Source organism: Odocoileus virginianus, chromosome 2 (assembly GCF_023699985.2).
Source record: "Odocoileus virginianus isolate 20LAN1187 ecotype Illinois chromosome 2, Ovbor_1.2, whole genome shotgun sequence".
NCBI classification, from domain to species: domain Eukaryota; kingdom Metazoa; phylum Chordata; class Mammalia; order Artiodactyla; family Cervidae; genus Odocoileus; species Odocoileus virginianus.
This window is the reverse complement of record NC_069675.1, coordinates 34,313,512-34,801,098: the sequence shown is the minus strand read 5'-3', so window position 1 is coordinate 34,801,098 and position 487,587 is coordinate 34,313,512. Positions and strand designations below refer to the sequence as shown.

At 38.9% G+C, this 487,587-nt stretch overlaps 4 protein-coding genes and 2 pseudogenes across 8 annotated transcripts; 3 read left to right on the top strand and 3 right to left on the bottom strand.

Moving 5' to 3' along the window:
* The first annotated feature begins 353 nt into the window (after positions 1 to 353).
* GPR75 (G protein-coupled receptor 75) lies at positions 354 to 9,804 on the top strand. The gene is made up of 2 exons (XM_020876633.2): positions 354 to 900; positions 5,494 to 9,804. Exon 2 carries the CDS (start codon positions 5,588 to 5,590, stop codon positions 7,208 to 7,210), a length of 1,623 nt encoding a protein of 540 aa, XP_020732292.2. The 5' UTR covers positions 354 to 900; positions 5,494 to 5,587; the 3' UTR covers positions 7,211 to 9,804.
* A 15,529-nt stretch (positions 9,805 to 25,333) lies between these two features.
* On the bottom strand, positions 25,334 to 48,749 carry ERLEC1 (endoplasmic reticulum lectin 1). The gene is made up of 14 exons (XM_020876627.2): positions 48,459 to 48,749; positions 42,456 to 42,560; positions 40,955 to 41,035; positions 40,383 to 40,460; positions 40,187 to 40,250; positions 39,355 to 39,389; positions 37,092 to 37,315; positions 36,870 to 36,999; positions 32,033 to 32,194; positions 31,363 to 31,422; positions 28,731 to 28,855; positions 27,227 to 27,304; positions 26,848 to 26,923; positions 25,334 to 25,907 (listed from the first exon to the last, which is right to left on the bottom strand). Exons 1-14 carry the CDS (start codon positions 48,618 to 48,620, stop codon positions 25,836 to 25,838), a joined length of 1,452 nt encoding a protein of 483 aa, XP_020732286.1. The 5' UTR covers positions 48,621 to 48,749; the 3' UTR covers positions 25,334 to 25,835.
* A 59-nt stretch (positions 48,750 to 48,808) lies between these two features.
* Positions 48,809 to 282,970, top strand: ASB3 (ankyrin repeat and SOCS box containing 3). Of its 4 annotated transcripts, XR_011491912.1 has the most exons (15): positions 48,809 to 49,012; positions 79,841 to 80,049; positions 87,815 to 87,973; positions 116,926 to 117,038; positions 117,631 to 117,766; positions 120,341 to 120,518; positions 122,887 to 123,084; positions 135,955 to 136,212; positions 142,100 to 142,233; positions 208,825 to 209,023; positions 240,704 to 240,821; positions 244,869 to 244,972; positions 245,555 to 245,708; positions 268,955 to 269,061; positions 279,712 to 282,970. XR_011491912.1 is itself a non-coding variant. In XM_070478325.1 (10 exons), the coding sequence occupies exons 2-10, from the start codon at positions 79,854 to 79,856 to the stop codon at positions 159,207 to 159,209; spliced, it is 1,578 nt and encodes a 525-aa protein (XP_070334426.1). In that variant the 5' UTR covers positions 48,809 to 49,012; positions 79,841 to 79,853; the 3' UTR covers positions 159,210 to 160,796. The 4 variants fall into 4 exon arrangements, 3 of the variants coding, with proteins under 3 accessions (XP_070334426.1, XP_070334433.1, XP_070334437.1); XM_070478325.1 differs by lacking the exons at positions 208,825 to 209,023; positions 240,704 to 240,821; positions 244,869 to 244,972; ... (1 more) ...; positions 268,955 to 269,061; positions 279,712 to 282,970 and adding an exon at positions 159,004 to 160,796; XM_070478332.1 differs by lacking the exons at positions 48,809 to 49,012; positions 208,825 to 209,023; positions 240,704 to 240,821; ... (2 more) ...; positions 268,955 to 269,061; positions 279,712 to 282,970 and adding exons at positions 75,729 to 75,798; positions 159,004 to 160,796.
* Positions 66,334 to 75,598, bottom strand: CHAC2 (ChaC glutathione specific gamma-glutamylcyclotransferase 2). 2 transcript variants are annotated; one of them, XM_020876629.2, is made up of 3 exons: positions 75,323 to 75,598; positions 69,497 to 69,532; positions 66,334 to 67,900 (listed from the first exon to the last, which is right to left on the bottom strand). In XM_020876629.2, the coding sequence occupies exons 1-3, from the start codon at positions 75,455 to 75,457 to the stop codon at positions 67,505 to 67,507; spliced, it is 567 nt and encodes a 188-aa protein (XP_020732288.2). In that variant the 5' UTR covers positions 75,458 to 75,598; the 3' UTR covers positions 66,334 to 67,504. The 2 variants fall into 2 exon arrangements, with proteins under 2 accessions (XP_020732288.2, XP_020732289.2); XM_020876630.2 differs by lacking the exon at positions 69,497 to 69,532.
* A 61,322-nt stretch (positions 282,971 to 344,292) lies between the features above and the next one.
* On the top strand, positions 344,293 to 345,236 carry LOC110141922 (E3 ubiquitin-protein ligase RNF185 pseudogene; annotated as a pseudogene).
* Positions 345,237 to 437,632: 92,396 nt separating this feature from the next.
* LOC110141921 (BRCA2 and CDKN1A-interacting protein pseudogene) lies at positions 437,633 to 438,947 on the bottom strand (annotated as a pseudogene).
* Positions 438,948 to 487,587: the final 48,640 nt, after the last annotated feature.

Here is a 487,587-nt window from a genome sequence, read left to right as displayed (position 1 = left end):
CTTTTCAAGATGTTTGACATTCAACATGGCATTGAGTGATGTCTGTGATTTCTTGGCTTTTGCCCATTCCCTAGCCATTTGCATGGGGAGTTTCTTTGCTATTTGCATTTGTTTCCTAATAGATAACTTCTCTCTCAGTGAGCCGAGAGAAGGAAAGAAAAAACGACGTTAAAGTTGGTTTGATTTGAAGTCTGTTATAATGATGCGATTTACAAATTCTGGGTCTCCAGGTACCACCATGGAAGGCGACGCCAGTTTAATCTGGGAGCAAAGTACTAGCTGCAGCGTAGAGAGGAGCTAGGCAGGCGCACTTGGAAGCACCAGGAATGGGGAGAGGTGGGCGGCGGCGGGCGGGCCAGAAGCCCAGGGAAGGCCCTGGACCCCGCTTAGACCGACGTGAGCCACCACCCGCCTTGTCCACGGTCTCCACTCTCCAAGGCCAAGGCCCCCATGGATCACGCTGTGTGCTATCGGCGCCCCCACCTTTGCCCTCCTCTCCACGCAGTCCGCCCCCCTCTTCCTCCATATGTCAACTCTTGCCAGCCTCAGGGAGCCCCCACTTCCCGAGCGGCAAAACGGCGCGCCTGAGACCGCGCGGCGCGGGGGACGGAGGTCGCGGCGGCGGGAGCTGCCGGTCCGGGTACACCACGAGGCCCGCGAGGCGGCCGGGGCGCGGGGGCAGGCGGGGCACAGAGCCCGAGTGTCCAGCGGAGGGGGCGGCGCCCTCGGCGTCTCCGTGACTGCGCCTCCGCGCCCCGGCTCGCCGCGGCACCCGGGATGCGCGGAGGCGGCGGCGATGGCCATGATGCCTCCGGCTCGGCATCCGCCGGGGCGGCGGGCGAAGCTGGGGTCCGGGCTGCGAGATGGAGGAGGAGGGGCGGCGCTGAGGCCACCAGGCAGGTGAGAGGCCGCGGGACCCCGGAGGAGGACGACCCCGCGGGGACCGGGAGGGCCGCCGGGTGAGGGAGCCGGCAGCCGCGTGCGTCCGGGCCCGGCCGCCGCGCACCTGCGCTCCTGGCGAGGCCTGCGGAGAAACCATCTAGCTCCTGCCTTGCGCGTCCCCGGGCCCCGCGGGGCCGGTGGATCCCCTCCCCTAGCGCCCATTCCCTGCCTGAACCCTCCTCACCTCACCGACCCTTTCCAGAATCCTTTACATGCTTCCCTAGACCGGCCTAGGCCCTCCTCACCATAACCTTCTCCAGCCCCGCAGCCCCTACCCTTCTCAAGTTCCCGATCGGGGTCGCCATGCCCTCCCTGCAGTCTCCTAGTCCAGCCCCATCCTCAGGAGGGTGCTCCACAGTCTCCCCTCTCCCTCATCCACCGACCCCACCCGACTGCATCAGCCGCTCCGGGCTTCAAAAGTGGGGAGAAAGAGCATGGCCTCTGAAATGCAGATAAGTCTGGCTTGAATCTTAGTGACCTTGGACAAGTCATCTGACTTCCCTGACGTTTTCCAGATATCTCAATACAAATCCAGTGGGAGTAATAACCCTAGTACAAAACCTTGTTCTCTTGTGAGGGTTAAACTCTGAAAATGCCTGCCCTGGAGGAATTGAAGGCATTATGGGGGTGCTGGGAGGGGGGAAGTGTTGGAAGAAACCAGATCATGAGTTGACTTGTAGAAGATCATGTAAAATGTTTGAATATTACTAAAATATTAAGATAGCACACTAAATTATCAGAGGCTCTTCACACATATCATAAGGAGAAATCATTGATGTACATTTTCACTTACTATTCCTCACTTGCTAGTTACTTGAGGGTCTCTCCTTAGTTGTAATAAGATGCATATGATATGATTTCATTCCTTCTTATTGTGTCTAATATGCCTTCTTCTTAAGACTGGTGTTCCAACTTAAAATTTTTCTGATTTTATTATTTTTATTGCATCTTCTTCTAGGCCCTATTTATGCTCCCAGAGATGAACAGTAGCTCGTATGTTTGCATTGAAAAGAATGTTGGTAACCTCTATTTAATATTTAGGAATAAGTAGCAGATGCATTCATTTACACCCCACCCCAAATAACTGAGTTTTATAATTCTGCCAGCATAGCTTTGTCCCAAATTGTTATCTCAGCCTCCTTTTTCTTAAAGTCTCAAAAGTTAGTACTAAGACCTAGGCTTACTTTCCCTTCACTTCCTTATTATTTCAAAAGTTTCTCTGCCAAAACCTTTACTTCTGATATGTCTTCTTCTTTTTCTCTCTTTTCTCTTCCCTGTCTCTGATTCCTTCCTTTTTTCCTAATTATCCCAAATCAGAGTGATTTATAATTACCTTATACCAAGCCATAATTTTTCAACCTTGCCAAAAAGGTACATGCAAACATATGTACAGATATATGTACATGGAACTTTGAGTTGGGAAGGAATTGCAATACCTACTTCATAGGATTATAATGAGAATGAAATAAAATTTGATAACCTATGTAAAGCTTCTAGTAGAGGTCAGGCATATAATAACCACCCAATACATTATAGCTGCTGTAACTGTCTTCTGACCTGGGACTCCCTACCTTGATTGCTTTGCTTTTTTGTTTAGCTTGGTGGTGTGCAGCCTTTAGAGAGTAACTGCTTAGGTTCAGATCCATGCTCTGCCCCTTAAGATAGGTGCTCTCTCTGCCTAAGTTTCCTCATCTATAAAATAGAGATAAATTATACTGTCTGTCTTAGGGTTGTGACGACTTGATAAGTTAATAGTGTGGAGCATTGGGATCAGTGCCTGGCACATCACAAGCACTTAGTAAAGGGAACATACTAATGATGATACTGCCCCAGAATTCCTGACTCAGAATTCTTTTATCAATCTATTGAAAAAATTATAATTGGAGAGAAAGTAAAAGTGGCCCCTCAACTTCTCCAAAAATTTTTTTTCCTTCTGCCTCTTATCTTTGGCTAATGTTGATGCTTCATCATTCTATTTTCCCCTTTCCAAATGTTTCCCAGCCTGGACTCTTCATAACTTCCATCAACCACTTCTTTGTTTTTTTTTTTTTTTTTAATAATTTTCATTTATTTATTTATTTTTGGCCGTGCTGGCTCTTTGTTGCTGCATGGGTTTTGTCTCTAGTTGCAGAGAGCAGGGGTTACTCTCTAGTTGAGGTGCATGGGCTTCTCATTATGACGGCTTCTCTTGTGGAGCAGGGGCTCTAGAGCTCACAGGCTTCAGTAGTTGCAGCCGATGACCTCAGTAGTTGTGGTTCCCAGCCTCTGGAACACAGGCTCAATAGTTGGGGCACACAGGCTTAGTTGTTCCGAGGCACGTGGGATCTTCTTGGACCAGGGATTGAACCTGTGTCTTCAGCATTGACAGGCAGAGTCTTACCACTGAGCCACCAGGGAAGCCCACCCCGTTCTTTATTATTACTCACTTGATATTTCTCTCAGCATCTGAATTCCAGACTTCATCCTTCTAATTTTCCCAAACCAAATTCCTGCTTCCCTCTTCAGAGTCAGGGGGATTTTCTGTAAAGAGGAGTATCACCTTTCTGCTTCTACAAATTGGATTTTCTCTTCTACTTCCTTCTTCATTGGTTAACCCCAATCTCCCCATTAACAAAAACTTAACAGTAAATGTTTTTTTTTTCTTTCACTACACAGGTGTCATAAAGTGTTCAGAACACAGGCACACAGTCTTTAAGTGAAAACAATAAGCTGCCCATTATTACTATTTTTAATTCTAAATCAGGAAACTAAAGATCAGGACTAGTTCTTCTCTCCCGTAGAACTCTTACAAGGGAAGTACAGAAAAGTTAGTTCCACTTCTCAGTGGAGAAATATGATATTTTCATGATCTGTACTTTTTGACCATTGAGAATATACAAGAGGTTATCTTCTTCCTTCATGAAGGACACCAGTTAGTTTTATGGATCTCCCCAGAACTGAAATGTGTCTGATACTGGCACAGGTGTACCTATTACTGAATGCTTGGAGACTTCTGTATTGGGTGGTTCCTAACTCCTGCTTGAAGCTCCCAGTAATCCCTCACTGATCAGGCCCCTTCCTCTATACCCCATAATTCAGCAACTAAAGGATTTACCCCTGGCTTCACTGGAGGCCCTGGGACTCAGCTTGAGCTGGTGGTTAAATATTCTGAACATCACCCATGGACCTCCCCAGTACCACTGGTTATTCTTAAAATGCTGGATTAAAGCACATTCTTTTCGGTTGCCAAGAGCTTTGGATGTACCACTGGAAGCATCTTTGGGAATAGGGTGACACCAGGCCAATGGGGCTTTGTGATTTTGAACAACAAAAGACTGTGTGAAGGTATTTTAAATCTCATTGCAAGATGGGAAGAGAAAGTTAAAAGACCAAAAAGAAAAATAAGTTATTCTTTAAAAATAGATACTGTGTTGTGCTCATCTATGCACCCAGAGTACCTGGTGTAAAACTGGCAGAGAGTACGCACACGTAGATAAAAAACTGGGTGAATGCATGCATCCTGCTTCATCATGAGGATATTCCTGCTGGGATCATGATAACTCACATTTATATAAACTTTACAGAGCAAACTGGTAAATCTCAAATAGAATTCTAACATCGTTCATTACTTCCATTTATATAGTCCTACACAAAGGTCTTTTCCAGAGGAGAATATGGAGTTGGCCAAGAAATCACAAGCAGGGGGAATATATAAATAATGGAAAATAAAGGGTTCTTCCTAGAGAAAGAAATCGGATTTGTTAGTGATATGTGGAAGTTATGTAAAAGGCCACAGTATACTTCAGTGGTACCCTCTTTCTTATGGGCTTCCCTTGTAGCTCAGTCAGTAAAGAATCTGCCTGCAGTACGGGAGACCTGGGTTCAATCCCTGGGTTGGGAAGATTCCCTGGAGAAAGGAATGGCAACCCACTCCAGTATTCTGGCCTGGAGAATTCCATGAACAGAGGAGCGAAGACCTGCTCCCTTCTCCCAGCCTGTCTGTCCCCCACTTCATACCCCTCACCTTTCACCCACCTAGCCCCTCCTCATGAAGACCCCCTTGGCCTCTCTCAGCCTGCTCCCTGGCCTGGATCAATCCCCCCGTCTCTTCTCTCCACACTGCGCTGCCATCAGTTGATTTGCCACATTTGGCTGTAATTACATAGTTAGATTGATCTGCCCCAACTAGACTGTGATCTCTTTGGTGGAGAGTTATATTCTTGGTGTCCAGTGTCTGGTATCAGAGTTTCTGAAGGTAACGTCTGCACACTCACCCTTTAATCACAATCTCAAGGGGGCGAGGCCTCAGTATCTCTTTCCTTTTTTTTAACCTGCTCTCCAGCTGATGCTTAAACTAGTTTGAAAACCCCTGTGTCCTTAAATCTAAACTTAGCTGGATGAATGTATTTCAAGGTGCCTGTGTCTTTTCTGTGTGGGGCTTCGGGCGGAGAAATGCTTTCTGGGCACTGGGTCAGAGCTGAAAAAGCCTAGTGCTTTTGTAAAAGATCACGAGATCACTCTGCTGTCTCCATTCATTCCTTTCTGTTTCTGGGGGTGCATTTTCCTGCGCAGGCTTTTCTGCCTTGGGCCCCTTTTGTCAGTCGTCGCTCGTCTGTGAGTTGAGGCCCTGACTGCCTTCCCACAGAAGGAAGAGTCGTCTCTGAAGATGAACTCAACGGGCCACCTTCAGGATGCGCCCAACACCACCCTGCTCCATGTGCCTCAGGCCCAGGGGGGGAACAGTACCGGCGTCCGGGAGGGTCTCCAGGAACCCGTCCACGCGGCCACCTTGGTGACCTGTACCTTTCTGCTCGCAATCATCTTCTGCCTGGGCTCTTACGGCAACTTCATTGTCTTCTTGTCCTTCTTCGACCCGGCCTTCAGGAAATTCAGAACCAACTTTGATTTCATGATCCTGAACCTGTCCTTCTGTGACCTCTTCATTTGTGGCGTGACGGCCCCCATGTTCACCTTCGTGTTGTTCTTCAGCTCAGCCAGTGGCATCCCGGACACTTTCTGCTTCACCTTCCACCTCACCAGCTCCGGCTTCATCATCATGTCCCTCAAGACAGTGGCGGTGATTGCCCTGCACCGGCTCCGCATGGTCTTGGGGAAGCAGCCCAACCGCACGGCCTCCTTCCCCTGCACCTTGCTGCTCACTCTGCTCCTCTGGACCACCAGTTTCACCCTCGCCACCTTGGCCACCCTGAAAACCAGCAAGTCACACTTCTGCCTTCCCATGTCCAGCCTGATCGCCGGAGAAGGGAAAGCCATCCTGTCTCTCTACGTGGTCGACTTCACCTTCTGTGTGGCGGTGGTCTCTGTGTCCTATGTCATGATCGCTCAGACACTGCGGAAGAATGCTCAAGTCAGGAAGTGCCCCGCTGTGATCACCGTGGACGCTTCCAGACCACAGCCTTTCATGGGGGCCCCCGTGAAGGGAGGCGGCGAGCCCATCCAGTGTCCCATGCCGGCTTTGTACAGGAACCAGACTTACAACAAACTGCAGCACGTTCAGACCCACGGATACACCAAGAGTCCCAACCAGCTGCCAGCCCCTGCGGCCAGCCGGCCGCAGCTGGTGTCGGCTGTCAATCTGTCCACGGCCAAGGACTCCAAGGCGGTGGTCACCTGCGTGGTCATCGTGCTGTCGGTCCTGCTATGCTGTCTTCCGCTGGGGATTTCCTTGGTGCAGGTGGTTCTGTCCAGCAATGGGAGCTTCATCCTTTACCAGTTTGAACTGTTTGGGTTTACGCTTATATTTCTCAAGTCAGGATTAAACCCTTTTATATATTCTCGGAACAGTGCAGGGCTGAGAAGGAAAGTGCTCTGGTGCCTCCAGTACATTGGCCTGGGTTTTTTCTGCTGCAAACACAAGACCCGACTTCGTGCCATGGGCAAAGGGAACCTCGAAGTCAACAGAAACAAATCCTCCCATCATGAAACGAACTCTGCCTACATGTTGTCTCCAAAACCCCAGAAGAAATTTGTGGACCAGGCCTGTGGCCCAAGTCACTCAAAGGAAAGTGTGGTCAGTCCCAAGATGTCTGCTGGACATCAACACTATGGGCAGAGCAGCTCCACCCCCATCAACACTCGGATTGAGCCGTACTACAGTATCTACAACAGCAGCCCATCCCAGGAGGAGGGCATCCCACATAACTTACAGCCAGTAAACTCCTTTGGGTTTGCCAATTCATATATTGCCATGCATTATCACACCACTAATGATTTAATGCAAGAATATGACAGCACATCAGCCAAGCAGATTCCAGTCCCCTCTGTTTAGAGTCGTGGAGGCTAGCGAATCTTCTATAAACTGTTTTGGTTTCTGACACTAATTGATTTTTTTAAAATTTTGGGATATCAGAGGTACATCAAAACTTAAAGACCTAGACAGTTGACACTTAGAACTTAGAAAAGATTTTCTCTGAAGTATTAGCATCTCTTGGTTTGCTTTGCAGTTTCCTGACATTTTAAGTGTTGATGAAAAAGTTTATTATTTTACACCGGACCTGTACTCCAATCTTTTGTACTAAATTTTTAAATAGATGCCAGGGAATGGTTTTGCTACTGTATTAAAGTAGGGAAGGAACTGATTATGATCATTTGAGTCAATGTTATGATTCTTTGAAGTGTGAGCTGGATTTTTTTAAAGACAATGAAAGTATCGTCTTTACTGAGATATTATTTTTTATTAACTGAATTATAAATTTTAATCCTTTGAAGTGTTCAAATGGTGTCAATGTTTTTTTTTTTGGTAGCAGGCTTATTGGAATAAATAATACATTGTTAAATCAGAAATGTATTATTTATAGCTATATTTTCCAAAACTGCACAAGCATTACTTTCTTTTCATAAGACAGTCATCTAAGAATAGAGTATTATGATTATTACCATTTCTAATTATAGATATTATTCTTTTGTGTCAGCTGAGTAGCTGTACAGTTCTTTTGAAAAGAAATCTGTTTTTTCTTGCTAAAAATGAATTATTCTATTTCAGAATGATCTTACCCAAGAAACTTAGTGAAGAGGACTGCATCTATAGTAGAGTGATGCTCTTCCTGGGAGAGTAGGCGCTAACTGTGGTCATCTCATCAGGGTGCTGTTATGTTATGTGGGAAGTGGGCTAGACTGTTTATGTGCTAGACAATCTTTAATTATTGTCTAAGAAGGCGTAAGGATGAAATGGGGGTGTTTCAACTTATGCTTTCCTTATATGTGAGAATGGTTTGTTCACAACCTGACAAAGTATCTAAGTAACTATTTAGAAAAAATTTTTTGATCTTTGTTTATATATTACCATGGTAGAAAAATTCTTAAGATGTTCTGTTTTCAAACTAATTGTGTTACTTCTCTCCCATGAATCTTAAACTGGAAATGGGCAGTAAGGGGAAATAGATTAAGTATTTCTACACTTAAGACTAATTTTATTATATACTCAGTGATGCCTAGCATAACAACTGTAAACTTATTTTTTTATGTGAAAATGTTTTCATGATGTAGTTGACTTTTGAACTCAGTACAATTTTGGAACTATAGCTTCTAGAAAAGATGAGCATCAAGATACAAAACCTATCTTTATAAATTGTTATATTCAAGAACTGTTATTACAGATTGGAAGGCACTTTGTCCCTTTGGATGAAAGGTGTTCAGGTTATAGCATCCTCTCCCATGCTGTTCCTAAAATCAGAGATTATGAGAGGCATGGAGAAGACAGCTAATACTCAACTAGAACTCTCCTCAGTCTTGTCTGATATTTCTGACCTTCCAGTATCAGTCATTTCTATTTCCGAGGTTTAAGTATGAGATATGGGTTTTATTTTGTTTTTAAATTCACTTTTTAGGACTCTCTTCTTCCCTTCCCTCTCTCCCTTCTATCCTTTATTTTTGCTATTAAATTTTATAACAGAAGAAAAAATATCCATTCCCACTTTTTTTTTTTTTTTGGTAATTGAATGCTATTTTTGGAAGTCACTATGACCTATTTCAATTGTGCTTTTATATTTTTAATACAACTCTGTTTTCATTTGTTAATATTACCATGAAATAGGTTGGTATATAATCTCTTTTTAACAAAGAATTAAGAAATCTAATATCCTCTCCCAAGATCATTTGAAGAATTGTGGCAAATTAGGAATTAAACATTTATCTAAATTCAGAAGCTGGTATTTATTTCAATAAGTCAAACAGCTTTTTAAGTAATAACATTAATCAAGAAGCTATTTCATATTTTTTAAGGTATGAATCTCTTTTTGTCCAGGCATTTCAAATGTGACTCAATAAAAGATATTTTTAAAAAATTTCTATTGTACTTATAAATCTAAAAATTACAGGTTTCCTTTGTGACTTTTGAGTTTGAGACGATTTGACCCATGTTTGGCAGGTAAAAATTGTAGCATAAAGAAAATTAAGCATGTGCATATGAGGTTTCAGTCTCTTTATGCTCATCAAGAAATTATGGATTTAACTTGCATGAAGTACATACTGGACTAGATTCTTTATATCTCTGTATCTATGTCTATATGTAGGTATATGTAGATATAGATATAGAGGTAGGAATATATAACTTGTCTCTTCATAAGTTATATATGTCTAGCCATATCTATATCTACCTGGAGACAAAGATATAAATAGGCATATATAACTTCTCCATAAGGGCTAAAATGAAAACTTTTCTAAAAGTAATGAGAATTCACTTATATGACTAATTAAGCAGGGCATATTAATTAGTTCTCTTGATGCTTTACTGTGATGCAAAGTATGTGATTCAAACATTTTATAATTGTTCTGATGTTAATCATTAGGCCAGATTTGTATTACTGATGCTTTTAATGTTCTTTTAAACTGACGTTTGGAAAATAAAAAATATGAAAATCCTGACATTTCTGAATATCAGACTGCAATACTTTTACATTCCTGTCCAATCACTTAAAAACCATCAGAGAATAGCTGTGTTGAAACTCGGAGAAAGTTCTTTTCCTTAAAAGATGAAATAGCTTGTTTGACTACATTTTGTAGCATGCTTTTATACTCAGAATAACTGGGAATAATTAGCTCCAAAGGTTAATTTTTTACTAAACTAGGTTTATCACTGAGTGGGAAAAGTTCTGACTAAACATTTTAAAAACTTCTCTGAAATGACATGAATCTGGTAAAAGATACGGAATTCTGGATATTTCAGTTTATCAATCAGGGTTTGATTTTAAGGATCAGGAAACATTAGTTTAAGCAGAAAAGGACTGAATATAGGAAGTCAGATGTCTCAATCGTTAGAAGGTCAAGGCTCTTTGACGATGGGTCGCCAGGAAAACTCCAAATAAATGCTACCAGTAGCCAGCAGAACTGCTCCTTCTGCTAGGAAGGGAGGGAGTCAGACTTCCTTGGGCCTTGGACTCCAAGGACACTGGCGGCTACGCTGCCACCACCTTTACAGCCAATCCTGTTGACACCTCCGAAGCAAATGCTGAACATCAAAGCAGTGCTGCGGAAAAAAACTGGCACCGGACCTTTAGTTGGCAGAACCCAACTTGCCTTTAAAACCCGAGGTTCCGTGAACCTGGAAAGTGTAGTTACACTAAAAAGGGAAACTGAAAGGAGGTTCAGGAAAGCTCATGAGCTCCAGTCCACTCCATCCTCAAGGGCCCCTCTCTTTGGCGCTCCACGTTTGCAGCCACTCCTTTAGCTGTACGTCCAAAGAACACCAGCAACAACAGCACCGCACAGCTGCTCTCATTTAAACAAAAACATCCTTCTCTGCTCCACAGGGAAGATGCAAAGTCCAATCAACTGCTCTCATTCTCGGTGATGTGCGATGAACTTTTCCAGTTCAGTCAAAAATCTCAACTTCATATTGTGTAACATAAGGATGAGGTTGTCAAGTTTACCACTGAATGGTCAGGCCACTCAAGAGGGCTGCTCTCCTGCTGTTTGTGCATCCTGTGCCTGCCCTACCAGCACCCTGCGTACCTGGCTAACCTTCCTGCAGGCTTGCCCCGGGCCCCAGCTGGCGATTGTATCAGGAGGCGGTGAGTGGTGTGCCCTTCCACTAGATTCCCTGGTAACTAATGAGCCCACCTGATGTCAATTCTCCTGTCACTGGTCATCTCCCTGCACCCTGGCATAGACCCACCGCTGCCCATGGTGGGGTGTCACTCCAGGACCTTGCTTCAGTCCCCATGAACCATTAAACCATTTGATACCAACCAGGGTTCTTGGCCTTCCCTAGTCAACACAAATTGATAAGAGGCCTGTCACAGTAGTGGGGAGAGAAAACAAGTAACAGTTCCCTTGCTCACTCCCAGAGGTGAGGAGAGCTGGTTCCTTATATGGGGTGAGGGTAGGCGTGGTCCAGAGGTCAGGCCGTAGGGGTGGCTTAGGTGTTTTGCTCACCTCTTTGTTGGTGTTGAGTGCCGGGGGCATGCACAGTACCTTGCTTTTTTTCCCGACACACCCTGGTTGTTTTGTTTTTTTGCTAAGTCATGTCCAACTCTGTGACCCCACAGATTGTAGCCCACCAGGCTCCTCTGTCCATGGAGACTGAAACCCTGTTTTTACTCCCAGCTCTCCAGAAGCAGCAGTTGGGGTTTTTTTGGTCCTTTTGTATTTTTGTCCAGAATTTGCCTGAACTGTGCATGCACGCAGTTACGTTTAGTCCCTCGCAGTTTCTTTGTGTTATGTTTGAGGAGACGTTTGTCCAGGTGCAAACATTGCAGCAAAGGTCCCAGGTCCCAGCCTGTCACACACTGAGTCTCTGCTGCTGACTCCAGGCTCTTCAGCCTTGAAGCTGGGCAAGCACAGGCCTTGTAGGCCTGTAGGGTCCAGCTCCCAAGCCAACAAACACATATTATAGAAAGCAGCAGAAAAATGGGGTTAAGGATGGGAATTTGGTGGAAATGTATCATAAGAAGACATGCGAGCTAATATAGGCCTGCCTTGCTTCTGTATCTATTCATTTTTGGCCGTGTTGGGTCTTAGGTGCTGAGTGTGGGCTCTTCATTGCAGTGCATGGGCTTCTCCCTAGTTGTGATGTGCAGGCTTAGTTGCTACACAGCATGTGGGATCTTAGTTCCCTGACCAGGGATTGAGCCCACATCTCCTAGATTGGAAGATAGCTTCTTAACCACTGGACCACCAGGGAAGTCCCAGGCCTTACTAGTTTTTGATCAGGAAGTCGTTGTTGGTATTTTGTAACTTCTTCCACCATTCCCTACTTCTTATCCCTTCCTCTGAGAAAATAAATAACTTTTATAAAATAGTGGAGGGAAGGAAATACTAAGAAAACAAAACTTAAGGAACATAAAGCAGGATTACAGAAATAAGACAGCAAAATGTAAACGCATTATGTTGTTTATAAAAGACAAAAGTCCTTGAATTATAAATGATATGCGGGCAGTTCCCTGGCAGTCTGGTGGCTCAGATGGTAAAACATATGCCTACAATGTGGGAGACCCTGGTTCAAACCCTGGGTCAGGAAGATCTCCTGGAGAAGAAAATGGCAACCCACTCCAGTATTCTTGCCTGGAAAATCCCATGGAGGGAGGAGCCTGGTAGGCAACAGTCCATGGGGTCGCAAAGAGTCGGATATGACTGAGCGACTTCACTTTCACTTTCCCTGGCCGTCCAGTGGTTGGGACTCTGCACTTGCATTGCCGAGGGCCTGGGTTCAATCCTAGTTCGGGGAACTAGAATTCCCACAAGTCACATGGCACAGTCCTAAGAAAAAAAAGATGTGCAAAATTTGTTGCTTGAAATAGATAAATATAAGATAAACTGATGTGAAAATTAAAAGATAGGAAAAGTAGATCATGCTTTGATGAAAAAAAGAAGGGTGTTACAACATTAATAACAGAGAAGAACTAAAAACAAACCCATATTAAAGAAGAGAATTAATATTGATAAAGAGAACACCCAAATAGTAAAGTATTAACAGTATTCATTCATTCAGTGGATATTTAATGAATACTCTGTGCCAGGAACTTGAGATACACTGGTGAAGTTTCTATTCTCCAGACAGTTACATTATGCTAAGGGAGATAAACAGATTCAGTTCAGTCGCTCAGTTGTATCCGACTCTTCGCAGCACGCCAGGCCTCCCTGTCCATCACCAACTCTCAAAGTTTACCCAAACTCATGTCCATTGAGGCGGTGATGCCATCCTGCCCTCTCATCCTCTGTCATCCCCTTCTCCTGCCCTCAATCTTTCCCAGCATCAGGGTGTTTTCAAATGAGTCAGCTCTTTGCCTCAGGTGGCCGAAGTATTGGAGTTTCAGCTTCAACATCAGTCCTTCCAATGAACACTCAGGACTGCTGTCCTTTAGGATGGACTGGTTGGATCGCCTTGCAGTCCGAGGGACTCTCAAGAGTCTTCTCCAACACCACAGTTCAAAAGCATCAATTCTTTGGTGCTCAGCCTTCTTTACAGTGCAACTCTCACACCCATACATGACCACTGGAAAAACCATAGCCTTGACTAGACGAAACTTTGCTGACAAAGTGATATCTCTGCTTTTTAATATGCTGTCTAGGTTGGTCATAACTTTCCTTCCAAGGAGTAAGTGTTTTTTAATTTCATGGCTGTAGTCACCATCTGCAGTGATTTTGGAGCCCCCCAAAATAAAGTCAGCCACTGTTTCGCCATCTATTGGCCATGGAGTGATGGGACTGGATGCCATGATCTTAGTTTTCTGAATGTTGAGCTTTGAGCCAGCTTTATCCACGCTCCTCTTTCACTTTCATCAAGAGGCTCTTTAGTTCTTCTTTACTTTCTGCCAGAAGGGTGGTATCATCTGCATATCTTAGGTTATTGATATTTCTCCCAGAAATCTTGATTTCAGCTTGTGCTTCATCCAGCCTGGCGTGTCTCATGATGTACTCTGCATAGAAGTTAAATGAGCAGGGTGACAATATACAGCTTTGATGTACTCCTTTTCCTATTTGGAACCAGTCTGTTGTTCCATGTCCAGTTCTAACTGTTGCTTCCTGACCTGCATACAGATTTCTCAAGAGGTGGGTCAGGTGGTCTGGTATTCCCATCTCTTTCAGAATTTTCCACAGTTTATTGTGATCCACAAAGTCAAAGTCTTTGGCAGAGTCAATAAAGCATAAACAGGTTAACCAACAAGTATGTAATTTTTATATAGTGCAATGTTCTATGAAGAAAAACAAAATAGTTAAGACAGAGAAAGTGTCAGGGATGTTATTTTTATGCAGGGAAGTTAGAAACTATTTGGGACAATAATAGAATTGACTACAGTATTATTTTCATTATCATTTAGTTCTAATTTCCATTATTATATTGATTTTAAGCTACATTAAATTGATTTTAAGATGCATTAAATTGATTTTAAGATGCATCTTCAATTTAATAATAGATTTGGAGAATAAAGAAACATTATTTAATTACAAGATAGATCTGAATTCCCATTATTATATTTCTTTGGGTCCACAGATTATTTAGAGGTGATTCTCTCAGTTTCCAAATGTTATATTTCAATTACTGATTTTTAACTTGATGACACCATGGCAAGTGAGATCTATACAATTCCAGTCCTTGAAAATTACTTAAAATTTGCTTTATGTTCCTATATACGGGCAGTTTGTTTAAATGATCTGAGTATACTTGAAAAGTATGTGTATTTTTAAATTGTTGAGTAAAACGTTTTTTAGAGGTTCATTAGTGCAAGTCTATTGGTTCTGTAGTTCGTGTTCATACTGATTTTTTGTTTGCTTGATCTGGAGAGAGATGGCAACAAAAGTGCTTATACACAGAAAATAGACTACTAGTATGTGGTTGGTGTGCATGGGGATCCTGCAGAGTAGTTTACAGAGAGGAGAGAGAACTTGTTACTTGCTGGGTTGTTAAAGTGGAGGTCAGTTAGGGGAGTTGCTCTGGGAGTGTTATTTTAACAATTCAGAAAATAAGATTGTAGGTATTACTTAAAATTCACTTCTGAACCTTATTACTATATAAGCTTGCATTTGTACAAAGTTATAATCAGAATGTATATCTTATCTTCTATTTTTTCCTGTTGAAGTGATCACATTATCAAATTTTTGAAGAGAAGATTCATTGTATGAATACTGTTGAAATTACTCCCAAACGTGTATCTGTTCAAGGAAAGTAAGATGAAGGAAAATTGCCTTCAGGCAACCTAGCAAATAAGAGAGAGAGTTGGGAATTGAGTACTTCCTTACAGACTGCCCTTACAGAACTTTTTAAGTTATCAAAACTGTGTTGGCAACAAGGAGTGTATGTCTTGGTGGTAGGTTTAAATTTAGAAACTCCAGGTGGGGCTAATGGTAAAGACCCTGCCTGTCAATGCAGGAGATTTAAGAGACATGGGTTCGATCCTTGAGCTGGGAAAATCCCCTGGAGGAGGAAATGGCACTCCACTCCTGTATTCTTGCCGGCAGAATCTCATGGACAGAGAGGAGCCTGATGGGCTGTAGACCATGGGGTCGCGAAGAGCTGGACATGACCAGAGTCTGAGCATGAGCACTTCTTGATCTAAGAGTTATTCTAGACAAAAGAATTTGTCTCCTGTTTTAGTAACATTGTTAACCTCATCTGATTCACCACCCACTGTCCACCTTCTCACGACAGCCCTGCTTCTGAAGTGATAAAAAATGCTCCACTGTCCCACCAATATGCATTCTACAAGTTCTGATTGTGAAAATGCACAAGAGCAGGTAATAACAATAGCCACCGGGCTTATGTGAGAGTGTGTCACTGTGTTAGTCCTCTGTCATGTCCAGCTCTTTGTGACCCCGTGGACTATAGCCTGCAGGGCTCCTCTATCCATGGGATTCTACAGGCAAGAATACTGGAGTGCATAGCCATTTCCTTCTCCAAGGGATCTTCCCAACCCAGGAGATTCACCGATTTCAGAGGTTACAATGTGATAAAATGCTTATCTTAGAACTGGTAATGTAGAACATTCAGTATAAGCTAAGGGAAAACACGGAATTATGGTCTTGTTAAATAATTTTAAGGATCTTTCTTTGACACTAAGATTTTGAATAGTTCCTTGGGCAGCCACTCTTTATATCCAAAATCAATGCCTTCATAATATTCTAGATAGGAATTCTTTTCTAAAGTGAGAATGGGCAGTAATGAAAGAGCAGTGGTCTTTCAAATAAACAGCAGAATGAGGTCATAAATAGCCTTCTCAAACAGCTCAGTTGTAGGGGCCTGAAAATGAGCATCTACTAACTTGTTCCCTTTGTCCTGCTCCAGATGCTTGCACCCCAGTTTGAAGATCTCTCCCCTAGGCCACCAGTAGCACTTCAGGGTGGCAGCAGGTTTAGATTCCCACCAGATTTGACTTTGGACTCTGACTCATTCTTGAGTAATTCTCCATAACTCAGCCAAGCCAGGTTGTGGAGTCTCCCCTTTCAAGGTCATCCTCTTCATTCTGTTTATTGGCAATAGTACATGGAGACTACACTGGGACGTTTTGATTCTCAGAGGCAGGATTTTTCTCCCTTATTCACTTAAAGCAGTTGTTTTTTTTCTCCATTAACGAAAGAGGTCTGTGGTCTCATAAGAGAGATTTGTTCTCACTGCCTTCCTACTGTACTGGAGTTGAAGAAGAAAGGCCAAGAGTCAGTTTACAATAGCTAGGACATGGAAGCAACCTAGATGTCCAGTAACAGATGAAAAGAAGATTTGGTATATATATTCAATGGAATATTACTCAGCCGTAAAAAGAATGAGTTTGAGTCAGTTCTAGTGAGGTGGATGAATCTAGAGCCTATTATACAGTGAAGTAAGTCAGAAAGAGAAAAACGAATATCATCTATTAATGTGTACATATGGAATCTAGAAAAATGGAATTGATGAACCTATTTGCAGGGAAGGAATGGAGACTCCAATATAGAGAATGGACTTGTGGACACAGTGGGGGAAAGAAAGAGTGAGATGAATGGAGAAAGTAGCATTGACATATATACACTATCACATATAAAAGCAATAGCTGGTGAGCAGTTGCTGTATAACACAGGCACCCCAGCCTGGTGCTCTGTGATGACCTAGAAGGGTAGGTTGCGGGGAGGGGAGGGAGTCTCAAGAGGGAGGTGATATGTGTATAGTTATGACTTATTTGCATTGTTGTATGGCAGAAACCAACACAACATTGTAAGGCAATTTTCCTCCATTAAAAAAAAAATCAGTGAAGACATCAGGTCTGTGGAATGATGAGAAGAAAGGCAGGCGGGTGGTTAGGTAAAATGCTCACCTCCTCCAGGGATCCAGGCTCTAGAGAGGGCAGGCCTAGAATGAGTTTACAACCACGGGCAAAGCAGCCAAACTCCACCACGGGGAGGACTCCACCTTGACAGGTGACTGGGGAATGTGCTTCAGCGTGGACCAGTCAGTAGCATTGGCCCAAGGGTGAAGTCTTATTGAAGTGAGGGCTTGAAGCCAAATATGGTAATTTTTGAGGGGACGGAGAAGGGACAGAAGATGCAGAAAGATAGGAAACTAGGCCCCTACTTCCTTGCCAACCCCTAAATATGGATTTGTTGATTGAGAAGCAGGTGGTGGCAGTGATTGTGATATTCAGTGCTTCAATACCACTTAAACGCTGGTAACAATCATTTTATGTCTCTTATCCTAACCTCTCCCTGAGCTCCATGCTGGTCTATTGAGCTGCCTATTCAACAACTCCACTTGGATGTCTAATAGATGCTTCAAATTTTATTTTATTAAATTAGATTTTTTTTTCTTTTTTTTTACTGTGCTGGCTCCTTGTTGCAGTGTGAGGGCTCAAGCTGTCGTGGTGCATAGGCTTAGCTGCCCCACAGCATGTGGGATCTTAATTCCCCAATCAGGGGTCGAATACATGTCCCCTGCATTGGCAGGAAGATTCTTAACCACTGGACCATAAGGGAAGTCTCAAGTCTCAAATTTTAATGTGTACAAAACTGAATTCATGCTTAGAACCCCCTCCCCACCAAACTTGTGCCTCCTGCTGTTTTATCAGCTCAGTAAACAGCACAGAAATGACCAGTGCATAGCTTCGTCGGAGCCCTTGACTCTTCTTTTTCTTGCGTGCCATGTCTAATGGATAGAGCAGTGCCGAATTATCGTGAAAATATACTCTGAATCCAACTGTTTCCCACCTCTTTCCTCCCCATGATGCAGCCATGGCAAGGGCTGCAGGTGACATGCTGGGGCCACACAGACTTTCTGGCTCTTTCTCACATGCCTATACTTTGTCTCCATGTCAGGGAATTAATTTCCCCAAGAATACTTCAGTCTGGAATGGTCTTCCCCCCGGGCCTTTCCTCGTCTCCACATTCAACACAGCTCACCACCCCATCACTATATATCCCTCTGCTATATTTTATTTTCTCCATGATTCTTATTCCCCAACATCATGTTCCTGTATTAGTGTGCTCAGACTTCCATAATCAAACCACAGACTAAGTGGCTTAAATAACAGAAATTAGTTTTCTCAAAATTTGGGAGGCTAGAATTCCGAGGTCAAGATGCCATCAGGATTGGTTTCTTGTGACGTCTCTTTTCCTGGCTTGTGGAAGGCTGCCTTCTCAGCCTGTCCTCACATGGTCTGTTCTCTGGGCGTGCATAAGGACACTAATCCTATCAGATTAGGGCCCCCTCTTGTGACCTAATGTAACATTAACTCCCCCCTTAAAGGCCTTATCTCCAGATACAGTCACAATGTGGGTTAAGAGCTTCAAACAAAAATTTGGGCGTGGGGGAGGGCACCCGTCGGTTCATAATAGTTACACTTGATTGTTTACTGACTGTCTCCCCATCAGAAAAAACTCTAATAAGGCAAAGACTTTGTCTCTTTTGATCAGCACTGTATCCCTAATACCTATTAGTTCTTGGCCCTCATGGGCTTCCAGTGATGACTGTTGACTAAATGGATCATATAATACATGATTGAATGGATATAGCCTGTAAGTGATGTCAACCCAAGTCTCTGACTGGCTTACAATTTCCCCATGTTTGTTACTTTTGTATCTCTCTCTGTATTCCCAGGATGATTATCAGCAGGACACTGATGAAAGGGGACATAGGGCTTGATTTAGAAGGACTACAAGGCACATTGTTTCTCTGTTTACTTGGTTAGGAGACCAGCTCTAAAGGCATCTTTTCTCAAGGGACCACCGTGGCTGCCCTGGGGATGCCAGACAACCTGCATTCACTCTTACTTGAATTTCTTGGCTCATAATGCAGCCTGAGGACTCTGAGGATGAAAGCAAACTTTTCAGCAACCACAAAGGAGTTAAGGAGAAAAGGAGGAACTAGTTCTTGGAGGGACAAGAGAGGATACAAATGACTTTAAAGTAGATGACAATTTGAATAAAGGTACAGATTCAGAGCGATTTTACTTTTAATAAGAGATAGTTAACAGGTAATCTATTTAGGTCCAATGCCTTTGAGATTAGTTTTACCAAAGTAAAAATATCACTTTATTGTTTACGGACAAAGCAGTGAATTTTCCTTCCTTTACTCCAATAAAGAAGTAATTCTGATTAAAAAAAAAAAACTGAATACACTTATCTGGTGCCAAGATAAGTGCAGTTTGTTTCTCTGAGTTCCATTTCTGTGATGCTTTGCCCTTTTGACACTTTCTAGAACCTTCAGCTTCTTGTAGCATGCTGATGAGTGGAGATCTTTCAAATGGGAACCTTGATTCTCATGCAAAGTCTGATGTTTTGCAAAATGTACCTTGTTCAGATGCCAGAAAGGCCTTAAAAAGTAGAGCAGTTCACAAAGAGGGCTTTATGCCGGTCTCCTGGGGCCGTGGAACTAGGATAGGTTTTGTAAACTGTGTAAATGCTTCAGATTTAATATATTTCATACCTGACATTAACAAGAATTCACAAAAGCTTCTTGCTCATTTGATTGGGTTTAGCCACAGTGTATGTCAAAGAAATGTAAGAACTGATTTTATTAGTATTACTCTGAGGAAAGGTATGACTGGGAATTGTATTCTTCACAAAGAACTATAATGTTAGATATTTTCTTTGAGGAGTTCAAACTACCTCAGGACTAGCATGTTTTTAGTTCATGGGGTAGAGATTGAAAGTTTAATTTTTTTTGGAATTCCCTGGTGGTCCACTGGTTAGCTTAGGAGTTGGCGTTATCACTGCTGGTTCAATCCCTGGTCAGGGAACTAAGATCCCACAAGCTGGGTGGCAAGGCCAAGAAAAGAGAAAAAATAATTTTCTTAACTTTGAGGTCAGGGGCTTTACTCAGCCACTGCACACAAGTGGGGGAGATGAAACCCCGTAAGGAGACACATTGTACCCCTGTTACCTAGGAGAAGCCACAAATGGAACCACAGAAGAGCAGTGTAAGGCATCAACAAGTTACATAATGTGTGAGTGTGGAGGACACTGAGTGAAAAGGAATACAGGCAGAAAAACTGGATAATTCTACTCCTTTCTTTCTCAACCATTGCAAAATTAAGGAAAATATTTTATCCTCCAAGCACCAAACACTGAAAAATAAGGACTGTTAGGAGACCCATGGGAATTTGAGTAGTTGAGTTAGATTTTATAAGGTGTGGGTAAGAGAGAATGAAGGCTTCCCTGGTGGCTCAGGGGGAAGAATTTGCCTGCCAATGCAGGAGACTCGGCACAGGTTCAATCCCTGGGTCGGGAAGATCCCTTGAAGAAGGGAATGGCAACCCACTCCAGTATTCTTGCCTGGAAAATCCCATGAACAGAGAAGCCTGGTGAGCTACAGTCCATAAGGTCACAAAATCGGACACGACTGAGCAACTAACACACACACACACACACTGCTTACACACTTAAGTAACAAAAAGAGTTGGACACAACTTAGTGACTAGAAAACAACAAAGAGGATGAAGTGTCAATCATTTACTCAGCAAATAATTGTAGCATGTCAGTTTTATGCAAGGTCTGTGGGGAAACAGACATATTCTTTATGCTGATAAATACAAGATAAAGGAATTTTTATCATTTAAATCATAGATACAATCTGGATCTAGAGGATCTAGTTGCACTTGCTATCACTTTACTATCACAAGAGGATTACGAAAGAAGGTAGGACTTGATAGCATTTAACCAAGCCATAATTTCCAAACTAACACTTTAATCTTATTAGTGAACTTTCATTCGCCAGATTTGTGGGTTGCATTAGCTTAAGAAAGGTTAGTGGTGGAGAAAAAAGGGTGTCATATATTACCATGACAAAATCAGTCATTTCTTGCTTTTTGCAGGACATTTTGCTGAGTTCCTCTCAGGTGGAAGATGATAATCGACAATGGTTAACTGGCCAGATGCTGTGACTAGAAAGCACTATGCATATTATGTACAAACATGGACTCGAATCTAAACTGATTCAAATGCTGGCTCAGCCAACTGTAGTTTAGTTCAATTCTTGTAGCCTCATTTTCCTTACCTGTGAGTTAAAGATAGTAATCCTAACTCACAGGGTTGTGAACATAGCATATCTATAGGTTTAGCCTAGTGCCTACTATTTAATAAATGTTCAAGAAGTGACAGTTAACTTTTATTACTATAAAAGCAGAGTCTGCGTTTCTACCGCAGGGACCTGGGCTCAAAGCCTGGGTCAGGGAACTAGGACCCGCATGACACAATGAGGCCAGGGGCAAAAAGAAAAAGCAGAGTCTGGGATACCCTGTTATCTGAAATTCAAATAATGACCAAGATTGTTCACAGCTGGCTCCTTTGGGGAGTGAAGCACTTTCTTGGAGGTGGTTAATGAAAGTTTTTCCAACCAATGATTCATTAAGATGGTTTAAGAACATTAATAACTGTAAGTATGAAAAACTAATCCAGGAAAAAAAATGACTTTCAATTTCCTTGACCAATTATTATTTTCTAATCTATGGGATAATATTTGGAGCTCTGATAGAATTTTTAAGTGTATCACAATCTTTTAAAAATTGTTTACCATCAGTTTTGGCTGTGCCGGGTGGGTCTTCGTTGCTGCGTGTATGCTTTCTCTATTGTAGTGTGTGGGCTTCTTGTCGCAGTGGCTTCCCTTGTGGAGCATGGGCACTCAGCAGTTTCAGTGCACGGACTTAGTTGCCCTGAGGCATATGCGATCTTCCTGAACCACGTGTTGAACCCAGGTCCCACACACTGGCAGGTGGAATTCTCAGCCACTTGTACCACAGGCAAGTCCTTGGATAGAATTCTTAGATGAGTAAATCACGTTTATTGTGATTAAAGACCACTGGAGACTAATTTGCAAACTACTATTTTATTGAGGATGGGGAAGCTTTTAGAATCTATCAAAGTTCATTTATTTTTGGCTGTGCTACTCAGTAAATTTAGATAGTAAAACAGATTTGACTCACTGGGTTGTATAATCTAGTTTGCTGGACTTTCAAGGAAGTTTGATTTTTAGTATTCTTTATTTACAAAATGAAAATTAGGTTTGTGATTCAGGCAAGTATACAAGCAGCTATATTTTGTCTTAAATTTAAGGCAAAGCATAATTTAGTCTATTGAAAGGTGCTGGAAAGCAATTTAACATATTTGAAATATATAATGTACTATATGATTAGATGTGAGAGGTTTAATATTATTTCATAGTCTCACAAATGTCTTCCATAGTTGAGATGATTAACATTTCTAGAACTTTCGCTTGATTGACTTGCTTTTGATGAACTTTTTGTTTCACATATAAAATTCTAAAATTCTTGAAAGTTTACAAATTGGTGTGGATTCAAAACACCACAAGCCCTATATGCCATTTGTTAGTAATTTTGCCTTTCTCCTTTCCATTTTGTAAGTTTTTTGTTTTTGTTTTTTTCCATTTTGTTAAGTTCTGAGATTGTCAAGCCAGCCTTTATTTGCTTTGGGTTAGGGTTATGTTAGCTATTTGCTGCAACTGGGTTAGTAATTTGGCCTGATTATGTACTACGAAGTTTAAGCTTTGTCAGAAATCATGTCAGGCCTTTTTTGTATATCAGACTGACTGAAAAGGATAGTTCACCAAGAACTTTACACAAAGTTTACTATTCAGTTTAGCCAAGATAATTTGTTGCCAGTCTTTTTAATCAAGGATATAGGGGTATGAGTATATAAACAAGGCCCCATCTAGTGGTATTTTGAAGAAAAGCAGGTAAAGCTGAAAAAAGTTGGAAAAAAGTCTTGTGTCACAACCTGTCCCTTGGACTGCAAGGAGATCCAACCTGTCAATTCTAAAGGAAATCAGTCCTGAATATTCATTGGAAGGACCGATGCTGAAGCTGAAACTCCAATACTTTGGCCACCTGATGTGAAGAACTGACTATTGGAAAAGACCCTGATGCTGGGAAAGATTGAAAGCGGGAGAAGGGGACAACAGAGGATGAGATGGTTGGATGGATGGACTTGAGTTTCAGTAGGTTCCTGGAGTTGGTGATGGACCTGGCGTGCTGAAGTCCATGGGGTTGCAGAGTTGGACATAACTGAACTGATTATTATTATTCAACCTTCCTGTAAAGATGAGGTGCTAGTTATTTTCTAGATACCCTAATCAGGAAGGCTAGGATATGTGAAATTGTTGTTAAGTGTCTGGGTCAGTAATCCTCAAGCAGAGGAGTATTGAAAATAAAGAGAACCATTAAGAAACATTCAAAATGCATATAATTAGGCTCTGGCATAAAGAATCTGACTTAGCACCCACCTATTGGGATCTCCCTGATGGCTCAGAGGGTAAAGCGTCTGCCTGCAATGCGGGAGACCAGGGTTCGATCCCTGGGTTGGGAAGATCCCCTGGAGAAGGAAATGGCAACCCACTCCAGTATTCTTGCCTGGAAAACCCCATGGATAGAGGAGCCTGGCAGGCTACAGTCCATGGGGTTGCAAAGAATCGGACACGACTGAGCGACTTCACTCACTCACCCTTAATAGAGATTGGGCTTCCCTGTGGCTCACCTGGTGAAGAATCCGCCTGCAATGTGGGAGACCTGGGTTCAATCCCTGAGTTGAGAAGATCCCCTGGAGAAGGGAACTGCTACCCACTCCAGTATTCTGGTCCGGAGAATTCCATGGACTGTATATAGTCCATAGGGTTGCAAAGAGCCGGACATGACTAAGCGACTTTCACTTAATAGAGATTCCACTTTGTTGTCCATTAGACATATTGCAGGTGAGCCCCTTTTCCTTCTTATTGGGAATTCAGCCCACTTACATGAAAGAATGGCTGCACAATCGAGGTAGCAACAAACAAGTTAGAGATCAAAGGTTTCACAGACTACTGATGGGGCCCCGAGATTCCTAATAGAGGTGTTATGAAGCTACCTGGTCCAGTGCACCTCTCAAAGTTTAAGCTGTTAGCCAAAACAGAAGACTGACAGTTTTTATTATGACTTCTATTTTTAAGAATCTTCTGTAGTAAACAATTCTAATACAGTTTTTCAGAATTTTTTTTTCCCCTTGCTCTTACAAAATAGAGAGTTTGGCTTAAATACCCTCCAAGTGTTTTTCTGACACTAACCTTTCACAATTCTAACTCTCTCCTCTTATACCTATAATATAAATGAGAAGGTAAATCTATTTGTCTTAATTGATATAATAAATATACTTTTATAATTTATTAAAGAAATACATTTTAATGGCTTTGGTCTCTGATCTTATTGTGTCAGTAGGAGACAAGGGAAGTATTAGGAAAATAAACCAACACTTATTGGGAACCTGGTGTTGAGTACTGGGGCTAGGCTTTTTAAAAATAGAGAAAATTAATACACTGATAAAACCACCTTATGAAGTAATAAGCAGTCTCTCCATGAAAGAGGAATTGAGGCTGGAAATGGTTAGCTGCTCTGTCCAGGACCACATAGTAAGTCAAAGAGAGTATCTGGACCTAAGTGTGAATTCAAAGTACATGCTATGACTGTGTGTGCTGCTTCCTACTACTAAAATGTACAGAAAGCCTTCCAATAGTCAACTGTATTCACTTTTTCTCAAACTAAAATATCTTTGACCAGACTGCTGAAAAGGAAGAAAAGTAAAAAATTTTACAGCTGCTTTTCTGTCCTTATTTAGACATGTATGCCCAAAATATAACAGGATGATATGTGAAAGAGGAGTAATGGAGGAAATAAAGAAACTGAATAACCTGCCACTGACTACATGACAACACTGCTGTGGACAGCTTGTTCAGTTTAAAATAGATACTGTGCCGTGAAGTTGTCCAGAACTAAAATCTGTAGTATACAGGAGGCAAGTACAAAGGACAGCCGGCACAGTGTGCTCTGTTAAGATAAATCATTCTAAGTCAAAAGGGAAGAATTAGTTACTGTCTATACCAGGCACATATTGGGGGGAAAACACACTCATGTCAAGGAGATATGATACAGATAGAAAGAGATAAAAGTTCTGAAAGAGAAGCTAAGAGTCTCTTTAAGTTAATGGAGGAAAAGAAAATTTACACATGAGGCTTCACTGTGTGCCCAGCTTCTAGTTTAATACCTGGTAGAAAGCAGTTGCTAAATAAAAATTTGCTGAAAGGATTTCAGGCACTAGAGTTATACATATTTAACAGTCTCTCATTTAAACAACCTCCTATCAATTTCTTTTTTCATTATCTGCTAGCTGTATATAATTTACATAATAAATCTATTATTTAAACACTTTCAGTAGGTACAACAATTATATGACATTTCATTAAGATGAACTCTAAATTGCTTGGACAAGATTTATTTTGGAATCACATTATCCAAGCAAAGAAAGACACACAATCAGCTCCTAAGACACAACAAAAATGAAAAAGGTGAGACAAATGTCTGCCTTAGAAGTTTATCAATAACCTCTTATATACACATATATATTCACAAAGTGGTTGAGAGTCCTTTTATACAATCCTTTATATGAGGTCCAGTGACTGAGAGCTCTGTAACAGGACAATGGTCAGACAATTATCGTGACTTCCTGAACTTTGTTATCCTTTAGTTGGGGAGAGAAAGAAGTCCATTTTCATCTGCTGTATCTAAGATCTTACAGATCACTGGAGATTCAACCTAAAGAACAACAGTAATAAAACCATTTTAAAGTTGCTAAGCTGAATACTTTATTCAGTAGTCTGCTGAATGAATACATATAAATTTGATAAATGTACACGAGTCCTTCTTTTGGATAAGTCATCCAATGTTTATTTCTACAAAGTGGAATTTTTAGAAAACAATTTTTAGTCATCCATATAAAATGCTAGATAGGTAAGTAGTTATTTTTATCTTTAAGTAAAAGATATAAGAAAGAAAAGGAGTAAAGGGCAAGCATAAGAGAGAAATACATAGCTAGGTCTTACATAACAAAATGTAGAAGAATATGGCAAAATAATCAGTTGCACCATTCAAGAAAAGGGTGAAGAGAAATGGCCAAAGATGGGCCAGGTGTTAAAATGATCAGATTTAAGATAATGATAATAAATATAACGGAGGAAATTAGAGGAAATAGTGGAAAACGTAGACAACCTGTGTGAATAGACAGGGGATTTTAACAGAGAAAATAAAACCATAAAAAAAAAAACTTAACAGGAATGTTAGAAATAAAAATATAGCAGAGATAAATTCATTCAGAGGTGGACAGGACACAGCAGAGGAAAGACTCAATGAACTTGAAGATAATTCAATAGAAATGATGTGACCCAAATTGACATAAGAAAAAGATAACAATAAGATAAAAGAAGATTTGGGGACAATTGAAATTAGCATGTTTTAATCAGAGTTCCAGAAATAGATGATGGGCAAAATTTTTCCAAAACTCAGACTCAACACTTAAGAACTTTGCATTTTAAAAAATTTTATAAATTATACCTCAACAAAAAAGATGTCAATTTTTACAGAGGTGGTATGAGGGCTATATTAAATTCTGGAGACTACTGAACGTCCTTTCTAGACTTAATGGTAAACATTAAAATGTGGCCCAAACTGAATTCCTGAGTATTAGTTTTCCACTTACCCCAAGGATATACTGACAAGAGTGAGGCTCTAGCATATACACAGTGACAGCATGAGGAGAGTCTGATTCTTTACACCTAAAACAGACAGCACTTTAAGGTATTGCCCAAACCACACAAAATTATTTTTTTTTTCAAGGATAAAAATATCTTGTAAGTGGTTCTGTACAATTAATAATTGAAATAGTCTAATTTGAAAATAACTATTAAAATAATAACAATTACAATGATGATTTTACTATCTTATAATAAAACTACTTTGTGAAAAATTCATATTATTAATAAATATAATTATGTATAATTATATCTTACACAAACTTTTGCCCATAGGAAGCAAATTAAAGAGAAAGGCATAGAGCATGATTTGATGCTCTAACTTACTTTAGTTTTACAGTCACCTGTCTTGGTTTGTCGGTAATATCACAAATATCTCCATTTCCATAAAAATGTGATACCATCCTGAGTCAGAAAAACAAACAAGTTTTATTAAACTAGAACTTCACTCATTCAGAGTAACTTTAATGGGTAGGGTGAGAAGATGGGCTCAATTTTGCATTAAGCAAAAAAATCCAACTATATTCCTTAAAAATACATATTTTAAGGTTATGTCACAGAGAAAGTCTTTCAGGTTCTATAGAATATAAAATTGAGATACTTCTTAGTGGTTTAATTAATAAGAATGATCTTATTAATAACTTGCATATTATTTACTTGTATACAAATAGTTAAGGTTAAACTGCTTTTTAAAAAGTTCTCTTTTAAAGTTAACCACTTCCCCAGCTCTTCTTTTCCCCTGCCCTGAATATCGTTTGCTTTGTCAGTTTTCCCTTCTTCCTACCCTCCAGTCAGCTGCACTCCTTAAAATACTGTAATGCAGGAGTATGAAGGTAAAGTCTATGCTAAGCTATAAATTCCAAAGAGCAGGAACTAAACAAAAGCTTTAATTTTGTTAGCCTCATACTTCTGTGCTTCAATACTTGTTGCACATGATACCATGAGCTACTTTCACTTGAAAAATATAAACATTTAAAAAATTGATCTGTTTAGTATATTAATACTTAAATGGCTATCTCTTAACTTTGCTAATTTTAGTCAGTCCAAGAAGTCAGTACTGAAAAGTCATTCTGAAAACAGAGTCTCTCAATACCATCTGTGCTAGGAAGGACAAAGTTAACATCTGAGAAGGAAAAAGAATGAATGATTTAAAATTCACTGGGTAATGGACTATAAGAAAAGCTAAAGCTTAGTTATTCTTGGGTAAGAAGGACTAATTTTCTTCTGCTATAATAAGATATACCTAATAGCCCAAAGAAATGTTGAAGTAGTTTTTCAAAAAAAAACATTGTTTAACTATTTTCAACCATTACCGCACAATGGTTAAATAACAAAGGAGAATGCTGGAGTATATTTAAAGAGAATTAAGTAACTTAAAGAGGTTAGGGGTAAAATGAAGGGTAAAATGCTTTATAACAGGGTTAGACCTAATACCTGGAATTGCAGCAGTGTTACTAACACCAACACTGTCAAAGGAAGTAGTCAAAGTTTATTGCATGCAATTGCCAGGCACTACACTTTACACCAATTACCTCATTTAAATGTCATAACAATTCTCTGAGGCAAATACTACTAGACGTGAAAAGTGAGGCTTGCAAAGACTATGTAATCTGCCCAGGGCAGTAGGTGAATTGCCAGTGTTTGAATCCAGGGTATCTGACTTCAGAAACTCCTCTGAACTATTACACTGTGTTGTTTCCTCTCAATAAAAACTAACCTAAAGAATGTCCCAGAAAAAAAAAACAGAAAGATTGTATTTTAAACTAACGTTTTCCAATATTCTGAGTTTTAAATATTCTAAGATCCAGAAACAAATAAAGTTAGTATTTACCTGACTGTCTGGGTACCATCGTCTTGAAGGTGATAGGCTCTGGCGGTATTCTTCTTAGCCCATTCAATATGTTCTTCTTGGTTCCATGTCCCCACAACCACAGAGGTTTTCCCACTATCCTTGTCCTAATATGTGATAAAATGTTTGTGACAATGAATGTTTGACATCAAGGTGACATTTATGCTGATGGCCTATAAGCTACAGAACTTATCTTCAACTGCACACTGGATATCTATGTTTAGATGTAATAATGTTAGTCAAACTTGATGAGAAGAAGTTTGAGCTCATTATTGTTTACTTCTTGTTTCTCTGAATTATGAAACTGGCACTTCCTAGTCAGGTTAGGTCTAGATGTAGTTATCTTTGACTCTATTGCCTTTCACTCTACATTTATCAGTCCTGTCACTTTCCCAGAGACGTTCTTGGCTTCACTCTTCTATTGGTCTATTGCCAGCATCTCACCCCTCAACAAGAGTTTAATTTCTTGTATCTAGATACTATAACTACATATTACTGTGATTCCTACTTAAATCTCTGGCTTCTATCTCTTACTCGTTATACTACTTTCCATATTATCCATTTGACATGATGCACCCTATACTGCCCTTTACGTGGACTTCTTCCTTCTCCCTCATTTTTCTTTCCTTCCTGTCTTCCTTTTTTTCTTTATATTTTATACCAGGGACCACGTTGGGTACTAATATACATCTGATGAGTAGAATTAAAAACCCTTACAGAGGCAAAAAGGCATAGCCACTGTATAGTAGTGGAAGAGAGAGCCATTAAACATTCTTTTAGCAACCATACCGTAAAGTCCTAGACAGACAGGTATTAGACTGGCATAGTAAACTGTTTAATGAGAGATTGGATATAGAGATTGTCTGGGTTTGAATTCTGGTTTCACCATCTACTACCTATGTGATTTGAGGCAAGTTACTAAATTTCTGCTTCAGTTTCCTTATCTTAGAATAACAATACTTATCTTTTATGAGCATTACATGAGTTAATATCTGTAAAGTACTTACAATAGTGCCTGGTATACAGTGAGTACTATGTTTGTTAGCTATTATCATTTTTCTATACCTCAAAGTTCCTACCAGAATTCCTTGAAAAGTTCCAGGTTATACTACCTTAGCTAAAGTAAGTTTGATAAAACCTAGTGTTGGCAAGTGTATAGGAAAACAGTCATTATTAATGGAAATGTAAACGATCCAACCTTTTTGGAGGCAACTGTTCAGTATGTATATATTTTGACCCACCAAGTACATTTCTAGATGTGTGTACTATGAACGTACTTGCAAAAGTTTACAAGCGCAACTATTTAAAAATGTTCACTAAGATGCTATCACAGCAGAAACTAGAAATAACTCAAAGATAGTCAATAGAGATTTAATTAATACACTGTGTGTATAGGCATAATTCTCTGTACCTGCTGAAAAAAATGAAATCAGTTGTTGATGACATGGAAAGATCTCCAAGATACTAGGTGAAAAGAACAAGCACATTCAGTATATCCCGTCTGTATAAATAAAAAGGTTGTATCAACATTTATGATATGCCTTTTCCCCCCCTTTTGGTTGTTAACTAAGAAAATGTTAACAGCTGTTACTTTTGAAAAATGGGACAATAGTGCAGGAGAATTTTACTTTTCATTCTATTCTATATTTCTGGCATATATTCCTTAAATTAAAAAAAAACGGTATTATCTGGACTGTACTTAGATGGTACTTTATCTTTTTTATATTAATAAATGTTATTAAAAAATAAGTAAAACATCTACAAAGCAGTAAGAATAAGAGGAAAGCATAATGAAATGGGACATCTCAGGTTTAATGGAAGAAAAAAAAAGCCCTAGTTTACAGATACCACATACATTTTTTAGAGTGATTTAAATGTGGAAAGTGAGTTGATCTTTCCTGATATGATCCATCATGGAATTTAAGATCGGCTCAAAACATCTCAGAAGGGCAAATACGGTATTTTCTAATTACCAGTTATTTATTTTGCGGAATAAAGTGCGTTTTAAAACAACCAATTCAATATTTAATATTAATGTTTGTCTTCAGGGTCTAGTAGTTTACCTTACTAAATGAAGTACAAATAAAACTATTTGGGCTTGAACATCAGAATTTAAGCAGCTATGATTCAAGTGTGAGAGAATGCTGATTTATGACACTATAATAAAAGAATAAAGAGCATTTAATCTTAAAACTTAAACTTGGATCATACGGTACCTTTTTTTAGCTGAGAAACTTGCTGTATTTATCCTATTTTACTGATACTAGTGACAACATTCTATCTTACCATTCACTTTCTTAAATATGAGTTATAAAATGACTAATTTCTGAGCCAAAGCTGAAGAGGTTAGTCACAGTACTGTATTATTGTTCCAGACTGACAGTAATGCAAGAATCTGAGTAGTTAATAAAGAAAGTTACTTTAAGATGACTGATGTAGTCTTAACAACAAGTTTTCCATTTCCCAGAATTTAGAGATGTTTTGTTGAATATTTCCATATTAAAAGCATCTCATACTTAAAAGTAACACCAATCCCACTCCTCTATTTTTCCACAAAAGATTTTTGAAACTTTAAACCATTTAGTGATAGAATGATATAAATGCTGTGCCATACCTCATGGTATTGATGTACATGTTTGCCATAGCAGAATTCATATTTCCACCAACCAACACCCTACAGGAAAGGAAACAGATCAAGTTTCAGTACAGAGAAAGGGGTACCAGGGTCTGTCTCAATATTGCCACATGAGAGTAATGGACATATATGTAATTAAAAAAATTGTACCAGCAATAATATGGTTTAAAATCACAATTAAAAATTACTAATAAACTTAAGAGATGGACATACAGAGAATAACTTTCTTGGCAAAATAAAGTAAAATGAAAATTCGACTTAAAAGCATATTTTCCACTGAAGCTCTGAGTCAGAGGCAAAATTCCACCTTTACAGATGTTAAATCACTGGTGCCCATTCTAGCAATTAGCCAGAATCACAAATGAATTACTTATTTGAATATGTGTGTGTACATATATATATATATATATATATATATATATTATTTATTTATCAAGTAAAGGTCAAGTTTTAGCCTGTGAGTAAAGAGAAATTATAATGACTATGCCTTATAGTGAGATGTAGAGAAATGTCTGTTGGAAAGCTTCCAGAATCCTGCCATTTCTCTATAGACAAAAAGTCTTTTTCAGTGCTGCTAAAGTCTCTTGATAAATAACATACAAAGTGAAAGCTGTAAGATAAATACTTAAACGGAAGGTTCATTTCTCACCCCGTGAAAGCAGTAGGAACCACTGAGGAACTCTTTTATGAGTTGGTCATCTGTCAATCTGGATATGTGGGTTGTTCCAACAGTGAGCATTGGCTGAGAACCAACAGCAATGGGTTTGTGGATTGCTGGAAATCTCTCTTCCTTAGTTGATTGCAAATCTTCCTAAAATTAAACAAACACATATTCATAGGCTTCAGTATGATTTAAATTATTTTTTAAGTTTAGAAAATTTGGAAAATAAAAGTTGTCTGCTCATTTTTAATGTGCTTTAAGAAAATGAATTTTGCGACACTTAATAGCATAGAGAAAGCTCTAGTCAAGAGTTAGTTCCACCTACCACTTAGGGATATGGTGACCACTCTTAACAACATAGGGATAATTTCTACTTCATATGTTTTGTCTCATTATTCTTATTAAGTACTTCACTATCTGTTAGATTTTATATTTAGTTTAAAAAAATGTGGTTACTATCTATAAAGAAAGGATAAGAGGCAGGCTAATAAAGGGCTAAGTGGGAACGAATATGAATGTTAGTTGTAATTATTCAAATGTAGCAGGACCTGGTTGCTGCCCTGGAGCAAACTGCTGTGTAATAAAGGAAGGGTAGAAGGAATAGCAGATCCACAGAGGTATGGGTGATTCAAATAGACTCTGATGAAGAACTGAAACATAAAGACTTCACAAAGAGAAAATCCTTGCTTAATTCATGAAACAATTAATAATCTGTGACTTATGTGAAGGTCTGTTATGTGTTGTGTCTATGTGCACATGAACCTGAGAAAGAGGTAAGAGCAACAATGTGTGGTATGGTATGATAGTTAAAACCAAAGACAGAAGCAGGCACTATACGGCGGAAAGCTATGTAATGCTAAGTCTGAACATTTAGGCAAAGATATGGTATGATCAGATTTTTAATTAATTACCCTAGCAGTCACAGGGAAGAAGGGACAGTAACAGATCTGGAGGTGGAGAGTCAAGTTAGGAGCTCAGTAACCCAGGCCAGAGATGAAGAGACTCGAACGTAAGGGAGTGACATGTGGGGTTGGAGAGAAGAAGGTAGTTAAGAAAGAAGTCAATGATTTAGAATCTGGACGTTATCTGGGTACTGACAGTGAGCAGAGAGGAAATGAATCTAGACCACAACTGAAGGAATGAATGTACCAATGAACTGAATAAAATAGCAATAAAAAAATTAAACAGTAAAATGAATGTAGTTACTGTAGTTGCCATTGACCAATTGTGGTTCTTCTCTTGTTTTCAACTTGTATAACAGGAGTCACTAGACGGTTATGTTGGAAACCAATGAGCTTATCCTCTCTCTCCTTCAATGTTAAGAACAAAGACTGCCAAGATGCCTTCTTGTTTTTTTTTAAAAAACCGTGAATTTTACATGGCTCTTTCTACATTTATAGAATGTAGGCTCTTTCTACATTCAGAGCCTATACTATGCTCCTGGCACTATCTTAAATACTGAGTATTAAAAATGAAGGAGACATAGTTACTACTCATAAGAAGCTAAGTTCTAATAGTGTAAAGCAATTACTCAGAATACATGAGACCTATAGTAAGGTTAGTGAAGAAAAGAATACTGCACAGTGAAACCTGTAGCTGAGAAAAGGTGAAGAGGTAAAAGAAACATGACCATTTATTGTTTCTTTTGGACAGAACATCTACTTTCATTTTAAGGAAAATTACCCCAATAAAAGCAAGAAGATAGTAGTTTTTGAATCAGGGTTTGGGAATTCAGAAAATAGATTCTTAATAAATCCGGTAATTTCCAAATTAATGTGGTATAATAACATAGGGCTTCCCCTGTGGCTCAGTGGTAACAAATCTGCTTGCCAATGCAGAAGAGGTGGGTTTGATCCCTGGACTGGGAAGATCCCCCAGAGAAGGAAACGGCAACCCACTCCAGTAATCTTGCCCGGGAAATCAAATGGAGAGAGGAGCGAGGCAGGCTATACCCCAAGGGGTTGCAAAGAATTGGACACAATTGGAGAGCCAAATATATATTTTGTTTAAAAAAAATTCTTTATGGTAAAGCTTAGTTCATACTTGAAAGGCAAACCATATGCCAAATACCAATTAAAAAAAAGTTATGTGTAATAAATTGAATTTCTAAAAAAAATTATTCTGAAATAAAGATGACCAGTTCTAAGTAATTACTCACAGTACTACCTAAGATTTCATATACAACATGTACTATCAAGATGCTAGATATTTTGAAAGCATTATAGCTATCATCTATAGCTTTAAAAAAATTTTTCTCAACCTGCGGATTTAACACATAAAAGAAAAATAAACTGGCACTTCTTCCTTGAAGAATAATTAAAGTTGGGTTTGTGAAGAATTTTGATGGGGCTGACTTTTAAGTACTTGTCAGTACTGAAATCATTATCAAGAAGATGAGAAAATAATTCCATTTCCAATCTCTCAATACAGCACTTCAAATCCAGATTACAGTTAAGATAATGTTTCCTCCTTATCATAATGGCAGGGTTCACAACATCCGCAAAGAGTCTGCAGTATTTTCACAATAAGTATTCAAGAGGAAGGGGAGAAAAAGGCCTTGTAGTTAAATGTTAATTAACCCACTGTTAAATACCGACAGCATACCAGGTATCATACAAGCAGGGCAGCTGGAAACTCCAAGTAATGAAAATTTTAAAAATCCTCCCTCCCTTTTAATGAAGAACCATAGGAAAAACATTTTTAGCCATGTAAGTGTTATATCCACAGGCAAGGAGGCTGGAATGAATGTGGTACTTTTAGGAAATGCTTAAGTTGTTTAAAATAGCTGGCATCAAAGGAATGGAAACAAGAGATAAGGCTGAAGCCAGATCATGAATGGTCTTCAATTCTTCTTTGATAAAATAATTGTATGAACAACAATTTCCATCTTGAGGTATCAGTTCAGTCGCTCAGTCGTGTCCGACTCTTTGCGACCCCATGAACTGCAGCATGCCAGGCCTCCCTGTCCAGCACCAACTGCCAGAGTCTACCCAAACCCATGTCCACCGAGTCAGTGATGCCATCCAACCATCTCATCCTCTGTCATCCCCTTCACCTCCTGCCCTCAATCTTTCCCAGCATCAGGGTCTTCTCAAATGAGTCAGCTCTTTGCATCAGGTGGCCAAAGTATTGGAGTTTCAGCTTCAACATCAGTCCTTCCAATGAACACCCAGGACTGATCTCCTTTAGGATGGACTTATGGAGGGATTGGGGGCAGGAGGAGAAGGGGGTGACAGAGGATGAGATGGCTGGATGGCATCACCGACTTGATGGACATGGGTCTGAGTAAACTCCGGGAGTTGGTGATGGACAGGGAGGCCTGGCGTGCTGTGATTCATGGGGTCGCAAAGAGTTGGACACGACTGAGCAATTGAACTAAACTGAACTGATAGATCATGTTAAATACCAAACAGTTAAATAAATTATCAAATGTTCATTTCAGACAGAACATTTTATCAGCTGTGTGGGAAGGATTAGAAGGAAGATGTGTGAGGAGATTAGTTTTAGGTCTTAAGAAATGATGAGGTTCTGAACTAAAGACAGGTTTGAAAAGCAGTCAGAGGATAACACTGATAGCATTAAAAGATAAGCAGAATGACTCAGGTTTCTGACTTGGACAACTGGGTAGAGCACATTGCTTTAAAAGAAATGGGGAAGACAAAAGTGTCTGTGAAAGAGAAAAAAAAAAGATAAGTCTGAGATAATTGAAAATGTATATATGTCCAATAAGCAGATGAAAAGGGAAGATGGCATATCCAAAGGGAGAAGCAATAGAGACAAGTGGTTAAGAAGGACAGATTCTAGACTCAGACTACTTTGATTGTAATCTCTAACCCATCACTTGTCCCTCCCCCTCTCTGAACCTCAGTTCCCTAACCTGTTAAGGTAGGTAACAGTATATTTTATATGCTGTTGTAAGGATTAGATAATAGCTTTAAGGACTCAACTGTTGTTTAGTCACTAAGTCCAGTCTGACTCTTTTGCGGCCCCATGTACTGTAGCCCGCCAGGCTTGTCTTTTCATGCGATTTCCCAGGCAAGAATACTGGAGTGGGTAGCCACTCCCTTCTTCAGTAAAGATTCAATACATGTTAATAATTGTGATTGTGGTTTCAGGAGAAAGGTCAGGGTTGTAGATGTATATTTATAATAGACAGGCATGGAAATGGAGGTTGAAAGAATGGTCGTGGATGAGCTTACTTAAGGAGACAATGTACAACAAGGAGAGAGAGGACCTGTGAACAGAACCAAGGGAACTGTAACATTTTAAGAAGCAGGAATTAGAGCAAGAGCTAGTACACAGGAGAAGAGAACCAGTGAGATAATGAACTGAAGCAAAGAAAGGAAAAGTTCAAGCTTCAGATGTTCAGCTAAGATCAAGTTATGCACAGGTCCAGCAAATTTAGAACCAAAGACAGCTGTTGATCTTAGTAAGAACCATTTAAGGAGAATGATAGAATGATGGTTTGATAAGAAATAGCAATGAGCTGAAGAATAAATAAAGTATTAGGAGATGGGTTGTAGTCTATATTTTCAAGAGGCTTAGCTGGGAAGTTCAGTTAACTAGATGAAAAATTTAATTGAAATGAACAGGATGGCAAACTTTAAAGTATTATGGAATCATGAGTGTAAGAAAATGCTAAAATAGTTTCTGGGAAGGACTAGAATAAGGAAAAGAATTAAAATCAAAAGAATTTGAACTGACAGTTTTGAGTCAGGAAAATAAATTACTATTACCATACTACAGAAATCATTAAAATACTGACATATGCTATGATTTTTAGAAAAGGAAGCACTTAGAAAATACTGTTAGATAATTCTCATACCTCTTTGTTTCTCCTAAAAGGCACCCTTAGTATTTCTTCCTGTTGTTCCAACTGTCTCAGGGTGAGGGGTTTAAATGGCGATCCTGGTAGTGACTGGCAAAATATGTCATTCACAGGAGATGCTCTGAATCTGTTCAGTGAGAACAAAGTGTTAAAGCTAAGCATACAACATTTTAAATCATGTGTGCATTTCATGTTTAAAATATTAAATCCACATCCTACCTATATTTAGGATGATTGCACAAGAGTGGTGTCAAAATGACAACTTCATATTCACAAGTTGTAACTTCAGCTACTGAAAGAATTTCATGCTTAGATTCAGGATGACAAATGTACATCACAGTACTTGATCTGGGCCGGTTCTGTTTCAAACTACAAGGTGTACCATTTCCCATTCCCACTGGATAGTAGGGTGTCATCTGACCTTCGATATTTTTAGTGGGAATCTTAAAAAAAGAGTATAAGACAGACTTTTCATTAGAAATAGAGGTGGGGTGAGGATGGGAGAAGCACTTATTCTGAAAGGAAGAAAACTACATTTATAAACTAACATTTATTTAATAAAATGGTAACACTTCTGTATTTTCTATAAGCTCTTCTAATATTCTTTTGGTTCGTATTCTTACTTGAACATATACATATTTTCAGAGCTAATTGAATACAGCATAAAAGGAAATTTTTGCTTGCTGCTAAAATTAAGATGTACATTTATATAAAGGATTACAAAGATATAATTAATATGAATTATCTTCAATAGTTACAAAGAAAGAGACCAGGATAAAATACAGAAACTTCCTATACTGGGCTGGTCAAAGCTTTCTTCACTAAACCCTCAGTGGATGCCTGAGTTAAAATTTACATTTTAGAAGTCTGAAGTTTGATTTGTGAAAATGTGGGGCTACATAATTAATACTATCTTCTAAAACAGAAATCTAAATATACTGATTCATCAATCTGGTTACTCTTCTTTCCTGTTATTAACAGACACTTCTCAGCATATAAACTCTTAAGTAAATCTATTCAAGGCCAACAAAAGACAAATGAAGACATTTTTATGGAATGGGGAAATAAAGGAGATCATCTCAGAAGACATGGATTATTAAGCAGTTAGCTCCTACACTTTTATCAACAAACACCAGAAAAATTACATGGATGGGCTTTAAAAAGATGTTGTTAATAGAATCTCCAAGCAAGCTCTTTGGAGGCACGCTTATCCTGTATCACTTTGGTACCCTGTCAGTGCTATATCCAAAACAGGCCATAAACAAAAGATTCTAGAGAAAAATATTTTGAGGTTTCTCGTATGCTATTTTCATGCTAATGTCTGGAATTAGAAAATCCTGGGTTCAAATACCAGCTCTGAATTCACCAGCCTTATGACTTTAACCCAATTTCAGTTCTTGTCATTTGTAAAACCAGAATAATAATACATACTCAAAGGCTATAGGGAGAATTGAGCATTACTCTTCGTTATATGTCTTGCACAGCATCTAGCTTATAAACTGGGGCTCAAAAATGTGAGTTTTCTTCCCTTACCCTTTTCTTCCTCTTCCTTTATCATTTCACTTTGAATTCCATCTTGCTATCCTCCAGAGCCAAAAATATTTTGAGATAAATATTTTATCTCAAAGGTAGTCTGTAAAATTAAAACCTTTTAAGATAGCAATGCTATGTGTGGCTATGCATACCTAATCAATTCCCCCAAAGCCACCTTTTTAAATTACAGGCACCCCTTTTAAGTAGTTTGTAAGGCTTTCTGCCATTTTACTTTACTTCTAATAAAAGTATCCTTACAATATGAAACCATTTGTAGAAATATTCTCCAACAGTAAGTTATTTAACTTTACGGAAATTTTAAGGATTCAGAAATCATTCCTTAAACCACAGGGGCACTTACAACTGTAATTAGTCACCCTAAGGAATTGTTCTTTTTTAAACAATCCTACTTTTCAGTCATTAATTATGCATTCAGATTCAATAAACATTCATGAAAGGCCTATATGATATCTGGCACTCTACTTAGCACTGCGGAGTAAAAAGATAAAAGACAAGCCCTGCTTTTAAGAAGCTTGCAGTCTGGTAGCTTGTTATTTACACATACAGTTTATCTGATTTACCCACAAGAGACAGGGTTCAAACAACAGAAAAAAAATGTAAAAGCTCCTATCATAACTGTTTGCAATGTTAAATAGAGGGGAAGAATCACCGCTAAGCACAGAAGGGATATAATGCTATTACAGAAACTTTCCCAGACACATCTTTGATAAATTCATTTATTTTTGTATGCTCTTAAAAGTAAATAAAAGCAATATAGGATAACTTTTTCAGAAAAACCTAACAGACTGCAAATTTTCTTTTACCACATCCTTTGAGGTATTTGATAGACAGTTAAAGAACACCTGGCTATATTCTGTCAAATTAAGTTACATAAATTTGTGTTTAACAATAGATGTTCAGAGTAAAAAAATCACCAATTATCACTTGCCTCTTTCGATTTTTCCTCTTCTTCTTTTTCTTGTTCTGTGGATTAATACAAAAGTAAGTGTAAATAATGAGTGGTGACTTATGTATAAGACTTAAAATGTCTAAGTTTTCAATTTGTAACCTTAAACTTCTTTTTAAAGAAGACTCAAAGCATACACATAATTTTTATCTTACTACTTTAAGCTAATTTTCTTGAAATGGTTTCTTTTGAAAGAACAGTCATTTAATCATTTTATCTTTATCTAGGAAATACTGTTTGAGGCATAAAAACTGGTCACAAGTTTTCTTCTAAAATGTTTTTATCTCGGTGAAAGGTTTAGTCTTAAACGAGTTGGCCAATTTCAATAATAAAGATTAATAAAAACATTTCATAATCTGAGGGATGGATCTACATGTCTATTTCCATATATAAAGGCTTTGCTTAAACCAAGCAAAAACTAACACTATGTAAATATGATACTGACATGTATAGCTTACCAGATTTAAAAATTTAATAGGTAGAAAGAAAGCAACAATGTTTGTTAAAGCAAAAAATAATGAAAAGATCTCCTTGAAAAGTTTTCTAAGGCATTGTTTAGAAATTTATTTAAAGTGTTTTACAATTCATAAAGTCTCCAACAATATATATATTTTTTTAATCGATTGGCTGCATCATGTGGCATGTGGGGTCTCAAGTTTCCTGACCAGGGACTGAACCTGTGTCCCCTGCACTGGAATATAATAACCACTGGACCACCAGAGAAGTCCTTCCCACAAGATCTTTTAAATTCCAATTTGAATATATACTTTAAACCAAATACTAACATTATTACTAAATCACTGTAGAAACAAACCTTTTTCAGATAGAAGGTTCTTAGCCAACATATTTCCAAGGTAGTACTCGTGAATATTTACTTTCTATATTAAAAAAAAAAATGCAGTAAGTATTTTGCAAATACATTTTTAAAGAATACAACTTAAAAAAAAATCTCATTACTACACTTTTCATTTTATAATGTTCCATATTTCATAGTTTGAAGAAAAAAATACCTGACCACTTTCTTTCTCTTCATGGTACTGCCGAATGTGTTTTCCATGACATACTTCATAAGTCCAGTAAGACTCAATCTAAGAGAGATGGATGTATTTAAACACACAAAAAAAGCCACAAAACTCAACTGAATTACTTTTTGATATTTTAAGCAACTGAGCAGATTTCTTCCAAGATTTAGAATAAACTTTATTAAATGAAAGTTATTACTATGCCTCAGAAAATATGAAATTTCTGAAGCCTATTCATTGTTTTCACTAATTAGATAAACGTAAAAATTCTGTGACGCAAATAGGTCTACACTTCCTGGGATCTGTAATAAACACTTGGCCAAGGAACCATTTTCTACACAACCTAAAAGATAACAATGAGCACTTTTTATTAAAATTGTATATAAGGAAACTTTCTTTTTATCTGAAAAACATTCAAAGCAGTTTGGTAAGTGATACATTTGATAAGTGATATTACTGGGTGTTTGCCGCATATACAAAACTATACAGGAATTTAAATTTTCAAGAGTTTATTGGCTGCTGGAGATTTTCTAATTATCAAGTGAACATAAAATACATACTCTGTAGGAGCAACTGCTTTGTTTAAATAGGGGCTCCAACAGCTCTCTTGGATTTGGGCCTTTATAATCCTTTTCTTCTTCCTATGAAAGAATGAAGAGTTTAATATCATTATTCAGGAGCTTTCTTCAACTCCGCTGTTTAATTATTAACTCATTGGTCAAATCACAAATGCTTGGAAATAAAAGGGGAAAAAAGTCAAAAGATGTAATAAGATCCTATGGTATGCCATTTCTTTCCAAAGAACTGAAATATATGCAGCAACATGGATGGACCTAGAGATTTCTATATTGAGTGAAGTCACACAGAGAAAGATAACTATCAAGTGGTATTGCTTATATGTGGAATCTAAAAAAAATGGCACAAAGGAACTTATTTACCAAAAAGAGAGTCACAGATGTAGAAAACAAACTTATGGCTACCGGGGGAAAGGTGGGGGGAGGGAGATAGACTAGGGGATCAAAATTGACATATACAAACTATTATATACAAAATAGATAACTGTTAATAGTAAGGACCTACTGTATAGCACAGGCAACTCTACTCAATACTCTGTGATGGACTACATGGGAAAAGAATCTAAAAAGAATGTTTGTATGTAATGTATAACTGATTCACTTTGCTACATACCTGAAACTAACACAACACTGTAAACCAACTATACTCCAATTAAAAAAAAAAGAACTGAAGTATAAAATACAGAGCCATAGAAAAATCTTCAGTTCTTTCTTCTCTTAGAAAAAGGTTTCTGAGTATCAGTTTTCTGAACAATTCTTATACACCTACTTGAGAATTTCTAGCTATAAAAGCCTCCGAACAGTTGAATCTTACATAATACACTGGAAAGTTTTAAGATACTTCTCAGTTTCCTAATTTTACATTTCAGACCTGAATGCCATAAATATGTGTATAATTGTGTATATTTGTGTCTTAAGGTTTAAAACAAAATGAAATAGATAGCTGTCTTTCACAGATTTTAAATCTGAACAAAACTTCTTAAGAAAGCAATCACTGAGTTTAATACTTCCATTTTAGAGATTGTGAAAATATTCTGTAATTAGCTCAAAAAATTTACTGAGTGGAGGAATTGAGTTTCAAATTTGTTCAAGGTTCCACAGCTAACTATAGCCTATACCTCAGCCTCCTGGCTCCTAGGCCGGTGTCCTTTCCATTTTACCATGCTGCCTCTGTTTCATCTTGAAAGAAGTCATTGCCTTAAAGGATGGATAAGAGGCAGTTAGCGCATTTTAGGAGGAAGAAACGGGCATGAACTAAGGTAATGAGAAAGTACAAGGTACCTACAGATTTATTTACTAGCAGTTCTTTATAAAAAATGTCACATACACATAATCTAAGAATTCAGGAATAATGTGATTACTATTTTTATGGTAAGACAGCATTACTGAGAAACCTGTCACTCAATTTTATTTTAAAGTATGCAGTTGCAATGTTTTAAATAAATGTTTGGTAACAGGAATTATCAATGTATTTTCAAAAACTTACCTCGTCCCCACTTGCCACAAGGGGAAGAATGCATTTATATTTTTCTTTATGTGTAGTTGTCATGATGACATAATTATCTTCTTTATACAAAACTCCAGTTGTAGGCTAGAAATAAAACAAAAAAAATGTACATTATTTTATCTGATTAAACTTAAATATAATTTATCACTTCAACAAAGGATTCTCAAACATATTTACTTCCAAAGGCAGGAAAAAAGTCTACATATTTTTTAATGACAAAATATGGATGTGAGAGTTGAACGGTGAAGAAAGCTGAGTGCTGAAGAACTGATGCTTTTGAACTGTGGTGTTGGAGAAGACTCCTTAGCGTCCCTTGGACTTCAAGGAGAACCAACCAGTCCATCCTAAAGGAGATCAGTCCTGGGCGTTCATTGGAAGGACTGATGTTAAAGCTGAAACTCAATACTTTGGCCACCTCATGCGAAGAGTTGACTCACTGGAAAAGACCCTGATGCTGGGAGGGATTGGGGGCAGGAAGAGAAGGGGACGACAGAGGATGAGATGGCTGGATGGCATCACCGACTCGATGGCCATGAGTTTGGGTAAACTCTGGTAGTTGGTGATGGACAGGGAGGCCTGGCATGCTGCGATTCATGGGGTCGCAAAGAGTTGGACATGAATGAGTGACTGAACTGAACTGAAAATGAAGACAACAGACTTTTTCCTGGTGTTACAATGTAACAGAAAAAAAAGGAACAAAAATATAGTTTGGAGTATAAAGGAAAAAAGGAAAAAAAATTGGTAATGCAACAGAGTGAAGTTACAATATGGATTAAAAAGCATTTAGAGGCAGTGAATGTTCAATGGATACACCATCACTGAATACTTATTACCACCTATACTTTCAATTCTTTTTGATGGGACATTTGAACCTAAGAGTGCAGTGATTTTCATATTTGGGTAACATGGATAAATTACTTAGAAAAATTACTATGAATCCTCTCTGCTAATTTAACTTTTTTAGTATGTATAAGGGTCAGCAAATTTTTCCTGTAAAGGGCCAGATAATAAATATTTTAGGCTTTGTGGGTCATATGGTCTCTATTGCAACTATTCAGCTATGCCATTGTAGGAAGTAAGTACACAGGCATTATGTAAATGAATAGGCATGGATGTATTCTGAGAAAAAAACAAACCAAAAAACCTTACAGAAATCAAGTTTGGAGTGGGCCAGCCTGAAGGTGTAGTTTGCTGACTCATGGTATATATCAACAAGACTATCCTTAAAGTATGCTACAGTATAAAACCAAACAAATTCACAAATCAAAAAGAACCAACACAATTCAAATGAACATTTCAATTACTATAACTGGTATTATTTTACAAAAAAGAAATCTCTGCTTTGTGACAGAAAATATGTCACTAACTACTAAGGCAGAGGGAGAAGGAAATGGCAACCCAATCCAGTATTCGTGTTTGAAGAATTCCACGGATGGAGGAGTCTGGTGGGCTACAGTCCATGGGGTCGCCAGAGTCAGACACGACAGAGCGACTAAACCACCACCACCACCACTAAGGCAGTTTTCAAAGTCTATGAGCAGTATTCTGAGGCAATTCAGTTCTCCTTTCTCTTCTGACAGTAGGTAAAACCACGAAACTATCTGGCTATCCCTGGTAATGAAAGAACCACCCTTATTACAGACCTCCACTCTTTCCTCAATTTAACAAAACAACTCTTAACTATAATAAAACCAGTAGTACTTGAAACTGAGTACTTGAAACTTCAAGTACTTGAAATCTTAAACACAAATAGAAATCAGGGCAATGTTTACCCAAGATAATAAAGCAAAACCCCAGACAGCAGTAAATACTGACTGTATTAGCTATGACAGTACCACTTGAGCTCTTTACATTATTATCTCATCAATGCCCGAAACAAGCATTGTACCCATTTCACTGAAAAGGAAACTGAAGCCCAGGGCTTAAATAATTTGTCCAAGGTAACACAGCTGGTAAACAGCACAGCCCAGAGAAGACACCTAGCTGAATGGTTCCACATTCTGTGTGCTCTTAACTGTTTTAACATATTTGAATCAGCTTTGGTTAACATTTTTTTAGATTACTATACAGTGTGTGCTTGCATGTTAAGTCGCTTCAGTCATGTCCTGGACTATAACCAAGGATCCTTATTTAAAAGAACATTATAAAGGAGACAGGAATCAAAGAGATTCGAAAGTGAGAGTTGCAAAGCCAAATTTATGATAAAGGGATCCTTAGAAACATTTATTCAGTTTAGCCAACAAACTGCTGTTAAGACATAATATTTGTATCTTTTGGTATTTTTCAGATATAGTCAGAATAGATGATGGTGAGTTGTGCAAAGAATGACTCACATTGATTTAGCTAGCAATAGACGGCTTGAAGTTTTGTCAAATCATTCCTGACTGCAGTGAAGGTGTACAGTAGTATATGACTTAAATGCATTCCTTTCTACTTGTGAAGAAACTGCAATTTAATGTTCAGAACTGGATTAAACAGCAGTACTGACTCATTTACTAAAATGTTCAGAACAGTGCTAACAATGGAAAAAGAAACTGCTTGTTTGGAACCACAGCAAAGAAAGACAATTCTTTCTTTGTAATTAAAACTATAATCTTGTGTTTTATGTCTATATGATGAAATTCATTCCTTGTTTTTAAGGTTTAGGTAAAAGGTAACAGAAATAGAAACCATCACTATTCTTATTTGAAGAACTGTTGTTTCTGCCAGGATTTGTTTTTCATTAGTTTAGGAAAGGGTGCTGCTGCTGCTAAGTTGCATCAGTTGTGTCCGACTGTGTGTGACTCCATAGACAGCAGCCCACCAGGCTCCTTTGTCCCTGGGTTCTCCAGGCAAGAATACTGGAGTGGGTTGCCATTGCCTTCTCCATAGGAAAGGCTACTTTCCTCTTCAATAGAACAGACCAAATAACATTTCTTCTATCTGAAAACTCTTTGCTGAAATAGTGTATCACTTATTGGGATCACAAAGTAAACATTTTTAACAAATTTTACCCAACTTTTTAATACTGGAAATTGTAGGAGAAAAATTAACTTTTTGTGATTTTTTTAACTTAAAAAAGTTTTTGATCAACTAAAATGCTTCCTTTTGATTTTGTAAAATAGGTTTTTACTTAAAAAAATGAATTCCAAATGCACATAATCACAGATAGTGTTTAAAAAACCTTGTTTTATATAACTTGACACCTTAAAGTATTTCCAGTGTAAGAGGCAATGTTAGTGATATGATAAAAATCAGATTTTAATATAATGAGACTAATCAAAGAGGGGTATAGTCTTCAAGATTAAGGAACCTGAAAAGTATCTTGGCAAGGGTGAAATTTCTAATGCTTGACCCAAGTCTGGAGGAATTAAGGCAGAGGATGAGAAAGAAAGCTATCCTGGAGAGTCTGTAAAATAAACTCAGTGGCACAACTTGTTAACATATAGGACATGATTCAAACCATGGAGATGGTCACCATTTTCCCCAAATGTAGCATTTGTTTTCAAATGGGAATACATTTCTGTATTAGCAAAAGAAGTTGAAAGAAAATTAGACTTATTTTGCGGTTTTCCTTTGGAGATGTTCATGAATTCTGTGTGAAGTAATGAATAATTGAACATTTTAAAGACACAGAGATGATGTTTCAGAAGGAAAATATACACAAAAACAAAACTGACTGCTAAATACCAGTAAAGAAGATCATAATCATTAATTACTGGAAACATTAAAAAATGTATATATTTTTGGCATTTGATAATTTTTCTAAGTAAATTTGAAAGATGATGTATCATTTTGATATATCTGAATGGCAAGAGAATAAAAAGCACAGAAGAATTTTAAAGATTAAAAAAACCTGAGATCTTCTAATCCAGTCCCTCTCAATTTCAGGTGGTAGAGAGATAAAGGATCTTTATCCTAGCTCACACAGCTGCTTAGTTACACACAAATGTCCATCCAACTGGCCTATAAAACAAAATGACAGTGCCAGGTGTGTAGGCCTGTAGTTTCAATTACACAAAGTAGGGAAGTGAAGCCTTGAGATTAAGAAAATATTAAAAAAATCAGAAGACCAATGATAGTGTTTCTTGAGGCTTATTTTTGCGGGAGGGCCATAGGCCTTTTGCTAAGGCACAGGAAAATGTCTCTAGGTTTTTCCCAAAATAACTCAAACTTAAAAAAAAGGAAAAAAATTCTTCCCAAATTTTCAAACAAGCCCATCTTAGATTATGCTTTATTGTCAAAGAAAAAGAATTAAAAACAAAATTTCAAAATAAAATTGCTAAGACATAGGGAAAGTTGGTCCACCAAACGTTGAGATCTTTTTCCATAACCTTTTGCAGCCAGAAAGAAAACTAAATGGTTTGGTAAAAACTTCTAAAAGGGCTAGTTTCAGTCATGTGCATATAGGTCAGTAAATTTTTACAGCCACATATTAGCCCCTTTTTAATTTTAAAGAAACACCACATTGATGTAGAGTAAAAAATTGTAATGACCACATTCTTTAAACATTTGCCAAGTTCATGTCTAGTGTGCTCTTCAGAAATAAATCAGAGGTTGGACTAAAATATTCTCATCTCAAAGTTGTATCTGACTTATAACAATCTTTTATATAAATATTTTAATATATTAGTATTTTCTGAATAAGAAACCTACTGTATAGAACTAGGAACTCTCCTTAATGCTCTGTAATGACCTATAGTGGAACAGAATCTAAAAAAGAGTGGATATATGTATATGCATATAGCGTATATGTGTAACTGATTCAGTTTGTTGTACAGCAGAAACACAACATTTAAATCAACTATACTTCAATAAAAATTAATTAAAAATATCTCCTGCCATTAATGCAAAGACAAATTGGCTTCCCAGAGAAATATCTACTTAAATTTAAGAATCACTGAACTATCACAATGGAAGAACTTAAAACAGAAAGGAGAAATAAACCAGGTGTGAAATATTAGCTAAAACTAACACCAGCAAATAGAAATTTGGGTTGTGGAAATGACGACATCCCTTTTCCTGGGACATTCTGTGCTGACATGATAGTATCACATATTCATGTTTTAGAGATACAGTAACAGAACAATATACTAAAATAGTCTTCCAAGTAGAACGACTGCAGATAATTGGAATAAGAATTTAAAAAAAAGAAACAACTACTTTTCAGGGGCAGGTGGGCTGTTACATTTTCCCTGACTTTCATTTTAAATAAATGAATTAATTGCCATACGGTAAGTGTCACAAGAGTCTAGTTTTTATCGGCCGACAATGGATAGGAAGACTTCTCGGAAGTCCACTTTCCAAAGCAAGGACTGCAAATATTCATCACTTCGAGGTTATAAATACGTTTTTCAATGTAGGAAAACCGACCATAAAATTTCACGTTCTGGAGTCTTAAGTAACAGTTATAATACATCAAAACTGTAAAGGACATTCTGCATAGTGTGGTTAACATCTCACTGGCCAAACAGCCCTCTCAGAGACAACTTTGAAGGTAAGAGCTGTGCGGTGTATGTATACTGTGCATATACCAGAGAGAAAACGAGAATGAGAGAGGGAACTCATATCCGCAGTACAACTGATTGTGTAGGAACGGTGTGTGTAATACTCCTTGAAGGAAAGAAGGTTGCTGGTGGAGGAAGAGCAGCAGGTGACTGACTTGCCAGGGAGAAAACAGATGCGCCTGACGTGGTTCTAGAAAAGCTGCTTCCACATGGGGGGAGTGTTGGTAAACTCTGGAGAGACAGATTTCTTTAAAAGGTCAGGTGACCGCTGGATCTTAAATGTGTAGACATGCAGGCACATCCACAAAACGTGTTTGATACGCACATGCTGTATGAATGAACGAACGCGGGGTTAATGAAGCTTTGGACTAGGAATGAGGCATGCGCCTGCAGAGGAGGTTCTAGGGGAAAAAAGCGTAGAATACCGACAGAAGGGGTCGAACCCTTAAGTGCCAGGAAGAAGAGAGATGGCTACCGGGTTCGCAAGGGCACTGACCAGAGAGAACTCGGTGCCGGGCCAGTTGACTCGGAAAGGTATGTCATCGCTGAGTTGGGGGAGCGCTCGGCCGCCTCCGGACGCCTCCAGGAGACCGCAAAGGACCAATAACACCGGCCCGCCTGCGACCAGACTCCGCGCGCCGCCGCCCCCTTCCTCCATCCTCCGCCGCCGAGTTCTCCAGCCGCCGCCACAACCTCCTCGGCCCACAGAAGAGAGGAGGGGGAGGAGGAGGAGGCGGCGGCGGGACTACCAAGCGTCCAGGCAGCCCAGGGCCCAACCGCCGCCACGTCTCCTTCCGGAGAGCCCGGCAACACCGCCCCCGCCCCCTTGGGCTTCCCGCCACCGTTTCCGGGGCAGGTGGTGTATCAACATCCGGGGCCGCCGAACCGTCTGCCTACGGAAGCCGGGACGGCGGCAGCGCTTCTCTTGTTGACCACAACCGCAGTCTGGCGGCGGGGAGCGAACGCAGTGGCCTACCTGGAGTGGACGCTCAAAGATTGGGCCTTGGAGCAGCCGTTTCCGCGGCGGCGAAGTAGCACCACGCAGAGCTGGTGAGTTCGGGAGGCGGGCGGCTCTCACCACAGGGTGGGCGGCGGCTGGGCCCTCTTGGAGCCGCAACCGGAGAGCGGGGCTGGTGCAGGTGTTATAGATGAGAAAATTCGAGGTAGCGACGAGAAGTGAGAAGTGGCGGTATTTCTGACTACTCTTTACTCTCGCTGCTTCTGTTTTCCCTTTTCTCCGCACGTAGCGTCTGTACACTTTTATCTTCCCCTCTGGAAGTTTCTCTCCGCCTTCTGTGGGCCGTGGTCACCTGAGTACTTCTCAGCTCCTGACTAACACAGGGCGGGTGGCTAAGTTTCTGCAGCCCTGGGTTCGGGGATACTGAGCCGAGAATACCTGTCGTCCCTCCGTATAAGAATTCTACGCTTCTCCGAGGGTGGCCCAGATGGAGACTCTCCTCGTGGGGAGGGCAGCTAGATTATCCCCTCGTTTTTACCCGACGTGGGGCTCTTCCTTCATCCCAGAGTTGAAGTGCTGTGTCGGTGTTTTATTTAGGAAGCCGATACGTTTCTTTAAGTGAGGTTCAAGGCCAGGTGACCGTAAGGGTATGAATTCACGTAAGATTCAGACATCTCTCACCTCATTTAAAATAAAAAGTTTTGCATCTCCCCGTCTTTAAAGAAATGCCATTGTTTTAATCACTAATATAATGGGTTTGGGTAAACTCCGGGAGTTGGTGATGGACAGGGAAGCCTGGCGTGCTGCGGTCCATGGGGTCGCAAAGAGTCGGACCTGACTGAGCGATTGAATTGAACTGATGATGGGTTGGTTATACAGCGTGAAATATAGAGCATTTCTCGTTGTCTTTCTGGAGGTGAGAAAAGCTAGACCTTCGTGCTAGATTTGCTAAAGACTGTCGTCCGTCGTGTGTTCTCTCTGCCCTTGCAGTTTGCTCCAAGTCAAAAAGCAGGAAGAACAGCTTCTTTCTATTTTTTGTTTTGAAAGTTTCCTATTTCTTTTTTAAACATAAGGAATCCACGGCATCAAAGAATTGAGATGTTGTTCATTGATTTACCTGTTAATGTTTAGTGTGTATGTGAACAGTGGGCTTGGTAAATGGCAAATAAATGAATCTCTGTCCTCTCTTATGGTCTAGCAAGGCAAATTACACAGACAAATAATGGTAACCTATGATGAAAAAAAAAAATAATGGTAACCTATTATGGTAATAATAAAATGTTAACACTTATATACCATATCCTCTTTGCACTTGTCTAAGTACTTTATTATGAGCCAGGTACTATAGATTGTGGGCTTCCCTGGTGGTTCAGTGGTAGAGAACCCGCCTGCCAATGCAGGAAATGAGGGTCCCACCCCTGGGCGGTGAGGAGCCACTGGAGAAGGAGGAGGCAATCCACTCCAGTACTCTTGCCTGGAAAATCCCATGGGTGGAGGAGCCTGGTGGACTACAGTCCATGGGGTCTCAAAGAGTCAGACACGACTGAAGGATTAAAACAGCAATAAACTATAGATTATAGAGCAGAAGGATGTTAAATTATATAAGAGTAGATGTTAGATATAAGGAAGGACGGAAATTGGGTAAGAAAGTCTTGCCAGGAGAAGTGACATGAGGATTGCTGTTTTAAGGATTTATAGGAGTTTATCAGGCAGGACCATCCTTCTGGGTGGTCCCTTAGGGCTTTTCAGGGTAGTCAGTGGAGGGCAGAGTGGAGTCAGAGGAGATTAATGCTGTCTCAGAGCAGTGGAGACAGTTCCGATGAATTCAGTTCAAGACTAATTCCAAATGGATTAGATACTTAAATGAATAACAAGAAGAAAACAATAGGTATTAAGATTGTATCATGGGTCTCCTTTCTTAATAAAATTTAGTCAGTTGTCAGACACACATAAAAACACAATAGGAAAAAATTTAGGGGAATAATTTAGTGATCTTGTTATGGTTGTGGTGGTTTAGTCACTGAGTCGTGTCCAACTCTTGCAACCCCATGGATTGTAGCTCACCAGGCTCCTCTGTCCTCTGTTCATGGGATTTCCCAGGCAAGAATACTGGAGTGGGTTGCCGTTTCCTACTCCAGGGGATCTTCCTGACCCAGGGAAGAAGCCAGGTCTTCTGTATTGCAGGCAAGTTCTTTACCAACTGAGCCAGGAGGGAAGCCTGATCTATAAGAGGGGAACCCTGAAACCATGGAGGAAAAAAGATGTATTTGACTAAATAGAAGTGAAAAGTATTTGTCTACCGAGGTTTAGTCTATGGGGCTGTAGTAATGGAAACTCCAACAACAACAAAAAACTCAAATAAAATAATTTCTGGTGAAGGTCATTGCTGCTTAGAAACTAGGGTTATGTAAAAGAAAATGACTTCGGAATATGGTATGGAGGTAGACGGTCAGAGTTGTGTGAGGAAGTGACACCTGAGTTATGATTTGAAATGAGGAGGAGGAAGCCACACAGCAGTTTCCAGCAGGAAACGCTTGTGTTGGAGGGATTGAAGGAAGGCTGGTGTTGCTGGAGTGTAAGAGGGCACTTAGGAGATGAAGTTTGAGAGGCTGGAAGAGGCCAGCTGGGCACAGATCTGTAAGTAGGAGAGCGATGTGGCCTGATATACATTCATGAAGATCATTATGGTTGCTGTGTGGAAAATGGACTATAGGGGATGTTGTTGGCTGAGTTGTGTTCCCCAAAAGGATATGCTGAAGTCTTAACCCCTGGAACCTGCAAGTGTGAACTTACTTGGAAATCGGATCTTTGCAGATGTAAAGTTAAGGTCATACTGAGCAAGAGTGGGCCCCAATACAATGTCTAGTGTCTTTATAAGAAGAGGGAAATTTGGACACAGAGAGGATGGAGGCAGAGATTGGAGTGATGTGTCTACAAACCAACTAAAATTTGCCAACAACCACCAGTAATTAGGAAAAGATAGGGACACATCCTCCCCTAGAGGTTTCAGGGAGATTTTGGCTCTGCTGACACCTCGATTTCAGACTTCTAATCCTAGAGCTGTGAAGCAGTACCTTTCTATTGTTTTAAGCTACCAGATTTGTGATAGATTGTATGTCAGTCCTAGGAAGCTAATGTAGGGGCAAAGTGTGGCGACAGGGAGACCAATTAGGCAGCTGTAGGAATGGGGAGAAATAGCCTACTTTGGAATGTATTTTTTGAGTAGAACATCTTGAATTTCCTGGTGGGTTAGATGTGCCATGTTCTTACAGAGATGAATTAATGATGCTTTGCCGACAAAGGTCCACATAGTCAAAGCTATAGTTTTTCCAGTAGTCATGTATGGATGTGAGAGTTGGACCATAGAGAAGGCTGAGCGCCGAAGAATTGACGCTTTTGAATTGTGGTGCTGGAGCAGACTCTTGAGGGTCCCTTGGATAGCAAGGAGATCAAACCAGTCAATCATAAATCAACCCTGAATATTCATTGGAAGGACTGATGATAAAGCTGAAGTGCCAATACTTTGGCCACCTGACGTGAAGAGCCAACTCATTGGAAAAGACCCTGATGCTGGGAAAGATAGAGGGCAGGAGGAGAAGGAGATGATAGAGGACAAGATGGTTGGATGGCATCACTGACTCAATGGGCATGACTTTGAGCAAACTGGGAGATAGTGAAGGACAGGGAAGCCTGGTGTGCTGCAGTCCATGGGGCTGCAAAGGGTCGGATATGACTGAGCGACTGAACAACTATGTTTTATGAGGAACTGGTGGTGAAGTTTACTGAAACAGGGAAGAAACTAATGTGGACTGATGGGAATCATGTGTTTCGTGTTTTACTTTTTATTTTGAAGTGATTTCAGACTTGCATAAAATTTATTTGCAAGAATCATTAACATTTTATATATGTGGTTTGCTTACAATAATAATTTGCAATCAATGGTTCTATTTAGGACATGTCAAGTCTCATTACTTTAAAAAATTAATTTTAATTGGAGTATAATTGATTTACTGGGCATGTTAAGTTTTAGATATCATCAGTTAGACATCCAAGTGGAGCTAACATGTTGATTAAACCTGAGGCACAGGTGGAGAGGTCAGAGTTGGAGTTATAAATTTTGATGTTATTTGCATGTGCCTGCGTGCCTTGCTTCAGTTGTGTCTGATTCTTTGTGACTGTATGGACTGTAGCCAGCAGCCTGCCCTGTCCTTGGAATTTTCCAGGCAAGAATACTGGAGTGGGTTGCCATCCCTTTTTCCAGGGGATCTGCCTGACCCAGGGATTGAACGTGCGTCTCTTGTGTCTCCTGCATTGGCAAGAGGGTTCTTTACCACTGGCGTCACCTGGGGAGCCCTACATGCACGTGGGTATGTTTAAGCCGTAGTGCTGGTTGCAACCCTTCAGGGAAGGAATGAGGATAACAAAAGGAAGAGGAGTCATTGCAACGTTATGTACTGAACAGCACTGAAGAATTAACAGAGTGGACTGGGGAGGCATGCCCAGTGAAGAAAGAAAGTCAGAGAGCTGAGATATCAGGGAAGTCAAGAGAAAGAACTGTACCAGTTAAGTGAATGCTTTGAGCAGTTGTAGATGATGAGGATAAGTAAGTAACCAGTGTATTTGGCAGCATGGCGGAGGAGTAGAGGGAGGCTTGATTGGATTGAAGTGGAGGGTTTGTTTATCTGTACATTAAATTAAAAACGTTGTGCTTTTGCCTTTCAGCAGGGTATATGCTGGTTTCTCAGAGCCTTGGTGCTGGTGACGTTTCGGGCCCGGTGACCCTTTGTCGGGAGGGCTGTCTTGGGTTTTGTGTCATGTTTAGTGGTACCCCTGGCTTATGTCCTCTAGATGGTAGCAGCAGCCTTATTCCCCTCTTGCTTTGCCCGCCAAGTGTGACAACCGGAAACATCTGCAGACATTGCCAGATGTCCTTGGCAGGCAGGATGGCCCCTGGCTGAGAATCTGTTTCTGGTTTAGACTTAAAATGAAAAGCTCGAATATTAATGGTAAAGTTTTAGGCAGTAGCTCCCTGAGTGAGAAGATACTTAGTGTCAAGCAGGGGACCTTTCTAGCACTCTAAAAGTTTTGCAGTGTAGCGAGTACCTACTTTGTCTGTAAGGCAAGTGATCCTGTTTGTATTATATCTTTGATGATTCCATAAGACACTTAATCTTACCTTACACTGATGTCATTATTATGCATATTGGTTACCATAGAGGATTTTGAATATAAATATGTAGAAGATTGTCCTGAATCTGTATTAACCCCATCATTGCCTAGAAATTATTTTGAAAAAATAGTCAATATTGCTTCATTTAATAGTCTTGACTTTTTTCATATAAGTATGGTACAGAAAACACAGTCTTAAATTTTGTTTAGCTTTCTGCTTCATGGATTCCAGGATAATGCCCCTTAATCCGACAAAGCTACCTTTTTCTGCCTGCAAGAGAATTAATCTTAATATGGCAATTTTCAGTTAGCTGCAGAGTTATAGATCTGGAGAGAGACCAAGAAAGTTGCTAACCATCTAATAAATATGGTTTGGAGGCACTGTCCTCAGTTCGAAGAGTGTTGTAAAAATGCTGTTGTTCAGTTGCTAAGTCGTGTCTGACTCTTCTGACCCCATGGACTGCATCCCATTAGTCTCCTCCATCCAGGTACTATACAGATAAAATATTGCAGACATTCAAAAGAGAGGGTGATTACTTTTAGTGAGAGATGGGGTGAATGAAGTGTGGAAACCAATTAAATAGTCTCTGTTTTAATATGTGACAAGGGGGTCATTTCATGTTGGTGGGAAAAGGATGTTTTAACTAGATTCTGCTGGTGTAATTCACCTATAGAAAACTAACCAGATCCCCTCATCATAAAATATGTAAAAAGTAAATTGTGAGAATTCCTTGGCAGTGTAGCAGTTAGGACTCAGAGTCACTGCCAAAGGCCTGGGTTCCATCCTTGGTCGGGGAAATAAGATCCCACAAGCTGCGCAGTGCAGCAAAAAAAGTGAAAAATGAAAAAGTAAATTGTAAATACTTAAAGATACATATATGAGGCAATTAGGAGAATATTTGTATAATTGAAGTAGGGATGATGTTTTTTGGTAAGATAGGAAATCTAGGTGCTGTAAAAGGAAAGATTGACCTGCTTTAATAAACTTTTTAAAGTTAGTAATTTTTAAAATAAAAAACATGCAAACCTTTCGGCCTAGTGATTTTATTTTTTGGATTCTCTGATTTAGAAACAAAAATCCTGACACATAAGGATGTATTTATAAAGATAATTCATTGTGGCATTAGCTGTAATGACAGAAATTACCTTTGCATATCTGATTTTCTAATAATAAGGCATGGCTGAATAATTATATGCGAACTCTTTACAACTGAATTAAGTGAGGTGATTAGGAGCAGGGGCTCAGGAGTTAGGCCGGTGAAATTCTGATCCTACCTACTGCAGGTGTGACCTTGTGTACATTACTTAACCTCTTTAGAGCTCAGTTTTCTTACCTTTAAAATAGAGAAAATAACAAATGTAAGATGTAAGAACTATTATGAAGATTCATATTTATTATGTATTCTATTAATTTAATAGAGGTTGTGCCCAGGCACTATTTTAAAAACTTTATAGATATAAATTTATAATTGACTTATTCCTCATAATAACCCCCAAAGTTAGATTTTATTGTTTCCTCATTTTATTGATCAGGAGACTGAATCACAAGAGAGGTTAGTTTGTTCTAATATAATTCACACACAGGTATAAAATTATATATCTGCCATATTATAAAATATGGCTGAATAAAATTGTCAGTTTTTTTTTCCAGTTGAAATTTTTATGAGAAAGAAATGAGGACTAATCAGATGGGCTTTGAGTTAAAAGTTATCCCAGATCTCTGTATTGTTTCTCATTTAGAAATACAAAGGGAAGAATCTATAAAAATAAAGACATTTGCTCAACTTTAGCAGCTGGCCTGCGGTCTGAGGTTGTTTAGCAGTAATTACTCCAGAGACTGTGAGACAGTAATTGCCCTTTCCTGTTAATTTCCAATGCTGATCTTTTTTCCCTCCCAATCCCTCCTTTATATATAATTTACTCTGTGGTAATAAGAAGACTTCAGAGGACTGGGATACACATTTTGGGAAAAATAAATGATGAGAAAAGCTTTGGCCTTCAGACATTTTTGGTTAAAACGCAGCATGTATACAGGTGACAGAATGCCAGCAAATACACAGATGAGCATATGAATATTGGATGCACTCATTTCTTAGGTACAAGGAAAAAAGGGAGATTGGAAATTTGATTTCAAACCAAGAAAGAATGTTTCTTTTTTCAATCCCATGCCTTATACTTTTGTTTTTTTCCTAAGACTTTTCTGTTACTGAGTTTTTAAAACATAGTATATACAACACCTGTGTATAAATACCTGGGTAGCATTCTTGCCAAGGCTAGGTATAAGAAACTTACCAAACAAAAAATGTGGCATATTCTACAAGACAACTGGCCTAAACCTTGAAAAAAACTCAATGACTAGTAATAAAAAAAGACTCTTCTATAAATATGTATATTATTATCTATTATCTGTATACTAAGATGTGTACTGTTATCACATCTTAGAAAAATAATGCTGGTTTCAACTTTCACCATTTATTGGCCTTTTCCCCCCATTTAGGATCTAACCAAAGGTTATACCTTGCATTTAATTATCTTAAAGTCAGTTTTATTTTTATTTTTAAAAATTTTTATTGGAGTATAGTTGATTTACAACTTTGTGTTACTTTCAGGTGTACAACAAAGTGAATCTATAATATGTATATATATGTATATGTATATGTATCTCCACTCTTTTTTATGATCTTTTCCCATATAGGCTATTACAGAGTATTGGATAGAGTTCCCTGTGCTATACAGTAAGTTCTTAGTAGTTATTTTATATATAGTAGTGTGTATATCCGTCCCAATTTAAAATTTGTTTTAAATTGTAACAGTTCCCCTTTGCCACTGCTTTTAGAGCTCTCTCTTAAGTTTTTTTTATTATTAACAAACTAACTGCTGCCAATTAAATTTATGACTTGCTTTCTAGTGTAAGACTCATCTCGATTTCAGAAGTCTGAAAGTGAAATAAATATATTAACAAAATATGGCAACTTGCCCAAAGTCATAGCACTGGTAAGCAGTGGAACTGGATATCAAAGCCGAACAGTCTTGTTCCTGAATCTGTTCTTTTGGCCACTTCTCAGTGCTGCCATTTTGTTTTTAGTGAGTTACTGCATGTAAGGCTATTTTTAGTGTAGTGCCTTCATTACATATTAAGTATGTAATATGTGTAGCTTTTAATACCATTTTTGGTACTTTCCAGTTTGCTACTACTATATGTTTGTAACATTTGCATTCTGTGACCTTATTCAGTTTTTCTGTGCTTTGTTTATAGGTTGATTCTTTTTTTTTTTTTTTTTTGCTTTTTATTTATTTATTTATTTATTTTTATTAGTTGGAGGCTAATTACTTTACATCATTACAGTAGTTTTTGTTATACATTGAAATGAATTAGCCATGGATTTACATGTATTCCCCATCCCAGTCCCCCCTCCCACCTCCCTCTCCACCCGATCCCTCTGGGTCTTCCCAGTGCACCAGGCCCGAGCACTTGTCTCATGTACCCAACCTGAGCTGGTTATCTGTTTCACCCTAGATAATATACATGTTTCAATGCTGTTCTCTTGAAACATCCCACCCTCGCCTTCTCCCAGAGTCCACAAGTCTGTTCTATACATCTGAGTCTCTTTTTCTGTTTTGCATATAGGGTTATCGTTATCATCTTTCTAAAGTCCATATATATGTGTTAGTATACTGTAATGGTCTTTATCTTTCTGGCTTACTTCGCTCTGTATAATGGGTTCCAGTTTCATCCATCTCATTAGAACTGATTCAAATGAATTCTTTTTAATGGCTGAGTAATATTCCATGGTGTATATGTACCACAGCTTCCTCATCCATTTGTCTGCTGATGGGCATCTGGGTTGCTTCCATGTCCTGGCTATTATAAACAGTGCTGAGATGAACATTGGGGTGCACATGTCTCTTTCAGATCTGGTTTCCTTGGTGTGTATGCCCAGAAGTGGGATTGCTGGGTCATATGGCAGTTCTATTTCCAGCTTTTTAAGAAATCTCCACACTGTTTTCCATAGTGGCTGTACTAATTTGCATTCCCACCAACAGTGTAAGAGGGTCCCCTTTTCTCCACACCCTCTCCAGCATTTATTGCTTGTAGACTTTTGGATAGCAGCCATCCTGACTGGCGTATAATGGTACCTCATTGTGGTTTTGATTTGCATTTCTCTGATAATGAGTGATGTTGAGCATCTTTTCATGTGTTTGTTAGCCATCTGTATGTCTTCCTTGGAGAAATGTCTGTTGAGTTCTTTGGCCCATTTTTTGATTGGGTCATTTATTTTTCTGGAGTTGAGCTGGAGGAGTTGCTTGTATATTTTTGAGATTAATCCTTTGTCTGTTGCTTCATTTGCTATTATTTTCTCCCAATCTGAGGGCTGTCTTTTCACCTTGCTTATAGTGTCCTTTGTTGTGCAAAAGCTTTTAAGTTTCATTAGGTCCCATTTGTTTATTTTTGCTTTTATTTCTGAAATTCTGGGAGGTGGGTCATAGAGGATCCTGCTGTGATTTATGTCGGAGAGTGTTTTGCCTATGTTCTCCTCTAGGAGTTTTATAGTTTCTGGTCTTACATTTAGATCTTTAATCCATTTTGAGTTTATTTTTGTGTATGGTGTTAGAAAGTGTTCTAGTTTCATTCTTTTACAGGTGGTTGACCAGTTTTCCCAGCACCACTTGTTAAAGAGGTTATCTTTTTTCCATTTTATATCCTTGCCTCCTTTGTCGAAGATAAGGTGACCATAGGTTCGTGGATTTGTCTCTGGGCTTTCTATTCTGTTCCATTGATCTATATTTCTGTCTTTGTGCCAGTACCATACTGTCTTGATGACTGTGGCTTTGTAGTAGATTCTGAAGTCAGGCAGATTGATTCCTCCAGTTCCATTCTTCTTTCTCAGGATTACTTTGGCTATTCGAGGTTTTTTGTATTTCCATACAAATTGTGAAATTATTTGTTCTAGTTCTGTGAAAAATACTGTTGGTAGTTTGATAGGGATTGCATTGAATCTATAGATTACTTTGGGTAGTATAGCCATTTTGACAATATTGATTCTTCCAATCCATGAACACGGTATATTTCTCCATCTGCTTGTGTCCTCTTTGATTTCTTTCATCAGTGTTTTATAGTTTTCTATGTATAGGTCTTTTGTTTCTTTAGGTAGATATACTCCTAAGTATTTTATTCTTTTTGTTGCAGTGGTGAATGGTATTGTTTCCTTAATTTCTCTTTCTGTTTTCTCATTGTTAGTGTATAGGAATGCAAGAGATTTCTGTGTGTTAATTTTATATCCTGCAACTTGACTGTATTCGTTGATTAGCTCTAGTAATTTTCTGGTAGAGTCTTTAGGGTTTTCTATGTAGAGGATCATGTCATCTGCAAACAGCGAGAGTTTCACTTCTTCCTTTCTATAGGTTGATTCTTAAACTTCACAATATTGTTTATGCAAGTACTATTCACTATAAAATCTAGAGGTGTAATTTGAACTGCAGAGAAGGAAATGTAATTGTGTCTGTCTTCTACCCTTTAAAATGTCCCCTTAGCTCTCTAAAATTAGTACCATCTTTGCTAAGTGAGTCCATTTTGTTCTTGAAGATATATTTTGAGCTCTGAAACACTTTGTTCTAATTACACTAGTTGCTTTTCAAATCTGATGCATATTTATCTATTACCTATCTATATTTTTTCCTGTAACTCTCCTGGGTTAAATCTGCTGTTTTATGTTATTCCATGTCATCCTTATCTCACATTTCTTTCCCACCTTGTTGGGGTATAAATAATTACAAGTAATTTTTTTAAGGAAATGATAAAAAGTAGATATTTTTATTTTCACAGGCCTGGTATATCTGAAAATGCATTCATCTTGCCTTCTCAGTTAATAGTTTGGGAATAGAATTCATAGTTCAGTCATTTTGTTTTGCTTGCAACTTTGAAGACATCATTCCTGCAGTTTACTATCTAATATATCTGATGAGAATCTCAAAGCTAGTCTGATTCTCCTTCTTAGCAACTAATATTCCTTTTCCTCTGGAATATTTTATTGAACTCTTTATATCATTGGTTTTATGATGTTTTATGAGAGTATTTCTTTCTAGTTGTGGATCTTTTTTCACTTGTCCTTCATTGCATCCCTTGAGTCCTATTTGTTCATTTCTGGGAAATTTTCTAATATTATTTCTTCAATTATGTTTTCCTTGAGCTTCCCTGGTAGCTCAGCAGGTAAAGAATCAGCCTGCAATGCAGGAGACCTGGGTTCGATCCCTGGAATGGGAAGCTCTCCTGGAGAAGGGAAAGGCTACCCACTCCAGTATTCTGCCCTGAGAATCCCATGGACAGAGGAACGTGGCAGGTTCCATGGGGTCGCAAAGAGTCAAGACAGGACTGAGTGACTTTCACTTTCACCTGCCATTTTCTCTGTTTTATTCAGAATACTATTTGGATAGATTCTTCAAGTAGAAAAAAGACAAAGAAAAAAAGTTAGGTAATATGGAAGATCAGTTCAAGAGATTACTTTCCTTTGACTGTCAGTTCTCTTTTTTGAATATCTTTTGTCAGTTTTTTTTTTCCTGTTTCCATAGTTTCTTTCCAATTGCTCATTTTTAATAGATGCAGCATCTTCATGAATTTCTTTGAGGATAGCACTTACAAATTTTAAACATTTATAAGTTTAAAAGCTCTGCTTCCTTAAGGTGAGTTGATTGTTTTTATCCTTTTGTGCTTTTGCCATTCCTCAAAAATTAAAAAAAAAAAGGATTTTTGAGCTCTTTGTAAGTGTGCAGAGAGGCCCAATTGTTGGGCCTGACTTTATTGTGAAATGAAGAAAAAGAGCTGCTTTTCCTCCTCTTCCTCCTCCCTGTGCCCAAATGAAAAAGGCTTTATTGTGGAGCATGAAGGTGTTCTGATGCTCTCAGGGTAGATGGTTAAATTAAAAAAAAAAAAAAAAAAAGTTGTTTTTTAAGCCTGAAACTAGCTTTGTTGCTGCTAGACACTCTGTGTGTAAAGGAGTGAGATAAAAGGTTTGGTGTGCCTATCTCATATAGATACTTTAATCTTCCTGATTTTGGTCCTACAGCCCCTTTCTTCTGCCTCTCGGTTTGGCTCTCCTTCAGACTCTGCTGGCGGGACTGGCCTCTGTGTGGCTGCAGCTTTCTCATGTGTACGCGTGCATGCCTGTGCATCTGCACATTGCTTCTAGACTGTGGTTTTCTCTGAGCTTGCTTCACCATCAATATAATTCCACCTGCTTTCTCTTTCCGGAATGCTTGAGTGCATTTCAGTGGGACTTTGATAGGAAGTGAAAGAAAATGCACATATGCTTAGTTTGTCTTATATAAAGTGGGTAATTGATAGGTATTTGTTGAATAAATCAATCAGTGTTATTGAGACAAATTGGGCAAAACATACTTACGTTTAAATTAAAAAAAGACTTGCGACCTTAGAATGAGTGAGTGTTGTGTCTGACTCTTTGTGACCCTGTGGACTGTAGCCTACGAGGCTCCTCCGTCCATGGGATTCTCTAGGCAAGAATACTGGAGTGGGTTGCCATTTGCTTCTCCAGGGGATCTTCCTGACCCAGGTATCAAACCCGGGTCTCCCACATTGCAGGCAGACGCTTTAACCTCTGAGCCACCAGGGAATACAGGTTCTCTCTGACCTTAGAATACAGGTACTTAAATGAATCCATTTTTAAAAAAATATTTATTTATTTGGCTGTGCCTGGTCTTAGTTTCGGTAAGTAGGATCTTTGATCTTCCATTTGGCATGTGAGATCTTTTATTGTGGTATACTGACTCTTTTTGCATCATAAGGAATCTAGTTCCTTGACCAGGGACCGAACCTGGACACCCTGCATTGGAAGCTTGGAGTCTTAGCCACTAGACCACCAGGGAAGCCCCAAATAAATCCTTTTAATACTTTTAACTTTATCCTGTTTCAGGAAAGAATCTCATTGGGGTTAAAACTTACCAAGGTGGCAGGGGTGGGGTGGGGGGAGGGGGAGGAACCTACCAGCTCTCACTTTTCCCCCCTACCAGAATGAAAGGGCTTAATTCCATTTTGTTCCTTTTTAGTGCTCAGCACAGCGCTTAGCATGTTCTAGTAATCAGTGATAGTTAATATGTTCATTTAACTTAAACTCTTTTTATCTCTCATTGGGGATAAATATGTGTAAAGTATTTAGAGTAGATTTTGGTATTTGCAGTAAGTGCTCCTTAAGTGTTAGCTACTATTCTTTGATACATGAACAACTTTTTTTTTTTTTCTGTGACGCTTTCTCTGATCTTTTTTTTTTTTGCGTTCTCTGATCTTGTTATTTTGAGTTAACAGTTTATCTGTCTCTATTTTGCTTATATTTTATGTCCTAGTCTTTATGATGAGTAACATTGATTTGCTTGGTTGTGCATCTCTCCAGCAAATGTGCTTCTTGATAGCTGGGAGCTATCTTTTTCTTTTTGTATTAATTTACTTTTTATTTTTGGTTGTGCTGGGTCTTTGTTGCTGGGCAAGGGTTTTTTCCTAGTTGTGGCCAACATCTGCGGACTGCTATTTGATTCAGTGTGAGGACTTCTCGCTGAGGCGGCTTCCCTAATTGTGGCGCACGGACTGTAGGTGCACAGACTTGGGTCATTGTGGCTCGTGGGCTCAGTCGTCACGGCCCGAGGGGTCAATAGTTGTGGTGCATGAGCTGAGTTGCCCATGGTGTGTGGGATCTTCCAGGACCAGGGACCTCACCTGTGTCCCCTGAATTGGCGGGGGAGTTCTTCACCGCGGTGCTACCAGGGAAGTCCTGAGCTATGTTTTTTATCCAGGTAGTTTTGCTGCGTAAGTTGTTGTTTGCCACATATCATTAGTGCCTCTTTTTTGCTGGGTCTTCATGATTGAGGAGGGAGGTGTGACTGGAGCATGGCGAGTGTGCATTGGTGGGAAGTGAGATGTGACAACTATGTTGACACTAGATTGTGTGTCGTTGAATACTAGATTAAAGAATTTGAGCTTTACTTTGTATGCTCTGGGAGGCATTTTCATTACTGACTAGATCAGTTCCATATTTTAGAAAAATAATTGTGAGTGCAGAGTACAGAATGTCATGGAAAGAAGACATAAAATTGGAGGCAAGAAGATGTAGGAAACTCTTGCTCTTGCTGTATTATAAGGTTCTTATTTTACTTGAGAAATCTTACAGCTCGTGCTTGAATGATATGTCTTAACCAACACAAAACCTTCTAAGTCATGTCACAGATAACTTCAGGGCTTCCTTGCTAATTTTGCTTTGAGTTCTTATTAAGAAATACTATATATAAGTTTTAGTAATACTAAAATGTAATAGAAACAAGGCACACAACTACAACAGTGTACACAACTGCAGTGTGAAAGTGCGGCCCTCAATATGCCAGCAAATCTGGAAAACTCAGCACTGGCCACAGGACCGGAAAAGGTCAGTTTTCATTCCAATCCCAAAGAAAGGCAATGCCAAAGAATGCTCAAACTATTGCACAATTGTACTCATCTCACATGCTGGCAAAGTAATGCTTAAAATCCTCCAAGCCAGGCTTCAACAGTATGTAAACTGTGAAATTCCACATGTTCAAGCTGGATTTAGAAAGAGCAGAGGAACCAGAGATCAAATTGCCAACATCTGTTGGATCATCGGAAAAGCAAGAGGGTTCCAGAAAAACATCTATTTCTGCTTTATTGACTACGCCAAAGCCTTTGACTGTGTGGATCACAACACACTGTGGAAAATTCTGAAAGAAATGGGAATACCAGACCACCTGACCTGCCTCCTGAGAAATCTCTATGCAGGTCAAGAAGCAACAGTTAGAACTGGACATGAAACAACAAACTGGTTCCAAATCGGGAAAGGAGTACATCAAGGCTGTATATTGTCACCCTGCTCATTTAACATATGCAGAGTACATCATGAGAAACTCTGGGCTGGAGGAAGCACAAGCTGGAATCAAGATCGTAGGGAGAAATATCAATAACCTCAGATATGCAGATGACACCACCCTTATGGCAGAAAGCAAAGAAGAACTAAAGAGCCTCTTGATGAAAGTGAAAGAGGAGAGTGAAAAAGTTGGCTTAAAGTTCAACATTCAGAAAACTAAGATGGCATCTGGTCCCATCAAAGCCTAAGGACTCTTAGGTAATCAAAGCCTAGGACTCTTATCAGTTTGTGTATCTGATGAACAGTAGTCAAAGATGTAAATAGAAATGCAGTGGAAGTGTTGAGCTTTTTTGCTTTGCAACATTTCCTTGTATTTCTGTTTACATCTTTGACTACTGTTTATCAGGTACACAAATTGATTGAGTGATAGCATTAGTGTCTGATGCATCAGAGTTGTAAAGAAAGATGAAGACTCAGATCTTTGGGTGGAATAAGAAAATCATTGGAGACCTGAGACTACATGGAGTGGGTGGAGAACAGCAGAATAAAGTTAGATTGGAGGGACATTTCCAGTAAGGAAATAGAAAAAATCTTGTGCTTAGGGTGATTTCATTTTAAAGCCTTAGAAATTCATAAAAATAGATTGTTAGGGACTTCCCTGGTGGTCCAGTGGCTAAGATTTTGCACTCCCAATGCAGGAGGGTCTGGTTTTAATCCCTGGTCCGGGGACTAGGTCGTACATGCAGTAACTAAAGATCCTGCATGATGCAACTAAGATCCGTTGCAGCTAAATAAACAATAAATATATAAAAAAAAGATTGTTAAAAGCTGAAAAAATTTACAGAAAATAGAGTCACAGTATTTTTGTTGAAAAACATAATTGGAATATCCTATTTGATATATAAATTTTTATGTGATGAGAGGGAATTTTAAGCACATTTATCATATAACTGACTTTGAAAGAATCAGGGATATAAATTATAGGAGTAAGATGCTTACATTGATATTCTCAACTACTCCAGTTATAATTTAAAAAAGATTTGTTTTTATGGAAAATAGAAATTAACATAGTATAATAAAATCTTGACTATCCAATGTTTTAAAATCAGCCTTGAAGGAATAGATCACGTTCATGTTTTCAAATATTCAAGGTTGACATCACAACAAAGTTTATTTCCCTTAATGATAACTTTTTATGTATGGAGATGGTATCTAGACTGTGCTTGCACTTCTTGGTAGATTGAAGAGTAAATGTGTTATTTATTTGGGAGTGGGGAAAGGAAATATAATAGTGGCCTGGAGTAGGAGTAGAAAGACCTACTTTAAAATATCCTCTCCATTAGAGAGGTTTTTATTAAAATTTTCTTTTCTCAATGTAAAGTTTATACTCATACTTCTCTTGAATTCCTGAAATTTAACACCTAAGACTTGTTCTCTGAGGACTGAGCCTGAGTTACCTGTGTAATGAGGGCAGAATGAGAGAGACTGCTTGGGAAGTGAGGTCCCAGGGCTATAAAGAAACTTGTACTTTTGCTAACAAAAATAACTTTTGCTCTAGATAGCTTACTACCTTTATGATAGATTCTTAGTCACTTGTGGGCTCCAGATCCTAGCAGCCAATTTAGTATTCTTTAGCTTCTCGATTTTAGTTACGTTTCTTCCCCTCCCAGTGGAAATGAATGTCCCTGTTCCTGGGCTCTTTGGATCATGGCCTCCCTATAAATGTTGATGGTATACCACATGTGTATTTTCTAGTTAACTTCTATTAATAACTGAAAGTCTAGAAAGATACAAATGTGGATCGATCCCAAAGTAATTCCTCTCCCTTGATATGTAACATATATTAAATGGTAGAAGAATCACTTTGGGAGTTACAAATTTCTTTGGACTTAGGTTTATTTGTAAAATGAAAGGCTGGATCTCTGAGTACATCTGTGTGATTCTGAGCTATGGCCTGTGACTCTTGGACAGGCTAATTATATTTGTGGGAATCTGTATACATCTATCAAAATTAGTATCTGTATCTACCAAGCCACATATTATTTCATTACACAAAAAAGATGTAGGTTAGTAAAGATGTGGATTTTTAAATATATTGTAGACTCTTGCGCTTTAGCAGAGACATGGACTTCTGCTACTTACTGGATGTGTACTTGTATACAAGTTACTATGAAAACAAGCTGAGAGGATGCTCCTGTGTGTAAACTGCCTAGTACATCCTTATGAAATATTCATTAATGAATGTTAGTGCTTTTCTTGTTGTATAGGACAGGTGAAATGCCTTCTAGAAAGTGAATACTGAAAATGTTGAAAAATATTTTAAATTTTATGTAGCTGACTAAATTACCAAGTAAGGTGTTAATAACAAATTAAAAAGAAACATGAAAAGGACAGCTTTATTTTACATGAACAACTTCTGTGCTAATTATTAGTTTCACATTAAATCTAATGTGATACCAAAATTCTTTTCATGTTGAAAGATTTTAGATAGACTGTATGTCCTGTTGAGAAGGAAATCACTTCTAATTAAGAATTGATCTGATTAGTCTGAATCAAGGTTACTTTTACATGTGTTAATAATGTATACATGGTTCCTAGGTGGGTAGCATCATCACACTATCTAGTGGATATCTTTGTTAAGTGACAAGATACAAGAAGGAAAAAAAACTGTAACAAATGATCAGGTAACACCACTTCTTACTTTAAAAAATTACAATTCTAAACGCCATTTCAAACAGCAAACTTTCACTATATATGTTTCTGTTAATTTGTAATATCAAAAAGCCTATCTTTTTTTTTTTAAGTTTCAGTATAAGATTAATACAAATTGAATGATAAATTGTTAGACGTAATTTGTGTAATTTGTGCTTTTCTAGCGGAAAGGGTTTTTACCATGTAGTAAAATACATTTATTCAAAAAAGGAGAGACATAGTACATTATAATTTCAAAGAAATTTTTATATTAAAATGTTAACCTTTTGGCTTAAATTGGAGTTTCATTTAAACTCTAAACAAAGAAGTTCACGATCAAGGCCAAAATCTTGTCTATATTACCATACATATCTAATTATATGTTATTTTAAGCTTGCTTATTTTAAACCATGATTACAGAGTTAACATATGGGAATATATTAAAGGCATAGCCTTATTATATTTACTGGACTTTTGGCTTAATTCTCTACAACTTTAAACTAGTATTGCAATATGAAACAACAGAAGTGTATTTATTTAGATAAAAACAAGATCTGAAATGAGTCCTTCATTGTATTTTTCTAAAGAACTTCTCATGAGCATGTATTCAATATCATGTAGCTGGAGAATCATTCATTATATTATTGAAGTTTTTCTTTAACTATATCCCAATATTTTGAGTATATATGAGTTTCAGGCCAACTGCAATTAAACTGTGAATTTAGATATTATTTTGACTACAACATTAAACACAACTAAGATTTTCAAGTCAACATGTTTACAAATCATATTGCCATTGTGTAGTGAAGCCATTCTCTGAAGATTAAAAGTTCTGCTTGTTTGGAAAAATCAATTAGGTCTTTTTAAGCAACTGAAGTTCTGCTTTGCTTCTAAACGTTCCTTTACTAATTTTTCCAAAGAGAAAAGATGCTCATCTGCATCTTCTGGCACAAGCCTTCTCATAGAATTTGCAAGTTCAAAAAGATATTCTGTATTTTTTCCACTTGGACCAGCTGCATTAAAAATTTGTTCAGCGATGTCTTCCAGAGGTGCAGGACCAAGATAATTAGGATTATCACATGTTCCAATATATAGCAACACACTGAATGGTTCTGTTGTGGAATCTTTTGGATGAAAAATGACTGTTGCGGTCCTGTAGCCTCCTTTTTCTCTGAAATCAAGGTATGCTTTTATTTCTTCTTCCCTTCCTACTGGCAGTCTGTAAGCAACACCCCATACACAACCCTGTTGAAAAATGAAAAGAATGTATCATTTAGTATTTACAAGGCTAAAATAGGTGAAGATAGATTATGAGCTAAGAAAATATCTTGTATACTCTTAGAAATCAGTGCAGTTTTGCTTGCCTTAATGTGTGACGAAGAGGTATATACTAAATAATAAAGGAAATAAGCATTTTAAATTCTTCAATCTGAATAATTTCCTTGTATACCAGGATATTTATCTTTGTTTAAATTTTTAAAATTATGTCTTTTAACTAATGGGACTGATATGAAAAATATCAGATCTTCATTTAGTCATTAAAAATATAGTTCTAAATCTTTAATCCATAAGCATTTCACTGATAGTATGCTGAAACCCACTGGAGTGGGTTGCTATTTCCTTCTCCAGTGAATCTTGCTGACCTAGGGATCAAACCAACATCTCCTGCATTGATAGGTGGATTCTTTACTGCTGAGCCACCAGGGAAGCCCTTATAAAATATATTAGTTGTTCCCTTATTTGCAAAAAGAGTCTGTATTTTAAAAGCTCTGTAATAAAGTAATCAACTATTAAGGCATAGGTTCATTTATTTGTTCATTTCTTCACTGCATAAACTTTCAAATATCCTTAGTAAATTACTCCATCCAGAATAGTAAATGGCAAACTCTGTCTAGGGAGCCTATGAACAGTGTCAGTAAAAGCAATGTACTTTAGCTGCAAAGATTTTTTGTAGTATCAATAAAATATCTGTGATACAAGCAAGATTTATAGTTTGTAACACAGATTTTCTAGTTTCTTGACAACTTTTAATTATTATTATTTTTTTAATTATTAAACTTCAGGTTGAATAAATTATCTTGAATAAATTAACATTCTATAGGAACAAAGTGCCTTTTATTACCTCTAATTAGGAGTTTTAGTTACCAGTTTGGAGCCATTTTTTAATAGATGTTTTTCCTAATGTAAGTTATGAAAGCATTTCATAATTTCACCATTATTCATCTGCTGTTGCTTGATTTTTATTATTTTTGCTGCTTTGATTTTTATATATCAAAGTCCTTTCTAAAGTTAAATATTTAACTTCACAGTGTAAAATTTGGATCTCAATAAAATGATTGAAAATATTTAAGAAACAGAGAACTATCAGAGAGGTAAGTTTTCTCGTACTTCATACTTTTTAAAAAACCTGTTGTGCTGTAGATAAGATTAGGCAGTAAAGAAAGTGATAATTCATGACTGAGATTTTTTGCTTAACTAGACTCCTAGCAAATGTGAGGAAAGCTTTAAGGCTTTCATTTAATTCTTTGTGGTCATCTGGCTATCTGAGGGTTGGCTCCGTTAATGTCAAAGGAAACCACAAAATTCTCATTCAACAAACTCATCAAGAAGGGAAAAATGAGACTACATGCCATTGGCTTTTTGTTGTCTACCTTGAATTCTGCATCCCAATTTTTCCCAGCACATAAGAAGAAATACAACTAATACAGAGAGGAATTTCTAGGCTTAGTGTAGTTCAAATTATCTGTGATGACTGCTAATAAGATTTCACTGATTATTAAAACTGCAAAACATGTTAACATTTTATGATTAAAGACTATATAAAAAAGAATTATACCATACCGCAGGGTCTTCAACAAGAGTCACAACTCTTCCAGGCTGTTTTAAGAAAAGTAAAAAAAAAAAAAAAAAATTTTTTTTTTCCTGAATTAAAGTTCATTAACTGAGCATTAGCAATTTACTGTTGACATGGAATATTTTAAATTCATTTGTTTATACTGAGCACTTTTTAAAAACTACTTATTTTTATGATCAATTTTAAAGTGAATTAAAAGAATATCTTATCCAAACTATCTTGGCCTTTTTAAAAAAATTCTCTTAAATTTGTGTATAATAGGTATATTGTATTCACTTAGAATGGATATATTAAAAAACACACCTGTGACTGAAAGCAAAAGGAACAAGCAACTATAAATAAATATTCTGATCACTTTTTTTTCTCTTCAGGGAATAAAGATTGCTATAGTGTTCCACTGAGGAACAAAACATGACATTCCAGGGTGCTTTCCTATAGAGAAGTGGTTCTCAAGTGTAGATAAAAATTACTTGGAGGTAGTTTCTGATTTTGTAAGTCTGGAACAGTCTGAGAATTTGCTTTTTTTTTTTAATACAAGTCCTACCTTGTGTCAAAGGTTGTGTATTTAATAGACATTAGTGAGAAAGTTGAGTTGTAAGCCACTTTACCTACTTGTATGCCTGCTGTGTGACACATAGTGAACCTGTATCATTCAGATATTTGTGCCATCCTTGTTTCTATTTCCTTCTAGTCTTTGTCCATTTGTATAGATAACTCGTAATCATGGATTTTGGGTTTTTTTTAAATTTAACTTTGCTGTTAGTCTTCTGATACTTTTTAATAGGTCCATGATACTTGACCATCAATGAGCTATAATTTAAAAATCTTTGTACTGTTGGACATTTATATTTAGCTTTTTTTCTATTTAAGATAATGCTACAGTGAGGATACATATATTGATGTGGGTCATGTAGGAATTGCCATATTACCTTCGATTTAAAAGTGAATTTGGAACTATTTATTGAATACCTATTCTTTGTTGTAGAGACGATAAAACTGATTCTGGTTTTTAAAAGCTTATATGAACTTACTAACATGAAATAGGTAGAGAATACTTCAGGGCTGTTATGTATGCTGTTTATTAAGTGAAGTAATAATTCTGAGTCTTGGGTGGTCAGAGGGAAAGACACAATTCTGAGTAAGGGTCTAGAAGCAGAATTAAACCAGGCCAAAGTGTCTGACTTTAGCAGAGGCTTCTCCATGTATGGAAGATGATTCAGAAAGATAACTGGAGAAATAGGATAGAGTCAGATTTGAAAAGCTAAAGACTGGAGTTGAAATTGGGGGGCAATGGAAAAAAACAAGCCACTGAAATTTGGGAGAAACAGGAAATGAGGTGCTACTGTAGCACTCAAGTTAGTAGGTGAATGGCATGATAAAGCAGGTGCTTTGGGAAGATTGATGTGTTAAAGTATATTTGCTGTTCAGTCGCTCAGTTGTGTCCAACTCTTTGCGACCCCATGGACTGCAGCACGCCAGGCTTCCCTGTCCTTCACCATCTCTCAGAGCTTGCTCAAACTCACGTCCACTGAGTCAGTGATGCCACCCAACCATCTTGTCCTCTGTTGTTCCCTTCTCCTTCAGCCTTCAGTCTTTCCCAGCATCAGGGTCCATCAATACAAGGATGTTCATGGTGGGGAAGTATACAGTATGCATGTTTAAGTGGGAAGGAGGTAGACTGAGCAAGAAATGGTGGTGGTCTGCGGATGATCTCTGCTCTCCACTTTTCCTTGCTTCCCCTTTCACCAGCCTACTCACTAATTCTTGGTAGCTTTATCTTCTGATTATTTTCTAAATTTGTTTTCTCTTCATCCTTTAGTTTCCTCCTTAGGGCTTTCGTTCTCTGCCTCTAGTTTGTTCTACATGGCCCTTGGTTGACTTTTTGTTGCAAAAATTGGGTTTTGAATTTTCCTGTGCTTTAAATAAATTTTTCAGGGTTATAATATTCTACACGATAAAATAAAAATTCCTTTGCATGAGTTAACTATAAACCTCACTTCTTACCACTTCCCTCTCAAGCTGTAACAAATTATTTGTAATTTTTCAGTTCAGTTGCTCAGTCCTGTCCAACTCTTTGCAACCCATGGACTCCAGCACACCAGGCCTCCCTGTCCATCACTAACTCTCAGAGCTTGCTTAAACTCATGTCCATCCAGTCAGTGCTGCCATCCAACCATCTCATCCTCTGTCGACCCCTTCTCCTCCCTCCTTCAATCTTTCCCAGCATCAGGGTCAGATGAGTCAGTTCTTCGCATCAGGTGGCCAAAGTATTGGGGTTTCAGCTTTAGCATCAGTCCTTCCAATGAATATTCAGGACTGATTTCCTTTAGGATTGACTGGTTGGATCTCCTTGCAGTCCAAGGGACTCTCGAGTCTTCTTGAATACCACAGTTCAAAGCATCAGTTCTTCAGCACTCAGCTTTCTTTATAGTCCAACTCTCACATCTATACATGACTATTGGAAAAACCGCAGCTTTGACTAGATGGACCTTTGTTGGCAAAATAATGTCTCTGCTTTTTAATGTGCTGTCTAGCTTGTTCATAGCTTTTCTTCCAAGGAGCAAGCGACTTTTAATTTCATGGCTGCAGTCACCATCTGCAGTGATTTTGGAGCCCAAGAAAATAAAGTCTGTCACTGTTTGTTTCCATTGTTTCCCCATCTATGTGCCATGAAGTGATGGGACCTTTACAAACATTCATATCTTTGAATGTACCAGTGCCCAGAGTGGAATGGGCTTCCCTGGTAGCTTAAACGTTAAAGAGTCCACCCGCAATATGGAGACCTGGGTTCAATCCCTGGGTTGGGAAGATGCCCTGGAGGAGGGCGTGGCAACACACTCCAGTATTCTTGCCTGGAGAATCCCCATGGACAGAGAAGTCTGGCGGGCTATCGTCCATGAGGTCACAGTGTTGGACATGACTGGGTGACTAGGCACAGTACAGCACTGCACAGCAGAGTGGAATGCCCTTCTTTAGAATTCCTTGGGTATCCTCCTGCCACTTTTTTCATAAAGACTTGGCTGTCTTTCCAGGCAACTTTGCAGCAACTCCTTCTAAACTCTCATTGCACCTTTTTCCTTATAGCACTTATTAGGTACTGTTGTTTGCAAAGGTGTTTCCCGCTTATATGTGAGTGCTCAGTAGTAATTGTTGAAAGAAGGGAAGGTACTAAAGTCCTCGATGTAGGTGGTGACAATCGAAACAGAAAACAAAGAGCACATGTAGGGAATCATGAAGGGAAAAATAGATGGGTCCCTTTGACTGCTTATGGATGAAATACACATGGACTGTTGATAGTACTGATATATTTACCCAGAAATATTTTATAAAACTTAAGCTGTTTGTTCCTATTATTATTAGGGAAACAATGTAAATTTGTAAGTGTACTTAAATTTTTTTGGGAGGGCATTGAAACTGAAGAAGGGGTCTTGAAAGGTGAATAGGATTGGAAGATGTGAAATATGAGCCATGATGGGTCCTTTCATTGGGTAATGAATAATGTTTCTGATCACCATCTAGAAATGTTAGAGATTTAGTAAATATTCATGATCATCTCTTGTGTTAAAATGTTCTCTCTTTTTGAAATTGAAATACATTCTTTCTGTGAACACTTTTTCACATTTAAATAAATCCTTAATTTGATAAGAAATTGCTAGTTTTGTTAGAAATAAATGAGATGCTTAATTAAACTTAGGAAGACATTAAAATTTAATGAAGCTAAAAAGAAAGCATAATTAGGAAAGGAAGTAGGTTTGGCATTTTTCTTACAAATGTCACATTACAGTATGTAGAAATGAGTCCAACATTTGTTTAGTAACATCACATTTCATATGTACTGATGACTAGCTCACTAGCAGCATATGTTGCTGTAAAAAACATAGTGCTATGTAGAGTCTACATTCTTCTAATTTGCTAGGTATTTCTGTAGCCTTTTGTATTTCTGTTTGTCAGACAGTTAATATTTATATAAGGCTTGTACTCCATTATAATAAAAAATGTGAAGTAAAATAATGTTCTTTCCAGTTTTTTTTTTTTAGCAGAACAGTATACTTAGAAAATGTTTAATGTTTTAGGTTTTCCTTCAGTATGCTAGGATGGATTCTTTAAATAAAGATTGGTATCAAACTGTTAGCCATTGCAGCACCCCCGCCCCCAACCTTCCTACCTTATATTTTAATATGTTTAAGTAAAGAGAGATACTGACTTTTATAGCTACCTTCTTTACTATTTTATTAAAGACTCATGAACTGTTGTATTGACTTGGCGATTTCTTATCATCAGTTTGTTTTGACAGTGTACATAACTCAGTGTGCTGTGTAACAAACATTTTGGTTGAGAGTCGAGTACTGAAATATGCTATTATAACCATGTTCTTAAGTATTTAATACTTGGTTTTTTAAACTGAAGCCTAGGTTAAGGCATTCCTTTGCAGAATGGCAATTTTAAGTGCTCATATCTGACAACTTAAAAGGCATTTTATTTAACTTAGTTCTTTAAAGTCTTAAATGTTACTTTACAATATTCTTGGAGATAGTTTGGCCATGAAATCTCTTTTGGCCTGTAAATGTGCATTTGTGGTAAATCACTCCCCTGTTTTCAAGTCTACCTTAAAGCCAGATTCTTAATTTACCAACTCTAGTTGAGATAGAATGGCCTTTTTTTGGTGATTCTAATCCTGTGTCTGATTTATGAGCAGGTGCAAACTACAGCCTTCTTCTCTTCCCTTTTCCATGATGTAATACTACAGGTATTTCTTTGGAATTAACCTCAGTCTCTTTCTACATATGATTTCTAGCATTTTGGATTTCCTGCTTTTGAGCCAGTATTAATTTTTTTTTAAAGAAAGTGGTAAGCTCATATAATTTTCAGTATTTTAGCAATTAAACATTTTGTACTCTTCTAAAAGTTAGCTATAGTAAGTGTTCAGCTTATCCAAATTGTTAGTTACTTAAAATTCAGTTTTCCTTATGGATTACTTGTCTTGCAGTCAAAACGAGGCTGATTTGCATAAGCAGTGAGCTGTTATTCTCTGTATTTACAGTGTATTAAGATAAATGTCCCTGCATAACTGACTGAAGAATGGATCAGAGAACTTAATCTCACATTTATAATTTAGAGGAGAACCACTGAAGAAAAAATCATTAAAATAATGTTGGCTATAGTATTGGTACTGTGCTACTTAGGTAACAAAGCCGGACTCAACTTCTGAAGTACCTGACAACCAAGGTGATCAACATAAGCTCCTTTATAACCAGAGGTAATTTTGGAAACTAGTTTTTCTGTGAACATAGGTGTCATAAAATAAAACCTTTGGAAAGATACAAAGAAATCCCAGAAGTAACATGCACGTTTAAGCTCAGACCAATGAAAATCTGGCAGAATGCAGAAATGCCAACAAACTTAATTGTTAAAAAGCTGAATTTACTAGTTGATTTTAGTATTTCAACTCCGTGATGACAGGAAGGTTTATTTTCCCACATTTTTGTGAGGCGGGGTGGGGGTGGGGGGGGTGGGGGGTAGTTGCCAAGAAATGGGATCCCCTCTCAGCACGTCAGCCTTGTGGGAGCTTGTGCCCACGTTTCTTGCCTCCTCAAGAAGTAACTGCCACCAGCATCTCCAGCAGCTTCAAAAGGACTGCCCTTGGTTTAGGATCCCAGAGTCGGGGGGAGGTGGCCGAGGAAGGCGCACAGAGGTAGGAGCAGTATCCCTAACCCACTGGCCTTTGGCGGTGGGGTGAGTCCCGCAGAGCTGGACAAGGAGTTGAGGAACAGTGCTCCGGGGACAGTAAGTGTGGGGGACCGGTTGCGCCTCACCTTGCCAGGAACTCCGCGGTGGTCGGTGCTGCCCTGCCAGAAGCGTCTGCTGTAGCCTGAGATATATCCAACCAGCTTGTCCTGATAGGGGAAGTCCACCTTCCAAATGAGAGACCCGTAACCGAAAACCCACATCCTTCCCTTGCTTTTCCTCCGTGGTGGCTGGCGGTGGCGGCGGCGGCGGCGGCAGTGGCCGTCCCCTCTTCCGTGGTCTCTGAGCTGCTGTCTTGCTGCTGCCGGCAAGGGACTACGACTTTCCGGACGCAAGAAACCGGCTGCGCAGGCGCAAGCCCGCACTCCCTCCTTGGGGGCGCAAAGCACACTGGGGCTTGCAGTTCGCGGGGCGGTTTTCCGCCCTGTCTCAGCCACCGTCATTGTTTTGTCTGCTTGTTTAGGGTATTTGGAAGCATTGATTTCCTTTCTGCTAAGCAATGGATTTTTCAGCAGCCTCAGTTTATCACCCTACCTTTCCTGAGGTGCGTGTGGTCAGAAGACTACAGTACCCACAATCCTTTTAGTGTGGCTTTAAGGTTGAGTGTGTTTACTTTCTTGAAATGGGAGGAGTAGAGAGAGGGTGGGAATCTTGGGTGGCGTGGTCTAGATACACGGAGACGAACTGTTTATGGGCACCTTACGTGGCACGTAGAAAGACATTTCTTAGGCTTTGAAAATTGGATTTCTGCCCATTTAACAAGAGCAAGGTGAATGCAAGCAGCAATTGTAATCTGTATTTGACTTTATTTACATTAAAAAAATCTTTTTACCTTTCAAAAACAAAGTTTACTACAGAAGTTTTGTGCCTATGGAAGAGCTACCATTATTTCAACAAAAACTGCTTATATTTAAATGTTCTGAGTGAAACGACCTTAGTCATCTTTAGTATACTAAGAAACTCACTCAGAAAAATGTAGGTAAATGTTTTTAGCTTGCGCATAGGCTTTGGAAGCCGTATGTGGGACCTCCTGAAATTTTATACAGGATTTGGGATCTGTGTACGTTTTTCTGTTGAAGAATTTAACAGATTTCATGAGTTTATCCAATAGGTCAAGTATCCTAAAAAAACGTTTTGATCTGCAGGTTAGAGCTGCTGCTCTGAAATACTATTCAGGAAGCTCACTTGGGCCATCAAGGCCATGTTTATGTGAGAACAGAAGCCTAAACAAATGCTTGTTCTTTTTTGAAGATGTATGTTTTATAGTCTTCAGCTGTGTAAAAGAATACTAGAACTTCTAGGTTCAAAGAGTATTATTTATACTCTTAAAGAAGTCAGCAGAAAAATGTCACAAAGAAAAACTTAGTTTAAGAGTAACCAGGTCTTAACTTTCTTCAAGTTGTGGTTTCACATTGCCTGAAATGGTTAGTTTCCCCCTCCCAATTTTTCTGAAAAATTTCAAACATACAGAAAAGTTAGAAATATAGAGTGTGGTGACCATTTATGTCCTCTACATGGATCCAGTAATTAACATTTTGCCACAGGTACTTTACCTTTTATTTCTCTGTATATACTTTTAAATCTGAAATGTTTGAAGCTGCTTGTGCTGTGACTTAACTGCTAAATAATCTAAGAATATTATTCTCCTAATAACCAGAGTGCCAATATTACATCTAAGAAAATAAACAATAATTACATCAGATATTTATTCTGTGTTCAGATTTCCTTAATTGCATCAAAATTGATTGTTGTAGCTGATATTTTACCAGTTCAGGTCCAGCTGAGGTATATTTATCATACATATTTGTTACCACATTATATGTATTTTGTTTGTGTTCTCTTTTAGTCTAGAACATAGGTTTTATTAAAAGAGATCTTTATTTATTTGCCTTGCTGGGTCTTGGTTGCCCACATGGGCTCTTCAGTTTTGTTGAGACATGCAAAATATTAGTCACAGCATGCAGGATCTAGTTCCCTGAGTAGGGATTGAACTCTGGCACCCTGCATTGGGAGCTTGGGATTTTAGCTACTGAACCAGCAAGGAAGTCCCTAAGTAAGATAAGCAGTTTATTCATGTTAACTTGTTGTATTAAGGGTTGAAGAGAATGATCCTGCTATTATAGTACATTTCTTTTGGATTCTCTTTCTCTTAAGTGCAAAGATATCCAGTTCTGTTAATTTTTTCAAATTATTGCATATTAATCTGGATCTATTGACAGTATTTGTAACTGTGAGAAAAGCCAGAGGGGATTCTTACCTGTTTTTACTTGAACGCTGTTTTTAATGTCTTTGGAATAGTATTCTTGTGTGTGTGTTTGTGGTTTTCCTGTGTAGAAAAAAAAGGTTTCTTCTCTTAGATGAATATGTTTATAAATTGTCTTAAAATGTGTGATTTGTTCTTTTTTGTGAAACCTGGATGTAATGGCCCTCGCTACAAGTAGTGTGGTTCAGAAATGTACAGTTTAACATTCAAGATTCTCCATGATTTGGCTACCTCTGTAATCTCAGTTTTCTACTGTTTACCTAATCCTTCCAAAGTGAATTGATTGCTTCCATTACTCGCTGGACCTTCCTCACCCTTGCTTGTTGTTTCCATAATTTTGGTTATGTTTTTTTCCTTCTGTCTAGAAATGCTCTTTTGCCTGTTATCTCAGTGTCACAGCCTCCCTTATCTTTTAGGCACAGCTGGAAGTAGTTTTCCCCTGCTTTGACTACTCATGACTTTATCTATACTTTTCTTAGGCACTTTCTGCTTTTCTATTTTGAATCACATATATTTATTGTGTCTGTGAGATGGTACATAACTTGAGATAGAATCTGTGTCTTTGTGATCTTATATTCTCCTTATTGCTGATCATTTAATTGGTGTTCAGTAAATAATTATTAACTGAATAATTAAATATTCTGTAGTAGTAAATATCTTCAGTTTCTTAGTATTGGACCAGTTGATTCAATCAGATTAATGCATAGCTAACATTAGCTCTCTATAGAGAGCTATCAGTTCCTGCAGATAGTTTTAATATTTAAATATGACCATTGCATGTGTGCTCGAGTCGCGTATGACTTTTTGCGACCCCATTGACTGTAGCCTGCCAGGCTCCTCTGTCCATGGAATTTTCCAGGCAAAAATGCTAGAGTGAGTTGCTGTTTCCTGCTTAAAAGGATCTTCCCAACCCAGGGATCGAACTGAGTCTCCTGCATGTGAATCCTGCATTTGCAGGTGGTTTCTTTACCTCTGTGCCATGCCACCTTGGAAGCCCCAAATATGACCATAGATATGTTTAAATTTTTCTAGCACTACAGTAAATACTGTGTGTGCTTACTTTTAACCTCTTCCCTCAAATCCACCTTTCTGATTAAATTATTTAGAATATGGCTCTAGAGACCTTTTTACCCATATTGAACTAGACATATTTTAGGGTTTCCTGAACTACCTCCTAAGATCTTTAGAAAAACTGAAGGAAGGATGAAACTGAAGTGTTATTGAGAAGGGCTACCCTTTGGGAGATAACCATTGCCCTGAAATCCTGGGTCTTAGCCCAATCTGCCTCATAGTTTGACTAACAAGAAATTGTCTTTGTAAGAGTCACATTCTGAGCTATATAGGACACTGACTTCAAGGGAACTTGAGATGAACTTTAAAGGGAGATTGTGAGGAAGAGGGCAGTAATTTTGTGGAAAACTTTCTGGGCTAGTGGAGGAAAGCTGGACCCATCTCTTTGTGATGCTGTTTGTTCATTTTAGCTAAATATTCAGTCAGTGGGGCTGTTTCATCAAGGAAAGAGAACCCGAGAGTTTCGCTCCTTCTGGAAAGGACTTGCAGATGCAGAAAACCTGGAATTACTGCTTATTTTTGTTCTTTAAAAAAAGTCTTTCACTCCTTTCTGGCTGTTTTGGGTTTAGCTTTTTCCTGTAAAGGGCTATGAAATTAATTCTTGAGGCTGAATGTTGCTGGTAGTTAAATGGCCATCTCTACACGATAGAGTATACATTTGGGGTTAACTGCAACTCCAATACTTTGGCCACCTCGTGTGAAGAGTTGACTCATTGAAAAGACCCTGATGCTGGGAGGGATTGGGGGCAGGAGGAGAAGGGGACTACAGAGGATGAGATGGCTGGATGGCATCACCGACTTGATGGACGTGAGTTTGGGTAAACTCCGGGAGTTGTTAATGGACAGGGAGGCCTGGTGTGCTGCGATTCATGGGGTCGCAAAAAGTCGGACACGACTGAGCGACTGAACTGAACTGAGGACCTTATGCTCTCTCATCAACAGCATTCCAGTGAGTGTATTTTGTTGGAGTCTGAATGGAAGAAGGCTGCAGGAAGAAGTTGCTCAGACAAGGAGTGATAGAACACTTTAAACTCCCTTGATACCTTTAATATGAGCATTCTAAGGAATCCTACCCCAAACAGAGGGACTTTCTGGTTTAGTCTCGCAGAGGTGATGACATGACAGGCTATCTCTACCTTAAGCTTTTCCTCAGCAATTACGTAATAGATGCCACAGATCAGCTGTGATCTTTTAATATCTAGGAGTACAGTATTTATTGATGACAGTGTTTTCTTTCTACCTTGTTTTGTAGATTGGTCAAAAGAATGGATTTTACAGAGGCATATGCTGATACATGCTCCACGGTTGGACTTGCTGCCAGAGAAGGCAATGTTAAAGTATTAAGAAAACTGCTCAAAAAGGGGCGTAGCATTGATGTTGCTGATAACAGGGGATGGATGCCAATTCATGAAGCAGCTTATCACAACTCTGTAGAATGTTTGCGGCTGTTAATTCATGCAGGTAAAGTTAATTCACAGTATGGAAGGCTGGACTTGCAAGCAGGATTAATAAAAAAAGTGGTAATACATGACTTATTAACAGTAATATTTGTTTACCTTTCTGTAATCATACAGTGACTGCCTCTGTGTTATTAAGAATGGTTAGATTGCCCACCTTGAATTATGTAAGTATGGTGTTCCAGCTAGTTGTCTATAAATGTTGTCCTTTATGTGGAAGTGCCTGTGCCTGGCTAGTTTTTATTGCTAAGCTAGGTGATGTGGCAAAAGTAGTCTGCTGTTTTAATTTAAGCATTTGGTAGTTACTGGTTATGTTTATTTTTTATTTTTTCTCCAAAGAAAAAGAGCAATGCTGCTGAAGTTGAGGGTGTGAGTATATTAGTCTTTTTTAGAAATACTTTGTGGTTTCCTTAATTTTGAGACTCTGTGCAATTAGTTTGCTTTTATATTTAATGAAGATACAGAAGAGAGTAGGACGGACAAGATCTCTGCATTTATGGTGTTTTTAATCCTGTGAGGGTGGGAACAGACAATAAATACCAAAACAGTTAAACAAGATAATTTCAGACAATCGGGCGCCATCAGGGTGGTATGGTTGTAGACACAAGATAATTTCAAAAGGTGACAGTGTTGTGGAAAAAATAAAACAGAGTAATGGGACAGAGAGTAATCATGTACATCTTTTTCCAACTCTGTATTTGATTGACTTCTTGCTTATAGGTTGAGATCATGCTCATAGGTTGAGGTCGGCCATGTGGAAGTGTTTTTACCCCAGAACTCAGCCAGTGCTACAAACCAATTCCATAAACTTTTTTTCCCTCTCCCTCAGAGCCAGTTACATTTGCCAGCACCCTGCCGAGTGAAGATTTCAGTAAATGAGACTAAGCAGAGAGTTTGTCACTCAGGATACGGCATGGAAAGAGAACTAATGGTGACTGAGCTTTGTGGCAATCACTGTACTAGATGCTTGATTTACATTATTTATCTAATAAGTACAAAGCTGCTTATATGAGGCATTGTTATACCCATTTTATTGTTGAAAAGATCAAGCAAGGCTTAGAGAAATTTTGCCTTGTCAAAATTTATATAATGAAGTAGGAAATTTGACTTGAATCCTTTTCTCTGACTCACGTTTTCCCACTATAGCATGCTCCCAGCATTTAATCAAAATAACCCTTTTTAACATTCAGTTAATTTAAGCTGAGATTGAATATAACACTCCATGTTATGACACTTGGTGCACTGTTTACATTTCATTAATCATGGAAACTCGGATTTTTCTTTTCTTTATACTTACCATCACCAGGCATAGCTATTCAGAAGGTAGTCTTTTGGGGCTATCGCTCATCAAAATTACTGATTTCCTCATGGATTAGAAAGAAAATAATCCTTACAGTGTTTTTGGCTTGGGCTTTTGTTTGTTTTGTTTTAAGGGATGAGTGACAGCAAGGCTAAATTCTCTAAAAATCATGATGCAGGCAATTTGTCATGGCTGCTTTTTAAGTCACATGTTCTAGAGTCTGTTATAGTTGAATGTTTAAAGATACTAAAAAAATAAAATTTATGACTCAAATTTTAAAATGCATGTGTTCAGAATTTGTTTGAAGTTAATTCTATAGCTTGAATTCCCAAACTATCTCTGGTGACAAAGGCATGAATTTGAATATTTGTTTCTGGTTAAAAAGCTCATTCTAGATACACTGTTATCTCTTTCTACATCAGTTTTTCTTTTTGTTTTTCTTTTTGGCCACTCAGTATGTGTGATTGTAGTTCCCTGATTAGGGATTGAACCCACACCCCCTGCATTGGGAACAGGAGTCTTAACTATTGGAGCACAGGGAAGTCCCCCCACATCAGTTTTATGTTAAATTTTTTTTTTCCTTTTAGCTGCTGAATACAATTAGGCATGCTTTTGACTTAATATGTTTGAACTGGCTATGTAAATCATTTGTGTTTTCTTTTAGAAATGAAAAAAACCATCTTCATTGTTAATGACTGGTTTTTTTTTAGACTTGATGTTTTTAGAGGATAAGATGGCCTCACATAGTTAACATAGTTGACACAGAGGTCAAATAAAAATTTCTTGCTATTTTTATTAGAGTTCACTATTATGAAATAAATTTTGGATAAATCTTAATTTATTTGCAGTATATACACAAGGATTAGGGTGGACTCATTTGAAAAGACCCTGATGTTGGGAAAGATTGAAGGCAGGAGGAGAAGGGGACAACAGAGGATGAGATGGTTAGATGGCATCACTGACTCGATGGGCATGAGTTTGAGTAAACTCTGAGAGTTGATGATGGACAGGGAGGCCTGGCGTGCTGTGGCTCATGGGGTCACAAAGAGTCAGACACGACTGAGCGACTGAACTGAACTGATAGAAGGATTTCAGCAACACGTGAACCATGAACTTCCAGATGTTCAAGCTGGATTTAGAAAAGGTGGAGGAACCAGAGATCAAACTGCCAATATCCGCTGGATCATCGAAAAAGTAAGAGAGTTCCAGAAAAACATATATTTCTGCTTTATTGACTATGCCAAAGACTTTGACTGTGTGGACCACAGCAACCTGTGGAAAATTCTGAAAGAGATGGGCATACCAGACCACCTGACCTGCCTCCTGAGAAATCTGTATACAGGTTAGGAAGCAACAGTTAGAACTTGACATGGAACAACAAACTGTGTCCAGATTGGGAAAGGAATATGTCAAGGCTGTATATTGTCACCCTGCTTATTTAACTTATATGCAGAGTACATCATGAGAAACACTGGGCTGGATTAAGCACAAGCTGGAATCAAGTTTGCTGGGAGAAATATCAATAACCTCAGATATACAGATGACACCACCCTTACGGCAGAAAGTGAAGAAGAAATAAAGAGCCTTTTGATGAAAGTGAGAGAGGAGGGTGCAAAACTGGGCTTAAAACTCATCTTTCAGAAAAGGAAGATCATGGCAAATAGTCCCATCATTTAATGGCAAATAGATGGGGCAACAGTGGAAACAGTGACAGACTTTACTTTTTTCGGGGGCCAAAATCACTGCAGACGGTGACTACATCCATGAAATTAAAAGACGTTTGCTCCTTAGAAGAAAAGTTATGATCAACCTAGACAACATGTTAAAAAGCAGAGACATTACTTTGCCAACAAAGGTCTGTCTAGTCAAACCTATGGTTTTTCTAGGAGCCATGTATGGATGTGAGAATTGGACCATAAAGAAAGCTGAGTGCTGAAGAATTGATGTTTTTGAACTGTGGTGTTGGAGAAGACTCTTGAGAGTCCCTTGGACTGCAAGGAGATCCAACCAGTCCATCCTAAAGGAAATCAGTCCTGAATATTCATTTGAGGGACTAATGTTGAAGCTGAAACTCCAATACTTTGGCCATCTGATTTGAAGAGCTGACTCATTTGAAAAGACCTTGATGCTGGGAAAGATTGAAGGTGGGTGGAGAAAGGGACGGCAGAGGATGAGATGCTTGGGTGACATCACCAACTCATTGGACATGGGTTTGAGTAAACTCTGGAAGTTGGTGATGGACAGGGAGGCCTGGTGTGCTGCGGTTCATGGGGTTGCAAAGAGTTGGACATGACTGAGTGACTGAACTGACTGACTAACTGATGGAGAAAAGAAACAGGATTTTCAGAGGGTACGAAGTGTGTATATGACTTGTTATAGCAGATGGCGACATTTTTGGTCTCAGTCTTTGAGTTTAGTTGTTCTGTATGGTTGGAACTAATGTCCAAAATTCATTAGATTTGGTTATCTGATTCACTAACTGGAAAAATCAAACTAAAATGAAGCAAAAGGTCTGTTTAACCTATATGGTTATCTGATTCACTAACTGGAAAAATCAAACTAAAATGAAGCAAAAGGTCTATTTAACCTATTAGTCACTTTCAGAAATGTTTTCTGAATTCCCCTGGCTCATACCTTAAAGTCCATACTTTATTCAGGTCCTCTTCCTTCTAGAGAAAGATTATAATTAGAACTTTTCTGAGTGATTCAAATTAAAAAAAAAAAAGACCAGTGGGGAATGGTAACTGACTACATTGTAAAAGTCTAGCTAGCCAAAAGTCTGTTCTGTACATCTGTGTCTCTTGACTCTGTGGGAGAAGGTGAGGGTGGGATGTTTCGAGAGAACAGCATTGAAACATGTATATTATCTAGGGTGAAACAGATCACCAGCCCAGGTTGGATGCATGAGACAAGTGCTTGGGCCTGGTGCACTGGGAAGACCCAGAGGGATTGGGTAGAGAGGGAGGTGGGAGGGGGGATCGGGATGGGGAACACATGTAAATCCATGGCTGATTCATGTCAATGTATGACAAAAACCACTACAATATTGTAAAGTGATTAGCCTCCAACTAATAAAAATAAATGAAAAAAAAAAAGTCTAGCTAGCATACAGTTTCACATAAGGAGGTATTTTTAAAGTGATGGTGACCTATGAATATTTCTAGTCTTGAAGAGTGAAGTGAAGATTCTTCTGCTATTGATGATAGCAGAATCTTCATATCTGTACCAGTTAACCTGGTATTGTAGGTTAATCTTAAAAGTTTCCAAAGCAGGTTTGACATTTCTGTCGTTCTTTATACTTGCTATACCCCTGTCTTATATGATTCATAATTCTTTTGTCCTTTGTGGCTCAGCTCTTACATATGTGTCTTTTATTATATAATTTCTGCCTTCTTGAACTTCATCTAATATTAGTGAACTGTCAGAGATTCCTAAAGCATTCTATTAGTGCACTAAAGTATGCAGGTGCTCAGGCCTAGACAAAATAACGGAAGAGTCTTAAACGGTGAGAAAGGCTTTGGCTTACCATCATTTTGGATCCAGAATCTAGCCTAGAAATCAGTCATACATGGCCTTCTCATTCAAGCTGGAGAACACTCAAGTGTAGTATGGATTACTTAGACATTTAATATGCATATATGTAAGTATTTTATATATATATATAAATATATTTCACTTTAGCTTTCTGTATAAAGTAGTAGCACAGATTACAAATTTGCTTTTCTTCTTTCTTGTATTGGAAATTTGGTGTAATTGATATTGACAGTTAATCATGCTGTTTTATATTAAACCATTTGCTGACTAAAGGTTACTTAAACTTTTGTAATTAATTATAACGTTATGAACAAGTGCTTTTATGTGGCCAGTATATGATCTCAGTGCTTTTATTAGTTCATATTAAGAAAATATTACGCTGTTATACTGGGTATGATAACAGATATTAGAAATCCTTAGATAAATAAGGCAATTTAGCTTAGTGAATAAGAATATGTATTCAGGGTTTTTGCAGTCGCTGTCAAGACTATCATGACAGAGTAAGAGAACTGGCTCAACTTTGAACATACCGATAGTGAGAATATATAGTCAAGGAACAGAGTGAGGAGATTCATGAATGGAAAACCACTAAGAGGGGTTATCAGGGTAGGGGGTTTCTTGCTAAACTGACTTAGCAGGATTTTTTCTGAAACTGAGCTAGGGATGCCAAAGATACGACTGGGGAGCTTGGGGCTGGGGACGAGGTCTAGACCTATTCAAGAAGAAGGCTCAGAAGAGACTGGCTAAAGTTTTGTCAAGGAGAGGGTCATTGTCACTCCCCAGCCTCCTGACCGGCCTCCCTTCAGGTCCTCCTGCTCTCTGTTCTCCTTCCACATAAGGAGTATTCTTCACTGCCTCCCCTTCCCCAGTACCTGCTCATCACTGAGATGTCAGCTCATGGGTCCCCTGCCTTCAAAAGTCTTCGTTGATCTCACAGACCTCAAGCTAGGTCTTCCTAACTAAAGATCACGCAGAAACTGTTAGACTATCTCCTGCATTAACAGAGTTTAGGATGGGGAATCTATTACAATCTCAGCCTGTTGTCACAGAGGCATCACCACCACTGGAGGGTCTGTGAGCAGAGCATGAATACAGATGACTGGTAAACTGCTTGAGTATTTGTTTAAAAGTGTTAATGAAAATTGCTTATTACACTATTTTGCAATTTAAAGATAAGAGTGAAAAATTGTAAGATTCAAAACCAAATTAATGTGTTGCTTTGAACTCTTAGTTCATGTCAAGCTCTACAGCTATGTCAATATCTGCATTAATTTAAAAAGTACTCCTGGGTGGATTCCCTCATGTTTTGTAGAATGTTTTTGTTAATAACAACTAATATAATTAAGTTTAAGGGGAAAAAAAAGTTGTGTTCAGATGGACCACATTATTCTATTATTCTAAGTTTAACACATGGTTTAATTTTTAAAGTCTAGGCTCCGCTCAATATTCTTCTTGTTTTATTTTTCTAAATTCTTTGTTATTCTTATCTACTCTCCCCAACCCTTATCAACGTGAGTCACTTTACTATTATAAAACCAGTCAATCAAGTAACATTCAGCTCTGTTAACATTTTGCTTAGAATTAAATTTATTATTATTTTGGGAAGAATCAGCATCTCTATCATGTTGAAATTTTCTTTTGGGGAGCTATTTATGTATCTGTATTGAACCTATATCTATATAGGTTCTATAGAAAATTTCAACATATATAGAAATAGATTATAGTTTTTTTTTAATTTGTTTATTTGGCTGTACCAGGTTTTAGTTGTGGCATGCAAATTCTTAGAGCGTGTGGGACCTAGGTCCCTGACTAGGGATTGAAACCAGGCCCCCTGCATTGGGATTGCGGAATCTTAGCCACTGGATCACCAGGAAGTCCCTTAACGTGATAGTTTTGTGCATAGCTGAATAAATGTCCGTTTCTGACTAATCTGGGGAACACTTTCTTTGTGATAGAAATTTTTAAAATATAACTACTCTTATCTTGCCATTTAGTTGTATATCTTATAAAGTTGGAGACTTTTTTTTATTTATGTTATAGCTTAGACCCCCAGTTTCAGTAGTGAGTTAATGATTATAAGAATTACTTAACACTGATGATGATTTTAGTCAGGAGCATTAATTTTAATTCTGATATTTCAAGAAAGATATTACTTAAAGCTTTTAAAATTTGTCTACTTTTTGTTTTTATCAATGCTCTCAGAAATGCCTTCCTCAGTCACCTTTACAGCCCATCCCTCTATTGTGGGTTTAGAATCTGATTGTTTTGGAAGCAAAGTAAGAAAGTCACTTACTATTACCTTTTGTTGTGGAGTTTCAGAAAGTTTAATGTGGACATTATTTCCATAACTTGAATGTTACCAAAACTTAGAGATTTTCCTAACAAACCCCAGAAAACTTAAAGTCACTTAATTCATAAGTTCTTTATAAATTGTACAGTTCAATTTCTTTGGCGTACATTTTATTATTTTAGAAATGCAGTCTTCATTAATGATTAGAATATAGTTTTAGCTTAGAAAAGATGTATTTTAAACTGCCTTCGTCTTATTAGTTGAGTGCAAAGAAATAATGCTATGGATGAGACCATTTTCCTCATGGAAATTAGGAAATTAAAAAAAATCAAATTTATTAATATTTCAGTAAATCTCAAATCTTGCTCTTATATTTCCTTTTAATTCCTGCCACTCTGTTTCCCCCAATTACAAAAATAGAGGAGAAAATGAGTATGTGGGCAGAATCTGTGTTAAGATTACTGGAGAGCTGTTTACACTGTGACCCTTATAGAACTTTTTCTTGGTTTTCTAGAGATTTAAACTATAAGACCTCCCATTTATCGTTACTTTTTAATATTTTATTAAATTCTTCTTAGAATCTTTGCTTTTCATTCCCAAGAAATAGAAGTGATATCTTCTAATTGATAGTTTATTCTTTCATAGATTCATCTGAGAACTACATCAAGACAAAGACTTTTGAGGGCTTCTGTGCATTACATCTTGCTGCAAGTCAGGGACATTGGAAGATCATACAGATTCTTTTAGAAGCTGGGGCAGATCCGAATGCAACTACTTTAGAGGAAACCACACCACTGTTTTTAGGTGACGTATGTTATTTGTGGTACAGATAACAATTTTTATTTTTTTAATTTTATATTTTGCTTAAGAAACTAAGCCAGATTTTCCCTCAAGCTGTTGTACTTATGGTAAATATTATATTGCCATTTCTTTGATTTTGAAACCAGAAAGGTGTTTTTAAATGTTCTTCTTCATTTTCTACCCTTGAGTGATAGCATCTGGAAATAGTCTTTTCTGGGGGGAGGATATCATTAAATGTCTGTTTAAAGTTGTAAATCTTTTTGAAATTGTAGTCACCATGATTGTTCTCAGTGTTGTTCTGAAGACTAGGTAGAATTTAAATTGTAGCAGTAGTTGCATGGTTACCTGTGAATGTTTTATGTTTAATGCTTCTGTGTTTCCTTAGCATTAAAAAATTAAGGTTTTATGGAAGAAATTAATGGGCTAAATCTTTAATGCCAGTTAATTTGTTGCCTATATGGATCACTATTCAGAGTTATTCCTTTATGGTCTGTTTTTTAATTCGTTAAGAACAGAGGCCAAATTGTAAAGGGCATACTTCCAGTACTTGTCTTTTATTCTTCCCTCCTTGTCTTTCATCATATTTGTCTTCAGGCACACTGTGGTCCATAAAGTTTAGTGGAACATGAGAAAATTAAGAGAATAAAATATATAGAATCAAAGTATTTGTACTATAGTTTGGTCCTGCCACATGTTATTTGTTAGTTCACTTATTTACTGTATGATTCAGTTTCTTCACTTACAAAATGAGAGTAATAGTACCTACCAAGTCTTTATTAGGCTGCAAATGTCTATGAAAATAATTTTTTCCTTGTGAATTTAAAAATACATATTCTTAAAATTTGTGTTCAGTAGAATTCATTCTTTTTAATGAACAGTTGTATGAGTTTTGATGTATGTATAAAAATGTGTTATGACAGTGACAATCAAGACACAGAAGAGTTCATCACCTTCCAGAATTTCACCATATTTCCTATTTTTATCAGCGTTCCCTCCTAACTTCACGCCTGCAACCACTGATCTGTTTTCTGTTTTCATCCCTGTATTTTGCTCTTTTTTTTTTTGGCCATGCTGTATGGTTTGGGGGAATCTAAGTTCCCTGACCAAGGATTGAACCTGGGCCATGGCAGTGGAAGCCCAGAGTCCTAACCACAGTACTACCAGGGAACGCTCCTGTAGTTTGCTTTTTAACAGAATGTCATAAATATATGGGCTTCCCTGGTGACTCAGACGTAAAGAATCCACCTGCAATGTGGGAGACCTGGGTTCAATCCCATGGTTGGGAAGAGCCCCTGGAGGAGGGCATGGCAACCCACTCTAGTATTCTTGTTTGGAGAATCCTCATGGACAGAGGAGCCTGGTGGACTGTAGTCCATGGGGTCACAAAGAGTGGAACAACTGAGTGACTAAGTCCATAAATATATATGAAATAATACAACATGGGACTTTTGAGACTGACTTCTTTCACTTAGCATACTGCTTTTGAGATTCATACTTATTGTTGCATGTATCAATAATTCTTTAATTTATTGCTAAGTAGTATTCCATTGTACGAGTGTGCCACAGTGTATCCATTTACCAACTGATGGACATTTGAATTGTGATTTTCAGTGTTCAGTGATTATGAATAAATTGCTGCAAACTTTTGTATGTAGGTTTTGTTTTAAATATAAGGTTTCATTTCTCTTAATTAATATTTAGGATTGTTAGGTCATGTGGTAAGTATATATTTAACTTTGGATAAATTTGGAAGTGAAGTGAAGTGAAGTCACTCAGTTGTGTCTGACTCTGCAACCCCATGGACTGTAGCCTACCATTCTCTTCCGTCCATGGGATTCTTCAGGCAAGAATACTGGAGTGGATTGCCATTTCCCTCTCTAGGAGATCTTCTCGACCCAGGGATTGAACCCAGGTCTCCTGCTTTGTAGGCAGACGCTTTACTGTCTGAGCCACCAGGGAAGTCCAAGTATATATTTAACTTTGGAAAAGCTTGGGAATTTCTTACAAAGTGACTTTACCATTTTGCATTCTCTCCAGTAATGTTTGAGTTTCAGCTGCCCCACATCCTTACCATGTCACTTGGAATTGACAGCTTTTTCTTTTGCTTTTTTTACATTTTAGTCATTTTAATAGGAATTAGTGGTATCTCATTGTGATTTTAATTTGTATTTTTCCTGATTGCTAATGACATTGAACATCTTTTCTTGTGACTATTTGTCATTTTTCCTTTTTTTTCCCTATTCTGTTGTTAGACAAAAGTGTGTTTTGTTTTGAAATAATTTCAGATTTATGGAAATAACATTACAGAGATTCTTATATACCTTTCACCCTAAATTTGTTCTTTTGCCTTTGTCCACTGTATCATTTTTTCTCACTGTATACCCATATGTTGTTTATTGGAAGCATTTTTAGATTAAATTATACACATAAAGCTTCTTTACCTACTTTTGTGTGAACTTCCTAGAGGCAGTGAAATTCTTTTATTTATCTGCCATAAAATAATCAAGATCAGGAAGTTAACATTGATGCAGTACTTTGTTTAATCTACCGATTGTATGTAATTTGCAGATTTCTCAGTTTTGCTAGTTGTTCCACTACTTTCCCTTTTAGCAAATTTTTTTTATTGGTTCAGGATCAGTCCAGGATTATTTTTTATATTTAGATGTTATATAGCCTCCTGTAACAGTTTTTCAGTCCTTATCTTTTATGATTTTAACATTTTTTGAAGAGTTCAGGCGATTTGTTTTGTAAAATGTCTTTCAGTTTGGATTTTTCTCATGTTTTTTCTTGGTAAAGTGCAGGTAATGTATTTCTCCAGGAATACCAGGGAAGTGAAATGATAGTGCATTTTATCAGGAAGAAAATGATCCAATACTGATGCTATTAACTTATAAAAGTGTTTTGAATATGTGATATATACTATTATGAAGATGTTTTATGGAAGCCTTGCTGTAATATGATTTGTGTTTCCTGAGGGGGAGGTTACTTTTATATAAAGTTTCTTTTTTTTTTCTCCACATTCACATTTGATCCACCTTGAGTATTCTGTACAACTACATAGAAAGCTTAAGCTTTCAATGGGCTTGCTATGTGCAATCTTTATTCCAGTTGTTATCTTCAAAAAATCTAAAATATACATGTGAACAAAATGAACTAGAGCCTGTCAGAGATGAAGGATGAAGAGTATTAAAAGAGGGAAACAAAAGTCACTCTGGGATGACAGGGGAAGGTATCATGTGTAGAGTACTGTATTAATAGTAACAATAATATTTATTTAGCAGTAGATGAGTTATTTTACACTGTGATTCTATGAAATATGTACTATTATTTCAACTCTCACAGATGAGGTAATGTAAAAACACTGTATTTTAGAATCAGGAGTGCTGTATATAAGTTTTGATCTAGCTGTCGTCTGTGTATTGGTTAGAATAGTGTTTCCTGAGTTGATTCAGTGAGCTAATACGTGTTCATTGATGGAAGGATTCCAGATCAACATACATTTGAGAAATGCTGTGTCTTGTATTCCCCAATGCAGAAAAACAGAAAACAGTAGCCATGTAGTTTTATGTGTCTAGTCTGTTGTATCCGCTGTGCTCCATGTTATCCTGTTTTAGTATCTTCAAAGTTCTTATCACTGGCTGCAGTTATTTATTTGCTACTTTATCAACTCCCCTCATTAGAAAGAATGTTCCATGAGAGCAGGGATTTTATCTTGTTCATTCTCCTAACTCCCAAACTTAGATCAGAGGCTGGGATACCATAAAGTGAAAGTGAAAGTTGCTCAGTCATGTCCTACTCTTTGCAACCCCATGGACTATACAGTCCCTGGAATTCTCTAGGCCAGAATACTGGAGCGGATGGCCTTTCTTTTCTCCAGGGGATCTTCCCAACCCAGGGATCAAACCGGGGTCTGCCTCGTTGCAGGCGCATCCTTTACCTGTTGAGCCTCAAGTGAAGCCCAAGGGGAGCCTTACCAGCTGAGCCAGTAAGTTGCAGTGGAAGGTAAAACCAGAGGTCTCTGAGATGGTTTCTCAAAAACATCGCTTGTTTTAACTTTAATCCTGAAATGTTAGTTTGATCACTTAGTTTACAGTTTCAAAATATAATAGTCCCATTTATGAAATTCAGTAATTATTATGTAAGTATCTGGAGCAAATTGGAGATGCAGAGTTTTTAGTGATTTATATTTCAGGATATAGTTGTGTTAGTCGCTCAGTCATGTCTGACTCTTGTGCAACCGCATGGACTATAACCCACCAGGCTCCTCTGTCCATGGAATTCTTTAGGCAAGAATACTGGAGTGGGTTGCGTTCCCTTCTCCAAGGGGTCTTCCCAACCTAGGGATCGAGCCCAGGTCTCCTGCATTGCAGACAAGTTCTTTACCATTTGAGCCACCGGGGAAGCTCCTACTAAATATAAATATTTAGTGATTTATATTTCAGGATATAGTTAACTTGCAATTTTTATGTTAATGAAGGAAGAGTTATCAAGATAATTCAAGCCAGCAAATAACTTTTAATCACTTATTTTCAGTAATTTATTAGGATTTATTTAGTTTACATAAATCCTATACATTCTATGAAGTTAAATAAGATATATTTAGTTTCTTTGGCAGGAAATTTTCCACCCTAATTGTGTTTTATATTGGGTAATACAAAAATATTTTGACTTAAGCAGAGATTTTAAACCAAGGAGATGTAGTACATAGAGTACTTCTACATGCTCAAGTACTGCATCAGTTGTGTTAGATTCTTGTTTGGAAGTAGGGAAGTAGAGTATTTTTTAAAAAGGAAGAGGAAAGGAAAAGTACAAGCCTGAGCTTTTGCAAAAACATAGTGATGAAAATGGATATATGACTCTCCAATTAGGTTTTTTTTTTAAAAATTTTTTATTGGAGGATAATTGCTTTACAGTATTGTACTGGTTTCTGTCATCTATCAACAGAAATCAGTCAGAGGGATTCATGTATCTCCTCCCTCTCGCACCTCCCTCCCATCTCCCACCCCATCCCGCCCCACTAGGTTGTCACAGAGCACTGGGTGGAGCCCACGTCACTGAGCAAATCCCCACTGACTGCCTGTTTTACACATGGTAATATACATGTTTTAGTGCTGTTCTCTCAAGTCATCCTGCCCTCTCCTTCTCCCACTGAGTTCAGAAGTCTGTTCTTCATGTCTGTGTATCATTTTCTTCCCTGTGTGTAGGATCGTCAGTACCATCTTTCTGATTCCTTGTATATGTGTTAATACTTAAGATATTTGTCTCTTTCTGACTTACTTCACCCTGTACAATAGGCTCTAGGTTTATCCACCTCATTAGGACTGACGTGAATGCATTCTTTTTTTATAGCTAAGTAATGTGCCGTCATATATCCTCCTCATGGGTAGTTGGATGGCATCACCAATGAAACTGACATAACTTGGACAAACTCTGGGAAACGGTGAGGGACAGGGAAGCCTGACGTGCTGCAGTCCATGGGGTTGTGAAGAGTTGGACATTACTTGACAACTGAAGAACAACAATGTTCCATTGTATATATGTACCACAATTCTGTATCCATTCATCTGGCAAGGACATCTGTGTTGTTTCTATGTCCTAACTTTTGCAAAAAGTGCTTTGAAGAACTTTGGGGTACATGTGTCTCTTTCAGTTATGGTTTTCTCAGGGTATATGCCCAGGAGTGGGATTGTTGGGTCATATGGTAATTCTGACTTCTCAGGTGGCACTGGTTGTAAAGAACCTGCTTGCTAGTGCAGGACATAAGAGATGCGAATTTGATCCCTGAGTCAGAAAGATCCCCTGGAGGAGGGCATGGCAGCCCACTGCAGTATTCTTCTCTAGAGAATCCCATGAACAGAGGAGCCTGGAGGGCTACAGTCTGTAGCGTTGCAAAGAGTCAGACATGATGGAAGCGACTTAGCATGCACACGCACACATGCATGGTAGTTCTAGTTTTTTTTTTTTTTTTTAAGGAATGGCCATACTGTTCTCCATAGTGGTTGTATCAGTTTACATTCTCACCAACAGTGCAAGAGTGTTTCCTTTTCTCCACATCCTCTCCAGTATTAATTGTTTGCAGATTTCTTAATGATGGCCGTTCTGACAGATGTGAGGTGATACCTTGTTGTAGTTTTGATTTGCATTTCTCCAATAATGAAGGTGAAAGAGGAGAGTGAAAAAGTTGGCTTAAAGTTCAACATTCAGAAAACTAAGATCATGGCATCCAGTCCCATCACTTCATGGCAAATAGATGGGGAAACAGTGGACACAGTAGCTGACTTTATTTTTCTGGGTTCCAAAATCACTGCAGATGGTGACTGCAGCCATGAAATTAAAAGATGCTTACTCCTTGAAAGGAAAGTTATGACCAGTCTAGACAGCATATTAAAAAGCAGAGACATTACTTTGTCAACAAAGGTCCGTCTAGTCAAGGCTGTGGTTTTTCCAGTGGTCTTGTATGGATGTGAGAATTGGACTATAAAGAAAGCTGAGTGCCGAAGAATTGATGCTTTTGAACTGTGGTGTTGGAGAAGACTCTTGAGAGTCCCTTGGACTACAGGGAGATCTAACCAGTCCATCCTAAAGGAGATGTCCTGGGTGTTTGTTGGAAGGACTGATGTTGAAGCTGAGACTACAATACTTTTGCCACCTGATGTGAAGAGCTGACTCATTTGAAAAGACCCTGATGTTGGGAAAGATTGAGGGCAGGAGGAGAAGGGGACGACAGAGGATGAGATGGTTGGATAGCATCACCAACTCAATGGACGTGGGTTTGGGTGGACTCTAGGAGTTGGTGATGGACAGGGAGGCCTGGCATGCTGCGAAACATGGGGTCGCAAAGAGTCGGACACGACTGAGCAACTGAACTGAACTAACTAACGAGCAGTGTTGAGCATCTTTTAATGTGTTTACCAGCCAGTTGTATGTCTTCTTTCAAGAAATATCTGTTTAGGTCTTCTGTCTATTTTTTGGTTGGGTTGTTTTTCTGGTATTGATTTGCATGAACTGCTTGTGTATTTTAGAGATAATCCTTTGTCAGTTGTTTTGTTTGCAATTGTTTTCTCCTGTTCTGAGGATTGTCTTTTAGTCATTGTTTCCTTTGTTGTGCAAAAGCTTTTAAGTTTAATCAAGTCCCATTTGTTTACTTTTTGTTTTTGTTTCAGTTACTCTAGGAGGTGGGTCAAAAGGGTCTTGCTGTTAGTATGTCAAAGAGTGTACTGTATATATTTTCCTCTAAGTGCTTTATAGTTTTTGGCCTTACATTTAAATCTTTAATCCATTTTGAGTTTATTTTTGTGTTTGGTGTTAAAAAGTGTCCTTGTTTTATTTTTTTTAACATGTAGCTGTCCAGTTTTCCCAGCACCACTTTTTGAAGAGGCTTTTTTCCATTGTATAATCTGCCTCCTTTGTCAAAAATAAGGTGCCCGTAGGTGTGTGTGTTTATCTCTGGGGTTTCTGTCGTGTTCCATTGGTTTGTAATTCTGTTTTTGTGCCAGTACCATACTGTCTTAATGACTGTAGCTTTGTAGTAGAGTCTGAAGTCAGGAAGGTTGATTTCTCCAGCTTCATTCTTCTTTCTCAAAATTGCTTTGGCTATTCAGGGTCTTTTGTGTTTCCATACAAATTGTGAAATTTTTTGTTCTAGTTTGTGAAAAATACCATTGGTAGTTTCATAGGGATTTCATTGACTCTGTATATTACTTTGGGTAGAATAGTCATTTTCACAGTTTTGATTCTTCTGATCCAAGAATATGGTATATTTCTCCATCTGTTTGTGTCACCTGGGTTTTCTTTCATCAATGTCTTGTAGTTTTCTGCATACAGGTCTTTTGTCTCCTTAGGTAGATTAATCCCTTGGTATTTTACTTTTTTTGTTGCATTAGATGTTTCTTTAGTTAGGTGATCTGGGCTCTAGTGTCTGCTCTGCACCATAAATAATAAGACAAATTTTAGTAATCTGCTTTGCTTGCCCCTATCTTTCTCCCTCTTTCTCCCTCTTTAAAATTACTGTAGTGATCTGTGTTTCACTCTATAATGGAAGAGTTTTTTGTTTTTTAATTAATAGAAAATCCAGAACGCTTCAAGATTTGAACCAAACTATGGAAGATAATTTCTTGATGAGGAAGAGTTGTTGGGCCACCTGGACTTAAAGTGAGAAAGAGAACTGCCCATGTAGTATAGCTCCTTTCCCCATCTGTAGGGTTGTCTTCCAAAGTTGTTCATTGCTGAAACTTCGGAGTATGTTGCCTCTTCCCCCAAGGGAAGCTTATATTCCCCTTGCATGTCGTTGTACCTATCCTGTGGCTCAAAGTGAACTTAAACTGAATGATCAATGGATAGAAATTGAATACAGAATTATGAAAACTGCAGGTAGCTGGAAAAGTCATCAACATCAATGGTGTGTCACTATGATTGAACTGAAGGCTGAATGCAGAGAGTTAGAAAATTTATTACCCCACTGTTTGTAATGGGAATGTCTTCCCTATACAAAACTCACCAAGATTTTCATAAAATTGAGTTTGGAAGGAAGATTTTCAGTTTGATGGCAGTAAGAATTAAATTGAGAAAACCCCACAAGAAAGGGTCAATTTACCAAACATCTCTGTATCTTTCCACATGACAATTTTTCTTTTTCTTTTTTCATTTATTTTTATTAGTTGGAGGCTAATTACTTTACAACATTGCAGTGGTTTTTGTCATACATTGACATGAATCAGCCATGGATTTACAAATATTCCCCATCCCGATCCCCCCTCCCACCTCCCTCTCTACCCGATTCCTCTGGGTCTTCCCATTGCACCAGGCCCGAGCACTTGTCTCATGCATCCAGCCTGGGCTGGTGATCTGTTTCGCCCTGGATAATATACATGTTTCAATGCTGTTCTCTTGAAACATCCCACCCTCGCCTTCTCCCACAGAGTCCAACATTCTGTTCTGTACATCTGTGCTTCTTTTTCTGTTTTGCATATAGGGTTATCATTACCATCTTTCTAAATTCCATATATATGTGTTAGTATACTGTATTGGTGTTTATCTTTCTGGCTTACTTCACTCTGTATAATGGGCTCCAGTTTCATCCATCTCATTAGAACTGATTCAAATGAATTCTTCTTAATGGCTGAGAATATTCCATGGTGTGTATGTACCATAGCTTCCTTATCCATTCATCTGCTGATGGGCATCTAGGTTGCTTCCATGTCCTGGCTATTATAAACAGTGCTGCGATGAGCATTGGGGTTCACGTGTCTCTTTCAGATCTGGTTTCCTCAGTGTGTATGCCCAGGAGTGGGATTGCTGGGTCATATGGCAGTTCTATTTCCAGTTTTTTAAGGAATCTCCACACTGTTCTCCATAGCGGCTGTACTAGTTTGCATTCCCACCAACAGTGTAAGAGGGTTCCAAACTCTTCCAGAAAATTGCAGAAGAAGGTAAACTTCTGAACTCACTCTATGAGGCCACCATCACCGTAATCCCAAAACCAGACAAAGATGCCACAAAAAAAGAAAACTACAGGCCAATATCACTGATGAACATAGATGCAAAAATCCTTAACAAAATTCTAGCAAACAGAATCCAATAACATATTAAAAAAATCATACATCATGACCAAGTGGGCTTTATCCCAGGAATGCAAGGATTCTTTAATATCTGCAAATACACCACATTAACAAATTGAAAGATAAAAACCATATGATTATCTCAATAGACGCAGAAAAAGCCTTTGACAAAATTCAACATCCATTTATGATTAAAACTCTCCAGAAAGCAGGAATAGAAGGAACATACCTCAACATAATAAAAGCTATATATAACAAACCCACCGCAAACATTGCCCTCAATGGTGAAAAATGAAAAGCATTTCCCCTAAAATCAGGAACAAGACAGGGGTGCCCACTCTTGCCCTTACTATTCAACATAGTTTTGGAAGTTTTGGCCACAGCAGTCAGAGTAGAAAAAGAAGTAAAAGGAATCCAGATAGGAAAAGAAGTGAAACTCTTGCTGTTCGCAGATGACAGTTTTTCTTATAGAACATCATTTGCTATGTGCAACTTAAAGTTTATGTTTAACAAGGAGTCTGCCCTTTATTTTTTTCCTTGCCTTCTTTCCCAGCTACTTTTCCCTTGCTTCATAAATTCATTCACAGTAAGTATTCTAAGAATAGATTTGTAAAACTGCTTTGGAAATAAGAATACCTTTATTTATAAATATAGAAGATTCTAAGTGAAAATATAGCTGATTATGTAGGAAATAGGTTTTCTCTTTATTTTGCTAAATTTAAAACAACACTGATAAATTGGAAGCTAAAATCCAACCTACTGTGACTTCATGGGACAGTTCTCTGTGATAACTGCACAGCATGCCGTTTTGGCTTTTGATGGATCATTTTTCATTTTTTGTTCTTCAGAGTCTGCTTAGTCTGTGTAACCTTCAACGTTAAACATAACCTTCAACATATTTATTAATAAAGTGTTTTATAAACAGTGTTATGTGAGCCTGCCTATTTCAATGTGTATGTATGCTCAGTCATGCAGCTGTTGCAACCCCATGGACTGTAATCCACCAGGCGCCTCTGTCCATGGAATTCCCCAGGAAAGAATACTGAAATGGGTCGCCACTTTCTCCTCCAGAGTTTCTTCTTGATCCAGGGATCGAACCCGCCTCTTCTGTGTCTCCTGCGTTGGCAAGAGGATTCTTTATCACTGAGCCTCTTGGAAAGAGGTGCCTATTTCAATATTAAATATATAAAATGTGTCATACTTAAGCTCATGTGGCCTATCCTTTGATTTGGTTGGTATATTCCAGAGTTAAACAAACCAACCTAGATTTCACTTTTCACTTGTATTTTTATGGATCAGTGATCATTCATAGAGTTATTTTTTGAGGTGCTTTGAATTTTGAGGTTTAGCGTTCATATATTTAATATTAATTAAAACTTAATCTTTGGAGTTATTTTTAGATCTTTAAATAGAATGATTAATCATCTTCCTCAAGGATTGTAACCTAAGCATTTTTGTTTGAGGGCATGTTCTTGAAAAGAGAAGTTTGAGTTTTCTCAGGTTTGAAGTATGGCTGTTCACTGAAAGGTTACATTTTTAAAATGTTAATTTCTTGTTCTGTTTACTTTCTTGATGAAACTTTTTTATTGGTTTATATTATACTCTTCTTTTAAGACTATTTCTTTTTGTTCCTTAAGGTAAGCAGTTGTAAAACTAGTATACTATCTTTCTTGTGTTACTTCGTATAATTAAATGTATTTATGCCATCTGTCTTCTTATCAGTCATGTTTGATTGTTAAACTTCCAGCTTTTAAAAATGAAGAAATCAGTATCCTTGTATTCTCCTTGTGTAACTCTCTTTTTTCTGTCCTTTTCCAAATTTCATTAGTTATGTTGTATTATGTTGTCAGTGGCAATAACATACTGGCATCTTAATTCTTTCATTTTATTTTATTCCTATAGTTCTATGATTAAATAGCTTAGAAGTTTGTCAGCAGTTATTTTGCCATGATTTTTCCAGTCTTGCTTGGTTAACTAAATTCTTTTCTTTAATAGAGTCATCTAAAAGGACCCATGAAGATAATATTCCTCGAATTCTTTCATATTCATAATTGAATAATGATTTTATTTATTTTTAAGTTATTTTTGGCTGTGTGGCTCGACTTGTGGGATCGTAGTTCCCTGACCAGTGACTAAAATGGGCCCTCAGCAGTGGAGTGTGGAGTTCTAACTGCTGGACCACCAGGGAATTACATGATTTTATATTTATATAGCAGTTTGATTAGGTAAATTTGGGACACATTTTCTTTGCAAAACTTTGTAGTGAAAATGTATTATGTTCTAGGGTTGAAGTTGGAGGCCTCTGATTTTCTTCTCTTTTTAGTGGCAGTATTTTTGTTTCTTTCAGAGTTTTCTAAGACATGGAATGTTGTTTCAATATTTATTTTAGTAAGTCTTTCTGTAATTATATCTTTAAATATTTGCTCTGTTCTTATGATGGTCTTCTTGGGCTCCAGTTATTCATTTATTGTTTGTCCTATCTTTTTCATATCTATTATTTACTCTAAACCTTTTTTGTTTATTTTTACTTTTCCTGCTTTGTTCCTTTTCAGAAATGTCCGTTTTCTCTAGTATTTTTACAGTTTCAGTTGTATTCTATAATAACTTAATTTCTCTCAGGTCTTTACTAAATTGTCCAGGTTTATATCACATTAGCTATTATCTACTTATCTTTTACCTGAGCACTTATATCTCAGTTCAGTTCAGTTCAATCGCTCAGTCATTTCTGACTCTTTGCGACCTCATGGACTACAGCACGCCAGGCCTCCCTGTCTATCACCAACTCCCAGAGTTTACTCAGACTTCTGTCTGTTGAGTCAGTGATGACACCAACCATCTCATCTTATGTTGTCCCCTTCTCCTCCTGCCTTCTTCTCTTGTGTTGTTGGAAGAGGGTATTTGCTGTGACCAGTGCGTTCTCTTGGCAAAACTCTTATTAGTCTTTGCCCTGCTTCTTCTCTACTCCAAGGCCAAATTTGCCTGTTACTCCACGTGTTTCTTGACTTCCTGCTTTTGCATTCCAGTCCCCTATAATGAAAAGGACATCTTTTTTGGGTGTTAGTTCTAGAAGGTCTTGTAGGTCTTCATAGAACTGTTCAACTTCAGCTTCTTCAGCGTTACTGGTCGGGGCATAGACTTGGATCACTGTGATATTGAATGGTTTGCCTTGGAAACAAACAGATCATTCTGTCATTTTTGAGATTGCATCCAAGTACTGCATTTCAGTCTCTTTTGTTGACTATGATGGCTACTCCCTTTCTTCTAAGGGATTCCTGCCCACAGTAGTAGATAGAATGGTCATCTGAGTTAAATTCACCCATTCCAGTCCAGTTTAGTTTGCTGTTTCCTAAAATGTCACCATTCACTTTTGCCATCTCCTGTTTGACCACTTCCAATTTGCCTTGATTCATTTACCTAATGTTCCAGGTTCCTATGCAATATTGCTCTTTACAGCATTGGTCCTTGCTTCAATCACCAGTCCCATCCACAACTGCGTATTGTTTTTGCTTTGACTCCATCTCTTCTTTCTTTCTAGAGTTATTCTCCACTGATCTCCAGTTGTGCCTTTTAATACCTACTTCACTTTTTTCCTTTTTAAAATTTACAGCAAAACGTTTAGCCACAGTTTTCATTCATTTTCTGGCAGTATTTTTTTTTCCATTTATTTTTATTAGTTGGAGGCTAATTACTTTACAATATTGTAGTGGTTTTTGCCATACATTGACATGAATCAGCCATGGATTTACATGTGTTCCCCATCCTGAACCCCCCTCCCACCTCCCTCCCCATTCTGTCCCTCTGGGTCATCCCAGTGCACCAGGCCCGAGCACTTGTCTCATGCATCCAACCTGGACTGGCGATCTGTTTCACACTTGATAATATACATGTTTCAGTGCTGTTCTCTCAGATCATCCCACCCTCGCCTTCTCCCACAGAGTCCAAAAGTCTGTTCTATATATCTGTGTCCCTTTTTCTGTCTTGCATATAGAGTTATCGTTACCATCTTTCTAAATTCCATATATATGCATTAGTATACTGTATTGGTGTTTATCTTTCTGGCTTACTTCACTCTGTATAATGGGCTCCAGTTTTATCCGTCTCATTAGAACTGATTCAAATGTATTCTTTTTAATGGCTGAGTAATATTCCATAGTGTATATGTACCACAGCTTTCTTATCCATTTGTCTGCTGATGGGCATCTAGGTTGCTTCCATGTCCTGGCTATGATAAACAGTGCTACGATGAACATTGGGGTACACGTGTCTCTTTCAATCTGGTTTCCTCGGTGTGTATGCCCAGGAGTGGGATTGCTGGGTCATACGGCAGATCTATTTCCAGATTTTTAAGGAATCTCCACACTGTTCTCCATAGCGGCTGTACTACTTTGCATTCCCACCAACAGTGTAAGAGGGTTCCCTTTTCTCCACACCCTCTCCAGCATTTATTGCTTGTAGACTTTTGGATAGCAGCCATTCTGACTGGCGTGTAATGGTACCTCATTGAGGTTTTGATTTGCATTTCTCTGATAATGAGTGATGTTGAGCATCTTTTCATGTGTTTGTTAGCCATCTGTATGTCTTCTTTGGAGAAATGTCTGTTTAGATCTTTGGCCCATTTTTTGATTGGGTCATTTATTTTTCTGGCATTGAGCTGTGGGAGTTGCTTGTATATTTTTGAGATTAATCCTTTGTCTGTTGCTTCATTTGCTATTATTTTCTCCCATTCTGAAGTCTTTCTTTTCACCTTGCTTATAGTTTGCTTTGTTGTGCAAAAGCTTTTAAGTTTAATTAGGAAGTATTTTTATAATGAGAGTTTTGTGTTTTTGTTGTTGTTTTGGTCTACCAGTAGTTTTTCCCGTAACTTTCTTCCCCCTCTTTGGTGTCTTTAATAGATGTGTGTTTGTTCCTTTGTGATAACTTCTCTGGAAATGTGAGTTTTTGCTCAGGTTTCACCTTTGTTTCAGGAGATTTTTCATAGGATGGAACTTGAGCCACATTCCACGCTGACTAAAATTTCTTTTGACTTATGGTTTTCGGAGAAGGCGCTGGCGACCCACTCCAGTACTCTTGCCTGGAAAATCCCATGGACAGAGGAGCCTGGTAGGCTACAGTCCATGGGGTCGCGAAGAGTTGGACACGACTGAGCGACTTCATTTTCGCTTTTCACTTTCATACATTGGAGAAGGAAATGGCAACCCACTCCATTCTTGCCTGGAGAATCCCAGGGACGGGAGCCTAGTGGGCTGCTGTCTTTGGGTCACACAGAGTTGGACACAACTGATGCCACTTAGCAGCAGCAGCAGCAGCATGGTTTTTGGGTATGAATTCATTTGTTGTTCAGTTCCTCAGTCATGTTTGACTCTTTGTGATCCCATGGACTGTAGTACACCAGGCTTTCCTGTCCTTCACTATCTCCCAGAGTTTGCTCAGACTCATGTTCATTGAGTCAATGGTACCATCCATTCTTCTCATCTTCTTTTGTCCCCTTCTCTTACTGCCCTCAATGCCTTCCCAAAAGCATCATGATCATTTTAGAAAAGGCAGAGGAACCAGAGATCAAATTGCCAACATTCATTGGATCATCAAAAAAGCTCTAGAGTTCCAGAAAAACATGTATTTCTGCTTTATTGACTATGCCAGTGCCTTTGACTATGTGGATCACGACAAACTGTGGAAAATTCTTAAAGAGATAAGAATACCAGACCACCTGACCTGCCTCTTGGGAAACCTGTATGTAGGTCAGAAAGCAACAGTTAGAACTTGACATGGAACAACAGACTGGTTCCAAATTGGGAAAGGAGTATGTCAAGGCTGTATATTGTCACCTTGTTTATTTAACTTATATGCAGAGTACATCATGAGAAATGCTGGGCTGGATGAAGCACAAGCTGGAATCAAGAATCCTTGGAGAAATATCAATAACATCAGATATGCAGATGACACCACCCATAAAGAAGAACTAAATTAGCCTCTTGATGAAAGTGAAGGAGGAGAGTGAAAAGTTGGCTTAAAACTCAACATTCAGAAAACTAAGATCATGGCATCTGGTCCCATCAGTTCATGGCAAATAGATGGGAAAACAGTGGAAACAGTGACAGACTTTATTTTCTTTGGCTCCAAAATCACTGTAGATGGTGATTGCAGCCATGAAATTAAAAGATGCTTACTCCTTAGAAGAAAAGTTATGACCAACCTAGATAGCATATTAAAAAGCAGAGACATTACTTTGCTGACAAAGGTCCATGTAGTCAAAGCTATGGTTTTTCCAGTAGTTATGTATGGATGTGAGAGTTGGACCATAAAGCTGAGCACTGAAGAATTGATGCTTTTGAACTGTGGTGTTGGAGAAGACTCTTGAGAGTCCCTTGGACTTCAGGGAGAACCTACCAGTCCATCCGAAAGGAAATCAGTTCTGAATATTCATTGCAAGGACTAATGCTGAAGGTGAAACTCCAATATTTTGGCCACCTGATACAAAGAGTTGACTCATTTGAAAGGACCCTGATGCTGGGAAAGATTGAAGGCGGGTGGAGAAGGGGACGGCAGAGAATGAGATGGTTAGATGGCATCACCGGCTCAATGGACATGAGTTTGGGTAAACTCTGGAAGTTGGTGATGGATAGGGAGGCCTGGTGTGTTGCAGTCCATGGGATCGCAAGGAGTCGGACATGACTGACTGACTGAAGTGAAGTTAACTGAAGTTTTCCAATGAGTGAATTCATGTAGCCATTATCTTTTGCTGCTTAGGTGGTATAGGCAGCTGTGGGGTTTTTACAAGGCAGCTTCACTTCTGTGCTACCCAGACAGACTACTCCTGCAAGTGTAGCAGTTTTGTGTGATTCCTTATTTAGACCCAGCTCTTCTGACTTTGAGATTTCAACTCTGTACATAAGTTTTCTTCCTTCCAGTTCATGAATCTTATTCCTCTGCTGAACATTTATGTTTTGCCCCTCAGAGGAGCCTCTGTCCCACCTCTGAGAAGTTTACTTTGCTGGCTGCTTGTGAGATGTGCAGTTGACACTTTCTCCCCTTCTTCCCACAAGTACCCATGATCAACCTCTGTTGATTTGAATGCTCCTGCCTATTTTTGATCTGAAGTTTTAGTAGAATTTGTAGTTTTGCTAAAAATGGCAGAATGTGTTTTTCTTATTTTCTTTGCTGATTTTGGATTAATTGCTCTTTAAGCTTTCTAAGAAGAGTAAGGGGAACTGCTTTATCCACAATATTAAAAGTGAAATCCATATTTTTAAAGTAAGACAAAAGTTCTTGATGTCAGTATTTTGTATAGTTTAATATTCTAGTATATGGTAGAAATAGACTTAAATGAGCCATCCTTACCCTATCCTGCTCATACAATGCAATCTCTGTTCTCTTTAGATACCACAGAGCAGTGCTACTCAAAAATGTCAGTCTGTTGATAAGGGGCTTGAGCCATAATGTAAACAGTGATTTACATTTGTACAGACTTCCTTCATCAAAACAGTTTTCTTTCAAGAAAAATGTCAGCTGAACTAAACAGTATGTTTTAAGGACATAATTGATTTATGTTCTAGTGAAATTTCTCATTTTGTTGAGGACTGATAACAGTTGGCAGATCAAGAGGCTGTGAACAGTATTGAGTAGCACTGCTGAACAGTATGGATGTGTGGCTGTCGGATGGAATGATCACATAGTTCATGCAATTGTTCCTTTATTTATGATGATTATTGCCACTGGCCAATTAATTGTGTAATGAACATCACCGGTTAGCATGGCTGAAATAAAAGTGTTGCTTCTCTGTAATTAGGAGTCCTTGGGATGAGGGATGTTTTGCCATATACTTTTCCTTTGCTAGGGACTCCTCAGTGTAGTGATTTATTTCTCTTTAAGCCATACTGTGGAGATCATGCAGAGGTGGCTCCTGTAAGGAGGATACTGCTTTATGAGTATTTCAAGGACGTGAATTGGATGATTATAAAGGGTTGTAGAATTCACTGATATAATTCTGGATGAATATGTAAGTTTAAAGATGTGTTATATAAATTAAATGTTTCTCTCAGCTCTGTTGGTGGGGAGACATGTGGAGAAATAATAAAATAGTGGAATTTTAGTTTTTTGTCTCCTAAGACTCCATGTGATTGAAAGATGTGCTTTTCTGGATATGGTCTCTGTTGTCTAATTGCCCATTTGGCTTCTCTGTATCAGAAATAGAGACATACAATTTGATTGGGGTACTTTTCATAAGCTTTGTTATTAATATATTCCTAACATAATAAACTTCAGAGAAGGCAATGGCAACCCACTCCAGTACTCTTGCCTGGAAAATCCCATGGATAGAGGAGCCTGGTAGGCTGCAGTCCATGGGGTCGCTAAGAGTCGGACACAACTGAGCGACTTCACTTTCACTTTTCATTTTTATGCATTGGAGAAGGAAATGGCAACCCACTCCAGTGTTCTTGCCTGGAGAATCCCAGGGCCGGTGGAGCCTGGTGGGCTGCCCTCTATGGGGTCACACAGAGTCGAACATGACTGAAGTGACTTAGCAGCAGCAACATAATAAACTTTGTCTGTGAGGTCATGGTTTTTCCCATCAGTATACATTTTTAAGATTGTTAGTTATTGGGAGACACCAGGTCCTTTATAAGAAGTGAACTTTTGATTATAACTTTAGAAAAAAAATCTCTGAGCAATAAAATACTACATTTTAGACTGAAGATTGGCTTCTCTTGTGGCTCAGCTGGTAAAGAATCCACCTGCAATGTGGGAGACCTGGGTTCCAACCCTGGGTTAGTTTTGCTTTTTAATTTTATGTCAGTTTAGTAGTTCTCCCTTATGTGTGGAGCATATGTTGTTCTAAGATCACCAGTGGATGCTGGAAACTTCAGACTATACCAAACCATGTGTGTACTGTTTTTTCCTATAAATGTATACCTATGATAAACTTTAATTTAAATTAGGCCCAGTAAGAGATTAATAGGCTTCCCTGGTGGCTTAGCTGGTAAAGAATCTGCCTGCAATGCAGGAGACCTAGGTTCAGTCCCTGGGGTTGGGAAGATCCCCTGCAGAAGGGAAACAGTACCCACTTCAGTTTTCTGGCCTGGAGAATTCCATGGACTATAGTCCATGGGGTCTCAAAGAAGTCGGACACGGCTGAGCGACTTTCCCTTTCACTTCTCAGACTAAAGATTCATGGCCAAGACACAATATAGAAATATATTTGATTATATAGGGAAAGTGCTTGAAACTATGTATATATCTTTAATGGGAAAGTCTTACTTTGTAACTATTCTGATTACAAAATTTGTTTTTTTGCATCTCCAACTTTATTTTTTGTATTTGCATTTAATTTTTTTAACACTGCAAATATTTTGTATTGGAGTATAGCCGATTAACAGTGTTGTGATAGTTTCGTGATCGGTGAAGGGACTCAGCCATACGTATACATGTATCCATTCTCCCTCAAACCCCCACCCCCATCCAGACTGGCACATAACATTGAGCAGAGTTCCATGTGCTATACAATAAGGTTTTGTTAGTTATCCCATTCTGATTATAAACTTTAATTATGAGGTAAATACCTGTGGGTAGTCCAACTTACCCAGTGGCATTTTTGAAATAATTTTCCATCTTTGCCAGTCACTTTATTAAAGTGAAAGTTTGAAACTAACATGTGTCATCAGTGGCGTTAGTATAGTACTTTGCTGTCGGAATAGGTAATCTTAGAAAAACATAAAATCTGAGGTTATAGAATTCATAGGATGAATTCGCAGCAGTGGAAAAAAATTTATTTTTCATTGCAGTCTAGATTCTGTTCTAGTGCCACCAGATGTCAGTGTAACCACAGGACGAGAGAAATACACAGTAGATAAAATTGTTGCAGATATTCTTTTTTGCTTTGTGAAAGAGATAGGGAAAAGGTTTACTCAAATTAGATAAGCAATGGAAATTATTTTATTGTTGAATTGTATAGAAAAATGAAGTGCATAATGGAGAATAGATCCAGAACTTTAGAGTGTAGATGCAGTTAAAAATTCATGTATAAATCAAATGTACTAATATATAGGTAATCTCTGACCCCTCAAAAATCACCAATGGACAGCCTGTGGTTAAACTGTTCTATACCGCCTTACTGATCATGATATTTCTCAGTAGAATTTGTGGTCAAAATCTGAGCCTCAAGATGAAAGAGTACATTTCTAGCTTATAGATGTAAAACTCAACTCACTACGATTTTTGCGTTTGGTACAGAACTTGTCTACAGGAATTCCTTAGAACACAGTGCCACTTTAGGCATTTTTCCAAAAGAGCATTCAGTAGGATAATCACATTTTTAAAAGTCCTTCCTTTAGAAATTTATATTTTAATGAATGCTGCATTAAATAATGATCATTGCTTGCTATTTTTAGTTCGAGTTTCTTATTCCTAGATTTATTACTTACATTTTGTATAGTTCTTTATTTCTTACCCTGTTTCTCCCAGATGAAGATACTGTGTTGAGTCCACGTGTTCATGAATCTTGGTGTGGGCCTCTGACGGCACTTGGTGTGCTCCATGCTGCAACTGAGTTTTGATTTTGGTTAGAAGTTTTATGTGCGGCTGCTTCCATTTCCTTGATTTCTTCTTTTCAATAATACTTGATATTCAGGTTATGTTATCCCAGATGACTTCTTTTTCCCTGTTAAATATAGGAAATGGAAAAACTGTGTTTCTTCAACAGTAGAAATGTCTCCCTAGAAATTAGTGCAGGAAATGATGTTCTCATATCCTTTTTGCTTTCTTAGACTTCAGTTTGTACAGGTTTCTTCAGCACAGTAGTCTGACCTGTTGTGGGAGGAGCAGTGTCCCTGTCCTCAGAGCTTCTGGTTTTTCTTTTCTGCTGTCTCAGCTAGCGTCTTATAGACAAAATCTGTTTGGATTGAAGAAAGGAAAGCCTTTCTCCCCTCTCTCTGTGTACCCCAGGCACTCTGAGCTCTGTCTTCGAAATGAGTTTTTTTCATCTTTATTCTTTATCCTTGAACTCTGGTCCCTGTTGGATGCCAGTGTAATATCACCTGTGATTCTACTTTCTTTTTCTTTTTGAGAATCCACAGTACTTTCCCAGGTTCCAGAATTACTCATTTCCTTTCTCTCCTTGAACACCTGTCTCAAACTATAGGAACCGCAATTAATGGCCTGGCTCCCTATCCTCTTTGCCAGGCATGTATCTTGGAGGTAGATATGCCTAGTATTCTAGGTTAAATTCCAGTTCAGTTAAATTCTAAACTGTAGACCAAAGCTGTCTGGTGGTACTTGAAAGTGTCCTAAATTTGTACTGTCCAATCACTGGCCTAGTGTGGATCTTGAACACTTTCCATGAGGCTAGTTTGATTGAGGTACTCAAATTTTCATTTAATTAATCAATCAGATTTAAGTAGCCACGTATGGCTGCTGGCTTCTGCATTGGAGAGTGCAGCTCTTTGTAGATCCTTAAATGAGCTATAGTCTTCTGTCTTTGAAATGTTGGTCCTCTTTGCCATAGCATGTAGAACTAGGTGGGTCCCATGTAGAGAGGTGAGGGGACAAAGAGAACACCAACTTACCCTGTCAACTTTGCTTATCAGTGGGATGGTAGAAATTGCAACTGAATTTCCCTTATCAGTTGGTTAGGTGATTATCAGACTTATGCTCCAAACCATCTAAAACGAAGTGTCTTTAGGTCTGTGAAAACTTTGACAGGAAGTGGAAGGACACAAAAAAAGCATAAAGGTTCTGTGTTAATAAGCGTCTGCCTACCTGTAGACCCAGTTCTGTTTTTTGGAAGAGAGAAAAATTGGGCAAGTGAATGACTGTTCATAGAGGAGGTGACCACGGACAGAAAGAGGATTATGGGCTTTGAATTGCTTTTTTGAATGGGAAATTGTGTGTATGTTTGTAAAACAGATCAGTTACGGCTGTGGAGGAAGAAAGTTAAACATAAGCATTTATTAAACTAAAAAAGCTGATTTGTGGGTGATTATCGTGGAGGAAGTAATTTGGGCAGTAAATTGGGGAAACCTGAGAGTCTGCACTCTCATTTTGGAGGGGACCTGAATATGCAGTTCTTGTAGTGCTGGTGATGGTTGTTACAGTTAACTGGGTTGTTGGTCAAAAGGATTGATTCTGCAAAGGGGACAGACTGACCTTAGGGTACATAGAATGATGGTGACCAGTAAGAGAAGTTTAATCAGAGGTCTGTATAATTGAGGTAATTTTAATTATGGCCTAATTCCTCATGATTGAAAAACTAATAACCTTCTGAGTATCCTATTTGTAGACTTTGTTAGGAAGAGAAGTTGACCAGTAGTTTATCAGGTGGAGGGGGGGATAAGGGGACTGAGGGAGGGAAAGAAGGAACATTTATTGAGCACTTGCTTTATTTACTTATATTAATTATTTAATCAAAATAAAAACCCACAGGTAAGTAGATTATTCCTATTTAATAAGTGTGAATGAGGGAATAACTTGCTCACAGCCGGACAGAGTGCCTGATTACACAGTCTATGTTCTTTCCATAAGAGCTAGGACACCATTATGACCCTAAATTATAATTCAGATATGTTTGAGACATCTGAGCATTTGTGTGAGCATGAGCCAGTAGATGGCAAATTCGGGGGTAGAATTAATGGTTTTCAAGTGGAGATTTTTATTTGTGTGACTGGGAGGTAGGGGGCGTTTTGGGAGACATGGTTAGAAGAATAGCCTGGAATTCATATTTGAGCCCTGTAGTGAGAGGAGCTGAAGGCAGAAGGTGAAGGGTCTGTTTCTGTGAGCGGCTCTGAGAGGCACAGGGTTATTAATGGCCCTACTCTGTAGGAGGCTTAGGGACAGAGCATGTTGAAGGTTAGGGTACAGGGCATCTTCTCCATGGCTGCTCAGATATATAGCATGTTGCCTATACAGTGGGGCTGCAGGGAAACGAGCAGTACTTTGGCATCTTGCATATTGAGAATTGGGAGATAAGCCTATGGCCTGGGTGACATTCTCATTGATACTGTGGTAGTTACAAACTTCAAATGGCCTTTACAACTGTGAACCACCAGGAAGGTGTCTCCGAGCAGAAGATGACAGGTTTAGGAGACGAGAAGTCTTTGTTGGGATAGAATTTGTTAGGTAATGCAGTTTACATATTATGCAGGTGAGGCCATGAGCTGGTGAAAAACACTAAAAACTTTTATTGTGAAGCATTTAAAATGTATTTGAAAAGAGAACATAATATAGTGAACTCCTGTGTACCATCAGCCAGTTATAGTTGTTATCAACTTATTTCTTCTCTAACCCCAATGTCAGGATTTGAAATTTTAGTTTACAGTTAACATAACTTGACTTGTACCCAAGTTAATGAGTCCCAAAGGATCTCAGAACAAAGACAGTGTTATATTTTGTTGATTTATTCATATCTCGACTACTTTCAAAGAGAATTTGAGGTAACTGATGATTAAGGTAAGAGTAAAAATTACACATCTACCAGAATAGCTGAAAAAGAAAAGATTGAAAATGCCAAGTGTTTATGAAGATGTGGAGCAACTGGAAGCTAGATTGTTGGTGGGAGTGTGGACTTGTTTTAGCCACTTTGAGAAACTGTTTTGAAGAATTTACTAAAGCTAAATATGTACATATCTTTTGTCCCAGCAATTCCGTCCTTAGGAATATATCCAAAAGTAATGTGTATCAGTGTTCACTAAAAGTGACATGTACTAGAATATTCTTATTGTTGCACACTCTTTAACAGCCCCATACAGAAAGCTATCCAAATAGCATCTATCAGCAATAGAACGGGTAAATAAATTGTGTTCTGTTTATACAATGAAATGGTATACAGCAACAAAAAGGAGTGATTGGTGACTGGAGGCAGTAATATTGACAAATCTTATAAATATGATGTTGAACCAGAGAAGCTAGATGTAATAGAGTTCAGATCTTCCTCAACTTAGGAAAGGGTTACATCCCAGTAAACCCACTGTAAGCTGAAAATGTTGTAAGTTAAACAATACATTGTTTTTAAAAAAACAATAGACTGGTTCCAAATAGGAAAAGGAGTACGTCAAGGCTGTATATTGTCACCCTGCTTATTTAACTTATATGCAGAGTACATCATGAGAAACACTGGGCTAGATGAAGCACAGGCTGGAATCAAGATTGCTGGGAGAAATACCAATAACCTCAGATATGCAGATGACACCACCCTTATGGCAGAAAGTGAAGAAGAACTAAAGAGCCTCTTGATGAAAGTGAAAGAGGAGAGTGAAAAAGTTGACTTAAAGCTCAACATTCAGAAAACTAAGATCATGGCATCCAGTCCCATCACTTCATGACAAGTAGATGGGGAAACAGTGGAAACAGTGGCAGACTTTATTTTGGGGGGCTCCAAAATCACTGCAGATGGTGACTGCAGCCATGAAATTAAAAAACACTTACTCCTTGGAAGGAAAGTTATGACCAACCTAGATAGCTTATTAAAAACCAGAGATATTATTTTGTCATCAAAGGTCTGTCTAGTCAAGACTATGGTTTTTCCTGTAGTCATGTATGGATGTGAGAATTGGACTATAAAGAAAGCTGAGTGCTGAAGAATTGATGCTTTTGACCTGTGGTGTTGGAGAAGACTCTTCAGAGTCCCTTGGATGCAAAGAGATCCAACCAGCTCATCCGAAAGGAGATCAGTTCTGGGTGTTCATTGGAAGGACTGATGTTGAAGCTGAAACTCCAATACTTTGGCCACCTGATGTGAAGAGCTGACTCATTTGAAAAGACCGACCCTGATGCTGGGAAAGATTGAAGGCAAGAGGAGAAGGGGACAACAGAGGATGAGATGGTTAGATGGCATCACCAACTCAATGGACATGGGTTTGGGTAAACTCTGGGAGTTGGTAATGGACAGGGAGGCCTGGTGTGCTGCAGTCTGTGGAGTCACAAAGAGTCGGACACGACTGAGTGACTAAACTGAACTGAAGAGCCCTGGAAAAAAATTAAACTATTATTATAGCTAAGTTGATTTAAGTGGCTTGTTGTTTGCAACCCCCTTTTATAATCATTTAAATTCTTCCACAGAGCTGTCAAGTATGTTTATATAATCATCCTTAACTTACATATAATGTGAAGTCTTAAGTGTAGTGACTACTTCCAAAACACTGGTTTGCTGATATTCTGGGATCTGTAATTCAATATGGCTTTTGTTGTTTTTAAAATCAAATTTTGGAAAATTTCAGGGATTATTTCTTCATATATATTTTTTTGCTGCCTGATTTTTATTCTTTTCTCCTTCTGGGACTCCAGCTAATGTATGGTTCACTGTTTGATGTTGTCCACAGGTCCCTGATACACAGTTGATTTTCCTTTAGTGTTTTTTTTTCCTCTCTCAGTTCTTTAGATTGGATCATTTATATTAATGTCTTCAAGATCATCAACTCTTCTATTATCTCTGATCTTTTAAGCACATCCATTTCTCTTTTCAGTTCTAGAATTTCCATTTGGTGGTGGTTCTTTTTTTTTTTTTTAAGTTTTTTCCTCTGCTCAGATTCTCTCTCTAGGTTGTCTGTATGACCATAGATATTAACATATTTATAGTAGCTGCTTTAGTTAATCTGTTAAATCCAAAATCTTGGCCGTCTTGGGGTTAGTTTCTCCTTACTACTTTCTGACTTGTATCCTGGACATTGTGGATAGTATTTCATAGAGACTTGAATTTTGTTATCCTCTGAGAAATAATGATTTTTTTCTTTTTTTAAATAATAGACTATTTACTGGCTTATTACCTTAAATGTGTTTAGGTTTGGCTTTGTGCCCTGTTGAGATTGTATTTCCCAGGTCTAACTCTCCAGGAGGACTCAGCTCACATCCTCTGCCTCCATCTTGATCAGAGCTTATTTTAGGCTTTGTTAGAGGAGGTCTAGAGTAGTCCTTAGTCTTAGATGCGGTCTTTATCCTGAGGGCTCTGCCTTTTGGATTTCTTAGATAGATGCCCAGAGTGTTAATGAGGTATTGAAGTAGCAAGCCATGTGGTTTCACCACTCTGACTGGGCCAGAACTCCTAGGAGTTCCATTGCCCCTCAGCACTGTTTGTCTTCTGGTTGTCTGTCCCATTCTTAACTCTTTAGCAGTTCTCCGGGAAGATTCATCTCCCTTGTACATGTGTAACCCAGACCTCAAGCAAGGATTCTTGGCAGACTTCCACAGTGGGACTTCACCTCTGCACAGTTCTCTTTTCTCCTGGGCTCTGCCCCACCAGTTTCAGCTGCTTAAACTGCTCTATTCCTCAGCTCAGCGGACTGCTGTACTCTGCTGGGCTGTTTCCTCTTCTTGGATTATTCTTTCTTCAACCTTACTCTTGTTATGCCTGGACTTTAGCTCACTGCCCCATAGTCCAGAAATGTCCCCAGGCAGATACTTGGGTCATCATGGGTCTCACCTCATGTATTTCCTTTCCTTTCTTTAGGAATCATAGTCTTTTGCCTTGGTTTAATACTAGAAAAAGTTGCTCTCTATTTTCTACTATTACAATGGCTAGTTTAGTGCACAGTTATAGTGTCATATCAAGAAATACATTTCTGAAACCTGTTCTGTTTGGAGAAGAATTAATTCTTAAGAAGAGAAAAATCTCATTTTATTTTAGATATTTATTTTTCATTCACCTCGTCAATGCTTATTTGTTGTCTGTCTTCTGTCTCTGATTGGCCCTGAGCACTTAAGGGGAAGGGGACCCAGTTTCTCTCCTCAAGAAGTGTAGTTTCCTTATAATAAGGAGGAACAAATATCAAGGTCAAGTTTGGGTATTTTTTTAAATTAACTTTTATTGATGCATAATACACTTGGTCATAGAATGGTTACCACTGCCCCTTCCGTTTGTTAACTTGTTATATGAGGATGAAGAAGTTACTCAATTCTTCCAAAGGAGAGGCTTTGAAGGTAGTGTTACCAGCCAGGGTTCTTGGCCTCCTTAACCAATAGAAATTGATCAGAGGCCAGACTAGAAATTCAAGCAAGGCTTTATTGGAGCCCCTGCTACAGCAGTGGGAGTGAGAACAAACGAGGGTTCCCTTGCTCATTCCCTGAGCGGGGCCACGCTTGTTCTTTATGTGGAGTGAGGGTAGGAGTGTGACCAGTTTGGGCCAGAGGAGTGGCTTAGGTGCTTGCCTGCGTCTTGTGTGGTGTTGTGTGCAGGGGTCCTGCGCAGTACCCTGCTTTTGCCCCTGACCCCCTTTTGCTCTAGGCTCTTCAGAAGTGTCATTTGGGTTTTTAGTCTCTTTTGTCTAGAATTTGCCCCATCTATGCATGCATACAGTTAGTTTTAGTCCTATACAATTTCTTGCTCTTTTGTTGCCTGAGGAGATGTTTGTCCAGGTGCAAGCATGGTAGCAGGTCTCGGGTCTCAGCCTGTCTCCGTAAAGTGCAGGCTCTAAATGCACTTTTCTAAACCACTGTTTCTTATTTATCACCCACTAATCAGCCAGTTGCTTTTTTTTGAAATAATTAGTAAAAGCTGTAAAAATGCTATTTTGCCACTGAGAAAGTTTTTCACTAGACATGCAGAAATCACATATCTTAGTGTATTTATGATACTAAAATTTTTCTCTCTGACTTCTGTACTGTATTTAATAATCAAAACAAATTTTTTTTGACTTTCATTTTTAGAAGGTCAGCCTAATTCATGGAAACAATCTTATTTTCACTCTGTTCCATATATCACCAATGACAACCTGATAATCTTCAACTCAGGGTCTTGACTGTAGAGTGATTTTTGCCAGCAGTCATTGATAATGATGTATGAATTGGATATGAAACAAATTTACTTCCTTTTCTGTCCTGACCTCCACCCCAAAATAGGTTGATTTTAATTGATTATAGAAAAATAACTTAGCTTGAAAAACTGTTGTTCTTTGCCTGATGAAATGTCCTTGAATATTAACTTAGAAATAGGAGAAGTTAGGTTAAACTACTTCAGTGATACTATCTGAACCAAGGTGTTTGAATATCTGAAACCTTCCAGTATAAGAGGATTCTTGATTAAAGAACTTCTTACAGTCCTTATGAGGGAAACTTAAGGATTTTATCTTCTCATTGTTTCATCTATATTACTATTTTTCAAGTGTGGTCCTTTGTCTAGTGCCTTTTTAACTTTTGACTGAGACTTGTTGATTCTAATTTCCTGCCTCCTACAACAGTAGAAGATACAGAATAACTGTATGCTTGAGGTGAAATTAAAAATCTTGTTTTTCAAAACTCCTTTCCCATCATCAGGCACAAATATCAGAGCTTCCTATATACATCTCTGTTCCTTGTAGGTACTGATATTTCTTCACAGTTACAGTTCTGAAAAGTTAGTGTAATAGCCTAATACTACTACAGCATTCACAGTATACATAATTTGCTAATGGTGTATTGTGTACTTATTTTGTTAATGTCTAACTATCTTCTGGCATTCTATTTTTTCATTAACTCCTCCAGAATTGCCCACCTTCATAACGAAATTTTGTGCGGATAATATTGTAGAAAGTTCAGCCCCACTGTTTGTTGTATCAAATTAATAGCATTATACCTATGTCCATCCTCACTAGGTAGGGTTTATAAACTGTTATATGTGCATGATACTAGACTAAACATATCCTGTGCTAATATTAAGTTAGATTTGTGGAAAAAAGTAGCATAATGTAATTAGTAAAAGGGCACATAATTTTTAGGTCTCTATAGGCATGGAAACTCTTCCTTCAAATAATCTATTGTAGTAGCAACTTGGGAATCATTTGTTTCATTTACTGTAGTGAAATAATATGCATTTCTTTAACAACACTCCTAAGTTTGTCTGGAGTCCCCTTTTAGTTCAGATAAGCAGAGTTCTACTAAATTTTCATTGGTTGATAAAAAAACATCATTTTAACAAAGATTGTTGTTTATTATGCTAAAAATATCTAAAGTAAAGACTTGCCGTATTAGGCTTTCAGTTTGCTTGTCAGTTACTGTTGTCATTTGTGATGAAATGGTAATAGTAGCCATCGTTTCAATTCTTTTGAGACTGTTTCTCCAGACTGATGCTCTTTCTTCTTAACTGTTCATTCCATGCCCCTTCCAGTTGCATTTTTAACAAAATATAAACATATTGTCTCCATTATCAGAGAGAATAAATGTTTGCCTCTTGCTTCCATTTCCTCTGTATCTTTTAAGATACAGTTGAAAATAATTTTGTGTGTGTCCCAAAAGAGTATATATATTAATGGATTTGGGTTGAGGTAATTGTGATAAATGTTTTATACTTAAACAAGTAGAACACATATGTTTTGATTTGTTGATAGGAATGGTCACAGTATTGTGAGTTCTGGGCTGAATAAATGATGGAAACATCACCAAAGTGCCCAGTCGTACAAACATGCCTTTTTACTGACAATAATTTTTTTAACTGCTGTATTGCAGCTGTTGAAAATGGACAGATAGATGTGTTAAGGCTGTTGCTTCGATATGGAGCAAATGTTAATGGATCCCATTCTATGTGTGGATGGAACGCCTTGCACCAGGCTACTTTTCAGGTAAACTCTGCTTTTATTATTTCATTTCCATGTAAATTGTGTGTTTTACCCTTTTAAAATGACAATTCTATACAGTCTTTGCTTCCTACTTGCCTGTGATTTATGGTGGTTAGTGCAGTACAGAAAGGCAGTCTAAATGGTAATGATCATTCTGAATAAGCCTGCTGCTCTAGTAGTTCTAGCAACTTTGGGCTGTAGGGATTATGTAAGTTTTTCAAATGTTGATAGCGTAGTTAAGAGGCCATCAGAATATTTGGGATATATAAATTGATAGTGAGCAATGGTTTATTATATTTATAGCACTTTGTTTAGAAACTGTGATAATACCTTAGTGCTTGGGCTTGCAAACTAATTTTGTGGGATTTTATAAGGATTCTAATTCCTAGAGATCATTGTTTTATCTGTTTATGTTTAATGGGCTAGCTTAAGGTACAGAATAATGATTAACACTTTTCTTCCCATCACCCAAAACACTTTTAAAAAAGAGTTTTCCTTTAGTGAGGATAAAAAAGCATATACACACACAACAATAAAAAAAGAGATATCTTCTATTGTTGTTTTCTTTTATTTAAAATATGAATCTGTGCCTTAGGAAAATGCTGAGATCATAAAATTGCTTCTTAAAAAAGGAGCAAACAAGGAATGCCAGGATGACTTTGGAATCACACCTTTGTTTGTGGCTGCTCAGTATGGCAAGCTAGAAAGCTTGCGCATACTTGTATCATCGGGTAAGACTAATCCGTTAGCCTTTGCACTGTTAAGATCATGAGTGTAATGTTGTATCCTCCTAGGAAGAGTAATTCTTGACTAGATATAAATCAGGTTCTGAAATTTATTGTCTTATGTTAGTGGTAAATAAGAGTATGTACAAGTTAATTTGTAAGCCTGGTTACTAAGTCCCTATTAACTAACATAATACAATGCGCAACAACTAACTTAACTCAGCAGAACCTTAATGATCTATTGCTTAAGGAGGTTTATTGGCAAGTTGAATGATGGGGCTGTCCTTCATTATAGCGACCTGAATGGTTCCAACTTTCTCGGGTACATGACTAATATAGTCTTAATTTATCATTTAGATAGCTTTTTTGTATATTAACCCTCTGACTTGGGTATTTTGGTTAATTGTGTGATATTTAAATGGGTTTATTTCAAAGCCTGTTTACACTATTATGTTAATAAATAGCAACATAAACCTGCTTAGAAGTTTTTCAGTGACAATCATTACATATTCAGCATTGTCAGAGAAGATGTTGTTGAGGTGGCATGCTTATTACTGTGTGACATTTCTGTGACCAGAAACATTTGTTATATAAGGGCTTTTCAGTTCTTCTGACACTATTGCTGTGCGCAGTGCTAACCTGACAAAACACAGATAGTTAAGAGCAAATGGGAGAGACACCAGATTTGCCACCACACAATTTTTTTTTAATATCTAGGCTTTTCACATATCTTCTATAATATCTAAACTTTTAATAAATTACCAAAACAAAGTTTATTTAGAGCACATACTTTCTTATTTCTGCTTTCTCATTATAAACCTTGAAATACTCAAGTTGGCATAGTAAGCAAGAGAAACAAGCATTTGTTAAGTGTAAAATTAAGATATGTTACAAATATCAGGTCTATAAATCTTTAGAGTTGAGATAATCCCTAAAGTCATTTATTCAAGCATGTGTTTTGTTGTTGTATTAAGAATCCCAGACTCTGAGCTGTTTAAGTGACGTGCCAGAAGTCTATAATAGAAACTACTCACTGGCGGAATCGGGACTTGGACACAGGACTTTGATTTCTCATCTTCCTTCTTCTGTGCTGTACCTTCCCACAGACTGTCATGATGCATTTTATGACTTCCAGTCCCAAAAGTTCCAATTATTAGTGTGTAACTAATACTTAGAATGAAATAGGTTAAACTGCAGCTTCATGACTCTCTCCTCATGCTGAGCCTGTCTCCTGGAACACTTAAGTACCTGTTTTTTTGTTTTTTTTTCCTTCTCTCTGAATAGTTATGAACAGCAAGTTGAAAAGGTATATAGGTAGGTGTATAATGTAACTATACATGTTTCTAACTCTTTAAAATGACTTTCAGTGAATTCTTCCTCATTACCCCAACTTTTTTACCTGAAATTTTACAAAGACTGGTTCCTTATTCTTATACATTAAAATTGTCAATCAAAACAAAACATTGCTTAAAAAAAGAAAGTTAAGTAGGTTTCTTTTCTGACTTAATCTTTCCTCAGCTATAGAGTTCATTTCTTTCTAATGCTGACAGTAGGTGAAGCATCCACCTTGTACAAGTCAAGAAGATTCTATGTATCTAGACGTGTTGAATACCCAGTTGGAATTTCTGACTGTTCGTGACCGTTCGTGAATTCTGACTTACCATTTGTATTTTGCATTGTTCTTACCCATTTCAGGGCTTTGGTTTATTCAAGGTGTATTTATGAAACATCCTTTTAAATAAAAAATAGTCTTCCCCCTTGAGGATGATGATTTTTCCACTGAGGTGTATTCCAGAAATTTAAAAATTTTCATGGTCATGTATTAACACACACATACTTAGCATATGTAGCACATTATTTGTCAGTGAGAAGAGTTGGAGGAAGTCTGCTATTTTTGAAACCTTCACAGAAATTGAGGTCACTAAACCTTTTCACATCTTTATACATTTGCATCTAAATAATTGATTAGATTTATGCTTGAAAATTCAGCTTAGAAACCCATTTAAATAGACCTTTTTCCTTTTATTGTGGGCTCTGTTCATTATACACTGGTCATGAAGAAAAGGGATATAATAGAGAGTATAGTCAACATTAGTTTAAAGTCATAGCCCCCGTGTATATCATATCTGCTGGAATTTTTTTCACCACTCTTAGCCAGAATCAATTAGTGGCATCTATAAGGTCTCATAATTTAGATTTTTTTTCTTATTCTTTCAGTAATGATCAGAAATGTTATCCATATTTGATGATTTGCCTTTTTTTTTTAATGATTGCTTATTAGACCCTCAGAGTGTTTGTTGGAGGAAGGGTTGGAATGAAATGAATCCTTCATAGAGTAAAATTCATATTTTAGCTTAAAAATGAATTCTAAAATATTAATCTTTTTTTCTTGTTAACATAAAAGCAAAAACAATTTAAATGATTACCAATAAGAAATTGAAAATTAATGTTTCAACAACAATATCCATTAAGGAGGAAAATCTGTTGTACCCTTTTAAGGCAGCTGCTTTGAATTGTTTGTTGATTATCTTTTTTAATTTTTATATTAAAGAGGGTTATATGTTAAATGTTTTATTTTAGGTGCAAATGTCAATTGTCAAGCCTTGGACAAAGCTACTCCCTTGTTCATTGCTGCTCAAGAGGGCCACACAGAATGTGTGGAGCTTTTGCTCTCCAGTGGGGCAGATCCTGATCTTTACTGTAATGAGGACAATTGGCAGCTACCTATACATGCAGCTGCACAGATGGGCCATACAAAGTAAGTGTTAAAAATGAAAATAAAAATGGTCTCATAATTGAGAGGTAGTAAGAAATTAGATCTTCTGGACCAGACCCTTTACCTCCAGACATAATCCTTGGTGTTCCCTTCTCTACTGATTTGCTCGATGATTAGGTCCACCCCTACATCTGTCTCCCATGCCATCCCCTGCAGTTCTTAGTCTTGCACTTTCTTAGAGTGAGGCAGAGTGGCCCAGGAGACCTTCTCAGGGTGTTAAGTCTTCCCTCTGACTTTCTTGAGCTACTCTTCCACTCCTTTCCAGTTTTATCCTAGACATCTTGAGGTACTGATCTGGTGAGTTTATTCAACTTACTTATGTTACCTCCCTGACACCAGAAAGGTTTTGGATTTGTGATCTCTGTTGGAGTTCTTTTTCGTGGGGTCTAGGCAGTCCTCCACATCTTGAACCCTTTGACTGGACTTCTCTTTGTTTGATTTCAAATTCAGCCTGGTACTTTTTCCTGCATCTGTTACTCTTCTTCCCTAGCCAAAAATTCATATGAAATTTTTGGAGAGAGAGAGACTTAAAGAAAGTTGAAACTCCCTTAAATTGGGAGTTCTAAGAATCTTAGAAATTATTAAACCTGGTTTTACCTTGAGAATATGGCAGCCTATCTTAATATAGATTGGTACCAAACAGTTTTTAAAAATATATGTTTAAAGTTTTTAGAGTCTTAATACTGCAGTAGTAATTTTTTATAGCTATTGTTAGTATTATTTAATTTAAAAAGTAATAGTGAAATGTTCCTGTCTTTAATATTTAATATGTTTGTATAGTAGAAAAGCAGATGCTGTAATTGTGTTATTATGCCACTAGGTGTCATGGTATTTTACTGTTTTCTTAAAGATATTTGTAATCTTGTTTGTGCCTTGTTGAAGAGTTGGTCATGGACAGGAAGGCCTGGCATCTGCAGTCCATGGGGTTGCAAAGAGTCGGATGCGACTGAGCCACTGAACTGAACGGAAGAGTATAGTTTTTCCAACTCACTTAAAAATTTTTAACACATTTAATACATGTAGGAGACACTCGACAGGTTCTTTATTTTAGCAAAATACTTAGGTTTAAATATTTGATGTTTTTCTTAACTCTTGATATTTTATTTAATCATAACTCTGCAGTTATACTCTGAGCTTTAAATTGATGTCAGAACCCTCTTGAGAATTTGCACTTCTGCTGCTGCTGCTGCTAAGTTGCTTCAGTCATGTCTGACTCTGTGTGACCGTATAGATGGCGGCCTACCAGGCTCTGCCATCCCTGGGACTCTTCAGGCAAGAAAACTGGAGTGGGTTGCCATTTCCTTCTCCAGTGCATGAAAGTGAAAAGTGAAAGTGAAGTCAGTCAGTCATGTCTGACTCTTCCCGACCCTATGGACTGCAGCCTACCAGGCTCCTCCGTCCATGGGATTTTCCAGGCAAGAGTACTGGAGTGGGGTGCCATTGCCTTCTCCGGAATTTGTGCTTATTTGTTCTCAATTTTGAGAATTCTGTTGGTCACTGATGATTTTCTTTATAGTAAATATAGGTTCTCCTTAAATATTATCTTAGTCCTACTTTACCTAAGGAAAAGTGGCAGGGAGAAAGAATGTTATAAATATACTTTGGCATAGCTCTGCCTTCCTTTTCCCAGAAAGAGTAGAATTTCTGGCTTATATTATCCTTATAGTGTAGACCTCTCCAGCTGAGTGCTGGCGGTAAGTCTAAAAATAATCTAAGAACTTATATTTTAATGATTTTGTTTAGAACTTTCTCTAGTTAGCTACTAGTCTTTTAAGTAAATCTGCCATAACACATAAAAGAGCTCATCTTCCTTTCTGAGAATAGGATATTTTAGCAGAAATCCTGATTTCTTCCTGATGTAAATACTGTTCATTTCATGTCTCTCATCATCCTAAAAAATTCTTACTAATTAGAAAAATAAACACTTTGCTACTTTACAAAGGGAAATAATTTATTGTCTTGATATAAGTTTGTATTTAGTGTAATGAAGTTTTGAATAATTTATTAGGTAGTAAAACATCTCATAAAATTTGAATTTTGGGGACTTGAGTAGTGGTGGTAATGTAAATAATTAGTAAAAAAAAAATAAAAAAGGACAATATGTTACCTATTTACTTTTATAGGAACATTATTTAGTTTTGTTTCAAATATGTTTAAGGGCCTTTTTATTAAGCAACAGTAATAAGCATTTTGGAGCATGTAGCTTGTAATAATTTATTGTATATAAAAAGTACACTGAAGACAGACAGAATTCTTAAATTCAATCAATGGGTGACTCAAAATATGTACTGTAGAAATGTCTACAGTTACGTACATACAGAAACATACTCCTGAACTTGTGTATTTGCAGGATCTTGGACTTGTTAATACCACTCACTAACCGGGTTTGTGACACTGAGCCAAACAAAGTGAGTCCTGTGTACTCAGCAGTGTTTGGAGGGCATGAGGAGTGCCTGGAAATGTTGCTCCAGTCTGGTTACAGCCCAGACGCCCAGATGTGCCTTGTCTTTGGATTCAGTTCTCCCTTGTGTATGGCTTTCCAAAAGAAGTATGTATATCTACTTTACTTTTATTCTTTTTTGGCTGTATGGAGATGTGTTTCCAGATGACTCTTTTGTGAAAAAACAGCGTGTCTTAGAGCTAACTTGGGAACTTAAAAACAGAAAAACAGACAAAAGCAAAAGCCTCTGTGATGTACCTTTGATTGATTGACTAATCAAACTATAACAAAAACAAGGTGATAATGTTAGGTTTTTTTCCTTCTCTCTTTGGAGCTGGATGGTATTTTTTGGTGTAGCAATTTCAGGGAATATATTTAATATATTAAAGTAAATGTAGGAATTCTCTGATATCTTTGATCTTCAAAACACTTCAAGAATTAAAACAAACTTTAAGTTTTACAGTGATTAAGGCCTGAGGATTTAATGTTTAACATGGTGACTATACCTGACAACACTGAATTATAGAATTGAAATTTGCTGAACGTAGAACTTAAATGCTCTCTAAAAGATAATTATATGAAGTGATGAATGTTTCTATGATATATATGTGTATCGAATCACCACATTTTATACTTTAAATATCTTGCAATCTTATTTGTCAATTATATCTCAGTAAAACTGAGATAAAAAGATAAAAAAGATTTTTAAAATTTCTCAAGTATTGTATTGACTGTGTTTCAGGTTATCATTTAAAATTTATATTTATAAGACTTGTTATGAATCTAAAATAAAACTTTAGTTTTATAGATATTATAGCACTTTTAATGTATTTGGTATATAGCATTTATTTCTGTAGGTCACACTAATTAAATTTAAAAATGTTAATGTTTCTTTTGCTAATCTACCATGATCCTATGAGTAGAATAAATGAAGAATTATTGATAGATTATTGATTCGCTTCTGGCAAAACTAGATAAGATTTGTCTATAAGACTAGTAAGGTTTTAAAATAGAATAAATTTAAAAAAAGGCTATATGTAAGAGAAGCTATATTGAGTAAAATCTATGGTCCAACCAATAATGAAATAAGTTGTGCAACTAGACGCTGTTACTTTTAATGACGCAAAAGAGATTTGTGGCCTAATCTCAGATTTCATTGGCTTTCCTGAATTCACCATTATGGATTGCTAGCTATGACTTAAAAATTTATCAAGAAGTTATTTGCTAAGCTTTTCATTCTCTACCATCTCTTAACATTTGCTGTGTAAAATAGTAGTTCATTTTTATTTGTTCTGAACTTAAGCTTCTAGGTATACACTGTACTCTGAATATTGGAGTTGTGGTTAATCTGAGTATCTGAGATCCACTCTGTGCATAACTTTGATGATTTCATAGTTCACTATATAGTTTCTTTGATTTTATCTTTCTAAACAGGAGGCCTAGTTACTTTAGTTTGCCTCACTAGCGCTGTACTGTTGACTCTAGTTGATTCAGTTGTCTTTATTTATATCTGTCTCCATTTTTTAAATTATTAGATCAGAATTGAACATTTTTTTATTTGATAAGAACATAATGGTTTTGTATAGTTGTATGTCTGTGTGTCCAGCATATCAGTAATCTGTTTTAGCTTTCATCTTACCTTTTGGAGGAATGATATTTTTGGTTCTTCTGTCATAGAAGCTTAGCTCATAGCTCATCATCTTATAAGTGTAGTTTGAATTAAACATGTTAAACCACAGCAGTGCTCCTGTTAACACTAAAATACCTTAAAATGAATGTTTTTCTGGCCTGAGGAATTGGGTAGAATAGAACCCTCTGAGACAGGGTATGAGGGAAATCCTGGAGAAAGAAAGCTGGAGAAAAGGTTTTCTTAATTCTGTGTACAAACCTATATAGATCCAGAGCCCATCCAACCTTTGAATGCACAGGACAGAAATTACTGACAACAAGATTTGAACTATCACCCAAGTCTCAGGCCCGAATGGCACATTTCATGGGGCCAGACTCAAAGCAGCATATCAAAGGCTTGAGAACTGAATTTACATTGGAATAACTGTCTGTAGAGGTGAAAAAGAAATTGAAATTGTAGTCTAAACCTAACTAGGTTATATGCCTGCTAAAAAAAACCAAACACAATCAGTATTATGGTCAAAAAATTATAGCAGGACCCAGGGCCCATAGTCTACACACAGCATTACTATTCATAATATCCAGGATACAATCTAAAATTACTTGACAGAACCAGAAAAATATGACCAATTTTGGAAGGAGAAGACAATTAACACGTGTCAACCCTGAGATGATATAGATATTGGAAATATCAAATAATTGTAAACAACTGTTTTAATGAGTTAAACACACTTGAAATAAATGGAAAGGTAGATATTTTAAGCTTTGAAGTAAAATTAGAACCAAACAGACTTTTTAGTAAAAACTGAAAAGTGTAATATCTCAAATGAAAAGTTAGCTGTATGAGCTTCATGCTGCTGCTGCTAAGTCGCTTCAGTCGTGTCCGACTCTGTGTGACCCCCCATAGACGGCAGCCCACCAGGCTCCCCCGTCCCTGGGATTCTCCAGGCAAGAACACTGGCGTGGGTTGCCATTACCTTCTCCAATGTGTGAAAGTGAAAAGTGAAAGTGAAGTCGCTCAGTTGTGTCCGACTCTTAGCGACCACATGGACTGCAGCCTACCAGGCTCCTCTGTCCATGGGATTTTCCAGGCAAGAGTACTGGAGTGGGTTGCCATTGCCTTCTCCGGTATGAGCTTCATAGTGGAATGGAATTGACAGAGGAAAGAATCATTTACCTTGCAGATAGACCAATATAAATTATCCAAACAGAAGAACAGCGAAAAAGAAGATTGGGGGGACAGAAAAGAACAGAGGCTCAGGGACCTGAGGGACAATAGCATCAGTGTTGACATTCATGTCATTAGGATCCAGGAGAGAGGAGAAGGAGATTGTGACCGATCATGGACAAACACATCCCAACATTAGATAAGGACACAAGTTTATAGATTTAAGAAGCTAAGTAAACCAAAATAGGAGAAGCTCAAAGAAGAGCATGCTTACAAAATTAAACTGTTGGAAACTTAAAGAAGTAACAGTGTGGTTTATGGTGGTCTTTGGTCACAGACATGAGCTATTAGACTTTGTTTTTTGCTATTCTTGGCAATGTTGCTATATGAAGTGGCACTATGTATCATAACTGAAATATTTTTTAGTGACTTTAAAAGGACTTGTCATGTATTTTCTTCCATGTGGGAACTTATAATTGGACCAAATGTATTTTTAATTAGTAAGGTAGGTTTTCAATAAGAAAACTCGCTGGAAAATGCTATTTGTTAGTCCATAGGGAAAAAGCCAAAACATCAGAATATCTCTTTGATGAGGGTACTTTCTCTCAGTCTTTACAGTTTACATTTCAATTGTTTGTCAGGGCCATGGCAGTAGACTTAATTTTGAAACATCTTTGCCATTATTTACCTACCCAGTGGGGAATTTAACTGAAAGGGAAACATTTCCCAAGAGACTAAGGTTAAGAAATGATAGCTTTATTGTCACATATGCTCACATTTAATATTTGTATATACATATAGTACACTGCATGGTGTCTGGCACATCAGACAAAAATACCAAGGTTAATTCTCTTCTTCATTTCTGGAGAAGACGTATATCTTTTGCCATCCTCTGTTTATCTAAAAATAGCATCAATTAAATTTTTAGTCTTTGTAGTACATTTACATAAGCTAATGTCTGGTTCTTAGTTTTCATGTAATCACTGTACATATAAAGGGAAAATCATTTGATTATTTTGAGATTCAGTGTAAAGCTGATCAAGCAAAAAAGCTGTCAATTCTCCCAGTAGGTTTGTTTTAGTATTTCAAGAGGGTAGAATAGACAGTGCCTGGGGAAAGAAATTGAAAAATTTGTTAATTTTTTTCTTTCAATATGCATCTGAAAGTTTGAGTTCTCTAGGTTGCATACTTAAAATTATTTAAATTAATTAGAATTACCTTTCTAAAGAACAGTTGACTAATTTTGTTTAAAACTAGCTTTTTGTTCTGTTTCTTCTTAAGACAGTGTATGGATTTCCTGTATTACATTTACCAATTATGAATAAGAATTTGAGTTTTGGTCACAAAAATAATAACAGGAAACTTAGAAGACTATTTTCCAAAATTAATTATTAGATGTTTGGATTTTCAGAAATTTGGTAATAGATAATAAGTTTAGTGGTATAAGTTTTCTTCTAACATGATCACAATAGTAAAAAATGTTTATCAGTTTTCACAATCAGTAACCAGACCAAAAAATAAAAAATAATTACAATTGCAAGCCATAATGGAAACATGATAGACAATATAAATAATTACATACAGTTTGGGGAATTAAGTAGAGTGATGTGGTAAGTGGAAGTTCATACATGCACGTTTTTGTCCTCCCCCCAGCCAGTCTCTGTTTTTGGTTGGTGTGTTTAATCCATTTACATTTAAAATAATTATCAATACATATGATCCTATTTGGAGAAGGCAGTGGCAACCCACTACAGTGTTCTTGCCTGGAGAATCCCAGGGATGGGGGAGCCTGGTGGGCTGTCATCTATGGTGTTGCACAGAGTCGGACACGACTGAAGTGACTTAGCAGCAGCAGCAGCATGATCCTATTACGGTTTTCTAATTTGTTTCAAGTTTATTTTGGGTAGATCTTTTCCTCCTTTTGTGTTTCCTGCCTAGGAAGTTCCTCTAGCATTTGTTGTAAAGCTGGTTTGGTGGTGCTGAATTCTCTTAACTTTTGCTTGTCTGTAAAGCTTTTGATTTCTCCATCAAATCTGAACTAGAGTCTTGCTGGGTAAAATATTCTTGGTTGCAGTTTCTTCCCTCATCACTTTAAAATATATCATGCCATCCCCTACTGGCTTGTAGAGTTTCTGTTGGGGAATCAACTGATAAGCTATGAGAGTTCCCTTATATGTTATTTGTCATTTTTCCCTTGTTGCTTTTAATATTTTGTCTTTAATTTTCACCAGTTTGATTACTATGTGTCTTGGTGTGTTCCTCCTTGGGTTTATTCTGCCTGGGACTCTTTGTGCTTCTTGGACGTGGTTGACTATTTCCTTTCCCAAATTAGGGAAGTTTTCAGCTATTATCTCTTCAAATATTGTCTCAGATCCTCTCTCTCTCTTCTCCTTCTGGGACCCTATAATGCAAATGTTGGTGCATTTAATGTTGTCTTAGAGGTCTCTTAGGTTGTCCTCATATTTTTTTTTTCATCCTTTTTTTAATATTCTGTTTTGTGGCAGTGATTTCCACCATCCTGTCTTCCCGGTCACTTATCTGTTCTTCTGCCTGTTATTCTGTTATTGATTCCTTCCAGTGTGTCATTGGAAGGACTGATGCTAAAGCTGAAACTCCAATACTTTGGCCACCTCATGCAAAGAGTTGACTCATTGGAAAAGACCCTGATGCTAGGAGGGATTGTGGGCAGGAGGAGAAGGGGATGACAGAGGATGAGATGGCTGGATGGCATCACCCACTCAATGGACATGAGTTTGGGTAAACTCCGGGAGTTGGTGATGGACAGGGAGGCCTGGCGTGCTGCGATTCATGGGGTCGCAAAGAGTTGGACACAACTGAGTGACTGAACTGGACTGAACAGTATATTGTTCATCTCTGTTTGTTCTTTAGTTCTTCTAGGTCGTTGGTAAACATTTCTTGCATCTTCTCCATTCTGTTTCCAAGATTCTGGATCATCTTCACTGTCATTATTCTGAATTCTTTTTCGGGAAGGTTGCTTATCTATCTATACCCTGTTTAGTTTTCCGAGATTTTATCTTATCCCTTCATCTGGGACATGATGCTCTGCCTTTTCATTTTGCTTAACTTTCTGCAACATGGTTTTCGTTCTAATGGCTGTGGGATTTTCTTGCTTCTTCTGTCTGCCTTCTGGTGGATGAGGTGTCTTGTTGTGGTTTCTCCTTTGTCTCTGGACGTGAAGTACCTTTTTTTGGCGAGGTCTAGTGTCCTGTCAGTGTCCTGTCAGTGTCCTGTCAGTCGTCGTTCAACATCTAGTTGCAGTTTCAGTGCTCTGCTGTCTTGAGTCGATCTCCAGTTTTGTCTTGTTTTATTTTGGCTGTGCTGAGTCTTTGTTGCTGAGTGGGCTTTTCTCTAGTTACAAGGAGTGAGGCTACTCTTTGTGGTACATGGTCTTCTCCTTTTGGTATCTTTTCTTGGTGTGGAGCGTGGGCTCTGTGGCTCAGGGCTTCAGTAGTTGTGGCATGTGGGTTCAGTAGTTTCACTTCCTGAGCTCTGGAGCTCAGTAGTTGTGGTGCATGGGCCTAGTTGCTTCATGGTATGTGGGATCTTCCTGGACCAGGGATTGAACCCACATCTGCATTGGCAGGCAGATTTCTTTACCACTGATCCATCAGGGGAGCCTGTGGTATGAGTTTTGAAATTTTATTTTTATAGTAACAGTATGTTGTTTTAGTAATGTTGGTTTGGTATAAGATCATGGTATAAAAGATTTAATCAACCCTTATCTGACTTTAGTTATTAATAAGTCAAAAACTTTTTTTAAGTTAGTTTATTTTAATTGGAGGATAATTACTTTACAATATTGTGGTGGTTTTTGCCATACATCAATGTGAATCAGCCATGAGTGCAATATATACCCCCATCCTGAACCTCCCTCCCACCTTCCTCCCTGCCCTATCCCTCTAGATTTTCCCAGAGCACCAGTTTGGGGTACCCCGCTTCATGTATTGAACTTGCACTAGTCATCTATTTTAAATATGGTAAATATACATGTTTCAATGCTATTCTCTCGGATGTGAGGGCGATCTGGTTGTGACATCTGTCACCCCATTGATCGCCAGGGTTGATTCGGCTGATCTGGCTGGCTAGGCGGGTGTCCTCTTACTCCCTCACCGCTCCATGTGTGTCCCTCCCGAAGCTGCATGCTCGGTTGAAGAGGATGACCATCCCCGATAGAGGAGGACCGGTCTTTGTCAAGGGTATACAAGTAGCTGCGCTCCCCTGCTAGAACCTCCAAACAATCTCTCAAAGCTATTCTCTCAAATCATCCCACCCTCTCCTTCTTCCACACAGAACAAAAGTCTGTTCTTTACATCTGTCTCTTTTGCTGCCTTGAATATAGGATCGTCATTAATGTCTTTCTAAATTCCATATATATGTGTTGATATACTATATTGGTGTTTCTCTTTCTGATTCATTTCACTCTGTAAAATAGGCTCCAGTTTCACCTACTTCTTTAGAACTGACTCAAATGTGTTCTTTTTCTTAGCTGAGTAAAACTCCATTGTGTTTATGTACCTTACCTGTTTTTCTGCCGATGGACATCTAGGTTGATTCCATGTCTTAGCTATTGTAAACAGTGCTGCAATGAACATTAGGGTACTTGTGTCTCTTTCAGTTCTGCTTTCCTCAGTGTATATGCCCAGCAGTGGATTGCTGGGTCATATGGCAGTTCTATTTCCAGTTTTTTTAAGGAATCTCCACCCTGTTCTCCATAGTGGCTGTATCAGTTTGCATTCCCACCAGCAGTGTAAGAGGGTTCCCTTTTCTCCACACCCTCTCCAGCATATATTGTTCCCTTTTCTCCACACCCTCTCCAGCATATAAACTTTTTGATGGCAGCTATTCTGAGCAGTGTGAGATGGTACCTCATTGTGGTTTTGATTTGCATTTCTCTAATAATGAGTGATGTTGAGCATCTTTTCATGTGTTTATTAGCCACCTGTATGTCTTCTTTGGAGAAATGTTAGTTTAGTTCTTTTGCAAATTTTTTGATTGGGTTGTTTGTTTTTCTGGTATTGAGTTGTATGAATTACTTGTATATTTTGGAGATTAATTCGTTGTCAGTTGTTTCCTTTGCTATTATTTTCTCCCATTCTGAAGGCTGCCTTTTCACCTTGCTTATAGTTTCCAAAAACTTTTGTTTTCTTACTTGTATGTTTTCAGGCATTTCTCCTGAGATCTAGAAATTTAACATTTCTGATGTTTTTTGCACTCTTGGCCTGTTACAGTATGGTAAAGTTATCTGCTTTTACAAACAGTATATTTAATATAAAAAAGTGATAAAGATAATAAATATAAATAATGGCTCTGGGTTTTAAGTTTTCCCTTCTTTTTTGTTTTATTCAGCCAATTTAACTTTTTAGCTCAGGATTAGCATTCTGAAACATTTTTACTGAGTATCCCTTGGAGAGAATAGGCTTCTATTTGAAGCAGTGACCTTTAGCTCTTCTCCTACTCCAAAGCATGATGGAAAGTTGTCTTGTCTCCTCCACACTGTACAAAAGAATTCTTTGTCCTTTGGGGCTAACGAGTTAACAGCTTCAGTGACATGAAGCCAGTCTTTCAGGGACATAGCTGAGTAATTCAACTCAAATGAGAAAATATAAGAAAAAGACTTCTTTAACTGGCATGGGTAAAAGAGATGGGAAGTTGAGAAATTACAGGAAATTTAAACACATATTAATGCCTTTTATATATGGCTGTAGAAAGGGCTCCTGGCTTAACTGACCTGATTATGTCTGTCTTTCTAATCAATACTGATCATTGTTATCCTGTTAATTTTATAAAAATAATTGTGTCCATTCTTATCAGTATATCACACATGGATACATCTGACACAACATAATGTCTTTATTTTCAACTGATGGCTAAAAACCATTCAGTAAAACTTACTATATGGCCTTTTAATAATTCAGCTAAAAAGTTGGTTGGAGGTTTTGTTGGGTTATTAAGATATTTGTCCATTTTCATTTGTTTAAAAGAAACCTTATTAACATGTTGAATTTCCTTTTACTGTGCTTCTTTTTTATCTGAGCCTGTTTCTGTGCACAGCTTTGAACTTCAAAGGGCAGTATGATGGAAGATGTACAAGCCCACAAATAAGGTTTAGACATTGCATTTTTGGTGTTTAAACTTCTCTTTCTCTGTGCCTTATGGTTTTTCACTGTTATATAATATGAAGTCCCTTAATGTGTCATAAGTAGTTATTGATACTTGTGTTAAATAAGAAGGACTACTCTAAGACTTGAAGAGTTTTTCTGATTCACCATTAGGTCTTGAAAAAGAATTTGTATTAAGTGTTAAGAGAAACACATACATATTCCCCTGTAATTTATATTTTAACCAAAGTTTTCTCTAATTTGTATTAAGTGTTAAGAGAAACACATACATATTCCCCTGTAATTTATATTTTAACCAAAGTTTTCTCTAAGCCTTTATCTTGCTCATTGACATGTAATAATCAAGGTCATGGTAGAGCACTGAAGTTACTTGAGTTGCTGGAGCTTGTTATGTATATTTGAGATGTATTATGTAATAGAAACTCAAGGCATGCTGAAAAAGTTTTATGATCCTTCAGTTTTATTTTGTGTTTATTATTGACCATGTAAGCGGCAGTTCTGTTGAAAAAGGGTTTATAATGTAGCAGTAGGTAGTTTACAAAAGCCTTTTAGGAGTGTGCTTTTACTCCTTCTAATACAAGGCAGTGTGATAACTGGAAGGAGTTAGAGCTGTGTTTTGTAGAATACTTTCTGTACATTGTTAATAGATAATACACAGGATAAAAAGGGTTCTTTAGTTAATTAAGTTTGGAAAACACAGGATTAAGCAGTGGTAATTAGATTTGTTTCCTGAACGGCTTCTAAGAATTTTTCTTCTGGTGATGTGTTTTATGAATTCCTAAGGAGGGATGAGTCTACCAGAGTTTGAAAAGTTTGGAAACATAGGATGAACTTTACAATAAATACACGACCTGTGTTTACAGGCTTTTGGGGCATTTTATATCCTCTTTATTATGCTTTTTTCTGATTAATGTTTGGATCCATTGCTGTAATTCTAAAGATACTTCCTCTGAAGTGTATCCAGAGTTTGAAGAAAAAATACTTGAGCATATGTTTTAAAAATGTAACTAGCATACTGTTTAAAATTAAGTTCATCCTGTATTTCTCTCTTGTATGGACTAGTGTATATTATAAAGGGCCTCTCAAATATTTTAATTATGGAGGCTTTTTTAACATAGATCATTTCCAGGGACTAGTGTTCCTTGGAACATACTTCAAGAAACAGGTCTGCCCTTAAAATAATTCCCAATTTGATTATTTCCTGAGATGTTTTGTTTTTATAATGTACAAAAGATATGTCTGATATTTGCTATATCATATTCACTGTTGGATTTTGATTTGCTATTAGTATCCCAATTTTATAAATTACTAGTTTTGTGATTAAGCTTTAGTTTTTGCATCTAGAGTGGAGATGGTAATAAAAGTTACTTTTTAGGGTTATTGTGAATATTAAGGCATATCTTCCATGTAACACATTTATCATAGTTGCCTGGTGTAGAATAGATAAAGGTTGTTATATGGGGAGTTATATGTGCACATGTTTCTCTAACATTTAGAGATGGATGGTTGGTTTATCTATGGCCTTGTCCTTAAATTTTTCTTAGAATGAGTCACATGGCTAGATGCTATATTTGAAACTTGAATAGGAAAGCCTCTTGGTTTTATAGTTTTTTTTTTAATAAACAGAAAACAAATTCTCTAGCTATTTGTGGCAATTAATATAACAGGGTGCATTTTGGGCTCTTTGTACTCTGTAGCAAAAATATGTAGTCCTCTCTGAGAGCTAAAGCATCTGTGGTTAGGCCATTGATGCTTTCACGTTGCTTGAGGGAAGAGTTCAGCCAGGTTCTGAAGTGTACATGTAAACATACATGCCTTGAAAATTAAGTGCTCTTGAGAATTGTGTATGACATTCGTAAGGAGGCGGTGTCTCAAGGCTTTCCCACTTTTCTTGTATGTTTGTTGGAATGTGTCCAACAGTCCATGTCATGTGTTGCTCATCTGTTCTGTAGGGGAGTCAGCACGTAATCACTGCAGGCAGAATAATGAGAGCCTAGTTAAATGAGGTCAGAGTGGTTGAAAGAAATTGCTTATAAAAAAAAAAAGAAATTGCTTATAACTGTTCAAAATAAAACCATCAGTCAGACGTATATCCTCTAAGAGTGGATACAAATACATATGTATGGTTGAGTCCCTACACTGTTACCTGTAACTGTCACAGCATTGTTTGTTAATGAGCTAAACCCCAATACAAAATAAAATTTAAAAAAAAAAAGTATATCCTTTAGCATTTCTTGTAGTGCAGGACTGTTGGCAATAAATTCTTTTAGCTTTCTTGTATCTGAAAATAGCCATAAGAAAAAAAATGAATATACAAGGCTCTTTTCAAGAACAGTAATAAGAATGATGGTGTTTGCAGGAACAAATACCAATATATACTAGACAGACAACAAAGTTAATTAATTTTTATAAAGAAAATGTTAGAGTTATAGCTTTTTCTTTTCTAATTGGTATGTGTATTATTAATAAAGAGAATTAGTATTTAATATTTTAACTGAAGAAAAGAAGCACAAATTGGAGAGCAAATAAAACAGATTTACAAAAATTTACATAAGTGATATTTATATATATGGTGTTTAACTGCTTTGAAACCTTGGACTCAAGTTCTCAGAAGTAGTTGGTCTCACATGACAATGGTTTAAATGTTTTATATTTTTTATATTCTTTTTACGATTCTTAATTATTTAGATTCTCTAAAACTATAAATAATGAAGTATTTCTTTTTATTTCTTGTTACTTAAAATAGCATTAATGCCAGTTTCAGAGGGAGACTTATTTTATTCTTGCATATTTTCTTTCACAGTTGTCTGCATAGTGAACGTACATGTTTATTGAACTTTGTCAAAGTTATATCATAAACAGTTTTTTAAATGTGATCACATAACCGTCATAATTTTAGTTTTTAATGACTATGTCATATTTTGCATGTATCTCCTCCTCTGTTAAACAGTTAATTTATTTAAAAAAATCTGTTATAGACAATACTGTGGTTAATATTTGTGAAAATAGGATATAATTTCTTCTTGTCTCATAGATAAATTCCCAGGATTTATGTTTATTATATTTAAATGTGTGGTATTTTACTTTGCATATCATTGTATTTTACAGATACTTATATGATGCTAGTTCTGTGTGCCAGGATGGTTAAGTAACTTGCTCAAAGTCACACAGCTAGTAAGTGGCTGAGCAGTATGGCTCCAGTCTGTGCTGTTTATAACTTTGCTATGATACCTCTTTTGACACATTTTGCCAATTAACTCTCTCATAAAAGAGTTAAACTTACTTTTAGTCATTTTAACCACAACTTAGCAGGATGATCATTTTTAAAACAGGTAACCAATTCAGCAGGTATAAAATAATATACTTTCATTCAGTAAAACACTTGACAAAGATTAAGTTTAAAAAATGTAAAGCTGTAAGTTAAGTTTTTGTTCGTAAAAAAGGCTTTCTATTTGATTGCTTTCTACCACTAGAAATTTAAAAGAAGGGGAAAATTGATCCTGTCTTTTTTGACTGATCACATTGTTTATTAACTTTGTTTAGCAAGTATTTTGTAGTATAGATAATAAATTGTGCATAAAAAGTCACAATTTGAAAAGAGTTTTACTTGTCAGTGATAGTTTTATTTAAGGTAAGTATTTTAAATTCTAAGGGCATGACTTGTTCATAGTTGAAAATTAAAAACCATGCAGCATGATGTAAATTAAATGTCTTCTAGTCTCAATCCACTGGACACGTAAAACCATCCACTATCACATCTGCCATTCTTTTTAAAGTTAGTTTTAATTGAAGGATAATCACAATATTGTGCTGGTTTCTGCTGTACATCTAATTACAATGTTGTGTTGATTTCTGCTATACATCAACATGGATTAGCCGTAGGTATACACATGTCCCCTCCCTCTTGAGCATCTGCTATTCTTATTTTCCAGTCAAAAGTACTATTAACTATTGGTAAGAATTTTTTTTTTTAATGTGAAAATCTTCTCTTCCCCTCCCCTCCTCTCCTTCCCCTACCTTCCTTTATTTTTGCTCGTGGAGCCGTGACTTCTTTGGAATTGTAAATATTCTTTTGAAATATGGAGCTCAGCTAAATGAACTTCATTTGGCATACTGCTTGAAGTATGAGAGGTTTTCAGTATTTCGCTACTTTTTGAAGAAATGTTGCCCATCAACACCATGGGACCACTTATCTGAATTTATAAATCACGCAGTTAAAGCACAGACAAAATATAAAGAATGGTTGCCATCTCTGCTGCTTGCTGGATTTGACCCACTGAATCTACTGTGCAGTTCCTGGTAAGAAATCCTACCATTGTGAACCTTACTCTTTTCATTTCCCCCAATTTCTTGAAATCCCTGTGTTGGGAGGAGGTTGTTATTGTGTATGTTTTGATTGTGATGGCTGTGTTGGGATGAAGGAATTGGGGACCTGCTAATAGTGAGATTGAATGTATGAATGTAAGGATAGTTGTTGTTTATTGCTAATTTGTGTCTGACTCTTTTGTGACACCATGGACTGTAGCCCACCAAGACCCCCTGTCCTTGGGAGTTTTCAGGCAAGAATACTGGAATGGGTTGTTATTTCCTTCACCAGGGGATCTTCCCAGCTCAGGGATCAAACCTGCATCTCCGCTTGGCAGGCAGATTCTTTACCACTGAGCCACTGGGAAGCCCTGAATGTAAGGATAGAATCCTGGAGAAAGGTTGGAGCCGGCTAGAAGGGAACAGAAAAGAATGGGTGCTAGTGAATCCTCTCGGGAGGGCTATTTATTCTACTTGGGCCATCCCTCATGCTGCTTTTAAAATACCTGCCACAGAATGGTTGTAGTAGCTTTGGCGATTTTTAGCATCCCTTAGACAACTAGATTGAATACTCCTATCCTGTAGCGTCTTGTCTATTTGAACTTAGTCTCTCTCAATAAATACTGATCTCTGAAGCAACTGAGGATACAACTGTTTACCTCAAGTGGTTTCTCAGAGGGGCAATGCCTATGAGTGATTATATGAAAGTTGAGTCAGAATTTTTCTAGGGCAAAAGGATAAACACTTTTTTTTTTTAATATTTTTTTTTCCATTTATTTTTATTAGTTGGAGGCTAATTACTTTACAATATTGTAGTGGTTTTTGCCATACATTGACATGAATCAGCCATGGATGTACATGTACTCCCCATCCTGAACCCCCCCCCCCCCCCGCCACCTCCCTCCCCACCCCGTCCCTCTGGGTCTTCCCAGTTCACTAACCCCAAGCACTTGTCTCATGCATCCAACCTGGGCTGCTGATCTGTTTCACCCTTGATAATATACATGTTTTGATGCTGTTCTCTCAAGACATCCCACCCTCGCCTTCTCCCACAGAGTCCAAAAGTCTGTTCTATACATCTGTGTATACACAAGCCTCTGCAGGAGTTACGTGTCTAGATGGACTGAGAAATTATTGATAATTGTATCAGTGAGAGAACTCTTTTGGTCTGATAATTTAAGTCAAGTGAGAAAATAGAATAAAAGTCTCTAGGAATATAGAGAACATGTGTGTTTTATAAAATATCAATGAAATATTTGGAAGATTTCATTTTTGTGCTTCAGAACTACCATTTGCTAAAATAATGTTTAGGCAAGTACTGAAATTTTGGATTTCAGCAGGAATACTTTGATATCTTGTTATTTAAAATTTGCTTTTCAAAGAGGTCCTCTCTGGGATTCATGCAGGCAACACTGGTGCTTCCTACTTGTAAATTTAATTTGCATTTCTGTGACTCCATCTTCCACGTGGTGGTCTCTCCATCTATGTTGTAAACAAAAGATCTTTATTTGGCAGATCTTTCTTTATCTCACCTTTTTATTATCTACCATAATATAGAATTCAACAATTTTCTCTAAGCAGAGACTTAAAATTTTAGGTTTAGGACTATCATGTCTTTCTGATACAGAATGTTTCATTTTGGTGGCTTGTGAGGAAAAACTGCTATCTGATAGGTGGTTTGAGAAATAGAGAAGTAAAGCAAAGTTTAGATACATGCTCTAATCTCAACTTTACTTTTTGTTTATAATTTACAGTGATTTGAGTCCCTGATTGTATTTACTTCTTTCTCCAGCAGTTGATTGATTAATACATAGTTATCTGTCAAGTACTCATTGTTGTAATTCTCTGTATACCATTTCAATAAATTTTCACAAAAACTCATAGTATTTTTTGATAACTGAGATATAAAATTATTGACAATTAATTGAGAAATCTAATTTTTAAAAGTTATTTGTATATGTTTACATGTCCTAACAAACCCCCTTTACATGAGCACATGTGCATGCACACATACATTCACTGCTGAGATATAAATACTCAGTACTGAATGCTATATCTAGCTATTAACAGAGCTATTTAAGTACCTTTAACTTTTCTCTTAGTGGATTTTATTGTTGTGTCTGGGCTTCTGACAGCTAGTAGCAGTTGCCCCTCACCATTCCTTCCCCAAAATGCTACTGTAAATCCAGCTCATAGATAACTGTGGGCAGTCCTGGCAGTGTATTCCCTTTCCTCTGTCACTCCATTTTGTTCTTACTCCCAAGGCACCCACATTTTTCTCAACCATGCTCCTTGTGTTTTACTACTGAAGCTACTTACTTGGCTCTATCTTACCTCCTATTACTTTCAGCCTTCATGCTCCATTCTGGTTTTTTTAGTTTGTTTATTTCTTTAACCAACACTTAAAATATTGCCTGATATACAGTAGCTACTATGATTGATTCTTTACTATTAACTCATTTAATATATAGTAGATACTATTATCCTTAATTTATGGAGAAAGGATTTGAGGCACAGAGTGTTCGACATACGAGGCACAGAGTGTTCGACATTCTTGCCACAGTTCACACAGCTATTTAGTGCTAGAGTTTAAGATTTGGACCCAGGCTGTCCAGTAGCATGGCTCAAGTCTGTCTTTGTAGCCGCTATGCTATTATTCTGCCTTAGTCCTGTATATCCCCAGGGTTGTGGTAGTTTTGTCACTTAATTTCAGGTACCTTGTTAGTTGCTCAGTTGTGTCTGACTGTTTGCAACCCCATGGACTGTAGCTCACCAGGCTCCTCTGTCCATGAAATTCTCCAGGGAAGAATACTGGAGTGGGTATCTATTCCCTTCTCCAGGGGATCTTCCCAATCCAGGTATCGCTCCCGGGTAGCTTGCATTGCAGGCAGAGTCTTCACCACCTGAGTGACAAGGGTACTTTAATCCATTGCCTAAACTGGAGGAATATGGGCCAACTTTTCTATTTCCTATTCCTAAATTAGGATTAACCTCTATAAGGAAAAAATTAAATGTATCCTCTTTTCTTTTCCTCCTCAGACAACTACATAGACTGTTGGAAGACAAGGGAATTATTTAGCTTTATCCTACTAAAAGGCTCCTAAAATAGTCTTCTATCCCTAGTTCTTCTATGGGGTTCCCTGCCCCTCATGTGAAAACTTGCCCATTTGAGAATTTTTTGTGGTAATAAGCCACTGGGTTTGTGTTTTGTTTATTGGATGTGTTTGGATAGAAAAAAGTTAATAAACAGTAAACTACATATTATTTTTAGTATATTGTAAAACTTTCAGCTATTGAATTGAGAACAAAAATTGCATGTATTTTACTCTGAAGGAATAACTTTAGTTACTTTATATTTATTAGAAAAAACATGATGGAAAATTTCACTTTAGCAGTAAAAATGCATAACATGGTCAAAGTTTTGTTTGCTAATCTTTTATTGAATGGATAAAGCCAGTGTTTATGCTGAAAGTGATGAATGTTTTGCTTTCTTTGATCAGTTTACATTCAAAGAACTGTTATAAAAAATTATCCCATAAAAATTCCAATATGCTGTTAAAGTGGATTTTGGTTGTATTTTATTTATATCACATGTAAGTCTCTTGCTTAATCTTTGTCATGTGAATTATAAATGTCTTTCCTAGATATTGCTTGTCTGAAATAGTCTTTAAAAATGTATCTGACTAAATAATTGCCTGTCACAATATGAGCTACAGAGTTGAAATATTTTAATACAACACTAGGTATCCCTCACACCCTCAATGCAGTAGACAAATAATAGAAAGTGAATGTCATCTGTGCATTTAGTTGATTAACTGTCAATCGTTTATGATTGTACAACTGCTTTGTACAGTGTAATGATCAATGTAGTACAGTAACCATACATTTTTAGTGGCACTGTCAGCATTGGTAAAATGCTCAACATTATATTAACTAAAGCTGTGTAAACAGATTTATTGTGTGTGTGTTTAGATAACTGCATAAAAATGACTTTGTGTTTGATCACAGTGAGACTTAAAGCACATTAAGATAGAAAAATGAAACCATTAAAAAAGAAATAAGGAACCAGAACTGAGAAACCTTTGGTGTGGGTTCCTAGAAAGTGAAGGAGATTGTTTGCCTTTGAATATATTTTATCATTTCATTTATTCTCAGTGTTTTCTGATAAATTGTGACTTCACTGAGAATTTCTTTAGAAGTAAAATGTTTCCCAGAGTGTTTGTGCTATAGTTTGTTTTTCCTTATATGAGTTTGCATGTTAGAGAATTAAAAATTTGGGAAATAATTTTCATACTCTTAACAGTCATTTCAAGGATACTTTGGACCCTGAATTGCATGAAATAAGTTGTCTTTTAGATGACAAGTTTAGAGTATTACTCAGTTTCTTTCTTTTTCTTTTATTTTTCCCTTTCTTTTTCCTTGCTCAGTAATGTCTCCAAAAAAGCGACCTTGAAAAGAATTTCTGGTTTTGAAGTAGTCACCAGAGACCCTAATGATTTTATTTTTCTTTGAACAATGTGATGTTAGGGGAGTATCTAATTGAGTACAAGATGAGTAATCTTGTTAGGGTTTAGAGTTGTCTTTATGCTTTGACTAAATTTCATGTGTACAATGTTATAAGGCCCACTGAGAATATAGTACTGAAAATTCCAAGCCGGTTCTAGTAATATCAAATATTTATATAGTGTTTTATAGTTTTAAAAATCTGTTCACTATATTGTCTCAGCTACTTTTATGAACAGTCTCCTGAAATACACAGGGTAAGTGTTATTCTCATTTTGGAGACCAGGATCTAGGGCTTAAAGAATTTAGGCAACATGTTTGTAAGCAGTAGAATTGTTAGAAATCAGAACTTTTCCTAGGTCATTGCTCTTTCCATTAGGATTCAAGTCCTTAAAAAATTTGGAAGTCTCTTGTGGGTGGGTTGGTAGGAAATCTGACATTATTTTGAAAAAAGAGAGGTAGAACTGTTTGTCTTCAACCACTTCTTTCAGTCCTTAAAGACAAAACTTTCTGGTACATCCTCCAGAGTCATATCTGTAATGGGGAAGGTTCTTGATGAGAACCGTTGTAGTAAATCTCTGAGGGTTGGTCAGAAATAAGCCGTCTCTCCCATATACCAGTTTAGGGACAGCTTTGGCTTCCCTGATAGCTCCGTTGGTAAAGAATCTGTCTGCAGTGCAGGAGACCTTGGTTCAATTCCTGGGCCAGGAAGATCCCCTGGAGAAAGGATACATTTCTCACTGCAGTATTCTTGGGCTTTCCTTGTGACTCAGCTGGTAAAGAATCCGCCTGCAATGCAGGAGACCTGGGTTCGATCCCTGGGTTGGGAAGATCCCCTGGAGAAGGGAAGGGCTACCCACTCCAGTATTCTGGCCTGGAGAATTCCAAGGACTATATAGTCCATGGGGTCACAACGAGTCGGACATGACTGAGTCACTTTCACTTTTGGGTGTTTAGACTTTATCCTTTCACTGTTAAATTAAGTGTCTATAAGGATGACCAATCTAGATTTAGCAAGATGGTCCAGTTGGGAGGAAATAATGGCATACCCACTAATGACAGTGACACTAAATCTGTCTTTTCTCACCACTGCTGCTGGGGAATGACAAGGCATTCTACTTCTGCTAGAGTAGAAACTCCTCTTGTCATCTATTGGACAGCAACATGCACAGTCATTTGAGTTTCGTGTAGGAACCTGATTGGATGATTTTTCATATCCACTGAACTTGCCTTTTGTTTCATGAATATTTTCTTTGCTGTAGTTGTCTGTCTGCCTCCGCATAAGGATGTTGTAAGAATTGGTATATGGTATTTGTTTTCACAGTGAATCCTTTGTGAATTTTGTGTCTAAATGTATATTAATATCTTGCCAATGTAGGATTGACTCAGTCAGTGATGACATTCTTATCTTCACTTTGGAGTTTACTAATTGGAGGAGACTTCCTCCAGCTGTTGAAAAGATGCTGTCTGCTCGTGCCTCAAACTCCTCTTGGGCTCTCCAGCAACATATTGGTAAGAAAGTACAATTTTAAAATACATGTCACTACTTTTTTTTCCTCTGCCTTCTCTAGCTGTGTTGTAATTTTAAGTGATAAGAGTCACTGGAGAACATAATTAAATTGGGCATCATTTGCATTTTCTTTATGTGGGGAGAGGATGGAACTGCGAGGGAGATCATAGTAATTTCCTTCAACATAAATCATATCTGATTTTATAAGTTTAGCCTAAGGAGCATGTAAAGGATAACAGGTATTTAGTGATATTTTAATGACACCCTTTTGTTTTTAGTAAGGGTTATGCAAGCAAAAGTGAATCCTAAAAATTTTGTTGGTCAATATTTAGTTTGTGGTCAGAAAAATGCTAAATGTAATTTTCCTCTTGGAGTGTGTGTTGATGTCTGTGCTCTCTTTAATATTTTATTGTCTCTAAAAGGAAGTATCACCATTCTTTATTGTTAACTTACTGAATGTATGCCAGTGTTTTGGTAAATTGACTGATATTTTAAATGACTATTTTAAAACAAATTATCAACTTACTCTCACTTTAAAAAAAAGCTTTTAAGCTAGTTAAAGAAGAAATAAAGAGGATGCAATAGAAGATTATACACAAGGAAACCAAATTAAACTAAATATAACATAGGCAAAGTATTTCTGTTTACTTACGTAGATTTATTTTTATCTACTTTGTTCACCAGATTATGTCATAAGTTAGGAAAATTATTTCTTCATTACTATTTTTGCATGAAATGTCACCCTTCATAAAACATGTTGAGTAGGTTTTTAACAAGTGAACTTAGCATATGTAGAAATATCCTCTATTTTCTTGGAAAATTACATTTAAGTGAATTTTCTCAGTCAAAAACAGAAATTTAGGAAAATATATTCTTGAACTGAGGTATATTCAAACTCTTAGTGAGGTTTCTTGTTGAAGAAAAAGTGTAATCTGTTTGGAGTCTCTAAACCTTCCAGTACAGAATTTCTTTGATGACAGTGTTAAAAAGCTCATATGCATGTGAGAATTGTATCTGCTCTTGCTAATTATGTATGCAGTGGTAGAGGGCAAATATCTATTTGGGAACAAAAAGGCAAAAAGAAGGAGCATATGCCAAGTGGGAAAATTACTGCAGCCTATCAATTAGTAAAGATATGTGAGAGTTTACTCTGAAGACTTTAACATATGGCAGGTTTGTCCAGATGAAGGTAAGAATTGTACATGAATGCATTATTCTGTGGTAGACTAAATACATCAAGGGCTTCTTATTTAATTAGGCACTAGGTAGAGCTTGCTAGGGTAATAATCATCATTTCTTAAGAGGATTTTATTTTGGCTAAGATTTACAAAAGCCTTTCTCAGAGGTATTAATGTAGCTAATGCTTTTCTAGTCTATTTCTCTTGCCATGACCACTTTTCTTGGTTCCAGTCCCATACGTCCAACTGACTCTTGGACATCTCCACTTGGTATCCCACATTTTGACATATTCAGAATTTGAAGTTTTCATTTTCCTACAAATCCTGATGTTCCTTCTGTCTGTTTCCTCCTTCAGAAGGTGAGGTGATTTAGGAGTGCTGCTTACCAAGAGAGTGAGTTATTCCTGGCAGCTGTTTGTTACTTGTTTCATCCATCGCAGAGGTATTCAGCAGGGGTGATTTTTGCTCCCCACAAGGGATAGTTTGATTGCCACAATTGGTAGGGGTGCTGTTGCCATCTCGGGGATAGAGGCCAGGGAGATGCTGCTAAATATCCTACAGTGCACAGGACAGCCCCCCACAACAAAGAATTACCTGACCCGAATTTCACTAGTGACCAGGTTTAGAAACCCTGATCCACCTTGACTCTTGTGTTGCCCAGTGTTATAAAGGCCTTTTACTCCTATACTAGGAAGACTTTTTAAACCCTGTTCTTACTGCAAACTACTCAAGAAATGCTTGTGTTCTTGGTTTCACAAGATACTCTCAGTTATTCTAAATATTCCACTGAGAATATCTTCTGCAGGTAACGGGAGCTGTTATGGTGATAGATTTTAAGTAAGGCTGGAAGGAAGAGATATGCCTGTCTACTCACTTGTCTGAGTTTCAAATGGGATTGTGATTCTCTTCCTTTCTGTGGTTCAAGACTGTCTTCATGTACCCCAGTCTTCTTTTTTCTTCAGTTTTCAGGACATTCAGTTTCTGTATGTTGGTCATCTGTACTCTGCCCTCCTTTATTTGGATTTTGAGAGTACAGGATTTCTAAGCAAAAGCATGGCCAGAGTTTTAACCCTGAAGGTGGTAGGCTCAGAAACACAATTCTTTGATTACCTTTCTAAGTATAGGACAGTCTTGCTCTCACCCCAGTTTCTCTAGTAACTTACCATGGTAATGAAAGCTACCTCGTCAAAATATTTCTTTAATTTTTTTTGGAAAGGATGCTTCTTGTGGCTCTGCTACTATTGGTAAGCCCCTGGAATAATTTCAGTTCTCTAGCTCCTTTAGGTATACCAGTATCTGTCCCAAGGAAAAGATTTTCTGTATTCTTTTGCTAAGCTCTTTTCGAGTCTTGGAGATGCCTTATACTTGCTCAAAATTCTCTTTTCCTCATCCTTTTCCTCCTTAAAAACATAGCATCTTGCCCTGGTAGTTTAAAAATAAAAGAGACAGTCAGTTCCTTGCTGCTCATCTTTTAATCATTTAGTCAGATTTGTTTTCAGAAGTTCTTTTGCATTAGAAAGGAAAAGTATACCAGGTAAAATTTGCTGACTGGTTATAGTTTTAATAGCAATTTTTTGATCATGTGCCTGTATATACCTCTTAGAAACATCATTTTAAATGTACATAGCAATAGACTTCTTAATAAAAGAATTGCAAACCCCTAGCCAACTGACCAAGATCAAGTCTAGGTAATTATGTGCTTATGGTAAAAGCACTTGGCTTTAGTTTATCCTGAACCTTAAATTATCAAATAGGAACAATTCTATCTATCCATGGATCTGGATTCTACAAGGGATCTTGTAAGGGCCCCTTGAAACTCTCCACTTATTCTTTTCAGTGTTCCTCTGTTTTGTTCTAAACAGGATTTAAGACAGTTTATACATATAGATTTATCACACAAAAAACAGTAAAACAAGTTCAAAGTGGAAGCAAAAGAAAAGCATGGAGTCAGGAAATGTTTATCAGTGTAATCTGAAACTTGTCTGTGGATACACTGTAAATTTGGCTGTGACTGAGCTCTACAGTTCTTGATCTAGGTTACAGAATTCATAACATAAAACAAACTCATTGCTCAGAAGTACAGATATTCTTGGATGTTGTGCTAGACAGTTTCCTAGAAAACATCTTGGTAGCCGTGGTTTCTTGGGACTTTATGTTACCAGTTTCCAATGTGGCCTGTTGCTGTCATACCAAGTTATTGAAACTATGGTAATTCAATAAAAACATGTCTTTTTTTTTTTCTCTCTCTGACTTTTATTTTTTTATTTTTTCCTCTAGTTTTATTTATTTATTTATTTATTTATTTTTTATTTTTTCATTTATTTTTATTAGTTGGAGGCTAATCCATGGCTGATTCATGTCAATGTATGACAAAAACACTTCTTAAGTGGGCCTTGGTACTCAGGTCTCTATTGCTCTGACTTGACCAGGGCTAGATTTATAGTATCCGGAGGGTACCTGTGTGCACTTTGAGCAGTTGTCTCTAAATACTGTAACTCTACACTCAGTAAATAAGTGATAGTTAGCAATGCATTCGAAATTAGACGACCTAAGAAGTATTAGAGTACAGCTGCTTTGTGTTGCAGATTGAGAATATATTTCTAAGAAACAGTTGATCTTAAAAGTAGAGGTAAAAGAGAAATGAAAAAAATTAAGGTTGATAGGCTAAGTATTCTATTGTGAAACCCAGCAAACACAGAAGAACTCCTGCCTAAATATGGTAGACTGAGTGAGTATTCAGTTTAAACCAAGTTTCTATGAAACTTTAAGCAGCACTGCTAGTTTTGAGCAATGCTCCTTGTTCATATACTCTTTCAGAAAAACCATATGTGGTCAGTACATCAAGCTAACTATTTGTGATAACTTATCTTGTGAGATTGTTATATTTACAGTTAAAAACTAGGGAATAAAAACCAGAAACAAAATACAGGTTTAGGAATCAGTCAGTCAGTTCTGTCCCTCAGTCATGCCCGACTCTTTGCGACCCCATGGACTGTAGCACACCGGGCTTCCCTGTCCCATCATCAGCTCCCGGAGCTTGCTCAAACTCATGTCCATCGAGTTGGTGATGCCATCCAACCATCTCATCCTCTGTCGTCCCCTTCTTCTCCTGCCTTCAGTCTTTCCCACCATCAGGGTCTTTTCCAGTGAGTCATTTCTTCACATCAGGTGGCCAAAGTATTGGAGTTTCAGCTTCAGTCCTTCCAATGAATATTCAGGACTGATTTCCTTTAGGATTGGTTGGTTTGATCTTGCAGCCAGAGGGACTCTCAAGAATCTTCTCCAACACCACAGTTCAAAAGCATCAGTTCCTTGGCACTCAGCTTTCTTTTTGGTCCAACTCTCACATCCATACATGACTACTGGAAAGCCCCTAGCTTTGACTAGGTGGACCTTTGTTGGCAAAGTAATGTCTCTTGCTTTTTAATATGCTGCCTAGGTTGGTCATAGCTTTTCTTCCAAGGAGCAAGTGTCTTTTAATTTCATGGCTGCAGTCAACAGCTGCAGTGATTCTGGAGCCCAAGAAAATGAAGTCTGTCACTGTTTCCATTGTTTCCCATCTATTTGCCATGAAGTGGTGGGACCAGATGCCATGATCTTAGTTTTCTGAATGTTGAATATTAAGCCAGATGTTTCACTCTCCTCTTTCACTTTCATCAAGAGGCTCTTCAGTTCTTTTGTGCTTTCTGCCATAAGGCAGTGTCATCTGCATATCTGAGGTTATTGGTATTTCTCCCAGAATTCTTGATTCCAGTTTGTGCTTCATCAAGCCTAGAATTTCTCATGATGTACTCTGCATATAAGTTAAATAAGCAGGGTGACAATATACAGCCTTGACATGCTCCTTTCCCAATTCGGAACCAGTCCAATTGTATCCATGTCCGGTTCTAACTGTTGCTTATTGACCTGCATACAGGATTTCTCCGGAGGCAGGTTAAGGTGGAGAAGGGAATGGCAAACCACTTCAGGATTCTTGCCTTGAGAACCCCATGAACAGTATGAAAGGTTTAGGAATAGTTGATCTATATTCCTTTCTGGTAGTAATTTGTTCCCTGCTTTATTGAGATATAATTGACATATAACATAACATAAGTTTAAAGTGTACCTTTTTAGTAATAATTAGCTAGCATTCCAGTTGTCTACTCAAGCCATATCTGCTTTAAAGTAATCAAGCACACTAGAACATTTGATTTTCTGTTCTCTATGAAGAGTGTGTTTCTTATTGAAAATTAGTGCATCATTGAGTTACTTGTTAAAAAGTTGGATGTTCAGGTGCAATCTTATTTCAGGCTAATGGAAAATTTTAACCCTTCTGATTGTTTAACTCCTTGGTAATGATACAGTGCCAGTCTGCCTGGACATCAGGTAGAGTAAAGTGGTTAAAGATTGGAGCTCTGGAATTAGACACCTCCACTACTTTCTAATTGTAGAGAAATTATTTAATATCTGTGAGACTTGATTTCCTCAGTTGTAAGAAGGAGTGATAGTAATACCTGCCTTACATCGTTGTCACAGTAAATTGTGTCATTATGGCAGAGATGGGCTGTGTTTATCTTTCACTGGAGGATGATTGCTTTACCATGCCGTGCTGGTTTCTGCTGTGCAGCAGTGTCAGTCGGCCAGGAGTGTACATGTATCCCTACCTTGTGAGCCTCCCCACACCCCCGCCCTAGTCCCGCCTCTCTCGGGGGCCACAGAGCATCAGACTTGGCTCCTGTGTTAGACAGCAGCTCCTCAACTGCCTATCTGTTTACACCTGCTAATGTATATATTTCGATGCTACAGAGACATACCTCATATAATTGAATTTCATTTCATTTTTCTCTTCCTCAGAACACAGGAAGAATGCATTGTTCAACCTTAATTTTTATGTGATTTTTTTAAGTGGTCAAAGCATAGGTCATACTGGATGTGAATACTCAGTGCTGTCACTTTCCTTTGCTGAGAAAGTCTGAAAGCCATGTTTGAGATGGCGGTGACACAAGATAGAAGTAGCCTGGAACACTGAGTTGTCACTTCAGGACACTTCCCTTGGAGAATCACCTGACCCAAAGAGAATTTGTATGAACAAGAAATAAACCTTTTTTGTATTCAAAGACACTGGGTTTCAGAGTTTATATGTTATCACAGCATAACACAGCCTGTAACCAAACTAACCTGTAATCAAATCCTGTCCCAGAGTTATTGACCAGGGAAAGACCATTGAAAGCTTTGTGTGTGCTGTCACTTCAGTCATGTCCAACTCTTTGCGACCCATGGACTGTAGCACACCAGGCTCTCTGTCCATGAGATTTCCCAGGTAAAATACTGGAGTGAGTTGCCATTTCTGTCTCCAGCGGATCTTCCCAACCTAAGAATTGAACCTGCATCTCCTGCTTGGCAGGCAGATTCTTTACCATCTGAGCCATCAGGGAAGCCCAAGCTAAATAAGCATGGTGACAATATACAGCCTTGACGTACTCCTTTCCCAAATTTGAACCTGTCCATTGTTCCATGTCCGATTCTAACTGTTGCTTCTTGTCCTGCACACAGGTTTCTCATGAGTCAGGTATACCTCAATTAAAAATAAAACCCATTAGTAATTTCCTGTCATCTTTAAAAACTGAACATGTGACCTTCTATTTGTAGAGTAGGAAACTTTTGACCTCCCAGACGTGCGCCATGTTATGGGCCTTCACAACTTAAGTAGAATCATGCTTTGCTTAACAGTGTCCTGCACACTGCTCTTATTACTGGATTTAAGAGCCAAGCTTGTGGTTTTTATTTCTTGTTTGTTTGTTTTTTAAGTTAAGTTTATAGTTAAAGTTTAACAAGATTCCATATGCTCATTTATAATTTCATAATTTTAGTTTCACACAGCCTCTTATAAATCCAAGTAATGGATTTTATTTGTGTTTTATTTGTGTGTGTGTGTGTGTGTATGTGTGGTGGGGGAATCTGACACAGGTACTGAGGAATTGTATCCACATTTTCTGGGACATTTTGCTGTTAAAACTGATTTAGTTTTGTCAGCAATCTGTTGGTAAGCTAAGAGGAGAAAATGTTGCCCTAGAGCAACTTAATGTTGCTAAGATGCTTAATATCCTAAGTATCATATCAGGTCACCAGTATTATTTAAAGCCCATTTTACTCTTCCCATATCCTGCATTGGATATATGTGCAGGCAGACCCCTGGGACAGTTACATCCTAGTTAAAAGAAAATTCTTCTTTCAGATCCCAAATATTTATTTTATGGTGGGAGGGCAGTTAGGACAGAAACTTTAGTTTTTGATAATTTGTTCATTTGAGAACTTGTAACCACTCAATCTGTAATTTTAGTTAGTTCTAAATGTAGAGCATAAGCAGAAGTCTTTAGTGAAGAGAATCTATCATATAAATATTTCTGTAGGTGCACATTTACAAATTTAGCTGTTTATATTTATTAATTGCTAGTGAGTGAGTCCTTTAATTATATGTCAACTATGTATCAGATACTGATTTAAAATCTATGAATGAAAAATAAACATAACTCTTTAGTGGAATGACTAAAAGGGAATGATGCAGGGTCATGGCAGAATGTTCTTTTTAAGATGAGAGAGGCTTGAACATATACATTAAGGGATCTCAATTTGTTTCAGAAAAACATTAAGGCTATGGACATTAAAAACAATAGTTTATATAATAAGATTTCAGATAAGCCAGAAGGAGATGGGCAGACTCAAATAGTCCCCTTCCTTTGAGAAGAGAGATGAGGCTGAGTAGATACAGATAAGTTTATAGTTTGAGTATTAGAGAAAGAGGGCATAGAAGATTCCTTGTTTTTACTTGGGAGTAGGAGATAAAATCTTGCTGAAAAGGAAATTGAAGTGAGAATTTGGTAGGAGAGGCTTGATTTAGAAGGGTTGTTGTGGGAAACTGGGAACCAATCGAGGAGATTTGCTGAGCAGCCCTGTAGACCTTGTGGAAGTTGAAAGTGGTATACTTCATATGGTTATATGGTTATTTTTTCCTCAGGATTGCTTCATTTTCTCTGTATTGGAAAGAAGAAAAATGGTTAGATTGGTCCTGAGAATTGCCAGAGCAAGTACAGCAGAGTTGAGGATGATATAATAGTATAAGTGATAGGCCTATGGATGCCAAGTAAGAAATGAGAAAGGAAAGGGATCTGGTAAATTTGACAACAGGAGAAGTTGGGGTCCATGGTCTCAATGACCAAAGGTAGTGACAGTAAGGGAGTGTACACTCCGGAAGGATAGGAAGTGTCATATGTTGGAATTTAAAGACAAAAAAAGGTGAATCTGAAGATGGTGCAGAAGGACTGAAATTGCCACTGTGAGACATTATGATAGGTGTGACAGGGTGTGAAAGAATGAGAAAATTATATCTCAGAAATTGGTCAAAGAGGTAATTTGGGGGAAGGATCAGGCTTCTGTGAGGACAAGAGGTGAAGAGAGTGTTCTGAACAGGGTTCTAGATGAAGGTGGGCTTGTATATGATAAAATTAGGGATTCCTGAGAACTTTATGGAAAGGTTTTGGGGAGAGTTAAAATTTATTATATTGAGCTTAATTAATCTTTTCTTATTGTCACAGACTGCTGTTTTTATTAATAGTTCCCTAGATAAGTTAGGGGAATGAAGAATGAATTTTTATTTTCTAAAAGAGCTGAGACCATGATCTATTTTTCCTTGATTACTATAGGAAAATGCTTATGCTAAGTTATATGATGCTCAGTTGTTTTTATAAACTGATTAACAGTGAAGAGACAAAAAGTTCCATACCATTGGGGAAATGCATGTTCTTACTGACACAGTAAAACACACTGAAATAATATCGGGACAAAGTAAAATGTATTTCTTTTTAGCAAATACTGTTGGAAGGAGCATAGTAAACATTGCTAAAGAGTTAAAGAAAAGAATAAAAATATAATCCTGCCAGTAGGATGTGTGGTACACCAAGTTGGAAGAATATAACTGCCTCAGCTTAGAGTATTTGTTAAGATTCTGTTTCAATTAAAAAAAAAAAATACAGTTGCTTTTCAGAGAGTCACTAAAGGAAATATATACTGGAAATGATATATTTGCAACAATAATGACTTACTTAATAGAATTTTTTTTTTTTTTTTGGAAAGCTATGTAAGACTGTCTACTGATGGAGTGGCTTACTTTTCAGTAAATGTGAGGAAATGGAGATAATATCACACATGAAATGAGTTGATTGCATCATTAAGAGTCAGGCTAATACAGGAAAGGAATTGAAACCAGAATTGCTTGAAGTATTAATAATACCGTTGTGAGTAATTTTATAAAAAACAAAACCTTTAAAATATGTAGAATCTTTGTAGTACTTTATGATGAGATGGGAGTGACCATGATTATTGTTAAAACATCCAGAGATTTGCTCTTTATCTTGTGACATTATTAAAAAGAGTCCTTTAACTTAATGATGAATTATATACTTTGGTGAAAATATAGCTGTTCATTTTCTTAATCTCTTTTTCCTTGATGATAAATAGCTATGAATAGTATAAAACCTAATTCATGTATCATAAAATTCTATTGAGTTAAGGTAAAAATGATATTTTAACTGAATGAAAAGGCAACTGCTTTTTGAAAGAAATTTTGCTATGAGGAGATGATCTTAAAAACAGATGCTAAGAAATACTTTTATTTTTACGAGATTTTCTTTTCAAAAACAGTGTGCATGACCTAAATGTGTATTGACACACTTAAACTACATGGAAACAATTCCCTGAGATTCTGAAATCATTTAGTAATAATGTGATCTTAGTTTTCTGAATGGCAGATAGATGGGGGAACAGTGGAAACAGTGGCTGACTTTGTTTTTCTGGGCTCCAAAATCACTGCAGATGGTGATTGCAGCCATGAAATTAAAAGACGCTTACTCTTTGGAAGGAAAGTTATGACTAACCTAGACAGCATATTAAAAAGCGGAGACATTACTTTGCCAAAAAAGGTCCGTCTAGTCAAGGCTATGGTTTTTCCAGTGGTCATGTATGGATATGAGAGTTGGACTGTGAAGAAAGCTGAGCCCCGAAGAACTGATGCTTTTGAACTGTGGTGTTGGAGAAGACTCTTGAGAGTCCCTTAGACTGCAAGGATATCCAGCCAACCCATCCTAAAGGAGATCAGTCCTGGGTGTTCATTGGAAGGACTGATGTTGAAGCTGAAACTCCAATACTTTGGCTACCTGATGTGAAGACTCATTGAAAAAGATACTGATGCTGGGAAAAATTGAAGGCAGGAGGAGAAGGGGACGACAGAGGATGAGATGGTGGATGGCATCATCGACTCGATGGACGTGAATTTGGGTGGACTCTGGGAGTTGGTGATGAACAGGGAGGCCTGGTGTGCTGTGGTTCATGGGGTCGCAGAGAGTCGGACACAACTGAGTGACTGAACTGAACTGAATAATAATGTGAAAAAATGAAACTTTCTAATTAGCTTATAAACTGATACCAGGAAAAATAGAGATTTGGCAGATACATTTTCATAAAAGTTTTGCATAATGTAGTGACTTGCCGTGTTAGGTATGGCCCTAACAGAAGCAGAAGATACTAAGAAGAGGTGGCAAGAATATACAGAAGAACTATACCAAAAAGATCTTCATGACCAAGATAATCATGATGTTGTGATCACTCACCTAGAGCCAGACATCCTGGAATGTAAAGTCAAGTGGGCCTTAGGAAGCATCACTACCAACAAAGCTAATGGAGGTGATGGAATTCCAGTTGAGCTATTTCAAATCCTAAAAGATGATGCTGTGAAAGTGCTGCACTCAATATGCCAGCAAATTTGGAAAACTCAGCAGTGGCCACAGGACTGGAAAAGGTCAGTTTTCATTCCAATCCCAAAGAAAGGCAATGCCAAAGAATGCTCACAGTACCACATGATTATGCTCATCTCACATGCTAGTAAAGCAGTGCTCAAAATTTTCCAAGCCAGGGCTTCTACATTACATGAACCCTGACCTTCCAGATGTTCAAGCTGGATTTAGAAAAGGCAGAGGAACAGAAGATCAAATTGCCAGCATCTGTTGGATCATGGAAAAAGCAAGAGAGTTCCAGAAAACCATCTATTTCTGCTTTATGGACTATGCCAAAGCCTTTGACTGTGGGGATCACAACAAATTCTGGAAAATTCTTAAAGAGAAGGGAATACCAGACCACCTGACCCACCTCTTGAGAAACCTCTATGCAGGTCAGGAAGCAACCATTAGAACTGGACATGAAACAACAGACTGGTTCCAAATATGGAAAGGAGTATGTCAGGGCTGTATATTGTTACCCTGATTATTGAACTTATATGCAGAGTACATTATGCAAAATGCTGGGCAGGATGAAGCACAAGCTGGAATCAAGATTGCCAGGAGAAATATCAATAATCTCAGATATGCAGATGACACCACCCTTCTGGCAGAAAGTGAAGAAGAACTAAAGGGCCTCTTGATGAAAGTGAAGGAGGAGAATGAAAAAGTTGGCTTAAAACTCAACATTCAGAAAACTAAGATCATCGCATCTGCTCCCATGACTTCATGGCAAATAGATGGGAAAGCAGTGGAAACAGTGACAGACTATTTTTTTCTGGGGCGAAAATCACTGCAGACAGTGACTGCAACCATGAAATTAAAAGACACTTGCTCCTTGGAAGAAAAGTTATGACCAACCTAGACAGAATATTAAAAAGAAGAGACATTACTTTGCTAACAAAGGTCCGTCTAGTCAAGGCTGTGGTTTTTCCAGTAGTCATGTATGGATGTGAGAGTTGGACCATAAAGAAAGCTGAGCACCAAAGAATTCATGCTTTTGAACTGTGGTGTTGGAGAAGACTCTTGAGAGTTCCTTGGACAACAAGGAGATACAGCCAGTTCATCCTAAAAGAAGTCAGTCCTGAATATTCATTGGAAGGACTGATGCTGAAGCTGAAGGTCCAGTACTTTGGCCACCTGATGCAAAGAGCTGACTCATTAGAAAAGACCCTAATGCTGGGAAGGATTGAAAGCAGAAGTAGAAGGGGACGACAAAGGATGAGATGGTTGGATGGCATCACCTACTCAATGGACATGAGTTTGAGTAAACTCTGGGAGTTGGCATTGGACAGGGAGGCCTGTCATGCTGCAGTCCATGGGGTTGCAAGGGGTTGGACACGACTCAGCAACTGAACTGAACTGAAATATCCACACATTGGAGTTAAGTTCTCAAAAGACTTTTCACTGATTGAGTGTGCTGCCAAAACATTTCAAGTTCACTAGATTAGAAGATGCTTAGCATTTGTATGATATATTATGCAGTTTATAACCTTTTGAGTCAGAGTGGTGTCAGTTATGTTCATAGTATAGATGAGGCATTATGCCCATTTCATAGAAGAGTAGCTGAAGGTTTAAGCACTTAAATGACTTGTTGAAGGTCACACAACTGGTTAATAATGACTCCTCAACTGCAGCTCAGCTTCCCTAATTGCTCAGTTGGTAAAGAATCCTCCTGCAGTGCAGGAGACCCTGGTTTGATTCCTGAGTTGGGACTATCTGCTGGAGAAGGGATAGGCTACTCACTCCAGTATTCTTGGGCTTCCCTTGTGGCTCAACTGTTAAAAAATCTGTCTGCAGTGAGGTAGACCTGGGTTCGATTCCTGGGTTGGGAATGTCCCCTGAAGAAGGAAAAGGCTACCTACTCCAGTATTCAGGCCTGGGAAATTCCATGAACTGTGTAGTCCGTGGGGTTGCAAAGAGTCGGACATGACTGAATGACTTTCACTTTCGCTTCACAACTCCAGCTCAGGGCTTCTTACTGGGTGGTGCCCTTTCCATTCATTCTATTCATTGCTGTTTTGCTGGTCATTCTTTAAGTTTTCATTTCCTGTCCTAATCTATCTCTTATTTATACTCCAGAGTCCTTAGGTAGTTGCTTTTTATATTTGTTGAAGTTTTTAGCTGTAATCAGTGGAAGAGAGAGAGAGACTGTACAAGTAAGTTAAGACAGACTGAGAACAAAAGGATGGAACCATAAAGAAATTATATTAGTGATGAAAATACATATTGTAGTAGGTGGCCCAGAAGTCAGATGAATGCATTTCATGTGGAAAACCCTGCTGAGGAACCATAGAAATAAAGTCAAGGTAGATACATCATTTGAATATTGGCTTGAGGGCAGGCTAGTGATGAAATGGTTCTGGAAAATATAGGTAATGGGTTTGTATAATGTATATGTATTGCTTTACTATAGTAAACTTGACATTAACAAGCATAATTAAGAATTTGGTGGTTTATTTTGATCATTATTTTAGTTTTAGTACAATTTCATATAGCATGTGGCCTCTATTTTGATTGTTCTTTGTACATATGACAAAGTTAACAAAATTGAAAACTTCTATGTAGAAATGAATAGGTAAGGTTGCTTGTCTGCTCATAGATCTGGAGGTAAACTGGGTTTAACATGTTAACTTGAAAATGATTGGGTCAGAAAAGTGACCCAAATATAGTGTGGTTTTATACATCATTTTCTAGACTATGATCAGTGCCGTAATGTTGGAAAAGAGATCTTTATTTAACAAATCTGGTTTTAACAGATTTTTATGAAAGTTATGTTTTACAGACAATTTCTGGGCTTTTCCATATTATAAATTCAAGGCTCGTCTTGAGCTCCTCTCAGTCTAGTGGCATCTGGAAATACTATGCATCACTAAAACTTTCATAGGAATTTTGCATGCCTTGAAATGTTACATATATGATTATACAGTTCCCTTAGTATTCACTGGCATATTAAACTAAGATGGCACTGATGAATATATTATTGTCTATGTTAAAATGAATATAGTTCTTACTTCTAACTGTTCATCAGGCCAGTGATCTATTGTGCTCACCAGAGGAAAATCAAAATAGTGCATTGAAATTAGAATCAGTAACTGGAGTAACTATAGTCTTTCCTTTTTAAAATTATTATTAAATGGAAGGATCGCTTGAAATTTATGATAGTTTCTGTGGTTTAGAAGATATTAAGAGAATTATTTTGGGTTTATCATCAGTTTAGAAAACCCTAGACATGGGGTCCAATCATTGGGATCTAGTATCAGCGCTCTTGTTTCTGTACAGTGTCAACATGGGCAAGTCATATAAACTTCCTATAATAAATGTGTAAGTGTGAAAATGTTAGTCACTCAGTTGTGTACAACTCTTTGTGACCCTATGAACTGTAGTCTGCCAGGCTCCTCTGTCCATGGACTTCTCTAGACAAGAATACTGGAGTGGGTAGCCATTCCCTTCTCCAGGGGATCTTCCCAATCCAAGGATGGAACCTGGATCTCCTGTATTGTCGGCAGATTCTTTACCATCTGAGCCAGCAGGAAAGTCCCTAATAAATGTGTACTGGTCCAGTTTGACTTGATCACAGATGATTAAGCTTTCTACACACATATCCGCATAAACAGATGAATGGTTTATTTGGTTGTAAAAGATGGAGCAATAGAGCTCCTGTGATGTAGTCAGATGGCTCTGAAAGGCTTTGTCTGCACTGCAGGAGACTGTGGGACAGCTAGAGGCACACTCCCTGGTCAGACTGAGAAGTTTGTAAGTCAGTGTAGTCTGTCAAATTGGTGAAGCTGGAGAAGTATTAAGGATTCCTTAGCTCTGAGCGAGCTGCTCTCCTCCAGGTTGCACAGCCATCCTTTATCTTCCTTTTGGACTTTTAATAGCTATCTACATTAACAAGAATGTGCAGAATGAAAGATTTCAGTGTAACCAGGTGCATATTAAACTGTAATATAATATGAGTAAAAATTCTCTTAATCAGTCTCACTTTAACCCACGCACTCTGTAGTCTTATCATTTTTTTCTGTCAGTTCCTTCTGGCTGTGCCCATGGCATAATCAGTGTTTGCAGTGGTTAGGATATTTTGTTTCTACCAGCTGAGCTGTGTGCTTACCAAGAATCAGTTATGCTCATTTCTGAAACTTTTATTACATTTGTGCATATCCAGTGACATTAGGGCCAACTATTGTTCATGATCTCAGAGGAAGAGAGGGCTTCCTTATGTGTAACAGTTGAACATGGGCCACCTACTTGTTGAAGTTGAACCTACTTACTGCTCCTTGGGAAGGCTGTTGGGGTTTGCAGGTTGAGCTTGGTTTCCGTATGGCTTCCTGTTAGTCACGCCAGCGCTCCCTTTATCTGTGTTTTCTCATCTTAGAAGTGAGAGTGATTCTTCCTTTAAGTTTATAGACAAGGGTAAAATTTTAAACGGTATTAAATATGGAAACAGTGGAAGTAAATGTTCTCTATAGTGTTATTACTGTAGTCTTATTTTTATAGTGGGGAATCTGTGTGACTCATGGTTTAAGGGAATACTCTTCTTAGACTTAGGTTTTATTTACAAAATAAGATAACTCTGTTGCTTTTCTAATTTGGCATTTTGAAACACTATGACTTGAGGAGTTATCCAAATTCCGAATGAACTAAACTTACCAGTAAGCTTAAACTAAAATCTGAGATGATGGACTAACTTCAGTGGTTTGGAAGATATTACTGATGTTAGAGAACTAGCATGTCTCAGGCCCTGTGGGTTATTATTAAAGAACCCTAGACTTGAAGTCAGACCAACAGGTCTGATATCAGTTGGGCTCTTGATCGTACTTGTCTTTGCTGCTCTGATCCTGGTCTGGTAATCTTTGGTTCATTTCACAGGGATTTATAAAAGATATCTTGCACTTACAAAAGGCATTAGATTTGATTCACATAAAACCAGTACCTGTTTTTAGTACACCTAGTTTTCATGGGCATTAACTTCTTTAGTTAACACTTTTCATCTTAGTAAAACCACTGTCATATGATTCTTAATTAAACATATGTGGGTTATTCTTTTAATTGGTTATTAGCTTTTAGCAACAGTGATTTTAACATGTGTACATACACATGCACGTTTTGGGGTCATATGCACTTGAATTTGAATCCTGGTCTACCATGTATTAGATGTTTAGCCTTTGAAAAGTCACTTAAGTCTCTTGTTTTCTTGTCTCTATGAGAGCATGATAATATGTACCTCACAGAGTAAAGGAAGATAAAAATAGAATGTGTATGGGCATATGGCATAGTGGGCTTTCAGTAAAGCTTCCTTTTCTCTCTGTGTCAGTTTTAAAATTTCATTCTATATCATGGATAAAAAGAGCAAAACAAATATAAGCTACATATTTATTCACTTGATGTGGTGGGTCTGGAGACCATTTGCAGCAAGAGTGAGTGGGAAGTAACGTTTGCTACTGTGCTCTTCTATCACTTCTAAAGTTAGATCACCCATTTCTTAAGTCCCAACTGGTATTGCCAGATATTTAGAATTTGAACATTAATTCTGTATGGTGCTGGGTATTGACTTTGGAATGTGTGGCCGGAAATTGGAGGAAGAAGAACCAGGAAAGTTGTAAAATGAATAAATAAATGGAGTTTATTTTGGTCATCCTGGCCCAAGTAATCTTTCAAAAATAAGTCTTAAGTAACATGCCACTTGTGTTTATTAACAGAGGTGAGGGAGGGAAAAGGGTATTTACCTTAATGGGCTGTTATACTTTCTGGTTCAACTTTTTTATCTTTCTTTTTATGTTTGTTTCTCCAGCCTCTGTTCCATCCCTGACCCACCTTTGTCGTTTGGAAATTTGGTCCCGTCTAAAACTAGAACACCTACAGTCTGATGGTTTTATCCGTCAGTTACCTCTTCCCAGAAGCCTACATGATTATTTGCTCTATTCAGAGGTTTTGAGGATGAATGAAGTTCCAGAACTGGCACTTATTCAAGATGGAGAAATCAGTGAAACCACTTAACATAGTTTTTGTCTTACTATGAAAACCACCAAGATAAGGAGCCATGGAGTACAAATTCTTCACAATTTTATGGTCACAAAAGATGATTTTTGTTTGTGTGGTTGGTTAGGCTTTAGAGGGCAGTGGTTTAATGGAAATGTTTACAACGAGGCTTCCTGGTAAAAAGAAGTGTTGTAAATATCATGTAAGTTACTTTATTACAGTTTCATCATCAGTACTCTTTATGTTGTGATATTCATTTACCTAACCATTTTCTGCTTTATTCTGTTAATGAACTGTGAATGCTGCTTCTAGTGCTAAACATGGCCTATTTCCACGTATGATTCTGTGTTTGTTTACCTAGGGCTAGAGCTTAGAAGAAAAGGCATAAGTCTTCACTGGAAGTATACACACAGTGAAGTTGAGTATCTCTTATGTTTATAAAGGAACTGTATTATATTCTGTTCTCATCTCTTAATTGATTTGAAATTCATTGGCTGTTCACAGGTAAACTCAGGGGAGAATTTTCTTTTTAAAGACTATAGAAAATAAATCATTTTGCTGTGTTCTTTTTTTTCCAGTTTGATCCTCTTTTTGGCTAAAAAAAAGATTCCTGTTTCTGCAAAGGCAAGAACAGACTTAAATTCAAAGACATGTTGAAAAAAAATTAGGTTGATATTGAGATAAATGTGCATCTTACCACATTTACATAGTATTAATTAGGAGATTGGGAGAGACATTTCTGTGGTATCATTTTTAAAGAAAGTAAGGTACGTATTCCTGAGTTGCTCACGATCAGATGAAACATTGCAGGTCCATTCAGTCTCCAAATCAGAGGGCAGCTTTAATCCTATGAAGCAGTGGTTGCTAGTTCTGTTAATGTTATAGTGTGTTTCCTTTTTACTCTCTGGCTACATTATCAAATAGTCCATGAAATTTAAACCTTAGAGACCTAGGTTAATGAAATACTGCCTCATTGGTTTTACATTTGTTTGCTAGGAATCTAGAATCAGAGAGGACTGAATATTGTATCAAGTGAGCTTTGAAAAGAGGCTGTGGACATTTGTCTTGAGAGAAAGGTTAGGAAAACATACTGTCATGTTAGACAACTAGAGATGGGGTCCAAGGGAAGGCAAGTATTCTATCCTATTTGGATTCTGTGAGTTAAGATACATGGGAGTGGGTCAGTCAGATTCATCTCTGATAGACTTTTGCTATTTGATAAAAGCAGTTATGATGGCATACAAAATGATGGAGACATTAAGGTCCAAAAGGATAACTAAATTCAGCTTAGATTGGAGCTACAGTTGCTGCCTGTGGGGTGGAGATGGACTTTGAAGTGGGTATACATGCAGAAGTAAGGGTGGATAGGGAAAAAACAGGTGGCAATTCTAATAGTTAATAAATTCTAAAAAAAGTATGTACTATGTAGTATTTTTTAAATGTTTGTACCTTTATTTTTTTTAAACCCTAATAAGTCTCTGCTTTAAACATAATCAGTTTTTGTTAGGGTCCAGTGTACATGGAATGTTTACCTTTTAGGGTGAATCTTTTCATGTGTTTTTGTTTATATTTAAATATGTAATAAATTCAACTATTCATAACTTATCATTGAGCTCTTATTCTTAAAAACTTAAAAATATTTCAGAAACATTAAGACCCTTAGTATTTAAAGCTTAAATTATTTTACCTACTGTATACAATATCTTTCTTTTAGGCTATTTTATAATACATAAATATTATTTTTATGACTAATAGCAAGGACTCAGTAAGAAATCCAATCCAGAAGTATCTAAAGGTAAGTAAATTACACTAACAACTTCTGATCAAAATGATACATCAAGGTAGTGTGAACTTGAAGCTCTGCCCTACATGTACCATGGTGCTTTAGTATTCTTAAAGTCTCAGTGAGCCTGATGAAGAACTCCATACAGTGGTTTTCTAATGGTGGTACATAGTACCAGAGCAGGACACATATTGGTTTTGATAACAGTTGTCAAGAGTTTATCCTACCTTGATTTGATGTTGTCCTTTAAGTGCATTTCCTGCTCAACATTCCTGTCATAGGACATCTTTCTGTGATGATTTCATATAATAATGATAATCTGGACATCATATTTTCTTAAGTAAACTTTTTATTGACATTTAACACATGTAAGAAAAATATACATAAGTATACAAACTGATTATAGTTGACCCTTGCACAACATGGGAGTTAATGGACTCCTACCCTCTACCGAATTGAAAATCTGCTTATGGCTTACAGTCAGCTGTCTGTATCTCTGAATTTAACCAATTATGGATCTAATCAAGTATGGTAGATTGTGTAGTATTGTAAAAATGTTGCTGTTGAAAAAAATCTGTGTATAAGTAAACCTGCACCAGCTCAAGCATGTTGAAGGGTTGACTGTATTTTTACAAAATGAAAATGTCTGTGTAATCAGCATGCAGTTCAAGAAACAGAATATTATTAGCATGCTGGAAGTTCCCTTTGTGGCCCTTCTAGTCTCTGTGTTCTTGCCAGAAGGGTAACCACTCTTCTGGGTTTTAGCACCAACAATCTGTTTTTCCTGGAATCATCCACTATGCCCTCTTTAGTTTCCTCCTACTTTTGTGTGCATTTTCAGATTCATTTATGTTATCATGTGTAATAATAATCATTGTACATCATTTCTTTCCTCTCCCTTTTGCCCATGTAACAAGTGTCTTGATATGCAGCTTTCTGGTGGTCTTGCATCCCAGATCAGTCACCTACATCATGTCCCATGATCACTTGTGACATTGATAATCTTTGACAGGCAGCCTAAGTGTCATATTTATGTCACATGATCAGTTGATATCTCAAACATTGGATTTGTTCTCCCCTAAGTTTATCTGTAAACCTGTATGAAAATTGTAATACTTCATAGATCTTCAGGTATAGTCTCAGGTACAATTTCAAGACCTCTGAGTATTTTTGATTGGTTATTCTCAAATTCGACTATAATTGTGTTGGGCCTCAAAAACTTATAAATAATAACTGTGACAAGAATGTAAATAACTGTGTCTTCTGAAACAGCGGACTTGGTTCCATCAGCATGAGGAATAGAAAGAAGTTGAGAAAATCTATCTAAAAGTTTGCCTTTCATTTTTTATGCTCCTCTTTATTCTTGGAGCCCTTCATGGATCACAGCCTTGTCTTGGCAAAGGGGCTTTTGTAACTCAATGAGGCTATGAGCCATGTTGTGTAGGACCACCCAAAATAGATGGGTCACAGTGAAGAGTTCCGACTAAATGTGATCCACTGGAAAGAATGGCAATCCACTCCAGCATTCCTGCCTGAAGAACCTCGTGAACAGTATAAAAAGGCAAAAAGATGTAGGAAGATAAGGCCTCTCAGGTCAGAATGTGTCTAGTATGCTGTTGGGGAAAAGTGGAGGGCAATTGCAAATAGCTCTGGAAAGAATGTAGCAACTGGGCCAAAGTGGAAATGACTTTCAATTGTGGATGTGTCTGGTGATGAAAGTAAAGTCCAGTGCTGTAAAGATGAATATCGCAGAGGAACCTGGAATGTTATGTACGTGAATCAAGGTAAATTAGACATGGTCAAGCAGGAAATGGCAAGATCGAACATCAGCATCTTAGGGATCAATGAACTAAAATGTACGGAAATGGGTGAGTTTAATTTAGATTACCATTATATCTACTACTGTGGGCAAGAATCCCTTAGAAGAAATGGAGTAGCCCTCATGGTCAACGAAAGAGCCTGAAATGCAGTACTTGGGTGTAGCCTCAAAAATGACAGAATCATCTCAGTTTGTTTCCAAGGCAAATCAGTCAACATCAAAGTAATCCAAGTTTGTGCCCCAACTGCTAATGCTGAAGAAGCTGAAGTTGACCAGTCCTGTGAGGATCTACAACACGTTCTAGAACTAACACCCAAAAAAGATGCCCTTTTCATCAAAGGGGATTGGAATGCAAAAGTAGGAAGTCAAGAGATAACTGCATAACAGGCAAGTTTGACCTTGGAGTACAAAGTGAGGCAGGGCAAAAGCTAACAGTTTTGTTAAGAGAACATGTTAGTAATAGCAAACACCCTTTTTCAGAAACCCAAGAGATGACTCTACACATGGACCTTTCTAAATGGTCAATACTTAAATTATATTGATTGTGTTCTTTGCAACTAACTCATTTGAAAAGATCCTGATGCTGGGAATGATTGAAGGCGGGAGAAGAAGGGGACGACAGAGGACGAGACGGTTGGATGGCATCACCGAATCAATGGACATGAGTTTGAGTAAACTCTGGGAGTTGGTGATGGACAAGGGAGGCTTGGTGTGTGGTAGTCGATGGGGTCGCAAAGAGTTGGACACGACTGAGCGACTGAACTGAATTGAACTGATGGGACCGGGTGCCATGATCTTAGTATTCTGAATGTTGAGTTTTTTAAGTTGCCATTATCTTCCTTACCTCCATCATAGTTTGGCCTCAGGTCAAGCAACAGGAACCAGAGATCAAATTGCCAACATCTGTTGGATCATCGAAAAAGCAAGAGAGTTCCAGAAAAACATCTATTTCTGCTTTATTGACTATGCCAAAGCCTTTGACTCTGTGGATCACAACAAACTCTGGAAAATTCTGAAAGAGATGAGAATACCAGACCACCTGACCTGCCTCTTGAGAAATCTGTAAGCAGTTCAGGAAGCAACAGTTAAAATTGGACATGGAACAACAGCCTCTTTCCAAATAGGAAAAAGAGTATGTGATGGCTGTATATTGTCACCATGCTTATTTAACTTATGTGCAGAGTACATCATGAGAAATGCTGGGCTGGATGAAGCACAAGCTGGAATCAGAATTGCTGGGGAAATATCAATAACCTCAGATATACAGATGACACCACTCTTCTGGCAGAAAGTGAAGAAGAACTAAAGAGCCTCTTGATGAAAGTGAAGGAGGAGAGTGAAAAAATTGACTTAAAACTCAACATTCAGAAAAGTAAGATCATGGCATCTGGTCCCATCACTTCATGGCAAATAGATGTGGAAACAGTATCAGTCTTTATTTTTGGGGTCTCTGAAATCACTGCAGATGGTGACTGCAGCCATGAAATTAAAAGACTCTTACTCCTTGGAAGGAAAGTTATGACCAACGTAGACAGCATATTAAAAAGCAGAGACATTACTTTGCCAACAAAGGTTTGTCTAGTCAAGGTTATGGTTTTTCCAGTAGTCATGTATGGATGTGAGAGTTGGACTATAAAGAAAGCTGAGTGCTGAAGAATTGATGCTTTTGACCTGTGGTGTTGGAGAAGACTCTTGAGAGTCCCTTGGACTGCAAGGAGATTTAACCAACCCATCCTAAAGGAGATCAGTCCTGGGTGTTCTTTTGAAGGAATGATGTTAAAGCTGAAACTTCAATACTTTGGCCACTTCATGCGAAGAGTTGACTCATTGGAAAAGACCCTGATGCTGGGAAAGATTGAGGGCAGAAGGAGAAGGGGATGACAGAGGATGAGATTGTTGGATGGCATCACCGACTCAATGGGCATGAGTTTGAGTAGGCTCTATGAGTTGGTGAAGGACAGGGAGGCCTGGTGTGCTACAGTCCATGGGGTCACAAAGAGTTGGACACTGAGAAGCAACGGGGGGGGGGGGGGGGGAACACAACCCTGCCCATCAAAGAAAATTTGATTAAAGATTTACTGAACATGGCCCTGCCCATCAGAACAAGACCCAGTTTCCCCCCTCAAGACTGTGTCTCATCAGGAAGTTTCCATAAGTCTCTTATCCTTCTTCATCAGAGGGCAGACTGAATGAAAGCCACAATCACAGAAGACTAACCAAACCAATCACGTGGACGACAGCCATGTCTAGCACAATGAAACTATGAGCCATGCCATGTAGGGCCACCCAAGATGGATGGATCACGGTGGAGAGTTCTAACAAAACGTGGTCCACTGAAGAAGGGAATGGCAAACCACTTTGGTATTCTTGCCTTGAGAACGCCATGAGCAGTATGAAAAGGCAAAAAGGTATGACACTGAAAGATAAACTCCCCAGGTCGGCAGGTGCCCAATATGCTACTGGAGATCAGTGGAGAAATAACTCCAGAAAGAATGAAGAGATGGAGTGGAAGCAAAAACAACACCTGTTTGTGGATGTGACAGGTGATGGAAGTAAAGTCCGATGCTGTAAAGAGCAATATTGCATGGGAACTTGGAATGTTAGGTCCATGAATCAAGGCAAATTGGAAGTGGTCAAACAGGAGATGGCAAGAGTGAACGTTGATGTTTTAGAAATCAACAAACTAAAATGGACTGGAATGGGTAAATTTAACTCAGATGACCATTATATCTACTTTTGTAGGCAAGAATCCCTTAGAAGAAATGGAGTAGTCATCATGGTCTGCTGAGCAGGATAGAAAATTCTTTTTTTAAAATTCTATATCATTTGCATTAAATGAGCAATGCAAAGAAATAGAGGAAAACTACCGAATGGGCAAAGACTAGAGCTGTCTTCAAGAAAATTGGAGATACCAAGGGAACATTTCATGCAAGGATGGGTGTGATAAAGGACAGATATGGTAAGGAACTAACAGAGGCAGAAGAGATTAAGAAAAGGTGGCAAGAATAGACAGAAGAACTATACAATAAAGGTCTTAATGACTCAGATAACCAAGATGGTGTGGTCACTTATCTAGAGCCAGACATCCTGAAGTGTGAAGTCAAGTGGGCCTTAGGAAGCATTCCTTTGGACAAAGCTAGTGGAACTGATGGAATTCCTGCTGAACTCTTTCAAATCCTAAAAGATGATGCTGTTAAAGTGCTGCACTCAATATGCCAACAAATTTGGAAAACTCAGCAGTGGCCACGGGACTGGAAAAGGTCAGTTTTCATTCCAGTCCCAAAGAAGGGCAATGCCCCACCAAAGGACAGTGCTAACAGATGTTCAAGTGAAGTGAAAGTCACTCAGTTGTGTCTGACTCTTGCCACCCCATGGACTATACAGTCCGTGGAATTCTCTAGGCCAGAATACTGGAGTGCATAGCCTTTCCCTTCTCCAGGGGATCTTCTCTACCCAGGGATTGAACTCAGATCTCCCACATTGCGGGTGGATTCTTTATCAGTTGAGCCACAAGGGAAGCCCAAGTAGATCACAACAAACTGCAAAGTTCTTAAAGACGTGGGAGTACTAGACCACCTAACCTGTCTCCTGAGAAACTTGTATGCAGGTCTAAAAGCGACAGTTAGAATTGGACATGGAACAATGGACTGGTTCAAAACTGGGAAAGGACTATGATATCACAAGGCTGTGTATTGTCATCCTGCTTATTTAACTCATATGCAGAGTACATCATGTGAAAAGCTGAGGTGGATGCATCCCAAGCTAGAATTAAGATTGCTGTGAGAAATATCAGTAATCTCAGATATGTAGATGGTATCACTCTAATGGTAGAAACTAAAGAGGAACTAGGGCTTCCCCTGTTGGTTCAGACGATAAAGAATCCACCTACAGTGTGGGAGACCTAGGTTCAACCCTGGCTTGGGAGGATCCTTTGGAGGAGGGCATGGCAACCCACTTCAGTATTCTTGCCTGGAGAATTCCCATGGACATTGGAGCATGATGAGCTACAATCTGTGGGGTTGCAAAGAGTTGGACATGACTGAGGGACTAAGCACAGCATAGCAAAGAGGAACTAAAGAGCTTCTTGATGAAGGTGAAAGAGGAGAGTGAAAAAGCTAGCTTGAAACTCAACGTTTAAAAAACTTAAGATCATGTCATCGGATTCCATCACTTCATGGAAAATAGAAGGTGAAAAAGTGGAAGCAGTGACAGATTTTCTTTTCTTAGGCTTCAAAATCATTGCAGTGACTACAGCCATGAAATTAAAAGATCCTTGCTCCTTGGAAGGAAAGCTATGAGAAACCTAGACAGTATATTAAAAAGCAGAGACTTCTCTGTGCTGACCGAGATTCACATAGTCAAAGCTGTGGTTTTTCCAGTAGTCATATATGGATGTGAGAATTGGACCATCAAGAAGGCTGAGTGCCAAAGAATTGGTGCTTTTGAACTGTGGTGCTGGAGAAAACTCTTGAAGGTCCCTTGGACAGCAGAGAGATCAAACCAGTCAATATTAAAGGAAGTCAGCCCTGAATATTCATTGGAAGGACTGTAGCTAAGGTTGAAGCTTCAATACTGTGACCACCTGATGGGATGAGCCGACTCATTGGAAGACCCTGATGCTAGGAAGGATTGAAGGCAGCAGGAGAGGGGAGTGGGAGAGGATGAGATGGTTAGATAGCATCACTGAGTCAATGGATATGATGTTGAGCATGCTCCAGGAGATAGTGGAGGACAGAGGAGCCTGACGTGCTGCAGTCCATGGGGTTGCCAAGAGTCAGACATTACTTAGCAACTGAACAATAACAACTATATTGTTGGAGGTATATTCCCCTAATTATATTTCTTGTTTGGTCGTAGAAATATTTGTTTGAAGAAGCACTTTCAGTTTGATTATTATCTCAGTACTGGCAGGTCTATAGTACTACTGTGGAAAGATTTTAAATGATGTGAATGGTTAGGTAAAAGGCTAGTGCCAAGTTTCTAATAATGTAGCCATTTTCAGTTGTGTGATCGAGTGCTTTAGATCTAACTCTAAGGGAGAATAACCAGTAAAATGTCACACTGGCTTCCATTTTCATTGGTTCATCTTCAGTTAAAGTAAATGGAACCTCACACTGCTCGCTTATCCAAATACTCAATTTAAAAAGGATCTCTAAGCCAAAGGGATCTCTAAAATTTTACCCGTGACCCTTTGGTACTATTAATTCCCCTGAATTTCCTGTGCCAGAGCACTTGTCTCCTCCTTTCTCTCTTATCCCAAACAGCCACATAACTGAGGTGTCAAAATTATGTGTAAGTGAGAGTCCAAACCAGTAAATTGCATTACCCATTACTCTGTGTGACCTGGATAGTTATTTGAAAGATAACCTAGAGTGAGTGTCCCTGCATCAGGAAAGGAATGCTGAGTACAGCCAACTAGAGCTATATAGAGCTAATACTAGATCTCTGAGTTTACACCTACATATTCTCCCTAGAAGTGGTGTTTATGACTTCAGGTAAATATGGCCCATGTTTGAAGGCTTAGAGACTATCATAATAGTATATGAACATACTTGGTATTTTTCTCTTTATCCTTTTTCATTTTTTAGTAAAACATCTAAGGAAAATTTAATATTCCTGTGTGTAACTTTTGAGTGTCTTTGTTTTGCTTTTTTTTCCATTTAGAGATGGAAGAGAAAGCCTCATTTCTTTTTGAGGCTGCTCTTCATCTGTATATTATTATTGTTAATTAAATGACAAGTGGTCATTGAATCATAATACCTGGAAATAAGTAAACTTGTTTTCTTTTTTGTTGGAGTTAATAAAAACCTGTGGCTTTCATGAGACAGGGAACTGATTATGCTTAGTATTTTCATTACATGTTGGTAGGGAAATGTATAGCCTTGTTTGTAATGACATGTCAGTAGTTTACACTGAGAGGAGGCCAGTCTGAATTATACTTTTTATGGAAACATATACTTTAGGCACAGATTTTAAGTACTGTATTTTCTGCAGTTGCTTTAGTGAATAAAACATTTTGAGTAAAGGGTATCTGTTAACCTGTCCCTTTGCTAATGTGTCTTTTAAAATTTCTCATATAGCCATAAGAATAATAGTATTTTAGCTGTTTCATTTTAAAAGGAAAAAATTCTTAAAACTCAGAAAGAAAAGAGAAGCAGGGAGATGGAGCTGTAGTCCTATAATCCAAACTTAGTATATTGTTTACTTATGTGTTGTAGTATTTTCTTTCCCTTACATTAAAAAAAAAAATCTGTCTACAACTTTGAGGACGGTTTTTGTTTTTTCATAGTTAAAATCAGCCTCACCTTTACAACTTTGTACCCTTTTCTATATTGTGTTACTGATACCTGTAGCCAGGCTCAAGCCATGACTTATTACAAATTCTGAGTTAGTAGGAAAGAAAAATAATGAGACATTTCTGACTTGATTCCTCTCTTAAGACAGCTGCATAAAGCAAACAACCCTTTCCTCTTTGTATGAGAAGAAAAAGAATGGAGGTGAGAGCTTTGTGAACTGTGCTAGTCATCTTGTCTCAGCCCAGGATAGTCATGTAATTGCATATCCTTTGCATTACTCTGTTATAACTATGTACAGTGTGTGTTTTTAAGGACGGAATTTAAAATACCATTGTTGCAGTAAATTAGTGTCTGCATGATTTTTCTGTCTCTTGGCTGCTTTCTCATGTATATGACTAATAGATAAAGCAGAACAGGTGGTAATTGCTATTGGCGCACTGTGACTTGTGAATAGCATCTGTTTATGTCTCTTTTACCATCAAATGGTTAGCAAAACCATCTCTTCACTACTTTTCTATGTGGATGATAAAAGTCTTATCATGAGTCATTATAGGGTGCTAATTACTACTCTTTTTCTAACATGACAGAATAGGTGAAGAAGAAAGTCCATCTGGTCTCTAAATATGACTATGATTTGAATCAAACCACTAAACAGAAGTCTTAATACTTTTGAGGTTATTTTGGAATATTGGATCAAATAATATGTGCCAAAGATATCAACTACATGCCAGAGTAGTTCCATAAATAGATGCATTCGTTAGTAACATGCAGTCTAAATTTAGATTTTGACACATCAAAATTATTTATTTTAGATAATAAAACATTTAAGTCCTTATGGTCATCTAGCTTATAATTATTTCATTTTATTCAGCCCACTCTTGAATGTCTTAGTGTTGTGTTTGTTTAAGTGTGCTGATTTAAATGCATACCTTTTTATTTATTATGAAAAGTTCAAAGCATATGAAAAAATAAGAATTATATAATGAGCTTCCATGTTGCCAGCTTTCATAATTATCACCTCATGGCCACTCTTTCCTTCCCCCCACCAGTTCCCTTTCTTCCATATCCATTTTGAAATGAATTGCAAACATAATGTTGGCAAATATATTAGTGTATATCCTTAGAAGTCAGATTCCCTTTAAAAAGCATAATGATAATACCATCATTATACCACCTTAAAAATGAATAATTTCTTAATATCAAATATCCAGTCAGTATTTGCATGTTTTTAATTGGTTGGTAGCTTTTTAAATGGTTTTCTTAAATCCAGATCCAAAAATATCACTGTGATGTGATTTTTTTTTTTCTTTGAAATTTTTTGGTTGAAGTTACTAGGTTATTTTCTTACAGAGTTTCCCATAGTTGAAATTTTCCTGGTTGCATACTCATACTGTCATTTAACATATTCTGTTTTTTTTTTCTTGTCTTAGTTATATACTCCTGTGTAATAAATTGCCTCAAATTTAGCAGCTAAAATAATAATTAACTTTGTAACTTATTTTATGCATAGTAGTTTGTACCTTTTTATCCCCTACCACTATCATGTCCTTCCCCTCTTCCCTCTTCCAACCTGTAACCACTAGTTTGTTCAGTAATGGTTTGTTCACTGTATCTGTAAGTCTTTCTGTTATATTCATTCATTTCATTTTTTTTAGATTCCACATATAAGTGATAACATACAGTATTTGTCTGACTGACTTCACTAAGCATAATACAGTCCAGGTCCATCTATGTTATTGCAAATGGCAAAATAAACCTTGTGTGAACCAGGAACCAAGGATCCCACAAGAGACTGAGCCAGACCTGCCTTTGAGTGTTTGAGTGTCTCCTGCAGAGGCAAAGGTCAGCAGTGGCCTGCCACAGGGATTGGGGCTCTGGGTGCAGCAGACCAGAACAGAGGCATGGCATATGGCATCCATCCTCTTGGAGGAGGTGAATGTTATCCCACCATAGAGCCACTAAGCATATGACCCACAAACTGGATAACAATTATACCAAGAAGTTCTTCCATTGTTGGGAAAGTTATAGGACCTGCAACAGGTTTCCAAACCTGGGGATCTGGCAAAGGAACTGAGAAACCCCCCCCCCCCCCCCCCAGGGAATTTGACTTTGAAATCCAGTGGGATATGATTATAGAACTTCATAGGACTGGGGAAGCAGAATGTTGGAGGGCACAAAGAAAATCTTGGGCACACTGTGACCCAGGAGAAAGGAACAGTGACCCAAAAAGAGATTGAGCCAGGCTTGCCTGTGAGTGTTCAGGAGTCTTTGTCCCAAGCGTGGGTAGACTGTGGCCTGCTGTAGCGCTGGGGCACTGAATACAACAGTCCTGGAGCCAGAGCATGCTGGCATAAGTCCTTTGGAAGGAGGCCACCATTACCACCATTACCTCTACCATAATTTGGCCTGAGACCAAATACCAGGAGGAAACACAGCCCTACCCATCAAAATTGGATTACAGATTTACTGAGCATGGCTCAGCCCCACCCATCAAAATTGGATTACAGATTTACTGGGCATGGCCCCGCCCATCAGAGCAAGACCAGATTCCCCCACAGCCAGTCCCTTCCATCAGGAAGCTTCCACAAACCTCTGGCACTTATCCATCATTGGGCAGATGAGAATGAAAGCCACAATTACAGAAAACTAACCAAACTGATCACATGAATCATAGCCTTATTTAACTCAATGAAATCATGAGCCATGCCGTTGTAGGGCCACCCGAGATGGACGGGTCATGGTGGAGAGTTCTGAAAATGTGGTCCACTGGAGAAGGAGATGGCAAGCCACTTCAGTATTCTTGCCTTGAGAACCCCACGAACAGAATGAAAAGGCAAACAGATATGACACTAAAAGATGAACTCCCCAGGTCATTAAGTTCCCAATATGCTACTGGAGATCAGTGGAGACATAGCTCCAGAAAGAATGAAGCGGCTGAGCCAAAGTGAAAACAACGCCCAGTTGTGGATGTGACTGGTAATGGAAGTAAAGTCCAATGCTGTAAAGAACAATATTGAATAGGAACTTGGCATGTTAGGTCCATGAATCAGGATAAATTGGAAATAGTCAAACAGGTGATGGCAAGAGTGAATGTCAACATTTTAGAATCAGTGAACTAAAATGGGCCGGAATGGGTGAATTTAATCCAGATGACCATTATACCTACTATTGTGGGCAAGAATCCTTTAGAAGAAATGGTGTAGCCCTCATAGTCAACAAAAGAGTCAAATGCAGTACTTGGGTGCATCCTCAAAAATGACAGAATGATCTCTGTTCATTTCCAAGGCAAACCTTTCAGTATCACAATGCAAGTCTATGCCCCAACCACTAATGCTGAACAAGCTGAAGTTGAATGGTTCTGTGAATATCTATAAGACCTAGAAAGAACTAACACCCAAAAAAGATGTCCCTTTCATCATAGGGGACTGGAATGCACAAGTAGGAAGTCAAGAGATACCCAGAGTGACAGGCAAATTTGGTATTGGAGTACACAATGAATGAAGCAGGGTAAAGGGTAGCAGAGTTTTGCCAAGAGAACGCACTGATCTTAGCAAACATCCTTTTCCCACAACGTAAGCGATGACTCTACACATGGACATCACCAGAAGGTCAATACCGAAATCAGATTGATGATTTTCTTTGTAGCCAAAAATGGAGAAGCTCTATGCAATCAGCAAAAATGAGACCAGGAGTTGACTGTGGCTCAGATCATGAACTCCTCATTGCCAAATTCAGATGTAAATTGAAGAAAGTAGGGAAAACCACTAGACCATCCACATATGACCTACATCAAATCCCTTATGATTATACAGTGGAAGTGACAAGTAGGTTCAAGGGATTAGATAGAGGGCCTGAAAAACTGTGGATGGAGGTTTGTAACACAGTACAGGAGGCGGTGATCAAAACCATCCCCAAGAAAAAGAACTGGAGAAAGGCAAAGTGGTTGTCTGAGGAGGCCTTACAAATAGCTGAGGAAAGGAGAATAGTGAAAGGCAAAGGAGAAAAGGAAAGAAATATCCATTTGAATGCAGAGATAGCAAGGAGAGAGATTTCTCAGTGATCAGTGCAAAAAAAATATAGGAAAACAATAGAATGGGAAAGACTAGAGCTCTCTTCAAGAAAACTAGAGATACCAAGGGAACATTTCATGCAAAGATGGTCTCAAAGAAGGACAGAAATGGTATGGACCTAACAGAAGCAAAAGATATTAAGAAGAGGTGCCAAGAATACACAACAAAAAGAACTATACCAAAAGGAACCAGATAATCACGATGGTATGACCACTCAGCTAGAGCCAAATATCCTGGAATGTGAAGTCAAGTGGTCCTTAAGAAACATTACTATGAACAAAGCTAGTGGATGTGATGGAATTCGAGCTGAGCTATTTCAAATCATCTTTTCAAATCATATTTCAAAAGATGATGATGTGAAAGTGCTGCACTCAATATGCCAGCAAATTTGGAAAACTCAGCAGTGGCCATAGACTGGTAAAGATCAGTTTTCATTCCAATCCCAAAGAGAGGCAATGCCAAAGAATGTTCAAAACTACTGCACAGTTGCACTCATCTCATATGCTAGTAAAGTAATGCTCAAAATTCTCCAAGCCGGGCTTCATCAGTATGTGAACCCTGACCTTCCAGATGTTCAAGCTGGATTTAGAAAAGGCAGAGAAACCAGAGATCAGATTGCTAACATCCATTGGATCATAGAAAAAGCAGGAGAATTCCAGAAAAACATCTGCTTCATTGACTACACTAAAGCCTTTGTGTAGTCATGACAAACTGGGCAAGATTTTTAGAGATGGGTGTACTAGCCCACCTTACCTATCTCCTGAGAAATCTGAGGCAACAGTTGAACCAGACGTGGAACAACAGACTGTACCAACTTGGGAAAGGAGTATGTCAAGGCTGTATATTGCCACTCTGCTTATTTAACTTCTATGTAGAGTACATCATGCGAAATGTCAGGCTGGATAAAGCGCAGGCTGGAATCAAGATTGTCAGGAGAAATATCAATAACCTCAGCTATGCAGATGACACCACCCTTATGGCAGAAAATGAAGAGGAACTAAAGAGCCTCTTGAATGAAGGTAAAAGAGGAGAGTGAAAAAGTTGGCTTAAAACTCAACATTCAGAAAACTAAGATCATGGCACCCAGTCCCATCTCTTCATGGAAAATAGATGGGGAATCAATGGAAACAATGACATACTTCATTTTCTTGGGCTCCAAAATCACTGCAGATGTTGACTGCAGCCATGAAACTAAAAGATGCTCGCTCCTTGGAAGAAAAGCTATGCAAACCTAGATAGCATATTAAAAAGCAGAGACACTACTTTGCTGACAAAGGTCTGTTTAGTCAAAGCTGTGGTTTTTCCAGTAGTCATGTATGGATGTGAGAGCTGGACCATAAAGAAAGCTGAGCACCAAAGAACTTATGCCTTTGAATTGCGGTGCCGGAGGAGACTCTTGAGAGTCCCTAGGACTGCAAGGAGATCAAACCAGTCAATCCTAAAAGAAATCAATCCTGAATATTCATTGGAAGGACTGATGCTGAAGCTGAAGGTCCAGTACTTTGGCCACCTGATGCAAAGAACTGACTCACTCACTGGAAAAGACCCTGACGCTGGGAAAGATTGAAGGCAGGAGGGGAAGGGGACGACAGAGGATGAGATGGTCGGATGGCAGCACTAACTCAATGGACCTGAGTTTGAGCAAGCTCCGTGAGTTGGTGGTGGACAGGGAGGCCTGGCATGCTGCAGTCCATTGGGTTGCAGTGAGTCGGACACGACTGAGCAACTGAACTGTACTGAAAATTTCTTTTTTGGGGCTGAGTAGTATTCGTGTGTGTGTGTGTGTGTGTGTGTGTGTGTGTGTGTGTGTGTGTGTGTGATTTTCTTTATTCATTCACTGTTGATGGAACCTAGATTTTTTTCATATCTTATTGTAAAAAATGCTGAGCAGTACTTTGGGGTGCACATATCTTTTTGAAGTAGTGTTTTCATTTTCTTTAGATATATACCCAAGAATAGAGTTGTTTGATCATATAGTAGTTCTGCTTTTAGTTTTTTGAGAGACTTCCATGTTGTTTTCCAACCAGGCTAAACCAATTTGCTTTCCTTCCAACAGTGTACTAGAGGTTTCCTTTTTTCCACATCCTCTCCAACATTTGTTATTTGTGGTATTTTTGTTGATAGCCATTTTGACAAGTGTGAGGTAATAATAGCTTATTGTTGTTTAGAGATGCATTTCTCTCATAATTAGTGATGTTGGTATCTTTTTATATACCTGTTGGCCATTGTTATATCTTCTTTGTAAAAATATCTGTCCTGATCTTCTGTCAATAATTTGTTTGGTTTTTTGATATTGAATTGTATGAACTGTCTTATATTTTGGATTCCACTCTTTTTTCATTTATATCATTTGCAAATAATTTCTCTTATTCAGTAGACTGTCTTTTTGTTTTGTCAATGGTTTCCTTTATTTAGGTCCCAATTGTATATTTTTGCTTTTGTTTCCTTTTCCTTAGGAGACTGGTCCACCTAAATATTGCTACCATGTATTCAAACTTTTTCTCCTAGGAGTTTCAGTTTTTGGTCTTATATTTAGTGCAGCTATCTTTTTAATCCACTATTCTTATTTCCATAGTCAAAGGTTACATAGTTTGCAGAGCCCAGTGCATAATGAGAATATGGGGCTCTTTGTTCAAATTTCAGGATGGGATCAACAGACTATTGAGCCTAACATGGAGCCATTCTAGAGCACAGAGACCTGTGTTATGGCACAGATGATAAAATCAACCCTGGGTTTAGAGACTTGATTAGATTGACATCTAATTCTTACACACTTTTTTCCCTTACACTACTGCTTCATCAATGAAGAGAACTTTATTTCTGTGATGTTGGCAGCCACTAGTGATTCTTAGCTAGATCTATTAATTAATTATAGATTCATTTTTCTACTGGCTGTAATACTTTAAAAAAGAGAACTTCCCTTAATTATTTGGTTATCGTGACATCTGATGCACATAGGAAAAACAGTACAATGCTTGGTTCTTTTGAACAATGAATTGATTCTCTAATATCTTTTAAAAGATGATTGATAATTTTTTATTATTAACATGAACATGGATTTTTTTTAATATATTGTAATCCATTGTAGTTGTTACCCTTATTGATAATCAAATTGTCCCATTTTAAGCTAACATTTTAAGTAGTCTTTGATAGTTTTGTTTTCTGATGATAAGAAATTCTGTTTATTGTGTCTGTTTCCTTCCTCAGAACTGGAATTAGCTCCTTTTCTAAAGAGCTTTGTTTACTTTTTTCAGAAATGCTATTTATAGACTATAATACACATAGAGAGTAATCTCAGCATTAGGGGTGTTCACTTCTACTAGTTTCATTATTGTTGAGTGAAAAGAACTAAGAAATGAGTATATGTTAATTCTGTTCATATTCTGCAAATTGATTCTTCAAATCCAGGAGTACATTTTTAAACTATAACTTCAGTGATCTTACATCTGCACATTTCCTTTGTTTTATGTTGAAAATCCTACTTTTCAGTGATGATAACAATAACCCATTTGTTTTATACAAGATTCACACACAGTAGTCTCAGTAACATTTTCTACACTACCATCAATAATAATATAACATTGTTTAAACATTTCTTCCCTCTCAGGTTCTTTTTATTATTTAACTATATCTCACTAGGGTTACGGGGCTGGCCTAGTGGCTCAGCGGTAAAGAACCCAGCTGCAGTGCAGAAGCCACAGGAGACATGGGTTCGATCCCCGGGTCAGAAGATCCCCTGGAGAAGGGTATGGCACCCCACTCCAGTATCCCTGCCAGGAGAATCCCATGGACAGAGGAACTTGGTGGGCTTCAGTCCATAGGGTCACAAAGAGTCGGCCACGACCACAGCAACTTAGCATGCATGCACACACTTAGGTTTATATGGTCAAATTGTTGTGTTTTAGTCACTTGAATACACAGGATTATATGTTTGATTTTCAATCTTGTAAGGATTTTTAAAATTTAATGTTGCTTCATAATTGTAAGAGGTATTTATATGGTTCAATGTTAAATGTAAAGAAAAAAGTATATTCAAATAAATCTGGCTTCTGTTTCCTGTTCATCCTCTTTTCTGACTCTTTCAAGGGAAGTTTTTTTTGGTATATTTTATAATTTTTTAAAATTTGTTTTAAACAAGGGCATATGTTTTCAAAGCCCTTCCTTATATAGGGGTAGTATATACAATTTTATCCATCTATTTCATTTAATATTGTATCCTGGAAATAATTCTGTAGTAGTATATAGAGATAATCTTCATTTCTCTTTATAGCAGCAATGCTGATATACCATGATTTATTCAGCATTTCCCCTATTGATGGACATTTGGATTATTTCCAGTCTTTTGCTATTAAAACTTGTGCTACAGTGAATAGTTTTGTCCTCTTTGTTTTTTTTTGGCCAGTTTTGCTTTGGAAGATTCCTAAAAGTAGGATTGCTGTGTCAAAAGGTAAAATGCATACATGAATTTGCTGGATACTGCCAAATTCCCCTTCAGAGGCAATAGTGTATACCTGTAATGTAGGAGAGCGTTGTTAGAGAAGATTGTAAAACTCTTAGCTATTTGCCAACCTGATAGATGAAAAATATGTATCAGTATAGTTTCAGTTTGTATTTCTCTAATGGAATATCTTTTCACATGGGTGGTAAGAATGAATCCAATATTAATGATTTCTTTAAAACTTACATGGTTATCCTAACAACATTTATTAGAAAATTCATCTTTCCCCTTTTATTGAGATACTACTGTTTATTGACACTACATCTCAGAATGCTTTTTTGTTTTCCACTGTCGTGTCTTCTGATTATGCACCTGTACTGAACTGTTTTAAAATTAGAGGACTTGTAGTATGTCTTATAAACCTGATAAGACCAACTCTTCATTGGTACTTTCTTTTCTTTGTGACTGTTTTCCCTTGTTTGTTCTTTCAGGCTAAATTTATTAATTAGTTTAGAGAAAAGTGACTTCTGAATGATGTGTCTTCTGATGATGTGCAAGAACACAGTTTGTTTTACCTGTTGTTCAAATCTACTTTTATGTCTTTCAGAAGTGTTTAATAGTCGTCTTCATTTATGCTTTTTAACTGGGTTTTTTTTTATAAATATGAAAGCTTTTGATTTTGTGTTAATTTTGTCATCTACCACTTTACTAATGTCTTTGTTTTTAGTAAGTTTTCCCATTGATTTCCATTGAATTACTATTATTGTTTCTACAAATATATCATTATGCCATCTAAAAACACAGATGTTTCCATCTTCCTTTCACTTCTTAAACCTCAAGTACTTCCTCTTATCGAATCATACTCATTAATGCTCCCATCCTTTGGAGAGCTTCTGGATAGGTGAACACTTTGAGGTGCTGGGACAGTGGTGCCCCTAGAGAAGCTATGGAAGTTCCATGCCTCTTGTCATGTTCCTTGCATTGTGCAGCTCTCTCATTTGGCCTCTTCTGAGTCATATTCTTTGTAATAAATGAGTAAGAGTAAGCACAGTGCTTTTCTGAGTTCTTTGAGCCATCCTAGGAAATCATTGAACCTGGGGAGAGTTGTGAGAGCCCCTAGTTTATAGCCAGTTGGTTAGAAATATGACAGGCTTGAACTTGTGACTGGGTCTGAAATAAAGATACTGAGCCCATAACTTGTGGGACCTGACGCTAACTCTTGGTAGATAGTTTCAGAATTGAATGAAGATGTAGGACACCCAACTGGTGCCAGAGAATTAGTCAGTGTAGGGGGAAAAAACCATACATTTGGTGTGGAAAGTGAAATAAATATTAAGAGTAATGAGAAAAATAAGTGTTGTACATAGAGGAGTGGAAGGAAGTGTTGTTTTTTCCTCTTCTATTACTTAGTGTTGGCTGTTCTGGATTGATTTTCCCAGGTGTGTGTCATTTCAACATATAGGCAAAAGATTTTTTAAAATTCTTAAATTTTTAGTCTTTTCTGAATTCCATTTCTTTGGCTCTCCAGTGACTCTCTGTTGTATACATTTTGAAATCTACTTTGTCTACCTTCTGAACTCTTTGCGTTCCTTCAAATTATTTTTTTCATTTCCTTTTCTGAATTAAGTTTTTTTTTTTTTTTTCTTTTCATCTTTTATTTCTCTTCCAGCATTACTGATTGTGCATATTTGCTGTGTTTTCCTTCTGGTTTAGTATTTACTTCGGAAATAATTTTTTTTTAACTTTAAATTGTTTTCTATATTTTTTCTTCTCTCTTGTCAAATCTCCAGAGTTTTTCTAATTCTTGTTAAATCTCTTATCATCTTCTTAATTTCTTCTTTAATTTTCATTTTGAAATACAAGGTTATAGTTCCCATCTATTTATGGGCATGTCTCTCTGGCATGCTTATATCATCTGTATGGATGCTATTCTTGTCATTCTCTTTTATCTTTATATTTGCTTTTAATGGAATTCTAGCCTTTTCCATTGCTTTTTTTTTGTATTGAATAGGTATTTTCTAGTTTATGGGCTTAATTCCCTTGTCCTTCCTTTTACTATGTATTTTTGAGTTGTTTTCTTAGTGGTTGCCCTGGGGATTAACATTACAGTCTGTAACAGTCTAGCTCAGGTTCATATCAGTTTAAGTTCAATATTCAGAAACTTTGCTTCTATATAGCTCTCTTTCCCCCTCCTTTGTGCTGTTATTGTCACTCAATTAAATCTTTATTTATTGTGTGTGTATTCCTTTCTAACCATTGCTAGATTTTATGGAGGCCAGATATCTGTGTTTTTAATTCATAAGACTTTAGACCAAAAACTGAATTTAAATCTTAACTTGAGGAACTAATCTGAGTAAACTCACATGCCTTTGGGATTGATTCATATGAGATGCTTGTCCTTGGTCCTGAGCCTATTGTTATGATAAACAAGTCTGGGGGCTGGGCTTTGAGAGGATTGAGTATAATTTGCATGTTGGGGGGATGTAAATAATTTTTCGTTTACAGATTGAACTCTAAATTGACAGGCCTCCCATCAAAACAGTTTTGGATATGAATTGGCTTTAGCTTTAGCAACTTGCTTCTAGCCAATAGAATGTGTTAGAAGTGATAAGAGGCTAGGTCATAAGACACTAGAGGGTTTGTCTTGTGCTCATTTGCATTCTCCCTCTCACCTCACCCTTGAAACTTAGCTGCTTAGGTGTTCTGGCCAACAGCCTCAGCAAAAGTTCCCACCAACAGTCAGTATCAACCACCAGACATAAACTAATAAGTTTTCAAGTGGTCCCTCTCAAACTTTGAGCTACCCCAATTGTCACTGGGCCTTCCCTGATGGCTCAGTGGGTAAATAATCCACCTGCAATGCCAGGGACACAGGAGATGCAGGTTTGATGCCAGGTGGGGAAGATTCCCCTGGAAGAGAAAAATGGCAACCCACTCCAGTATTTTGCCTGAAAATTCCCACAGTCCATGAGGTGGCAAAGAGTTTAGCATGACTGAGCAACTAAGCATGATCATCAGTAGACACTAAGTGAAAGATCTTTGAGCTGTCCCCACAAATCACTGCTCCAATTGCAGATTTATGAGCAAAATAAATGTTTTAATCCACTACTTGGGGTGATTTTTAAAGCATCAATACTTATCTCCAAGTATGTGTGAAAGTCACTCAATCGGCCAACTGTTTGTGACCCCCTGAACTATACAGTCCTTGGAATTCTCCAGGCCAGAATACTGGAGTGGGTAGCCATTCCTTTCTCCAGGGGATCTTCCCAACCCAGGGATCAAACCCAGGTCTCCCACATTGCAGGCAGATTCTTTACCAGCTGAGCCATCAAGGAAGCCCAAGAATAATGGAAAGGGTAGCCTATCCCTTCTCCAGCAGATCTCGTCCCAGGAATCAACCTGGGGTCTCTTGCATTGCAGGCAGATTCTTTACCAGCTGAGCTACCAGGTACCCACCACCCAGTTAAAGTCATAGTTAACATTGTTTCATTTATACCCCCACCCATTTTCCCAACTAGTTTGAATCAGATTCTGAACTTCATATCATTTCTTCCGCAGATACAGACCCTGATGCTGGGAGGGATTGGGGGCGGGAGGAGAAGTGGATGACAGAGGATGAGATGGCTAGATGGCATCACCGACTCGATGGACATGAATTTGAGTAAACTCTGGGAGTAGGTGATGGACAGGGAGGCCTGGCCTGCTGCGATTCACTTAGTTGCAAAGAGTTGGACACGACTGACCAACTGAAATGAACTGAACTGAACTGAACTGAACTGATAGGTATATATACACACACAAACACTCTTTTTAAACAACATAATGTTTTTTTAAATCACATCTAACAGTTACTTAATATTGTCAAATAACCAATGTTTGAGTTTCCTTGCTCACAAATTTTTTAACACATTATTTGTTTGAATCAGGATACAATTAAATCCCACATTCTATAATCAGTTAATGTGTCTTTTAATCTCTTAAAATCTATAGGTTTTCCCAACATTTTAAAGGACCTATTTTGTACAAGGTTTTAGGAAGTTTGTACACTAAGATAGATAGCCTTAAATTACTTAGTACAAAACGGATATGCAAAGATTATGAGACAGAGTATGATGACAGAAATTGGATGAATAAAGTGTTGAAAGATTTGAAGAAAGAAAAAAAATACTTTTATCATCTTCAGGCTGTAGGGGCTATGGTATTCAGAGACCTATGCAAGGCAGAAAAAAGACAAAAATAAAGAATGGAAACTTTCACCATGTCCCAAAAGACTTCACAGATGTCAAGTGTAATGAGCCAAAGGAATAAAATATCTGTTTTTTCATTATTTCCTTTAGAACAACTCCACTTGAGACTATTGATCCTTGCAGCCAGTTTGAGCTTTCATTCTCAAGTCTTTATAGTTCTTCATCTGCCAAAGCTTCAAAGATAATTTGAATCACAAACTCACAAAATTACTGAGGAGTCCTTTAAAATTGAGATTTTACTCTGGGGGAAGATAGATGTGAGAGGAGTTTTACTGTAACAAGAGTAACCATAAATATTTCAAGTGTGATTCAGACAGAGGAGGACACTTCAGCAGAAGGGATTTTTTTGCTTATTTAATGTTGGTGGTACAGTTCATTGGGCTGTGCAAGATCAGTTGTTCCTGTTTACAGAAAATGCAGATAATAGTGGTCTTGACAGTTCTTTGACTATCTCTCCAGAATATTTCTAAATCTAAATGGGATGCTTTTTAAGTGGTTCAGAGGGCAGTTTATTCTTTTTGTCCTTTTTTAATCCCCTAAAGACCCACTGCAAGAAATAGGGGATATTTATGACCTGTGATTAATACCTAGTAATCGTGATGAACAGTGACTTTTGTCACTTAAGAGCTACTTGAGGAATGAGAAAGACCTTCAGTGATCATCCGTAGGGCATTTTTAAAATTTAATAAACTACTGTTACTGCTTCAGTAATAAAAATATAATGGTTTGTTAGACATAAAAATTGCATGAAATTTATTTAAAGACAATTTCGGGGCCAAAATGGGAGAGTTACACATGTAATTATCTTGTTGATCAAGGTGAAAAAGAATAACTTGGTTTTAGTGAAAAACATAAGAGAGCATGCTTATTTTATTTTCTTTATTTATTATGGCCTTGGGAAGATATTAGATATTGGTAGTAGCTGCATTTTAAGAGCAATAATCCTATGGCAATAAGATTTCATATCATTTAAATAGATTGGGTTTTGGAGGGGAGGAGATGGGTGTAGAACTCTAGAGAGCACTGGCAATCAAATGAACTTTTTTGAGCTTAGAGAGTAGCATGTTCAGGCTCAGGATGATTTGGGTAGTCAGAACTTCTTCCCAGGATCTTTTGAGTTCAAACATGAATAGCTACAGGATTTGGGGTAGCCCCCACAGTTACTGGCTGACACCTTAATTTTATCTAGAGGTCAGAATTTGAAACACCCAGTAACTATATCAACCATCCAGAAAAAAACCGCTGAGATTATTGCTTAGCTACCCAAAAGTTGCTGTTTTCTTCTTTATTGTCTAATATAAATAGCCATTATCTTTGTACTAGTTATCTATTGCTACATAACAAATAACCACAGATATAGTGCCTTATAACAGCATGCATTTGTTTATCTTACAGTTTGTGCAGATCAGGAATCTGGACACAGATTAGCTGAGTCTTTTGCTTCAGGGTCTCTCATGATTTTCGTCTTTTCTCTTTTTAAAATTTATTTATTTTTTGGCTGTGTTGCATCCTCACTGCTTCATGTGAGCTTTCTCTAGTTGTGGTGAGTAGGGGCTACTTGCTAGTCGCAGTACAAGGGCTTCTCATTGAGGTGTTTTTTCCTGTTTCACAGCACTGACCCTAGGGCGCATGGGCTTAAGTAGTTGCAACTTGAGGACTCCAGAGCGCCGGTTCAGTGGCTGTGGCACATGGGCTCAGTTGCCCCGTGGCATGTTGGATCTTTCCAGACCAGGGATGGAACCAGTGTGCCCTGCATGGCAAGGTGGATTCTTAACCATTGGACCACCAGAGAAGTCCTCACGATTTTCAGTCAAGGTGTCATCCAGGGTTAAGGTCTCATCTAATAGCTTTACTGGAGAAGCATCTGCTTCTGGGTTCATGTAGTTGTTGGGAGGATTTAGATCTTTGCAGCCTGTTGGACCGAAGGCCGCAGATTCTTGCTGGCTGTTGACCAGAAACCAACTTAAATCTTAGTTACTTGTTGACCAGAGGCCACACCCAGTTCCTGGCCACATGAATCTCCTTGACATGGATGCTTGCTTCATCAAAGCATACAAGGCAAAAAGGCAATAGAGTTTGCTGGCAAGGCAAAAGTCACTACTGTGTAACTTAATCATGAGAGTGACGAATCTTTGCCATCTTCTATTTTTAAATGCAAGTCACAGGTCACATCCACACTAAATGGATTACATAAGGTGTGAACACCAGGAGGTATTGACAATTGTGAGCTATTTCAGAGTTGGTCTACCACAAATATTATTTTATTAATACTAAAAGTTATGTTCTTTTAGAAAATAAAAGCAGTATGGATAATTTAAAAAATCCTGCAATCTCACTATCCAGAGGCAAAACCACTAATATTTTGGTACATATTCTTCCAGTCTTTTTTCAATTTTGTATGTTATTAAAATGAACAAAAATGTAGTCATAACATGATACACTTTTGGATAATCTATCTCATTTAATCCCTTAAGTATTCTTGCAAGATACTAAATAAACTCTGATACCATTTTAAATGGCAGCATATATTATGCCATGATTTAAACTTAGTTTACTTAACCAAGGGTTACAAACTTTTTATGTAAAGAGAAAGATAGTAAATATTTTAGGCTTTGGGGGCCATATGGCCTTTGGCAACTACCCAACTCATAATTTCTGTATGTTATAAAATATTATCCTTTTTTTGATTTATTTTATCATTAAAATGTCAAAACTATTCTTTGGTCATAGACTGGATGAAAAACTGGTGAGTTGGAATTGGCCTGTGAGTCATAGTTTGGTTTTTCCTATTATTTCTAGATAGATATTCTAAGAGTTCTGTATTTTTGGTACTATTATTAGTACTTAGATTAACATCTTGTTAGCTAAATCTATGAGCCTATTTATGATTACTTACTGAGGACAAATTCTGCTTCCACTTTTTATTTATTTATTATTGAGGTATGCATGCTTTCTCAATTGTGTCCATCTCTTTGCAACTCCATGGACTGCAACCCACCACTGCAATCCTCTGTCTATGGAATTTTCCAAGCAAGAATACTGGAGTGGGTTGCTATTTCCTATTCCAAGGGATTTTCCCAACCCAGGGATCAAACCCACGTCTCCTATAGCTCCTGCATTGGTACGCAGATTCTTTTACCATTGAGCCAACTGAAAAGCATTATTGAGGTATATATAGTTCATTTTAATATAGTAGTTTCTGGTATACAACATAGTGATTCAAAAGTTTTATAATTGGATTACACTCCAATAACATTATGGTTATTATAAAGTGTTGGCTCTGTTCCCTGTGCTATACAATATATCCTGTATCTTACTATTTTATACATTGTAAATTTGTACCTTTTTATCCTCTACTCCTATCTTACCCCTTCTGGTAACCACTTCTCTCCTCACTGGTAACCACTAGTTTGTTCTCTATATTTGTGACTCTGTTTCTTTATTGTTATATTCACTAGTTTGTTTTATTTTTTAGATTGTGAGTGATAATACACAGTATTTGTCTTTCTCTGTCTGACTTATTTCACTAAACATAGTACCCTCTTAAGTCCATCCATGTTGCTTCAAATGGCAAAATTTCATTCTTTTTATGACTTAGTAATTTTTCACTAAGTATATATATGCATGTGTATATATATATGCATGTGTATATATATATATGTATATATATATACACACCACATATTTCAATGCGTATGTATATATATATACATATACCTTATATGGACTGTACATGGTCTTATAAATGTCCATGTATGTACATGGACTACATGTGGACTATACATGGTCTTATATATATGGACTGTACATTGACTTATACATGGTCTGTACATGGGCTTTATAGTCCACAGGGTTGCAAAGAGTTGGACATGACTGAGCAACTTTCACTTTCATTTTCTTTATCCATTTATCTGTTGATGGACACGTAGGTTGTTTCCATATCTTGGCTGTTGTGAATAATGCTAAGCAGAACATTGAGGTGGATGCATCTTTTCAAATTAGTGTTTTTATTTTCTTTGGCTCTATACCTAGAAGTGAAATTGCTAGATCATATGTATTTCTGTTTTTAGTTTTTTGAAGAAGCTCTATATTATTTTCCATCCTGGTTAAACCAATTTACATTCCCTCCAACAATGTACTAAAGTTCCCTTTTCTCCATACCCTTGCTAGCATTTGTTATTTGTAGTCTTTTTGATGATAACTATTCTGACAGATGTGAGGTAATATCTCTTTGTGGTTTTTGATTTGCATTTCTCTGATGATTAATTGAGTATCCTTTCATATACCTATTGGCCATCTGTATGTCTTCTTTGGAAAAATGTCTATTCAGTTCTACCTATTTTTTAATGGGGTTGTTTGTTTTATTGATATTTAGTTGTATGAGCTGTTTATATATTTTGAATACTAGCTGCTTATCAGCCATGTCATTTGCAAGTATTATCTCCCATTCAGGATGTTGCCTTACCATTTTATTGATTTCCTTTGCTATGAAAAAGCATTTAAGTTTAGGTCCAATTTGTTAATTTTTACTTTTGTTTCCTTTGTCTTCAGAGACAGATCCAAAAATATATTGCTATACTTTGTGTCAAAGAGTATCCTGTGTTTGCTTTCTTCTAGAAGTTTTGTGGTTTCTGGTCTTAAATTTAGGTTTTTAATCATGTTTAGTTTATATTTGTATGTGGTGTAAAAAAAAGTTCTAATTTCATTCTTTTACATGTAGCTGTCCAGGTTTCCCAGCAGTTCTTATTGAAGAGACTATCTTTTCTCCCTTGTAGATTCTTGCCTCCTTTGTTGTAGATTGATTTACCATAAGTGTGGATTTATTTTGGGCTCTTTTATTCTGTTCTGATGAGCTATGCAGCTCTTTGTGTCAGTACCATACTCTTTTTGATGACAGTGGCTTTGTGATATAGTCTGAAGACAGAGTGTGTGATGCCTCCAGCTCTGATCTTCTTTCTAAAGATTGATGTAGCTATTTGTGGTCTTTTGTACTTCCACACAAAATTTAAAATTATTTGTTGTGAAACTGTGAAAAGTGCCAGTATCTTCATCTTTTGCCTTGTCTGTTCTCTCAGACCCCTTGGGGAAGATGTATCAGTTAGGAGCACTCTCTGGGAAGAGTTTAACTGGATCTCCCATTTATAACTGCAGTCTTAGAGCAGGTCTTGTGTTCCTAACAGGGGCGCATAGAGGCCAATGGGCTCACATGTGTTTTTTTTTAATTAATTAATTTTAATTGGTTTTTTATTATTTTATTTTTTTAAAATTTATCTATTTTAATTGGAGGCTAATTACCTTATAATATTGTAGTGGTTTTGCCATACACTGACAGGAATCAGCCATGGGTGTACATGTGTTCCCTATCCTGAACCCCCCTCCCATCACCCTCCCCATCCTATCCCTCTGGGTCATCCCAGGGCACCAGCCCTGAGCACCCCATCTCATGCATCGAACCTGGACTGGCGATCTGTTTCACATATGATAATATACAGGTTTCAATGCTATTCTCTCAAATCATCCCACCCGTGCCTTCTCCCGCAGAGTCCAAAAGACTGTTCTATACATCTGTGTCTCTTTTGCTATCTTACATATAGGGTTATCGTTACCATCTTTCTAAATTCCATATATATGTGTTAGTATACTGTATTGGTGTTTTTCTTTCTGGCTTACTTCACTCTCTATAATAGGCTCCAGTTTCATCCACCTCATTAGAACTGATTCAAATGTATTCTTTTTAATGGTTGAGTAATATTCCATTGTGTATATGTACCACAGCTTTCTTATCCATTCGTCTGCTGATGTACATCTGGGTAGCTTGCATGTCTTGGTTATTATAAACAGTGCTGTGATGAACATTGGGGTACATGTGTCTCTTTCAATTCTGGTTTCTTCAGTGTGTATGCCCAGCAGTGGGATTGCTGGGTCATATGGCAGTTCTATTTCCAGTTTTTTAAGGAATCTCCACACTCTTCTTGATAATGGCTGTACTAGTTTGCATTCCCACCAACAGTGTAAGAGGGTTCCCTTTTCTCCACACCCTCTCCAGCATTTACTGTTTTTTACTTTTGGATAGCAGCCATTCTGACTGGCGTGAAATGGTACCTTATTGAGGTTTTGATTTGCATTTCTCTGATAATGAGTGATGTTGAGCATCTTTTCATGTGTTTGTTAGCCATCTGTATGTCTTCTTTGGAGAAATGTCTGTTTGGTTCTTTGGCCCATTTTTTGATTGGGTCGTTTATTTTTCTGGAATTGAGCTGCAGGAGTTGCTTGTATATTTTTGAGATTAATGCTTTGTCAGTTGCTTTGTTTGCTATTATTTTCTCCCATTCAGAAGGCTGTCTTTTCACCTTGCTTATAGTTTCCTTCATTGTGCAAAAGCTTTTAAGTTTAATTAGGTCCCATTTGTTTATTTTTGATTTTATTTCCATTACTCTGGGAGGTGGGTCATAGAGGCTCCTGCTGTGATTTATGTCAGAGAGTGTTTTGCCTATGTTTTCCTCTAGGAGTTTTATAGTTTCTGGTCTTATGTTTAGATCTTTAATCCATTTTGAGTGTTTATTTTTGTGTATGGTGTTAGAAAGTGTTCTAGTTTCATTCTTTTACAAGTGGTTGACCAGTTTTCCCAGCACTGCTTATTAAAGAGATTGTCTTTTCTCCATTGTATATTCTTGCCTCCTTTGTCAAAGATAAGGTGTCCATAGGTGCATGGATTTATCTCTGGGCTTTCTATTTTGTTCCATTGATCTATATTTCTGTCTTTGTGCCAGTACCATACTGTCTTCATGACTGTAGCTTTGTACTATAGTCTGAAGTCAGGCAGGTTGATTCCTCCAGTTGCATTCTTCTTTCTCAAGATTGCTTTGGCTAGTCAAGGATTTTTGTATTTCCATACAAATTGTGAAATTATTTATTCTAGTTCTGTAAAAAATATTGTTGGTAGCTTGATAGGGATTGCATTGAATCTATAGATTGCTTTGGGTAGTATACTCATTTTCACTATATTGTTTCTTCTGATCCATGAACATGGTATATTTCTCCATCTGTTTGTGTCATCTTTGATTTCTTTCATCAGTGTTTTATAGTTTCCTATATACAGGTCTTTTGTTTCTGTAGGTAGATTTATTCCTAAATATTTTATTGTTTTCATTGCAGTGGTGAATGGAATTGTTTCCTTAATTTCTGTTTCTGTTTTCTCATTGTTAGTGTATAGGAATGCAGGGATTTCTGTGTATTAATTTTGTGTACTGCAACTTTACTATATTCATTGATTAGCTCTAGTAATTTTCTGATGGTATCTTTAGGGTTTTCTATGTAGAGGATCATGTTCATCTGTAAACAGAGTTTTACTTCTTCTTTTCCAATCTGGGTTCCTTTTATTTCTTTTTCTTCTCTGATTGCTGTGGCTAAAACATCCAAAACTATGTTAAATAGCAGTGGTGAGAGTGGGCACCCTTGTCTTGTTCCTGACTTTAAGGGAAATGCTTTCCATTTTTCACCATTGAGGATAGTGTTTGCTGTAGGTTTATCATATATGGCTTTTATTGTGTTGAGGTGTGTTCATTCTATGCCTGCTTTCTGGAGAGGTTTTTATCATAAATGGGTGTTGAGTTTAGTCAAAGGGTTTCTCTGCATCTATTGAGATAATAATATGGTTTTTATCTTTCAATTGGTTAATGTGGTGTAGCACATTGATTGATTTGCAAATATTGAAGAATCCTTGCATCCCTGGGATAAAACCCACTTGGTCATGATGTATGATCTTTTAAAAATGTTGTTGGATTCTGTTTGCTAGAACTTTGTTGTGGATTTTTGCATCTATGTTCATCAGTGATATTGGCCTGTGGTTTTCTTTTTTTTGTGGCTTCTTTGTCTGGTTTGGTATTAGGGTGATGGTGGCCTCATAGAATGAGTTTGGGAGTTTACCTTCCTCTGCAGTTTTCTGGAAGAATTTGAGTAGGATAGGTATTAGCTCTTCTCTAAATTTTTGGTAGAATTCACCTGTGAAGCCATCTGGTCCTAGGCTTTCACATGTGGTCTTTATCATACTGGTGCAAAGCTAACTTTTAATAAACTTAGTGGTTTCTCCCCTAGTTGCCCTCCACCCCCCTTCCCCAGAAAATTCATAGGGATTGAATTGAATCAGTAGATTGCCTTGGGTAGTATGGTCATTTTAACAACATTTATCTTCCAATCCATGAATGCAGTATCTCTTTCCATTTGTTTGTGTAATCTTCAATTTCTTTTTTTTTTAATTGTCTTATAGTTTTCTGAATATAGATATTTTATCTCCTTAAGTAGGTTTATTGCTAGATATTTTATTATTCTTAATTCAGTTGTAAATGAGATTATTTCCTTAATTTCTCTTTCTGATATTTTTATTGTTAGTATATAGAAATACAACAGATTTCTATGTATTAATTTTATATCCTGTAACTTTATCAATTGATGAATTCTAATAGCTTTTTGGTGGCATTTTAAAGATATTCTATATATAGTACCATATTATCTAGAAACAGTGACAGTTTCACCTCTTCCTTTCCAGCTTGGATTCCTTTATTTCTCTTTTGGTCTGATAGCTGATGCTTGTTGTTGTTATTCAGTCACTAAGTCCTATCTTGACTCTTTGTGATCCCATGGACTGCAGTACACCAGGCTTCCCTGTCCCTCACTATCTCCCTGAGTGTGTTCAAACTCATGTCCATTGAGTCAGTGATGCCATCCAACCATCTCATCATCTCTCGCACCCGTCTCCTCAAGCCCTCAACCTTTTCCAGCATCAGAGTCTTTTCCAATGAGTCAGTTCTTTGTATCAGGTGGCCAAAATTTTGGAGCTTCAGCATCAGCATCAGTCCTTCCAATGAATATTCAGGGTTGATTTCCTTTAGGCTTGACTGGTTTGATCTCCTTGCAGTCCAAGGGGCTCTCAGGAGTCTTCTCTTCTCCAACACCACAGTTTGAAAACATCAGATTTTCAGTGCTTCAGCCTTCTTTGTGGTCCAGCTCTCAACATCCATACATGACTATTGGAAAAAAAGGATAACTTTGACTAAACAGACCTTTGTCAGCAAAGTAGTGTCTCTGCCTTTTTAATATGCTTTCTAGGTTTGTCAGCTTTTCTTCCAAGGAACAAGCATGTTTTAATTTCATGGCTGCAGTCACTGTGTGCAGTAGTTTTGGAGCCCAAGAACAAAAATTTCTGTCACTGTTTCCTTTTCTCCCCATCTATTTGCCATGAAGTGATGGGACCAGATGCCATAATCTTAGTTTTTTTAATGTTGAGTTTTAAGCCAATACTATGCTGAATAAAAATTGTGATAATGAGCAAGCCTTCTTATCTTGTTCCTTATTTTATAGGAAATGCTTTCAGCTTTTTGTTGTGTGATATAAACTGTGGCCTATTATATATGCCCTTTATTATTCTGAATTTTGTTCTTTCTATAACCACTTTCTGGAGAGTTTTTTAAAAAATTATAAATGGACATTGAATTTTGGCAAAAGCTTTTTCTGCATCTGTTTATATGACCATATTGTTTTTGTTCTTCAATTTGTTAATGTGGTGTATTGCATTCATTGATTTGTAGATATTGAAATATCTACAATATATCCTATGGATAAATCCTACTTGAACATGGTGCATGATCCTTTAAATGTATTGTTGAATTCAGTCTTCTGATATTTTGTTGAGGATTTTTGTCCCTGTGTTTATCAGGGATATTGGCCTCTAATTTTCTTTTTATGTGGTATCTGTCTGATTTTGGTATCGGAGTGATGCTAGGCTCGTAGAATGAGTTCATGAGCATTTCTTTTTCTGCAGTTTTTGGGAATAGTGTGGCAAGGATAGACATTAACTCCTCTCTAAATGTTTGGTAGAATTACCTATGAAACTGTCTAGTCCTGGAGTTTTGTTTTTTAGGAGGTTTTTTCTTATTATTCCTGATTCAATTTCATTATTGATATTGGTTTGTTAATATTTTCTCTTTCTTTATGGTTCAGTTTTAGGAGATTGCACATTTCTAGTAGTTGATCCATTTCTTCCAGGTTGTCCGTTTTATTGCCATGCTGTTGTTTGTAGTGGTCTGTTTTTCTTCATATTTTTGTGTTGCCATATGTAGCTTCTCATTTTTCATTTCATATTTGTGCCCTTTCTTTTGTTTTTCTTGATGAGTCTGGCTAAAGGCTTATCAGTTTTGTTTATCTCTTCAGATAAACAGAGGTCCCTTGAGCTGGTTTTGGCCCACTGGTTCAGTTCAGTTCAGTTCAGTTCAGTTCAGTTCAGTTGTGTCTGACTCTTTGCGACCCCATGAATCGCAGCATGCCAGGCCTCCCTGTCCATCACCAGCTCCGGGAGTTTACTCAAACTCATGTCCATTGAGTCGGTAATGCCATTCAGCCATCTCATCTTCTGTTGTCGCCTTCTCCTCCTGCCCCCAATCCCTCCCAGCATCAGGATCTTTTCCAATAAGTCAACTCTTCGCATGAGGTGGCCAAAGTACTGGAGGACCACTGGTGGGTATGGCTAATTCCTGACACAGTTGGTTATGTGGATGGTGATGTTCTAAAGCTTGTGTTGGCCTGCTGGTGGGTGAACTGGGTCCTACTAGAGCAGGCCATGGGGCTGAGGTTGTCCTAGGGCTTGTGTCCACCCACTGGTGTGTGAAGCTGGTCCTGAGGTTAGAGCAGACTTGATGGAGGGTGGTGCCTGGGCCCAGGGAATTCTGGGGCTTGTGCCTACCCCACTGTTGGGCAGAACTGGGTCCTGCTAACTGATTGCAAGGCTCTTGGGGTTTTGGTTTTAGTGCCTACACAGTGGTGTGTGGGGTTGTATCCTGAACCCTCTACTGGCTGTAGGTTCAGGGTGTCTGAAGACAGCCTGTCTGCTGGTGGTTGGGAGTGTGTGTACCTACCCATTTAATTGCTTAGCGTGAGGCATCATAGTACTGGTACCTACAGGCTGGTGGGTGTGGCTGAGGCTGGGTCTTAAGCCTAATAGGCTAGAGGAAGGATTCAAAAGTGGGTCCTTGCTATCACCAGTGTCCACATGGTAGAATGAGCTCCCCAAAATGGCTGTTGACAGTATCTGTGTCCCCATGATGAGCTCCGGTTGCTTCCTACCTCTCCTGGGACTCTCCAAAATTAGCAAGTAGGTCTGACCCAGACTCCTTTTAAATTACTGCTTCCACCCTGCATCCTAGAGTGCATGTGATTTTGATGTGTTTTCTTTAAGGCCAGAGTGTCTATTTTCCACAGTCCTCTGGATATCCTGAAAGTAAACTCCTGGACTTCAAAACCAAACCTTCTGGGGGCTTGTGTCCTAGTACAGATTCCCTGGCTGGGGAACTTGATGTGGAACTCAGGTCCCTTGCTTCTTGGGCTGAAACTCTGCAATGGCAATTATTCTTCCTTTTGTGGACCCCTCGCCGGGGGCTATGAGTCTTGAGTATACTGCAGCCACACCCCTCTTACCTGTCTTGTGGTTCCTTCATATCTTCAGTTGTCTTTTCTGGTAGGTTCCAATCTTTGTCATCGATACTTCTGCAAATAATTGTAATTTTGGTGTGCCTATGAGAGGATATAAGCTTAGGGTCTTTCTACTCTGTCATATTGAGAACTCCCTGAGGATGCATTTCTGAAAGTGTAATTATTGGGCCAAAAGTTAGGCACATACAAATTTTTAAAAACTTTTATTATTTCTCTCTTTGCTGTGCTGGGTCTTAGTTTCAGCACACAGGGTCTTTGATCATTTCTGCAGCACTTGGGATCTTTTAGTTGCAGCATGTGAGATCTAGTTCCCTAAGTGGGGATCGAACCCAGGCCTCCTGTATTAGAAGCATGAAGTTTCAGCCATTGGACCACTAGGGAAGTTCCTAACTTTGTACATAATTGGTAAGTTATCATCTACAAAGTTAGTGTAAAGTTCATACTCCTACCAAAATATATCTGTCTTCTCTACCACTGGGTATTGTCTTTTTAGGAATCTTTGCCAATTCGATAGGTTAAAAAATGTCAAAGAATTTCCCTTTTCACAAATAGTTTAGATTATATTTTAAATTAACATGTGAAAATTTATTTCAGATCTGTGGTTTTATTTCTTCCTCACTGTAGATCTGGATGTCCTAAGATAACTTTCTCAGTTGAAATGACATGCAAATGACTGAGAGCCACTTAGCTATTAAGAATCAGTAGTATTCTGCTTATGCCTGATATAGGAGATTATTGATTACAACACTGACTGGTAAAATCTCTCCCTGTTTGAGCCATTGGCGTTATATCACCAGAGGGAAAATAAATAAGTTGGCAATATAGACATTTTGTAGTATTTAAGATAATATGTTAATTATACCAAAGAAGGAAATATGCTAATAGCTTTGGGCCATTTTGGTGAATGAAAAAAATGTAAATTTCAAAAATTTAAATCCACATCTATATGTATATCTACTGTATCTTTCACGGCTTGATTCTGTTTTCTTCTTAAAACTCAGATGTGTTCATGTCACTTCTGTTATTAATTTTTTTTCTGATTCCTTTTTTGCTATGAAATCTAGACTCTTTAGTATAATATTGAAGATTAAATAAGAACCGTTTCAGTCTTTTAAATTTCATATACTGCTGCTTTTCCATAGGAAGTAATACTGAAAATAACATCAAGTAACATTTATGAAGGTTTAAATGATAAACCAGATATTGGGGTGAGTGCTTTGAGGTAGATATTATTTTTACTATTTTAAAGATGAGAAAATAGGTTTAGTGACTATAAGTAGCTTTCCCAAGATCAAATGCTAGGTAGAATTTACTTTTCTCTCCCACCTGTCCTCACTACCCTAAATAGTAAAATATATTTATTCTTTGATAATATAAGGTTCTCAGTTGACTGCCCTGTCTAGCAGAGTCCAGCACGGTCTCAGAGAAAAGATGTTTTCTTCCCTCTGCCTTGGAGGACTTAGAGTTCCATTTGGTTCAGCAAACTATTTCAAATAATAGTGATGGAGATGAACTTTGGAACAATATGCTAATTTCACTCTTCTGGACACATGGAACATAGTAAAATGCCCAAGATGGGAAATAGAGCACCCAAAGAATATTTCATTGGATAATAAAATATTTGAGTGGTTTATTTTGAATTGATGATCTTTGGCAGTTATATATTTTATTTTTATACTCCATGACAAAATGCAGCAATAATAATTTAAGGCATTAGGGACAGTAATAGATTGTCAATTATTATTGCTTTTAATGAAATGACAGTCTCATTGGGAAATGATGGGGGATTAATGATTTAAGCAATAAGCCAAAATCATTCCACCCTGTCCAAATGAGATTGAAGAAACATCTCCCTTCTCAATAACTTTTCCTCCCTCTGGTTTAGAGGAAATTATTTGGAAGCTGAAGAAATGCCTAAATTTATTAGGGAGGATAACATGACTATACAAATTGCTGGGGTTCCTCCTCCCTGCTGTTGTATATGAAATAACTATGAGCTCTGTTGCAGATGCCAATACTGCATAGTGTACAGTGTTGCCAGTGGCAATTCTTGGCATCTGAAGAGTCATTCTATGCATATAAACCTGAGGCTTCTTATTAGAAAGACCTAAGGTAAACAGTCCTAGGGCATTGCTGGTTCCTTACTCCCCTTCCCATCACGCAAAGGACATTCCTTTATAAGGAATTGCTGAAGGGACCTTATCCCTTTCAGTCATTTTCTCACATTGGATTCTACATCAGGAGGCTCATAGAGGAACATTATTTGAAATTTTACTTATCAAGACAATTTGCAAAGGAACTATGATAATGTTTAGTTTTTCACCACCCAAAGTATGCAAAAGTGTATGGTTCATTCATTATCCTTTGTCATAAAATATTCTTGTTGGTGTTCAGTTGCCCAGTCATGTCCGACTCTTTGCAATCCCATGGACTGCGGCACTCCAGGCCTATAGAAGGAAAAAGTGGATCCCAAGTTTTTTCTGCCTCCTTCTTTTCCTTTCATTTATTGAGAGAAAAGTACCCATGTGAGGTTGGTGACTCTTGACTCACTCTATAGTTAAAGCTACTGGAAAGCTATATAAAGAAAGGCACAGCAACAGCCTTTTCACAAGCAGAAGATTGTTCCAGATGCGTCTCTTCTCACTGGCCTCTTAGGATCTTAGATCTTGCTAGGTTCTGTTGGCATTGCTGGATGCTTGGTCTTCACTTCTGGCCTCTTTGTATAGTGATTCAGGTGGATGGTCTGCCTGGGTTTCAATTTGGCTCTTCTCAAGATGTTGCAGCTCACCTATGGGTAAGTTACAGACCTCTCTGTGCCCAGGCTCTGGATATCTCCCACCTGGCCCAGACTACAGTCATTGGCCTCCCACTTCCCTGAAAAGAGGGCACTGAATTCAAGGCAGTGTTGAAGGTACTGAGAGAAGAGGTGCTTGAGGGGAATATAAAAAATTAGCAGGTAATGTTTCCTACTCTCAAGTTATAGTCAGGAAGGATAGATGAGTGGTGCACTTAAAAGATAATTTATGATTTAAATAATATGATTCATAGGATATTATAGGACAGCTATGAAGATCATTCAGCAAGTATTTACTGTGTATCTATGCTTACAGTATTTTTTTTTAGCTGTGTTGTACTGTAATTATTATTGGCTACAGTTGAGAAAGAATATGTTCTGCTAATATTTTTATATTGGCTTAGTATATATCATATGAGGTATATTTATTTTAGTGAAATTGATTAGAATATGCTTAATCCTAAAGTCATACTTATGTTTTATATTTAGTTTTGAAATTTCATGTTTCAGTATATCTAATGGAAAAAAATTAAGCATTTGTGGGTTTTTTGTTTGTTTGCTTTATTAGACAATGAATTATGTAATACTGAATATGCTTCAATTTTGCATTATTCAGAATGCACATTGTGGGCTTGCCTAGTAACCTCAGGGGAGACCAGATGAGGCTTTTAGACACACTGGAACATAAATGCATTTACCCAAATATAAGTGGATTTATGGTGAATATGGTATTGGATAGTATGTTAAATTATACATTGAATATAAATTATTCAATGTATATGTATATTCAAGGTACATGTAAAGCACCTGGCCCCGCTGCCAAGGTGCCCAGTGGACCCTTCAAATTGCCTGGAGAGTATAACTGTTACTGAGAGTTTTCAGTGTACCAAAGAAATAAGACAAGGATCCAACTAAGCGAATGTGAAGAGCTTAAGTGCAAGGGTGGTGGGAGGAAGAACTGTATTGAGAATTGAATAGTCTAATGAAGAAAAACATTCCAGAAGGAAGGGGAAAATTGCAAATTAATTTCTTGGCAAGGATGTAGTTTTATTTTGGTCCTCATGTTGCAGGCATCTTCACTTAGCAGTTTAGATGCTAAGATGGAATTATGTTCACTGACTAAAGTACTCCATTTGTTTCTTAAGTTCACAGCCATCTTGGAAAGTAGTGTAGTACTTAAAGTGTTCTGGAGCCTTGGTCATTAGATGTTTTGTGTGAAATGTGGCATGTTGAAAAGTTTCAGAAATTGAGATATGGAGAGGAAGATCAAACTTCCCATGGGTTGCTCTTTCCTGCCCACACAGCAAGACAAACATTTTTTTAATACAACTCTGACCATGTACTAGTGTTTGCTGATTCTGATACATTTATTTTGCTGTTTTATATCCCTTTTCCCTCTCAAATTTGGTACTCTAGTGTGAAATAAAATGTATTTTAATAAACAAAGTGATTTCCCCCTTGTAATACTACTTCAGAGTATTTTAAAATGTATATACCAGTCAGTCCTAAAGGAAATCAATACCTGAATATTCATTAGAAGGACTGATACTGAAGCTGAAGTGCCAGTACTTTGGCAGCCTGATGCGGAGAGCTGACTCATTAGAAAAGACCCTGATGCTGGGAAAGAATGAAGGGAAGAGGAGTAGAGGGCAGCAGAGGATGAGATGGCTAGATAGCATCACCAACTCAATGGATATGAATTTAAACAAACTGCAGGAGATAGTGAAGGACAGGGAAGCATGGTGTGCTGCAGTCCGTGGAGTTGGAAAGAGTCAGACATGACTTAGCAACTAAACAACAACAAATGTTGAAAGTACTTGAATGTTTTTCCTCAAGGAAATTTCTGTGTAAAAGTGTGCTGTATGTTATACATGTGTACATAGGCTGGTGAAGATCTGTGTTAGAAAAGGCAGTCTTGTGTATGCAGTCTTTTGGCCTCCACTTGGTGGCATAAGAATGAACCTTGGGCTTAGAACACTTCCTCACTAAGAGACAAAGAGCCCACACAGCCTGTGCTGGGTTTATTAACTTGTATGGGAACATCTTTCCCTTTTCCGGCTCATTGAATGTTCTTTTGTCTCCTTTAGAAGTATGTTTCACATAGCTCCTGGCCAACCCTACTTGTCCTCCAGAAGAGTGAACAGGGTCTTTCTACTGTGGTACCTGAGGGGTGCAACATAGGAAAATTGCCCTGAATATGTTTCTGGTAGAGACCCACAGGCTGTGGGGGATTGACACCCACTATTGAAGCTAATCTTGCACTGTCTTTTCTCTATGTGTAAAGAATTCTTTCATCCAGGGCTTGACTGCATTGTATTCTTCTTGATTAATCTGATACCAAGATGCAAAGGCAGAAGTGTGTAGAGTCCTGCCCTAGAATTTGTAAACTGATTCGAAGTAATCTACTTGACAGTCTCAAAAGGAGCTAGAAGAGTGCAAGTGATCTTATCTGAGATTGGCTTGCTGATATCGATTGAATATTTATTTGTATCCCCTCTAAAGTCATATGTTGAAGTCTTAATTCCTAATGGAGGTTGGGTCCTTGGGAGATAATTAGATTTAGATATGTCATGAAATTGGCACTCCTATGATGGTATTAGTGCCCTTTATAAAAAAGGAAGATATTAGAAGCCCCCTCTTTCTCTATCATGTGGGTTTACTGAACTAAAAGTTCAGTAAAAGAACTCTTACCAAGAACTGAGTATGCTGGCATTTTGATTTTGGACTTAGCCTCCAGGCTATGAGAGATAAATGTTAAACCATGGGTAAGTATATTGTCAAAAATAAAACTTTCTAATGCTGTTTTTTAAAATAATGAAAATATTGGTATACCCTAGACAGCAGAATAGGATGACCCTGAGCTTATCTCCTTCCATGAAAGTGGAAATTGCTCAGTCATGTCCGACTCTTTGTGACCCAATGGACTGTAGCCTGCCAGGCTCCTCTGTCCATGAAATTCTCCAGGCAAGGATACTGGAGTGAGTAGCTGTTCCCTTCTTCAGGGGATCTTCCCAACCCAGGGATTGAATGCAGGTCTCCCCCATTGCAGCCCATAGGCACACCAAAATTACAACTATTTGCAGAGCAACTATCTATGAGAACAACCTGAAGACTAGCAGAAAAGATTTTCTACAACTAAAGATATAAAAAAAGAAACAAGACAAGTAGGAGCGGTGGAAATGCAGTATAGTCAAGGCCCACACTCGAAAGTGGGTGACTCATAAGCAGAATAATCACAATTGCAGAGGTTCTCTCCAAGGAGTGAGGCATCTGATACCCACATCCAGCTCCCCAACCCAGGATTCCTACACTAGAAAGACAAGCCACCAGAATTTCTGGTTTTGAAAACCAGTATGGGGCTTCCGTATAGGAGAGCTAGAAACATAGGAAATGGGGCCTCTGCACTTCAAAGGTGCACACAATATTCCACATGCTCTGACTTCCAATGAAGAGGCAGTAATTTGAAAGGAGCCTGGGTCAGACTCAGAGGGCCTCCTGGAGAGGCAGAAGGTGGCTGAGATTTTCCCTGGAAACATACAGACACTGGTGGCAGCCATTTTTGGAGCTTGTTTTATCATGAAGACACTGGTGCTGGCAAGCACCATTTTAGAGTCCTCCCTCTAACCTATTAATGCTAAGGGCTTACTCATCTGTCAGTGAACTGACACCAGCCTTGGGCCCTCCATGACCTAGAGCTGTTCCTCTTACCAGTAGGCTGGCACCAGCCCCAGACCCTCATAACCCCATACAACCAGTTGCTCCAGGACCTAGCCTCACATAGCAGATGGTCAGCACCAGCCCCATGACCCCCTGGACCACAGTCAATTTTGCCAGTACAAGGCTCCACCCACCAGTGATCTGGCACAAATCCTGGGCCCCCTTGGGACTGGCAACCAGCTGTCCCAGGACCTGGTTAATAGCTACTGCGTGAGCCAGGGCCTGGAAGTCAACCAGGCTGCAGTGTGCCCACAATTGTCAGCCCTACAGTGAAAGAGCCCATGCAGGCCATTGGGGGACACACCAGAAGGGAGTGTGCATCTGGATCTCACAGGATATCCCATATAAGGCTACTTCTCCAAGATCAGGAAATATAACTGACCTATCTAATGCATAAAAATAAAACAGAATTAGGCAAAATGAATACATAGAGGAATATGTTTTACATGAAGGAACAAAACTAAACCCCAGAAGAAGAACCAAGCAAAGTGGAGCTAAAGAATCTACCCAATAAAGTTTTCAAGGTAATAATCATAAAGATGCTCAATGAAATTGGGAGAAGAATTATTACAATGAGAAGTTTGGAAAATAGTTGGAAACTATTGGAAAATGAAGAACAAAATAAAACTATATACAGTAACAGATAAAACATACTAGAAGGAATCAACATTAGCTTAGATGATACAAAGCAACAGATTAACAAATTGGAGGACAGAAGCAATTAGTAGTGGAAATTACTAATGCTGAATAGAAATAATAAAAAAGAATAAAAATATGAGGATAGTTTAAGAGACCTCTGGAACAATATTAAATGTATTAACATTTGCCTTATAGGAACACAGAAGGAGAAGAGAGAGTGAAAGGGACAGGGAACTTATTTGAGGAAATAATAGCTGAAAACTTACTTAATCTGGGAAAGGAAACTGACAGCCAAGTTCAAAAAGCAGAGTGTTCCAAACAGAATCAACTCTGAGAGGACTATACCAAAATGCATTATAATTAAGATGAAAAAAATTAAAGATACAGAGAGAATTTTAAAAACAACAATGGAAAAATAACTAAATATGTTCAAGGGAACATGCTTAAGACTAGCAGCTGACTTTTCAGGATAAACTTTGCAAGCCAGAAGGGAGTGGTATGATATATTCAAAGTGATGGGGAAAAAAAAAGCCCATGACCAAGAATATTGTACCTGGCAAAGCTATTAATCAGATTGAAGGAGATATAAAAGAATTTTACAGATGAACAAAGGCTAAAATATTTCCACAACACTCTAATTGGAAGATAGAAGACCACAACTAGAAATAGGAGAATTCTGAAAGGAACAATAGTGTTAGTAATGGTAAAAGTAAAGGTAGCAAATCAACCACTTATAAAGCTAATAGATTAAAAGACAAAAATAGTAAAATCAACTTGGATTGACCCTTAAATAGAATGGGGATTGGGACGCATATGCTTTGAGCAGTTGAAAATACACATGTAACTTATAGTTATCCCTCATATATAAGCTTCCATGTCCACAGTTCCTTCATATTTGAGGTTCCACATCTTTGGATCCAACAACCACTGATTGTGTAGTATTTACTATTAAAAAAATCCACATAGAAATGTACCTATGGAGTTTAAACATGATTTGTTCCAGGGTTAACTCTGTATTTATAAAATGTAGTTAAGGGGTACACAAAACAAGTATATAAAATGTCGAAAACAGTAAGCATAGTGGGGGAGTAAAAATGCTAGGCTATTAAAATGTGTTCACACTTAGGAGATCATCAACTTGAAATAATTGTGTGTGTGCGTATTTTTGTTCAGTTGCCAAGGCATGTCCAAATCTTTGTGCCCCCGTGGGCTGTGTGTGTGTGTATACTAATGGTAAAACAATCTCAAAATCTTCTAATAGATAAAAAAGAAATGAATACAAATGAAAAAATAAAATAGTCCTCAGAATCAAAGGAAGAAAGCAAAAGAAGAAATAGAAAAGAGCTACAGAAACAACCTGAAAACAACAAAATGACAGTAAGTACACAGACTAGATGCTTCTATCAAGACAGAGTAATTGAATAGATTCCAAAACAAGACCTATATGTATGCTGCCTACATATATATGAAGATACTCACTTCAGATCTAAGGACAGACTGAACGTGAGGAAATGAAAAAAGATATTCCATGCAAATGGATATGAAAAGAAACCCAAGTAGCTATATTTATTTCTGACTAAACAGACATTCAAACAAAGACTATAAGAGGCAAAGAAGGACATTCAAGTTCCAGTTCCAGTTCAGTCACTCAGTCCTGTCCAACTCTTTGCAACCCCATGAACCTCAGCCCACCAGGTCTCCCTGTCCATCACAACTCCCAGTCTACCCAAACCCATGTCCATTGAGTCAGTGATGCCATCCAACCATCTCATCCTCTGTCATCCCCTTCTCCTCCTGTCCTCAATCTTTCCCAGCATCAGGGTCTTTTCAAGTGAGTCAGCTCTTTTCATCAGGTGGGCAAAGTATTGGAGTTTCAGCTTCAACCTCAGTCCTTCCAGTGAAAACCCAGGACTGCTCTCCTTTTGGATAGACTGATTGGATTGCCTTGCAGTCCAAGGGACTCTCGAGTCTTCTTCAACACCACAGTTCAAAAGCATCAATTCTTCAGTGCTCAGCTTTCTTTATAGTCCAACTCTCACATCCATACATGACTGCTGGAAAAATGATGGCCTTGACTAGACGGACCTTTGTAGGCAAAGTAATGTCTCTGCTTTGTAATATGCTGTCTAGGTTGGTCATAACTTTCCTTCCAAGGGGTAAGCATCTTTTAATTTCATGGCTGCAATCACCATCCACAGTGATTTTGGAGCCCAAAAAAATAAAGTCAGCCCCTGTTTCCACTGTTTCCCCATCTATTTGCCATGAAGTGATGGGACTGGATGCCATGATCTTAGTTTTCTGAATGTTGAGCTTTAAGCCAACTTTTTCACTCTCCTTTTTCACTTTCATCAAGAGGCTCCTTAGTTGTTCTTCACTTTCTGCCATAAGGGTGGTGTCATCTGTGTATCTGAGGTTATTGATATTTCTCCTGGCAATCTTGATTCCAGCTTGTGCTACCTCCAGCTCAGTGTTTCTCATGATGTACTCTGCATATAAGTAAAATAAGCAGGGTGACAATATATACAGCCTTGACGTACTCCTTTTCCTATTTGGAACCAGTCTGCTGTTCCAGTTCTGTTGCTTCCTGACCTGCATACAGGTTTCTCAAAAGGCAGGTTAGCTGGTCTGGTATTCCCATTTATTTCAGAATTTTCCATAGTTTATTGTGATCCACAGAATCAAAGGCTTTGGCATAGTCAATAAAGCAGAAGTAGATGTTTTTCTGGAACTCTCTTGCTTTTTCTATGATCCAGTGGATGTTGGCAATTTGATCTTGGTTCCTCTGCCTTTTCTAAATCTAGCTTGAACATCTGGAAGTTCATGGTTCACATATTGCTGAAGCCTGGCTTGGAGAATTTTGAGCATTACTTTACTAGCGTGTGAGATGTGGCCACTGCTGAGTTTTCCAAATTTGCTGATATATTGAGTGCAGCACTTTCACAGCATCTTTCAGGATTTGAAATAGCTCTACTGGAATTCCATTACCTCCACTAGCTTTTTTCATAGTGATGCTTCCTAAGGCCCACTTGACTTCACATTCCAGGATGTCTGGCTCTAGGACATTACATAATGATAAAGAGATTGAATCAATAATTTATAACAATCGTAGATATGAACCCAGCTTGCTGCTGCTGCTAAGTCATTTCAGTCGTGCCCAACTCTGTGCGACCCCATAGATGGCAGCCCACCAGGCTCTCCCATCCCTGGATTCTCCATGCAAGAACACTGGAGTGGGCTGCCATTTCCTTCTCCAATGCGTGAAAGTGAAGTTGCTTAGTCATGTCCGACTCTTTGCGACCCCATATACTGCAGCCCACCAGGCTCCTCTGCCCATGGGATTTTCCTGGCAAGAGTACTGGGGTAGGTTGCCATTGCCTTCTCCGGAACCCAGCTTAGGAGTACCTAAATACATAAAGAAGACATTAACAAACATAAAAGAGATAGACAGCAACACAATTATATTAAGGGGCTGTAAAACCCCACTTACAGCAATAACTTATCCAGACAGAGAATCAGAAAACACTGATCTTAAATGACACATTATATTTGATGGGCTTAATAGATGTAGAGAGGACATTCAATCTAAAAACAATATACATTCTTTTCAAGTGCACAGGGAACATTCTCCAGGATAGATCATATGCTAGGCTACAAAGCAAGTCTCACTAAATTTATGAGGATTGGAATCATATCAAGCACCTTTTTGACCACTGTGATATGATATTAGAAATCAACTACAAAAAAAAAAAAATAAAAAGGAAAAAAATGTAAAAGAAACCTGCAAACCCCACAAATACATGGAGGCTAAACAATATGCTGTTAAGCAACCAATGAATCACTGAGGAAGTCAGAGGAATTTAATAAAATTCCATGTAGATGAAAACATAGTAATCAAGAATGTATGTGACAAAGCACATAAAGCACTTCCCTAAAAGAGTTTATAGTGATATCAGCATATCTCAAGAAACAAGAAGAATCTCAAAGCTTACACCTAAAGGAACTAGAAAAAGAACAAAGTCAAAAATAGAAGGAAAGAAATTATGAATTCAGAGTTGAAATAGATGAAATAGAGGCTGAAAAGAGAGTAGAAAAGATCTATGAAAGAGCTGACTCTTTGGAAAGAAAAAATCAGTAGGCATTTAGCCAGACTCATGAAGAGAGAGCACAAATCAATAAAACCAGAAATTAAAGAGAATTTGCAACAGATACCACAGTAATACTAAGAATAATAAGAGTTTATGATAAACAGTTATATACCAATAAAATGACAGCCTAAAAGAAATGGATAAATTCCTATAAATATACAATCTCCAAAGACTGAATCAGGTAACAAGTTCATTACCTTATATAAATTTGAATCAGTGGTAAAGCGAACAAACTCCCAATAAACAAAAGCCCAGGACCAGATGCCATCACAGGTGAATTCTACCATGCATTTAAAGGAGAGTTTACACCTATCTTTTCCAAAAAATTGAAAAGTAATAAAGGCTACTGAGGGACTGTCCTGGTGGTCCAGTGGTTAAGAATCACCTGGCAATGCAGGACATAGGTTTGATCTGTGGTCTAGGAACTAAGATCCCACATGCCATGGGGCTACTAAGCCCATGCCCCACAATTTCTCAGCTTGCACTCTAGAACCCCTGAGCCAAAACTACTGAAGCTGCATGCCCTAGAGGCCATGCTCCACAACAAGAGAAGCCACCACTATGAGAAGCCCATATACCACAACTAGAGAAATCTTGCACAGAAACAAAAAGCTCAGCCACAACAAAGAGCTAGCACAGACAAAAACTAAAAATAAACTGCCAAACTGTTTAAAAGAAAGTGCTTCAGAACTAGTGATATGAGATCAGCATCACTGACACCAAAAAAGAAAAATACAGGCCAATATTGCATATGAACATTAATGCAAAAATTCTCAACAATATATTAGCAAACCGAATTCAATAGTATACTAAAAGGACCATGATTGGGGGCTTCCCAGATGGCTCAGTGGCACAGAATTCACCTGCCAATGCAGGAGACACTGGTTTGACCACTGGGTCAGGAAGATCTCCTAGGAGAAAGCAGCAGCCCACTCCAATATTCTTGCCTGGAGGATCCCATGGACAGAGGAGACTGGCAGGCTACAGTCCATGTGGTTGCAGAGAGTTGGATATGACTCAGCAATTGAGCTCACACTCAAGCCCCATGGTCACATGGGATTTATCCCAGGAATGCAAGAATGGTTCAATATCTCAAATCAATCTATGTGATACTCCCTTTTAACAAATTAAATAATAATAATCATATGATCATCTTAACAGGTGCAGAAAAGTATTTTGACAAAATTCAACAATGATTTAGTATAAAAACTTTCAACAAAGTGGTTATAGAAGGAACATACCTCAATATAATAAAGGCTATACAAAGTACAAACCTAAAACAAACATCATACTGAATGGTGAAAAGCAAAGTATTTCCTCTAATACCAGGAACAAGGCAAGGATGCCCACTCTTGCTGTTTTTATTTATCATAATATTGGCCTGTAGTCCTAGCCATAGTTGTAGCCACAGCAATCAGAGAAGAAAAAAGAAAGAAAAGGAATCCAAATTGGAAAAAAGTAAAACTATCACTGTTTTGCAGATGTTTGCAGATGTTGTAATACTATATGTAGAAAATCCTAAGGACACCAGCAAAAAACTGTTGAAGTAGTAAACGAATTCAGTAAATTAGCAGGACACAAAATTAATGAAAATCTGTTGTGTTTCTATACTAATAATAAACTATCAGAGAAATTAAGAGAACAATTACACTTATAACCACAAGAAAAATAATAAAATACCTGGGAGTAAATCAAACTAAGAAATAAAAACCTGTACTCAGATAACTATAAGACATTGATGAAAGAAATTGAAGACAATGCAAAAAATGGAAAGACATTCTGTACTCTTGAATTTCAGTAACTAACATTGTTAAAATGAGCATATTACCCAAGGCAATCTACAGATTCAATGCAATCCCAATCAAAATACCAATGGACCAAGAGTATATTCTAAGGAGTGTAATTCTAAGAGAATTAAGTCAGAGAAGACAAAGACCATGTGATTTCACTTATGTATGGACTAATAAACAAATGGGCAAAGATAATAAAACAGAAACAAACTCACAGAGAACAAACATGTGGTTTCCAGAGGGAGGAGAATGGGGGAATGACTGAAATAGGTGAGGAAGATTTAGAGGTACAAACTTTCAATTATTAAATAAATCATGGGGATATACATGTACAGTGTAGGGCACAAAGCCAATATTACAATAACTCCATATGATGACATGATAACTATACTTTTCAAGGTTATTTTGTAATGTATAAAAATGTTGATCAGTTTTATACCTAAAAATAATATAATATTGTAAGTCTGTTACATTTCAAATAAAAATAGATTAAAAAATAATACATTAGAGCCACTATTTTATTTCATTTAAATCAGGCCTGAAGGAAAATGAGACTTGAGGTCTTTCTACTAACCAAGGAATGAAGGAATTTTCTATGGCATTATGGACACCAGGTTGAATAGTTTTCCATCATAACTCTATAGTATATTTGAAGTTAATGGTTACATTCCAAAGTAGGTAACATTAGAGTTGGAGCTTCAGCTTCAGCATCAGTCCTTCCAGTGAATATTCAGGGTTGATTTCCTTAAGGATTGACTGGTTTGATCTTGCAGTCCAATGGACTCTCAAGAGTCTTCTCAAAAAAAAAAAAAAAAATAAGAGTCTTCTCAAACACCACAATTCAAAAACATCAATTTTTCACACTCAGCCTTCTTTATGATCCAACTCTCACATCTGTACAAGACTACTGGAAAAACCATAACTTTGACTATATAGAACTTTGTCGGCAAAGTAATGTCTCTGTTTTTTAATATGCTATCTAGGTTGGTCATAGTTTTTCTTCCAAGAAGCAAGCATCTTTTAATTTCATGGCTGCAGTCGCCATCTGCAGTGATTTTTGGGCCCCCCAAAAAAGTCTGTCACTGTTTCCATTGTTTCCCCATCTATTGCCCATAAAGCAATGGGGCCAGATGCCATGATCTTTGTTTTCTGAATGTTGAATTTTAAGCCAGCTTTTTCACTCTTCTCTTTCATCTTCATCAAGAGGCTCTTTAGTGCCTCTTCATTTTCTGCCATAAGAGTTGTGTCACCTGCATATATGAGGTTATTGATATTTCTCCTGGCAATCTCGATTCCAGCTTGTGTTTCATCCAGGTTGGCATTTTCATGATGTACTCTGCATATATTAAATAAGCAGGGTGATGATATACAGCCTTGATGTACCCCTTTCCCAATTTTGAACTAGTCCACTGTTCCATGTCTGGTTCTAACTGTTGCTTGTTGACCTGCATGCAGGTTTATCAGGAGGCAGGCAAGGTAATCGGGTATTCCCATCACTTTAAGAATTTTCCATAGTTTGTTGGGATCCACACAGTCAAAGGCTTTAGTGTAGTCAACAAAGCAGAAGCAGATGTTTTTCTGGAATTCCTTTGCTTTTTCTATGATCCAGTGAATGCTGGCAATTTGATCTCTGGTTCCTCTGCCTTTTCTAAATCCAGCTTGTACATCTGGAAGTTCTTGGTTCATGTACTGTTAAAGCCTAGCTTGGAAGATTTTGAGCATTACCTTGCTAGCATGTGAAATGAGTACAATTTTGTGGTAGTTTGAGCATTCTTTGGCATTGCCCTTCTTTGGGATTGGAATGAAAACTGACCTTTCCAGTACTGTGGCCACTGCTGAATTTTCCAAAACTGCTGGCATACTGACTGCAGCACTTTCACAGCTTTTAAGATTTGAAATAGTTGATGGAATTTGAAAATTCCATCACATCCACAAGCTTTGTTTGTAGTAGTGCTTCCTAAGGCCCACTTGACTTCACAATCAAGGATGTCTGGCTCTAGGTGAGTGATCACACTGTCATGGTTGTTTGGGTCATTAAGATATTTTTAGTATAATTATTTCCTGTATTCTTGCCACCTCTTCTTAATATCTTCTGCTTCTGTTAGGTCTATGCTGTTTCTGTCCTTTATTGTGCCCATCTTTGCATGAAATGTTCCCTTCTATCTCTAATTTTCTTGAAGAGATCTTTAACTTTCCCATTCTATTGTTTTCCTCTATTTCTTTGCATTGTTCACTTAAGAAGTTGTTCTTACCTCTCCTTGCTATTCTTTGAATCTCTGAATTTATGTGGGTATATCTTCCTTTTCTTCTATGCGTTTCAATTCTATTCATTTTTTTTTCTCTCAGCCATTTGTAAGGCATCCTCAGACAACCATTTTACCTTTTTGTGTTTCTTTTTCTTGTTGACGGTTTAGATGAAAAAGACCCTGATGCTGGGAAGGACTGATGACAGAAGGAGGAGACAGTGGAGGATGAGATGGTTGGATGGCATCACGGACTCAATGGACATGAGTTTGAGCAAGCTCCGGAAGATTGTGAAGGACATGGAAGCCTGGCATGCTACAGGCCATGGGGTCGCAGAGATGGACATGACTGAGCTACTGAAAAACAAAGGTGTGTGCTGTGCTCAGTCACTTATTCTTGTCTGTCTCTTTGACCCCATGGACGGTAATCGGCCAGGTTCTTCTGTTCATGGAATTTTCCATGCAAGAATACTGGAGTGGGTTGCCATTTCGTACTCCAGGGAATCTTCCCAACCCATGACTCACACCCATGTCCCCTGGATCTCCTATGTTGGCAGGTGGGTTCTTTATCATTGCACCACCTAACGTGTTACAAATATATTCAAGGGTTGACCCTTGAACAACATTAGGTTAAGTCACTGACATTGTGTAGTAAAAAATATGAGCATAACTTTATAGTCAGCACTGTATCCATAGTTCTGTTTCTTTGATTCTGTGTCTGAGGATTCTACGAACTGAAGATTATGTAGTCCTGTAGTATATATTTATTGAAGAAAATCCATGTATCAGCAACCTATGCAGGTCAAACCCATGTTGTTCAAGGGTCAAATGTAATCTGTGGGTTTTGGCTATAAAATGCTAAGTATGATGGTCATAAGACATGGAAAAGATATAAATTCCTCCAAGGGCCAGTTCCCAGTCTTTAAGTTCTTGTTTTCCACCAGGATCTTGTTTTCACAGTGCACATATAACAACTACCACTGAGTTTTGCTACTCTTGGTAAAATGGTTAAGATGAAAGGAAGTTGCAAGAATTCAGAGAGTTCTTTTACTTGCTATTTGTTTAAATTGTCTTTGTAACCTTGAACTTGTCACCTAATTCTTCATTCTTATTTGAAAAGCTAGGAACTGTGCTTCACAGGGGTTTTTGAAGACTTGATAATTGTAAATTATCAGAAAAGTGAACTATTAGATAAGTGATGAAGCACACATGTATGCATGTTTACTGTAGAACTTGGTCTTATGTGCTCATTACTTTGCAACATGATTTTACAGTTTTCTCTGGGTCGCTCTTTTCCTTCCTCTGAACAAAGTTATGTGTGGTTTCTGAAATCCTTATTTCCTGTAACTAAAGATTTTGTAAAGAGTGTACCCTAGAGTACTGTAGTTGCTTTGAAGATTTAAAAAGGTATGTATTTATTCTGAGTATTGATTCAATAAGATATATTTGTTATTAAAAAGATTTAGTTATTTATTTTGACTGCACTGGGTCTTCATTGCTGCACACAGGCTTTCTCTTATTGTGGTGAGCAGGGGCTACTCTTTAGTTGTAGTGTGTGGGCTTCTCAGTGTGGTGGCGTCTCTTGTGCGGAGTACAAGCTCTAGGCCTGCAGGTTTCAGTAGTTGTGGTTCATGGACTCAGTAGTTGTGGCTTGCAGACTTCAGACTGTTGGCTCAATAGTTATGGCATAAGGTCTTAGTTGACCCACAGCATGTAGATCTGGGGTTAAACACGTGTTCCCTGCATTGGCAGGAAGATTCTTTGCCATTGGACCACTGAGGAACTCCATCTTTACACTACATGAATGCAGGTTCTCAAATGCTGAGTTTCTCACAATGGGAGCATTTATCTCCCATTAATTTGTTCTTTTGCTAAAATCTTCCATTACTCTTTAGTATTGTAAAGCCAAAACATAGTAAGCTGCTGCATGATAATCTGAATTTTCAGCCCCAAGTTCTCTTAAACTTTCATGACTACCTTTTTCTTTCCAGTTTTAACTGCTTCCTCTGCTCACTGCTCTCCATGCATGTTTGACACATGTGGTCATTCTTGTCCCTGCTTGGAATGTTGCCCTGCTCTCCTTTCTTATCTGAGACTTAGCCATTTTGCAAAGAACAGCTTATGGCTGCCCTGATCTCTTCCCTATAGAATGAGTTCTCCCTCTTTTGAGTATCTATCTACTCATTCCTTCATCCATCCTTCTTCCATCTTTGTTTTGTCTCAAGAATAGATTGGAAGATCCATTATGAATGAATCTCTATTTATACTTCTTTGAATCTCCTTAATTTCTAAGTTTTGCAAACCTAAGTATGGTAGTTGGTGGGTGTTGTGGATATACTATTTGACTCCACCCACTAGTATTGGGAATAATGTTTAATATTTCCCCAATGAGACTATTTCATATCTTAAAACTTTTTAAGCTTGTTATTTTGTACTGTGGTATAGCAATTAACAGTGTTATGATAGTTTCAAGTGAAAAGCAAAGGGACTCAGTCATACATATGACTTAACATTAAATAGAGTTCCAAGTGCTATATGTAGTAGGTCTTTGTTGCTTATCCATTTTAAATATCACAGTGTGTACATGTCCATCCCAAATTTCCTATCTTCTCCTCCCAGCAACCATTAAGTTTGTTTTCTAAGTCAATGAGACTATTTCAGATAAGTCATATAAGATTACCAAAGGATGAACAAAAGATAAGATAAATATCCCTGGTGAAATTAATGTATACATTTAAATTTTGAAATGCTCAGTATAAAAGAGGTCACAAAATTGCTTGTGTTTATTAGTAGCATGAATTTCTTTAGTGAAGTCTTTTTTTCATGTTAATCTCAAACTCCTAATTTATCTCCCCTCACTTCAGTGAAGTCTTTAATTCCTAGCCTTATGTAACTTTTAGTGCAACTAAAAAGTAGAATTTAACCCTGAAACGGGCTAGTTCTTTTGGCAGACAGTTATATGCTTAAACCTGAATTTCCCTTAAGCTATTTGCTTCTTTATTCAAGTGTTTCTTCATAACTTTACCATTTCTTAAATATGTTATTTCATTCACTCAATAGTTTTGCATTCACTGAAGGTTAAAACAGGCCGCAACAAGTAAACACATTAATAAAGTGATTATTCTACAGGAAATAAGAAGAGGAACTTAGATATCGTGAGTCAGGTGAAGAGCATTCCAGAGGAAAGGAATAGTAAGCACAAAGTTCTGGAGGTAGAAGAACTTCAGGGATGGAAAGAAAATCACTGTGATGGTCCACTGTGAGGCAGGATGAGAATAAGAAGAAGCAAAGTTGAGGAAGGGGCCAAAGGCCAGATCAAGCAAGGCCTCATGGGCCACAAGAGGAGCTTGGGTTTTATTTAAAGGGCAATGGGAAACCTTTGAATGGTCTGAGGCAGAGCAGTGATATGATCTGATTGAATTTTGAAAAGGATTTCTCAGCCTATTATGGGAAGAATGAATTGCAGGGATCATGAGCAGGAGGAAAAAGGCCCGTCAAGAGATTGGTGCCATGGTGGCTTGGGCCAGGGTGTCAGCAGTGGAGATGAAGAGGAATGTATAGTTTCGTTTCTTTTTTTTCTTCTGAGTGTATGGTTTTGAGGTAAATTTGGAGATGGAACCCACAGAAGTTGGTGGTAGATGGGATATGGCGGGTGAGGTAAGGGATGAATACTATGGCTTTTCACCTATATGCATACTTAAGCCCCCAGTCATTTTTGCTTTTACTAAATATAAGCCTTTCAGATCTTAAAGAAAGACTAACAAAATGAATAGAGAAACAAATGCATTCATGGCTTTAAAAATACTGTGAAGTACTTGCTTAGAATTCTGAACACTTACTTGGTCTTACAGTGGATTTTGGCCAAAGGCAGTAAAATTATAACATGCACATCGGGTGCATAGTTGGCCAGTTTGTGGGATCATTTTGAAAAGTATAATGAAAAATGTTTCTGTCTCTTGAACCACTTCTGAATGTAATGTTTCTACCAGTCCAACTAATTTTATATGCAGAGAAAGTGGTACAACTCCACAGGAAATATAAATTTTTCATTGACTAGCAGCCTGTAACTGCTTTAAGTGTAATTACACATTTTTCATTTAAGATCAATTTCACAAAATCATTTTTATGACCTAAGGCTGCCTTCTTAATAATTGGGTGCAGCTAATTTATTAGGGTTTGTATGTGTTGGTATTGCTGTCATTCTTGCCTCGGTCTAATAGAAACAGGCTCCACATAGATATGGAAAAGAGTCTCTGGTTTCGTATTAATTCCCCTTATGCCAATCCAGTGAACCCTGTTTTGTTTCTCAGCATATACAGTTCTGTAGAAAACCCATGATAACCTGTTCTTCAAACAGCTCAGTAGACAGATGATGATATTTTCCATCTAATTCCAGGGAAGATGCCCCCTCAGAACACTATTAAATATGATCTATCTCAGTTGAAGCAGCATGAATAATTCATGAAGTTTAGGAATAATCAGGTTCTAGGCTTTGGGAATTTTTAGTTGACATGCATAGGTTAACTTTTTTTTTCATTAAAGGAAAAGATCCTAAGAAGCTGTCTTCTGTGCCAAGATTCAAGTGCTGTGGAGATTCTAGTAAGGGAGTACAGGGCTGGGGGTAGGTGGGGAACCATGTCACTTTCTGCAGAGGGATGTGTACTTTTACACACACTTAATTCAATATATTTGTCTTACCCTGCATCTCCTCTCTTATGCAAATCGAGCAAGAGGCCTGACTTCATTGACTGGGAGGAGTCTAGAATTAAGAGTTGCATCCCAAAGCTCGAGCTCTTGTCGTATGAACCATTAGGACGAACTTGGCCCTTGGGAATTTGTCCTCTGACTGTGCTCTGAGTCAGGAGTCCTAGAGAAGCAGCCAGCAGTCTTGCCGAAGGAGGCTCTCTGTGGACTGTGACTCCACTGTCTATTTCTTCTAGTAAGGACAGCTTGGATTTTTCAGTCTTCCTTCCATGAGAAATATAGATCTTTTCCTTTTTCTCAAGTATGCTAACAGCGGATCAGTGTAGATGCTAAGTATGAAAATGATACATTATTCCTGCATGAGAAGTTGACCATCAGGACAGTAGTCTATGAAGTGGAAAAACTGATGCTTCTAGGAAGAGCATTTTATTGGTAGGATTGTGTAGAGGGAAGACATTTGGCAATGGTATTCTGGGTAGGTTTTGAGTGAATTAGGGAATTTGGATGAACAGTTAGAAAGGAGAGGGCATTTTAAAAGGCTCGTGATGGGAATGGACTTGGCTTGTTAGGTAATAGTGGGGATATCAGTTTGGCATGCACAGGAGGTCTATACCAAGGATATAAGTTTGGGGCCAGATTATAGAGCCTTTGAATGCTGGAGTGAGGCATGTGGGCTAAAGGCAGTGGTGAACTTTTGAAGTCTTTTGGGTAGGGACAACATATGATCAGCTGGTATTTAGAAAACAGGGTTAGTAGCAGGATTTGAAGTTAGTTGGTAAAGAAAGAACTCCAGGTGGGGTTCTAAGATTGTAGGCCAGTGCACTTGACTTTAGGGTTAGTTACATGACCACACATGTAGGGGAAATCATTGGTCTTTCCTCCTTACGAATTCCAGTGATGGGCCCCATTTCCTCAACCTCCAAAATAAAGAGCCACTTAGAGCAGCAGGTGAGGCTCCTTGCAGCATTTCTCCTGAAATATAAATGGCAGGATAGCATTTATGGCAGAAACCTGGACAGTGTTACTTTAGAATTGATCATAATTGCCCTGTGATTCTGCACTTGCTCCTGTGGCATGTTGGAACATGGAGTGCATAGTCTTGTGAGCTTTCCTTATCTTTGACCAGATCATGCATCCACAAGATGGCCTAAGATATCCAGACACTGATATTTGGGGGTTTTGTCCCAAAGTTCCTTGGGATGCTTGCTCCTTGGAAGGAAAGCTATGACAAACCTAGACAGTATATTAAAAAGCAAAGACATCACTTTGCTGACAAAGGTTTGTATGGTCAAAGCTATGGTTTTTCCAGTAGTCATGTACAGATGTGAGAACTGGACCATAAAAAAGGCTGAGCACTGAAGAATTGATGCTTTCGAATTGTGGTGCTGGAGAAGACTCTTGAGAGCTCCCTTGGACTGCAGGGAGATCAAACACGTCAATCCTAAAGGATATCAACCATAAATATTCATTGGAATGACTGATGCTAAAGCTGAAGCTCAATATTTTGGCCACGTGGTATGAAGAGCCGTATCATTGGAAAGGACCCTGATGTTGGGAAAGACTGAAGGAAAAAGGAGAGGAAGGTGACAGAGGATTAGATGATTAGACAGCATCACTGACTTAATGGACATGAACTTGAGCAAACTCCAGGAGATAGTGGAGGACAGGGAAGCCTGATGTTCTGCAGTCCATGGGATCACAGAGTCCATGGGATCACAAAGAATACAACTTAGTGGCTGAATAACAACAACCCAAAGTTCCAGGGTACATAGGAAAGCTGGGAAAATAGCATAAATGTTGAAAATTTAGGCAAAGACTTCAAGTCAGAGGACTGTGAATTCCCTCAGGGCACAAATCCAATTCACTATGCTCATCCATAGTATATATACTGTAGTGATGAATACATATCTTGTACACACACTCATTGGTACAGGGTCTGGCACACAGTAAATGCTTTACAACATCTGTTGAATGACAAATTCAACAACATCTGTTGTTGAATACTCTGCACATCCTCTGGACCTCTCAGCTGCCCCACTGGATGAGCTATCTGTGTGTACATATGTATGTTTGTATCTACTTATCTACCTTTCTAGAGAGAGATTGAGGTAGACTAAGACCAAGACCCATCAGACTATGTCCTCAAGGAAAATCAGTGAAAACTGAATGAATGAGAGGGGAAGAAATGGTCATTTGTAAGACTGTGTGATCAGCAGCTTGAGGGCTACATGAAGCTGGTTCTCTGGTCTAGTTCCCTGGGGCTTTTGGAGGATGGACTGAGAGATGAAACCTTATAACGGCTTTAAAACAGTCCCTTTACAGTGTTAGGCTTCCTTCCATGTTTTATGGTTAGAACTATGGTTCTGTGGCTCAGTGACCTGTCCAGAAATGTTATTTACCATGTTTGTGGACAAAACAAAGAACAGGTTGGTGTCATCCCAGGGCCAAGGCCATGCTTGAAATAATAGAGATAAGGCTGGTGGGTCAGGTTTGGGTCTTAACCATGAAAAGCTTTCTTTACTTCAGAGCTTGGAATATCTCCATTGGAGGGAGCCATTGTAAGATTTTAAAAAGGGTAACTGTAATCCTCTCATGTATATATTAGAAACATAACATGGTTGAAGTGTACATGGAATTGGAGAAGAAAAAAATGGAAAACAGAAATCAGTAAGAATGCCATTAGCATGACCAGGAGACCAGTGCTGTGGGGTAAAGTTGCTTTTTCAGAATTTCTCTTTTTATTGTCATGTTGTGGGGATGCAATTTGGTCAATGATACAGCTAAATCTACAAAATGGCAGAATTCTTCTATATTTCCATCATAGTTTAGTAAGTTAGGGGGTTAGTTATGTCCATCAATAAATTGACAAGTTGTTAGTCTGGGATTTTGCCGTCTGGCAGAATTGCATCTCCTTATATTTTATTCTTTGCCAAAAAGCATGTTTTTGGTTATATTGCTTTTATACTTGTAGAAGTTGAGTTGGAACCACATAAAAATATAACAGAGCATTATTTACTGAGAAGCACTAATGAGATGGACCCCTCATACTGCAAAGTAGTTGCCTGATCCGTTAGAGCAGTAAGATATAACTCGGAGGAATTTAGGATTGGGCTCACCTTCACAAAGGGTAATAAACACAGGTTCCCTGGCTTTGGTCAGATGCACTGTGAGAATTGTTCTTTGCTTAGCCTGTTAAATTTATTTTTCCTCCATATACCTACTTGACATAATCATAGTTCCTGGGACTGCATGGGTGTGGTCTGAGTTTAGTCAGAGCCAGGCATGTGAAGTTGCTTTTTAAACACAAGTTTGGTGGAAGAATCTGATACTTGTGTTCTTAGCTAAAAGGAAGGGGAAGCTGTCATCCTTTTTTTTACTCCATGAATCTCTGTTTTTTTTTGCAGTCCCAGAGTTACAGCTTCTGGAGTAATCATGAAAGAAAGGGAGAGGATAGCCCAATTTTGACAAATGCCTGGTGATTAAGAAATAAAAATTTCTTTTTCTTGATTGAAGGATCAGCTAACAGCCTTGTTTAGTGCTAATTTGGAGGTCCCACCTGTCAGGGAAAGCTCACCTCTAGCATCTTTAGACCAGGGTTTGGCAAACTTTTCCTGTTAAAGGCCAGGTGGGTAAATATTTCAGCTTTTGTAGGCTATACAAAGGCTTCTGTCAAGATTCTCAATTCTGCCACTGTAGTGAGGACAGTAGCCACAGACAATACCTAACTGAATAAGCATGGCTGTGCTCTAATAACTCTTTATTTATAAAATAGGTGGTGGCAAGGTATGGCCTATGAGCTGTGGTTTGCTGACTGCTGGTCTAGGTGATAACTATATAATAGAGAAGTGGCTTAAGGTGGATATGACTTCATTATCAGACTTATACTACATCCCCCAGCCATCATCTAGTTTTTCATGTTTGCCTCTACGTGCCTTCCTACAAATAAAGCAGAAAATTATGGCAGCCTCCAAACTTTGCAGCTTGATTTATTTAAGAACTACAACCATGTCAAGATAAATAAAAGAAATGCCAGAAGTCATTATGGGTATGTTGGCAAATATCATATTTGTTGATGGACTGGATAAATGCTAATCATGGGACAGTGGGTGATCATATAAACAGGTAGAGATTTATCTTTTTTATTCTTTTGGTGTCCTCAAAAGAGGACTGCTATTTGTTTGTTTGTTTGCATGGCTGTGGATATTTGGGTTTCTCTGTTCATGTTCCATTGACTTTCCAGCTCTGGTTTTCTCATTGCTCCTAGGTTATGATGCTGCACTGGGGACTGTTAGGTATTAGGTTGCCTTTCTATTTTTTTTTTAACAGGTGAGAAAACCCACTGTATTCAGCTGCTCTTATGCACTTGTTTATATAGTCTGTCTTGCCTGTTTCTTGCTCTAGCTCTACAGAGGCCTGAGTGATGTCACCAGGTATGACCTGACAGCATCTTGCTCCCCACTCAGGGCTTTCTAGTTGAACACTGCTGTGGGCACCCACGCCCACGCCACAATCCATGCATAGTGAACTCTCAACAAATGGGTATGGGAACCAGCAGATAAATTCTTTACCTTTCTCTCCTATGTGGGATGATCCTGAAATGCTATATAATTATAAAACTTCTCGGGGATACAGTCCTACAAATCAAGCAACCAGTCACACTTAGTGGTGTGGCCAGTTCCATGATGCATCAGTGTTTTGGCTCTTGGTCCTTCTGCACTCTTTTGTCCTTCCCTCCTGTTTTCTGGGATCTTACTTTTTAATTAAATACTTGCTACAAGTCTTCTGGCTCAGGCTCTGCTTTCTGGGGAGCCCAGGCAAAGTCTCTGCTCTAGGAATAAAACAGCTTACAAACCAAAGGAATTGCTAGATCTAAGAGAACACATGCAGGAGAAGATCTTGTGGATGTCTTGTGGGGAAGAGATGCAGGTGCAGAATATAAGCCTGGGGGAAGCAGCTCCTCAACTGGATTACTCAGCAGTTTGATGGCACTAACAATCCCATTTAAAAAGTATGTTTATTTTTGGCTGCATTAGATCTTTGTTGAGGCATGCAGGATCTTTGCTGTGTGACACGGGTTTCTGTCTAGTTGCGGTACGTGGACTCTCTAGTTTGTGTCATGCAGGCTCTCGAGTTGAGGTGCCAGGCTCAGTAGTTGTGGCATGCAGGCCTAGTTGCCCTACAGTATATGGGATCTTAGTTCCCCAACCAGGGGTTGAACCTGTGTCTCCTGAGTTGGAAGCTGGATTCTTAATCACTGGGCCACCAGGGAATTTCCAGAATCCCATTGTTTGTTGTAAGGGAGGTGGTGGTCACCCTGGCATGTGGTATTGCAATCATTCACACTTCTTTCACCCTAGTTTACTGGGAGGCTGTGCAGGTGGAAGAAGAGGTCCTGGGTCATGTGGTGTGTATACTGATGGAGCAGTGTGGGGCGTGATGAGGATGATGGAGTGCTATGGCTTCTGTTAACTGCATTACTCTTATTTTATACAAATCTTTAAAAAATTTATTTTATTGAAGTATAGTTGACATATAGTGACTCAGTTATATATATGTATATGTATATATGTGTGTGTATACACACACGCTTTCTTTTCATATTCTTTTCCATTTTGGTTTATCACAGGGTATTGAATGCAGTACCCTATACTATACAGTAAGACCTTGCTCTTTATCCTTTCTCTATTTGTAATAATTTGTGTCTGTTAATCCCAAACTCCCAATCCTTCCCTCCCCTACTCACCTTCCCCTTTGGCAACCACAAGTCTGTCCTCTATGTCTGTGAAGTCTGTTTCTGTTTTGTAGGTAAGGTAGTTTATGTCATATTTTAGATTCCATCTACAACTGATACTATGTGGTATTTGTGTCTCTCTTTCTGACTTACTTAGTATGATAATCTTCCTTCCATGTTGCCACAAATGATGTTATTTAATTAGTTTTTCTGGCTGGGTAGTATTCCATTGTATATATGTACCACATCATCTTTATCCATTCCTCTGTCAATAGACATTTAGGTTGCTTCTGTGTCTTGGCTATTGCAAACAGTGCTTCAATGAACATAGGGGTGCAAGCATCCTTTTGAATTCTAGTTTTGACCAGATATTGCCCAGGGGTGGGATTTCAGGGTCACATTGCAACTCTATTGTTAGTTTTTTGAGCAATCTCCATACTGTTTTCCACAATGGTTATACCAATTTACATTCCCACCAACAGTGTGGGAGAGTCCCCTTTTCTCTATACCCTCTCCAAGCATTTGTAGATTTTTTTTTTTAATGAGGGCCATTCTGACTGGTGTGAGGTGGAACCTCATTGTAGGTTTGAGTATGCATTTCTCTAGTAGTTAGTGATTTTCAGCATCTTTTTATGTTTAACTGTGCTACTCTTAAAAACAAATAAAAAAGACAGTAGTAGACTATTACAATCAAGTTCCAATGCATGACATACTTTGAAGCCAGAAGGCCTCTGATGACAGCTCTGAAGGAGGCTGTCACCAATTGCAGATTCAGGAAGGCTGCATGGAATTACAAGGATCTCATTAGAAGGGTGGCAGAGCTACAAATGGGGCTGAATGAGTAAGCCCAGCAGGTCTTTTTCGTCAGAGTCACAGCCCTAGTTGGAAACAAGTGGGGCCCAAAAGCTTGAGATGGACCCATTTGGTAGATGTGTCTGAGAATAGTACACCCCCAGATTGTCCTGAAGCCCCCAGGATGGCAGAAGTAGCCCCTGTAGTCTGTGAAAATGACCTCACCTGAGGTGGATCCTTGAAAGAAGATGCTCATTCTCAAGATCTGCCCCTCCCACACTTGTAAATCTCCAGCTGATAAATTAAGATCTTAGTACAGCCTAAAAAGGGAAGAAATAGCTTTAGATGCCAAAGCTATTGACTGCAGAATCTGGATGGAGAGACTTTATTGACACAGGGCACTCACCTGTGCCTCTAGGCTGAATGTTCTGGCAGTAACATCTGGAATCGGCACAGAAAGCCATGGGAACTGTCTCTGCTTCACTTCTCTTAGTACTTCCTCCTCTGATCTTACTGATGATTTCACTTGTGCCTGGAGGACCCATTTTGCCTAATGGTCTCACATCTTAAGAATTTGCTCAGAACACAAAGTAACCGCTGGCTGATATTTGTTCTGCCTTATTTTTGTGAGTCTGGAGGAGGGAAGGATGGTGTACTCTGTTCTGCATTTTCTAACACATCCTCATCTCAATCCTGGCACATGTGCCTCCCTTCTCTGTGAACAGCCTTGGCCAGCAGCCTCAGCAGGCGTTGAGGATGTAACTCATAGCAAGCAGAATGTGGCACTGTCACGGAGGCTCAGGGTTTCCAGCTGGGTATGTGACATCTCAGAAGGGAAGAATTCTGTTCCAAATCTGATCTTAGGATTGGAATCAGGTTCTAGCAATCCCTTCTCATAGAGACACAGGGATGGTGAGAAAAAATAAATGAGGAATATCATGGCAAAGCAGGATGCCTGCTCTTGCTCTGGCCTAGTGCCTTAAAGGGAGGGTATACTGCTCACAGCTACCCTGTTTCCCAGCTAATGTTGGTGTGGATAATTATTACTTTCCTTCCAGTAATGGTCCTTCCAACTCATTTACCTAGCAGTAAAGATTCTGATTCAGCATTGTCTCTCTCTTTTTTTTAAAACCAGCCTCTAGGATTTTTCTATTACTTTTCTTGATCGTATTAGTTTCATGCTTCAGCTGTTCATGCTTCTATAACTGCATCTGCATTTTTGTCTCCAGTCCCAGACTGATTTCAAACAGTATCATCAGTGTTAGAGCATTAGAAGAGGGAAGAAAGAAAAGCTCCAAGTAGATTGAGTGGCAAGAAAAGAATGAGACAACATCTGGGCCATCAAAAGCCCCTACTGCTCAAACCTCCTGGTTCGCAAATGAATTTATAGTGAGTTTATTCACATATTTTCATTTCAATGTGTCCCCTAACCTCATTCCTAGTTTTGAGGCAATGATAAAATATATTTTTCCCAGCTTGATTTTTTTCCTTCCTGATGAGCTTCGATTAGAGGCTCTAAACGTCTTAGGGCTTGTTGAAAAGCTATGAACTTTGTTACCTTGAAACCTACTTGATGAAAACAAAAGAAATTGTGCTTAACCTCTCTTAGCACCTCATCAGTTGCTTTTATTCAAAGGTTTAGCCCTGAGTTTGGCTCTTGTAGTCAGAAAAATTCACCAGGTTGGAAATACATGTTAACCTGCAGTGCCACAAGTACATTCCAATCTCAGAACTATGACTATACCATTGTTTTCATCTCTATTTTATGGTAATCCATGAGAAAAAGAAAGGAAGTATTCATAATGCACAAACAGGACAATGTTCAAGTCTTCATTGTACCATTATTAGTTGTGTTATATTAAATAAGTTATTTCACCTCTCTGAGCTTCCTTCTGTCAGTTGTAAAATCTTATTGAGCTGGTGCAAGGTTAAAGTTTGTTAAGCAACTCACATAGAGCACATAGTAGATATACAGTATATGATTGTTTATATTAGATAAGAAGGCAAGTCTTGTATATGTTGATGCTTCTGCACCTAGTGTCTGCTAACTTGCAGCCTTGGATTGGGTTTGCACAGTACATCAAAAAACAGACTTTAAAAGACCAATAAGAATTTCATGGAGAGAAAGAAAAAGCATTGGTACTATTTATTTATTACTATCAAATTTGTTTATTATATGCTGAGCAGATCCTCCTCAAGCAAAATTATCAGTGAAATAGGCACACCATTAGATTAGGAGATATATCGTCAAATACAATCAACTTATTTGCCCATCACAGCTAAGTATTACATAACACACAGCAGAATAACAACTAATATTTATGGGTCACTTTGTATGTTCCAACTGCTTGATGATTAATATTTCATCTAATCCTCACAACTATCCTGGGAAGCAGGCACTGTTACCTCCTGTGTGTTCCCAGGGAGGACCCTGAGCCTGAGAGAAGATGGATAAGTGAGTCACCTGAAGCCTCACGGCCTGTGGTTGAGGAGCAGCTGTACCTTAGCCCAGGTCTCTTTGACTCAAAGTTCTTACCCATGATGTCCTGCTGCTCCCTTCTCTGGTGCGTTACCATGGTGACCTTTAACACCAGGCGAGCACCAGTACTGCCTTAGCTGCAGCCCTGCTGGGGACCCTGCAAGCCATATTGGAGCCTGAGGCACAACACAAATGTGTATCTCTAGATACACTGGTCAAAGTATCTTCCTATGTTTTGAAACACCCTGTTGTCAACTGTCAAAAACATGCAGATTTGGGGACACAAAGGCCCCTCTGCCTGGAAACCTTGGGCTAATTGGGAATTAAGTGTTTATAAGAGTCCTCAGCAAACAAACAACAGCAGCCTATTTTATTTAACATTTTGATATTTTGTTCATCATGGAATTTTTCAGTATTAATTTTGATTTTTAAAAATAACACATTAAAATATTACATATCTCGATTATAGAGTTTTTTGGCGTCCCTTCAAATTTTTGTGCTTGAGATAAGAGCCTTACACACCTCACCTGAATCTTGGCCCTGCTTAGTTGGCATCAAATTTCAAGGAAAGAATTGTCTTTATATTTTTGTTTTTTAAACCTAGCTGAGGGGAAGATGAGGGATGAGACTCCCAAGGGCAGAAGCAACCAACAGTGACTGCTAAATTGAGCTACAGGGCCAAGGAGAGAAATTCGATTTTGTTTTCTTTCTCTGAAAGAAAGAGGGAAAGAGAGAGAAGGAAGGAAGGATGGTGATACAGAGCCAGTGATGTGAAGAGCAACTGGGCTGGGTGGGGAGCAGGGCCAAGAACACTGCCAGGTCTTACTGTGGCTGCAGACAGTTGTGAATGATGCCACATATGGTTCCATTTGAAAAGGCACGTGTCCTTGTGATGTGAACCGTCTTTGCCTCACTGAAATCTTCACTAAATCAGATTTAACCCATATACATTTCAGGTTGTAAAGATTAAAAAAGGCACTAAGTTCATGCTTCATGAGTGTTGTGGGGAACAGATCAATTTCAGCAGGAACCTGGAGGCAGAGGGCCTAGGTGAACCTGATTCCCTGGGAATTTGTACAAATTATGGGGAAGTCTGTGTATATCCATGGAGAGAGAAAGTGGGATGGGGTTGAAAAGTCAGTCTTATAGAATTCTTGAGAGTTAGGGAATGGTGCTAGTGGTGAAGAACCTGCCTGCTAAGGCAGGAGATACAGAAGATGTGAGTTCGATCCCTGGGTCAGGAAGATCCTCTGGAAGAGGACATGGCAACCCACTCCAGTATTCTTGCCTGGAGAATGCCATGGATAGAGATGCTTGGCAGGCTACATACAGTCCATAGTGTTGCAATGAGTTGGACATGACTGAAGTGACTTATCACACATCATGCAGGGAAGGCCCTAGGGCCCTGATTTTTTTCCTGAAAATAATTCAGGCAGAAAATCAGTGTATGAGAATCTAGAAAGGGTTATGGCTTGAATCTAGCTGTTGGCTCACAGGATTTCAGATTTGCTAAGTATTTTTCTATTTCTCTTACGTTTAGGTCAGGGTCACTTAATGCCTGGTATGTTCTTGGAGAATCAGTAGGTTGTCCTGCCCTTCCTGCTCCTCTTTGCTTTGATCTTACTTATCAGTGCCCCTTTGTTCTACCAAAACTTGTTCTTCCTTAGCTTGGGCGAGGGGACCCTATTTGGGAGCACAGCGTTCCTCAGGACACAGGGGTCTTCTCCATGCCCCTTCATTCCATTTAGTGATCCACGGAGATGCGGGGGAAGACAGCCCAGCAGCCTGTCTCTGGTGGGGTTCTGTGGGATGGTGGAAGTGGATGAATCCCTTCTCTTCCTGGAGTCTCCCTGCTACTCTGCTCTCCACTCAATAAAACTCACTGGACTATTAGGCAAGTTTATGAAACTTTTATTGAAGGGACAAGGGAGTCTCAGAAGAGTGGTTCTGTGTGAGCCTTATATTACTCAGAACGGCACAATTGGAGAGGGCTTTTCAGGCTTAGAACTTGGCTAGGAGGGCATTTTCCCTTCTCTCCAATCTCACTCCCGCGGGACACCCCTGTTCAAGGCCCTGAGTCCGGCATGCTCCCGAGCCACACTCGGATGTTCAGCAGCAGCTCTGCTGTTGGGGGCTTCCTGCAACTGAAGCAATGACCAGCATCTTAGGCTTTTGCCAAGGGCTGTGGTGAGGTATGGGGTGGCCCCTTGGCCTATACGTGAGGGTCAGTGTGGGTGCCCTGAATGAGGATCTGTTTGGCTAGGAAGGCATTTCCATGGCTGATTTTCTCACTCACCTCCTTAAGAAGTAAGCCCCCTCACCAGGGTAGGCATTCATTTTTCTGAGAAACCACACAGTTCAGTCTCATAGGACAAGGAATGTTTTCCCTATCCAGCTTGGCTTTGGCTTTGCAGTTTTCAAAAGAGTAAGTCCCATCATTGCTGGGCTGAGAAAACATTTGGCTCTTTCCTGCCTCACCTGGGCCTGACTTGTTTCAGAGAGAAACCATGTCTGCTGTAAACATTATTCTTATTATCTGATTGGCACCCGTTCCAATCACACCTCATTAATTCCGCTCATCCCTTTGCAAGTTAATATTAAAACCACACATGATTTGGGAGTGAATAATATTTTACACCCCTTATCCAAAGTAAAAGTTCTTATAAGCACAAATATCTGGCCAGTCACTGTTTCAGTCGTGAAGTAATTCTTGTCCCAAGTTGATCATTTCTTCTTGGAAATAAAATTAAACATATAAGAGACTAATAGAGTGACCTCGTGTTCCCTAGTTGGTCCCTTAACGCTCACACACACTTCTTTTACCTGCCATGCTCCAGTGGGGATATTCTATGCCAGCCAGGCCATTTTCCTTTCTGTTCCCCAAATGTGCTATTTTTATTTCTTTATAGATGAATGTAAACTTCTCTAGCAGCAGACCTACAAGCACAGTTTACTTTACCATTCAAAGTGGATGTATGCTGTCCTCCGAAATTATTGGTTGGGATTATGTTACTTTTCTTGTACTTTTTAAACATTTCTAACCAATACCTCAAGACTCTACCCTTTCTTCTGTAAATATTTGACCATTATAGAATTGCAATAGTAACATAAATGGAGTGTTTACAATATGCCAGGCACTGAGACCAGACTTTTATGTGTTGAGAGACATGATTGAATACAAATCTCTGGAGTCAGAGAGGATTCAAGCTGAGGCCCTGCCATGTACTTTGATCACCTTGAGAAAATGCTTAAACTCTTTAGTTTATGCATCTGTAAAATGGGCATACTTGCAAGTATCTTGTGCAGAACACAAGACCTTCAAGATCTGATCGCCACTTTCCCTTCTTAGTCACTCGTCTGCTCAAGAAGCTTCTGTTCCAACCAGTTATGTTCTTGGACACAACAGGTTCTTCCTTTTCTCCCTGGCTTTGCAGGTGCAGGTACCATTTCCTCACTGTAGAATGTTCTTCCCTCTGTTCACGGCTGTCATGAATTCTCAAGTCATTAGCCTAAGGAAAGCCTTAGAAAGCCTAGAAAGCTTTCCCCTACCCATTGAGTCCTGTCGTCTTTCAACTTACTTTGCAGAGTTACTGATATTTTTCCTTTTCTGTCTGTCTTTCTAGATAGTAGGATCTTTAATACTGAGCCCCGAGTTCCAGTTTTTTGTCCTCTGGAGGAGTCGTATATTTATACCTTTTAGGCTCAAATTGATGAACAGACAAATTGCAGAAAAGGAAATCTGAGTAGTTGAATAAATTTATGAAAAACAGCTCAACCTCACTGGTGATGAGGAAAAGTTTAAATTAAAACCACAGTTGGATGTCATTCCATACTTTTCAGAGTGACAAAAGTTAAAAAGTCTGATAAAACCTTTTTTTTATCTGCAAAGATGTGGGCAGCACATCCTGCCATGCACTGGTGATGGGATTAGCAACTAGAACAATCACTTTGGAGTAATTCTACAACAGTAAGTAAATATGGAGATGTGAATGTGTTAAGATCCAACAATTCTAGTTTTAAATATTGCACAAGAAGTAAAATACAAGTGTTTTCACTGTGGCATTATTTGCAATGTTAAAAGTCAAAGATGATTTAAATGCTCATCACCAAAACAACAGATAATATATCATGGTGTGTTCATGAAGTGGGATATTGTATAGCAGAGAGTATAAATAAACTAGAGGTAAATTTATCAACATGATAAGTTTCACACACTCACCGTGAGTGAGAAATAAATTGTAAAGGATACAGTGTATCATTTACTTAAAGTTTAAATAAGCATGCAAAACAATATCAAATATTATTTAAGTACACCAGCATATGTAGAAAAAAATATAAAGGGATGCTCATGAATGATAAACCAAATTAAAGTTTATGGTCATCTTTGCGAGAGAGGGAGCAAAATGAACATAGGAGCCTAATGTATTTGAAATGTTTTATTCTTAATCTGAGTAGTGGGGACATAGATGTTCACTCTATTGTTCTTAATTACTCTATTATCTCTGGTACTTAATTTTTTTCAAATGAACAAATATTTCATTATTAAAATAACTTTTAAGGTCCAGGTATTGGACTCGGACTTGAATTAAAATCCTTATTCTTCTCTTCGATATCATGACTATGTTTTAACAGGATCCCTGTTAAATAGACTGAAAAGCATCAAAAGAAAAAGCAGGAAGACCAGACAGGAAGTTTTTGTGGGAATCAAGGTGAATCTTAATTTCCCCATCAATAAAATGAAGATAGTAAGTCCTTATTCCACAGGGTTATGAGGTCAAATGAGATTAACTCAGGTCAGGAAGATAACTCAGCATCTGGCACATATGTTGAATATTCAATTAATACTACCTGTGATAAACCTAGAAGACTCTTATACATTTGTTAAATTTCAAATGAAATAATGTCAGTTGCTATAGGGGGTCAAGGAGTGGGAGGAATGGGTAAAGGTGGTCAAAAGGTACAAACTTCCAGTTATAAGATAAGTTCTAGGGATGTAATATCTACCATAGTAACTATAGCTGACAATACAGAATTATATATTTGGAAGTTTTAAGAGAATAGATCTTAAAAATTCTCATAATAAGAAAAAGAATTATGTTCATGTGAGATGATGGATGTTGACTGGAGTTATTGTGGTGATCACTGTGCAATATATGCATATATCATAAGTCATTATGTTGTACATCTTAAACTATACAATGTTATGTGTCAGTTATATTTGCAATAAAACTGGAAGGAAAATGATATTAGGTATCAATAACAAATATATCATCAGTTCCCTTTCTGCCTACCAGACTCCTCAAACCCTCAATCCTAAAGGTGTATGTTGCATCCAGTTTTTCAGATTTAGAGTTTCACTATGTCTTTGCTTTAGGTCATGGCCACACAGTCAATATTTGTCTTTAAAGTTGGGTTAATGTCCCTGACTTCTTGGCTAATTTGGATAATTGAGGTACTCTGGGCAGGGTCTATGTAAATACATGGTTTGTTCGACTCAGAGGAGAGTACTGATACATTAAATGTTCTCTCTCTCACCCACATGCATACCCTTTGCAGTTCATCCTGCCCTTTGCATTACTCTTCTTGCTTTGAGTTTTTATTGGCTTTCAGGTTACTGAAAACTGAATCCCTTGGCCCACACCACTCTGTTGCCCATGCTTGCCTTCCTTTCCATCCTTTCTCTGCCCCAGCAAAACTACTTCCACTGATTTATCAACAGTCAGGTGTCAGGACAGCCCTGGAATGTGCAGGCCTGTTGTCAGTCTGATCTCTCATGGAGGGTAGAAAAATCAAGGAACCAAGGAAAGATCTCCCATGCCTGCTGCAGAGGGGAATAATATAAAGAATAGTGCAGTAGTAACCAGGCAGACATCAGAAAGCTGGGTCAGGCAACACGCTGAATTTTGTAATAAATTTTATAATAATTCCCTCCTACCATTTAATTGAATAATAGCTGTAAAATCAATTATGAACATTATGACTTAATTTTCTAATTAATTGAACCTACATGGAGAATCTAAAAGTCTTAGGAAACAAATCTTTCTGTGCTGCAAACCTTGCTCAAATATTTTGGAGCTGGAATTCCAGGATTCAAATCCCAGCTCTTCCTCTACACGGAGAGGTAAGTATTTAACTTGTGACCTTTGGTGAATCATTTTATCTCTGTGCCTCTTTAAAATAGAGGGAATAAATACTGTCTATTTCACAGGTTTTTTGTAATGATTAAGTAATTGATTATGTATAATTTTAAGTGATATGTGTAATCTTAAATGAAGATTATATGTAAATCATATAATCCCTAATAATAGAAAGTATGCAATAATTATTAGCTATTATACTCTGCCCGCAATATGGGAGACCCAGGTTCAGCTCCTGGGTTGGGAAGATCCCCTGGAAAAGGGCATGGCAACCCACTCCAGTATTCTTGCCTGGAGAGCTCCATGGACAAAAGAGCCTGGTGAGCTACAGTCCATGAAGTCACAAAGAGTTGGACATGACTGAGTGACTAACACTTCTCTTCATTTTCTGCCTAATCTTATTGGACCAGAAAGTCTTTTGTGTCTTCATGTAAGTTGTTCATATTTTAAAAACACAAGTATGAACACTATGAGGGTAATCATTTTGCAATATATAAGTATATTGAATCAACCCTATACACCTTAAGCCTATACAATATTATATGTCAAATTTTATTCCAGTTAAGCTGGAAAAAAAAAAGAAAAGCACAAGCATGATTTGGTTATGTTTTAACAGGATCACTGTTAAATAGACTGAAGAGTATCTAAGGGAAAAGGAAGGCCCGAGAGGAGGTTTTTATGGGAAGCAAGGTGAAGGATTATGGTGGTTTTGACAGGGTGGTAACAACTGAGGTGGTGAGAGGTCTACACAACAAAATCTACTAAATCTGTGCTTTGTGGTACCCATCTTTATCACAAATCAAATGTCTCTCTGTGTGTGTGTGTGTGTGTGTGTGTGTGTGTGTGTTATATGTATGCCTGTGTCTGTGTATCTCTGAGCTCTATTCTTTTCAGTTTATGTATTTCTCAGTGAGCACCATGTTATTTTTAATACTAAGGTTTTGTGATATGTATTAATATCTGGTAGAGTAAGTACTACCTTTTAGCTCTTCTTTTTCAAAGTTAACTTAGCTGTCTATGTTCTTTTATTTTGCTATAAATGTTTGTAATAAATTTATCAAGTTCCTCAAACCAGATTTTGTTTGGGATCATACTAAGTCTGGAAGTTAATTTGGAGAAAATTGGCATCTTTAGCATGTTGCTATCACATCCATGAACATGGTTGAGCTTCTCGATTTATTCATGTCTTCTAAAAAAAGTTTTTATTGAAGTATAGTTGATTTATAATCTTGTGTTAGTTTCCAGGTGTACAACTAGGTGAATCATTTATACATATATCCTCTCTCTCTCTCTCTCTCTCTCTTAACATTCTTTCTCCATCTAGGCCATTACAAAGTATTGAGTAGAGTTCCCTGTGCTAACAATAGGTCCTTATTAGTTATCTATTTTATGTATAGTAGTATATATATGTCAGTCCCATTCTTCCAATTTAACACTCCCTGCCTTATCCCCTGGTGACTGTAAATTTGTTTTCTACATCTGTGACTCTACTTCTATTTTATAAATAAGTTCATTAGTACCCTTTTTTTTTAAGATTCCACACATAAGTCATATCTTTTATAATCTATAATTAGAATCTTAAAATATTCTCTTTAAAGGTCCTATATGTTCTTTCTTAAATTGATAATTCTTATTTTCTTGTAAAGAGTTTTTAGTAAATTGATTTTGTTTCTAGAAACCTTGTCTAGATTTCTTATTAGAGTTCATAATAGATCTCTTTATTTTCTTATGTTTTCATATTTCCTGTAATGTATTAGTTTGGAACTGAAGTTTATAGCTCTTGGCCTGAAAATTGAATTTCTAATTTTAATAAAAATAAAAAATTCAAGATTCCTACTTTTCATAAGGATAAACAAGATGTACAATTCTCAGTTCAGTTCAGTTCAGTTCAGTCGCTCAGTCATGTCTGACTCTTTGCAACCCCATGGACTGCAGCACGCCAGGCTTCCCTGTCCATCATTGACTCCTGGAGCTTACTCAAACTCATGTCCATAGAGTCAGTGATGCCATCCAACCATCTCATCTTCTGTTGTCCCCTTCTCCTGCTGCCTTCAATCTTATGTACAATTCTAGGATCTTAGCAAAACAGCAATTAGGAATAAGTATTTATCCCATTATATTCCACCAAACCACATTCCCAAACATAGTATATTTCCTACTGTGGTGGTGATAACAGCAGTAGCAAAACAATTCTAATCTTTCAGCTTATATATATTCTCAACATAGTAATTCAGAAGCAGATATGAGTATCAATTCCTTATGTGTTTACACAGCAGTTAAATGCCATATTTTTATTTTTATTCATAATACATAATTGTCTTTACTGATAATATGAATACTAATGTTATATTGTTTTCAATTTTGTTCATATATGGCATATATCAATTTAATGCACAGCAAGATTTAGAATTATTTATCAATAATAAAATTTACCAGGTTTCTAAATATTTAAATACAAGTCTGTAAAGGGAATCTATCTCCATTTTATTTATTTACATATTCTCTCACATAAAAGGATGCAGAAATCCATCAGTTTTTAACCAAATCAGAATTACAGTTTTTCAGATTTGAAAAGATCGTCCATTTGTACAGATTTACAGAGCAGAATAATTGTGAATTTCTGTGAGTTACTCAAATAACAAATTATATGTCATATAACATTTTAGTAAACATAAATATTCAAACTTGGTAGTAATTTAAAAATATTTCTAACAGTACTAATTATTTTTCTGCTTAATAAAATGCCAAGTGATATCATTGCTAGATGGGGATAGTCCAATGAAAACACTGGCATAATACTTTGTTTCTAGGCCATTTATAAGAACACTCGCACAGATTCATTCTCTGGGACATGACATTCTTCCATTTAGGAGTTTGAAATGTTTCAAAGGACAGGAATACATCGTATGCCAAAGATGTCTCTTGAAAAATTAGAAGCAGCATAATTAGTCAAAACCAAGGAAACAGTTAATTTATGGCATGTCCACTGATGAATTCTGGGCAACCATTGAAATTTGAATGCTATACAGCTTGTGAAAAAGTATCTGTGTTGCTGAGTAAAGAAGGAAAAATCTATCAAAACTGAACAATTACAAGATCTTGACTATATGTCTAAAACAGCAAATTTCTTAATTGTTACTAGGTGAGGAGATCTTGGGAGACTCCTTCATTCTTCAGATTTTTTTGTGGTGATGAAAGTGAAAGTGAAAAAGGGAAGCCCAAGAATACTGGAGTGGGTAGCCTATCCCTCCTCCAGTGGATCTTCCTGACCCAGGAATTGAACCAGGGTCCCCTGCATTGCGGGTGGGTTCTTTACCAACTGAGCTATTAGGGAAGCCCAAAAGTGTCTTGAGTATCTGCTTTTGTGCTGGGTGCTGTACTAGACACATTATATATGTAATTTATTATCTTCACAACAACCTATCAATATTTCTCAATCTTTAGTGAGCATCAGAATACTCTGGAAGGCATGTTAAAATACAGGTTTCTGGGCTCAATCTTCAGAACTTCCAATTTAGAAGGGTTATTGTATGGTTTAATAATTTGCATTTATAATAAATTCTTTAAAATGTTGGTGCTGCCTGTCCAGTGCTATGTTGTTGTTCAGTCACTAAGTCGTGTCTGACTGTTTGTGACCCCACTCTTTGAGGCATGCTGTAGCACACCAGGCTTCCCTTCATTATCTCCTGAGTTTGCTCAAATTCACGTCCATTGAGTTGGTGATGCCATCCAACCATCTCATCCTCTGTTACCACTGTCTCCTCCTGCCCTCAATCTTTCCCAGCATCAGGGTCTTTACCAATGAGTCGCGTTTTGCATTAGATGGCCAAAATATTGAAGCTGAAGCTTTAGCATCAGTCCTTCCAATGAATATTCAGGGTTGATTTCCTTTAGGATTGACTGGTTTGATCTCCTTGCAGTCCAAGTGACTCTCAAGAGTCTTCTCCAATACCACCATAGTTCAAAAGCATCAATTCTTTGGCACTCAGCCTTCTTTATAGTACAACTCTCACATCTCTATATGACTACTGGAAAAACCATAGCTTTGACTATATGGACCTTTGTTTTGCCATAGCTTTTCTTCCAAGGAGCAAAGGTCTTTTGATTTCATGGCTGCACTCACCATCTGCAGTGATTTTTGGAGCCCAAGAAAATAAAATCTGTCACTGTTTACATTGTTTCTCCATCTATTTGCGTGAAGTGATGGAACTGGATGCCATGATCTTAGTTTTTGAATGTTTAATTTTAAGCCAGCTTTTTCACTCTCCTCTTTCACTTTCATCAAGAGGCTCTTTAGTTCCTCTTCATTTTCTGCGATTAGGGTGGTAACATCTGCATATCTGAGGTTGTTGGTATTTCTCCCAGCAACCTTGATTCCAGCTTATGATTCATCCAGCCAAGCACTTCTCATGATGTACTCTGCATATAAGTAAAATAAGCAGGGTGACAATATACAGCCTTGTACTCCTTCCCAATTTTGAGCCAGTCTGCTGTTCCATGTCTGATTCTAACTGTTGCTTCTTGACCTGCTTACAGGTTTCTCAGGAGACAGGTAAGGTGTTCTGGTATTCCCATCTTTTAAGAATTTCAATGTCCACCTAATATTTGTATGTTAAAATCCTAATCCTCAGCATGATAGTACTAGGAGGGGGGACCTTTGAGAGGTGATTAGGTCATGAGGGCAGTGTCTTCGTGAGTAGGATTAGCCCTACTATAAGAGGCCTAAGAGAGTTCCCTTGTCTCTTTTCCCTTATGAAAACGCAGTGGAAAGACAGCTGTCTGTGAACTAGGACACCAAATTTACCAGTGCCTTGATCTTGGACTTCCCCACCTCCAGAACTGTGAGAAATAAATTGCTGTTGTTTATAAGACACCCAGTCTATAGTAGTCTTTTATAGCAGCCTGAGCAGACTAAGGCATCCAGGATCTATACTTTCAGAACCACTGATTTTTTAATAAAGGCATTTATTCTGCTTTACAAGTGTGAAAATTGACAGTCAGAGGTTAAACAACAAAGCTCGTAAGTTGTAGGACTGGGATTTAATCACAAGTTTGTCTAACTCCAAAGTTCTTTTAGCTCTATGCCTCACTTGTTCTTTAAGTGTGATCCTGTTGCTCAAAGTGTGTCAGTTATGCTGTCAGGGTCATCCATCCAGGGTGCTGCACAACTAGATTATTGGTCACTCAGAGATTCCACAAGATGGTGTATACTTGGAGGAATCAGAGTCTGGCTCTCTGTGCTCCAAAATTCAGAGATCTTGTTGGTATTCCTGAGTTGATTGGGCTGATGGGAGATTCTTTTCATGAAAACTCTCAACTGGCTGACATATAAAGTCCAGATACCAGCTTAATAATTTACTGTGACAAATGCAATTGCCTTGGGACCAGAAATTCCTGGTTGATCTGACAGGTGTGCTTTCCCTGGAGACATATTATGTGCATGAGAAACAAAATTATCAAAAGGCCACTTGTCAACCATGGAAGCAGGACTAGCATACTTAATATGGCTCAAATAGTTCATGTTGTTAGCTCTGTTGGCATGTTCCAGTGCATATATTTCCAGAAAAGAGATCACACATCAGGTGGGTTAGCATTCACATTGGACTGAGCAAGTGCTTCACTGGTCCCTGGATGCTGCTCAGATGAGTCCACACTATTGGCTGCTGGGAATCCCCTCTCCCCCATGTTTCTAGACCAGTTTTTCTTCTTTCCCTCATAGCTTGAATGTGATGAAAATAAAAACTTGTGAATCTGTGACTATTATGAGCTGAATATTTATGCCCTTTCCAAGTGCATATATTGAATCCTAACCACCAAGTTAAGTAGGTGATGATCATGACCAAAGAGGGTTATTGGTCATTCACACTTATGCAGAGCAGTGTGTACTTAGCAGCCTGAACAATATGTGTTCAAATCACTTATGAACTGTATGATCTTAGACAAGTTACTTAGTCTTTCTGTGCCCAGTGTCCTTATTTACACAGTAGGGTTAGTGAAAGTATCTAAAAGGACTGTGTAAGAGTCTATTAAATAAAGTGACTAAATGATTTTGAGCTTCCTTTGTGGCTCAGATGGTGAAGTATCTGCTTGCAGTGCAAGATACCCAGGTTCTATCCCTGGGAAGAGCTCCTGAAGAAGGGAATGGCAACCCACGCTAGTTTTCTTACCTGGAGAATTCCATGGACAGAGGAGCCTGGTGGGCTACAGTCCATGGGGTCACAAAGAGTTGGACCGGACTGAGTAACTGACACGCAGAAATGACTTCATTAGTAAAAGGAATAATGTTTTGAGCAGTTTAGAAAGCAACTGGGAAGGTTTGGGTGGGCTTTGGTGACTTCTCTTGGCGCTAGTCTCTGAAGGTATTTACATGCTTTCTATTCTATCACCTCCTAAGGATGACTTGCCAGTGAGCACTTGATAATGTGTTGTTGTTGTTCAGTTGCTAAGTCATGTCTGACTCTTTGCAACCCCATGGACTGCAGAATGCCAGGCTTCCCTGTCCTTCACCATCTCCCAGAGCTTGCTCAAACTCATGTCCATTGAGTTGGTGATGCCATCCAACCATCTCACCATCTGTTGTCCCCTTCTCCTCCCGCCTTCATTCTTTCCCACCATCAGGGTCTAGAAGGCCACTTTCTTAGGTGTTCCTCAGAAGTTCCACTAGAGGTGACAGAACCCCAACATGGTTGGTGTAAAGCGGTAACAGTGTGTTTTAATCAATTGTCTGTGGTCGATGGTGGTTAAGAATTGTAGATTTTCCCTCAGAGAAGATACTTTCTTTGTTTGGTATGGATCAATGTAGGCATCTGTATTCTGTCTCCAGAATACTCGAAAATTGCCTCTTCCTGAGAAAGGACACAGACTGATATATGTGTGACTGCTTCACTAATGCTCTTGTAATATGTGTTTGTTCAGAAAAAGTCTTCAGCTTGTCAGCTCCCATTAAGAGGAACGTTTAGAGCTTGAATTTCAGGACATTCCAGTTTAGAAGTTTCTTTAATTTGTTATGCTTCCCTTTATGCCTAGAACTGCATTTTTTAATATCAAGGCAGATGGTGTGTAAACTCTTAGGAACTTTACACCCACAGTTTGCTTGGTATGCTCATAGGGCATTTCTTTAGAGTATAAACTTTCTTCATTCTTATTATGACATAACTGCTAGATTTTCATCAACCAGCTTAGAGGAATTTAGGTATATCCTACCTGTGTTTGTACCTTAAGCAGTTACTTCCAGCTCTTATTTCTTGTAATTTGATATGTATTTCTTTTTCAAGTGAATCCTGCAATATTTTCTATAGATATTTCATTAAGGAGGAATAGACATTGAGGTTGTGAGTGTGTGAAAAATGAACTTATGCCAAGTTATGCTCATGTGTTCTGAATAATGAAATAGAGGTTTTTTTTTTTTTTTTCCCCTTTGTTACAATAGAGAAGAAGGCTGCATGGTTTTAGGTCAGGTCTTTTGTATATGAAGTTTTTAGATGGGACAGAGATACACACTAGCCAACCTATTGATGAAGCAGATTAGAATTTCAAAGGTTTAGTTGTTTGTTGTTGTTTTTTTTTTATGAATGTGAAGAGTTAACTTTCTACAATCCCTATTCTTACTGTCAGTCTTTTCAAAGACAAATATTTATTAAATACTCATTATTTACTTAGCATTGTATTTACTTTTGTGAGGAACTTGAGTCCTCTGTCCATGGAATACTAGAGGCAAGAATACTGCAGTGGGTAGCCATTCCCTTCTCCGGGGCATCTTCCCAACCCAGGGATCGAACCCAGGCCTCTTGTATTGCAGGCAGGTTCTTTACCATCTGAGCCACCAAGGAAACCTTAAAAATATTTATTGTTGTTTTTGTTCAGTCGCTAAGCTGTGTCAACTCTTCAACCCTGTGAATGGCAGCATGCCAGGTTTTCCTGTCCTTCACTGTCTTCCTGAGTTTGCATAAACTCTTGTCCATTGAGTTGGTGATGCCATTCAACCATCTCATCCTGTGTTACCCCTGTCTTCTGCCCTCAATCTTTCCCAGCATCAGGGTCTTTACCAATGAGTCACGCTTTGCATCAGATGGCCAAAATATTGAATCTGAAGCTTCAGCATCAGTCCTTCTAAATAATATTAGGGTTGATTTCCTTTAGGCTTGACTGGTTTGATCTCTTTGCAGTCCAAGGGACTCTCAAGAGTCTTCTCCAATACCCCAGTTCAAAAGCATCCATTCTTCCGTGTTCAGCTTTCTTTATGGTCCAACTCTCACATCTGTACATGTCTACTGGAAAAATCATAGCTTTGACTATTCGACGTCAGCAAAGTGATGTCTCTGCTTTTTAACACACTGTGTAGGGCAGACACTGAGAATCAGTTGCCAAGCCTGGCATGCCTCCTGAAGACGTGTTTGGAGGAGTCTCCTCTGGCCACTGTGGAATTGTGGGCAAATCGGCTAGGCACTCCTGATCTTACTCCTCTTCAGTCAGACGTTGGAGTACAGGTTCCTGAAGACCACTGCCAGCTCCCGGACAGAGCTTTTGTTAGAAAATTTATGTTCCCAACAAGTTCCTGGGATTCTATAAAATCTCATGGATTTGAATGCAAGAAAAGGGAAAATGTTTATTATCTCTAGACTAACCTTCCTGCTGGGTTTTCAAATGGATCTGAAATCTCCATTTACATGCTACAACAGTAAAAAGCTTCTCAAAGGTTATTTGAAATCTGAGCTGATTGCAAAAGGATTGATTACCAGCAAATGTGGCAAAATGACCAAGAGGGATTCAGGACAACATCTAACACACTGTGATGATCAGCAAAAGGTCATTGACTAGAGATGAGTTTAAGCATTTCTTAGCAGATCATGAGCATTCATGTGCTTTACTGCTTTCCTGACTTCCTCTGTGCCCCAAATCTTTCCTCATTTCGTGCCCAAACTAGATACCAAATGTTGGCAGAGGAAAGCTGGAGTCCTGCTGTGTTTATTTTGCTTTTATTTGTTCTGGATTTAGAGTTAAAACCTTCCAGTAGATGAACTGTATCAAGGGCTTTTCATTTCATATTGTGAAGTGTGTTGTTATGCACAGTTCATTCTATTAAAAAACGAAACATGTAGACCTAAATTAAAATGCAGACTGTGGATCCCTCAGAGGGGGCTTCTGAAACATCGGGCATGAAATGTTGCATAGATTTCTTGTTAACCAGAAAATGATTTTAGCAAGCAACCCTTCCTGCGGCCTCAGGAAGGAGCTGGGATGTTGTGAGCCTCTGAAGCTGCAAGGTGGGTGCTGGATATTATGCACATTTATCTCGGTTGCCAGGAGCTCTACATTGCCATCTGTCTCAAGCCTCGTCAGAGCTACCTGTGGTTTAAAGGCTGGAAAAGTCTGGACAACAAAGGGGCTTAGGGAAACAATGTGGCAATAAAATATTTGCAATTTTTTGGTGAACTCTCCTCTTGACACTGTGTGAGGTATTCAGCTCTTTCTCAGATTTCATGCTGTGAGGATACCTTCATGATGATTTTTTTAAAAGACAGCATCAGCTTCCTATGGTGAACACAGTCATAATATGGTGTCTAGGAATACAGCTATCAGCCCTTATATTTAAGTTATTTGGTAGTGCTCTCAATGGAAAGAGGTCTGGGGAAAGAGGTCTCCGTTAGAGGAGCTGAAATTATTCACTAACATTGGGCTCCTCTATAGCCAAAGGTAATAACAGCACTAAAACCATCATCAGTAGAGTTCAGAAAAATCCTCCTTCAGGCTACATTTCCTGTAATTGTCTCAATGCGGTGGCATTAATACTGACACCTGCCCCTTCTGTCTTCTGCAACTGCATTCTAAAGTCACAGCTTTGGGAATCAGATTGAAAATTGTGGTTACTCAGTGAACTGTGGACCACTAAGGCCTTAACTAGGTATGTGAAGGGGAAATGGAAATTGCCCATGTAAATGAAAATGTCACAGTAAGTATGTTGTGTTTTTATTTCAGCCTTAAAAACCAAAGCCTGAGTCATGCAATATAATCTGAAAAAATGAAGCAAAGACTTGTAATGGTAATTGGCTAGCAGCTCTAAAAGATCAAGTATGGGCTAGCTACGTTGTTACTTGCTCTGTGACCTTTGTCAGGGTCCTCTGTGAGTCCTGTTTCCAGATTTCTACAATGAGGAGCAGTGAGGATCCCATGACACACACTCACCAAGCCCAGGGCTTGGCACATTGGGAGGTTCAATACTTCTACCTTTTTATTTTCATCCCTTTTCCTGTCCCTCTTTCATAATGTTTTCTGTGAGACAAGGTTAAATAGTAGAAGTAGCAAGGTGACATCAGAAGTCATGCTTTCATGTTTATATAAAAACAAAAATCATAGTATTGAAGAGATTTTCCTTGATGACACCAAGTAAATAAATTATCCAATTATGGACAGTAACCAGAATAAAAATAATTTTACTTTTTGCATGATCGCATGATTTCAAGATGTTCTATTCTGACCCTTAGCACCTTGCCTGTCCTTCTGCATTTCCTCCATAACATTCCTTGTATCCTTCATCAATAAATGCTTATTGAACATCCAGTTGATTAGAAGTAGAGGTAACTTTAGGCCTTTGAAAGGCCTGGGCACTAGGAAATGGGGATACTAAGTCTCGGGGCTCCCTCTGACTTGCTGTGTTTCCTTGAGCAGCTTCAATGAGATAATTAATATAAAAGCCACTGTCAAAGTCCTTTTTGCACTCTCTCCTTCTAGACGGAGACATTAGGAGCCTATGTCCTTAAAAGGCTTCCAGTGTTCAGCTTGGTGATAGAAAGAGGGTAGTATTTCATGAGTTCTTGAAAGGCAGGTGTGTGGGTTAGAGGTCCCAAGCCCATGTGGTTGGCTAGGTAAATGACGGAGGGTAGGAGCCCAAGAAGAGCAGAAATGGGAGAGACTCATGAGTTGGAGGGCATAGTACTTGTAACCTTTGCTCTAAATTCTTCTGAACTTGTTTAAATGCTAACCTATAAAAATGGCATCTATTGCTGGACTGGCTTCAGGTTGCTGGTTGACAGATTCCAGTAGGAATGGCAGGTTGGAAACTCAGGTGAGCTTGAGACAGGTGCTGACCTGCCTCTTCTGGGTATTGTTCTTTTGGGGAAGGATGGGCCCCAGTCTGAGTTGGTTTTTTTCTTTCCTGTTTCTAAAGGTTTCAGCCTCATTAGAGTCTCTTATCCTGGGAAATCAGCAGAATCTTAACTGCTGAAATTTCTCTGAGTCAGCATGAAATGCTGATGAGCTCCCAGTCACACCTTTGGTTTGTTTTGCAATTCAGAATTGGGTTTCCCTGCTGTGGCTGATGCAGTTGGCTTTGGTTATAGTGTAATAAATTCAAATAAACATTTATGAGGGTAAGTAATCATATTTTATGCAAACAAATTATTCTTCCTTAAAAGTCACTTTTTAAAAATGCATGCTATTTCTTTTCTCAGTCAGCATATGAAGCTAATAAAAGTTATTGTATCATCAAAATTCCTTTCACGACTGTTTATTGTCCCATTTATGTTAAATTTAGAAGACTGGTCTCCATTTTGTTTCTCCCCTCCTTGCCTATTATAGTTTTATACTCTTACCACTTGTATAAGAAATCATGATTAGTTCATGTATCCCATAATTATGGCAAAAAACTAGAGATAGCTCTTTCTGAGAGAGGACAATGTCCATTAAAAATGTACATAGTTTCCAAATTCAAGGAACATGATTTACTAGCTTATTAAAATTGAAATTCAGTTTGAGTGCCCAAGAATCTATGCTTTTGAATTGTGGTGAGGGAGAAGACTCTTGCAAGCCCCTTGGACAGCAAGGAGATCAAACCGGTCAATCTTAGAGGAAATAAACCCTGAATATTTATTAGAAGGGTTGATGCTAAAGCTGAAGATTCAGTATTTTGGTCACCTAATGCCAAGAGCTGACTCACTGGAAGAGACCCTGATGATGGTAAAGATTTAGGCCAGGAGGAGAAGGGGGAGATAGAGGTTAAGATGTTTGGATGTCATCACTGAATCAACGGGCATGAGTTTGAGCAAACTCCAGGAGACGGTGAAAGACAGGAAAGCCTGGTGTGCTGCAGTCCACGGGGTCACACAGAGTTGGGCACAACTTAGTGACTGAACAACAAATTAATGCTAATTGTTTTGTGATGCCAAGTGTCTTCTTGGTCAAATGGTCTAATACTTTCATGGCCTATTTTAGGTATCCAGTTTGCTTCCCTATGGAGGAATGCCTGGTTGCTGCTGAGGGATTTATGCAGGATGTTATGGAGAACATTCTTCAGTCCCCTCCTATGAAGGAAGAGCACAGTGAAGTTCAGGTTTGTCACCTTGATACACTCATTTGAACATGTGCATTTTAATCCTGGAAGGTGCGTCTATGGAAGAGAGTGAGAGATGCTTTTGTTTCTAAGGGAATCTGGAAGGGAGGTTAGGAAAATGAAATAATGAAAATGAGGGATTGGGGGAAAATCTTTGCAGGGTGCAACTCTTCTGAAGTATTCTGCTGGGAGAGACCTGCAGGGGAACAAAATTTGTCACCCCAAAATGTCTCTTTGGCATGCCAGTTATTTGTAGCTGAAAGCTATCAAGGCTCAAAGACTCGGGAAGAACCTTTGATCTTCCTCCTGGCTATCTAAAGAATGTAGACAGAGGACCTATTCCAGGAAGGGAGTCATCATTACACCATGAACTAGGTGTGTAGACAGAAAGAACCCAGCAAAGTCTGTTAGAATTCCTCTGTGTCCTGGACATGACTAAGTGACTGAGCACACACTGTGTCCCATTGTCTCTGCAGGGCCCAGCAAATATTTATTTAGCAAACACTTGCTTTTTCATCTCTATGTCAATTGCCTTCCTTCCCTTCAACTCCCAAACCAACCCCCCCCTGCCCACCAATGTCCTCTTTACTCTTTAGCTGAAGATGGTAGTTAAGAGGAGGTTTTCGGCCATTTTTGTAAATTACTCAGTTTTCCTATGACTCTCCCATGTATTCAGTTCAGTTTGGTTCAGTCACTCAGTCATGTCCAACTCTTTGTGATCCCATAGACTGCAGCACTCCAGGCTTCCCTGTCTATCACCAGCTCATGGAGCTTGCTCAAACTCATGTCCATCGCGTCGGTGGTGCCATTCAACTATCTCATCCTCTGTCGTCCACTTCTCCTGCCTTCAATCTTTCCCAGCATCAGGGTCTTTTCCAAGGAGGAGTCAGTTCTTCACATCAGGTGGCAAAAGTATTGGAGTTTCAGCTTCAGCATAAGTCCTTCCAAAGAATATTCAGGATTGATTTCTTTTAGGATTGACTGGTTTGATCTTCTTGCAGTCCAAGGGACTCCCAAGAGTCTTCTCCAAAACCACAGTTCAACAGCATCAATTCTTCAGTGCTCAGCTTTCTTTATAGTCCAACTCTCATACCCATATATGACTACTGGAAAAACCATAGCTTTGACTAGACAGACCTTTGTCAGGAAAGTAATGTCTCTGCTTTTTAATATGCTGACTATGTTTCTCATAGCTTTTCTTCCAAGGAGCAAGCATCTTTTAATTTCATGGCAGCAGTCACCATCTGCAGTGATTTTGGAGGCCAAAAACATAAAGTCTGTCATTGTTTCCATTGTTTCCCCATCTACTGTTATGAAGTGATGGGGCCAGATACCATGATCTTTGTTTTTTAAATGTTGAATTTTAAGCCAGCTTTTTCACTCTCCTCTTTCACTTTCATCAAGAGGCTCTTTAGTCTTTGCTTTCTGCCATAAGGGTGGTGTCATATGCATTATCTGAGGTTATTGATATTTCTCCCAGCAATATTGATTCAGGCTTGTGCTTCATCCTGCCCATCACTTTGCGTGATGTATTCTCCATCTAAGTTAAATAAGCAGGGTGACAATATACAGCCTTGACATACTCCTTTCCCAATTTGGAACCAGTCTGCTGTTCCATGTCTGGTTCTAACTATTGCTTCTTGACCTGCATACAGATTTCTCAGGAGACAGGTAAGGTGGTCTGGTATTCCCATCTCTTTCAGAATTTTCCACAGTTTCTTGTGATCTACACAGTCAAAGGCTTTGGCATAATCAATAAAGTAGAAGTAGATGTTTTTATGGAATTCTCTTGCTTTTTTGATGATCCAACAGATGTTGGAAGTTTGATCTCTGGTTCCTCTGCCTTTTCTAAATCCAGCTTGAACATCTGAAAGTTCACAGTTCACGTACTGTTGAAGCCTGGCTTGGAGAATTTTGAGCATTACTTTGCTAGCGTGTGAGATGTAGTGCAATTGTGCAGTAGTTTGAGCATTCTTTGCCATTGCCTTTCTTTGGGACTGGAATAAAAACTGACCTTTTTCCTGTCCTGAGGTCACTGCTGAGTTTTCCAAATTTGCTGGCATACTGAGTGCAGCGCTTTCACAGCATTATCTTTTAGGATTTGAAATAGCTCAACTGGAATTCCATCACCTCCACTAGCTTTCTTCAGAGTGATGCTTTCTAAGGCCCACTTGACTTTGGACTCCAGAATGTCTGGTTCTACGTGAGTGATCACACCATTATGGTTATCTGTGTCATGAAGATCTTTTTTGTATAGTTCCTCTGTGTATTCTTGCCATCTGTTCTCAATATCTTCTGCTTCTGTTAGGTTCATACCATTTCTGTCCTTTATTGTGTCCATCTTTGCATGAAATGTTCCCTTGGTATCACTAATTTTCTTGAAGAGATCTCTAGTCTTTCCCATTCTATTGTTTTCCTCTATTTCTTTGCATTGATCACTGTATACATGTTATTAAACTCTTGTTTGATTTTCTCTTCTTAATCTGTCTCATATCAGTTTAATTCCTGGGTCAGCCAGAAGAACCTAGAAGAAAGAACCTAGAAGAAAGGAGGAAAATTTCTTGCTCCATTACAGACCCTAAGCAGATAATCATAACTTATAAGTGTCCTCAGTGAGTGGCCCACTCTGTGCTACCTACTATGTTCTCTACGGAGCATGCAGTCTGCTGGGGGAAACATCCAAAGCCATCTGAAACCACAGGCTAAACCAGACTCCCAGATATTGCAGTGGTGTAGAAGGCTCCTGCTGAGAATGCAGCTCTCTGAGAATAAACCCTCTGAAACCCACTTGAGTTCAGCTTGCAACTCACATGAATGAGTATACAGTGTGGTTACTTCTTAGCAGTAGAACATAACTCTCTTGAGTCATTGCTTCTCTATATTATAGGTTCCACTAATAAGATGATGGCATCTTACTAGACAAAACCTTGTATACCCAGAATAAGCATCTGTGTATTATCCCCCAAAAGCCTGAGATAGAAGAGACCATGTCAGAGCACAAAACATGTATAGGCTTGTGCCAGGTAATAAGGGTCTCAGTCGTTTTGGCCACTTACTGGCTCTGTGACCTTGGGCAGATCACTTAATTGTTCTGCACTTTGGTTTCCTCATCTGCAAAATAGGGTTAATAGAACCTACTTCCTGGGGCTGTTGTATTAAATAAGAGAACATATGTAAAATATCCATCATGGTACTTGGAATAAAATAGGTACTCAAAAATTGTACCTTTATTACTTTTATTGTGGTGATTTCCCATAATAGTAACTCTAACATAAAACAGTTAAACTGATTTGCATGTACTACTTAGATATGCAGTTCACTCTGGTTATTTAAATCCATTTTTATTTCATATTCAGTTTGAGGTATAGTTCCTGTCATGAATATTACTTTTAGTCTTTATACCAGAAACACTCAGAAAATTATTGCTAGCAATGTATAATAATTATAGTATTTTTGAATTCATGTTTTAAAAAATAACCAGTCATAGTTATAAATATCTAAGTGTAATATTTCCCTTTCTACTGAAGGGAAAATATTTTTTATTTATTGCAGTTCTACCTCTGAAAATAAACACCACAGTGTAAACATACCAGCAAGGCTGTCTTGAGTTTAAAAATCAGTTAAAATAAATTTAATTTCAGGGACAGGTAATGAATGAACACCTCAAACCTTTCTTTGAGAATAGATAAATTCTAAGGGTAAAGGTGCTGAAAAGTGGCTACTCAAAATGAAATGTTGTCTCAAATTCTGGCTGAAACCAGTGTGTTATCACCACCATTATTGTTAAGTTTGCTGGGCTTTTGCTGTTGTTGTTAAGTCACTAAGTCATGTCCACGTGGATTATAGCCTGCTACGTGTCTCTGTCCATTGGCTTTCCCAGGCAAGAATACTGGAGTGAGTTGCCATTTCCTTCTCCAGGGGATCTTCCTGATCTAGGGATTGAACCTACATTTCTTTCATTGGCAGGCAGATTCATTACCATCGAGCAATGGGGGAGGCTCTTGCTGGGCTTAATAATGTATCATAATTTGTCTTTGCCTTTCATAGAAATGAGGTCTCACCTTGCAAAAATATCAGGGGTCTTCACATTCACAAGTGGACTTTCTGGCTCAGAGAAGAACTGCTGATAGTTGAAAGGTGCATTGATGTTTGTAAGTAACTCCAGCCAGGGACTTGTCTGGTGTTCCAGTGGTTAAGAATTTGCCTTGCATTGCACAGGATGCAGGTTCAATCCCCGGTCAGGAAACTAAGATCCCACATGCTACAGAGCAACTAAACCCTTGTGCCCCAAATACTGAGCCTGTGCGCTCTGGAGACCATGTGTCACAACTAGAGAGTCTGTGTTCCTCTCTGAAAGATCTCTCATGATGCCCTGAAGATCTCGAGTGCTGCAACTAAGACCCGATGCAGTCAAGTAAGTAAATAAATATTAAAAAAAGAAAGCACATCCATTTCCCACAGGACCCACAGTTTCTGATTCTGGAGACAGAGTAATTATCACTACACCTGTGGGGCTTCTACCCCTCTATCCCCAGCTGGTCTCTGTTCGGGGACATTCCTCCCTCTTTTCTTTCCATCAACCACCTTTTCTCCTCTATGTTGATACTGACTCCCTTGAGCTGTCCTATTTGTTGCTATGGTCCCATTATTCTTGATTTTGCTTAATTGCACTCTCCCACCTTCTATGTTGTATACTTCTTGGGTCGCTGGATTCTTCACTTCTGTCCCTGAAGACCACTGCAGTCACATTCTGAGTCACCTCTGATCTGGCCCTCAACTTACTCCACCTTTGGCCAAGCTTCAACTCCCTCCACCTGCAAGGAAGTCCTTCACATGAACTGGTCACCATGTGAATTGATGGTCTGTTTTGAGCCTTGCTACAATCAGGTGAGTCCATGTTGCTTATATAACCTAGAGCTAAGAGGAGTTCATTTACTCTTTTTTCTCTCTTGAATTAATCCTCTGGCTTTAGAACCCACTTCACTGGCCAGATGATGCCTCAGGTGGGCTTTTCTCTCTATATATGGTGGAAAAAAATTTTTTGTCAGTTTAAATACTGTTGCTTTAGGAGATTGTGTTCGAACTACAATCTGCGATCCGTTAGTGGGTCATGAAATCAACATGACAGGTTGCAGCCAAGTAGAAATTTTTCATTAAACAATAAAGTAGAATAAAAAAAATCAGAGAGCATCTTAATGAGGATGTAGCGTCTTTACATCTTTTTCTCTCTTCCTGTCGTCTATCATGTTTGTCTGTGTATATATATGCTGGGTTGCCATATAAATGTATTTCTCACTGAGGTTCCTGACCAAGAAACTTTGGACTAGAATAATTCAAATTCTAGTAGAATTAGAGCAGAATTTCACCAGGAAGAATATTTTCTTTTGTTTTGAAAATTAAGTACCTCCTTGGGATTATGGCTTCATAAAAATTGTGATCCCTGTGTGTAACCTTTTCCCCAGCTCCATCCCAACCACAACATGACCTGCTCAGAAGAAGGCATTCAAGAGAGAAAATGACATGTATAATAAAGTTACTACTTCCACTGATTAATTTTGCTTAATTGCATTCTCCCACCTTCTATGTTGTATACTTCTTGGGTTGCTGGAGTCTTCCCTTCTGTCCCTGGAGACCACTGCAGTCACATTCTGAGTCACCTCTGATCTGGCCCTCTTTCCATGGTTAAGAAAGCCCAGGGTTTGGGGTCCCTGCAAATAAATAAGAGAGGCACATGGGAGACATTTGCTGGAGGCTGAGGTTTAGGGGTATAGAGGACAGGACAGATGGATGGAAAGACAGATAAACATATAAACAAAGCTGGTATCATGGAGGTAAGAGAGCGAGGAGATCCCATATACAAAATTTTAAGGAGTGATGGGGTTGGAGAGGGTGGCACTGGGGAGGAGGTGAGACAGAGTACCTGAAAAACTTTAGCACATGGATGTACATTAGTCAGCTTTAAGTTACATGTTCTATGCTGCACTCCATTACTTTCAAATCCTCACACAAAAGCTTGTTTTGCTCACAGCCTTGCATTTGTCGTGTTCTTCAGAAAGAAGTCAAAAGATGATGGTCCTAGAGCTCCTAAGGTAGAACCAGTTAGCATCTAGAGAACTTCTGTGAAGCAGGGTTGATCCAGGTGTGGAAGCCAGATAAACCTCTTTCCCTCAAAGATACCAGATGCCATTTGAAAAGGCAGGAAGGATAAGTACTGATATCTTGTGGTGTTGATGTCCTCTAGCCAAAGACCACCAGTAACAGAAAAGCTGTGAAACAAGCTGAGGCTGTTGCTTGTTAAACTGTGTGGCATCCCAGGGAGAGGATGTTCAGTTATAAGATTTGAACTTGTGTTGGTGATGTATGGGGAGGTTTTAAGGAAACAGAGCTTTGCTCTGATTGGATGCTGTCAAAAGGAGGGGTAATTCTCTGATTGGGTATCTTAACCAGACTAAAGGAGAGGCTCAAGGTGTAATTGGTAAAGAAACAGCAGCCACTTTTGTTACCAGGGATGGGGATATTTTGGTGTTTTGTGGGTTGGACCATGTTCATGGTTTAATCTGTGTTCATACATGTGGAGTTGTCCTATTTCTGTCTTTACCCATCATGGTCACAGAGTGGCCTTGTCTGATATTGATGTTCCATAAAATTGTTATGTTCAACAGAAGAACACCCACCTGTGTGTGCCAGGCCAGTTCCTGGATGTTAGGGGCTGCTTTTCTCTTTCTCAAGAGTATTATTGTTTGAATCATTTTACTTGAATATTAAGATAGGCTTTAAGATTGGGGACATCAAGGTGACAAACATACTTGTATGCTTAATATATAATATATTTTATATATATATAAAAGTTGCCTAGGTAGTTGTTGTCATGCATGTTAAGTACTAAGCTCCCTCCTTGAAAGGAGGGGACATTCACATCCTCTCATTAATTAAAGGAAATTGCCCATCTCTCTCGTGAATCTCATTCATACCATCAAAATTGCAAATTAACAAATTAGAAAGCTGTGCCCCTGACTTAAACGTTTTCTAGTGTAATTTGAGCCACAAGGTCATATGTCTTTAATGATGACTAGAACTGATTACCTCCATACATAATAATGGGATCCTGTGGCTATGGAGTTGCAGCATTCTTTACTAAAAATCAGAAACTCTATGGATAGTCTGAAGCAGGCAACTTCCTCGAGGCAGCAGGTGGGGCTGGGGAATGGTGCTGGCAACACATGTCTGTGTGCTAAATTCAGCTGAGCTCCATTTGAAAGACAGCTGCCTGGGCTGCAAAGGAAAACTTAGATCTATAATGAATCACTGCACAGCAGAGTGGGTTAATACAATGTTATCACCAAGAAATCATTTATAATGATGGTAGATTATACAATGAAGCAATATGCTGACTTTAATTCTAGTGCCATATGGCTTTAGGTTTAAGTTTATGTCTTTAGGGGGTGGGATGAGATGGTTTAAGGCTTTTTACATAAAGAAGATCATAAAAGCGTGATGTTATTTTATTAGTAGAGTGGAAATCTCAATAAAATATAGACCCAAGACAGAAAATAAAGATGGAGGGGAACATAGCAAATGCAGGATGACTTTTGTTATTTTGTAGTCACTGACAACTCTGGGATATTTATGGTTTCTTTTCATGATTCCTGAAACAGTAGGTGACTTCAGAATGCCCAGCTTCTACTGTGGGACTGTAGCATTAAGTGCAAACCTGTCTCTGAGTACTTGGATTAGGGGTGGCATGGAATGCGTATATCCAAGTCAAGAATTTTGCTTGAGTAATGCTGAATTGAGTGATGATAATTCTAGTAATAGCTAATATTTTTGAAGTATCCAGTATCAGATACTGGGCTTAAGGTTTTCATACATATCTGAATTAATTCTCAACACAAATTTTTAAGGTTGAAAATTGGAATATTTCCTGTCATATCAATAAACAAGGATGTTACAGTCATCAGCAATTCCAGCCCTCCAGGGCACTCAGGAAGGAGAAGAATTCCTGTGATTGACAGCCATTAGGCTGCAGCCACTCCCTCTGGGGAGCCCCGAGGAACTCAGGATATGAAAAACAAGAGATACTGGCCCCAGATACCTGAGATGCGTATAAAAGAAATGATTTCAGTGAGCCCAGACTCTTGCATCTTCTTACATAGAAAAGCACTAAATTCCTTAACTTGGGATATCTGATTTTTGTTGTAAGCTTCTATATAACCTAGTTCCTCCCCCTGCCTCCTTGGAGCAGTTCTCTCAAGGCTACTTGAGATGCTGCCTCCTGGGGCTTAAGTCCTAAAAACTTCATTGAATAAAACATAGCTCAACTTTTAGGTTGTGACTATTTTTTAAGTCAACAAGGTACTAATGCTCTCATTTTACAGGATGGGCACACTGAGGCTTTGAGGAGTTAAATCATTTGTTCAAAGTCACATAGCTAATAAATACAAGCCTTAAACTGGTATAAATAGAAGAGAAAATGAAAATATTCAGTGATTGGGATACCAAGAAGTGTTTCAGAGGTAGAAACATCTGTTTGGATTTCTTGGTCCAATTAAGGCATTCATTGAGGATCCACCCTGCAGGGTGTCAACACAGGTACTGGATTCCCACTGTCCTATAAACAAGCCACCTACATGAGTGAGAGTGTCCAGGGGAGGCCTGGACACAGAGGCCTTGGGGCCCATGCCAGTAGAGACAGTTACCAAGAAAGTGACAGGCTTCCGTGAAGACACCTGTAGGCCACACTCCACTTTGACACATATCTTATGATTTAAAATGCTACCCACAAGTGCCTGCAAAGGTTACAGGCTCCCTGTTTCTCAGAAAAGACCTTTGGCATTGAGGGGTGTCACTCAACTTGCTTAAAGTACACAGGACAAAAAGCTGTGTCTTCTAAGTGCAAAACTCATTTTGGATCACAGCAGGTGCAGGTCAGTCGTACTGAGATAAAAGACTTCACCAGATGCCCTTCTCTGTACCTCTTTCCCCTGTTCTAGCCAAATGCTCACCCTTGCGTCAGCTGTGAGCCTTGGGTCTGCCAGGTGTTGGGACTGATGCCTCCATCTCCCCAGATACTACAGGCGGCAGGGCTACAAGATCAGTTGTGCGTCATCTGGTGCCTGACTGATGACTCTGTCTAAACTCCTGGCTCTGCTTCTATTGCTTGTTCACCCTCCTGAGCTCTGGTCTGTGGTAGCCTCTGACCTGGGATACCTGTGCATCCTTCAAATCATGTCTGCCTCCTGTTCTCCGTACCAGCCACTCCACTCATCTAGGACCTGCCTCAGGTCCCGAGCCCTGTGTTTCATTGTCTCTTAGCTCTCCAGGGCCAAATCAGTCTTTTATTCTTAATTTGGGGAGTAGATTATGATATAAAGAGCTTCCCTGGTGGCACAGCTGGTAAAGAAACTGCCTGCAATGCAGGAGACTTTGGTTCAATCCCTGGGTCAGGAAGATCCTCTGGAGAAGGGATACCCACTCCAGTATTCTTGCCTGGAGAATCCCATGGACAGAGGAGCCTAGTGTGTTGCAGTCCATAGGGTCACCAAGAGTTGATAAAATATTGACTTTATTTTTCCAAATATAAAGTTACATTAAAATATTGAATATGCTTGAAAAAAAAAAACATGTATTTCCCTACCACTAGACCCAAGACATATCTGATATTCCTCTCTGAGATTTTACACTGAGGTCAGTAAAATCCTCTAGCATAGTGGTTCTGAAACCTGATTTCCCATTAGAACCTTTGAGAAGTTTGAAAGAATGTTTGTGCCCCACCACTCCGCACTCCAGAGACTCTGATTTAGCTGCTCTAAAGGGTGGGCTTAGGAAACCACAGATAATTCTAACATGTAGTCAGGATTAGAAACTATTAAGCTGGGACTATCAGTATTTTTAATGTTAGGTGAAGCTTAAGATTTGCCTTAGAAGGTAGGACTGCCAGATTTAGTAAATAGAAGTCCAAGACACCAAGTTGAATTTGAATTTCAGATAAATGACAAATAATTTTTATTATAAGTATATCCCACACAATATTTAGGGCATATTGTCACTAAAAATTATTTGTTATTTAACTAGGCATCTTGCATTTTATTTGACAAACTTATTTTTAGGGAGAATCCCTATAGTTTAGAAAATGTATTTTCCTTTTTCTTGTTTGATTTATACTCAAATTAATGCTGTTCTTTGTGCTTATGTTCCACTGAGAAGGTGTATGAAACCAAGGTTCCTGCTTACACTCTCCCAGAAATTTCTCCAGGAGAAAGCCTTACATATTCAAAGAAATCAGTGTTTGAGCTAGCAGTAAATTTCTCACTGTCTGGTTCCCTCTCACTTTTGCACACTCTGGTTGGTGGCTTATCAAGCCAACTTTGTAATCAGACCAATATGCTAGTTTCTTTTTTGAGACAAATTAGCCCATAAGTCAATTTTCCTAGCTTAGAACAAGAAAGTATTCCAAAGAGCTCTTTTTGGAAGAACTATGGGAGACCTAGGAACAAAGTGTTGTAGTTGAAGAGGGAGGAGTGTGTGATGGGATATGGAGAAAGCATGTGTTACATTGGCTTTGCCAAATGGAAGCAAAATGATTGTAAACCAATATTTCATCAATAATGCATCTTTATTTTGAAGACATTAGAGGTAACTAAGTGTTTACAAGCTTTATGACAGTTCTGACATTTTAATGGACCCTTAAATGAAGTGAATTATTAAAAAGCATACTTTGGATGAGGTCATGGACTCTTTAAGTTTAGGAATCAATAGAAATAGACTGTGTTTGCCAATATGCTACAGTTATGCCAGTAATTTGTGCTGTTAGGTTATTATAATGGAACAATGAGAACCTGCCTTCTTCCCCTTACTGCCCACCCTTCTAAAATTTGTCAAGATGATCAGATACACAACAAGGATCCAATACTGAAAGCTTCTTTTTCAGTTCTTATTTGGAAAATATACCTATGTGTTGATTAAATCATTAGGCTGAAAATAGCAAGAATAAAAACAAAAATAAGATAGAGATAGTATCTGTCGCTTCCTATCTTTTTCTTAATGATCTGATTGTTTTTGCCTGATTGCAAACATCTGGATTGCTCCAAACATCAAGTGTTAATAGTATTTCAAAATTTAAAAAAGAAATCTTTTCTCCAAGTGGAATATTCTGTACAAGACCAAACTGTATGTAATACAGATAAAAAAGCAGAGCTTTTCACTCAAAGAGGGGGTCAGAACCAAGCTCTACTTTCTCAATTCCTCCTACCCTCATCTGAGATATTTCTGCAGAATCCTTAGCATTCTATGGAGTTCATGTGCTTAGTCACTCAGTCGTGTCTGACTCTTTGTGACCCTATGAACTGTAGCCCGCCAGCCTCCTCTGTCCATGGGATTCTCCAGGCAACAATACTGAAGTGGTTGCCATGCCCTCCTCCAGGGAATCTTCCCAACCCAGAGACCAAACCCACATCTTCTGCATTGCAGGCTGATTCTTTACCGTTTGAACTATCAGGGAAGCCCATGGAGCTCATAGAATCTGTGAAAAACACTTATATAGATCATCAAATTTATTTTAACTTGTTATTTAACTTCAAGTTGTTTGGATATTTGCAATCATTTAGATGGTTATTAATAGGACCAACCATTGTTCATTTGTGACAGGATCTGTAGAATAGGGCAGTTTAGTGCTCTTACTATCAAAATCTTGTCAGAGTGCTCAGTTTTCAATGTATTGTTGGAGAAAAAGAGATTCGAGAGATTTGCATTCAATGGAAGTAGCAAATGCCACTTGTCATTCATTTTAACTCATCCTTTTGAATTGGAGGCTGTAAGGGCTTAGTGTTCTGTACTTGTATCTGAGAAAGAAGGTAAGCACCCTGAGTACAAAGGCATTTGGGACAGAGGAGAGAAGCAGTTATGCAATCTCTTGGTGTGGTGAAGACTGAGGGAGGTTCATGGAATACCCTCTCCTAGATGTGCACTGTCTATTGAACACTTTCACAATTCAGAAATCAGGTGCTTAAACTTGAACCACATTTTCTAAATGGTATGAGAGAAATAAGTGAGCAACGAGAAAAATATCAAAGAGGTTTTAAAATTTATAATGCCTTCAGCTGAAAATAACAGAAAAGACATCTAAAAGTGTCCAAGCCAGGCTTCAACAATACGTGAACCATGAACTTCCAGATGTTCAAGCTGGTTTTAGAAAAGGCAGAGGGACCAGAGATTAAGTCGCCAACATCCGCTGGATCATCAAAAAAGCAAGAGAGTTCCAGAAAAACATCTACTTCTGCTTTATTGACTATGCCAAAGCCTTTGACTGTGTGGACCACAATAAACTGTGGAAAATTCTGAAAGAGATGGGAATACCAGACCACCTGACTTGCCACTTGAGAAATCTGTATGCAGGTCAGGAGACAACAGTTAGAACTGGACATGGAACAACAAACTGGTTCCAAATAGGAAAAGGAGTACGTCAAGGCTGTATATTGTCACCCTGCTTATTTAACTTATATGCAGAGTTCAGTTCAGTTCAGTCGCTCAGTCGTGTCCGACTCTTTGCGACCCCATGAATAGAAGCATGCCAGGACTCTCTGTCCATCACCAACTTCCAGAGTTTAATCAAACTCATGTCCATTGAGTCGGTGATGCCATCCAGCCATCTCATCCTCTGTCGTCCCCTTCTCCTCCTGCCCCCAATCCCTCCCAGCATCAGGGTCTTTTTCAATGAGTCAATTCTTCGCATGAGGTGGCCAAGGTATTAGAGTTTCAGCTTCAGCATCAGTCCTTCCAATGAACACCCAGGACTGATCTCCTTTCGGATGGACTGGTTGGATCTCCTTGCAGTCCAAGGAACTCTCAAGAGTCTTCTCCAACACCACAGTTCAAAAGCATCAATTTTTCAGCACTCAGCTTTCTTCACTGTCCAACTCTCACATCCATACGTGACCAATGGAAAAACCATAGCCTTGACCAGATGGACCTTTTTTGGCAAAGTAATGTCTCTGCTTTTTAATATGCTATCTAGGTTGGTTATAACTTTCCTTCCAAGGAGTAAGCATCTTTTAATTTCATGTCTGCAGTCACCATTTGCAGTGATTTTGGAGCCCCCCCCAAAATAAAGTCTGACACTGTTTCCACTGTTTCCCCATCTATTTCCCATGAAGTGATGGGACCAGATGCCATGATCTTAGTTTTCTAAATGTTGAGCTTTAAGCCAACTTTTTCACTCTCCTCTTTCACTTTCATCAAGAGGCTTTTTAGTGGGGGGAGGAGCCAAGATGGTGGAGGAATAGGACGGAGAGACCACTTTCTCTCCTACAAATTCATCGAAAGAACATTTGAATGCTGAGCAAATTTTACAAAACAACTTCTGATCGCTAGCAGAGGACATCAGGCGCCCAGAAAAGCAGCCCATTGTCTTCGAAGGGAGGTAGGACAAAATATAAACGATAATAAGGGAATCAAAAGAGCTACGGACAGAGACCCGTCCCGGGAAGGGAGTCTTAATAGAGGAAGTTTCCAATCACCAGGAAACCCTCGCACTGGCGGGACTGGGGGAAGTTTTCGGCAATCTAACTGGGAGGAAAAATTAAACAAGGCCCACAGATTACGTGCCTAAAAGCAACTCCCAAAAGAAAAGTACCCCAGACGCCCGTACCCGCCAGCAACAAGTGGGGCGGAACGGAGAGGAGCGGGCGGCATTGCTTAGGGTAAGGACCAGCCCGAAGACCCTGAGAGCAATCGGAGGGAGCTTTTTTAAACTGTGGGATAGCAAGGGACAAAATTAACTGGCCCGAACACACTGCTGGTGGTTCGCAAAACAAAGGGACTGAGAATCTCCAGAGAAGAGCCGGCCCATCCCCGCTGGAGGTAGGAGGCAGTGGGGAGGGGAAAAGGGCAAACTCAGCCCCTGAGAAGCCACCCCCTCCCACACTACAAACAGGCCTCCGGGTTCTAGCTAAAGACTTCCTGAGACCCGACTGGCGGCGCGCGCTGGGGCCGCGGAGGGAAAAAGTGCGACGTACCCGGGGAGATTGCGCCCAAGCCTCTGGCTGCCTGGGCCGCTCGCCACAGAGGGAAAAGGCGTGCTGCACCCGGGAGAGTACGCCCAAGCCTCTGGCTGCCTGGGCCGCTCGCCACAGAGGGAAAAGGTGCGCTGCACCCGGGAAAGTACGCCCAAGCCTCTGGCTGCCTGAACCGCTCAGGCCGGGGAAGGCACAAAACGCAGGAGCAACCAAATCAGCGCTTTTGTGGAGTACCCGAAAACTGGAACCGCACTCAACGCAGGGCCCGCTCCATATAGAGCAGCCGGGAGCCTGAGCAGTGTAGACGGCGAAAGCACACACACCCGTGAGCGGGGCAAACCCAGTGTGACCGGAGCACGGTCAGTGCTATCCACACAGAGCTGTATCTGTCTGCAGCGCCCCGCCCTCCCCATAGCAGGACTGAACTGAACTAGAGAACCTAAATAAGAGATCACCTCCGCCCGCCTGTGTCAGGGCGGAAATTAGACACCAAAGAGACGGCAAACAGAAGCCAAATAAACAAAGGGAACCGCTTCAGAAAGGACCGGTGCAACAGATTAAAATCCCTGAAGGTAACACCGACTACACGGGAAGGGGCCTACAGATATCGGGAAGTGTAAGCTGGAAAGAGGAGCTATCTGAAATTGAACTGAACCTATGCTGACCGCAACAACTCCAGAGAAATTCCTAGATATATATGTACATATTTTTTTTTATTTAAAAAAAAATTTTTTTTTCTTTTTTTCTTTTTCTTTTTTATTTTTTCTCTTTTATTTTCTTTTATAATTCCCTATTACTCCCCCATTACTCCTCAACTTTCATTTTCATATATTTTTACGATTTTTTTAATTAGGGAAAAATTTTTTTTCCTTTTTTTTCCTTTTTCTTGTTTTTCTCTCCTATTTCCTTTTAAAGTCTTCTAATACTCCTCTATTATTCCTTAACTTTCATTTTCATTTCACTATAACCTTGCCAAAAAAAAAAAAAAGAGAGAGAGAGAGAGAAACCCTATTTTTAAACTGAACTTCATATACAGTTCTAAATTTTTTGTGTGTTTTTGTTTTTGTTTTTAAATATTGTATTTCAAAGAGTCTAACCTCTACACTAGATTTTCAATCTTTGTTTTTCAGTAGTATGTGATATAAATTTTGGTCATTTAAGAATCCAATATTCAGTTCCCATTTCTATTCAGGAGTGTGGTGATACTCTCCCACTTTTGACTCTCTGTTTTCTACCTCAGAACACCTCTATTTCCTCCATTCCCCTTCTCTTCCCAATCCAACTCTGTGAATCTTTGTGGGTGTCTGGGCTACGGAGAACACTTTGGGAACAGATAACTGCGTAGATCTGTCTCTCTCCTCTTGAGTCCCCTTTTTCTCCTCTTGCTCACCTCTATCTCCTTCCTCCCTCTCCTAATCTTCACGTAACTCTGTGAACCTCTCTGGTTGTCTCTCACAGTGGAGAATCTTTTCACCATTAATCTAGAAGTTTTATTATCAGTGCTGTATAGTTGGAGAAGTCTTGAGACTATTGGAAGAATAAAACTGAAATCCAGAGGCAGGAGACTTGAGCCCAAATCCTGAGAAAACCAGAAAACTCCTGACTACACGGAACATTAAGGAATAAGAGACCATCCAAAAGCTTCCATACCTACACCAAAACCAACCATCACCCAAGAGCCAATAAGCTCCAGTACAAGACATACCATGCAAATTCTTTAGCAACGCAGGAACATAGACCTGAGTGTCAACATACAGGCTCTCCAAAGTCACACCTAACACAGAGACCCATCGCAAAACTCATTACTGGACACTCCATTGCACTCCAGAGAGAAGAAATCCAATTCCACGCACCAGAACGCTGACACAAGCTTCCCTAACCAGGAAACCTTGACAAACCAATCGTCCAACCCACCCACTGGGTGAAACCTCCACAATAAAAAGGAACCTCAGACCACAAGAATACAGAAAGCCCACTCCAGACACAGCAATCTAAACAAGATGAAAAGGCAGAGAAATACCCAACAGCTAAAGGAACATGAAGAAAGCCCACCAAGTCAAACAAAAGAGGAGGAAATAGGGAATCTACCTGAAAAAGAATTTAGAATAATGATAATAAAAATGATCCAAAATCTTGAAAACAAAATGGAGTTACAAATAAATAGCCTGGATACAAAGATTGAGAAGATGCAAGAAATCTTTAACAAGGACCTAGAAGAAATAAAAAAAAGTGAATTAAAAATTAATAATGAAATAAATGAGATCAAAAACACTCTGGAGGGAACCATCAGTAGAATAACAGAGACAGAAGATAGGATAAGTGAGTTAGAAGATAAAATGGTGGAAATAAATGAAGCAGAGAGGAAAAAAGAAAAAAGAATCAAAAGAAATGAGGACAACCTCAGGGACCTCTGGGACAATGTGAAACGCCCCAACATTCGAATCATAGGAGTCCCAGAAGAAGAAGACAAAAAGAAAGGCCATGAGAAGGTACTCGAGGAGATAATAGCTGAAAACTTCCCTAAAATGGGGAAGGAAATAGCCAACCAAGTCCAAGAAACCCAGAGAGTCCCAAACAGGATAAACCCAAGGCGAAACACCCCAAGACACATATTAATCAAATTAACAAAGATCAAACACAAAGAACAAATATTAAAAGCAGCAAGGGAGAAACAACAAATAACACACAAAGGGATTCCCATAAGGATAACAGCTGATCTATCAATAGAAACCCTTCAGGCCAGAAGGGAATGGCAGGACATACTTAAAGTAATGAAAGAGAATAACCTACAACCTAGATTACTGTACCCAGCAAGGATCTCATTCAGATATGAAGGAGAACTCAAAAGCTTTACAGACAAGCAAAAGCTGAGAGAATTCAGCACCACCAAACCAGCTCTTCAACAAATACTAAAGGATCTTCTCTAGACAGGAAACACAGAAAGGTGGTATAAACGTGAACCCCAAACAACAAAATAAATGGCAATGGGACCATACCTATCAATAATTACCTTAAATGTAAATGGGTTGAATGCCCCAACCAAAAGACAAAGGCTGGCTGAATGGATACAAAAGCAAGACCCCTATATATGCTGTCTACAAGAGACCCACCTCAAAGCAAGGGACACATACAGACTAAAAGTGAAGGGCTGGAAAAAAATATTCCACGCAAACGGAGACCAAAAGAAAGCAGGAGTCACAATACTCATATCAGATAAAATAGACTTTCAAATAAAGTCTGTGAAAAGAGACAAAGATGGACACTACATAATGATCAAAGGATCAATCCAAGAAGAAGATATAACAATTATAAATATATATGCACCCAACATAGGAGCACCGCAATATGTAAGGCAAACGCTAACGAGTATGAAAGAGGAAATTAATAGTAACGCAATAATAGTAGGAGACTTTAATACCCCACTCACAACCATGGATAGATCAACTAAACAGAAAATGAACAAGGAAACACAAACTTTAACGGACACAATGGACCAGCTAGACCTAATTGACATCTATAGGACGTTTCACCCCAAAACAATCAACTTCACCTTTTTCTCAAGTGCACACGGAACCTTCTCCAGAATAGATCACATCCTGGGCCATAAATCTAGTCTTGGTAAATTCAAAAAGATTGAAATCATTCCAGTCATCTTTTCTGACCACAGTGCAGTAAGATTAGATCTCAATTACAGGAAAAAAATTATTAAAAATTCAAACATATGGAGGCTAAACAACACGCTTCTGAATAACCAACAAATCATAGAAGAAATCAAAAAAGAAATCAAAATATGCATAGAAAAGAATGAAAATGAAAACACAACAACCCAAAACCTATGGGACACTGTAAAAGCAGTGCTAAGGGGAAGATTCATAGCATTACAGGCCTACCTCAAGAAACAAGAAAAAAGTCAAATAAATAACCTAACTCTACACCTAAAGCAACTAGAGGAGGAAGAAATGAAGAACCCCAGGGTTAGTAGAAGGAAAGAAATCTTAAAAATTAGGGCAGAAATAAATACAAAAGAAACTAAAGAGATCATAGCAAAAATTAACAAAGCTAAAAGCTGGTTTTTTGAAAAAATAAAATTGACAAACCATTAGCAAGACTCATTAAGAAACAAAGGGAGAAGAACCAAATTAACAAAATTAGAAATGAAAATGGAGAGATCACAACAGACAACACTGAAATACAAAGGATCATAAGAGACTACTACCAGCAGCTCTATGCCAATAAAATGGACAACTTGGAAGAAATGGACAAGTTCTTAGAGAAGTATAACTTTCCAAAACTGAACCAGGAAGAAATAGAAGATCTTAACAAACCGATCACAAGCAAGGAAATCGAAACTGTAATCAGAAATCTTCCAGCAAACAAAAGCCCAGGACCAGATGGCTTCACAGCTGAATTCTACCAAAAATTTAGAGAAGAGCTAACACCTATCTTACTCAAACTCTTCCAGAAAATTGCAGAAGAAGGTAAACTTCCAAACTCATTCTATGAGGCCACCATCACCCTAATTCCAAAACCAGACAAAGATGCCACAAAAAAAGAAAACTACAGGCCAATATCACTGATGAACATAGATGCAAAAATCCTTAACAAAATTCTAGCAAACAGAATCCAACAACATATTAAAAAAATCATACATCATGACCAAGTGGGCTTTGTCCCAGGAATGCAAGGATTCTTTAATATCTGCAAGTCAATCAATGTAATACACCACATTAACAAATTGAAAGATAAAAACCATATGATTATCTCAATAGATGCAGAAAAAGCCTTTGACAAAATTCAACATCCATTTATGATTAAAACTCTCCAGAAAGCAGGAATAGAAGGGACATACCTCAACATAATAAAAGCTATCTATGACAAACCCACAGCAAGCATCACCCTCAATGGTGAAAAATTGAAAGCATTTCCCCTGAAATCAGGAACAAGACAAGGGTGCCCACTCTCACCACTCCTATTCAACATAGTTTTGGAAGTGTTGGCCACAGCAATCAGGGCAGAAAAAGAAGTAAAAGGAATCCAGATAGGAAAAGAAGAAGTGAAACTCTCTCTGTTTGCAGATGACATGATCCTCTACAAAGAAAACCCTAAAGACTCTACCAGAAAATTACTAGAGCTAATCAACGAATACAGTAAAGTTGCAGGATATAAAATTAACACACAGAAATCTCTTGCATTCCTATACACTAACAATGAGAAAACAGAAAGAGAAATTAAGGAAACAATACCATTCACCATTGCAACAAAAAGAATAAAATACTTAGGAGTATATCTACCTAAAGAAACAAAAGACCTATACATAGAAAACTACAAAACACTGATGAAAGAAATCAAAGAGGACACAAACAGATGGAGAAATATACCGTGTTCATGGATTGGAAGAATCAATATTGTCAAAATGTCTATACTACCCAAAGCAATCTATAGATTCAATGCAATCCCTATCAAAGTACCAACGGTATTTTTCACAGAACTAGAACAAATAATTTCACAATTTGTATGGAAATACAAAAAACCTCGAATAGCCAAAGTAATCCTGAGAAAGAAGAATGGAACTGGAGGAATCAATCTGCCTGACTTCAGACTCTACTACAAAGCCACAGTCATCAAGACAGTATGGTACTGGCACAAAGACAGAAATATAGATCAATGGAACAGAATAGAAAGCCCAGAGATAAATCCACGAACCTATGGTCACCTTATCTTCGACAAAGGAGGCAAGGATATACAATGGAAAAAAGATAACCTCTTTAACAAGTGGTGCTGGGAAAACTGGTCAACCACCTGTAAAAGAATGAAACTAGAACACTTTCTAACACCATACACAAGAATAAACTCAAAATGGATTAAAGATCTCAATATAAGACCAGAAACTATCAAACTCCTAGAGGAGAACATAGGCAAAACACTCTCCGACATAAACCGCAGCAGGATCCTCTATGACCTACATCCCAGAATTTTAGAAATAAAAGCAAAAATAAACAAATGGGACCTAAGGAAACTTAAAAGCTTTTGCACAACAAAGGAAACTATAAGCAAGGTGAAAAGACAGCCCTCAGATTGGGAGAAAATAATAGCAAATGAAGCAACAGACAAAGGATTAATCTCAAAAATATACAAGCAACTCCTCCAGCTCAACTCCAGAAAAATAAATAACCCAATCAAAATATGGGCCAAAGAACTCAACAGACATTTCTCCAAGGAAGACATACAGATGGCAAAAAAACACATGAAAAGATGCTCAACATCACTCATTATCAGAGAAATGCAAATCAAAACCACAATGAGGTACCATTATACGCCAGTCAGGATGGCTGCTATCCAAAAGTCTACAAGCAATAAATGCTGGAGAGGGTGTGGAGAAAAGGGAACCCTCTTACACTGTTGGTGGGAATGCAAATTAGTACAGCCACTATGGAAAACAGTGTGGAGATTTCTTAAAAAGCTGGAAATAGAACTGCCATATGACCCAGCAATCCCACTTCTGGGCGTACACACCAAGGAAACCAGATCTGAAAGAGACACGTGCACCCCAATGTTCATCGCAGCACTGTTTATAATAGCCAGGACATGGAAGCAACCCAGATGCCCATCAGCAGACGAATGGATGAGGAAGCTGTGGTACATATACACCATGGAATATTACTCAGCCATTAAAAAGAATTCATTTGAATCAGTTCTAATGAGATGGATGAAACTGGAGCCCATTATAAAGAGCGACTTAAGCCAGAAAGATAAAGACCATTACAGTATACTAACACATATATATGGACTTTAGAAAGATGGTAACGATAACCCTATATGCAAAACAGAAAAAGAGACTCAGATGTATAGAACATACTTGTGGACTCTGGGAGAAGGCGAGGGTGGGATGTTTCAAGAGAACAGCATTGAAACATGTATATTATCTAGGGTGAAACAGATCACCAGCCCAGGTTGGGTGCATGAGACAAGTGCTCTGGCCTGGTGCACTGGGAAGACCCAGAGGGATCGGTTGGAGAGGGAGGTGGGAGGGGGGACCGGGATGGGGAATACATGTAAATCCATGGCTAATTCATTTCAATGTATGACAAAAACTACTGTAATGATGTAAAGTAATTAGCCTCCAACTAATAAAAATAAATGGAAAAAAAAAAAAAGAGGCTTTTTAGTTCCTTTTCACTTTCTACCATAAGGGTGGTGTCATCTGCATATATGAGGTTATTGATATTTCTCCCGGAAATCTTGATTCCAGCTTGTGCTTCATCTAGCCCAGTGTTTCTCATGATGTACTCTGCATATAAGTTAAATAAGCAGGGTGACAATATACAGCCTTGATGTACTCCTTTTCCTATTTGGAACCAGTCTGTCTTTGCATGTCCAGTTCTAACTGTTGCTTCCTGACCTGCATATAGGTTTCTCAAGAGGCAGGTCAGGTGTTCTGGTATGCCCACCTCTTTCAGAATTTTCCACAGTTTATTGTGATCTGCACAGTCAAAGGCTTTGGCATAATCAATAAAGCAGAAATAGATGTTTCTCTGGAACTCTCTTGCTTTTCGATGATCCAGTGGATATTGGCAATTTGATCTCTGGTTCCTCTGCCTTTTCTAAAACCAGCTTGAACATCTGGAAGTTCACGGTCCATGTATTGCTGAAGCCTGGCTTGGAGAATTTTGAGCATTACTTTACTAGCGTGTAAGATGAGTGCAATTGTGCAGTAGTTTGAGCATTCTTTGGCATTGCCTTTCTTTGAGTACATCATGAGAAACGCTGGGCTGGATGAAGCACCAGCTGGAATCAAGATTGCTTGAAGAAATATAAATAACCTCAGCTATGCAGATGACACCACCCTTAAGGCAGAAAGTAAAGAAGAACTAAAGAGCCTCTTGAAGAAAGTGAAAGAGGAGAGTGAAAAAGTTGGCTTAAAGTTCAACATTCAGAAAACAAAGATCATGGCATCTGGTCCCATCACTTCATGGCAAATAGATGGGGAAACAGTGGAAACAATGGCAGACTCTTTTTGGGCGGGAGAGGCTCCAAAATCACTGCTGATGGTAACTGCAGCCATGAAATGAAAAGACGCTTACTCCTTGGAAGGAAAGTTATGACCAACCTAGACAGCATATTAAAAAGCAGAGATGTTACTTTGCCAAGAAAGGTCCATCTAGCCAAGACTATGGTTTTTCCAGTAGTCAGGTATGGATGTGAGAATTAGACTATAAAGAAAGCTGAGTGCTGAAGAATTGATGCTTTTGAACTGTGGTGTTGGAGAAGACTCTTGAGAGTCCCTTGGACTGCAAGGAGATCTAACCAGTCCATCCTAAAAGAAATCAATCCTAAATGTTCACTGGAAGGACTGATGTTGAAGCTGAAACTCCAATACTTTGGCCACGTGATGTGAAGAGCTGACTCATTTGAAAAGACCCTGATGTTGGGAAAGATTGAAGTCAGGAGGAGAAGGGGACGACAGAGGATGAGATGGTTGGATGGCATCACCAACTCAATGGACATGGGTTTGAGTAAACTCTGGGAGTTGGTGATGGACAGGAAGGCCTGGCCTGCTGTGGTCCATGGGGTTGCAAAGTGTCGGACATGACTGAGCGACTGAACTGAACTGAATATTTCTCATCTGTAATTTTATATTCAAATTTATAAGAAAGGGTATGTATACATTAAGACTAGAATAAGCATAAAATACAGGAGGAGATAATTTACATGAGGGGAAACAAGTAATAATTAAATAAGCAAAAAACTCCTATAACCTCGTTAGAAATCAAAGAAATTCAAATGAATGCAAACTTGAGATACAATTTTATACCTCCTAGCAAAACTTTAAAAGATTATAATACAATCCTGATTGTGTATAGCTGATATATCTGTTCATTGCTAAGGAATTGATGTATCTTTTTAAAAAAATTACATGTGACAATATGTAATGATAACCACAAAGTTGGTCACAATCTTTTTATTGTAATTCAAATATAAAAAGTTTATTCTGACCAAATAAATCAAGAGAAGCAAGAAGCTGTGTATTCAAAGATATTCACTGCAATAAAAGCTCTAGTAGGAAAAACTGGAAACAGCTGAAATGTGCAATACATGGAAATGGTTTAATAAATTATGATAAAATATTAATCAAATATTTAAAATGGTAACTTTGAAGATAATAACTAGGGAAATGTTTCTGACAAAATATGAGAAAATGGCAGAAGTCAGTCAGTTCAGTTCAGTCGCTCAGTCGTGTCCGACTCTTTGTGACCCCATAAATGGCAGCACGCCAGGCCTCCCTGTCCATCACCAACTCCTGGAGTCTACCCAATCCCATGTCCATTGAGTCAGTGATGCCATCCAACCATCTCATCCTCTGTCATCCCCTTCTCCTCATTATGATAACTATATAAAGCATTTCCATATGGAAGTGTGAGATGGAAAGCTGTGCTGTGCTAAGTTGCTTCAGTTGTGTCTGACTCTTTGCGACCCTATAGATTGTAGCCTGTCAGGCTCCTCTGTCCATGGGATTCTCCAAGCAAGAATATTGGAGTGTGTTATCATTCCCTTCTCCAGGGGATCTTCTTGACCCAGGAATCAAGCCCTCATCTCTTACATCTCATGCATTGGCAGGTGGGTTCTTTACCACTAGTGCCACCTGGGAAGCCCATGAAATGGAATATCTACTGCCATATCAATAAACAAGGATGTAACAGCCATCAGCTTTTTTGGGCCTCCAACTGTGAATGAGGGCTACCGAAAGGGAAAAGAAAGCCTGTGATCCAGCAGATGTGCCTACCCTCCTCCTAGGTGGTTGCTGAGTAGATCAGGGGGATGTGAGGAATCGAAAAAACAGGTTGCTGGCCCCAGGTAGCGGAGATCATATGAAAGGGATGACTTTAATAACCCCAGACTCCTGCGTCTTCCCATACATGAAGTGGAAGTGTTTGTCACTCAGTAGTGTCTGACTCTTTGAGACCCCATGGACTGGAAGAGTGCTAAATTCCTTTACTTGAGATATCTGGTTTTCCTTAATTAATAGTAATCTTTGATGTTCAGACTGCCTGCCTTCCTTTGTTATAAGCTTCTATATATCCTTATTCCCCCTCCCACCTCCTCAGAGCAGTCTCTCAGGGCTACCTGAGATGCTGTATCTCAGGCTTGAAGTCCTAAAAATTTCCCACCAAATAAAATAACTCTATTTTCAGACTGTGAATATTTTTTAGTCAACAGGAGATAATATGCAAACAGAAGATAATATGCAAAAATGAAAATCATATTGGGAGGAAGGGCTATTTGTATATATTAATTGTACAAAATATTTTTTAAATTGTAGCTGTTTCAGTCATCTATTCCTATGTAACAAATTAATGGCTTAAAAAGCAAGCATTTTTAATTTCTCAGTTTTGGTGATCAGAAATTTGTAAGCAGCTTGGATGATCCTGGCTCACGGTCCCTCACAAGGTTTCAGTCATTTGAGACTTGGCTGAGGTTGGAAGATCTGCTTCTGAGCTCACATATATGACCTCAGTTCCTCGTTTGCATGGGTCTCTCTATAAGGTTTCTTGAGTGTCTCATGGACCTTCTCCCAGAGTGAGTGATAAAAGAAAAAGAGAGACAGACAGAAGGATGAAAGGAAGGAAGAAAAGAAGGTAAAGAGAAAGGAAGTAAGAAAGAAAGAAAGATGACAGAGGAGGAGGAGGAGAAGATAGTGCCTTTTATGATCTGGGCTTCTATTCTTCTACTGTCATTTCCTTTGTATTCTATTTGTCAGAAGTGGGTCACTAAGTATAGCCCACATTCAAAGGGAAGGGAAATAAGCTATATTTTTTTAAAGGAGGCATGTCAAAACATTTGTGAATATATTTTAGATTGCCAGAGTTATTTAGACTTCTTTTCATTAGTAATATGCTGAGACAGAAAAATGGATGACCCATTTAACATGTATGAGGTATATGTGTTGAGTTAACATGTATGAGGTTTATGTGTTAATATGTATGATATATATGTGTTGAGTGAGGGGAAGTATTAAAATAGAAAGAGGAAGCGACCTATCATGTCAAAATTAAAAAGATAAAGGAAACAGACTGTGCTTCCAGGTAAAGATAATGATTTCTGTACCTGTGGTGGCTGCAGCAGTGGTATCGCTGGTTTGCCCCTCATTAAGGTTCAGAGGAATAGATAGAGGAACAGTGTCTTGCCAGCAGATGGCAAGAAGTTTCCTTTCTTTCTAACGACGCTCCATAGGATAAGCATAAAATTTTCTTAGCCGCCTCTGAGGGGCCTTGTCTGCCTTGAAAGCTCTGTTTGTTGGGTGTATCACTTCATCTAAATGAACAGTTACCTCTGAGTCATCACAATGCATTTGGAATTCAATTTTTTTTGTTTAAATCACAGAACATGAGTTATGGTCCATAATTACTAAACACAGATGGAAATATGAAAAGCAAATGCCAGTTAGTGCTAAAGCTACAATTGAGTAGACCAGAGTATCCTACTTGAATTCTGAACTGGTTTTCATTATTTATATTCAGCTTTCAATTTTCTTTGGTACTGGGCACTAGACACCTCACTGGGCTATTTTTAAGGTTCTGGTTTCCTTCTGCTCAACTCTTGGTGACTTTAAATGTTTCTGGGTCTTCTATTAGACAACATGTGGGAAATATGATAATGATGATGTTGAGAGTAAAACTCCATAGTGTCTCTGAAGGGGAAGGTTGGAGAACTTTCAATGGATTTATTTATGTATTTGGCTGTGTCCAGTCTTAGCTTAGGCGTGCAGGATCTGGATTGCATCATGTAGGATCTTTCCTTGTGGTGCATGGGCTCAGTAGTTGTGGCACGCAGGCTTACTTGCTCTGTGGCACGTGAAGTCTTAGTTTCTTGACCAGAAATCGAACCAGAATCATCTGAATTGCAAGGCGAATTCCCAGCCACTGGACCACCAGGGAAGTCTCTTTAATAGATTTTTGAAAGGTTGTTTAGTCCTAGGAGTCAATGTTATCTAGTGCACAGAGCATGGACTTTGGAACTGAAAGGACCAGAATTTTACGCCTTGCTTCGTCACTTTACTCATTCAGTAAAGGTTTATTGAGTCAGACATTGTGATGGATGCCAGGGATACAGCAAGGAAGAAGACGTGGCACTCTCACAGGGTTTGGTCTAGAAGAGAATACAGACGAGAAAAAAGGCAGGTCAGTCCAAGATGCTGATAGGAAGCATTTACCCACTCTTGGTGGCTGGAAGTTCCAAGTCAGGAAGGATTTCAAAAAAAAAGGAAACATTTGCACTGAGCTGAAGAGCAGAGCAGGAAGAACAGGTGCAAGGATCTGGAAACAAGAGTGAGTACTGACATGTGCATCTGAAGTAGGTCTGGATGGTTGGATGGCAGACATTGCTGATTAGCTGACCCGAGAGCCATTTCTATCTTCTGTTTTCTTTTCCATCTTCTCTCATAGAGGCCTCTCTTGCAGCTAATGATGACTAGGTGATAAAAGTTCTGGGAAATGAGATATTAGCACAGTTTGCTGGAGGAAATCTGGGAAGTTTTTGTTTTTAGGATTAAGGAGGAAAACTTGCTTGCCATGTACTTTTGCCCTTCCTCCCCCTTCTTCCTCTGAATGATGATAGAATGCTTGCAAGAACATCTACCATTTGTGGTCCTGAAGTAACAACACAGCAAATTGTAATAGCATGAAAAAGAAAAACAGAAGGAGCTGATATCATAGAGTTATTGTGATAGCCCTTCATTTCCTACCTGGACTTCTTAGATAGAAAAATAAATATGGTAAGCTATCATATGCTACAATTCTAACTGACAGAGAATGTAGCATCAGTTTGAAGTTTGAGCTAAAAAAAAAAAAGATGAGGTTGTAAACTATGTTAAGAGAGCTAAGCCTTGTCTCAAGGGTGATTGGAAACCTTTGGCAAACAACTTAATTTCTCTAAGCCCCTGTTTCCTCATCTGTAAAGCAGGAAGAGTAATGTTACTTGTGAAGATTAAATGGGATAATGTATTTAAAATGCCCAATAGTGTTGGCAATTAATAGGCAACTTAATAATCTACAGCTGTTTCTTTGGTAATAACAATAATGAAGAAGAAAAAGAATTCAATTATCTGTGCAACCCTGAACTGGCAGACATAATATATAACTGCTTTGTTATCTGTGGCTTTCTTCTTCATTCATCATTTACCAAATATAAATTAAGCGACGTTTGTGTGTCAGGTACCACATTAGGCCAAGATTGAAATGATCCTTGTTCTCATAGAATATAACATTCTAGAGAGAAGAGACAAAAATAAGCAAGCAAACTGGGAAACAAGATAATTTCAACTATGATTGACTTGCTGTACGGTTGTATAGTAAGTTGGTGACAGAACTTGGAAGTGGGTCTCTCATAGACAAAAGAGTTCCTAATGAATTAAAAATACCATAGAGTCTAAAAAAAAAAAATAAAAAATAAAAATACCATAGAGTCTAAAAAGACCAACGGAAACACTTGGTAAGATAAATGTGCTTCCTTAAACAGCATTATTAGATGCTATGGAGTGTACATTGTGGAGAGAGGAAGGTTACAGAGAGGGAGAAAGAGCTGCGGGGCCCTAAGAAACCCTCTCTTTAGACTGTTTCTTGGTCTTTTAGTGAGGTTGCTTTTCTGTCTTGAGCACAGACCAAGCCCAGTGGCACTCTCTGGCCTGGGAGTCCAACTATACCTTAGACTGCATGAAGGGGCTATCATTTTATAGGAAAATAAGGATAATTTTAAGGGAGTATTAGTATGGACTCTGGAATTAGACTGTCTGGGCTGAATCTGAACCCCAACCCTTTACAGCTGTGTGATTTTTAAGAAACTAAATTAATCTTGCTAAGTCTTGGTTTCCTAACTATACAATGAGCAACAATAATGCTTATTAACTGCCTAAGGTCATTTTGAAGATTGAATGAACTAACCTATTCCAAACATTGTAAGCATTCAACAGGTCTTAGCTCTTTTGTTGTCAGCTTCCCAGTGGCGGAATATGACCTACTATCTCACCCATCAAACTCAACCATCAGTTTGGGGAATTCACAATCTCCCTCTCTCTTTTTAATTTTTTAAAAGAAGTGTTCTATTTTAATATGAATGATTTTGTTCACTTAGATCTTACAAGGAGTCTCTAGATTACTGGAAGTCGTTTGGTACTCTCAGAGGAAAGTTCTCTCTGCTGGGATGTAAGTCTTTCAGCCCAGGACACTTGGATTTACAAAGTAAGTGGACTTTCTGTTAGCCCTCCATTGGGAGTTTGTTCAGAAACCAGGATATGTCACCATGGTTTATGTGAATTGTCATCTCTACCTGCTCATTTGTTTCTTCTATATAAGCTTGGATGTGGCCAGCATCACTTTGCAGGGGCATTCTCTTTTTTTTAAGTCAGAAAATGTGGTATACATTGATCAAATATTTATTGAGCACTTACTATGCTCTGGCAATGTGTTTTAGAGCACACAGTATCTAACTCTTCTGGTGTCTCTCTCAGACAGATTATGGAATCGGGGTGGCCACTTGATAGTTGTGTATGATCAAGGCAAGACTGCCTGTAACCAGATGAGCAGCTCATTTGCCTGTGAATGATCATTGGGCCCTGGAGAGCTGCCTGTCTTTCCTCAATTTCATCAATTGTTGAAAGATATCAGCCTTTCATTTAGTTTGGCAAATTTTTCTTCCCTCCATGAGAGACTACTCTTGCACAAACTTTGCTGTTGTGACGCTGTGATTTTAAGATCCACCACCTCCTTATTGGCACCTCTCTGAGTCTGTTTTTATGGCGAGTAACTTTTCCTTCTGTACCTGAGCCTCCCGCCACACTATGATGTTAACCAGTTGTGAAAACCATTTTTCTGTGTGTGACCAGCGGGGACCCAGGCAGGTGGACCAATGTAATTTCTCTTGTCTTGAGTTGTGAGGGTAAAACACCATTGTCATTTCTTTATGGGTTGGTCCTTCATGAGGACAAGTTCTTGTGGACCTGATGTATTATAAAACCGAAAAAATAATGGATTATAAGAAAAATCCCAAATAAACAGGAAGACAATTTAAGGACTGGTATTCCTCAAGAGAAACTGCTCCATTCTCAAAGCCATAGAAGATGAGCAGATATTTTTAACTCAGAAATTATTTCTGTGAACAACGGAAATCCAGACTATTGGCACATTTCCCCCATGTAACAAGCCGGCATTGTTAGCTCAGTGACTCAGTGTTAGAGCTGGCATGTTGATGATTCTCTCAGCCTCTTTGTTTTTTCATGGTATCAAAATGTCTAAGCTTATGATGCCATATCTGTGTTCAAGGCAGGAAGAAAAGGGGGAGAAAAGGATAGTGCCAAACACATTTTTCTCACTTACTAGAAAAGTGAAACTTTCCCGAAAGACCTCTGCCTTAGACAAGTCATTACCACGACGGAGATTCCCCTCAGCGTAAGAATGTCTGGGAAAGTGGACAGTGGGTGGCCATGACTGATTTACACAATCAAAATTCATTCCATGGGATGGGGACATAGTTCCACTCCAATCAAAATTAAGATTTTAATTAACCAGAAAGAAATACACATTGCTTACACATGTGTGCCCACAGTTTATTTTTCCTGTCATTTTTGCCATCAGAAGCCACAGGGAAGGGGCCGTTGGGAAGTACTTCAGAGCACAGTTCTCCCAACTTTATTCCCACTGTGATCCCAAGCACAGCAGGAACCAGGAACCCCACCTGGTAAGTGGGGAAACGTGAGAACTCACGTTGCAGTTCCTGTCTTCAGGGGCACTTCCTCCTCCAGTGCACTCCTACATGGAGACCAGCAGGCTTACCTCGTTCCCCAGGCTCCCTCTGAGCTCAGTTCCAAAACCTTCTGATGGCTGCAGAGTGAACAGCAGAGGCTTTCTGCCCGTGGCAGCCACACAAAACTTTTTGGGCTGATAATAGAAGGGAAAATGGGGTGTCAGTAATAGGCAATTATTTCAGCCAACAGATGCTCTTTGTGTTTAAAATGAAAAGCAAAGCAAATCTCTAAATCCTCAACATTAGCGAGTCAGAGATAATGTCTGATAAAAGAATTCAGCTAGTATCAGACCTGTACCCAGTAGAAAGGAAACACAGGTTTCATCATCGGTAGCAGGTAAGTGTAAGGTATAGTTCGGGCTGAGGCAAAAAAGGAGAGACAACCTCAACAGAGGCAGGTTACCTTTATTCAGGCAAGGAGGGGTGACAGTCAGCCTAACAACCAGGCTGAGGACAAGACGGATCCGGGAGGCGTCATGTTTAAAGGGAGGTTTGTGGAAGCGATAAGGGAAACATTAGTCAGGAGGCACATTTTGGGTATTCTTTAGTTGAGATGGCATTTGTAGTTGAAGAGGGGGTGGGAGGTTTTGGGCAGGGGATGATAAGTCCCTGGCAGATGTAGGGGGTAGGAGGTTTCTGGGCAGGAAGTGATAAGTCCCAGGTGGATCCAACCGGCCTGGAGCATCAGGGCAGGACCTAAAGTTGGGTTTTGTTTTCTCTGAAGTTAGGTGATTCAGCAAGGGCCTTTGAGACCGTTGTTTTCTTTTCTAGTCCCAAAGACTCCTTCAGTAAGTATAGTGTCTACACACTGACTTTTAATTTCAGCCTCATCTTATGTTAGTGTTCTCTTGTTCTAGCATGTTTCCTCCCCAGTAGCAATAAATTAGAATTATGACCAGTTGGTTTGTCTCATATTTTGGGGATTGAAGGCTGGAGGTAGTTGTGAGGAGGTGGGAGTAAGGCAGACTGGGGATCCTGCAGACACAGTTTGTCACCATGCACTTCCCAGGGGCACCTCTTCACCAGGACCACACTTGCGTCAGTATAGGCGAGAGCTGCCATCTGCTGTGTGCTGCTCACGCTTGGCTCTTTGACAGTTACAAAAGCTTAACTTGGCATTTACATTACCTTTCCAGAGTGGAGGCTGGCCATGCATCCAGTATGAGAAAAGCCTTCTCATGACTTAGAAAGGGGTGTTAATCTAGACCCCTTTCAGGGTAATTTCTTGCTGCTGCTTTGGAGGCAGCCATGTTGAACTCAACTGAAGGAGTTCTATGTAACAAGTTCTTTATTTTCCTATCTGGTCTTCTATTTTCTACTGGCTTGACTGAAGTTTGCAATTATATTCCAAATGTCCAGAGTGGCCCCATTACTGATGTTGTCCTGAGCAGCGGCCGGACAGTTTGACTGTGCTTCTCTCTTTAGTCAGTTGTGAGCTGTTGAGGACTAGCCAGAAGCTGGGGCAGTACACTTTTTCTCAGGATAGAAGCACATTCATCTAAATGGAAATCTACAATGAGCTGTCAGCCTTACCCTCATTGACAAAGACCCAGACTTAGAGTGTTCTACTAGAAATGACTGAAAGACTGGGGAGAATTCCCCAGGCACGTGGTCCATCGCTGTGTTTAAAAGCATAGGTGAAGTTTTCTTTCAGGATTTATGCTTTAACTAACTCACAATTGAGTGAAAACACAAATTCAGGCTTTTTAGTAAAGAAGCTTTGATTATTGTTATGTCTTTTATACATTTAATAGAAAGCACTAAGAAACACAGAATTTAAGCATTACTTTTGGCTGCAGGTAATTTTAAATGAAAAAATGAGGTTGGTGCTGTTTTCTTCCTTCCTTCATAATTTGCTTATAAAGGTAAACATTTTAAACTTACCACGAGGAGAATAATAGAAACAAAATGACCAAAAGGCAAAAAAGACAAAAACAAAACTGCAAACATAAAACCCTAGTATCTTTCTTTTTTTTCTTTTAAAAAAATTTTTATTCTTTATTTTCTTTAAAACCAAAGACATTTTGTATTGGGGTATAGCTAATGAACAATGTTGTGATAGTTTCAGGTGAAGAGTAAAGGGACTCAGTCATACATATAATACATGTATCCATACATATACATGTAACTGAGACACACTTCTTTTCAGGATAGAAACACATTCGTCCCATCCTGGATGGCACATAATACTGAACAGAGTTCATATGCCACACAATAGGTTTTTGTTGGTTATCCATTTTAAATATAACAGTGTGTACATGACCTTCCTGAAGTTCTTAACTATCCCTTCCCCCAGCAACCATGAGTTTGTTTTCTAAGTCTGTGAGTCTCTTTCTGTTTTGTAAGTTCATTTTTTATCATTTCTTTTTAAATTCCACATATAAGAGATGTCAAATGATATTTCTCCTTCTCTTTCTGACTTACTTCAGTCAGTATGACACTCTCTAGGTCCATCCATGTTGCTGAAAATGGCCTTATTTCATTCTCTTTAATGACTGAGTAATACCCGCCCCCCCCCCCACACATCTTCTTTATCTATCCCTCTGTCGATGGACATTTAGGCTGTTTCCATGTCTTGGCCATTGTGAACAGTGCTGCAATGAACATTCAGATGCATGTATCCTTTTGCGCCATGTTTTTCTCTGGATATATGCCCAGGAGTGGGATTGCAGGGTCCTATGGTAGCTCTATTTTTAGTTTAAGGAACGTCCATACTGTTCTCCATAGTGGCTGTGTCAATTTACATTCCCACGAACAGAGCAGGAGGGTTCCCTTCTCTCCACATCTTCTCCAGAATTTGTTTGTGGATTTTTTGATGATAGCCATTATGATCGGTATGAGGTGATATCTCATTGTAGTTTTGATTTGCATTTCTTTAATAGCTAGAGATTTTGAACATTTTTTCAAGTGCCTATTGGCCATCTGTATGTCCCCTTTAGAGAATTGTCTATCAGGTCTTCTGCCCATTGAGTTGTTGGGTTGTTTCTGCCCATTGGGTTGTTTATTTTGATGCTATTAAGTGTCATAAGTTGTTTATAAATTTTGGAGTTTAATCCCTTATCAGTCATATAATTTGTAAATATTTTCTCCCAATCTGTGGGTTGTCTTTTTGTTTTGTTTATTGTTTCCTTTGCTGTGCAAAAGCTTTTGAGTTTAAGTAGGTCCCATTTGTTTATTTTTGCTTTTATTTCCATTATTCTGGGAGATGGATTAAAAAATTTTTTTCTGTGATTTATGTCTGAGAATGTTCTGCCTATGTTTTCCTCTAAGAATTTTATAATGTCTGATCTAACATTTAGGTCTTTAATCCATTTTGAGCTTATTTTTTTATGGAGTTAATTGATGATCTAATTTCATTCTTTTACATGTGGCTGTCCAGTTTTCCCAATGCCATTTGTTGAAGAGACTGTCTTCCCAGCATCGTGTAGTCTTGCCTCCATTGGCTTATTTCTGAGTTTTCTATCCTATTCCATTGCCTAGTAGCTTCTTGATTCCCATTTCTTTAGATTCCTTTAACTTTTTCCTTATCTGCCTTGCAGGTGAAAACCCTAGAATGGCAGAAGGAAGAAATCATCTTTCAGTAATTCCAGAAAAAGCCAGTGTTTATATCCTTGATGGAATGGACTTATTTTCCACAGGAACCTGTGTGTCCCCTACTCTGCATCCCCCAGTTCCTTGTTGGGTAGCTTTGTCAATCCTGACCCACCACCTGAGGTGATGATACTGGGACTTTGGGCCTGTTCAGTGTTTATAGGATAGTCTGCCATGGGGGCTTTGCGGGAAAGGATGTTGTGGGTGGAAATTGTCAGTTTTAACCTTTCTAGACTCTATTATCTTATTTCTATTCTATGTTATTTCCTGATATGAGGTTTTACAAGTATGGTTTCCAGAATCATTTTAACTTGATCTTATCATGGATAATCACTTTCACAGGAACCTTCTGTGAGGAAGTGCCTTAAGCCTGCCATGTGGTTTTGTCACTGTGGCATCCCAGCTCATAGATGACCAAACTGAGGTGGTCTTTTTGGGGTTATTTATCTTCATTGTAAGGGAGAACATGCAGCAAGTATGAGATGAGGCTTAAGATAACCTATACCTCTTGTGTTTGAGCTTGCTACCTTTACTCTTAATATGGTCATGAATAATAACATTTTCTCAGGAATATATTCTACTGAACTGATTTAGGAAGAATCAAAATAATTTTTATTTTATCTTATAGAGTAAGAATATTGCTACTGTTTAGTACTGTTCAGTTCAGTTCAGTTGCTCAGTCGTGTCCGACTCTTCATGATCCCGTGGACTGCAGCATGGCAGGCCTCCCTGTCCATCACCAACTCCTGGAGTTTACCCAAACTCATGTCCATTGAGTCGGTGATACTATCCAACCATCTCATCCTCTGTCATCCCCTGCTCCTCCTGCCCTCAATCTTTCCCAACATCAGGGTCTTTTCAGATGAGTCAGCTCTTATCAGGTGGCCAAAGTATTGGAGTTTCAGCTTCAACATCAGTCCTTCCAATAAACACTCAGGACTGATCTCCTTTAGGATGGACTGGTTGGATCTCCTTGCAGTCCAAGGGACTCTTAAGAGTCTTCTCCAGCTCCACAGTTCAAAAGCATCAATTCTTCAGCACTCAGCTTTCTTTATAGTCCAACTCTCACATCCACACATGACTACTGGAAAAACCATAGTCTTGACTAGATGGACCTTTCTTGGCAAAGTAATGTCTCTGCTTTTTAATATGCTGTCTGGGTTGGTCATAACTTTCTTTCTAAGGAGTAAGCGTTTTTTAATCTCATGGCTGCAGTCACCATCTGCAGTGATTTTGGAGCCCCCCAAAATAAAATCTCTGTTTCCATTATTTCCCCATCTATTTGCCATGAAGTGATGGGAGCAGATGCCATGATCTTAGTTTTCTGAATGTTGAGCTTTAAGCCAACTTTTTCACTCTCCTCTTTCACTTTCATCAAGAGACTCTAATTCTTCTTTGCTTTCTGCCATAAGGGTGGTGTCATCTGTGTATCTGAGGTTACTGGTATTTCTCCCAGCAATCTTGATTCCAGCTTGTGCTTCATCTAGCCCAGTGTTTCTCATGATGTACTCTGCATATAAGTTAAATAAGCAGGGTGACAATATACAGCCTTGATGTACTCCTTATCCTATTTGGAACCAGTCTGTTGTTCCATGTCCAATTCTAACTGATGCTTCCTGACCTGCATACAGGTTTCTCAAGAGGCAGGTCAGGTGGTCAATATAATTAAAAACCAAATCTTCTCCCAACCCAGAAAACCTCTTCACAAAAGTAGTAGAGAAATAAAACAGTTTTATTATTAAATAAGCATTAAGCCAGGATGTGATGTATATATCAGGTAGTCCACTAAGAGACTGCAAAGACAGGAAGGCATCTCACTTCTTACATAACCCAGCAGATACTACCCACTCCATACATGTTCTGAGACAGACAATAGCTAGTCATCAAGGAAGAGGACTTGATGGAGCCAGCTGCCACAAATAGTTCATCCCAACTTTATCTGGTAACTGGGGCAACCGTCTGTGTTAGCATCTTGGCTTGATCCAGAAGAAAACAGGCCTCATGTCTTTATGACAGGAAGTAGCTTTGCAGATTGGAGAAGCCCTCCTTTTCTGCTCCCCCCACCCCACCCCAATGAGGTGAGGCTCAGACCTTCCCACAGAAACTGGGAGGGAGGGGTGCTACCTCCCGAGATATTTGCCTTTCAAAGGGATGGCTCCCAGGTGCTTTGAGAAAGACATTTCTGGGCCCCAGAGCTGACAGATGGCCTATCTCATTTTCAGAAGGACTTATATACATCTCAGAAGGAGAAAGTGAAAGTGAAGTTACTCAGTCTTGTCTGACTCTTTGCGACCCCATGGGCTGTAGGCACCAGGCTCCTCCATCCACGGAATTTTCCAGGCAAGATGTTGGAGGGGGTTGCCATTTCCTTATCCAGGGGATCTTCCTGACCCAGGGATTAAACCCAGGTCTCCTGCATTGCAGGCAGACGCTTTTACCATCTGAACCACCAGGGAAGGAGAAAGTACTTAACGATTATACATTTTCTAAAGTCAGTGTTCTAAGAAAAAGGAGGTAGGAGATTCTCTTCTATTATTTTCTACAGGAAGAACTAGGCCTCATATTAAAAAGGTTTTTGTCCTTACACTACTCCTGACTCCAGTAAAAAATGCCCTTGGCATTAGCCACAGGTAAGCTAACCATACTAAACACAGGACAACTTCTGAGAGGAGAAGCTGTGCCTTCCAGGCTCTAGCCTGTTTTGGTCCTCTATCAGGAGGGCATGACTACCTGTTGGTTGATCTGTGAGCTGGACCCAGGCAACTGGAGATTCCTCACTCCCTCCTTCTCGGAATATATATTCTGCCCACCATTTTCATAGCTGGAGTGATTGCAGGGATGCAACCTTCAGAGAGTAATGTGGTGTTGAGACCATCTGGATGGTATACATGACTAAACTCAATTAAGGCCTCTATACATTCTTCTAAGATTCTGTCTCCTAAAGCAAAGAAGATAAAAACAGAAATAAGCAAATGGGACCTGATTAAACTTAAAAGCTTTTGCACTGCAAAGGAAGCCATTGAGACAACCTACTGAATTGTAGAAAATATTTGCAAATAATATGACTGATAAGGGGTTAATATCCAACATATATAAACGGTTCATACAACTCAACATCAAAAAAAGCAAAAGCAAAAAGAAACATTTCTGATTAAAAAGTGTTCAGAAAAGCTGAATAGACATTTTTTCCAAAGGGGAAATTCGGGTGGCCAACAGGCACATTAAAAGATGCTCAGCATTGATAATCATCAGGGAAATGCAGATCAAAACCACAATGAGATTTCACCTCACATCTGTCAGAGTGGCTTTCATCAAAAAGAATATAAATAACAAATATTGGGGAGGATATAGAGGAAGGGAACCCTAGTGTACTGTTGGTGGGAAGGTACATTGGTATAGCCACTGTGGAAAACAGTCCAGAGGTTTCTCAAAAAGCTAAAATTAGAACTACCACCTGACCTAGAAATTCTACTCCTGGATATATATCTGAAAGAAACAAAAATGCTAGTTCAAAAAGATAAGTGTGCCCCAATGTTTATAACAGCTTTCTTTACAATGGCCAAAACATGGAAGCAACCTAAGTGTCCATCAACAGATGAATGGATAAAAAAGATGAGGTGTATATGTCAATATATACAATGGAATACTGTGTGTGTGCTCAGTTGCTAGTCCTGTCTGACTCTTTTGTGACCCCATGGACTGTAGCCTGCCACGCTCCTCTGTCCATAGGGTTTTCCAGGTGAGAATACTGGAGTGGGTGGCCATTTCCTTCTCTGGTGTATCTTCCCAACCCAGGGATCGAACCCATGTTTCCTGCCTTATCAGGCAGACAATGGAATACTACTAAGCCATAAAAAGAATGAAATTCTGCCAATTGCAGCAACATAGAAGGCATTATGCTAAGTGAAATACATTAGAGAAATACAAATACTATATGATATCACTTATATATGGAATCTTAACAATACAACAAACTAGTGAATATAACAAAAAAGAAGCTGACTCACAGATATAGAGAACAAACTATTGGTTACCAATAGGGAAAGGGAAGTTGGTAGAGGCAAGAGGTAGGGGATTAAGAGGTACAAGCAATCATGTACAAAATAAGCATCAAGGATATATTGCACAACACAGGAGATATAGCCAGTATTTTATAATAACTATAAATAGAAAAAAATTTATATATAAAATTTAAAATTTAAATTAAAAAATTTTTAAAGATATATAAAATTTATATGTATAAAAAACTAAATTTAAAAAAATTGTGAATCACTGTATTGTTCACCTGTAACTTATATAATATTGTACATCAGCTACATTTCAGTTTTTTAAAAGGAGAGAAAGATACAGAGATTCCTAGTCTTGTGGCCACCCAAGACAAACCTTGCATGTGTGTTCCTTTGCTTATTAAAACTGCCACCTACCAACCTGGAGTGGTCTAGGGTCTCTTTTCATGGTCTCTCCCTGCCCTCTGTGTATGGGACACAGTTCCAGATTTCACTGGGAAGCTCCCATGGTTTTAAACTAACAGCCTGGAGAAGAGTTAGGCAAGAAATTTGTCTAAACTAGATTCCTGAATTCTAACCTCCAGTCCCAACCCCAGAAAGTTTAAATCAGTCTGTTTAAAAAAGGGATTCAGGAATTTGAATATTTAGCAATACCCAGTGTATATTTAATCCAGAAAACCCTCAGATCATAACTTCAAAAAACCACATCCTAGTGGATTGAGCTCTGGAGACAGGGATCGGCCTATCCTTGGATCATTACTAGCTGAACAGGCTCAGGAAAGTTACTTCTCTGAGCATCAATACCTTTATGTACAAGGACACTTGTCAGGATGTGAGGATGTTAAGAATGAGCATAAAATGCCTCAAACAGTGCCTGCAGTGTATCATGTGCTCAATAAATAGTGGCTACCATCCCTATTATTATTGCATAAGCCATTAAACATAATGTTTAGAAACAGATCTCCAACATAAAGTTGAAAGGCCACATAAACTCTGAGATATCTGTATGACTAAGGTGAACCTGACCTCATAAATACATTTGATCGGACTATTCTTTTTGCAAGTGACAGAAGTGAACTTGAGCCAATATAATAAAGATAAAAGAAAATTGGTCACATTTATTATAAGGATGGTCTTCTCTGATGACTCACTGGTAAAGTATCCACCTGCCAATGCAGAATTCATGGGTTCAATCCCTGGGTCGGAAAGATCCCCTGGAGAAGGAAATCGCAACCCATGCCAGTATTCTTGCCTGAAGAATCCCATGGACAGAGGAGCCTGGCAGGCTACAGACCATGGGGTCGCAAAGGGTCGGGCATGACTGAAATGACTAAAGAGTAACAATTAGGATACTGGCTGTTGTCAGAAGTGCATGAATAGGAATCTAGTCGCTGAGTATTCGGTAGATCTGGGAGGATGAAAGCCTTTGCTGGAGGTGCCTCTTGTCTCTGCTTGTTTTTGAGAAGCTGTTCTATTCTCCCTCCTCTGTAGACTCCCTTCTGCTTCGAATGTAAATCTGAGCCCCAGGAGGAAGTGGGAGCCAGAAGCTCTTGCCGGCAACTAAGAAGTGACAAGCATGAAGGTAAAGCCAAGGACTGGAGTGCGGAGGAGGGAAAACAGAGCTGGCATTTCCAGCAGCTTGATCCAGTCACTGCGTCGCCCCAGGACCGCCTGTGCTGGACTTCCTGTGATGGGAGGCAAATAAACTCTCGCTGTTCAGGCCACCAAAAAGCGGGATTTTCTGCTGCTGATGGCTGAGCACTCTCCTTACTGTGATGGGCATTTAGGTAGTTAAGTCTTGTCACTGTCATTCCCAATGGCCCTGGGCCAATTGTGTTTGTTCTCCTCTGGCCACATGTTTCAGGGAAATTGTGCCAGATTCAAACTCAATATTGAGTTTGACTAGAGTCTCCTCTCCCTCAGGGAACACGTGCAGCCTGGCCTCTGTTAACTGATTCTCTGTGTGGGCTGCAGTCAGCTCGCGAAGGTGGGCCTGCCTCTTCTCCCTGTCATGACCAAGAGGCAGTACAGAACTTTCCCCAACAACAGTGTGTGTTTCTTGTCCTTAAACTGTGTCCTGCCCAGCTCTCACCTCCCCGGTGGGCTCCCCAAGACCTCTGCCAAGTCTGGTTTCACTAAGGAGTGATAATCCCCACAGGGAACCGTTTTGCCTTGTCTGGCTGGCGTTTCTGTTTCATAGTCTGGGCACTGACCTTGAGCTGAGGTAACCCCTGCACTCCAGAGGAGGTGTAATGGGGAGACAGCGCTGGGTTTGGGGTCCCACTGTTATATTTACATCATTTGTTAAACACACATTATCTCCATTTCATCTTGATGCTGGGTGCCATTTTCTGCACAGACATTTGCTTTTGCTTACTCACTGATGTTCTTGTCACCCTTTCTGTTGGTCCTTTAATGGACCGGAACCTGGTGGTCCGGAGTCGACCATAAGAAAGTAAGAGAGAGAAAGAGGCTGATGTCCCCTGGTTTACGTGGAAAGCCAATAGAGTCCTATTCTTAGGGCTCGCGCTGCTGCATGTAGGCACCGGGCGCCCTCTCGAGTGGGTGAAGGCACAGTGCGCCTTCTCGAGAGGGTCTCAGAAGCCCAGGCAAGAAAGTGAGCTCAGTGGGCCTCGGCGCTCCAGGGAATTAGCCAGAAATAGAGAGAGAGAGAAAGACAGAAAGAATAGAAAGAAAGACAGACAGACCCAAGCTCTGATGGAGCAAATGTGTTTTAATCAACAAGGTGTGGACGTATATAAGGTAGTTATTCTCAGCAAAGATAAAGATTAAAATTCCAGAATTAAAATTCCTGAATATTCAGGAATTAATAAGGGCCAGAGGGTTTCTGACAGATCCAAAACAGCACACAGGAAGCCTCTTGTTAAATGCTTCCTGACACCTTCCCAAACCAACTTGTTTATACTATAACCAGGGAAGCCTTTATGAAGGATCTGGCAGAGGAATGCTCAAATTCCTGCACGTGGATTAGCTCACATTATCAACAGCTAGGACCATGCCTGCCATTATGCTCTCTGGTCCTGTGTCCTGAGCGGAGTGGTGAGCTGAGTAGGAAGCTGCCTTCCTTGTTTGGGCATGGCCACCTTACTCTTTCTCTTCCTCTGAAGACTCTATCGGGCTGGCAGTATCACTTGAGCTCTGCCTTTTAGAAGAGACCAGGAAAGGCCTGCCTGTGTTAAGTCTAAACCGTGTGTTTTAGCCCAGTTTCATGAAAATCTGTGCAGTGGAATGAGGAGCACAACTTTCCCTCATACTAATCAAATGGGTCATATTCTCTTGTCTCATGGAGTTTATTTCCATCAAGAACATCTCAGGGGAGAGAATCTAAGATAGAATTCAGGTATCCTGAGTCTTCTAGTCAAATAGCAGTTAATAATACTCCTAAGCCATTCCTAACCCTACAACTTACTATCATTACTAATATTACAAAGTATTATTATTATACCATCTTATTAGCTGTTGACTCTTTCTGTCTAGTAGATAAACTAAGTAGATAATCTAAGTAGATAAACTTTGGAAGCTAGGTAGTTACCGTGAATGAACAAAGTAGACTGTTGTGAGTCTCCCCCAGATTTCTTGTTCTCTTGTCTGTGATAGACACGTGGGTTCAGAGAAGCATTTCTCTCTGCTGCAAGGAAAACAAGGTCAAGCTCAATGATAAATGGCAGCTGAGACTCATCCTGGTACTAGAAAGACCCAGGAGAATTTCAGAGACTGTGGCCAACTGAAAAGTGAACGCCCTGTGTAGGGAAACTGCTCTACTACTCATATCTAGCTGATTAAATCCATGTGGGAATACAGGCTTATTGTCACCGGAAGTTCTATATTAAAAAAAAAAAGCTTCAGATATTTTATTTTTTGGGAGGGTGCAGAATTCCTCAATTTTAAGTATTGGCTCAATGTTTTCAAAAACAAACAGTGTGTGGATTTTTAAAAAAAGAAATAATGTCTGGGAGTCACCAGATTATGTCCTTTAGCTCAGAAGATGAAGCCCAGACCACTTAGCTTGACTCATAGCCTTCATGGTTCTACCCACACCGCCTCTTGCTTCCTTTCTTACTTCTCTCTAGATACCACAGCCATGCAGTGCTACACTTTGCACTTTCCCCTCTCCTGGGCCTCTTCTGGGCCTAGCATGTGGCTTTTCCTTGGAATGTCCTTCCCTGGCCAATTAATTCTGTAAATAATTTATCCTTAAATATCCACATCAAAACCATCTCCTGTTTCAAGTCTTTTATAACCTCTCTGCCACTTCCCAACCAGGCAGAGCTACAGAGTCTTGTTTCTCTGGGATTCTTGAGCAAAGAGTCTTCTTACAGGACCTTACTAGAGTCTCTTGTAATTACTGTGTGCATACTCATCTTTCCTGCTCAACACCGAGGCCTTGCTTCTGTGTCCCTAGTCCTCTGTGCCACGTCTGGCCTTGGGTCAGTGCTCAGTGACTGTTGTGTGAATAGATGAAGAAACAAATTCATTCTGCACTACACCTATGCTGGGGTTAATTTTCTTGCAAGATGCCTTCACATTAGTTGCAATAAAATATCTCTGTGCGTGTGTCATCAGTTATCACTTTATGGTGCCATTTTGAATGGTCTAAAACATAACTGATTTGTCCTAGGAATATTTATATGTTGCTGGCCTTTCAAGGTGATACTGCTCTTTTCCAAAGGAAGACATCTGAAGTGGTGTCCTTACACTTGAGCTAAAACATTAAAATTTAATGCAATCACTTCATGCTTTGTTAAGAGCTTATCTGATCAAGAAGGGATAAGTAAGGGAGAATGACATGGGGGACTTTTTTTTTTTTATACTGCTCTTTTTCCAATGCAAATGCAGAATTAATAGGGGAGTTTAAAAAAAAGGATGAATATGTATGTTATATCCATTGACAAAGCAGTAAAAAGTAGTTAGCTGTGAAATTAGATTTGTATTTAAGTTTACTATTCTAAGTACTACTTAGTGTTAGTACTATTCTAACAACTGTGGTTTTGTGGAGGGCTCTTGAAAGTCCCTTGGGCTGCAAGGAAATCAAATCAGTCAATCCTAAAGGAAATCAGTCCTGAATATTCATTGGAAAGACTGATGCTGAAGCTGAAGCTCCAATAATTTGGCCACCTGATGCAAAGAACCCACTCATTGGAAAAGGCCCTAATGCTGGGAAAGATTGAAGGCGGGAGGAGAAGGGGACAACAGAGGATGAGATGGTTGGATCGCATCACTGACATGACGGATTTGAGTTTGAGTAGGCTCCGGGAGTTGGTGATGGACAGGGAAGCCTGGCGTGCTGCAGTCCATGGGGTCTCCAAGAGCTGGACACAACTGAGCGACTGAACTGAATTGAACTAATTCTAAGTACACTCTAACCCTTCCCTCTGACCATCCAAGCCACTTGACATTTTTCTCATCTTATAGCTTGGAGGTAGGAAAATTTTAAGCCTCTCTTTTGGGCTTCCTTTGTGGCTCAGCTGGTAAAGAATCCACCTACTATGTGGGATAGCTGGCTTTGATCCCTGAATTGGGAAGATCCCCAGGAGAAGGGAAAGGCTATCCACTCCAGTATTCTGGCCTGAAGAATTCCATGGACTGTATAATCCATGAGGTTGCAGAGTCAGACATGACTGAGTGACTTTCACTTTCACTTTGGGGTTAGTTTTTAAAGGAAAGCATGCTAAGTACAATGGTTAAATTATAAATTTAATCAAATCTGTAATTTAAATAAGCCCCCAATAATAATAGGCTGAAAGCTTGTCAGGCTGTGTTGGGTCTGGTTTGTTTTACATCAACTATGACATTGGAACCACAAAACATAGCTTTTTAAGTGCTTTTACCCATTAGCTTCATCAAGTAATTGCAGGTTTGTAGCCATCAATAACAATGAAGCTTGACACCTTGGGAAGAAGGGAATCTTTCCCCTTACAGATCTGGCAGGAAAGAAAAGTGCCTTAAATGCATTGCAGGCATGTGAGTGTTCAGAGAAGAGAAAAAATGTCAGGTGAGTGCACGATGCAGTAGCTTTGACCTGCTTAAATTAAGAGCACTCATTTCATTCCTCCTTGGTCCCTTTGACTCATTTAGCATCCTATAGGATCTCAGTAGGCTCGCTGCTGGTCATCTCAGCATGAGTAATCTTCAGAAAATGCTGTTTCTTATAAATGTAAATTAGAAAAGAAAAACTGTCAGTGAGAGTAAGCAAACAGATAGCAAGAGATGGCTTCCTAATTCCAGTTTCTTTAAATGGGGAGGGAAAAACCCACAAAGAAATGAGAAAGTACAAAGGAAAAAAATCTCATTTATCTGAAACCAAGAATTTCTCCCCACTCACAAATCATTTTTTGAAAAAATTTTGTGTTCTTGGTTGACCCTCATCTTGGACAGGTCACAGTTTTCTCTGATCAGAAATATTTATTAGTGTCTCTGGAATGAACAATTGTCTCTTTTACTCTAAGACAAGTTTGTGTCAGTAAAAAAAGTGTCAAATATGTATCTAGGTTAACTTAACATTAAAAAATGTTGAATTTGGGAGATTAAATTGCCAGATAGTTTTTCTCTTGGCTGAGATAAATTGTTGGGTGCTTTCTTGATGTTATTAAAATAGACAATTTTACTTTTGGTTCAAAATTTACTGAGGGAAACATAAGAGTTCAAGGTACCACTTAAAGTTAGTTTAAGCTGGTTTGGAAAGGATGCACTTTGGAGAGAAGAGGTCATACTTAATGTCACTTTAGTAGTTATTCTTCAAGGTTATGAAGTGTTATGGGCAGTGGATGCATATGAGAATTACTTTAAAGTTTACTAATGCCCAGGCTTCCTGCAGATACTCTAATTTAATTTATAATGAGAAGAATGGAAGGATCATTGGAGTGTGTGTGTGTGTGTGTGTATATATATATATATGTGTGTGTTTAACATTCCCTCAAGTGATTCTAGTATGCGTTCAGAGTTGATAACTTCTAGAATCATAAAGACGGGGTGACCTGCTATTGTGGATTAAATTATGTTTCCTCAAAAGATTTGTTGATGTCCATCCATCACAAAGCCATAGACATGGAAGTCTTTCCAGATAGATTTAACTGTTCTCAAGGGTTCAAGTAAAACCTGGCACCTTCTACACCACTGAAGGAATGTTTTGGAAATTAAGTGCAAGGCACGTGTATGGTGGTGAATTCCTAGGAACTTGAAAGTGACAGAAAGCCTAATCCCTACAATTGTTAGCCTTTTTGGAAATCATGCAGCCCATAAGCATATGCTATTTAAAAAATAAAGGACAACAGAAATACCGCCCCCACCCAGCCCCCAATAATGACTTGAGTGGGTAGAGGAAGTGATGGCTTCCTTGCCTTAAACGGAGCTTTGTCTTTTGAGGGTGGGGAGACAGAATGTGGAGTGATGAGGTTCCATCTACATGCCTTAAAAATATATAGAATATAGCCACAAGCCAGATGCCTTGTCTTCATGTTTGCAGACGTCTGAGACCCTGGTTTGATTTCTGGGTTGGGAAGATCCACTGGAGAAGGGATAGGCTACTCACTCCAGTATTCTTGGGCTTCCTTGGTGGCTCAGCTGGTAAGGAATCTGCCTGCAGTGTGGAAGACCTGGGTTTGATCCCTGAGTTGGGAAGATCCCTTGAGGAAGGGAAAGGCTACCTACTCCAGTATTATGGCCTATACAGTCTGTGGAGTTGCAAAGAGTCGGACACAACTGAACCACTTTCAGCCCCCTTGCTAAAAACCCATTTCCATGTTTAATGCTTTTTTACACTGACCCGCACTATCAATCAACACTGCCCTCAAAATCTAACCATCCTATAGGATATTTCGTCATGTGGACTAGGTTCCTGTGAAGCTGGAAGTCATGATTCTTTTAACTTTTTAAACTGCCAAAATAAGAGGGAGAGAGAAAACGTCCTTACCCATTTATTTGATCACCAGATCACCAGTATGAGCAGAATCTAGAACCCAGTTCAAGGATGACCTGCAGCCATTTGTGTTCACAGGATTTGACAGCTGGAAACCCAAGGTTACCCAAGGCTGCAAGGCTACCATTGTGAAGAAATGACTCAAAGGACTCCAGGTTCTCTCTTCAAGTGTTGTGATGGCTCCACAAAAAAGACTTCTTATGGATTGGGGTGGATCAGAAAGCATCCAAACACCCAGAAAAGGACATAATCAAAGCTGATCTTTTTATACTGTAGTACTTTGCTCTTAAATAACCCCAATATCATATTTGCATTTATCTTTTGTTCATCTACTTTCACTTACCAATAGTATTATGTAATAGAGGAAAATGGAAAAATGCAAAAGAGTTCAGTTCAGTTCCGTTCAGTAGCTCAGTCGTGTCTGACTCATTGCAACCCCATGAACCGCAGCACGCCAGGCCTCCCTGTCCATCACCAACTCCTGGAGTCTACCCAAACCCATGTCCATTGAGTCGGTGATGCCATCCAACCATCTCACCCTCTGTCGTCCCCTTCTCCTCCTGCCTTCAATCTTTTCCAGCATAAGGGTCTTTTCAAATGAGTTATCTCTTCGCACCAGGTGGCCAAAGTTTTGGAGTTTCAGCTTCATCAGTCCTTCCAATGAACATTCAGTACTGACCTCCTTTCGGATGGACTGGTTGGATCTTCTTGCAGTCCAAGGGACTCTCAAGAGTCTTCTCCAACACCACAGTTCAAAAGCATCAATTCTTTGGCACTCAGCTTTCCTTATAGTCCAACTCTCACATCCATACATGACTACTGGAAAAACCATAACCTTGACTAGATGGACCTTTGTTGACGAAGTAATGTCTCTGCTTTTTAATATGCTGTCTAGGTTGGTCATAACTTTCCTTCCAAGGAGTAAGCGTCTTTTAATTTCATGGCGGCAATCAGTGATTGCAAAATCTGCAAAATCTTCAGTGATTTTGGAGCCCCTGAAAAATAAAGTCAGCCACTGTTTCCACTGTTTCCCCATCTATTTGCCATAAAGTGATGGGACCAGATGCCGTGATCTTAGTTTTCTGAATGTTGAGCTTTAAGCCAACTTTTTCACTCTCCTCTTTCACTTTCATCAAGAGGCTCTTTAGTTCTTCTTCACTTTCTGCCATATTGTATATATGTACACCTGAACTGTTTATTTGCATTTTGTTAAAGAGATAGTCACAAAGGGCTTATGAAAATCATTTTTGAATTGATAATTAGAAAGTTGAATAAGCAAACCTGTGATCTACCAATCTGTTTTATCTCAATCAGGATTATGAATCAAGAATTACTGCATATTTCAGTCATTTTGATTTGCAGTAACTCCAAGTATAAAATGATTACATGTAATGATGTCTCCCAGCCCTTCCATGTGGATATTTTTAAAGTGGACTTGTATGCTGATAATTCTAGACCAAAGTAAATATGGCAGAATATTTACACATGAAAAAATAATTTTGCAAATATTTTTTATAATTGTATTATTTCTTTAAAATGTTGAAGCTTGTGTTAGTTTCAGGGAAAGGTGTATATTTTGATAAAAAATACTTGACTTTGTAATTTTGTATATTCTATATAATTTATAGCAGAGCCATTTTAAGACAGCCTTGTCACATTTTTTGTTAATTGTGAAAATGTTATTTGAAGTGATGTTTATGCACTGAGTACATAACGACCAACTAGAGTTAAAGTAAGTGTGAACAGTGAAACATATTGTATGCTGTACAAGATATATTGTAATTTGCTGTTTTAGCATCTGTATTTTGGTTAGAAGATATTATTAAATGCAGATGTTAAGGGTTGGAAAAGTCTAATTTTATTTTTAGAACTAATGGATATAAAATCAGAAAGAAAAACACCAATACAGTATATTAGTGCATACATATGGAATTTATAAAGTTGGTAACAATGACCCTATATGCAAGATAGCAAAAGAGACACAGATGTATAGAACAGTCTTTTGGACTCTGTGGGAGAAGGCGGGGTTGGGATGATTTGAGAGAATAGCATTGAAACATGTTTATCATACGTGAAACAGATCGCCACTCCAGGTTTGATGCATGAGACAAGTGCTCAGGGCTGGTGCACTGGGATGACCCTGAGGGTGGGATGGGGAGGGAGGTGAGAGGGGGGTTCAGGATGGGGAACAGATGTACACCCATGGCTGATTCATGTCAATGTATGGCAAAAACCACTACAATACTGTAAAGTAAGTAGCCTCCAATTGAAATAAATTAAAAAAAAAATAAACAAAACTTTGTTTTTGCTTTATTAAAATAGCTTATTCCTATGTTGTCTCTTTTTAAACATTTTAGTGTTAATTCTTTTGTGCAGCCAAACCAGCAATTTCATTTGTACAAGTCACAGCATTGTTTCACATATGATTCATTTAGTATACTTCTGTTTCCTTACTTGTTTACATTTCATGGTATCTGCTTACATGCTTAGGACTCAAATGGAATATGACTTTTTAAAAAAAGCAGAATAAAAGACACTAAAAAAAAAAGATTTGTTGATGTCCTAATTCCTGGTTTTTATTTGTGAAAGTGAAAGTCACTCAGTCGTGTCCAACTCTTTGCAACCCTATGGACGATGCAGTCCATGCAATTCTCTAGGCCAGAATACTGGAGTGTGTAGCCTTTCCCTTCTCCAGGGGGTCTTCCCAACCCAGGGATCGAACCCAGGTCTCCTGCATTGCAAGCAGATTCTTTACCAGCTGAGCCACAAGGGAAGTCCTTTTATTTGTGAATACAGTCTTATTCAGAAATAAGGTCTTTAGGAATCTAATTGGTTTATACACACACACACACATATACATTAGTTGTTGTTGTTGGAGTTGTTTAGTCACCAAGTCCAACTCTTTGGCAACCCTGTGGACTATAGCCCTCCAGGCCCCTTTATACAAGAGATTTCCCAGGCAAGAATACTTGGTTGCCAAGGGTTGCCATTTCCTTCTCCAGGAGTTCTTCCTGACCCAGGGATTGAACCTGTGTCTCCTGCATTGGCAGGCAGATTTTTCACTGCTGGGCCACTAGGGAAGTCCACATAAATGTGTGTGTGTGTGCGTGTGTGTGTGTGTATACTCACACATATATATGTATATATTTATTTTTTAATGAATTATAGTTGATTTACAATATTGTGTTAATTTCTGCTGTATAGCAACGTGATTCTTCTTTTTCATATTCTTTTCCATTATGGTTTATCACAGGATATTGAATCTAATTCCCTATTCTGTATAGTAGGACCTTGTTGTTTATATATCTATATATTATAGTGCTTAGTCACTTCAGTCGTGTCCGACTCTCTGTGACCCCAGGGACTGTGGCCCGCCAGGCTCCTTTGTCCATGGGATTCTCCAGGCAAGAATACTGGAGTGGGGTTGCCATTTCCTTCTCCAGTGATAAAGTATGAAGTGAGTGAAGTGAAGTTGCTCAGTCATGTCTGACTTTGCAACCCCATGGACTGTAGCCTACCAGACTCCTCCATCCATGGGATTTTCCAGGCAAGAGTACTGGAGTGGGGTGCCATTTCCTTCTCAGTATATTACAGTTACATCTGCTAATCCCAAACTCCCAATCCATTCCTCCTCTACTTCCCTTCCCCCATGGCAATCACAAGTCTGTTCTTTATGTAGGCGAGTCTGCTGCTGTTTCATAGATAATTTCATTTGTGCCATACTTTTGAATCCACATATGGGTGACATCATGAGGTATTTGTCTTTCTCTTTCTGACTTCCTTCATTTAGTATAATAAGCTCTAGGTCCATCCATGTTGCTGCAGATGGCCTTATTTCATTCTTTTTTATGGCAGAGTAGAATTCTATTATATATATGTACCACATCTTCTTTATGAGGTCACCCTGGATTAGGGCCCTAAATCCAATACGAATGACTAGAAGAGGAGAGACACAAAGAGACTTAGATGCACACGAAAGATGACCATGTGAAGACAGAGGCAGAAACTGGAGTTATGCTGCAATAAACCAAGGAATACCAAGGATTGCTGGCCAGCACCAGAAGCTAGAAAACACAAGAAAGGTTTGTTCCTTCTGGTCTTTGGAGGGAAGATTTAGAACTTCTGGCCTCTTCCAGAACTGTGAGATAATACCCTCCTATTGTTTCAAGGCACCTAGTTTGTGGTAATTTGTTATGGTAGCCCTAGAAAACTAATACACCTATTGCTCTGCATCTTTTAGAAGTACAGCCTGAACTTGTAGGAAAGATACTAAAAGAAGATTCATCTTAATAAGATTTGTTAGATCTTAAAAGAGATTCCAGAATGAGATTCCAGGCTGTTAGCTATTAAAATAATGAGACCAACCACACAAATTTTCCCAGGACTAAGAAAGTTTTAGGGATGTGGAACTTTCAGTGAGTGTAAAATTCAGAAAAGTCCCAGGAAATCCAGGACAAATTGTTTAGCCCAAACAGGATGGAGGCTTGTCCAGATTGTCAGAGAGTCCTGAATGACAGTAGCTAAGCCCATGTGGCTCTTAAATTGGGACAGAACTTAAGTAAAAGCTTGTTAAAACAAACGACTCTGAACTACTCTTGGCTTTGGTTTTTTATTTCTAGTATTAGTTTTCTGTGTTGAAGATCAATGTACTGTTTTTACACTTTTTAAACATGAAGATTAGCAAATAACCAGATTTCTTTTAACCAATGAACCTGTCACAGGTGAGTAGTTCTGTTTCCTGTCTATTATGAAAACCAGGGATTAGATGTGGCTTCAGGAGAAGCCTAATGATCTGAGTCTGGCCAGATGATCCCCTTTCAAGAAACACATGGTCATCCCAGAGGAGGCAGGATTTCTATTATATGAATAAGAAATGAAAGGAGCCAAGACCCAAGGTGAGTGAGAGTACCACTCAAGGAATCGTGGAGATGAGCCTCTTCTTGATAAATCTCATCGGAGAGCCATCCTGATGCTTTTTAGGTAAAACTCCCTTATGAAGAAATTGTCATGTCATAGGAGCCAAACCACTTGGCTGAGTTCTAAGATCCACTCTCCTCATATTGAGTCTGGTTATAGGATGAGTCATGTTACACTTTGTATTTCTGTCTGTCACTCATGACTGTGCTTGTAAGAGTGTGTTAGGTTGGAACTATGATTCTTGGAAGAAAACAAATATGACTGTGGTGTCTTTGGAATGATGGTAGAAATTTCTTTGGTAGAAATTGCAAACTTTTCCGTAGTTAATATTTTCTAATAGCAAGTAATCCATGCATTTAGGACAAAATTTTAATTAAACATCTAGTCCAGTTGGATTATTGCCAAAAGGCGAAAGGTTTGCTTTCAGGGACACTCACATTTCAAGTGCTACCTTGGGGGAAATAGTGATATCATGCTTTATACACAGAAGTAACTGTGGGGGCCAGAATAGGACAGAGCCCATCGCATTTTTAATGTTCCACGTTCCATATTGCTGTTGTTCAACATGGATACTCATTGGATAATGTTAATTTTGAAGAACTATCAAGAGCATTTCATAGACTCTTTGTAGAGACTCATATTTTTAATTAAAAGTACTACATTTGGTCAGGAGTGGGAAACTTGGCAGTCTTGGGGACTAATGCTTGTCTATTCTTTGTGTAACTTTTCTATTCCTAGTCATCTTCTTCTGAGATAAAATCTGAGAATAAAAGGATTGACTCAGCGTTTGTATTTTCAGAATACTCTGAAAATTGACCAGTAGCTATAAAGCACTTTTCAACTTAAAAACAAGAAATTTTATTGATGCAGAATAGCACTATTAACTGGCAGCATGTAACCTCAAGGCACCCAGCCACTGTGTTGGAATCTACACTCACAGTCCTGTTGGTGGTTCTTTTTGTGTAACACGTAATTCCAGATTGTGAATCTCTTCCTCACATGACAAAGGCGCCTCAGTCTTGGTCCTTTTTGGCCACAGTGGTAAATGGGGATGTCCTGACTGTCAGCCTTACTAGGCAGCATTCATTACTCTAGACACATTCATTAACATTCCATTGCCCTCTGTTTCTAAGAAAGAATAATTGGTGCTATGTCAAAAAGCTACAGAATGTTCTTCAAAGCTGTTCCTTTTTCTGGGCAAGGGATGGTGGTAGAGATGGTATTTATACCTCTGATTTTCTGATTTCTATGTCATAACCAAAGTTGCCAAAGTTATTAGTTTGAGATTCCATTTGAACTTGGCTTTGCACAATGCAAGAAAGCCTCTATATTTAAAACCCACTGCCACAAAGTAATAGATAAGTCTGAGGCAGATAATCCTCCCCTAGCACACAACTTCATAAATAAGCCATGCAATCCTCTGCATACTCACACTGATTTTTCCTAAGAAATCCATTCTATTCAGTCTTTTAATTTCCCCAGTGTTCACAGCCATGCTGGCATTTTCAAGAGATAAGCCCACACACTTTTTCCTTAGAAAAAAAAAAGGTTTGACTAAAGCAAAATGTGTTCTGTGCTAAATCATTATTTTCAAGCAGTGTCTTTTGTTTTCTTGTTTTTTGATATTATCAAAAGGATGAATCTTAATCCTGTGAAGAGCACGGCTGCTGATCATGCCAAAACTGGATCTGCCTTAATGTGAACAACTGCTTTCCTCCCCCTAGTGCTGGTGAATGCCACCCAGGAGGATTTGGGGAACCCCAAGTCTCCAAAGCAGAAACAAAGGGAAAGCCCTGTTCAAGATTACTTTAGTAACATACAGTTAATTGTAATATTGATTTACATAATACCCTCTCTTTTAGCAGTGATTTCACTGCTTAAACCAAGTGGTATTAAAAAAAAAAAATTTCCAACTGTCTAAGCCCAGAGGCTAACCAAGGAATGATGCCCTTGTAACAAAAAGCATAACATCCCTTCTTGGCAGAGCCTCTGAAAATCTGGTCTAGGCAGCTAATTCATCTTTTGAGCATTCTTTTTAAAAAAAATTATTTTATTGAAGTATATTTGCTTTACAAGGCTATGCGAGTTTCTGGTGTACAGCAAAGTGACTCAGCTATGTATATACATACATGTATATTTTCTTTATTTGTTGTTTATTTTTTTAAATTTTACTGGCAGTGGTTGGGATTGAGTTCTTAAAGCTGTCTTGCCAATGACAATCAAAGTTACTTGCTAGAGCAGAAAGCAAGAGAGAAGCAAAACATCTTAAATTATACATTATCTTTAGAATGGGCCTGTGATTGGGGTCTGGCATGTAGTCATCAGTGGAAGAAATTGGAGGAGGTAGAAGTTTTCATGTAAAAAAAAGGTTCAGCAATTGCTTTTAATGTTAAATCCTGTAACTACCCTACAACTCAGCAAGCCTGCTTCTAGGTATTTACTTAGGAGAAATAAATCATATGTTTACCAAAACAGTTGTACAAATATGTTCAGAGCAGCTTATTTTTCATAGCCTCAAACTGGAAACAGCTCAGTTGTCCATTACCAGGAGGGTAGAAAACAAACTCTGATATATTCACATAATAACCAATAAAATACAGACATGGATGAACTTCGAAAACATTGAGTGAAAGAAACCAGATGCAAAATAGTACATCCTGTATGATTCCATTTACATGAAGCCCTAGAATAAGAAAGATTGATCTATGGTAATAGTAATTTATATTGTTAATTAATTTCTATTACTAAATTAACATTAATAATAGTAATTTCTATTACTATTCTAATTTGAACAGGGGTTGCCTCTGGGTGGTGATGGTGAGATTCACTAGAATGAGCACTGGGAACTTTTTGTGCTGATGGAAGTGTTTTATATCTTAACCAGCATTATGGCTACACAGATATATACATTTATTAAAACTTATCAAATATACACCTAAAAATCTATGCGTTTTGTTATTTATAAAAATAATCTCAATTCAAAAAAAGCAAAAGAAAACAAAGAAAAAAATAGTTCAGATTTTCTATTGTTCAAATTCCTGATTAATGTGGCAGCAGTCAGCTCATTAGCAGATCATTGCAGTGTGAAAAAAAATTTTGTTCTCAACCTAATGGGTTGTTTAACTGTGCTCACCAGGAACTCTTAATCCATCAAAAGGATTTTAAGACCCTGATAATTAGTTTTAGCTCTGTAAGAGGACACACAGACACAATTCATCTTCTTGCCAGGATTGACAGATGCTATTTTGATAAGTACAGGAACCATCAGTTCAAGTTATCTGTCATTAGACCAAAGTAAGTTTTAGATGAGTGGAATCTTTTTATTTGTTAAGAGTTGATAGGCTGACAGTCGCACACATAATTTTTCTTTCACTCTTTACTTGTACTAAAATTCTGAATCTAAAATTTTAGAAGAGTTAGATACATCTCCACTGTACTGGGCATTTTGCTTCTCAAAGTCCTGTCTGAAAACTCTACTGCATTTGGCTGGAGCAATCACACAGGGCATTTGGTCCCACCTTGAGCAGTTGTCTTCTTAGAGTTATGGGAATTAAGTAGTTTCAGGAACATAAAACCAGAGGTGCAAGTGAGGTCCAGCTGCTTTTAAATTCCAGATTTGGGAATCTAGGAGTCTTGGGAAGCTAAGAGGATACCTGAAGATTCATATATGTTCTATATGGACATGAGCTGTAACAAATTAGAGCACCTTCTTTTTAGTACTTACTGTTTTAATTCCTTATTTGATATTTGGCTACCATTGTCACTGAAATAAAGTTGTATATTTGGGGACTCTGTTGGATGCCAGAAGATTTGCTAAGTTATTTTTATTCCTGTTTATTTCATAAAACCATTCATTTGTCTGTTCAGGAGTTTCATGTGGAATTGTATGTGTGAGTTGAAAGCCAGATGTAAACTAAATTATAACATATGCGGAAGGGACCCCTTACGGATGGCAAATGCACATTTTTCAGCTGACCTACTCCTCAAGTAATAGTTGGAGGGAGTAAAATATTTACTGTAGACTATGTAATTTCCATTTTATTATTTTTTTTTAAAGCTTCAAATTTTTATTTTTAAATTTTTTTTCATTTATTTTTACTAGTTGGAGGCTAATTACTTTACAATATTGTAGTTAAAGCTTCAAATTTTTAATTCAACAGCATTGATGGGATTGAGTAGCAGAGAAAGAGAAGGGGGAAGAAAAATTTGACCCAGAAACAAGTTCATTGAGAAACATGTATGAAGCTTGTGGGAACTCGGATGAAATCTTGCTGGGGTAGTGGGCAGGGAGAGGGGATGTGAAGATGCAGGAGTTTGCACTAACTGGAACACATACAAAAGTAGTCGATAGGGTAAGCAGAGTGGGACTGCAGCCTCAGAAAGAGCAGTAGTATCCTAATAATTATAAAATGGAAACACTGTGGTTGGTTCCACTACCAAACTTAACAACTTTAGGTCATTCAATATTTTTAGCAATAATTCTAGGAGATGAAAGGAATTACAATTTAAAAAGCTATACTTTAAAACATTTGAATACTTAACTCCTAAAGCAAAGAGTCGGACACAGCTGAGCGACTGGACTGAACTGAACTGAAAGCTTAAAACATGACATTTTCTATAATAATTCACAATAGAACTAAAAAGGAACTTATGACTCTCCTGATTGGAATTGGCCTGAGCAGATTTGGGAAATTTAAACCAAGATAGCAGGTGCCAAACATATAATTTAGGGAAACAAATTATGATCTTCAAAGTCAAAAGTCCACACAGAATTTGATCCTGTAAGCTGAGAAGCTTTATTTTAATGACAACCCCTGGACAGTTGTTTGGCCACTTGTCCTGAGGTGGAATCCATCTTGCCTGTTCTGAGGGCTCAGTCTGCTGTGATGAGGAGGGAGGCTTATTTTACTTCATGCTGGGAGTGGTCGTCTTTCTCATGTAAAACTCACATGACCATTCTGGCTTTGGTAAATCACTGACACCCTGACTGAGGGAGCTATAGACCCAGGCAGCTTCTGTGTTTCTTGAGGCTGCTAAGAGCTCTATGTCGTGTTTGTTTTCTTTCTTTTTTTTTTTTTTTAAATTTTTTTTTTTTTATTAGTTGGAAGCTAATTACTTTACATCATTACAGTAGTTTTTGTTATACATTGAAATGAATTAGCCATGGATTTACATGTATTCCCCATCCCAGTCCCCCCTCCCACCTCCCTCTCCACCCGATCCCTCTGGGTCTTCCCAGTGCACTAGGCCCGAGCACTTGTCTCATGCACCCAACCTGGGCTGGTTATCTGTTTCACCCTAGATAATATACATGTTTCAATGCTGTTCTCTTGAAACATCCCACCCTCGCCTTCTCCCAGAGTCCACAAGTCTGTTCTATACATCTGAGTCTCTTTTTCTGTTTTGCATATAGGGTTATCGTTACCATCTTTCTAAAGTCCATATATACGTGTTAGTATACTGTAATGGTCTTTATCTTTCTGGCTTACTTCGCTCTGTATAATGGGCTCCAGTTTCATCCATCTCATTAGAACTGATTCAAATGAATTCTTTTTAATGGCTCGTGTTTGTTTTCTTAAGAAGTGGTCTTCCAAGGTGTGAGTCTTCAAGGCCCATGTTTCCCCTGTCATGTGGGTAAAACTTTAGGCTTTATCTTTATTTTCTAGTGCTGTGACTCTTTCCATGTGTAGAGTCTTCTCTTGTGTTGTTGGAAGAGGGTGTTTGCTATGACTAGTGTGTTCTCTTGGCAAAACTCTATTAGCCTTTGCCCTGCTTCATTCTGTACTCCAAGGCCAGATTTGCATGTTACTCCAGGTGTTTCTTGACTTCCTACTTTTGCATTCCAGTCCCCTATGGTAAAAAGGATATCTTTTTTTGGTATTACCTCTAGAACGTCTTGTATCTCTTCACAGAACCATTCAACTTGAGCTTCTTCAGCATTACTAGTCCAGGCATAGACCTGGATTACTGTGATATTAAATTTGCCTTGGAAATTACCAGAGATCATTCTGTTGTTCTTGAGATTGTATCCGAGTACTGAATTTTATACTCTTTGTTGACAATGATGTCTACTCCATTTCTTCTAAGGGATTCTTGCCCACAGTAGTAGGTATAATGGTCATCTGAGTTAACTTCACCCATTCCAGTCCATTTTAGTTTGCTGATTCCTAAAATATTGAAGTTCACTCTTGCCATTTCCTGTTTGACCACTTCCAATTTGCGGGGAAGGATTGGGGGCAAGAGGAGGAGGGGATGACAGAGGATGAGATGGCTGGATGGCATCACCAACTTGATGGATGCGGGCTTGGGTAGACTCCAGGAGCTGGTGATGGACAGGGAGGCCTGGCGTGCTGCGATTCATGGGGTCACAAAAAGTCGGACATGACTGAACGACTGAACTGAATTTGCCTTGATTCATGGACCAAACATTCCCGGTTCCTATGCAGTATTGCTCTTTATAGCATTGGACTTTATTTCCATCACCAGTCATACCCACAACTGGGTGTTGTTTTTGCTTTGGTTCTGTCTCTTCATTCTTTCTGGAGTTATTTCTCCACTGATCTTCAGTAGCATATTGGGCACCTGCTGACCTGAGGAATTCATCTTTCAGTGTCCTATCTTTGCTTTTTTATACTGTTCATGGGGTTCTCAAAGCAAGAATACTGAAGTGGTTTGCCATTCCCTTCTCCAGTGGACCACATTTTGGCCACCTGATGCAAAGAACTGACTCATTAGAAAAGACCCTGATGCTGGATAAGATTGAAGGCAGGAGGAGAAGGGGACAACAGAGGATGAGATGGTTGGATGGTATCACTGACTCAATGGACATGAGTTTGAGTAAACACCGGGAGTTGGTGATGGACAGGGAGGCCTAACATGCTGAAATCCATGGGGTCACAAGGAGTCAGGCACGACTGAGCGATTAACCTGAACTGTGGCTCTATCATCACCAAGGCTCCTCCCAGGCCTGGGCCAGCCAGGCTAGGCCGCCCAACACAGCTGCCTCCAGGTTAAGCCCCGTTCAGAAGAGGAGTGCAGCCACACACCCACCAGTGGCTCTCACCTTTGGTAAAAAATTAGCTTATTTTTGTTAAAAACTCAAACGAACTTCTTGGCCATCCCAAAGGCTTCTTTTTTGTTTGTTTGTTTTCCCTGCTCAGAGAACTACTTTGTGTCCCTCAAACTATTTCATTGTTGCCTGCAATATTTGGGGGTTGTTGAAAACAGCTCTTCTGCCTCAATTAAAGAAATAAATGGATCTTTTAGGTTTTTCTAATTTTATTTTACCTGCTCAGTGTTTCAAGGGATTACGATTTCTTTCATTAGGATGAAACACTAAAGTCTCTCAAGTTCTTTTTCCTTCCAAGTATGATTTTCAAATAAATTCATGCATTCCATTCCCTCCTGTCCAGATAGTCACATTCTAAACCACAATGCCATTCCTGTTGGAGATAAAATAGAAGGTTTTTGTTAGTAAAATGTTTCCATTTTTATGGAGTGGTAGTTTTCAATCAGCTGAATCAGTAGCTACAGCTTCAGACCTGACCTAGGTATAATTGTAAAGTGGCTGACAGGCACTACTTTTTGATTCAACGTGTATTTTTCCTCCTTGAAAAGCTAACTCAGGCCCACAAAAGGATCTGACACTCATTAACATTAAGCTGCAAATGTCTGTGAACCTTAATGTAAAGTCTTCATGGTACAATTGGCATTTTAACATCCATCCTACAGAAGATAAGTAGGATGTTGGTTATCAGCCAGCGTGAGTGTTCTAGGGCAACAGGAACTCTAGTCCCTAAAACACATAGAGCTGTGAGGTCCTCCGAGGTCCACCTGCTTAGTTAGGGCTCCCTGCGACATTCCCGGTGTTCTGCATTTTGAAGACTTTGAGGTAAATATTCTATGAGTGCCCTTTGTGGAAAGAATCTATTTCGAGAGTTGGTTGTTTTCCTTAATGTTCATTGTTTATCTCTTGCAGATGACTGGAAAATGCAATGTTTTTTCAGGCATGGAAGAAAACCGAGTCCTAAGTCTGACCCCAGTACAGGTACATGAGAAATAAGAATGAAGCTCTTGCCAGATTTGGGTTTCAGTCCTCACTCATTAGCTGAGGAGATGACAGTTTTAAAGGATGGTACGAGACAAGACAATACCCAAGGAGCCATTTCTGGTTTCATTTTGTGCTTCATTGCTCACCTGAATTCTGTGCTGCCGGATGTGAGGTGCCTCAGATAGTCCTCCTGCCTGGGGATTACATTCTGTGACATTTCTACAGAATCCATCCCTTTAAGACGCTTTCCATCCCCCATCTCACATCTCAGGCCAATGCTACAGAAAGATCATTGGTGTTCCTAATTCGTGGGAGGGGAATACCAGATACTGTGTTTTGGGGTCCAATATGTTTCTCTTAACTGTGTATTTCTTGTCAAATTAGGGTATATGTAATTTTAAAAATTGCTATTGCTATTAGTGGTTAATATTGTATAGTACTTTATATATTTTAAAAAATAATTTTATTTACTTTTTTGGCTGTGCCGGATCTTCATTGCTGTGCAGGCATCTCTCTAGTGTGGAGAATGGGGGCTACTCTCTGGCTGCAGTAGGTGGGCATCTCATTGCAGTGGTTTCTCTTGCTGGGGAGCACAGGCTCTAGGGTGAGGGGGCTTCAGTAGTTGTGGCCCATTGGCCTAGTCCCTCTGCTGTATGTGGGATCTTCCGGGATCAGGGATGGAACCCATGTCTCCTGCATTGGCAGGTAGACTCTTCACCACTGAATCACCAGGGAAGCCCTTGTATAGTACTTTAAACTTTCCAACTCACTTCTATATTGACTGTTGATCTCTCCAAATGGAGGAAGTGAGTTTGCATATGGATCATAATGTTAGAAGATGCTATCTTAAAGAAAATAAAACAACGAAAGGAGAGAAAAAGAGGAATTATGTTTTATGTTATGTTTTAATGTGAATTCCCAGTATGAGAAGATTTTTAATTATTAACTTATTCTCTTGTTATAAGTCTCTTTGGGTTTTCTATTTTGTATTCAGTCAGTTTAATAATTTATGTCTTTTCAGGAATTTGTGAGATTCATCTAAGTTTTCAGATTTGTGGCATCAGGTTATTTACAATATTTTCCTTGTAATATATTTAATTTTTGCAAGGTCAGTAGCAATGCTCCTTCTTTCATTTCTTTTTTTTTTCTTTGTCAGTATATTAGTTTCCTGTGGTTGCTGTAATAAATTACTGCAAACTGGATGGCATGATAATATTTTATATTGACTATGTATTGAAACAATAATTTGGGTATGCAAAACACTTTATTGAAATCAATTTCACTTTTTAAATGCGGCTTCTAAAAAAGTTAACATGATATCTGTGGCTCACCTTATATTTCTATCAGAGAGCATTGCATTAGAAGGTCTACTTCTTTCTTGAGAGGCTTAAAGGAGTATGATAAAAGGAGTCTGGTTCTATGGTTAAGAGCCTCTGTGGGTGGTTTAATTATCTGACCCTATATCAAGCCACAGGGCTAGATGCCCATATAATAGGACAAAGTTATCTTGTCCACTGGAATCACTTCACCATGGGAAACTGTAGCATGTCATAATAACATTGTTGAGAATTTGTCCACTTATTCATTCATTCAGTAAATTTGCCAGATACTGTTATAGGCCCTGGGATACAGTAGTGAACAAAACAGAGGAAAATCTGATTCCATGAAACTCATATTCTAGTTGGTTATGGGCCTGAATTTAAAGGCATAAACAAAATGGATATATTTTATGGTATGTTAGAAAACTATGTAGAAAAAGAAACCAGAGAATGGCAGGGTGGGGAAGGAGGAGGTAATTGAAATTTTAAGCGGAGCCGTTGGGGCCTCACTGAGACTGTGACACTTGAGGTTAAGACCTGAGGCAGTGAGGGACTGAGCCATGTGACTGACAGAGGGAGAGGATTCTGCGAGTACACAGTGACTGCAAAGGCCTGAGGCCTGAGTGGGTCCGGCTCCTTGTACCTCCTGCCCCCCAAACTAGCATGTTTTTGTAATAACAGAACAGGGTTTTGCATATGAGCATATTGTTCTAATATTGATGCTAACTTAGAACATGACTTCTTCTAAGAAATTGAGATCTTTTGTCCTTTCTGGTTACGCAAACGTGTGTGTTACTGGGCAGATTTTCTCTTTCTTTTGGGTCTCAGGAAGTTTGGAAGCAACTCAACAGGCTGTTATGACCTATACACAGTGCTTTTTCATTGTTTTCCTTACCTTGTTCTAGTTGAGTTCATACTTCCCTGATTTTCATGCTTAGTCCTTTTGAATATTTTACCACAATGTGTGTGTGTGTGTGTGTGTGTGTGTGTGTGTGTTTGTATGATGATACCAACTGCATGCTGGAAGAGGCATTGAACACTTAGGGAAGCAAGAGAGACCAGTAGAGATCCACAATTTAACAGTGTTGTCACCCATTCATTCAAAGCATCCAGTAAACACCTACCATGTGCCTCTCACTGTGGCATGAAAGAAGCTGCCATGTATAAAAACAAACTCACTTGTAGATAATTGTAACTTTGAAAATGTATTTAATTTCTGGCTGGTTCGCCTATGCATCTGTGTCTTCATATTATCACGGGTCAGTTAAAGGTTGTAATCTGATGGTAAACCACAATGTGCAAGCACGCTGTACCATCAACTCGTCCCCTTTATGCTTTCCATGATGGCTGCATGTTATGTCTGTAGCTGTTGCATCAGTTTTAGAGTTTGAGGCTGGATGTCTGTTCAGATGGGGCTTCCTGGCTGGCTCAGCAGTAAAAAAAAAAAATCTGTCTGCAGTACAGGAAATGCAGGCTTGATCCGTGGGTCGGGAAGATCCCCTGGAGGAAGAAATGGCAACCCACTCCAGTATTCTTGCCTGGAAAATCCCATGGACAGAGGAGCCTGGTGGGCTACAGTCCATAGAGTCTCACAGAGTAGGACATGACTGAGCATGCATGCATCACATCTTGTCTGTTCAGATGACCAAATTAATACAATCCCAATTTCTCTTTCCAAAAATGTTCAGAAATCTTTCTCAGAAATACTCGGGGCTCCTTATCATGTGCTAACACACAAAAACTTTGAATTCGCTGATTTTTCTTAGGTGGGTAGAGCAGATGGGCTGCTAAGGAGTGAGGCACATTTATGACTGCGGGTGGATATTTTCTGTGTGGACATTGTGCATCTCTTGGAGAGTTTGTTGTTGCTGTTTTCACTGTTGTCACCCATGCATTTTCCTCTCCTGCTCCGTGGCTCAGGCATATCTTTTGTGGACAAAAGGAGAAAAAATAATGACAGTTTTGGGTTTGCGGAACGTCTGAGGTCATTCGTACCCAGAGAGATAAGAAAGTTTATTAAGTGAGCACCTGCTGAGGTACTAAAGAGAGGCAGAAAGTGTCTGTCCTTCATCTTTATTCATGAAGCCCTTGAGGGTGACAGGAAAGGAGACTGGCGATTAGGAGACCAGGCAGCCTCGCAGACGGTCGGCCTGCGCAGACACCTTCAGTCGTGTGAGCCCGGCTGCATCCGCTGATGCGCATACCGGGCCGCGCCAGGCTGGCTGCCCTGGCGCGCTGTGCATTATTAATGCCTTCCCGGGGCGCTCATTGGTATGCTGTGGGCGAAGCTGGCTTGGCGCAGTCTCATCTTCACTGAACTCATCCTATTCACTGTGCTGACACCAGGGCTCCCAGAGTGAGGCAGAACCGAGCAAGCACAGCTGGAAGACAGCAGATTGTCTGGAACCGAGAAAAACACGCATTTAGTCAATTTTAAATTAAGAGGCTTTGTTTACGTTTTCTCAGCTTCTCTTACAGAGTCAGTCAAATTTTAGATTCCCTCCAAAATTAAGCAAGTGTCAGGAACAGATGGCAGGTTTATTTTACTTCATTCAACCTGTTCAAGGAGTGTGAACTCAGGGACTGAGCGTGTGACACAAATTTTCATGTTAAATTGTCAAAAGAAAGCTTGATGCATGGCTCCCCTAAAAAAGAATGATTTACGTGTATGTGAGGCAGTACCCTGGGTTTAGACTGGTTTGTTGTCTAGTGTGTGGGCTTCATCCTCTTGTCCCCGGGAGCCAGGCTGGTGGGAAGGCAGCTAAATAGGAGGGTAGAAAGACAGGTTTATACCTGGATTTCTGGCTTCTATCTATCAGGTTTCTTTTAGGGGAAAAGCTTTAATAAATGTGAATGGCATGGCTACAATAAAGTTTATTGATGGTGTCAATGATCTCTGTATCAGTGATCCTACCTTCGCTGCCACTTTCAAACCAATTCAGATTGTCTCGTTGCCTTAACTTTTCTGGATCTCTTTTACCCACCATGATCTCACTGGAGGGAGAAGGGGAGGGAAGCCGCTTCTCTGGCTTTTCAAATATGTCCAAGACCTTGTTGCTTCGCATTTGAGCTTGCATTTGGGCGAGGCTGACGTGTGAAAAACCTAAATGATTTAGACAAAGTTTTACTTGTGATGCCACGGCCAGAGCTCCCCTCTTTTCACTGATGTGAATAATTGTTTTGCAAGCACTTTGAAAAACAATTAGATATAATTGCATTGAAATATTCTTTTTGCTTTGGAACTTCTTGTCTCCTAAATGAGGCATTTCATTTGGGAACTAATGGTGGTAAATGGAGAGACAATGATTTTTTAAATGTATAATTTGAGTCTCCATTCCCTACTTCCCACCCTTTCCACTTACTAGCGTATCATGAGTTTTTAAATTATCCAGATAACTACTTCAATCCCCCACGTAATATTGGATTTGTAGAAACAACACATAATATCAGGTTTTTAGGTAAACGTCGAAATACTCTAAATCTCCCGCTTGTTTTAATCTGTTACTAATGTAAAATGACTGCAAAAGTCAATTTCTAATTAAAAATAGAAAAACACTCAGATCAATAGATGCTCAGTTGGTTGGTATTCAGCTAGGACTTCTCCCAAAGTTTCCCATTTCTTATTGAATATGCATGGCTGATGTTCTTAGCTACTCAGCAAGACTTCAGTCATAAAGTAATTTAATACATTGCCATAAAATTCTTACATGAGGTAAACAATTATCCAGATAGCGCAAAGCTTTTTAAAATCTGTTGTTAGTATCTACAAGCCTGTGACAAACACTAAAAATATAACAGACAATGTTAAATCTTTTCATTAATAATAATAGAAAGAAAATACTGTGTCTTTAAAGCATACACCCAGAGACATGTTCTCATTGCTCACTGTTGCAGAATTGCAGGGAAGTGATAAGGTAAAAAGATGTAAGACAAATGGCTGGGGAGAGAAGTTGTCTATGAAAAGATTTGTCTCCAAATATTGATGGAATAATTTGTCACAGGATGATTATGGAGGTGTGCTTTCCTAGTTATAATCAGTTGTGTGTGGCCTGCCCTCGGCCTGATACTTATCAAGGTAAAAAGAAAGTGAACTCTTGAATTCTTGTAAGAAAGAAAAGATAAAAGGGTTAAGAAATAATTAATTGGTTTGTACTTAACTTTGGGAGAGCCCAAGACATGGTAGGTATATAAAGGATCAGTTCAGTTCAGTCGCTCAGTGATGTCTGACTCTTTGCGACCCCATGGACTGCAGCACGCCAGGCCTCCCTGTCCATCACCAACTTCCGGAGTTTACTCAAACTTATCCTTTGAGTGGGTGATGCCATCTAACCATCTCATCCACTGTCGTCCCTTTCTCCTCCTGCCTTCAATCTTTCCCAGCATCAAGGTCTTTTCAAATGAGTCAGTTCTTTCCATCAGGTGGCCAAAGTATTGGAGTTTCAGCTTCAGCATCAGTACTTCCAATGAATATTCAGAACTGATTTCTTTTAGGATGGACTGGTTGGATCTCCTTGTAGTCCAAGGGACTCTCAAGAATCTTCTCCAATACCACAGTTCAAAAGCATCAATTCTTCGGTGCTCAGCTTTCTTTATAGTCCAACTCTCACATCCATACGTGACTACTTATTTGAAAGCATAAACATGAATCTGAAGCCCACCCTGATTAAATATAGTTTGTTTTTCAGTTCATGACTATAAATATGCTGCACTGTATATTTTTATAAGTGACACTTCATATATTTTAAGTATTTACTGATAAACAATGGAAATAATGATAATGGCTATCATTTTCTGAGTTGCTTACTCTGCATCAGATATTATCTTCAGTGTCTATTGATTGGATCATCACAATGATGTTGGAGGTGATCATTTTACGAGTGAAAAAAATCTAGGTTCAGAGCATTAAAGACACTTTGGTCACAGTGAAGGTCAGAACATTTGAACTCAAATCTGATTGATTTTTTTATGCTGTCTTGATGGGAATCTAATCTGTGGTTGAAAACTTAAAAAAGAATTTTACTTTTCTTTTTTTTTTTTAAATTTATTAATTTGGCTGTACCAGGTCTTAGTTGCAGCATGTGGGATATAATTCCCTCCCCAGGGACTGACCCCAGACCCCCCCCTGCACTGGGGGCTCAGAGCATCAGCCACTAGACCACCAGGGAAATCTCAATTTTACTTTTCTTATAGCTAGTAATATTTTAGAATTTTATTTTTGAAACTTGCCTGTCTCCATTTAAAATTTTCTGAAGTTGTCAGTCTGTTTTGTCTAAGCCCTAAAACACCCAATGACTTCTCAGCTTTTGGCAGGAATTGAGGGAGAAACTAAAGCTTCCAATAGGAGAGTAAAAGATCTAATTATCGCAAGTATCTAAAAATCCTTAGAAAAAGTGCCAAACTGAGTCAGAAATATAAAAAGTCCCAACAAGTTGATTGAAATATGAAGGACTAACAACTAATATGTTAAAACCAAATAATTTTTATGCAATTATTAGTTTACAGAGTATTTGCCTTCTCCTGGGAAGTTAAAATTCAAGCATGTAGAAGTGATTTTTATTATGGTGATTTATAAAATTACCCTACATGTTTAAAAATCTCAGCTTCTTCTCATAGTTAGGTTAGGACTTGCATGGAAATTTGCAAATAGGCTTAAATTTTTGCTCTAAGGGTCTTACTATGCTTTTGTAGCAAGTTTATCAAAGAATGAAAAGGACAAAATGTTATATAGGTAAAATACTGTTTACATTGTTGTCTAGGAATTATTTCCTTTAATACCTTTGAAATCATTCAGTGCTGGAAAAGTAGGAGGTGAAAGATAAACAGCAAGATTAAGCTCGAGTAATTAGAACTTTTGGAGGAAATTCAGTTTTACTAAAAATAGTCAGCAATTCTTTTTCTGGTAAAATTTTGAGTAATGTGAGATATTTGTATATTCTCATTAATGGAATCTAAGGCTGAGAGAGATGGACTGTTCTCAGCATTTCAGGGAAGCTCATCATGATTAAATGTTATTCATTATTCTGTTCATGAATGTAAATACACTATACTATATATTTTCATAATCGACACTTAATATATTTTAAGCATTTACCCATAAACAATAAAGTTAATGATAATTGCTATCATTTTCTGATTTGCTTACTCTGCATCAGATATTGTCTTCAGTGTTGCCATGAAGAAAGGAATGATGATATAGGCAGTAGAAAAATGTACTGATTAATTCAAGGAAAATATGGGCAGTTCTCTCTACAAAGGAAGGAGCTAACATAAGAAAGGAAGTATTTATTTTCAATTGGCTCCAGATTGTGAAAGATGCTGGGGGTCAGACTGAATCTCGTTTCAATTCTCCAAGACTATTTATTGAACATCTACCAATGGATTAGTTTTGTGTTAAGAGCTACTGGGATAAAACAGTAAGGAAAAGGGGCAAGTTGCTCCCTTAAGGATATTTTAACCCAAGTGGACATGTGAAGAGAAATATTGAAAAATTAGTATATATACACACTTTCCTCATAGGCATAAAAATGAAAGCCAGAGATATGTGAAAGGCCACACATTTGACAGAGAGAAAGAGGGAGAAATCAAATGACTTATCTAGTCATTGAGCTTCTGCATGGACCCTGTGCCTTCTGCTCTCTTTGGAGATGGTGTTAGCTGGAGAAAACTGCCTCGCTCACTATCATGCTTCCTTTCAAACATCCCCACATCTAACAAGTGATCGACACTTGTTATAAAGACCTGGCTGCCTTGTTCCAATTTAGGATAACTCAGAAGGGTCCTCCTGGCTCCAGACCTCCTTGTGAGGTAGGAGGAAGATTTTGTCGGTCCTGCATCACAGTATAACTTCTTCCTCTTCCCAACCATGCCTCCTTTCCCATGCTCCTGCAGATACTGGTGCCTAGACATCTACATGCCAGCCTCCATCTCACCATCTTCCTTCCATAGGTTGAGAAACACAATCAATGATAGCTTCTTGGGTCTATGTGTGCCACACTGCTTGTTTTCAGCCACACTACTTGTTTCTGACTTTCTTCCCATCTGCCATTCTCTGTGTATTTGTCCTTTTCCTGTCCATTCACTTTTCACTTTTCCTCTTTGTTCTTCCTCCAAACTATAGATCTAAAATAAATGTATTTTATTATATTTATCAAGTAGTGTTAATTGTATCCTGACCTTAAAAAGTACTTTTTCTAGTTCTGTTTCTTTCATATTGCACTCTACTTTCATGCCTTCTCATTTCTCTCTCTTTTAAAAATCTGTAATCTAACACACTCTCCCATCAAAAAGAAACTAAAAAATTAGTTCAAACAACTGCATCTTACTTTTGAAATTACCTCTTGGCCATTAACTAGGGTGACAGTATGTTCTAGTTTATATTATTTTTACAGCTCAGTAAATAATACTGTCCCCTTTTGCTCTCAAAAGTGTCCTGGTTGAGATGAAAAATTATTTATTTGCTTTACCCTTAATAGTATTTTGTGGGTTCCTTTTGATCTGCAGTTGGAAAATATTCCCCTTTTCTGCTTTAAGTGGACATATATTTAATAAAAATTTAACTTCAAAGGAAATCAAAATTGATGTATCATTATCACTAAACAAAACAAAACAAAATGGCTTTGATCTGACTCAGAAATAAGCCCTTGACCTTTTAGAATTAAATTAAACACTTTAAATGGTTGGGAAGAAATTTGATTTAAAACAGTAACCTAAGTAATGACTACCAATAGTCTTTATAATAGTTTGTAACATTTCCTGAAGATTCATATATGTTAACTAAACTCACAGAGGGTTTATTTTGAAGAACTGCTTCAAACTTTAATCTCTGAGGACAACATTCATTCATTCTTGCAAAAGGCCTTGACTTAGCACTATGGCCAGGCCCTGTTCTAGACATTTTGGGAGCATAGTAGTGTTTCTGCTTAATAAATAATTTCACGAGAGAAGCTCAACTTATGAATAGATCAAAGGAAAAAGTAAAACAATGATAGAAAATAACTGGTTGATGGAATTGATATTCAAGGAAGGTCTTACAGAGGAGGCAATATTTGAATTATGATCTGGATGATATAGATTGGTGTATAGAGTGTTCTATGAAGAAGAAACAGTGAGAGCAAAGGCCTAGAGGTGGAGATGAGCTTCTGTATCATGGAACAGAAAGAAGACCTGGGTGTTCGGAGGGCAGTGAGTAGGTAGGAAAGAAGAATAAGTGAGTCTGGTAGTATGGAGGATTTGCAGGATTTTATTCCAAGCAGATTAGTAAAATACTGGGATATTTTCAGCAGAGTGTGACATAATTTGATTTTTACTTTTTAGAAGATTACCCTGGCTCGTGGGTGGATGATGTAGTGTAGTGGGGCAAGAGTGGAAGCTGAGAGACAGTCAGGCTGTAGCAGAGATCTCAGCAAATGAGGACAGTGGCTTGGTTCTATGCTGGGAGTGGAGGACATGGAGTCAAGAAGTTTGCTGTTGGATTGGATATAGGGGAGAAGAGATGGTGAGTCTGTCTTCTAGTTTTCTGGCTTGAGCAGCTGGAAGGTTGGATAGTAGCATCATATAATGAGTTGAGGAGGAAGAAGACTGGATTTTATCTGTTGATGGAGGCAGTTAAAAAAAACTCTTGGGCTGTATAAAATTTAGAATGTATCTAACAAGATGTTAAATGGGCTTTTTCCTGTTTTGAATTTTTAGCTGAAGCTCAAAGCTAAGAACAATAGGTGACCATTGTTCCCTTTTTCTAAAGAAATGTTAGGCACACTCTCACTTGACATCTTTTTTTTCCTTTATTTTTATTAGTTGGAGGCTAATTAATTTACAATATTGTAGTGGTTTTTGTCCTACACTTCTTTTAGAAGTTGACTAGTAATGGGGATAAGAACAGGCATTTTTTTGGTCTTGTCTCCACTGCTCAGAGACACTTACTCTTCACGTCTCTAAAATCTTTAAGTGTGAAAATTCTTTAACATCGTAGTTTAAATAGAAAAAAAATGATTGAAATGCTGCTGGTAATTTATTACATCTTTTCCTTCATCCTTATACTTTACTACTATGTCTTTTCTTCTCCTCTTATATCCTTAGCTTTTTTCTGTTGTGCTGGCTAACTACTGAACCTCACTGTGTTAAATACCTTCTTCCTAAACTCTTCTTTGCTGCCCCTTGCATAGAAAAGCCAAGGAAATAACATGTGTGTTTCGCCTTCACAGTGACATATTTCCCTTGGCATTGTATTTAATTAGATTACAATGAATGCCATGCTGTGCAGTCCTATGTTTTATTAAGACCAAAATGTGGTTCCATGATAAAACATGCTGTAAGCCCTGCCGTGCAGTGCAACACGGAATTTGTAGCAACACCTGTGTCTGCTACAGTGTAGATGGTAAATACTAACTGAAATATCTATGGAAGGGAGAAAAAGGCCAGAGGGGATGCTATTATCCAACTGAAAACCCTGTCATCTTGAAGAATAAAAGCACAGTTTATAATAGAAAATTTCAACTTTTATAATAGTGTGAGAAAGGACTATTTCGTTGTGGGTTTAGCATTGTGGTCTAGGTAGGCATTGCTGCAGAGTGAGATCAGTGAAGCACCTGAGTGTTCATCTGTTCATGCATCCATTGTTTTAGTAAATATTTACTGATCACTTGCCTTTTACATACCATGGAGGAAATGCATGGGATGGTTTCTCTCTCAAGGAGCTTACACTGCTGATTCACTTGTGAGCCTTGTATTCTGTATTATTGAAGTGAACTCTGGCCCAGTGGTATGACTTTCAAGACTGATTCTAATCCAACCAATGTTTGTTGACTGGCTATGTGACAAAAATTAGACTAGTTTCTTTCTCTGTTCTACTCAGAGCCTTGGCTGTTTTTTAAAAGTAAATATTTGCTTTTCCCCTTTAGTTTTCATGGTTTTTTTTCGTTTGGCCATGATTTGTGTTAAAGGGTATGTGGGCATTTCCTTATGTGAGGTTGCCTTAACCATTGGCTCTGCTTTATCTTCTTCTTCCATGGCATAACTGGGGACTCATAGGAAAACATGCAAAGAATAAAAAAAAAATATGGCATGGGAAGAGGCCATACGTGAGCATGTGTCACTCTCTTAGTCAAAGGCTGCAGTACTGATTGCTGGTATCCATGGAGTGTCCTCTGATTTTATGTAACTTGTGTTTAGTTCTGGGCTGCACTAGCCTCTCACAAGGCAAATTTGTCTGGAGTCTGATGCCATTAAGAAGTCAGAGTGAATGCTGATGACTGGCGTGTGAGAGTTTTCACTTCAGGAGCCAGAACCAGTTAGTCTAGAGGACAGACTTTCCAGGAGACTTTAAAAGCAGTATGGAGACTTTTCTGGTGCCACAGTGGGTAAGAATCCTGCCAGTGCAGGGAAAATGGTGCCTTGTCTGGGAAGAGTCCCTATGCCTTGGAGCAACGAAGCCCATATGCCACAACTGCTGAGTCCCTGTTCCAGAGCCCACGTGCCGCAATGACTGAAGCCCACATGCCCTCGGGCCTGTGCTCTGCAACAAGGGAAGCCACCGCAATGAGCCTATGCACCACAATCAGAGAGTAGCCCCTGCTCTCCACAACTAGGGAAGGCCTGCACTCAGCAGCAAAGACCCACGGCAGCCAAAATAAGTAAGTAAATAATGAAATAAATAAATAAAAGCAGTATTGAAATGAACATAATGAAATCACTATTTCAGGCCTTCCCTTCTGTTTGAGACCTTGAAATACCATGAAATGGGGCTATATTGCTAGCTAGCACCTGCCCTGCTATGGACTCTGAAAAGAAAAGCTTTTGTGGGCTGTGGATTTTCCTAAATTAGGTAGAATTCAGTTTCCTTAAAGGGCCATTGGTCTAAATCTCCTAAAATATTTCTGAGAAGGCAGCTGGTAGTCCCCTTCAGTGGGAATTACAGAAACTAGATGGTGTCACAAGGCTATTTAAGGATGAGGCACCATAGCTAGGTTACTAGGACAACAGAGTTTGATCTGTCCCAGCAGTGAGCCCCATCAGGGTTAACATTGGTAGCTGAAGAGCAGCAGTTCTGGTATTCATGAAAATTTCAGCCCAAAAGATGATCTATTGCTGTGACGTGGGTATCACTAGAAAGAGGAGTTACTGACAAAATATGACAAATAACACAGCTAGATTATACATGAGAAGAGGCTTAAATCTTTCGAAAGCTAATGAATAGATAACAGTGATAGCTCAGTCAATGCTGATAAATAATGACAAGTTGCTTGGTAGTGTTATATAGGATTAATTTGTGCAGCATTCAGCATACCAGATTTAAAAAAGTCCAAGAGTCAAGTATGAGTTTTAGCATTAAATATGAATGACTGGAATGAAGATGGGACGAATTGAAAGTCAAATCTGTATGTGCCATTAAATGTGAGCCCACAGTATCTAAAAGCATTTTTTTCAATATCTTGGAGGATCAAAGAGTACCCGCATCTTAATGCTTATGTAGTTTTTAAATGGGAAAAACAGTCAATGTAAATAAAAAAACTGAAAAATGGACAGCATATTCAGAAGGAATTGCTAATGTGACTTTTGATTCTGACTGTTTGGAACAGTGTGAGCAGTATTGATATTTGGGTCTGAGAATGAAAGGCAAAGAATCGAAGAACAAAGAGCAGCTCTGGTTGGCCATGGACGCGAGTAGAATGGTAGATAATGAGGCAAGGACAGCCAGACACGCAGGGCCTTAGATCTCTGGAAGGATGACAGATGAGAAAGAGTGCAGTCAGGGCAGAGAATGTAGAATCATGATGTCTTTGATGAAACTTCTTCACGTCAGTCTAGGTATGCTATAAAGCAGACGGAAAGAAATGAAAAGCACTGTCCAAAGGCCCATCTTTGAGTTCTGCTAATGACTAGATGGAAGACAGAACACCTACACATCCATATGCAGACTCTTTGAAGACACCCATGAGGAAGATGTCATTGAATCTTTTATGCATCTATTAAATCATTTGGAATAAAGTGTTTTGGTTAGAGGCAAAGATGTATGTCTAGCTAGTGAAAAAATAAAGAGACAAACTTACTTGTCTCAATCCAGGGAAAACTAGAGTGGAGACTATCACCATGTCCTGTGGTGTGGTGTTAATATAGGACCTTTCTTCAGATGTATAAGCTCCCCAATCTTTTAAACCTTTGATATCTCTGTTGCTAACTCGGGGCCCTTTCTCTGGTCTTGAAGCTGGGCAAGCAGAGACCTTGTAGGCCTGCTGGGTACACCCCAACAATTGGCAAAGCCAAACAGGAAACGGAGGAAACTCCTGTGAGCACGGAGATGTCAGGAAACACAGGACAGGAAAGGGAAAGTTGTGGGGCTTGTCCACAGCATGGGGACTCCACAAGTTGTGGGTGTGATTCCCCATCTGACTGTCCACTAGCAAGTGGGGCCCCCAAATTGCAGGGGTTATTCTGAGGTGGCTGGCTACTAATATGTGGGGCCCAAAAGTTCTAAGGTTGGTCCCAAAGTTGCAGAAATCTTGAGGTGGCCGTCCTCTAGGGAGTTGGGCCTTGTGTTGACTGTCCTTAATTAACGAGAGCTGCCAAGAGGTCTGGAGAGCAATGGCCTCTAATGGCTCTGCTATTGTGTCAAGTGAGCATTTTGTAATTGGTATTTCTTTTGTGCCTTTGGGATGTAAATCATGTAAATGATCTACCTCTGCTCTCTGGAGCTTTAATCTTATGTGATCCCTAAGTAAAGGAGAAAAAGAAAAGCTTTTAGATAAACTCACCTGGCCTTCCCAGGTGGTGCTAGTGGTAAAGAACCTGCATTCCAATGCGGGGAAACAGAGAGGTGGGTTCCCTGGGTCAGGAAGATCCCCTGGAGGAGGAAATGGCGACCCACTCCAGTATTCTTACCTGGAGAATCCCATGGACAGAGAAGCCTGGAGGGCTACAGTCCGTGGGGTCCCAAAGAGTTGGACATGTCTGAAGCAACTTAGCACATAGCACTATAGAAATAATTATGTGTTGGGAATGTATAAAAATTCTCTCCAGATTTTGGTAACTTGAAACTGAATTCATTGACTATCTGGGTTATTATAAACAGGATAAAATATTGGAACATTAATTGCAGGGCGGGTCTAACCTTACCTACCTTTGCCTTCTTACGAGAGGAAGACTAAAGCATAAGTTTTCCAATCAGGAAATGCAAAATTACTTGCTTCTTGGTTTTTGCCAGAGAGTAAGATTTCTAAGGGCTAAGATTATAATTGGTCATAATTTTAATTAGTGTAACCAAGTTTCTTTATTGATTACATTGTAATCAGAAGCTTAACACTGTCTTTTAAAGTCTTGTCTTTTATAAACTGTTATTATTTGACTGATGCTTTTGCAAAAGAACTTCATCTTTAAAAAGATTCATAGGAAGGACCTTTGACAGTAAAAGGTCTCTGATAAATTGCTGAACTGGATAAGAATTTAAAGGTTAATTGAAGGCCTGATGGCTTCATAAAAAGTTAACAAAATATTAGTTACTGAGTGAACTGGTGAATATGGTTATAATGTTTATGAATTTTGTCTGGAATAGTACTGGTTTTGATCTGTGTTTTCCTGATATAGGGAGAGCCTTCCCTTCAAGTTGGGTATAATTTATAGAAATTTTGTTTGTAGAATTAAACCATTTCCCTGTTTCTCTCTGCCTTGTCCCTCTAGAAATTGGAGACTCTCGGGCTCTAAGCTGCCTTATGAGGTGAATGGAAAACACTGTCTCTTGGCATGTGTAACAATTTTGCTATTTTGGGGACTTCTAGAAGAGAGAGATCAACCAAGATGGAGTCTGATGGCAGGCCATTTACATGGCTTTCCTGACCTTGAGAGACCTTTGGGGAATTCAGTCTGAGACTCCTGAGGAGTTCCCCCTTGGCCAGTTTGAAGGAGCTCATGTGGTCAATTGACCAGATTTATTTTGCCAACAAATTTTGTTGGCTGTTTGGTGGAGACAAGGGTATTTTAGAGAGAACAATATTATATTTCAGTGGATGTTAAATTCTAGTTCTCTTCATTGAGGCCTGTATTTATGAAAGTTATTGTGTTTGCTATACTTTTGCCCTGATTTTCTGGAAGGAAAGAAAATCCTATAATGAAGTTGCCCCAGAGTATAACTAGTCATGAAGTGTGATGCTGCTTGCTTTAAAAGTGAAAGTGAAAGCGTCAGTTGCTCAGTCCTGTCCAACTCTTTGAGGCCCCGAGGACTGTAGTCCACCATACTCCTCTGTCCATGGAATTCTCTGGGCAATAATACTGGAGTGGGTTGCCATTACCTTCTTGAGGGGATAATTCCAACCCAGGGATCAAACTTGGATCTCCTGCATTACAGGCAGGTTCTTTATCATCTGAGCCACCTAAGTCTGTTGCTAAAAGCACAGGTACAATGCTTGTGTGACAATTGGGTATAATGTATAGCCTATATAATATTTCCCCATTAATTTACCTCTGAGCCTGTTCACGAGATCTGATTAGTTTTCGCCCAACAATATAACTAGGCAAACATAAAGGAGGCCTAGCACCGAGGGACATGATTTGAACCTGGGTTAGGAGCCAGCACCCCAGCAGGGAGGGATGAATATTTTGATCATAAGTGCTTTCTATTGAAACATTTGCAATCAAAAGAGGAACTGATGGAAAAATCTGCATGTACTGAGGTATGGGGAAGTCATTCTGGCTTATACATGGTTGAACTTAAATTTTACTGATCAGAGAAGCCCATTTTTGTGGTCTTTCTGACATGCATTGTACATCTGCTTTGGCCATTGAGGAGAAGAATGCATTTGAAAATCAGAATGGAGTAGCTGTGGCTCCAGACATCCAAGATAAAACTAGGTGGCCATAGCATATGTAACTTTGGACATGTTCCTGTATTATTGAAAACTTGAGTTTTCTGAACTGTATTACAGACCAGGCCAAAAAGAAAAAAACATACAGGTGTGGTATTATTTCAGAATGTGGTTACTGCTTGTACTTTGCTTAATTGTCATAATCTTCCCTGTATTGTGCCTGTTATGTATCTTACACTTTGTCTCTAGCCTGAGAGAGGAAATCTGTTCAAGGTCTGAGGAGCCACATTGGCCTCACCATGAGATGAGTCTAATTGCTGGGTCTACAGCAAGATGCTGTTGTCCTCATCCTCAGGACTTCCATGAAAAATTGTGACTATGTGTGGACTACTCACTGTGGGGGAGGAAGACTCTCACCATCTTCCTGTCCTGCATCCCAGTGCATCAGAAAGACCCCTGCTAGTAAACATTACTCTACAACTGACTGCCCATAACTCTCCCTGGGCTATGCTGTGTTGAATGGAATAGGCTGTCTTCAGGACACACAAGTCCAACTAGTGGGATTAACTGATTTTTGTTTGGAAAGACATAATGCGTCCACCCCTAACGGTACTCAATATAACATACAGTGACAGATCTGTACTGTGACTTCTGACTCCTGGCTAGGTCATCAGAATGTTTCTTTTAAGGATGAGACTTCCCCTCCCCTTGAGTGAGGTTCTGAGTTTGTGAAAACCACGGGTGGCCTGTCTGTATTTTATCTGTGGTATCCGGGTGCCTTGCCCCTCTACATACCTGGCCCCGGAAGTGTCATGGAAGAGGGGCAGACCATAATTGTAAAGGTTGTGCAAGGTATATAGGGGTGGAGTGTATGGCCAGACCACTCAAGATGGCTGCTTTTTCATTCTTTGCACCTCTCTGCCTGACCAGTGCCTGCTTTACCTACACCTGCTCACAGGACTACACCTGACCTGTCTCCTGACAGGTTACCTGAGAAATCTGTATCCAGATCAAGAAGCAACAGTTAGAACTGGACATGGAACAACAGACTGGTTCCAAATTGGGAAAGGAGTACATCAAGGCTGTATATTGTCACCCTGCTTATTTAACTTATATGCAGAGTACATCATGAGAAATGCTGGACTGGATAAAGCACAAGCTGGAATCAAGATTGCTGAGAGGAATATCAATAACTTCAGATACTCAGATGACACCACCGTTATGGCAGAAACCGAAGAATTAAAGAGTCTTTTGATGAAAGTGAAAGAGGAGAGTGAAAAAATTGGCTTAAAACTAAACGTTCAGAAAACAAAGATCGTGGCATCTAGTCCCATCCTTCATGGAAGATAGATGGAGAAACAATGGAAAAAGTGAGAGACTTTATCTTTTCGAGCTCCAAAATCACTGTAGATGGTGACTTCAGCCATGAAATTAAAAGATGCTTGCTCCTTGGAAGAAAAGCTATGACCAACCAAGACAGCATATTAAAAAACAGAGATATTACTTTACCAACAAAGGTCCATCTAGTCAAAGCTATGGTTTTTCCAGTAGTCATGTATGGATGTGAGAGTTGGACTATGAAGAAAGCTAAGCGCAGAAGAATTGATGCTTTTGAACTGTGGTGTTGGAGAAGATTCTTGAGAGTCCCTTGGACTGCAAGGAGAGCCAACCAGTCCATCCTAAAGAAGATCAATCCTGAATGTTCACTGGAAGGACTGATGTTGAAGCTGAAACTCCAGTACGTTGGCCACCTCATGTGAAGGACCCACTCATTTGAAAAGACCCTGATTCTGGGAAAGATTGAAGTCAGGAGGAGAAGGGGATGACAGAGGATGAGATGGTTGGATGGCATCATCAATGTGATGGATGTGAGTGTGAGTGGGCTCCAGGAGTTGGTGATGGACTGGGAAGTCAGGCATGCTGCAGTCCATGGGGTGGCAAAGAGTCGGCCACAATTGAGTGACTGAACTGAACTGAACTCACAGGACTGACCTTTCCACATGTTTGCTCGAGGCCCCAGCTGGTGATCGTTCTTATCAAAGGGGCGGTGAGGGGCATGATCCTTTCTCTGGTAACTAAGAAGCCCACAAGATGTCAATTTCTCTAAAACTACTAACCTCCTCCTGTCCTCTGGAGAGTGAACATTGCCACCATGTCCTGCCTGCCCTCTGCCACACAGGATGGGGTGTTGGTCCAGGACCTTGCTTCAGACATGTAAGCTCCCCTATCCTTTAAACCGTTGATGTTAAAAAAAAAAAATCCAGCAAAAACTAGTTGTTTACATCCAAAGGATGTGGTTGAAACGGGTCTCCCTGTTTAGTCAAATAAGCAGCATTGAGCATATCTGGACTCCCTCCAGACATCATCTGAAGATGGAATTTGATGAATTTTGTCTAACAGGGTTATCAGAGAGACTCTCAGGATTTACATTAAGTATAGCAAGATGTGACCCTTGTCTATAGGTTATTACTGCTACTGTTTAACAAGTAAACATTTACTTAATTATTTCTGTTCCATGGTTTATAATTAATGAAGAAATCAGTTTGGAGGTGTTTTAAATGGAAATGGGATAGTTAGAAGTAATGACTGTTTCTACATATACGATACCAAAGTATCCAGCTGAGAAGAGAATGATTCAATCATGCTGCCTCCTTTCTTTCTCCTTTGCCTTTTCCCACCTTTCAAGAAAGGAATTTCGGTGCCCAGAAAGCTGCCTTCCATGTCCTAAGAATTCCTAAGGATCTTTCAGTAATCAGCATCTCCCTCATCTCCCATGCAAAAATCTAGAATGAGGGAAAGATACAAGAGATCCTTCAGTTGTGTCTTTTTTCAGCCCCATGGACTATACAGTTCATGGAATTCTCCAGGCCAGAATACTGGAATAGGTAGCATTTCCCTTCAGGGGATCTTCCCAACTGAGAGATCGAACCCAGGTTTCCCACATTGCAGGCGGATTCTTTACCAGCTGAGCCACAAGGGAAGCCCATAAGAGATCCTAGGTCAGGGAATACTAGTGCTTTTTACCACTCACAGTAAATCTCAACCACCTGCCTCATTAGACAAAACCAACCAACCAAATAAGCTATTTTTGTCAGCAAACAAGAGGATGTTTTTCTTTGAAAGGGTATGTTGCTTTGTATTACTAAATTTGTTTCCCCTGACTTCCCTGGAAAAGTTGGAAGATTATTAGAAATGGCAAGGATCACAAAAGGGTTATCTAGTTGCCCTGATAGAATATATTAAAACCATGCTTTAGAAACATAGCATTTGCTCATATATTTGTTAAGTCATTCAATTATTTATATTTCAAGGTTTTAGGGCTATAGAGTTGAGCAAGAACATGGCTTCATAGAGTGTATTCTAGTTGGGGATGTAACTAGTTGTGCATGTAAGTAGGCACACACATGAGGATATGAGATCACCATAATAATGAAGGTACTTGGAAGCTGGGCACCAAGTTCTATAAGCATATAAAACAAAGAAGCTGAACCTAGACTTGTGGGTTAAGAAAGCCTTGACTTGGATGCTTACGGATGAATAGAAGGTAGTTAGATATGGTGGGGGCTTCCCTGGTGGCTCAGTGGTAAAGAATCCACCTGCCAATGCAGGAGACGCAGGTTCAATCCCTGGGTTGGGGAGATCCCCTAGAGAAGAAAATGGCAACCCATGATGGTATTCTTGCCTGGAAAATTCCATGGACAGAGGAGCCTGGCATGCTACAGTCCATGGGGTTGCAAGGAGTCAGACAGGACTGAAGAGACTAAACAAAAACAAAGATGTGGTGGGATGGGGGAGAGTGTCCAGATAGGAGAAATCCCATGAGTTCCACCTTTAGAGGCAGCAGGGTTTTTCTTAAAATCCTCCAGACACAGTATTTAACTAGGCTCTAGGGCTACCTGCTGGAGAAGGCAATGGCACCCCACTCCAGTACTCTTGCCTGGAAAACCCCATGGACGGAGGAGCCTGGTGGGCTGCAGTCCATGGGGTCGCGAAGAGTCAGACAGGACTGAGCAACTTGACTTTCACTTCTTTACTTTCATGTATTGGAGAAGGAAATGGCAACGCACTCCAGTGTTCTTGCCTGGAGAATCTCAGGGACGGCGGAGCCTGGTGGGCTACCGTCTATGGGGTTGCACAGAGTCGGACACGGCTGAAGTGACTTAGCAGCTTAGCAGTAGCAAGGCTCCCTGCACTATGAAAGTTTGGTTCCGTTATTTACTAAGTGAACATATGTAGTTACCTTCTCTGAGCTTCAATTCCTGAAAGAAAGATAAAAACAGCAAAGGATAAATGATAGTAGCAAGGTCATAGGGTTGTTTTGAATGAAATGAGCTAATGGTATAAACTATTTAGAATGGTGCATAGCACATTCTAAATAATTGCTAGTTATTTTTATTAGATGTTGGCATTCTAAATTCTTACAATTTTTCGAATCAGGAAAAATCTTTTTCATGTAGCTTAAAAGTTTATCAAAGTAATACATACACTATTCTTATTACTTCAAAGTTTAACAACCTTTACTAATTGCCTAATTTTCATTTATTTTCCTCTCATATTTTCTCTCTTTTATTTATGTTTTTTTTTAATGTTTCTTTGAAATTATTTTCTCTGCTTTCTGTTCAATTTTTCATTTACACTGTCATAATTTTAATTTATAAGAACTTTTAAAAAAATTGAAAATTGTTTTTTGAATGTTTCTTTTTAAAAATGGAATACCTTTCTTGTTTTATCAGTGCAACTTATTATTTTATCTTTCTGATGATTATTATTTATAAGATTTTGGGTAAGTTTTCTTCTTCATAGCCTCCAAGTTGCCTTTTGATTTGTTTTGTTATAGTCTCTGACTTTTATGTAGATGCATTCTTCAAATATCTGATGATTCTTTACTGTATATTTAAGTGTGAGGTCCTAAAGAAGATTGGAAGCTTTGTTTGAGCTCATTTGCTATGGTCTTCACTACAGGGAGATCTGGTTGGGGTATTTATGTAGGAGGCCTCTGGTATCAGTTATTAGTCTGTTCTCTGGGACTAGTCAGATACGCAGAGAGGATCTTGTATCCTTTGTGTGTGTGTATGTATGCATGAACATGTGTGTGTTTATGTTTATGTTTGTATATGTGCTTGGCTGTCAGCATTGAGGAACCAAGTAGGGGAAGAAATCTGGGAGTGTTAATATCAGTATAATCATTCCTTGGTGTCTGTGAGGAACTGGTTCCAGGACCATATCAAACTGGTTGACTCCCATAACCAGAATCCTTGGCTGCTCAAGTCCCACATATATATAAAATGGTATTAGTATTTGCATATAACTTCCCCACATCCCTCTGTGTACTTTAAAGCATCTCTAGATCAACATTCAAAAAATGAAGATCATGGCATCTGGTCCCATCACTTCATGGCAAATAGGTGGGGAAACAATGGAAGCAGTGACAGACTTTATTTTCTTGGGCTCCAAAATCACTGCAGATGGTGACTGCAGGCATGAAAGTAAAAGATGCTCACTCCTTGGAAGAAAAGCTATGGAAAACTTAGACAGCTTGTTATAAAGCAGAGACATTACTTTGCAGACAAATTTGCTGGTCAAAGCTATGGTTTTTCTAGTAGTCATGTATAGATGTGAGAGTTGGACCATAAAGAAGTCTGAGTGCCAAATAATTGATGCTTTTGAATGTGGTGTTGGAGAAGACCCTTGAGAATCCTTTGGACTGAAAGGAGATCCAACCAGTCAATCCTAAAGAAAATCAATCCTGAATATTCATTGGAAGGACTGATATTGAAGCTGAAGCTCCAATACTTTGGCCACCTGATGCAAAGAGCTGATTCATTAGAAAAGACCCTGATGCTGGGAAAGTCTAAAGGCAGGACGAGAAGGGGATGACAGGGGATGAGACGGTTGGATGGCATCACCAACTCGATGGACATGAGTTTAAGCAAGCTCTGGGAGATGGTGAAGGACATGGAGGTCTGGCGTGCTGCAGTCCATGCAGTTGCGAAGAGTCAGACATGACTGAGCAACTGAACAACAAAAAGATCATTTATAACACCCAATAAAATACAAATGTAAAAAGGTATGTAAGTAAGTCAGAAAGAGAAAAACAACTATAATAGCGAATATATATGGAATCTAGGAAAATGTACTGATGAACCTATTTCAGGACAGGAATAGAGATGCAGGCATATGAATAGACTTCTGGACCCAGCTCGGGAAAGAGAGGGTGGGACCAACAGAGAGTAACATTGAAACATATACATTGCCATGTGTAAAATGGATAGTCAGTGGGAACTTGCTGTGTGGTGCAGGGAGCTCAACATGGTGCTCTGTAGCAACCTAGAGGTGTGGGAGGGGATGGGGGCATGGGAGGGAGGCTCAAGAGGGGATACAAGTGCACTTATGGCTGATTCATGTTGTTGTATGGCAGAAACCAACACAACGTTGTAAAGCAATTATCTGTCAATGAAAAAAAAATTTTTTTAAAAAGATATGGAAATAGTTGTAAATATAAAGGAAATGTGCTGCAATAGTTGTTGACACCCAGAAAATTCAAGTTTTGATATTTGGAACTTTCTGGAAATTTTTTGCTCTGTGGGTGGTTGAATGTGTGGATGTGGAACCTGAGGATATGAAGGACCGACTGTATGTATATATTTATTTAACTTCCTTTATTTCAGTACAGTGGCTTTTTCTTCAACTGGACATGGTCTCCCCCAGTCCAAGGGCCCTTAAACAGAGAATAAACCTTTAGTCCTCCACCAGAGCTGGGGAAGTGGATTCACCCGGTTGCACTGAATGAAGGAGAGAAATCCTGGGTGTCATTGTATTTGCTCTTAAACAGATTTCCAACCAGTCATCCCACTTTTATCTTCACCATCACCCTTATATCAAAAGGCACTGCTATTTTCTGTGACTGTTGGAGGGGGTCTGTGGTGTAAATTGGACTTGTTCTTTGTACTTTTCCTGCTGGCTAAGAAAAATCAGCTTATTTAGGGCCTGCTAAGCCAGAGAACTTGAATTTACTTGCTTTCCTAACTTCTAGTTTATAAAATACGTTATTGCTTTCCCCATTGTTCTTTTGAGTTTGTACCTTTAAATTCTCCTTTACTGTGATTTTTAGAGAGCTCGAGGGAAAGATACATGTGTTCAGTCTACCACCTTCAGCTGAAAGTGAAGGTATTCCTTGACTCCAAGTATTTTCTTATACAGGGAGCACTTAACATGGCTGAAGTTTTTTTTTCTGCTCCTTCTCCCCCTTACTTTACATATATTTTCATGTAGAAAAACCAAAAACCAATTTTTAGTAACATTTCAGTAAAACATTTTTATTACCACCAACACTGGTAGTATGTTTTCTAATATAAATTCAACATGTTCAGACTTTATGGAAAGGCAAGTTCAAATCACACTCTTTATGTTCTTTAGTAGCTGTTGGTTGGTTTTAATAAAATTGTAATTGTAGTTGAAAGAATGATAGTTAATTCTTTATAGCTCAGGGACTCATTGCCAATCTGGGAATTGTTTAAATTCCTCAATTTCTATCTCCTTTCTTTAATGCTGCTTTGCTCAGCCTTTCATTTCTCACTAAGGTCTTCCTCCATTAAATTTTTTGAAAAGATAGGAAGTAAAATAAATTCCAACTACTATCTTTGGTTTAGTTCGATAAAAGTTTCTCAAATGCTTATAGTTTTGTACCAGGCACTGAAGATAGGAACATAAGACTTGGTCTCTACCCAGCCTAGCTCCTTAATTAATAGTTCAGTACTGAGAAAGTTGATATTAAAATATATAAGAATTACTTTCTGGCTATCTGTGTATTTTATTTGATCTATCCTTTCTACTCATTTAAAAATTTTTATTATAACTTTTTGGTTTAATCTTTTCAAACAAAGTCAAAACATACAAAGCACTGCCTACCTCTAAACACTTTCCCTAGTAAGTTAACAAATGACTGAAATCCACCATTAATATTCATGCATTTATTTAAAAATATGAACCCCATTAAAATATAAAGAAGGCATGGTCCATTTATACCTCAGTACTCTCAGATTCCTTCCTCAATAGATTTGGCAGGCTCACAAATGGAAAGAACACGGGGTTCTTGGTCATCTATACGGGATGGTAAGAGATATATTAGAGGGGATTTAGAGAGAACAGTACACCGGAAAAGGAAGGCTGGAAGTGCCAAAAGTAGATCACTAATTTCTCAATGTTTCTTATTCACTTTTGGATTTAAAAAAAATCTGATCTATTTTGTTTTTTCTGATTCTAGGAAATTAACAATCCTTGAATGATCTATGTAGCAATTCTCAACTAACTAGCATATTTGATTGACCAGAACATCTTTGTTGCCAACTATTATGGGCCATTGAGTGTTTATGATGGATCATTAATTCCTGGAGGGAGGAGGCCATGTGTGTCTTTTATTTCTCTTATATTCTTTCTCAGTGCCAACACCTGTCCTCCCAGCAGGAGTGGTGGTGCCTCGGCTAAAGTTGTTGATTGACTGAAGGTATACTGCCATCCTGCTTCATTCCACCCAGCATGTTTCCTCTAGGCCTAAATGTTTTTAAGGCTGTGTTTTCCTATTGAGCCCTCAGATCTGTCTTTTTTTCCAGCTTATTGGCCTGGCCCTTATTACCCCGTGCAGTTGGAATTGATCCCTAGAAGCTGAAAACAGCTCCAGTTAATAGTTCATGGATCACTGAGTTGTCAGGCCCTGCAACCTGTATTGACTATCATTAAAGGGAGGCTGGATGTTGGAGGGGCTGGGGAGGCTTCTAAGTGTTTAGATGAGGAGGTTATAGTGTCTCTTTGCAGAGAGGCAGAACCCCTGGGGAGAATTGCCAGGAGTTGATCCTTTAGGATAGGTTTATTGAGGGGTGATAGAAAGGTCCAGATAACCCATTCTTCAGCTATTCTCTCTTACCAGTTAAAAAAAATTGTTTGCACTTGAGTGGCTAGTGTTCAGGCTCCAGAGTTGTTCTACTTGGGTTCAAATTCAAGCTTCAATGTTCTCTATTGCAGTTTTTAGAAAAGTTACTTAACCTTTTTGTAACTTAGTTTTCTCATTTGCAGAATAGGGATAATAATGCTATCTACCCCTTAAGGCCACTGGGTAGGAATTAAATGAGTTAATATAGGTTAAATGCTTAGAAGGTGTCTGGTGTGTGTGGGTCCTCAGTCACTAAGTTGTGTCCAATGCTTTGTGACCCCACGGACTGACGCCTGTCAGTCTCCTCTGTCCATGGGATTTTCCAGGCAAGAATGCTGTAGTGGGTTGCCATTTCCTCCTCCAGGGGATCTTCCTGACCCAGGGATAGAATCCACATCTCCTGATTTGCAGGCGGATTCTTTACCACTGGGCCACCTGGGAAGTCCCAAGTGTCCAGTAGATGTTAGTAATCATCATTATTATCAGCCAGATGATCAGATCAAAGGTGTCTTCAAGGATCCAGGCGATTTGGAAAACCCCTGACCTCCACATCCCTTTGAATTGCTTCCTACAAGGAAGAAAATAGTGATCTGCTCTGTGTAAACCCTCACTGTCACTAGCTTGCTAATTAGATTTCCAACTTATCATAGCCCAGAGGGTGACAGACAAAATTAGAGTGTGGAAGAAAAAAGTTGTGCCTAAAAATAATGAGAAATTTGCTAAAACGTATTGTTGCTATGGAGGCAGCGCTGTGTAGTGTGTGTGGAAGCAGCAGTGGACATGGCGAGAGATGACTTCCACCCCCCAGGCAGACCACTTAACCTCTTGGACCCTCTGATTTCTCTCCTGTAAAATGATAATAAGAATATCTGCCTCACAGAGTATTTTGAGGAATAATTACACAAATGTGGATGCATGTGCTTGTGTGTGTGTGTGTGTGCTGATGTATGTGCATGTGATATGCCAGGTACCCTATTAATTGCTCAATAAATAATAGCTAATATAGCTCAATAATAATAGCTAGTATTTATTGAGCAATTAATAGGGTGCCTGGTGTACAACAACATTTTTGTTAGCTGTTTTTCTTATGATGTTATATAATAAAGAGGTGTACGGCTTTTTTCCTGAGTCAGCCTGGCCTAAGAATACTTTATAAGAAGGGTCTGTGTATTTGCTCCTGAGACTATAAGAATTCAAGGAACAAATATGGCAAAGCAGTGGAGAACACAGGGGAATATTGTGTTTGAGGGCTCTGAGTATAAGTCGGCATGGATGACCTTGTCTGGAATATTAACCTGGTAGAAAGCCCCCTCTGACAAGGTGGATTCTACCTGAGTATTGAGTTTAGGACAATCCTAAGCACCTGGGCTTCACTGGTTTCTCAAATGGTAAAGAATCTGCCTGTAGTGCAAGAGACCCGGGTTCGATCCCTGGGCTGGGAAGATCCCCTGGAGAAGGGAATGGTCAACCCACTCCAGTGTTCTTGCCTGGAGAATCCCATGGCCGGAGGAGCCTGGGGGGCTGCACCCATGGGGTTGCAGAGTTGGATGCAACTGAATGACTAACACACACAAGCACCTGGGAGGAGCACAACAAAAGAAATAGTCTGTAAAGCTTTGTTATTCAGAGATCTACTTCCCTTGGACAATCGAGTTATCAATAATAAACACTTTTTGGCCTCACCCTACCCTATCAGCTATTCTCTTAGTATGAAATATTCCTCCCTTGCTTTCCTTAACACCACTCTCTTCAGGATTTTTGCTGTTTCTGTGATGGCTTCTTGGTCAATCTCTTCTATGTGTTGCTCCTCCTCTCAAAAGTTGATGATTCCCGAGTATCTCTGCCTCTTTCCCCCTCAGTTTATACACTGTGACAGAAAGAATGAGCTTTTTACTTCCAAATCCAATTTCTCCTTTGTCCTCTACAACAGATCTTCGTTTTATATGGTGGGCTCGCCTTGGATAAAGACTTGATTTCCCAGCCCCCTTGCGGCCATGTGATGAAGAAAAGGTTATTTTGTGTGGTTCTTCAAGGAAGAGGAGTTTTTTTCTCTTCTGCCTGTCATCTTCCTCTTGACCCACAGTGAAGATGCAATGGTGGATCTCTAGCTGCCCTCTTGGACCACAAGGTGGCCTTGAGGATGGAAGCCATGTTTTAGGGTGGTGGGGCAGAAAGACAAGACCCTGCCATAACAGTCCTCAGTTGTCTTCCTCTGAAATTATTTTATATGAAGGAGAGAATTTCTATCTTGTTTAAGATGTTGCTATTTAGCTATTTTAGGTTTTCCTCTTATATGCTTGGCACACTTCAAGGAACATGCAGGCATGGGTGGTGAGGTGATTTATAGGAGAAGATGATGGACTGAAGTGAAGGGGTCATATTTTATTTTGTGGGCACCATCTAAGGTTCTGAGAATCTTGTACAGATATGGGAATATGATGTAGTATGCCTTGTTGTTGATTGAGATGGAAACTTCAGCCAGACTGGGGGCTCAAAGTTAGATTCAAGTTGGCATGAAGAATGTGATGTTTCTTGTACAAGTAAGCTAGTAAAGTCAGATTCATCTTGATACATTCCTAGATGATCTTTATTTGTTTATTTTTGGCTATACCAGGTCTTTGTTGCTGCACAGGCTTTTCTCTAGTTGTGGTGTGCAGGCTTCTTATTGTGGTGGCCTCTCTTGGTGCTGAGCATGGGCTCCAGGGCTCGCAGGCTTTAGTAGCTGTGGTTTCTGGGTTCTAGAGCACAGGCTTTGTAGTTGCGGCACATGGGCTTAGCTTCTCTGTAGCGTGTGGGGTCTTCCTGGACAAGGGATCAAACCCATGTCTCCTGCATTGGTAGGTAGCTTCTTTTACCACTAAGCCACCAAGGAAACCCCATAGATGATCTTTTACATAGACATTCTATAACTTCCTTTTTTTCTCTTTAGTATATTGAGAACCCCTTTCCATGACAATAAATGTACATGTATATAATTTCTTTTAATGAGTGCAACATAGTCTTCTCTACAGATGTGCTGTGATATATTTAACCGATCTTCTTTCTTCTTTACCAGTCCTTGCCAGCTAGTAACTCAGATGGCACATTGGATTGTGGTGCTTGCTGTCACTCACGCACATATTGGGTGACTTGTCCCTGACCACAGCCCCACTTTCAGTCTAATGTGATGTGACTCTTGACTAGCTTCTGGTAGGCATTCTCCTGACTCTTTTTTTAGGTTTAGCTGGTCGCATGCTGATACAGGCCCTCTGAAAGGCCCTCAGAGTTGTTGTTGTTTTTTTTTTGTGGTATGAGGTATTCATGTCCAGATATGTTCATATCTTACCCATGTTAAGCCCAACTCAAATACCATCAACTGCTCAAAGTCTTCTCTGACCCACACATCAAATGAGAGTCATCTCTTTTCCATCCTAGCAGTATAGATCCTTTTTTGTGCTTCCTGTGTGACCTCACAATTTCTCATCTATCTCTTTAGGTCCTAGCCAACCTTATCTCCTCTCTCTAGGGCTTGAGTTCCTTAAATAAAAAGATTGATGGTTGACTCATTTCCCAGCCTCAGTAATCACAACATATTCTCACAGCTAGGGCTTTGGAGATGTTTGTGGGGATGAATGGCATTTGTTTTGATTTTCCTCATGGTATTTCCTCACGGTATTCTTGTACCCTTGCATCTCAGTATCATTTAGAGGCTTTCCATTTTGATAAAATCTCAGAACTCTAGAGATAAATTTTGAGTGTCTGAAATTACACTTACCATCCTGCAGAAGCAGGTAGCAGGAAATCAGTTTTATAAATGACATAACTGCATGGTCCTGTGTTGTTTTGATGCTTCAAGAGACATGATTAAGGCAGTAAGAGTGGTTTTCCTACTGTCTCAGCATCTGGAGATTGTCTCAGATTGCTTTTGACCTAAACTCATCCACCTGCAGAATTCTTAGCCCTGAAATATTCGGTTAAAACACATAATGTCTTAAAGTGACCAGGCAGCCAGACTGACCCAAACCAAATCTTTTCAAATGGCTGACACACTAGGAATGGAGGGCACTGCATTTGGATGCGGTTTCTTTCAGTGCTAAGTGGGGATTCAAAGAGATAGGGGAGAAGTGGATGGCTGCTTTTTTTTTTTTGGCTAGATGGGGATGTCTAGAAAGCTTAACGAGGCCATCTCTGGGCTTTGCAGCCTGCTGATGGGAGGCCTGGTGTGACAGGCAGTTAATGTTTAAGGACAATGAACTATCTTGCTGCGTGATCTCTGCAAGATGGTCTTTTATGGTCTCATTGATGAGTCATCCTCTCTGGGCAATCAATTTTTAGCTTGCTATACTTGCTCTGCTTTCCCTATGAATAAGTTTATTTATAATCTTCAATCCTCTATTCCTGTGCGGTCTCTGGTTTTTGAACTTCAGCTGGGCACTGACTGGGAAACTTCAGGCAGTTTAGGTGTGAGGTATGTATTTCAAAGTCAAATTGTCTAGACATCTGTTATAGAAGCTGGTGCAACTCTGCTGAGCGTGTCACTTGGGAGATGAATTTCTTTATGGCTGGCCTGGCATCGTTAATTTTAGTAAAAAGTTTTTGCATTGTAGTTTTATCCTCTAATAGTCTGAAAGTGCTCTGCATTACTAATCCCACAGGCAGGGAGAGATGAAAGCTTCTGACAGAGTCTATGACAGGAAAATATCACCAGTTCCAACACCTGATTACTCACTGAAGTTTCCAATGAATCTGCCAAGGTCTGAGCCATCTGCTCCACCTAGATGTTTTTCTTTTTCCACTTCATATGAGAATGTAAATATGCCAGTAATGCCGATATACATAAAAAGCATAACAACAAGCATGATGGTGGTGGTAGTGATGATGGCCACCATTTATCAAGCATCAAGTATCGACCAGGCCCTGGACCAGATGCTCTGTGCATATCACTAGTTCCCATCCCTGACTGCGTGTGAGAACCACCCGTGGTGATAAGACAACAAAAATATCTGGAGTCCTACCCTCTATCAGTTAAATCAGAATATCCTCCAATGTTACTCCCAGAGTTCCCTTTTTAAAAATTAACATGAATTCTATGTGATTATTAAAGCAATAGATAATCTTTGTAGGATATTTGGATTGGACAATAAAAAGTAAAATTAAAATCATATATGATTCTATCACCAGGAAATCCTCTGTTAACATTTTTAAACAACTTCATTGAGATAGAATTGAGATGCAATAAACTGCATATGCTTGGAGTGTACAAATTGAAGTTCTGACACCCTATTAACATTTTGATATATTTCCTTTTGATCCGTTCATTCTCTTTTCCTCCCCCCCTCTTCCCCACTCCCCTCAACACATATAATTAGTATTATAAGGAATATACATTTTTGTATCCTGCTCTTAAAAAATTTTTTTTTAATTTATTTGGCTGCATCAGGTCTTATTTGCAGCACACAGGATCTTTAGTTTTCATTGCAGCATACAGGGTCTTTTAATTCCAGCATGTGAACTCTTAGTTGCGGCATGTGGTATCCAGTTCCCTGACCAGGAATTGAACCTGGGCCCCCTGTGTTGGGAGCATGGAGTCTTAGCCACTGGACCATCAGGGAAGTCCTTCCTGTTCTTTTTTATTTTTATTTTTTATATTTATTTATTTTTATTAGTTGGAGGCTAATTACTTTACAATATTGTAGTGGTTTTTGTCATACATTGATAAGAATCAGCCATGGTTAACATTTATCATAAGTATTTTCCTGTGTGATCTTATTTTCTTCAATAAATGAATTTAATGGCTGCACAAAATTTTAGCCTTATGGTTCTCTTATAATTAGTTTAACATTTCTTTATTGTTGAATAATTACATAATTTCTGCCTTTTTATTATTAGAAACAAAGATGCAATGAACTGTTATAAACTATTGTTGTTGGATTAGAATTCTGTGTTAAAGGCCTTTAGTCAAGTTAAAAAAGTCCTTGTGCCTCAGCTTTCTCATCTGCAAATGAGGGCTAATGTTAATATCTACCATAAAAGGATGTTGTGACAAGTAAATAAAACATTGCTTTAGTATAGCAATATTTAGCACAGCACTCAGCACTTTCTAAGTGTTTAATTTATATTAACTGTGATTATTATCATCACTGACATCAGATATCTGTGTGTATGCCCTTCCTCTCATATTAAGCGGAGCCTCTTTGAACACAATAAGATATGTTATGTGTTTTTTCTCTTTTGGAGGTGACCCCACAGTGATAGGCACATAAGTTTTAATAAAGTCACTGAATAGATCCATCAGTCAATTAACAGATTAATTTAAAACCCTTTTAAAATGGGTTTTCAGCCTCCTCAGACTGTTACAGCTCCCCTCCAGCCTGGAGAATTGACGTGGACCCCACCACTTGTCTCCTCTTCTGCCAAGCTCATCCTCTTTTAATGTATTCTGGCTCCAGGGGACGAGGTCACGGGAGACCTGCCGCAGGAGTGTTCCGGAGAATGAGAATGCTCTCTCCAGTTTCCCTAGAAACAACTGAGAGGACAGGAGATGGGAAGAGAAAGAGGACAGAATAGATGCTGGAAGGTAAGGTAAGAAAAGAACTGAAATGGCGGTAGGAGTCAGCTCGTAGCACTCTCTGGCCTGATAGGAGTGGGGGTGAAGTTATATCAGTGACAGGGAACTGGGTTAGGGACAATTGCTGGATGCATGTGTTCCCCTCTTTCTGAGGCTAATCTATGTAAGTTAAAGCAATTGTACCACAGTCTCAAGTTATTGCCAAGTCTCAGGATCTACTGATGAGTGAGAGGCAGCCATGAGCAGCAGGTACATCCCAGGATTTGCCACCGCATTTGGGGGTGTATAACCATATGGGGATTGGAGGCAGAGCTCTAGATGGTGGGTGTTGCCTCTTTCAGCGTTTCAGTTACTTCATCTCTGGGCAGGATAATCATTTTGGCTTCTAACTAGTATTTGTTTGCTATTTTTCTTCTTCCTTTTAAGCAGGTTTCTAGGCCTTTAGTGAGTCTGGGAATCAAAGATTCAGAAAATTTTGGCTCTGTGAAAATAGAAGCTTCTGGAAGTCAGTGTCTCTTTCTTATTTTGGAATGGCTAAACTGAAAAACCAGATTATACCCTATGTTCTCAACAGGGAAGGGAGAGAAGGGGAGAGGTTTCCAGAACCTGAGCTGCTTTACCTTTCTTACAAACCCATGCTTGGCTTTGCAGTGGCACCCTGGAAAGTTGCAGTGGTTCAGAGGGGATGCCACATAGCCAGCCTGCGAGGTGGGACTCAAGGCGCCAGGAGTCTAAGCCCCATACATGGCATAGAAGCAGAGGGCCACCATATCTCCAGGGACCACAGTGGGCTTGCTCAGTGAGGATGACATGGATAGCCATGATAAGCTAAATGTCAGTTCCTGCCTCTGTTTTTTTCCAGGATCACACGTTGCCAATAATGTCTGAGTGAATTTCCCCCCGGCCTGGCAAGGTGGAGATTGGGAGTCAGAATGAAATTGATTAAAACAAATGAAAGAAATGTATATTTCTTGCAAGTCCAAGATTTCATATCCACTGAGCTTATAATTCTTTTTGCATCTCAGAGTTGAAGATGACATTTCCCCTTGTCACATGGAGGAGGTATCGTTACTCTGAAGGTGGAAGTGGAAATGATAAGGACTGTAAGTTCTATGAGGGAGGGATCTAACCTGTAAGTCTTTGGTAAGCAGGTATTGAATATGTGATAAGTGAATAAATAAACCAAATATAAGCAGTTATTTTTGCTTGACAGGTGTAGGTAGAAAAACTGGGAGATATACTGGCTCATTCTTCATGTGGGGTGGCATCACCCTCTGTTTCTGCGGCCACTTTAGTCCTGATTACTTTCAGCTCACACACCCCACAAAGGACCAGCACAGCGGACCACCCAGAGGCTGGAGAATGTCCTCTGTGGTCCGCCTAATAACAGTCTGCCCTGACACTGGAGAGTCAGAGTCAGGGAAGGCAGATACATCCAGTGGCTTTTCTTTAGCCTTGCTGACTTGTCATCAGGCCTGTTGCCTAATTCCCTTAGACTGCTCCAGGTTCTTTTTAGACACATGATCTTGGAGTTACTCACCTGCTTGATCAATAACCCCAGGTATCAGAAAAAGTCACTTCATATCCCAAGCCCCTCACCAGCAACACAGCCTGTTTTGGGCTCAGCTCCTCTGTAGCTGGCACAGAAGCAGCCTTCTATTTCTTGTTGACCGCTCCCATTTTCCAACTTCATGGTGCAGAAAGCCCTGATTCAAGCCATTTTCCCCATTAGCACTACCTGTGCATGAATGCCTCATTGCTTTCCAAATGTCAAACTCTAATGGAATAATAGGCTTTAACCTAGAGCAGACAGCAAGGCTGATCAGGTGTTAAAGAAGGATTATTAATGAAAATGAGAAAAACAACATATTTAAGAGACAGAGTCAAACGAAGAGAACAGTGGGATGGCAGTTTCTTACTGCTCGAGGGAAGCAGCCGTGAAGGCACAGCGTCTGCTTTCACAACAGCCACGGGGATGCTGTGTCTCGGGGAGTAATGAAGATTGCACCTTTCATCACAGGGGGGCAGCACATTTCCTGAACATTAGCTCCTTGCTTCTCACTGAGTCCCTGAGACAGATGTCACAGAGGGTGGGGAGAGATGCTGGCAGGAAGCTGTGTTCTGGAACTACCAAGAATGTGGGCTTGAAAAGTGAAGTGGAAAGTCGGAGTGATTGCAAGTTGCTTTGGGACCAAAAAGGCCCAGAACAGACTGAGGACCATGAGAGCAGAGCTGAGCAGAAAAAGCCCCACTTCAGTGCTGAAAGCAAAGATCAGTGAATTTACCTGCCACGCCTTCCAGGGGGCGGGTATCTAAGGAAAATTCCTTAATCTAAGGCAAGTTCTTTCCTTTCTGGTCCTGGTTTTACTGGGACAAGAGTAGCTGTTCTTCCTCCCTCAGGTAGTGGCCATGACTCAGTAATTCATGTGATAAAAGTGCTCTCAGATTGAATAGTAGATTTTATCTATTGACATTTATTTAACAATTTACTTAGTACTTTTGCACCATGATGTGGGAGGTGCTATGTTTCAGGCAAAGATATGTGAAACAAGTCTTTTGAATCTACATGATGACGCGGTAGGGCAGGCAATGCCCTGCCCTACAAGACGACTCAGTTTTCTATCTAGGGAAATAGGTGAATGGTGACAAATCCCCATTTGAAGATCAATTTAAATTTAGAATTATGAGACTTCAGAGGAAGAAGAGCTCATTTCTGGCTTGAGAGCCTAATGGAAAGCTGCCCTTGGAAATAGGGGTCAGGAAAGCTAAGACTCAAGACTGGGCAGATAGGGCGGAGGTGGCATTCAGAAATAAGGATGAGAATGACACGGAATGGAAAAGGCCAAGTGATGTTCAGAGAGTGGAGGGTACCCCATGTGTGTGCAGTGAAGGGTGCATGTGGGGTGGGTGTAAGATGAAGCTGGAGTGTGAAGAAGCAGCATAAGGATGAGGGTCAGAGAAGCCAGGCGGAGAAGTGGAAAAAGGTCCCATTTGAAGCTAATGGAAACTTTGTCAAAGGAGTCTTTTCAGTGACTTGATTTTGTTGGATAGTATAGGGTGGATCAGAGCAAAGAAAGATGGGAAAGCATGGTTAGGAGGTCCCTGGAATAATCCAGATGTGATATATAAGAGCTGGACTAGGTTGATGATAAGGAAATGAAAATTGAAAGTGAAAGTCGTTCAGTCATGTCTCACTCTTTGCAACCCCATGGACTACACAGTCCATGAAATTCTCCAGGTCAGAATAACTGGAGTGGGTAGCCTATCCTTTCTCCAGGGGCATCTTCCCAACTCAGGGATTTAACTCAGGTCTCCCACATTGCAGGCGGATCCTTTACCAGCTGAGCCACTAGGAAAGCCCACTTTTGAAAAGAAAGGACAAAGGTAAGAAGTGGAAAGAAAGAAAACTCACCAGGTACCCATTGGATATAATGATCCAAGGAGAGAAGAGGGTTAAGAATAGGAAGGAGAGGGGTTAGGAATGAGCCTGAAGAGAGGAGCTTGAGTGGGACTCAGAAGGGGCTTGGGGCCGTCCTCCAGTGCCAGGCTTCATTCATTAGGTACATGGAACCTGTGAACATTCAAGTAAGATGAAGATGGGATCCACTTTGTGTCTTAGGAGGATTTCTGTCTAGGCTGGAGTTCAGAAAACCTGGTGGCAGAGAGAACTGTCAAAGATTTTATAACCTATTGTTCAGAGAAAAAATTATGGGATATGATCAAGGACAACAGAAAAGGAGTTATTTTAAAATTAGAATGTAGAGGGAAAGAGAGAGAGAGGCACTGAAGATGACTCAGTTTTCTGTCTGGGGAAATAGGTGAATGGTGACATCTATTAACTGGAAACCAGAGAAACAGGCAAGGAATGGCTTTGTGGAGGGTGGTGAGTCGTTCAGCTTTGGACAGGCTGAGTAGGAAGTGATATTAGGACATAGAGGTAAAGATATTCGCAAGGTAGTTGGAAATAAAACCAAGAGCTTACTAGAGAGACACAGGAAATGAAAATGGATTTGCAAGTGAGCTGCAGAGGTGTGTAAGTAGCAGCAGAACTTAGAATATGATAATTGGACCAAGGATGGGCTCCTGAGTTAAACTTCAACCATTATGAAGCATTTTATAGTCTTGGAGGAGTTCTAATAGCTGCTATATCTTTTGGTCATTAGAGCTCTGCCAGGTAGGTGGTCAAAGTTGCATTATAGGCTGAGAGTTTTGGCAGGGCAATCACAAAGATGGGGAGACCCAGCGGCCTGATATCCTATTTTGTGGAGAAAATTTGTCCACTTTTCTTTATTATTTCTTTATTGTTAATGGGTCTTTGGAGGAAACATTCTCCTCTCTACTCTTTGAGCTGAACTTTTATTTGAACAGATCACCAGGAGAGAAATTTCTTTTAGAAGACAAAGGGTCATGAAGTGGATAAGATATATGTTGTATTAGTTAGGAATGCTTTCAGCTGCAGGTAACTTAAAGAGATTTAAAAAATAGCAATTTGTGTTTCTTATATAATGAGAAGTCTTTGAATAGGTGTTGGTTCAGTGGCTCAGTGATGTTGGATCTACTGTTTCTAACTTTCTTGGCTTTTACCTTGTGGTTGTTAGTGGTTTCCATACTCTAAGTATCAGGTCCACCTTCAATGCAGGAGAAAGGAAGGGTGACATCTATACTGATTCACTTTTAATCAAGAAAGCAGAAACCTAACCATAAATGCTACAGAATGCTCTTACTTTTTGTTGCTCAAAACTGTGTCATGCCTTCACTTCTAGCTTCTCAGTGTTTAGGAAAGTGAGTCTTTTATTTTCCAGCCTTTGTACTAGAGCCAGGCAAGAAATAAGGAACTGGGAAATGACATTTGGTTGGCCAACCATAACACCTATCATGCTGCTTTGTCTCTATCACAGTGTTTACTACTGTTGTAAGAACTGCATCCATAAAAACAATAGAGCAGTGAAAGTAATCCCTGGTTATTTTATAGCATGTTTCACTTAAAATTTCTTTTTTCACATTCTCCAAAAATGCCATTCTTTCCTTACAATTCTAGGAGGCTGGTATTCTTTGATAGAGGAGGAAACTGAGTCCTGGTGTGGCGGAATGGCTTGCCTGTGTCATCAGGTTGGTTGGTAGCAGAGCTGGAAGGATCTGATTCTGGTCACCTGCCCATGGGAACAGGGCAAAATTGATCAGAACAAAGGCCTCAGGTCTCCTGATCCCCCAGCCCAAAGCACTTGCCATTGGACCACAAGGCCTTTTGTCCAAGTGCTTATTATTCCAAGTTCTGATTTCTTCATATCTTTACAGATGGCTTAAAATTTGTGCTCGGAGTTTCAGGATATCCTTGGGGTTTCCCACACTGTCCTTGGTTGCCGGGGTCCAGCCCCAGCAGGATCCAGGGGAACCCTCAGGATGAACGGTGTCGGCGAATGAGAGAGAGAGAGAGACAAAACTCGGGGCTAAGTCTGAAGTTTATTTTTGCACGGCCCCTTTATACCCTTAACAACATCTTTTTGGGGGAAGTGCATATTGTTTACACACAGGGCATCTCAAAACATTACAGCAACTTGACCTTCAACAGAAACTGGATGTCACCTATATACCTTTTTGTTCACAAGAGTCTTGCTTATTATTTGGCCTTCAGGCCTGCTAACATTTTATGGCTTGCACCTGGTGTGACTTAAGCAACTTCAGTAGCCGACGCTGTTTTTCTTATAATTAATCTATTTTCTTTCTAATAGGCATCATCTCTATGGGAACTAGATAGGATTACATTTTTTACAGAACAGAAATACTAAGGCCTGCAGAAACAGCAGATATGGCACAAAACAGGCTCTTAGTCTAAAAATTAACTACCTGCAAGAAGTCGCCAGCTAATCTCTATAAACTATTTCCTATTAGGCACATTTATGACTATTATTTGTGGAGCTTTTCTCACCCTGCGGAGGGGCCTATGCTTAATAGTTTCTTTTGTTAGCGTACTGTGCTTAGGATGTTTAGAACAATCAAGAGCATTTTGTGCAATGAGATCACTCATTTATCAAACAAGCCAGAATGCCAGCAAAATATTTGAATGGAAGCATTTCCTTCATCCCTGGCCCCTTCGTAGGGTACCAGCGTCCAGGAGATTTATTAATTAGGGCTTTAAGTTGGTCCTCATTCAGTGAAAGAGGAGCAGGAGCGCTCTCGGCAGGCAACACAAGAATCCGCAGCAGGGCGAACAAGACCAACAGCAGAAGAGGGGGGAGGATACAGGGTGGGGTAGAGGCCGAGGCCAACCTGGAGGCTCCCTTATCCTAGACGGCCTTGCCTGTCAGGTTTTTTCCTCATGACCTCGTCATGGATGGGGTCCCGGACGGCCTTGCCTGCCCGGTATTTTCTTCATGACCTCGTCATGGGCGGGACCCCCCATAATGGCTCCCGGCACTTGGCCATAGATGTGTATGAACAGTAAGGCTGGAGAAACACTGCTGAGTCCTTTTCCTCTTTGTAATTATAATTTTCCCTCCTACTTTCCCTTATGGCTGAATAGAAGTAGGTTGAGAGACAAAGACGACTTTATTAATCATAAAATATAATAAAGTATCTAGGAAACTTGAAAAATAGGAAATTGTAAATAAACAGCAACAAGAAGCACACATATAACTGTAGCCCAACTGCTGGTCACCCAGATGTCCTGAGATTCTCCAGGAGGCCAGGATCACTCTGCTAATAAATGAAGCAAAAGTCACTCAGTTGTGTCAACTCTTTGTGACCCCATGGACTGTGTAGCACACTAGGACCCTCTGTCCATGGAGTTCTCCAGGCAAGAATATTGGACTGGGTGGCTCTTCTCTTCTCCAGGGGATCTTCCTGACCCAAGGATCAAACCCAGGTTTCCGGCATTTCAGGCAAATTCTTTTTACCATTTGAGCCAATTAAATTGGTCTGCAACCCCCAGACCATGAGTAGTGAGACAGTCTCCCTCTTCATATCTCCTGAAATTCCTGGGGGAGGGATGTATATTTTTCCAGTGAGCTCCTGTTCTAGTTTTTCTCCTTTCGCTTAATTATTTCAGTTTATGATCCATTTCACCAAAAATGAATATGTATATACCAAAAGGTGCTGTACGTGTGCTTAGCCACTCGGTCGTCTCTGACTCTTGCAATCCCTTGGACTGTAGCCCGCCAGGCTCCTCTGTCCATGGGAATTCTCCAGGCAAGATACTGGAGTGGGTTGCCATGCCCTCCTCCAGGGGATCTTCCCAACTCAGGGACTGAACCCAGGTCTCCTGCATTGCAGGCAGATTCTTTACCTTCTGAGCCACTAGGGGAGCCCGTACCAAACACTGTGTAATCATATTTTGAATCTTATCACTTAGTGCTCGTTGCTGTTCTAATTCTTTCTTTTTCTCAAAATATCACCTACATGTGGCTGTGTATGTTTCAGACTTCACTGAATCTTCAGTGTCCTGCTGGGAATTCCCAGAGCTGGGACTAGGCTGAGGTCAGTGCTGCACAACCCTGAAATTTTGCATCCTAGGTGCCTCTCTTACCATACCCTAGTCTGGCTCTGAGGATGACATTCTATCACAGAAAAGCCAACAACTTAGGACTGAGTGATGAACATCTCTGTGCTTTATCCGAGTTGTCCATCTCCAGAGCGACTATTGGCTATTTCCTGTATAGAGCCTGGGCTACCTTTCTTTTGAACCCTTTCTGTGACTCATCCTTATTATTGTTTAGAATGCTACCCTCCCCTGCCCCCTTCCTTGCGTTGTACTTCCTTTTAGCTCTTCGAGGCTGTACCCCCAAACACTTTAGCCTTCATTTGTGAGAGGCTATTGAGAGTTTTGGCTAAACAAAGACCTTGCCCTCCCTAAGAAGAACTCTGGTGCAATCCTTAACTGCAGACTGTCAGGCTACAGCGAAGTGGCAGATCAATATACCTGGACCAAGTCTCTGAAAATGATCAAAGTCTGCAATCAGTTGACCACACTCTGAAGGAGACCTTCCCAGTAGGAAGTACTGCTGTGAGGTGGACAAAGTCCTTAGCTTGAAGCTGATGAGCCAGGGTGGTGGAACTCGGTACATGCTGGCAACATACAGATCATGTGAATTTGAACCAGTGCCTTAACTGCCTCGAGCCTCAGTTTACTTATCTGGAAATAGTGTGGCGATTATATGAGATAATGCCTATGATGTTGTTTTTTAAAACTGTACAGTGCCTGAGAATGGTGTGATTATTATAACAACAATAAAAATGACGACAGGCTCAGGAACACTTGTTAAAGCAGATTTCTTATTATCTAGCACAGCTCATAGAGCTGGGTGACATGAGGAGCTGGACTGAGGTAAGGTACCTGATATGATGGGCGGCAAAGCCCTGCACCAGGAGGGGAGCCCACCAAATTTTCTGCTCAATGACTTATTGTAGGAGGTCGCCCCTCACAGAGCTCCATTCTCAGAAGTTTTAATTGGGAAGGGGCTGAAGAGGCAAATCCAGTTGATGACTAATTGCTCAAAGTGACAGAAGAATTTTGACCACACTCCTAATAATGACTTAAGAGACAATTTGGTACATGGCCAAGGGGGTCGGAGCAGCCTGAGGAAAACACACAAAAACCTCCTCTCTCTTAAGGGTCTATCTCTCATTCAAGGGTATTTTGAAAGCACCCCTTGATTGGGAGTCTGTTGAGACTTGGCTGCAGAAATAATGTTCAGGACTCCCTCTGTGTCCTGTGTGTGAATTTAATTCTCAATGTCAGCCAAAGAACAGGGTGGAATTCTCTGTAGTATTTAGTGCTAATGCTGGGAAAATGGTTGTCACTTGGCTCTGTTACTTTCCTTTTATTTATGAGAGGATATCATACACTTTAAAACAAATGCTTTGCCTATTGTGACATCTCTTCTTTATTGGCTGATTGAACACGTGGAAAATTATAGCTAAAAATTCTATCCTAGTAGTTCAAATCAGAGGAGTTTTATCACAAAAAATTAATCCTATGAATGAAGCAAATACATTTGTTGGCAGTTAAGGTGGGAACATAGCTTCTTGAATGATGGAGGTATTCTTCAGAACTGCATGTTCAAAGAACAATAGAAATTGCCCTCACTTTCCTCTGAGATGTACAGGAAAGTCTTAGCAAGCAGTGGCTTGTTGAAATGAGGAAGAGATTTTTCCATTGTTCTAGTTTTTTTCCAGAAGTTTCTAACTAGAAATAACTGGGAAAATTATTTCTGAAATAATAAAACAAGGCACACATCTTATTAATTAATAACCAATGAAAAAATTTAAATTAACAAAAATCCTGAATTAAGGCAGTGAGATAAAAGATTAACCTTCTAGTTGTCTTAATTCAAAGTTTCTTAACAGTAGTAATTAAATTCTATTTTATTTAATACAGAATAATTCATTTCCTCATGTCGCTGGGAAAACCTATTGGCCTGTTTGCAATGAAAGGCACTGATGTATGCTCTAAATATTCCCAGGTCCAAATGCAGTAAGGAGGAACATTCCCATTTGTGGTTCAGGACTTAATAAGTGAGGCAAAATTCCTTTATCATTCATGGGGAATTGAAGTGTAAATTTTTAAAAATCACAGTAGCAGAAGAATCAAATACATTTTCCACGGTCAGCCCTGCTTTATAATTAGGATGCTATACTTCAGTTGCAGTACATTTTCAATAAGTGGGACTGAATTTTAGAGAACTGGTACAATCTATCAGATGATGCTTGCAGCTGTGATTCAGTAAAATGCATGTAGAGGAACTGCAAATACTGCTAGAATTGAGTCCTGATGACTTAAGAATATTACATCATTTTGACTGTAAATGTTGATATCAGTGGGTTACGATGTCTGTAATTCACTTTAAATATTTCAGCATAGATTGGATAACATTAAGACTGTTTGAATTAGTTTAAGCCACATTTTAAAGGGAACCAGTTGACCTAATCAAAAGTTCATGTTCCAGGGGTGATTTTAGTTAAGAATTCATCAGAAAAGCCATACTCCATATGAGGTTACTGGGGCCTTCTGTGATACGTATGATTTGGTCATCTCCAGAGATTGTGCTGCTTCCATGTGCATAGAAGGGAATTAGATAACCCTCAAGCATCTAAAAATGTTAGTTGTTCTAATCTACCAACATAATGGTTGTATACATCGAATTGGCCTGAGCTGTGATCTCAGTCATGAGCTCTTCTTAGATGATGGTCATGCTCTTTCTGTGATCCATGATGGTGCTGGAATGTGGTTTGTGCTCAGTGCAGATTTGTTGAATTAGTGAATGCATTAGTTTTTGCTTGGCAATTTCATTTTAGGTGAGTTATTTCTTGGGGTCCTGATGTACTTATTTAGCTATCAGTGTGAAAGTAGAAACTAGGTAGACGTATTGCTTAACAATTATGCAGACTTACAGTATTGGTGTTAGTGATATTGTCATAAATTTAGTCCTGATGTCCAGTTAAAGTCTGCTTGACATCAAGAGTAGAAAAATGAAACAAACTATTATGAACATTGTTTACAAACTATTTTTATGACATTGCTTGATTTAGTCAGTATGACTTGGAGATAAATTTTAATTTTGGAGGTAAGCTAACCCTCATTGTGGATAATCCACTAAAGATAGTTGAGGCAATCAATTGCTGGTTGTAGCTGGGAAAATGGCACTGAATCCAGCCCTCTTTTTTTCTTTTTCAGCTTTTCTTCTCTCTGCTTTCCTCTATCGCCCTTCCCATTACAATGAATTTTCTTGTTCTAATATCTGTCTTGTCATTTGCAAATTAATCAAATATTTTAGAAGCCACTCTTCTGTACAAAGTGCACGAGATGAAAAAGGCATAGTCCCTGGCCCCTGGGTCAGATGGAAGAAATAAGGGAAAACTTTTTCTTTTGGGGGAAATCATGAGACAATTCATTTGATCTGGACATTTAAGGACAGGTAGGGGCTTCTTGGATGATGGTCAGAGCTTCCTGGTAGAGAGAAGTGGGTGAATTGAGAATTACAGAGGGGAAATGTTCTGGGTGTGTTTGCATAAAGGTAAATAGTCTAAAGTCAGGTCTCCAGGAGTGGGTGGTGGGTGTCATGTTCATGTATAACTGTCCATGTTTTCAGTCAATAAAGAAGAGATGCCACAGTAGACAAAGCATTTGTTTTAAAGTGTACTGATATCCTCTCATAAATAAAAGGAAAATAACAGTTGCTAAGTGGCAACCCGGAACAAGCCCTGAATTCTGCATAGAACTCCACCCTAATCTTTGGCTGACACTGAGAATTAAATCCACGCACAGGACACAAACAAAGGGAGTCCTGAGAATTATTTCTTTAAAAAAATATAATTTGGTTTATTTTTTTATGGCCTTGCCAGGTCTTTGCTGCCACATGGGCTTTTCTCTAGTTGCAGCAAGCAGAGGCTGTTTTGTAGTTGTGGTGTGCAGGCTTCTCATTGCAGTGGCTTCTCTTGTTGCGGAGCACAGGTTCTAGGATACTCAGGCTTCAGTAGATGCAGTTCCCAGGCTCTAGAGCACAGGTCGTGGCATTTTGGTGCAAGAGCTTAGTTGCTCCTCTGTATATGGGATTTTCACAGGCCAGGGATTGAACCTGTGTCTTCTGGCAGGCGAATTCTTAACCACCGAGCCAACAGTGAAGTCCCCTGAGCATTATTTCTGCAGCTATGTCTCAACAGACTCCCAGTCAAGGGGTGCTATGAAAATGCCTTTGAATGAGAGACAGACCCTTAAGAGAGAAGAGGTTTTCGTGTGTTTTCCTCAGGCTGCTTCTACCCCCTTGACCATGTACCAAATGGTCTCTTAAGTGATCATTAGGAGTGGGTTGAAATTTTTCTATCACTTTGAACCATTAGTCATTAGTTGGACTTGCCTCTTCAGCCCCTTCCCAAATGATGCTCCTGAGAGTATCAGGAACTCTGTGAGGGTTGACCTCCTGTAGCAATTTGTCTAGCAGAAAACATGGTGGGCTTCCCTCCTGGAGGAGAGCTTCAGTGCCTGCCACACCTCAGGTACCTCGCCTCAGTCCAGTTCTATACGTACTGTGTCCATAGATTCCCTCTTCCTGTTTATTATGGCAGTGGTCACAGAGATCTGAAAATGGACAGTAGAAGATGAGTCAGTTGAGATGGGCAGTGGTGGGTGTAATAAGGCTTCTCATGCTATGCTGAGGAACTTGAGTTTCAATTTGTAGGTGAAAGGGAGCCAGTGAAAAGTTCTGCTTGCAGGATGGCAGATGCATTGCTGAGGGGACATTATGAACTTGGGAGACTGCTTGGCCTTGAATCTAGGCTTTACTATTTACTATGGTGTGACCTTGGCAAGTCACTTAGCCTTTCTGTGCCTTTATAAATAGTACCTCTTCCCTAAGGTTTGCTGTGAATATTAAACAAGATAATACATGGAATAAGGCTTCTCAGGTGGCATGAGTGATAAAGAATCTGCCTGCCAATGCAGGAGATACAAGAGACCCAGATTTGATCCCTGAGTCGGGAATATCCACTGCAGAAGGGCAAGGCAACCCACTCCAGTATTCTTGCCTAGAGAATCCCATGGATAGAGGAGCCTGGAAGGCTATTTAGTCCAAGAATCAGACACGACTGAGCACACACACTAGGATACATAGGATACATGGAATGAACTAGAATCCTGTCTAACTCATGAGTGCTCAGTAAATATTAGCATCAGCATGATTTATATACTCATGCATGTTCTTCAGTGGTGTGTATAGATAGCCATATATGAACACAATTTAATCCTTGTGATACCATGGGGACAGGCTGGGCCAGGGTTATATTGCATAACTGCAGGGGCCTCTGAGCAAGTAAATGATCTGAGCAGGCCTTGTGCTGAGGCCATTTGGCTCCAAGCCCCCTGCTTTTTCTACGGTATCACTGTTGCCCTAGCAACAATAAGACCTTCTCTCCTCAACGATAGCTCTAAATATTTCTGAATGATGGCATGTTCTGGCTTTTTTAAAAGATGAATACATTAGGAGATCCTAGGGATTATATCAAAACAAAGATTTCTTTTCAGCACCTAAGGATGGGTACTAGTCATTCAAAAGTTTTCAAGAGAGAGGCAAGGGTATGCATATATATATATATATATATATATATATATATATATATCCCCAGCCCCTGTTAAAATTACCTTGAATTTTGGAAGATTTTGTTCACGTTTCAGACCTCCTTTCCCTGAGGTGCTATTCTGGATGGTCAAGTGATGAGCAGGAGGTTTCAAAAGAAAGAATGATATGTTTCAGGTGTGCTGCTTAATAATGTTCAAAAGAAGCTATTGTAGGTGATTGGAATGTGAACCCACGGGCAGGGTGCATTTTAATTTCCATTTAAAGTGGGGAGCAAGCCTGTGGGGAGCCAGCCTGACCTCATTTAGCTGGCAAAAGGTAGGTATGTGCATAGCTAATAATGAAAGTATCTTCCATCTGTAAAGGGTTTTATGCTTTGAAAATTTCTTTGACACACTTTATTATATTTTGATCCTTCCAATAGTTCCAAGGAGGCCAGAATTATTCTCTTTTTGGATACATGGAAAATGAGACTCAGAAAAATGCAGCAATGAGCCCAGTGTCTCCAGGTTGCCCGTGATCACATGGACACAGCTGAAGCTCCAGAGGTCACGTCTGGAGCAGTTTCTCTTACAGTGAATCCACCCACGAGACAAGGTGGAATTCCCCCTTTTAAAGTCAAAATTAAATCATTATTATACTAGGTATCACTTCTGACTGCACTCTGAATTCACAGCCCAGACAAGCAAATACTTCATTTCTCTGGATCTTAAAATACTCTTTTGAAGGATCTCAGAGGAGCCTGAATTTCCCCCATATATTAAAATTGTGTGATTTGGGCTATGCGTCAGTTAGCCAGAGTCTGTGTTGGTTAGGATCCGAGGTTTGCCCGGACAGACTAACCCAGGATTTCTCCGGGGAGAAACTCCACTCCAAGCTTGCTGATAGCCAAGGATGGTGAACAAGGGGTCCTTGGCCTTTGCACCCCTGAGAACTTGAGTGTTGGGGGCCCAGGGGCAGCAGCAATGGTGCTGGCGAGAGCGGAGGTCAGGACAGCACCTCTGAGTGCAACATCTGCCTGGACACAGCCATGGAGGCGGCCATCAGCCTGGGCGGCCTCCTCTTCTGCTGGCCGTGTTCACATCAGTGGCTGGAGACAAGACCTCACAGACAGGTGTGTCCCGCTGGCAAAGCTGGCATCAGCAATGAAGTCATCCTGTTCCACAGCCGGGGCAGCACAGGGCAGCAGGCCCCCAGAGAGTAGACCCCTCCTCACCCTCAAGGCCGGAGGCCAGAGCTGGAGAACAGAGGGGGATTCAAGGGTGTGGATTTGGAGACGGTGGCCTCCAGATATATTTTGGAGTTGGGGGTCTTTCCCTGTGGCATGTTTGCCACAGCACTGACCATGAATGACAGGTGGCCTCCTGCAGCTGTCCCGGGAATGCCCCAGTACGTGGACAAGCAGTTTCTGTTATGCCCCTTCCTCTTTGTGGCGCTGGTGATCATGTTCCAGTTATTGATTGCCTAATGCTGGGCTCCCGGCCCACATCCACGGCAGGGCCTCTGGACTGGTGACAGTTCATCCCTTGATGTTTTGCTTCCTGGCTAATCCTGACCCTTGGAAACAGTGGGGTTGGTGACCTGTCAAGGAGTCTTGCTTCTCCATCAGTTTTGGGACTTCAGACCAGCTGAGGATCCTGGAGTATGGCCACTGACCCTGCTGTAATCTCAGGCCTTAGCATTGATTCGTCCCTTACCAGTTATACCATGAAATCCTATTCCAGTGGGCTCAGCAGGTCCTGACTCTGCACAGGGAAGAGGCAGGAGGAGAACTGTAGTACAATTTCACCTGAAGTTAATATTACATAAACAAGGGGTGAATCAAATATGGAAACTTCCTTCCATCTCTTTATCCCTTGGTGAGTGGGATATCCCTCTGAAGTCAATTGTTGTTGTTGTTCAGTTGCTAAGTCATGTCTGACTCTTTGAGACCCCAAGGATTGTAGCACACCCAGCTCTTCTGTCCTTCGCCATCTCCCAGAGTTTGCTCAAACTCGTATCTGTTGATTTAGTGATGCCATCCAACCATCTCATCCTCTGTTACCTGCTTCTCCTCCTGCTCTCAATCTTTCCCAGCTTCAGAGTCTTTTCCAATGAGTTGGCTCTTCCCGTCAGGTGGCCAAAGGATTGTGGCACTCCTCAATCCTCTGGAAGAGGTTCCTCTTCCAGATCCTAGTGCCCTTCTGTCTTACTTCCTCCTCCTCCTCCTCAGATGAGATGCAAGAAATTGCTGTCCTGTTAAGATCATAATTACAGTAGCTGGAGCTGGAGTTGAGTCACGAACTCACAAGAGACCTAAAGCATTGCCTCTGGGCCATGCTCAGAGTCTTTGGCTCTGGAATTATTTGAATGACCTCCGGATTTCCTGGCCTAGGTTATCCCCAGAGACATGTGGTTGCCCATCAGCTTTCCCCCCAAAACTATGCATACCTGCCTCCTGCCTGAGGATACCAATGTAGGTGACTGCCCAGGTCAGAACCAACTGTGTGTTAGGAAAGACCTGCTGTCTGGACTGGGGTGGGATTCTGAGCTTGGATGCAGGAATGACTGAGCAAGCATCCCGTCCCCAAGGCTGCAGAAGGTCCTGGTGTATTCCTTTTCCAAAGGAAACTGGGGGCCTTGTCAAGTCATCCCAACAGCATATGGAAAACCACCCTCCTCAGAAGTCAAATTGTCCTTAATGAAGAGGGAGGGACAGGAGAGACCTGCACATAACTCTGATTTTTTATGGCTCCAAAACCCCCCATATGTGTGCTGAAACCAGGGAAACACCCGGCTCTAGAGCAGGCAGCCCCTGGTGGTTTGTAAAGCCAGGTGCAGAGCCCGGGAGCTCCAGCACGAGGATAGAATATAATTTTCCTGTGGAAGTTCTCCCCTGGAAACTTCCATGGAAGTTATTCTTGTCAAACCCTGGATTAGATTTTCAACTTCACAAGCTTGGGGCTTCCCTGGTGGCTCAGATGGTAAAGCATCTGCCTGCAGTGCAGGAGACCCAGGTTCAATTACTGCATTGGGAAGGTCCCCTGGAGAAGGGAATGGCAACCCACTCCAGTATCTTGTCTGGAGAATTCCATGGACAGAGGAGCCTGGCAGGCTACAGTCCATGGGCTCGCAAAGAGTCAGACATGACTGAGTGACTAACACTTTCACTTTTCACAAGCTTATAGAGTGAAGTGAGTTAAAAAGAGAAAAAACAAATATTGTGTATTAAAGTGTGACTTTCCAGGTGGTGTAGCATGGTGGTGCAGCGTTAAAGACTCTACCTGCCAATGCATGAGAAAGGAGACGTGGGTTTGATCCCTGGGTCAGGAAGATTCCCTGGAAAGGAAATGGCAACCCACTCCAGTATTCTTGCCTGGGAAATCCCATGGACAGAGGAGCACTACAGGCTACAGTGTCCCAAAGAGTTAGACATGATGGAACACAAACACATACATATTAATGCATATATACGGAGTCTAGAAAAATAGTATTGATGAATCTAAATGCAGGGATGGGATGAAGACAAGATGTAGAAAATGGACTTGTGAATACAGTGGGGGCAGGAGAGAGTGGGACAAATGGAGAAGATCAACATATATACACATATATACACATACATACCCTATGTAAAATAGATAGTTGCTGAGTTGCTAAATAACACAGGGACCCCAGCACAGTACTCTGTGATGACCTAGAGGGGTAGGAATGGGTGGGAGGAGGGAGGCTGAATAGGGAGGTGACATATATATATATAATTATGGCTGATTTTTATTGCATGGCAGAAACCGACACGACATTGTAAAGCAATTTTCCTCCAATTAAAAAAAAAAACAATATTGTAACAAATTCAATAAAGGCTTTAAAAATGGTACACATCAAAAAAAATTTTTTTAAATTGTATGGTTCTCTCAGTCATTTGGTTTCTAGAACACTAGGTTATGTGGTTCCTTACTTAACTTCCAAGAAAGACAAGGGCATTTTAATTTGCTTCCTAGGAATGACTGACTATTTTGGATTTTGTAAGCACATCTAAAAAATCTTAAACATGTTTTCTTTCATCCCATGGTTTGTGGGGGGAGATTAACTCAACTAATGAGGTCCATCTTTTCCCCTAATAATGTGAGCAAACTAAAGTTACAGTGCTATTAAAAATGCATTCAAATTGATTGGCAGAGATACCTGTAGGTATAAAGAAGGGAAGGAAAAGTAGAAAGATGGAAGTAAGGAAGAAAGGAAAAACAGACTGTCCTGGTAGAAGTTATAAAATGCAAAATATGTGTATTAGAACAGAAAAAGGCATCAACAAAGTACAACAACAGAGAGTATTAGCGAAACCTTTAAAATCCATGATTCTAGCCTCTTCTCTTCATTGGCATGGACCGCATACTCAGAGAGATTAGATAACTTACTCAGAGTTTATGGTGGACAATAGCAGTGCCAGGAATGAGGAAAATCAGGAGCCAAGTTTTGAATGCTCATTATGCCAAGGGCTTAAAAAATGTTCTCTCCCAGTGTGATGGCTTGAATTGTAACCTCCTCCCCCAGTTCACAAGTTCAAGTCCTAAGCCATAATACTCCAGAATGTACTGACTTTATTTGGAGATAGGGTTTTTATAGAGGTAATCAAGTTAAAATAAGCAATAGGGTCCTAATCCAATAGGATTGCTGTTCTTATGAAAAGGGGAAATTTGGGAACAGACATGGATATGGAGAGAACACCATATGAACTTGAAGATGGCCACCTACAAGCCAAGGGGAGGGGCCTGGAACAGAGCCTTCCCTCACAGCTCTTAGAAGGAACCAAGCCAGCTAACCCCTTGACCTTAGACTTTTAGTCTCCAGAACTGTGGGACAGTGTTTTTGTTTTTTAAGCTACCCAGTTTGTGGTACTTTTTTTATGACAGCTCTAGAAAATGATTGATCCCAGGACTTCCCTGGTGGCTCAGTGGTAAAGAATCTGCCTGCCAATCAGGAGATGCCAGAGATGCAGTTTTGATCCTTGGATCAGCAAGATCCCCCAGAGTAGGAAATGGCAACCTCCTCCAGTATTCTTGCCTGGAAAATTCCATGAACAGAGGAGCCTGGTGGGCTGTAGTCCATGGGGTTGCAAAGAGTTGGACATGACCGAGCATGCATGCATACACATCCTATTAGGCAGACATTGTTTTCCTTGTCTTGTAGGAGAAGCCTGAATGGTGTTAACCTGGGGATTTGGGATCACAGTCTAGGTGAGTCAGATTTGGAGGTCACACCTCTTCTGCTACGTGACCCTTTGGGAGGGTGAGTTACAACACAAATGGGTCTCCTGTGTCCCTTTGTCCCATAGTGTTTCTGCATGAAACTGCCCATTAAAAACCTTAAAGCATTTAGTGACCATTCAACTTCCTTCACAGTCAAGTTATATAGTCTTTCTTTCTTTTAAAGAGAGGGTTTTTTTGTCAAGTGTTTGCAACTGTGAGAATAGGTAGGCCTTGGATAGAGAGAGCTAAGCCCTCAGCTTTAGCAGTTGGAGAATTTAAACACTTCACACTCTCCTGTGGTTCATTTCACTTTGAACCCAAATGCCTACAGCTGCAACTAGAAATAGTATAATCAGTCAAGTGTCAGGTCACGTCCTGCAGAAGTTAAGATGCAGCACTTCTTTTCAACAGCAGAAAGCCCACTGTGAATGGGGCTAAAATGTGAGGTTAGGAGGCCTGCCAGAGTGATATTAAACAGTGTTAAAAGCAGTTTCAGTGCAGAAGATGTGTGTCTGTACCTAGGTGGTTCCACTTCTGGAAACAGAGTTCTAACAAATAGTTTCTCTCAATGGTAGTGCATAAGCTCTGGTAGATATCTAAGCTGAGGTAATGATTTTATAGAAAAATTATGTTTTATAGAATCATGTTTTGTAGAAGAAGCACATTTATGTATTTGACATTTTTTTGTGTTTTGAAATGTCTAAATTTCAGTTTTCTACCTATGAAATGTGGTAAAAGCTCCTTTATGGGGTTGTTGTGAGGGTGAAATGAGATGTGTGTTGGGAGGTTTGGGAAATTTGAAAGTCCAACTCTAAACTAAGGGGGAGTTTTAACCAGACTGTAAGTTTACCCAGGTAAACATTAAAACAGCCATAGAATCCATTGATTCAAAGTTATAGAAAAAGTTCCTTCCTCCTAATTTTGAGTCTTGACTGAGTGTACTTGTGTATGACATGTTTTGACCCTTTGGGGAAAAAATGAATTTAAGGTCTTGATATTATTAACTGGTATCAACTCATAGTTGATAAATAACTTAAAGCTACATCTAAAGGTTTTTTATTTGTCTTTGTGTTCCTAGCTCTAATGAATCAGACATGATTTGCACTGGTCACTGTCCAAAGTTTGAGTGAAAAAAAAAATGGTTGAGAAGGCAACTAGCTATGTCATACCCACAGTGCCAAACCCAGCCACGCAGCACAATGTATCACTGTTCTTTCTTCCAAGCCACCTGGATGGGTTTATGGGAGTCAGGAGGAAAGAAGAGACAGGTCACATGAGATTTGGAGAAACTTGATGGGAGGAGGTGGCAGAAGGGGCCTGCCAAAGTAGGGGTGTGGGATCAAAGTATATGGTGGTGGTTGAGACTGTGGCTCTGGAGATAAGCTTTCTGGGTTTAACTCTGAGCCTTGGTCTCCTCGTCCCTAAAACAGGAATGACGGAAGTGTGCTGATGAAATGAGTTACCCTTGTGCGGCTCCAAGGCCCTTCTTACTGTGCTCACTGCCGGCTTTCCTCACTCTCTTCTAGTGATGATCTGTTTGTATGTCCTCTCCCCCACTAGGCTCCGAGCTCCTTGAGGAGCCTCCTAGATCCTTCATCTTTTTGTCTTCTTACATAAATACTATTGAGCGATGAGCTATAAGAGCTCTGGAGTATTCTTCACCTTCACTCTCAGCCTCAGCTGACGTTCCCACCATTGAGGGTAAGGTGGAAGTAAGTTAGATGGGATTTGTTCAGTCAGAATATTGCAGAGGTTAGAATGGATAATGGCTTACATTTTTGAAACTCTGTAATTCTCGATGTAGACAAGACATACAAATATAACAGATCATGGATAGCACCTCAGTGTCAGCGGCAATTGTTTTAAAAGTTAAGGCTCAATGGTGGGTACGAACTGTACTTAATATCTTGTAATAACCTATAATGGAAAAGAATCTGAAAAAGAATATATATATATATATATATAAAAACTAAGGGTCAAAAGAGGCATTGAAAGGTTGTTACTATTTAGAGACTGTAGCAAGTGTCTGCTTAGGACAAAGTGGCTGAATATAAAATTTGTCTTCAAGGAGCAGCATCAAGGGTAAGGTCATTCTTTTACAGATATTGAGCAGCTCATTTGTCATTACGGTCCTATGCTATCCTGCCTGTGTCTTTCTTTCCGGCCTTGAGTGGCCTTGCCTTTGTCTCCATCCCATCCTTCCTCTCTTGCCGTGTGAGGGGTGTTGGTGTCTAGCTGGTCCTGTCATAAGGGCGGGACCACTTGTCCTGATACTTCCCAGCTTTCACTCTTTCCTTATCCTACATTGATCAGAGCAAAGTAAGCACTCAATAGATGTCGGCCGAATTTGGTTCCTGTTTCCCTCTCTTCTGCCCTCTCTTTTCCCCAAAGCCAAACAGGCTGAAACCAGGCACATGTAGCTTTGAGGCTCATGCAATTCAACACATTTTCTAGGGTCAGAAATGAATTATTAGATTAGCTCACGTGCTGTGAGGAATAGTAAATAAGCATATAATTCAGTGGGTTTTATACCCACAGTGGATTTACATTTTCCCAGCTCTCAGTTTTGAAGTCTTATTGATTTGTAAAAGGAAACATAGGGCTATTATCATAAATCCCCTAGAATACAAGGGTCCTGCAAATAGATTCAATGGCATGAGCTTGCATGCTGTGAACTGTTGTGGGGGAGCTAGACTTGGAAGTGAAGGGGTGGGCTGTTCCGTGGGGACAATTTCCTTCTCTGTTGGCACTATTGGATCCACCAAGAGGTTGTGAAGCTCCTGATCTGTGTGTTTCTGTGTCTGTCTCCTCACTCCTTGTTCATGTAGGATTTATGAAAATGGTTTATCAGAGGGTAGAGTACGATTGTCCTTTAGAAATTATATTTTTAAAATTTCTTGTATGACTTGACTTTTTGCAGAAAGATTTGAAAACTTAAAATTTAAATGGTGTGTATGTGAAGCTCTGTATGTTAAATGTGTGTGTGTGTATGTTGAGAGTGGGTACTAGGGAGGGCCCAGGAATGGTTTAGAACCAGCTGGGCCAGTTCTACATTCAAGACAAAAACAAGAAAAGAACCATTTACCCTATTATGGAAAAGAATCTGAAAAAGAATACACACACACATAAGAAAAGAAGGGAGTGTTAGTTTCTCAGTTGTGTCTGACTCTTTGTGACCTTATGGACTATAGCCCATTAGGCTTCTCTGTTCATGGAATTCTCCAGGCAAGAATACTGGAGTGGGTTACCATTCCCTTCTGCAGGGGATCTTCCTGACCCAGGGACTGAATCAAGGTCTCCTGCATTGCAGGCAGATTCTTTACTATCTGAGTCACCAGGGAAGCCTATATATATATATATATATATATACACAGATATATGTATATGTATGTGTGTATGTGTGTATGTATATATATATATATATGTATACACACGCACACACACACATAATTAAGGGTCAAAGGGGCATTGAAGGTTTGTTACTATTTAGAGGTGGAGAAGGCTCTTGAGAGTCCCTTGGACTGCAAGGAGATCCTAGTCCATCCTAAAGGAGATCCGTCCTGAGTGTTCATTGGAAGGACTGATGTTGAAGCTGAAACTCCAATACTTTGGCCACCTGATGTGAAGAGCTGACTCATTGGAAAAGACCCTGGTGCTGGGAAAGATTGAGGGCAGGAGAAGGGGACGACAGAGGAAGAGATGGTTGAACGGCATCACTGACTCAATGGACATGAGTTTAGGTAAACTCCTGGAGTTGGTTATGGACAGGGAGGCCTGGCGTACTGCAGTCCATGGGGTTGCAAAGAGTCAGACACGACTGAGCGACTGAACTGAACTGAGAGGGTGTAGCAAGTATCTGCTTCGAACAAAGTGGTTGAATATAAAATTTGCCTTCAAAGAGCAATGTCAGGGGTAAGGTCATTTTTAACAGATATTGAGTGGCAGTTGGGAAGCCTGTGCTGTGCCTCTTTGGCTCTGTTCAGTGGAGGACGTGGCCTGCTTCTTTGCTGCACCATGTCTAGTGGATTAGACTGTAGGCATTTTCTTAGTCTGACTTGTGAACAGCTCCCTTGGAGGCAGAGCTGTGCTAAGCAGTACTTCCTCAGCTGTGTGTGTTCTTGCACAAAGAAGGGACCATGAATGTCACTTGCATATATGAGTGGACAAAAAACTGATGCACAGTACAACTCCATATAAGGCAGCAATCAGTCTTTAAGCTGAGGAAATATTTTTTTTAATAAGCTATATTAATAGAAAGTATTCATAAAGCAGCATTTCCCAAAGTGAGTTCCATAGAAGACCAGTCTCCCTTCCCCAAAAATGCACAAAAAGGGTGGGTTTGGAGCTCTATGGTTTAATATATTTGGGAAATGTTTGTGAACTAGATCCCCCTTTTGGAAATTCACAGCGTAGACTAACTTGTCACAGGCTCTGAGAAGTCCTGCGAAGTAAAGACTCTCATCTAACTTTGTTTTATCTAGTGTTTCTCAAACATAGTTTACTTTGGAATAGTTCTTTTTTGCATAATATCGACTAACATCCTGGATAATGATGTTTCTTGTATCACGCTTTTGAAAGTGCTAAAGTACAAGCCTTAGGGCTAGCACGGAGGGGGATTATTTTGAGTTGTACTGATACTGGCAAATTTATTTTCTTCCTGTCAGAATATAGAGAGCCCTACAAAATGCCTTGTACTCAGAACTACAGAGAAGGCAATATTGTACAGTAGGTATTGTTGCCAAATGAGCATTAGGGAAGCAATGCATCTCAGGGTTTCTGCAGTGGTACTGAATCTATGCAAAAGCAAATGAAACAAGAATTGCTTTGAGTTGCAAAACTCTGGTACTGACTGAACTCTGACCTGTTGCATAAATAGAATCTGAGGCCTCTCTGCAGCCACTCAATGAATATTTACTAACTAGTCTCGAACCCTCTGCTGAGCTCTGATGACGTAACTGAGAAAGGCTCAGCCTCTGTTCTTGCAGACTCGTGAGGAAGACCTCAAAGGACACAGGCAAAACCACTGCACCGCAAGGCACCCTGTGAACTAGGGAGAAACCCCTAGTCAAACCTCACTGGGGAAGCAGTTTGTCAGAAGAAGGTGGCAGACAAGCAGAAGTGTGAAGGATCGAGGGGGCATTGGGAAGACCATTATGGATAGAGGCAATAGCCTGTGCAAAGCCTGGGAGGAGAGCCGACATGGCATGTTTGGAGAACTTAGAGTAGATGAGTGGGGCTAGAATGCTGTGTTTGAGAAGTACGACTGACTGATAGACAGAGTGCTGTGCATTTTGCTGCTGGATCATGAGGCGCCCTGACTACCATGCTGATGAGTGTTTTTTTTTCTCTGTGATTAGTTCAAGGGACTGGTCCAAAGAGGTGAGCAGCCTGTGGGGACATCCTGGCATGTGAATTGAACAGCTGAGAAATAGGAGGAACTGGATCAGTGGATGACTTAGGACCAGACAATAAGACAAAGATCTGGGTAAGAGTATCTCCCCAAACCCACCCATCTATGGATTTCAGTGACATTCCAGTGAGGAGAAATGAGCAGTTAGGCCAGAAGCCCCCCAGAGCCATGCATAGTATTGGGTGCTTGGTGGTTGATGTGAGTTCACACCTCTTTCTGTGGCCATATTATTTATTAGCAGTCTGTGTGTTATTTATTACAGAGTCTGCATTAATGAATTCTCAGCTAATCTTTCTTGTTTATCTCCTCATTTATCCTATAAGTGTTTATTGAGCATCTGGCAGGGCCAGGTGCTGAGGATATAATACATGACAAAACAGTTACAGTCTGCCCTACAGTCTAGAGTGGGAGGCTGATGTTATGCAATGAATCTTAGTAGTAAACATAAAACCACAATTGTGATAAGTACCATGAAGGAGAAGTACATGGCGGTGTGAGATCAGACTCTTCAACATCAGGAAAGCCTCCCTTGACAAGGCAGGCTATAGGCTGACAACTGAAGAATGACACGAGTGAACTAAGCGTACGGGAGGGGAGAGCAAATAGCACCTATAGGAGGTGGGAGCTTGGTGCATTCAAGCAACTGAAGGGAGTGTGGCCGGAGCCCGGGGAGCAAGGGGTGGTGGTGCAGTGGAGACTGGGAGTTAGAAGATCCCAGTCTCTGTGGAGCCTCAGAGTTGTGGTAAGGAATTTACTTCTGTTCTAAGAGCAATGCACAAGCTTTGAACACTTTTAAACAAGAGGTTACATCATCAGATTTCTGTTTTATTTTTCTTTGAATGCCAAGTATCTTCTTTATCTTTTTATTATCATCATAATCTTTGTTTGCATCAAGATACATAGCAATAACAGCAGGGTTTCTTTTTAAAGCTTTCTATTAAATATTAACTATCTTTCCCCATTTTAATTTTACATTACTCTGCTAAGAAAAAAATTAAAACAAGTTATCTGAAGCCCAGACACACTTCCATGATTAGCTGGGCTATGTAAAAGTTGGTGACTTTGTTCTTCCTCTGTCCAGGCTCTGGAAAGATGGGATCAGATTATAGTTATTTTTGAAAAGTTTGCTACAAAATGTTAGAAGCCTGTTAGAAGCCAGGTTTCAAAGTAAGGATGAGGCTTAGAGAGGATATTTTCTTTCAGAAATAAAATTTCTGGAGTGCCAGTCCAAAAATGGTTGGGTAGAATCTCAACATGAACTTCAAACTACTGTCTCTGTGACGGGATAGTAATGGCCTTGCTGAAGCACAGGATGGTCAAGGAGGGGGTCGGCTAAGTTTGACTGTTCCCAACAGTCTTAGCTGGGGAATGGAGGAGTTTATTGCCCAGTGGGTGTCAAATGGTTTGAAGCTTGATTGGTACTGAATTTTCTAGGAAGTTTCTTCTCAGATTTGTGATTTGAGAAGGTTATGCTGGTTGCATCATGGAGATTATATTAGAGGGAGCGAGAATGGATCAGAGTGTGTAGATCTGGCTATTGTGAGAATCCAGGCTAAAGATGGTGGTACCTTGGACTAAAGTGGTGGCTGTGGAGGTGGAAAGAAATCAAAGCCTGCATGAGCCATTTAGGGAGTAAGATTTATGGTCACGGTGATGCATTGTGTGTAGAGCAGGGAGAGAGAGTAGGTCTCCTAGACTTTGTGCAACTAAGGTAGAGATTTTAGAGAAATGATTGTACAATCAGTTTTAGTTACATGGATATGGAGCTGAGAAAAGAGTTCCAGAGACTGAGATGTAATTTGAGAGCATTGATGTCTGAAGAGTGATTGGTGCTGTGGTACATGTGGAGAGTGTTTGGGAGAGACTGAAGACAGGAGGAATCAAGCTGAGGAAAGACTGGAGGGGACCCAGTTTTCAGAGGAGCCTGAGAAGGACTAGTCAGAGTAGTAAGAGAAAAATCAGAAACATGAGGTATGAAAGAAAAGGGAAGTGATTATTTAAAAATGAAAGATGTGGTCATCAGTGTTGTTTTGGCATGGAGACATCAAATATGATGAGGAATAAAAATGAAAATTGGATCTAGTAACATTGAGGTGATTGTTGACCTTAATGAGAATTGTTTTTTTTAGAGAGGAGGGACAAGGGTCTGAATGGAACATCTTTTATACCATCAGTCATAAGGACTCCCTCATGATTCTGGGTATTTTTGCTGTAAGCATCTTTGTGGTAGACATCTTTGCCACAAGCAATTTTTCCATATGACTTTTTGGCTGTAAGGCAATTTTGCTGTGAAAGATAAAATAACTGGCTGACAGTCTGGTTTGACAGTTTGGTTTCAACTGGTTGGAATGTGTTAACATGTCTTTGGTTAGAGACATTATTGATGACTTTATTGAGCTGACAGAGAATTGAACCCACATTTCCCATAGAACTTTGGAACATCTCCCAACAGACATGTGACAATATGCCAAGAACAAATAATGGGATAGAAGCTTTTACAATATGGCACAAACTTCAATTACCAATATGCATCCTAGTATTTGGAAATCGAGACTCCTCTTGATGAAGAAAAAGAGTGTGATGTCATATGAGGATATGAATCAACAAGCAAAAAAAATAAATAAATAAAAGATTTTGAAGATTTTACTATCAGTAAAAGATTTTGAAGACAAGTGCTTAGGTACAACTCACAAACTAAAATCAGTCATTTTCACAATATTGCCATGAATCTACCCATGTTTTAAGTATATTCAAATATTTTGTGTTTTGCAACAAATTCTTTTTGGTTTTCTTGTTCCTTTCTCATGTTTCATTATTTCTAATTTAATGTCCCTCTTTTTTCATTATTTTAACTTTTATGGCAAAATTGCCTATAGCTAATTAATTAGTTATGTGATGAAAATGTTTGCTGCAAAAAATACTTGCATCAAAGATCTTTAGGGCAAAGAAACTTATGGCGAAAATATTGGATACATCCTTCATATACTGCAGTATAGAGGCAAGTAAACTGGATGGACTCAATAGCTGTGTGTATCCCAGGCCTGATACTCTGAGTGTAAGACCAGATAAACAATACCCTTTATACAGTGGTATGGAAATAAGCCCTTTCCTCTGGACTACATGTTGAACATACACACACACACACACACACACACACACACACTGAATGTGTTTTTTATTTAAGTACCCTGAAGTACATGATTACCTTCTGTCTCACTTATCTTTAACTGAAGGGTATTCAATAGATTCTTGTTAGATTATAATTGCTTTTTTGTTTAAAATTATAATTGCTTGTTTGTTTAAAAGTCTTTTAAAATAAACTAAGATGCTGAAAGTGCTTCATCAAATTTTTCTGTGTTGAAATGAAGTAGAAGAATTATTAGACCTTATGTTTTTAAAAAAACAAAATCCTCTACTTTTATAGCCATTCCACAGAAAACCTGAAAAGTAAAATAGAAATGCCCCACTTTTTTCCCAGAAGGCTGTAGCTGATTAGTTTTGGTAGATACTGAATGGCTTCAAAATTCCTGCTTAGGTCAAACTCCTTGAATATAATTTATCCTTTGTTTATCCTCTTGGGCAATGAGAATAAGAATTTGTCTCCAACTTATATTACCCCGCTTTATTGAACCACTCTGCAAAAACTGAAGTGTGATTTACGGTAATGTTTCATAACAGCCAGTATTAATAAAATGGGTAAAGATTTTGCAGGCTCTAAATTTTGGAGGAAAAAAGAATATTATAGATTGCAATTTAAAAAAGAACTGGGTTAAATTCAGTTCTCAGACACAAGGGCTATCTGTCTGCTTATATTTCTGTTGGTTGTGTAAAAAAATGCACTAAGTACCACATGCTTATTTAAAAGCCATTTTAATCTTATGTGACCAATGATAGAATGCCATATACTTTCAGAAGGCATATCCATTTTGTCTCATTCTCTAGGGCCGTAGTTCTCCCCATGTGGTCCTGGGACCAGCAGCAGTAACATCAACCGGAGACCGTTGGATGTAAATTCTGTAGCCCCACCCAGATCTATGGGCTTCCTGAGTGGCACAGTGGTAAAGAATTAGCCACGCAGGAGACAAAGGAGGTTTGTCTTTTGATCCCTGGGTTGGGAAGATCTCCTGAAGGAGGAAGTGGCAACCCACTGCAGTGTTTTTTGCCTGGAAAATTCCATTGGCAGAGGAGCCTGGTGGGCTCTGTCCATAGGGTCACAGAGTCAGATAAGATTGAGCACATGCATGCACAGGCACACACGTGTGCACACACACACGTATGCACACACCCCAGGAAGAGAAACTCACGGGCTGAGGCCCAGGAATGCCTGTTTCAACAAGCCCTGCACGTGGTGCTGATTCATGTACAAGTTTGAGAGCCACTGATTTTGGGGAAGAAATATCTCAGTGTATGTATGTGTCTGCACATGTGTGTGAGTCCATACTAAAGTAAACATATTTTATTTTTATTTTAGTAAAATGTAAATAAACATTTACACCCCAAAATAAACATCAAAAACTGTGTCAAAGGAAGAGGCGAAATCAGAATATTTCACTCTCTCTATGAATGTATGCTCATTTCACTTCTGGCTCTTCATGGTTGTAGTGTCCTGGGTTTTCCCTGAAGCAGTGGTTGTCCCTTGGGTTTGTCGTTCAAGGATCCCAAGAACAGGGCTGTTGATGATTCAGTCTTTGTTACACTCACCAGGAGCACAGAGATCATTTCTTTTCAGATTCCATCTAGAGAGCACTTACCACAAGCCATGCAATGTGCTAAGTATACTTTACATTCAATATCTTGTTTAAGCCTCAAAACAACCCTTTAAGTAGGTATTTTAATCTCTGCATCACAGATTGGGACACTGAAGCTCAGAGAAGCTTAAAAATGTACTTCAGCTCACTCAGATGGTCAGCAGCAGACACAGGATTTAAACCTATGTATTTAGCTATTATATCTTGCCAGTGTGGATGGTCACCATCAGTGAAAGGGCTTTCTTGTTAGCTATTGTGTCAACTTACACCTTGAAGCCCAGGGCTCCAGCTTTCTTTTGCCAAGCGTGATTGGCTTGGAGCTTTTGAATTTGATAATACCATATACTCGGTTAAATAAAGAGTCATTAGCAGGATACACAAAGATGCTTTTGAGAATTGTGGAGAATGGAGGAGAGATGAACATGAACATGAAGAACACTTATGAGAAGCTGGAGGAAATGGGATCTTCATTATATAGTGGTAGAAAGCCCAGCAAAATTGTATCTTGCAATTCTGTGGAAAGAAGAATTTGGAAACGATGAAGGGGCATATTTAGCTGAGGAGTTCTCCACCACAGTGTTGAACACATAGTCTGGTTTCTTTCTTGCTACTTATAGTAAGATGTGAAAGGGAAAAGACAAACTGAGGTAAGAAATTTTAAATAAAAAGGAACTAAGACTTGATGATTTGGGCAATTCTCAGCCTATCTGGATTGCAGAAGATTTTAAAATTAAAGAGATTAGACAGAAAATCGTGTTTTTAAGAAAAAAACTGAGACTGTGGCTGGACAAACTTCTGCTAATACCTTAGAAAGATCAAAAGCTCAATGTTCAGTCACAGAACTTCTTTGAAGAGATTAAATCTCCTCAGAGAATGATTGGGGCTGTATTAGTTTCCTGGGATCACCATTTATATTTATAAACCAGGGATGAGAAATTTGGGTATTTTTTAGTTTTTTTTTTTTTTTTTTTTGTTCGTTTGTTTTTAGTTCCACACTCTCCTCCATTGCTATACTGAAGTACATTCTCTTTAATCAGTGGTGCCTATTTGGAGGGATGGAATTGGTTGGTGTGTGTTCAGATGGTGCACCTCCTTTGTTGCCATGGAACCCTTTATTTCCACAAGGTACCAGAGCATGCCTGTCCCCAGAAGGGTGCCTCCTTGGCTGTACACTCTCAAAAACTCTCCTTTTGATTTGCCAGATGCCAGTTTTCCCATCTGAGACCTGTTTTTAGTATGTTTCCACTTAGGAAACATACCCTCCTTCTGGGGTTTATTCTATCCAGTTCCTACCACTCCCAGACGTTCTCTGCCTTCCCTCCTCTCCCCTCTTATCCCCTCCCTTCTCCTCTCTTTCCTCTCTTCTCTGCCCTAACTATCCACTCTGGATTTGGATATTTATTTCCTTATTTATAAGTAATTTTATGTTTGTAATATTTTTGGACTCATGTTATTGGTTTGGATCATGAGCAGTTGTGTTTGTTCTCCTTGTCAATGTGTGTACTTTTGTAGGAGGTGGAGAGATTCACATTTAGGTGACTGCGTTATTTTATGGCAGGGATTTTAAGCCTTGGTGTATCCTTGACATTTTGGGAGAGATCACTTTTTATGGTGGGGGACTGCCCTGTGCATTCTAGGAGGTGATGACAGGTTGAAATCATAATGGAGTCATCACACTTCAGGCATACAAAATAGAGTCGAGGTGGGGGCCATTGAGGGCCTGGTCTCAGACCCAACCCTGTCCCAGTGAGAACTTGAACTTTCTGTGAACTGTACCAAAGTCAAGGATGCTACCAGCCATTTTAAAATTAGCATCTGTTAACTGCAAACTTGTGGTCTCAAGGCTGTTTCCTCTTTTAACTGTTCAACCATTTCAGACCACAACCAATCCTTGCCTAAGAGGCACCCTTGCTTCTTGCCTGCTCCAATTATAATTCTCGATAAACAACTCATGTAACCAACTGTGACCTTGAGCTTTTTGCCTTTATAAACACTCTCTATTTTGTAGTCTAGAGGAACAGAGCTTAAGTGCTTCTTAAATCTGTGTCTCCCAAGCTGCAGTCCTAACAAACCCCAAGTAAACACCTCTTTACTTCAATAAGTTCTTCATTTCTGAAATTTTGGTTAATAGATGTTTAGCAGCATCCCTGGCCTTTACTCACTAACTACATGACAGAAACAGCCATCTCCCTGGTGTGACAACTCAAGATGCCTTTGAATATTGCTAAATGTCCCCTGAAAGGGAAAAATCACCCCTCAGTTGATCACCACTGTCATATAGGGATTCCTTCTGTCTCCTTTTGCTTCACTTCTATAATTTATTGGAGATTTTCTCAATTTTATTTTTAATTTGTATCATGATTTAATACTCATTGTTGCTCTCCGTGTTCCTTTTTAAAAATTAAAACTATATCTTTATTTTTTCCATGAATGCAGTATCTCTTCTTTTAAAATAATTATTTACAGCTATTTATTATTTTTAATACTTTATATTAAAATTAATTAGTTATTTAAAATTTTGACATATGGTTGATTTGCAATGTGTTAATTTCTTCTGAACAGTAAAGGGACTCAGTTATACATATATTTCATATTCTTTTCTATTATGGTTTGTCACAGAATATTGAATAAAGACCTTGTTTTCTATCCATCCTATTTTAAATAATTTGAGTTGTTTATTGTTTTGATTGCTGCTTTGACTAGTTTGGTTCCTCTAAGTTCTCTTGTTCTATTAGTTTATTTTGTTGTCATTCTTCTGGGAGAGTTGTTCTAATGTTTGATCACCCTTGGGTAATAATCCATACCTAAGAGTGAGGCACTACAACACTCACTGGAACCTGTTTGTGTGTGCACGGGGCATATTTGCTGGTCTTCATGTAGGGTCATTGGATGATAGTGATCCCATTTCATTGAAGAATTCTTAATATCAGTATCTATTGGTCTTTTGACCTGATTAGTTTTGCCAGAGAGGATGTGTGTGATCAATTTTCTACTGGCCAGTTTGGGTGAGGCTCAAGAGAAGGGACCAGGGGTGGAGGGTAATGTGGTGGTGGGTTGTGGTCTCACCGTTTAGTGAGTAGGTTTTTCTTTTCTGTCTCTGGCTTTTCAGTAAAATACTTTCTGACCTTTGCCAGGTTCCTCTGACACCGAATCCTTCATGGTTTAATTCTTTCTGATGGTATACATGCCATCTTCTGCTGGGATACAGAAGGAGATCTGGGGATTTGTTGCCCCAGACTTTGAGCTAATCCTCCAGTTTTTCAGTCCTATTCCTTACCCTAGAGACACTCGATGCCTGCAGTTTTCAAGCATTGCATACTTCTTTTTTCTATCACCTATTCCTGAAGGAATAGCTTTTTGTTTTCTGTGGTCTTCTAGGTCAGTTGCCTCTTACCTGTTTTTCAGCTCTTAAAACATTTTTTTAAATGGGAAAGAGTTGAGATATATACAAACACACAGCAGCCTTTTGTGCTAATAGATGAATACATTCCATCCACTGTGTTCAATGGAATGCCAACATCTTCAATATAGGATATTGGCTCACAAAGTGTCCTTGGATCAGCAGCACCAACATCTCCTTGAAATGTGTCATGAAAGCAAATTCTTGAGCTTCCTCCCAGACCTTAGGGAATCAGAAAACCTGGGAATGGGGCCCAACAATTGGTTATTACAGCCTTCCAGGTGATTCTGATGCACTGAAGTTTGAGGATCACATCCATCATAGATGACCATTAGAACTTTCTAAAAATCAAGATATCTGCCTAAATAACCTATTACAAGATCTAACATTCTTTCCAATATGTTTTTTCTGTTTTAGGGAAACAATTTAGTTTTTCAGTTGTTTGGTTCCTATGAGCTCATTTCTAAGATATCTGGGAATTGAAAGGGCATTTTAATTTTTAATATATTTGATTTTGCACATTTGCTGTTTTTGTAATGTCTGCTTATTTTCCAAGTGAATATTTTGGTATTCCCTAAAAGGCTGCTCATAATTTTAAAATCATTTTTTATTTCTGTTTTTCCTTTATACCCTATTTAACTACATTGCCCTCTATAACCCCTTAACTGGAATTCAAATGCATTTCAATTATTTATTTCAAGGTTTTTTGAATATTTTTAATTTTTGTAGTTATATATTATAGAACACCACGTATCCTGGAACTCTAATTAAAATTCCTTGTTTATCTCTATTTCCTCTCAATTCACTTTCCAAATGTCAATATCTTCAGCCTTTTCTTGCCTCAATTTTAAGCTACCTAACAAGAGTAAATATTGAGATGACTTTTTTCCTTTCTATCCTGGAATATTTATTATTATTTTTAGAGTTACAAGAAACGGGATGGGTTAGAGAACCTTTCTCTTATTCATACTTAACGTTTACCTGTCTTTGTCCTCACCTGTCAACAGCTTGAGCCAGGAGCATGAATCTGGGTCTCAAGAATCCACAACTTGCAGTGTGATCTTAGTGATGACACTGGGCATATCAGTGCCTCCTGATATCTGACTTCAAATGTAGGAAAAGGAACACCAGGGCACTGCTTCTCAGAATAAACTATCTTAGCAATTACATTTGTATAAACCTATTTGCAGTTAAAAAAAATATTATAGTTAATGTCAACAATTAGGGTAGGGTAGGTAAGTAGGGTCAGTTGCGTCTTTATCTGCTTTACAGATGAGGGAACAAGATAATTAGGTAACTGGGACGAGGTTTTTATCTTAGTTTACTAGGGCGGGCATAACAAACTGCTTCCTGCTGGGTGGCTTATACAATAGGAATTAATTTGTAGTTCTTATAGCTCTGGAGGTTAGAAGTCTAGAACCAAAGTGTCAGCAGACTTGGTTTCTTTTGAGGCCTGTCTTTGTTTGCAGATGTCCATCTTCTGTCTGTGTCTCAGGGATCTTTCCTCTCTATACGCATATCCCTGGTTTCTCTCTCTCTCTGTGTCCATATTTCCTCTCTTAAGGCTATTATTCACATTGACTTTGGGCTCACCTAATGGTCTCATTTAACTTAATCACCCTTCTAAGGCCCTGTTTCCAAACACAGTCATATTCTGAGGTTCTGGGGGCTAGACCTTCAACATAGAAATTTTGGGAAACATAATTCAGATCATAACAATAATATGGATCAGTGGTTCTTCTGATCGCAAGACTAGTTCTTTCTAATTGACCATGATGGAGGAGAAAGTACAAGATGAAGTTGGAGATAAACAAGGGAAGTTGAAAAATTAAAGAAAGTGCATTTAGAACAAATGCCAGTCAAGATGGCTTCAGGCTACTCTCTAAGGAAACTTCATCTCCTCTCAGTCTTTCTAAATTGTTTAGATTTCTAATTTACTTTCCTGCTCTTAAAAAAAATCTTTTCTATACCTAGCAGATGTTTGTGCTTCCTCTTTAAGCTCTATTGAAAAGCTTCTAATAACTGCTGTCTGGCTCAGCTTGAGCTTTTCTAAGTAGAGAGACAAAGTTGCTCTTTCAAACTCAAGCAAATGGCATCTAACTATTTTTAGGTGGTCTGTCTCCTAAAAGCAACATAGAGCTTGAGGAAGTCTGTGATGTTTATGGCTTTCAGGTGCTAGAAAGTCTTGAGCTCCACATAGAAGCTCACTCCTCTCCTTGAAGTATTCCCTGTCCTACTGTTCTGTTGCTAAAAGCTTTAGGGTTTGTAAATTAACGTAGTACCAGACTCTCTCTCTCTGCAAATTCCCAGCCAGTTTTCCCTCCTCACTATTTTAGGATTTTAACAAAATAAGATTCTTCTCTCACTGAAGACAGTGAGAAATTACCCTTCTTTCCCCCAAATTATGTAATAGAATTTAAGAATGACTGAGACTCATTTTTGATCTGTGTTTTACTGAAGAAGCACAGATGTGCCAAGAAAGTAGGGTTTAGTCTCTGGGAATATGAACATTTTCAGAAACTTTGTGTCCTTAAATCTCTTTTCTATTTCTTAAACCATGCACAGGAGTCATTTGAGGATTTAATGTGTGATACATTAAATCTCAGGTTTTAAATTGGAATTTCTGAAAGCATGGACCAGGCCACATCAGAATCCCTTGGTGTTTACACGAAAGTCACTTGGTGTGTTTGTTAAAAATGCATATATTAGACATAGACTTCCTGATTCAGATTCCAGGATTCCAAATATAACAAGCACCCGGGAACTCTTCCACACCCAAGTGTTAAGAAGTACTGCTTTGAATGAGAGTCTGTTAAAATTAATCTTTTTTTCCTGCCTTTTTTCTTGTTCTAAATCTGCTTTCAGTTTTGACATATGGTTGTAATAGAATCAATCCAGTCTACTATGTCCCTAAAGTTTACAGCTTGCACATGCAATATTTGGTTACAGCTAGTGTTTATGGACAGGGAAGCCTAGTGAGCTGCAGTCAAATCATGGGGTCTGAGAGTCAGAGTCGGACAGGAGTGAGCAACTGAACTGAACTGAACTGAGGTGTATACACCAGGCTGCCCGGGTGCCACTAGTGGTAAAGAACTCTCCTGCCAATGTGGGAGATGCAGGTTTGATCCCTGGGTTGGGAAGATCCCCTGAGGGGGAAATGGCTACCCACTCCAGTATTCTTGCCTGGAGAATTCCACAGACAGAGGAGCCTAGTGGGCTACAGTCTGTGGCGTTGCAAATGTTGGACATGACTGAAGCAACTTAGCACGCTTGCACTCAGGTATTTACACATGTGTGCAACCCAAGGAATGGATGTGTTAGTCATGCAGTCGTGTCCGACTCTTTGTGACCCCATGGATTGTAGCCTGCCAGCCTCCTCTGTTCATGGAATTCTCCAGGCAAGAATACTGGAGTGGGTTGCCATTCCCTTCTCCAGGGGATCTTCCTGACCCAGTGAGTGAACTCAGGTCTCCTGCACTGCTGGCAGATTCTTTACCGTCTGAGCCATGGAATGCTTTACTTTAATAGAAGAGATAAGCACAATATGTATAGGAGTCCATCTGTGCTTTAGGTTTTATCCTATCTTCGTCTTTTTCTGCTGGGAACCTGAGTTTTCTTTGGTAACTCCTCTATGCGTAAATAAAGCAATAGACTAATGGCTCTTGCAAAGTTCATGGATACCTCTGAGGGGGCTGGCTCATGATGGGTAACTCTCTACTTAAGGATCTGCTGATTCAGTAACTGTAGTGAAAGCATGTTCTGCTTCCATTTGTTCTGTGACTTCTTGAACTCCATGTTCCATAGTGGCATGTAGTAGCAATTTTACTAGCAGATGATTCAGCTATACCTTCTAAAATTATAGGTATAGGCTGTGCCTACTAACAAAATGCCGTGTTCCTGAGATATCATTGTTTTTGTGATTTCTACTCCTACAAGGGAAGAGCTGAAGCCTTCTTTTCTTTGCTACCCCACAATGGTCTCAGAAGCTTCTGTATTTCAGGGATTCTAGAGGCAAATGGTAAGGGAGCTCTTGGGAAAGATTTGGTTTAGGAACCCTCTTTTAACTAGTCATTCATTGGACTGATGAAAGAACAGTGAAAGGTGACCCCCAGGGTCTAAGTCTGGATGACTGGATCATCCTATTAGTGGTGAGCCTATGAGGGTAGGTGAGTTTTATGGAGGAAACATCCAAGAGGAGATATCCAACAGGATGTCCAGAGAGGAGGACACTGCCTTAGAAATTTGGTAAAGTTAGACTTTCAGAGTTGGGAAAAGTTTATGACAGCTGCTGAAAGGAATGGAACAATGACTAAAGAATCGTCAGCCCTATTATGGGCTTCATTGGTTTTAGATACCTTGGTCCTAGAGTGTAATCAACAGAATAATTATAGAACTATCTCTTGCTATAATCCAGGGCCAGAACATGTGAAATATGATTCTCAAGACTATTGTGTCTTGATTATTTTTCTAACTGGAGCTATTGATTCTAGTCATAAATGTTCTAGGTTTTCACTCCATTATGTATTCCAAGAGCTGGTGGAATAGCTATAACTAGGGGATGAAAAGGCCTTGGATACATTTAATTGGTACTGAAAATTATTATAAATTACTTGGCTAAATTTTATAGTAAATCACTGTGTGCATGCATGCTCAGTCATGCCAACTCTGTGAGCCCGTGTACTGTAACAAGTCAGGCTCCACTGGCCATGGAATTTTCTAGGCAAGCATACTGGAGTGGGTTGCCATTTCCTCCTCCAGGGGATCTTCCTGACCCATGGATCAAACCTGTGTCTCCTGCATTGGCAGGCAGATTCTTTACTACTGAGCCACCTGGGAAGGAGGCCCCATAGTAAATCATAAATCACTACATGAACACAAATGAGATGAAATAATGAAAGAAAATAAAAGAAAAACAGAATAAAAAAGACTAAATCTTAGCATTTCCCAGTTCACTCTGTAAATAATTTTAGTTTGGGTCTTCCACAGTGAGAAAGTAGCGAAGAATATGTGTTTTCTCTTCTTTTCTTTTTTTTTTTTCTCATTTCTTTCTAAGACAAAAAGAAAATTTTGATCAATTGACAGGTCTTTATTATCTAGGAGTATTAACTTTGAGTTAATATACAGGGTTCAGTTATACATTACTGAGCTGAGTGCTGCCCAATAAAATATTAGCCACACGTGCACTTAAAAATTTTTAGTAGACTCATTTAAAAGCTAAAAAACAAATAGGTAAAATAAATTTTAGTTATCTATTTTATTTATTTAATCTAATATATTCTAAAAATGGTCATTTCAACATGTAATAAATATAATCATTGAGGTATTTTACATTCTTTTTCTTACTAAATCTGTGAAATCAGGTATGTATTTTAAACCTATGGCACATCTTAACTTGTACTTTCCACATTTAAAGTCCTCCAGAGCCACTTGTGGCTATTGGCTATTATTTGGAATCTTAGATATAGAAGAAGCATGTATTTCATATTAATGTAAAATATTATTATGTGTTCATAAGACTGCTTGCTGAAATTTGGTAATATACTCTGGAATTTTCCCAGCTAATATCTCTTTGAAGTTTGCCTAATTAGAAGCATCTAAGCTACAATGTTTTACCTTAAGGGTTTTTAGGGATCAAGTCTAAAACCATTTTCTAAAGTGAATTTCCTTTTTGGAAGATAGGAAAATCACAAGTGTTTGAACAAATGAGTTTGTTTTTCTTTTTGTTTGACTTTAGAGACAGTAAATTTTGAATTTTAATCTAATATTTGTATGAATTCTTTTTTTCCTTGTGAGACAGAAAACACTGATAACCTTTGAAGATTTGGGGAATTACAGCTAGAATTACCACTCCATGTTGGATATGTTTATGTGATTACAATACTTGCTTCAGTGTATTGGGTGTGAGCACAGCCTCCCAGGTATTTTCTATATCCCCATTCGACATGGAAGTAGTTGGATGATTTCCTTGTTCTTGAGAATGAGTTATTAACAGGAAAATCCATTGGACTGGTGCAGCTATTTGGACAGAAACAAGGGACATTTTGTGTTTGGGTTGCAGACTGAGTCAGTTCAGATAGGGGTTTCAGTAGATACCTTCACAATTAGATGGTATTTCTTTATTATTTATTTAACAAATAATTAAATAATGCTTACTAGGCACCAAAAGCTGTTCAAGTGCTTAATAAATATTAACTCAATCCACATGACAACCCTTGACTAAAGTACTATTATTATTCCCAGCTTACAGATGAGATGACTGAGGAACAGAAGGGTGAAGTGCCTTACTGTGGTCTCATAGCTAGTAAGTAGTGGAGCTGGGATTCAAATCCAGGTTTCTGTCTCTACATCCACACCCTTCCCTCCTCCACTCCTATCAGCTGTTCCCACCGGTTGTCGGTGAGAGCTTCTCCCTAGACCCCTTGGCAGATGTCCATGCCCCACGCTTCTGAAATCCTGGGAGAGAGGTCACTGAGATTTTATTTTCACCACTTCCTCAGAATAGGATATTGAAGCAGGAATTTTAAGTTATTAGAAGTAAAATTACCACATTTAAAAGCAATTTAAGTTTCATAGTTCAGTTCAGTTCAGTTCAGTCGCTCAGTTGTGTCCGACTCTTTGCAACCCCATGAACCGCAGCACGCCAGGCCTCCCTGTCCATCACCAACTCCCGGAGTCCATCCAAACCCATGTCCATTGAGTCGGTGAGGCCATCCAAGCATCTCATCTTCTGTCGTCCCCTTTTCCTCCTGCCCTCAATCTTTCCCAGCATCAGGGTCTTTTCAAATGAGTCAGCTCTTTGCATCAGGTGGCCAAAGTAGTGGAGTTTCAGCTTCAACATCAGTCCTTCCAATGAACACCCAAGACTGATCTCCTTGTAGTCCAAGGGACTCTCAAGAGTCTTCTCCAACACCACAGTTCAAAAGCATCAATTCTTTGGTGCTCAGCTTTCTTTATAGTCCAACTCGCACATCCATACATGACCACTGGAAAAACCATAGCCTTGACTAGACAGACCTTTGTTGACAAAGTGATGTCTCTGCTTTTTTCATAGCTGCCACACAATTTTTCAGTGTCAATGACTGGCCTCTTGAGTCTGGTGTGTCTGTATGCAGACTCTTACATGTTTTGGAGCTCTGAAGAACAGTGGGCAACGACAGAGCCACTAGATGAGACTGAGGATTGGGGGCTGAGGGCAGAGAGGAGCTGCTCTCTTATCCTCTCCAGTGTTACCTAGATGTGAGTGACAGCTTGCCTTAGCTTTTCCTGTCAAAGGGCAAACAGGACAAATCAAGCAATGTCTAAATAGGAAGTTCCTTCCATTGAATATATTCTTGGAAGAGCTAAGATTGTCTATAGTTCAGTATGAAAACAAGAGTTGTATATGGGCTAGCGCAAGATGGCAAGGTTGAAATGCTTAAAAACTTCTGCAACAATGTAAAAAGACAGAAACAATAAACAATTTTTGCTTTTGTATAACTTAAAACAAGTCATCTTTGCAGTCAAAGATAAGAAACTCTATACAGTCAGCAAAAACAGGACTGGGAGCTGACTGTGGCTCAGATCATGAACTCCTTATTGCCAAATTCAGACTTAAATTGAAGAAAGTGGGTAAAACCACTAAACCATTCAGGTATGACCTAAATCAAATCCCTGGCGATTATACAGGGGAAGTGAGAAATAGATTTCAGGGACTAGATCTGATAGACAGAGTACCTGATGAACTATAGATGGAGGTTTGTGACATTGTACAGGATACATGGAGCAAGACCATCCCCAAGAAAAAGAAATGCATAAAAACAAAATGGCTGTTTGAGGAGTCCTTACAAATAGCTGTGAAAAGAAGAGAAGTGAAAAGCAGGGAGAAAAGGAAAGATATTCCCATTTGAATGCAGAGTTCCAAAAATAGCAAGGAGAGATAAGAAAGCCTTCCTCAAAACCAGATCTGAAAGAGACACGTGCACCCCAATGTTCATCACAGCACTGTTTATCATAGCCAGGACATGGAAGCAACCTAGATGCCCATCAGCAGACAAATGGATAAGGAAGCTGTGGTGCATATACACCATGGAATATTACTCAGCCATTAAAAAGAATTCATTTGAATCAGTTCTAATGAGATGGATGAAACTGGAGCCCATTATACAGAGTGAAGTAAGTCAGAAAGATAAAGAACATTACAACATACTAACACATATATATGAAATTTAGAAGGATGGTAATGATAATCCTATATGCAAAACAGAAAAAGAGACACAGATATACAAAACAGACTTTTGGACTCTGTGGGAGAAGGGGAGGGTGGGATGTTTTGAAAGAACAGCATGTATATTATCTAGGGTGAAACAGATCATCAGCCCAGGTGGGATGCATGAGACAAGTGCTTGGGCCTGGTGCACTGGGAAGCCCCAGAGGAATCGGGTGGAGAGGGAGGTGGGAGGGGGGATCAGGATGGGGAATACATGTAACTCCATGGCTAATTCATTTCAATGTATGACAAAAACCACTGCAATGTTGTAAAGTAATTAGCCTCCAACTAATAAAAATAAATGAAAAAAGAAAGAAAGAAAGAAAGAAAGAAAGAAAGAAAGCCTTCCTCAGTGATCAGTGCAAAGAAATAGAGGAAAACAATAGAATGGGGAAAGACTAGAGATCTCTTCGAGAAAATTAGAGATACCAAGGGAACATTTCATGCAAAGATGGGCAAAATAAAGGAGAAATGGTATGGACCTAACAGAAGCAGAAGATATTAAGAAAAGGTGGTAAGAATACACAGAAGAACTGTACAAAAAATCTTCATGACCCAGATAATCACAATGGTGTGATCCCTCACTTAGAGCCAGATATCCAAGAATGTGAAGTCAACTGGGCCTTAGGAAGCATCACTACGAACAAAGCTAGTGGAGATGATGGAATTCCAGTTGAGCTATTTCAAATCCTAAAACATGATGCTTTGAAAGTGCTGCACTCAATAAGCCAGAAAATCTGGAAAACTCATTAGTAGCCACAGGACTGGAAAAGGTCAGTTTTCATTCCAATCCAAAAGAAAGGCAATGCCAAAGAATGCTCAAACTACCACACAACTGTACTTATCTCACACACTAGTAAAGTAATGCTCAAAATTCTCCAAGCCAGGCTTCAGTAATATGTGAACTGTGAGCTTCCAGATATTCAAGCTGGATTTAGAAAAGGCAGAGGAACCAGAGATCAAACTGCCAACATATGCTGGATCATCAAAAAAGCAAGAGAGTTCCAGTAAAACATCTATTTCTGCTTTATTGACTATGCCAAAGCCTTTGACTGTGTGGATCACAATAAACTGTGGAAAATCCTGAAAGAGATGGGAATACCAGACCACCTGACCTGCCTCCTGTGAAATCTGTATGCAGGTCAGGAAGCAACAGTTAGAACTGGACATGGAACAACAGACTGGTTCCAAATAGGAAAGGAGTATGTCAAGGCTGTATATTGTCACCCTGCTTATTTAACTTATATGCAGAGTACATCATGAGAAACGTTGGACTTTAGGAAGCACAAGCTGGAATCAAGATTGCTGGGAGAAATATCAATAACCTCAGATATGCAGATGACACCACCCTTATGGCTGAAAGTGAAGAAGAACAAAAGAGCCTCTTGATGAAAGTGAAAGAGGAGAGTGGAAAAAGTTGACTTAAAGCTCAACGTTCAGAAAACTAAGATCATGGCATCCACTCCCATCACTTCATGGCAAATAGATGGAGAAACAGTGGAAAAAATGACAGACCTTATTTTTCTGGGCTCCAAAATCACTGCAGATGGTGAATGCAGCCATGAAATGAAAAGACGCTTACTCCTTGGAAGGAAAGTTATGACCAATCTAGACATCATATTAAAAAGCAGAGACATTACTTTGCCAACAGAGGTCTGTCTAGTCAAGGCTATGGTTTTTCCAGTGGTCATGTATGGATGTGAGATTTGGACTATAAAGGAAGCTGAGCGCTGAAGAATTGATGCTTTTGACCTGTGGTGTTGAAGAAGACTCTTGAGAGTCCCTTGGACTGCAAGGAGATCCAACCAGTCCATCCTAAAGAAGATCAGTCCTGAGTGTTCATTGGAAGGACTGGTATTGAAGCTGAGACTCTAGTACTTTGGCCACCTGATGAGAAGAGCTGACTCGTTTGAAAAGACCCTGATGCTGGGAAAGATTGAGGGCAGGAGGAAAAGGGGATGACAGGATGAGATGGTTGGGTGGCATCACCGACTCAATGCACATGAGTTTAAGTAAACTCTGGGTTTTGGTGATGGACAGGGAGGCCTGGCGTGCTGCAGTCCATGGGTTCACAAAGAGTTGGACACAACTGAGAGACTGAACTGAACTGAACTGAAAACAGAAGTCATGCTGAATCACCCCAGTATTATTTTTAACTGTGGATGCTGAGTCCAGTAGCTTCTGTTTTTGCCTGATTGAGCACATGATTACTCATTTGTCCCTCATTTTGTGTAGGAATTGGTTGCTCTCATGTTGAATTATTTCACACAAAGTTCCAAATGCAGTGAAGTTTTCACAGCTGGGGAGGGCTGCTGAGTACCTTGACCCAGCTGCCCTGTAGAGTAGTATTGTTCCCTGAAACCTTTCTTAGAATACAGCCTTATTGATAGTTTTATGTTTTTATTATAGAAAAAGGTGAAAGGACTGTACTGTTGGGAACAGTTGCTTTTAGACACATTTGTTGTTGCTGTTCAGTTGCCAAGTTGTATCTGACTCTCCTCAACCCCACATTTTGCAGCACACCAGTCTTTCCTGTCCCTCATCATCTCTTGGAGTTTGCCCAAGTTCATGTCCATTGAATCAGTAATGCCTTTCAACCATCTCATTGTTTGTTGCCTTCTTCTTCTGCCTTCAATCTTTCCCAGTATCAGGATCTTTTCCAGTGAGATGATTCTTTGCATCAGGTGGCCAAATTATTGGAGCTTCAGCATCAGTCCTTCCAATGAGTATTCAGCATTGATTTTCTTTAAGACTGAGTGGTTTGATCTCCTTGCAGTTCAAGGAACTTTCAAGAGTCTTCTCTGCACCATAGTTCAAAAGCAGCAATTCTTTGGCACTCTGCCTTCTTTAATGGTCTAGCTCTCATATCTCTGCATGACTACTAGAAAGACCATAGCCTTGAGTATATGGACATTTGTTGGCAAAATGATGTCCTTGCTTTTTAACACACTGTCTAGTTTTGTCATAGCTTTCCTGCAAAGAAGCTATTATCTTCTAATTTCATGGCTGCAGTCACTATCCACAGTGATTTTAGAGCCCAATAGAGGAAATCTGTCATTGCTTCCACCTTTTCCCCTTCCATTTGCCATGAAGTGATGGAACCAGATGCCATGATCTTAGTTTTTTTAATATTGAGTTTTAAGCTGGCTTTTTCACTCTCCTCCTTCACCCTCATCAAGAGGTTCTGTAGTTGCTCTTTGCTTTCTGCAATTAGAGTGGTATCATCCAGATATCTGAGTTTGTTGATATTTCTCCTGGCAATCTTGATTCCAGCTTGTAACTCATCCAGCCCAGCATTTTGCATGATGTGCTCTGAGTATCAGTTAAATAAACACAGTGATAATAAACTCCCTTTTCAATCCTGAACCAGTTAGTTGTTCCATGTATGTGTGTGTTAGTCACTCAGTCGTGCCTGACTCTTTGCGACCCCATGGACTGTAGCCCACTAGTCTCCTCTGTCAATGGGATTTTCCAGCCAGGGATACTGGAGTGGGTTGCCATTTCCTTCTCCAGGGGATCTTCCTGACCCAGGGATCGAACCCGGGTCTCCTGCACTGTAGGCAGATTCTTTACCGACTGAGCTACAAGGGAAGTTGTCCCATACAAGGTTCTAACTGATGCTTCTTGGCCCGAATACAGGTTTCTCAGGAGACATAAGGACTGATTTATCTCTGGGGAGGACTGTGGGACTGTGAGATTGCATAGACCAAGAAGAGTATTATAAATAGAATTGATTAATAGTGACTAACATATTAAGCAACTCCACATGCCAGGCACTATCCTAATTTCTTTACACTTATGTTATTAAAACATCACAAAATTCTATCAGCTAGGTACTATTATTATTGCATCTTAAAAACCAAGAAACGGATGCTCAGAAAAGTCAAGTAGCTTACTTAATATGTCAGAGCTGGGATTTGAGCCCAGGTTTGTCTGTCTTGGTTCTTATGACCACTACACTACAGTGAAAGATCATGGAGTTAATCTCAATGTAGGAGACAAGAATATTGAGGGGTGTGTGTGTGTGTGTGTGTGTGTGTGTGTGTGTATTGGGAGAGATTTGGTCTAGACAGAGTTTGGCAAGTTATTTTAGTGAAGGACAAGATAGTAAATATTTTACACTTTGTGGGTCACATATGGTCTCTATTACATAATCTTTCTGTTTTTCTGATTAATCCTTTAAAATGGTAAAATCTATCAGTCTGTACAAAAACAGATGACAGATCGATTTGGCTTGTGGGCTGTAAGTTGCTGATCCTTGCTCTAAAAACTTTTTATGTTGATGTACTCTAATAATGAGTATAATTTTTGAAAGGAGATTTGAAATGAGAAATTCCTGTATTTATCTATGGCATCTTCTAACTCCAAATTCTATTTTAGCAGGGTAATAGCACTGCATGTAGAAATATTTCACTAAACTTGATAAGCTGTAAATAGTTCATATGATTATAGGTGTATCTTCATATAGTTAATGTTGTTTAGTCTCTAGGTCATATCTAACTCTCTTGCAACCCCATGGATTGTAGCCTGCCAGGCTCCTCTGTCCTTGGGATTCTCCAGGTAAGAATACTGGAGTAGGTTGCCATTCTCTTCTCCAGGGGATCTTCCTGACCCAGGGATCGACCCCACATCTCCTGCATTGGCAGGCAGATCCTTTTACTGCTGATTAACAAGAAGCACATGTTAATGTGTGTGTATATGTATATATATACATATATATATATACATATACACACACACACACAGAGGCACAAATTGACATATATGAAATTGATTTCCCAATCTAGTACGTAGTCTATTTTCCTATAGGTTATACATTGGGAAAAACCCAAAATAGCTGTGGAATAAAAATTTGGGGTGCATTATTGAGTTTCAGGATGGGAAACACTAGGAAGTTATATCCTTATGTTCTCTTCCAGGTTTTAACCCAATCAGGATAAAGGGGTTTGATGAAGATCAAAATGTTGGCTTTGTTACTGATAGGGCTATGTGAAATAACATAGTTTAGGTGTGAGTTTCTAATTATTGAACTTGGAAATTAGAATTGTGCACCTTGTCTATGGCTGCACTAGGTAACAACAGCCATGCCTCCACAGGGCAGACTCTTTCCTGCTCTGTACCATATGCCTCTGAGAGGGTGGATCAAGCACAGGGAAGCAGACGTGGGTGAGAAGAGGGATGAGTTCTGTGCATCGAGTCTCCCTGCCCCTAACCTGATCATCACCCCATGAGAGCCAAAGCAAGAGGTTTAGCCTGAGATTTCCAATTAAGGTATTAGGTTTAGTATCCAAAGTGGAGACAGACCCTGAATGGAAGAGTTGATGCTCAAGTGTGAAAGAAACAGTGGTAGCTTTTTATCATCATTTTATGGGAAATGAGTTGAAAACCCTAGATGTCCATTTCACCTTTTTCTTCGCCGGGAAAGGTAAATCTGCCAGGTGCTTTGTGTGTTTTGTCCTGGTCAGTGACATAATGTCAATCTAATGATTTATTGCACTGCTGAAGTGCTGGGAGTGATGTGGGCTTTGTCATTTGCTCTGGTGGTGGCTTGTCACCTAGGGGCGGGGATGTCTTACATCCGACCAAGCACCCCTCAGCGGCCCAGTGACAGAACTACAGTCATTGTTTTCAACCTGTTCAATTCTGGTCATCTAGGTCAGTAAGCCAACTGGTGGGGACAGAGGCTTGTTTGAGTTAGCTTAAATCAAAGCATCAGAAGCAGAAAAGGATTAAATTGCCCTAGTATTCGCTCTTCCTAACACCAGCCATCGCACAGCACAGGAAAACCACCGATTTTTCTCCCTTATCATTCCCAGCTCCTTGCTTTTACTGTATAATTGGACTGTGGGGCTACAGGAGGGGTGGAGTCATCCCGTCAAGGTCAAGTGGTTCGCTTATTCCTCCCCTCCCCTCTAGACACCCAAGAAACTCAACTAACAAGTAGAAAAGAGCAGGCCTCCCTGCTGGCTCAGAAGGTAAAATATTTGTCTTCAAAGCAGGAGCCCTGGGTACAATCCCTAGGTCAGGAAGATCCCCTGGAGAAGGGAGTGGCAATCCACTCCAGTATTTTTGCCTGAAAAATCCCATGGACCTGGGGGGCTACAGTCCATGGGGTCACAAGAGGGGAACATGACTGAGCGACCAAACCACCACCAGACAAAAGGTTCAATGGAGGTTTCAGCCTTTTGGATGCCCTCAGATTCTTGGATGAGCAGAATAATATATTTTCATCAGATTTTACCTGGAAACTTAATCCTATATAATAGTTTGTCTGATTTGTGTATTTATTTAAATAGAAAGGATTTAAAAGTCATAAGATTGCATTTGTTTTACATTTAATGAATTGTATTTGTTAACCTGTATTAACTTTTTTTTTTTTTTAAAAAGAATATGAAACAGCAATGTCACGAACTGGGCAGAACTGAGGGCCCCATTATGGTTAACAGATACTGATCAAACCTCCTCCCACAGCAAAGTACAGTAATATCAGTGCCTCCTCAGGATGGGACACATGCTGTGTTCCAATCAATTTCCTATTAGTCCTGTGTCTATCTTTAGCCTACTAAAATGCAGTATTTCTGGTTTTTCTTTGTAAATGTGCTCAATCAGGAGGACATTTATTGTGAATGGCATGAAGGCTGTGTTGAGAGTCAGAGAGGAGAGATTTCCCTTGTGTCATTTAGTAATTCACAAGGAATGGAGGTGAACAGCAGCTGAGCATCAGAAGAAATAAGAGCATTTTGAGTCTGGGGTCCTCTTAGGTAATTTATGGCAGACGCAGAGAACTGATAATAAATCCCACCTCTGTCATAGGAATATAGTACAGGAGCTTTAGGGAGATTTGAAATTAGTTTTTGCTTAAGGGGTGTGATTTCAAAAATTCACTTTCGCCTATTTGGTTATGAATCACAATAGTTACACTTGAAATCACCACTGACTGAAGTATCACTGCCTGGTCCCCTGAGAATGGCTTCTCCTATTCATTCCTCTCCTTCCACATCTTTGAAGAATCATTCACCAAATGACAATTTCCGTATGAGTAACAAGGTAGCTTCTGATTTTCTCTTTTCTCTAATATAACACTGGAATTGATTTACCTTCACTTCCAACTTCAGATTTCACCCCCAGGGCATAAATGACTCACGGCTGATCATGCTCTTTCAGTGGATTTTTAACCTTTCTCTGCTTAATATATTTATGACAAGGGTCAGAAAGACTTCACTCAAAAGCAGACGGGGGTCGGATGGTTCTGGGAGTGAAAGATTTTTCTCTTGCTTTTTAATTTAAGAAAGTTGAAGACAAGTCAGCAGTAAAAGTGAGGCTGGAGAACAGAGCTATCTAAGATTTGGCCACAGTACTTGGTTGCTCAGCAGGGCTGAAATGATTTAGTAGAGCACAGATGATGTTAAGTAATAAATAGGCAACGTCCAAAAGATTAATTGATGGGTTACACACATCAGACATGCAGCCCTCCTCCTGGAAATGGGTCTCCTCTCCTCTCCATCCTAATAGGGAGGGGGACATGTCATCCAGCTCTCACACTGAAATATGCCTCTTGGTAACAACTTCAGAATGGTATTTAAATAAATGCCTATGTGAGAACCTTTCAGTCTTTCCTTCTTAGTACAGTGATTGGGAATCAAGGGTGAATTATAAGCAATAAAATAGATGAAGAAATGACATCTTCCCCTCACATCTACCCCTCATGCAGACTCACAGAACGGTGCAGCTGTTTCACAAAGTAGAATTGAAATTCCATTAGCCTCAGAAATGAAAATATTGTGTGTTGTTGGGTATAAGCCTGAATAGTTAGTTGCTAAAGAGCCAGCCAGTACAGAAATTTCTCTTTAAACTACTGTGTATCTAACAATATAATATGGTATATCTATATTTATTGTCTCTGAAAAGGCTTTATGATACACTTGTTAAGAGAGAGAAAAATCCTCAAATGGAATGAGATTTGTGATTCTACTTTGTATTGAGTTGGCCAAAAAACTTCATTGTTTTTTTTTCATAAGAAAAACCCCAATAGAAAGCATACATTGATATATGTTTAGAAAAATAAACCTCAAAATATTAATAGATATTAAGAGCACTTATCATTTGGTGGGATTATGAGGAGTTTTGTTTTCTTTGTATTCTAATTTTTCTAAAAGGGAGATGTTTATGTGTTAAGAATAAAACACAATTATTAAATTAAAAAGAAAACTCTGAGTCAGTTGAGTTGCCTACCAATGGTTCATAAACCTGAGGTTCCTTCATGAATTTCAGGTGAAGCACAGAACATTTGCACAGAAGTTCCCTGAGGCTTTATAACTTAGACTCATCATTTCTGAAGCTGCTGCCTCCTTTAACAGCTTGAAGGGCTGAGAGCCTGAATAGGGGAAATCTTAGAAGCCTCCCAGGCCCTAGTTAGAGCTCTGACTCAACTGCTTACCATTCTGGACAAAGTAAGTCATATTCAGAAGGGAGAAGACAGGAGTCTGGAAATTATTCTTGGTGAAGAACTTTCTACCTCCACCTGTTCAAAATGATTGAGCTCCAGTTTTTCTACTTCCTCAAAGCTTTCTTTCATGTCTCTAGAAAAGACAGAAGAAGTTTTTGTCCTGTGGCTATTTTCATTAAAAACAAATATCGAGGATGACCAACTCAGAAAAGAGGGTGTACTTGCCTATTTAAATACATTCACATCTCTATGTTTTCTAATCATTTGCCCAAGGAGGTGCACCAGAGAGCAGGAAGTCCATTACTTTCTACTTAAGGGTCACCTAACTCTATCCTAACACCCCCACCCCAACTTGCAAGAACTCGGGCTCATTCACTCAAAAGGGAACTGACTGTCTCCACCAGAGCCAAGCAGAGGAGTCCTCCGTGCCTTTGTCTCTCAGAGCCACAGGGTACTGCTGTTGAACGAGGTTCCCAAGGTTGTGGTGCCTGGTCTGGATGAAGCAGTGTGCCCAAGCTGGAACTCCAGGGTGACTGTTTTATTAGTGTCCTCTCAAGCCAGGCCAACCCCAAAGCACAGGACATAACCATCTGTTCTTTCCGACCAGACCTCCCTGTCCCAAACCCTTGAACTCAAGTCAGCAGCCTAGACCTGCCAGGGAAATTGATTTCATGGAGATTTTTGTCTTCGCATGCCACAGGGGTCTTGGTCAGAGCCTTCCTCGTCCACTCTGGCAGGTAGCTTTGAATGTCAGAGTCAGGAATGACATGTAGGTGCTTCTCTTCATCCTCCCAGTGCTCAGGGGTCCTTTTGTGAGAGAATCTAGTGGGAGTTTGGTCAGTGTGATTAGGCTCTCTGTGTTTGCTAATTTTTGAAAATCAAAGTTAAGTTACTACCCTCCCTTACATGGAGACTGGGAAGAAGGGTCCTATCTTTCTTGCTGATTACATTTTAAGGGGATGGCTTTCAGATCCTTGAGTTAGACATTCCTGAGTTGTAGAAATTTTACATCTCAAAGTGGAGTAGCCTGTCTAAAATTTAGTCAAGATGAGGGGAATATTAAGGTTGACTAGGTGAGTAGCAGCCTTGATGTAATGAAAACGTTCTATCTCACGTCCGCTCACTCCCCTCCTCCGGTAAGTAATTACTGTCCTGTTACCTGCAGCTTAGGGGGTTTCTGAGGCTGAGTTTTCTACGGAAGGGGCTAATGGGGTTATAGCAAATTTTGTCATAAAATCATTCACAGCATAAAGTGCTTTTCCAATTTTATTGTAATCCATGGGTGGATACTTCATATAATGCTTTGGGTACAAAGGAACTTAAGAAATTATACCTCCTTAAGGAGATGCTGAACTACAAGCTGGGGAATCTATATTTTTTGTCTTTGTGACAACACTGTAGGTTTTCTGCTGCAACCTTATAAACAAACTAGCGCCAATATTCCCTCTGCACCTCCAGGTTAGTAACTCAAAGAAAATTTACTTCACCACAGTGCCATTTCTTATTGTATGTAAGTTTAAGATGTGTTATAATGTGTCTTCATTTGCTTTTATTCCATATAAGGGAGTTAGTAAAATTTATTAGGCTGATAGGTTTTTAGAGACTATTCTGAGTTCCGTATAAATTACTATAAGATCCACATGGGGAATTACAGCCAGAATTATTAGCTCTGTTTAGATCAAGACATAATACAGAAACCTCTGTCCAATTAGGAACTCATTCTGTTGTCTCTCTCTGCCTATCAAGTTGAGTTCTACAAACAAGAATATTTCCTGAGTACCTTCACAAGGGACATACCGTGTTGTTCTGTTCATCACCAGTGAGAAGTAACTTGATGTTTTCATTGCTAATAACTCTCTTGCAAAGTGTATTGACACTTCAGGCATTTGGGAGTCAAATCAACATATAATGAGCATTCCTGTTCTGTGAGACACACCCACACACTTCTTGCCTGCAAATTACTCTGTATCTTAAGAGCCAAGATATAGATGTGTGGATAGTGAGGTCATGATGGACTGCTTATATAAACCTTAGGAATATCAGCAGAGATTTCACCCTGAGGTATATGACTAATTACAAAACAAACTCTGAAGATATTATTTATCATAAGAGGTGAGAGGATGGAAGAACATGTACAAAATGGACCTTGTGTTTCTCACAAAGACTGCTTTGTTTTCCTTTCAATCTCTTTTGCATAGGAAAACCTCTTGAAAAATTCCCCATGTATATACCTATTTCTTCTTGCCTTCTTTCCTATGCTCATTCTTTACTGCAGATAAATAAATCCATGCTTTTCTAAAATTGAAGTATGGTTAGTGTACAATATTATATAAGTTACAGATGTGCATGCGTGTGTGCTCAGTCGCTTCAGTTGTGTCTGACTCTTTGTGACCCCATGGACTGTAACCCACCAGGCTCCTCTGTCCATGGGATATGCCAGGCAAGAATACTGGTGTGAGCTGCCATGCCCTCTTCCAGGGAATCTTCCTGATCCACGGATTGAAGCTGAGTCTCTTTTGTCTCCTGCATTGCATTCTTTACCCACTGAGCTGCTGGGGAAGCCCAAGTTCAGGTGTACAATATAGTAATTCACAATTTTTGAAGGTTATACTCTATTATTGTTCAGTCGCTCAGTAGAGTTTGACTCTTTGCAACCCCATGCACTGTAGCACACCAGGCTTCCCTGTCCTTCATCATCTCCCAGAGCCTGCTCAAACTCATGTCAATTGTGTCAGTGATGCCACCCACCCGATCACCTCATTCTCTGTCGTCCCCTTCTCCTCCTGCCTTCAATCTTTCCTAGCATCAGGGTCTTTTCTAATGAGTCGGCTCTGCACATCAGGTGGCCAAAATATTGGAGCTTCAGCTTCAGCAGCAGTTCTTCCAATGAATATTCAGGATTGATTTCCTTTAGGATTGACTGGTTTGCTCTTGCAGTCCAAGGGACTCTCAAGAGTTTTCTCCAACACCACAGTTCAAAAGCATCAATTCTTCGGTGTTCAGCCTTCTTTATGGTCCAACTCACATTCATACACGACTACTGGAAAAACCATAGCTTTGACTAGACAGACCTTTGTCAGCAAAGCAATGTCTCTGCTTTTTAATACATTGTCTAGGTTTCTCATAGCTTTTCTTCCAAGGAGCAAGTGTCTTTGAATTTCATGGCTGCACACTGTTTATAATAGCCAGGACATGGAAGCAACCTAGATGCCCATCAGCAGATGAATGGATGAGGAAGCTGTGGTACATATACACCATGGAATATTACTCAGCCATTAAAAAGAATTCATTTGAATCAGTTCTAATGAGATGGATGAAACTGGAGCCCATTATACAGAGCGAAGTAAGCCAGGAAGATAAAGACCATTACAGTATACTAACACATATATATGGAATTTAGAAAGATGGTAATGATAACCCTATATGCAAAACAGAAAAAGAGACTCAGATGTATAGAACAGACTTGTGGACTCTGTGGGAGAAGGTGAGGGTGGGACGTTTCAAGAGAACAGCATCGAAACATGTATATTATCTAGGGTGAAACAGATCACCAGCCCAGGTTGGATGCATGAGACATGTGCTCTGGCCTGGTGCACTGGGAAGACCCAGAGGGATCGGGTGGAGAGGGAGGTGGGAGGGGGGACCGGGATGGGGAATACATGTAAATCCATGGCTAATTCATTTCAATGTATGACAAAAACCACTGCAATGTTGTAAAGTAATTAGCCTCCAACTAATAAAAGTAAATGGAAAAAAAAAAAAAAGAATTTCATGGCTGCAGTCACCATCTGCAGTGATTTTGGAGCCCAAGAAAACGAAATACGTCACTGTTTTCATTGTTTCCCCATCTATTTGCCATGAAGTGATGGGACTGGATGCCCGATCTTAGTTTTCTGAATATTGAGTTTTAAGCCAGCTTTTTTCACTCTCCTCTTTTACTTTCATCAAGAGGCTTTTTAGTTCCTCTTCACTTTCTGCTATAAGGGTGGTGTCATCTGCATATCTGAGGTTATTGATATTTCTCCCGGCAATCTTGATTCCAGCTTGTGCTTCAACAGTGTGTGAACCAAGAACTTCCAGATGTTTAAACTGGATTTAGAAAAATATTTAGAAGAGAATTTAGCAGAGGAACCAGAGATCAAGTTGCCAACATCTGTTGGATCATGGAAAAAGCAAGAGAATTCCAGAAAAACATCTACTTCTGTTTCATTGACTATGCTAAAGCCTTTGACTGTGTGGATCACAACAAACTGTGGAAAATTCTTAAAGAAATGGGAATACCAGACCACCTTACCTGCCTCCTATGAAACCTGTATGCAGGTAAAGAAGAAACAGTTAGAACTGGGCATGGAACAGCAGAATGTTTCCAGACTGGGAAAGGAGTACGTCAAGGCTGTATATTGTCACCCTGCGTATTTAACTTATACTCTATTATAGTTGTTATAAAATATTGGTTATATTCCCTGTGTTACATACTATATTCTTATAGCTTATTTTATTTACTTTTAAAAAATCAAGTCTTTTTAATCATTGAACAAATCTGTCAATATTATAAGAACATCATTTGCCTTTGTTTCAAGAAACAAACAAATTTATAGTGACATGATACTGAGTAAGAATAAACCTGATTCAAACATTAAGATAAAGATGGAATGTAAATGTTTGCCTTATAGATTATTTTATACATAATAGTTTGTGCCTCTTAATCCACTATTCCCGTATTGCCCTTCCTCTCTTTCCTTTCCCCACTGGTTTGTTCTCTGTAATCCGCGAGTCCGTTTCTTTTTTGTTATATTCACTAGTTTGTTGTATTCTTTTAGAGTCCACTTATAAGTGGAATCATACACAGTATTTTTATTTCTCTATCTGACCTATTTCACTTAGCATAATACCTTCCAAGTTAAACAGCTTCTTTCTTAAACTCACTGTCATGTGTGATGTTTTTGCATCTACACCATGTTCCCCTTTGATGGAATGTCTTCACTTCACCTCTTTCCCTCTTTTGCTCCCTCTACCTTGCTAACCTCTCTTAGTTAAAATAGGTTATGAAGGTTCATCCACTTTATCCTCTATTCAGACCCACAATGGATTAGATGGTGCCTGCCCACATTGGAAAGGACCATTTGCTTTACCCAGGCCACCAATTCAAATGCTAATCTCTTTTGGAAATACCTTTGTAGACACACCCAGGAAGAAGGTTTACTCAGATATCTGAGCATCCCACAACCCAGTTAGGATCACACATAAAGTTGAGCATCAGAGGCAGCATCAGTATAACTGAACTCAGGTTTGGCAGCTGGCTGCTCCAAAGCTAATACTCAAGAAGCGAGTGTTGGCAGAAAGTTGCTCTAGTCAGAAAAGCTGGCAATCTGGGGAGAAGGTGAAGTCATGTCCCAAAAGCAACTCAGAAGCTCTGCTCAGGGAAAGAGGGGAAAAAAGGAGGAAAGAATCCCAGTTAATCACTGAAGCAAGAGAACAACTCTGAGTCCATTGTCTGCAGGGTGGCTGACTCCTCAGGATCTTTCTTCAGATGTTATCTCATCTACAGGATTGCTAAGTGGGCTGTTGCAGGCAAAAACCTGATCATTCTTTAACTACCTAAATCTTCATTTCCACTTCTTTTAATCTAGGAAAACAATTTACAGGTTAGGCAAGGTATTGTGTGAATTTAGTAGAGCTAAGTCAGGAGTTAGGTTGAATATTAAATCGTGATCTCATTTCTATAAGGTATAAACAGAACAGAAATAGGAAAACAGAAAGCGGCAAAAGAGCTGCTCACAAATCCCCACTTGTCAGACATCATTCATTCTATGGAATTATGGGCAAAAGTCCACCTTCCATAACTTTGTGCTGACATAGGGTGTGAACATGAGACTGTGGCATCTCTTTGCTGACCATTTTAGTTGCCTGCTTACATACAGGCAGAGGAAATTAAAATTATTTTGATGCCCACAAAGATATAAATGATTATGAGCAGTAAAATTAATCCCATTCTCTTGAGGCAAGTTCTTGGAATTGTGCTAGCCATAGACGTAGCAGCTTATGTCATGGTTACAGTCTGGTCAACATGCGGGTAGCATTTTCCTTTTTGTAGCAGTTATAGTATCTGTAAAACAGCTCAGGAATGTGTATCAGACAGATATGTGACTCTATCATCCTAGTCATTAGCTGCTTGAGCCTCCTCCTTTGTGACTCAGGGAGGGCTGAGAGATTTCAGTTTTTCTACAAATAAAAAGGCAGGGGGACATGGAGAAGCCTCTGTACTTGGAGTGGGGATGCAGGGTTCTCCTCTGTTTCATTAGCATCTTATAGATATTGTTAGAAATAAAAATTCTTGGGCCCCATCCCATACCTACTAAAGCCTCATCTCTGGAAGTGGGACCCAGGAAACTATGTTCTAATTTGCTTTCCAGGTGATCCTTATGTACATAAATATTTGATAAATACTGTGTTTAAATGTTCTGCTCTGTCCTCTTGATGGGGTTCCTCTATCCTCAGGCTTTAAAACTCTCTGTCCTGAGTCTGTTTCTCGAGCTTATTTGGGTCTCTCCCCCAGGTCCACTGAGGGGCAATTGTCGTGGTGGGGGGGCAGGTTCTGGATGAACGTGGACATGTGAAGGTGTCCGCACACATGTATGCCAGGCCCCTTGATGGGCAACATGGAACTGAGGGCAGGAAGAGAAAGGCAATGGGACACAGGCTAGGGGCTGGTTTTCCTGTCCTTCTCATTCTAAATTTGAGCCTACTTTCTGGGTTGTTTTGAAGTTAAATTTACTAAGATAGCAATAGAGAACATATTTTACTTAACTTTCTGCTAGCTTGATATTTGGGCTTCCCCGGTGGCTCAGTGGTAAAGAATCTGCTTACCAATGCAAGAAACACAAGCTTGATCCCTGGGTTGGAAAGATCTCCTGGAGAAGGAAATGGCAACCCACTCCAGTATTCTTGCCTGGAGAATCCCATGGACAGAGGAGCCTGGAAGGCTACAGTCCATGGGGTCACAAAAGAGTCAGACATGACTTAGCAACTAAACAACAAAACAAGCTTGATATATACCATTTTGATATTTAGATACATGGTATGAGGGCCTCTATCTGTACCCTCTGCCTGGGCCTGCAAATGTTAAGGTGGAGTCTGATGTGCAGTTTTAATATTAGTTTCCCTTTTGTGTCTTCCATTGGACTGGAACTTCTCGGGGATAAGGACTTAGTTTTATTTGCCTCCTGCTGTGCCTGGCATAAGTGACTTAGTGAATGTGTGCCAAATGGTGAATAGATAAACGAATGCCTTTGTGAAAACTGAGGCTGTTGGGGAAAGCTTGCTGGGGAGATGCTGGGCCCACATGGTGTTTGTTCCTTGAGCAGGACCAATGAGACCACAGCAGGCAGATGGAGTGTCCTTGAGTAGGCAAGACTCTCTGCTACTATCACATAAATTGTTAGAATTAGGGAAAATAAAGGGGATATAACTGACATGATGTTACCTGATGGAGCTGATTTTTCAGACCAAACAAAACTAAGTGGACCTTAAAGTCCAAGCAAGGTGTCAAAGTGAACCGAATGCCACAGATTAATTATAAGTATTGAAAACAGCTGTCAAACTAGTCTGAAATCTTGGCCTTCTACAATTAAGTGTTCGATACAAACTAATTAAATTAGCAGTTTCCAGGTGTTGGCTTTACAGACTGTATAAATTATTCATTGAGTCAAGAATCTCTGTCTATACCAGGGCCTTATTTTGATGGTTCTTTTGTTCTATGGTTTTTTTTTTGTGTGGCATTTGATTCTGATTTTTTAAATTGAAGCATAGTTGATGTGTAATACAATATTATGTTAGCTTCTGGTGTACTACATGATTTGACATTTGCATACCTTATGAAATGATCATCACAATAAGTCTAATAACCATCTGTCCTTATATAAAGTTGTTATAATGTAATTGACCATATTCCTTAGATGGTATATTGCATCATTGTGGCTTATTTATTATATAGCTGGAGTTTTGTATCTCTTCATCTCCTTCACCTATTTCCACTACTTCCGCCCTGCTTCCTTCTGACAACCACATTTGTTCTCTGTATCTATGAATCTGTTTTTCCTTTGTCTTGTTTGTTATGCTTTTTAGGCTCCGTGACTAAGTGAGATCATGCAGTACTGGTATTCTTTTTCTGACTTACTTCGCTGAGCAAAATACACTTTAGATACATCCATGCTTTTGCAATTGGAAAGATTTTGTTTTTTATGGCTGAGTAAATTCCATTTTGTGTATGTGTGTATCACATCTTCTGTATCCATTCATGTATTGACGGATACTTTCATATCTTGGATGTTGTAAAGAATGCTGCAGTGAAGATTGGAATGCATATATCTGTTTAAATTAGTGTTTTTGTTTTCTTTGGGTGAGTACTCAGAAGTGAAATTGCTCAATTGTGTGACAGTTCTATTTATAATTTTTTGAGACCCTCCATACTATTTTCTATAGTGGCTGCACTGATCCTACTAACAGTGCATCCGTGTTCCCTTTTCTCCATATCCTTGGCAACACTTGTTATTTCTTCTTTTTCTGATAGTATAGTAGCCATTCTGACAGATAGGAGGTGACATCTCACAGTGGTTTGATTTGTGTTTCTCTGTTGATTAGTGATGTTAAACATCTTTTCATGTGTCTGCTGGCCATCTGTCTTCTTTGGGAGAATATTTATTCAGGTCCTCTGCCCATTTTTTAATCATGTTGTCGGTTTTTTTTTTTTTTTTTCGTGTTGACTTGTTTTAATTCATTGTGTGCTTTGAATATTAACTCCATACTGGATTATTGCTTGCAAGTATCTTTTTCTATTCAGTAGGTGGCCTTTTCATTTTGTTGATAGTTTCTTTCACTGTGCAAGACTTATTAGTTTGATGTAGTCTCATTTAATTATTTTTGCTTTTATTTCCCTTGTCTGAAGAGACAGATCTAAAAAATATTACTAAAGCAAATATTTTCTTCTAGAAGTTTTATGATTGATTTTTTGCATATAGCTGTCCTGTTTTTTTTAATACCATTTATTAAACAGGTGATCTTTTCACCATTGTATAATCTTGTCTCCTTTGTTGTACATTTACCATATAAGAGTGGGTTTGTTTCTAGGCTCTCTATTCTGTTCCATTGATCCATGTGTCTGTTTTTGTGTTACTACCATACTGTTTTGGTGATTGAGCTTTGTAGCATAGTTTGAAACCGGGGAGCATGATACCTATAGCTCTGTTCTTCTTTCCCCAAAATTGTTTTGGCTATTTGGAATCTTTTGTGTTTCCATGAAAATTTTAGAATTATTTGTTCTAGTTTTGTGGAAAATGTCATTGGTATTTTAATAGGGATTACATTGAATCTGCAGATTGCCTAGGGTAGTACGGTCATTTTAACATCAACTCTTCTAATTCATGAGCATGGTACATCTTTACATTTATTTGTGTCATGGTCAATTTCTTCCACCAATGTCTTATAGTTTTCTGAGTATAGTTTTTTACCTCCTTGGTTAGATTTACTCCTAAATCTAGGTATAAATCCTAGTAACTCCTACATATCTTATTCTTTTTGATGCAATTATAATGATTTTTTTTCTTAATTTCTCTTTCTGATAGTTTGTTGTTAGTGTATAGAAATAGATCAAATTTCCATATGTTAATTTTGTATCCTTTTACTCTACTGAATTTATTAATTCTGATAGCTTTTTGGGTCACATTCTTAGAATTTTCCCAACATAGTATCATTCATCTGCACAGTGATATTTTTAATTTCTTTCCAATTTTTAGTTTTGCATTACTTCTATTTGTTTTTCTTGTCTGATTGCTGTTACTAGGACTTGCAATGCTGTATTGAATAAGTAATGGTGAGAGTGGGTGTCATTGTCTTAGTCCCAGTCTTAGAGAAAAATGCTTTTAGTTTCACACTATTGAGTATGACATTGGCTTTGGTCCTTTTATGTTGAGTTATATTTCCTCTATATGCATTTTATTGAGAGTTTTAATCATAAATAAAATTTTTTTGACAACATTTTGAATTTTGTCAAAAGTTTTTCTGTATCTATTGAGATGATCATGTGATTATCTTTCTTTTTGTTAATGTGGTATATCATGTCAATTGGTTTGCAGATGTTGAACCATCCTTGAATCCCTGGAATAAATCCCATTTGGTCATCATAGTATATTATCCTTTTATTGTATTGTTGAATTCAGTTTGATAATATTTTGAGGATTTTTTCACTTTGCTAATCAGGTATATGGGCCTGTAGTTTTCTTTTTTAGTAGTGTATTTGTCTGGTTTTAGTATCAGGGTAATGGTGGCCTCATAAAATGAGTTTGAAAATGTTCTTCCTCCTCAATATTTTGGAATTTTTTTGAGAAGGATAAGTATTAACTCTCAAATGTTTGGTAGTATTCCCCTGTGAAGTTATCTGGTCCTAGACTTTTGTTTATTGGGAGTTTTAAAATTACTGATTCAATTTTATTACTGGTAATTGGTCTATTGATATTTTCTATTTCTTCCTGATTCAGACTTGGGAGATTGTATGTTTCTAATATGCTGTTAATTCTTTTAGTGTATTTTTCATTTCAGTTATTTTATTCTTCAGTTCTGAGTAGTTCTTTTCTATATTTTCCAGTTCTTTGTTGAAATTCTTACAGAGTTCCTTCATTCTTTTGCTGAGTTCAGTGAGCATTTTTAATGACCATTGCTTTGCATTCTTTATTAGGTCAGTTATTTAGTTTTCATGTCATTAGTGGTTTTTCCCTGAGGTTTCATCTTGTTCTTTCATTTGGAACATGTTCTTTGTCTTCTCTCTCTCTTTTTTTACTTTCTCTGTTTATCTCTATGAAATTAGGTGAAACGGTTACTTATCCTGGTCTTGCAGGTGTGTCCTTGTGTGGGCATGTCCCTGTGTACTCTGTGTGTGCCCAGTGGCTTTGATGGGAGAGTTGAATCTGAATTGAGTGTAGGCTGGGACTTTTTCCACCATGCACTGGGGCGTTGCCTTATCAGAGTGGGATTGAGACAGAGGGAAAAGGCTAGAGCTGGAGTTTGGCCTGGGATAGGCTTCTCCTGGGATACACAGGTGGCTGCACACTGGCCAGGGGTAGACTGGAGCCAGAAGGGCTAGACCAGACCTCAGCATGAGCCACAGCTTCTCCCAGGGCATTGGCAGTTGCTGCCTCGGTGAAGGATAGGATGGAGCTACAGTAGCTGGAGAAACAGCCTGGTGCAAGCCATGGCTTCTTCTGGGGTGTGATGATGGTTGCCCTTTTCATGGGGCATGGGGCTGGAGCCATGTGATGATGGTCACTGCTTTGTGGGGGATGGGGCAGGAGCTGGATGAGGGGCTGTGAGCTGTGGTTTCTCCTGGAGTTTATTGGCAACCAGAGCCCAGTGTTTGTTGGGGACAAGCTGGGGTGGTCTGGGCAGACTGGCCAGAGAACATGGCACTTTTTAATCTGCTGCCTCTGTGTTGGGACTGAAAGTGAGAAGTTCTGTATACACACCCCTTAAGAGTGGAGTCTCAGTTTCCCACAGCCCTATAGTAAGCTCACTGGTTTTCTAAACCATCCTGGGGGGCTCATTTTCTCAGTGTTCATCTCCTGTGCTGGGATGTCCAATGTGGGGTTTGAATCCCTTGCCTGTTAGGGAGGATTCCTAAGTTTGTGATATCTCCCTCCTCTTCGGGGTGACCCACCAGGCTTGGGACTTCTCAAGCAGTGCTAGTGGTAAAGAACCTTCCTGCCAATGCAGGAGATGTAACAGAGGCAGGTTCAGTCCCTAGGTTGGGAAAATCCCCTGGAGGAGGGCATGGTAGCCCACTCCAGTATTCTTGCCTGAAGAATCCTATGGACAGAGAAGCCTGGCAGTCTGCAGTCCATAGGGTCGTACGGTCTTGGACACGACAGAAGCCACTTAGCATGCATACACACCAGTCTTGTCGGTTCTGACTAGATCACTTTTCTTTTCCTCCTACCTGTCTCAGTGTGGTGTTTTCTTTATATCCTTGGTTGAATAGAACTGTTCTAATAGTCTTCAGCTCGTTCTATGTATTTCTCTATATATTGTTTTATATGTTCCATATAACATGTAAGTTATACATTCTATATTTCCAATATAACATTCTCTATGTTGCCTTATATATCGCTGTAGTTTTGGTGTGTTCATGGAAGAAGGTGAGTCCAGGGTCTTCCTACTCTGCCATCTTGATCTTGCCTTTTGTTTTTGTTGTTGTTGTTGTTCTGCTTGGGTATTTTTCACTATTCTCTCTTCCAGTTCATGAATCTCTTCTTCTGTATCATTTGATCTACTGTTGATTACTTCTAGTATATTTTTATTTTACTTATTATATCTAGCTCTCTTTGGTTCTTCTTTATATTTTCTAAATTTTTGTTAAATTTCTCAGTGTGTTCACCTATTCTTGAGTTCGTTGAGTATCTTTGTGATCATTATCTTGAACTCTTTATTAGATAGATTGCTTATCTCCACTTAGTTTATATTTTTTTTCTGAAATTTTGTCTTTTCCTTCATTTGGAACATATTCCTCACTCTGCCTAATTCTTTGTGTTTATTTCTGTATATTCAGGAGGCTGGTTGGCTTTCCTGATTTTGGAGAAGTGGCCTTATGTTAGAGAAGTCCTAGGGGGCCCAGCAGCTTACATGCTCTAGACTGCCCCTTATGTGAGCTTCACGGGCTCTTTCGTTGTGGCAGAGCCACCTACTGTGAGTGCGCTGGGAGGTGGAGCTGGCCCCAGCTCGGCTGACTGCCAGGCTCTGCCTGACATAGTGCTTGCTGGTCCACTGGTCAGGCAAGGCCAGGTCCTGGGACGACTGGCAGCAGGGCCCATGGGTGCTCAGGGCTAGTAAGCTAGTGCCAGCCTGCTGGTGGGTGGATAAGACCCCCAGGGCTAGTAGGCTGGAGAGAGCACTCCAAAATGGCACTTACCAGCATCACTGTCCTTGTGGTAGAATGAGCTCCCCCAAACAGCTGCTACCCAGATCCTTAGGGGGATCCCAGATTCATGAGTGGATCTGACCTAGGTTTTTTCAAATTACTACTTCTGTCCTGGAACTTGGAGCCTGTGAGCCTTTGTATTGTGCTCTTAAAGATCAGAGTCCCTGTTTTACACAGCCCTCCGGATCTCCCATACGTAGGGACTGTGGCCTGCCAGGCTCCTCCATCCATTGGGTTTTCCAGGAAAGAATACTGGAGTGGGTAGCCATGCCCTTCTCCAGGAGATCTTCCTGACCCAGGGGTCAAACCCCTATCTCCTGTATTGCAGGCAGACTCTTTATCATCTGAGCCACCAGGAAAGTCCCCATATACAAGCCCTTCAGAGACTAGTCTTTTCAGGGCAGCTTCCCTGGGCTGGAAGCCTGACTGTAGCTTGGATCCCTTGCTCCTTAGTTTAGTTACTAAGTCATGTCTGACTCTTTGTGACCCCACGGACCCCTCCCAGCTCCTCTGTTCATGGGATTTCCTAGGCAAGAACACTGGAGTGGGTTGCCATTTTCTTCTCAAGAGGATCTTTCTGACCCAGGGATTGAACCTGCATCTCCTTCATTGCAGGTGGATTCTTTTATCACTGAGCCACTAGGGAAACCCATGCTCCTTGGATAAACCTCTGTAATTGTGCTGATTCTCCCGTTTGTGGGTTGACTACCTGGGGGTGTGGGCCTTGATTGTACCCTATATCTCTGCCCCTCCTACCCATCTTGTTTGGTCCCTTCTTTATACCTTCTGTTGTGGAAAATCTTTTCAGCTGGTATTCAGGTCATTCTCTAGATAGTTGCTCTCTAAGTAGTTGTAATTTGGGTATGCCAGTGGGAGGAGGTGAGTTTAGGGTCTTCCTACAGTGTCTTCTTGGCACATGCCCTGTTTCTGGTTTTATTAGAATGCTTCATGTCAGATATACCCCCAGATAGCAGCATAATTGGACAGTTAGGCATGGATGCTGAGCATTTAATAAGTTTATACTCTTTCTTTGAAATTCTTCTTTTTCCCCTCTAAACATTTTACCTGAGTCTCTTAATAAATGAGCTAACCCATAGATATTCATTAAAAATCTACTTTGTGTGCGAGGCCCTGGGCCAGGCTGGCAGGAAACTGTGGAGTGAAGGCTGTACTGTGCCACAGAGAGCTGAGGGTGCAATTGAGAAGTTAGGACACATGCAGTGAATCACGAGTCGTGTGTGCCAAGTGCCAACTATCTCATGCAAAGTAGGCAGTCTTTTCAGGGTGAAATCCCTTCCAGCTGAGGAGATAAGCATTGTCCATGAGGAGTGTCCAGCATCACTCCAACATCCCTTTGAACAGTGTTTTTCCAACTGTATTGACCTTGAGTTGTAAGTGAAGTGAGCTTGACAGTAAGTGAAGTCTTCGATCTCAGAACCAAACAAATTTATGGGTTTGAATCACTGAATTGACATTCCACTGACAATACTTAACCCTTTCTATGTGTTGTATGCTTTTACCTATTCTATTTTTTTAATACTCTGTTCTATAAAAAATATTTTCTCTTATGGAAAATAATGCAGGTTGTCCTCTCAATAAACTGTTAAATGCCCCACTAATTAGCTGTCATCCACAACCTGGAAGATGCTGCTTTAGAGACCTGACTTAAAACCTTTCTGCTTCTGTGTGGTCAGGCCATTCACGATGGCTGTCCTCTTGCTCTCTGCACATCCCTTTTCCACCAGTGCCTCCTCCACCTGCCCCTACTGACCTTCCTACATGTTGGCTCCACCAACATGCTTGTTTAGGTTTTTCCCTAACATCTTATGGAAAAATCCAAACGAACGTTTTGGCCAACCCAACCCTGGCTGTAGGCAGGCCCCAGCTGGTGACTGTGCTCTTCAAAAAGGCAGCGAGGGTCGTGACCCTGCGCTGGTCTCCCTGGTAACTAACGAGCCCACCTGACCTCAATTCCCCGACGAACCTCCTGGTTGGGTGGAGTGCAGGGTGGCGGTGAAAACTGCCGCCTGCAAGTGCCCACTGTCTGCTACACGCAGTGGGGTGTTGCTCCAGGACCATGCTTCAGATGGGTAAGCTCCCCTGTCCATTAAAACACTGAGTCTGTGTTGCTGACTCTGGGTTTTTTCTTTGGTCCTAAAGCTGGGCAAGTGCAGGTCTCAGTTTGTATGCCCACGGGCAGAAGCCCAACTGCTTCCTACTGTGCCATTTTCCCTCTCCTCTTTATACCCTTCTGTGATATGAAGCTTATGAAATCACCAGTGTCTCTGCAGTGGACTGCTGCTGCTGCTGCTAAGTCGCTTCAGTCGTGTCCGACTCTGTGAGACCCCGTCCCTGGGATTCTCCAGGCAAGAACACTGGAGTGGGTGGCCATTTCCTTCTCCAATGCATGGAAGTGAAAAGTGAAAGTGAAGTCGCACAGTTGTGTCCGACCCTCAGCGACCCCATGGACCGAAGCCTTCCAGGCTCCTCCGTCCATGGGATTTTCCAGGCAGCAGTACTAGCTGGCAGTAATTCCTGGTGTCTGCATAGGATAGGAGGTCCCTCTACAGCAATCTGAGGACGTCTCCGCCTCTCCCCGCAGCCCACCAGGGCAGGTTGGGGCCGCTTGTGTGGAGTACACAGTAAAGGAGAACCGTGGAACCCCTTTGCCAAGCTGACCCACATCCAGTTATTTGTTTCACGCCTTTTTGATCAGTTTCCAGATGGCTTTCAGGGGGGAGTAGTAGGATGTGTGAAGAAATAAGTTTGGGATGTGGGAGGAGGGTTTTAACAATATTTTCTTGCCCTTGAGGGATTCCTTCTCATTGAAGATTAAGGCAATTATTCTAGAGTCAGTTGAATATTAATCTGTCTTCAGGAAACCTTTTTTCTGGACAAATTTATATAATGATAGTTGCTTTTAGGATATCACCAGGTATTTGAATGGAAGAATGCCTCATTAAATGTTATCATCTGTTTATACACTTAAACATTCTCAAAGAATCTCATGTTCCTAGCCCTCTGTTTATTCTGGGTTACCATTGTGCCAGGTTATTCTGGCACATACACGAACGCTTCAGAGTCTGGGGTAAGAGACAGACATGTAAACTCAATCCCATGAAAGCTCTATGTAGAAGTTTATGCAAGAGACCATGGGCCACAGGAGATGCAACCCTCAACTTCCTGTGAAGATCAGGGCCGTGTTTTGGAGGAAGTAACATTATGAGGGAGGAGGTGGAGTTTGCCAGGAAAGAGGCTGAACTTTACGCGGGGAGGGAAGAGCATGTGTGAGGAGGCATCAAATACATGAAAGAGCCCAGAGCTGCAAGAAACTTGGTGAGGGTGGTGGAGAGGAGAGAGAGGAGGGGGAGAGATGTGCAGAGGTGAGCTGAGGAAGGAGCTTTCATGCCATGCCAACATGTGTGGAGCTTAGCCAATGAGACCTGGGGAGAGATGCATTTAAGGATTATTAGTAGAGGAGTGATGTAAGTAGAATTTACATTTTGGGAAGATTACTCTGGTAAACAGCATATTTCCAAGGAGTTAAATTGTTCCCAAAGGCCTCATATAAAGACCACGCAATCTTAGAGTGGAAAAGAGGAGTATAGGTTAGTGTTTCTCAACCTTGAAAATGCATCACCTGGAAGGCTTGTTAAACTAGGTTGCTGGAACCCACCCACAGAGCTTTTTCTTCAGTAGATCCAGGGTGGGCCCTCAGAATTTGCTTTTCTAACAAGTTCCCAGGTGATGTTGATGCTGCTGGTCCAGGGATCACACTTTGTTCATTGAATGATGTTTTAGGAAAAACAGTGACCCTCGAAGATGTCTATCCTGATCCTTGGAGCCATCACTATATTATGCTGGCTAGAAAAAGGGAGTTAGGGTTTTGGATAGAATTAATTTATAATTAAGCTATTAATCAGTAAAGTAAGATTGCAAGAGAGCTGACCTGAAAATAGGGAGAGTAGCCTGGGTTATTCAGGTGGGTCCAATGTAATCACAAGGGTGCTTAAAATCGTAAGAGATACAGAAGAGGAGAACCAGAGGGAGATGTGACATTGCTGGCTTGGAAGATGAAGGAAGGTGGCTGTGAGTCAAAAAATGGGAGCAGCCTCTAGAAGCTGGAAAAGGTTAAAAGATAAATTCTTACTTGAGTCTCCAGAAGAAACACGGCCTGCTGATACTTGATTGCAGCCGTCAGGCTTTTAATCTACAGAACTGTTGCAGAGTATAGTTGCACTGTTTTAAGCCAGCTTCCCTGGTTTTTGCCCTCATGTCCAACTCAGGGCCAACAGAAAAAGCCAAATATGCTTCCAAAACAATCACCTGAGGTGCCCTGCCTCTGGCTTCCTCATGCCAACAACTGCCCACCAGAGCACTGCTGAAACCTTCTTTTTTTTTCTCCTCTTCTTTTCTCTATAAAGCCTTTCCACTACCCTGCCTGCCTCTGAGTCTCTGCCAATTAGAGGATGGTGGCTGACTCCCTTGCTGTGGCAAGCTCTGAATAAATAGCCTCTGTTTGTTCTCATTTGGGTGGTCTGCACTGATTTCCAGGAGAGAGAGTGCTCTATACTGCCCCCTTCCTTTTTTTTTAAACTCCCTGATTATTCTAATACAGGAATTTTCAGCGGAGGGTTTTGTCCCTCACCCACCTCCCCGAACAAGGACATTTGGCTATGTCTGCAGACGATTTGGGTTGTCACAGTTGTGGAATGCTACCAGCATCTAGAGGGTAGAAGCCATTATAGGAAATCTGCTAAACATTGACTATGTACAGGAATGTCTCCAACAAAAAGTTCTCTGGACCAAAATGCAAAGAGTTCTGATCTAATGACAGAAATTTCTAGTCCTTGTGCAGTAGAGAGGTGTTGTGTGGAGGTGTCTTTTTATGTGAGTGAGACAGTGATACTAAAGTAAGACAGAGGTGGCCAGCAATCTGTATATTTATTCTGACTAGGCTGTCTTGTAACATAGATAGTCCTCATTTTTGCTTCCAAAAAAGAATATGACCTCCCTTACCCTGAAGGAACAGGAAAGTCTAGCATTTAATTTTGTTTCTTTCCTTAGTAACTCCTAGAGATTTATAGTATATGTAAAAATATGCCAATATATTTGCATCTATTTATCTTTATAGATATACATGAAATATGACTATAACATGAAATTTCCACATATGAGTTGTGGAAATGATCTCTTTACTTCATTGCTATATCATACACACAGACACATACATAAATTTGTTTCTAGTGGGTTCTATTTGCAAAGCTACTTTCCTATTTCTCTCTGTGCACTGGTGCCCCTGTCCAATGGCATGGTGCTTCGTTCGACCTTTATGTATCTGAGACTCTCTCATCTATGGATCTTCAGAGCTGATTTGGAATGCATGCTATTGAAGCCTTCACATTTTTCATGCATTTAAAACAGAGCTGTAGTTGGAGATTTCTTCCACAGATCAACCTCTAGCGTTTCCGACTGACATGCTCAGGAAGGAAGAGGTGAGGTAAGCTGTTAGCTTGGAGCAAGGCATTTCCAATCCTTTTGCTCTGACATTTTTCAAGCTCACAGGCTAATTAATCAATTTCATTAAAAAAAGAGCATGTTGCCATGGTATCATGAGGCATGTTTATACTGCCACAGTAAGATTTCAGAGTATTTTTAATCTTTAATTACCTACTTCCATTTTTTTTGAATTGGTTAAGTCCTTAAAAATTTTTTCCCTTTTGATTATGTGATTTTCTGGCAGTGTTTTCTGATATCGAGATACTAATTGAAACAGAGCTGCCTCTCTGAGAAGAAATAAGATCACCTCTGGAGCCCTGGTTGTGTGCAAGATTTGATTAAAACGTTCCACAGAGGGCATTGTACCAGCTGGCCTTCAGTACCTGTGCTTATACACAAGAAACCACTCATTTATCGCCAGAGACATGACCCAGGAGGAGTTTTATCTATATTGGATGTAACATATGCTTGCAAGGATTCAGAATATTTCTAGAAACATATTCAATTCTAGCTTTTTCTTTCCCTATAGGATCACAGAAATGTTCAGTGTTCATGATAAAACAGGTAACTTTTTGCCTTGAAAAATAATTTTCTGGGAGTGTCAAGAGACTATGCTCAGATTCATTTAAAAAAGCTGTTAACTACTTGAAGTAACGAGTAACCCTGATTTAAAGAGCCCTTTTCTAACTCCTAGTCATTAAAGAGATGAGTGAAGTTATGGAGAGGATGCCATGGAGATTTTGAATCAGATCAGACTGAAACTTTCTTATTAAAGTAGACCAGGAATAACATAGCAAAAACAAGTCAGACAAAAACACTCTCCTGTATCTTATGAAGGATGTGAAAATGTATGCAGTAATTCTTTCCTTTTTCTTTTTGATTTACTATAAAGTGTCTGTGCTTAGGGGGGTTTGGAATCTTACTAAAAAATGAATACATGGAAAATATAAATGTGCATCTGTCTCTTATTAGGGACAATCTAACTAGTCTGTCCTCCTCTGGGTCTTTTTCATGAGCTGCTATTAATGTTTAATCTGTGGCTTGAGTTGTAATGTTTGTTTATAAGATGTGCCCATTTATAAGATCTACATTCCTGAAGCTGACACCTTAGATTTTTCATGAAGCTCAGCACCGTTAGTGGTGCTTTTGCAAGAAGCCACCTCTTCAAGGACAAAGGTAGTATCCCAGCAAAGTGGTCTATAAAGACCATTTCAGAAACAGTGTCTTTCAGTGTGAAGGTGCTTCCCTGGTGGCTCAGATGGTAAAGAATCGATCTTTGGTTTAGGAAGATCCCCTGGAGAAGGGAATAGCAACACACTCCAGTATTCTTGCCTGGAGAATTCCATGGACAAAGGAGCCTGGTGAGCTACAGTCCACGGGGTCCCAAAGAACTGGATATGACTGAGCAACTAAAACTTTGAGTGTGGAATCCTCAGACACCGCCACCAGGAATTCTTGTTTCTATTTGCAGACTGGCTTATGAGCTTCTGTGTGACCTGGGCTGGCCACTCTCAAGCTTGAGATGACTCTGTCCTTTTAGATTCCATATGAGAATGACAACTGGAATTGCCTGATAGGATTACTGGACAGCCAGTCTAGTTGGTTGAGCTCTGTAGTATAAAAAGTGCTTTATTTTCAGCTATATCCTATATTAAAAAAAAAAAAAACACACTGAAAAAAGTACTGAAAAGCTGTCAACGCATTTCTTCATGGAACATTTTAAGTATGATTGCTGCTTCTAGTAGCTTTTGAGATAGGATAAAGGTATTATTACAAATTGGACTTTTGGCTAGAATGATCCATCTAGGTAAAATTGACGTTGCCTAATATTGCATTTTGGTCATACAGCAGTGACCTTTAGCTGTGACTCCAAAGACAATACAAATTCCGAACCCTCTGCAATCTAACGATACTAATTAAACTAGTATTGAGTGTCTCTTAAACGTCAGGGCGTGTGTTAGGGCTGGAGATGCTACTTAAAGGTAAGATATTGTTCCTGCTTTCAAGATATTAAACTCCTTGATAGGATGGACAAAAGGACACAGATAAGAGAATTAATTGAGGTTCAGTGTTCATATAGCTAGCTTTTTTGTCTTTGATTTGCAGTTTTAGTGTTCATTGCACATCTATTCCAATTTGCAGTTTGCAATAGGAAGTTCTCCTAGGAAGTGAGTATTTAGTTCCTCTCCCAGTTGTTTTAGGAACATGTTGGAGGGTTGATCTAGTTCAGCCCCTTGCCCTGTGACATTCTGAAGGGCAGACTGGTATTAATGATGAAGGGTTGGGTCTGAGGGAGAAGAGGTATTGAGACGAAGGCTGGGACAGGCTGGCTTGGGGGGAGCTCTGCTCAGGTCATGCGTTTGTCAAATGGGAGAGTGACATGGGGTTAAGAATCCCCTGCCTATTGATTTACACCAGCAGAGGCTCTCCCCAGAGTGGCCCAGCTGCACGCAATGTGCGTGAACTCTGGCCTGGGACCAGTGAGCTGAATGATGGCAGACCAGCGCACGTGGCTGAATGAGCCCCTGCGGATTACGGACAGGGAGGAACTGTGAGCACTCTTCGTTCGAGAAGGTAGGAGACACGGTGGGTGTCTGAGGCTGGCTGGCTGGCTCTGAAGCCAGATTTCACTGTTGCTAAATGACCTTCCATGGAAGTCAAGCATGGTCTTTTTTTTTTTTTGTCTCCCAATTTAAGATTTATGTGTTAAACATAATCACATAATCCCAGTTCTATTGCTCACTTTCAAAGCAATTAGAAGTCTTCAGCTGATGTTTTTCTAGGTGAGTCATAAATACATCTGAAGGTCAGCTCTCATCCCACTTTGGAGGAAGATATATATGAGAAAGTGTGACCAGGACTCAGGAAGCTCGGGAAACTGACAAAACAGCTTACCCTTCACTTGTGTAGTTGGCAGGGTTATTATCCAGAGAAAGCGGTGATTTTTTTGTTTTTTTCCTTGGCAATTACATTTTACCTTCCTATAAAGAAAAATGATGCCAAGCCTGGGTGTGGTGCTGTCTGCGCTCTGGTGCTTTGCGTAGGTATTTATCCCAGGCCCTTGGCAGTGCGCCGGGTTAGCATGCTGGGCTGTGGCTGGGGGCCAGTGTGTTCTGATACCGAGCCCTGTGATAGGAGCACCAATGGGACAGAGGACCCAGTGTTTCCACAAGGACAGGTGCCCGCTCCCTGTGAGAGGCGGCAGCGCTGAGTGAGACAGCACTGGCTGGCGAGGAGCCAGGCTCTGGAGCTGGCGTCTCAGCCCAGGTGCAGTTACCTGATGGGTTGTCGTTTAGTCTCCTTGCCTCACTTCGCTCCTTCTCTCATTGCTAATATTGAGTCAGGAATAGCTGCCCCTCCCTCATTCCAGGACTATTTTAAGTTCCAATAAGATGGTGATTTAAGGTACTCAAAAAATGTAAGGTGAATTAGCACACATAAATATGGATAGTCATATTGTGGCATCAGGGCTCTATCGATTATTTTTACAGATAATTGAATAGTATAAATAATTCAAGCAATTAAAAGTTACCATCCTTTAATAAAAAAAAGAAAAACCTTTCAAAATATATGGCACTTTTTATGGCCATTAAAACTCAGATGACACTGACCATGAGAATAAACAAGGGGCTGGTAAGTATTTTTCTGTAAAGGGCCAGACAGTAAATAATTTATGCTTTGTGAGCCGTACAGTCTCTGTCAAAACTACTCCCCTCTGTTGTAGCAGTAAGGTAACCATAGAAGCTTTGTTACCAAGGGAGTGGGGCTGTGCTTCAAAAACCTTTATTTACACAAACAGACATTGAGCTGAATTTGGCTCATATGGGCTGTAGTTAGCTACCTGTTGGCCTAGTCTAACTTTAAGTGGATGCAGAAATGGTTTGGGAGAAGCACTGAAATATTTGTGAATAAGATGTTTAGCTGATTGGGAGCAAGCCTGGGAGAGGCAGCAGGTACAGGATAGCCAGTCTGGAGTTTTTGGAGGTGGTGATCATTAATGGGGTATAATGGATGAGGATTAGGGAAATACCGTGTTTTTAGAGGCGTGATTATTTAAATGCTAAGCTGGGTTAGCTAGAGAATGAGGAGGTAAGAGGGTGAGAGTGGTGAACACTGTTGGGATCAGTGGGTTGGTGTTTTTAAGGAAGTCAAGCCGTCTTGCAGTGGGAATAATACGAGTACACTGGAAGGATAAATGATGGTGGTCGGTGTGCAGGAACTGGAAATTCCTGCAAGTGGTTCCACTATTTGTGGGAGGGAGGGGTAGAGATGAGGTGAGATAGGGCAAAAAAAAGCAAGCTTACTAGAGGTGAGGAGGTCAAGAAACAGAGAGGCTGTGATGGTGAACGGTTCATCCTTGGAGATACTGAAGATGTCAAGATTGATAGAGAAGTAGAGAGACAATAAACTAGGTGCTAAATCCACTGGTAAATGAAGGGGAGTTCCTGAGAGGCTTATAGGGGTGTGAGAAAGTCTGCAGCTAATGACTCGAAGTGTTTTGGACTGAAGGAAGAAAGATGACAAATGATCTGGAAGCAATTACTGTGACAAACACTACCTAGATACGCACTGATCCTGGTAGTGCCTCTTCCTGGGCATACAGACAATATTTCTTAGCCTTCTCTATCATCAAGAGTGGTCAAGTGATGTAGTTCTGGTCCACAGAATTAGGATAGAACTATGCTCAGCACTACCAATCTTGTCCCCTAGAAGCCTTCCATGTGCAATGCTCCATTCTCTCTCTTCTCCTGACTGCTTCATGGAGACAGAGGATCCTGGAGGACTCTCAGACCCTGGGAGATGACCAGTCACTGAATGGAAGGATCCTGGGGTCCTGAATATTTGCTGCTTTTGGTCTGTAGTTTGGACTTTACAGGAGCAAGAAAAAAAACTTATATTGTGTTAAGTCCCTAGCATTACTCTCACACACATACCCTAACTTTTGCTTCTGAAGTACATGAAGTGTGAGAAAAAAATTTAAAAAATCATAACAACTAAACCTTAAGAGGGTTTTTTTTTAAAAAAATTTTATTTATTTATTTAAAAAAATTTTTTTTCCCATTTATTTTTATTAGTTGGAGGCTAATTACTTTACAACATTGCAGTGGTTTTTGTCATACATTGAAATGAATTAGCCATGGATTTACATGTGTTCCCCATCCCAGTCCCCCCTCCCACCTCCCTCTCCACCTGATTCCTCTGGGTCTTCCCAGTGCACCAGGCCCGAGCACTTGTCTCATGCATCCAACCTGGGCTGGTGATCTGTTTCACCCTAGATAATATACATGTTTCGATGCTGTTTTCTTGAAACATCCCACCCTCACCTTCTCCCACAGAGTCCACAAGTCTGTTCTATACATCTGAGTCTCTTTTTCTGTTTTGCATATAGGGTTATTGTTACCATCTTTCTAAATTCCATATATATGTGTTAGTATACTGTAATGGTCTTTATCTTCCTGGCTTACTTCGCTCTGTATAATGGGCTCCAGTTTCATCCATCTCATTAGAACTGATTCAAATGAATTCTTTTTAATGGCTGAGTAATATTCCATGGTGTATATGTACCACAGCTTCCTCATCCATTTGTCTGCTGATGGGCATCTAGGTTGCTTCCATGTCCTGGCTATTATAAACAGTGCTGCGATGAACATTGGGGTGCACGTGTCTCTTTCAGATCTGGTTTCCTTGGTGTGTATGCCCAGAAGTGGGATTGCTGGGTCATATGGCAGTTCTATTTCCAGCTTTTTAAGAAATCTCCACCCTGTTTTCCATAGTGGCTGTACTAATTTGCATTCCCACCAACAGTGTAAGAGGGTTCCCTTTTCTCCACACCCTCTCCAGCATTTATTGCTTGTAGACTTTTGGATAGCAGCCATCCTGACTGGCATGTAATGGTACCTCATTGTGGTTTTGATTTTCATTTCTCTGATAATGAGTGATGTTGAGCATCTTTTCATGTGTTTTTTGCCATCTGTATGTCTTCCTTGGAGAAAGAATGTATGTCTGTTTAGTTCTTTGGCCCATTTTTTGATTGGGTCATTTATTTTTCTGGAGTTGAGCTGGAGGAGTTGCTTGTATATTTTTGAGATTAATCCTTTGTCTGTTGCTTCAGTTGCTATTATTTTCTCCCAATCTGAGGGCTGTCTTTTCACCTTGCTTATAGTTTCCTTTGTTGTGCAAAAGCTTTTAAGTTTCATTAGGTCCCATTTGTTTATTTTTGCTTTTGTTTCTAAAATTCTGGGATGTGGGTCATAGAGGATCCTGCTGTGATTTATGTCGGAGAGTGTTTTGCCTATGTTCTCCTCTAGGAGTTTGATAGTTTCTGGTCTTACATTTAGATCTTTCATCCATTTTGAGTTTATTTTTGTGTATGGTGTTAGAAAGTGTTCTAGTTTCATTCTTTTACAGGTGGTTGACCAGTTTTCCCAGCACCACTTGTTAAAGAGGTTATCTTTTTTCCATTGTATATCCTTGCCTCCTTTGTCGAAGATAAGGTGACCATAGGTTCGTGGATTTATCTCTGAGGTTTCTATTCTGTTCCATTGATCTATATTTCTGTCTTTGTGCCAGTATCATACTGTCTTGATGACTGTGGCTTTATAGTATAGTCTGAAGTCAGGCAGGTTGATTCCTCCAGTTCCATTCTTCTTTCTCAAGGTTACTTTGGCTATTCGAGATTTTTTGTATTTCCATACAAATTGTGAAATTATTTGTTCTAGTTCTGTGAAAAATACCGTTGGTAGTTTGATAGGGATTGCATTGAATCTATAGATTGCTTTGGGTAGTATAGCCATTTTGACAATATTGATTCTTCCAATCCATGAACACGGTATATTTCTCCATCTGTTTGTGTCCTCTTTGATTTCTTTCATCAGTGTTTTGTAGTTTTCTATGTATAGGTCTTTTGTTTCTTTAGGTAGATATACTCATAAGTATTTTATTCTTTTTGTTGCAATGGTGAATGGTATTGTTTCCTTAATTTCTCTGTTTTCTCATTGTTAGTGTATAGGAATGCAAGAGATTTCTGTGTGTTAATTTTATGTCCTGCAACTTTACTGTATTCGTTGACTAGCTCTAGTAATTTTCTGGTAGAGTCTTTAGGTTTTTCTATGTAGAGGAACATGTCATCTGCAAACAGCGAGAGTTTCACTTCTTCTTTTCCTATCTGGATTCCTTTTACTTCTTTTTCTGCCCTGATTGCTGTGGCCAACACTTCCAAAACTATGTTGAATAGGAGTGGTGAGAGTGGGCACCCTTGTCTTGTTCCTGATTTCAGGGGAAATGCTTTCAGTTTTTCACCATTGAGGGTGATGCTTGCTGTGGGTTTGTCATATATAGCTTTTATTATGTTGAGGTATATTCCTTCTATTCCTGCTTTCTGGAGAGTTTTAATCATAAATGGATGTTGAATTTTGTCAAAGGCTTTTTCTGCATCTACTGAGATAATCATATGGTTTTTATCTTTCAATTTGTTAATGTGGTGTATTACATTGATTGATTTGCGGACATTAAAGAATCCTTGCATTCCTGGGATAAAGCCCACTTGGTCATGGTGTATGATTTTTTTAATATGTTGTTGGATTCTGTTTTCTAGAATTTTGTTAAGGATTCTTGCATCTATGTTCATCAGTGATATTGGCCTGTAGTTTTCTTTTTTTGTGGCATCTTTATCTGGTTTTGGAATTAGGGTGATGGTGGCCTCATAGAATGAGTTTGGAAGTTTACCTTCTTCTGCAATTTTCTGGAAGAGTTTGAGTAAGATAGGTGTTAGCTCTTCTCTAAATTTTTGGTAGAATTCAGCTGTGAAGCCATCTGGTCCTGGGCTTTTGTTTGCTGGAAGATTTCTGATTACAGTTTCAATTTCCTTGCTTGTGATGGGTTTGTTAAGATCTTCTATTTCTTCCTGGTTCAGTTTTGGAAAGTTATACTTCTCTAAGAACTTGTCCATTTCTTCCAAGTTGTCCATTTTATTGGCATAGAGCTGCTGGTAGTAGTCTCTTATGATCCTTTGTATTTCAGTGTTGTCTGTTGTGATCTCTCCATTTTCGTTTCTAGTTTTGTTAATTTGGTTCTTCTCCCTTTGTTTCTTAATGAGTCTTGCTAATGGTTTGTCAATTTTGTTTATTTTTTCAAAAAACCAGCTTTTTGCTTTGTTGATTTTTGCTATGGTCTCTTTAGTTTCTTTTGCATTTATTTCTGCCCTAATTTTTAAGATTTCTTTCCTTCTACTAAGGCTGGGGTTCTTCATTTCTTCCTTCTCTAGTTGCTTTAGGTGTAGAGTTAGGTTATTTATTTGACTTTTTTCTTGTTTCTTGAGGTAGGCCTGTAATGCTATGAATCTTCCCCTTAGCACTGCTTTTACAGTGTCCCATAGGTTTTGGGTTGTTGTGTTTTCATTTTCATTCTTTTCGATGCATATCTTGATTTCTTTTTTGATTTCTTCTATGATTTGTTGGTTATTCAGAAGCATGTTGTTTAGCCTCCATATGTTTGAATTTTTAATAATTTTTTTCCTGTAATTGAGATCTAATCTTACTGCACTGTGGTCAGAAAAGATGACTGGAATGATTTCAATTTTTTTGAATTTACCAAGACTAGATTTATGGCCCAGGATGTGATCTATTCTGGAGAAGGTTCCGTGTGCACTTGAGAAAAAGGTGAAGTTGATTGTTTTGGGGTGAAACGTCCTATAGATGTCAATTAGGTCTAGCTGGTCCATTGTGTCCGTTAAAGTTTGTGTTTCCTTGTTCATTTTCTGTTTAGTTGATCTATCCATAGTTGTGAGTGGGGTATTAAAGTCTCCTACTATTATTGTGTTACTATTAATTTCCTCTTTCATACTTGTCAGCGTTTGCCTTACATATTGTGGTGCTCCTATGTTGGGTGCATATATATTTATAATTGTTATATCTTCTTCTTGGATTGATCCTTTGATCATTATGTAGTGTCCATCTTTGTCTCTTTTCACAGCCTTTATATGAAAGTCAATTTTATCTGATATGAGTATTGCGACTCCTGCTTTATTTTGGTCTCTGTTTGCGTGGAATATTTTTTTCCAGCCCTTCACTTTTAGTCTGTATGTGTCCCTTGTTTTGAGGTGGGTCTCTTGTAGACAGCATATATAGGGGTCTTGCTTTTGTATCCATTCAGCCAGCCTTTGTCTTTTGGTTGGGGCATTCAACCCATTTACATTTAAGGTAATTATTGATAGGTATGGTCCCATTGCCATTTATTTTGTTGTTTGGGGTTCACGTTTATACCACCTTTCTGTGTTTCCTGTCTAGAGAAGATCCGCTAGTATTTGTTGAAGAGCTGGTTTGGTGGTGCTGAATTCTCTCAGCTTTTGCTTGTCTGTAAAGCTTTTGAGTTCTCCTTCATATCTGAATGAGATCCTTGCTGGGTACAGTAATCTGGGTTGTAGGTTATTCTCTTTCATTACTTTAAGTATGTCCTGCCATTCCCTTCTGGCCTGAAGGGTTTCTATTGATAGATCAGCTGTTATCCATATGGGAATCCTTTTGTGTGTTATTTGTTGTTTCTGCCTTGCCGCTTTTAATATTTGTTCTTTGTGTTTGATCTTTGTTAATTTCATTAATATGTGTCTTGGGGTGTTTCGCCTTGGGTTTATCCTGTTTGGGACTCTCTGGGTTTCTTGGACTTGGGTGGCTATTTCCTTCCCCATTTTAGGGAAGTTTTCAGCTATTATCTCCTTGAGTAACTTCTCATGGCCTTTCTTTTTGTCTTCTTCTTCTGGGACTCCTATGATTTGAATGTTGGGGCGTTTCATATTGTCCCAGAGGTTGTCCTCATTTCTTTTGATTCTTTTTTCCTCTCTGCTTCATTTATTTCCACCATTTTATCTTCTACCTCACTTATCCTATCTTCTGTCTCTGTTATTCTACTCATGGTTCCCTCTAGAGTGTTTTTGATCTCATTTATTTCATTATTAATTTTTAATTGACTTTTTAAAAAATTTCTTTTAGGTCCTTGTTAAATATTTCTTGCATCTTCTCAATATTTGTCTCCAGGCTATTTATTTGTAACTCCATTTTGTTTTCAAGATTTTGGATTATTTTTATTATCATTATTCTAAATTCTTTTTCAGGTAGATTCCCTATTTCCTCCTCTTTTGTTTGACTTGGTGGGCTTTTTTCGTGTTCCTTTACCTGTTGGGTATTTCTCTGCCTTTTCATCTTGTTGAGATTGCTGTGTCTGGAGTGGGCTTTCTGTATTCTTGTGGTCTGTGGTTCCTTTTTATTGTGGAGGTTTCACCCAGTGGGTGTGGCTGGACGATTGGTTTGTCAAGGTTTCCTGGTTAGGGAAGCTTGTGTCAGCGTTCTGGTGGGTGGAATTGGATTTCTTCTCTCTGGAGTGCAATGGCGTGCCCAATAATGAGTTTTGTGATGGGTCTGTGTGTTAGGTGTGACTTTGGACAGCCTGTATGTTGACACTCAGGTCTATGTTCCTGTGTTGCTAAAGAATGTGCATGGTATGTCTTGTACTGGAGCTTATTGGCTCTTGGGTGGTGGTTGGTTTTGGTGTAGGTATGGAGGCTTTCGGATGGTCTCTTATTCCCTAATGTTCCGTGAAGTCAGGAGTTTTCTGGTTTTCTCAGGTTTTGGGCTTAAGTCTCCTGCCTCTGGATTTCAGTTTTATTCTTCCAATAGTCTCAAGACTTCTCCAACTATACAGCACTAATAATAAAACTTCAAGGTTAATGGTGAAAAGATTCTCCACCACGAGAGACAACCAGAGAGGTTCACAGAGTTACATGAAGAATAGGAGAGGGAGGAAGGAGATAGAGGTGAGCAGGAGGAGAAAAAGGGGACTCAAGAGGAGAGAGACAGATCTACGCAGTTATCTGTTCCCAAAGTGTTCTCCGTAGCCCAGACACCCCCAAAGATTCACAGAATTGGATTGGGAAGAGAAGGGGAAAGGAGGAAATAGAGGTGTTCCAAGGTAGAAAACAGAGAGTCAAAAGTGGGAGAGTAATCACCACACTCCTGAATAGAAATGGGAACTGAATATTGGATTCTTAAATGTCTGAAGTTTATATCACATACTGAAAAACAAAGATTAAAAATCTAGTGTAGAGGTTAGACTCTTTGAAATACAATATTTAAAAACAAAAACAAAAACACACAAAAAACTTGGAAATATATATGAAGTTCGGTTTAAAAATAGGGTTTCTCTCTCTCTTTTTTTTTTTTTTGGCAAGGTTATAGTAAAATGAAAATGAAAATTAAGGAATAATAGAGGAGTATCAGAGGACTTTAAAAGGAAATAGGAGAGAAAAACAAGAAAAAGAAAAAAAAGGAAAACAAATTTTTTTTTCCTAATTAAAAAAATCATAAAAATTTATGAAAATGAAAGTTGAGGAGTAATGGGGGAGTAATAGGGAATTTTAAAAGAAAGCAAAACAGAAAAAATTAAAAATTAAAAAAAGGAAAGAAAAAAAATTTTTTTTAATTAAAAAAAATATACATATATATCTAGGAATTTTTCTGGAGTTGTTGCAGTCATTGTAGGTTCAGTTCAATTTCAGATAGCTCCTCTTTCCAGCTTACTGTTCTCGGTAACTGTAGGCCCCTTCCGGTGTAGTCGGTGTTACCTTCAGGGATTTTAATCTGTTGCACCGGTCCTTTCTGAAGGGGTTCCCTTTGTTTATTTGGCTTCTGTTTGCCTTCTCTTTGGTGTCTAATTTCCGCCCTGACACAGGCGGGCAGAGGTGATCTCTTATTTAGGTTCGCTACTTCAGTTCAGTCCTGCTACGGGGAGGGCGGGGCGCTGCAGACAGATACCGCTCTGTGTGGATAGCACTCACCGTGTTCCGGCCACACTGGGTTTGCCCCGCTCACGGGTGTCAGTGCTTTCCCCGTCTACACTGCTCAGGCTCCCGGCTGCTCTATATGGAGCGGGCCCTGCGTTGGGGTCTCCGTCCGTAGTTCTTTTGACTCCCTTTTTATCTTTTATATTTTGTCCTACCTCCGTTCGAAGACAATGGGCTGCTTTTCTGGGCGTCTGATGTCCTCTGCTAGCGATCAGAAGTTGTTTTGTGAAATTTGCTCAGCGTTCAAATGTTCTTTTGATGAAATTGTAGGGGAGAAAGTGGTCTCCCCGTCCTATTCCTCCGCCATCTTGGCTCCTCCCTTTCTTAAGAGGGTTTTATGGAAGGTGGTATCATCTGGAGACAACCAGATGCATAATTATATTACTGACTCTAACAAAAACAGTAGCAGTGACAATTCCACCATCATCTATATGACCTCAGAGGCTGTGAGAACTCTGTCCTAGGTACTGGGAATGCAGTTGGAGATAGTGATGGCTTTTGGTTTTGAAACTATCAGCTCATTTCCTGTGAAGACCCAGACATTTTTCACCGGGACTTCTATTTTTCCTTGTCTTTTTCATTTCCTGCTTGCTTAGTTGTGATTTTTCAGATCCCAAATGCAAATCCACTTGGTATTCTACTTGCTATCTCAGTTTCCCCAGAGATCACCATGGGACTTGACCTTCTTTTCTGCTATTCTCTTCATAATCTCCCTAAACTTTGGTTTCTTTACTTGTGAAAAGAAATAATAACCAGTACCTCAAAGAGCTAGTATCAGGAATAAATAACATGATTTCTGCGAGTAAATCACTTAGCACTTTCTGTCTAGCACATAGTAAATCCTTGATAAATGTCAAGTATTATTGCTATTGATGGGTCAAGCATTAAATTTATCCAAGCCAAGAAAAGAAAATTATTTTGAGCAATTATTCTCAAAGTGTGGTCCCCAGACTAGTAGCATCAATACCAAAATTCTTGGGCTCCACCCCAGTCCTTCTGAAAGAAACTCTGGAGCTGGGGCCCAGCAATCTGTGATTTAACAAGCCCTCCAGGTAGTTTTGGTGCTCACTGGAGCTTGAGAACCATTTTTTTTTTTTTTTTTTTTTACAGGTTTTGGCACTGTTTTCTATTTTCATTTGAGGGCAGCTATTTTGAGGAGAGTCCATTTAATTCCTTAGGCTATTAAGAATAGGAGCAGAGAAAATCCTCCAGACAATTAAACATTACTTCCTTCAACTGAGAGCAGGGAGTGGCAGAGTGTATGGGAGAGAATGAGACCCTGGGTCTTGGACCACACGTCGACCTCTGTAGTTCGCCTTGTTTTCACTAACACTACAGAATGTATTTCACAGGCCAGTGACCTTGCAGTGTAAATGCCAGCAATGCCAGGGTGCTGGCAGGTTTATAGCTATAACTCCTCACTACAAAGGGAATGGTCAGATGGAATTATTTTGCCATTTGAAGTGGAGACACTGGTTTAAAAGCAGCTGGACTCTTGGAGACATCCTCTTAAATTTCTTGGTGGATGGCTCAAAGTCTGGGGCTGAGATCCAGGATGGCCTGTCTGCGACCTTTTTGGATCGATGTCCTGTTTGTGCTTTCTGTCTGGCTGTCTTCTGCCTTTCAGCTAGATTAGGTCTTGAGATGTAGTTTTTTTTTTTTTTTTTTAAAGCCACAAATACACACTGGTCAGTCTGAATCTTACTGGTCCTGTTGCCCTATTTCTTTCCTCTCCTTGTGCCTTGCTGAGTACTGGAGCTTGGAAGAGAGATGGGGCCTTCTATCCTGACTTTCTTATTCCACAAAAGGGGAACTGTGTCCTGAAATGTGAAATGACTCCCCCCAAGGCCACATAATAGTTCTCATTTCCAGGATAACAAGCTGTCCTTTCATATCTCCTCTCTCCATCCTTTCTTAGTTGATTTCTTCATGCACCTTATTTTGGCACGGGGATGTGATTGTGTTGTTGAGTAATGATTTTTTTCTACAGGATTCAAAATGACTGTTTTCAGTCTACTGGTTTTGCTGGCGACAAGAATTCGTGTCTGCAGAACTGGGTCAGATAACCAGTTCTGGATGGGTAACACATTTGTATTTGTCTCATCAGGACATCAACCCAATTATAATCCATGGTCCGTGTGAAGTTCTGGTTTGTGTGAATGGGTTATAAATACTTTTGCACTGGCTGTCAAGTGTTAGAATTAAAAACTGATTAAAGTTAAAGAAAATGAAGACAAAGATGGAGATGGGGTAAAAGAGTGTGTGAGAAAGCCCTACAACTCAATGGCACAAAACCCCTGACAACCAGATTAAAAATTGGGCTAAGAACTTGAATAGACATTTCTCCAAAGAAGACATACAAATGGTCAATATGTATATGAAACAATGCTCAAAAGTAACTAGTCATCAGGGACCTACAAATCAAAACCACAATGAGATACCATCTTCTACCTGTCAGATATTATCAAAGAAATAAAACACAAGTGTTGGCAAGCATGTGGAGAAATTAGAACACTTGGACACTTTGATGGGAATGCACAATGGTGCAGCTGTTATGGAGGATAGAGGTGCATCAAAAAATAAAAATGGAACTAACATATGATCCATCAATCTCACTTCTGGGTGTTTATCAAAAAAGATAGAAATCATAATCTCAAAGAGATAATTGGCTCTCCTGAATACATTAAAGTAATATTCACAGGGGCTAAGATGTTAGAATAGCCTAAATGTCCATTGTCAGATGAATGGATAAAGAAAATAATAGAAAAATAGTTGGCCTTAAAAAAGCAGATTTTGCAATATATAACAACATGGATGAATCTTAGGGAGGTATGCTAACTGCAATAAGCTAGTCACAGACAGACAAGTACTATATGATTCCATTTATATGAGGTCTCTGAAATAATCAAATTCATAGAAGTAAATAGTGGAATGTTGATTGCCAAGGGTGGAGGGGGGGAAGCGGAAATGGGAAGTTACTAATACTAGGCAATGAGCATGAAGTTTCAGTTAAGCAAGATGAATACTTTCTAGAAATCTGCTATACAACATTGTACTTAGAGTTAACAATACTGTATTGCACATTAAACATGAGATCTACCCTTTTAATGAATTTTAAAATTTATTGAAGTATGGTTGATTCACAACATTTTAGTTTCTGCTGTGCAGCAGAGTGACTCAGTTATATATACACACATATATATGTATATGTATTCAGTTCAGTTCAGTCGCTCGGTCATGTCTGACTCTTTGTGACTCCATGAACTGCAGCACGCCAGGCCTCCCTGTCCATCACCAACTCCCAGAGTCCACCCAAACCCGTGTCCATTGTGTCAGTGATGCCATCCAATCATCTCATCCTCTGTCATCCCCTTCTCCTCCTGCCCTCAATCTTTCCCAGCATCAGGGTCTTTTCAAATGAGTCAGCTCTCTGCATCAGGTGGCCAAAGTATTGGAGTTTCAGCTTCAACATCAGTCCCTCCAATGAACACCCAGGACTGATCTCCTTTAGGATGGACTGGTTGGATCTCCTTTCAGTCCAAGGGACTCTCAAGAGTCTTCTCCAACACCACAGTTCAAAAGCATCAATTCTTCTGCACTTAGCTTTCTTTATAGTCCAACTCTCACATCCATACATGGCTACTGGAAAATCCATAGCCTTGACTAGATGGACCTTTGTTGGCAAAGTAATGTCTCTGCTTTTTAATATGCTGTCTATGTTGGTCATAACTTTCCTTCCAAGGAGCTAGCATCTTTTAATTTCATGGCTGCAATCACCATCCACAGTGATTTTGGAGCCCAGAAAAACAAAGTCAGCCACTGTTTCCCCATCTATTTGCCATGAAGTGATGGGACCAGGTGTCATGATCTTAGTTTTCTGAATGTATATGTATTAGCATTTGCTAATCCCAATCTCTTTCCCCTCACTTGGTAACCACAAATCTGTTCTCTATGTCTGTGACTCTGTTTCTATTTTGTAGATATGTTCATTTGTTTCATATTTTAGATTCCACATATAAGTGATATCATACGGTATTTGTCTTTCTCTTTCTGACTTATTTAAAGTTTAGTATGATAATCTTTAGGTCCATCTATGTTGTTGCAAATTGCATTATTTCATTTTAAAATGGCTGCTTAATATTTCAGTGTGTATGTGTATATATATGTTTGTGTATACACACACACGCACACACATACACACCATGTCTTCTTTATCCATTCGTCTATCCGTGGATGTTTAGGTTGTTTTCATGTCTTGGCTATTGTAAATAGTGCTGCTGTGAACATAGAAATGCATGTATCATTTCCAATTAAAATTTTGTCTGGGTATGTGCCCAGGAACGGGATTGCAAGATCATATGGCAACTCTGTTTTTAGTTTTTTGAGGAACCTCCATACTGTCTTTAGTAGTGGCTTGACCAATTTATATTCACAACAACAGTGTAAGAGGGTTTCTTTTTTTCTACACCCTCTTCGGCATTTATTATTTGTAGGTTTTTTGATGATAGCCATTCTGACCTGTGTAAAGTGGTACCTCATTGTAGTTTTGATTTGTATTTCTTTAGTAATTTAGTGAGGATAAGCATCTTTTCAGGTACCCATTGACCATCTCTGTCTTTTTGGGAGAAATGCCTATTTATATCTTCTGCTCATTTTTCAGTTGGTTTTAAAAAAAAAATTGTATGAGTTGTTTGTATATTTTGGAAATTAAGACCTTGTGGGTCACTTGCAAATATTTTCTCTCAGATTGTCTTTTTCATTTTGTTGATGCTTTCCTTTGCTATATAAATGCTTGTAATTTAGATTAGGCCCCATTTGTTTATTTTTGCTTTTATTTCTATTACTTTGGGAGACTGACCTAAAACACTGGTACGATTTATGTCAGAGAATGTTTTGCCTATATTTCCTTCTAGGAGTTTTGTCGTTTCTTGCCTTACATTTAGGCCTTTAATCCACTTAAAGTTTTTGTGTGTGTGTGCGAAGGTGTGTTCTGGCTTCATTGATTAACATGCAGCTGCCCAACTTTCCCCATCACCACTTGCTGAAGAGACTGTCTTTTGCCCATTGTATATTCTTGCCTCCTTTGTCAAAGGTTAATTGTCCGTAAGTGTGTGGATTTATTTCTGAACTCTCTATTCTGTTCTACTGATCCATATATTTGTTTTTGTGCCAACTCCACGCTGTTTAGATTACTGTAGTATCTAAATGGTATAGTTTAAAGCCTGAGAGGGTTATGCCTCCTGCTTTGTTCTTTTTCTCAGTTGCCTTGGTAATTCTAGATTTTAGTTCCATATAAATTTTAGAATTATTTGTTCTAGTTCTGTGAAAATGTCATGGGTAATTTGATAGGGGCCTTGCTTTGTTGGTTTTTCAGTGTTCTTACCACAGTGGAATTTTAAAAAATTTAAAAAAATTGAAAATGCATAAAAAGCATATGCTACCCTTAAAGCCAGACAAAAAAGAGTCCATGCAATTCTACTTATATAAAAAATCCTCGAAAATGCTTGTTAGTCTCTAGTGACTGAAAGCAGATAATGTTTGCCTGAAAGTGGGCAGAGAGGGAAGGAGTGAGCACGAGAAGACCTGAGGACACTTTTGGCAGTGACGGATATGTTCATTATCTTGATTGTGGTGATGGTTTCATGATCTGTACATATGTCAGAACATCAAGTTGTGCATCTCACAGAATCTCAGTTACATTTTAATAAAGCTCTGATAAGTATTTGCTATTTTCACTCTGTGACTAAATCTAATAAAGCACATTTGTTCAAATGACAACCACATCCTCAGCCCAAGCCATTCTTTTATTCTCTAGGTACCATTTGTGTGATAGAGATAGATGAAAAGTGAGACAGAAACCTAGTAGGTTTTGTATCTTTGCTCCCCATCCCTCTATTCCTTCTCTCTTTTTTCAATCCCTTATCCTCCCTTTCCTTTTTTCTTCCCAGCCCTCCCCAAAGTCACCAGAATGTGAAAGGCTACATCTGTTTCTGCAAAAGCTGTTTTGCAGTGCAATTAAGCATTCCCCACCTTAGCTCCCCAGGAAGCTAGAGACTTGTGTGATCACTGGCATAATGGATGGTACCCAAAGCCCTGGCCCAGGTGTGTGGAGGCAGCACACACATCCATGTGGGTGAGAGGATGCTGCTTTCTGGTACATGACGTAAGGCTACCGCTCCCCTCCTCGGGTCTCTTCAGAACTCAGAGCAGCTGCTACCCTCTAGGTGACCGACAAGTCCTGCCATCGTTCACTCGCCCAGGCCAGCTGACAAACAGAGCCGGTGCATTGCAGCCTGAATAAATAGTCCTGTAGCCATCTCTGGTTTCAGGCTGAGGGAAGAAGTGAACAAGATCTATGATCTGGTGGAGTTCTTTCAGTCTGGAGAGAAAAACTGTTTAGAATTTATATCCATGCTCTTTTCCTTTCAGAAAACTTGAATGGCTCCTAGATATTTTTCTGATATATGGTACCCCTTTCCCTATCTGGATATAAGAATGGCTAGAGTATCCAAATCCTTTGCAGATAATTATTTAGTTTCTGTTATTTTAGTTACTAAAAATAATGCATATATGTTTATAATCTAAAGGAATATTAAGCATAAATCAGCAATAAGTAGCAAATAAGTAGTGCATTAATTAGTTCAGTCTGACCATTCTATTGCTTTACAAAATGAATTAATGATAAAATAGGGATACAGTTAGAATTTTGGGTATTGAGTCCACATTGAACATTTTGAAACAACCATGTTCTCCTCTGACTGGCTTGCCTGAACATTACACTATCTGAGACCTCAATTTGTTCTCTAATGAATACCTCTATAAGAGGAGAAATTATATAGACTAACTTTCTTTATATGCTTCCAGTTTAATTATACAACTATATTGTTACAAATTGACTGAAACAGCCTATTTCAATTCTTTTTCTCTCCATAACCAGCTCTGAATAGATGAACAGAAATAGCTCTCTTCATGTCAGAAACTTTAATTAAACCATTCTGAAAATAAGCATGTGAAAGTACTGGCAGGACCTTAATTTAACCACTTTTCCTGCTCAAATATTCCTGTTGCTTCCTTGAAGGGTTGAAGGTTAGGCTTAGTTCTGCCCCCATTGTTGGGGAAGCGGGCAAGCAAAGTCTGTGGGATTCAGGAGGTTGTGACCTTTTGTCTTTTGGTCTCTCACACTAAATTAAAATCAGGGTCAGAGGAAGGCATATGGCTGATGGAATATTCTAAGAAATATTCATATGACTGGGTCACATGAAATTAATTGATCCCTATTTACATATTCATCTCATAAATCTTTTAATTTCTTCAATTTCATTTTATTGTTTAATAAAAGTTTATGTCATCATATATTTGCAAGGACTGCTTTAGGCACTTAAATTGTTACTCCTTTAAATCTTATAACTGTCTATGAGGTAGAGCCTTTTGCTAGTCTCATTTTATGTGTAGGGACTTAAATAATTTTCTTGATCACTTCAGCTGGATTTGAACCCGAAAAACCAGTCTCCAGGATCTGGGTTGGTCAGCACTGTTTCTTTCATCAAGAAGGAATGCCTCCTTGGCAGGAACCAGCTGCTGCTTCATGTCTTTGCTTATGCACTGCTGTTACCCCAGCATCCTGCCTTCAAAATAAATTTCTCCAGTGTAACTTTCCCAACTCAACCCACTGGCTGTCCATGTGCTGATTTCTAGGTTGTGTGCAGCATTCAGTTTTCCTGTATATTTCTTCCAGAATTGTCTCACTTTCTTGGCTTAAAAAAAATTTTTTTTTTTCCTGCTTCTTAAGTATTAACACTTGGACTTCTCTGCCCTTTCTTCCCCACTCTCCAGCAGTCACTTCTTCTGGAATGGTATAACTGTCCCCTTTTACAAGTCATTCAGGCAGGAGAATGAAACCAGAAGTGAAATTTAAAAAAAAAAAGCATAATAATACCATATTAGAGGAGTATTTTTTTAAATCCCCCCACATAAATAGCTTTCAAGCAAGAGATACCATATTCTTGAGGAGAAGGGGATGACAGAGGATGAGATGGTTGGATGACATCACTAACGCGATGGAAATGAGTTTGAGTGGACTCTGGGAGTTGGTGATGGATAGGGCAAGCCTGGTGTGCTGCAGTCCATGGGTTCGCAAAGAGTCATACATGACTGAGCAACTGAACTGAACCATATTTTTGTCCACATATACATTAAATGTTAGGTGGTAGGTAGCTTTGAGATTTTTACGTTTTTTTCAATTGAAAAATAATGACGCTTTCATGGCGGGATCAATACTTCCATTAGAAAAATAATCAGTATTAAAGAATTTGTAACACAAAGCTAAAATCAAATGCAGTGAAAAGTCAGGGAGAAAGTTTTTCAATATAACTGAATTTAATTAGCTTATAAACTGTCCTACTGGCACATGAAGACTTGTTCACATTGTGATACTAAAATAAAATAATTTGGGGTGTCAGATATACATTGACAAAGATCAGAATGCTCACAAGATTTATTGAATTGCAGCAATTCCTCTGTGCTGTTATTCTCTTCTGTTCCCAGTGAACACAAAGTTAGTTTAAATCAGAGTGTGAAGGTCATTAAACCATAGAATCTATTTTTTTTTAGGATAGTTTGTTGGATTTTTCTGAAAAACACCTTCTGTAGGGAGTGATTCATTTATATGGCTCTGCAAGTCTAGATGGTCTTTTTTCTTAACCATCTGTGGTTATTTCACAGGAGTTCAAGTTGAGCCACTTCCTTAGGCATCTTTAAAACAGTGTGATGAGTTGCTTATAAAGAATCTAAATTTCTGTAAGAGATTTTGGCTATTAAAAGCCCTACCTTTAAATAACTGTTTATCAATATGTCTTTTAAAAAAAGGTTGGAGGAGGTTTGGCAGCATTGAATTAATTTACTCACTTATATTTACTTAAAATAATGGGGTAAAACCCAAACCAGGAATGGCATCAGTCTGTATATGGTGGTTGAATTTTGTCAGCAAAACCTTGCACAAAGTGTTGTGCTATGAGGGATGTATGGGTCAGCTAGCTGGCTTCTCTTTGCTCCCCAGGACTCCAGACCATCCCAGGACCCTCTCACCTTCCCTGTTTCCCTCAACTTTGCAGTCTTTTGGGCCAGAGTTTCTCCTGCCTCCCAGGGCTCAACAGTGTCCACTGGCTGTGTCTTCAACTGTAGGTACTACTGTGATAATAGGTGCAAGTGTTTGGAGGAGTTTCTCTGTCAGGTAATTTGTATTTAAATAGAGGTTTCAAGACTCTGCCCTTACAACTGTCTTAAAGTTTTTTTTTTTTTAATTTTATCTTATAGTTGATTTACAATGTTGTGTTAGTTTCAGGTCTATAGCAAAGTTTTTTAGTTCTACATTTGCCTATATCTATTCTTTTTTCATTCTTTTCCCATATAGGTTATTACAATATATTGAGTAGAGTTCCCTGTTTTATACAATAGGTCCTTGTTGACTATTTCATGTATAGTAGTACATATCTGTTAATACCAACTCTCCTCTGTGGTAACCATAGTTTGTTTTTGAAGTCTCTGAGTCTGTTTCTATTTGGTAAATAAGTTCATTTGTGTCCATTTTTAAGATTTCCCATATAAGTGATGTAATATGATATTTATCTCTTTCTGTTTGACTCCCTTCACTAGTATGACAATCTCTCTGTCTGTCTATGTTGCTGCGAATGGCATTATTTCATTCTTTTTATGGCTGAGTAATATTCCCTCATATATGTACCACATCTTTATCCATTCTTCTGTCAACAGACATTTAGGCTGTTTTCATGTCTTGTAGTGTTCTCTGGATACGTGCCCAGGAATGGGATTGTTGGATCATATGGTAGTTCTACTTTTAGTTTTTTTTTTTTAAGGGACCCGCATACTCTTCTCCATAATGATTATACCCACAGTGTAGGAGGGGAACACTTTTCTCCACACCCTCTCAAGCATTTGTTATTTGTAGACTTCTTGATGATGGCCATACTGACTGGTATGAGATGCTACCTCGTTATAGTTTTGATTTACAATCTGTAATAATTAGTGATGCTGAGCAGCTTTTCATGTACTTTTTGCCCATCTGTATGTCTTAAAACTGTCTTTTACTGTTGGGAACTTTAACTTCTTACATATTGGGTTCTTCATTTCTGTGATTTTTTCATCAGGACAGCTATTGTCTTGAGCTTCCTGAGTGATGTCCATCATCTAGCGATCATCCTGACCTTCTACCTGACCACCTTTGCAGAGGTAAAGAGCTGAAGACTGATCAGGGTGGTCCCCAGTACCCAGCTTGGGTCATTTGGTCAACATCCCCTGTGACTAGTTGCTGAGCTATGTTGTTTTGTTTAGTTGTTTAGTCATGTCTGACTCTTTGAGACACCATGGACTGTAGCCCACCAGGCTCCTCTGTGGGATTTCCCAGGCAAGAATACTGAAGTGGATTGCCATTTCCTTATCCAGGGTTATCTTCCCAATCCAGGGATTAAACCCACATCTCCTGCATTGGCAAGTAGATTCTTTACCTCTGAGCCACCAGGGAACCAACATTGGGTGTTAACTCTTTTGAATTTTGACTCTGCCGATAGGAAGCTAACTTAAGGTGGAACTAGCTTTGGGGGAGCCAATCAGTGATCAGTGCAGATAGACACAAATTTGAAGATCAAACCACAGTGAAAGTTATATGACTTAGAAATATTCTAAGAAGCGCTGTGAGAGTAACAACAAACTTCATAGCAGTCTTCTTTTTGGAGAGAGGAGTTAACCATGAGACACTTATTTGAAAGAGAATAGGCTGCTCCAAAGAGAAAGAGAATGGGCTTCTATGGTAGCTCAGTTGGTAAAGAATCTGCTTGCAGTGCAGGAGACCCAGGTTCAATCCCTGAGTCAGCAAGATCTCCTGGAGAAAGAAATGGCAAACCACTCCAGTATTTTTGCCTGGAAAATCCCATGGATAGCGGAGCCTGGTGGGCTATAGTCCATGGGGTAGCAAGAGTTGAACATGACTTAGCAACTAAACCATGCTTCCCAAAACACACTCTTCTCAATTGTCAGCTGTTTTTTATTTTCTCATACTGTATGAAAGTGTGGAAAGTTCTGTCCTGAATATAGACCAGGATGAAGCATTAGCAGTTTATGTCTTAATAAACTGATTCTTACTAATGTGTAGGTAGCTGATGATTCAGAATGAGGCCTTGCCTTAGCTACAAAAAATAGGTCAAATTCATGGCAGGTTGGAAGCTTTCAAAGAGAATTGTCATATTTCAGGTATAGAGATTACCTAAGATGATATTGTATATCTATCTATGAGAGCTTGAATATAGTGTAAAACACTCATATTTATGCCTTTAATATATGACACAGATTTTGATTTAGACACAAATTTGAGGAAAGGGGTCTTTATCAGCTTGCCAGTCACGTGGAGGAAGCTGGAGGTTCAAGTCAATGATTTAAAAAATGTATCATATACAGCCCAGCTACTGTTGCAGACATTTTCACATTCTCTCATTGATATTTCTAGTGATATTGTGAAGTCAGTATTGTTAATTTATTAATTTGAGAGATGAAGCTCAGAGAGGTTATATGATTAGATGTTCAAAGTCCTTTACACAGCAAAAGTCTCGAAGCGTCTCCTGTGTGTGTGTCTATCTGCACCTGTGTTATAAAATGAGTAAGTCACATCCTTTGCTCTTAGGAAACTTCTCTGTTAACTCCTGTTACCCATTTGGTCTTTGTTTGATATTAAATGGATGTCTCAGCTCCATGTAAAGCAGAAATATCTGCTAAGGTGATCTGCCATGGTGTATATTGCATGAGATTAGGAAGAGATTAGGAATGGATTCAAGATGTGAAGGTTATTGAGTTCAGAAGGCTGAATTCTCTAGGTCAAAGGAAATTCCTTGGGTTCTATCTGTCCTTACAGGTCAAAAGCTTAGAGCGGTAAGATTTAGATTTAAAAATCTTTATTGAAAAGTCTGTTCTCTATGTCTGCATCTGCACAGCTGCCCTGCAAAGAGGATAATCAGTACCATCTTTCTGGATACCATGAATGAATGAAAGTTGCTCAGTCATATCTGACTCTTTGTGACCCCATGGACTACACAGTCTATGGAATTCTAGAATACTAGAATGGGTAACCGTTCCCTCCTCTAGGGGATCTTCCCAACCCAGGGATTGAACCAGGGTCTTCTGCATTGCAGGCAGATTCTTTACTAACAGAACTATCAGGGAAGCCCATACACAGGCTTCCATATATGTGGATTCCATACACAGGTGTTAACATACAGTATTTGTCTTCCTCTTTCTAACTTACTTCACTCTGTGCAATAGGCTCTAGGTTCATTTGTGACTGATTCATGTTGATGGATGGCAGAAATCAGCACACTATTGTAAAGCACTTATCCTCCAATTAAAACAAAATAAAAATAAAATTTTGTTGAATGAGTGTTCACTATTGATAGGTTCCTTTACATGTAATTTCCTATCCAATGCTTGAAACAACTCTATGAGAAAGTTAACCTTGTTTTCCTGATGAGGTGCCTGGAGCCGTGTGATGCTGTATAAATTATATGGCTAGTATTTGAAGAGATAATAGGTTCAGTTTCAAAACTGCATCCTACCACAGCAGTTATAGGGAATATTTCACTTTTGCAGATATGAAAAACTGAGGGGAAAGTTTTGACTGGAAATCTGTTCTTTCCTGTTTCCAATTAAATGTAGTACTGAGAGAAGAGTATTGGATTTGTAAATATTAATAGTTCATTTCATTGAAGTCAATAAGCAATTATGGTGCCAAGGTGTTTATCATATCATATTTTAAAGGCCTCTTATAATATGAATACACTGTCAGAATTTCTAATGCTGGAGAGAAGTATGTTAAGATAAAGCAATTGAAAAATAATTGAAGCTGTTAGTAAGCATAGAGCCCTATATCTGTGAGACAATATGCTGAGAACAAATACTCTACAAATTAAAAATTTTTCATTTATAAATAAATTACAAGTGTGTAAGTTTCATAGCTAGACAGTAAGTTTTTTAACTCATTCTTGCCCAAGCTCCTAGTGAACATTGTTGATTGCATTGACCGCCTATAAGCAGCTGATTTTTGCAAAGCACTAACTCTGACAGGAACTTTCAAGTAGTTCTAATTCAGATGTCACCACTGCAAGGTGATTCATTAGCTCTTTAATCATACATATATGGCCAAAGCCACATTTCCGTGATGCACATAATGGAAATGACAAACACATTCTGCATGCACCACCGTGGCTGAGCTTTGAAAGAACTCTACTACTCTTATAGGGTGAAGCTCCTTTTTTTTTTTTTCCCTTTAACTTTTCCGTATTCTAATGACCTTTACTCCCCAGTGTGATACCTCCACTAAATACTGCTTTTATTCTAGTTGCTTAGTGTTGAGTCGCAGGCATTAGAGACAACTGAATGAGTCTTGCAAATTGTTTAAATAAGATGTAAAAATGTGATGGAGCCTGCAGAATTTACATGGGCTTTGTCCACACTTCTACTAAATTTCCCAGCTTTCACTGAGTCCTCTCAATGGCTAGAGAAACAGGAGATTCACAGAGTCCCTCTTTTAAAAAGAGTTATATGCCCATGATGAGTAGTGTCCACAAACCTACTGTATCCTCTTGCATGTGTCTCAGGCCATGGAGATACATCCATGCCTGCACACAGCCACAAAGAATTAGTAAATTGGGGCCTGTTTTCTATTCTATCTTGTCAAAGGGACATACCTCTTTGTTACTAAAATCACTTGAAATTCAGGAACTGATAATACTTCTGCAGAGTATTCTTTAAGTGGTTTTCCATACTAATAGCAGCTGTCCATTTACATCTCCTTTTCTGTTCTCTGAATTTTCTTTAACTGCTGTCTCTTCCTTTGTTAGATATAGAATTAGTGAGAAGAGTTGGAAGAAAGTTCTCAGAGTTTCTGGGGTAGGAGGAGTAACAGAACAGTGGAAGACCTGTTCCTCCTCCATATAAGTGTTTGCTGTAAATATATCTGCTATGTGACTGGGGTTACACCTAGAGTTGCGGTCAGAACACAGTGTGGCATGAGTACTATAGAGGTGGCATTAGTCACTAGCAGCAAGCCATGCAGGCAACATAAGAGGCCTGCCATAGAGTTACGGGATTCTTCTCGCAAAAGCATCCAGAGTTATCATCCGAACCCTGCATAAAATAAAATAGGAGGGGCTGCCAGTTTTTCACTTCTCTGAGGTCTGCTCCCAGGGTTTAACAGCTCTGTACACTGAGGGTTACTGTCTTTCTGGGAAACATGAACACAGAACTTGTCATCTGTAGTCAGTGTCTGTTCAAAAGATGCTGTACGTTCTTCACCGTCTAAGTAAAAGGCAAAGTCAGGAGCATTCACTATTGCAGGAAGCAAGTGAACAGTTCTGTTTTCATGCAACAACCAAGGGAGTAAACATAGAAGTATGTTTTGCTTAGGATTATCTTCGATGGTTTAATGAGTCTTTATGAAATTTCAGGTGTATTCCCAATTCTCAGATTGGCCCATAAACTGCATGTTTTAATTACTTTGGAGCATAGAGGGAGATTTTGTTAATCCTTAGCTGTAAGATGCTTGAGTGATTTGAATACTTCAGCTTATTGGTCAGTAGCATGCATATTCTATATGGAGGCCGCATTAACTATGCAAGAAGCCAAATGAGGACCTATGAGAATGGTGTTCAAAACATGGTCTCAGCAAAAGGGATCTATTGTTGATAAAACTTCATCACAAACTCTCAATGAAACCCACAGCCTCCTATACTCTCAGACCAAATATTCAGGGCTCAGTCTCTCAGGATGGAAGCGTCACTACTAATAAGTTTTGAGGCATATTTTTTATTAAGTTTATTTTATTAAAAGTTTCATAAAGAGACTGACACAAATTTACTTTAGAAGTTTCATTCACTGGGGTCTTTTATCTGTATTTGCATCTTGAATCCAATTAAAGACATTATCTTGGAATTCAAACCTCCTAAAATGTTTTGGTGACTTTTTTTCTATCCCCACCATCATTTTTGCTTGGATTTGAAAGATTATTCATATTAGTAGGAGATAGGGGTGTGAATGTGGCTTCCCAGTTTACGCTAGTGGTAAAGAACCTGCTTATCAATGCATGAGACGTAAGAGATGTGGGTTCAATCCCTGGGTGGGGAATATCCCTTAGTGAACAGCATGGCAACCTACTCCAGTATTCTTGCCTGGAGAATTCCATGGACAGAGAGACCTGGCAGGCTTCAGTCCATAGGGTCCCAAAGAGTTGGACACGACTGAAGCAATTTAGTGGGCATGTGTTCATGTGCGCATGCGCGCGCGTACACACACACACACACACACACACACACACACACACACATGCACACAAAGGTGAGAATGATTAAAAAGGGAGTGTAGTCACCTTAAGCTGTTTGCAAAAGTGATTGTCTACCTAATTCACATTGTCCTCCAGCAGAGTTAATTGGGAACCTGCATTCCAATTCCAGTGATATTGTTGGAGTTAATGTGTTTCTGGAACTCTCCTTTGGAAATGTCTGTAAGTGTCTGTTTATAACCCCACAAGCCTTCTTCAGTTATTTATTTATATTAACTTCTTTTTGAAAATTCTTTTACCTAATTTACCAAATTTTATTTCAAATAATGTTTGACTATTCAAAAAAAGCCAAAAATATTTAAATATGTTTTTTAAAAAATAATGCATTCATTAATTGTAACAAAAGTAAATATTATACTAGTTTAGAATGTTGATAACAGAAACTGGATGTAGGGCATCTTAAAATTCCCAAAAGTAACTTTGTCATTGTTCTGTAAGTGTGAAACTATTCCAAAATAAAAAATGTTTTTGGAAAGGACAGCTCTAATACCTGAGAAATGTTGTCTTTTCCTGATATTGACTTTCCTCATTGAGAAAAGAGGAAATGAAGAATAAGAGTAAAGAAACTGACCTTTTCTGAGTATCTCTTATGTTCCAGAATCTTATGTACATGTTCTCATTTACTTCTTATGATAATCCAATGACAATAGTTATTATTACAATCTTATATGAAAAGAAGAAAGATGCTTAGAAAGGGTAAATGATTTGGCTGAAGACAAATAGCTATAATATGTGGTAAACTTGAGAATCCAAGCCCATTTACCTAAGTCTTACTTCTCTCCATCACATAACCATATTTCTTCTTTATAAAATGTGTCATAGGCTTTGAAATTAATTTCCAAGAGCAGTTTCTAAAATAATGTCAAGTACAAATTCCCCACAACTAATCACATTGAACAGGGTAACAGATAAAAAATTTCTGGTATGTATATTCTTCAAAACTAGTCATTGTTTTATAATTAAAGTTGTTAACTTTTCTGATGATGTCCATAGGGCAGCAGATCTTTCTCATTTGAGGGAACTGAGCTTTCACTTCAGGGACAGCGGATCTTTTAGACCAAGCCCCTCTCTGAACTTGTCATCAGGCCAAAGCATCCATTTGGTAGAAAGGCCCAATGTGTGAAAAAATGAGGTTGGCTCTAGGAAATGTAGGCCAAATAAATGCTTCTGTGTTAATGGAAGATTTGGGGCTTTTGCCAACATTGTGGCTTATTCAGGTTACCATGGAGAAATAGAGGGCTCTGCTGATGAGGCCAAAGAATGACCTGCTGGCAGTGGGTTTTCACACCTGTGGGGCGCTGCTCAGGTGCTCCGCTCTTCCAGCTGCCAGCTCACAGGTGGGTGCCTCCCCAGGAACTGCCCTCTGATGAAGGGAGCTGCTTTACCCAAGTTTAGTACCTCCTTTGGGCTGCCTGCTTCTAATACAGATAGATGTTGGGTTACAAAGACCCGATCCCCTTGCCTCAGTATGAAGCATCTTTGAAGGGCCTCCCAGCCTCAGAACTCCCTTTGGGGTTGGCTGAGGCCTCTCTCTCAGCTCCCTCACACTTCCAACATCACCCTTTGCTCAGGACTACTTCTTTTGCTCGAGTGCAGGTATTGATCCAAGGGAGCCTTGAGATCCATATGCAAATCTCAGAGCCACTTTCTTGGGGAGAACAATCTATGCCACTATCTCAATGTGTTACTGTCCTCTCTCCTTATGGGAAGAATCCAGTTCTTTAAAATGCTCTCTTAAAAATCACATCACTCTTTCCAGGAGACCTCCTCTCACTAGGTTAGTGCCCTCTTAGCAGGTCCTTCAATCTTAGTTAAGTACCTGCCCCAGTAGAACTTTTTTGTCACCAAATTGTGATTGAATTGTACTTAATTATGCCAAACTAGTCAAACCCCTTTAAAGAATTTTTATTGGTTTTGCTCCAAAGATAATTTGTCACATAACCACAAGCATTGATGGGGTAAATCCTGGAAACTTTATTACTTGCTTTTCAGTGCCAGTTAATTCTTTAAAAAATGGGCAAAGAATTGAAATGATTGATATCCTGAAGAAAGAAATCCAGAAAGAAAGCCTGAAAACAGATTTGCCTAGAGATAACATTTTTTTTCTGTTTTATATGTGATTCTGAAACAGAGATGTATATACCACAGAATATTGATTCAGAATTCATGATGTTTCCTTCCAACCAAGAAATGTCTACTTTAAACTGGGGGAAATCATACTGTGCTCCACATAATGTAACTGTTTTTACGGATGATGGAATTAGCGCCTGTGAGTTAATGCTCTCCTGTGAGGCATCTTCTCAGACCCCTCCAGCTCACGGTACCAATCCTTTTTGCTGACTCTCCATTGTCTGCTTTGTTTGTGCCACCTATTAAGAGTTAAACATGGATGGGCATTGAATACATTTGCGGAGGTACCCGTACTCAGAGACCCTGGCCTTGAATAAAGGACTAACTCAAACTAGACCATAAATACTCCCCAACAGAAAACGTCCCTGTGGCTTCCCACAAAGAAGTAAAGCCTAAGTGAAGATATGGATTTCATAGGCTCACTGTTTTTCAGTCTCTCAGTTGTGTCTGACTCTTTGTGACCCCATGAACTGCAGTACATTAGGCTTCCCTGTCCTTCACTATCTTCTGGACTTTAATCAAACTCATGTCCATTGAGTTAATGATGCCATCCAATTATTGGCTCATAGGGCCTTAATTTATGAGCTTTCCAGGAGCTTCCTACTGTGGTCAGTGGTCTGGGTGTCAGTCCCTTAATATCTGTATTGTTTTTCTCTCATGGAAGATGTTTTATCTTGCCTCCTCCCTGTGATAACACTCTTAATCCTCATTTATTTACTGTCCCAGTTTTGCTTACTGCTTTACTTACTAATCTAGATTGTTGTGGTTTTCCTCACTATAGTGACCCTATAACCCAAGCACAAGAGAAGAACTGACTCTAATGATGGACTGCAGCCAGCCATACAGTCAGTTCCTCTTGAAGATTTCACTTATTTTCAGAGCTAGGTAGATCTTGTTGAAGTTGCTTGTCTGCTTTAACCCTGGAGAGTCTTAAATCCCCATTCATCCCTTTATGCTAGCGATGCTCTCTTCATTACTGGAATTGTTTGAGCTAATAAAGAGAAGCAAGTAGTTTGTGTTTTAACACAAAGCCAATTTTCTTACTGCTAATCATTCTCATGAAACTTTATACTCAGTCCCATAACCACTTGTCTGTTGCATTGAATACCAATGACTCTCTTTTATTGATGTTTAACTCTTCACATATGTCTCTTGTCTTCTTAGTTAGAATAAGTGCTCGCTGAGGGAAAGGTTCTTGCCTTGTATATTTTTTTATCTTTCAAGAAACTTAGAATTCTGCTTTGTGTATAACTTGCTGGGCTAAATATACTTTATTGTACTTAGCATTCACTTCCACTTCCTTTTTATCCCTCCAACCAATTCATGTAAAAGGGGCTAGGAGACTAAAAATGACATTTCTTAGGCACCTTTTTTTAGCTTTTGGATGGATGTGATTTACATTCATGCAATGAGATGTCAATGCATGGAATTGTAAGGGAGGTGGAGGATGTCTTTCTTCAGAGCTGTCAGTGGACATGCAGACTCCTAGGGATGGAGACGTTTTCTGCATCCAGATGCCACATTCTACTCTCTGGTCATCAGCTTGTGAGTGTGCAGCACATGGATGGGCACAGCGGTAGTTCAGTAACGTCTGGGTCACAGCCGAGGGGGCATGATTTTGAAGCAAAAAAAAAAAAAAAAAAAAGGAAAATCCAGCCTGTGACAGCACCCTGGCTTTTCTGCTTTTCCAGTCCTTCCAAAATTTTGAAAATACCAAATTCCCTATTAAATCCTCTTCTTATTGAAACACTTAGAGTGTTCTCTATTTCTTGCATTGAATCCCAGCCAACACAATTGCTCCACATCATTTGTTGGTATGGTAAAAATATCTCATGCCTGTCCAGATTACACACAAAGAGCTTCTGCATTGTAATTCTATTTCCTTTTATGTTTCTGATTTCTGATGGACTCTGAGGGCCTTCAAAATGCTCGGGACTCACCTATATTCTTTTATTCACTTTAAGGGTGGCAAAATCAGCCCCTGCCTTCTTCAAAACAAGTGCAAACACATTTAGTCAGTCAGTAAAGAATTATAGCAAATGGGATAATAAAGATAAAAGTTTTGTGTTTAAAAACCCAATTAATTATTGGCAGGTGAATCTTCAGAATCTGAAATTATTTACTCAATGCCCCAGTTTAACAGTGAACAATTTGTTTCATTGGTCGTTAGTTTTATTTAAGTCTTGACTAAATCGCACATGAGTGCTTTTGATTGTGTGGTACAAATCCACATTCTAAATTGAATATTGTGGACTATTCAATTTTCTGAATGTAATTTTGCATATAACAGGCTTATCACGGAAAGAGCTCAAAACACATTGAAAGATGAGGATTAATGAGGCATGAATCCTAAATCACTTGGCTTGGCCCAAATTGCAGTTCTGGTTGTGGAGTTCGGACCACATCCCAGTTGTCTTGATTCTAGTCCGCTGTGTTCTTCCCTGGCCTTCCTTTGGTCAGAGGTCTTTTGGGTCTGTGATTAACTGAATCCTTTAATTTGAGCTTTCAGTCATTTTTTCTCATGCGTGTCTTCCCTTTGGGTCTGTAAATGAGAACTCCATCCACTGGCTTGGCAACCTTAGCTCTTGTGAGTACAATGATGACTGCTTATATATATCTATGTATATACATAGATATACATATATGTATATTTTGGGAGGTTCTGATTTCTGATATTTTTATCTTTTTATTTTATATTGGGGTATAGCTGATTAACAATGTTGTGATAATTTCAGGTGGACAGAAAAGGGACTTAGCCAAGCATATACATGTATCCATTCTCCTCTAAACTCCCCTCCCATCTAGCCTGCCACATAACATTGAGCACAGTTTGATGGGTGCTAATATTAACATGGCACTTTATAAATACCTTTCACAAATTTAAGTTATTTGAGCCTCTCAAAACCTTATAAGTAAGTAAGGCAGGCAGGTATTATTATGTTAACCTTGTTTTATAGACAAGGAGAGAATTTCTCTGAGAATCTATCTCTGAGGAAGATACAAATATTTTAAAATGAAGGATGGAATCAGTTTGGATTAAGAAACTACTTCGGTAGTACTTCTGTAGTTTAAATATGCTTGCAGACATTTGAACCATGTGCCCCAGAATTTTAAGTCAATAGTATTAAAATGCCTAAGCCTCAAGGTAGTCTGTGGTAACAAGTGACACAGGATCTTTCATTAACTGACTTCTGCAAGTTAGCCTAGTTTACAAGCCAGAGAAGAGGTAAGGAAGATACTTTGCAGGCGAATTTGTGAGCTTTTGGCAATTTTAGCAATCTAGATTTTGATTCCAAGGCAAAGGGTTTCTTCCAGCCTTTAGTTTCCTTTCCTTCCAGTCTCTAGTTTCCTGGTCCACTGGCTATGAATGACTCAAGGGCAAAAAGATCATGCTTTATTCATTTGTAAACCAAATTTCTTGAGCACTGCAGAGAACACAGTCAAATGTCCACAGCTATGCTAGTGGCTCTTATTCCAAAGTTCCTCTGAATTAATTCATTATCTTTTGAAGTATTGTGTTGAATGCATAGCCTCAAATGCTAATGTGAATCTCCAGTCCTTCATTTGATATTCTTTCCTAGTATGAAGCAATCAATTTTCTTGTCATGATGACTCTTTATAAATGCTTGCTATTTATTGCATCTGCTTTCATTCTCTCTCCTTCCACATTAAATTCACTCTTCTACTTTATTTCCCTTTTGTTAGATGCTGTTGGTAAATCACAAAGTACAGATAGAATACCAGGGGAACATATCCCCCCCACCTCTGTTCTAGACAAATGCTCTTTAAGCAGAACATTATAAAAATTAAATTGAGATGAATAGATGGAACACTGAGTTATTCTCCAGGGCTTTGAGAAGACCCAGTGCTGTGGCAAGGGCTCCGCTTTCCCCTCCACACCTGTCACAACTGTGTTCACATTGAGGTATAACAGAGTACTGGCTGCCTTGGCTCTTCCAGTGAGCTGAAATGGTTGACAACTGGTTGACAGTTCTGTGAGGACTTCCAAGGAACAAGAGTATCTGAGGCTGGCTCTGTCATCATCCTGTTGGTGTTCCATTTTCACGCACCGCCTTCTTTTATAAGAAAAAAAGACTTTTTTTTTTTTCAAGAGTTTTACCCAGAATAGAATTCCTTTTTAATACTTAAGTTATGGGGCTTCCCAGGTGGCTCAGGTGGGTAAAGAAGCTGCCTGTAATGCAGGAGACACAGGAGACAGGTTTGATCCCTGGTTTTGGGAAGATCCCCTGGAGGAGGGCATGGCAATCCACTTCAGTATTCTTGCCTGGAAAATCTCATGGACTGAGGAGCCTGGTGGGCTACAGTTCACAACTGAAGTGACTGAGCATGCACTTAAGTTATGAATATTCAAAAAAAAAAAAAAAAATACTCCTCCTGCCACATCCTCCCAAAGTCTAAGAGGAACTGACTTGGCAGTAAGTATAGCATTTATTTGCTTCTCCATTTACTAAGAAATTCCCAGAGGACCCTTTCCTCAGAAATACAAGCTTGAATTGTGCCCAGTCCTTGTTACTAATGCTCACTAAGAGCGATGGAAATACTAAAGCAAGCAGTTATTAGCAGTGGCATTTGGGCTGTGAGTGGTTTGCAGATGCTGAGGGTGAAACATCTCAAAATGGAACTGAAAGGAAAAGACAAATTCAAATTGATAAGGAGGCTGTACATGTGCTTCATTTAACTTCAGACAGACTTTTGACTACTTGTGTCATATGCAAATATGTACAACAATGCTTGAAATTGGATTTCCATTTTACTTAATTAGATTAGTGCAAGACCTGCATAATAATCAAGAGTAGTAACAGGGCTACTGCTGGGGTTCACAATCTCAAAATGATTGCTAGTTTTGAAATTGGGTCTGTCTTCTTGCAATGAGGTTATTTGGTTGATTTTTGGTGTAGTTAAGGTTGGTTTTTGGCTTCCCTGTGGCTCAGTGGAAAAGAATCTGCCTGCCGGGCAGGAGACATAGGTTTGATTCCTGGGTCAGGAAGATCCCCTGAATAAGGAAATGTCAACCTACTCCAGTAATTTTTCTGGGAAATCCCATGGACAGAGGATCCTACAGTCCATGGGATCACAAAAGATTCAGACTCGACTCAGCGACTAAACAACAACAAAGGCTGATTTTACTTGTATTTGTGTGGTCCAACTAAAAGAACTCAATTTTCTTTAACTTGAGTAGGTAGATAAAAATAGAATGTTTAAAAAATTCTGAAGAAGTAATTAAGGATTTATTTTTGCATTAAAGACTGCTCTAACAAAAATAAGTTCAAGTTCTATTTTTTTCCAAGTTTTAAATGAAATGGGTAATGAAACCTCACTGCATGTTTTCTCTCCAACATGAATAATAGGAATTTGAAATCCATTATAATTACAATTAGGGTGTTTTCTCTCCAGGTTTTAGATATCTACAGTGTGTGGCCTGCAAAAAGAACAGCTTTACATAATTACAAAAGACAAGGAAGATTGGTTTCAGAAAAGCCAATAGTGGAACAGACGATTACACATAAAATTCTGGGCAAGAAGACAATGACAATACCAAGAGAGAGAGAGTGCTCAAGAGAGCGATACTAAGAAACCATTCAGAAATCAAGAAAACCCAAATAGCATTTATCCAAGCAGAGAGCAGCTCTGCAGTGTTCTATTAAGCAAAAGGAAGGCAGATGTTCCATCTTGTCCCTGTTGGGAAGATTTTCATTTGTAGCTGGGTGATGTTTTTAAATAAGACTTTCCTAAGTACTGCTTTGTAGAAGGAAATCGAATTTCATGACAGACAAGAGGAATTTTGGGCCACTCTGGTAGCTCTCAGATGTGCAGTTCAAACTTTGACTTAAAAAGCACATGTAGGAATGGAAAAAGTTTAAGCCTTAGAGTTAAGGACCTTATGCCTGCCTTGGCCATTAAGTCAGGCTATCTGCCTTTTCATGCTCCAGTTTCTTCATTGGCTGAGCAGATTATAATAACACACTGTGACTGTGTGAAATTGGTTGGTATACCTCTTAACTTCCCTGAATCTCAGTGGTTTTATCTTTAAAGTGGGATCATTTATGACTTTAGAGAATTTCAGGGTAAGGGGCCTTCATTTTTCTTGTAAGCTAATTTTCAATTAACTCCGTATTTCTCATATTCTATGGCCCTGCTCTTTGCCTTTTATGTTTCATGGAGTGTTTATGAAGATGAAATAAGACCATGTACAGGTCAGTGCTTTAAAGAATATAAAGGGCTACTTAAAAATCAAAGTGGGACTTATTGTTAATATAAAAGCAGATTTTGGAACAAGTTCCAATTTTTGGTCAAAAATTTTTATAAATCATATACCCAGTCTGGGGCAGAACCCTTGGGGGAAATTTCTTACCCTAATATTAGTAAGCATAGGGATAGAATTTGGACCCTGGTCAAATTGGCCTAAGTCTGTGTGCCTGATGACTATCTATATGATAGGTAGATGACTGTTGTTAAAAGATAAACTGAAGCATGTTAAAAATATTAAGAGTTTATTTGAGTAAGAATCTATTTGAATCAGGCAATGTTCAATCTAGCAGATAGAAAGGACCTCTGAAGAGCTTTATAAAATGAAAGACTTTTATAGCGAGAAAGGAATGGAAATGAGGAAGTTATACTAAGCAAAATAGTGGGATGGTTATTGCAAGATTACTTTCCTTTAGGGAATGACGGGTGTATCAGGCACACTGCCTAACTGTTAATCAGATGATTCCTGGTTGACTGGCTTAAGATTCCATTTATGAGAGCTATAAGTGTAATTTAGTCTTCATTTGATGACTCAGCTGGTAAAGAATCTTCCTGCAATGTGGGAGACCTGGGTTCGATCCCTAGGTTGGGAAGAACCCTAGAGAAGGGATAGGCTACCCACTCCAATATTCTAGCCTGGAGAATTCCATGAACTGTATAGTTCATGGGGTCACAAGGAGTTGGACACAACTGAGTGACTTTCACTTTCTTTTCTTTCTTTTGGTGACATGGGGCTTAGCCTGATGAACTCTATTTTGGGGCCTATTGTCTTTTTATTTTTTTAAAGCAAACAAACATTATCTATAATGGTGAGAATGTCCACTACTAAAACTAGTTTAGGGGAAGTGCTGAAAAAGGGGTTTGAAACTTCTTCATCCATTTTCTTTGGGTTCTTAAAGGGTTTAAAAAGTCCCCAAAGCACTTTATTGCTTCTTTCAATGGCCTCCACAACATCAAGAGAGGTTTCCCTGGTGGCTCAGCTGGTAAAGAATCCACCTGCAATACAGGAGACCTGGGTTTGATCCCTGGGTCAGAAAGATCCCCTGGAGAAGGGGCTGGCAACCCACTCCAGTTTTCTTGCCTGGGAAATCCTATGGATAGAGGAGCTTGGTGTGCTGCTATCCATGGGGGGCATGAGGGGGGATCACAAAAGAGTCAGACATGACTCAGTAACTAAACAACAGCAGCATATCCCAATATGCCATACTATAATGGGATGGTTTGTTTAATTTTGGTCTCCATCCACTAAAATTACCAGCTTTAGGAGAGCAAGGACTCTTGTTTACTTTGTACCTCTGGAATCACTGAGATTGCCTGGCACATAGTAGGAGCTCCAAAAATACTTCTTGAAAGAAAAAGTAGGCTCATAGAGACCTAAAGTCACAGCTGTCATGTGGAGGAGGACCCAATTTTGGTTGGAAAATGAAAGAAAGATTATACACTAAGACTTTGTAACAGGAAACTTGAGGCCGCATTTTGTGATTAGAGAATGTTTAAAGAAGACAAATAGCAAACCAATTTGTCTTCCAGAAAGGATAATTTAGAATATTAATGGGGCTGCTGATAAGTTAGTCAAGAAAATTAAGGATGCACTCACAGTGTTTGTGCAGGTAGAGATTGATGACAAGAGAGCTGGTTTGGAGGGACACCAGCATGTCTGAAAATCAGCCAGGCTGTGACTTGGTTTCTGTGGGTGTAGTGATCTCTCCTGTGTACTCAAGGTGGTTATAAGTGGTAGATCAGGCTTGGTTTCTTAAAGTGCTTTTCCAAGAAAGGTCTCTATAATTCAGAAAAATTAAGGATTAGAACAGAGAACTTATCTGAACTGATAAAATGAAGAGAATGAAGATACTGAATTCACTAAAACTTAAAATTAAGTCATTTTAGAGAAAATGAAAATTTCAGAATGATATAACTAAAATGAGAAGAAATGATTTAAAGATACATGGATATATATGAAAAACCTAGTTTAACATAACATTTTTTTATTGTACAGTTTTTAAAAGATACAACCCAGTTGTGCATTAAGACCTTATAAGTTTTCCTCTTGGATTCTCAAAAGGTCCAGTTGTCTCATGGACTTCCTAGAAGTGCACCTCTGCACACTGGAAAGTTGCATGGCTGTATAAGACCCCATCTGAGGTGGCCATTGTATGGTGCTAGGCAAATACCTATGATGTAGTCTGAAATCCAGGAGGAAAATGTTGGGTTTCTGTTCAAGTGATGAGCTTGCCAACATAATCGTATTTAAAAGCTTTTTTTCCCTAAAACACCAATGACTGCATACTGTTTGCATACATTCATTGACTTTTTTTTTCTGGAAGGAGAGTTTGGATAATTGTACCTGTCTTACCTTTCAGTGGGCTGATCATTTTCCATGATGCTTTCATATTTGGGTCTCATCAATAAACACAGATTGGTCAGTGAAACTGAGTTGGGCCTGGTCCTTTCTTAGCTGGAGATGGTCTTCCACTCCTCTCCCTTCTCCATTTTCTCCCCTAAGTGCCCTCAGGGCTCTTCATTTGCAAGCAACACATACCAATTCTGACCAATTTACAACAAAATGGAATTTCTGGAAGGGTGAGAGTGAAGACACAGCTTTGGAGAGAAGGTCCAATCATCAGGTGTGGAGCAGACAAGAACCAGGCAGGTTCAGGTAGTCTTGGTAGCAGAATGTCTGTACAGTTTGAGCTCTCAAATTAATTTTCTCTAGCTGTTTTCAGCATTTGCATCATGTTTCAATTCTTAAAAAGGATTGTCTGATTTGTCTAGCTTGATTAAGGGGGGATAAGACCTCTGATCCAGTGGTGGGGAGTTTATTATCCTCAAAGAAATCAAGAATGTGATAGATAGTGGGCAATGAGAAAGTAACAAATATCCCCAAACCCTGTGGGTTAAGAGAGAACTAAAAGGTAAGTAAACTGCTATGCCCTGTATGTACCATAGCAGTTTAATTTCTGTTCCTGACATTTAATTTTGAACACTTCTAGTTTCTTGGTATTATTTCCTTCCCTAGTTTATCAGAGTGCTGGTAGACTATCAGTTGATTGTTTTTTTGGTGTCTCATATGATGAGATTATGGGCTCTGTAAAGTTCCAGTCTCCTAATCTGTGTCCTGTAGATGAATGAGAACAGAATTTGGAGTAAAACAATTGAGGTAAGAAGCTATTAAACAGTGTTCTAGAATGACTGCTTCCAGTGGTTTTAATGTTGTAGCTTTATTGGCATATTTTCATCATAATACTTTGTAGTGGGATGTCTGCTTTCAGCTTGGTCCATATTTAGGAAGAGACTTCCTATCATATCCTATCATTGGGATTCCCTGGTAGCTCAGATGGTAAAGTGTCTGCCTGCAACGTGGAAGACCCAGGTTCGATCCCTGGGTTGGGAAGATCCCTTGAAGAAGGAAATGGCAACCCAGTCCAGTACTCTTGCCTGGAAAATCCTATGGACGGAGGAGCCTGGAAGGCTACCATTCATGGGGTCACAAAGAGTCGGACATGACTGAGCGGCTTCACTTTACTTTATTACTTCCTATCATAAGAGTTTTTGTTGTTGTTAGTTTTGCTGTAATAACACCGTGTGTGTGTTAGTCACTCAGTCAAGTCTGACTCTTTGCAACTCTATGGACTGCAGCCCACCAGGCTCCTCGGTGCATGGAATTCTCCAGGCCAGAGTACTGGAGTGGGTAGCCATTCCCTTCTCCAGAATAATGCTGTGTAACTCCCCAAATTGCAGTGGCTAGCAACAAAATCTATTTCTCACTCCTTGGTTTGAAGGTCCAGGGACTCTGATGGGCTCTGCAATACTTGGTAGGGCTTAGCTGAGACAGGCTGAGTTTGGCTCCAGGCTGCATTTTGGGTTTAAATCTGGTTTAAAATTGTCTTCTTTGAAACCAGTGGTTACACAGAGTATCCTCTTCTCATAGTGGATACAAGAATGCCAGGGGCTGGTGAAACTTGGTAGGACTCTTAAGCTCTCAGGTTGAAAGTGACATGTATCAGTTCTGCCCATGTTCCATGGCCAAAGCAAGTCAGGTGACCAAGCTGAGTGTCAGAAAAACAATAGTAGGGGTAGAGAGAAAAGAACAAATTGTAAACAAATCATACAGTCCTTCACGGGATTTAAAAATGTCCTCCTGTCTTCATGCAACCACACAGGGATCACTGCAGAAGACAGCTGGCTGAATGTCCTGATTACAAAGAGAATAGAAAGCTGTGGCACCACACAGGCAGCATTAGCTGTGGTATGGGAAGGAAGAAAAGCTTTATATAGGAATCATTCAAAAATTTTGTATTTACTTTTCTTTTTTTTTCAAAACTAAAAACAGAAGTTTTTATTGAGTTCTTTAAATTTCTGCCCCATGTTTTTCTTCTTACTGGAAAAGTTTTTAATCAACCGTTCCTAATTTGACCAATATTTTTAAAAAGCAAAGATATTTTGTAAATGTGTCACAGACACGGGTGACAGAACCCTACTTTTTGTAGAGGACCTTCATCTGAATAAAGTCATGAGCTTTTCAGTAAGCCTCCACCAAGTCTTCTGGTAACTCTGCAGAAGCAAGCCCACCATGGTCCGTGGGAGATGGGTTAGACAGACAGATGTTCTTTCAGTTTTTCCATGATTTCATTCATCTTGTCACCTGGAATTAACATCACAGTTCGCAGGGGCTTCATTGGCACATCATCAAAGGACCATCGGCCTCCCAGACACCTGTCGCTCTCCTCCTGCACTGAGTAGCTGAACTTCAGGATTGCTTCTCGTAGAAGAATTCTTCTTCCGCATTTGCAAACATTAACTCCTCTTTGTTTTGGCTGCTCCGTCTCTTTTTGGAACCGCTTTTTCCTGCTTCCACAAACGTCTTGCTAATCAGAAGGTAGAGGTGACACTTCCCACATGGCGTGTTAGTTTTGTGTGCCTCTGCTAGTTCTTTCTGAAGCTGCTGGTGCATGGGCAGCGCAATCTGTGGAGGAACGTTAATGAACCTCTCGCTCAGCAGAAAGCCCACAGGCCTGGCGGTGTCATTGAAGAGCCTGTCCAGCTGCTCAACCGTGCTCTTCTCACAATTCTTCTCACAGAGGCGCAGAATCAACTCCTTAATTTGCTCAGCGCATGGGGTACCCTTTCTTTCAGTTAAATTTGAGAGACTTATGAAACCAAAAATCTCGTCTTCATCCACATCGTCATCGCTGTCTTCTGAAACATCAGTTTGCTTAACCACACTCCCGATATGGTTCTGCTGAATTAAGAGATCTGTGAGTTCTGCAGTGTTCACAGGGGCTTTTAGGAAAAGCTGCTGTAGTTAACTTCTTAATTCCATCATAATCATTATCTGAAATAGAATAAGCTTCAAATTCAATATTCACTTCCTCATTGATGACCTCGTCCTCTTCATCCTCTTCTTCGTCACTGTCGTCTTCATCCACCTCCTCCACTTCATCCTCCTTTTCCTCATCGCCAAAAATTTTGTATTTAAATACACTAAACAAAGTGTCTAGGCAGGGATTGCATACTCGGCAATCAAGAACAGACATTTTGTAGATGGCAGAGGACCTGAGCAGCATGAAGTGAAGAAAAGAAGGGTCCAGATCACACTCAAAGAAAACAGAGGCTATTCTTTTGGCCATGCTGGTCAGATTTTAATCACATCCTGTGAAAAGGAATTAAAGATTTGTTTCAGGACCAATCATTTACCTTGTATAGTTTATACATAAACTTATATTGTAAATTCTTTGATTTAGAGAAGGTTGCAAAAATCTTTGACACAAAACAGTGTCCACATGACAGCATATTCTCCAATATCTTTCAAATTCAGTGTTTGTTTTCAGGGTAGCTCATTCAGTCATTTGCAATGAAAGTTTTGATTACCTTTATGAAGCCCTTGATTGTAGTTACCACATGGCTGGGTAGGCACTGTTCAATTTTTTTTTTTAACTTCTCATTTTGTATTTGGGTATATCCAATTAGCAATGTTGTGATAGTTTCAGGTGAGCAGCAAAGGGACTAAGCTATACGTATATATGTATCCATTCTCTCCCAAACACCCATCCCATCCAGGCTGCCACATAACACCGAGCAGAGTTCCATGTGTTATGAAGTAGATCCTTGTTGGCTATCCATTTAAAATATATCAGTGTGTACATGTCCATCCCAAACTCCCTAACTATCCCTTTCCCCCATCCTTTCCCCAGCAGCCATAAGTTTGTTCTCTAAGTCTGAAGCACTGCTTAATTTTTTTTACAGAATAACATACATATGTTTTTATGAGTAAAATTTTATTCTTTTATATCTCCAAGAATTGAAGTGCAGACACTCCAAATAAAATCAATTTACTTTAAATACGAAGTTAATAAGCTATATATATATATATATATATATATATATATATATATATATCAACCTAAATACTTGAGCACAAATGACATGAAATTAATTCCTAAATAATGTCCAAATAATACTCTAATCCAGTCAGATCTCATTTTAACTTGATCACATTTGGAAGACCTTCTGTTCAAATAAGCTCATATTCATAGGGATTAGAATTTAAACATATCTTTTTGGAAGATATAATTCAGCCCACTACAGATGTATATCAGAGTGAAGTGATAAGATGACAATCCTCAGTTAACAAGGTGTTACCAACAGATCAGCAATACCCTGAAGCTGATCACTGCTCACTCCTTATAAATGGTGTAGTGGAAGCATTACATTTCTAAATATTTTCAAAATGGTGAAAGATGCTGCTGATCAGGTTTGGAAGAATAAGGCGAACTGATCATGAGTAGTCGTAGTCTCTTTATTGTTTTCAGATAATAATTGAAAATTCAACTTACAAGTAAATGCAAAACAGTAAGTCCAGGGTCAATAAACCCATTGAGAGAAAACAAATCAAGTGATCATACAGCATACTAACTAGCAGTGGGATTGCTATATAAAAACCTTTGAATTATCAGGCTGCAGTATCCCTCCTTTTAAAAGAAGAAATTGATTAGGACAGAGATGGTCCAGAAAGAGAGAATACTATAAATAAGAAATAATGTTATTACCATGTAAGCTATCTGAATTGACAGCTTTGCATTTAGACCTACAGCTATAAGGAAATCGATCCATTTCAGATGGTAACCACAATAGAATGAAATTCTGTCATGGTTTGACTTAACGTGGTGAAAAATGCAGAAACCTTTTTATAATGTTCATAAGATTTTTAGATAGTTTAGTAGGCAGTTTCATCTTCCACCCTAATTAACAATAAATATTTCCAGTAAATGCAAGGGAGGTTATTTCAGAGCTTCCATTTAAATTGTAGAGCTGTTGTAATTTTACCGCTTACAGTGTTGGTCTAACTGAAGATGGTGTTTTAGAATATCATTTATGCATGATGGCAGGGTTTTTATAAAGCATCATCTACATGCACTCTATATTCAGAGAGTAATGGACTCTGCAATGAAGTTAAAAATGTGTTAGTACAATGAGTTGTTAGAAATTTAAGGATTCCATGGGTTGGTTTAGCTTGACAGCTCCACCCTCTTATGGGTGGTGTGATGGTTAAATTTTATGTGTCAACCTGACTAGTCTATGTGCCTATTTGTGTGGTCAATCATTAGTCTAGATGTTGTTGTGACCGTACTTTGTAGATGTGATTGACATCTATATCTGACTACATGAAAGAGTTGCTGTGTTGTGCTCAGTCACAAATAAAGGAGGTTACACTCCAAAATGAGGGTGGGCCTCATTTAATCAGTTGAAAATCTTGAGAGTAAAACTGGAGGTTTCCCAGAGGAGAAAGAATTCTGTCTCAAGACTGTAGCATAGGAATTCTACCTGTGTTTCTAGCCTATTGGCCTGGCCTACAAATTTTAGACTTGCCAAATGTTTCCTATTGTTTGTTTCTCTCAGGAATCCTAACCAATGCAGTTGCTTTAGACTGCTACTGAGCATCTACTTGTGGTAATGACTGAAAATGTGGCAAGCGGTACTCTGATCCCCACATCCACTGTATGATGGTATACAGAGTGATCAATCCCAGGTAGGAACAAGTTTATTTGAACACCTTTTTGTAAGCAGCGCCAGAATCTTGAAGGCCATTTCAGTTCTGTCCTTTCAACTCAGCTGTCTTCTCTTCAGCAGTATTGAAGAGTTTCTTGATATTTAAGATTTAAAAAAAAATAGGGCTTTATAATGATAACAAAAGAATACATTGAGAGTGATACTCCATACTCCAGTATATGGTTACATATAAAATACATATATACTATTCACATGTAAAATAAGCATGATCACATATATAATAAACTACTATTTTGTGGTTCTAATATCTCTCTTCCAACTTTGTAACGCAATGAATTAATAAAGCCCCATTAGTGGGAATACTTTCACTTCTGGTCCTGTCCACACCATCACTTTCATTGTCTTGGTTCTGTATGTAGACTGTTAAGCTCTTGATTCTTAATGACCTTCTATGGTATTCAGTCTCTGTATTGGCAGGTTACCTCTTTATACATTAAGGTTCTTATATTAAATGTAGATAATTCTCAGTGTAAATCTATAGTTTCCTAAGGGAGTAAAGAGTTTACATCAGCCGTATTCTCTCTTACTCTCTTGCTATCCTTGACTGGTGATTTACCAAGACATATTTCTCAAATGCCTATGCTGAGTAGTATGCAAGATAGTGGATGAATAAAACACATGTGGTTTCTTGCACTTGTCACTTTCACAACTCCTCCATAAATAAAGGCCCTGCTGAAACAGAGGTCATGTCAACCTTCTTCAGTGTGCCGCCTTCATGCCTGGGAATCCCTTGAGAAAGGATCTCTGTCTGCATTGGCACCTCTGCTCTGCTTTTGGAGGGCTTGGGATGGGGAAAACGTCTTCCTTCCTTAAGATAGTTTGGGACGTTAATGAGATTCTTTTGGTTGGTTTGGGATAGATAATTGTTTATAGTTTAAATATTTCTTATAAGCCTGTGTAGAGTAGAATTCCTGTTTCATCTCTGAACTAAAACACTGTTAACAAGTGGACTCTTAAAAAACCTTATAAATCCTCATACTGAAAGGAAGATGACTTTTTGAGAAGCAGTTGACCCTTGATCAGTGTGGGTATTAGGAGTGCCCACCCTCCATGCAGCTGAAAATCCACAGATAATTTATAGTCACTTTCTGTATATACTGTGTGGTTCTTTCTGTACATACTATGGTTCTGCAACTGCTGATTCAACCAACTGCCTATTGTATAGTATTTACTGTTTAAAAAATATCTGTGAAGTGAGCCTGTGTATTTCAAAATCATATTGCTCAAGAGTCAATGTACTATGTCCTAGGTTATCAACTATATTTTGACTTTCTCTTCTGCGCTTGAGTCCAGATTACCAGGTGGAAGAACAAGAGGGTAGTTAATTGAAATTCTTTTAAAGGAAAATAAAGCCCAAGTACAACCACTAGACTACTAAAATGTGTTCCTGTTAAGGAAGGAGTATTTGAATAAAAATTAAACTTACTTTTAAAAAAAGCCAAATTAGAAAAATTGAAGGTAAAATGAAAGGGTATCCTAAAAAATATTCTGGAAGTTTCTAGTTACAATATTCAAATTGATGATGTTAATATTCTAAAAAAATGATACCTGCATGGTTTATTATTCTCCAGGGATACCTAGTCATTGGAGTTGTGCTATTTATTGGTTAGATAGTGTTGGGGAAGTGAAAAAGAGGTACTGATAGAGAAATTAATGAGTTGCTGAATTTTCCCTGAGGTTTCCAAGTGTGTGTATACATAATGATTTTAGTAGCTTATTCTTTTTTCTTCCCACATTACTGCCAGTGTCTACTTTGTTTTTGTACAAATTTTTGTATCTCAAGAAAAATTTCCAAACAATATCATTATTTCCCCAAACTTCTCTTAAAACCTTTTGTTTTAATTTCCATTATGCATAATTTCATTTTTCTTTTTTTATTGCCAAATGTCTTAATTGAAATTTTAATAATCTCTTAGTTTTTCAGTGTTCACCAGTTTACCGTCCTACAAAATATGGATTTGATCCCTGGTGCTTTACAGAAACTACAATTGATTATTCTATTGCCTCAGAAATAAACTTAGCCTTTTCTTTCAATAGAATTCTATTAATTATCTATTATTGCCTGACAAGTTATCACAAACTTAGTGGCTTAAACTATATATAATTTATTGCACTACCATTTCTGTGGGCCAGGAATTTTGAGCACTGCCTAGCCATGGTCTTTGCTTTAGGGTGTCTCAGAAGGCTGCAATGAAATCATTAGCCAAGGTTTGGATCTCATCTGAAGGTTCAGCTGGGGAAGGAGCTATTTCTGAGTTTGCATAGTTATCGGCAGGATTCAGTTTCTTGATGCTATTGATCCAGAGGCACCAGTTGTTTGCTGGGCTGTTGACTGCTTTCAGTTCCTTGCCATGTGTACCTGTCCATAGGACAACTCACAGCACAGAATCTTGATTCATCAGAGCAACAAAGAGGAAGGTTCTGCTGGCTAGTAAAGTAGAAGTTACAGTCTAACTTCCTGTAATGTAATTATGGAAGTGCTACCCATCATCTTTGTGGTATTCAATTGATTGGAAGCTAGTTGCTAGGCCAGGTGACTCCCAAGGGAAGGAGACTACACAAGAGCATAAATTGCAGGAGATGGAGGTCACTGGGGCCAATCTTAGAGGCCTGTCTGCCACAGGGGTTGTTTTTTTTTTTTTTCGGGGGGGGGGTATTTTTTATCTGACATAGATGTCATTATTTTCAAAGTTGTTCTGGCCTAAAACTTGAGAGTTCTTTATGATTTTGGTTTTTCTCTCTCTTTGTCTTACATTTTTCATCTGTTTCTAGACTTGTGCCATAGTGGAAATAATAGAAAATCAAGTTACAGTCCTAGCAATTACAGGAATCTCTGGGAAATCTCTTAAATTGTCCTGGCTACAGTTTACTCATCTGTAAAATGAGGTCTAGTACTAAGTTACAATTCTTATCAGTTATAACATTCTTTGATCTCAGGTATCTTGAGTTTTCCTATGTGAATCTGTTTCTTTCTTTTCTTTTCCCATTTCACTCCAATCAGACCATCATTCCATTTGCATTTTGCCATTTGCCAACCCAGGACTTTATAGTAACTTTCAGTTGCCTATAGGACAAAAGCCGGTTTGGTCTACTGTTAAAGGCTGTCCTCATTCTAACCGAAATTATATCCCCAACTTTACCTTTACTCCTTCTTGGGCTTTCTATCTATGGCTTGACTAAGCCATCCACTCATCACACCTTAATTTTCTTCCCCCCTTTTTTTTTTCACATTATACTCCTTGCCTGATTGTCCTTCATAGTTTCCTCCAGCTTGTGTATTTCCTACCCATTCTTTGGAGTCCGTCTGAACTCTCATCTTCATAGCATAGATATTAGTATATTGGTTTTGAATTTAGAAAGACTAGGGTTTAAATTCTGGTATTTTATATATAAGCTTTGTTACTTAGGCATGTTTAAACACTTTGAGTCTCATCTTTAAGGCTATTAATACCTTGCTCATTAATTATTGTAAAGATTAGGTAAGATAACACATCAGGTGCTTAATACAGTCCCTAGTACATAACAAGGGACATGGAAATTGTTATTATTCCTCATTTCTTCTGATCTGTTTTAATTTTTCTTAATGTAATTTGTGGCATGTTGTTGGTTGCTCTTACTCATTTAACACATTTTTTAAATAACTCTCATGGTTAGTTGGCTATTTTTCTTTGGTACAAGTTTTATTATACCTTAAATTGTGCATTTCTAAATGGCAATGACCATGCTTTATACCCCTTTATATTCTCTTATCGTCTAGAACAGTGATTTGCAGCACATTGATTACCTTCTCCTAAATATGTCATCCATGTTTATGCTGCTGTGACTATGTACTTTTTCATCAGCTCTTCTTTTCATTATCACCCTATCAATTTTTTTTCATTCTTTTTGGCTCAGTCTTGAGCATCTCAATTATTCATTCAACAGATATTTATTGAGAGCTCATTATACGCTAGCCACAGTGCTCTGCTCTGAGGAGATGTACTGAGGAGCTAAAACCAGCATCTTGTCTGACTTATGGAACATACAATCTAGTTGGGAGAAAACTGACATTTATCAAATATTCACAGATGCAGATATACATGGCTCCATGAAAAAACTGACCTATTATCAAATAATCATACAAAGTTTCATGGCTTGATGAGTTACTCTAATAGGGACATTTGATAGGGATATTTGATACTTGAAGAATGAATAAATTCATCTGGATGAAGAGCCAATGAAAGAGCATCATGTAGGAGGGAACATGGGGACAAAGATCAAGGGCAGTAGGTGATGTGACATTACACATATCTGGAGAAGGAAATGGCACCCCACTCCAGTACTCTTGCCTGAAAAATCCCATGGATGGAGGAGCCTGATAGGCTATACTCCATGGGGTCGCTAAGAGTCAGACATGACTGAATGACTTCACTTTCACTTTTCACTTTCATGCATAGGAGAAGGAAATGGCAAACCACTCCAGTATTCTTGCGTGGAGAATCCCAGGGATGGGGGAGCCTGGTGGGCTGCTGTCTATGGGGTTGCACAGAGTCAGATATGACTGAAGCGACTTAGCAGCAGCATTACACATATCATGATCCTGGCTTATTATGCTTTCTCTCATTGTAATCTTCATAGTTGTTTATTCCAAAATATCAAAACAGTTGAGAAGCTACTATCTATTTTGGAGAATGTATTCTGCAATCACACAATCTCTGCCTCCAAGTCCAGTTTTGAGCAGCAGGAACTGAAAGACAAGTGTAGGGAGATGTCAGAGAGTAGGTGGGACCTTGGGAATAAATGGGCTTGGAGGGATGGCAGGGACCAGATCACACAGGAAATTATATACCAGGATAAGGAGATGTGTCCAAAGGGGAATCATAGGACAGTTTTTTTCTCAAGCTTTTTTTTTTTTTCTTTTTGGCTGCAGCATGTGGGATCTTAGTTCCCAAACCAGGAATCCAACTTGCACCCCCTACATTAGGAGCACAGAGTCTTAACCACTGCACTGCCAAGGAAGTCCCCAGAGGATAGTTTTAAGCTGGGGAGTTATGGGATCAGGTTTGCATTTTGAAAGAGAAACTTTGGCTCCTATATGGGAGCAGAGGACTTCCCTGAATCACATTTTGTCGCTTGATTTTGTGTGAAAGGATGTTACTGTATAATTATACAATTAACATTTATTTTAGTTTACATTGTATTATAGAGTTATCCCCCACTCAACTATTGTTACAGTAAGTAGGATTTGATTTGCTGTTAGTAACAGAAGCTTAAACAAATAGCAGCTTAAATACACAGAGTTTTTCTCTCATATAAAGGAACCCGGAAGTAGGCATTCCAGGATGGGTATGAAAGCTTAAGAATCATCAAGGAACAGTGACACCCTTTATTGCTCAACCATCTCAGTGTATACTGCTTCATGGCCCAAGAGGGCCATTTGAATTCCAGCCATCACAGTGGTTTAGCAAAAAAGAGAAAGAATTGATGAAAGGCAAGTCTTCTCCCTTTAAAGACATTTACTGGAAATTATACATAATGTTTCTGTCTCCTAGAACTTAATTACATGCCAGCACCCAGTTCTAAGGAGTGCTGGGGTATACAGCAAATTTTCTATGGTGCCATGTGGCTAACTAAAAATGAATTATTATATACCTATGGAAGAAGGGGAACATGAATGTCTGGGACAAATTTGTTTTCCATATTTTTGGCCACACTTTCTTCTTAGGGAAGTAGGCACAAATCCTATTAAGCTTCTAAATCCAGGATCTGTGGAACATAGGCAAACCTAACCATCAGGTCTTGATATGAATCCTTATATTCTGGTGACCCAAAAACTAAAACTCAGGTTGTCTTCCATAAGCACATCCAATATTCAATAATGGAGAAGTAGCAGGCTAATTTCAATAAAATCACCCATTCAGAAATGAGGAGAATCGGAAACGCTCATCAGTCACCAGTCCTTAGAAATTCCAAATTCCCTGTGGGCTGGAACAGTGTGGAATAAGTTCCTCGAGTACCTGGATCCCTAATTTTTTGGGGGGAACTCCCTTGTCCATTCTGCTCTGTGGTTCTGGCTTTGTTCCTGGGAAGTTTTTCATTTCCCTTTACCTTCAAAGACAACTCTGAGGACAATCATGGATAGTAAGCCCTTATTGAGGGCCTTGAAACTTTTTCAGATCATGTACTGTTTTTGCTGTCTTTCGGGATGAGGAGCTCAGGAATTGTATTTTGGAGGCTAGACCACTATAGACTTGTATTTTCCAAAGATGGCTGTAATAATACCTCTCAGTACACCAGTTCTTAAAACCTTCCTATTAATTCCCCATCAAGAGGTAGAGTCTGTGTCCTCTTCTCTCTGAAACTTGGAACTTTTGAACTGCCTCAAACAACAGTGTAGGGAAGAGTGGTACCATGTGGCTTCCAAAGCTAGGTCATAGAGGATAAAACTTCTACCTGATTCACTGATAAACTTGCTCCCTGGAAACCAGCCACCATGTTAAAAGGAAGGCCAGGTCACATGGAGAGGTCACATATAGTATTTGGGCTCAGGGATTTAGTTGACATTTATTAGGCAACAGCCAGCACCAAACACCACCAGACACATGAATGAGGAAATTGTTATGATGACTCCAGCACCATCCACTGTCTGGTTGTAACTATATGAACAACTCTAAGTGTAAACCACCTAATTGAGCACAGCCATCTCCCAAAACTGTGAGGGGTGACTGTAATAGGAATTAAGTATCGTAGTTTCATATCACTAAGTTCAGGTCAGTTCAGTTGCTCAGTTGAGTCTATCTATTTGTGACCCCATGCACTGCAGCATGCTAGGCTTCCCTGTCCATCACCAACTCCCAGAGCTTGCTCAAACTCATGTCCATTCAGTTGGTGATGCCATCCGACTATGTCATCCTCTGTCATCTCCTCTCTTCCTGCCTTCAATCTTTCCCAGTATCAGGGTCTTTTCCAGTGAGTCAGTTTTTTGCCCAAAAGTATTGGAGCTTCAGCATCAGTCCTTCCAATGAAGATTCAGGACTGATTGCCTTTAGAATAGACTGGTTGTATCTCCTTGCTGCCCAAGGGACTCTCAAGAGTCTTCTCCAACACCAACAGTTCAAAAGCATCAATTCTTCAGTGCTCAGTTTTCTTTATAGTCCAATTTTCAACCACTAAGTTAGGGGTTGTTTATTAGGCAGATGATTAATACAAGGCATATGCAGACTAGACATGAACATTTTGCCAATACAATTCTCTGACACAAAATAAAACAGAAAAACAGTTTTTCAATGTGTTCAGTTTTGGTCAATTTCATGTATAAATGACCACAGTCAAAGTTCTTGAATAAACCTAGTTTTTAAGACTTTTAAAACTTTTAAAACTCTCCTCCACCTCCCCTCATGTTATTGGTGACTCTCTGCATCAGGGGTGAAGGAAACACCTATATAAAACAGAAAAACAATTTTTCAATGTGTTCAGTTTTGGTCAACTTCATGTATAAATGACCACAGTCAAAGTTCTTGAATAAACCTAGTTTTTAAGACTTTTAAAACTTTTAAAACTCTCCTCCACCTCCCCTCATGTTATTGGTGACTCTTTGCATCAGGGGTGAAGGAAACACCTATAATACCATCTTTGCCAGTATGTTCCATCTTTGTAGGGTGGGCTTAAGTGTAATTTGCTGAAGTCTTCAACCTCTCAGTTACCCTACCTCCCAATCTCCCCCTACTGCTTCAAAATAGTGAAACTGTAAAATTCAAGATACTGAAGATGTAAAATTTTTCAACCTAGCAATGTTCTGAATCATTGAATTCTCCATAAACCTACATTTCAGGAGGTAGGTAGAGGGTGCCTCCCTTAGCAAAGTGATGAATTACCTTCCATCTCTACTTGCATGCTGGCTGGCTCTAGCCTGAGTTTAACTTTTTTCTTGTAGGTCTTTGTTAAAAGTGGAAAGCAGTAGCCAACACTCACCAACCAGCATTCTGAATCTTTCCTGTCATTTCCCCTAGAGCTGCAGCCTTGTTGGACATGGTATCTGCCTTGCAAGGTGAACAAGTTTCAGTTTGACTAAGAATTTAGACTGCCCTAAAAGCTGTGCTGTCGTGAAACAGGGGTCACTCAGTTTTTACTCTGTAGTAACTATATCCTTATTGCACTAGATATCTACCACATCCATTAAATCAATGACTTTTCTTTTTTAAGTTCAGCACCTACTTCTAAGAACCTACCTTCTCAATCATTTTGGATTAGATACAGTTATGAGTAATTGATAAATCAAAATAAAAGTACCCTGCACAAGACAGAACTCTTTTTCTGTGTACAGGCAATGCAGGATTAGTGCGGTAGCTCCCTGACTATCAAGATTCTCCTCCTTCCACCTTGATACTCTGACATTCTTAACCTGCTGCCTCATGATCCAGAATAGCTGCTGGAGCTCTAATCATCACAACCACTTTCTAGCCCACATTTCTAGTAAGGAAAAGGGGAGCAAAGAAGGGTATGCCTTTTCCTTTGATTTTTGTTACTAGAAGCTGCACACAAAGCAACCACTTATATTCCATTTGCTAGCAGTTAGTCACCTGATGATACTTAACTGGGAAGGAAGATGAGAAATGTCTTTATTGTGGGACTTTCCTGTAGTTCGGATGGTAAAGAATCTGCCTGCAATACAGGAGACCTGCGTTCAATCCCTGGGTGGGGAAGATCCTCTGGAGAAGGGAATGGCAATCCACTCCAGTATTCTTGCTTGGAGAATCCCATGGACAGAGGATCCGGGTGGGTTACAGTCCATGGGGTGTCAAAGAGAACAACTGAGTGGCTAACACTACTACTACTATACACCCAGAGTAGCTCTTACATTCTCTTTAAAATCACTTAACTCTGTTTTGTACTTCCTTTACTAGTTTTCTCATGCATTTAAACTTTTAAATGAACTGTGCTATGAAAGGAAAACATTACTGGGATTTTTTTCATCCCCAAATGCTTCCTTTCTGATTAGGCTAAGAAAATCAAGCCTTGCCTGTGTCCTTGGGATCCAGACTCCCAGGACTTCCCTCACCCCTGTTAACTAAATCCCCTAAACTGACCCTCATTAGCCATTCTCACAGAAAGCACTGGTCCTCCCAGAAGGATTTATTAGTTAAGTTTTGTGAAGGCAATTAGAAGTTTATAGTAAGATTTAAATTTGATAGGAACCCCAGTGGTCTTTTCTACGTATCAGCTAAATAACCTGACCCAGGTTGCTCCCCCTGAGCCCCCACAGTTTAACAAACTTTGTTGAATCTGACACTAGAAGAACAAATTCTGTTTGCTTCAGTGAAAGCTGCTTTTTGTCTATCAACAATAAGTTGACAGGAGATAATGACTTTTCTCTCATTATATCTTAGAAGAAGATTGATGAGATATTTAGGTGATAAAAACTCACCAACTTCATTTGAAAGTGTAAACTGATAGCTTACTATGTAACAGTGCTAGCTGTTGTGGTTAGAGTGATAAGCAGAGCAGACCCTGTCTTGACTACGGTAGGCTGAATAGTGGCCCACAGAGGGGATTCAAGTCCTAGTCCTAGGGAGCCTGTGAATATGTTACTGTACATGGCAGAAGAGATTTTGCAAATGTGATGAAGTTAAGGATTTTGAGATAGGAGATTATTCTGGATTATTTGAGTGGTCTCTAAACGCAATGACAAGGGTCCTTTAGGAGAGGAAGGTAGAGGGAGGTATGAGAGAGGAAGGTAATGTGCCGATGGAAGCTGGGATAGAAAAGAACCTGATGCAGAGCCGTGAACCTAGGAGGGAGCAGCTTTCAGAGGTGTGGAAAAGGAATGAGAAGCATTCTCCCCTAGAGCTTTCAGCCTTCCATTGTTATCAACCACTATGCTTGTGGTCATTTATTATGGCCGCAGGGAACAAGCACACTGCCTTTAAGAGAGGTAACAATTTAGTTGGTTAAAAGACAAAGTGAGCCAAGTCTCCTGTAAATGTGTTATCAAACTTACATAATTTTAAAAATAAAAAATACACGTGAAAAAAAAATAAAGTGAGCTATGAAATAATACTTAATCGTAACCTTATGAAAGCAATATGAGTTAGCCTGGGAAAGACAGTGGTGGTAGTTTAGTCACTCAGTCATGTCTGATTCTTGTGACCTCACGGACTGCAGTCCACCAGGTTCCTCTGTCCGTGGGATTTCGCAGGCAAGAATACTGAAGTGGGTAGCCATTCCCTTCTCCAGGGGATCTTCCCAACCCAGGGATGGAACCAAGGTCTCCTGATTTGCAGGTGGATTCTTCACTGTCTGAGCAGAGAAGAGGCAAAATCAGAAAGAGACGGAAGCTCTGTGTTTCTAAAAATCATTCAGTCTCTTTGAAGTGAAGACTACTTTATGAAAGTGATGGATAGTGGCAAGAAATGAGGCTGAATGAACCATTAAGCAGATGCTACATGATGAATACACAAGTCATACTAAGGAGTTTTTGTTTCCTTCTTAGACTTGGGGAGACATTAAAGAGTTCTGAGCACAGTTATGGCATAGTTAGGCCTGCATTAAAAAAAAAAGTGCAAAACAACAACAAAAACCCAAAAGAAACCAAAAATCCAAACAACTTCTTAGCTATAGGGTTGAAATATAGGTCTCAAGTATAGCTATATACTTGAGAGTTCCTAATTCCTTATTATTATTTGCAGAACCCATTCTTGGGCCACTGAGGTTCATATACATCAGACAATTTATGTTTTTATTTGTATCTTTTCCTAACAAATAAAATTCAATTGCAAATCTTTAGGTTTTACATATCTACCCTTCTACAGATCTCTTGCTTGCTTCCTTTTCTCCTGAACTCAAGACATATATCTATATGTTTACTCAACATTGCTACTTGGATAGTAATATTGTTGTTGTTGTCAGCCACTAAACAGTGTACAATTCTTTGCAACCTCAAGAACTGTAGCATGCAAAGCCTCTCTGTCCTCCGCCATATCAGACTTTGCTCAGATTCATGTTCATTGAGTTGTTGATGCTATATAACCATCTCTTCCTCTGCTGTCCCCTTTCCCTCTTTCCCTCAGTCTTTCCCAGAATCAGGGTCTTTCCCAATGAGTCAGCTTTTCACATCAGGTGGCCAAAGTGTTGGAGCTTCAGCAAAATCCTTCCAATGAATATTCAGTGTTGATTTCCCTTAGGATTGACTAGTTTGACCTCCTTGCTGTCCCAGGAAATCTCCAGTCTTCTCCAGCACAATTTGAAAGCAACAATTCTTTGGTGCTCAGCTTTTTTTTATAGTCCAACTCTTACATCCATGCATGACTACTGGAAAAACCATAGCTTTGACTGGACAGACCTTTGTTGGCAAAGTGATGTCTCTGCTTTTTAATATGCTGTCTGGGTTTGTCATAGCTTTCCTTCAAAGGAGCAAGCATCTTTGAATTTCATGGCTGCAGTCATCATCCACAGTGATTTTGGAGCCCAAGAAAGTAAAATCTGTCACTGCTTTCACTTTTCCCCTTTCTTTTTGCCATGAAGTGAGGGGACCAAATGCTGTGATCTTAGTTTTTTGGATGTTGAGTTTCAAGCCTGCTTTTTCACTCTCTTCTTTCACCCTCAGCAAGAGGCTCTTTAGTTCCTCTTCATTTTCTGCCATTAGAGTGATGTCATCTGCCTCTCTGAGGTTGTTGACATTTCTCCTGGCAGTCTTGATTCCAGCTTGTGCTTCATCCAGCACAGCATTTCTCATGATGTACTATACATATAAGTTAAATAAGCAGAGTGACAATATACAGCTGGTCCCAATTTTGAACCAGTCTGTTGTTCTGTGTCAGGGTCTAACTGTTGCTTTTTGATCCACATACAGGCTTCTCAGGAGGTAGGTAAGGTGGTCTGGTATTCTCATCTCAAGAATTCTCCACTGTTTTGTTGGAATCCACACAGTCAAAACTTCCAGTAGTCAGTGAAGCAGATATAGATTTTTTTCCCCCCCTGGAATTCCCTTGCTTTCTCCACCATCCAGTGAATGCTGACAATTTGACCTCTTGTTCACCTCTTGTTCCTCTTTGAAACCCAGCTTATATCATCTGGATGTTCTTGGTTCACACACTGCAGAAGTCTAGCTTGAAGGATTTCGAGTGTAACCTTGCCAACATGTGAAATGAATGTGGTTGTACAGTAGTTTGAACATTCTTTGGCATTGCCCTTTTCTGGTATTGAAATGAAATCCAACCTTTTCCAGTCCTTTGGCCACTGCTGACTTTTCACACTTGTTGACATATTAAGTGTAACACTTTAGCAGCATAATCTTTGAAGAATTTCAATAGCTCAGCTGTAATTCTGTCACTTCCACTAGTTTTGTTGGTAGTAATGCTTCCTATAGTCCGCTGGACTTCACACTCCAAGTATGTCTAGCTCTAGGTGAGTGGTCATACCATTGTGGTTATCCAGCTCAGTAAGACCATTTTATATGGTTCTTTTGTGTATTCTTGCCACCTCTTCTTAATCATTTCTGCTTCTGTTAGGTTCTTACCATTTCTGTCCTTTATCATGTCCATCCTTGCATGAAATATTCCCTTGATAGTTCCAGTTTTCTTGAAGAAATCTCTAGTCTTTCCCATTCTATTGTTTTCCTCTATTTCTTTGCATTGTTCATTTAAGAAGGCTTTCTTATCTCTCCTTGCTCTTCTCTGGAACTCTGCATTCAGTTGGGCATATCTTTTTGTTTCTCTCTTGCTTTTCACTTCTCTTCTTTCCTCAGCTATTTGTAAAGCCTCCTCAGAAAACCACTTTGCCTTCTTGAATTTCTTCTCCTTTTGGAATGGTTTTGATGACTGCCTCTTGTACAGTGTTACAGATCTCCATCCATAGTTACTCAGACACTGTGTCTACCAGATCTAATCCCTTGAATCTATTTGTCACCTCCACTGTATAATCATAAGAGATTTGATTTAGGTCATACCTGAATGGCCTACTGGTTTTTCTCTACTTTCTTCAATTTAAGCTTGAATTTTGCAATAAACAACTCATGATCAGAGCCACAGTCAGCTCCAAGTCTTATTTATACTGACTGTATAGAGCATCTCCATCTTTGGCTGCAAAGAACATAATCAGTCTGATTTTGCATATTGACTGTCTGGTGATGTTAATGTGTACAGTTGTCTCTTGTGTTTTTGGTAATGAGTGATTGTTATGACCAGTATGTTCTCTTGACAAACCTCTGTTAGCCTTTGCCCTGCTTCATTTTGTACTCCAAGGTCAAACTTGCAGCCCTGCCATGGCAAAGGGGCTTGGATAACTCAGTGGAGCTGTGAGCCACGCCCTGCAGGGCTACCCAAGGTGGACAAATCATAGTGAAGAATTCTGACAAAAGGTGGTTCATTGGAGGAGGAAATGGCAACCCACTCCAGTATTCTTACCTGGAGAACCTCCCATGGAAAGTATGAAAAGGCAAAAAGGAATGCTGCCAGAAAATGACCCTCCCTCCAGGTTGGAAGGTGTCCAGTATGCCCCTGGGAAAGAGCAGAGGGTAATTACTAATAGCTCTAAAAAGAATGAAGCAACTGGCTAATGCGGAAACAATGCTCAGTTGTGGATGTGTCTGGTGGTGAAAGTAAAGTCCATTACTGTAAACAAAAATATTGCATAGAAACCTGGAATGTTAGGCCCATGAATCAAAGTAAATTGGATGTGATCAAGTAGGAGATGGCAAGAGTGAACATCGACATCTTAGGAATCAGTGAACTAAAAGGGACAGGAATGGGTGATTTTAATTCCGATGACCCTTATACCTACTAGTGTGTACAAGAATCCCTGAAAAGAAATGCAATAGCTCTCATACTCAACAAAAGAGCCCAAAATGCAGTACTTGGGTGCTACCTCAAAAACAACAGATTGATCTTGGTTTGTTTCCAAGGCAAACCCTTCAACATCACAGTAATCCAAGTCTCTGTCCCAGTCACTGATGCTGAAGAAGCTGAACAGTCCTATGAAGACCTAGAACACATTCTAGAATTAATACCAAAAAAGATGTCCTTTTCATCATAGGGGATTGGAATTGATAGTAATCTATTTCTCAAATTTACCATCCAAAACTCTTCACATCCCTGCCCACTCTTCAGGAATCTCTGATCTTTTTACTGTCTCTATAGTTTTGCCTTTCTCAGAGTGTTGATTATTTGGAATCATACAGTAAGCAAACACTTCATACTGGCTTCTTTCACTTAGTAATATGCATTTAAGCTTTCTCCATGTCTTTTCATGGTTTAATGGCTCACTTCTTTTTAGGACTAAATAATATTCCATTGCCACAGTTTATCCATTCACCTATTGCAGGACAACTTTGTTTCCAGCCCTGTCATGGCAAAGGGGCTTGGGTAACTCAATGAAGCTAAGAGCCATGCTGACAAAGCTATTCAAATTGCCAAATAAAGATGATATAAATATCCATGTGCAGGTTTTTATGTGAACATGAGTTTTTAACTCATTTGGATAAGTACCAAAGAGTGCATTTGCTGGATTATATGGTGAGAGTATGTTTAGTTTTGTAAGAAACCACTGAACTGCCTTCCAAAGTGGCTGTACCATTTTGCATTTCCACCAGCAATGTATAAGAATTCTTGTCGCTCCACATCCTCACCAGCATCTAATGTTGTCAGTGTTCCAGATTTTAGCCCTTGTAATAGGTATGAGTAATATCTTATTTATTATCAAATTTCATTTGAAATTTCTTGATGACATATGATATTGAACATCTTTTCATGAGTTTATTTGCTGTCTGTATATAGTCTTTAATGAGGTGTCAGTTAAAGTGTTTGACTCATATTTAGATCAGGTTGTTTGAATTTTATTATTGTTGGGTTTTAAGAATTCTTTGTTATTTTGAATAACAGTTCTTTATCATATGTCTTTTGAAAATATTTCCCCCTGCTCTGTGTCTTGTCCTCTAATTCTCTTGATTTTGACTTTTATAGAACAGATTTTTTAATTTTAATGAAGTATAGTTCATGAATTATTTCTTTTTTTAAGTTTTAAATTTTATATTGGAATATAGTTGATTAACTATGTTGTGATAGCTTCAGGTGCAGAGCAGAATGACTTAGCCATTCATAAATACATGTATCCATTCACTCCAAACTCCCCACCCATCCAAATTGCCATATAACATTGAGCAGAGTTCCCTGTGCTACATAGTAGGTCCTTGTTGGCTTTCCATTTAAAATATAACAGTGTGTACATGTTGATCTCAAACTCCCAAGCTATCCCTTCCTCTGTCCTTCCCACCTAGTAATCATTAGTTCATTCTCTAAGTCTGTGAGTCTCCTTCTGTTTTGTAAATAAGTTCATTTGTATCATTTCTTTTTAGATTCTGCATGTAAGGGATATCATGTGATATTTCCCTGTCTAACTGACTTCACTCAGTATCACACTCTCTAGGTCCATTCATGTTGCTGCAAATGGCATTATTCATGATTTTCAATGGCTGAGTAATATTCTATTGTATATATGTACCCACATCTTCCTTACCCATTCTTCTGTCAATGGACATTTAGATTGCTCCCATTTCTTGGCTATTGTAAACAGTGCTGCAATGAATATTGGGGTGCATATGTCCTTTTGGACATGTTTTTCTCCAGACATATGCACAGCAGTGGGATTGCAGGGTCATATGGTGGCACTGTTTTTAGGTTTTTAAGGAACCTCCATACTGTTCTCTGTAATGGCTGTCCCAATTTACATTCCCACCAACATTGTAGGAGGGTTCCCTTCTCTCCACATCCTCTCTAGCATTTATTGTTTGTGGATTTTGGTGACAGCTATTTTTACTGGTGTGAGGTGATACCTAATTGTATATTTGAATTATTTCTTTCATAGATCATGTCTTTAGTATTGTATGTAAAAAGTCATCAACATATTGCAGGTCATCTAGATTTTCTTGTTATCTTCTAGGTCTTTATAGTTTTGTGTTTTGCATTAGATCCATGATACATTCTGAGTTAATTTTTGTGAAAAATGCCTGTTTATAGTTTTTTTTTTTTTTTTGGTATTTGGTTGTCCAGTTGTTCGAGCACCATTTGTTGAAGAGATAGTACTGTCCCATCATATTGTCTTTGTGCCTTTGTCAAAGATCAGATGACTATATCTTTGGGGGTTCTCTATTCTGTTCCATTGGTCTGGTTGTCTATTCTTTCATGAATATCACACTGTCATGATTACTGTAGCTTTATAGTTAGTCTTGAAGTTGTGGGTCCATCTTCCAATTTTGTTCAGTAGGCAACTACTTTTGTAATTGGTCAAGTCAAACATCTTGAAGTTGCCTTTGTCTCCTCTACTTTTCTCATATATATATATATACACAGTCCGATAGGAGAGTTTAGATAGAAAAGAGACCCAGAATCTGATCACTTCTTGCTATCTACTCTATTACTTTCACAGTCCAAGCCATTGTTACTTCTCAGTTGTGTTACTGCAGCTGCCTCTGAATTACATAGTCTCTTCAATCCTTCCCTGCCTTCTTATGCTTTATTCTTAATGCATCAAGTAGAATGATTCTGTCAAAACTTATCTCTCTCCTTAATATCCTCCAGCAGATCTCTAGCTCATGTAGAGTAGAGGTCAGTGGTCTATTGGGTTTTACATGATCTACTTTCCATACTCTACTTGTGGATGTAGCTTCATCCTCTACTGCTTCAGTCTAGACACATTAGCTTCCCTGGTGATTGTCAAAAATGCCAGGCATACTCTCATCACAGGGCCTTTACAGTTTCTCTGTCTGTAATGATCTCCTCCAGCCTTGATACTCATGTGTCTGGCTTCCTCATGCCAATCAAGTCTTTGCTCAAACATCCTCTTCTCAGTGGGGCCTTCTCTGACCACTGTGTTTAAAATTGCAAACTCCCCCAAATTTCCTTCACTCTAGCATTCTATACACTCTTTCTGTTTTGTTTGCTCCATAGCACACTTATAATTTAATACTATGTAACTTCTTTCTTTATTATTATTTTAAAGATATATCTCTCCTCCATTCCCTTGGAAAGTAACTTCTATGAGGGAAGATATTTTGTCTGTTTTGTTCATTACTTTGTTTCTAATTCCTGAAACATTTTCTGGCACATAGTAGGTGCTTAATAAGTGAATGAGTGAGTGAATGCTCTTTCAATGACAGCTTTATTTGGAGATGTTTCTATGTTTCTCATTCAGGTGTGGAAGCTCACTTGACATTCACAATATACAACCAAGAACCAATTAGGTCTGCTGCCCTGTTCCATTTTAGACAAAAGAAAGATGTGACACTGGAAGGCTGGTGTGTAAGCAGTGAACATCAGTATATCTAAATATACACTGACAAAATAAACTTATATGACACACCTATTTAAAATAATTGTTTACTCCCTTATCCTAAAGCTTCTTACCAGGTTTGCCACACATGCAGATACTGATCCCTTCATCCCCTAAGAAGGCTGGGTGACTAGAACTCCCAAGCAGCTCTCTCTAAAGGGAGCAATCTTGTCTGGGGCTTCTCAGAGTGGGGGCCAAAAGCAGAGAGTCTGGAGCATAGTCCCTGAATGTGCTCGGGATGGTAAAGGACCTCAGGTACTCATCTGGCTTGGCTTCTGTACTGGGGCAGCCCATTGCTTCAACATCTCCTCCATCAAACTGCTGCAGAGCGTTCTGCTGCCTCTCACACAAGGACATCCATGCCCTACTGGGTAGTCTTATGCTCTGGATATGCTGGCCAAGGGTGCAGTTTAAGGTGATGCCTATTGGGGGTGGGGAGGCTCACTGGGGTTCCTCATGACTGGACTTTCAGACAGGAATCCAAAAACTCCTTCTTGTCAAATATTAGACATTTCTGTCCATTCTCCATAGATGGGTCCTATTAGTGTGTCCAAACTAGCTGCAGGGTTCTGTTTCACTAATACATGTGTTCTGCAAATCAGGGCTTCATCATTATTTTGAAATACTTGATATGAAAAGTTCAGCTGGATTTAAAATCTCTTCATGTTATTATAAGAAATTGTACAGTTACATTTGTCAAGGGAAGATCTCTTAAATTCTTTAAATATAATTTCAATTGTAAAATTTTGAATGGTTGCATAAGAAGATTTATATTTTAAAAAATCATCTGCTAGTAAGAATAAAGTTGCTCTCTGTGCAGCCCATCAAAATTTATAGAGACCATCATTAAAATGTCTTGAATAGGAATTGAATAAAACCATTTGAACTATAGCCATGCACATAGCTTGTTAATTCCAGTTCCCAACCTCCCCCCTCACCAGCAATGGCTTAAAAAGCTTCATTAAAAATGTTGAAAGATTTTAATTGGAAGTTCCATAAAAATTCTATGTTTAATACCCTCCTTACCTTTTTGCATTTTATTTTTCTTATCCAATAATGAGGATAAGGTAATGACTTTTTAACCAGGACGTACGTAGAGGTCTGTCAGTCTCCTTCAATTTACTTCAGTGTGTTGAACAAATATTACCATTTTCTTGATGGTCTTTAGCATAAAAAAAGTTGGGGAGGGGGCTACTACTGAGAAAGTAATAGGCAAGAAGGCCAGGGGTCTCCAAATGGAAGAAATAGGCTGCAAGCGTCAGACAATTTTTATCTTTCTCTTAAGCGGCAGGAGGAAACAAACTAGTGTTATATTTTTTCCCCTTCTTTATACAAATTTAAAAGGAGGTTTCTCTTAAAATTCTGTGTTGCCATAATGGCACCTGGTTCCACCTGAACTTAACTTTTCTCAAACCTTGAGCTAACCAATGCTTTTTTTTTTTTTTAATGGAAATGTTTGTCTTAAGCTATGTTAATGTACTATGCGTTTACCCCAGACTGTCTTCAAGTCAGTTCCACCTAAAGGCTCAGAACTGACTTGACAAACCAGTATGTTATACTCATACATTGTTCTCCTAATCTATGTTAATGAAACTATACATATGTGTGGGAATCTGCCATTTTTCAAGATTCATGTCAGTCGTTTTATAGCCCTGGATGACTCACCTGGTGCCAAGATTATCTCAAAATGCATCTTGTGTGTGAGGGGCCTGGTGCCATTCTCTGAGTTTTGAGACATTTCCTTTCTTTAATTAGCAGACTGCTAGTAGCTATTATAACATCCAGCTAAAGACTTGCATACCTGAATGGTCTAGTGGTTTTCCCTACTTTCATCAATTTAAGTCTGAATTTGGCAATAAGGAGTTCATGATCTAAGCCAAAGTCAGCTCCTGGTCTTGTTTTTGCTGACTGTATAGAGCTTCTCCATCTTTGACTGCAAAGACCATAATCAATCTGATTTCGGTGTTGACCATCTGGGTGATGTCCATGTGTAGAGTCTTCTCTTGTGTTGTTGGAAGAGGGTGTTTGCTATGACCAGTGCGTTCTCTTGGCAAAACTCTATTCGGCTTTGCTCTGCTTCATTCCGTACTCCAGGGCCAAATTTGCCTGTTACTCCAGGTGTTTCTTGACTTCCTACTTTTGCATTCCAGTCCCCTATAATGAAAAGGACATCTTTTTTGGATGTTAGTTCTAGAAGGCCTTGTAGGTCTTCATAGAACCGTTCAACTTCAGCTTCTTCAGCATTACTGGTTGGGGCATAGGCTTGGATTACCATGATATTGAATGGTTTGCCTTGGAAACGAACAGAGATCATTCTGTCATTTTTGAGGTTGCATCCAAGTAGTGCATTTTGGACTCTTTTGTTGACCATGATGACTACTCCATTTCTTCTAAGGGATTCCTGCCCACAGTAGTAGATATAATGGTCATCTGAGTTAAATTCACCCATACCAGTCCATTTTAGTTTGCTGATTCCTAGAATGTCGACATTCACTCTTGCCATCTCCTGTTTTACCACTTCCAATTTGCCTTGATTCATGTACCTAACATTCCAGGTTCCTATGCAATATTGCTCTTTACAGCATCGGACCTTGCTTCTATCACCAGTCCCATCCACAACTGTGTATTGTTTTTGCTTTGGTTCCATCCCTCCATTCTTTCTGGAGTTATTTCTCTACTGATCTCAGTAGCATATTGGGCACCTACCGACCTGAGGTTTTCCTCTTTCAGTATCCTATCATTTTGCCTTTTCATACCACTAGACCACTCAGGTATGACCTAAATAAAATCCCTTATGACTATACAGTGGAAGTGAGAAATAATTTAAGGGACTAGATCTGATAGAGTGCCTGATGAACTATAGATGAAGGTTCATGACATGGTACAGGAGACAGGGATAAAGACCATCCCCATGGAAAAGAAATGCAAAAAGGTAAAATGGTTGTCTGAGGAGGCCTTACAAATAGCTGTGAAATGAAGAGAAGCAAAAAATAAAGGAGAAAAGGAAGGATATTTCCATTTGAATGCAGAGTTCCAAAGAATAGCCAGGAGAGATAAGAAAACATTCCTCAGAGATCAATGCAAAGAAATAGAGGAAAACAACAGAATGGGAAAGACTAGAGTCCTCTTCAAGAAAATTAGAGATACCAAGGGAACATTTCATGCAAAGATGGGTTCAATAAAGGACAAAAATGGTATGGACCTAACAGAAGCAGTAGGTATTAAGAAGAGGTGGCAAGAATACACAGAAAAACTGTACAAAAAAGATCTTCATGACCCAGATAATCATGATAGTGTGATCACTCACCTAGAGCCAGACATCCTGGAATGAGAAGTCAAGTGGGCCTTAGAAAGCATCACTAAGAACAAAGCTAGGTGATGGAATTCCAGTTGAGCTATTTCAAATCCTAAAAGATGATGCTGTGAAAGTGCTGCACTCAATATGCCAGTAAATTTGGAAAACTCAGCAGTGGCCACAGGACTGGAAAAGGTCAGTTTTTCATTCCAATCCCAAAGAAAGGCAATGCCAAAGAATGCTCAAGCTACCACACAATTGCACTCATCTCACATGCTAGTAAAGTCATGCTCAAAATTCTCCAAGCCAGGCTTCAGCAATATGTGAACTGTGAACTTCCAGATGTCAAGCTGGTTTTAGAAAAGGCAGAGGAACCAGAGATCCAATTGCCAACATCTGCTGCATCATTGAAAAAGCAAGAAAGTTTCAGAAAAACAACTATTTCTGTTTTATTGACTATGCCAAAGCCTTTGACTGTGTGGATCACAATAAACTGGAAAATTCTGAAAGAGATGGGAATACCAGACCACCTGACCTGCCTCCTGAGAAACCTATATGCAGGTCAGGAAGCAACAGTTAGAACTGGACATAGAACAACAGACTGGTTCCAAATAGGAAAAGGAGTACATCAAGGCTGTATATTGTCACCCTGCTTATTTAACTTATATACAGAGTACATCATGAGAAACGCTGGGCTGGAAGAAGCACAAGCTGGAATCAAGATTGCTGGGAGAAATATCAATAACCTCAGCTATGTAGATTTCATCACCCTTATGGCCGAAAGTGAAGAACTAAAGAGCCTTTTGATGAAAGTGAAAGAAGAGAGTGAAAAAGTTGGCTTAAAGCTCAACATTCAGAAAACTGAGATCATAGCATCTGGTCCCATCACCTCATGGGAAATAGATGTGGAAACGGTGCAAACAGTGTCAGACTTTATTTTTTGGGCTCCAAAATCACTGCAGATGGTGATTGCAGCCATGAAATTAAAAAACACTTACTCCTTGGAAGGAAAGTTATGACCAACCTAGATAGCATATTAAAAAACAGAGAGGTTACTTTGCCAACAAAGGTCCATCTAGTCAAGGCTATGGTTTTACCAGTAGTCTTGTATGGATGTGAAAGTTGGACTGTGAAGAAAGCTGAGCACCAAAAAATTGATGCTTTTGAACTATGGTGTTGGAGAAGATTCTTGAGAGTCTCTTGGACTGCAAGGAGATCCAACTAGTCCATCCTAAAGGTGATCAGTCCTGGATGTTCATTGGAAGGACTGATGCTGAAGCTGAAACTCCAATACTTTGGCCACCTCATGCAAAGAGTTGACTTATTGGAAAAGACCCTGATGCTGAGAGGGATTGGGGGCAGGAGGAGAAGGGGATGACAGAGGATGAGATGGCTGGATGGCATCACCGACTCCATGGACATGAGTTTGAGTAAACTCCGGGAGTTGGTTATGGACAGGGAGGCCTGGCATGCTGTGATTCATGGGGTCACAAAGAGTTGGACATGACTGAGTGACTGAACTGAACTGATCTGAATGACTTGCAGGGGGGTATTCTTTCTGCCCCCTTCTGACGTCTGTGTTAGAAGCTTTCTCTATCTCTTTTATACTTTAATAACACTTTATTACACAAAAGCTCTGAGCGATCAAGCCTGTCTCTGGCCCCAGATTGAATTCTCCTCCTCCAGTGGCCAAGAATCTCTGTGTCTTTATGGTTCAGCAACAACTTTTCACTAACCTATGCTGTCTGTTCTTTCTTTTCTTGATCAGGTAGACTTGTGACTTCAAGAGGGAGCAATACAACTCAGCCTGTGAAAACCACCAGGAGAGTTGTCCCTGTCATTTCTGTGTCAGACATGCAGCTAGGCAGGACAGACAAAGCCATTTAAACTCAAAAACTCTTGGATTATTCATACTATTAACAGACTGCTAATGGGAGACATGCACCCTGCCCCAAAGTCTCAAAATTCACTGGCACAATCCATCCTTTTAAGTTTTCTGATTGACAATGCAACTCTTTCCTTATATGATCCTGGTCATGGTCCTCTGTATTAGCATATCCTCCATACTTATTTTTTCACTTGTGATTATAGGGATGTCATAACTGAACGCTTGCTTCCTTTTTTCATGTCTAATTCCTCTTAAGGATCTATTGACCAAGACCCTTTTTCTTCTGTAGGGTTGAATCATGCTTATCTAATTCTACAGATAGAAAACATCAAAATTTTGTAAAAGAAACATGCACACTATCCTCAAATGTGCATTGTCTTGTAACTATGTCTTTTATTTTAAAAAATAATTTTATTTATTTATTTATTTTTTGGCTGTGTTGGGTCTTCATTGCTTTGTGGTCTTTCTCTAGTTGTGGGGAGAGGGGCTACTCTCTAGTTGTGGCATGTGGGCTTCTTATTGTGGTGACTTCTCTTGTGGTGGATCACAGGCTCTAGGGCGACCAGGCTTCAGTAGCTGCTGTGCCTGGGGTCAGTAGTTGTGGCTCCCAGGCACTAGAGCACAGGTTCAATAGTTGTGGCATATGGGTTAGTTGCTCCATGGCATGCAGGGTCTTCCCACATCAGGGATCGAACCCATGTCTGCTGCATTGGCAGATGGATTGTTTACAACTGTGCTACCCTGGAAGCCCTGCCTTTTCTTTTAAAGACTCTTTAGTCAGATACATTTTGTACATTCATTATTTAATCCAATACATTTCTGCTTTCCTTGTTCAGTACATTTCCCTTTGGCTATTGCCAATCAGACTATCTTTAGGCCTGGGGAGGGAGAAATCTGGTTCCTGGTAATGTTCAGAAGTCTGTTGTATCATTTGATTTAAAATTGTGTTATGAACTTGATAATTCCAATCAAAAGAGAAACCAAGGCAGTAGATCTGCAAGCAATTTAGGCAATGTGTAGCTAGTAAATGTTTTCAAATTCAAAAATAATCTCAGTTATTCTCCTTTGAGTCTTTTTTTTTTTTTTTTTTGGCTTGTTTTTAGCTACTGTATTGCTTTATATAGATCTCATCCTTTTTGACTAGACTGACATTCCTTTTCATAAAGTAGCCTGTCTCTAATTACACCTAAATGCTTGACAAGATTAGAATACATTCTCTCTCCTCATTACCCATCTAAAAGAGAAATTCACTTTGTGAAGATGTAATTTTATTTTTCCTTTTGAGGAGCAAGTGAAGATTCACTGAAATGTGAGGAGTGGCAGCATCACTTTCTGTTTTGTGATCTGTACCGCATTTGCAGCAAATTATTTTTTGCATAAATTTTATTCACAAAGGAGACCATAGCACACTTTTCACATTTTTAGGATATGATATGCCATGGCTCTTCCCCAATGCATTGTTAAAGGAATGCCTGCAAGATCCAATTCCTTTAGTCAGGTACTCACACTAAGAACTGTTCTCTGTTGAGGAGGCCCTTTACCATGTAGTTTGGATGTTGGAAAACAGCTGATTGGTGACAGAATAGAGCTTGGATGTGGCAATTCTGCTTCCTAGAGGTTTGGCTTTCTTCCAAATATTATACTAGTCTGAGCAGAGCTGATTTATAGGAAGCAATTCAATTGGAGGCATATTGCATCAAATTTGAGTGCTCATCTCACTGCAGTCTATAGATGATGCTTTCAGAATCACCAGGCGTGATTAAACATGCAGATCAAATCCCATTCCAGACTGTGTGAATGAGTCTCTTTGGAAGTGAGATAGGGAATCTGAACTTGCCATTTGTATCCTTTCCCACTTTTCCAATGGTAACTAACATCTTGCAAGACTTTAGTATATTATGATAACCAGGATATTGATAATGATACAGTCAAGACAGAAAAGTTGAAAATCCCTCAAACTGACCTTTTTATAGCCACATCCACTTCCCTTCCATCTCCAACCTTCCTTTACCTCTTGAATCCACTAATCTGCCTTCCGTTCTATAATTTTATCACTTCAAGGATTTTACATAAAAGGAATCATACACTATGTATCCTTTTGAGATTGGCTTTTTAATTCAGGATAATTCTCTGTAGATTCAACCTGCTTATTGCATGCAGCAGTTTCTTCCTTTTTGTAACTGAGAAGTACTCCGTGGTATGGAGATTATCACAGCCTTAATCATTAGTTTTAATGATTAAGTTAGTTTTAATCATTGACCCACTTAAACACATTTCCAGTTTTTAGCTATTATGCATAAAGCTGCTGTAACATTTGTGTAAGGTTTTTTGTGTGAATAACATTCTTTTTTCTCTGAATGACTACTCAGTCAAGCAACTGCTGCATAGTATGGTAGTTGCAACTTTAGTTTTGTTTTGTTTTTTTTAAACTTGCCAATCTTTTTCATAGCAGTTGTACTAATTTTAGATTGCCACCAGCAGTGTGTGAGTCATCCACTTTCTTTGCATCCTCGCCAGCATGAGGTATTGTCAGTATGTTTTATTTTAGCCATTTTGATAGTGGTATAATGGCATTTCACTGTGGTTTTAACTTGCATTCCCTAATAGCTCCACATTGAGCCTCTTTTTTATGTGTTTGTCATCTGCATATTCTCTTTGGTGAAATATCCACTAATGTCTATTGCCTATTTTCTAACTGGAGTTTTTAACACTTTTTAAAAAAAAGTGAAATGTAATGTTAATAGCAAAATTGTAGGGAAAGTACAGAAACTTCCCTTGTACTTGCCACACAACCAGAGCCTCCCCTCTTATTAGCACCACCCCCCCACAAGGGTGTTACATTTGTTACAACTGATGATTCTACATTGATACATAATCATCACCCAAAGTCCATGCTTTGCATTATGGTTTGCTCTTGGTATGAGATCTTCTGTACGTTTGGACAAATGTATAGTGACGTGTATCCATCATTATATCACTCAGTATTTTCAACACCCTAAAACCTTCTGTACTTCACCTGTTTATCCTTCTCACCCCTAACCTCTAGCAACCACTGATTTTTTCTTTTTTGCTTTCTATGCTTTAGCCTTCTCCAGAATGTTACATAGTTGGATCATATAGTATGTAGCCTTTTCAGATTGGTTTCTTATTTAGTCATGTGTATTGTTTCCTCCATGTCTTTTCAAGACTTAATTTCTTGTTAACACTGAATAGTATTTCATCATCTGGACGCACAACAGTTTGTCCATGCACCTACAGAAGGGCATCTTGTTTGTTTCCAAGGCTTGGCAGTAAGCATAAAGCTGCCATAAATATCTGTGTTCAGATTTTTATGTGGACTCAAGTGGCTCATCTGGGTGAATACCAAGGAGTGCAATCAATGAATTGTGCCAGTGAGAGTGTGTTTACCCTTCTCCAGGGCATCTTCTTCAGCAATTGATCTGGGGTCTCCTGCTTTGCAGGTGAATTCTTTACCAGCTGAGCTACCAGGGAAGCCCTTAGTTTTGTAAGAAACCACCAAATTGCCTTCCAAAGTGGCTGTACCATTTGGCAGTCTCACCAGTAACCCATTAGAATTCCTGTTGATCTGCATCCTCACCAGTATTTGGTGTCATCCTTATCCTGGATTTTGACCATTCTAATATGTGAGTTTTAATGTTGTTTTAATCTGCATTTCCTTGATGACATATGATATAGAACATGTTTTCATATGTGTATTTGCCAGCTGTATGTCTTCTTTAATGAGCTTTCTTTGAGTATTTTTTTCCTGTTGATATTTGAAAGTTCTCTATATATTTTATACAGTAGTTTTTTTTTTTTGATATGTGGTTTGCCCATATTTTCTCCTAGGCTGTACCTTATCTTTTCATTTTTTCTCCAAGTTCTTTCACAGAGTAAATATTTTTATTTTGATGAAGCTGAACTTGTCAGCTTTTCCCTGCATGGATTGTATTCTTGGTGTTAAGTTGAAAGAAATCTGCCTAGCTCTAGGTTCCTTTTTCTCCTGTATTTTTTTTTTTTTTTCTAAATGCCATGTAGTTGTGTTTTTTCTGCTTGATCCTGTGATCCATCTTGAGTTAATGTTTGTACAAGGGATGAGACTTAGGTCAAGTTTTATTTTTGTTTTTGCCTGTGAATGCCCCTTTTGTTATGAAAAAGCTGTTTTCTACATTGAATTACTTTTGCATCTCTCTCAACAATCAGTTGGATATATTTGAGTGGGTCTGCTTCTGGGTTTTCATTGATCTGTGTCTGTCCTACTGGCAATACCATACTGTCTGATTTTGTGTAGCTATGTGATGTCTTGAAATCTGTTGGAGAGATTTCTTTCATTTTATTCTCTTTTCAAAACAGTTTTGGTAATTCTAGCTCATTTGCCTTTCTATATACATTTTAAAATAAACTTGTCTAGATCTACAAAATTTTTGCTGAGTTTTTTTTTTTTTTTAAAGGAATTGCATTGAACCTGTGTATTAATTTGGAGAAAATAGACATCTTAATTATTCTGAGTTTTCTGATTCAAGAACAGGACTTCCCTGGTGGCTCAGTGGTAAAGAATATGTTTGCCAATGCAGGAGATGCACATTTGATCCCTGGGTCAGGAAGATGCCCTGGAGAGGGAAATGGCAACCCACTCCAGTATTCTTGCCTGGGAAATCCCATGGACAGAGGAACCTGGTGGGCTACAGTCTGTGGGGTCACAAAGAGTTTGATATGGATAGGCAACTAAACAACAACAATCCATGAGCACATCTCTGTTTATATATTCTTTGAGTTCTTTCATCAGCATTTAGTAATTTTTAGCATATTTAGTTAGATTTATACCTAGCTTAGTATTGTTTCTGGTGATTGGTAGTATTATGTTTAATTTTGTTGTTCACATGTCCCTTCCTAAAATGTAGACATCCTCTTGATTTTTGTGTGTTTATCTTACATCCTGTTGTCTTACCGAATTCACTTATTTGTTCTAGGAGGTAGTTTTTTTGTTTCTGGTTTTTGTTTTGTCAATTATTTGGAATTTTCAACATAGACAATCATGTCATCTGCAAATAGGGATAGTTTTATTTCTTCCTTTCTAATCTGTATGCCTTTTATTTTCCTAATATAATAATTAGAAATTCACTATTTCTAGTCATGTTAAGAGGAGCAATGAGAGTGGGCATCCTTACCTTGTTCCCAATCTTAGCAGAAAAGCATTTAAATCTTGTGCTGTTATGTGTAACATTTACTGTAGGTTTTTTGTAGCTTAGCTTCATCAGTTGAGGATGTTACTCTCTATTCTCATTTTTCTGTGGGTCTTTATTATTGTGTGAGTCACTCAGTTATTGTGAGATATTATTATTATTATTGTGAGATAGTCACTCAGTCGTGACCACCTCTTTGTGACTGCATGAACTGTAGCCTGCCAGGCTCCTCTCTCTATGGAATTCTCCAGGCAAGAGTATTGGAGTGGGTTGTCATTTCCTTCTCCAGAGGATCTTCCTGACCCAGGGGATCAAACATAGGTCTCCAGCATGTGTCGCAGATTCTTTACCGTCTGAGCCACCAGGGCAGCCTACTCTTAAGAGACATTTCTTAACGGGTGTTACATTTTGTCAAATACTTTTACTCTTCCTCTTTTCCCTGGTTTAGACATAACTGAATTATATCTCAAATATTTTTTCTTCACTGAATATAGAATTGTATTTTTTCTTCTTTAGCATGTTAATATGGTAGACTGCATTGATTAGTTTTCAATATTGAATTAGCTTTGTATTCCCCTATAATGCCCACTTGGTCTTGGTGTTTGACTCTTTTTATAGTTTTTGTTACATTATATTTGCTAATACTACATTAGCCAGGCTCCTCTGTCCATAGAATTTTCCAGGAAAGAATACTGGAATGGGTTGCCATTTCCTAATCCAGGGATCTACCCGACCCAGGGATCAAACCTGTGTCTCTTGTGCCTCTTGCATTGGCAGGCAGATTCTATACTACCGTGCCACCTAGGAAGCCCTTCTGGTCTATGTATTTAGTATAGAAATTTTGCTTTAGTAAGGCTTTAATGGTGTGCCACAAACTGTAATACATTAAATTTTCATTTTCATTCATTTTAATGTATGTTTTCAGTTCCCTTAAAACTTCCTTTTTACTAATGGATTATTTATAAATGTGTTCATTAATTTCCAGTCATCTTTCTCTTGCTGATTTCTAATTTGATTTCATTGTGGTCAGGGAGCACATTTTGTATGATTTCAATTGTTTTAAATTTGTTAAAGGTTGTTTTATGGCCAGGTAATGGTCTATCTTGGGCTATATTTCCTGGAAAATACTGTGTATTCACCTTTTGTTGGGTGGAATGTTCTATAAATATTGATTAGGTACTATTGGTTGGTGGTTTTGAAGTCTGATATTTAAATTTTTGTTTCCTGTTTTTTATTTGCTTTTGTTTTTTTCCCTTATTTTTATGCGTCACAATGTTTACTTGAACATTTTTTAGAATTCCATTCTGATTCATCTACAGTATTTTTTAAATTGAAGTATAGCTGATGTATGATATTATTTGTTACAGGTATATAATATGATTCACAATTTTTAAAGGTTTTACTCCATTTATAGTTATTACAGAATATTGACTATATTCCTTGCATTGTACAATATAGCCTTGTACCTTATTTTATACATAATTCCTTGTACTTCTTAACCCCTACCCCTGTATAGCCCCTCCCTCCTTCCTCCTATACACTGGGAACCAATCATTTCTGTTTCTGTGAGTCTGTTTCTTTTTTGTTATATTCATTAGTTTGTTGTCTTTTTTAGATTCCACATGTACATGCTATTATATGCCATTTGTCCTTCTTTATCTGACTTATTTCACTTAGCATAATACCATCCAAGTTCATTCATTTCATTACAAATAGCAAAATTTAACCCTTTTTATAGTTGAGTAGTATTCCATTGTGTATACATATACATTTATATGTAAATGTCTACATACCACATCCTCTTATCCATTCATCTGTTGCTGGACACTGAAGTTGCCTCCATATCTTGGCAGTTGTAAATAATACCACTACAAATATTGGGATGCATGTGTATCTTTTTGAATTAGTGTTTTTGTTTCTTTTCAATTTATATTGAAAGTGGAATTGATGAGTCATATGATAGTTAATGACTCATCAATTAATTTTTAAATTTAATTAGAATTAAATTGAATTGAATTTTAATTAATTTTTGGAGAAATCTCCATACTATTTTCTAGAGCAGCTCCACCACTTCACATCGCCACCAATAGTACACAAAGAGTTCCTTTTTTTCCATGTCCTTGCCAATATTTGTTATTTGTGCTCTTTTTGATAACAGCTATCCAGATGTGAGGTGATATTGTGATCTTGAGTTGCATTTCCCTAATGATTCACAATACTGAGCATCTTTTCATGTGCCTGTTGGCCATCTTTCTGTGTGTCCTCTTTGGAAAAATGTCTATTCAGGTCTTCTGCCCACTTTTTTAATTGTTGCTTTGGTTTTTTGTTGCTGAGTTGTATGAGCCATTTATATATCAGAAAGAGACATTAAGGAAGTAAATCCATTGACCATTGCATCAAAAAGAATAAAATACCTAGGAGTAAACCTACCTAAGGAGGTAAAAGAGTAATACTCAGAAAACTATAAGACACTGATGAAAGAAGTTGGAGATGACATAAACAGATGGAAATGTATACCATGTTCTCGGATTGAAAGAATTATTATTATTAAAGTGATTTTAGAGCCCATGAAAATAAAGTCTGTCACTGTTTCCATCTTTTCCCCATCCATTTGCCATGAAATGATGGGACCAGATGCCATGATCTTAGTTTTTTAAATGTTGAGTTTTAAGCTAACTTTTCACTCTCCTCTTTCATCTTCATCAAGAGACTCTGGTTCTTCTTCACTTTCTACCATTAAAGTGGTATCATCTGTAACTGAGGTTGTTGATATTTTTTCTGGCAATCTTGATTCCAGCTTGTGATTCATCCAGTCTGGCATTTTGCATAATGTACTCTGCATATAAGTTAAATATGTAGGGTGACAATACTACATATTCCTTTTCCAATTTTGAAGTGTCCTTTGTTCCATGTCCAGTTCTAACTGTTGCTTCCTGACCTGCATACAGGTTTTGAGGAGGCAGGTCAGGTGGTCTGAAATTCCCATCTCTTTCAGAATTTTCCAGTTTGTTGTGATCCACAGAGTCAAAGGCTTTGACATAGTCAATAAAGCAGAAATAGATGTTTTCCTGGACCTCTCTTGCTTTTTCTATGATCCAACAGATGTTAGCAATTTGATCTCTGGTTCCTCTGCCCTTTCTAAATCCAGCTTTTACATCTGGAAGTTCTTGGGTCACATAGTATTGAAGCCTAAGTTGAAGGATTTTTGAGCATGACCTTGCTAGTATGTGAGATGAATGCAATTGTGCAGTTTTTTGAACATTCTTTGGCATTGCCCTTCTTTGGGATTGGAATGAAAACTGACCTTTTCCAGTTCTGTGGTCACTGATGAGTTTTCCAAATTTGCTGGCATATTAAGTGCAGCACTTTAACAGGATCATCTTTTAGGATTTGAAGTAGCTCAACTTGAATTCCATCACCTCCATTAGCTTTGTTCATAGTAATGCTTCCTAAGGCCCATTTGACTTCATATACCAGAATGTCTGGCTCTAGGTGAGCAGTCACACCATCATGGTTATCCAGATGATTAACACTTTTTTGTATAGTTCTTCTGTTTATTCTTTCCACCTCTTATTAATTTCTTCTGCTTCTTTTAGGTTCATACCATTTCTGTCCTTTATTGTGACCATTTTTGCATGAAACATGCCCTTGGTATCTCTGATTTTCTTGAAGAGATCTGTAGTCTTTCTCATTCTATTGTTTCCTCTATTTCTTTGCATTGTTCACTTAAGAAGCCTTTCTTATCTCTTCTTGCTATTCTTTGGAACTAGATTCAATGCAATCTCTATCAAAATACCAATGGCATTGTTTTAAAGAACTAACAAGTAATTTTAAAATTTGTATGGAAACACAAAAGACCATCTTGAGAAAGAAGGACAGAGCTGGGAGACTCGTACTCCTAATTTCAGACAATACTACAAAGCTACATTAGTCAAAACAGAATGGTAGTGGCACAAAAACAGACACATAGATCAACACATAGAACAGGATAGAAAGCCCCAAATAAACCCATGCATTCATGGTCAATTAATCTACAATAAAAGAGGCAAGAAGATACGTTGGAGAAGAGTCAATAAATGACAGAGGAGAACGGTATAGCTACATGTAAATGAAATTATACAACATTCTCTAACACCATATAAAAAAATAAACTCAAAATGGATTGCAGACCAAAATGTAAGGCCAGAAATTGTAAACTCCTAGAGGAAAATATAGACAGAATGCTCATTGACCTAAATTGTAGTAATAATTTTTTAGATCTGTCTCTTAAGACAAAGGAAATAGAAATATCAAATGGGACCTAATGAAACTTAAAAAGTTTTTGCACAGCAAAGGAAACCATTAACAAAATAAAAAGACAACCTACAGAATGTGAATAAGATGACTAATAAGAGATTAATATCCAAAATATATCAATATCTATAGTGTTTTTGAGTTTCTCTCTTTATATAGTTCTTTTGTGGTTGCTCTAGATACAACATTACACATACAAAATGTTATAAGAATCTACTGGTGTAGTCACTTTGCCAGTTTAAGTGCCATATAGAAACCTTACTTCCCTTTATATTTTGTTTCTCCTCCCTTGTTTATAAATATATAAAAACAATTATGGTATCTGTTAACTTACCATATATGTTTATAATAAAATTATCTTATTCACTTATATACATTTAGAACCACATTAGAAAGTTATAATTTTTTTTCAACCATCAAACATAATTTAGAACTTTAGAGAAGAAGGAATTCTATTGTATTTACTCATATTTCTGCTTATCAAATTATTTATTCCTTATTTTTTGTTTCCACTTGCTGTTAGAATAAATCACCACAAATGTACTGGAATAAAACAACACAAATTAATTTCTTATATTTCTAGAGATCAGAAGTTTGAAACAAATTTCCCTGGATTAAAAGCTGAGGTATCAAGAAGGGTGCATTTTTTTCTGAAGTCTCTTGGGGAGAATCTGTTTCCTTGACTTTTCCAGCTTTTAGAGGCCACCTGCATTTCTTGGCTCATTTTGTCTTTCTAATTTGGCAAGATTCAACCCTAATACCTTGTTGTTTTCCCCAACAAAAGTTAGGATCTGTGGTGCTGGCTAATAAGTTTCCAGGTGGAGATATCCATGAATCTTACTTTAACTTTCCCTGGAAATCTTGTTTTCACTTTCCTTGGAATTTAGTCCCTCTAATTTATGATCAATGATACTTCATCACTTTCTCCTGAGGCATAGCTTATCTCTATGTATTCTAATTCCTAAAATAAGATTTCTGTTTTTTTTGTTGTTGTTGTTTTGTTTTTAGTACTGCTTCCCAGTTTTTCTCTAGCTACAACACAGGATGATATATGTGGATGCATCTCTCTGATACCTATCTGTTTGTTGCTTGGACTCCTGGTTATGTCTAGCCTTGATGTCATATCTTTGCACTACATCCGACTTCTGGGAGTCTAATATTCCCTTGAAATACTGCAGGCTTTAATATTGAACGTGACTTTAATCTTGAACAAGACTCAGCTTCCTATGTCCTTTGAACGTTTCCTTACTCCCACCACCTAGGCATCATTTTGTTCTCATGGTTGAGTTTCATTTAACATAGAATTTTAACATTTAGTGAAAATGGAAAGAAATCTTGGAAAGAAACCTGCCCTAAGAATGGCTAATTCAGCTCCATCAACTTTTTATACACCAAGTTCTCCTTTTTAAAATTTATAGTGGCCTAACCACGATGCATTCTTTGGTACAGTGGTTCTGGGATCCTGTGCAATTCTGTGCCTATGCTCATAAATTATTTCATGTTTTGGTTTTAGAGTTTCACATATCAGTTTAGAATTTGAGATGATAATTTTCACTGCTGATAGTCACTGTGCTATTTATTCAGGAGGCCATAGACTATGAGGCAAAATAAAAGTCCAACTCTGGACTCAGACTTCTTGGGTTGAAGCTTGCTTCCATCAGTTACTAACAGTGTAAACTTTGGCAGTGATTTCACCTCTCTAAGAATATTTATTATTATAACTGGGAATAACAATAATAATGAAATTTGTATATTAGATTTTTAATTAAGATTAAATCAAATTCTAGATATTAAGTTAAGTTTCACAGTTCCTGGCATGCAATAGCTTCTCAATAGATGCTGATTTTTTATTACATATTTATAACAAAAATGCGAACTTAGAATTCTGACTAAGCTTAACAGTAAGATTAACTGTTAATCTTACCAATGATTAAAGTTTGATTAGAGTTACATTTGGACTTCTCTGGTGGCTCAGTGGTAAAGAATCTACCTGCCAATGCAGGATACATGGGTTCGATCCCTGGGTCAGAATGGGAGAAGGAAATGGCAACCCACTCCAGTATTCTTGCCTGGGAAATCCCATGGACAGAGGAGCCTGGGGGGCTACAATTTGTGGGGTCACAAAAGAGCTAACTAAACAACAGCAACAACAATTTTACATTTAGCAAATAACCAAAGCAATCTGTCTGTTAACTGTCCACCACACACTTGAAGGATAGTCCCCTATCAACAATGAATCCACTTATTAATTATAAATAGCACATGGAAATGTATACTTTCACTTCCAAAACCAGGTATACATGTGGTTCACAGAGTGCATTTTCAGTGAAGGTAATTGAAATGCAAGTTCTTGGGCTCTTCTCCTGACTACTGAATCAGAAGCTTGGGTATGTGGGGGTGAGGTGAGAGGTTGGGGATGAGGTTCACTCAGCTGTGCTTCGCAAGCCCTGCAGGGGATTCTGATGCACAGTGAAGCTCGAGAACGGCATTTAGATGAAGTCTGAACTGCTCTGTGCTGTTCCTGTCTCATTGCTGTTGCTGTGGCGTTCACTGTTCTTCCTTTTGTCATGCTCATCAAATGCCAATCGCTGATCAAAAAACCAAAACACCTGCATAGAATTAAATGTTTATGTTAGATTTAGGGGGAAACCATTTTTTATCTAAAGATAGAGAATAGCTAATTTCTGAACCAAGCGGTCACCTCTCCTGTGAACAGTCACTGGAAATGCCTTATTTCATTTGATTATCTGCTTTTCTGTTCAATAGCAACAGCCGAGGTCTCAGGATCTTTATTTTCCTTCCTTGAGAAATGGATTTGTTAGTGTCTGTGACTGCCTTGGGGATTGTTATTTTAAGGAGACTCTTAATTTAATCTCAGCATAATCCATTTGTTCTTTTTGTGTTAGTGTTTCAGTGCTTATTTCAACACATGAATAAACTTAGAGCGACTGCTTAAAAGCATTTTGGGCTGCTTAAAAGCATTTTCGGTACAGCCTGGGTAGTTGTAAATATAATTTCATTTATTTTGAACAGATAATTTCTGGATAAACAGTAATTCAGTTGCTAAAAGCTATCATTGTCATGTTTTTTACATCTTCTAAGCATGCAAAGTGAAGCATAAATATTACATAGAATTGAGAGTGGTGATATTTGGCTTATGTAAATTGAATATATGGATTCTCAAGAAATAGCATTTTCTTTCCACTTACTTTTATGGGAATCCTAATATATTCGGAAAGTTGAGAGAACTAGCTTTAAAGCAGACAAACCTGCACAACTTCAGCTCTCCTATCTTCTTCATGAGGAGTTTGGATAAATTTTTTACTATCCTAAAACTCTGACTCTTCTTATTTAAAATCAAGGCAAGAAGGTCAGTCTCAGAGGTGTTTGAGGATTAACTGAAATAATACAGGTAAAGCATCTGATGTAGGGTAAACATTGAAAAAATATTACCAGTATGTCTGAGGCATTTTATACATTAGGTATAGTTTTGATTTGCATTTAGTAATCTTTGTATCTGATGAGCAGTTTATATACCTTCATTTTTGGTTCCTTGCCGGGGTCCAGCCCCAGCAGGATCCAGGGGAACCCTCAGGATGAACGGCGTCAGCGAATGAGAGAGAGAGTGAGACAAAGCTCGGGGCTAAGTCTGAAGTTTATTTTTGCACGGCCCCTTTATACCCTTAACAACATCTTTTTTGGGGAAGTGCATATTGCTTACACACAGGGCATCTCAAAACATTACAGCAACTTGACCTTCAACAGAAACAGGATGTCACCCACATACTTTTTCATTCACAAGAGTCTTTCTTATCATTTGGCCTTCAGGCTTGCTAACATTTTATGGCTTGCACCTGGTGTGACTTAAGCAACTTCAGTAGCCGACCCTGTTTTTCTTATAATTAATCTATTTTCTTTCTAATAAGCGTCATCTCTATGGGAAGTAGATAGGATTACATTTTTTACAGAACAGAAATGCGAAGGCCTGCAGAAACAGCAGATATGGCACAAAACAGGCTCTTAGTCCAAAAGTTAACTACCTGCAAGAAGTCGCCAGCTAATCTCTATCTAAAGTATTTTCTATTAGGCACATTTGTGGCTATCATATTTGTGGAGCTTTTCTCACCTCGTGGAGGGGCCTATGCTAAATAGTTTCTTTTGTTAGCGTACTGTGTTTAGGATGTTTAGAACAATCAAGAGCATTTTGTGCAATGAGATCACACATTTATCAAACAAGCCAGAATGCCAGCAAAATATTTGAATGGAAGCATTTCCTTCATCCCTGGCCCCTTCGTAGGGTACCAACGTCCAGGAGATTTATTAATTAGGGTTTTAAGTTGGTCTTCATCCAGTGAAAGAGGAGCAGGAGAGCTCTCGGCAGGCAACACAAGAATCCGCAGCAGGGCGAACAAGACCAACAGCAGAAGAGGGGGGAGGATACAGGGTGGGGTAGAGGCCGAGGCCAACCTGGAGGCTCCCTTATCCTAGACGGCCTTGCCTGTCAGGGTTTTCCCTCGTGACCTCGTCATGGATGGGGTCCCGGACGGCCTTGCCTGCCCGGTATTTTCTTCATGACCTCGTCACGGGCGGGACCCCCCATAATGGCTCCCGGCAGTTCCTTGCTTGAGTTTTCAGTTTTTCTGAGTTATGTAGGATAGATCTCTTTGTTAGTTTCTTTTTTTCACTGAAGTGTTTAATGACACTGACTGCCAGATTTGGCGTTGCTTCATGAAACTTTAGAATCAGATCCAGGAGTGGCTGATCTTGGAGGCTATCCATTAATAATTCAGGGTCCCTCTTTAATAAGGTATCTGAGGCTCTGACAGAGGAAATGACATACCCAAGGCCTCAGAGCTAGTTGTAGGCATAATGTTATCTGTTCTTTATTAGCTGGTAACTTGGTAGGTGGCAGGGAGAAATGGATCTTTGTCCAAATCTTTCCAGCTTTGTCTTGACCATTTTCTATCTCACACATCATGTTTCTGCAATATGTATAATACTGAGGGTTTTCTTGATTCCAGTTCTGCTGATGTTATCTTCTTTGCCTAAAAGACCCTTTCTACTCTTTCCTATTTCCAACTCATTTCTAACTTATTCACAGAATAAGAGTTCTTGAAGCTCCCACAGTCCTGTCCCCGTTCCTCACCCCCTCCACCCCACACAAGACCTCCCAGGCTATGAGAGACCACACTGTGTTGTAATGATAAACTGATATATCTGTCTCACTAAATTACAAAACTCTCAATTGCTGGGAACGTGTCTTATTTATTTCTCTACTTTCAATATCTAGTGTAGGGTCTGGCACATTTTATAAGTTCAGCTGATGCTTGTTGAACTGAGCTGTTGTTTGGCTTCTGCAAATTGTACTTTATCTTTACATGTCATTGTGATCTTCTCCAGTCTAATACTTTCAGACCTTAGTTTTCATGACTCAAGATTTATTTCTTAATTTTGTGCCCATTAACTAGCTACAAAAATGGGCCCTGTGGTCCAGAGACCTGAGTTCTTCAGCTTTGCCACTTATAAGTTATGTGAAGACAGAAAAACTTACAAGGTCTCAGTGCCTTGGTTTCCTTCTTTCAATTTTTTTTTTTTTTTTGGTTCTGGTGGTAAAACAAAAACAAAAACACACAGTCAGAAAAATGCATAACACATAGATTTACCCTTAACAGATTGTTATAATACAAATACCCCTGTCTGTGCCACAGAGGTTGGGAATCAGAACATTGCCAGCCTGCCCGAAGCTACTCTCAGTCCTTTCCTGATTACAACCCCTCTCTCCACACTAAAGCTAACCTTGATTTTGACCTTATTGATAATTATTTCCTTCCTTCTTTCTTTTTTCTTTCTTTCTATTAAATAAATATTCTTAAATATTTTAGATCAGTTTTTCCTCTCTTTGTACTTTATGTAAATGGAAACATATATTGAACATTAGTGTATGATGTATTTAGAAATATAATTGACATTTTCTTATTGTGGTGAAAGACATGGAATTTACCATCTCAACCATTTTTATGTGTACAGTTTAGCAGTGTTAAGTACACACATTTTTGTGAAACACATCTCCAGAACCTTTTCATCTTCCAAATCTGAAACTCGATGGCCACTAAATAGTTCCCCTTTCCCTCCTCCTTCAGCGCCTGACAACCACCATTCTTGTTTCTGTGAATCTGATTACTTTAGATGCCTCATGTAGGTGGAATTTTATAGTATTTACCTTTTTGTGCCTGGCTTATCTCATTTAGCATAATATCCTCATCCATTTTGTAGCAAGTGACAGAATTTCCTTCCTATTAAAGGCTGAATGATACTCCACTGTATGTACATACCATATTTTGTTTATCCATGCTTCTGTGGGTGGACATTTGTATCGCTTCCACCTCCTGCCTATTGTGAATGGTGCTGCTATAAACATGAGTAAGCAACTAATTCTTTGAAGCTCTGCTTTCAATTTTTTGGTTATTCATCCAGAAGTGGAAACTTTATTTATTTATTTATTTTTAAACACACGATATGGTTCTTATGTAAAGTGCCATGAAGCTTATGTTTTAAAGCAAGTGGCTGCTATGTTTTTTTTTTTTAATTTTTCCATTTATTTTTATTAGTTGGAGGCTAATTACTTTACAACATTGCAGTGGTTTTTGTCATACATTGAAATGAATTAGCCATGGATTTACATGTATTCCCCATCCCGGTCCCCCCTCCCACCTCCCTCTCCACCCAATCCCTCTGGGTCTTCCCAGTGCACCAGGCCTGAGCACTTGTCTCATGCATCCAACCTGGGCTGGTGATCTGTTTCACCCTAGATAATATACATGTTTCGATGCTGTTCTCTTGAAACATCCCACGCTCACCTTCTCCCACAGAGTCCACAAGTCTGTTCTATACATCCGAGTCTCTTTTTCTGTTTTGCATATAGGGTTATCATTACCATCTTTCTAAATTCCATATATATGTGTTAGTATACTGTAATGGTCTTTATCTTTCTGGCTTACTTCGCTCTGTATAATGGGCTCCAGTTTCATCCATCTCAGTAGAACTGATTCAAATGAATTCTTTTTAATGGCTGAGTAATATTCCATGGTGTATATGTACCACAGCTTCCTCATCCATTCGTCTGCTGATGGGCATCTAGGTTGCTTCCATGTCCTGGCTATTATAAACAGTGCTGCGATGAACATTGGGGTGCACGAGTCTCTTTCAGATCTGGTTTCCTTGGTGTGTATGCCCAGAAGTGGGATTGCTGGGTCATATGGCAGTTCTATTTCCAGCTTTTTAAGAAATCTCCACACTGTTTTCCATAGTGGCTGTACTAATTTGCATTCCCACCAACAGTGTAAGAGGGTTCCCTTTTCTCCACACCCTCTCCAGCATTTATTGCTTGTAGACTTTTGGATAGCAGCCATTCTGACTGGCGTGTAATGGTACCTCATTGTGGTTTTGATTTGCATTTCTCTGATAATGAGTGATGTTGAGCATCTTTTCATGTGTTTGTTAGCCATCTGTATGTCTTCCTTGGAGAAATGTCTGTTGAGTTCTTTGGCCCATTTTTTGATTGGGTCATTTATTTTTCTGGAGTTGAGCTGCAGGAGTTGCTTGTATATTTTTGAGATTAATCCTTTGTCTGTTGCTTCATTTGCTCAGAAGTGGAAACTTTAATCATTTTCTTGGTATGGTTTAGTTTTGTAGTTTCTGTAGAAGTAAATATTACAGATAAAAATAACACTATGTATTTATTCATCAGTCTGATCTACTTGCTAGCAATTACAATGGGATGAAGTTAACTCTTAGATAAATTTCAGGCAGTAGAGAAGCTAGGATTGGCTGCCATCACTTTCAACCTTGATAGGCTTTGTATATAGACAAGAGAGATACTAGGGGAAACTAAGGGGGTTTGAAGTTATAGGAATCGTTTGAAGAACAAAAGGGCTAGAACAGCTGTTCCTAAATTGTAGTCCGCAAAACCTGGGGTCTCTGAGACCCTTTGATAAGATGTTATTTGTTATTTTTTCCTGAATTGATATTAACACAATGGTGCAAAAGGAATGACAAAACTGTTCATACCTTAATTGTAAATCAAAGTTGTAGCTTTAAACTGCATTCTCCACCACCATACATGCACTATTATATATTAAAAAAAAGATTGTTCTCAACAAAGCAGTAATAAATATTTTATTAAAATTTGGTCCCTGAGTACATGTCTTTTTAATATTTTATATTAAAAATAGAATACATGGATAAAGTACACTGAAATATATGGAAACAATATATTTCTGTTCCTTCTTTCTTTTTTTTTTTCCATTTATTTTTATTAGTTGGAGGCTAATTACTTTACAACATTGCAGTGGTTTTTGTCATACATTGAAATGAATTAGCCATGGATTTACATGTATTTCCCATCCCGGTCCCCCCTCCCACCTCCCTCTCCACCCAATCCCTCTGGGTCTTCCCAGTGTACCAGGCCTGAGCACTTGTCTCATGCATCCAACCTGGGCTGGTGATCTGTTTCACTCTAGATAATATACATGTTTTGATGCTGTTCTCTTGAAACATCCCACCCTCGCCTTCTCCCACAGAGTTCACAAGTCTGAGTCTCTTTTTCTGTTTTGCATAAAGGGTTATCGTTACCATCTTTCTAAATTCCATATATATGTGTTAGTATACTGTAATGGTCTTTATCTTTCTGGCTTACTTCGCTCTGTATAATGGGCTCCAGTTTCATCCATCTCAGTAGAACTGATTCAAATGAATTCTTTTTAATGGCTGAGTAATATTCCATGGTGTTTATGTACCACAGCTTCCTCATCCATTCGTCTGCTGATGGGCATCTAGGTTGCTTCCATGTCCTGGCTATTATAAACAGTGCTGCGGTGTGTTCCTTATTTCTTTCCAGATGTTTCCATTTGATTTTCTAAGTGACTTGATCTAATAGCAGTAATTTTATACATTTATACAAACATACAATGTCTGTTTTCAAGTTAAAAAAAACAAATTTTAAATTTTTTATTTTTTAAAATTAATTTCTTTTTATTTAGGGATAATTGCTTTACAGAATTTTGTTTTCTGTCAAACCCCAACATGAATCAGCCATCAGTATACATATATCCACTCCCTTTTGAACTTCCTTCCCATCTCCCTCCCCATCTCACCCCTCTAGGTTGATATACAGCCCTTGCTTGAATTTCCTGAGCCATACGGCAAATTCCTGTTGGCTATCTATTTTACATATGGTAATGTAAGTTTCCATGTTACTCTCTCCATACATCTCACCCTCTCCTCCCCTCTCCCCATGTCCATAAGTCTATTCTCTATGTCTGTTTCTCCATATTACCCTGTATATAAATTCTTCAGTACCATTTTTCTAGATTCCATATATATGTGTGAGAATACTATATTTATCTTTCTCTTTCTGACTTACTTCACTCTGTATAATAGGTTCTAGGTTCATGCACCTCATCAGAACTGAATCAAATGCATTCCTTTTTATGGCTGAGTAATATTCCATTGTGTATATGTACCATAACTTCTTCATTCATTCATCTGTTGGTGGACATTTAGGTTGCTTCCATGTTCTAGCTATTGTAAATAGTGCTGCACTGAACAATGGGATACATGTATCTCTTTCAATTTTGTTTTCCTCAGGGTATATGCTTAGGAGTGGGATTGCTGGGTCATACAGTGGTTTTATTCCTAGTTTTTAAAGGAATCTCTATACCATCCTCCATACTGGCTGTATCAATTTACATTCCCATCAACAGTGCAAGAACATTTCCTTTTCTCCACACCCTCTCCAGCATTTATTGTTTGTAGACTTTCTGTTGATGGTTATTCTGACTGATGTGAGGTGATATCTCATTGTAGTTTTGATTTGCATTTTTCTAGTAATGAGTGATGTTGAGCATCTTCAGCCATCTGTAAGTCTTCTTTGGAGAAATGTCTGTTTAGGTCTTTTTCCCACTTTTTAATTAGGTTGTTTGATTTTTTGGTATTGAGTTATATGATCTGCTTGTATATTTTGAAAATTAATTCTTTGTTTGTTGTTTCATTTGCTGTTATTTTCTCCCATTCTTACAGTTGTCTTTTCACCTTGCTTATTATCCTTTGCTGTGCAAAAGCTTTTAAGTTTAGTCAGGTCCCACTTGTTTACTTCTGTTTTTATTTCTGTTATTCTCAGACATAGAGGATCTTGCTTTGATTTATGTCATCAAGTGTTCTGCCTATGTTTTCCTCTAAGAGTTTTATAGTTTCTGCTCTTTCTGTAGCTCTTTAATCCATTTTGAGTTTATCTTTGTGTATGGTGATAGGAAGTGTGTTGGGAGCCAGCAAGAGAAACCCCGCCCGTGACAAGGTCTGGGTCCAAGGAGCTGGCATGCAAAGGCGTCCGGATCTCTGGGGGTGTCTTGGGACCACTCCACCATCTACTCCCAGGCCTTCGTCCTTTAATCTTCTGATGCTTGGTGTTCTTCTATGTTCCCTAAAAACTAGTCTGACTCTTAACTAAAATCCCTCCTTGAAACATTTGCATGGCAGCAACACAGTCCCTAGGGGCACATGGGCCCCAATAAACAGGCCAGAGGTAAGGAAAATGTTACAAAGAATATCCTGTCTCTTCTGGCTCTGTTGGAATTATGATTGCCAACTTAGAATCTGGAATGCTCATGATTGCAGAAAAACCCTTCTAGCACAAAACCAAATCTGCTAGCAACAGGCCTATCTATCCCATAAGCAAAAGTAGATAAGAGTCCATAAATCCATAAGAGATTAGTCCATAAGTCCATAAGAGATTGAGAAGATTCCTTAGGGTGTGATCAGGAGGGAATTCATGAGACCTCTGACCCTTAGGATTACATATCAGAGCTAAGGTCGAGCTTCCAGGCCGAGCTTCCCAAGATAAGGTTTGTAGATGGCTTTTCACAGTTGACTAGCTGCTGCCATTGAATTGTTTAAAAGTTATGTGTAGGTATTGATTGTTCTGGAAAGTTATTTATGATGTAACCTGTGATTATGCACCTGGTACAATCTTGTCATTCCCCTCCTCCTTAATCCTCTTTAAAGGATTATTGGTTTTAGGGTATATAAGCACTGATGTAAAAGAATAAAGTAGTCTTGATTCTGCAATCAACTAAGACTTGACTCGACTTGCTTTCTTTTCTTTGCCGACACTGCTCATCCAAAGGGAACCACTGGACTCCGCCGGGGCTGGACTCTGGCAAAAGTGTTCTAATTTCATTCTTCTACATGTAGCTGTCCAGTTTTCCCAGCACCGACTGAGTGACTTCACTTTTTATTGAGGAGGGTGTCTTTGCCCTATTGTATATTCTTGCCTCCTTTGTCAAAAATAAGGTACCCACAGGTACATGGGTTTATTTCTGGGCTTTCTATCTTGTTCCATTTGTCTATATTTCTGTTTTTGTGCCAGTATCATACTGTCTTGATGACTGTAGCTTTGTAGTATAATCTGAAGTCAGCAAGGTTGATTCCTCCAGCTTGATTCTTCTTTCTCAAGCTTGCTTTTGTTATTCAGGGTCTTTTGTGTTTCCATATGAATTGTGAAATTTTTTGTTCTAGTTCTGTGAAAAATGCCATTGGTAGTTTTTTTGGGCTCCAAAATCACTGCAGATGGTGACTGCAGTCATGAAAATAAAAGATGCTTGCTCCTTGGGAGGGAAGTTATGACCAGCCTAGACAGCATGTTAAAAAGCAGAGACATTACATTGTCAACAAAGGTCCATCTAGTCAAGGCTATGGTTTTTCCAGTAGTCATGTATGGATGTGAGAGTTGGACTATAAAGAAAGCTGAGTGCTGAAGAATTGATGCTTTTGAACTGTTGTGTTGGTGAAGACTCTTGAGAATCCCTTGGACTGCAAGGAGATCCAACCAGTCCATCCTAAAGGAGATCAGTCCTAGGTGGTCATTGGAAGGACTGATGCTGAAGCAGAAATTCCAATACTTTGGCCACCTGATGCAAACAGCTGACTCATTGGAGAAGACCCTGATGCTGGGAAAGATTGAGGGCAGGAGGAGAAGGGGACGACAGAGGATGAGATGGTTGGATGGCATCACTGATTCAATGGACATGGATTTGGGTAGACTCTGAGAGTTGGTGATGGATAGGGAGACCTGGTGTGCTGCGATTCATGGGGTCACAAAGAGTCAGACACGACTGAGCAACTGAACTGAACTGAATTTGATAGGGCTCTCATTGAATCTGTAGATTGCGTTTGGTAGTATAGTCATTTTCACAATGTTGATTCTTCCTACCCAGGAATATGGAGTATCTCTCCATCTGTTTATGTCATCTTTGATTTCTTTCACTAGTGGCTTATAATTTTTTTGTATACATTTCTTTTGTCTCCTTAGGTAAGTTTATTCCTAGATATTTAATTCTTTTTATTGCAATGGTGAAGGGTATTGAGTCCTTAATTTCTCTCTCTGATTTTTTGTTGTTAGTATATAGAAATGCAAGTGATTTCTGTGTATTGATTTTGTATCCTTCAACTTTGCTAAATTCACTGATTAACTCTAGTAATTTTCTGATACTATTTTTAGGGTTTTCTATGTACAGTATCATGTCATCTGCAAATGGTGAGAGCTTTCCTTCTTCCAGTTTGGATTCCTTTTATTTCTTTTCCTCTTTGATTGCTGTAGCTAGGACTTCCAGAACTATGTTGAATAATAGTGGTGAAAGTGGACACTCTTGTCTTGATCCTGATATTAGGGGGAGTGCTTTCAGTTTTTCAACATTGAGAATAATGTTTGCTGTAGGCTTATCATATATGGCCTTTTCTATATTGAGGTATATTCCTTCTTTGCCCATTTTTGAAGAGCTTAAATCATAACTGGGTGCTGCATTTTATCAAAGGCTTTTTCTTCATATATTGAGATGATCATATGCTTTTTATTTTTCAGTTTGTTATATGGTGTATCATGTTGATTGCTTTGCAAATACTGAAGAATCCTTGCATACCTGAAATAAACCCAACTTGGTCATGGTGTATGAGCTTTTTGATGTGTCGCTGAATTCTGTTTGCTAAAATTTTGTTGAGAATTTTTACATCTATGTTAATCAGTGATATTGACCTGTAGTTTTCTTTTTTGTGTGTTGTCTTTTTCTGATTTTGGTATCAGGGTGATGGTGGCCTCATAGAATGAGTTTGGATGTTCCTTCCTCTGCAGTTTTTTGAAAGAGTTTTAGAAGGCTAGGCATTAGCTCTTCTTTAAATGTTTGATGGAATTCTCCTGTGAAGCCATTTGATTCTGGGGTTTGTTTTTGGGGATATTTTTGATCACAGCTTCAATTTCAGTGCTTGTGATGGGTTGTTCATAATTTCTATTTCTTTCTTGTTCAGTCTTGGAAGATTGAACTTTTCTAAGAACCTGTCCATTTCTTCCAGGTTATCCATTTTATTGCCATATAGTTGTTCATAATAGTCTCTTATAATCCTTTGTATTTCTGCATTGTCTGTTGCTACCTCTCCTTTTTCATTTCTAATTTCTAATTTGTTGATTTGATTCTTCTCTCTTTTTCTTGATGAGTCTGGCTAAAGACTTGTCAATTTTGTTTATCTTCTCAAAGAACCAGCCTTTATTTTTATTAATCTTTACTATTGTTTCTTTCATTTCTTTTTCATTTATTTCTGCTTGGATCTTTATGATTTCTTTCCTTCTACTGATTTTGATTTTTTTTTTTTTGTTTTTTTTTCCCATTGTTTTAGGTGTAGTTAGGTTGTCTAGTCGATTTTTTTTTTTTTGTTTGTTTGTTTGTTTCTTGAGGTAGGATTGTATTGCTATAAACTTCCCTCTTAGAACTGCTTTCACTGTATCTCATAGGTTTTGAGTTGTGTTTTCATTTTCATTTGTTTCTAGAAATTTTTTGATTTCCCTTTTGATTTTTTCAGTAACCTGTTGATTATTTAGAAATGTGTTGTTTAGTCTTCATGTGTTTGTGTTTCTTACAGTTTTTTTTTCTTGTAATTGGTATCTAGTCTCATAGTGTTGTGGAAGACACTTGATATGATTTCAATTTTCTTAAATTTACTGAGGTTTGATATGTGACCCAAGATGTGGTCTATCCTGGAAAATATTCCATGTGCACTTGAAGGAAGGTGTATTCTTCTGCATTTGGATGGAATGTCCTGAAGATATCAATGAGATCCATCTCATCTAGTGTATCATTTAAGACTTGTGTTTCCTTATTAATTCTCTGTTTTAAAGATCTGTCCATTGTGTCCATCGTGAA

Coding starts and splice junctions, on each gene's coding strand:
- ERLEC1 (XM_020876627.2), bottom strand. CDS start 48,620: ATGGAGGAAGGGGGCGGCGGCGCGCGGAGTCTGGTCGCAGGCGGGCCG. Junction 40,251..40,382: donor AAGAGAAAGAAAGTGGTCAG/GTATTTTTTTCT, acceptor TTTTTAATATAG/AAAGTAAATATTCACGAGTA. Junction 25,908..26,847: donor CTTGTCAGTATATCCTTGGG/GTAAGTGGAAAA, acceptor GTTGTTCTTTAG/GTTGAATCTCCAGTGATCTG.
- CHAC2 (XM_020876629.2), bottom strand. CDS start 75,457: ATGTGGGTTTTCGGTTACGGGTCTCTCATTTGGAAGGTGGACTTCCCC. Junction 69,533..75,322: donor ACCGCGGAGTTCCTGGCAAG/GTGAGGCGCAAC, acceptor TTCTTAAAACAG/CCTGGAAGAGTTGTGACTCT. Junction 67,901..69,496: donor CTCTTGTTGAAGACCCTGCG/GTATGGTATAAT, acceptor ATTTTTCAACAG/GGTTGTGTATGGGGTGTTGC.
- GPR75 (XM_020876633.2), top strand. CDS start 5,588: ATGAACTCAACGGGCCACCTTCAGGATGCGCCCAACACCACCCTGCTC.
- ASB3 (XM_070478325.1), top strand. CDS start 79,854: ATGGATTTTACAGAGGCATATGCTGATACATGCTCCACGGTTGGACTT. Junction 87,974..116,925: donor AACCACACCACTGTTTTTAG/GTGACGTATGTT, acceptor GCTGTATTGCAG/CTGTTGAAAATGGACAGATA. Junction 123,085..135,954: donor TGTATGGCTTTCCAAAAGAA/GTATGTATATCT, acceptor TTGCTCGTGGAG/CCGTGACTTCTTTGGAATTG.